Source organism: Sarcophilus harrisii, chromosome 3 (genome assembly GCF_902635505.1).
Source record: "Sarcophilus harrisii chromosome 3, mSarHar1.11, whole genome shotgun sequence".
NCBI lineage: Eukaryota > Metazoa > Chordata > Mammalia > Dasyuromorphia > Dasyuridae > Sarcophilus > Sarcophilus harrisii.
The window spans coordinates 37,377,469-37,954,184 of record NC_045428.1 but is presented as its reverse complement, the minus strand read 5'-3'; the positions used below and the strand labels follow the sequence as shown (position 1 = coordinate 37,954,184).

Sequence of the window (576,716 nt, the reverse complement as noted above, 5' to 3'; positions counted from 1 at the left end):
GAGATAGAAAGGCAGACACAGAGAAATAGAAATATAGATTGAGACAGAGAAGCACAGAGAAAGGAGGGAAGAAGGGAATAAGGAAGAAAGAAAAGAGACAGACAGAGAGAACTTTGTTGTTGAGGATTAAGGCTATAAATTCACTTCTATACAAATCTCAAAGTAGAAAAATATACGCCTACGTACATGTACATATATGTGTATATACACTTTATTCAGGTAAAGCCTCAAGATTTCTTGGTAGACTCAAAGCCTAGTTGTTTTTTTTTAATGGTTATAGCAAGGAGGTGGTAATTTTAAGCATCTCTGTAGGACTTTCCATTTACAAATGAACTCCTAATTATCTTCCCACTAGTTGGTCTTCAGAACATTTAGAGCCAAAGCTGAATAAAAAGAAACTTTGAATGGATTCTGTTGAAATCTTTTCAAGGAGCTAAAACACCCCCCAAGTGATATCCCACCAGCTCTCCTGGAAAAGAATTCACCTATATGTTACTGTGCAAAGACTAAAGATCTCAATGTGTGGCTCCAGGTTCAGATCCTGGTTTTGATGCTTGTTACCTGTTAGATAACTAATTTAGCTTTCCTGGGCCTCAGTTTCTCTAAAATTAGGGGCTTAAATTAAATGATCTCTGAATTTCCTTCGAGCCCTAGATCTCTGATCCCAAGGAATAATCTGTGGTAACAGGAATAAAAGAACACGATCTAGATAATAGGAATGGTAAAAGGAGGTGACAAAACAAAACAAATAGGAAGGAAGTGATAACTTGTTTCTGCAGTACACTCAAGGTTACTCTCCCATCAATGGCACTTTTGAATCATTAAAAGAACCATTAATTTAAAAAAATAAGTCATTAAAGTTGGGAAACTCTCTAGCTTGAATGGAACACCCAGATTTTTTTTTTATTGTTAGAAACTAAAGTCCCAAATCTTAGTCCTTCTTATATATATATATATATGTATATATATATATATATATATATATATATATATATATATATATATATATATATATATATACATTTGCAACTATATGGATGTTATAAATATGATTTCAGACAAAATTGAAACACTCTGCAAAGGCTCTATCCCTTCATTCTGGGGAACACTAAAAACATGTCCCATCCTCCATCCTAAAATATGCTTTCCTCCAGAATCTAGGCATTCTGACAACACTCACATAGCCCAGAAGCAAGCCAGACTTGTTCGACATTTTCCTTGGCAGGTTAAGAAAAACGTTTACAGGTGTGCACAGTTAGCAACTTAGAATTCAATTCACTAACTGGCTCATAAAAGATGTCTTCCCTTAGGACAAAGAATGAATACTGAGAGCATCAAGACAAAAACAAAACCCAGCTTGGAGGGGACTCCCCCATACTTTTACCTCTGAGGATCAGAGAAAGCTCATAATGCCTTCCTTAAAAAACATAATTTATTTTTATACAAATGGATAATTTTGTGTGTATCTGCTTCATTCTAATAGCTATAAAGTTATAATACTTTTTCTTCACAAAAATCTAACTTTTTAATTAATTATATAAAAATTAATAGGAAAATATTATTTCTACTAGAAACATTGTCATTGTTGAATCCTAGTTCTCAGTTCTTGTTTCTGCAGTATACTCTTGGCAACTCTGGGAAATCACAGTCTCTCTGGGTCTTGATTCCCTCATCATTCACTGAGCATCACATTACTAAAATCTGTACACAAAATATTTTTTAAAATTCTTTTCTGAATTATTCCAAAGCATTAGGAAATTTCTTTCTTTACGTCTATTTTCCAAGGGGAAAATCATTTCCTGGATTGGAAGCTAAGAATCCTAAAAAACTGATCTCCCAATTCTTTCTGAAATAAGGAGTGATTCATCTCACTCTATTTATCAAAATCTTTTAGCATGTAATGACATTCCCAAAGCCCAAACCTTTGCAATGAGGCAATATATAACACATTTGAGCTAGATTGATTTAAATAAATGATATGTGTGAGTAAATATGCATGCAAATATGCATTTCTATGTGTTTTTCCCTGTTTCTTGTTAGACTATCTTGAGGGTACATACCTTATATTAGATGTTCTATGCTCTAGCAACTAACACAACTTTTTCTAGGCATTATACAGTCAATGATGATTATAGTAGTTGTAAATATTACAATAGCAGATTACCTTGAGGTTATCATCGAAGATGGTGATGATTGGTAAAGATGATAATAAAGAGAATGATGAAGATGCTTCCCAGGGTATTGTTGATGAGGGGCATACTAAATTGTATGGAAGGTGTTGTGTTGTGTTGTGTTGGTAAAGATTGTGATGGCCAAGATAATAATGGCACTATTGATATTAGGATGGGTAATGAAATCACATTACCATCATGACAATGATGTTAGAGACAATTATGATGGTAATGTGATCAGTTATGGTGGATAGTACTACAGAGATAAGCTGATGATGTCTATTATAGGAGAAGGAAAAGTTAAAAATTAACTGAAATTAAAAAAAATCTTAAATATTTTACAAAAATTATGCAGCTAGGTGACAGAATGGAAAGGAATTTAAATTTGACCACAGACTAGTTGTGTGACCATGAATAAGGCACTCATCCTTCCTATGCTCTAGTTTTTTAATCTGTAAAACTGGAATAATGAGGGCATTTAATTCACGAAGTTGTAAGGATCCACTGAATTAAGATATGAAAATTATTTCACAACCCTTGAAGAGATATATCAATAAATGCTAGTTGCAATGATGATGAAAATAATAATGGTTGAATGAATGAACATATTTAGTACTTGTTATATGCTGGGCATTGTTCTAAACATGGAGAATACAAATAGCAAATGCCAAACAGTCCCTGACATCAAGGAGTTTATATTCTAATGGGGAAGACATTTGAATTAAAATGAAGTAAGAGATGGGGAGGTTGTGTTTTGGACTAAGAAGTCTTATAGATGGTGAGTGGTGGAATTGGTTTATTGACTTATTCCTTGGCAATAATGGCATTGTGGATTAGATTACTGTTCTCAGAGATGGTAATGGAAGATTTGGAGAGAGAGAAAGAAAGCATGGCATGAAGATAATAGGAGAGCAGCATAATGACAAATTTGACCCGGACTTCTCATAAGTCATTCAGCAATATGGGATCCCATAGAAGAGGCCAGAGAGTCAGATGGAGGCAGGCTAAAGCTAAAAGTATTCTATGAAGATATCTAGAGGACATTTGTTTTCATGAATTTCAATATATAAAATGTCTCAAGTGAACTATCATTTACCCTTTCTGTCCACCTTTTTTATTTTAACTATCCATCACTATGTATTTATGTATATGTATTTCCTTTTGGATAGCCTTAATCAAAGTGTGATCTTTTCTGGTTCTATATTCTTCATCTCATATTATTTCACATTAGTCTTTTTTGATGTCTTTGTATGCTTTAAACTTAACTAATCTCAAGGAAATTATAGACTTCTATTACATTGATAATTTATCCAGTCATTCTTTTGCTGTTGTTTCTAGAGTTGTGTTGTTATTTATTTATTGGCATTTAAAAATAATCCTAGTATAATTCTTTGACCATATAGGTTTTTTTGTTTGTTTTGAAAATACTTTTAAGATAAATTCTAAATCATATGGCAATTTGGTTAAAGTTATGATCATTTTGCAACATTTTCATTGTGTTGCTAGATTGTTTTCTAAAAGGATTCCACCAACTTGTTCTTCCATGAGCTATGTATAAGGTGTGTATCAGTTTCCCTATAACCTAACAATATTGAGTGTTATCATTAAACATTTTTTTGCCATTTTCATGGTTGTTGTTGATATCTCAAAGCTGTTTTAATTTTTTCATTACAATGCAATATTTTAATATAATTATATTTTGTGTTTTTTCTCTTTTAATTTTTTTCATATCTTTTGACCATTTATTAGATATTGTTTTTCTTTTTTTTGGAATCATTAAAAAATCAATTTCTTATAAAATTTAGATGCCATTAATCTTTGATTTTTTTATATTTGTTTTTTTCCAGTTTGCTATTTTTATGAATTTTATTAAGATATGGCCTAAGATTTGCAGTGTATTAAATCAATTTGGGAAATATTTAGATTTTTATTTAATTTGCTCAAAATGAGTTGGAGATATCCCTATATTTGTTCTGACCTTCCTTGATTTTTATTTTAAAATTATCTTGTGTGTCTCATGTACTGTTAGATGAAAGGCATTTCTTTTTCTATTGATTTCTCTTGATCTTGGTCAGGGTATATAAAATATAGATGACTTTTGTTGCTTTATATTGTATATCATGGAGATCCTAAATAGAATCTTGGATTTAGGATGAACTGGATTGAAATTCTTGCTCTCCATTGCAAATGTTTGTTTTTTAATTTTCTTTTTTAAAAAATGACATGGATATTGCTAAAATTTTGAATATAATGCTAAATAGGAATAGTAAGATTAGCTATGCCTGATTAACATGCTTCTAGTGAGAATTCTTCTGTTCTCCTTTATATGCATATTAGCTCATGGTTTCAAATATAGGTTTGTAATCACTCTAAAGATATAGGTACTTCTATCTCATTTTTATTAAAAAATATAAATTAGGGCTAAGTTTTATCAAAGATTTGAATGAAGCAAGAATTTAATGAAGCGATTATTAAGCACCTACTATGTGCTAGGCACTATGATTAACTCTGAGGATCTATATATAAAAGTGATAGTTTGAGCCCTCAAGGTGCTTCCATTCTAATAGGAAGTAATACACACACACACACACACACACACAGAGAGAGAGAGAGAGAGAGAGAGAGAGAGAGAGAGAGAGAGAGAGAGAGAGAGAGATAGATTATATGTAAGGGAAAGAGAGAAAGAGAGAAGGTGAGAGGGAGGGAGAGAGAAGATAGTGCTGACCTACCTGAAAGTTTTGGTGGTCTTGGACATCACAGGGATGGTGAGTAGAGATGGTGAACCAGTCAATTAACATATCCTTACCAGAAACAATAGTAATATTTTTCCCCTTAATTTTTTTTCTGTTCCCAGAACAATATGTAGAAAATAAAATTAAGGAGTGACTTGCACAACAGCAAAATAGATGACAGGATAGAGAAAATGAAGCATGATTGAGTCTGGGGTCAACCAGAGAAAATGGGCTACTTGTACATTTCTTGGCATCTTATGATCATATAGCATTTATTTTCTCTCTTATCATTAAGATTTGTTGTATTGTTTTCTTGGCAAGAAATCTTATCTATTTTTGTTGTACAAAACATTTTGTTTGTGTAATTCAGTATTCTTGCCTTGTCTCCAGTAAATTTCTCCTCTAAATTAGTAGGTAAAAATTTGCCTCCTCTACATAATCAAATAAAATACATTATCCTATTTTTATAGCCTTTTTTTGTACTTCATAATCCAGCTGGAATTTAATGTGCCATATCGTGTGAGGGATGGATCTAAGTTTATTTTTCAACACATTGCTGGCCAATTTTCCTAACCATACTTATTGAATAATGGATCATTTTCCAAGTCTTTATTTTCTATGACCTTATCAAACTGATCTGTAAAATGCATTTGGCCCAATATCTGAGATTTCTATTCCATTTCCTTGATTTATTTTCCTATTATTTTTCTTTTTTTGACTAAATGCTAGATCATTTTTTTAAAAGTCAATTTTGTTATTGTTTTCAGTTCCAAATTCTTTCTATTCCTCCACCCCTCCTCCACCCATTGAGAAGGCAAGAATTATGTCTGTTATACATATGAAATCATGCAAAACATATTTCTGCATTATTCATATTCTGGGGGGGAAACAGGAAAAAGAAACAAAAAATATGGTTCAGTCTGCATCCTGAGCCTACCCTTTCTGTACTTGGAGGTGGTTAGCATTTTTCATCTGAGTCATTTGTAATGATCACACTAGATCATTTTGATGAAAACTATTTTTTAAAAGATATTATAAAATCTGGAAGTCTAAGACCATGTTCAGCAACTCACTCCCTCACCTCTTGTTTCCCCTTAATTTTTCTCTCCATTTTTCTACATAGCTTTTGCTATGATTATATATCCAGTATATTTTTGAGTGGAAATGCATTAAGATGAATATAGGAAGGATTGCCAAGTTACTATGGCACAAACCCATTCTCTTAAATGGCACTCTAATTTAGATCTGCCTTTATTTTTAGTCAAAAAGGTTGATAATTGTCGTTATAAAAGTCACATGTATGCAGTGGTATGCTGGAACCAGTTTGAACCCATTTTCACCAACAGATTGCTAAATTTCTAGTGTAAGCATTTACCTCAGGAATCAGCAAATGCAATAAATCAGCATTTGGTTTATTGTTTTGTTGATTATCTAGATTTAAGAAAGTTATGGGCAGTTAGCTGGTATAATGAACAGAGTCCTAAACTTGGATTCATCTTCCTGAGTTCAAATTTTGCCTCAAATACTTTCCAGCTGTGTGGCCTCTGGCCAAGTCATTTAACACTGTTTGCCTCAGTTTTTCATCTATAAAAAGAAAATCTTTCCCATACCCATGTCAAGAAAACCTAAAATGGTTTCACCAAGAATCAGTTATCATTGGAATGACTCAACAATAAAAAAAATTGGAGCAAATATTAATAATGCAAATGTCATGTATTTGTGTGTATATATATGATGTGTACATAGAATATATATGCATATATATATAGTGTATGTACATATGTTATATAAAATATATACACATACATGCATGAACAATATACACACATAGTATACACGTACATAAATATATGTATGTATGTTTTTGAGGGAGAGCTGATTGTTAAATATTTACCGGAATACTCCTACTTCTATGTCTAAGTGCTCATATTTAAGTCCCAATTACCTAAGTGTGAGGTTTTTGTTGTTGAGTCAATGAAAGTTAGTCAATAAAAACAGTGTCTTTTTTATGATGCTGGGTTTTTTATGATAAGATAATGATGGATTTTTTGGGTTCACAGCATTCTCTTTTAAGTATTTGACACAGTTGACCACCCTCTCCTCCAAATACAGTGTCTAAGTATTACCATCAGGATCACGTATAAAAATGATTCTTTCAAAATTCTTTGTTAGCATCACTCTCCTTTCTTCCTAGTCTTCTATACCTTACTCCCTTGTATGTACTATATAACCTAGAGACACTGGTCTCCTTGCCATTGCTTAAATAAGACATTCCACCTCTCAATTACAGCTCTGTGTATTTTCACTAGCTATCTCTTATGTATGGCTTTCTGCTTCTCCTTATCTCTTCTTGGCTTCCCTGGCTTTCTTCAAGTCTCAGCTAAAATCTCACCTCCCACAAGATACCTTTTCCAGCCCCACTTAATGCTAGTGCCCTCCCTTTGTTGATTTTCTGCAATTAATTCTATATAATGTATTATTTGTAAATAATTGTTTTTGTTAGATTGTGAACTCTTAGAAAGGAGAGATTATTCTTGCCTTTTTTTTTTTTTTTTTTTTTTGGCATCTTCAGTGCTCAGCTCCGTGCCTGGAACACATAAGTAGGTATTTAATAAATGTTTATTGCTTACTTGGTCCTAAATTCTTATTTCCCCTTAGATGGATTTTTGTTATATTGTTCTTGTATGGAACTCCTCCTGCTGACTGTTCATTTTCAACTCCTTTGCTGGATCAATATGTGTGTGTGTGTGTTTGTGTGTGTGTATGTGTATGTGTGTGTATATGTATAACCCATCTTCTCCCAAGTATGCATATAATTAAAGGCTCTCTCCTGGATCTTATTTCCTTCTTTCTACACACTTTCTGTGGATGACTTCATCAATTCCCATAAGTTTAATTATCATCTTGATGCAGATGACTTTCAGACATATATTTTCTCTCCAATCCCCTTTCATCAACTATAGCTTCACATCATCAAATACTTATTTTTTTTTCTTTGCTGAGGTAATTGGAGTTAAGTGACTTGCTCAGGGTCACACAGCTAGGAAGTATTAAATGTCTGAGGCCAGATTTGAACTCAGATCCTCCCAACATCAGGGCTGGTGCTCTATCCACTGCTACACCTCGCTGCCCCCATCAACTACTTATTGAATATTTCCAAATGGATTTCCCTTAGGCATCTCAAACTCACTGTGCCAGAATAGAACTCATTATCCTCTATACTAAAAGCCAAACCTCTTCCAAACTTCCCTATTTCTGTTAAAAGTATCCCCATCTTTACATTTAGCCATGCTCCCAACCTTGAAATCATTCTCATCCAATCATGTAGAAGACCACAGATAGTGGGAGAACTCTGGGAAAGGTATATTTGAAACAAGGATACTTACAGCAGGGTGTTTGCTCAGTGTGATTGATGAGATAATGGTTCTCTAGTTCATATATACTTAGTGTGATGTAATGATGTAATCCCTCTAGTTGGCATACACTTAGTGTGATATGGTGATGTAATGTTCTACAATTGGCACATGCTCAGTGTGCTGTAGTGATGTAATCATACTAAGGTGTTTAAGGGCTGAGAAGACTTGAAATAACTGACTCCATCTTTGACCATCTTCGTGGTGGCTCTCCTGCCTTCATCACTCCTTCACCTAAAACCAAGGCTTATCTAGAGATCCTCTAGAAAGCTAGTCCAGACACTACACAATCAGATACCAAGTCTTATTGAATTAAATTTGAGTTGACCATATGATACATGAAAAACTCTAAGAAACAGAATTTCTGGGTAGTTAATAATTTATTAACTAGGTTAGCTAATATTGAATAAATATATGGTTAGTAGTTTCTCTTGGTAACTAAAGCCAAAAAAACATGGAAAGCCTGAAAGCGTTAAATAATTCTTGAAAGAAAATTACCTTGGTAACTGAATATCAACCCTGCTTGGTAGACATTTAAGAAGGAGGTAGACTAAAAGTCTTTAGCTCCTCATGCTGAGAACATTGTTTGATCATGAGACTGTTTTTTCTAACCTTATGGAGAGGGAAATTGCTCTCCATCCAGACCACTCTGCTTTGGTTTTTTTTCTTTATAAGCTGGGTCACCCTAAACTCTCATGGAAGTAGGGAATAAGGACAGGAGCTCATTTGCTCATGGTAAGAAGAAGTAGCAATTGAATTATGTTTATATTGTAAACAAAAGTAAGGTCTTCTAATTGGATGGGGTCTGGAACAAGATAGAGGGGTAGGGTTAATCTTAATCAGCTATGTACTTCAGAGACTTAATTTCTATAGGAGCTGAGCCTCAAAGAAAAAGCAGAGGAAAAAAAGACTTGATTCAAATTTAGTAATTGGTTATTAATATAAGAATAACAATAATAATTTCTGTATATATATATAAATATAAACATATATAGAGAGATAAAGATATAGATATTCAACCAAAAAAGTGATGGAGAGATTTAAGGGTGCAGACAGGCCAAGAAAGCCTCATAGCAATGGCTTATGAGCAGGGAATAGAATAGAGAATAACACTGAGGATATGTATCATCAGAAAAGTGGGAATGAATCAGAAATATAAAAGATGGATAACCTGAGTGTTATATTTGTATCTATGAAATATATAAATATTGCTTAGCGACCTCTAGTACATTGAGCCTGTGTGGAGGATCTATGGAAGAATTTGGGCAAGAATTGCCTAGATGAGAAAGCTTGGATAAATCATGATCTTCATCAATGGAAAGAACATTGGAATCAATCACATCAAAGATTACTCAATCAATAGGTATCTATTAAGCAAGTTCTTAACATTTGACAGTGTGCTAAGCATTGGGGATGCAAAGAAAAGCAAAAAAAAAAATCCTAATTAGCAAAGGGTTTACAGTTTTATGGATGAGACAAATGAAGACATATTATAAAACACTACTTTTTGAGTACAATTTTGGCTGTTTTCTTCTTCCTTCTTTTTAGTTTATTAACGTATTCCCTTCCCTTTCCCCAATGTTTTGGTCTTTTAATAATTTCTTGGTATTATTAATTTCACTGTGGTGTATTCCTTTTCATTCTTTATTCTACTTATTTCATAAAATCAAAGAACTTCATATCAAAGACTATCAGGTCCATCTCTAAGTAATAACAATAATAAAAAAAAATTTCTGTATATTTCTCATAAGTGGTTATCCAGATTTTCCTTGACCATCTGTAAGGCACAATCTTCATCAATAATTGCTTTACTTTGTTGTTCTCCTTGTTAGGAAATTTTTCTTTATACCTAGCTCAAATTTGTCTCATAACTTTTGGCTATGATTATTAGTTCTATCTTTTCCAGTCACATAGGAAAAAAAAGTAATCCTTCTTTTCCCGAAACCTGGTGGCTTTTATAATTCTTACCCCAACCTCTAAGTTTTGTTTTTCTTAGGTTTAATACTCATATTCCCATCATTAGATTCCCTCTTCAGAAATATCTCTAACTTCCTGCTCTCAACTCTATTCTTTCTTTACCCCTCCTCCATTGTCTGTCCCTCCTCTCTTCCCTGCCTCTTTTCTCTCCCTTCTCTCTTTTTCCTTTTTTATCCTCCTCCCTTCTTCTTCCTTTTGTCTTCCTCCCATCTCTATCTTTCCCTTCTCTCTCATACTCTTTAAAATTTTTTTTATTTAGTATTTTCCCCAGTTACATTCAAAACACATTTTTAACATTTGTTTTTTGTTTTTTTTAATTTTTGATTTCTAGGTTCTCTCCCTTATCCCTAACCACAATTAAGAAACCATATGTGAAGTTATGGAAAAACATTTCCATAAAAGTCAAGTTATGAAAGAAAACATAGATATCTTGCCCTAATAAAAATAAAAACCCCGAAGAAAAATTAAATTAAAAAAGAAAACTCTCTCATACTCTTATTCTCCATTTCTCTCTTTCTCCCTTATCCTCTCTTTTCTTCCTTGGTCCTTCTTTTCTCTTTTCTCTTCCTATTCCCTTTCTTTCTATCCCTTCTCTCTTGATCTCTCATCCTCCATACCACTCTTCCTCCCCCACCTTTTCCTCTTCCTTTCTCTTCTACCTCCTTTCTCATTTTTCTCCTGCTTTCTCTCCTCTCCCCTCCTCCATAAGGGAACTGTTGCTTTGTTTCTTTTCTAGTTTCTTTAGGTACACATTTGATTTATTAAGTCTCTCTTTTTCTAGCTTATTAATGCAAGGACTTGGTGCTATAAATTTATCCCTAAAATCTAATTTGGCTGCATCCCATAGATTTCAATATGCATTATTGTTATTATATTTGAAATGTTTGTTTATTGTTTCCTATTGTTTTAAATCCAATTATTGTTTAATAAATGTACTTTTTAAGCTTCCATGTAGCTGTGGACCTTTTATTCATTTTTTATCCCTAATTTTATTACATTATGGTCTAGTAATAAAGAAGGTCTAATTTCTGTCCTTCTGAATTTATCAAGAGCATCTCAATAGAGCTGGCTCCCTTGCTGTTTACTCTATCAATTTATTCTTGTACTCAATATTCTCTAAGCATATAGAAATAATCAGAATATTGAAAAGTACCTTGTTATTGTTCAGTCATATGACTCAATTTGGAGTTTTCTTGGCAGAGATGATTGAGTGATTTGGCATTTCCTTCTCCAGCTTGTTTTGCAGACAAGGAAACTAAGGTAAATAGTTTAAATCACTTGTCCAATATCACACATTATCTGAGACCAGTTTTGAACTCGGGAAGATGAATCTTCCTGATTTTAGGCCTGATGCTATCCACTGTACTATCTAACTTCCCTGGGAAAATACCTTAGAAGAAGGTTGATCCCCTCGGAAACTGGATTTAGCATTACAGATTCAACACTTGCTTTTTACAGATAAAAAAAAAATTAGGTTCAAGAAAGTTTATAATTAGCTTAAGCTTATGTGGCTGGCTATAGTCAGAGATGGGACTGGAACCTAAGGATCTTGCCTTGTGTCCAGGGCTGCTTCCACTGGGCCACACTGCTTCCTCTGTGTGGTTGTGTGCTTCCAGACCCATAGTCATTGACCTTTGTTGCACTAGAAGGGATTTTACACACTGTTTAGCTGAAAAGGAAGTGTTACCAAAAGGCCACTGTGGAACAGTTTTGGATTAGAAAGCCAAATGCTTTAAGTAAGGATGGATAGAATAGGATGTATTTAGCCTGGAGAGAAGACAAAGTATAGAAACAATAATTTTAATTGAAGGCTGTTATGTAGAAGAGAGAACAGACGTTTTCTTGCTCCGGAAGAATAGACTAGGACCAATGAGTAGAAGATATAGAAGAAAAATCTTTCTAGAACCATCAACTGGAGGAATAAATTGCTTCAGGAAGTTGTTGTTTGTTCTTCATTCTCAAAGAGGACCATGTTATCCAGGACATGATGCCATGACATGACAAAAAGTTACATTTAAATGAGGGAGGGCTGTGCTTTCTCCTTTGTCTGTATCTGGGTCCAGTGGCCAGATGTAGATTAGGGTGACTGGAGATGGCCCTGAATGTAGTGGGAGACTTTGGTCTTTTTAAGATAAGATCTTTTCTAAGTCCCAGTTTGAGGCAATGCCAATTTAGTGATTAAGACTAGGACAGAAATTTGCTAGTAAGAAAAAACTTGTATGTAAATAGCTATTTACATATGGTCTCCATTATTACAATGTAAGCTCCCTGAGGAGAGAGACCATAATTTTGCTTTTCTTTCTGTCTTCAGGGCTTGGCATCTTGCCTGGTACATAGTAAGTGCTTGTTAACTATGTAGGTCATATGTAAAGCAAAATGATAAGCTCAAAGATTTATAAGGGATCTTAGTCACTGAATCCGACTCCTTCATTTATAGATAAGAAAACAACAGATCAGAGAGATTATGTAACTAATTTGGGGTACACAGTATACAGCAGGTTCCTACTTTGAAGCTCATGCTTTGTTCATTTCTTAATCATGGAATGACCTGGCACACTTTCTTTTGTAAAATGAATGAATTGGATTAGAAATTTATAGACCAAGACAACTCTAAAATCCAATTTTCCTGTAGTTTTATGTTGCTCTTATTGTCACTCCTACTTATTCTGTTCCCTGTTCTCATCCCTTAGAATTGTGTTGGATTTGTCATAAAAGATTTCATATTTCCTTGCCTACATATGTGTATGTGTTCTCTGTCTGTCTGTCTCTCTCCTCACCCGGTCTCTAGCAAAATGTAAGTTCTTTGCGGGCAGAGCCTGTTTAAATTTTTGCTTTTGTATCCTCAGTTCCTAGCATAGAGGCTAGTACATAATAAGTGTTCAATAAATGCTGGTTAAATTGAATTGTATCTTATAATATTGATAGCAGTTAGAAATTATGAAACAATTTAAGGTTTGTGAAGTGCTTTACATAAGTTATCACACAGAAATTTAGAGATAGTTAAGCAATCAGACCTCCTACATCTTTCCTAGAACCCTACTCATCCTTTGGATGCCTCATCTGCAGTGATTCATGGAAGGATTATGGACACAGGAGTCTCTTTCATCAAAGTGGAGAGAGCTAAATATAATGTTATAGCACATCCTGGAAACAGCTTTGCACAAAACCATGAGTCCCTCCCTGTTGCCATGACCTGAAGACCATCATGTCTGAGGTTCACATCTCTAATGAATGAGTTAGATTAGAAGTTGATGGACCGCCTGCATTTTTGATTTCCTTCACAGGCTAATTGTACACTATTTCAGAGTCCAGTTCTTTTTGTACAGCAAAATAACAGTTTGGGCATGTATACTTACGTTGTATTTAATTTATACTTTAACATATTCAACATATATTGGTCAACCTGCCGTCTGGGGGAAGGGTAGGGGGAAGGATGGGAAAAATTAGAACAAAAGGTTTGGTAATTGTCAATGCTGTAAAATTACCCATGCATATAACTTGTAAATAAAAAAACTATTATTAAAAAAAGAATGTTTCCATCATATTATAACCATCACCACCTTTTCTAGTATTTCAGCTACAGCCCTTCTCCCTAGAAATTTCTTGTGTCTCATGGGTCAGTGCACCACACTTATGTAAAGAAGGGTATTTCACAGGCTTATGTGGGAGAGCTAGTAAACTGAAACATCACAAGAGGACTCATGGGGACTTTTTGTTCAGTCAGCACAACAGATTTAAATGCCAATTGAAGAAATACTACAAGGTGAAAGATTCTTCCTGTTATTCTGTCTTTCAGCAATGTGTTAGTTTGAGTTCTAATATAACATTTTCAAGAGTCTGATTACTTAGAATGGATATATCATTCCCAAAGAGGAGAAAGGCTAACTTTGAACTCTAAATAACAGAACTGCAAATAACAATCATGAAAACAGTGAGTTCAGAGGGGAGAAAGAAATCATGGAGAACCTGCTCCCTCCATGTCACTTTCTTCTCCCCTCAACAGGGAGTTTTGGGGGCTGAAGAAATGCTTGCAATAGAATGATTTCCATAGTAACCCAAAAAAACCCAATAGCTCACAAAGATCTTCAGAAGGATGCTGGTAGAAGGCTTTGTTTTCTTCCCTCATCTGAATTGGGAGGGAGATGTTCTCATCTGAATAGATGATGATGGGCACAGCACATTTGTGATGCTGAAGATGTTCTTACCTGTGGGTTAGCTCTCTCTTGGTAAAATACATAAATGGAATGTTTCCCTGGGAGCCTCTGAATTGGGCTTCTTGCACAAGTGTAAGAAATCTGTTGCTGGCAGAGCTGCAGTGAAGTGGAGTTTAAGAGCAGCTGGGGCTATGGAGCTCCTCTAATGTGGAAGCTTCCAATGGAAATCATGTGGAAATCCTTGAATTGGATGTTTTCCCCAGGGTTTGGTTGGGATCCACAATTGAGACTTAAAAGGGCTTTTTGGAAACATCCAGATGAAGCTGGAAGCAACTGATCTTTATTTTTTGTCTTTTTTAAAGAGGGGATATTGTGGCTTAACAGAGACACCAAAGCAAACATGGAAGGAGAACATCTGGTCAACCATTCATTCCTTCCCAACCAGGGCAGCATACCATCTTCCTCTCTCCAATTATGGGGTCTGGGTAGACCCCTACAAAGTAGGATATTGAAGGTTGAAGGAGGCATAAGATCAGAGATGTGAACCTCAGAAATGATGATCTTCAGGTCATGGCAACAGGGAGGGGCTGATGGTTTTGTGCAAAGCTGCTTTCAGGACATGGTGCAACATTATACTTAGCTCTCTCCACTTTGATGAAAGAGACTCCCGTGTTCATAAATCTTCCATGATTCACTACAGGTTGAGCATCCAAAGGATCATTAGGACTCTAAGAAGAATGTGTGGAATCTGATTGCTTTCCCATCCCTAAAAAGGTAAGGAGGTTTAATTCACTAAGAAGCTGTAGGATTCCAATATGGAAATTTCTAAGCATAATTAATCCCAAAACTTTTCTCCTCAGAACCTCCAGTCCTTGAAAATTAGAATTTTATTCAGGACATGACAGAATGATGTGTGTATGGGGCATGTAAACCAATAACATCTAACATGACTAAGAAGACCAAAATATTTCTCCATAGCTAGTTTCTGCTGCATATGTTGCCATTCTCTCTGGTTTCTGCTGGGATCCCTTGGATTTAGGCAGCCTCTTTGTAGTTCAGATTATATCACGACTGTGAGCAGAATAATGAGGGCCTATCTGCTGATAGCACCCCCTCTAATGCCTCCTCTGTCATCTTGTTGATGTACCTGTCTTCTGGGATCCCATAGTTCTTCATCCACACTTTTGTCTATACCTGTTTCTGGCCTTTCACATGTAATAAGAGGTAACATTTATATAGCACTTTGATTGGTAAAATATTTTTTCAGTCATTATCTCATTGAATCTTCACAAAACCCTGTAAAGTAGGTATTATTATTATTCCCATTTTGCAGATAGAAACTGAGGATGGGAGCAACTGGGATACATTAACACATTCTTAGCAACCAGTTAATTATCTTAATTATTTGCACGGGATCACAGGACTAGTAAATATCTGAGGTAGATTCAAATTCAAGATTCAAAATTCAAATTCAAAAGGGCACCTTTTCTGCTGCTGGTACAATGGGCAAAGTAATGGACTTGGGCTCAGAAAGATCTAATTTTGGCACTCTATTGATCACACTCTATACTATCTAGCTACCTTTCCAAAACAGGGGGTGGTGAGTTTACCTTGAATCTATAAACAAAGAGTAATCCCATGGAATTCAGTTGGTGGCCCAGTGGTAGCACTGTGGATTTAGAATCAAAAAGATTCATCTTGCTGAGATAAAATCCAGCCTCAAGCACTTCCTAGTTGTGTAATCCTGGGCAAGTCATTTAACCCTGTTGGCCGCAGTTTCCCCATCTGTAAAATCAGCCAAAAAAGGGAAAGGCAACCCATTCCCCACTATCTTTGCCAAGAAAACCCCAAATGAGGTCATGAAGAGTCAGCCAGGGCTTAAAGAAATGAATAAGAAATGAAATAGGTAAGGTTCTTTGCAAATCTCATAGTACTTTACAAAAGATCTCTCTTATTAGTTATTACATGAAGATTTTTGACATCCTTCAATACAGAAGAAACTAGTCTACCAGCATAGAAGGAAGATTTTGTGGGGGAGATTTGGTTCCTCAGGATGTGTTAGCCTAACACCCACATTCTCACCAACCAGTTAATTATTTCACAAAATGTTCATCTGTCACTTAGAAATTATCTCAGTTGTTAATCTTGTATCTGGTACCCTGGATGCAATAAGGGAATGGCAGAGAGAGAGTGAGAATTGAAGAAAATGATGTAAACGGAAAGAGAACTTAGACTTAAGAACCATGATCTAACACTGATAATAATAATAATAATAATTTACATAGTGATTTAAGGTTTCGAAAATAAACCATTTCTCTTCTCTTATTTGGTTTTCACAACAAAACTGTGAGGTAGATGCTAGCATCCTCTTGCAGAGGTTCAAACTCATGTACTGCTGATCAAGAATTCAATGTGCTTTTCAAAACTACCAAGGCTTTTCCATTGTTCTGTATCACCTTAATAAAGGGAGGGTTTAAAAGCAACAAAAAGTTTTCTTTACTGCTATTGGTACAATGGGCAAAGTACTGGACTTGGGCTTAATTATTGCAAATCGTGCCTCAGATACTTACTAGCTGGGTGATTCTGGGCCAATCCTTTAATTTCTCTTTCATCTATAAAATGTAGATATTGATAGTAATCAATGGATTACATCCATTGATATTATGGATGTAAAATCCACTCTTTGATTGTACTTGGCAGGGAGGTCCTGAGACACAGAGATACAAAAGATATCATCCTAACTTTCTATTAGATTCCTTTCTGGTAGTAGTAGATCAATATCTTAGAAAGCTTTGTAAACTTTAAAATATTACATATAAATGCTAGATGCTGTTATATTATCATCCTCATCCTCCCACTCTGTTCTCCTTCTATGACTTTTCTCGTTTCAACTCTATAGAATAAGACCCCTATTTCCCCCCACCAACCCCCCATCAGCTTCTTGTTGTATATTATCTTCCCCAATTAGATTGTAAAGCCCTTAAGGACAGGACCTGCCTTTTATTTTGCACAGTGCCAAACACATAGTAGGCACTTTATAAATATTTATTGAAGTATCTGTATAATTTACATGTAACAGCAAAGAGACTTAATGGCCTCAGCTAGAAGCTATATAATTAGGATTATAAACAGGGCTATGGGGGAACATCTTTCTTTCACTTTATCATTCGTGTCAGGTTCCTCTTAGGGTTGATGCTATGGCTGAATATTCTTTGTATCTTTGGTTCACGCTGTGAGCACTACAGTACCTCATATAGGAAACTACTCTTTCTTGACTGTGCAGGGTTATAAAGGTGGCTACAGGGAACAAATGGAGGCATTAATATCATTTCCTACTAGCACGGAAACGTGTTACAAATGGCTAAAGCAGGGGTACTGACTACAGGAGGAGGTTTCTTCTTAATAGTGTCATTTTTCACATTAGGTATGTTTGGAAAAAAACATCTTTCTTATAAGTTTTACATTTTCTTTTTATAGGAATAATGACTAAAATCTTTAAATTCAAAGCAATTTTATTTCTGAGCAATATTGGATTTTACTGGTATTTAAAAGACTACCAGTTCTGGATTGTTTATGGATATTTGTATGATCTTTGTTGATTAAAGGAGTTTCCATATTAGGACTTCCTCACGTCAGTAAAAACACAGGTACTGATTAAAAAATAAATTGCAAAAAAAAAAGCTAATAGAGTATCCCAGAATTTCAGAATTGGGCCTTGAAAGTCATCAAAAAGCATTTGTTATATGCCAAATATATACTCAGCACTGGGGATATGTTTAAAGAATGTAACAAATCCGTATTTAAAAGGAGCTTAGATTCTGATGGAAGAAACAGTAAGTATACATACATATAAATACTACTATACTATTATATATGTATATACATAGATATTCCTCATTTTTTTAGGTTTCATGACATTACTCTATCTAGCTTCTCCTCTTACTTGTCTGATCAATCCTTGAATCTTTATTCTGGTCATACAAACTAACCTTGTATATCTCCCACAGGGTTTGTCCCGGGTACTCTTCTCTTTCTCCACAATAATCCCTTTATGATTTCATCAGCTCCCATGGGTTCAATTACCATCAGTGCCACAATTCTATATCATCAATTACTTTTTCATCATGTCCTATAGGCTTGTCAAATGTAACAAAATGGTACTCATTACCTTTTCCAAAAAAACTTTCTCTCTTCCCAACTTTCCTAATATTGTCAAAAGCACCCCTTCTTCCTATCACCCAGCTACATAATTTGTTATGTATCATTTTTGACTCTTCTCTTGGACTTATTCCATGGATTGTTTGTTGCAAAATCTCATCATTTCTTCTTCCAAAACCTTTCTCTTATAGGTTCTCTCTATCCCTCACACAGTCATCATTATGTTGGTCCTTTTTTTTTAACCTTTCTCACTTGGACTATTGCATTCTACTTTTGGTTGATTTCCCTACCTCAAGTCTCTCCTCACTCCAGTCCATTCTTCACTCAGTTGTCAAAAATCTCAAAATGATATTTCTAAGTACAGGTTTGACAATGCACCCCTCATTATATTTTGTCCTGTCATTGGACTTCTATCACTCTAGAAGAAAAGGGGAGTCTGATGTCTTTGCACAGCTCTGTCTTTAATCCAATTCACATGCAAGTCAAGACATCATCCTGTGATGTCATTGGGCTTCCCTCTTTAAAAATAAAGGACAGACAACATTCTTCTGCCTGTTACCTCAAGAATCGGGAATAAACTCCATTTAATGTCTTTCACACTCAGCCTCTCCCTATCTTTCACTCTTCTTACATCTTAGTCCTTCCCTCATACTCAATGATTCAGTTCCCTTTCAATTCCTAACTCACAGCTCTCCATATTGTCATTTCCATGACTTTATCCTGGCTGTCTCCTCTGCTTGGAATTGTCTCCCTCCTCACCTCCACTTCTTGCTTTCTCTGTTTTCCTTCCAGAATTAGCTCTGCAAGAGAACTTCTCCAATCTTCCATTCAATTAGGGATTTTCTATTTATGTTGTCATGTGCATAGTTGTTTGCATGTTGATTACCCCAATTAGAAGGTGAGTTCCTTGGGACAGGAACCTGTGTTTCCACCTTTCTTTGTAGCCTCAACATTTAATATAATGCCTGAAGCCTGGTATTTATATCCCAGTGACTCGCATACTGATTGGCATATAATAGGATTTGATGATTGATTGACTGGGTGAAGACACATAATAGAACCATCCGAGGCATAATGAATAGAGTGCTGGACATTGAATCAGGAACACTTGTTTGAATCCTATCTCAGAGAGAGTTTTTAATGACTATATGATGCTAGGAAAAACACTCTCTGTGTATCTGCTTCTTCATTTGTAAAATAAGGGGATTGTAAAACATTTTGTAAAATAAAAAAAAAATAAGACCTGAAGTAACTTCCAAGTCTAAATCTATGACTTAAAATACTAACAATTCATATTTAATTGGTCTTTAAGTTTTGCAAAGCTCTGTCCTCAAGCAGAATCTAGATGACCATTTGTTGGAGATTTCTGGATAAAAACAAGTCAAAATTGATAGTTCCTAATATTTCTTGCATCTCTGCAGAAAGATCAGAAGTCAGAGAAAGGGGAGGAAATGCTAGGCTTGGGGACCAGATTGCCATAAGCCTTAAATGTATTATAACAGTCACAAAAAATAGAACTTCCACTCTTGTTTACAGCTAAAATCAAAGCTAAAACTTCAGAGAGAAAGAAAAAAAGCTAATTAAATTCCAGAAAGTTTCTATGTGAAGAGGATTCACCACAGGAGGCTTCCATATGGTTTTTAAAAAATCTAAACTTTAAGAAACTCTGCCAGGCAGCCATAGTAACTGTAATAAGGAATTAGCAGGGCACTGCATTTATTCTCTTGCTGAGATGACCACCTCAAATTTTCACAAATCATGACTGCAGAAATTATTGCCTTCCGCTGCTGTCGTGAGCTCCAGCTTCCACTGGCACATCCAGCTGCTTTATTCTGAGGGATGTTTGTCCCTTCATTGCCTGGCCCTGGAGTGCCTGCGATCAGAGCTTAGCTGACAACTTGGTTAATGATTCATGATGCAAAACAGCCTCCAGCTCAGCTTCCCTGGGGCGAGACCTGGCCCTACCAGCCCCAAAACTGCTTTTGTCATGAAGAAACCCTGATGTTCCTTTGGTTAATATTGCCTGAGTGCCCTACATAGAGGCACAGCTGGAGGAAGTTAAGGCAGGGAGCAGCTTGGAAAGGGGGGACAGCTTGAAAAGGAGGCAGGGTGAAAGAGGTGGTGATCTCCTGCTTTACTTCTGGGGGTCCTTGCACTGGCTTGCTTCCACTCTCAAGCAGCTGGTACTGGAAATCAAGCATCTTGATACCCTCCTTCTCCAATTAAAATGATGTACCTTTCTCCTCCTATAAGCTTTTGCTAACCTGGCTTCAACTCTTCCAGTTTTATTATACATCATCTACTTTTATGCAGCTAAAATGGCCTTCTTAATATTTTCCCCATAATCCAATATTTAACTCCCACCTATGTACCTTTACTTGTGGTAGCTCCCATGCCTGGAGAACACTTTTTAAATTTTCTTAAAATCCTAATTTCCTTATCTCAATTAAAACACTGCTTTAACATGAAATTTTTCATAATCTCCCCAGCTACAAGTGTGGTTTGCCAAAAATTTGTTGTTGCTATTGTTCACTTGTGTTTAACTCTTAATGATCCCTCTTAGAGGTTTCTTGGTAAAAGATACTGGACTGGTTTGTCTTTTCTTTCTCCAGCTTACTTTACAAATAAGGAAATGGAGTAAAATGGGGTTAAACGACTAGTTCAGGGTCACACAGCTAGCATATGCTTGAGGCTGGATTTGAACTTAGAAAGAGGAGTCTTTCTGACTCCAAAAAGTGAGACAGTCAAGGTAAAACAAAGGTGAAAAAAATTACCAAGCATTCAGTTGATAAGTATTTTGAATATACTTATCTGTCTATATTTTGTCACCCCCAAAAGACTAAGAACTCTTTGAGGGAAGTGATTCTTTCATTTTTATCAATCACTTATAATAAAGGTCGAACATTTGTCAAGTTCCAGCTATCTTCAAAGGGCTATATTAAGGACTATCTCTGTTATCTTCAGCACTGCAAATGACCCATAATAGGTGCCAGATTAATGTTTTGATTGATTAATGATCACTTCAAGCATCACTGACAGGTGAAGGATTTTTGTTTTTGTGTTCAATAGGTCTCTTTAGATAGAAGTCAGAGGTAAGAGATTTTAAGTAAATTAGACTTAGGACAGAGACACAGCTCAGCGTCTTGGAAAGAACACTTGAAGTTGGAACCTTTGGACCTAAGTTGGAATCTTAGTTATGACATTTAATAGTTGTTTCTCCATAAGTAAATTTCTTCATCTCTTCTGAGCCTCAGTAAAATAGGGAAGACAATGATAATAATACTTGTACATGTGCCCCATAGCACTCTTACTAGCATCAAGTGAGATAATAACTTTGTAGGCTTTAATGTGCTATATAAATTCCAGTTACTATTATAATCTGACATTCAAAGCTTGACCTCCTACTTTTTCCATCTTTTATATCTTATTTCCCTTCTTCCGCCCTCTAGCACTCCACCTTCCACATCTACTTAGAACCCAGTGATTTTGGAATCCTTTTTGATCTTGGAACAAAACACTCCATCTCCGGAACCCAGGAATTTTCATTGATTATCTTCCACCCCTAGGATTCTTGCCCCCTTTTCATGTCCACCTCCTGGGTTTTCCTGGCTTCCTCAGGTCCCAGCTAAAATCCTTTCTTCTACAAGAAGCCTTTCTCATTTTCCCTTAATTCTAGTGCCTTCCCTCTAAGTTGGATTATTTCTCATTTATCTAATATATAGCCTTGCATTGGGCTATTTCCAATTTTTCTCCATACATAGTTGGGTTATTTCCAATTTTTCTCATATATAACTTTTTAATATAGTTTGTGTGTAGTTTGGATATTTTCTTTCATTTGTGATCTCCTTGAGGTCAGATACCTTTTCCTTTTTTGTATTTCCAATGCTTAGCACAGTGCCTAGTGCTTATCATATAATAGGGACTCAATAAATGGTTCTTGGCTAAGACTCAGTTCCTCTCCTCTTCGACCTTACGGTCTAGTTAACAAATATCATTCTGACAGTGTTTTAAGGGTTTCTGTGTTTGTTTTTACTGATATCTTGTTTTTTATATATCATAACTAACTCTATGATCTTGCCTCTCCCACATGCAAGTAAGCCTTCTCTTGCACCAAAGAAAAACTGAGTAAGTCAAACTTACTGAAAAGATGTACCATTTGATACTGAAAACCCTCTATCTTTCTAAGAAAACCAATCAATCAATTAATCAACAAGAATATGTACCTATTATCTACACAATCCTGGGTGTTTGTGTGTGCAGAAATACAAAGGAAACATTCCCTGGCCTTAATGTGGCTTAGATTCTATGGCTGGGGCAAGGGCAAAGCATGACAAGAGGAGTCTACATTTCCTTGCCTCTCTTTGGGAATGAAATTCATTTTATTATAACAAAATAAATCACTTAGTTTTAGTCAGCATTCAGGTAACAATACAGGCTGTCTCAAAAAATCTTAATGCAATTTTAAGCTCTAAGAGCTTTAGAAATATACTTTCTATATACTTAACAAAAACTCTTTTTGAAAGGCTAGTAATTTAAGATTTTAAATATTGACATGTTTCTTATTAAAGTTCAATAGAGCACCATTTTAAAAGTAAAGCTTAGATAATTTTTGAACTTTGTAAACACTTTCAGCAGCTCCTCAGTGACGTGTAGGATTGCATTTGTAACCCTACTTAAAATAACCCAAAAAACAAGGTTTTGTGTTTGGATATTACCTCCACAAGGAAAAGTTTAACAAAGATAAATCAAGTGACCAGGGGGATGCTAAACAAGGTAACATTCATTACTCACCCATCAATCTGAGAAAGGATAATAAATAATGATAATTAATATTTATATAACACTTACTACATGCCAGGGATTGTTCTAAGTTCTTTATAAAGATTATCTTATTTGATCCTTAAAACAATCTTGGGAGATGAATGTTACCATTATCCCCATTTCCTAATTTAGGAAGCTGAGGCAAACTTGCCCAGGCTCACACAGACTATAAATGCTTGAGGTAGAATTTGAACTCATATGTTCCTGTTCCAGAATTAGCTCTTTATCCACTGCATCATCCAGATGCCACAAGCATAGTGCATAATGAAACAGTGCCCTATTTTATTCAAATTAAAAAATTAAATTTATTATTCACAATCCACAAAAGCCACATGCTTGTTAAAAAAAAAAGTTGAAATCGTTAAGCTTTCAAATGATGTCCTTCTGTCAGCTTGCAGCATTTATGCTTGTAAAGTTATTAAAGTCTAAAGCTGTACTAAGACTTTTGGGACACCCTGGATTGTGGTCGTTCTCTGTTGCTGTTCTGACTCTGCTTACTTTCCTTGGCTTCAATTCATACAAGCATTTTTTTTTTCATTTCTTTTGAGACACTAATAAATTATAACATTTATAGGATCATATGTTTGGAGTTGAAAAGGGGCCTTAGAGGCCATCAAACCTAATCTTCATGTATTACAGATGAAGAAACTGAAACAGATGCAACTGTTGTTAAGTCATATCCAACTCTTTGTGAAGTTTCTTTTTTTGGCAAATTTGTTTTGTCATTTCCTTCTCTAATTCATTTTATAGACAAGGAAACTAAGGCATGGAGTTCGAATGACTTACTCTGAGACACAAAGCTAATACATGTTCATTATTTTTTCCTGTCATCTTAGCCAATCTGACAGGTGTGTAGTGGTATCTTAGAGTTGTCTTAATTTGCATTTCTCTGATTAATAATGACTTGGAGCATCTTTTCATATGACTAGAAATAGTTTCAATTTCTTCATCTGAGAATTGTCTGTTCATATCCTTTGACCATTTTTCAATTGGAGAATGGCTTGATTTTTTATAAATTAGAGTTAATTCTCTATATATTTTGGAAATGAGCTTTATCAGAACCTTTGACTGTAAAAATATTTTCCCAGTTTATTGCTTCCCTTCTAATCTTGTCTGCATTAGTTTTGTTTGTACAAAAACTTTTCAGTTTGGTATAATCGAAATTTTCTATTTTGTGATCAGTAATGATCTCTAGTTCTGCTTTGGTCATAAAGACCTTCCCCTTCCACAGGTCTGAGAGGTAAACTATCCTATGTTCCTCTAATTTATTAATAATTTCATTCTTTATGCCTAGGTCATGAACCCATTTTGACCTTATCTTGGTGTACGGCGTTAAGTATGGATCAATGCCTAGTTTCTGCCATATTAGTTTCCAATTTTCCCAGCAATTTTTATCAAACAGTAAGTTCTTATCCCAAAAGCTGGGATCTTTGGGTTTGTCAAAGACTAGGTTGCTATATTTGTTGACTGTTTTATCCCTTGAACCTAATCTATTCCACTGATCAACTAATCTATTCCTTAGCCAATACCAAATAGTTTTGGTAACTGCTGCTCTATAATATAATTTTAGATCTGGTATGCTAATACATGTTAAATCAAGATTTAAATTCAGATCTTGACTCCAACTTCAATATTCCATCCTTGTTTAGCCATTTCCAGAATCAGTGGATTGTACACTTGTTTTGTATAATTATTTAAAGGTTTTTTTAAAAATGTTTCTAACAACCCTGTGAAAAGGGTCCTTTAAAACCATTATCTCCATTTGACTAATGAGGAAGGTCGGGCTGAGTGAAGTCATGGACATGGACATGGGCAAGACTCCTGTGCTTTCCCAGTGCTACACAGTTCATGTTACAAAGTAGATCCAATGGCTGAGCTTTTGATTCCAATACCTGTCACATCTCCCCAATACTATGGCATCTCTTATGAACAATAACTCTGCTCTTTTTCTGAAATTGTTAGAAAAGATTCCGGAACCAGCTTCTGACAGGATGACATATGATGAGCTTAGAATCCACAGTAGCCAAAGGGAAATGGGCCTTTAATAAAATGTTATGGTCCGTGATTATGCATTCTGCATTTTGGGACCGAACGAACATGTTTCTGTGCCAGAATCAATTTGTTCAGGTCAGGCTAGTCACTCAGTCATGGGGACTTACAGGACCATGGAAGCTTCTGAAAATTAAATTCTGCTATTAAAAGGGAGATACACTAAAATGAAAAGCACTATTAGGAATAAATGGAATGGAGAAAGAGAAGGGGACCAGAATTTTCCATCTAGAAACCTGAGGTCATTCTTCCTTCTCCAAAAGGAACAAGCCCCTTTGGGAATACTTAAAGTGTTTATTTTTCCCACTTATATAAATCCTGCACAGCCAACTGGCAACTCTTGTCTGTGACTAACATTTAAACATTGCAAACCCTTTTATATTGCAGTTCAAAACATGTAGCAGTATCAGAGTTGAGTCAAGTAAACAAACACTTATTAAGCACCTACTATGTGCCTTCCATAGCTAAACATGAGAGTTCAAAGACCCAAAGAACCCTGTATAGTTAGAACCATTTATTTGAAGGCACCTCACTTTGTAAGAAGCTTAAACAGGGCATCTTCAGTACCCACCTAGTGCTTAGCACATACTGATACTTTATAAATACTTATTGATTGATAATATATGGAAAATGCTTTTAGAACCTGTTGCTGTTGTTCAGTCACATCTGACTCTTTGTAACCCCACAGACCATTTCTACATCATATCATTTTATATAGCTTTATGTACATTTCAGTATGGCACATGGGACTTTCTTGGCAAAGATACTGGAGCAGTTTGCCATTTCCTTTTCTAGTGGATTGCCTTTTGTCAGAACTCTATGCTATGACCTGTCCATCTTGGATAACATTGTATGGGATAGCTCTTAGTTTCATTGAGCTATGCAAGCCCCTCTGCCACAGCAGGGCAATATTCCAGAAAGCATCTAGAATCTTATGAGTTATATATTTCTTGATTACTACTATTAAAAGAACACTGGATTAATAGATGATCAATATTCTAGTATTGATATCACAAACTACTTGTGTGATCCTGAGTGATTAATTTATGCTCTAATAATAGCAATAATAATAACAAGCATTTATATAATTCTTTACATTTTGCAAATTTACTACAATTAGAAGAACACTGGCATGATATAAAAGATCAATATTCTAGTCTTGACTTTATCACTAACTAGCTATGTGATCTTGAATAGCTAACTTAAGTTCTAATAGCAACAATGATTATGAACATGTATATCATTCTTTACAATTTTCAAATTGCTTTGCAATAGGTTATTTTATTTGATCCTCAAAACAACTGAGGCAGATGCCATTATTATTTTCATTTTACAGTTGAAGAAATTATTTCCCCAGGCTCACATAGCTTGCATATGTCTGAAACAGTAGGATTTGAATCCAGATGTTTCTAATTTCATTCCAATTTTCCATTCACTGGACAATATAGTTGCCTCTGTGAAGCTCAGTTTCCTTTTCTGTAAAAATCAGGAAATGAACTTCTCCTTCACAAAAGTATTGTTGGTTCAAATGAGATATAAGTAAAATGCTTTGCAAAAATTAAAGGGCTATAAAAGTGTCATATATTATTAGTAACAGGAACAGTATCTTATTCTCATTTTTATGGTCCAAGAATGAGTCACTTGTGCTATTTTATATATATAGTAATATAATACATAATTAATTATATACGTATATATGTATATGTGTACTCTCTATATGTGTGTGTGTATATATATATATATACACACACACACACACACACACACACACACATATATATATATATATATATATAAAATATTCCATGGACTATTGCACAAATGGATAAACTGATTTTTTTTGTAATTGAATAAAAGTATAAAGGATCAATCTCATGTTCTTTAGACTCAGCAACAGTATTGTCAGAACAATTCCAGTGACAGAGAGGATGATGGGTATGATGTAGGTGTTACCTGTTCCAACATGACTTTGGTTTTTTTTTGCCAAGCCTTGACATGTTGAACATTTTTCATTCTATGGAACCTGGAAATTGAGTGCTTGATAAGGTAACATCTATGAAAAATTCAATCTCAAATTCTTCAGTGTTATATTTGGGTGATTGTGGCTAATAATTTTGCCTCTGATAATGTTTAGATTCTAGAAAAAGTTTGTTGAGTTTTCATTTGCACTTGTATAGAGATTGAGGGAATTGAATCAGAGGACCATTTTGGTCCTTTCTAGCTTCCAAAAATGAGTATAGTACTTAGGTCATGTAGTTAGTGAATTTCTGGTATAGTGTATATGGTACTCTACTTTGAGGAAGGAATAACAGGGTTCCAATGATACTTCTTGCTAGATGTGTGACCTTGGCTAATCTTAATCGCTTAACTTCATTTTACTCATGATCTGTAAAATGAGGATATTGGACTTGATGATTTTAAGGTACCTTTTGCCTTTAAACCTGTATTGCTAAATCCATAAAACTAACTCTGCCAATTCCTTTTTTAAAGAGAATTTATGGTCCATCCTTCCATTTAACTATAAATTTTTTTTCTTTCTTTTGGTTTAATTTATAGTAAAAATGTCAAGATTGTTAGAAACTACTTTCTCTAGGAGCATGTTCCTGAACAAGGATTTAGAATAACATTTAGAATATCAACTACAAAGTTATTGGTTTCATAAATTCAAAACTTATAAAAGAACTAGACGCTATCTTTTCCAGTCCCTTCATTTTGTAGATAAGGATACTGAGACCTAGGAAGGCACTGATTTATCCAGCTTCACAGATGTCATTAGCACCAAGGGTGCGATTTGAATTCATATCCTTTTGGTCTAGATAAGAGTGAGTGCTCTTTTCACAGCACCAAGATGCCTCTCAATGATAGAAACTCTTAATATTGTGTGATTCTTAGCATCTTCTGCCCTCTTTCCCGCTATTCTGTTAAGTAGGATTGAAAGTCACTTTAGACTTCTTCCTATTTCATGCATTAAGAAGGCCAGAGAATTCATCACCAAGTGGCCATCCAATTGGTGTTGAATTTCTCCATATTTATCTAGGTGATCTGTAACAGTTATACTCTCTCTGTTGCTAGAGCCATACTCAAAATATTTCCAGTGTGATAGAATCTATCAGAGCAGGTACTTGGCATACATCTCCTTCAAGAACCAAGGATCATATCCATAGTCCATGAAACATCAGAGAAGACTTGATCAAAGAACTAACATTATAATTAGTCAATGAATGAATGCTCATAGGATACTGATGAATATCTTCAGGATATCTTGAAGACTGTCCTGAATTAAACTTGAGGACAACATATATTTTTCATGAATCGAGGGGAAATTATCAGTGGCTAAATTTTGCCCTCAAGAAAGAATCCCTTGCATTTATTTATTTATTTTTTAACACACATTGCTTTATGAATCATATTGGGAGAGAAAAAACAAAGCAAAGGGGGAAAATCATGGGAGAAATAAAAACAGAATAAAGAAGTGAACATAGCATGTATTAATTTATATTCAGTCTCCTTAGTTCTTTTTCTGGATGCAGATAATGTTTTCTGTCCAAAGTCTATCGGGATTGCTTTAGATCACTGAACTACTGAGAAGAATCAAATCTTTCATAATTGATCACCACACATTCTTGCTACTATTGTGTATAATGTATTCCTCATTTGGCCTTTTTTTTTTTGCTCACCGTCAGTTCATGTAAAATTTTCCAGGCCTTTCTAATAACACCTTGTACATAATTTTTTTTATAGAACAATAACATTCTATTACCTTCATATATCACAACTTGTTTATCAATTTCCCAATTGATGGACATCTATACATTTTCCAACTCTTTGCTACCACAAAAAATTGCTGCTACAAACATTTTTGCACATGTAAGTTTTTTCCCTAGTGTCCCAATTTTCCCACTCCCCTCCAACATTTATCATTATCTTTTCCTGTCATCTTAGCATATCTGAGAAGTATGAAGTAGTACCTCAGAGGTGTTTTAATTTGCATTTCTCGAATCAATAGTGATTTAGATCAATTTTTTTCATATAAATATAGATGACTTTAATTTCATCATCTGAAAATTATCTATTCATATTCTTTGACCATTTATCAATTTAGGAATGAATACATATATAATTTATAAATTTGATGCAATTCTTTATATATTTTAGAAATAAGACTTTTATCAGAAATATTGGCTGTAATTTTTTTTCCTCAGCTTTCTACTTCCCTTTCAATCTTGTTTCTGTTGATTTTGTTTGTGCAAAACCTTTTTAACTTAATGTAAACAAAATCGCCCATTTTACCTTTCAAAATGTTTTCTAGTTCTTTGTTGGTCATAAACCTTCCTTCTCCAAAGATCTGATAGGTACATTATGCCCTTGTTCTCCTAATTTGTTTATGCTATCATCCTTTTTGCCCATATCATGTACCTATTTTGATCTTAATTTGGTATGGGGTATGACATATAGCTCTATGCTGAGTTTCTGACATATCATTTTCCAGTTTTCCCAGCAATTTTTGTGAAATAGTGAATTCTTATTCTAGAAACTGGAGTTTGGGAGTTTATCAAATACTAGATTGTTATAGACCTTGATTATTCTGTCAGGTGTATCTAATCTATTCCACTGATCCACCACTTTGTTTCTTAGCCAGTACCAAATGGTTCTGATGACTGCTGCTTTCTAATATATATGCCACTATCCTTTGTATTTTTTTTCATTAATTCACTTGATATTCTTGCTCTTCCAGATGAATTTTGTTATTTTTTCTAGTTCTATAAAATAATGTTTTGGTAGTTTGATTAGTATGGCACTGCATAAGTAGACCATGTTAGGCAGAATTGTCATTTTTATTATATTAGATTCAGCTATGAACAATTGATATTTTCCCAAATGTTTAGATCTGACTTAATTTGTGTGAGAAGTGTTTTGTAACTGTGTTCAAATAGTTCTTGGGTTTTTCTTGGCAAGTAGACACCCAAGTATTTTATTTTGTCTGCAATAACTTTTTATTAAAGATTTTATTTTCAAAACATGGATAATATTCAACATTCTTCATCGTGACTTTGTCTATAACATATAGAAATGCTGGTGATTTATGTGGATTTATTTTATATCCCACAACTTTGCTAAAGCTGTGAATTGTTTCCAATAGGTTTTTCAATGATTTTCTAGGATTCTTTAAGTATATTATCGTGTCATCTGAAAAGAGTGATGTTTTTATTTCTTCATTGCCTATTCTAATTCCTTTAATTTTTTTCTCTTCTTATTACTAAAGCCAAGATTTCTAGTACAATGTTGAATAATAGTGGTGATAATGGGCATGCTTGCTTCACGCCTGATCTTATTGGGAATGCATCCACCTTCTCTCCATTACAAATAATGATTACTATTAGTTTTAAATAGATGCTACTTATTATGTTAAGGAAAGCTCCCTTTTCCCCTATGCTCACTAGTTTTTTTTTCTTTTAACAGAAATGGGTGCTGGCTTTTCTTGAAAGCCTTTTCTCCACCTATTGAGACTATCATATAATTTGTGTTGGTTTTCTTACTGATATGGTTAATTATGGTAATAGTTGTCCTAATATTGAACCAGTCCTGTATTCCTGGTATAAATTCCATTTGGTCATAGTGTATTATCCTGCTTGTAAGTTGCTGCAATCTCTTTGCTGATATTTAATTTTTAAATTTTAGATCAATATTCGTTAGAGAGATTGGTGTGTAATTTTCTTTCTCTGTTTTGGCTCTTCCTGGTTTAGGTATCAGTGCCATTTTTCCATCATAGAAGGAATTTGGCTGGACTCATTTACCTATTTATTAATTGTTCTTTAAATGTTTAGTAGAATTCACTTGCAAATCCATCTGGCCCTGGAAATTTTTTTTAGGGAGTTCATTAATGACGTGTCCAATTTCTTTTTCTAAAACGTGACTATTTAAGTAATTTATTTCCTCTTCAGCTAATCTGGACAATTTATATTTTTGTAAATATTCATCCATTTTAATACAGAAGGGCAAAATAATTCCTAATTATTGCTTTAATTTCTTTAGCATTGGTGATAAGTTCATCCTTTTTGCTTTTGGTGCTGATGATTTGGTTTTTTCTTTCCTTTTTTTTTTTTTTTTGATCAAATTAACTAAAGGTTTATCTATTTTGTTTGTTTTTTTTTCATAAAAGCAACTCTTAGTTTTATTTATTAACTCAATAGATTTCTTAGTTTCTAATTTGGTAATTAATTGGAGGTTATTAATTTGTTCTTTCTGTAGCTTTTTTAATGGCATGTCCAATTCAGAGATATCCTCTTTTTCTATTTTATTCACATAGCTATTTACAAATATAAAATTTCACCTAAGAACTACTTTGGTTGGATACCGTAGGCTTTGTTAAGTTATCTCATTATTGTCATTCTCTTGAATAAAATGATGGATTGTTTCTGTGATTTGTAGAAATTCTTTAGAATTAGATTATTTAATTTCCAATTGATTTTAGTGTATATTTCCCTGATTCTTTATTGAATATAATTTTTATTGCATTGTGGTCTGAAAAAGAAACATTTCCTATTCTGCATTTGATTGTGTGTGTGTGTGTGTTTTTACTTAATATATGCTCAATTTTTGTGTGGGTGCCACTGAGAAAAAGATTTCTTTCTGTTCCTATTCAATTTTTTTCCAGAGGTCTATCATATCTAGGTTTTCTAGAATCCTACTAAGCTCCCTGATTTGTTTCTTGTTCATTTTGTGGTTAGATTTGTTTGATTCTGAGAGGGGAAGGTTGAGATTCCCCCATTACAATAGTTTTGCTGTTTTTTTCTTTCTGTAATTGGCTTAAAATCTTCTCTAGGAATTTGCCTGCTCTACCACTTGATACATAACACATTTAGTATCATTACAGCTTCCTTCTTTATCTCTTTTAATAAGATCTATTTTTATTTTTGCTTTATCTGAGATCAGAATAGCTATCTCTGCCTTTTTTTATTTCAGATGAAGCATAATAAATTATGTTGCAACTTTTTACCTTTACACTCTATGTGTCCCTCTGTATTAAATGTGTTTCTTGTAAACAACATATTGTAGGATTCTGTTTTTTAATCCACTCTGCTATTCACTTCTGTTTTAATGGAGAGTTCTTCCCATTCATTTTCACAGTTATAATTACTAGTTCTGTATTTCCCTCCACCTATTTTCTCCCTTGCATATACTTTTGTTCTCTTTCCAATCTATCCTTAGTGGTGTACTTTTTTAACCCACTCCAGCCACTACCTTATTTTCTATTCCTCCTCCCCCTTTCTTACTAGTGTTACCACCCTTTCTTCATTCTCTTAATAACCACTCCATCAATTACTTTGTCTTTATCAACCCTTCCCCCTTCTCTTACCTTTTCCCCTAGTGTTTCTGCCCTCCCTTCTGTCCTGTCCCTCCCTTTTTTCCCTTCTTTGTCCTCCTGCCTTTTTTATAGGGTTAGACAAATTTCTATACCCAACTGAATGATTAAGTTATTTTCTCTTAGAGCCCAAAGTGATGACAACAAGCTTCAAGTTTGACTGATTTTTGCTGTCTCACAAAGTCATTAGTTTCCATTTGCTCTGTTCAAATTTTTAATGTGTGATTTTCTTCAGTTAGTTTTTCTATCTCTTTTTCTATTTGGTTAATTCTACTGTTTAAGGAGTTGTTTTCTTCAGGCAATTTTTTTCTTTCCTTTTCCAAACAGTTGACTCTCTCATGGATACCACTCATTTCCTTTCTCATTTTTTCATCTACCTCTTTTATTTTCCTTTTAAAGTCTTTTATGAGCACTTCTAAGAAGCCTCTTTGGGCTTGAGACCAATTTGTCTCATTCTTTGAGATTTCTTCTGTGGCATTCTGTCTTCATCTGAGTTTATATTTTGCTCTGGCCTGTCACCATAGTAACTTTCTATGGTCAAAGACAGGGAAACTATCTTATGTTACTCTGATTTGCTTATAATATCAATCTTTATGTCTAAATCACGAATCCATTTAGATCTTACCTTGGTATGTGGTGTTAGGTGTGTGTGAAGCTCTAATTCCTTCCATACTAACTTCCAATTTTTCCAGCACTTTTTGTCAAATAGTGAGTTCTTATCCCAAAAGCTGGAGTCTTTGGGTTTGTCAAACATTAGATTGCTATAGTTATTGCCTATTTTGTCCTGTGATCCTAATTTATTCCACTGATGGTCTATGCAATTTCTTAACCACTGTTTTATGGTTTTGATGACCACTGCTTTATAATATAGTAGTTATTGGCTGTTTTGTCCTGTGATCCTATTATTCCACTGATGGTCTATGCAATTTCTTAACCACTGTTTTATGGTTTTGATGACCACTGCTTTATAATATAGTTTTAGGTCCGGCATACCTAGGCCAACTTCATTAGCATTTTTTTTATTAATTCCCTTGAAATTCTTCACCTTTTGTTCTTCCAGATTAACTTTTTTTTTTTACTATTGTTTTCTAGATCTGTAAAATAATTTCTTGGAAGTTTCATTGGTATGGCACTAAATAAGTAGATTAATTTAGGTAGTATTGTAATTTTTATTATATTTGCTCAGCCTACCCACGAGTACTTGATATTTTTCTAACTGATTCATTTGTGTGGAAAGTGTTTTATAGTTGTGCTCGTATTGTTCCTTATTTTCCCTTGGCAGATAGATTTCCAAATATGTTATACTGTCTATAGTTATTTTGAGTGGAATTTCTGTGTTTCTTGCTGCTGGACTTTGTTGGTAACATAAAAATGCTGATGACTTATGTGGATTTGTCTTGTATCCTGTAACTTTGCTAAAGTTGTGAATTGTTTCTAGTAGTTTTTTAGTTTATTCTCTAGGGTTCTCTAAGTATATCATCAAATCATCTGCAAAGAGTGATAACTTGGTTTTGTCATGACCTACTCTGATTTATACACTTTTTCTTCTCTTTTGCCAATCTCTTTAATTTCTTTTTCTTCTCTTATTGCCAAAGCTAACATTTCTAATACAATATTGAATAGTAATGGTGATCGTGGGCAGCCTTGTTTCACTCCTGATCTTACTGGGAATGGTTCTAGTTTGTCCCTGTTACATATGATGTTTGCTGATGGTTTTAAATAGATGCTATTGATCATTTTAAGGAAAAATTCACTTATTCCCATACTCTCTAGTGTTTTTAATATGAATGGGTATTAATTTTTTATCAAATGCTGTTTCTGTACCTATTGAGATAATCATATGGTTTTTGTTAGTTCAGTTATTGATATAGTTGATTAAACTGGTAGTTTTCCTAAAATTGAACCAGACCTGCAGTCTTAGTATAAATCCTACTTGGTCATAGTGTATTCTCCTGGGGATAACTGGAATTTATTTATAATAGTTGAAGGATAGGATGAAAATTATCCCTGAAATTTTTGTTGTTCATTCTTTGTTTCCAAAGAGAACTGATGATATTATGGGGTGATGTCTTGACTTGTTCATGATTGAATTTAAGTGAGGCAGAGTTGTGCAAAGTTGTCATCTTCAATCTCTTTTGGTGAATCATCAAAGTCTAGTAGCAAGACAAAAGTCATGGCTAGCTTTGGCCCAGAATGCAATAAATAACCCTGATATCGTCAATCTCTGACTAACCAAGCTCTAAGCACTCTGTTTAAACAATTGTTCTGCAAACTGCTCTGCAGTACTTATTCATTCAACATGCATTTAAAATGAAAAGAACAGAAGAAAGTTTAGAAAAAAGTACAGAGACGAGAAGAAGAGTTTTAGAAAGTCATGTAGTTTATAATAAAAAAAAGGGAAGTAGTATAAAACAACTGATTCATAGTTGGATATGAAACCTTCTTTTGTGAGTTTCTGAGTGTATAGATGGGCTTTTTTTGGTATTTATTTCTTCCTCCCACCCTAATAGATGCACTATTTAAACTACCAATTACATACAAGGCACTGGTAAATAAAAGTGCATAGCTCCAGATCATTAGAAGCATACAGTCTAGCACTATAAGTATTTGCTAAGCATATTAATAGTATAACCAAGATTGGAGGGAGCAGGCTTAATTTGTTTAAGAATAAACTCTTTATAGAACTATAGAATATCAATTATACAAAAATGGTACAACTAATTGAAAGTAGACATTTTTAGGGCAGCTAAGTGGTGCAGTGGATAGAGCCCCAGCCCTGAAGTCAGAAGGACCTGAGTTCAATTTCTGGTCTCAGACACTTAATACTTCCTAGCTGTGTGACTATGGGCAAGTCACTTAACCCCAATTGCTTCAGAAAAAAAAGTAAATGTTTTCTTTCATTAATTCAGCCTCGGCTGAATTAAAGACCTTTAGGGGTATTTTTGCTGTGCTTTGCAGTGTTTATCAGTATTTCATTGTAGTTAAATTCATTCTAAGACCAAAATTTACTTTCTTTTCCTTCAACTTTCCTGATTAGGGAACAAGAGAAAAAAAAAACACTTCTAACAAATTTGTATGGTAATGCAAAACAAAGTCCCAATTTGCCCATGTCAAAACAAAATCTCATTCCAGTATTCAGTTAAAATTATATATATATATATATATATCAATATATATATATATACTGATACATATAAATACACAATGTAAATATTTTATAATTATGAATTTTTAATAATTCCTACATTCCTTCCCCATTGTAAAGATGATTGTGTGTGCATGTGTGTGTGTGTGTGTGTGTGTGTTCAGTGGGTAGATTCAAAAGTGTGCCTAATCTATATACCTAATTTGTTCCACTGATCCACTATTCTATTTTTTAGTCAATATCAGATTGTTTTTATGATTACTACTTTATAATACAGATTGAAATCTGGAACTGTGAGTCTGCCTTCCTTCATGTTTTATTTTTTTATTGATTCCCTTGATAGTCTTGACCTTTTGTTCTTCTAGATGAATTTAATTACTATTTTTTAGGTCTATAAAATAATTCTTTTCTAATTCAACTGGTATATAAATGAATAAGTAAATTTACTTAGGTAAATATTGTCATTTTTAAGGCTCAGCTTACACTAATATTTCTCCATTTTTTTTTTTTTTGTTCATTCATGTCCAACTCTTTGTGACCCCCTTTGGATTTTTGTTTTTGTTTTTCTTTTGGTAAAGATACTGGAGTACTTTCCCATTTTCTTCTCCAGTTCATTTTATAGATGAGGAAAATGACCAAACAAGGTTACAGAACTTGCCCAGGGTAAAGTAGCTAGTATGTCTTTGGCTGGATTTGAACTCATAAAGGCTAGTATTCCTGTTTCCAAGTCTAGTGCTCTATCTACTTGCCAATTGTTTAGATCCATCTTTTTGTGTAATCCTTGAGTTTATCTTGATAAGTAAATACCCAAATATTTCATACCCTACAACTTTGTTGAAGTTATTAATTGTTTTAACTAGTTTTTTTTTAGTCTTTTTAAAATTTATTTATTTTTTTAAATAGTTTTTTTTTTTTTAATTTACAAGTTATATGTATGGGTAATTTTACAGCATTGACAATTGCCAAACCTTTTGTTCCAATTTTTACCCTCCTTCCCCTTTCCCTTCCCCTAGATGGCAGGATGACCATTAACTAGTTTTTTAATTGATTATCTAGAGTTTCCTAAATATACCATCATACCATCTGTAAAGAGTGATAGTTATAGTTCCTCATTGCCTGTTTTTTTCCTGAAATACCTTTTATTGTCTTATTGGTATAGCTAGCACTTCCAGTACAATGTTGAATAATAGGAGTGATAAAGGATATCCTTGCTTCACCCCTAATGATTTGGGGAAGACTTCTTGTAGATCCCCAACACAAATTGTGCTAACTCTTATTCCTATTCTTTCTAGTGTTGTTTGTTGGAAAACATTTTTCCATTTTTCATTACGATATAGTCAATTATGCTAACAGTTTTCCTAATATTGAATCAGCCTTGCAATCCTAGTATAAATCCTATTTGGTCAAAGTGATCTCTGTAATTTATCACTGGAATCTTTTTACTAGTATTTTATTTAAAATTTTTACATTAATATACATTAGGGAAAATTAGGTCTATAGCAGGACTTCTTAATTTTTTCCACTTGTGGCACCTTTTTGCCTGAAAAAATTTTTATGCAACTCCAGAAATATAAGTATATAAAATAGGTATACATATAAAACATTTACTGATAATAAATCATAAATTTGTGATCCCCATGTTCAGTTGTTAAATCCCACATAGGGTCTTAAACCACAGTTTAAGAAGCTGGGGTCTATAGTTTTCTTTCTCTGTTTTTGTACTCCCTGGTTTAGTGACAAAACCATATTTCTGTCACAAAAAGAATTTTACATAATTCCTTCTTTACCTATTTTTTTCAAATAGCTTATATAATAATGGCATTAATTGTTCCTTAAGTATTTGGTAGAATTATTTTTTAAATCCATCTGACTTTGGGGATTTTTTCTAAAATAAAGTTATTTAGGTATTCTGTGTCTTCTTCTCTTACCCTGGGAGTGTCTATTTCTATAAATATTTGTTAATTTCAGTTAGATTTTCAGTTTTACTTGCATATAATTTGGCAAAAAAAATCTACTAATTATTCCTTTAATTTAATTTTCATTGGGGTTGAATTCACACTTTTTTTATTTTTGATATTAGTAATTTGGGTTTTTTTCTTTTTTAAATCAAATTCCTCTTGTTCAGTCATTTTAATCATGTCTGCCTTTTTGTGGTCCCATGTTTAATAAAGATGCTGGAATGGTTTGACATATCCTTTTCTAGATCGTTTGACAGATAAGGAAACTGACATTAACAGGGTTGAATGACTTACCCAGAGGCACATAGCTAGTAAATGTCTGAGCTAAATCTGAACTCAGGTGTTCCCAACTCCAGAACTGGTTCTCTATCCACTGTGCCAGTTAGCTTCCCATTAAATCAAATTAACACATAGTTTATCTATTTTATTGATTTCTCTCCTTCTCCCCATCTTCTATTTTAATTTATTAGTTCAATTTTATTCCCCCTCCATCGATTTTTTTTCAGAATTTTCATTTTGACATTTAATTGGACATTTTTAATTTGTTTTTTCCTAGTTTTTTTTTTTTTTAGTTCCATGTCCAATTCATTAATCTGCTCTTTTTCTCTTTTTATTGATGTACACATTTAGGATATATATTTTCCCTTAAGTTAATACTTTTGTTGAAAATCACAAATTTTCATGTATATTGTCTTCTTGTCATTCTCCTTAATGAAATTATTGATTGTATCTATGATTTATTCTTTGATCCACTAATTCTTTAGAACTAGATTACTTAGTTTCCAATTAATTTTCAATCTATGCCTCTGAGGTCTTTTAAGTATGGTTTTTGTTGCATCTCAGTTTGAAAAGGATGAATTAATTTTTTTTCTACATTTTGTGATGAAGTTTTTATGCCTTAATAAATTGTCAGTTTGGGGGAAGATCCATGTACAGCCAAGAAAAAGGTATACTCCTTTCTACTCCCATTCAGTTTTCTCCAGTGGTCTATCATATCTAATTTGTCTAAGAGTCTATTGATCTCTTTGACTCCTTTCTTATTATTTTATGGTAAGATTTAACTAGCTCTGTTAAGAGAAAGTTGAGGTCTCCCATCAGGAGTTTACTGTTTATTTCCTTCTGTAATTCATTTAACTTTTCTTTTCAGAATTTGATGCTGAGAAATTTGATACATACATGTTTATTATTGATATTACTTTCCTGTCTATGGTTCCTTTTAGGAAAACACAGTTTTCAGGGTTTATCCTTTTTAATTAGCTCTAGTTTTACTTTACTCAAATCATGATTGCTATCTCTGCTGGAACAGATTCTGCTTCAGCCTCTTATTTTAACTCTGTGTATGTGTCTCTGTGTTACAAGGTTGTTTCTTATAAATAACATTAGATTCTAGCTTCTAATCCATTCTACTATTTGCTTCTGTTTTATGGGTAAGTTCATCCCATTCATTCACAGTTATGATTACCAACTGCATTTCACACATAAATCTTCTGTTTATTCTTTTTTCTCTCTTAGTATTTTATTCTTTTTTCTCTCTTTTCTCCTTTTTTCCCTGTTGAATAAGATATATTTTTATTATCAGTTTTGCTGGGTAGGTTATTCTTGGTTGTAATCCCAACTCTTTTGACTTCTAAAATGTATCCCAAGCCCTCTGCTCCTTTAACATGTTGCTGCTAAATCTTGCATGATCCTGACTGTGATTCAATGGTATTTAAATCATTTCTTCATGGCTGTTTGAAGTATTTTTCTTTGCTCTTTGATCTAGATTATGGCTATAATATTCCTCAGAATTTTCATTTCAGGATTCTTTCAGGTGGTAATTGTAGATTCTTTCAATTTCCATTTTTCAGTCCTATCCTAGGATATTGAGGCAGTTTTCCTTGATAATTTCTTGAAATATGATGCCTGGGCTCTTTGGCCACAGCTCTTAAGGAGTCTAATAGTTCTTAAATTATCTTTCCTTTATCTATTTTGCAGATCAGGATTTTTCTTGTGAAATATTTTGCATGTTTCCTATTTTTTATTCTTTTGAATTTGTTTTGATGTTTCATGGAGTCTTTAGCTTCCACCTACTTAATTCTAATTTTTAAATAACTATTTTCCTTAGTAAACTTTTGCAATTATTTTTCTGTTTTTAAAGTATTATCTTCTTCAGTATTTGTTCCATCTCTTCTACCAAGCTGCTAATTGCCTGTTCATAATTTCCTTTCTTTGCTTTCATATCTTTATCTTATTTTCTCTAGCACTCTTATTTGATTTTGAAAATAACTTTTTAGTACTTGTAGGAATTTTTGTTGGGCTTGTGTCCAGTTTTTTAAAGGCTATGCTTATAGCTATTTTGATTTCATTGTCTTCTGAGTTTGTCTTTATCTTCCCTGTCATCATAGTGACTTTTATGGTCTGGTTCTTATTTCACTGTTGATTTTCTTCTTTTTGATTTTGGACTTTATGTTAAAGTTATGCCCTTTTTGTAGTGTGGTGGGTACAAAGGAGTTCTTTTTCAAGTTTCAGGTATTTGTTCCACTACTGTTTTCAGAGTTAGTTCTGGGCAGTACTTCCAAGGCAATATGATCTGTTGAGAGGTGTAGTCATGGCTGTCTTGGTCTGTATTCTGGTTTTCAAGCAGGAAGCACCCCTGATCCCTTGGGATCAAAACCAATACTACTCTTAAGGTCCCTGATCCTTTGGGATAAAAAACAATAGAGCTTCTACTTTCTCCTGAACGAAAATGCTTTTTTTCTGCCCATGAACTATGACCCAGAAGTGGGTATAGATGATGGAGTTGCTGATCAGTGCCTGGGTCAGCATCCAGTGCTAGCATAGGGGTCCCCTGCAATTTTTTCTGACCATTTGCTAAGTTCCCTTGCTCTCTCTGGCTTGAGAGCTCCCAAAGTTGCTCCTGCTTCTGTAGCCACTAACTGGTCCCACCACTGATGTTTCAGCCACATGGGCTTTAGGCCAGCTTCCCACATCTGTATCACAGATCTCTCCTTCTGTCCTCTTAATTTATCTTGGGTTGGAAGACATCTTCTTGACTCTATCACTCCAGACTTTGATTTACATTATTTATTATTATTTACATTATTACATTATTTAAAGTTGTTTGGAGAGAGAGAGTTTAGCTGAATACTTTCTTTACTCTTTGTCTCTGGAAGTGAAGCTAATTTACTATTTTTCATGAGCAATAATTTACACAGTGAGACAGCTAGCTGGTATACTGGAAAAGTGCTGGGCCTAGAGTCAAGAAGACTTCAGTTCAAATCCAGCTTCAGGCACTTAGTAGCTGTGTGACCCTGGCAAATCACTTAATCCTGTTTGCCTCAGTTTCCTCACCTGAAAAATGACAGGGGAGAAAATAGAAAATAACTCAAGTTTCTTTGCAAAGAAAACCCCAAATGGAGCATGAAGAATCAGACAGATTGGAAAAACTGAACTTAAAGTAAGTCACTTTGCAAAATTTAAAACATCCTACGAGTTGAGTTTATGTTGCAGAAGGGAATCAGGCCTACTGGATTGAAAACTGGTCCCAGGGTGAGGAACACCAAAGCTTGTGTTCTGTCTTTAACATATCTTGATTGTGAGATTTTGAGGGAGTCTCTCAAATGCTCAGGCAACTCTAGAAGCCTGTGAGCTGCAGAAAAAGTAGCCATCTGCATGGGTAGAAGGATTTTTCTCATTGGGAAATTCCTTATTAATGAAATTATAAGACCAATCTCTATACATTTAATTATCATCTTTATAAATTTGGAATGGCAAATTTTGGGATAGAGAAGGGTTTGGCCAGTCTGTTCTTGGAACATTTTCTTAATGTGTAAGTTAATGCAATGATAATTTGGGTAACCAGCAACAATTCCTTCCACCCACCCTCCTACTCCCATCTCTGCACTCCCCCTCTCCCAGTCTCAAAACTATGCTCACATGACCAATCCTTATTTATCTTTTTTGTTATTGTTGTGATAAACATGCTTCAAAAAAAGCAACATAGATTATGCAGCTCTACTTTGGAGAGATGAAAATTATTTTTGGGAGCAGACTTATTGCCCCAACCAGGGCTGTATTCCACTGGGAGCCAATTATTTTTCAGATCATGTGCTCTTCCTTTACTATCATTAATCCACTACTGGTTTCAGGACACTTCACTTTTGAGGTTACAATGATATTTTCTGCACTGTAGCATCCCACCACTTCCATTTTTATCCCATTCAGAATAGAAATCCATGTCTTCTTTAAGCCCTGTGCATGATGAGAATGAGATTTGGAATATAATTAAACTAGACTGCACATTTTTATAAGCTGAGATTTTCAAATGGAGATGTTAATTTTGACATTTTTATGTGACTGTTAATGATCCCTCTCCCTCCCCTCTCTGAAGGTCAAGGAGTCCTATTTGGCCGTAGGCCAGCTCCTGAGGGTAGTAGGAAGGGGGGAATCCTGGGCTCTTTCATTTGATTCCTGTCAAGAAGATATTTCTATCAGGCATATGAGTAAGGACTGAACTTAAAAGTTAAGGGACACTTCAAGGATGTTATAGGAAGTTGTTCCTTTAAGCCCCGACTGTCTCATTCTAAAAAAGACCCTATGTATATTAGGAAAGAGAAGGAAGACACTGCTAATTCTTTCAACATAAATGAGACTTGGTTCAACTAAAATGCCTTTTTTTTTAAAGAATTTCAGCAAGTTGAAAATAACAGATTGCTCTTGTTTTTGTCTTTTAATGACAATGTTTAGTAGAGTGTCTGATGTGTATTATAAAGCACTTAACCGATAAACATTTACTAAGCACCAATAGTATACCAGGAACCTGTGGTTATGAAGAAAGAAGGGGTAAAGTACTTGACCTCCAGCCTAATGGGAAAGACAACAGGAGAACTATATATGAACAAGATGAATTAGAAATAATCAGCAGAATTTTTGTTTTCCTTCTCAGGTTTTTTTTTAAACCTTCTTTCTAGATCTGATTTCTTTTGTGCAGCAAGAGAACTGTATAAATATGTATACATATATTGTATTTAACATATACTTTAACATATTTAACATGTTTTGGACTATCATCCATCTAGGAGAAGGGGTGGGGGGGAAGGAGGGGAAAAGTGGGAACAGAAGGTTTTGCAAACGTCAATGTTGAAAAGTCACCCATGCATATGTTTTGTAAATAAAAAACTATAATAATAATAATAATAATAATCAGCAGAGGTGAGGTACTAGTACTAAGGGGGACTAAGAAAAGCTTCCAAGAGAAGATGGAAATTTAGCTGGAACTTAAAGGAAACCAGGAAACAAAGCTAAAGGGGGAGAATATTCCAGATATGGAGGAGAGGTGAGGGGAAAGGGAATTAGCTTATATAGTAGCTATTATGTGCCAAATTCTGTGCTAAGCAGTTTACAAATATTATTTCATTTTATCCCCACAATAATCATGAGGTATGGATAATATTATTTCCTCCATTTTACAGCTGAGAAAACCCAGGCAAACAGAGACTGTGATTTGCCTGGGGTAACACAACTAGCAAGTATTTGAGGCTAGATTTGAACTCACATTTTTCTAACTCCAGATCCAGTTATCTACTGTACCACCAGTTATCTTAGAACCCCAGAAAAAATACCCAGAGTAAATTCTTGTTAATTTACAGAAATCCCAACTTCATCCAGAATTCAGATTTATAAGCCAGCTATAGAGAAGAAGGAGGATTCTGGACTTGGAATTAGAAAGGCTAAGTTTACACCTTGTCTCAGACATTTACTAGCTATGTGAGTCTAAATAAATCCCTTAACCTCTCTCAGCCTCAGTTTCCTCATCTATAAATTGGGGAGAATAATAGCAACTCTCTCATAGAAGATCAAATGAGATAACATGCCAAATGCTTTGGTAACCTTAAATATTTAGTATTATTGGATATATGATTCTCTTCCAAAAATGACTGTGTTGAAGATAATATTTGAAATGGTGTAAACTACTCTGGTTTGCTAGCAAGGAGGTACTAGAACAGAAAAAAGGTATACAAAGAGACCCATTCTTGTATTTTCCCATCAGTATAAGTTTTTCAAAAGACAAATAAAGTTTTTCAAAAAAGAAGCAACATCCTGATAGTATTAAATCTTTTAGAGAAAACAGAAGACTTTGGATGGAAGATATAGTTGGGTGTTTATATGTATGCTAGTAACTGGAGATAGGGAGAGAAATGAAAAATTTGTACAGTGAAAAGTTGGCTTGGATTTCTGGACTATGGTTTAAGATCCAGTGATAATAGGCTTTGAGCCAGACATATAATACATTTAATGAGGGCTAGAAAGAAGACTAGATCTGCCAAGAGTCTTGTTAATCTGATCAGAAGAGTTGGAAATTGATAACAGGAGTGAGAAAACATCTTTTTCTTCAGCTCATTTTATAAATGAGGAAACTGAGGCAAAGAGAGGTAAGTGACTGTGACTTACTCAGGATCAAACAATAATAAATATCCTAGGTCATTTTGAACGCGAGTCTTCCTAACTCCAGACCTGATGCTCTATCCACCATACCACATAGATAAGCATCTTAAGTCAGATACTTTAGAAGGTGACAGGTATGATACAGAAGGGAGAAAGACATATCCAAAGCCCTGGAATAATTGAGTCTAGAGAAAGATGGTAAATGAAAGAAAAAATCTTGATGTTTCAGAGGAGATGATGACTGGATGGAGGAGAAGAAATAATAATCCACCTATACATCAATGAATAACAACATGGGAGTGAGTGATGAGCCAAGATCATTAGAGACCTCAGTGCAAGGAGGTAAATGTCACTTCACAGGTAGACTTGAGAAGGGAAGTTAGGAATCATAGTTCAAATAGAGTGGTAGAAGAGTATAACTTTTTTTTATTAAAGCTTTTTATTTTCAAAACATATGGACAGATAATTTTTCAACATTGACCCTTGCATAGCCTTGTATTCCAAATTTTCCCTCCTTCCCTTCACCCCCTTCCCTAGATGGCAAGTAATCCAATATATGTTAAACATGTTAAAATATATGTTAAATCCAATATATGTAAACATATTTATAGAATTAGTTTGCTGCATAAGAAAAATCAGATTAAAAAGGAAAGAAAATGAGTAAGAAAACAAAATGCAAGTGAACAACAAGAAAAAGAATGAGAGTATTATGTTGTGATCCACACTGTTCCCACAGTCTTCTCTCTACGTGTAGATGGCTCTTTTCATCACAAGATCATTGGAATTGGCCTGAATCATGTCATTGTTGGAAAGAGTCACATTTATCAAATTGATCATTGGATGATCTTGTTGTTGCTGTGTATAATGATCTCCTGATTCTGCTCATTTCACTTAGCATCAGTTCATGTAAGTCTCCCAAAGCCTTTCTGAAATCACCCTGCTTATCATTTTTTATACAACAAGAATATTACATAACATTCATATACTATAACTTATTTCATTCTTTAACTGATGAGCATCCACTCAGTTTCTAGTGTCTTGCCACTACAAAAAGGGCTGCCACAAACATTTTTGCACATGTGGGACCCTTTCCCTCCTTTAAGATCCCTTTGGGATATAAGCCCAGTAGAAACACAGCTGGATCAAAAGGTGTGCATAATTTAATGACTTTTTGAGCATAATTCCAAATTGCTCTCCAGAATGGCTGGATCTGTTCACAGTTCCACCAACAATGTATTAGTCTCCCAGTTTTCCTACATTCCCTCCAACATTCATCGTTATCTTTTCCTGTCATCTTAGCCAATCTGAGAGGCGTGTAGTGTTATCTCAGAGTTGTCTTAATTTGCATTTCTCTGATCAACAATGATTTAGAGCACCTTCTCATATGACTAGAAATGGTTTTAACTTCTTCATCTGAAAATTAAAACTATGTCTTCTTTAAAAGGAGTATATTACATAAATTTTGTGGTCAAGAAGCCTTTTGACTTTTATGATGCTATTAAGTGGTGCAATGGATAAGGTACTTAGATTCAGAAGAAGAAAGACTTGAGTTCAAATTCTACCTCTCACACTCTAGCAGTGTGACCATGTCACTTAATCTTGCAAACTCAGTTTCCTCATTTGTAAAATGGGAACAACAAGAATACCTCTTTCAGTTATGAAAATCAAGTGAAATGGTATATGTATAGTTAACAAATATTTAATCAACAAACATTAATTTAATACCTGTGATGTGCTAGACACTGTACTAGACTTGCTGGAGATTAAAAAAAAAAAAAAAACCTTCCCTCTTAAGGACCTCACAATATAATAGGATTTTGCAAGACTTTGTATACTTAATAAAGGTACTATATAAATGCTACCTCTTATTATTATTATTACCTATATAGACCTATATAGACATTTGATCCACATAGATGGATCAAAACAGAGAAACTTGCTGGAGTATGTGACTAATTAGAGGGAGACCTTGTATCTGCAGGCGTGATATGTAATTGTGGGATAGGAGGCGAGAGCCTAGAAAATAGAAACTGTCCAGGAATGGTTGGGGTTAACTGTAGAAGTAGAAGAAGCATAAGACAGTGAGAGTATAGGGGGAGATTGCTAGCATCACCCTTATTTCCGTTTATATATTCTCTTGTTTCACATTATTCTCTTTAATACGTGGTATAGAACATACTACTCTAATTGGGCCTGATCCCTGAAAAATACAGTGGAACTATTCTGGGAATCCTCACTTGGTGTTCTGTATTTCTACTATTGTAGTCTATGCATCAGTGCATCAGCTTTCTTTCTCCCTAATTTTTTAGACCACTGGCTCATATTAGGCTCATATTAACCAAAAAGCTTAGGTCTTTCCCATCTTGTTCTTCTGCAAGTATATTTATAATCTAACTGAAAGCTTTATGTTTTCCCCACAATTTTATTTCATTTGGTTAGTTCACTCCATCATTATAGCTTCTCAAGGTACAGTATTCTTAATTCTGTTATCCAGCATATTAGCTCTCCCTTCCAATATTAAATCATCTAAATCAGATAAACATGCATAATGGTGTGGATAAAAATCAAGAGAGAACAGAGTAAGTTTTAGATCCAACTCTGCCATTAGCTGGCTGTATGCTTTGGGACAAATCAGGTTACTTCTCATTTTACTTCTACTTGTAAAATGTGAAATAAATATAAAATAAAATGTAATATAAGTAATCTGGAATGTCTCTTCCAATTTTAAAGTTATCTTGCTCTATATCCTCATTAAAACCTCAACAGAAAATGCTGTTGGAGAGGGTCAAGGACAGTACCCAGTTTGATTCTCATTGATATTCCCTGAGTATGATTATTTAATTTGCCCCCTCCCACAGGAAGGGTATACAGCAGAAGCTGGAAATCCAATATAAGGCATAATGAGGTGACCATAGCAATTTTGAAATCTAAGACATACAGAAAATGGCCTCCCTTCCTCCCTCCTTCCACTCCAGACCAAGTAGTAGGTTAGGCCTAAGACAAACAAGAACCTTACCTGGTGTATAGTCATGGTAAGGGCAGGGGCTGGAGGAAGGATCATTTGGTAGTATTGAAGAAGTACATGTGCTTTTGATACTCTCTAAATTTTAATGAACTGAAACAATGAATGAATGGAACAAGCATTTACTATGTGAGTACTAAGCATTGAAGATCTAAATACAAAATGAAAGTTCTTGCCTATAATGACCTTACATTCTAATTGGCAAGACTACACATATAGGAGCTAAAATTGGAAAACAGTGAGTGGGGGGGACTTTGGGGAGAAAAAAGTAAAGGTGAGACAGATTGGATATGTCCAGGAAATAGCAAGGTACCTGGAACTGAGCAAGAGAAAATGGTAATTTCCCAATCAAAAGCCAAGGTCCATGGGAGCAGAATTCAAGTTCTGGTAAGAGAAGGAAGAGTAGGAGGATTAGGAAGATTAGGAAATAGCCTTAATAGCCATTCTTTAGAGTGAGCTCTTGGTAGAATCTTATTTGATATTTGAATTTCATGGAATCACAGAATTTTAGAACTGGTGAGAACTTTAGCAGCCATCTAGTCCCACCCATATATGACAGGAATGTTCATCAAAACACGCCAAGAAAGTAACATTTTGCCTTCTGCCCAAAGACCTTCAAGGAGGGAGAATTTACTGAGATTTCATTTTGTATTCTTGAGTCTTTGAGTCTTGTGTACTGGTCTCTTCTGTATTTGCATCTTATTTGCTTCTGTCTGCTAAATTAATTGTGCCTTCTGTCCCCATATTTATGCTTATTCCCCAAGAAAGTACAGACAGATGAATATCCTGGAAAAGAAAGGGAGAGATGGGGAAACTTCCAGGAGAGTCTCTGGTCTGCCAATATCTCTGACTGGCCTTAGGCAAGGTAGCTCACTTATCTGGAGCTTTTATCATCCTTTTAATTATCTGGAATGGGAGTATTTTGTATTAGATGACCCCTGAGGTCTTCTATCACTCTAACAGATTATTCATTTAGGAGTTAACCTGCTCCATTCATCCACAGGCCACTTGTAAATTGCTAGCATTAGGTCCTGGCCTAGTGCCATCTAGTTGTGATCTTTCCATTTAAATACCATGCTTCTGGTTAAATAACTAGCAGGTAAGCTCCTGGTCATAGATATAATAATAAGAATTTTAACTGCTATGAGTTTGTTTCAAAAAATGTAAAAAACCCAAATGTAACAGTTTACTTCAATCAACCAAAAGTCTTTATAGAACATTTACTATGGGCTTGGTACTCTATTACTTTAAATCAAATATAAGCCCTTTTGTAATGTTGGAGAAACTGAGGCAAGGTAGAGATCACAGAGTTTTAATATTTTATTTATTGGAGAGTTTAATTGATTGACTGAACGGGACTCTTGTCTCAAAGTATCCAGTGGTGAATGTGAGAATCCCAGTTTTTTTTTTTTTTTTTATAGGACTCTAGTAAGAAGAGAAACAAAGGCAGGAAGAAAAGAGTGGGAAGTCTCAGGACCATAAATTTGGTTCTAGCAGGATTGGTGGGGGTGGTATAGGAAACCTGCTCTAGGAGAGGGGGACAGTCTGAATGTAATAGACTTTAATAATAATAGCGCTTTAAGGTTGGCAAAAACACTCTACATAAATTATCTCCTTGGGTCTTGATTAAAGCCTGTTTGCTAACCAGGACAAGGTCATGAGTTTGATCCTTACAGTCAATTAGCTCTTCCCTAGATGAAAAATCTTCAGAGAAAGATTCAGCACAAATCCATCATTCCTCCCTCCCCAAGAATGTTAAGCCAGCTCAGAGGCCTTAGAGCCTCACTGAGGTGACTCCCCTCCTTTTACACACCAAGAAACCAAGGCTCAAGGATGACTCCTAAGAAAGAACAAAGCCAGAATCAGAACCCTTTTCTTGACTCACAATCCTATGGGATTTTCCACCAAAGTGTACTCTGCCTAACGAAATGACAACAGCTGACACTTTGTATCGTGCTCTGAAGTTTACAAAGCATTTTCTACGCCATTTCACTGAGAGCTCACAATGATCGCTTGAGGTAGAGGCTGCAGTTATTATTTTCCTCCTTCCACAAATGAGAAGCTAACAGAGAGTTCTGATGGTTTACTCAGTCATACACTTAATAAATCTCTGAAGTTAGGGTTAAAAACAAGACTTAGACTAACTCCAAATCCAATGCTCTATCTTTGCTGCTAAGTTCTTTTTACTCCTCCACTTCTTCTTCCTTCTCCCCCTCTTCCTCTACAACTGTTGTTGCTGCTGCTACTAGCACTATTGTTGCTACTAATGTTCCTACTATTGCTGCTGCTGCTATTGCTACTGTTGTTCTACTACTGTTACTGCTGCTTCTACTATTATGATTATCACTGCTACTATTGCTAATACTGCTCCTACTACTGTTATTACTACTACTATTGCTACTGTTACCACTACTTCTTCTGTTGCTGCTTCTATTGTTACTAATACTTTGCTACTGTTATTGCTATTCTATTACCCTGGCTGCTATTGACTATTATTGCTACTCCTACTGACACTATTATTACCACTGTTGCTGTTACTACTATTATTAACTATTATTAATGCTACTGTTACTATTGCTGCTGTTTCAACTACTATTATTACTGGTACTATTGCTACTATTACTACTGATGCTGCTACTGCTACTGCTATTACTACTGCTACTGTTGCTGCTACTATTGTGACTATTACTGCTGCTCCTGCTGCTACTATTTTTACTTCTGCTACTGCTGCTGTTGCTCCTACTACTACTTCTAGTACTATCATTTCTACTACTATTGCTACTGTTACCACTATTTCTGCTGCTGCTGCTTCTCGTTATTACTACTGTGCTACTGTTACTGCCATTCTACTACTATAGCAGTTATTATTACTATTGCAGCTGTTGCTGCTACTATTGTGACTATTACTGCTACTCCTGCTGCCACTGTTATTACTATTGCTGCTGTTGCTGCTCCTACTACTTGCAACTAGGTACTGTTATAAGCCCCACAGATTAAGAAACTGAGACAGATGTTATTTAAATTACTTGTCCAGGGTCATAGAGCTGTTAGGTGTCTGAGGTCAGGTTGGATCTGAGCCCTTCCTAACTCCAAGCAAATGTTGTATTACTGAGTCATCTCACCTGGTACTGGATCTGAATTTCTTTGGCAATGGGAACTACTAAACAAGGCATCTCCCTTGAACAATTCAGGCAGCATACTTTCTGTAATTATAATCTTTGAGAGTTGCCTAGCGTATTTTGAGATTAAATGAGGTAGCCAAAGTCACATAGAAAGAGTCAGAAACTAGATTTGAACTTAGTGCCAGTCCAATTTTATAGCCACAAGCCCACCTTGCTGCTTCCTCAATAACAGTTTAAAATGCTTATCCCACTGAGGATGATAGCTAATGCCCCTTTAGAGTAGGAAGATTCCTTCTTTGGAGGAGTAACCGGCTCTTCTTGCTTCCTTTGCTCTTTGGTGTTTTGCAGTTTCTCCATGAGTAAATCCATTCTGAAGGCTTATTCCCCAATTTAACATCCACTATGTTGTCCAACATTAGACAATCCATCCATGAGGAAGATGGAGCACTGAAATATTGTTAACTGGGCTTTTATGTAAACATTCTAAAATTTCCAGCAAGTTAGAGATGGTTCAAAAATAAAGGTGCACTGGAATGAAGAAAAAGAGCAGGAAACATTAGGCCAGTTGAAAGTAGTGGAACAAGAAAGAGATTAATTGGTTTTTTTTCCCCAAAAAATTAAAAGTTTAAAAGATTTAGAAAAGACAAGAATGATCTCAGGTTAACAGGATTTGGGGAAACTAAAGGAAATTTTTTGATAAGATGATCAGATCTATTAAATAAATTCATTTAACAACCTCAGCTGAAGTACCTGGGAAAAGAAGATTCATGGAAAGCAGGATAACTTTTTTTCTGGCATTTGAAGTGTGGTCGCAGGCAAAGAGCATCATTGGACTCATCTACCTGGCTCTGCCTCTGGAGGGCAGAACCAAGAGCCATATTGGGAAATCACAGAGGCAGATTTTGGTTTGATTTAAGTGCAATGGGCTTAAGTGTAGGGAGTACCATAGATGCCATCAGTTGGGTAAACTGATGCAGCCTCTCTATGTGGAGAATGGAAGGTAGCTTGCTCCTGGGAGCATCATGGTTACATGTAAAGGAAGGATCTTGGAAAGCTGAGAGCACATGTAGACTTTCTTAACATGTTTTTTGTTGGATAACCAAGTAAGACAAGCTTTCTGATAGGCTTCAGATAATAAGTGGCTAAATGGAACTGGTGGTCTAGGCCCTAAACAATAGGGAATACAAAGCTAGTGGCAATACAGTAAAAGATCCCAACTCCTCAGGTTCTGCAGGGATGTGCCACAGACACGTTGAAAGACTACTCAGAGCTAATTGTTAAATTTTAAATTTACACCTTGGAAATTAGCAAATGTTAAAAATGATTTATTTTTTTAAATCGGCTTGAAGTAAGGGAGAAAATGTTAATCATATGCATATTGTTCTGGAGATCCAGTTATTAAATATATACTGGTATCTCCTTGCTAAGACCAGTGATATAACCTGGCTGACTCGGGAGAGGAGCCAGAGCAGAAATGGTACATAAAGAAAATCTCGCTACTAATTATTCTAAAAGTGAAACAAACTGCTTTGAAGGACAGCAGATTTTCCCTCCCTAGAGTCCTCTGAGGGAAGGCTGGGGACTACTTGTGTCAACAGTATAGAGAAAATTCTTACTTAACCTGGGGTTAGACCAGCTGGTCTCTGAGATGCTTTCTAGCGATAATGCCATTCCGTGAGTGTATTTCACCAATCATCAGGATGGCATCATCATTCCCCTTTAATACCTTTCAGCTGTGTCAGGTTTCTTGTAATGATTGCAGTCAAGTATCACATTTCCTCAAGAGGCATTATTATTAATTAATGAAAACCAAGTCAATTATTTTCCTCTTCAAATTATGAAAATTAATTTAAGATGAAAGAGCTTTGGACAACAAGCATGCTTCCAAGGCAAAACCTATAATTCAAGATGTAGGCATTCTCAAGGTTGTAATTGATTCTGGAAAAAAAAAAAAGATTTATTGTTTTGAATGACTTATTAGCATTATAATAGTTTTAATTACATTAATAGTACGGTATGCCGGAATATCAGGCCTAGGAGTCAGGGGACCTGGGCTGCAATCCCAGTTCTATTATTAACAATCTGGATGATCTTGGACCCATTGCTTTACCTTTCTAGGAACATAATGGGGAAGATTCTTGGATTTGGACTAAACATATATTGGGTTTGAATCTTAATTCTACTATTGGTTAATTATTCCTTTGTATCAATGGTTGGGATGGTCAGAGATTTGATTCTTGAAGGAATATTAAGAGATTTTCTAGTCCATCTTCCTCAGTTGAATGATGAGGAAACAGATTCAGAAAAGAAATTGTCATATCCAGCCTCATATAACTAGAAAGTGGCAAAGTGGGATTTTAAATGACTGTAAATCCATCACTGCCTTAATTTTCAGCATCCTATGAGGGATAGGAGTAGATGATATAAGGTAATTTTTGGCTCTCAAATTCCATCATATTATATTACTTAATTTTTTAAAAATAGAAAATCACTTTTCATGTTTTCTTGTATTTTGTTGAAAATAATAAATGCCAGGCTAGGATTAATATGCCAAGTTCTCAAAGAATGACTGCAAGCAGAGAGATGATATTTGTAAAGCTGTCAAAACGAAAGAGTGATTTTAGGGGAAAAAAAGGTATTTAAATGCTATTGAGTTTGAAATAAACTGCCTAGATCTTACCAGTTCCACTCAGAGCAAAAATTCCCGGATGCCTTCCTTAGTATGCAAATTAAGATTTTTGTTAATGATAGGTGGCCCAGGGTTAGCCAGGTGATTAATGATTTGCATTATCCAAAGGTAAGTTCTTGCTTGATTAGACTCCTGAATCCGTCACTATACCCCGTGTTAGGGAGGGGGAAAACAAGTAGTTTAAAGGTTATTTCTTTGGGGAGAAAGAGTGACTCATGAATCTACACCAAATCAGGAACTTGACCTAAGGGCCAGCAAGTATGACTCCTTTTTTAGCAGAACTCAAGGTCATATCTTAAATAATTTTCTCTTTAAGGAACTCATTAGGGTAAGGTCACTATAACCAACTCCAAATATAATAATAGGTTAATGAACTGCATAGATAAAAATATTTAACAAGGAGTAGGGAGAAATTTCAAAGGTGTTACATAATGTAAAATAACCCATCTCAAAGTCAATAGAATCACATCTGATAGTGTCTTAAATTTAGAGCGGGAGAAACTCTAAAGAGTTCTGTGGTCCAAATCACTTCATTTTACAGAGAAGGAAACTGAGACCCCAGTGACCTGCTTGAGATCAGTCAGGTATTTAGTAAGAGAGTTCCAATTTCAACTGAGATCCCCTGACTTCAAACCCAATATAATGTTCACTACAAGGTCAGGCTATATATGGAGTATGGTGTGTGAATTAACCACAAAATAAAATAATTACAGTTATTGGTGTAAAATAAACCTCATGAATTTTTATAGTTTAAATTTTTAAAAAATATGAAATATTGCTCATTTTGTGTCAATCACTTGTTTTACATGATTGAGCATTGAGTTCTCATGATTTTAAAACATTCTTTAATTCTTCATCAAGTAATCACAGATTACATTAGATATTAAGTGTTCCTTTGAAGAATAAGTCATTTTCCTAATTCTAAATCTGATTATAGTCCAAAGATTTTCAGTGGGGATTTATATTAGTTCCCTTTCTGTAAACCCTTAAATGAAAAAGTGAATTTTACCAGTAAAAATTAACCTTTTCCTCATCTAATCTCTATGTTGTCTCACCAATAATAAGTTATTTTGTCATGGTGGTTGTTATTATTTTTTTTTGCAATGTTCAGAAGCTGTCTTTTAATGATCTCACTCTTTTTCCAACTTCTAATTCCAAACCACACTGTAGAATAATAACTCCATCTCCCAAGTTGCCAAGTTCCCCTTAAAATTATGTGTTTCTCTAAGGATTAAGTAAACTGTTCTGGAGTAATAGTTTAACAGTTCTTGATGGGTTGGATGTGTGTGTGTGTGTGTGTTCACATTATCCTTGTGTTTCAGTATAAGGGATTCTGTTTCATTGTGGACTTGAATCTCCTTGAAATGCTTGATTTCCCCAACTCAAAAGCCCTGCAATATCTCTAACAGTCATTGAAATATAGTCTTTAGGAACTACAAATTTTGTATATTACCTTGGAGTAATATCCAGTCTTAAAAATCATAAAATTTAAAACACAAGCTAAGACAAAGAAACACATGGGTATGTCGCAAAAGCTAGGACTAGGCTGATAGAGAACTAATGAGAGGTAGGGAAAACAGCTCAATCTGCTTTTGTTTAGTCAAAGTCAAATGTTTTGAATTAGTTTAGTGTCAGCCAAAGCATACACATATTAATGGTACTGAAACAAAATGAAGCCAAGTCAAATTTATCACTTCTTCCAAATAATTTACATGTTAGTGTAGTGATGGGCACTAGAGCTTAGAAGTTTGATGGGATGTGAATGATAGCTTTGTCCTAGGCACTCATTGATATCATAATGGAGGATGAAGGATTGAGTCAAACCTGATGTAAACATGAGTCAGACTATTATCATGAGTTGGGCAATTAAGAGGGTGAAGGACTTTGAGTCCATGCCATTTGAGAATGGGTATAAAACTTGGCTTAGTACAGTAGAAAGAGTCCTGACTTTGAAACTGATTCAAATCCCACTTCTGCTATTTAACAGTCAGCCAATAGTCAAGTTACTCAACACCTGTATGTGTATTCCCTCATGTAGAAAACAGGAAAATTTGATTAGGTGATCCCTGAGGCTCTTTTTAGATTGATACCTATGGTTGTGAGTCAGAGAAGAGAAGTTCTGAGAGGGCCATATTCATTATCTTTAAGTACTAGAAGGAAAAAGGGATTGGAATTAAGAATGACTTTTTTCTATTTTTTTAGACAATGTGGGATTTGTAGTATAGCTTGGCCATAGAGATATGTGTATATGTGTATGTATGTATATATGTATGTATTTACACACATAATATACACATATATCATATATACTTAACACATACACACCCATAAATACTGGCTATCTTAAGTAGTCAGATATGTTATAAAGTGAGTTTCTTTTCCAGATATAATAATAGACACTTTCTCACAACGTTCTTGGAAGATCAAATGAGATTATATTAGAAAAGCACTTTGTAGATCTTAAAGGGATATGGGAATGTTGCCTGTTATTATTACTACTAGACATGTAAGCAAATGACAATCTCTCAGCACCTCCAAGAAACACTGATGGGTTCAGAAAATTACACATGAATGGCTAATTTGTCTTTTTGTAGAGGGAGTTTCCATGTCAAGTTTTCTCCTATCTATAAAATCATAGATTTGGATGAGGAAAAAAAATGTGGAAAGCACAGTGATAGGCAATAAGGATACAAAATAAAGTTGGAAAAATATCCCTTTGCCCTAGGAGCTTATATTTTATTAGGTATGAGAAATAATAATATACAAGGCAGCTAGATGGCAGAGTGCACAGAGAGCCAAATCTAGAGTCAGGAAAACTCATCTTCTTGAGTTCAAATCTGCCTGCAGACACTCACTAGCTGTGTGACCCTGGGCATGTCACTTAATTCTGCCTCAGTTTCCTCATCTGTAAAATGAGTTGGAAAAAGAAATGGCAAATCACTCCAGTATCTGCCAAGAATACTGGGTCATAAAGAGTCAGACACTACTAAAATGATTGAACAACAATAAAGATGACATTTATCTAGTACTTTAAAGTTTTCAGAGCTCTTTACATATACATATTGTCTCATTCTATTCCCATAATGCCTTTGGTTTTCTTTTTCCTTTCCTTCATTTCCCTTCCCTTCCCACTTCCCTTTCCTTTTCTTTCCTTTTCTACAGAAGGCAGAGGGCACTTCTAGAATGTCTAGGAATTAATAGCTCAGCACAGCTGGGCTGCTAAGTACCTTTGCAACAGATGCTGCTCTGTGAGGTTTTCCCCATGCATGGGTGTGTGGAGACCAGCCACTGGTGAGGACTCACCAGTTTGCCAGCTGCTCTCAATACACTTTTACAACAACCAGGGCCCTCCAGCTTCTCATCAGAATGCAGGTGCCAGCACGTTGTCTCTCCCTATTTCACTGAACCTGGAGAGGTAGAATAAGAGATTAGAATTCTCTTGATTTCCCTAGAGATCCTCTGTGCCACAAGACAACTGCTCTGAAGACAAACCTGAGCTGAGGAACAAATTGGATTGAAAACCTTCCCCAGGTCCCCATTACCAGAGAATGTGGCTTCTTTTAATTAGAGCACAGCAAGCCAGGGTGACTTAGAGATGAAAACTCAAGGCAGAACAGAGGCAGAGTGACAAAGAGGGAAGCTGATTCTCTCAATGGCTGCTTAGCCGGGGCAGGAGGGTTCAGCAGAGGCCACTTTTCTAGCCTTCACTCAGAGGCAGATAAGGACTAATGTCTCAGAACTAATAAGTGGCCATCTCATTGTCCACCCCCCTGGTTGAGCTGACATCTCTAGCCCTCTTGATCAATATCTTGCTACTGGACTCAGATGGCTCTAAAGGGGAAAGGCAGGTGACCTTAGACAGCTCTCTCTCACTGGTCAAACAGCATCTGAAATGCAGAGTTCAGTTCTGGGAGTTACATTATAGGAGAGAAAAGTCAAAGTGAAGAAGAGCTGTAACAAGGGACCAAGATGCCCAAGCCATATGGAACTCCATTGAAGAGTACAGGTCTTTACCTCAAGAATAGAAAGCTTGGACTAAGGGCACAATGCAAAGGGAGGAGATACATTGACCTTTTCTCTTCTATAAAATGAGTATATGGAGCTAATTGAGCTCCACTATCCCTCCAAGCTCTGTATTTCTATCCTCCTCTAAACTTTGAAGTTCTTTACTGTGACTTATGTGTGGCCTGATAAGCCGTTGGACCAATTAGTAACAAAATCTAAATATTCATATAGTTTTGAAGCCCAAGGCATAACACATAAAGAAGCAGAGATAATATAAAGCTATTGTATGAAATGTTGATGTGATGGACAATTATCACAAGACAATTACATGCTGAAATAAATCCCTCTGAAAAGTTTGCCTCTGGAACTAAGTAATGGACTATCACTTTCCAGTCCTTTGTAAGGTGACACTTTGAGAAATAGATGGCCAAGCCCTGCATTTTAGTAGATAACAGTGACCCTTTAGTCAATAATGTAAGGATCTGTGTTTTCATTACTGTGAGTCCTTTCTCCACAAATGCAGATCAGTGTGATTTCATTTAGAGCAGGGGATCTTTGAGACTTGCAGTAACCTTCTATCCAATGAGAAAAATTATTATTTTCTATTACATTAATAAGGCATTATTAATTATTAATCCGCCTTTTTATTTCCTCATTCAAAGACCAGCCCTTCTAGTCCAGTCAGTCTCTGAGGGACCTTGCTGAGAGATGCGATTACCCAAATCCTCCAAGAATATGCTCAGCCATTTTGAGTGGGACCCTACTGGATTAGGAGACCTTGCTTCTGTTTAGAATATAAACAGAATGTAATCTAGGTAAAATCCATCCCCAAAACAATTCTATTCTTTTGCACTCCTCCATTGGAGTGTAGGGTAACTCAGCTCAAGGGAGGAAGAAGAAAACCAACCAGAATGGTCTGGATAGATAGATTCCTTTGTCCAAATTGGTGGAGGCGACTGAGTCTCATCAACAAAACACCAGGAGAAGCTGAAGGCTTTCAGCTTACCTCCTCATTTGAAAACCTACTTCCTCATTAAGTATTCACCAATCAGGGTTGATTGGTTCTCCCTTACCTGTTACAAAGGTATTTAAACATTCAGTGATCTCCATGATTTTGTCTTCAGTTACTGTGAGAAACCACTGACCATCAATTTATTCTTAGTCATTCTAATAGTCTAATAATAAATTAATTACTAATTATCCAGAAGCTGTCTCTTGCACTGTTCATTCATTTCACCAAAAAGGTTTTAGTTGAAGCCTACTAGATGCTGGGTGCTGTCCTTAGTACTAGGGATACAAGGGATAGAGAAAAGCAAAGAGAGACTATGTTACACTGACCAGTAGATGTGTCAGAACTTGAAGGCAGTTCTTACTCTTAAGAAACTTACATTCTATCAGGAGATGCTAGACAAGCAGATGAGTATGTGTATGATAATTTGAGAGTCAGGGGGTAAACTAATAACTAAGGGTTAATCAGAAAGCTTTCTCCTAGGAAGTGGCATCAGAACTCAACCCTTGAAGGAAATTCATGTGTGGGAAATTCTAAAAAGTAAAGATGAGCTGAAATTGCATTCTAGACATAGGAGACATCCTGTACAAAGTGACACAGGTAGAAGAGGGAATACCAAGTTTAGAGAACAGTAAATAAGTCAGGGAGATTGTACAAAGCAGAGTCATATGAGGCAAACCTGGAAAGGCAAGTGGGAGACTTATTGTGGAAAGTTTTATATACCAAGATGAAAATTTGTTTTTTATCCTAGAGGCAATAGGGAGCCAGAATTAGATTTATTTAATACTTTTATTTTCCCCAATTACATGCAAAACAATTTTTACATTTGTTTTTAAAACTTTGAGTTCTAGATTCTCTCCCTTCCTCAACCCCCATTAAGGAGGCATAAGGCATAAGGACAGTTATGTAAAACATTTCTGTGAAATTCATGTTGAGAAAGAAAACTGATTTCTCCCCCCCCCCAAAAAAAAACCCTCAAGAAAAATAAAGCTTTTAAAAAAGAGTATTCTTCCATCTGTATTCAGACACAGTTATACAGAAGTATAACTAAAACCATTCATTGCTTAGTAGGCAATCTTTTGGTGAAAAGCCTGTGCATTTGGCTAGGTCAGACCATGGACAACAGGCAAGTAATCCAGTATGAAAATAATTTTCAGCATAAGATTATTTAGCAACAAAATTTTTGTTCTGGTGACGTAGCTTTCAACAATCCTGGATCACCTTCATGATACATATTGATGTAAAATCCTTTCTAAAATTCATAGTTTATTGACATTTTCAGCTGAAATGAATTGGAACTTGGAAAAAGGTTTTAATCAGAGTATACATTACGCATCTATGTAAACTTATGGGAAGTCCTTTTGTTATTCTGGATCCTGCTGATGTCTTTTCCCCCCATGAAACATAGTCACCTTTTCTGTTACAAGTTCCAAACCAAGATTCCTGTGAAGAGCCGATCAATCATACTTTTCAAACCTAACAATGCAGATGAAAAAAAAGCAAACAAATTGTATTCTGGTTTACAAATTGAAGGCTGGAAAAATAGATTTCATAGTGTTGACTCAGGCATGTAGTTATATCACTCTATCAGGACTTCATTTGTATATGTGAATATTTATGAAGGCTTGACATGAATGGGGAATGATGGGAAGAAGGAGGAGATGGTTCTCTTTGGGAGAGACAGCTAAGGACAGTCAGACCCAGAATAACATTGCCCCAACTGATGTTATCTCAGATCTCAGAATAACATCATTAAGGCATTACAATCAACTCCCTGGGACACTGTTTCATTTAATACTCTATTTTCAAGGATTCAATTACTGATGATGACTGAGAGAAGCCAGACTAAGAAGGGATGTTTCAAAAGATGGGAGATAGGAATCAATTAGTCACCAAAATTTGGTGCTGAAGAAAAAATAAAAAAAGAACCTGCAGCTAGCAATCTAAGGATTCCAATATTCCTTATTGCAGGACAGCTAATTGTATTTATTTTGTATAGTATGTCTTTTCTCGTTTATTAGAATGTTAACTCCTAGGAGGTAAAGTCTGTTTTCATTTTGAATTTTGTATTCACAGAACTTGGTGCTTAGTAGGAATTTAATTGCTTGTCAATTGATTAGTCTTACAAAAAAGAATAAATATGATATTGTATATAAGTAAACTCCTTGAGGGAAGAGTTTGTTTTACTTGTGTACTCCAGAGTCTAGCATGGTGCCAGTATATAATAAATGCTTAGTAAAATGCTTATTGATTATAGGTCTCCTCCAGGTAATCATTCTCTCCAATAATGCAGATCACAGTCCATCCATACCTGCCCATGAGAGGATTAATTAATGGCTGTTTCTACAGTGCTAGGTTTACAAATCACTTTATATGAATTGTCTCCCTTGAACTCACCAGCCCTTTGAGGTAGATGCTACAGCTATTATAAGCAGCTTAAGACAACAAGGTGGCACAATGGATATACTGCTGGCTCTGGAGGACGAAGACTTGAGTTCAAACCCAGCTTTAGACTTTTTTAGCAGTGTAATTCTGAAAAAAAAATCATTTAAAAACTGTATTTTCAGTTTCCTCAACTCTAAAATTTGGATAATAATAGTGTCTCCCTCTCAAGATTATTATCCCAAATGAGATAATATTTTATAAAGTTCTTAGAATAATGCCTGGCACACAATAGGTGCTATGGAAATGTGAGCTATTAATGTTGTTAATGTTAGAAATGCATGAGACTGGGAAATTATGCCTCAGAGACATTGTCACTTGTTTATCATTGCATAGTCACCAAACATCAGGGAGAAGGAAGAAAGAAAAGAAGGGAAGGAGGGAGAGAGGAAGGAAGGAAGGAAGGAAGGAAGGAAGGAAGGAAGGAAGGAAGGGAGGGAGGGAAAGAAAGAGGGAGGGAGGAAGGAAGGAAGGAAGGAAGGGAGGAAAGGGAGGGAGGGAAGGAGGGAGGGAAGGAGAGAGGCAGGGAGGGAAGAAGGATGGGAGGACAGAGGAGAGAGGAAAGAAAGGAGGGATGGAAGAAGGAAGGAAGGAGTTTCTCAACTGACCAGTTCCAGGTGAGATCCCAGTAGGTTAGCTCTACTCACAGAGGTTCCTGCTTGTTCTTCATTCTTAAAAACAAACTATGATATCAGGGAGGTGATGCCATGACATGCAAGTGAGTTGGATTTAAGTGCCTCACTTTCTCTTCCAGAGCTATCTGGATCCAGTGGCCAAATACAGATCAGGACAACTGGAGATGGCTCTGGATGCAATGGGAGACCTTGGCCTTCTCTGATGTCTTGGTCCTCTTTGAGAACAAAGGACAAACAACGGCAACTAGTAAATTTCTAAGGCTAGATTTGAACTCAGGAAAAATGAATCTTCCTTACTTTGGGACTGACATTGTAGCCACTGCACCACCTAGCTGACTTGCCCTCAGATTAGAGAGGTAGGTAAAATGGATTAATCAAAAGGATCCCAGCCTAAAAGGTTAATGCCATGGAGAAAGGGCAGTGGAGTAAATAAAGGGGAGTCAGGACAGGAAGGAGGAAGGAATGATTTGGTCACTTGAAAAGCTGAGCCACACACACCCTTTTCAATCACTGTCATAGGAGAAGGGCTCTGTCATCCCAAAGGAAGGAAAGATCTTATCTAAATGAGCGTGAGAGCTTCCTGAAGAAGGTAACATTTATGGCATGGATAGGATTTTGATGGATGAGAATGGAGGAGATTGTAATTCAGATGGAGAAAATGACAGGAGCTGAGACAGAAACTTTGCTTCTCTGTTTTCTGAAAATTATTAGAATCAAGACATAAAAATGAGGTATCTGATGATAGAACTGACATACTGGAGGACCACCAGACAAGAACAAAATGTATCAGATTACCTCATGTTCTGCTTCCCTTAACTAGGGAGAAAAGCAATTCTAATTATTGGAAAAACTCATTTTTAAGAACCTAAATAATGAAAACAGATAAAGGCAGATATCCAATTTGGTAATTTCATGGCCTAAAGGAACTAGGGCAGGAAGATGGATGCCCTTGGGTAAGCATGAGGTTAGATGAATAAAGGCCTGGACAGATAACTTTTAAAGTCCCTTTTATCTTTAAAATTCTCTGATTCTGGAATTTTACACACTTCTCCTTGCTACAAAAGGGGAGGGAGTAGTTAAACAGGGGCATTTAAAAGATGGCCTTTAAACATATCTCAGCTAAAATAGGCTTTCAATTGTGTGACCCATTAGCTTCTTGTAAGCTCCATAAGGGCAGGGGGCTGTCTTTCTTTTTGCTTATATTTATAGTCCCTACTCTCAGCAGAGTGCTTGGTCCACAGTAAACACTTAATAAGTGCTTATTGGTGTTGTTGATCTTAAAAGGAGTATATTAATTTTTAACCCAGAAAATCCAACCCTTTCACCCCTAAATCTGGAGCACCTCTTCCTAATTCACAAGCATCTTTTGAAGGAGCTAGGTCAACAATAAAATTAAATATGACATAATTGATATTCAAACAACTATGTACACACAAGATATAGAGATATCTAAAAATATGTAGATATATGTATGTATGTATGTATATAAACACACAAATATATGTGTGTATATATATATATATATATATATATATATATATATATATATATTTCTAGTTTATGTTTTCCTAGTGAGCTAAAAACCTTTTTTCTTATGTACCTTTTTGGTAGTCAGAGAAATCCTCTGGATATCATCTAAGAATCATTTTTATAAACAAAAAATAAATAAGATTACAAAACAAATTATATTGTCATATTGAAATTAAGATGTATTTTTCATCCAAGTTCATAGACTTTGGGTTAAGAACTCTTGTTGTAGGTCTGTTAATGTTATTTGGGCATCCCTGCTATCATATGTGCCATCCCCATTTAATGTTCCATGACCTGCCTTAATCACTTTAGAAGGCAAAATACTGAGGAAATGGTAGACATCCTGAGAGGAAAGTGGCTCCTGGAAGGAAGTCTTCCAGGAGTAATGTCAGGTATGGATAAACGTGTTGATGAAGTATATATACTATCTCTATCTTTCTCCATCCCTATCCTTCTATCTCTGTCTCTGTTTTTCTCTCTTTGTCTAGTTCTATATTTCTTTCTCTATTTCTCTGTCCATCTCTGTCTCTCTATCTATTTCCATCAGCTCCAAGGGAGCTCTCTATATAGAGGACTCCTATGTCTTCATATATAGCCCTGACTTTTCTCTGTAGCTTATATTATCCTGTTCCAAATTCCTGCTAGACACCAACAGTTGGATGTCCTATAGATGTCTCAGACTCAGAAGTGTCCAAAAATCATATTGTCTTTCTCATTAACTCTTACTTTCTTGTTTCTCTTGAGGATATTACCATACTTCCATATTTTCAAAGAAATCCTTTCTTTTCCTCCCTGTAATCAATTGTCCAGTCTTATCTACATCCATGACATCTTTCACTTCCATCCCTTTCTCTTCAATTTCATAGACATCAAACTCATAACTTTTCATGCAGGCTATTGCAATGTCTTGTTAAATGTTCTCTCTGATTACATACTGTCTGCATTACTCTTTATACAGCAAACTGATATTCCTGAAGAATAGCTGCTCATGTCACTTCCTTGCTCAAGAAGCATCAGTGGCTCCCATATTCTCTAGGATAAATCATAACTTCTTTTGTTTGGCATTTAAAGCTCCTATTATCTGGTCCCAAACTTTCTAGTTGAGTATATATGAATTCCATGGACTACAAGCTCTTCGAGAATATTGATTGTTTCATTCTTTGACTTTTTATTATTTCTTATCTAAAACTTTTCCATTTTGTCATTTCATTCAAGAAATCTCAAATAAAATAGAAAGAAAAGGAAGGAAGTAATAAAGAGAGAAAGAGAGGGGGGGAGAGGGAGGAAGGGAGGGAGGAAGGGAGGAAGGAAGGAAGGAAGGAAGGAAGAAAGGAAGGAAGGAAGAAAGGAAGGAAGGAAAAAAGGAAAGAAGGAAAAGAAAGAAAGTGAGAAATGGCATGCTTATTCAAAAAAATATCAGTTCTTTCTCTGGAAGTAGATAGCCTGTTTCATCATTAGTCCTTTGAGATTGCTTGAATCATTGTATTGCTAAGAATAGCTAAATCATTCACAATTCATCAATGTGACTATTATTTGTATAAGCTTCTCCTAGTTGTGCTCATTTCATTCAGTATCAGTTCATGTAAGTCTTTCCAGAGTTTTCTGAAATCATCCTACTTGTGATATCTTATAGCACAATGATATTCCATTACAACCATAAAACATAGCTTGCTTAGTCATTTCCCAATTGATGGGCATGCCTTCAATTTCTAATTCTTAGCCACAACAAAAATAGCTGCTATAAATATTTTTGTACAAATAGGTCCTTTTCCCTTTTCTTTCTGATGTTTAACTTTGTATCTTCCTAATAAATTGAACTGAATTGAATGTTGACATCCTAGGTAAAAAGCCCATTTGTCCACTTTAGTTATGTTTTTGGTCTCAGGGAACAGCTTAAGTGTCTTAGATGTTACAGGAATTGCTTTTAAAATGCAAATAAAATACTAAAAAGTCATAAGGCATATACATTTCCTTTTTCCTTTATAGAGGTGTATGGGGAACTACAGATGTAGAAAACTGCATATACTAAATCAGACTCAGATGATCCCAGCTGATTGGTTTTGCTAAATTGATTTCTCTCTCTTTTATTCTTTTTTTGAAAGTTGGAGCTCTAGAGAAGGAGAAGAATTTTCTGAAATGAAAGTAAAATAAAAAGTAAAAAAAAGTCAAAGAGAAATTTTATTTTTTTAAAGAACAGAAAGAAGATACTATTCTGCTGAACTGATGCTTGGTTGGGGAGGAGTAGTGAAAAGATTAGGGAAGAATAGTAGGAAGAAGCAGACAGGATGTTGAAAGTTTAGCACATACCATCATTAAGATTCTATGGAACTGAAAGGCAAGGTAAGATCTAGAGCATTGGGGCAAAAATAAACTAGGGCAGAGAAGAAAAAGAGAACCCCAAGAATGCTTAAGTGCAAAGCCTGGATTCCTTTCAATCAAAGGCAAGGATATAGATCACATCATTGTCTCTGGTGACCATGACATCACAGTGGTTAGGACCTGAGGCTAAAGCAAGAGACCCAGAGCTCACAGATGAAAGTCTTTCTTCTCCAGAGACCAGGAGTGAATCTAAAAATGATAGTTTGATAGATGATAGAAGGATGGAAGCAGAATGGATGAGCCAGAATCTTTCTCAAAGTGCAAGGGCTAAGATAATAGAGTAATCGGTTGAAGGGGAATGGGGACAAATGGGAATAAAGAACAACTGGAACATCAGAGTCAAAAGTGGTGGTGAATGTAGAAGGCCTGGGATAAGTGGAGTGAATTATATGATATTTCATATTTGAAATTCTTTGTATATGTAGAAAAAGAAATCTCAAATTTCTTCATGTTGGAAGGAAAATGTATCTGTTCATAAAAACTGTATGGTGGACTATGATAAAACAATGAGAAGGTCCAGATCACTTTTAAAGAGGACATCCTCTTGTTTTTGTGGTAGCAATGAGAGATATTAAGATTGTGCCAGAGTATAACATGTTGGAAAAAGGAATCTAAAGCAGATAACATGGGTTCAAACCCTCTTACTATCCTCAAATACCTGGTTGATTTTGGGCAAATCATTTTAGTTCCTAAGTTCCTTCCTTTCTAAAGTGAGGGATCTCTCTTCTCTACTCTGACCCTTTGACCCATTAACCTATTCCCAGTGGTAATAGCCATTTATGTGGGGGAGGCATCTTTAATCATGCTAGGAAGTCCATAGTCTTGCCATCTGCCCTGCATTTGAACCTCAGTGAGAAAGTGCCATTTTTAACAGGATTATTAATTAGTAGATGAGTGAAATGAATGGAGTTTACCTCAATTTTCTCAAAGCTTTTAATAAAGTGTCTCTCCTTATTTTTGTAGAGAAGATGGAGAAATATAGATTAAGTGAGAATAAATGAGTTGGATTACAGACTGACTAGATGGCCAGACCCAAAGAGTTGTTCATGATGCAATGTTGATATGGCAGTAGATCTCCACTGGAAGATCTTAAGAATCTGTGCACCAAGCACAGATTGGTGATTAGCTGTTCAACATTTTTATCAATAACTTGAGTAAAGGAATTCATGGCATATTCATGAAATCTAGAGATATTATAAAGCTGGGAGGGATAACTAACCTACCAGAAGACAGAGATAAGATCCAAAAGAATCCTGATAGACTAGAGCATTGAGCTGAATGTAATATAATAAAATTTATTAAGAATTAATGTAAAATTTTCTGCTTGTGGACCACAAAAATCATCTTTACAAGTATAAGACAGTGAAGAGAAATGTGGTCAGCTAGAAGGTCTAAAAGAAGATCTGGGGATATTTATGCATGTCAAGGTCAATATAAATTAGCAACCTGACATGACAATTTATTTTTTTTTAATTTTCAATAGCATTTTATTTTTCCAAATACACATAAAGATAGTTTTCAGCATTCATTTTTGTAAAACTTTGTGTTCCAGTTTTTCTCCTTCCTTCCCCCTTCCCAAGATAGCAAGAAATGTGAATCATGGGTGGAATTGCAATGGGCCCATTGACATTAGGAACAAAGGTAGAATGAGATGCCTTGGGAGGTATGGGTTTTCCCTCAGAAGTTTTCAGTCAGATGCTGGTTGGTTGTTTATGGAGCATGCTATGGTGCGATTTGTTTTTGGGTGTCAGTTGGTGATACCAATCTGTTGACTGCAGAGGAAACTTCCAACTCTCAAATGATGTGATTCATTGATTCTATAAGTAGATGACCTCTAAAGTTTCTTCCATCTCTAAACCTGTAAGCCTGTATCTCTAATAATAATATCTGACATTTATGAAGTTCTTGAAGGTTTATAAAACATTTTCTATACATCATCTTGTGGAGGGAGAGAGAGGCCCATTGCCTTCCCTCTCCTAGCATTAGTGACTCCATCATTAAATTAACTTCAATTTCAGTGAAAAATGAGCAGTCATGTCTACATCCATTATACTTGTTTTTGCTCATCCCATTTTCCTGCCTTATCAGCTCTAGAAAAAAATGAAATTCTTCTATTTTTCTCCTCTGCATCCCATTACAGATTAATAGACTGCCCCGCCCCCTATCACCACTTCTAAGCTTATGATCCAGAATGATTGTTTCCTATGCTCTATATATGTAGGGAATTGTATTCAGAGCTCTTGGCTGACAGAAGAATAGCTCTTAGAATAACAGGTCTTGTAAGAACATTAAAGCTTTTCTATCAGATCCCAAATTTGTGCACTGTGGTCCTTTATCATGACAATCTTACATGAATTCCACACCAGCCCTGTGAATGAATAAATGAAATAGTATTATTAAGGAATTAAATGTGTGCAACATTATACTGAGGACTAGGGATACAAATGGAAAAAGAGGATACTGGATCCAAAGGAGCTCATATTCTAATGAGAGAAAGCAACACATGTAGAATTCACCTGCTGGACATATGGAAAAGTACAGAGGGTCTGGGGAGTTCAAATACAGGGTAGATGACAAGACTCTGGACTCCTTAGGAGGTATAGAAATGTCTTCTCTACAGGCAGGGCTTACCATTTCTGGGAAGAGGTTAATGGATCAAAGTGTTAGAACAGAGAAGAAGAGAATTCTGAATTTCTTCTGAGAACAGGAGATGGTCAGGAATATTGGGGGCAGACTCTGTTGTAAAAGATAAGTGAAGTAGGGTCCCATTGGGTGCTGGATATGACTGGGGCCCTCCAGTAACCCTCAAAGGGCAGATATTATAAGATAGTTATTATAAGCATTATAATTTCCATTTTATAGATGAGGAAACTCAATTTCAGAGAAGTTATGTAACTTCTTCTGAGTCATTCAGCTGATTTCAAAGATGGAATTCAAATCCAAGTCTCCTTGTCTCCTGGTATGATGTATTAATACCATGCTACTGTGACAGTGGGAAACCTCTTAACATGGTGGCTCGAATTGTGACACTGTGTAGACTTCTCTAGGTTTCAGTTAAGATAAATGTCAAAATTTGTAGCAATGTCAGCTCAGGACACACAATATGAAAATAAATTGAAGAAAGAGAGCTTCCGCAAGTTTGATTTTAACCACATCCCTTCAAAAGCTGAAATGTTGAGAGATAGCTGGCAAGAAACTGCCAACTCTGATCTTGTATATCCTGAGAAAGGATTCTAAGAAAGGTGAGTGAATTTGGTTCTTAGGGAGCGGGAGGAAAGGAAGAATATTCTGCTAGGTGATGAGTTTTATAATGGAAATTCAATTGTAAGTTACATAATTAAGTAGGTCAGAGTTATTGATCTATCCCAGGATTAGACTTCCTGAGTCAATTTCATTATCCCCAAAGATTGGTTGGAAAGCTAGAAGTGGTCAAAACGTTCTCTGGATTCGGCAGCATTAGTTAGGTTTGGTTTCCTTGTCCATGTAATGAGCCAAGGCTGTTGTCCAGGGGCTATGTTGGTTAATAGAAAGAACACTATCCTTTCCCTGTGGGAGAATTGACTTCTAGTTAGCTGTGTGATCTTGAGCAAATCTTTAACATTCTGAACTTCAATTGTCTTATCTAATTTTAAGTGAGATGCTCTCTAGTCAAATTTAGTTTTCATATTAAAAAAAACATGTCTAACAATGAGAACTTTCCAAAAGTGGCCTAGGCTGACTTGGTTAGGTAGTGAGCTTGCCCTCAGCAGAGGTATTCAAGCAAGGATAGAATGGCTTCTTTTGGAGAATGTTGTGGAGAGGATCCTTGTGATACAGACATTTGGACTTAATGGCCTCCAAAGTCTTTTTCTAATCTTTGATTGTCAGTCTTTTAACATGGAAATGAATTTCTTAATCAGATTCCACTCAGAAGCACATGATTTTCTTTACAGATCATGAACATATTCTCTTGCCACCTCTCTTCTGCCCCTATCTCACAGAATCAGAATTTCAGGGGACTACCTCACAGGTCTCATGGGCCCAATAAGACAAGTCTGTTGTGTTTATCAAATGGGAGAATTCATGGAAATCACTTTGCAATTCCAAAGTGGTATCTACATTATTATTATGAAGATGATGTTCCAGTCCAGTTCTTAACATGAACCCTAAAAATGATATCCATGACAAGCCATCTTCTAGTCTTTACTTGAAGGTTTCCTAGGAAAGGAGAATCCAGTGATTCAGCCTGTTCCACTTTGAAAAAGTGTGTAATCATTAGAAATAGTTTCCTTACATCTAATTGAAATCTTCTCTGCCACTTTCCTTCATTGCTCCTAGCTCTTCTTTTGTAGCCAAATATTCTAAATCTAATACCCTTTCCTGTATGATAGAGCTTCAAATACCTGACAGAAACCATGGCTACCATGTTCCTTCTTCTCCAGGCCATACAGCCTCAACTCCTTTAACTACACTTTGATCTATGGTCCCCTGATCATCCTGGTTACTTTCCCTTGGTTGATCAACATCTTTCTTAAATGGGTTGCCCCATCACTGAACACATTACTCCAGAGTCTAACCGGAATCATCCAAATAAGACTGTTAGTTTTCCCCTTGTGGACACAACTCCTATCATAATACAGGCTAAAAACATATTAACTTTTTTGTGCTATATCATTCTATTAACTGATATTGTAGATCATTAAAATCTCCTATTTTTCCACTCTTTTTTTTTCCTGCCAATATTTGACTCTTCATAGACTCTCTCAAAAAGTTCTCTATTTAACCTATGCCCCCAATTTGTGAATTGTGGTCTTTGTTTTCCATGATAGTCTTATATGAATCTCACAACAACCCTATGAATGAATGAGAGAAAAAGCATCTATTAAGTGATTACTATACTAAAAACACAATGCTAAGCACTGGGAATACAAAAGAAAAAAGAAGCTGGCCTTTGCTTATAAGGAGTTCACATTTTAATTGCAGAAGTTCTAAGTATAATTAGAAGAGTTCAGTTGTACTGCATGTGGAAAGGCAATTGGCATCTCCTTTCACCTCGTTCTCCTTGCTCAGCATCCTGGGATATTAGGAAGGGTCCCAAGAATGCTTCATTTTATTCTTGCTTGGACTTCTTCGCCCTTCACTTGCTCATATGCTCCATTGCCCCCTGAGACAGCCAAGCCCCCTTCCTCCAAAACACCCTCTTTTCAGCATCACTATATTTGTTGTCTTCCCTGTTAAGAGTGTAAGCTCCTTGAGGGTAGGAGATTTCTTGCTTCCTTGAATTTTTATTCCCAGCATGTAGCACAATGTCTAATGGTGTAAAATAAACAAACCTTCAAGAAATATTTGTTGATGGACTGATATTATGTGTGATCCAAAGACTTTGGAAAAAAGTCATTAATTTGTATTTCCTATGAAGCCAGTAAAGTACAAATCCAAAGGCTGCCATTTTAGAATCACAGTATCTTGGAGCAAGAAGGTGCCTTAAAGGTCATGTAATCCAGCCCCTACATTTATAGATTAGAAAATGAGGCCCAGGAAGTTCTATTCACTGGTGCAGTCACAAAGGTAGTAAAAATCAAAGTCTTCCCATCCATTATGCTGATCCCTGAGGATATCCATTCCAAACCCCCCATTTTAACATGCTGAAATGCTTGTTGCTTTATGTAAGTCAGCTTTGTAGAAGACACTTGGGTAATCTCCAGTTGACTGCAAGAAGGATATTTAATGAGTTGTGTCCAGACTAAAAGTGATCAGTTTGAGCCAGAAGGTATGTTTCTACCTGACTCACCTATCTCATCCTGCTGGGGAGTGTTACTGTCAATCTGTTTGAGAAAATCTGGTGATTCTCTTTTGCTTTGGGGCTATGGATATAATCAATCTATAATTAGTTCTGCTGCAATTATTAGGGACATGAGTAATTGTGACACCATCTACGAGATTCCAAATGGTCCTTTGGTGCATGTCTCCTTGGCCTGGAGAGGACATGAGCTTGAAGTCATAGAATTACAGATTCATGTTCAGAAAGGACCTCAAAAGCCCAACTGGACCAAACCTTTTATCTTGTTGATGAAGATATTAAGACCCAGGGACTAAATGACTGTCCAAGATACTAAGTGGTAATAGAGGCAGAATTCGAACTGGGGTCTCCTGACTTTACTATATCCCACTGCCTCTCAGGTCCTCCAGATTTTCCCCTTTTGGAGAGTGTAATACTAGCGATAACTCAGGGTTTATAGGGCTTCAAAGTTTGTGAAGCCGCCTACCTACAAGCCCCATAAAACATAAGTGGTACCATTTTGCAGATGAAGTTACTGAGGATCTGAGAAGAGAAGTGACTTGTTTCTGGTCTCACAGCTATTAGGTACCTGAGCCGAAACATGAATTCAGATCTCTTGGCCTTTCTTCTTTCTTTCCCTTCCCTTCCTCCATCTTCTCCTTCCTTCCTTCCTTCTTTCTCTTCTTCCTTCCTCCCCTTTCTCTTTTCATGCCTTCTTTTTCCTTCCTTCCTCACTTCCATCCTTCTTTCCTTCTTTCCCTCTTTTCTTCTCTCCTTCCTTCCCTCATTCCCTCTTTCCCTCCTTCTCTTCCCTCCTTCCCTTCCCTCCCTCCTTCCTTCCTTTCTTTTTCCTTCCCTTTTTCCCTTCTTCTCTCCCTCCCTTCCTCCTTTCCTCCCTTCCTTCCTCCCTCCCTTTGTTCCTTCTTTCCTTCTCTCCTCCCTCCCTCCCTCCCTTTCCCCCTGTCTTCAGCATTCATACCCAGCTCCTGTGACTACAAATTCAGCAGGTCTTCCAACACAGCCGGCTACCCAACTCTTCAGTGATATTTTGCCATTTGCTTCCTAGTCTCAGGGACTCGTTCAGACTCACCTTTCAGTCAAACCATATGTCTTTGTACTTGAGAAAGTGGGCTGCCTGCAGCTCAGCCCCAAGGCATTGACCTGGCTGGCTCTGTGCCCACCGGCAAACCCGTGCTAAGTTCCCAGCTCTCCGGTGCTCACTCTATCACTGGTAACAAGACTCCAATCCTGCCACGACCTTTCTATTTTTAAACTGATTCTCATTATTCTCTGTCCAACATTATCACTTTTCTCCCATCAGCCTTTGCAGTGCTCTCCTTCAGTGCTGGTGAAACTCTGGGTTTGCTTTTCCCTCTTTTATTTATTTATTTTTTCTGATTCTCTTTTTCTCCCTCACCCAGGCTCTGCTTCTAGGCGCGTTCTCAGTCTTCTGGTGGAAGGAGACACAAAAGCATCGTGGGCTTTGTTGAATATTTTTAAATCTGCCTCTCTCCCAAGGAGAGATAATGTACCAAGTTTATTTGTATTCCTCCAAAAATTGTTTTTATAGGAGTTGTTAGATGTAAAGAGAAAAGAAAAAGAACAGATACCTTCTTTCAAGGCTTCTCCAGCATGAAAATGGAAAGTTACTTTTTCTAGCGTGAAATTAGACAAAGAACAGTATTCAAGCCAGGTTTGGGAAGAAGAAAGGAGGGAGAGAACAAAGGACAGAGGGAAGGGAGGGAGGGAAAGAGAGAGGGAGGAAGAAAATGAGCTAAAGTTCTTACAAGAAAAGAGCAGTCATACAGAAGAGGAAAGACTACTGTAGAAACCTCCCATACCATGTCATTTTAGAATTTATGGAACTTTGAACAGGATGGTTACATAAACTTCATTTAAAAAATTATAGTTAAAAGAACTCAAAAGAACTAAGTAGTCATGCTAAGATTAAGATTTAATTCTGACCATATTAAGAATTAAAAACAAAAAATTCTCACTAAGAATAGTTTCTTTTTTATTTACAATATTTAGTTATTAATTTATTGCCCTTCATAAGAGTTTCACAGAAATATGTATATTCTTAAAATTCATCTTGTAGTAACTTTCTGTTAACACATGTATGTACTTTTCTCCTCTCTTTTTTTAAATATATTTTCAAAACATATGCATAGATAATATTCAATATTAACCCTTGCAAAACTTTGTGTTCCAATTTTTTTTGTCCCTTCCCCTCCCCTGCAGATAACTGCAAGTTATCTAATGTATGTTAAATACATGCAATTCACTAAGAATATTTTCAAGATGATCAAGTGAGAATAGTTTCTTTTTATTTACAATATTTACTTATTAATTTATTGTCCTTCATATGAGTTTTACAGAAATACGTACATTCCTAAAATTCATCTTTTAGTAGCTTTCTCTTAACACATGCATGTAATTTCCTTCCCTCTCTTTTTATTAAAAAAATCCTTTTTATTTTCAAAACATATGCATAGATAATTTTCAATATTTACCCTTGAAAAACCTTTGTGTTCCAAATTTTTCTCCCTTCCTTCCCCTCTTTCCCCTAGATGACAAGTAATCCAATATGTTAAATATATACAATTCACTAAGAATATTTTCAAGATGATCAAGTGCATAGTGATATGGGGGTTTTAAGGAATTGTTTCTTTTTTGAAACAAAGAATTAAAATTTGGTAAAGTTATATTTTTGAGAGAAAAAAGTTTTTTGATGGAACATAGAACATTTTGTGAAATTAACCTGTTTTCCATACCACTGTTAGATCTATAATCCACAGAGATTAAAAAGGGGAGACCTATTTGTATGAAAATATTTCTAGCAACACTTTGTAGTAATAAAGAATTGGAAACTGAGAGAATGTCCATCGGTTAGGGAATGGTTGAACGAGTTGTTGTATATTATTATAATGGAATATTACTCTGCGGTAAGAAATGCTGAGCAGCAAAAAGTTCTCAAACTGTGCATACCCTTTGATCTAGCAGTGTTACTACTGGGGTTATATCCCAAAGAGATCTTAAAGAAGGGAAAGGGACCTGTATGTGCACGAATGTTTGTGGCAGCCCTCTTTGTAGTGGCCAGAAACTGGAAACTGAGTGGATGCCCATCAGTTGGAGAATGGCTGACTAAATTGTGGAATATGAATATTATGGAATATTATTGTTCAGTAAGAAATGATCAACAGGATGATTTCAGAAAGGCCTTCAGAAAGATACATGAACTGATGCTGAGTGAAATGAGCAGGACCAGGAGATCATTGTACACTTTAACAACAATACTATAAGATGATCAGTTCTGATGGATGTGGCTCTCTTCAACAATGAGATGAACCAAATCAGTTCCATTTGTTCAATAATGAATAGAACCAGCTACACCCAGTGAAAGAACTCTGGAAAATGAGTGTGAACCACTACATAGAATTCCCAATCCCTCTATTTTTGTCCACCTGCATTTTTGATTTCCTTCACAAGTTAATTGTACATTATTTCAAAGTCTGATTCTTCTTGTGCAGCAAAATAACTGTATATATATGTATACATATATTGTATTTAACATATACTTTAACATTAAAAAAAGAGATGCTGAGCAGGCAGATTTCAGAGAAAGGTGGAAAAACTTCTATGAACTGATGCAAAGTGAAGTGAGTGAACCAGGACAACATTGTACATAGTAACAGCACAGTGTGATGACCAATCATAAATGACTCAATTATTTTCAACAATATAATGAGCCAATATATTTTCAAAAAACTCATGACGAAAAATGCTATCTTCCTCCAGGGAAAGAACTGGAAGAAGCAGATTGAAGCACACTAATTTTCACTTTCTGTAGAGCGTGACCATGTGTGTGTGTGTGTGTGTGTGTGTGTGTGTGTGTATGTGTGTTACCTTTCAGTTTGTATCTTCTTTCATAACATGATTAATAATGGTAAAAAAAAAAAATTAGCCTGTTCTTAGTTCATCTGAAGATCAAGAACACAATCTTGCCACAAATATTTGTAGCTGAAACTGGGCAAATCATTTAATTTCTCTTGGCTTTGGTTTCCTCCTTTGTAAAATGGAGAAAGTAATAGGACCTATCTTCTAGGGCTATTTCAAGAATATGAAATAATATATAGAAAATGCTTTGCAAGTTTTACCAGTATAAAAAGGTGAGATATTCTTAAATGTTTTTGATATTTGAAAAACCTTTCATTCTCCCAGTTAATGATACTTTACTGTTTACCAACAGTAGAGGGAACACCTCTTTCATAAGAGTCACTGTATTGTTTTTATTTATCTGTGTTTGGGCTACCTCCCAGAGGAATGAAAGTGCTTTCAAAAAGAGACTGTTTCATTTCTTTTCTGGGGATCTTTAATTCCTAGCACAGTGCTGATATATAGTCAAAACTTAATAAATATTTATTGACTTAAATTGAATTACTGGTCTAAATGAGATCATAGGAACAGAGATTTAGCTCTGTATTTTGCTTCAGAAGCCATCTAATCCAATCTCCCCATTTTACAGACAAGAACACTGAGGCTTAATGAAATTTGATAAAATAGTAAGATAGCTATCCAATTTGACCCAAACTTCAGAGGTGCGTTTTGAATGAATCTGGTTCTTCTTAGTGTAAGGCTGACCCTCTTTCCACTAATAGAAGTCATTCTTCATTTTAACGTGCAACTATAGCTTTGTCTTAGAATGGGAGACAGATTCCTGTCAGGAGAGTCAGAATCCCCTTGGGTAGATGGGGAAATCATCAAGGAGATCAAATTGTCAAGGTTAGAAGGTTCCTTGAGGAGTACACAGAACAATGGGAGGTGGTTGCTTCTGATCTAAGTGAGATCTACACAGAGCTTGAGAAGTTGCCCTCCATTTCAGGGATATTTCAGCCAATGAACCTGGTGCTAGGTATCTCTGCCAGCATGGACAGTGCTATGAATCTGATGACAGGTGCCTCACACAGGCTTTCTCACAGAGAACCCATCCATCTGTGCATGTTAGCTTTCTTTGGTCCGCCTTTTTTTTAAGACTCCATAAAGTCTACCCAGCCTTCTACAAATTCCATTTGTGGGAACATCAGCCAATCAATTCTTAAATATTTATTAAGGTCCTATTAGGTGGCAGGCACTGGGTTAAGCACTAGGCTTACAAAAAGAGGCAAAAGACAGAGACAAAAGTTCCTTCACAGAGTTTATAGTTTAGTGGATGAGAAAAAATATAAAAATATATAGATAAAGCAAGTTATACACAAGATAAATAGGAAATAATTAACAGAAAGAAGATGTATTCAAATAAAAGGGAGTTGGGAATTCATATAAAATGAGTTTTAATAGATTCTAGGATCTATGGATCCTTGAGGAGAACCTTGGACAGCCATGTAGTAAGATTGTGGAAATCTTGCATTGTCATCCTCAAAATTTCAGAAGACTCAAGAATTCTTGAAGGAAGGTACTGATTTTTTGCCTTTGATTAGCATTTATTGACTGACTCAAAGGAAGAGTCCATTTATATTGGGTAGCTCCTTTTTGGGAAACTGATTTTAGGATATGGACAAGAACTAAAAAGGGAAAGATATAAAAAGGTTGCTGTCTGCCTTGGCGGATGGAATGGCTAGTACAGCTATGGATCTTTTGAAATATTCAAATGAGCACATTCCAGTTATTGAAGTTTATGTATCATGGACAATCCATTTACAAACTTTGTATCTGAAAGTCCAGAGTCATAAACACTTTAGCTGTGTCACCCTAGGCTGGTCAATTAACTGTTCTGCTTCGGTTTCTTATGTCTAAAATGGGGATGATATTAGTACTTACCTCAAAGGGTTAGTGTGGGAAATCAAAAGAATTATATTTAAAATGATTTGCAAACCTTAGCACACTAAATAAATGCTAATCATTATAATGAATTGGTAGCTGTCTTCATGTATTTGTAGGTCTTTCATGTGGAAAGATTATATTTGTACTACTGGGTACCATGTGGCCCATTTGGTAAAAGCAGGTTAGAAATTGTAGGCAGTAAGATTTCAGTTTGACAAAAAAAAAAAAAAAAAAAAAAAAAAAAAAAAAAAAAAAAAAAAAAAAAAAAAACCAAAAACCGGTTCTATTTATCAAGGCTAAGGTCCCTTCTATGCTTGTTTCTGGGAGTTTGTGACTGTCTGCCTCATTTAAAATTTACTGCTTAAAAACAAGTATCCCAACCCAATACTTTCACCCTTTTAAATACTACTCATTAAATATATTGCTATCCTGATGGTATTCTCAAACCATAAGAAATGTCACCCCTCATCCCTTTTTTGTTGTTTCATGGGAGTAGAGAACTCCCGTTGTGGAAGCTTCCACACCCCTGAAGTAAATGGCCAACTTGTCTGCAACCTATGGTCTTAAATAGCAATCTGGAGCACTTAGAATATGTGTCAAAAGACATCCTTGAATTAATTCTTCTCTCTCTATTCGTTATGTCACGTTGTAATAACATAAGCTCTCTGGGACTCACTTTTCTTCTCTTTAAGATAAGGAGTTGGACTAGGTGACCTCAAGACCTGTCTGGACTTACATTTCTATGATTTTATGAAGTGCCTCTCAATGTAAAACAATCTGAACACATTGAAACCATCCATTAATATAAGTGGGACACTGGGGATTAGGAGTTTTAATGATGGAACAATATGAGTTTTAATTCTGAACAAAACTTGAGAAAGTATCTGAATGCTGGGAGGATCCTAAGAAATAATCTGGTCCAACTCTCTCAATTTAGAAATGAGGAAACTGAGGCAGACAAAATGAAAGTGACCTGCCTGAGGATTACACATATGATTAATTGGCAAAATGTAGACTAGAACCCATATCCTTTGGACTCCCAATCTTCTGCTCTTCCCAAACTTTACAACATAGGAAAATTTATCTCTCTTTTTATATATGCCCAGATAAATGGAATAATTTTTGTGTTGTTTCTTCTGGCTTCTAATCTTGGCCAAAAAAAATAAGATAAAGGCAGCATCATTCAGCTGTATGACAGAAGTATGAATATCAGAAAAAGCTGACAGTGATATATTAGCCACATTACTTTAAACAGTAATTAAATATCTTATAATATTAGATAATTATGGACTATAAGCACTTTGATAAAAAATTCTTCCTTTCTCTGTGACTGGGTATTTTAAAATGTTTCCCAAAACTTATCTGGTTCCATTTAAATTAATTCAACAAGGATTTATTCAATACTTACTATTTGCCTGACAATATGATAAAGACTAGGAAAATAAAGATGAATGAAAAAGTTTCTATCCTCAAGGAGTTTATATTCTATTAATTTCTTCAACTAGGGAAAACTAGATTAGTGGGAAGAGAAGGAAAGGCCAACTTGTCTAATAGTCTCACTACTCCTTGTGGTTGTTGTCACCCCTGGATGTTTTCCACTTTCTTATTAATCAAAAAAGAAAGGAGAAAGAAAATGAGAACCCAAAGGAGGATAAGTGATTGTACTTTTAAATTTTTGTCATGTCAGTAATTGGGAAGATGAGTTAAGGAAGTTGTATCTTCCCCTTTTCTTATACTCACTTTTCATTTGGCTGCACTCTTGGCTTTCATCAGAATCTCAAAATCCAGCTGCTATGTGGTAAAGAGACAGAGTGCCAGTCCTAGAATCAGGAAAACTGATCTTTCAAATCTGACCTTAAATACTTATTAGCTGTGTGACTCTGGACAAATCACTTAACCCACTTTGTTTTTATTTTTACTTAGAATATAAGCTCCACTTAGGTGAGGGATTGTTTTTCATATTTGTCTTTGTATATCCAAGGCTTTGCATAGAATAAGTGCTTAGTAAATGTTTATTGAATTAATGCAAATGATGTCTTTCGTTTTGTACATATATATGTAAATATATTAACTGTCTATCTATGTATATAACTATATAGTTATATGAAAAAAAACTGAGAGAGTAAGATGAAGGTAAAGAGAAAGATACACAGAAAGAAAGAGAGAGAGAGAGGAAGAGAAGGAGGAGGAGGAGGAGAAAAGGGAGGAGGAGGAGGAGGAGGAGGAGGATGGGGACGATGAAGAGGATGAGGAGGACGAGGAGGAGGAGAAAGAGTTGCTTTATATTTTTATATCAATCATTTCTACATATCGCCTTTTCCTTCCTTTTGCCAATGAGTCTTCCCTTTTGTCAATCAAGGGTTAGTCATTATGGCTACAGAGAAATCTCTTTCTTATTAGATTTTAAGTTAATAGAGTTATTATGTGTTTTCCTCCCCAAAATTCTGCTTATTTGACTCCAGTTATGTTCTTTCAGATCATCCTGTGTTTCTCTGAATATCTCCCATTCATTGTTTCCTGTGCCATAATAATATTCCAATACATTCTTATACCTCAATTTGTTTAGTCATCTCCCCATCAGTAGACGGTCACCTTGTTTTTTGGGGTGTTTTTTTTTTTGCTGTAAATACCTTGTCCAAATCAGACTTTTCCATCTTCTTTTGTCTGCCTTTGAAACTGTCATTCCTTATTGAGAAGGGCTCTCATCTCTTTACCTTTGGGCCATTAGATCATGATCTAGGTCAAAAGCAAGAAGATCTTATACCATTATGAAATAATGACTATAGGTCCCCTTTGGAAAATGAAGCAGGGGCTTTCCTTGGCCTGAGATGCCCTGGAAATGATACATCAGAAGAACAGATAAAGGCTGGAATATATCCATGCTTCTGCTAAAGCTAAATTCAATGTCTGGTCAGAGGAATGAACTGACTCTAAGACTTGCTATCTCTCTTCCATATCAAAACTATTCTGGGATTGTGTTTCTAAGACCAACTGACAGATTCTTTTCCATTTGCTCAAAATCTCTGTTTGCCTTAAGCATCTTCTCTCTTCACTATTAAGTTTGGGGTTTACATGAAATTGCTATTTAAAGCTTGTCTCCTAACTATATAACACTCAGATTCAATCACTCTCTTTGAAGCTTCAGAAACATGGCTTAGGGATTAAAATAGAGCCAAAAAAAAGCCTATTTGTTATAAAGGCCAAATAAATAGATAGGGGGCATTGTCCAATAATTGGGTACAATGATAGAGACTGGAGCTATGTCATAGAATCTTCAACTGTAAATCCAAAATGAGCCTAGATAATGGAAGGTTTTTGTGGGAGGGATATAGTAACTTTCTTCAAGTCTCCAAAGGGCTACCATATAGAAAAGGCATTAGACATCTTTTGGGCTCCCAGAGGATAGAAATCAGCATGGGATAGTGGAAAGAGCATTGAATTTGGAGTCAAAATCCAATATAGTTGAAATTGCAAAGAAGTAAATTTAGGTTTAATAGCCAGAAAAAGTTCTTAAATCAGGTTAATAGGAATTGCTTCATTCTTTGTACTTATATGCCCAGTGTCTAGCACATAAATAGAACATATAGTCATTATTCAATAACTACCTGGTGATTGATAACTCTAAATAAGTTGAGGGAGGTAGTAGATTCTTCTTATTGGGCTTCTGATTTTCCAGTATTCTACTTTATCTTGATCAGTTCCATATATATTATGATACTTCTTGAGAATCTCATGCCATCTTCCTTTACTAATGACATCAATTACTATTTCCTATGCTTCTTTTTCTAGAACTCTTTTCTAGCCACAAGATATCTCCACATGTTTGCTTTCTCCATTAGAATATAAGATCCTTGAAGGCAGAGATTATTTTACTGAGTTATATTTGTATTTCCAGTACTTGATATTTAGTAAGATTTCAATATTATATTTGCTAAAAATTACCCAATTCATTCATTTATTTATTCAATTGAAGTCCTCAGGCAAACAGTAAATGGCTAATTTTTGAGTGTATAGGAGATAGAAGGGTCACTTGGGTATGTGTTAGATTAGATGGACTCTATGTCAGAGTAAATAATATATTGGATTTGAAATTAGAAGATTTGGATTTAAATCCTGATTCAGATGCTTGTTAGTGATTGAGATCATGGGCAAGTCATCCTTAAAAGGAGGGACTTAGACTTCATGGACACTAAGCACCTTGCATTTCTGAAGTCATGATTCTATGACTGATATCTAGCTTAGCTCTTAGGTTTTATGATTCTGTAAAGACCCTACTGTGTCTTTTTAAAAATGACCTTAATGTCTTTGGGCCTTCTTCTTGTCCCTTTCGATCCACTTCCTTAGCCATTTGATTTTTCTGACTCTTTGACTGCTTCTAATGGGATGTTACTCAGGCTACTTTGCATGGCCTTCTACTCCTGTTCAATTTATTTAAATATCAGGCTTTTGTCCAATTCTTTTGTTTAGGACTTCAGTGACCCCATCATTTTGTCAATGTGGATAGCATATCTTCTCACCCTTGACAAAATTGGTATCCCTTCCATGCTTTCTAAGTCTGTGAATGTCTGAATCATATCTTCCCATAAATCCTCTGAAGAAGATTTATCTATCATTCTGGTGCTATTCCTCTAATAATTTTAGCCCTCTGTAGAAAATAGCTTACTGCTAAGGCTGTCATTCCTTATGTTATCCCTTATGCCAACAGGAGCACTCCATGATTTCCATTTCCATGATGTTTCTTTTTTCACCACTCCCAATATGCACATTGCCAGTAGAGATGATCAGTGTACATAACCACCAGATTCTCTTTTGTTCTTTATGTCATCACATTTCTGATCCTTTGGACATTAGGATATTTAGTGGTAGCAGAAGCCAGATATGATTTCAATGAGACAGAGTAAAAACCAATTACAAAATGGAAGTTAGTTTGATGTGAGAATCGAGAAAGTGTCTCTATTTTGTATTATCACATTATCACATTGTATTTTGTATCACCCCCATTTTGTTGGGGTTTTTTGTTTTTGTTTTTTTTTTGCAAATTATTCATGGAAAACTAGGTAGTATAAGCCCTCTAATATTTTATAAGTGCAGGTGGGTGGAATTAATCAGCACCTCTCAGTTCTGAGAAAAGAAAGACCACAAAACCTATTGATCTTCTTCCCAATTCAACCAACTACCCTTTCTCCTTTCCAACTTGGAAAGCCCCTAATATTTCCTCCAATTAGAAATCAGGTTCTGTAATTGTGCACCTTGACTTGTGTGCCAATTAATTATTTTCTTATAATTAATTGGTTTCATTTGATTGTTTTTAATAAATAAAAGTTTGTCTTACTTTTGTTTTTTGGACTGGTTCAGTTTTGCTAATAAATCATATATGTCAGTTATTATTAATTATCCACCACAATTTCATTTATTTGGGATACTTCAAGGTTAGAAAATTCCCTCTACCAATTCAGGTAGGTACTTCCTCTGTCAAGATTATTCTTGTCCAGAATCATACAGCCTGTAGACTATATGAAGCTGAACTAGAGAAAGGATCTTCAAGGCTTTGAGACTCACTCTCTAATTACTATATGCTCCTTCTTAATGATGTTTAGTAATTTGTTTAAAAATTTGGGTTATTTGTTTTTGTTTTGTTAAGGAAAAGTTGAAAGCTCAGTACAATTCCCCAGTATATTTTAGTCTTATCTCTTCCTTCTGAAGAATTTTGGGTAATTTCCCTTAGGTTTTTGGTGGGACCTAAAAGAGATCAGGGTCCATTTGGGGTCTGGGACCCTATAAAAATCACCTTTTATGCTCATCTTCTTCTCAAGACCCAAAATCATTGTCAAGTTCAACAACAAAGGCAACCTTGAAGGGGAAAACAATCCCACATGTATACCATCCAGGAGGAGTGGATGGAGAAGAAGGGTAGGGAAAGGCTTTGGCTTTGGCTTTGGCAATGAGTACGAGAATGGGATGAATTAGTCACTCAATTCAGAAGCATTTATTTAGCACCTACTATGTACCAGGAAGATTGCTTACTACTGGGGATATAGATATAATAAATATAACAATGTCTATTTGTAAGGATCTTACATTCTCATGTAGGAGCAACAAGGACATATATAAGTACATGCAGAACGAATATAAGAAGAGTATAGGAAGCAGACAGGTGGTACAATGGATAGAGAACCAGGCTTGGAGTCAGGAACACCTGTGCTCAAATCCAGCCTCCCGTACTTAATTATGTGACTTTAAGTCAAATCACTTAACTTTGTTTGGCTCAGTTTCCTCATCTGTAAAATGGGCTGGAGAAGGAAATGGCAAACCACCCCAGTAGCTTTGCCAAGAAAAATCCAAATGGAATCAGACACAACTAAAAGGATTAAATGACAAAATGAATGCAAAGTAATTAAATATAATATTTTAGGTTATTTTTTTCACCTTTTAGTGAATTTCTATCCAAATAAGGGCTAGAAAATCATGGCTTTTTCCTTTGGTTCTACCAAGGTCATTCATTGACTATCCAGGCACCCTCACTGTCTCGGAGTCTGGATTTGTGAGTAATCTTGGGACAGCTGCACCTAATAAATAATGTATCTGTCAATGAGTCCCTAGTGCTACTTCTAATCGTGCCCTATTGGGACTGTGCTTTCCCAGTGCTTATCCAGGGAAAAACAGAACCCCTGGGTTCTACTCCAGTCTAAAACATTCCATAAACCCTGCATGGATTTACACACTACTGGGAAGAGCCAGGATTAGAAACTGGAAGGTGTCCTTAGGGTAGTCACAGTTAAAGTGTTTGGAAAGTGATGGACATCATGCCACTGGGAAGCATGAGCCTGTCAGAAATAGGGACCTAACAATCCAAGGCTCTGCAATCAGACACTGCCAAATTAACTGGGCTGCACAAATGACAGGTCCACATTCAGGAGGCCTGGCTGTCACCAGAAGGAAGCGAAGGATTTATATCTTTAATCCCTCTCCCAATCCCCTAGCAGGTAGCAAGGAATTTGGAGGGGCTTAGTTATTTCTCTTGGTCTAAATAGTTGGAAAGGGGCAGATTTCAGTTCAGTAAAAGGAGGGCCTTCTAACAAATTGAGCTTTCTGAGAATGCAATAGATTGCCTCATGAGATAAGGAAGGGAGTAAGCATTTATTAAGCACTTATTAGGCACTCTACCAAGTACTTTAGAAAAAAAAAAAAGTATTTAACAAATATCTCATCTGCTCTTTACAACAACTCTGGTGCTGTTATTTAGATCCATTTTACAGATAGGGAAACTGAGATAAATAGAGGTTAAGTGATTTGCCCGGAATTACACATCTAATAAGTAGTTGAGACCTAATTCTGGTTTTCCCGATTTCAGGCCCAGTGATCAGGCCCATTGTACCACCTAGCTGCCTCATACAGAGACAGAGTGGTGTTTATTACCTGTCTAGTTCTTGGCACTATACCTCTCAACAGAGCCTAAGATATTATAACATTCCTGGATTCCATCATTTTGTTGTTCTATATGCAGTTTATAATTTTATAACATCACAGATATTTTCAGGCAAATTACTATTTAATCTTAATTCCCCCAAATAGAAAATTACTTGGATAGGGATGTCAAATGAAAGGGTCCAACTTCCAAGGTCCCTTCTAGTCCCAAATCCTGTAATGCCTATGAAAATGATAGTTTTTTTAGCCTAGATTTTTTCAAAAAGTGAAAAAAAATCAGCAAAAACAGCTTAAACAGGAAAAAAAACCACTTTATGTTCTATACAATATTTCATACTTCTAAGTCCCAACTTCTTCAAAGAAGGGAAGGCATCTGACCCAGTATTTCTCTCTCTCTCTCTCTCTCTCTCTCATCTATCTATCTTTTTCTATCTGTCTGTCTGTCTCTGTGTGGATGTGTGTCTGACTGTCTATCTTCTATTATCTAGTTGTCATCTATCTGTATTCTATTATCTCTTTTATCTATCTACCCATTTTCAACCATCTATTCATCCATTTATTCAGCTATCTCCCTTTTATAGGAGATTCTTATACCTTAGGAACTAGTTAGCCTTCACGATCTCTAAGTCTTTTTGAAATGATGAAATTCTATGATGTAGGTGACTTAAGCACTGACTTTGGAGTCAGAAGATTTGTTTTCAAAGTTTACCTCTGACATTTACTACCTGTTTGATTTTGGGCAAACCACCTCTCCTTTCTGACATTTGTTTATTGATAGGTAAAGTGAAGGAGTTGTGGTTCTAAGTCTATCATCCACATGAAGACCATTGATTGTCCTTAAAGGCAAAAAAAGTGCCCACTTAATGACCTGGACAGTTAGGAGTTTTTTGGTAAGTAAATTTTTATTGATGAATTTTGTTTTTGCCTTACTGACTTTTGTATTCCTCATCCTTTTCCAAGTATGAAAAAGAAAGGGTGGGGGGGAAGCAATCCAGCAAACCTATTTGAAGCATCTCTCTAATCTACTCCCTCTTTGACATATACTAGGTGAATGAGATGAAGTGAGATTTTTCAAGACAGTTGTGAAAATCGAGTAAGGCTTCATCTATTTCAGAGTTTGAGTAGACTTGAAGGACTTTAAGCATTGAATTAAAGGCATACCTAAATCCCCTTCCTGTTATCCTCCCATGACATCACCATCTCCCTATTTCAGTCAAATATGGGCAACTATGTACTTATTGGTCAAGTTCAATTTCTTGGGGTAGTTCCCGCATTTAGAATGTAAGATCCTCAGCCAATAAGGATGAGGGTCAGTGGTGGGAGGGGGTTTTGCGTTAGGGATTAAAAGTGTTGATCCTGCCCCCTACGGTGCTTCCTCCCTTTGATTATCTGCTCGATGGGTGGAACGCCCAATTCCTGTGAGAACATATAATAAACTTTGCTTTATTTCTAGAGATCTCTCCAGCTTTTTTATTAAGTGGTGTCTGAACCACACATTGGGAATTAGTTCCCAGAAGGCATCTGGTACTTTGCATCAAGGGGTATGTTTGTGATTCAAAACAACTCTGGTCATATATCAGTCTTAAATCCTCACTTGTGTGCTTTCCATGAAGTATCCATTAGTAGGTATAATTAGCTCATAGACAAAACATGTAATAACAACAGTAGCTATATAATATCTTGTCCAAGTCCTGCCCAATAAGCAAATCTAAGGCACACTGCCCCACATCATACACAGAGTATCCATGGGAAGAGTGGGCTGAAATGTAGAATACCATGGTAGTGAGATTAGACATAGTTGTAGAATATATTTGTGGCAAACTGTCTCAAATCCTATGGTGAGTTAGGAATGTGTCTATCCCAAGCATGTGAAAATTTTCCCTGGTAGAATGGATGGATGAGGACAATTTATTTCAATGGCCATGAAGTCAGATCAAGCATTTAGAGCTTGGTTAGACCAAGGTTATCCATTGCATCTCAAGCCATCACCATCTTGACTCTGTCCTGCCACTGGACAGTGGTGACTCTGCAAGAGGGACTTAAGCCAGTGAATTTTTACAATTCTACTTCACTTAAATCAAGTTTATGCACTAATCAAAAGATATCACCCATACCATTTTACAACTTTACATAACCAACATAATAAAGAAGTTTGTAGTTTTCTTCACCCATAGACCCCTATCTCTGTAGACAACTAAGACAAAATACCTTCTCATATCTCTTCTTTGGATCCAAACTTGGTAGTTTGGTTTTCTTGACATTTGGCTTTGAAGGAGTTAAATTTAGGATCAGAACAATAGGATTAAGTGCACATGCATGCATTTTGTGCTTGGCAAGTAATAAAGGGAAAAGAAAGAATCTATTGGGACTAGACAAAAGATTTGACATCATAAATCTTCTCTTGTGTAATAGCTTGTCATGAAATGGCAGGCATGAAATACATAGTCTACAAGGCTGTATCAGTTGTTCCACTTGTGGAATCAAAATCACGTTAGCGCAGAAGCAGTAATCATATAGGGATATTCTGGTAAATGTTTAACAACTGGCTCTCTGAAAATAATGCAGGACACACTTTTAAATTTATTTCAAATTATTAACATTTTCTAAGTAACTATTTTAAGTCTGGAGTCTAGGAAATAATCAAACCAATGAAGATCTAATTTATAGCTGATTTCAAGATGTAAATATGCATATTGAAAATTTAACAACTGGTTCTCTTGAACTTATAAGCCGCTGCGGTGGGGGAGGTATGTGAGGAATGGGGTTGAAGGGTAAGCAAAGTGGAAATCTTACAAGGAGAAGTTTCTGAAGACTATCTATTCTGAAAAGTAGAATAGGAAAATACTGAAAAAGAACTTTGGAAACAGAATAAATCCTCAGATACAAAAATGTTTATTTTTACCTCATAGAAAGAGAAGAACATTTCCACTCTGCATTTTAGGTTTCATAGCCTAAAGCAAGGGAAGATAAACTTCCTGCTGTTATATCTCCTGGTAGGTTGCATTAAGGGTGGAAGGTGCTCAGGGTGATATTACTGCTACAAATCAAGGATTGTAAATCTTGCAAAGCTAAGTTTCTAAGCAAAGTTTCCGGGAGAGGCAGAATGGACTATTCCCTGAGGGTCCAGAAAAATGAGAAAAATTACAATGGACTCCATGGGGCCACCTGGCAAATTGTGAAAATAGCACTAGATCTGAGAGTGATTCAGTGGTGAGAGCATTGAACTTTGAAGTCATAAGTTGTTCAGTCGTGTCTGACTCTTCAGGACCCCATTTGGGATTTCTTGGTAAAGATACTGGAATGCTTCTCCAACTCATTTTATAGATAAGGAGATTGAGGTAAATAAGGTTAAATGTCCAGGGTCATACAGCTAGTAAGTGTTTGGATTTGAACTCAGATCTTCCTCACTCCAGACCTGGAACTCTAACCAATGCACCACCTAGTTACCCTTGAAGTCACAGGACATGACTTCAAATCTGACTCTCAATTTTTAACTTGAGTTGTGTCACCTGGGGCAAGCGAGTAGTATAAGATGACAGCCTCATAGAGTTTCTGCTGAAAGCAACTTTAGAGATCACCTAGTCTAATCCTTTCATTTTATAAATGAAGAAACTGGCCCAGAGAAGAAGGAAGGAAATAAGCATTTATTAAACACCTACTATTAAACACATAATTTACCTATTATATACCAGGCACTGTACTAAGGGCTTTAGAAATTTTATCTCATTTGATCCCTTAAGACTGTCTTATTAAGGTCTTATTAAGACCTTCACTGACTCACTGATGAATGCTAGAAAGATTTTATTTTACATTCTTGCAAGAAGGGGTGTACCCGATTTGATAGAATTGAAGCTCATTTTATACAGGTGAGATCAAGCTTTTTATGTTAATTAGTCAGTTAATTAGTTAATTAGATCCTCCTATCAGGATCTTGATTGGTCAAGATCCTTCCAGGTTATAATGCTTCCTTATTAGGTAATAATATAGCCAATTCTAAGCAAAATGTGGCCAGAGAAGTTCTTCCTTTTGTTCTTTGAACTCACGCTCAAAGAACATGTCTCCACTTCCCCAACTCTTCCTTATGTAAGAGGCAATTTACCCCTCCCTCTTCTTAACTGCAATCTCTGGCACATTCCCTGAGATATTTAACAATTAAATATTTAAATAATTAATAATTAATGAAACCGAGATAGACTTGCCCAGGATCACACAGATAGGAAGTGTGAGGGACGGGGTGCTAGACCCCTTACTCAAATTGACTATTCAGAAGCATCTTCAGATACAAACAGGAAATATTTATTTGGTCCTTGCAAAGAGAAGTTCAAACACACCAAATGAGCAGCTCAGTTTGGTGAGTGGACCCAGGGCTATGAGCTGATTAAATAGTAGAAAACTTGGGTTCATTGGATGGACTGAAAAATAAGTAACCATTGACCAATGGTCAGCAATGCTATCTACTTCCTGTGAATCTAGTAATTTTCCTGTAGCGTAGAGCTACATTCTGACTTTTTCTGCCCTTACAGCCCTCTGAGAATAGGAATTATGAGACTTCCTGAAATTTAGGTCTGACCCACTACATTTTAGAGACTTTTTGAGAAATCTTCACCTGGTCCCATTCAAAAGTGTCTAAAACTAGATTTGAACTTGGGTCTTCTGATCCCCACTATACTACCTAACTTGTTTTGTTACACCAGCAAGTTATTTTCCAAGTCTGAGTCACAGATTGTCTAAGTGGAAAAGAATCTTTTAAGTCTATGTGGGCCAAGCTATAATTGAATAAGGATCCCCTAGATAACATATTCCAAATCCTCTGACATGACATACTTAAGGGCATAAGATCAGTTCACTTTGATGTCTAGTGGCTTCCAATTTTTCCACACTTTCTTAAATTTCTCTACACATGTGATTTAGGGACCTTAGAGATTATCTGGTCCAACTTCCTCTTTTAATTAAGGAAGAACTCAACCTAGAGAAGTTGTCATTGTCCAAGGTCACCAAGGTAATAGATGGCAGATTTGTATTCAAACTCAGTTTCTTTTCCAAATTCTTTTTTCTCTGAATCACCTTGCCTCTGTTCTTAGGGTTTGTCAAATTCATTAGTGGCCAGTCAATTCTCTAACCTTATCAGAATCATGCTATTAGTTCTCTACCAATTTTCTAGGGAATTTCACTCCTACTGGCTTTTCAGATTTTCCCCTTCTTTCCTTTACATTGTTCACTGGAAAGTCTGTATACTGGCCCAAACCTGAATGTCTCTAATTTGGTAACGATTCTGCCCCTTTCCTGTAAAGATATCATCACAAAGTCTGCAACTGTTTTAGAATCTTTTGGGAGGAATGACTTACTTATCCTGCCTCCTTGAATGTGAAACAAGAAGGTCAGGAGTATTATATATTCTGATCACTGTGCTATAATTCACAAGAAGAATAAATCAATAGAAACAATTAAAAATGTGTCAAATATAATGATAAGAAACAATTAGCAATCAGGCAGTTGTCATCTTGACATTTTTGATGATAGAGATGAAGCCTAAGAAAATGTACCCTTTTGAATTCAGAAGATAAAAGAATAGCCTTATAAAATTGCAGAAAGGTAAGTCATGCTTTTTTTCCTAAATGGCTATTTGTATTTACCAGATTTCACCTTAATTTTGAGGGTTGGGGAAGTGTACAGAGTAGAATAATAATTTCTGGCAGTTCATCTAAATATGGTGGAAAGAATACTGTTATTAATGAGGGCGTGGGTTCAAAACTCAATTCTCCGCATTATAACCTATGTGATGTAGGGCACATCTCCTTCCTAGATGTTATTTTCCCATCCCTACAATGACTTGAGATGGAAATCTGAAAGACAAAGTCCATGGGGAAGTGAATCCCACAGGAGAGCAAGGTGAATTGTATTGATCACTTATCAATTCCATGGAAGCTCTGAATCTTCAGTAATTTTTTTTTTTTGGCAACGCGAATTGAGGCCATTTTTTACCTGACACATGTATTTATTACCTTAAGTTCTTTTATAGGAGACTGGACTCTTTAACCTACATTTATGGAAACTTAGACATAAACCATATTCTGATTTCCCAGAGCAGATTTTGAATGAGGGCAATAAATGTTCTAGTAAGGCTGACATTTTTGGGGACAACCTTAAAAATGTATAATATCTGTGTGTGTCTATGTATATGCATATATGTGTATATACATATATATGTAAAAGTTATATATATATAAAATTCTTATATTTATTTCTATGTGTATGAATTGCTTTCCCCTAGCATGTAAGTTTAAGAACAGAGAATGGTTTTATTTGTGCCTTTCAGTCTCATTGACTTGTTGAATGCCTGGCACATAGTAGGTGCTTAATAAATGTATGGTAGATTTGTATTTAAGTCCTTTTCCTGTCATTTACTGTATGACAATTAGCAATCTGGCAGTTGTCATCTTGAAATTTTTGATGATGGAGATGAAGCCTAAGAAAATGCATCCTTTTGAATTCATGAGATAAAGGAATAGCCTTATAAAATTGCAAAAAGGTAACTCATGTTTAATGTTTCTATGTCTCAGTTTGTTTATGAGGATTGTGCTGGATAACTCATAAGTCCCTGATACTTCTAAATCTATGATCCTATCTATTTAGGGATATCAGTCAAGCAATGAATTAATAAACATTTATTGAACTGACAAAATTATAAATTCTCCCAATTTCATCATCATTTTTTTCATTTAATTTCTTTTAAGTTTTATTTCTATAGAGAACAATTATCCTATGTTCTTTCTGCCCTTTGTAGCTACTCTCCTTGAAAAGGCCATTTATAATAAATGTCTCCATTTTCCCTCTTCTCACTCTCTTATCCCCTTATAGTTTGGCTCCTGACTCTTATCATTCCACAACATCTGCTGTCTCCAAAGTTACTAGTTATCTCTTAGTTGCCCAATCCAGTGGTTTATTCTAACCCACATTCTCCTTGACTTCCTTGCAACCTAGGACACTGACACTTTATTCTCTTTGATACTCTTCTCTCTAGGTTTTTGGGACATCCCTATCTCCTGGTTGTCTTCCTCCCTATCTGATCTGTTCTTCTTTTCCTTTATAGAATGCTCCTCCAGATCATGCCCTTTACCTCTAAGTGTTCCTCAGAGCTCTATCCTGAGTTCTCTCCTCTTTTCTCTTAATTCTAACTTAACTGAGTGATCTCATCAGTTCCCAAGAATTAAAATTACCATCTTTATGCTGATGTTTTTCAGATCTACCATCATGCTTCAGACTCACTGCTGATCTCCAATATTCTACCCCCCACTGCCTTTTAGACATCTTAAACTGGATGTCCAATAGACATCTTAAAATTAATATGTCTAAAACAGAAATCATTATCTTTCCCCCTAAAATCTCCCCTCCTCCTATCATCCCTATTACTGTCAAGGGCAATAGTCTCCTCCCAGTCCCTCAGACTTGATTTTACCTTTACAAAATCTTTCCAATAATGCTCCCTTCTCTCCTCTGATATAGCCACCACTGTAGCACAAAACCTCATTGACTCTCGCCTGGATTATTGCAATAGCCTGCAGGTGGAACTGCCTGTCTCACAACTCTCCCCACTCCAATCCATCCTCCATTCAGCCATTAAAGTAATTTTCTTGAAGTAAAAGTCCAATCATGTTATCTTCCCCTGCTCTCCCCAGTGGCTCCAGGATCAAATAAATTATTGCCTCCGGGATCAAAAACAAAACTCTTCGTAATGTAGTCTCACCTAACTTTTAGTCTTCTTACGCCTCATTCTTTGCCATATATTTATTTTTCTGTCAAGTGACACTGGTTCCCTGATTGTTCCATGAACAAGGCACTCCATCTCTGGGCATTTTTTTCTGGCTGTCCCACATGCTTGCAACACTCTCCTTCATCAGCTCGATTACTGACCTTCCTGGCTTCCTTTAAGTCCCAGCTTAAGTCCCTTCTACAGAAAGCGTTCCCCAATACTTACTTCTAGTACATTCCCTCTATTAATTATCTCCTATTTATCTCCTACATAACTTTGCTTTGTATATATTTGTTAGTATGTTGTCACCCCCATTGGATTGTAAGCTCTTTGAGGGCAGGGACTGTCTTTTGCCTCTTTCATATCTACGATACTTATAACAGTGTCTAACACATTGTGGGCATCTACAATAAAATTTACTTATTGATATATTGATTGAGGACCATGATTTTTAAACCTATGTCAAACAGGAGAGTGAAAATATAGAACACTCCTTTGAATGTGCACTTAGCAGAAATGCTCTTCTCCATTGAATGTTTGTTCTTTGTTTCAATAGATTGCTTTAAAAATCACACTAAGAAAAAAATCTTTTAATCTAAATATATCGAGTGTTTTGTGCATGAATAAATGCAGGAAGCCTGTACCAGTACCTCTTAATTCTAATTCCTTCTCTCTACTTATTACTTCCAATGTGTCCCATGACTTGTTTGCCCATAGTTCCTTGCATGTTGTTGTCCCCATTACAATATCATCTCTTTGAGGACTGAGTCTTTGATGGTTTTTTGCCTTTCTCTCTCTCTCTCTGTATGTGTGTGTGTGTGTGTGTGTGTGTGTGTGTGTGTAAAATCCCTAATAGTATCTGGCATAGAATAGGCACTTAATAAATGTTTCCTAACTGCATTTCATCAAGGTCAGAATGAAAAATATTTAAGCATATGTTGCCATATTTTACTTGGTAACGTTTTATTCATTTTTTCATAGATTATCATAAATGATAGTGATTTTAAAATTATTGTTAACTCTATTTTTTCTTGTCAGGTTTCTTGTCAGCTTTCCCTATAGGGAAAAAAATTGGGTAGAGTAACATTTTCCCTAAATTAAAAAAAAAAATCTGCATAAAGATTACTACTTCTTTGAAGGTTTGAAAAATTCACTTATAAATCCATCTAATCTTATTCCTTCTTATATGAGATTAACCCATATATCTTATATTAACATGAGAATGAGTACTTTCTATTTTTGTAGATTTTTGTTCTAATTTCAATCATCTTTTCTTGATTTTCTTTGGCATATTGTTTTATTTATGTTCTCTTTTCCTTAAATGCAAACTCATTGTTGAATTTCTCTTCATCACTCTTGTTAATATAAGTAATGGTTGTGTCAGTTATTAGCTATGTGACTTTAGGCAAATCACTCCATCCATTACTTTTACATTATTAATTTTATTATCATGAAATAGTACATTATGTGATCATTTTCTTAATTTCTCTTGTCCATGCACAATCTCCTTGTTGTTATCTTTCATTTGGGCACTTTTCATTTTTTCTCCTCTTTTTGGATAAAAATTTCCCAGTTATTTATCAATTTTAATTGTACCTTTAATAAAGTGCTAACTTTTTATTTAGTGAATTTAATTATATATTGGTTTTCTGCACATTCTACAAATAAAAGCCAAGTAGAAAGAGAAAAAGACAGGAAGAACTTCACCTAATATGTCCCTGCTCATTAGGAAAGAGCACTATAAAATGGGTCAGAGGGAAAAGGGTTTCTTTTGGTGGGGATCAGGGAAGGGAAAGGAAACAGAAAATGGGAGAGAAAGAGACAGAAACAAAGATATTCAGACAGACAGAGGTAGAGATACACAGAGAGACATAAGGGAAAAGTGTGTGTGTGTGTGTGTGTGTGTGTGTGTGTGAAAGAGAGGCAAAGACAGAGACAGAAAGAGAGATGGAGACAAGGATAGACAGCAACAGAGACAAAAAGACAAGAAAAATATGTGTGCATGTGTGTGTGTGTGAAAGAGAGAGACAGAGACAGAGAGAAACAAAGAAATGGAGAGACAAAGACAGACAAGCAGACAGAATCACAGATTTAAAACACCCAAAAAGGGGGAGAGAGAGAGAGAGAGAGAGAGAGAGAGAGAGAGAGAGAGAGAGAGAGAGAGAGAGAGAGAGAGCAGTGTAGCAGCTGACAGGGAGCCACAAAAAGGGAATAAGCTATCAACTTCTGACTCATGACAAGAAAAGATATTGAAGATGTGGGTTCTATATTTACCTCTCCTATATGCTCCCTGTTTGCTCTAATCATATAGAATCAATAAGTCAAAGATGAATTTATCATTTTATTTCATGTGCCCATTTATGTATCCTCCATAAACTCTCTCATTTTATACTTCTAGTAGTTTTTTTTTAACCTAATTGCCAGGTTTCATATGAATCTTCATCATATCAGCTTCTGATTTTTTTATTTTTTAAATGTATAATATTAATGGTATTGGAAAAACCCAGGAGGGAAAATTCCTCTGACAAGGTGTATCGGCTCCAGTTCTGTAGGTTATAACCTTAAAGTGTTGCCTGGGGGTATCCATTCTCACAGTGGATATATGTGTCAGGTGAATGTGGACCTCAAGCCATCCTTACTTTAATAGTGACTTCTACCCTTCAAGGAGTAAGGTGATGATATAAGAGCCAATCAATAAATAAATGACCACATGAATGAATGAAAAAACATTGATTAAATACTTATTGCTGTGGCAAGGAGCCTACCTTCTAACTGAATCAACAATTACTTCATTCTTTAGATTTCACAATTCACATTGCAGAATTAACCTTTCAAAAATTATAGTGACATGGGTAATTAGATAAATAAAACATTAAATGCTTTCTAAGTAGGTGTCATAGGCAGTTGATGGTGCAGTGGGGAGCACATAGGGCTTAGAGTCAGGAAGACTCATCTTCATGAGTTCAAATCAAGATTCAGATTATTTACTAGCTATATGACCCTAAGCAAGACATTTACTCTTGTTTGCCTCAGTTTTCTCATCTGTAAAATGAGCTGAAGAGGGAAATGGCAAACCAGACCAGTATCTTTGCCAAGAAAACCCCAAATGGGGTCAGGAAGAATCAGACAATTAAAATGACTGAGCAATCACAACAAAGATAGGTTCCATTATCCCTACTTTATAGATGAGGAAAAATAAGTATCAGAGAAGTTGTGACAGTTCATAGAACTCATGGGCAAGCTATGATTTGAACTCAGACTTTCCTGATTCAAAGTCCAGCATCCCATCCACTAGGCAATACTGCCTTTCTAATGAGATAATAATAATTGACAATTATATGTGTGATTAAAATTTGCAGAATACTTTACATACATGATCTTATTTGAGCCTCACAACAACCCAAGGAGTTATATATTACAGGTAAGATCTCCATTTTACATATGAACAAACTGAGGCTCAAAGAATTTAACTGACTCATCAGTTTTGACATAGCTAGTGTATATTAGAGATAGGATTTGAATTCAGGGATTCTCAACTCCAAGCCCATCTCTCTCCTCACTCTATAAAACACATTGCCTTAAACTACATTGAGATCTCTTCAGATGTTTATCCAGTGAATAAGCTCTCTCTCTCAAGCATTGAATATATTTACCAAATAACATTTCTTCTAACAAGACTTCCAGGATCTCTGGTCTTGTCAGTGGTATCTGTGGCCTATTGTGACAGAATTATTGTCTTTTCCTTATTTTCCTTTCCCTTATCTCTGCAGAGGTACTAGTATGGTTCATCTTGTTTTTTCCATTATGTCATCAGGGGAGCTATTTTCTAAGCACTCAGCAAATTGTCTCTTACTCCATTAGCTTATTACAATCCTATCTGAAAGCATCCCAGGAAGCAGGAAGCACGGTGATTTTCTCCAATGAGGATGAAAATAAGAATTTTCCTCAGAGTTTATCTTGGTTGATAGTGGTGGTAAGTTTAATTCATACCTGTGGATTGCTTTTAATCTCAGTTGGACTAGTGCTGTTCATAAATCCTCTTAATACATCAACATTTTTTATTCACAGGTGTCCATAAAGAAATATTTTACTGAAGACAGAAACAATATTTATCATCTGATTTCATACTGAGAAAGCATAATAATACCCCTCATTTCTTATTTTTATCTGAGATAACATATGTGAAATTGTATGCAAACTTTAAAGCTGTATATAAAAGATAGCTATGAATATAATAATATTAATAGCATACAATGATATACAGCAATGTTGTAGGGTAGAAGAAAAGGAATTATCTCAGTCATTGTTTTTCTTGGCCACTTCTCAACTTTTGATGCTAACAGCGCCCTCCTCTTCCAGTCTCTCCTTTCCCCGAGATTTCCTGATAGTATTCTCTCCTGTTTAGTTCTTAGCTGATTACTTCTTGTTCTTTTGCTGGTTCACCGTCCTAGTCCTTTCTCATAATTGTCCTACGTGGATCTGTTTTGGGTTGCCTTTTGTCTCTAGCTACAGTGATATCAGTTTCCATACGATGGATTATTCTTTCCATACAGGTAACTTCCAAATCAGGTTTCTATCCTGTGTTTCAATCCTTTATCATCAAATGTCTATTGGACATTTCTCCCAGATATCTTATAGAATCTCATATTTATTATATCCCCAAAGAGAATTTCATATCTCCCTCTTCCAATTCTTTACCTCTTCCTAAGTTTCTACCATCTTTCCAGATTCAGTTTTGCAACCTTGGAGTCATCCATAACTCCATTCTCCTTTGCTTCTTGTAATCAATCAATCAATTTCCAAGACTTGTCACTTCTAACTATATATCTCTCCCATTTATACCCTTTTCTGCATTTCCATTCTACCACCTTTAGAGTTCAGACTATCATCAATTAGTCAACTAACATTAAAAAAAGTGTCTCCTATGTGTCATTTCACTTTGCTGTTCATTTCACTTTGCACCAGTTTATATGTTTTTCCATGCCTTTCTGAGATCATCCTGCTCATTATTTCTTAAAGCTGGACTATTATATTATTATAATAGTTTTCAATTGGATATCCAACTTCTAGTTTCTCTCTATTCTGATCCATTTTTCACACAATTATCAAACTAAACCACATGTCATCATCTCCCTTCTCATTAAAAAACATTCACTGGTTCCCTATTGCCACTAAGATCAGAAATAAACTCTTCAGATTAGAATGTAAAACCTTAGCCATTTGATTCAAGTCTCTTTCTGAGTTTATTTCATTTCATTCTCCATTTGAATTCAACATTCTTCCCAAACAGGCCCATTTACTATTTCTCCTACTCAACATTTCATCTCACTCCATTCCTGTAATCAATTCTGTCTTCACTTTTGCCTCTTAAAATCTCTGACTTGATTCAAATCTCACTTTTTGTGTCATCTTTTCCAGGAAACCTTTCTTAATTTCCCTAATTGATAATATTTCCTCATTAGCTTCTGTGTTCATGTGTTGTATGACCCAATAGAATAAAGCTTCTTGAGGGCAGGAAATGGTTTACCTTAATATCCCTAGTATAGTGTCTTGTGAATATGTCCTTCATAAAAACTTATTGGATTGGATCTTTATTTTCCATATGGAGAAGTTCAGGTATCTCTATACAGTGAAATTCTGAGCATTCCACACTCAGCACAAATCAATGATAAGAACAAATTTTTCCTCCCTTAATATATGGTGACAATGAAAATGACATCTTGAGTTGTATTAAATCTAACAATTAATTTCCACGGTTGCAGAGGAATTTGAATCCCCAAATCACTTCTTCCATTTCTTATCCTTCCAATTTTCATTCCTGGAAAAATAGTAAAAACTTAATAAATATTGACTAAATAAAAATGGACACCTGTGAATAAAAAATGAGTGCAGAGAAGAGGTTCAGTATGGTCTCATGTTGAACTTGCACCATGAAAACCATTAGTGAAATCCCTACTCTGACATAAAAACCTGTGCAACCGTGAGCAAGCCTCTTTACCTCTATAAATCGCAGTTTTCAAATCTATAAAATGAGATCAAAATAATTTGTACTTCGTTGACAGAGTTGCTCTGAGAATTAAATGAAATTCAATTTAATTTGGCAAACATTTACTAAAAACTTGTTATGTACCAGGATTTGGGAGCACAAGGGGAAAAAAAGTAATCCCTTCCTTCAATGAACTTACATTCGAATATGAAAACCCAGTGTTTACATACAGAAAGACATTTGAAGAAGGAAAACATTAAGCAAGTTCAATTATAAAGTAAGTTCTTTTTGAACAGGGATTGTTACATATGTCTTGTCTTCATTTCCTCAGAAACTATCATTATGACTGACACATAGCAGGTACTTAATAATTGCTTGCTGATTGATTGAAAATAGCTAGGGATGGCCTGGTACAGTATATGAAAGGTGAATTGTGCTTCGAAAGAAGCGAGGCATTCTATCAGGCAGGAAATTATGAAGGAAATATTACATGGAAAGTATTTTTGTAAATTTTAAAACCATGTATGATAGCAATTATAATCATTGTTGTTTTTATTGATGCATAGGCCCCTTTTATTTTATCCTTAATTAGCACAGTATTTGGTGCATGGTAGGGACTTAATAAAAGCTTACGGATTGATTTATACATATAGAATGGATTTCAGGAATATATTGCCAATCCATACTGGATTTTAATGGCATAATTGGACAGCAAGTTAGAGTAGAAGTCAAGAAAATCTGGATTCAGTTCTTGCTTTTGATACATACTGGTTGGATAATTCTGCATAAGGAATTTAACCTCTTTGGGAAAATTCTAAGACTATATATTTTAGACTAGACTACTAAAATTTTAGATTACCACTCTGTAATAATGAAGGGAGCCCCCTGTACCAAAGAAATAATAATTCTGGACCAAAGTATCTCCTGACCCTTCTTCCCTGCCTCCAGCTGTGTTTTCATTCCAAGACAAATTCAGATTCACAGGCCGTGCTCATTTATATCCCTGATTCAAGATCTGAAATGAGCATTCAATGAACCTGCAGAGATTCAGCATCCCTACAAGCCTGAATTTAGCTACTTATCAACCTGAGACCAAGTACAAACAAGGCTTAGGCATATCCCTCACCCCAGAAGGCTATTCATAAACTGAGAAATCAATCAGTTAAGCTGAGGCAGCTGACAGCCCAGTGGTCAAGGGCATGGAGTCCAAATGGAAAACTCAAATGCTGCCTTATTTTGACTTAACCTTGGAGCAAATGTTCATTGTTAAATTCCAGGTGTCTTTGGATTTCCTCACTGCAAGTAGATTTCTTTAAAAAATATTTACAAATATATATTTTATTTCATTAAATATTTACCAATTACTTTTTTTTAAATTAACATTGATTTTTTAAAAAAAAATTAGTTCCAAATTCTCTTTATCTCACCATTCTCCCACCTCTTGAGAAAGAAACAAATATATTAATAATACATATAAAGTCATGCAAATCATATTTCCATACTAGCCATGTTGTAAAAGAAAATTCATATAGTAAAATAAGAAAAACAAAGGAAAATATAAAATATGGTTAAAATTTACACTCAGAGTTCATTAATTCTCTCTAGAAGTTGATAGCATTTTTTATGATGAGTCCTTTGGAACTGTCATGTATCATTGCCATGACAAGACTAGCTAAGTCTTTAACAGTTGATCATCCTAACAATACTCCTCTTACTATGTATACTGTTCTGCTGGTTTTGCTCACTTCATTTTGTATGAGTTCATATGTCTTCCAAGATTTTTCTAAAATCATTCTGCTTATCATTGCACAATTGTATTCTATCACAATCATATATCACAACTTTTTCAGTTATTCGCCAATTGATGGACAGCTTTTGATTTCCAATTCTTTCCTACCACAAAAAGAACTGCTATAAATAGTTTTGCATAAATCAGTCCTTTTTCTTTGATCTCTTAGGGTATGGATTATGTGGTGGAATTGCAGGATCAAAGGGTAGGCACAATTTAATAGTTTTTTGGTTGTACATCCAAATTTTTCTCCAGCATAGTTAGAGTAGTTCACAACTCTACCAGTTCACAACTCTATCAGTAGTGTCCCAGTTTTTTCCATATTGCCTCCAATATTTGTTATTTTTCTTTTTTTGTCATGTTAGTCTGATAGCTGTAAGATGATACCTCAGAATTGTTTTAATTTGTCTTTCTTAAATCAAGTCATTTAGAACTCTTTTATGTGACTATTGATAGTTTTTATTTCTCCTAAAAATGCCTATTCACATCCTTATCAATTGAGGGATATCTCATTTTTAAATAAGTTTGGCTCAGTTCCCTCTATATTTGAGAAATGAGGTCCTTACTAGTAGAAACTTAGTATAAAATATCCTTGTTTCCTGCTTTCCTTCTAATTTTGTCCCCCTTGGTTTTGTTTGTGCAAAACCTTTTAAATTTTATGTAATAAGAATTATCTATTTTACTTTCTATGGTTCTTTCTATCTCATATTTGATCATGAACTCTTATTTTTTATAGATCTTAGAGACAAATTTTTCCATGCTTCCCTAATTTACTTCCCTACTTTACTTGTTTATTTACCTTTTATATCTAAACCATTTGTTGATTTTTGACCTCACGTTAGTATATAGTTTGAATGTTGGTCTCTGCCTAGTTTCTACCAAACTGTTTTCCATTTTTCCCAATTTTTTAGTCAAATAGTGAGTTCCTTCCCCAAAGCTTAGATTTGGGGAGTTATCAAATACCATATTATTATGGTCACTTATCACTGTGTATTGTACATAATCTTTTCCACTGACCCACCATTTAATTTCTTTTTTTAAACATGAAATTATTTGTAAGTCTCATTTAATATTTTATTTTCTCACACATGTAAAAAAATTTTAACTTTCTTCCTTTTTCCCCACTAAGAAGGCAGGCAATTTAGCATAGATTATACATGTATAGTCATGCAAAACAAATTTCCATGTAAGTCATTCTGTGAAAGAAAATACAAACAAAAATAAAACTTAAGGAAAAAAAAGAAAGTAAAGAAAAAGTATCTTTGATCTGCATTCAGACTCTCTGAGTTCTCTCTCTGGAGATGAATAGCACCTTCCATCAAAAGTCCTACTAATTATCTTAGATCATTATATTGCTGAGAATATTTAAATTATTCATAGTAGATCATTATATCATATTGCTGTTGCTGTGTGTAATGTTCTCTTGGTTCTGTTCATTTCACTTTGCACTAGTTTATATAAGTCTTTCAGTGCCTTTTTGAGAGCATCCTGCTCATGATTTCTTAAAGCACAATAGTATTCCATAGCAATCATATACAACACCTTCCCTAATTAAAGCACATCTCTTCAATTTCCAATTCTTTTCACAATTAAAAGAGTTGCTGTAAATATTTTTGTAGCACATACATGCTTTTACTTTGTTTTTAAACCTCTTTGAGATACATAGTAGTATCACTCTATTTCTAAGCCTGTACCAAATTGTTTTAATTATTGCCATTCCATAATACAATTTGAAATCTGGAACTGCTAAACTGTTTTCTTCATTTTTTTTTCATTGATTCCCTTGATATTCTTGACCTTTTCTTATTTGTGAAATGTTATTATTATTTTCTCTAGTACCATAAAATAATTATTTAGCTTTGATTATTATGGCACTAAATAAATAAATAAACTTAGGTAGAATTATCATTTTTATTACATTAGTTCATCTTACCCATGAGCAATTAATATCTCACTAATTGCTTAGATCTGTATTTGTGTGAAATATTTTATGATTGTGTTCATATAAGCCTTGGGTTTGTCTTGACAGGTAGACTAGCAAGTGTTTATATTGGCTGCAGACATTTTAATTGAAGCTTCTCTTTCCATCTATTCCTGCTAGGTTTTGTGGGTTGTATAGAAAACTGCTAATGGCTTATGTAGGGTTGTTTTATATCCTGCAAATTTACTGAGAGTATTAATTATTTTAAGTAATTTTTTAATCTAATTCTCTAGGATTCTCTAACTATACCATCATATCTGCAAAGTGTGACAGTTTTGTGTCCTTGTTGCCTATTTTTATTCCTTTAATTTCTTTTTGTTATCTTATTGTAACAGGATAACATTTCTAACATAATTTTCAATAATAGTGGTGATAATGGACATTATTGTGTCACCCCTTATATTATTGGGAAGACTTTTAATTTATCCCCATTACAGATAATGCTTGCTCTTGACCTTAGATTGATATTACTTGTCATTTTAAGAAAGGATCCATTTATTCTTATGCTTTCTAGTGTTTTTAATAGGAATGGATATTGAATTTGTGAAAAGTTTTTTCTGCATCTCTTGATATAATAATGATTTTTGTTGTTTTTTGTTATTGATATGATTAATTATGTTTATAGTTTTCCTAATATTGAACCAATTCTACTGCAGATAGAATTTCAGGGAAAGACCCAAGCCATGGCAGGCTAATGTCCAGAGGCTTGTGAAACACTGTGATCTGGGTTAAGATGGTGCACTGTGTGGGCCAGAAGAACAGTTTCCTAACTTTTCTAGAAATAAGAGCTACTGGGAGCAATACCCAACTAGTCCAATTGAGGCACAGGGCTATCAGAAATAAATATCCAAGAAGTCAAGGGTCTGAAATCAGTTAATACTCCAATTAGTAGACCTGTACAATGCAGTGTATAATATCTCAGATGGTCATTTCAAAAGAATAGAGCAAGGAAGATAGTGGGAAAGGTATGATTTTTGATTCATGAAATAGTAAGTTCCCTGTCACTGTAGGTGTTCGAGCAAACACTTTGCTTGGATTTTGTATGGAGGACTGAAGATTAAGATAGGGTAGGGCAAGATGACACCTGAGGTTTCTTCCATCTCTAATGTTCTATGGGCCATGTCAGGGAGGAAGAATTGAATTGGGAAATAGAAGGGAAATATACCAAGCAGGCTTCTAGAACTGGGAAATGCAAAGCTTCCTTTTCTGGCAAGGAGGAAAGTAGAAAAGGACCCTTCACAAGGGAAAGCATAGAGGGTATCCCTGCTTAAGGAACCATTTTCATATCCCTCGTATTGTCTTTTTTTACTCCTCGTGATTTAATTCAATTCAATGCATTTATTAAATACCTACTATGTGCAAAGGCACATTTACTAGGAATGCAGATACAAAACAAAAACCAATCTCTGGCCTCAAGGAGCTTACATTCTCTAAATAAAGACAAAATGTGCAGATTAGTAAACAGAAAGATATAGAAAAGAAGGATCTAGGAATAGGGCAAGGAGAGATTATCATCTAGGTCTAATTACAATGTCCATGTATGAATTGATTCCTGAACTGAGTCTCTTTGTAGGGAACCGGGAGTTCCAAGAGGGGAAGTTGAGGAGAAAGAGAGCATTCTGGGTGTGAAGGACAACCTGAGCTAAGCCAGAAATGCAGGAGATAAAACATCAGGAACAATAACTGGACAATTTGACTAGAACATAGAGTGTGTGATGGTAATAATGATGATAATAATGATACTGACAACTAGTTTTTATATAACATTTTGAGGTTTGCAAAGTGTTTTACAAATAGCATTTTACTTGATCCAACAACCTAAGGGGTAAGTGCTATTGCTACTTCCATTTTACAAATGGGAAAATTGAAGCAAACAGAGGTTAAGTGACTTGCTAAGGGGCACACACAACTGGTAAGTGTCTTAGGCTAGATTTGAACTCAGGATTTCTTGACTCAAGCTCTAGCCAGTGTATCACTTGGTTGCCTATGAAAATAGTCTAGGAAAATAGGTTGGGGCCCAAGCGAGATGACATATCTGACCTGATGTCCAGAATCCTAGACTTTCAATCTATACCATTGGAGTGAATATTGTTACCACAGCCATTTCATGAAACCATACATCCTTTGGAGAACAGATAAAGAACTGTAGACAAGGCACAATGATGGGCACAGCCAATCCTGTGAATTTTGATATAAAAAGATTTTCTAAAAACCAAATTTGCCTGTAATTTCATCCTACCAAAATTTGCTAAACTCCTACTGTATACAAGGTTCCATAAGGAACAATGCAGCCTGAGCCCCCCTCAACTGTAGTTTTTACAGTAGGCAAGGACTGGCTTTTGTCTCTTTTTGTATCTCCAATGCTTATCCTGGTGCCTAACTCCTAATAGGAGCTTAACACATGTTTATTTATTGATTAATTGATTAAGGACTTGGAAGTTATGGGGTTTGACCTATACTCAGTCACTGATGTATTGCATGACCCTGGGCAATTCATTGGATGATAGAATTTAAGGTGTTGCCTTTGAGGATTGGTTGCACTAAGTGACCTTTGAGGTTCCTTGCAACTCTAAAGTTCTGTGACTGTGTTTCTATAAGGCTATTGAGAGGATCTGGAGACTTCAGGATAAGGCTAAGATTTTTTGGATCAGACAGCCTCTTTGGGGTCATGAACATGAGTGAGAGAAATATGGGACAAAGGGATAAGGTTCGAGTTATCATGGAGTGTTCAATGTGGGGCATCTTCCCCTTGTAATATTGTGGGGAATGGGAAGACCCAAATGTTATACATTAAAATATGGAAAGGGAGAAATAAAGGAACTGTTGCCAGAGCCAACCAAGAACTGTTTTCTGGAGTTCATACCTACTGAGCTTACTTTCTCATGCCTAGAAAGGGGCCTAGGCCAGGGACTGGCATTAAGTTTCTAGTAGTTGCAAAAGGAAGTATGAATTGTCTTTTTTTGGGAGGAGGACTTTCTGACCTATTTCTCCTACATTTTATTCTGATTTTTTTCATTCTCTCTCCAGGAAACACTGGAAGATCCTTACTTCCTTTTAGATATAACTGTGTGAACAAATCTCTTAGATCTCATTGTGTCATCAAAAGAAAACTGATTTATTTGGCAAAAGCATGATAATAGCAAAAGTCACCAACTGAAGCAAATTTCAATTCTTGTCCTGCAGGATTGAGGTCTGGCTAATTCTCCATCTTCTACTGCTCAGGAGATGAAGAGGGGAAAATCAGGGATTTTGATTACTTAATATAAACCTCTCTGCAGCAGGTTTGGTGGAGGGTGATTGTAATCACTTACAATGCTTGCTGTGACCCAACTTAGTAAGTATGGGGTATGATTGTAACCATTCCAGTAGTGGGTCAGTGCCAAGCTGGGCTCTTCTCCACTTGGCTCAAGAGGCTACAGAAATGTCAATTGTTGCAATGCTGCCTCCCAGAAATATTGGACAATTGTTCACCCAGCTGTATGTCCCAACTGGCAGGTGTGTGTGTGTGTCTGTGTGTGTATGTGTGTGTGTGTGAAAGAGAGAGAGAAGTAGGGTGGATTATGGCCCATTTTGCCCCACACCTGAGGGATGGGACTATGGACCTTGATAGTATTATTCTGTGGTTCCATTTCCCCCGTCTGTTTTTCCCCCTTACCTTAAGTATTTATCTCTGTTCAGGCATTCTTTTCCATTGCATTTTCCTGGCTCACCAATCAGAGTCTTAAATGTATGATAATAATAATAAAGTTAATAATTCAAATAATTCACATTTATATAATAAAACTTGCAAGGTATTTTCCACATATTTTCTCATTTGAAACTCGTAGTAATCTTTTAAAGTTTCAAATTTCTAAATGAGAAATTTAAGGTTCTAAGATACCAAATGACACTCAAGGTCACATAGCTAGTAAGGATTAAAAGGAGAATTGGATCCAAGTCTTCCTGACTGGCAGTTTCTCAGACAAATATCATTGTGTGCCTGAAGGGCTGATCTCCTGATCAGAACCCCTGTTACACAGTGAAACTCAAGGGTTTGTGCACAGCCCTATAAAATCAATGAGTCTTCAGCTCAATCGTTTTGTGCCATTCCCTTAATTTTCAAATTGAGAAAGTTCACATTGAAATAAAAAAGGAGGGAGGGGAGCAAATCAGTTCCAGAACAAAGATCATTGCAGTGCATTAACACTGGGAGGATTTCAAATGTCTCTGGCAAATACCGAGTGACATTAACAAAGTGCCGCCTGTCTGAGTCTTCTCTGCACTAATGCATTAATTACAGATTTCTCATCCCCTCCTACAAAAATCACCACCTAGGAATTCAGCAGTGGGGAAAACTTGAGGCTCAAAAATCTCAGGGCAGCTGCATATAGCCCAGAATGTCTATACCAGAGCACCGCAGAAGCCCCCGCTTCTTCAGATCTGAAAAGTGGAAGTATAGTGAGGGGGGGGGAGCTGATCTGGCTGTCAAAGCCCATCTGTCCTTTCCCCTGCCTCTGAAGATGGATGGCCAGAATGTGATGTCTAGGGCTTGCTACAAGGGCAAACGTGAATGCTCACGACACGAGCTCCATTGGGGCTCCAGTTCACCCCCTCATAGAATCTATTTCTATTGAAAATGAGTAATACTGGCTCTGCAGCATGCCCAGCCTACAGAAGGTCACCGTCTCCAGGATCAAAGACCACACACAGACAAACAAAGACCAGACCTGGAGCCAAATGTTCCATATTGCTAGAAACACAAATGCCTATATGGCCTCAAGAAAGGCCACTGATGAAAGGCAATTCACTTCAAAGGATGTTTGACTTTCTCCCTTCCACTTGTAGGTGTTCAGGCTTGGAGAAAAGCAATGTTGAATGAGACATGAATGCTGCCCTCAAATAACTGAGGACCTTTGGCTTATCTGTTTTTCTTTTAAAAAATCAATATTTAGTTGCTTTTTAAAAGATCATGTTCACTTGCCAGTGACGTCTTCCTACCCAATCTTCCCTTTCAACAGAGAACTATAGGCATATCATTAGTGCTTAATAAATATTGATTGATTGATTGGTGGATTAAGCAAAACAAGACAATACAATTGCCATGTCTCAACAAGTAAGTCTCACAATTCACCACCTTTTAAAAGGGGAGGAAGGTAAACATTATCCCATCCTCAAATAACCTTCTATTTTCTATTACTTCATTGTATCCTTTAAAAAGATGAAATTTATTGACATACATTGCTTAAATTTGCCTCTCCTCTTCCCAGAAATTTAATCCCTATAACAATTTTTAAATAAACAGAGAAAAGAAACTGGCAAAATCAATGAGCATATTGAGAAAAATATCAATATTCTACACTTATGGACCTCATCTCTCCTTGATCCATTTCTGCAGAAGAGTCCATCCATCTATTCTTTATGCTACTCATGCTGGTCAACTGGAATCCTTAAGATTCCATCTTCTACCTTCCTGCCTTTCCAAGAGGTCTGGAATACACTCTACCTCCACCTCTTGGACCTTTAAGTTCTGTTCCAGTTAAACTTATCTTTAAAGTTAAAATTCATCCTACTTATGGGAAATTTTTCTGAATCCTCCCAGTTTTTATTGGTCTCTCCAAAGCGTCTTGCATATACTTTACTGTGTACATGTTGTATCCCCTGATATAGTGTCATTCAAACTTTCAATGAGGTAAGCTCCTTGAGAGTAGGGACTAATTTTTCATTTGTTGACTTTGTGATCTTGGTGCCCAATACAATGGGTCTAAAACTAGTTGTCTATCAACTAGGAAGAATATCAACATTGAAAATTAAAAGATAAGTACTGGAGGTGAGCTCATTGATGTATTTCACTGATAATTTTCTTTTTTTAAAAAAATGCAAAGTTTTCAACATTCACCTTTTTAAAACTTAGTGTTTCAAATTTTTCTCGCTCTGCTCCCTCCTCCTCAAGACAGCAAGCAATCTGATATAGGTTAAACATGTGCAATTCTTCTAAATATATTTCCATATTTATCATGCTGCACAAGAAAAATCAGATCAAAAGAAAAAAATGAGAAAAAAAACAAGCAAAGAAACAGCAATAACAATAAAAAGATGAAAATTGTATGTTTGATCCTTCTGGATTTGGATAGTTCTCTCTTATTGTTGAATAAAGCCAAATCAATCACAGTTGATTCATCACATAATCTTATTCTTACTTTGTACAATATTCTCTTGGTTGTGTTCACTTCATTGGCATCAATTTATATAAGTTCCAGGCTTTTTCTGAAATCAGCCTGCACATCATTTTTTATACAACAATAATATTTTATTACATTCATATAACCTACTTATTCAGCCACTTCCCGACTGATGGGCATCTACTCAATTTTGAGTTTCTTGCCACTATGAAAAGGGCTGCTACAAACATTTTTGCACACATGGCTCCTTTTCCCTTTTTTATGCTCTCTTTGGGATATAAACCTAGTAGAGATTCTGCTGTATCAAAGAGTATGCATAGTTTTAGGCCCCTTTGGACATTCATTGATATTGTCAACAAAAGAAATTCTAAAGTGAGGAAACTAGTATGTGGCAGTACTGTTTCTGAAACACTATTTGCTAGAGCACTAATGAGTTAAGTTATTTACACTTAACTGGTCACACAGTCAGTATGTGTTAGAGTCAGGTAAATGGTGACTTATCTGATTAGAATAATCGTGACACACTATAATGAGGGACAGTCCCACCTCTAAGAAAATATCAAAGAGAGGCAATTCATGATAGGAGGAAAGTAAATAGATTTCATTGGGAGGAGCTTCCCCATGAAGCCAATCATTCTGGGTGGTAGCAGGACAGTGTAGATCTCCACATCAATCCCAGGTCAGGCCAGATGTTCTTTAAAAACAGTACAAAGATGACACAGTGTCAAGAATAGCCCAGTTCACATGCAACATGGAGGAAATAGAGGAATGTATTAATGAACTACATTGGAGGTACAAACTATACCAGCAATACATGCACATGTAGGAAAATGACACTCAGTGAAAAGTAACTACAAATATTATAATTTTTTTCCACTTAACTCAAGGGAAGCCAAGGAAAGTCTATGGCATTGAGTCATCTCTGGAAAAACTAGATTTATAAATTTTATTCTTAGAGGTCAGCTGAATTTCTGAATTAAATTTAGAGAAGAAGAAACCAGGCTTGAACAATTTTAAATGTACTTAGGAGAGGGCAGTGTGATACAGGCTATCAGTTATAAAATAAAATCAGGATCATTTGATTTTCTCAATTTCTTCTTTTTTATCAATTGGAGACTTGTCACATTTTTTCCTGGCTTGTTAATATAAGAATATTAGCATAAGTTAAATGACAAATTTTATAAGATATAAAAACCACAGACTAATATTAGAGGACAGATTTGCATCACCAAGATAAAGTAGAAAAATCAGCAGATACAGATACTGTGAAACAAAAAATAAAAACAAAACAAAAATGACTATTAACACACTCCCTTTTTTTAAATTAACATACTTCATCTTGGATCTCAGATGTTCTGTGTGTAGTCATCTGGTCTCTGAAAACATTTTTTTCTTGGACATTTTGGAATGGGTCTCATTCTAGTGGCAGTTCTGAAGTTGTCTCCCCTTTAGTAGACTTACTTCTCTGGTTACAAGTTACTTGCAGAGATCTTTAGATGTTCTTGCTAAACTCTTTTAAAAAACAAATCTCAATACAAGTTAGTACAGCTTGTCAAATTTTACCTTTCCAATAACTAGTTAAAGAGATGAAAATCAGCTCAAACCTTATAGTTTTGGTCTTATTACCAATAGAGCTAAAGGGGGAATATCAAATTAGGAACCTATAATTTCACTTGAAACTTCAGAGGATCTAAGATTTTACACACCCTATTAGAATAATTTACATTTGATATAAATGATCATCTGATCTTGTTGCTTTCTCAAAAGTTTCCACTCCAGTCAATTCTAATTCCCCTTAGCATTTTCAGTGCTATTAAGGATTTAATCCTATATATGGAAATATAGATAGCAACACTTTGCAAATACTTGCTTTCTACCCCCTAGGTTAAATAGTTAAACAAATGAACTCACTTACAAGAGGGTAACTTTATTCTAATTGTAACAAAAGACTTGGAAAGGGATGTGTAGTTATATTAAGTAATTAATTCTTTTTTGCATACAGAGAACAGTGTATATCAAATGTGTGTTTTATAATAAAACATGTTTAGTAGTTAATCATATTCAAATGGAACAGATATTACACAAACCTTACACTCTTGCTAAGATGACCATAATTATTCCTTAAAATCAAATGGATTTCTAACTTTAATCTTGCAGATTAATAGATTCATATATTTGTTTTGCAAGCCTTTTAAATTTTTTCGCAGTTATTCTCATTTGATTCTGAAAGAATGAGATCTTTCAGGGATTTAATCTAATATATGACTATATAATTATTAGAATGACAAACCCAAGTATTAATTTATTTAGTTGTTTGGGATAACAACACATTCATATTAAAAAAAAAAAAAAGAGCAAACAGTAAATTGTGTTCATATCTTTTACTGACCATTTACCAGGATTATAAAAATTTATTATAAAAGGAAAAATCAGGTACATGATTATAATAGCATCAAAATCAATCTCTCAAGACTAAATTTAAGAGAACAAAATGTCTCAGCATATGTATAATAGGTTAGAGTATCTTTAACTAGGTTTAATATTAGGTTAAGAGTCAAGAGTCACAGATGACAACCAATCATGAATTAAAAATTCCACTTTATAATCAAATTTAGGATTGCCAAGTGTAAAATAGTCCTGTTGGAAATGAAATAACACCAGCAGGATGATTTCAGAAAGGCCTGGAGAGACTTCCATGAACTGATGCTGAGTGAAATGAGCAGGACCAGGAAATCATTATATACTTCAACAACAATACTGTATGATCAATTCTGATGGACATGGCTCTCTTCAACAATGAGATGAACCAAATCAGTTCCAATAGAGCAGGAATGAATTGAACCAGCTACACCCAGTGAAAGAACTCTGGGAGATGACTATGAATCGCTACATAAAATTCCCAATCCCTATATTTTTGTCCGCCTGCATTTTTTGATTTCCTTCACAGGCCAATTGTACACTATTTCAAAGTCTGACTCTTTTCGCACAGCAAAATAACTGTTTGGACATGTATACACATATTGTATTTAACTTATACTTCAACATATTTAACATGTATTGGTCAACCTGCCATATGGGGGAAGGGGTAGGGGGAAGGAGGGGAAAAAGGTTTTGCAATTGTCAGTGCTGAAAAAATACCCATGCATATATCTTGTAAATAGAAAGGTATAATATAATAATAAAAAAAAGAAAATGAAATAACAGGCAGGGAAGATTCTGCAAAGATGGCATAGTAGGTTGGTAAATTTCAAGCTCTCTTGATTTCCTCTACAAATAGAACAAATTTTCACCTTGGGGTCAACATAGACAAGTGAAAAATCAAGAAGACTTGGGATGAACAGGGGTCCTTTTGATACAATTGGAGAAGATCTGAAGACCTAGGGCTGGGGATAAACCTGTCTGGAGTGCAAACACCTCTGGGTTAGCTCCACAGAAAAATCAAGTGGGGACTGCTTGAGCTGGCCAGGTGTAACTGGAGACTCAGCAGGAACTACAAAGACTTTAACCTCTGGGACTATTTGCCAAGTCAGGGTTTTATGTCTGAGAAGACCAAGTTAACCTTCACTGATTGGGGATGTCAGGTGCTGCTGAGATGAGGCAAGAAGGAACCAGCACCCAATGAATGCAGAGGCAGTGGAGCAGCAGAGGCACTGCTGGCTATGGGCACTTGCAGGAGGGTGGAGTTCTTGGTTTGGGGTTCCTGGTCAGAGTGGAGAGCTGAAGGTGATGCTTGAGGGACTAACTCCCACCCTACGATTAGAGATGTTTACACTAATACCTCTATAAAAAATGAGCAGGCAAAAAAGAAAGAATCCTATCATGGAAATGTATTATGAGAACAGGGAGGATCGGGATTCATCTTCAGAGGAAGATATTTTAGTAAAAAAAAAAAAAAAAAAAAAAAGCTACACCAAAGAGTAATGGGAAATGGCTCACTACCCAAAAAGAATTTATAGAAGAACTCAAAAAAGAATCTAAAATTGAAATGAGTGACATTGAGAAAAAACAACAAAAAAAGAAAAGAAAAACCATCCAAGAAAAACAAGATTATGAAAAACGAGTTAACCAACTAGAAAATGAGGTACAGAATCTCAAAGATGAAAAGGATTGTTTAAAAATAAGAATTGACATATTTAATATATATATATATATATATATATATATATTGGATTACTTGCTGTCTAGGGGTGAGGATGGGGGAAAAATTTTGAAACACAAGATTTTGCAAGGGTGAATGTTGAAAACTATGCATATGTTTTGAAATAAAAAGCTTTTTTAAAAAATAGACCAATTTGATTGGACAAGCAGTTTTAAAGTCAGAAATGCTATATTTAAAAATCCCTCATGACATTGATTATTATCTAAATAATTACAGAAATGCTTAATAAGTAAATAGTTGATGCTTAATGGTTAAATAAAATACCCCTCAGTTTGACAAAAAAAGAAAAAAGAAAATAAAATTGTGCAAGGAGAACCCAGTGAAGCTATAAGAGATCAAGAAATAACAAACCAGATTTTTAAAAATGATAAAAATAGAAGAGAATGTGAAACATCTTGTAAGAAAAATGACAGATTTGGAGAACAGATCAAGAAGAGAAAATATAAGAATAATTAGACTGCCATAAAGTTGTGAGCAAAAAGAGAACCTTGAAACAATAATGCAGGAAATAATCCAAGAAAATTGTCCTTGAGTGATAGAATATGATGGGAAAGTAGAAATAGAAAAAAATCCACCCATCACCATTTCAAAGAGATCCTTTGTGAAAAACACATAGGAATATTATTGTCAAATTTTGAACCCTAGATCAAAGAGAAAGCTTTGCAACAAGGGGAAAAAACAATTCAAATATTATGTAGCTACAATTAGAAAAGCTACAATAAGAGAATGTAGGTCCTGGAATCATATCTGCTGATAATCAAAAGAAGTAGACCTGTGACCAAAAATATCATATCCAGCAAAATTATCTAGAATTTTGAAAGGGGAAAAATGGACCTTTAATGAACTTGCAGATTTTCAGGACTTTCTGACAATCAAACCCAAACTTAACAGAAAATTTAACATATGAAAGCCAATATCAATGATCATTTTAAGGAACTCAACATTGACAAACTCTTTAAACATAGACAAATGGTTTATGTTTTTTAATGTGGAAAATATACATTATATGTTTAAGATTCACAACTGGAAAGATTGGCAGAATTAAGAAAAATTAGTAATCGTGTTACACAAATGAAGTACAGAGGAAGAATAGACACAGAGGCATTGGCAAGGAGGAGGGCTTATAGTTCTAAAAACCTACTCATATTGAGGATGGGTGGATATAAAGTACCAGCCCTGAAGTCAGGAGGACCTGAGTTCAAATGTGTCCTCAGACACCTAACATTTCTTAGCTGTGTGACCTTGGGCAAGTCACTTAACTCCAATTGTCTCAACAAAAATAAATAAGGGAGGAGGGATAGACAGATGTGGAAGCAAAAGGGAAGAAGAAAAGGGAGGGATCCTTGTGGGAGGAGGTTAAATAATAGCAAGACAAGTTAGGGAACAGAATTTAATCAAAGAGTCAACAGGGATAGGAAAGATGTGCATGTATATGTATATATGTAATATCTACATAAATATATCTTTTCTTAACTATAGACTGTTTGGGGATGTTGGGTGGGTATGAAAGAGGAAAAAAGAATAAAGTAAAAAAGGTGCACAGCAGAGAACGAAAGAACAATTTATAAGGAATAATAGACAATTTATAAGGAATAATAATAAGGAAAAATAGACATTTCATGAATATAATTTCATATATATATACATACACATACACACATTATATATATATTATGTGTGTATATATATATATAAAGAGAGAGAGAGAGAGAGAGAGAGAGAGAGAGAGAGAACACCTTAATCTGGTCATTTGTTATCATATATTTTGAATCCTCCCTAATGTTCTGCTGGGTACAAGAGGATGTTCTCTTTTGTTTTGTATTTCTTTTCTGTTTTTCTTTTTTTTCTTAACTTTTTTTTCATATAAAATAAATATTTAAAAAAAAAAAAGAAAATGAAGTAACAGCATGGGGAAATTCAGTCAAGAGGATTTGTTCTTTAGTCATACCAAAATCATCCCCTTAGTCTTTCCCCAGATATAGATACCTACAATTCGAGATCATACTCCCTCTAAGCCATTTGTGGCATTTTTCTCAAATGGTGGATTAACTGACTTCAAGCAATTATGCTTAAATTGAAAAGTTAGAACAATATCATACTGCAGCACTTAGAAATTTTACGTCAAATAGCAAGATTCACTAATCACAGCTTAGAGCTGAATACACTTATTATTACACTCATGGTATTGCAAGTTTACCAGGACTCAAACACACAAAAGATTTCATTTCATTTCATTTACCATCTTTCCTTTGCTTTGCTTTTCTTCTTCTCCTTGAGTTTAAACCCATCCTAGTATAAAAATCAGTGATTTTTAATAATCACTTCTATATTAGCAATCACTTTTATATTAGAAACAAACTTGTAAATTTTTAGCAATTCAATTCATTGTTTAGGAATTTCACAGCCATTACAAGCTCTTTCCCAGAGGTGTTAAGATGTATCATATGACCTTGCTTAAATATATGGTTTCAAGAAACCTGGCAAGTTTAAAAATCAGAGGATTCTTCAAGGGCTTTTCTTTGTATCTTTTCATACTCAATAATCACCAATTTCCCCCAAATTTTTCATATTTTTTTTACTCCCTAGCAAGTCTCATGATTCAGTTATGGACCTAACTGGCACTGTCTTTCCCAAGCTATTGCAGTTTATCTATCAGGAAGTTCTTAGCCTCCTAAGCTCAAGCTCACTCCTCCTACTCCCTTAAATATGTTTTCTCATTTTGTATAAAGGAAGCAAGACAATTCTTAAAATTCAAATTGAACATAATCTTTTCTAAAAATGGGTAGAAGTATCATGTAATTAATTTAGAATAAATTTCTAATTTCAACACACCAATTTTAAGTTATTTTTAAATTGATCAATACTTAAATTTAATTTGTAAGACTAAGCATCTAATTATATAATTATGTGTTCTAATCAAACCCATTTACTTTTTGGTTGTTTTCTGATGTATACAAACCTTTTCTCTCTCTCCTTTTTTTGTGAACCAGGAACCAGGAATAAGAAATAATATTAGGCAGTTTCTAAGTGTAGATTCTAATTTTTTTTCTTCACTTGAAACTTTATTGACACAACCTCCTCCCCCCCCCCATACCTCCATACCTTCCTCTTTATAATCATGTATATAATTTTTTCTAATTGCAAAACAATAAATCTATCATTCTGGGAATGAAATGGAAAATGCTCCTAATTCCCTTAAAACAAGTATAAAGAATGCTAACCCAAAACTTGCTTAAATATTTCAGCATTTATATACATTCAAGCCACTTTAGGGTTTCAATTTAGGGAGTCACAATAAACAATTTACAGTTTAGTTCCAAACTGAGTTTCTAAGTAGTTTATGATTTGAAAACATCATATGGTCTGAGGAAAAAGATTCCCTTTCTTTTTGTCTGTTTCTCCCTCTACACTCCCTAAACCTGGCCATAGTTCAGGCATGTAAAGGAAAGAAAGAATCTTTCTGGAAAACTAAGCAAATTTCCCAGGAAAAGGGTGAGTTAAAACACAGAAAAATAGATTTTTTTTCCACCAAGGTTTTCTTTTTCCTTCTAAGCTCCATACCTACAATTGTAGACACCCACATTCTGAGAGACATATACAGGCACAGAAAAATCCAAACAGACCAATTACTACTGTGAGAGAGTGGCCCTAATATTCCCTGTTCAGTGAGACTTTCAGTTATCAGCCTTTTAATATTTACTCCTTCTTGCCTAATAATAAGCAAAACTCAGAAGCATATTACCATTTAAATTTGATCCTTAGTAGATGTCTCCAGAGGTCATGTCATCACACACACACACACACACACACACACACACACACAGACTAAAGGATTATTACCCTTCAAAACTACATTTGCCTTCTTTCTTGCATATTGTTCTGACACTTTACCAATCATATCCCAAATAATCTTTAATTCACTCAGTTTTTTCTTTCCCTTTCTTTCTTCTAAAAGTTCTCCGACTTGGCAACTATTAGAAAGGGAGGGAGGAAGGCAAGAAAGAAGAAAGGGAGAGGAGAAACAGACAGACACAGAGAGACAGAGACAGAAAGAGAAAGACAGATAGACATAGAGACAGAGAGACAGAGACAGAAAGAGACACACAGAGAAATAGAAGCTTTCTGCTTTCTTTTCCCCTATACCATCATCTCTCTTTCCAAAAAAATAAAATGCCTAATCAACTCTCTTAATTTGAGGCTTCTCCAAGCCCATTTCTTTGGTATCTTGCCAACTTCACAATTATAAAGTGGTAGATATCTTCTGCCCTGTTATACCAATTGTGGGGTGGCAGACTATCCTAAGAGATAGTCCCACTTCCTAGTGAATCACTGAGAAGAAAGAGGGGCAGTTAAAGTCAATGTGGAAGTAAATAGATTGTATTGGGGGTAGTTTACTCACATGGCTATTGTTCTAGGTGGAGGCAGGACAAGTGTAGATCTCCACTTCAAACCCAGGTCAGGATAGATGTTCTATAGAAACAGAACAAAGAATACATAATGCCAGGGATGGCCCAGAGTCATATGTAAGTTTTTCCATGGGATGGAGCTGCTTTTTGCTGTTCATATTAACCATGATACTCAAGGTCATATTCCCATATTTTTGTCCTTCCTCTCCTAGGTCTTCCTGGATTGGAGACTGGCTCTTTATGCATTCTATCAGGACACTTAATAAATACTTGTTGATTTAATGATACAAAAGCAGATCAGACTAAGCTCCAAGGAGAAGTTTCTACAAAGTATTCTAATGCAGAAGTAATAAACAAACATGGTAACTAATGCTGCCTACACCCCTCCCAAGTGCTGAATCAGATAAAAATGGAAATGGAAATTATTTAACAAAATAAATAAAAATACTATAAAACATTGATGACATTACTTTATTTTTTACTAAAGCTTTTTAATTTTCAAAAGCATTGCATTTCTTGCATTATGCATTGATAATTTTTCAGCATTAACTCTTGCAAAACCCTGTGTTCCAATTTCCTCCCTTCCTCCCACCCTCTCCCCTAGATAGCAAGTAATCCAATACATGTTAAACAAGGTAACAATATATCTTAAGTACAACATATGCATAAATATTTAGACAATTATCATGCTGCATAAGAAAAAATCAGATCCAAAAGGCAAAAAAGAGGAAGAAAACAAAAGGCAAGCAAACAACAACAAAAAGAGTGAAAATATTATGTTGCTATCCATACTCAGTTCCCACAGTCCTCTCCCTGGGTGTAGATGGTTCTCTTCACAAGACCATTAGAACCGGCCTGAATCATCTCACTGTTGAGAAGTGGATGGTATTACTTTAAAAAAGCTAAGTCAATATGTGAACTGCTGGGATTTTAATGAACAATTTATTGATCCTGTTTGTGCTTGAGTTTGACAGGAGTATTCTAAGGAACTTGATGACTTTGTAATGGAATGCTTAGCACACTGTTGGATACATGGTTAAGAGCTGAATTAATGTTTATTGATTGATTAATCTTGTGGCTTCAAGAATACAGCACAGCCTGAGCCTGTTCCCTGAAGTTTATGTATCTTGAGAAACATCTAAGATTGTGGTGGGCTTTCATGTATAGAGTGAGATAGGCTGAAATGGTGATGATTGAGGTCCTGGGTAGAAGAGTGGTCCCATATTCTTCTGACCACTTTAGGCTGAGCTGTTTAAACTGATGGTTGAGGTACTTTTAGAATGCTTTGTGTGAGAAATTTCTATCCTTTTACTTACCTTGCAGATGTAAGCTTAAGCAGGGGAGTCAATTCGAAAAGTCTATATAAATAGACACCGTGCTTGGAAGTGAAAAAAGGTCCCAATGGGGCAAGGAGTTCTATTTTTAGACCTTTAAGGTGGAGTATTTTGTTTCTGGAGAACCAAATGCTGAAATATTAAGACCCATGTGACTGGGAATGTTTCCACGGAAGGAAACAGAAGACAGACTGTTTCCCAAGCTCACATCTTTGCTGAGGCTGACAGTGGATTCCTTTTTATGGTCACCTAACCATGGATGCTTTTAGCCAAAGAAACTTATTTATTATTATGTGAAATTATGAGACTAGACTTGGGAACAGGCAATGAAGGTTTTACCTACTTCCAAATCATCCTGAACTTGGTCTTTTACTCCCCCCATCCTTTATCACAATGTTTCTTATTGGAAGGTGCCATAAGAATGGAAATGAGTAGGTAGGTAAGTCATTTTTCTGGAGAAACTACTATGATGCTGACAAATAAAGCTAAGGGCCTTTTCTTAGCTTCTTTGAATTGGAAATTGAATTGTTCAAAAGCTTGGCAGGTACAATTTGCTCTCAGCAGGTCAATCAGGCTAATAATGGCAGACATTTAAATGATCAGTTCCCCAAGTCAAAAAATGTCAGAAATATTCCTTTTCACCACTCCCCCAATTTCCCAATTATACTTTATATTCATTTTGAAGGTGTTTTCTTGCTTTAGTTAGGACCGAGGCCTGGGTCTGACTAGCAACATTTATTCAGTTTCCTAAAGACAACGTAACCCACATTTTATCTCCTTTTCAATAGTGAGCCCAACTTACTCTTCAATTGTAGAATCTATCCATGTGTACTAACAGACTAACTCTATGGGTTGTCCATCCAAATGCATTGCAGAGTTTTGATTGACAATAGGAATTCATGACCTAATTTCAAGCAATCAATCAAATTGGATTTATTATGCACCTACTATATCCTGTGCACTTCATTAGGCGCTGGTTATACAAGTACAATAAATGAAAGAGCCTCTTTCCTCCAGGACCCTAGGTTCTATCAAGGCGATACACATAAGCACCTACAAAATAAATATGAGGTGACATTTAGGGGCCAATCTGGAAAGGCCTCATGTAGGAATTATCATTTGATCTGAGTTATGAAGGAAGTTGGGAACAGCAAGATGGTACGGTAGAAAGAACACCAGACCTGGAGAAAAAAATCATGTTTCTGATAAACTCAGATCTGTTCTCAGATACTAGCTCTATGGCACAAGTCACTTAACCTTGTTTCCCTCAGTTTCTCTTCATCTATAATATGAGATGGAGTGGAGATGGCAAACCATTCTAGTATCTTTGCCAAGAAAACCCCAAAAGGGGTCACAAAGAGTCAGATATGACTAAAATGAAGAAAATTAAGAATTCAGAAAGTGAGGAAAGGGTGAACTCTGGACATGGCAAGACATAGAGACAAAATACTGTGTGTGTGGATTTCAGAGAACAGTAAAGGGAATAATGGGAATTGAGATTGGAATGAGCAGTTATATACCAAACTGATAGCAGAGTTTACATTTGATCCTAGAGACAAAAGGGAACTAGTGAAGTTAATTAATTGAATAGGAGGGCAGCATGGTCAGGCCTTCACTTTAGGAAATCATTTGGCAGCTGTATGGAGGATGGATCAGAAAGCCAAGAGACATGAGACAAAGCCTAGGAATAATTTTATAATCTAAACCAGTGATTTCTTTTGTCCTGTGCTAATTAGGATGAACTCTTTTGAGTGATGATGGAGCTCATTTTGGAGATTCTACCATGTTCTGGGGCTTGATGCAATCAGCACAATATCAGCATAAATGAGCATTTGGAGGACCTCTCCACTGACAGAGAATCCCTCTGATTTGAAGTCTGTGCCAGGAATTCTCAATGACAATGGCAAATTCCTTTATCTAGTTTCCATACCTTGCTTGATTTTGTAGCCATGGAGACAAAGGAAAATGGGTCTGTAGCAACTGATATTTTCTTGATCATCTTTTTGGGATAATGACGAGGTCCATAATTTTTTCCAAGCATCCAATATCCTTCCTTTTGGTGAACTCTTGAGAATAGACCCTTGAGAACTTTCAAATTTGTTTTGCCTCTCACCAAACCTCCTTGTACTCTCTTGATTTGGTCTGGCTGTCTGTTTTTGTTGATTTTCTCCAGTGCTATTTCTGTTATCTCCAACAACACATCAGAGAAAGTGATGTTAGAGTTCAACTGTGGTAGAGACGGAAAGAAAAGAGTATATTACAGACAATCCTGACAGATCTTTTTCTCCATTTTTCATCTGTTCACTCTCCTCCAAAATTCATCTTTAAATGTCCTTAGGAGGACTTTGCTTAGTTGTATACTTTGCAAAGGTCTCAATAAGCCAGTTTTCCCTCCCATTCTCCTTGATATTTTATGAAGCAATTCTTATCCTAAGATTTCCACTATTATTCTCTATGAATTTTTACAAACAAATTTATATTCTAAACCATCATTATCTTTAGCTGCCATATTATTTCTTCTGATTTAACACTGATTTTGATCTTTGCTCTAAAGGTCATTGGTCTGAGTAGACATAGACAGCTGATTCAGAAGTGACCCCAATATTGGTAACCTATTTTTTCCTTTATTGAAATTCAGTTTCAATTTTTGTGATGTCACACAAAATTTTGATTCAGATTCTCTTTGTTACTGTCTTCTTAACATGATACATTGCATAATTCTTGCAACAAAGCAAGTATTTAATAAATGCTGATTCATGCATTTATTCATCATATTGATTTGAGGAATCCATATAAATTCAATCTTTGACCTATATTGTTTCTTACATTTTTAAGCATAGATTTCACCCTTCTCTCATACACACATCTGCTTAGTCACCAAGTTTTTAATTATATATTTAAATTATATAATTTTAAATTACATGTTTAATTTAAATTAAATTATATATAATACATAAATTACATGTACAATTTAAATTAAATTATAAATTATGTAATAAACATATTATATATTTAAATTATATATAACAAATTACATATAATTTTGAAGGACAACTTAGATGATGTAGGAGATGGGATTCTCAAGCCTGGCATCAGGAAGACTGAGTTCAAGTGTGACCTCAGACTCTTACTAGCTGTGGGACCTGGACAAGTTATGTTTGCCTTAGTTTCCTCATCCTTAAAATGAACTCAGGAAGGAAGTGGAAAACCACTCCAGTATATGCCAAGGAAACCCCAAATGGGGTGACAAAAAGTCAGACACAACTGAATTACATCAATCATTTTGAGGGTCTCATTTAGTTTCTTGTAAAAATTTTTTCAGCCTCTTCATCTTCCACAACAGATGTTGGTACATGAGCCATGACTATTTTCATTTTGTTCTATTTTGTAAATGTTCTTATTTTGTAAATCTATGTTGTAAATAAACCATTGCAAAAAATAACTGAATATCCTATAAAATGTTTACTGCTGCCTTTGAGTTCGTGTTTAGATCAGCTTCCCTTATCTCTTATTTGCCTCTCCAAAGAGAAGTTGGGAGCCATCTTCCTATTTTGTGTCTACTTCCTTTTATTATCTGATTAACACAAGGGGGAGAATGTCAAGATTAATATGGGTCAGTTTCAATCCAGTTTGGGGTGTGTTCATTAGACAAAGATCTCACATTTAGAGCACCAGAAGCTCAATGTTTCTAAAAGGTCTAAAAATGCATAATTGGTGTCATCTTCTATCCCCATTTTCTACCGCCCTATACCTAGACCACAGGGAAAAAGGGGGGACATACAGAACTGAACTGAGGAGATTTAAAAACACACATACACACACACACACACATATATATATATATATATATATGCTACATATATATATGTATGAACACACATATATAAATATGTGTGCATGTATATTGTGTGCATATGAATACAAATATACATACATTTGTGCATATGTACTATGCATATACACATGCACACATAAATATACATATGTATTTCTAATGATGCACATATAAATATAGATATATATTTTTAATGGGTTGCCATGGTTGAGACAGAGTGCAAAATATGCTTAATTTAAAGCCATAAGACCAGGATTCTAAACCTAACACTGTCACTTATGTGACTCTGGATGTCATTTAATCTTTCTGGGCCTTACTTGTGTTCCCTGTAAAGGGAGGGGATTGGTCTTTTTGACCTCTCAGTTTTAATTTGTGGTCCTGTGATTTTGGTAATGGTTCCTCACCAAGGACAGGTAATGAACCTGTCCATGAGCAGTTAGGAACCTCTTTGGAAAGTTGCTTATAGTCAAATATAGGAAATTTTCTGTGATTTGGGAAGTATAGGAGCATGTCCCTGTATGGAAATTTCTTTCACCCGTGCATATAGATATATCCTGGAAAGTTATTTAAGGCCCATCAATCTTAAATAACTTGTCCAGATATACTCAGTTTTTAAATGCCAGAGATGGAAATAGGAGTTTACTTAGAGAGTTGCTTAAAACTTTAAAAGACTAGATAAGTGACTTGATCAAAGTCACTCAGCCTGTATGCTGTTATCAAGAGTCTTATGCAGACTCTCTGAAGAGCGATTTGGAGTGTGAATACTTAACAATCACTGTTCTTTTCACTATAACAAATTATGAAGGATGATAAACTCTCTTAGATTTATCTTCAAAAATCTCTCTTTCTGTGACCACTTCATAAGATTCACTATTTGTACTCATTGAAAACTACCCATATCTGTAATAAGATAGAGCAAAGAAGACAAAAAGAAAAAGGGAAAGAGGAGATGGTGTGAGAGAAAAGCACTAAATTTGGAATGGCCAGATCTGAGTTTGAAACCTGGTTCTGCCATTTCCTATATATGTGTGACCCTGAACAAATGACTGCCAATTGTAGCTCACTTTCTTCATTTGTAAAAGGAGAGGTTTGAATGAAGTGGTTCTAGCTCTAGATTGATAATTCTGTAGAAGAGAGATTCCCTTAATCCCAGTTCTGAGTCCCCTTGCATTATTCCTTTTGCTCATGACCCTTCAGTCCATTTTCCACATTCCTTCTCTTTCTTCCTACATCCAAAAATTTGAAATTCAACCCCTTTAGCAAATATGTTCCATTTATGAATCTATGGATTTTGTGAATTTTCCTCCTTGCTCATTTGTCCTTGGAGCACTTTTGGAGATGCTCCTCCAAATAATGTTGTTATCCACACAGCCTCCAAACCTCCTAAAATGACAATATTATTTCACATGAAGAATTTAGTTAATACTTTATTCTTTTAAGGAAGTCCATGTTTTGAAAGTTATATATATATATATATATATATATATATATATATATATATACATATATATACATATATATGATGATATGTATACATATAATGTATTTAACATATACTTTAACATATTTAACATGTATTGGTCTACCAGCCATCTGGGGGAGGGTGGGGGTAAGGAGGGGAAAAATTGATACAAAAGGTTTGGCAATTGTCAATGCTGAAAAAAAATTACCTGTGCATATAACTTGTAAACAAAAAGCTATGTAAAAAAAAGAAAAAAAAAGAAAGTTATATACATGAACAAATTAGCTAAGAATTTCTGGAGTCAACTACCAACTTCCCAGAATCTCAGAATTGAAAGGGACTTCAGAGCTCATTTGATCCAATATTTACCTGACCAAGAATTCCCTTTAAAAAAAAATTACAAGTGGCCATCCATTTAATCATTTTTTTTAAAAGAGGGAATTCTTGATTATGAACTCCTTGAGGACAGGGACTGCCTTTTGTCTCTTTTTGTATCCCCAACACTTAACACAGTGCCTATCACATATCGGGTAGTTGGTTAGCTATTAAATAGATACTTAATACATGTTTATTGATTGATTGAGCAGGTTTTGAAAGCTGCATGATACAATGGATGACCCTGCTAGTTTTGGAGCCAGAAGATATGGATTCAAATCTGGACTGTCATTTACTGTCTAAATAATGTTGAGATTTTAATCTTCCTATGGCTCAGTTTTCTCTTCTAAAAATGAGGGGATTAGACTGAATATTCTCTGATGTGTCTTCCCGATATAAATCTGTGCTCTTATAATTTTATATTTCCTTACATACTTCTAGTGATGAACTTGACTTCACATGCAACTTAACAAAACACAACTTGCTGGACATACAAACTCAGCTTTGGATGTAAAAAAAAGCAGGGTACCACATGGGCTGAGTTAAGAAGCACTTGGCAGCTAGCTTTGCTGAGATACCGAAAGAGAGGAATCAAAATATGATTCATGGTCCCAATACAGTCTGGTGCTGGGAGGACATTACTATATATTGCTATTAGTTCAGTCTCTTTGTGCCAAGCAGATCAAGATCAATCCCTTCTCTTCCTGGTAGCCCTTCAAATAATTGTGAAGGCTATCAGATCACACTTAAAGCTTCTTCTCTCTAGAATAAACATTTCTAGTTCCTTATTATGGTTTGTTCTTCATTTCAAAAAGGACCAGTGACATCACAAGGTGATGTCTTGATTTGAGTGTAAACTGTATTTAAGTTGCACACCCAGAGTCTTCAGTCTCAGTCTCTCTTCCTGTCATCCAAGTCTTCCTCTGTCCATCTTTCTAAATGGTGGGTGCCTGAAGGGAACATATTACCCAGGTTGTGTACCAAGTAGAACAGAGCTACTGCCTCCCTAGTTCTGGGTACTATGGCTTCCTTAATGTAGCCTCAAACAGCATTTCGCATATTTGGCAACCACATTGTCTTGTGAACTCAAATCGTGTTTTCAATCTACTAAAACCCAAATCTTTAATTGTTATTTGGCCATAGCTATTAAATTTTGCACTAGGGATATTTCTTGAGCCCCAGTTACTTTGTATTTATCCCTCTTTGATTTCATCCACTTTTATTCAGTACAACATTCAGGCCTGTTTTTTTTCTGCCAGCCTCATAGTTGTTCCCTTTCCAAAGCTTGCCTTGTTATTATGGGCACTTTAATTTATTCAGAGGAGTTTAGGGGAAGAAAACATATATTTAGTTAAGGGCCTACTATGTGCTAGGCACTGTGCTGAGCTTTACAAATATCACTTCATTTTAGCCCAGGTTTTGTTAGATGAAATATTATTTTCACTGAAACTCTCAAAGTTCATCGGGCTCCCTGCATTGACAGTGTAGCCTCCTGATTGTCTGAGAACCTCCTTTTGAGGGAGGCCTATGTATGTCATCATTTCACAGGAGAACCTTCTTGGCGGTGATGTCTGCACTGCTCGGCAGCTTGCCTTTCCCCCACCCACTTGAGCCGCTTTCAAGTTTAGGAGGTTGACAAGAAACTCTTGTTTTTCATTTCACTTTTGAGCTTTTCTGAGCTAATAAAGGAGTGGGCCTGCATGAAAGGGCATTCATAATAACAGTAATAAAGCAGTCATGCTTTGGGAAACACACCCGCTCTTACAGAAGTGAGGTTTGCAGTGTCTGATCCTTTCCTGTTTCCATCCATGGACACGAAGCTTAGATTTACCATGACAGCAATCAAATTTCTACATGGGGGTGGAAGCATTGCTTTTTTTTATTATTGAAAATAGGTGTTTTATTGATTCTCTTTTAAAAGACAATATTGTTATTTCCTAGTGACTCCTTCCACCTCATCTATTTTTTCCTTGCCACAAAGGAGTTAAGAAAATATCTATATATACAAACATGTATCTACATGTATTTACACACATATATGAATGTATACATGTGTATGTGTATTAATGTGTATGTGTGTATTAACATAATTAGTATTACAAATGGCAAATTGGTGTTATATATATGTATATATAGGAATAAATTTATTTCTATATAAAATACTAATTAGCCATATCTGACAACTTCTTCCTCATTCTACACTTAAAGTCCAGTGTCTCTCTGTTAAAATGAAAGAAGAATATCTTGATCAGAGTTCCATAATATGTGAGTTTTAGTTTTTATACATCTTTGTGGTTGTTGTATGTATTATAAGTATGTGAGATCATATAGAGAGAGCTGGAAAGAACTTTAGAAGCTATCTAGGTCAATGCTACCTTTGCCTCTGGAACAGAGAAGGTTAAGGTACTTATCTGTGGGTCACATGGTTAGTGTCTAAAACAAGATGAAAAAATAATAGTTAATAATAGCTAGCATTGATGTAGGATTTTAAGGTTTGTAAAGCATTTTACATTTATCTCATTTCATTCTTACAACAACCCAGGGAGACAGCTACTATTATGATTCCTGTCTTATGACTGAGAAAACTGAGGCAGACAGGTTTGCTACTCAGGGAGCAAATCTTTAAGGAAGAATTTGAACTCAGATATTCTTGCCTCTAAATCCTACAGTCCATTCACTGTATCTGATAACTATCCCAAGAATTCATTTCTCCTACTTGCTCCTGTGGGCCGTTCTCTACTTTATTCCATCCAAGTCTTTCCAAGTTTCCCTGATCTTATAGGATCAGAGCTTTAGCACTAGAAGGGATCTTAGAAATCATCCAGGACTCCCGGCTCTTTTCTTTTTCCTAATGGAAAAACTAAGGTCCAGAAAATTCAAAGGATATCCAAGTTCCCACAGTATCTAAGCAGAATTGGACCTTCCTGACTCTATCTCCATGCTAGATATTATTTTCCTGATTCTGTTTGCCTTGTACTGCATTAATTCACACAACTCATTCCAGTTTTACCTGAATTATTCCATCATCATTTCATATAGTCTAATAATATTCCATTACTCTGTCTTCATATGCTACAATTTGATCTTCTATTTCCCAAGAGAGAAGCATTATTTTGTTTCCAGATTTATTTATTTTTTTGCTACCGCAAAATGTGCTTCAGTGGTGATATATGGGACCTTTCTGGATTTGACCTCCTTGGGATATGTGCCCAGTAGTGGGATGGCTGAGTCAGAATTGAGCATGAATATTTAAAAAATCAAAACAATCCCACTCTTCCTCCTTTTCCTTCTCTTCATTCCTATAGTTGTCAACTTTGCATTAAACAAGAGACAACAAAGTACCTTGCGATAGGCACTGGTTCTGGAATCAAAGGTTCAAATCTTGCCTCTGACGTGATTTCTCTGACCTTTGACAAGTGACTTTATTCCTCTGGGTCTTAGTTTTGTTGTCTGTAAAAAAGCAATAGATTTGGATGGCTTTTGAGGTTCTTTCTGGATCCAGGCACCAAAGATTTTGCTAATAGCTGTAATTTAAATGAGTCTCTGGTTACCCAGGATATCTCATTTGATCCTTGCAAACCCTGGAATGTGAGTTTCTTTATCTTCATTCTGTAAGTGAAAACACTGAATTTTAGTGAGGATCATTAACTTCCTATCATCATGGAGCCAAGTGCCTGAGGTGAGAACTTGCCTTACCCTCAAAGTTCTTTCCACTATGCTACCCAGACAAATTAACACTAGCTGTTTACTCAAGGGTTCTAAGGTTTGAAAAGTGCTTTACGTACATTATTTCATTTGTAACTCACAGCCACTCTAAAAAGGTGCTACAGCTATCCTTACCCCCATTTTGCAGATGAAATTGAGACTGAGCAAGTTTATATGATATGCCAAGTCACAGAGCTAGTAAATATATCAGAAATGAAATTTGAACCTGTTTTCATGATTCCAAATTCAATGCTTCACTTTATTAAGATGAAATGGTGATTTATCTTTACATCTAAGCCTCCTTTTTTCTTCTCTCTTTTCTCCCAAACATATGAGAGATCTATTGCCCTGGGGCTAAGCCTTCCTCAACCTCCTCCCATTTTCCATAAATATTAGTCATTTACATTTTAGTGTAAATTTAAATCTGTGCCACTTCTTTTCCCAAAAGAACTTGCATAATTAGCTTCCCTTCTAATTCTGGGATGAAAGTTTTATTTTTTTTCTTTAAAAAGATTTTCATCTCATTTAGGAGGTGGCAGAAGCTTCAAGGAAGATTAGAGACTCTTCCTCATCACCTCTGAACTCACTTTCAGTAGGCAGCTAGCTAGTTATAAAACATTTGTTCCTGGACCTCAAAAGGGGACCTTCTCTTAATTGACTGCTATTGAATCAGATTCCAAGACCTCTTTTTTTTTTTAGCACTTTCTACAAATCTATGTGGACAAAGTACAATAAGATTAGCATTTAAGATCAGATTTGAAAAATACATGACTCTAGGGATTTCTGACTTCCAACTCAAACATTATAATAACTCCTAATTGTTCTCAGAGATAAGAGGGAATAATTACCCCCTCTAAATTTCAAACCCTCACCTGCTAGTCAGTTCTCAACCCCTTTTACAATTGTATCTTTCTATAGATGGTATGAATACAACCCTTATCATCTCCTGGAAGATTTTGGGCTGTTCCCCATCTAATCATTCTTTTGGCCCATTATGGCCCTACCAAGAATTCATTGTGGGAAAATATATGAATTAATCTTGATCCTAGGTCTCTGCAGATGTGGATACAAGGGTTTTCCATATCCCAGATGAGCATTTAAGGTAATAATGATTAAGAGGCTGGTGAAATAGTCAAAATGAAAAATGATTGTGAGAAGAGAGGGCAGGGGACTGATGAGAGAGATGATGGAGAGTCTAAAACTTGCTTTTCTTATTCTAAAAGTCCATCAGTGACACAACTTTGTGTTACAGGACTTTAAATCATTTGTTATCGAGGCTAATTTTAGCATCCAGGACAATAGATGATTGTGGGGAAAAGGGAAAATTCAGGGCAGCATACCCAAAATAGGCCAATCCTTTTTGAGATAAATTATCTCTTACTTCATCTGAGAGTGCTTGGAAGAGATTTAAAAAGCAATTCCCTGGGGATGCAGAGGGAGGACATCGATTTTATTTTGGAAATTGTTGGCTTGGGCAGTTCTCCTTTGTTCATTATTCAAGTTCAATTATATTTCTGTGCCCCATTTGGGAGATTACTCCCATATTCCCCAACTGCTGCACATTGGGGTCTTTTCCCTTTCAATGTTCTCCTCACTAGTGATTCCTTTTGGAAATTCCACTACTAGCATTTCCTGGAGGGGGAAAAGTTTTGCCCCAACTTCTGAGTGACTTTCAGTTTTTCAAGAGTTTATCATGGAAAATAGCATGACATAAAGTCAAGCCTGGGTTCATATATCACCTTGGAAACTTATTATCTGTGTGAGCTCAGACAAGATGCTTAACCTTCTTAAGACTCTAGTCATTCATTAAGATTTATGACTTAAGTCATAGAGAGGTTGAAAGCATATAATTATGTATCATACAAGTATCACTGGCACTGCTTGCTGGTGTCCCAGTCAATCAACCAATCAGTTAGCATTTATGAAATATTTTTTCATAAATTTTAAAAATTTATTTTAAAATTTTAAAATTATTTACTAGGTATCAAGGAGACATATACAAAAAATGAAAAATCCCTATTATCAAAGATCTCAAGTATATGTGTATGAACATATGCATATGTATTTCTGTAATCACTTATACATGTATGTATGTATATATACACACATGTAACCATAGGAACTCATCTTTCTTTTTTTCCTTCCTTCCCTCCTTTGTCCCTTCCTTCTTTCCTTCCTTTCTTCCTTTCTTTCTTCCTTACTCTCTCCTCCTTCCCTCCCTTCCTCCTTCCCTCCTTCTTTCCCTTCTTTCCTTCCTTCTTTCCTCCCTCCCTCTCTTCCTCCCTCCCTTCCTCCCTCCCTCCCTCCTTCTCTTCCTTCCTTCCTTCCTTCCTTCCTTCCCTCCTTCCTTCCTTCCTTCCCTCCTTCCTTCCTTCCTTCCTTCCTTCTTCCCTCCCTCCTTCCCTTCCTTCCTTTCTATTCATCTAGCTATACTTGTGTATATATATGCAAATGTGCATATATGTATGCATATGAACATGTGCATATACACATAGAAAACTGAACTAAGGCAGGATGATCAGAATCTGCCAGTCTGCTTGTTCACAAACATGTATTTATACACATATAAAAACCCATGTACATACATACTTAAGGTCCTTGAGAATAGAGATTTTTCATTCTTTGGATTACAATACTTGGTAATAAAAAATGTTTAATAAATGCTTATTGATTGATTAATTAGGGCATCAACAGTAAATATATATACACAACTGCATGTTTTCGACAAATACAAGAACATTTGTTTTATTGTTTATCTTACTCTTATTTGGTTCTTCATGATCCTATTTGGAATTATCTTGGCAAAGAAATTGGAGTAGTATGCCATTTTTTTCTCCAATTCATTTTATAGAGGAAGAATATGAGGTAAACAGTAAGTTACTAGTTCGGGATCACACAATTAGTGTCTGAGGCCAGATTTGAAATCAGGAAGATGAATCTTTCTGACTCCAGACCTGACACTTGCTTCATCTAGCTGCCCACAATAATAGCATACATCTCCAAAGTTGAGTCATACTAGACATGCCCACTATGCATTTTTCCAAAATAAATTTCTCAAGTACAAGATAGAGGAAGTGAGGCCAGATGGCATCATTTAAATTGGAAAAACAGCATGGTAGAATAAAAAAAAAATCTTAAAGACAAGAAGTCCTGGTTTCAAATCCTACTTCTGACATTTAAATTAAATTAAATACTCAAGCTGCTTTAGTTTCCTAAACTTTTCTTTAAATCTTTATATTTATATTTAAATCTTTAGAATTACAAAAATAGAATTTATGATCTACCCAGCATAAATAGTTGGCAAAATAGAAAAACTTGAATCTGTGATGGCTAATCTCACAAAGAAAAGAGAGAATAATCGATTGGGAATGGAAATACCAAGAATTAAAGGGTACTTTGAGAGAAAAAGAATTAAGAAGTCATAACATGTAAAGTAAACATGATTTCCACAGAAGCAAAATACATTGACCCCAGAGAGAAAAAGTCTTCAGAATGAAGAAGGAAGCCCTTGTATTGTTCTCAACCCTGAAAAGATCAAATTTGGAGTTTTTAAATTAGTTTTGAGCACAATGTTTAGGAAAGATATTGAGAATCTAAAGTGCATACATAGAGAGGCAAACAGAATGGTGAAGTTCATGACCCAGGAAGACTGGCTGATTAGCCTGGGGAAGAGAAGACTCAGGGTAAATAGGAAAGTTGTCCATAAATATTTGAAGGTCTTTGATGTGACAAAATGATTGATCTTGTTATGTCTGTCACCAGAAAGAGGATCTGGAAGCAGTACTCCAGGCAAGTAGCAGATAGGTAGCTATTGGTTGAAGGCAAAGAAAAGAATTCTTACCAATTAGAACTATTGCAAGAGGATAAGCTGCTTCAAGGATAATGAATTCCTAGCTCCTTGGAAGTCTTCAGGCATCACAGTTCAGAGATGCTGTAGAGAGGATCCCCTTCAAGGTACAGGCTGGACTAGATGAGATCTCTTCCAACTATAAGACTAATTTTTTAATATTGATTCCTCCAGTTATCAGTATTTGTAGGAAAACTTTTTCCTACTATGATGTATCTTCTCTGCCAAAGGTGAGGTTCTCCCATAGCTCTCTTGGGCACATGCATTTTCATGGCTGATAGAGTGGTGGACCAGCAGACCAAGCTGGTTAGCTACTGAGACTATTGGATTCTGACCATTCTACCTTGCTCCAATTTCATTAGAGAATTCATTGGGAAGGTGAAGGATATGAAAAGAAATTGGTAAGATGGTCCTCTCTGCTGTCTATTTTAATTGGAACACTTATCCTAGGGTGCCAGGCATTTTGTTCCATCAGACGTTTTCTTTCTCACCTTTGCTTTTTTTGGTTTAGCAACGGAGTTTAAGTGACTTGCCCAGGGGCACACAGCTAGTACCTATAAAATTTCTGAGGCTGGATTCGAATTCAGGTATTCCTAACTCCAGAACCAGTACTCTATCCACTGCACCACTAGCTTCCCCTAGTAGCACCTTCACTTATAGAATAATGGGTCTTGAGCTGGAAAGGACTTCACAGGTCAAATAAACCAACCCATCATTATAAAGATGAAAAAAACTGGAGGATGAGGGTTACAGAATCAAGGGACTTCAAGGGCCATCCAATCCAAATAAGGAAACAGGCTCAGGGAATTTAAGTGACTTTTAAAATCTTCCTTCTTATTATCATCTCATTAACTATCGTGAATCTTCTAGTATTGGGGAAAGTCACTAATGATGATAAAATCTTTCAGAGATAGCTAAAGATAACACCATGATTATTCTAAGACTCCCGTATGAGTGTGAGAGCCTGGAATATAATACTTGGATGAGACAGTCTGGCAGTCAATAAGCATTTATTCAGCATTTCCCATGTGCTAAATATTGTCTTGAGCGCTGGGAATACAAATACAAATAGAAAGAAAGATAATCCCTGCTCTCAAAAAGTTTACATTCTAAGGGACCCAAATTGAACCTTTTGATTTCCTTTCTCCTGATGATAGGTAACCAAAAATAGACAGGAATATAATCTAATTTCTTATTTGGCAAATGGAGAAACTTTAATCCGGAGAGCAGTGACTTATTGAAGGTAATATGATTGTGACAGTTGATGCTTCAGGTAATGTTGTCCTATTCTGTTTTTCCTGGTCAAACAAATCAATCTTCCAATCAACAAGCATTTACTAAACCTCTTCCATGTGTTGGGCCCTGCAGCCAGATGCTGGAGATAAAAAGAAAGAAGAAAAGAAAAAGTCCTTCCATTCAGATAGTTTTCAACAACACTTAAAAGTATTGCTCAAACCCAGATATCACACATTTTAGTAAATATAATGACAAGTTTCACAATTACAAGGATGGGAAGAAAGGACTTGACAGAAATAAAAAGGAAACAGATTTGGGAATTTCAGTGGATTGTAAGCAAGTTTCATGAATCAATTTTATGGACAGGGTAACCCCCAAAGTTAACATTATCTTGAGTTAAATAAGAAAAGCTGATTATTCAGAATTATTTAGGAAATGATATCCTTCTCCTCTGTTTTGATCAGACCAATCTGGAGGGAAGTGTTCAGTTCTAGATTCTGCATTGTGGTAATGATATAATAAATTATGACTATGGGCCCCAAGATTATATCATATAACAATGATAATAGTTATTATCCTTGATATTTTTGATTTCTGGATCTACTTATCTCACCCAACCTTTCTGCTGTCTTCTAGGCTTGTATCTTCAGTTGCTTATTGGATATTTCAAATTGGATATCCAGGAGGTATCTGGAACTCAACATGTCCAAAACTGAGTACATTATCTTTCCCTCTAAACAATCCCCTCCCCCTCCAAACTTCCCAGTTATTGTTGAGGGTACCCCCATCCTCCCAATCCTTTAGGTTCTCAATCTCAACTGCTCATGATCTTGCACATCATCTCTCCCACCCCCAAATGCAATTTGTTGCCAAGGTCTGTTGTCTTCACCTTTGCAACATCTCTTGGGTACATCTTCTCTAATACTGACATAACCTTAGTGAAGACCCTCATCACATCAGACATTAGACTATTACAAAAGCTGGCTGGAGAGAGGATCTATCCACCACAAGTCTTTCCCCATTTTAGTCTATCCTCAATTAACCAAAGTGATTCTCCTAAATCAATGGACCAACAATGTTGCTCCCATACTCAATAAAGTCCAATCACTCATGATCACCTCTAGGATCAAACATAAAATTTTCTGAATGCTTTTCAAAGCCCTTTATAACTTATTCCCCCTCAGCCGTTTCAGAGCTTTGTGCTCTTTGAACCAGTGACCCAGGCCCCTTGGTTGTCCCATGAACAAGACACTCTACTCCTTGGCTCTAGGCATTTTTTCTATCTGTCCCCCATGTGTGGAATGCTCTCCCTCTGTGAATGCTCTCCACCTACTAACTTCCCCATCTTCAAGTTCCAATTCTTATATTCTATAGGAAGTTTTTCCTAGGCTCTTTTGATTCTAGAGCCCTCCCTCTGCTAATTATTTCCTATTCATTCTATTTAGAGCTAGGTTGTACATTTTTGTTTGCTTGTTGTATCTCCCATCTTTGCATTCCAAGGTTTAACATAATTCTTTTCCCATAAGTTGTACTTAGTAAATATTTATTGAATGACCAATTAGAATTTGTAAAGTTCCTTAAGTTTTGTAAAGCAATATATATATGTATGTGTGTGTGTATATATATATATATATATATATATATATATATATATATATATATATACGCCATCTCACTTTATCTTTGTGATATTCCTGTGAGGTATGTCTTTATTTTACAGAGGAGGATATTGAGGCAGACAGAGATTAAGTGACTTGTCTGAGGTCATACAGATAAGAAGAGTCTGAATTCACCTTGAACTTAAATCTTCCTGACTCCAGGACCAAAAGGGATATCTGGTGGGATCTCCCTCGTGGGTGGCCTATGAGCAAAGGCCAGAAGACTGCTGGTCAATGATTGAATCTAGAGGAAAATGGTTCATATTCGGTTTTGCTAACTGCTTTCTGAGGTCCTTCCCAGCTATAAGATGCTGTACTTCTGTCTTCTGACTCCCAGGCCAGTGTTCTTTTTGGTTTACTATGGTAAACCCCTCTAAAACTCGACTGCTACCAGGGCCCCTTCCCATTTCTTCCCTTTTAAGCTTCTTTTTAAATATTCCCAGTATGTTTTTCCCCCTTCTCTATCAGGTAATCCCTATTTCTATTGTATGCCAGTCACTTTGATGGCAGACATGTTTTGATGGGGGTTTCTAATACAATTAATCTTAGTTCAGATTCTCCTTTCCCATCCCCCTCACCAAGCACATCAAGCAAATCTTTTGTATTAACATACAACAGAGGTCCTGATTTGCTTAAATTATCTCGGTTGTAATAATTCCCAAGTGGTTTCCTGGAACTAACAGCTCGAGTTTTAGGCACTCAACAAAGTGATAAAAATCCATCAATAGACCTCTTCATCACCATTAGCTACAAATTCTGAGCACATACTGTGTGCAGCCGAGTGCCAGCAAAACAGAGAGGCATGAGTCAGCAGTCCCTCACCTCAAAGGGGCTGAGAAACCATACTGCAGTGGACAAAGCCCTGGATTGATGAGGGAGCAAATGAGTGCAAACTCATCTAACTGGCTATCTCTAAGCTGACCCCACCAGGTTTCACATCCTATCCAGATGTCCATTTGAATCTCACCATTTGTCCTGCTGCAGGTGCATGTTATGTCTCTCTCTCTCTGTCTCTCTGTCTCTGTCTCTCTCTCTCTTTCTCACTCTCTCTCTTTCCTTCTCTATCTTTCTCTCCTTAGATAGATAGATATAAATATAAATATAACTATAGAGATATAGATACATAGTTAGAGATATAGATATAGATAGATAGATGGATATAGATATATAGGATTAGGATAGGAAAACTCAGAAACTACCAACAAACACTGAATATCCTTGCCAAAGAGAGAAAGAGAGATGGCAACGAGGATAAATAGACAGATAGATAGATAGATAGATATTAGCCCCACTTCCATCTTTTGCTCTGGACATAATAATCTAATAAATACTATCTTGACTTCTGAAAAGATCATAGCAGTAGAACACACTATGAATCAACTCACCATTCCTGTGATTCCTCAAACCTAAATTCTCTTCCCTGGCTACCTCCATGCCACATAAATTGTCTCCCCAAGTGAACATACATGGAGCTTACTCTTCATAACTGTCTCACTTTTATGTTTGGAACCCCAATACAGTATCTGACATGTAGATGTTTAATAATGGTTCTTCATTCACTAACTCATATGCTCATCAATTTAGAATTAGAAGAGACTCAAGGGGACAACATAATCCAACATTCTCATTTTACAAATGAAGAAACTGAGTCATACAGAATGGAAATGACTTGGAAATAACAGAAGTTGGTTTTAAATGCAGGTCTTCCTGAGTCCAAAGCTAGTGCTCGATTTCCTCTGCCCCACTGCCTCTCTTATTAAAATCAGAGGACTTGGGGGTCAAACTCTGGGTCTGTCACTTATTGCCTTTTCCATATCACCGAACCTCTCTGAGACTCCAATGAGTTTCTCCAATAGCTAGAAGAGGGAGTCGGACTGGATGATCTCGAAAATTCTTTTCAGATTTGCTACTCTATGAGACAAGATGGTATAATGACCAGAGGTCTAGACTTATAACTGGGAATTGCTTTTTGTCTAGGCCATGTGTTAATGGTTAGTATGGCCATTGGCACATAGAAGGCACTTAATAAATGTTAAATCAAAATGTTCATTGAATTGATATGATGCTGGGCAAGTCCTTCATTACTCTGTACTTTGCATTTCTTATCTGTAAAATGCAGCACCTCCCTCACAAGTTTGTGGTGAATCTCCAGTGAGTTAACGTATGTGAATTATTGGGCCAATTATGATCCCATGATCCTGAGGTCAATGTAAAGTCAATACACAGTGACATTCTAAGGATAAGTGCTTGATGAGTGAAATAGCTTTGTTGCAGGAATTGACTTTAAAATCAGGAAAATCTGGGTTCCAATCCTGCCTTCGTCATAACCTGGTTGTCTGGCTTAGTCACTTAACATCTCAGTACTCTTAGGAAGTCCTCTAAAGCTCGAAGTTGTAGAGGATTTGCTGCTGACCTACATCGGTAAAAGGAAATTCCCTATCTGGGAGTTTCCTAGCCTAGTGAAATCATAGATCCAGGTGCTATTTCTGGGATGAGCAATATAATAATTACAACCAGAACTAAGAGGAGAGAACATGGTGATAAACAGTACATGTATGTAGTCAGGCGATCAACATTTTGAAAAGAATTTGAGCCACCGCCAAAATACCACCACAATGAAGTGGATGAGGAGGATAGAAAAACCCAGGAATTACCAACGAACACTGGACATCCTTGCCAAAGAGAGAGAGAAAGAGAGATGACAGCCAGAAGCAAAAGTAGTTCAGAGGAAACACTTATTTGCAAAACATTCATTGCAAGGGATGATAACAGAAGAATATGACAAGTACTGCTTCAGAAAACCACTCCTTACCCCCCATTTTTTTTTAAAATTTAAGGAAAAAACAAACTTGCAAAGAGCTTGAGGGTGTGATTCAGCAAAGGCATAATATCACAAGTGTTTGTGGATAAAACTGAAAGGAAGACAGTGATGGAAGAGAATGGCTGGTGTTTCTATAGCAATTTGTTCTCATTAAAAAGGTACGTGCGACCTCATAAGTGGAATCTGCTGCCTGGATATCCTGTGTCCCCTCTGATGAGGTAACAATGAAGGGTTTTTTAGGAGCTAAAGGTTGGAAAAAGTGCCTGACTTTTGAGCAAATGCACATGAAAGAAATCTGTGCTAGATATGAAAGAACCATTGATGTTAAGATCTCTGAAAGAAGGGAGATTCCTTCCCCGCCTGTACCTGTGTGATGGGATAGGGGCAGAAATCAATTATAACCCAAGTGAATGAGTGTTAGGTCAACTATGAACATTTGTATGATGAAACTATAAAAATGTGGCTCTGAAATGGGAAGGAGAAATACAGGTCTCTCTAGAGTATGAAGTAGAACATATTCAGGTTTCCAAATTTTGTAAAGGAAACAATTCCACAGAATTGTATATGAAGAGGAGATAAAAAGTCTTGTGAAATAGACATGGGCCAGATTGTAAGTGTGGACCAGGCCGAAAGCCACCAGAAATAATAAAGCCTAAAGAGAATTAGTCCCTGTCCTCAAGGAACTTATATTCTATTGGGAAAGAGAATAAACATTTATACCAACTATGTGCCAGGTACTATGCTAAATGCTTTACAAATATTATCTCATTCAATCCTCATAATAATCCTAAGAGTTAGGTTATTATATATTATCTTCATTTTATAGATGAGAAAACAGACAAACAGAAGTTGTGATTTTCTTGAAGTTGCTGACCTAGCACAAGTATATATGTATGTGTGTATATGTATCTATGGACACATGTATATATATTTATGTGCATATATGTGTGTAAGTGGGTATATATGTATGCACATTTAAATATGTTTATATTTATCTATAAATATTATTATATTTCTATAAATATATTACAGGTATATTTATATATCTATCTATAAATATATTACAAATATATTTATATATCTATCTATAAATACATTTATATATCTATCTCTAAATAGATTTGTATATTATACATATACACATACATTTATATATATATATATACATACATACACAAATTAAATACATGAATGCAAGACAATTTGGAGGGAAGGGAGATAGTAAGACCCAAGGAAGAGGAGGAAAGGCTTCACATGGGAAGTGTATTTCTGTTTGGCATTAAAGGAAGCTTGGAATTCTAGGAAGCAGAGTGAAGAATTGAAGGCGTTACAGGGTCTGGGGGCAGTCTGTAAAAAACCACAAAAATGGGAGATGATACCTTCTCAAGGAGTCTAAAGTCTTCCTGTTTAACCCTCACAGAGTCTGTGAGGGGAACCAGCTAACAATAACAATGACAGCTACCACGCATATAGTACTTAGGATTTTGAAATCACTTGATGTATATCATCTCATCTGAGCCTCATAACCACTTTATGAGATAAATGCTCTTATTATCCTCATTTTATAGATGATTCAAATGAAACTGAACTGTTAAGTAATTTGACTAAGGTCACACAGATGGTAAATATTTAAGATAGATTTTTGAACTCAGTTCTTCTTGATCCAAATCTAAGTTCTATCTACTACGCCATCTAGTTACCTGATTACTCAGTGAGATAAGTGCTATCATTATCTTCATTTTACAGATTAATAAAGTGAGGCAAACAGGGTAGAAGTTATGTGCCTAAGGTCACATAGTTGAGTAAATGTTCATGGCAGGATTTGAACTCAGTTCTTCCAGACTTCATATATAGTACTCTATCATTATGCCAACTGGTTGCATTATTAGACTATGAGGTGAGTGAATTATATGCATTTTTCAGATGAGAAAAGTGAAGCAATCAAAATTTAAGTGGCTTGTCTAAGATTATACAGTTAGTATCTGAGGCAGGATTTGAATTTGGGACTTTCTGATTCCACAACCAGCACTTTAACATATAATAAGACTAAAAAGGGAGGTGGGTACCAGGTTTCAAAGGATCTCATATGACATCCAAAGCAGTTTGCAACTGAATCATGACAACTCCTATTCCACTTGGGTACAGAGACTGAGCTCTTAGAGATGTTCTTCTTTCTTCTGTCATGTCAAATTTAGTATTGGATTATGGCTGTGTGGTCCTAGATAAATAGCCCATGAGGGAATTGAAGCAAGCAAACACCAAGTGTCTGAGGCAGCCATGTCTAGCCGTCACCAGGAGAGTTTACTTTGATTGATAAGAGACTTGGATATTAAGTGCCTTCTCTCTTCTTTACTTCCTTTAGTAGACCTTTTCTCTATTTAAAGCTCTGGCAGCCTGAATCCTTTCAGGAGAGCCAAAGACTCCCTGAGAGATTCAAGCCAAGTTCTAGAATTCCCCGAGACCCCCCCCCCCAGGTAAGAATAAAATAAACTAAGAAGATTATTATTAGAAAGAAGCCTTAAGATTGAGCATAGTCCATGGTCTGAGAGGTCAAGTTCTAATATATCTATGACATATAATTTGAAGGTTATGTATATATGAAAGAACCTTTAGCAAAAATGATGGATGTCATATAAATTTGGAAGTAATGTAAGGGCACTACATGTGTTCCCTGGTTGATGTTCTTAAAGCAACATGACAAGATGCGCAGGGAATTAATTAGTTGATAGCATTAATTTGAAGTCAGGGGCGAAGTGGAAAGTCATAGATTTGAAGTAATAGTCAAGTTTTTAATTCACCGATTAGTAGCATGTCCTTGGTCAAAATTATTTCATTTCTCTGCTCCTCAATTTATTCATCTTTAAACCAAGGGAGTGATCTTTACAAGTCCCTTTCAGCCTTAACATTCAATGATTCTAGGAATTTCTCCAAAGAGATGAAAAAAGCTAAATGGCCATTGGTTTTCCACCTGATGAGGATCTTACTGAAAGCAAGGGGTAAGAAAACCAGTAACTTGAACTTATATTCCACCCTTATCACTTATTAACTGTGTGACTATAATTCTTCATCTATAAAAGAGAACCTCCTCCTCACCATGGCCCATTCACCCAAATGTCTCTCCCTCACAGGAACCTTGAACTTAACCCCAAGGGTTTCATGGCTTTGATAGGTGAGCATTTGCCTTTTCTGACAAGAGTACGGCCTTCCATCCACTTCAGTCATCTCTTTATTATGGTTACATGTGTACCTTCCTTTCATGTTTTCTCCATCCATCCTCCCATTTGTTTTATATGTTATCTCCCTGCCCCCCCCCAGAATGTAAGTTCCGTGAGGGCAGGGATTTGCTTTTATTGTATCCCTAGTCTTTCACAGAGTGCCTGACACATATGAGGTGCTTAGTAAATATTCTATCTCTACCTATGTCTGTCTATGTATTTATCATTTGCCGGTCTATCTATCTATGTAAATATCTATCTTTTATCAGAATGTCTGTCTGTCTGTCTATCTATCTATCTATCTATATCTATGTCTGTCTACATATCTATCATTTACCAGTTTCTGTAATCTATCTATATGATCATTTACCAATCTATTTGTCTGACAATGTATATCTGTCTGTCATGTATGTATGTATGTATGTATGTATTTATGTCGATCTATATATCTATCATTTACCAGTCTATTTATCTTTCAACCTACCTATAATTCATCAGTCTATCAATCTATTTATCTATGTCTATGTATCTATCATTTACCAGTCTTTCTGCCTGTCTATCCATCTTTCTATCATCTATCTATCCATGTGTATGTATCTATCATTTGCCAGTCTGTCATCTATCTATTTATCTATCTATATGTAGTATATATCATTTACCAGACTGTCATCTATCTATCTATCTGATCATTTACCAATCTATCTATATGTCTGTCATCTATGAAAGTGTGTATGTATGCATCTATCGACTATGTTTGTCTATATATCTAGTTATCATTTCCCAGTCTGTCTATGTGTCTATCTATCTATCTAAAATGGGGTCAAAAATGCCTAATTCCCAAGGTTGTTGTGTGCATCAAATGAAATAAAATCTGCACTGTACTATGTAGACCTTAAAATACTATATATGTCAGGCATTGTTATTATTAACCATTAAAATTAGTTAGTAACTAAACATTTATTAAACACTTACTATGTGTTAGTCTCTGGACTAAGGGCTAGAGATACAAAGAATGACAAAAAACAGACCCTGGCACCAAGAAGCCCCCATACTAAGGGGAAGATGTAGCAGGAAAAATATTTGATCGAGTAAATTGAAAGTAACAGAGGGAAAGGTTCAAATGGATGGGACACCAAGAAAGAGTTCCTTAAGAAGGTATTATTGGAGCCAGAAATTCTAAGAGATTAAGATGAGGATGAACATGGAGCACAGCTTGGGCAAAGAGATGGGAAATAGAGTGTAATGACTGAGGAAGAGCAAGTAGGCCAGTATGGCTGAATAGTAGAATACGTGAAGAGAAGTAAAGTATAAGAAAACTGGAGAGACATAGAGAGACTAAAAACTATAAAAATATGATTATTAATATGCTTCCATTGAGTTATATAGCAAATTAGCTTGCATGCCCACACTTTTGTTGAAATAAAAAAAATCATCTTATCCATCTGTGCACTAGTTTCCCAAATGTTAAACATAAAAGAACAGGACAGTCACTTGTCCTAGGACCATTTCTATGTGAAATTCATTATATAAGATGAAAAGAATGAAATAATAATACCCGAAATACATGAACAAGGTATTTTCTGAGGTGTTTTTAGCAGATTGTCCTATGGCTAGCTTGAGCATTCCATCACTATGTGGATCCACCATCTTGTATTTGCTTCTGGGAATATTTGGCATTTACCAATTATTATTGGCCTGCCCATTAAGGAGGAGTAATTAGGACTTTGTCAGCTATAAATAAAACAGAATTGTACTTTCTGGCAAATTCTTTAATGTGACTGATTACCCCTGGCACACAAGCTACAGTTGCATGGACCGCTCAAATAAAAGCGGTATAATGATCTTTCCATCTGTCAAATTCTCATAATTAAAGGCATCAGGAATGCATAGAATTAGCACCTCAGGTTCCTTTTGCAGGTTTGGACAGCATCCATCACCAGTTTGACAGATGGGATTATGTTTCTTTACATCTCCATTTTTCTCTCCTTTATATGATTATGTAATTCCCCAGAGAGGGCACCTGCAGGGGATGCAGAAAGCTAGTCTTGTGATAATTGCAAGCAGGATCCCTTAGATCTACTTCATTATTTATCATCACTCTAAAAGCTGAAACTCCAAATATGTGCAGAAGCCATTATCTAAGAATCGATCAGCCCCATCCTTCTCTCTAGTCACAGGAGGAGCAGATAGCTGCCCCAGGATCATATGAGGACACAGAGACTCCAGACACCTGATACATATGTAAGGTAAGAGAAAGGGGAAAGAATAATGTATTTCCATGTTAATAGAATTTATTGAGCACCTGCTCTATGCTAGATCCATTGAGTTATCATGAAACAGGGTGCAAACTTAGCACAAATTGAACATTGCCACTACCTAAAAAGACATAATATTGAGCTGCATGATGTTGGTCACTTAATCTCTGGGCCTCAGTTGGCTAATCTATAAAAATAGCTAAATGTTCACTAAAACTCTACAAGGTTATGATTTGAATATAGGATGATAAATCAAGCCTATTTCAATTTGTGTGACATGCTGGATTAGATGGAAGTCTAGCCTTAGAGTCAGAAAGCTCATGTCACTTTGGGTTAAAGTCACCTTGGAACACATAGTGGCTGTGCGACCCTGGGCACAGGGTCCTAATCACTATAAGACTGTAAATTACAGGACAGCTCACTAATCTGTATTGATAGAATGAGTTTCCTCCTTGGGGATTTTCTTATATAAATGAAATCATAGGTACAGACTCCTCCCTTCCCAAACCTTCTGATGGTTTCCTGTAATGAATTCAATACAGCAGTTTAGCCTGATTTCTTGTAATGAACCCATGTTGGTTCCTAGGGCATCAACACTTACTTTCCTGTGCTTAAATGACTTCTTTTTAAACATCTCCTTTCTATAATATTATAAAATTTGAATAACCAGAACAAGCCAGGACCAAGCCACCCTTCTTCCTTCCCACTCGACCTTGTCTAGCCCCTTTAGCCACCTGGCTATAGACCAGATGACCACTCACACAGCTTTAGTCAAATTAAATAACCATTTATAAGGGCTTAGCACAGTGCCAGGCACTTACTAGGCACTTAATAAATGTTTGTTCTGTTCCTGCCCTCCCCAAGCAAAGAATCTGCAATTACAACTTTCTGCTAAGATAGAAAACTGTTAAGTCTTAATACTCACCTTTCCACTATTCTGGCAAGATATCTTGGGATTTAGGACCATTCCTAAAACCAAATCACTGTGGCCCTCATTGATTGACTAACAACACGTCCCAAGCCAAGCCTTACTTTGTCCACATTTGGTCCTCCTTTGGTTCAGAGTGAATGTAAATAATAATTGTTTCTGTTTTGACCAAAAACCCTGAGAATCTTCCCCTCCCAGATTATTAAGTAAGAGAGGAAATTTTCTGCCTTGTTTCTTTTTTATGATTCTTTTTTATTTTATTAAAACTTTTTATTTTCAAAACATATGTATGGATAATTTTTCAACATTGACCCTTGCAAAACCTTGTGTTCCAAATTTTCCTTCCCTTCCCCTAGATAGCAAGAAATTGAATATATGTTGAACATGTACAATTCTTCTATACATATTTCCACAATTATCATGCTACACAAGAATAAGCAGATCAAAAAAAAATGAGAAAGCAAGCAAACAACAAAAAGAGTGAACATGCTATGTTGTCTCTGGATAACTCTCTTCATCACAAAATCATTGAAACTGTCTGCCTCATTTTTTACCTAACTTTAATGATTGATTGGACTTTCCTCAGTCAAACTGAGAGACCCATTAGCTTGAATAGACCAAGGTCTCCCGCTTCAGCCATGGCCAACTCTAGTCATCCTGATCTATATCTTGCCATTGAACCTAGATGGCACTAGAAGAGAAAGTGAGGCTGGGGATTTTGCACAGCCCTCTCTCATTTAATTCCAGTTTGCTTGCAGGTAAAGGTTCTCTTTGAAAACAAAGAAGAAACAACAAGAATTTTTTAAAAGACATCCCTGAGCCCAAATTGGGGTCACAAACAGTTGGATAAGACTGGAACTGACTAAACAACAACTGGGCTTTGCTATTTTTCTTCCCACCAAATCCTCTTATAAAGTCTTTTCTTCGAGCTACATCCCCCTCACTCACAATTGGAGCTTGGGTTCCTTGGACAGGTAACTGCTACTATCAATTCAAGGATAATCTGTGTGCACAGCCCTAAAACCTTGCCTTGCCAGCTCTCACCAGTGCAATTATTTTATTTTATTTTTATTTTATTTATTTTTTTTTTGCTGAGGCAATTGGGATTAAGTGACTTGCCCAGGGTCACACCGCTAGGGTGTGTTAAGTGGAGTACAGTTATTTTAAATAATCAACTAGACAATACAATCCATTTATTCAATTCATCTATGTGTCAGGCACTGTTAAGCAACTTTAAGATTTTTTTTTATCTCATGTTAAGAACTCACTATGTGTTAGGCACTATGTTCTGAGCAAAGGCATTGACTAAATCAGCATAATAATAAAAGCATCTATAAAGACTACCCCAATCCCAAAAAAAAAAAAAAAAAAACCCTTCAGCTATGCTTTTACACAAAAACACACACCATCAGTGGGGAAAAGCGAGCACAAACATAAATTACATTGTAGGGAGGTATATCTATAGGGAATGCATGTTACCAAGGCAACACACAGCTTTAGCACTTCAGGGTCTCAATATCCTTTGTCTTCTCATGCTGTATTCACATTGATCCCCACCAGGGGCAGTATCTCTGATGTGTGGATCACTTAATTGGTCTCCTCTGCAGCTTAACTCACAATTGCCAGGGCTGATCCTCCCTGCAACCCTCTGCTGTCTCTGTTTCCTGCTGCAATGGGTCATGCTTCCTAAAGTTGCTTCTTGTTCTGACTGCCCGCTTTCTGCTAGCTGATGTTTCCGTTATTGGGCAAGATGCCATGGCCAATGCAAAGGAAGGGGACTCCGGTGGGGAAGCAAGGAATTGCTTCCAGGCTCACCTGACTTTCCAGGGGAGCAAGCTTGCTACACATGGCCATTCTTTTGCTACTCAGTAGCAAGTTGTCTTTCAGCTTCTATAAGGGAACTTCACACTTTAGAAAGACAATGTCTTTACATTTTGTCAAACATATGTATCTCTTATTACTTGTCTCTCTGTTACTTTGCTGTTTTCCTATTTTATGATTTCATTAGCAGGGCTAGAGAGGAACCGTCAGGGAGACAGACACACACACACACACACACACACACACACACTCCTATTTATTCTGTCTTCCTTAACTAGAATGTAAGCTCTTAGAGAGATGAGATTGTTTGGATTTTCTCTGTGTCCCTAGGACTCAGCACAGTGCCAATGATGCATCAAGCATTCCATAGATGCTTTTTTATTTATTCATTTCTTCATTCATTCAGTGACTCTTTGCTGGGAACCTAACTCTTTTTTTGTTGTTGTTGTTCTGAACCTGTCCCTTTTTTAAGTTTTTTTTTTTTTTTTTTTTAGTTTAGTGAATTCCTGGTATGAAAATTCCTTCCATTGATGTTGAATAGAAACTTATAATAAAGAAGAATTTTAGAATTAGAGTTTGGAAGGATCCTTAGAAGCTATAATAATAATAACAATAATGATGATGATTAATACTTATATTGCACTTTTAAGGTACTTTATTTTATATATATGTATATAATATACATATATATAAAATCTCATTTAACCCTCAAGCAAACCTCTGGAGGAAGATATCATTATTATTCCATTTTATAGATGAAGAAACTGAAGCAGAAAGATTAAGTGTCCTGTCCAGGGTCATACAGACAGGGTCTTTCTGACTCCAGGTCTAGCACTCTATTGCTTGCATTTCCTGGCTGCCATCCAGCTCAGCACCTCATACAAATGAAAAAGTGAGGTACACAGAGATATACAGAGTTGTTTGCCCAGGATCACAGAATTTAATTGTCCAAGGAATGATTTGAATTCAGGCTCACTCCAAAATCAGTCCTCTATCTCCAATGTCACACTGACTCTCTCATCTAATATATTACCCTCTAATCCATAGAATCACAAAATTATGGAAGTAGTGGTGGGAAAGAACTTGTAGACTCTTTGGATCATTGCCTCTTTCATTGTCTACATGAGGAAACCCATGATTCAAGTCAACAAATATTTAGTAAATTTTCCCATGTGCCTGGCACTGTGCCAAGTGTTGGATGATATTATCTCACTTTTTCAGTTAACATTTCTAGTACTCAACAGGGAATTTTCCATAGAGAAAATGCTGAATAAATACTTTTCCTTTCCATTTTTATAAAAACAAAATCTTGACCTTAAGGAACTTCTGATCTAAACCAAATATTTACATAAATAAGTATTATTCAATCAACAAAATACTTAATAAGGACCTATTATGTGCCAAGCACTGTGCTAGGTTCTAGAGAGAGAAAAAACAAAACAAAACAAAACAAAAAATCCCTCTCCACAAGGAGCTGACATTATAATGGGAGAAATTAGTATAATTGGACATTGAGTCAGATTATGGAGAAAGGGTAAAAATCTGGACAAAGTGATATAAGAAATTTGAGGAAAGGGAGGGGAATGGAGCAGGAGAGGGAGAGGGAGAGAGAAGGAGGGAGAGGTGGAAGAAGGGAGGGATACAGAGAGAGGACAGAGAGAGAGAAGAAGGAAAAGAGAAAGGGAGGGGGGAACAGGAAGGGAAGGAGAGAAGGAGGTACAGGGAGGTATAAGGAGAGAGAGGGAGGGAGAGAGTGAGAGCACACTTTTCAGGAAAGAAAAATCAGAGTTCTTTTATCTCCCTGTTTCTAATCTTCTACTATTTCTCATTATTCAGGATTACTGAAAGTGGCTCCTTAGCTACATCTGTTCACCCTTTCATCACTCTTTGTTGTTAATTCATCTGAGGCTTGAGACTGGATCTTATATACATCAGCTAAGGGTTTCCTGAGTATCTCCTCACCTGTCTTGGAATTTCCTTTCTAGTTAGTTTCCTCTTAATCCCTTCCCTGTCGAATGATTATTTTCAATGTTAGTGATATGCCTGGGAAAAGGACATTGGGGCACTGTATCTCTCTCTGTCATCTGGCCCATTACACCATCTGCTCCTAGCAGTAAGCCAATCTCTTCCTTCTTCTTCCTCTAAACATATGTTTTAAAAATAATTTTTGTTGTCCTTAATGTTTTTGGAGGAGCAGACCTGTTATTCATTTTAATAGTTAGTTTTATGGACTCTAAATGAAAGTACACTTTCAAACTTACCTTCATAGATATCTTCCCTCCAACTCTGTAGACCTTCCCTTTCCTTCCTCATTCCTCAGCTTTTCATTTCCCTTTAAGTGTTGTCCCCTCCCCACTCCCCATTAGACTATAACTTCTCAAGGACAGAGATTCTTTTTCTTTTTGTTTGTATTTGTTTCCCCAGCACTTAGTAATGTCTGGCATTTAGTAAAGGCTTAGTATACAAATGCTTGTTGACTTGTCTTCATTTTGGGTGTTGTCTTCGTCATTGCAATATAAGTTCTTTGAGGGTAAAGACTAACTGCCTATCTATCTTTTGATCTATCTATGTATCTGTCTCTCTATCCATCCTTCTATCTATCTATCTATCTATCTACCTATCTACCTATCTATTGATCTATCTATGTACCCATTCATCTATCTACCCATCTATCATCTATTTGCCTCTCAATTTTGGAAGATATATTCTTTCTAAATCTCCAAATCATCTATCTAATCATTTAAAAAAAAACCCTTTCCTTTTGCTTCTCTTTTGAAGGAACTTGGAATTACATTTTTAGATTTATATATTCAAAAGCCTCTCCTCCTTCTTGATTTGCCTTTCCTTTCTGAGATTCTGATCAATTAACACCTATTTTTTTTCTCTGAGATCTTGAAAAGCTTCTTTCTTCAGCTTTAAAGTACATTTTGGCCTATGCCCAGTGTTCCCTTCTTTAGCTATTATAGCTGACTAAGATCTGTCTCTCTTTCCAAATGTAAATCATTCAAAAAGAAAAAGTTAAGAGGGAAAACAGTCGATAAACATATGAAGCAGTATTTGAACTGTCTTCCAGATACCATTTATCCAAAATTCTACATTGTCTTTCTCATTAAGTTATGTATAGTTCACAGACCTAAAAATGGACAGAGGTCATCTAGTCCAATTTCTCATTTTATAGATGAGGACACTGATAATCAGAGAAGTGAATCACCTTAGCCCAGGTTACCCAATTCAAAAATGATGGAGCCAGTATTCAAACCTCAGTCTTCTGTCTCTGAATATATTATTCTTTCCAAGGCATCATGCACCAAGGGCTTAACATAGACCCACCTAGGCCTTTTTCTAGATAACAGGCCTTTCACATTTTTCCCTGGTAATCTACAGGCCCTTGAAATAACTGGATTTCAGTTTTGTTTCTCCTAAGTGTGTGGAAGAGTAGATCAAGTTGAAGGCAGTCAGAGATGCCTCTGGGTACAAAGAAAGAAGCAGGATAATTAAGGGTTAGATTAACACCATCAAGTATATCCCCAAGATGATCGATCAGCCAATAAGCAGAGTTCCCAGGAGATGGAAAACATCTGCCACTTTTTCTTTCCAATAAAAATGGCAGTTGTTCCTCTAGACTCCAGAAAGATAGAATCTCCTGTAAGGTTTCCAGAGCCTCAGAGGTTGAGTGACTTGTCCAGGATCACACAGCTAGTAAGTGTACAAGTTTAGGTCTTTTGACTCCTAGTCTAGCATGTTATCCCTTCCATTCATAAAACTGAAGGAGTACTCGAGAAGTCCCATTTTGCATTACTTCCATATTTCAAGGATTCTTAATTTTGTCACTATGGGAAAACTCTCTACCTATACAGATTAAAGCCTTTAGGAAATGGTTTTCTAGAGTTGCTATGGTCAAACAATTCATCATTCCTTGGCCAACATAATGATAGGTTCTCCTAAACTCACTTGGACTGGTCCTCAAGACATATAACAGATATGCCACTTTTGTGAGCATCTTCAAGACCATACATGGATATTTGGTGTTACTGCAGTAGTAGCTTATGGATTACTTAAGAGTTAACATTCTCCTGACAAAACCTTTGAGAACCTAGGGTGCCTCTCTGTGCCATGATTCAAGGAGTACTTTATCAATATCCAGGAATTATGTTAGCTTTAAAAAGAAAAGATGCATGAATATGTTCTTGTACTTGACTTGTGGTCCATTGTAATCTTGAGGTTTTTTACTGCCATAATTATGTTTAGCCAGCCTTTCCCTATATTGTAATCCTTTTTTAATAGGTAAAAATATTTTATCTTGTATCTTTATTGAGTTTCATTTGCTTTTAAATAGACCTTTGTCAGGTTGTTATGGTTTAATGGAATTTCTCAATAATTTTTGTTATTTAACAAATAAAAATATCTGAGTAATCTAATTAGAAATATGTATGACAAATTATTTCAGAAAGATACCAAAGCACTTTGCAATTATACAAATGTCAAATTCATTACCTTAAATAATTTACTAGTTTATTATTTGGTTTCTTCTCTTTTGTCTCATAAATAGCATATTTAGGAATGATATTCAAGAAGTCAGTTTGTAATATTATTTTCTGACAAAACCAAATATATTTGATTTATGACTTCAAGGATGGGCTTAATCCAAATTCCCAATTCTATTAATTGATGAAATATTGATGATTTACAAAATCTTGTGTTTTGTCTTCTGTAAAGTGAAGTATCCCTAGATGATATCTAAGATCTCACTCAGTTCTAAATTAGTGCTCATGTGGCATTTTCACCAACTTATGCTTAAAAAACAGCAACCTAGTCTCCTTGCTATACCCACATATCCCCCAGGCCACATGTTGCCCTTTCATCACTTTTTTCCCTTAGAGTTCATTCCCAATAAGGCCATTTCACCAGACTATCCTGATGCAAACATTGAGAGTATTCCACAATGATATCGATCCCTAGTGATGTTTCTAAGTGCTGAATTTCACCCAGTTTCTGCTCCAAATGTTGAGAGTATTCCATAGTGACATTGGTCCCTGGGATGTCCCTAGGTGTTTAACTTTATCCATTTTCTGGTACATCTAGTATAGTTTGATAAGCTAGCTTTCATTAAGTTATGGGCTGGGTATTATGCAAGGGGCACTGACTATAAAAAATTAAATCAAATAGTGCTTCCCCTCAAGGATATTATATTCTCTCAGGGGCAATAACACATCCACATATAACTAAATATAAAGCTTACCTACTTTTGTGGGAGAGGCCCCAGTTGCTAGGAGGAGAGAATAAAAAGAAACCTCATGAAAGAGTGCTGAAGAAACATGCTGCAGCTTTATTTACTACATAAGGGAGGTAAGAATTTGTACATTGCCTAAGTCAGGGTGTGAATTTCTTAGCTACAATAAAGATTTTTTTCCCTACAGCTATAAAGTCATGTTGGAAAATGAATTATAAGATCCCAAGAATCACAAATCCATAGCTGGAAGGAACCTAGAGACCATGTTGTTCTGCTCTGTCATTTTGCAGTTAGAGAAACTGAAGCTCAAGGAAGTTCAGTTCCTTCTTTCCAGGGTCACAGGTAGTAAGTGATAAAGGCAGGGGTTAATCTCAGAACTCTATATGACCTTGGCTAGTCTTCTTAAATATCTAGAACAATTCACCTCACTAATAGCACCATTGGTTATATATAGGAAAAATGGCAGGGAATTCAAAGATCATCTAGCCATATGGCTCACATTCAATAGTAGTTTTCAAACCCCTGTAACAATGAGCCAAGGAGTTCATGCTTGAAAAAGTGGTACCATAAGCAACAAATAATTGTCAAGAATATTATTAATAGTGTATTAAATTACCCTAGATATTCCTCCACACATTTTACTGTTGTTGAAAGTAATTCACGGAACAAAATCTGTTGGAAACCACTATTCTAGTCTATCTTCTTCATTTTGTCCCAGGGATGATGGGTAACTGGTCCAAGATTACTTAGTCTTTAAGGTGAAATTTGAACCTTGGTCTTCTAATTCCAGTCAGCGCTTTCTTCTGCCTGTAATGACTCCATTTCACTCAAGTTAACAATTACTCATTCACTTTCACTCTCCAAGCAGCCCCTCTTCTAGGTGAGGTACATATAAAAACAAAAATCAAACAGTCCCTGCCCTACTTTCAAGCATCTTACATTCCATTGGAATCTCCTAGAATCTACTGGAATCATTTCACAAATTTTAGTTAAACTCACTCTCCTTTAAAGGGAATGGCCAGAGTATCTGTAGTAGAGACTAAGGAAGTAATCATAATCAAGAATCACAGAATCTCTAGAGTTGAAAGGAAACTCAGCAATCATCTAGTCCAAACCATACATGAAAAAAAATCCCAATAAAACCTATCCTTCAAATTATATAATCTAGCCTCAATCAAGTAGGAAATCAGACATACATTCAGGAAGAGAACTTTAGAGTCCTGTTTACTTCTTCCTTCAAAGCATTGGGAAGTGTTCCCTTGGGTGTTTTAACATTTTTAGATGTCAACATAGCACTCCTTCCTCCGCCTCTCAGATGCCCATCTAATATATTCTTCCTTTTTAAAGCTTCTTTCTTGAATATGGTCTTTTATTTCACCCAATCACTGATCCTATGGAGTACCTGATGACCTCTACCCTGTGTCTCTCCATTTCTTTTTGTTTTGTTTTGTTTTGCTTTCTTCAATTTTAGTTTTAATTCTAATTCTTTGGAGACTATGGTATTTCAAGACTTGTATTAATGTAATATCAAAAGAGAAGATGATCATTTTAAAAAGAAAAATATTTGGGTGAGAAAACAATTTGGAATCATTGAAAACAACTCACAATTTCCCAAGTATCGCCATCTTTGTCTCTTTGTCCTTTTTAAATCCACTCTGCTCATTGACCAGCAGTAATGATTGTTGCACCAAATGGAATAACCCACATGGAATGCTTTACTCCATTAAAACACAGAGTGTAATTGAGTGCAGTAGAGAAAGAAGGCTAACTGGAGTTAGTAGTCATGGGTTCAAATCTTATTTGACTTTTACTACCTAGGGGTCCCTTGGACAGATCACTTCCCAATTCTGGGTTTCAGTTCCCTAATCAATAAAATGAGATTAGATTCAATCTACTCTATGGTATCTTGTGGTTCTAAATCTTTGTTCCAATGTTCCTGTAACTCAGCAGTGAAGACACAAAGATAAATGGGAGATGGCACCTAGCCCAATATTAGAGTTTACGATTGAGTATGTTAAGATGAAAAGCCAGATAATCTAGGAATGACTCAGGAGTAATGGAATGGGGTGATTTAAGGATAATCAGCCATCAGAGAATAGTTTTAGGAACAATCATTTTCACTCCCAACCCCCATAAAAAGATCAATCTAACAAAAAAGAAATTCACCTTGTCATACTTTTTTTTAAACAATGAATCCAGGGAATCCATGTTTTGATAATATTTCTATGCCCAGACTGGCATTGTTTAAATATTATTGCTCTAATAACTTTTTAAAAAAATTAACAAGATATTGCATTTTTCCCCAGGAGAAAAATGATTTAGTCAAAAGGTGTAAAAGTTTTACATTTTCATAATCTAAGTTTCCCAAAAGAAAAGAAAAAATAGGTCTTTGTCCACTTCAGCATTTACTAGACCAAGAAAAACATGAATGGGTTACATTAGAAATATTATTCAAGGACCTTTCTACAACAAATATAATATTTCATATGCAACACATTGATATTGAGAAGTTCTAACTTCCTTTTTGCGTGTCAACATCTCAGGCAACTATTTTAAGTATCAGGGAGTACTGTCAAGTCGAAGTCTCAGTTTTAGTTCAACACTAGCTCCAAACTTTGTGTACTTCCTATTCACAAGCCAGAAAATAAAGATGATTCAAATCAAAATTATGTTATATCAAAAACTATAGAAGCCAGGGCAAAATGTGCGGCACATGTTTTCAAAGAAATGAAAGAGAGTATGCGGAAATCGAAAATTATACATAATTCATTACATATCCTGGCACATTTGAAATGGACCTGAATATTCATTGCATACCCAGTTAGAAAAGTTTCTATAAATTCCCCTCTATGATGAATATGTGGAACCTTTTTGGATTTGCATAATAATTCAGGAGAGCCTTCAGGGAGAAAATGAACACTGGGAGATTTTTTCAAATGGAAGACATACAGTCCAAGTGCAAAGAAAGAGGTACTTTAGCAGCATGATTTCTTATAAGGAGACTACAGTCCCAAGTACAGTCTTCTCAGCAGAGAAGACAGTTTCTAAGGGATGCAGAAAAGAAAGTGATTTTCTTAAAAACAACAACAATAACAAAAGATGATCTGCTCTTTGGGAATTAGCTCAGAAAACCACCAAATCATAATTATCGTTTTATCATTTAATCATCTTGAACTAAAATCCACTATCAAACATTTATTAAGTGCTTACCAATTGATAAGTACTGTGCTAAATTTTGAGGGCACAAAGACAAACCAAAAACAGTTCCCCTTCTCAAGGAGCTTACATTCTAATGGAGGAGGAGACAAATAACACATATACAAATAAAGAGTGGATAAAAGGTAACTTCAGAGAGGAAGGTAATGGCAGCCAAAGTAGGGGACTGAGAAGAACCTCCTCCAATTTGTGAAAGAGGCATTTGGCATTGGAAGTGGGTCTTGACAGAAACTAGGGATTCAAAAAAAAAAGGAGTTTAGAAGGCATTGTATTCCAACTCTGAGGAATAGTTAGTGCAAAGGCAGGGAGATGGGAAATAAAAGCTGGAAAATCATCTATGGGATATAGAAACAAACTAGGAAAATTAGATTATAGAGTTCATGAAGGGGAATGGGAAAAAACACTGGAAAAAAAAGAAAAATGATAAAATTTGAAGAGCTATAAATGCCAGAATATTTAGTAATGATTCTAGTCAATGTGTCCTGCAGTGCTTAAAATGAATAAGGTCATTTAATCTTAGACTCTAACATTCCTTGTAGAACATAAAGAAATAGCCAAATCCCATGAAGAATAAGACAAGAACCTCCAAACTACATTTTGACACTTGGTACTTTTAAGGCAACAAACAGAAGAATAGGGAAAACTTCATTGGAAGTGATGATTCAAGACCAAGAAATGAGGTCACTTCTATTATTCCAGTCACCCAGATTTGCTATCTAGGGTTATTTTTGGCTCCTCCTTTATCTTCACCCTTCACCCTTTTCTCTTTACACCCAAGGACTTGACAAGTATTATAATTCTACCTCCGATATTTCTTTCATCTGCTCCCTTTGGCCTCCTCACACAATTCCAATCCAAGCCATTATCACTTGTCAGCGAGATTTTTGCAATGTCCTTCAATCTCCCTGATTCCAAACTGTCCTCTCTCCAACCTACCTTCACTGCATCTGATGAAATTGTTTTGCTAAGACATAAATAAGCTTGACCATATCACATTCCTATTCAAAAATCTTCCATAATTCCTTCTTGCCTCCAAGGTAAAACACATGTTCTGCAGCCCTGGATTTTGAACCCTGTACACTATCTGTCTAGACTAATTTCACATTACTCCCATTGATAAACTATGTTGGAGCACTCGTCTTTCCACAAACAAATCATGTCTTCTCTACCTCTGCTTAGAATCTACTCTCTCCTCATCTCAGTCCTTTAGAATTCTTAACTTCTTTAAGTGCTCAAATCAAGTGCCAATTCCTAAAATTAGTTTATTTTACCCTCTCCATCTCCATCCTCCATGTTGTCATTGCTTTGGGTCTCCTTAAATTAACCTAATCCATAGATAAACATTTATTAAGCTTCTATTTGCTTATTTATATACATGCTGTATCTCATTATTGAAAAAGAAACTTTTCATATGGGGAATTGTTTTTCATTTTTTCTATTTATATCCCCAGCACCTAGCACCATTACTTAGAAGATACTTAATAACTGTCTACAGAATTGAATTGAATTAACTCACATTGAGCATATAATCCTTTAAAATCCCAAGATATTTTTCACTCAGACTTTTGACTATGTGTGCTTCCTTCAGTCTGTCTCTGTATTAAACTTTATAATCCCATATATGAATTTTCTTTTTCTTAGATTTATGTAGTTAACATATAATTTTTCGAACCTGATTCCATCATTCAATGTGCTGGTAATCTCTCTTGGCTTTGTGTCATCTCATATTTGATAAGCAAACCACCTGTACCTTCTCCCGTGTCACTGATTAAAAAAAATATGTCAAACATCTCAAGGCTGAAGAGATCATCACCTTTTTAGAGGAAAGGTCATAGTAAGTGCCAATTTAGAAGAAAAGATACCGGCAAGAAGAATATATGGCAGAATCAGAACTACAGAATGACATTTAAAATATGCTTTTAATTCAGAAAAATGTGAACATTGCTTCTGAGGATCACCATAAAAAAAAGTTTAACTAATACAAAACAGCTGCCTCAATGAGGAGGCTAAAAGAAACCAAAACCTACCTTAGCCATCTGATACTTAATGTCCTTGCAACCAAGGTCAATCATGGAGTAGAAGAAAGGCTCTTTTGTAAATTATTTTGGAAGAGGAGAACAGAAAATGATTGCAATAATATCTCACTCAAATGGTCAAATGAGACCAAATGGTCTCATGGATATGGACATTCCTACTGGTAAACCTATCCAGGATTGCCTATCCTATCCTGTTCTTTCCATGTTCTCCCACGTTTGCCATAAAATATCTATCTAATATGTTGGAGGCCTTCCTTTTCTTCTCCAGATACCAGTGGAACCCACAATTCTGCCCCACTCCCATTTTAATCTCTTTATCTCAATTCTTGTCTCTGTCTCTTTTGCCTTTCCCTCTCTAATCCCCCATCCCCTTCTCCAACAATTTAGTAATGATTTGCCAATATCCTAAATTCCCTTCCTATATTTCTTTGCATTTCTGCTATCATCATTTCTCCTTTATACTATTGGCAAATTTCTTCAAATTTCTCCTCTCCCCCATCCACCTGCTATTCAGCTGCCCAGTTGACTTCTCTAAAGCACAGATCTGATTACTCATTCCCTAGCTCAATAAGCCCTACTGACTCTCTTTCCTAAAGAATCAAATACAAGCTCCTTTATTTTGAGATTAAAGCTCTTTACAGCCTGACTGTTCCTACCTTTTCAGTATTCTTAGTCTTCCATGCATTCTCCAATCTAGCTATACTGGACATGTCCCTATTCCTTAAACATAACACTCCATCTCCCTCCATTGTGTCATTTTAACTTCTATCCTACTCTACCCTCCCAAGATGGAAAACTACCTTCTTGACTCCATTTCTTCAACTTCCTTGCTTCCTTCAAAATTCAACTCAAATTTCATCTGCTGCATGAGGCTTCTTCTAGTCCCTCTAACTGCTAGTAACTTTTGTTTTTCCAAATTGCTTTTCATTGATTCTGCATATCACCTATATATACCTTTTCATGTAATTTTCCCCATTAGAATGGGAACTCTTAGGGGCAACTAGGTGGCACGGTGGATAGAGTACCAGTCCTGAAGCCAGGAGAACCCAAGTTCAAATCTGGTCTCAGACACTTAACACTTCCTAGCTGTGTGACCCTGGGCAAGTCACTTAATCCCAATTGCCTCGAGGGGGGGGAAGAATGGAAACTTCTTGAGCATAGGGGCCATATTTTTGTCTTTTCGTTGTATTCTCAGCCCTTAGCACAATGCCTGGCACATCATAGCTTAATAAATGTTTATTATTATAACATTCACGAGCCTATACAAATTGTTTACCAAGCTTTTCTGTTAAGGATTTATCCCATTTCTCATTCCGGAGATCACTGCAATAGAAATTTCATTTATCCAGACAGAATCAGAATGGCATTATGTGCATATTCTCTGTATTGGGACCCCTAAGTAAGTCTTTAACTTTTAGTTACTGAATTTGTGCATCTCTTGACTTCTGAAGTCACCTTCCCTCATCTTCCTCCTGACCCCTCTACCCCAGACTCAAAATCTCTTATAAGAGTACTGCTTCTGGGAGAAAATGGTTTTCACCATCTCTTTTCATGTAACTCCAATAATTTCTTCACTGGAGACATCATGCTTCCTTTCCAATTAGTTATGCACTATTATTCGCTTCTCCATGGTTCCTGAAATGAGTGAGCATCTCTATTGCTTCTTTGTGCTGCAATCTGGCCATTTGATCGCCTCTGCTAGCTCACCTTTATTTCAACTGTGTTTACAGAGACTGCAGGCTCATTGTGGACTCGGCATTAACTCCTCTGAATCCTTTTGTGGGACTTCTCAGCTTCAGAGAACAAAGATTCATACACAAATAATCCTTGTGCTAGAAACTCTCAGGGTGTAAAGGGCATGGGCATGGAGAGTGGGCAGAGAAGCATGGGAAGGGAGAATTGCTATTTCTTTGACTCATCCACTCTCAGTCGATGAGTGGGACTCTCAGTACTTGACACTACTCATCATGGTGCCATCCACCCCTCTTGTAAAGCATGTTGATCACTTCCTATCCATTTAAAAAATGAACAAGTAGCAGAATTTGTTATTCTTAACAATTGCAGGTCCTGGTTTTCCCTGTGCTTTAATCTTCTTTGTTCTGAATAAGTATTCTTTTATTCATCAAGAGAAATATAATATGTGCACTTGCATAAATAAAATTTTATTTTCTATAATTCCCAGCAATTTCAATGATACATGGAAGTCCCAGGAGGAAGATCCTTTCACTAATACAGATCTATGACTTGGGATGTCTTAGAGTTGTTTGTCTGGGACACTAATGCATTTTTGGTGGAGTTGTGAAATGATCCAAAATTCTGGGGGGCAATTTGAAACTAAGCCAAAGGGCTATAAAATTGTGCATACCCTTTGACCCAGCAGTACCATCACTGGGTCTGTATCCCAAGAAAATCATAAAGGATAGAAAAGGACCCACATGTGCAAAAATGTTTGTTGCAGCTCTTTTTGTGGTAGCAAAGAATTAGAAAGTTAAGTAGATGCCCATCAATTGGGAAATGGCTGAACAAGTTGCGGTACATGAAGGTAATGGAATATTATTGATCTATAAAAATGATGAACAAGCTGATTTTAGAAAGGCCTGGAAAGATTTACGTGAACTGATGCTGAGCAAAACAAGCAGAACCAGGAATACATTGTATACAATAACAACAAGGATGTGCAGTGATCAACTATGAAAGACTTGGTTCTTCTCAGTGGCTCAATGATCCAAAACAATCCCAATAAACTTTGGACTGAAAATGCCATCTGCATCTAGAAAATTAACTGTGGAGATTGAATGCAAATAAATACATGCTATGTTCACTTCTTTTTTTCTGTTTTTTTTTTCTCTCCCATGATTTTTTGCTCTGATTTTTCTCCCTCACCATGATTCCTAAAACAACATGTATTGAAAATAAATAAATTTTTAAAAGAGTTGTTTAGGGCAGCTAGATAGTGCAGTGGATAGAAGACAGCTCTGAAGTCAGGAGGACCTGAGTTCAAATCTGGTCTCAGACACTTAACACTTCCTTGCTGTGTGACCCTGGTTACCTCATTTAACCCCAATTGCCTCAGGGGAAAAAAAAGATGTTGTTACTATGGGAATTTAAGGGACCTCCCCAGAGTCACATAGATAGTATCTTGCAGAGGATGGCTTCTCATTACCTTGTACACTGAGAATGTAAATTTTTTTTTAGGTTTGCACAAACTGAATGTGTCAAAGGCAGAGCTTGATCCTGAGCCCAGTATTCTCTCTACTGTATCAAATAGCCTCTTTTGTCTATATTTAGTTCAATTCACTTCAATAAGCATTTTTAAAAGTACCTACCATTTTTGGTTTTTTCAATCTTTTTCAAATTACCTTTAAAAATAATTTTTTAACTTTTTTCCACTTTTTAATTTTGAGTTCTAACCTCTCTCCCTCCTCTTCTCCTTCCCTGAAACAGCAAGCAATTAGATAATAGATTATATGTATGTAGTCATGCAAAACATATATCTATATTAGATATGCTGTAAAAGAAAACACAGACCTCTCTCAGTCCCCTGAAAAACTTACAAGATAAAGAAAGTAAAAGAAAATCCTTCAAACTATACTCAGACCCCATCAGTTCTTTTTCTGGAGTGCATTTTCTTATCCCAAGTTCTTCAAAATTGTCTTGATCATTAGTCATCATTCACAGTTATACCTGATAATATTTTGTAATATTTTGATAGCTTTTTATCACTCCTTATTTTTTGTATTTCTCCCAGATTTGTGAGACTGCCAACTAGGCTCTCTTTCAAGATACTTTCCTCAATTTCTTTATCATTTTCTGTGGCTTCTTCTCCTTCCAATCTGACTATATTCTTTTTCAAAATTTATTTAGTATTTAGTTTCCCTAATTACATGTAAAAACAATTTTAACATTCATTTTTAAAATTTGGAATTCAAATTCTTTTTCTCTCATCCCAAGCTTCTCATTGAGAAGGCAAGCAATTCAATATAGGTTATACGTGTGTAATCATGCAAAATATTGTTCCTTATTAGTCATGTTGTGAAAGAAAACATAAACAAAAAAACCTCAAGAGAAATAAAGATTTTTTAAAGGTATGCTTCAATATATATTCAGATATCATCAGTTCTTTTTCAAGGCATGGATAACATCTTTCATCCTAAGTCCTTTAGATTTATCTTAGATCATTGTGTTGCTGAGAATAGCTAAGTCATTCATCACTGATCCTCTTACAATATTGAATTTTACTTTGTATCAGCTCATGCAAGTTTTTCCCTGTTTTTCTGAGAATACCCTGCTCATCATTTCTTATAGTACAATAGCATTCCATCACAATCACAAAGTACAATTTATTCAGCCATTTCCCAACGGATGGGCATCTTCCTAATTTCCCAGTTCTCTGCCACCAGAAAAAGAGTTGCTATAAGAATTTCCTTACATACAGGTCCTTTCCCCTTTTATCTCTTTTTACATCCAGACCTAGTGATGACGCTGCTAGATCAAAAGGTATATGTGGTTTGATAGCCCTTTGAGTATATTTCAAATTGCTTTAAAGAATGGTTGAATCAGTTCACAACTCCACAATGATTCATTAATGTCTCAGTTTTCCTGCATCCCCTCCAACATTTTTCATTCTCCTTTTCTATCCTATTAGACAATATAATAATAGATATGAGGTAGTATCTCTGAATTGTTTTGATTTCACTCTCATTCAATAGTGATTTGGAGCACCTTCTTAAATGGCTTATGATGTATGTAAGTTCCAGAAGGAAGATCCTTTCATTGAAAGCTATTCATATCCTCTTGATTAATTATCAATTGGGGAATGGCTCCTATTTTTTATAAATTTGACTTAGTTCTCTATATTTGAGAAAATTACTTCAATTTTTTTCACTAAATGTGTTTCCCTTCATTTCATCCTCTCCCATTTATTCTATTCTCTTTCAGCTTTCATTATCTCTCTTCAAAAGAGTTTTCTTCTATTTCCTTCCCCAATCTGCCCTCCCTTCTATTATCACCATCTCCATTGGTTATCCCTTTCCCCTTCTACTTTCCTCTTGGATAAGTTAAGATTTCTATATTTAATTGAGTTTGTATGTTATTCTCTGTTTGAGCCAATTCTTATAAGAAAAAGGATCACTCGCTCCCCCTTTAATGTCCCCATCTTTCTTTTCAATTGTAAAAACTTTATCTTGAGTCATTTATGTAAGATAATTTATCTCATTCTACCCCTTTCTCTCCCTTTCTGCCACTGCATTCTTTTCTTGCCTTTTGATTTTATTTTTAGATATTATCCCTTCATATTCAATTCACACCTGTGCCTTCTGTCTATATATACTTTTAACAACCTTAGTAATGAGAAAGTTGTGAGTTATAAATATCATATCCCTATGCTATGTAAATAGCTTAACCTTATTAAGTCCTTTATGATTTCCCTCCTTTTTTACCTTTTAATGCTTTTCTGAGTTTCTTACTTGAAAATAAAAAAAAATTATTCAGCTCTGTTCTTTTCATCAAGAATGCTTGAAAGCCCTTTATTTCTTTAAATACCCATTTTCCCTTAAGGATTATATTCATTTTTGCTTGGTAAATTGTTCTTGGTTGTAACCTTGATTCCTTTGCCATATATATTCCAGAATATATTTTTAAGATATCTGATCCTTTAATATAGAAATTATTAAAACTTGTTGTCCTGACTATTATTCCTTGAATTTGAAATGATTATTTCTAGAGGTTTGCAGTACTCTCTTCCTGACCTCGAAGCTCTAAATTTGGCATAATATTCGTTGGAATTTTCATTTTAGGATCTCTTTTAGGAGGTCATTGGTGCATTATTCCAAATTCTATTTTATCCTCTGGTCCTAAAATACCAGAGCAGCTTTCCTTGATAATTTCTTAAAAGATTAAATCTAGGATCTTTTTTTGACTATGGCTTTTAGATAGTTCAATAATTTAAAATTCTCTATCCTGGTTCTATTTTTCAGGTCAATTGTTTTTCCTATGAGATATTTCACATTATTTTCTATTTTTTTCATTCTTTTGGATTTTTTGTCACTTTTTGCTTTTTCATAGTTATCAGCTTTCATTTGCTCAATTCTAATTTTTAATGAATTATTTTCTTCAGTAAGCTTTTGTACTTCCTTTTCCATTCAGCCAATTTTACTCTTTAAGGAGTTTTTTGTTCCCCTTTGGTGAATTTTTGTGCCTCTTTTCCCATTTGTCCAATTCTGCTTTTCAAGGCATTCTTCTCCTCATTGGAATTTTTGTACCTCTTTTGCCATTTGTCTTACTGTTTTTAAGGTGTTATCTTTAGTATAATTGCGTGAGTTTCCTTTACCAAGCTGTTAACTCTTTTTTCCATGATTTTCACTCTTATTTCTCTTCTCAATTTTTCTCTCACCTGTATTTCCAAAATACTTTTTGAGCTGTTCCTTGGCCTGAGAGCAAATCCCATTTTTTCTTGGAGGCCTTGGATGTCGGAGCTTTGACTTCTGTATCTTCTTCTGAGTATGTGTTTTGATCTTCCTTGACACTATAATGATTTTCTATTATCAGACTATCTGTTGTTTGCTTAATTTTTCAGTTTATTTCTTGACTTTTAACTTTTTTAAAAGTGGTATTCTGTGTCCAGAGTGAAGGGCACAATAACTTAAGTTTCAAAAGTTTTGTGTAAAGATACTTCTAAGGACCTATAAGTTTTCAGTTCTTTCCAAGATGGTATGATCTAAGGAGAATTGTGTTTACTGCTCTCCTGGCCTATGCTCTGTGAGTGACAAAAAGCACTTTTTTTGTGCTGGAATTGTGATGAGAGTCCCTGCTCCACTGTGCCCACAAGCTCTGGTGTGCTAGGGCTTCTTCTCACCCTTGGACTGCTATGCAGGACTGCAACCCAGATCCGAGTAGGGGAAAAGCAACAAAGTCCTATCCCCAGTGAGAGCATAGAGACCCTTGTAATCTCCTTCTGATCACCTGAGAGCTCTAGAATGAGCCACTGCAGATGCTGATTCAAGGGCTCCTAAGGCCTTCTCCTAGTTTACTGGGGCCTGTGTTGGACTATACTCTCACCCAAGTATGACATACCTTTCCTGTTAAACTTCTATATTGTCTTTGGCTGGAAAATTATTTCACCCCATTTTTGGGGGGTTCTGCCATTTCAGAAATTGTTTTGTACTACATTATATAAAGGTTGTTCAAAAGAGTTTTGGGGAGAGCTCAGGCTAATGGCTGCCTTTTCCCTGACATTTTGGATCTACTTCCCTCTCAGTAAGCATTTATTAAGTACTTACTATGAGCTACACTTTGCATTTAGTTCTGGAGATACATACATATGTGTATGTATGTATAATGTATGTATATTGTATATATGGATGCATATAAACTTTATTATGTGTAATATATATGATATTATATATATAATTTTAATATTACATAGGAATACCTTTAATGTGTAACATTACATATAGTACTTTATATCTATGTAATGTTTTATACAGACACATGCAAGCATAGACACAAAAAATAACTCGCAAAAAAAAAAGAGAACTATCAGCTGGGGGATGAGGAAATGCCTCATGTAGTAGATGACATTTGAGAAGAAGGAAGCTAGAGATTCTAAAAAAGGAGAGATGAAAAAAGAAAGGTTTGAAATAGGAAGATTGAATGGAATCTGAAAACTTAAGCAAACAGTTTGACTAGATGCAAAATGCACGAAGGGAAGTAATTATAATAAGCTTGGAAAGACATGTGCATATCCTTTTTTACAGCAATGTATCTACTGGGCCTGTATCCCATAAAAAGGGAAAAGGACTTACCTGTGCAAAAATGCTTGTGGCAGCCCTTTTTCTAGTGGCAAGGAACTGGAAACTGAGTGGATGTCCCTCAGTTGGAGAATGGATGAATAAGTTATGGTATATGAATATGATGGAATATTATTGTTCTATAAGAAACCATCAGCAGGAGAATTTCAAAGAGGCCTAGAGAAACTTACATAAATTGATGCTGAATGAAGTGAGCAGAACCAGGAGATCATTATAACATGGCAACAATAAAATTATATGATCATCAATTCTTGTGATGTGTATTTTAAAATCAGCCAGAGTCAGGAATTCAGGTGAAGGGAAAATCCTCTTTATTCTTTGTGGAGGTGAAGGGGGATGGCGATAGGAATGTGAGCAGCCGCGACTTGAACCCGGCCAGCAGTCTCTCTGCCTCTCTCCCTCCCTCTCTCCACCCATCAAAGTCGTCTCTACATCATTTCCTACACAACACATCAAAACTTGCAGAGAGTGGGCGGGGCCATTCTTTCTCCAAACATATATATTAATAGAGTATCGTCCAATTGCTATTTAGCCTCACATGCTTGGGACCTCAGTGCATCAACTCGAGCTTCAGCCCATTACAAATTTTGATAGACGTGGATCTTTTCAACAATGAGATGATTCAGGCCAGTTCTAACAGTCTTATGATGGAAAGAGCCACTGTGCTCAGAGAGAGGACTGTGGGGACTGAGTGTGGATCACAACATAGAATTTTCACTTTTTTGTTGTTTGTTTATATTTTCTTTTCTTTCTCATTTTTCTTTTTTGATCTTTTTTGTATGTGTGTGTACCATGATAATTATGGAATTATATATAGAAGAATTGCAGATGTTTAACATATATTGGATTACTTGTTATCTAGGGGAGGGGAAGGGAGGAAAAAGATTGAAACACAAGGTTTTGCAAAGATGAATGGTGAAAATTATCTATGCATCTGTTTTGAAAATAAAAAGCTTTAATAAACAAAAGGAAAGATAAGTTGGAGCTGGATTGTAAAGATTCTCTGTCGCCAATGCCAGGGTCAGACAAGCTGAGTAGATCTGCTTTCTTTTCCCATCTAATACCAAAGAAGGATGCCTTCCCCGAATGTTTCCTTTTCTTTGGGAGCTGATAAGTACTGCTTGCCTGGGGCTTCAGTTAGTTCTATTTAGCTTTCATACCATTTATGCAGACTAATCAATACATCCTATCTAGTAATCCCAGTGAAATGACTTTGCCTTGATAATTTGGCAAACATTTATTAGGCCATCTTGTAGAGGTGATTATTTTTCTTCTGTGGGTTGAACTAAATGATCACTGAGGCTTCATCAGCTCTGAAATTCTATGATTCTTTGATTCTGTTGTCCAAGGACCAACCCAGATAAGTAGAAAAGTTCATCATTAGATTGGCCACAGGGTAATGATTTTTCAGGAATTGGAATTCATTTGGATAAATTGTGGGAGTCTCACAAAATAATGGAGCCTTGATATAGTGAAATAAAGAATCAGAGTCAACTAGATGGCGCAGTGGATAGAGCACCAGCCTTGAAGTCAGGAAGACCTGAGATCAAATCTGCCCTTAGGCTTCCTAGCTGTGTGACCCTGAGCAAGTCACTTAAACCCCAATTGCCTCAACAAAAAAAGAAAGAATCAATATAGAAAAAAATATATTCATCTGTTTTGTTATATTATTAATATGTTTTATTATAAAGAGTTCCTCCAAGAAATTTCATTGTTTTTTGGGTTTTTTTTTACTGAATGAAATTTCAGATAGAATGTAAATTCTTTGAGGGAAGAGGTTATTTTTCCTCCTAAACACCTCAGTCCTTAATACACTATCACAGATGATGCTTAACAAATGCTTTTTGAATAGACAAATGAATAAACAAAATTTTCAGAGGTAGCATATGGTTTAGAAACAGGACAATCTGTATTCAGATACTACCTTTGACATTTATTAGCTGTGGAACCACTTCAAGTCAATTAACTAAACATATCTTGGACCAGTTTCTAGGGTTGATCTAAAAAGCCAGAGATAGATTGCAGATCTGCTTGGTGCCGGGAATTCTCAAACTGGGAGTTTCTGTTTAGTTCCTTCATTTATTTGCATATGGAATTTCCCCAAACTGCCTCGCTTATGGTATGGTGACCAGGTTCAATGAAATATGATACCAAGTCCCACTAAACACAAGTCCAAGAGAGAAAATTTCTGATAAAGGGAAAATTTCACTGAGGGGTATGTAATCCTGTCCTAGCTTTGGTCTCCTTGCCCTGTGCATGCTGGGCAACATGAGGAGAAAAAAAGAAAGACCCAAGAAAAGGTTTCCTCTGAAAAGACAAAATTGGGCATTTGGAGGCTGCCTAAGAGCTTTTATTGGCTTATTATTCACCAATCCATTAAAGAAAATGTATCTTGTTACTAAAAAAACAAAGGCCCATTCAGTTGTATGTGGGAGGTGGTGGGAACAAGGAGGAGGAGGAGGGAATGGGCACACAATTGTCGGGAACCAGATGGTCTTTTATTTCTAAAACACTCCCTCTTCAGGATGTTCCAGAAATTTTAAACAAACAGACTTCTGAATGCCAACCTGGTCCTTTACTCAGTGCAAAAGGGCCCAGACTGGTGAAGATCATGGATCAAGTACTTGCTCAGACTTTGAAGGGCAGAGAGGAGAGATAGGTATTTATTTTCCTCATCCCCACAGCTGTTGATGCTTCTCCTCCAAAGTTATCTTGTGTTTATTTCATTTTATTTACATCTGTAAGTGCCCTTGTTTTTTTTTTTTCCCTGACAGAATGTAGGCTCCCTGAGAGCAGCTCTTTCATTTTTGTCATTGCACTCCAGAGATTTGCACAATGCCTGGCACTTAGTAAGTACTCAAGCAGTGCTTGTTTGTTAAGGGACAGATCAGTTCTCCCAGAGCCTCCACAGCTGTTGATCATAGTATCTGTAAGAGTTGCAGGGTAGCCTTTGCTGCTGCAGGTTTTGCTTATGGACTGAGAATGAGATAAATTGGAGGCAGAGGGAAGAGGAGAGAGGTCAGACAATGGACAGCCTCTTAGTCAGAGAGGTCAGAGAACAGCAACTGCCTCTCAGTCTCCTTGTATCATCCTTTCACAAGAGGAGATCCATTCTGGGTTGGATCTCCAGCAGCCACTGTCAGGTGGCTCCCAGATATTTCAACAGCTTTGGTGTATTCTAACACTTGTTGATTGATTATAGGGGATACAAAGAAAGACATTAGATAATTCCTGCTCACAAGAAGCTCAGTCAATGGGAGAGACCACACATAAAAAGAAGCTGAAAAGTGAGTGGCTCCTGGGGTGGAATGGAGGAACATTATCAACTGTGGAGCACAATGAAGTCCTGTAGATTGGGAGGGAAATAATTTGAGTAAATGAGAGCTTCAGAGTTGATTTTTGTCTTGCAGGTTGGTGAGTTTATGGAAATTAAGAAGTCCAGGAAAGAAGCTGGGTGAGAAACGATGAGATGCATTCCTTGAGAGCCCTCCTGAAGTGGTAGAAGATCAAGAAAGAAGTCTCTAATGTTTAATTTTCATCTTCTCCATTGGGGTGGTACCTAGCAGTAGGAATTGCAGAGGAAGTGAGAGTTGATTTCATCTTTCAGAATGATAATTTTCTGGATATCGTAAGTCCAGAAAAATAATTGTGTGGTAAATGATGTAACTGTTCAATTGTAAAAACCGTATGTCATAGTTAAGTATTTTGAAAGCAAAGAATTTGTCTTATGCTTCACCTCTATCTTCCATTGAGATCAGAACAGTTCCTGGTATGTTTTAGGCCTATACTAAATTCTTTTTGATTGATAGTTGAATAGGTATTTATACTTTTCTCCCTTCTAGTAATCAGACAACAGCAAAGGAGAGCAAACTGAATATGGATTATTTGAAGGAATCTGTAGAGAAATTATAAGTTCTTAAACTAGTTCTTGGGAGGGTTTTGTGATTTCAGTGGATGTGATATTCATTCCAGTAGTGTAAATGTCCACCCATATGTGACTCCTCATACTGAATCATTCTTGTATAAATCCCCTTATAAATTCTAGGGCAAGTAGGTAGTACAATGGATAAAGTACCAAGCCTGTAGTCAGGAAAACTCATCTTGATTCAGTTCTGGCCTCAGAACTTACTCTCTGACCCTGGACAAACCACTTAATCCTGTTTGCCTCAGTTTCCTCATCTGTAAAATGATCATAAACCACTCCATTCTCTTTGCCAAGAAAAAGAATTGGACATGACAGTTGGACACTGACAAAGAATTGAACAACAAACTAAATTCTCCATAAAGAATCCATCTATCTATGCTCTAGATCTCTTGGCCCTACTTAAATCCCATGGGAACACCTGGACTTCCCATCAATTTTCCCCTTATTTTCACTTCATGACAAACATACCTTCTTTCCAACCACATAACTTGGTGATGATACACTTTACACTGCTTGCTCTATCCAGTTATTTGTTGGAAATATGACTCCGCCAATTTATACTTATTTTGGACATTTCCTTTGCCATTGATATTTTATAGTTTTAATTCCTTGGAGATTGTGCTCTTCTATGATTGTGGCCCTTCACTCCTAATCACCCAGGCTCCCAATCACCTCCATATTATGTCTGCCTCATTACTCATACTAACTCCCAGCTATATGTCTTTTCATTGCCTGTCTTCCATGCCTAGAATGCCCTCCCTCCTCACCTCCACTTCTATATTGCTTCCTTGTTCAATCCATTCCTAAATTTTAACGTTTCCATCTTTCTACCTTTTCTATATGTCTTCACTTGCCATACACTTAATCATTACCTTAGTCCGGGCCCTTCTCATTTCTCACATAGGTCATTTTCATACCTCTCAATTCTCTCCTTACCTAAAGTCTCTCCAACTCTAATTCATGCTGCACTCAGCTCCCAAAGTGATTTTCCTAAAACACAAAGGACTGATTGTGTCATTCTCTTCTATCTTACCGTCCCCAACTTAAAAACCTCCCAGTGATTGCTTCTTGCCTCCAGGATCAAATGTAAAGTCCTTTGGCTTTTAAAGCTTTTCACTCTCTGAATCCTTACCTTTCCAAGCTTCTTATTCTCCTCCATACTCCATGACTACAGTAGCTTTTTTTTTTTTTTACTGCTCCTTGAACTCTACATTCTAACTCTCAACTATATGTCTTTTCATTGCCTGTCTTCCATGCCTAGAATGCCCTCCCTCCTCACCTCCACTTCTATCTTGTTTCCTTGTTCAATCATTGGCACTGGCTCCCTAGTTGGTTGGATGATTGTTGTCCTTCATTCTCAAAGTGGATCAAAATAATCTCATTAAGTTAGAGTCAAGCAACAGTGTGAAGGCCTGTGACTGATCAGAACAATTCAAGCTCTGAATGTTCTGCCACAGGTCGGACACAAATAGGCCCTATGAACATTTGGGGTAGATTCTCTAACTTTGTGCATCTCATATTTCGTCTGAGCTAAATCAATTCTGATTTTCTCATAAAATGCAGCATTTTTTCTGATTAGGGAATTCATGCTGAGCAGTTCTGTGACAGTGTCTCTCATGTCATACTATCAATTTTAAACTTCCCCCCCCCCCGGGGCACTTGGGATTAAGTGACTTGCCCAGGGTCACACAGCTAGGAAGTGTTATGTGTTTGAGGTCAGATTTGAACTCAGGTCCTCCTGACTTCAAGACTGGTGCTCTATCCACTGTGACACCTAGCTGCCCCAGTTTTAAACTTCTTAAGATAGACTTTTCAGAGTGTCCTTTTATTGCTTTTTCTGATCACTTTTATGTCTCTCTAGTACTTCAAGGATGACATATAAAATCCTGTTTGTCTTTTAAATCCCTTTGTAACCTGGCCCCTTTCTACTATTTTAGCCTTCATTCTTGACTCCCCTCAATTCCAATAATCCAACAATACTGACTTGCTGTTCTTTGAATAAGACACTTCATCTTCTATGTGCATCTTCCCTAGCTGTCTTCCACAACTGGAATGCTCTCCCTCCTTATCTCTGCTCCTGGCTTTCTTGGCTTTTTTGAAGTCTCAATTGAAATTCCACCTTCTGCAAGAAGCTTTTCCCAATCTTTCTTAATGCTCATGCTTTCCTCCTTAAGATTTCCTCAAACTTAGCCTGCATATGGAGCAGCTAGGTAGCACAGTGGCTAGAGCACTAGCCCTGAAGTCAGAAGGAACTGAGTTCAATCTGACTTCAGACACTTAACATTTCCTAGCTGTGTGACCCTGGGCAAGTCACTTAATCCCAATTGCCTCAGGAAAAAAAAAACCTTATCTGGCATATACCTTATTTGTACTGAATTGATTACACATGTTGTCTTTTCTGTTAGACTATGAACTCATTGAAGACATTTTCCCCTCCTCTCTTTGTATCTCTAGCACTTGGTACATTGTATGATACATGACTAATAAATACTTGCTGATGACTTCCTGGCTTACCTGATTTCCTTTAATACTTAGCTCAAGCCTGCCTTTTGCAGGAGTGTTCTTCCAGCCTGACCAAAAGCTAGTGTCTTCTCCTCCCAGATTTAAACTGATATTATCTTATAAATACCTAGTAATTTCCTTATTGTCTACTTCATTGGAATATGAAATCCTTCAAAACAAGAGATCATTTTTAAAAATTCTTAATAAATATTTGTTGGTTGACTTGATATCCCTAGTGTCTAGCACAGTGACAGATACTTTTTTTGTCATTTAGTCATTTCAATCATATATGATTCTTTGTGTCCCCATTTTGATTTTTCTTAACAATGATACTGGAGCAGTTTACCATTCCCTTCTCCAGCTCATTTTACAGATGATGAAAGTGAGGCAAACAGGATTAAATAACTTGCTGATGCTTACACAGTGAGTTAAGTGTCTGAGGTAGAATTTGAACTTGAGTCTTCCTGACTCCTGGCCTGGAGCTCTATTCACTACATCACCTAGTTGCCTACTAGAAGATTAAGGAATATTAAAAAGAAGGACATTTCTTACAGGGCATCACTGGGATGACAGTCATTCCCTAATTTCATAAATAAAATCTAGCCCTTCTCCTCTTCTTCAATTCTTGCACAATAACTTTGTCATGAAGCCTCTACTTCAGTCAGCCTCCTTTCCTTCTCTTCTTCTTCAGTTCTTGTACAACAGCTCCTTGTCTTGCAACCTCTACTCTAGTCAGCCTCTTCCCCTTGTTCCCAAAGGAATGTGGAACTCTGTCCCAAGGTTCCTGGAATCGGAAAGATGACTTTTCATTTCATCTTTCCTGAAACAAGGACTCTACCTTACCTCACAGTCATCAAATCTACATCAAAGTCCCCTTTTCTAGTTCTTGATTATATCTTGTCTTTCCCTATTAGAATTTTAGCTCCTTGAAATCAGATGCTGCTTTCCTCACTTTAATTTGCATCGTAAACAATTAACATAGTGCTTTGAACATAAAAAGAACTTAATAAATGCTCTATCACCTATTCATGCATCTTCTATCTATCTCTTTATTATCTACTAATCTACATATGGATATATGATGTGTATATACACATATATGTGTACAAATACTTCACATTTCTTTACAGTTAGAGAATATGTATAACCTTTGACATGTTGACCCTTGAAATTCTAATTACACAAAATTTCTTTCTCTCCTCTTCCTCTTTCCTTTCTCCCACATGTATTTTTCTCTCTTCCTTCCTTTCCTCCCTCCCATACGTCATTTTTTTTCCTTCCTCTATGAGAACACCATCTGTACCAAGAGGAAAAACAGAACAGAATGTGAAAATTTGGACAAAAACACCAGAGAAAGCTCCATGCAGGTGTTGCAACAAAGGTGGCCTCCAGTCTCGTGACAACCTAGATTTTCCAATTATCAAAAATGTGGTTACTTTAAAAGTAAGTGTCTGCAAAATGTTATTTCACTAAAATGTGCTGCCTCTTCCCAAAACAAGCTCTCAAACAATAAGAACCTATAGTCAGAGATAATCATTTAAATGGCTTAGGCTGGGCAGAGGGTGCAAATTTGACTGTGCCAGCAAGCCTGGCCAGAGGAGCCCAGTTATTAGTTGATGAAAATGTTTGAGGTCCAAGTATCGAGAATTATAAAATGAAATGAGAAGAGGTGTGGTGATGCCTTTTTTCCCCATTTCTAATCTGATATTTTGTCTTTTACTCCTGCATCTTAGATTTCAGTCCATTGCAAGAAGCAGGACTTCTAATGGCCCTCAAGGTGTAGCCCATAAACTGATGAATTGGCCTATGAGGAAATTCTTAGTAGAGTCCTAAAACTTAGTAGAGATAGACGGACAGAACCTTGGAGAGCAACTCATCAAATATTGCCCTCCTTTGCTTCTGTTTTACAAATGAGGAACGTGAAGAGAGACTTAATGACTTTTTCAAAAGTCCAACAGTCATCTGGATAATAATAATAAAAATCTTAGATCCAGATGTCTCAAAGCTAAGGGCAAATATGGGGCCCTGAATAATTCCAAAATACATGGAAGCATGCTTTAGGACATGAGTGAGGTTTTTAACCAGCACTGGCAGAAGGAAAGAAAAAGGCTTTGGCCAGATTTTATTGTATTTCTTTTTATTAAAGCTTTTTTATTTTCAAAACATATTCATAGATAACTTTTCAACATTGACCCTTGCAAATCCTTGTGTCCCAAATCCACCCCCCCCAGTTCCTCCCAGCTCCTCCAGTAGGTGTTTATCAGAATTAAACTTGGGTTATTTAATCCCAAATTCAGGGTTCTTGTCATCATGTTCCTGATGACATCACTTCTTTGTACAGGACTAACCTGAGGTAGACATGGAGGGAATAGAGAGAAGAAGAAGAATATGAGACATATAAAAGGAGAGATAAAATTAGTAAGACTTGACAGTTGGTTATTTGATCAGCTAACTAATATGTGGAGATGAGGATGGAAAGAGAGTCAAAGATGACTCTGAAATTATGATCTTAATCAAATGGGAACAGGGTGGTACCTTAAATAGAAACTAGTTTGATAAGCTCCCAAACTCCTGCTTCTTAAATAAGAACTCACTATTTGACAAAAATTGCTGGGAAAATGGAAAATAATATGTCAGAAACTCAGCATAGACTTATATCCCATACCCCATACCAAAATAAGGTTAAAACAGGGGACAGCTAGGTGGCACAGTGGATAGAGCACCAGCCTTGGAGTCAGGAGGACCTGAGTTGAAATCTGGTCTCAGACACTTACCATTTTCTAACTGTGTGACCCTAGGCAAATCACTTAGCCCCAATTGCCTCAGCAAAAAAAATAGATACATGATTCGGGCATGAAGTATGATAGCATAAACAAATTGGGAGAGCAAGAGAAAATTTACCTAGAAGATCTCTGGAGAAGGGAGAAATTCATGAAGAACTAGAGAACATTATAAAAGGCAAAATGGGCAACTTTGATAAGATTAAATTAAAAAATGTTTTTCACAAATAAAACCAACAGAAGAAGATAAATGTCAAATTTATAAGAATACAAGTCATTCCCCAACTGACAATTGGTTAGAGGGTATAAACAGAGAATTTTCAGATGATAAAATTAAAGCCATCTATATTCATATGAAAAAAAATTTCAAAATCACTGTTGATTACCGAAATGCAAATTTAAACAACTCTGAGGTACCACCTCACACCTCTCAGAAGATGTGTGGAAAGATGACAGGAAAAGAAAATTATAAATGTTGGAGTGGATGTGGGAAAACTGGGACACTGGTGCATTGTCGGTGGAGTTATGAAATGATCCAACCATTCTGGAAAGCAATTTGGAACTATGTCCAAAGGGCTATAAAACCCTTTGACCCAGAAGTGCCTCTATTGGATCTATATCCCAAGGAAATCCTAAAGGAAGAAAAAAGACTCACATATGCAAAATGTTTGTAGCAGCTCTTTTTATGGTAACAAAGAATTGGAAAATGAGTAGATGCCCACCAATTGGGGAATGGCTGAATAAACTGTGGTATATGAAGGTAATGGAATATTATCTTCTATAAAAATGATGAACAAGCTGATTTTAGAAAGGCCTGGAAAGATTTACATGAACTGATGTTGAGCGAAACAAGCAGAACTAGGAATACATTGCACACAATAACAGCAAGAGTGGGTGATACTCAAGTATGAAAGACTTGTTTCTTCCAAGAGAACATTGTACACAGCAACAAGATTACATTATAATCTATTCTGATAGATGTGGCTCTTTTCAACAGTGAGGTCATTCAGGCCAGTTCCAGTGGTCTTGTGATGGAGAGAGCCATTTACACCCAGAGAGAGAAGTATGGGAACTGAGTATGGATCACAACAAAGTATTTTCAATTTTGTTGTTGTTTGCTTGCATGTTTGTTTTTTTCTCATTTTTTCCCCTTTTTGATCTGATTTTTCTTGTGTATCTTGATAATTGTGGAAATATGTATGGAAGAATTGTATATGTTTAACATATATTGGATTGCTTGCAGTCTGAAGAGGGGATGGGGACAAGGGAGGGAGAAAAAATTTGGAAGAGGTTTTGCAGGGGTGAATGTTGAAAACTACACATAAACTTTAATAAATAAATAAAATGAATCTAAAAAAAAAAGAAAGACTTGTTCTTGTCAGGGATAGAGTGCAAAGCAATCCCAATTAACTTTATACAGAAAAGCCATCTACATCAGAAAAAGCTATGGAGATTGAATGTAAATCAACATATGCTATGTTCATTTCTTTTTTTCTACTTTTCCCCTCTCCCATAGTTTTTCCTTTTGTCCCGATTTTTCTCTCCCAACGTGATTTCATAAAGTTATGTGTATTAAAAATAAATAAATAAATTTTATTTAAAAAAAATCAGAACTACAAAGTTTAGAGGGAGGGTAAATTTGGAGGGAAGATGAAAATATCAGAGATGTAAAACTGAAAGAGACCTTTGAGTCCATATAGTCCAACCTGCTCATTTTATTCTTGTGGCAACTGATACCCACTTTGACTATGACTGGCTCAAAGTCACATTTATTTAGTGCCTACTATATGCTAAATTCTGGGAATAAGACAAAGAAGCAATCACTCCATAAAGGCATTAAACACCAGAAACAGGTTTTAACCCAGGTCCCTCTAATTTCAAAGCCAGTGTTCTTTCCATTGTATACACAATCTGATGATCTGTTCCATGTTGGCTATGTTGTGTTTGAGGCACCAATGGCAAATCCAGATTCAGATTCCAGTGTGGAGATAGAAGACAAGATTTATTTTTTAAACCTAATTTACTGGAAATTTCAGGAAAATATTTATTGAAAATCACTTCTCGACATTTCAGATGATCACTGATATATTTATTTTTTTAATTTAATTTTAATTTATGGAATAAAATAAGCATTTGTATAACATTATAATAAAAAAGATGATTGCTCATGAAACTACAAATCTACTATACACAGGTTGCTATTTCTTTCAAATTTACAACAAAATTATTATGTAAATTTCTTTTTTTCCTTCTCTCCCCTCAGATAGAAGACTAGATTTCAAGAAATAAATAAGAGTGGGATATTGCAATTGGAAAGTCAGGTAGAAATGGGAAAATTGAACTCAGATGACTGAGGAAAAAAAAATATAGAAAAAAGAAGACAGGGCTGAGGTGGGATTGTTCTTTCATTCTTCACTAAGTGGATGGGAGATGTATGATAATTTCTCCAAGGAAATAAAAATTTTCCAGATCCAGGGAGGTGGACAATAATACCAAAAGCTTCAGAAAGGGCACATCCATCAAAAAAAAATGAAAACAAATAAGTTGGTTTTATTTGCTGTCCCAAATAGTAGATTTCACTGGCTTTAAGTGCACTTCCTTCAAAACTACTTTGTATTAACTTTGTTTATATTATCCAGTAATAGAGATTGAAAGTCATTTCACTGGTATAGAGAATTCCCTGGTAGGGAAATTTCTTATAGAAATGTGAGTTGGCACCTTGGCTAGAGCATCAAAAAGTTAAATGATTTGCCCAGGATCATATTGATCATGAATCTGACCTTGGACTTAAATCTGGGTCTTTCTGTCTAAGACTAACTGTTCATCCACTATATAGTACATGAATCCCATGCTGTTTCCTTCTGCTTATATATATTCTTACACAGATATATACTTATATAAACTCATGCTCTCTCCCTCATTTAGAAGATTAACTCTTTGAGGGCAAGGGAAGGGTATGCTGGAGTCAGTTCAACCAGCTTCAAAAGATAATTATTAAATTTTCAGTATGAATATTTATACTTTGAGAATCACCAAATACTACAAGTCATGGCTTGCTTTGTTGCTTTATTGATTGTCTGGACTTAAGAATATGATGGAGAAAATGTTATAAGTCAGATTAAAACTTTAAAGTGTCATATATAGTTTTCCCTCCCTCAATTATTAAACATTTAATGCTTTATTATTATTATTATTAAATTATTAAACAGTGATGGCTCACTCTATCACCTTCCTGGTAAATAGAAAGTATTTGGCAAATGATTGTTTGCTTACTTTCTTCCTAATAAACCTGAAAATGGCAGAACTTGAAACTAGATTGCGGAGAGTAGTTTGGAACTATGCTCAAAAAGTTATCAAACTGTGCATACCCTTTGATCCAGCAGTGTTACTACTGGGATTATATCCCAAAGAGATTATAAAGAAGGGAAAGGGACCTGTATGTGCACGAATGTTTGTGGCAGCCCTTTTTGTAGTGGCTAGAAACTGGAAACTGAATGGATGTCCATCAGTTGGAGAATGGCTGAATAAATTGTGGTATATGAAAATTATGGAATATTACTGTTCTGTAAGAAATGACCAACAGGATGATTTCAGAAAGGCCTGGAGAGACTTACACGAACTGATGCTGAGTGAAATGAGCAGGACCAGGAGATCATTATATACTTCAACAACAATACTAGATGATGACCAGTTCTGATGGATCAGGCCATCCTCAGCAACGAGATCAACCAAATCATTTCTAATGGAGCAGTAATGAACTGAACTAGCTATACCCAGAAAAAGAACTCTGGGAGATGACTAAAAACCATTACATTGAATTCCCAATCCCTATATTTATGCACACCTGCATTTTTGATTTCCTTCACAAGCTAATTGTACAATATTTCAGAGTCTGATTCTTTTTGTACAGCAAAATAACGTTTTGGTCATGTATACTTATTGTGTATCTAATTTATATTTTAATATATTTAACATCTACTGGTCATCCTGCCATCTAGGGGAGGGGGTGGGGGGGTAAGAGGTGAAAAATTGGAACAAGAGGTTTGGCAATTGTTAATGCTGTAAAGTTACCCATGTATATATCCTGTAAATAAAAGGCTATTAAATAAAAAAAAAAAATAAAAAAAAAAGAAACTAGATTGCAAGGCTCTTTAGAGTAAGAGGATGGCAGAGAAGTAGAGGGATGAATATGTAACTGCTCTTTCTAGGAAATTAGCAGTGAAAAGGAGAAGGAATGTGGATTGATAGCTTAAAGATATGGTCAATAAAGGGGTTTTTCACTCTGCTTTTTAAGAATGGATTCTCTGTGAGCAGAAATTGAAGGGGTGTGTGTGTGTGTGTGTGTGTGTGTGTGTGTGTGTAAAGAGAGAGAGAGAGAGAGAGAGAGAGAGAGAGAGAGAGAGAGAGAGAGAAACCAAGAAAGACAGAGATAGAAAAAACACAGAGGGCCAAGCTTCAGAAAGAAACAGGAGGAAATAGAATCAAGGATGCAAGTAAACAGGGTTAACTTGGCAAGAAGCACCATCTCATCTTCTGAGATTAGAGCAGAAATAAAGATGAATGAAGATCGAGAAAAGTTTTGAAGTGTGAATGGAAAAGATAAGGGCACTTATTGACTGACTGAGTTCAAGTATTGACAGACTTGATTTTCTTCAGTAAAGCTGGAGATGAAGTCATCTATCCACAGAAAAGAAGTTGAGGGAAATACAGCAATCTTTTAAGACAGAGAAGAAATTTCCAATCAGCCTTTATGGAAAGTGTAAAGGAATCCATTAGAGATGAACAAAGACATTGCCTTGTAGCAGTGAGTGCCTAGCTGAGATTAAATTGCATGAATTTGCTACCATTGCTGGGCACATTTACCAAAGAATTTTAAAAAATTGAGGAAAGCGCCTATATATATCAAGTATTTTTAACATCACTTTTTGAAGATAAGTAACTGGAAGCAAAATGGGTACCAAAAGATCAAAACAAGCTGAACTGATTTTGTTGTACAAATGTATTGAACCAATCAGGCACCCCAAGAAAAAATGAATATAAAGAATTCAGAGAAATTTAGAAAGGCTTATATGAGCTGATTCAGAGCAAAATAAGCAAAAATAGATAATTTACATTAGGACATTACTGCTGCAGAGGAAAATCACATTGAAAGGCATGGACATCTAGAAGAATTGTACATATTTTACCTATGTTGTATTATTTGCTGTCTAGGGGAGTGAGTAGATGATGAAGGAGGGAGAAAATTTTGGAATACAAGGTTTTGCATGGGTGAAAGTTGAAAACTATCTTTGCGTATATTTTGAAAAATAAAAAAGCTATTATTAAAAAAGAAAGGCATGAACACTTTGATCAGAATTCAGAGGACTGACAAATCCTCCAAAAAGCAAAACATTTCTTCCTCTTCTTTGCAGAGAAGATCAGATCATAGATATGGAATACATTGACATAGTCATTGCTTTAGATTGTTTCTGCATTCACTCCTGCACTTCAGTTCCCACAATCAACAACTCTTTTTTTCTGCATCAAACTTTTTAGACCACTAAAATAGCATAGAAACAAGGGGCCAACAATTAGTATGCTTCCAGTAGGCCTTCCTAGAAAATAGCATACAGCACGCTAGGTGCTGTTCTTTTCATTAAGATTATGATCCTCATGGCTTATTGACAGCCAGGTGTACCATGGTACCATGTGGCACTGCAGTCAAGACACTTATTAGCAAGTCACATAACTTCTGCCTTATAATGGTGATATTAAAAATACCTACAGCCTAGGATTAAATGAGATATCTGTGAAGAGCTTAACACAATGACTGGCACATAGTAACTGCTACATACATTTATTCTTTTTTCCTTCCCCTAATAGTAAAGGTCATTCTTACTAGAGTTGGCTGGATTTCTTCAACTTCACACTATAAGTCCTAATTCTTTCCCCATTGTCACTTTCCATGGATGGGCAAGGATACTCTGTATCAAGAGTAACTTTAATAATGAAGGCATTGGGACTTCTCTGAGTGGAAAATGTACCACAGCTCCTTGCTTCTTGGCTCAGTCACTTGGATCAGTGTCCTCAATAAAGTCTATTTTTTTGACTCAGTGGGACTCAAATACTTAAGCATATTTTGAACTCTGACTCCCTTTTCTTAAGTTACTTTTTCCCCTTGGGTCTAGTGACTGCTCTAATCACTCTTAGTTACTTGTTCTCAGTTATTGTTAAGTTCAATCCTGGTATAATCCCTATATTTGATTAGTGGTCTTTTGTAATGTAGCCCTTATGCTGGAGTCAATTCACAAGTGGGGGAAAAAACAATTTGAGAAGAAATGTTTCCTACTAAAGAGTATTTAGAAAGATAGTAACCCTCAAATAACTAGACTTGCTTCTAGCCCCAACCCCTGCAGTGATTACTGAGGGGAGAAATCATTGTAGAATCGTTGCCACAAGAAACAACTGTAGACCATCTGGCAACTAACAGAGAGAGATAAACTCAATAGCTCTGGAAGTGACTATCTCCCCAGACCAACAGAGCTGCTCAAGTCTTCACTTGAGGAAGCAACTCATGTGGAGAAGGGACAGGGCACAGAGCAGCCTAGTGGCAGTATCAAGACATCCTGAAAGAGAGATAGAAAGCAACATGTACCAAGCAAATCAAATCATTGCTGCTAGGACCCTGACTCCAATAACCATATTCCCAACTCAGATTCTATAGGTATCATCCTAACAAATAACTTCTTTGGAAATGCAGTCTAGTGGTTATTCCTGTAGGTTTTCCAAACACACCTATTAACCTCCCCAAAAAAGAAATTCTCCCACCAAAGTCCTTGGTACTGTTAGTTAGAATGTTCAACATCAGAAACTGGTATGATTTTTTTCCAGTATATATGACATTAAAGAAGAAACATTACTACTTCCTTTTCTCCTTTATTCTAAAGACCTTGGGAATTTGCCAACTGATTTTTTTAGCTGAAATCTTCACATCCATGTTGTCTCTCCTATCAGAATGAGTTTCTTGCATCCAGAAATTGTCTTACTTTTCTATTTGTATCACCTATACTTCGTATAGAAAAAACACTTAACAAATCTTTTTTTATTCATTCACTCACTCATTCACCTATTCATTCAACTACTGTAAAAGTTGTCTATCATTAGAGAATTAAGTTGCTTAAACAATAGTTTCACAACATTGGATTTGGAACTAGAAGTTATTTGCTTCAAATCTTATGTCTGTCACTTAATAACTGTGTGAGTATGGGTAGGTTCTTTCTGATCTTGTCTCTTTGCCTATAAAATAAGGTTAGTAATATATTCCCTATCTCTCTAGTTATTGCAAATCAGTACTTGTTTCTTCTCTTTACTAATATAAAGAAATGGCTAAGGGGAAAGAGAAAGATACCTTTAAGGGAAAAAAAAGCATTTGAGTGAGAGGACCCAATTCTAATGTCTGGCTCTTTTCTTTTCTCCTTCTGTGACCTCTCAAAAATATTTCATTGCCCTGGTCCTGAATTTCCTCATCTGTAACATGAGGGGATTGGTCTAAATGGCTTTTGAGGTTCTTTAAAGCTCCAAAGTTATGATCTTAAGGTCCTTGAGGTTTCTGTGCTTAATTTCTTAACCATCCATCTAAATGGCAGAGACCAAAAAAAATTACAACCATGGGGGGCTGTCTCTGCATGAGCCACCTTTATGACTCATGCTCCCAAACAGCTCCAAAGGAGATAACTCTCTGCACCATGCCTTTCTTCTCTGGAGGCTCCAACAGCAGATGTGTGGTTCTGCAAGTTGGCAGACAGATTTAGAAAATGGAGTTGTTCAAATGGGCTCTAGTTTTTCTTTGTCTAACATTTCAAACACTCCATTTAAAACTATGAAACTAAGGGAAGCACTTGTTCAATTGACATCTCCCCAATTAAACCATTAGTATTTTCTTTCAAAATCTTTTTTTCACAATTTCTAGCAGTAAGTCCTTCTACATTTTACAATCAATTTTCTCCTTCCTTAAAAAAAGTTTTAAGCAATTATAGCTTTAAAATAATCTTGAAGTATGCAAGTTTCAATGTTTAACATACATTGTGACTCAATACCCCTGATACAAGGAAGAGGAGAGACACTTTCCTTGCCAAAGAAAGGGTTGGATTTGTGGCAATCTAATCTATATATAACACTTTGTGACCTTGAACAAGGAATTTGTGATTCTCCATGTTTTAGTTTCCACATCTAAAAAGTGAGAAATCATAAATTTTGAGTTAGAAGGAATCTTAGAAATCATCCAAAAAAAAATCCCTCCATTTCACAAAAGAGGAAACTGAACTTCTAAGAGGTTAATTAATTTGCCTGGAATCATATAATTGTGTGTGGAGCAAGATTTGAACTAAGTTTTTGACCTGATGATCTTTGGGATCTCTTCTGTCTTTAGATTTATGAATCTATTTCTAGGAGATTTCAAAGGACCCTCATAGCTCTAATTACGTGGTATTCTTTTAAAAATGTTTATCTTCCCCAGTTACATGTAAAAGCAACATTTTTGTCATACACGTACATTTTTTTTAATATTTTTTCTTATGAATCATGTTGGGAGAGAAAAATTAGAACAAAGGGGAAAAACACAAGAGGAAAAAAACAGAAGAAAAATTAAAATGAAATTGAATATAAGCATGAGTTGATTTACATTCATTCTCCATAGTTCTCTCTCTGGCAATTTTGGATGGTATTTTCCATCCAAAGTGAATTGGAATTGCTTTGCATTACTGAACCACTGAGAAGGACCAAGTTTATCATAATTGATCATCACACAATCTTGCTGTTACTGTGTACAATGTTTTCCTGGTTATTTGCTTGTTTTGTTCAGTATCAGTTCATGTAAATCTTTCCACGACTTTCTAAATCATCTTGTCTGTCATTTTTTATAGAACAAATAATATTCCATTACCTTCATATACCACAACTTGTTCAGTCAGTTCCCAATTGATGGGTATTTACTAGATGATCTTCTGAAATGAAAAGACCAACACTGCAAGAAAGTAAAAAGCAAATTATCTATTAAAGAGCTAAAGTAATCTTGGGACTGGAGTAAATATCCATATCCAGTCTGCCTGCTCAAAACAGAAAACAACTAGGGGAGTTTAACCTGGTCTCTAAATTGATTGCTTAATCTGACTTCCTCAGTTACTAAACATGAAATATTTGTAAATATATAAGACATTTCATGAAAAGGATAAGACATATGCCTTCATGGAGTATTTCATAACCAGTAACTGGAAACATGGGAAATTAAAAAAAATTCATTCTATAATTTAGCTCTGTTATTTGAACCTGCTCTTAAATACACTTGAAAAGCTAATGAGCTTCCAATATTAGTCTTGGTTCCTATAAATTGTCTGCCTCTCCAGAGCTATCCCAACCTTGTTAAATGATATTATTTTCAAAGCTCATTGATTTGCTCCCTAACATGCTGGCAGCTCAGACACTCAGCATTTGCTGAGGATAATGAAAAGTTCTGCTGATTCTTATACTTTTTTATTTTTTAATTTTGTGTGCATGTCTTCGTTTCTCTGTGCTCCTTTCCGGTGTAGGGAAAGTGTGCAGGCCCTGAATAGGATACTCTTGAGATAATTAGACTTCATTTCTTTTAAAGTGTTTCTTGGGGGATTATCTTTAGAAATAATGCTTGGCAAATGGCACAATCATTTCCCCATATTAAACGTTTGCTGGGCAAAGTTTTGCTTCTTTATTCACGAGAGAATGCTACCAATGGCGAGCCCTGAAAAATCGGTTTAACAAACAATAATCTGCTGACTGTCTTTGTTTCCTTTTAGTTGGATCATCCTTCAAGCAAATGGCTAAAACAGAAACGTCAATAGAAAGCAGAGCCAAAAACAAATTTTCTACTAGGGTTTGCTGTTGAAAATTTCTTCAACTTTTTTTTTTCTTTTTGAGCTTCCTGAATCTGGCAGTCAATATCCATAATGTTTTTTATTTCTTTCCTTCAAGTTTGGGACTTAGATGTTCTCCATCAACTTAAGAAGCCAGTCAACCCAACAATGGCAAAATACTATAGACTTGGTCTAATTTAAGACCGGAGTCAGAAGAATGACTTCAAAGCTGTTGCTACTGGGCATACAGTCCAAGGAGATGAAAAACAGAAAGAAATGCCCCATACCTGGAGAGAGGTCAGTGAAAGAGACTAAGTTAGAGTGCAGTACTGTTTCTCGGAATTCATTAGCCAGCACAGTGGTTCTTATTTTGCATAGTACACAGGTTCTACTGGGCAAAGGTCAAAATAAATTCTTTACCACTGTCTTTCCATCCTTTTCATTTTTTTGAGGAAGTAGATCCTCAGAGAGAGTTAGTTCTGCCATGAAGTAGAATAAGGCCAGATAATTGCAAGAGATTTATGACCACAAGTTTGAGGGCAGTTGAATTAATAAACTTGTGGAGACAGTATTCATAGCATCACTTCTTGTGGACACACACACACACACACACACACAACCAGTAAAATACAGTGGGTGCCCTTCAATTGGGGGAAATCACAAAATTGTGGTATGGGGAAATACCTATATTAATAATATAAGTATTATAAGAAATAATACTTAACTTTTATATTGAAAGCACTTTAGATAATGCATGTTTTATAAATGCAAACATATATGAATACAAAGTATCTGCTTGTTGGTACCAGATACACTTTTCATTTTTATTATCTTGGTGAATCTGAGATTGTCAGATAGCTAGGTAGTACAATAAATAGAGAACTGGACTTGAATCAAGCAGAATTGAATTTGAATTCTTCCTCAGATGATTACTAGCTATGATTTAGCTGTGACTAACTTAAATAAGCCACTTAATCTTGCTCAGTCTGTTTCCTCAACCATAAAATTGGGGAAATAATAGTACCTACCTATGAAATAGGGTTACATGCTTTAAGTTAACACTTTGCTGACTTGAAGAGTTATGTAAATGCTTATTATAATTGTCACTGTCATCTTTATTATCTTATTTATTCCAAAGTCCAGCCCTTTCGTACCTTCTTATTTTATGCAATTCTAAATTCATCCTTTTTCCAAAATACTCCATAGGAGAATTACCTATTGTTTTGGTGATCTTCTTTTTATATTTTTGGTGTCTCAAGGATGTCATTGGAGTCATGTCTCACTTGTCTCATTCTCACTAAAATGAATAGCCCACCTTCTTTTTTTGTTCATACATGATTTAAACAATACCTTTGACAGTACTACTCAAGCAAGCACAGAGGATCATAGTAACTGAGAATTCTCACTTTATGGATGCTATTCTTTTTGTCAGAGATCTTTGGCTTATTGAGACATTTCATTCACCTGAGATCATGGTATCCCATTGCTCATAGCCATAAAATATCATTGTATGAATATGAGCATTCATGAAATGAGATTTATGAGTCAGAACTCTTCCACCTTAAATGTACTGACCAATTACAGTTGACCAAGTGGGATCCAGCCTAGTGCCCTACTATATAATTTAGGACCTACTTCATTATCTTTCTCGAGCACTTATCCAAGGTATAGGAAGAAAGGAAATAAGCAGCTATTAAATGTCAGTTGATATATTAAGTGCTTTACAAATATTATCTCATTTGATGCTCTCAACAATCCAAGGGAATAAATGTTATTATAATACTTGTTTTATATTTGAGGAAACCAAAAGAGGAAAGGCCAAATGACTTGACCAAGGTAATATAGCTAGTAAGTGTGTGAGTCTAGATTTGAACTCAGGTCTTCCTGACTTTAGACATGATGCTCATTGATCTACCTAGTTGCCGTTGATATGAGTAAAGGTATAGATAGACTTATTTACCAAACTGCTCATACACTTACATGTGAGAACCTGAGCAATCTATATATCTCACTCACTTTGTTTTTCATACTTGGTGCACTGCTATGGATCTTGCTGCAGAAATGTGTATTAGTCCATTAGACAGTTAGTCCAATGCAATCTAGGAACAGATCCATTCAGAGAACTCTATCACTAACAAAGAATCCTTTCCTTTGGGTCTTCAGGACTTCTCCCATGATATTATGAATCGATAATATTGAATAGTATCTTAGGTATATATAGCTTGATGTCAATAAAATTGTTTCTGTTGTTTCATTGGTCACATAGTCTGAAATAAGTTTAATTGAATATACCACAGGTACATTATCTAAGGGGAACCTCAAAGATGCATTTGTTCCACCAAGTTAAGTGCTTTTTAAAAATCAATAAACAATTAACAGATTGAGATTTTATATTCTATAGACCTCTAAGTTAGTTATATCTGTTAAGATGTGATCTGTCATAGATTTTTTGGACTAGACCTGATTTCAACAGGATAGGGACATCCTGGTGAGTAACTGCCTCTACCAAAGGGAATCTTCACCAAATTTGCAACTAATTATCTTAAGTAATTTCTTAGGTGAACCAAAAAATAATATGACTTACACATGTTCTCAGAGCTAGTATGTAATTAATGCAATATTTGAACCTATGTCTTTCGTTATAAGTTGTACCATGTTGCTTTTCTTATCCTACTGCACACAAAAATATTAGTGAGCTTCTGGCTAGATTTCAACAACATTGAGACAGTTCTTATAGAATCTGGCTTCTAAAAGGAGTTGGTCTTTGGAGCATGAGATTAATTAGCATCTGTTAGTTTGCAGCTTTTTGGTGTTTCTGCTGACCAGCACCTGGACAGTGTTCTAGCTTAGTTGATGCCATACCTAAGGGAAATTTTTTCCCTAGCTTCTATGTAACCCAACCATCTGGCTTTCCATATTGCAAACACAGGGAAACATGACATAGAGAATGTGGCTAGATCCACACTCATCACCAGCACACTGGAAGGCCTCAAAGGCTATTTCCTACTAAAAATGTTGAGGCAGTCCAAATTACCATCTTTACCTATGGAGGACAATCTCAAATATTTTTTTCTATTAGCTGCTATTTGAAGGACTGGTAGCTAATGGATACCATTCTATTTTTAGACCTTATTCACCATAGTATTTATGTTCAAATTCAAACAATTTATGTGAGAAAACTATCAACTGTGATGAACAATTAAGACTTTAATTCCTTACAAATGGATGCTTGGCTCACATATCTTGAGGAACTCTCCATAATAAATAGTTATAATGGTCAGCCTCTTTATCACTAATATTCTTCTCAGTCATTGTGAGATCACCTAGTTAGGTTCTCAAAATATGATCTCTTATCATCAACCAACAGTACTCACTCCTCTGGCTGGAAACTACTCCTTCCTTGGTGAGGTTGATTCAGTATCAGCACTTAGTTATGATTAATCTTCTGATCAAGAGTTGGCAAAAGAGAATATGGTCCTGCCCTCATTTTGGCCCTTAGAGAAGTCTGTCCTTATGAACAAGTTTCTGGCATCAAGTTTCATCATAGAATACCCCATCTTAGTTGCCCACTAGCATCCCTTTTCCTATCTAGGCTCTTCACGACCAAGAGTATGTGCCATTTGCTTTACCCACATCCTATTTCCACAAGTCTTTGTCCTAGAACCAATTCCTAAGCATCCTAAGTAATTCCCTCTGAAATGGTCAATGTCTGAAACTATGTCAAGACACCCTAAGCTTATAAATCCTAAATAGAGGTCTAAAACTCACAAGAGCTTTATCTATCTGCCAAGATTTGTCTTAGAGATGTAGAGATCTAGTACTAGGAGTATGACCCTGTGTCCCAAGGAAAGATATTATTATTTCTATTACTGAGAATTGAATTGGGTTTAGGGACTTGCCCAAAACCTCATAGCCATTAGATCCCTTTCCCTCTGAACTTGTAATCAGAACCAGTCAGGTCATGTTGTTCTATTCCTCTGGAAAAAAGAAAACCACAGAAATTGAACTCTAGAGCTATTAAAGAATGCAATGAGATGTCATAGGGTTTGAAGCAGGAAGAGTCTTCAAAGGCAATCTAGCCCAACTGCATCATTCTATAGATGAGGAAATTGAGAAGCTTAAATGTCATGCCCAGTGTAGAGAGTAAGTGGTTGAGGCAAGATTTGAACACAGATCTTCTGATTCCAAATCCAGCCCTTTTCCCACCACACTATGCTATCCTTATTATATAGCTAAATATTACCTTGTAAAAATACAGAAAAATAAATACATCTTAAATCAAAGATCAGAAAAGTCTTATCTAATAATGTGGACACTACCTGTGTTTATAAGCAGTTCTTAGATTACACACTTTACATATTAACATATTATGTGTCCAATTTTATAGACAAGAGAAGTAACAATAGTAGTCACATAGGAGCTTTTCAAAGTCACACTTTCCCATTACTATCCCATTACTGATAGAACAAAATCTTAGCACCGAATTCAAGGAAGGTAAGAATAAGAGGGATTTTTACGAAAAGAAAGAGAGAGAGAGAGAGAGAGAGAGAGAGAGAGAGCAAAAAAAAAATCTAAAAATAAAATAGGACCAGATTTATTTCAATCTCCAATAGAAATCTAGTCATAAGGTTGATCCCAATCAAGAAATTTCTTTTACCTGGCAATACTAACAGATGAGCTTTTCTCTTGTTCACACATGTTTCAGTACCATCAATTAACTAGCACACTCACTATGTGCTAGGCACTGGAAATAAAAGACAAAAATGCAAACATCCCTGTTTTCAAGTCATTTGTATTCTATCAGGAACCAACATACACAGAGATATATAGATATAAATAGATAGATATAATTATATAGTTATATTCAGAATAAATACAAAATAAATAATAAATAATTTGGGGAGGGGACATTAATAACTGGGGGAATCAGGAAAGATTTCTTATGGAATGTGGAGAGTTTTGAAGTTGATTTTATTGGTAGATATCTATCTGAGAAGAATATCAGACTGGCTCCATCTTGTGCTCATTTCTCTCTCTCTCTCTCTCTCTCTCTCTCTCTCTTTCTCTTACTGTCTTTCTCTTCTCTATGTGTCTCTGTCCCTGTCTATCCCTATCTTACTCTTTCCTTAGATGTTATCTTTTCCAGTTCCATCCCCCATTTCATAGATGAGGACACCAATGTGTAAGAAAATTCAGTGATTGCTCAGCCTGAAGCAACTCTTTAGTGACAGACCTGATACAGGGCTTGATAGATCCACATTTCACAACTTTTAGCATATATACAATGATTATCTTTCATCCTTGGGGGGATGAAAGATTTATTTAGTCTGGTACTCCCCTCCACCAACAGCAATAATAAACCAATCAATTAATCAATCTACAAGCATTTAATTATTGCTTATGGTATGCCAGACCCTATCTAAGCATTGAGGATGGGAAGAGAAAAGAAAAAAATCTCAGGTCTCATGGAGCTTACATTTTAATGGAGGAGACAGCATGTTTAGTAAAAGATCCACCAGACATATACAGAAGAGAAACAAGATAATAGAAATTCTCTTATGCTTTGCCTTTCTTATCCACATTTCCCTATCAGTCTTCCATGGGAGATTCATCCAATTGTTTTCATAGGTCTTCCATTTATTCTTTTAATATTTCAAGATACTCAGTCTTTCCTGAGCTTAGTGATGCAGTGATTTCCCTGAGTCTTCCCCAAGATAAGTGTGTGTTTATTGAATGGCTGATGTTGCCTCTTTATCTAACTGTTCCTCTGGAGTGCCTCTGGTATGTGATCAGACTTCCTCTGGTTCTTTTGTCCATTCCCCTTGTCTAGTTCCTAGAAGCAAACTCTCCTTTTGAGTTCTGATGTATCCAGCTGCCATATGGCACCACATGCTAATGAACTGCAATTAAACCTTGGAGATATTGGTATAATAGAAAGGAAGAATTTAACTCCTACTCCTAATGTAATTTCTGAACTGCCTTGATGTAGTTAAAGTGCCCACAAGATACATTTTCAGGTGCAATAGTACAGATTCTCACTCACTAAAAATATGTTTCAATTAAAATTTAATCTAGATATATAATTAATGGAATAAAATTAGTCTTACTTGTAGAGAGTAGGAGGACACTTGTACCATGTACTACCATATTGAAATAAAGTCTCACTTCCCGTTTATATGCACACAACATTTTCAATATAAACTGGTTGCAATGACTAAAATGCTGCCATTTTAAGCTCATCAACCCATGTTTTGAGGATTAAGTATTGTTCTACACAAGAGCTCTGTTCATTTGCAAAGACAACCAGGAGAGATGCTGTATTAAGACTATCAGCCATTGATATTTCAGCTGAAATGTATCCTTTTGCTTATTGTTACTCAATAATTATTTTTTGTTTCTCAGAAATATACCAGGTCCTATTCTAAGTTTGGTTGATTGAGATTGAGAATGAGGTCCAGTAAAGTTTTCTACTCTGGGGAAAAAAGATACTTGGATTTTTTTTCTCAACTTCCTTCTACTTCTAACATTCTGTATTGTAAGGCCTTAACTTTAAAATTTAAAAAAAATTAATCTCTCTTGTTTCTTTCATCACCATGGTATATTATATATTTCTCTCCCTCTGCCTCTCCAAGAGCCATTCACTATGAAAAATAGTATTTTTTAATGAGAGAGACAAAAGAAAAGTCAGGATAACTTATTGCTATATCAAGAAAATCCAAAAACAGGTGCAATGTATAACATCTGTGGGCCTCTTACCTCCATGAAGAGTTGATTTAAGGGTGTTGTCTCATATAACTTCATTTGAATACCAATTGATTTTTATAATTATATTGCATTTACTTTTAATTTTTTTGATGTGATGCACTTTATGTGTAAACGTAAGTCATTATAATGGCTGCAAATATTGTTTACGTGGCTCTGCCTAGTTTATTATGCATCAGTTCTTCTAAATCTTTCAGTGCTCCTCTGTATTCATCACATACATCATTTCTCATAGCATATAAGCATGTTTATTCATCTCTCCAGTGATAGGCACCTATTTTGTCTCCAATTCTTACTATAACAAAAAGTGCTACTATAAGTATTTTGGCACATATGAGAATTTTTTTTCTTATCTGTGGCTTCTTTTGGGAATATAAACCCAGTAATGGAGTTTCCAATTCAAAAGGAATGGAGATTGTAATCACTTTATTTGCATAATTCCAAATTAACTTCCTAAATGATGGTTCCATTTCACAGTTCCACCAGCAACATATTGGTGGCAACACAATTTTAACTAGACTCAAGGAAATCAAGGCCCTCGAGGATATCTAGATGGTACACTGGATGGAATTCTAAACTTGGAATCCAAAAGACCCAAGTTCAAGTTCTGCCTCAGATAGTTACTAGTTGTATGACCCTGGTTAACTTCCTCAAGCTTCTGCAAACCTCAGTTTCTACATATGTAAAATGAATATAAAATTATACCTAACTCCCAGGGTTATTGTGAAGATCAAATTAAATGTGAATTTAAGTACCCATGGTCAAAACTAGTTTGAAAGCCTGCATTTTCCCTATTCCTGAGCATATCTATCTCTTAATAATCACATAGACCAGAACTACCAGCCTTAAGCAATCTCTGCCAGTATTACTAATGGCTTTCTCTGGGAGGATTCTGTAAAACAACGGGCAGTTGGATGAGATTACTATTTCCATTTTCCAGATAAAATAGCTTGGGAGCTCTTCAACCAATTAAAGTCAATCCATTTGATACTCACAAGATTGTGTATGGGATAGAACCTCATTGCTGATATCCGTCATCTAATTAAATAACTCCTCCCCATGGTTTTGGGGAAAGTCCTGCTTGCACAAAAGGATCTGGACAAAAAATTCAAATACTTTAAATTTTTGATTGATGTTCCAAACCAGAACCTTTCCTCTTTTTCACAGGAAATACTTCTCCATGAGGTAATAAATTATATTTTCTGGGAGCAGAGACAGTTTTCATACTGAGGTTTCATGAACCTCAGATTTAGAAGAAAACTTAAAAGCTTTCTGATCTCATAAATGCATGCACAGAAATTCTCTATACAATCTCCCACAGAAATGGCAATCCAATTTTCACTCTTTTTTTGTTGTTTATTATATTTTGTTTTCTTTCTCATTTTTTTCTTTTTGATTTGATTTTTCTTATGCAACAAGATAATTGTTTAAATGTGTATACATATATTGGATTTAATATATATAATAACATGTTTTTTAACATATATTGGATTAGTTGCCATCTAGTGCAAGGGATGGAGGGAAGGAGGGGGAAAATTGGAACACAAGGTTTTACAAGGCTCAATGTTGAAAAGTTATCCATGCATATGTTTTGAAAATAAAAACCATTAATTTTAAAAAATGGCAATCCAGCCTTAGCTTAAACACCACCAGTGAAGAAGAATTCATTCAGTTCCTGGGTTGTCCAGTACACTTTGATATGGATCCAATTGTTAGGATCTTTGCTGTTACAGAAAAGGCTATCTCTTTGCAACTTCCACCTGCTGCTCCTCACTCTGTCTTCTAGCTGCAAACAGAGAAAGGCTAATTCTTTTTTTGCCATCCAACAAAGATTTATTAAGAACTTATTATGTGTCAGGTACTGTACTGTTGTTGCTGCTTCTGCTTAGTCCATTTCAGTCATTTCTGATTCTTTGTGACCCCTTTGGGGGTTTTCCTAACAAAAATACTGGAATGATTTGCCATTTCCTCTCCACTTATTTTACAGATGGGGAAACTGAGGCAAACAGGATTAAGTGACTTGTCCAGGGTCACAGAGGTAACGCTTGATCCATTATGCCATCTAGCTACCTCCAGATATTGTGCTAATCATATTAATTATATTTGGGAAAATAATATTGACACAGACAAGAAAACCAAAACTATATTCAAAGTAATTTTTAGGAGAAAATCACAGATCTAACACAAAAGATGATTTGTTAATCATAGGACAAGATGACTTAGGGTAGAGTCTCCTATTTGATGTGAAGTACTAGTAAAACTGTAAAACAATTTGAAAGAACTTGGATTTATATTAATATCTTACAATATATAACACAAGTTCAATATGGATATGAGCCCTGAATATAAGAGATCACACCATTTAGAAGAGAATAAATCAAACAAATAATATACACATTTATTAAACATTAACTACATGCCAAGTGTTATTCTAAACATGGGCATACAAAGAAAAGATGAAAAAGGAACTTATTTCTAATGAAAGAAATGATTTGTTTATGCAGAATATATACACAATGAATGAAAAGTTATTTGGAAAGGACTTGCCCTAGCAGCTATGGGGACCAAGAAAGGATTTATGAAGATGTTCTTGGGCTGAATCTTGAAGGAAATGAATTCCAAAGGTAGATATGGGGTGGGAAAATATTACAGGGATGGGAGATAGCCAGTGGAAAGGACAGAGAAGAAATATAGCTGAGGCAGCTCAGTATGCCTGGATAGCTGACTCCAGTAAGAAGATTGGAAAGATTAGGAAAGAGTCAGGCTACAAATAGTTTAATATATCAAACAGAAGACTTCATATTTGATGTTCAAGACAAGCAGATCAGATATCTTTCATAGCTGTGGTGTAAGGAGAATTCTTAACCAAGTAAAGGATAAAGTCAATCACAACAGATGAAATAGAGAATTTTAATTACAAAAAAGTAAAAAGCTTTTTTCACAAATAAAATCAGGCAAGCTAAAAGAATAAAAGGAAGAAGTCAACTGGGGAAAAATCTTTCTATCAGCTATCTCCAATGATGTCCAAGACATAGAAAGAAAACTAATAAAAATGTATGACTGAAAGTCATTTCCCAGTGGTCAGTTGATCAAAGAATATAGACAAAAGTTCTCAAAAGAAGGATTATAAACTAATTTTTTTTAAATACATGGTGGGGCAGCCACATGGCTGGAACAATGGATAAAGCACTGGCCCTACAGTCAGAAGGATCTGAGTTCACTTAACATTAACTAGCTGTGTGATTTGACAAGTCACTTAATCCTGAATACCTCATTAAAAAAGGGAAAGAGATATAATTGCAAACTACTTATTATGAGGTGTAATTCAAGTAAATGTAAAAATGTAATATAAAAATGTAACTGTAAAACAAGTCTTTGGTAGTTTCACATGATACCCCAAAATTGGAAAAGTGACAAAATATGGGAATGACCACCATTGAGAAGTTATAGAAGGACAGGATTATTGCCATAACTGAATTGGTAGTGCTGATTCTGGGAAACAATTTAGAATTTTATAAAAAAAGTGATACACTTTTTATAAAAAAAGTGATCAGAAAACCCTGGAAAAACTGACATGAATTGATACTGAGTGAAGTGAGCAGAACTAGGGCATTGTGCACAATAAGATTTTATGATGATCAATTGTGGACTTGGCTGTTCTTAATAATGCTGTGAATTAAACCAATTCTTAAAAAACTTGGTTTGGAAAATGGCATCTACATCTAGAGAGAGAACTATGGAGAATGTTGATGGAAACATAATATTTTCTCCCTTTGGAGGTTTTTTTGTTTGTTTTTCTTTGTTGTGATTTTTTTCCCCTTTTGGTCTAATTTTTCTTGCACAACATTAGAAAAATGAAATTTTTTAAAAAATAAATTGATGCAAATGTCCATACTTATAGATATCACTACTAGGCAAATATTCCAAGGATACCAAAGACAAAAACAAAGGTGCCATATGCAAATGTAGCATATTTTTGTAGTAGCAAACAAAATTTCATCAACTGGGAAAAGAGCTAAACAAATTATGGTTCATGAAAATAAGAGAATATTGTGCTATAAAGAAGATGAACATGAAAAATATTGAAAATATGTACCAAAGCACATGAAGTAAGCAGAACTAGTAAAAATAATATATTGTTTACAAGACAAATAAACACCAACAACAAATCAAAAGAGAATGGTATAAAATATAATGGGCAATACAATTCCACCAAAGAGATCTGAGAATTTAACGGCTTCCTTTCTTTGCAAAGCCATTGGGATGATGTGTGAGGAACATTGCATATAATACCAGATTTAGTTAATTCATTGCTTGGTTTTATTGAGCATTTTTTCACTTTTAAAAATATTTTCTCATAAAAGGAAGGTTCTGCTAGAAGAAGAGAGGGGAAGTATGACTGGAAAATAAACTTTATATGAAAACATGAATAAATTGCAATCAGTATCACTGGAAACCTCAGATCTATGAGATCACAAATCTATTTGGGTTTTTGAAAATAAAAACTGATGACCATAAAAAGTAAATATTCACATGTATGTATATACATATATATATATACATAAATGTATATATAAGTATATTTATATGTGTTTGGATATTTTGTGGATATGTGTGTATAATGTGTATGTATGCATACATTTGCATATGTGTAGACATATATAAACACACACACACACATATATATATGCATGTATTTATTAGGTTCAAGAAATAAGCTTCTTAATTATATAATGGCAGAAGCATGGCTAAATGGCAGTTCATCTGCTTTGGAAGATTGTAGGTTCTCCATCACTGGCCTTCAAGCAAAAGCTCAATGGTAAGTTTCTAAGTATGTTGTAGTGGGATGGCTACTGAGATCCTTGAAATTTCTAAAATTTTGTTCTTCTGTGATTTTCTACCAAAATGTATTACCCTTAAAAAATTTTGTGCTTATTTCATCTTTTGACCCTGAAAATGGTGCCTCCTGATAGATGATGCTGAACATATCACAGCCAAAGACATCAAAAGAGCCATAGATTCTGGGAATAGAGAAGGTACCTTCTTTTAAAGTGCTCTGATCAGAACCTTAAAGTTGAACTCCATATTTGGCAAATATTTGGAACCAAAACATAAATTGATGAGCATAATAGACCAAAAGCCCTCAGAGCTCAGTGGGTGCTTACTTTATATTTCAGAAAACTGAGGTCCAAAGAAATGACCAAGTTCAGTCAGATAATATGCATCCAAGATGGGATTTCAACTCAGATTTTCAAAGTCTAGAAACAGAGCTCTTTCCACTGTCCCATATTACTTTCTTTGAGGAAAAAAAAATTACCTTAACTACAAATAGATGAATTCAGCAAATTCTTTTGTATAGGAAATCTTATCTGTAATAAAATCTAATCCACCTGTTTGCCCATAGAAAAGAGAATAGCCCTTGGATGTCTTTACATGGAGAGAATTTGAATTGCCACTGGTTAGGAGTGTGAGAGTAAAGATTTCTTTTGGTGTGCGGATGAGATAGTTGCTGAGATCCCTCCCAATTCTAGAATACTGGGATCTGTTTTTCAAGACATTGATACAGTTTGGTATACATTTTCCAGTGATCTGAAACCTTCCTGAAGCAGTCCAAAAGCTTCCATTTTCAAAAAGTCATCACAAAATAAAAATAAATACCCTCTTCACTTCAATATTCTCTTTTATCTTTCTACCAAAGTGTTCATACCCTGACTTTTGTGATAAGACCTCATGAAAAAATAGTAAAGAAGAAAGGTGTAAGGGGAGGACATATCCCTACCCTTTTACTGCCTATGTGACTTTCAATTTAACTTTTCTGGACTTCAATTTTCTTATCTGTAGAATAAAGTATTTGGAATAGATGACCTCTAAGTTCCTTTCATCCCTAAATCCATATTCCATGACTTGCCTTTTTGTTCCTAGTCACAGATGTTGTTGTTGACTTGTTTCAATTATGACTGACTCTTTGTGATCCCATTTGTTTTTTTCTTTTTTTTTGTCAAAGATACTTGAGTGGTTTAGCATTTCCTTCTCCAGTCATTTTATAGATGAGGGAAATGAGGTAAACAGGATTAAATCACTTGGCAGGATCACACATCTAGTAAATGTCTGACATGAATTTGGACTTATGAAGATGAGTCTTCCTGATTCCAAGAAATAAAACAAAAATCAAAAGAATGAAAAAATAGAAGAAAATGTGAAATATCTCATTGGAAAAACAAATGACCTGAAAAAAAATGAGGAGAGATAATTTTAAAATTATTGGATTATCTGACAGCTGTGATCAAGAAAAAGAACTTAGACATCAGTTTTTAAAGAAATTATTAAGGAAAACTGCCCTGATATTTTAGACTTAAAGGGTAAAATAGAAACTGAAAGAATCCATGGATCACCTCCTCAAAGAGATCCTAAAAATGAAAACTCCCAGAAATATTACAGCCAGATTTCAGAGCTTCCAGGTCAAGGAAAAAATATTGAAAACAGAAATGAACAATTCATATATTGTGTAGCCACACTCAGAAAACACAAGATTTAACAGCTTCTATGTTAAAAGATTGGAGGACTTGAAATATGACATTCCAGAGGACAAAAAAGATAGGAATACTATCAAGAATCACCTACCCAACAAAATTGAGTATAATTCTTCAGAGCAAAAAATGGATATGCAATGAAATAGAAAACTTTTAAGCATTCCTGATGAAAATATCAGAGTAGAAAAGAAAACGACTTTCAAATACAAGATTCAAGAAAAGCATAAAAAGGCAAAACAGAAAGAGAAAGCATGAGGAATTTGATAAGTTAAACTGTTTACATTTCTACATTGGAATATACTTGTAATGCTTAAGAACTCTGTCATTATTGGGGTACTTAGAAGTATAAATAGAGAGCATGAGTGTGAGTTGATTACAATGAGATGATATCTGAAAAATAATATTAAGAGGTGAGGAGGAATTCACTGAGAAAAAAAGGGAAAAGAGAGGTAGAATGGGTAAATTCTCATAAAAGAAGCATGAAAAAGCTTTTATGATGGGGGAAATGGACTTGAATTTTATGCTCATTAGAATTGCCTTTGAGAGTAAATAATACACACTCAGTTGGTTATAGAAATCTAGGGAATACAAGAAAGTAAGTTGATGAGGCTGGTGGAAGAGGGGGAAAATTGGGGGAGCTATTGGTCAGAAGTAAAATACTTTTGAGGGGGGACAGGGCAAAAGAAAGAGAGAGAGAATAGATAAATGGGGAAAATAGGATGTAGGGAAATAAAGTTGATTAATTATAACTCTGGGGAAAAAAATCCCAGTATTTCATAAAGACCTCATTTCTCAAATATATGAACTGACACAAATTTTTTAAATGAGTCATTTTCTAATTTATAGTCAAAGGATATTAACAGTTTTCAGACAAAATAAAAAAAATCTATAGCTATATATATATATATATATATAGTCATATGAAAAATTGTTCTAAATCACTTTTGACTAGAAAAATGTAAATTAAAACAATTTGAGGTACTACCTTTACCTATCAGATTGGCTAACATGACAGAAAAGAAAAATGGTATCTGTTGGAGGGGACATGGGGAAATTGAGACAATAAGTTGTAAATTTATTCAATCATTCTGGAGTATAATTTGGCACTGTGCTCAAAGGGTGATAAAGCCACACATAACCTTTCCATCAGCAATACCATTACTTGGTCTGTATCCCAAAGAGATAAGAAGCAAAAGGGAAAAGAAATTATGTATACAAAAACTTACATTTATAGCAGCTATTTTGATAGTGGTAAAGAATTGGAAATTAAGAAAATGCCTATCATTTGGGGAATGGCTGACCAAATTATGGAATATGGATGTGATATAATGCTATTGTGTTATTATAAGAAGTGATAAGCAGGATGTTCTCAGAACAAACTGGAGAGACTTTCACAAACTAATGCAAAGTAAAGTGAACAGAATCAGGAAGACAGCTCACATGGAAAGAGCAATACTTTATGAAGATTAGTTGTGAATGACTTAGTTATCCTCAGCAATACAATGATCCAAGACAAATGAAGGATTTATGATGAAAAAATACTCTCCATCACCAGAAAAAGAATTGATAAAGTTTCAATGCATATCAAAGCATAATTTTTTAAATTTTCTTTTTCTTTTTTTTTCCTGTGGGTTTTTTTACACCATAACTAATATAGAAGTACTTTACATGGCTGTACAACAATTGCTTGCCTTCTAAATGGGGAGGGAAGACAAAACAATTGGTTGAACTCATTTTTTAATGTTAAAACTTTTTACATGTAATTGGGGCAAATCAAATATTAAGTAAATTATTTTTAAAGAATGTAAGCTCTGACAGCAGGCACTATTTCTGATTTTATATTTGTCTCCCTGGTGTTTGATACATAGTAAAAGATTAATAAGTTGTTTACCTTTTCAAAGGAAAAAGTCACTGATATTTCCATTTTCAAATCTAAAGGTACATTCATAAGGGCTGTGCTGTTGTTGTTCAGTCCTGTCTGACTCTTTGTGAACCCATTTGGGGTTTTCTTGACGAAAATACTGGAGTAGTTGCCACAATACTTTAGTAGTTTGCTAATTTTACAGATAAGGAAACTGAAGCAAACAGGGCTAAGAGACTTGCCCAAGGTCACACAGCTAGTAAATGTCTGAAGTTATATTTTAACTCATGAAGATGATTCTTCCTGATTCCAACCCCCATCCCCCATGCTCTATCCACTGGGCTACCTAGATGCTCTTGTAAGAATTACATAGAATAATAAATCTTAAGTGTGCATGGATCTCATTTAATCCAGACTCTTCATCATACTTCTGAGGAAAGTGATATTCAGAGAGGTTGTTACCTGTCCGTGGTAACAAAAGTAGTTCATGTCAGCAGGAATTGTTTCCAGGTACTCTTATTTCAAATAAGCATCTTTTAATTGTGCTCAGATAAAAATGGGCCACTAAAGAACACTTTAGCATCCCTGCAGACCAGACTTGGAAAACTATATACCAACTTTGCTTCTCTTCGAGTGTGTTTTTATTTATTCTGTTAAATATTTTCCAATTATATTTTAATCTAGTTTCGGTTGCAATATGGTAAGGACTGAGGTTAACACTTCTGTTCTAGCAAAAACAAAGTTCAAGGTTCTGTGGTTGGTCAGCTCTATTTCTGCAAAGGTTGTTGAGATGAAGATCTCCAATCTCCTTTTCTTTTGAAAACCTTTCAGGAAATAGGTGGATGACAGCCCCTGCAGTGCCTTACAGAGGACTTTCATTTCCATTCTGTACATAAAATAAATGTCATTATTCCCTAACATGTGAAAGACATTCATCAAGTTAGGTTGGTTTATGCTGAGCAGAAACTGTGAATAAGATTTAATTTGGAAATACTTGTTTCTGCAAATCTTGCTGGAACCCTGAGGATGAGCTCCTATTTGTGGATTCACATATGGGGTACCGACTGTGCTGTAAAGATTTCGGAGTTGAGGTGGTCCAACCCAGAAATGGACAGCACTCATTAATTCCCTGGCTAAGGAAATCGTTCCCTGAAAAGTTCTGGAATCTGAGGCTTTATTATTTCATTCCAAAGGGTGCTTTGGAGCAGAAAGTTTGAGAATATGCTGATTGTATTAAAGGCAGCCAGGTGGGTGTGGCCCAGCAGATCACATTTGTCACGTTCCATCAACTCCTTTCACTGAGGTTGAGAAAAAGCTGACGTGTAAAAACAGGGGTATACTTTGTACAGGGGTTGTTTTCAAAATAATAAGTACAATAGTGAAGATGGAGGAGGAGAAGAGAGGCAGGAAATCACATGCCGTGGCTAGTCTGTGTTTCTTTGAAACTAAACAACTTTGATAGAGGAGTGGCGATGGAGGAGAATGAACTATGAAAAGACTGACTATAAGACATTTGGTTGAGAACTAGGAAGGGGAGGAGGAGTGCTGGTAGGACTGAATTTATTTTTATGGGACATATGTCATTGTAGTCTTTCCTGAGTTAAAAGGAGAATATGTTATATTCAGACCTCCTCCCTCTCCAATCCATTGTGAATACCACTAGCAGATCAACTTTCCAAAAACACAGCTATGATTATATCATTCCTTTCCTCAAAAATTTCCCACAGCTCCTTTTCCTCCCTTCCTCCCTCTCTCTCTTCCTTTCTTCCTTCTTTCTTTTGTTCTCTCCCCTTTCTTTCCTTCCTACCCACCTTCCTTCCTTCTCTCATTTCCTCCTTCCTTCCCTCCTTTAGTTCTTTTTTCTTTTTTCCCTCTCTCCCTCCCCTCTCCCTTCCTTTCCTTCTTCCAGCTGTTAATTCCTTCTTTCCTTCCTCCCACAGGGAATCATACTCTTAGTTGCAGATGCTCTGCCCAAATACAAATATTGACAACTGAAACTTCTTAAGATATCTTGGGATTTATCAGCTAGACAATTTCTAAGGATCCTGTCTTAAAGCTAAATTATTCTGGCTCTCATTTATTGGTCAGCAATATTTCCTAGACCAAATCTTATTTGGGCATTGTTTGGGCTTCGCTGAATCAGAGTGAGCATGAATAGCAATTGTTTCTCTTTTGGTCTGAAAGTCTAAAGTTCTTCCCTTCCCAGATTGATTTCTTTAAACTAGGTAAAAGAAGTTATTCTTTACTTCATTTCATTTTACCTAATCTTAGTTACTTACTGCAAATTATCTCAGTTTGTCTGAGACCTGGGAAAGTATTCTGTTTAAAAAGGCCAAGGTCTCCCATTGGACCTAATTGGCTCTAGAGGAGTTTGGAGACTGGCAGCTTTGCACAACCCTGCCTCCTTTAATCCAATTCAACTGCAAGTTTTGACATCACCTTCCACAGATCATGTTCCTCTTCAAAAACAAAGGCAAACATCAATCCACAGCTCTCTATTGCCTTTGTTTGACACTCAAAGCCCTCTGCAATCTTTGCTTACTCCAATGGTTCTAATGAACTCTCTCACCTCTGGGAATACCAATCTCAGCAGTTAGTGCTGCACACACATACAGAGAGAACTCTATATGTTTTATATAAGTATATGTATTTTTTCATATATAAATAGTATTTAATTATCTTTCTATAAATCAAGGGCAGCTAGGTGACTCAGTGGATAGAACACTGGGCTTAGAATCAGGGAGATTCATCTTCAAGAATTCAAATCCAACTTCAGATGCTTCCTAGCTATGAGACCCTGGGCAAACACTTAACTCTGCTTGCCTCAGTTCCTTATCTCTAAAATGAGCTGGAGAAGGAAATGGCCAACCATTTCAATGGTTTCTTGCCAAGAAAATCGCAAGTGGGATCACAAAAAGTTTGACACAATGACCAACAATGATACAAAGCAAATGTAAGGCACTCTTTTCTCTGTCTTTGTATCTCCAGCACAGTGAATGGTGCAATGTACTTAAAAACTTATTGGATGAATGGATAAATAAATGAATACACATATGTAAGTGCATATAGATAGATATGGATATATGTGTGTGAGTAGATAAATTTAAAATTGGGTAGATGGATAATAGATAATGAATTTTAATAAAATGCCGAAACTAATCACAGACAAGAACATATATTCATAAAAAAAGGGGATAGTAATCCAAGTTTGTTACAAAATAGCCCACAGGAAAAAGAACAAATATACCAACCATCATTCTAAATTAAGACTGGCTGATCATTTTTTCACCACACATGAGTACCAACAAATCTGTCTCTGGATCTTCCAATATGGTCTCCGAGAGTAAAGATATACTATAAGGAGAAAATCCACAACCTGTCTATACATCCCCTTCTATTTTTTCATAGTTCTAATTATTAGAATTAGGAAGTCATTCCTTTCATGCAGCCAAAATCTGTCTTTCGGAAGTTATTCCCATTGACCTTATCCTTCCAGAAGTAACAGCCTTCTTTCACAGTCTTTCAAGTTCTTGAAGACAATTATTATGTTTCCCTAAGTCTTTTCTTCTCCAGGGCTAACAAGCTCAGTTCCTTACGAGGATGCTCATATGGCATGACTAACATCCAGCAATGACTACAAACCATTCTTTAAACCATGTTTGAAATACATGGAGAAATGAATATAGAAATAAATAGTAAATAAATACTTAGTGGGGTCCCATATTTTTAACACCAACATATAAATAAGAACAAAGAAAGTTGGTTTTTTCCCCTAAATTGTTTTTTGAGTTGTACTCTAGTTCTCTTTCTTAATTTAAAAAAGCAATCATTGGATTCTTAGTCCCCAAGAAAATACTCCCTTTTTCATACCAAAGGGTAACTTTTGAGCATCAACTGCCTGGGTGCAATCCATCTGACATCACCCTTGATGCTACTTTAACAAGATGGATTTTCCAATAAACACAACCCTAAAGCTTTGATATCTAAAGTAATTACATAGCATGTCAATCACTATCTCTTTCTTATCCTTCCCACTGACTCTGCCTCTTCAAATATACATTCTTAGAGGACCTGAAATAACATAAGCCATGTCACCAGACTGAAAAGAAAATTTTGAAGTGCAAAAAGGAAGTGGCAGGTTATAGATGGGTATCACTGAAAGTCATATCTCACAGTAATATCTAAGTACACCTTAGTGCTTGGGTATTAGTTTCCTTGGAGTCATAGGTTACCAATGGAATCAGTAACTGCATAGAGACATAGGGTTTTCTAAAGGCTAGAATTTAATGAGAAAATGAGACTTCATAACACATGGACCTACTGTGTTTTCTTCCTCAGAGTAAAATCATGACCTTTAATTCTTAATATGATGGTGAGTAGAAGCTAGAATCACTTTAAAGTTCAGAGAAGTTGATACTGATGATAAACTTTCAGCAAAAGAATAATATTCTATAGTATCCTCTTGTTTGGGAAAGCTAAAATGCTTTATGTGATTTGCAGGCTCTGGTGTCAGAGAAACTGGGTTTGAATCTTGCCTCTAATCATTACTATATGACCTTGGAAAAGTCACTTAAAGCCTCAATTTCTTCAGCTGTCAAATGAAAGACTATATGGTCTCTAAGGGTCCTTCCAGCTAAAGATCAATAGTTTTATGGTCTCATGAGTTGGTCCCAATGAAAGATAAATGTAGAGATATATTACATTCAATTTCTAATTTAAATCAATCATTTTACAAGCTAAATAAAAGTAGAAAAATCACAACTGAATAATGCCTTCTCATTTTCCATTTTTCTCCTTCTCCTTTCTCTCTGGCTATTCAGCCATAGACAGATAGTCAGGTGCATTTTGGATGTTTACATTGATTTCTTTATTGTGGCAGTAGCCATACATTGGTCACACTTTCTCAGAAGATGGGCCAAGAAACTGAGTCAAAGATAAACAATGGATCTCAAGCCAATCAGTGAATTAGGGCACTTTCTACCCCATGCATGGGAAGACTTACCTGATGAAATGGTTGGATGACAACAATTTGTTCTAATGATCGAAAAGGTGGCTCAAGCAGACACTCTGGAGCACATAGCTTGGTCATATGTCAGACTCCAAGGCTGTTCACTGTATCCCAGGCCATCTAAAGTCACCTTTGCCTTTGTCTTCCCACTGGACTTTGATGACTCTGGGAGAGTGAGACTGATGACTTTGTCCAACTCTGCTTCACTTAAATCTCACTCACTCATGAGTTAAGACATCACCCTATGATGTCATTGGTCCCCTTAAAAAATGAAGGACAATCAACATTATTTCCTGCTTGACAGAATAATAAAATTATTCAAGAAATGACCTACTTCAGGGATAAGAGGACTTTGGAGGCAGCACCTGGAGCAAGGTTCTTCATTCCCATGACTTTCCTCTTTTTAGTTCTGCTATAACTGCCTTTGGGACTCAGCTAATGTGCTAACATTTACATGAATCATTTCCAGATAATTCCCCTACCAGTTTATTAAAGCTTCTCTGACTTTAAAAAAAAATGAAGGACGAACAACAATAACCACTTATTTATATTCACACAGACCGGTGCAACAAGCACTTATTAAGCATTAGCTATGTGCAGTGAATGTGATGTGTTAGGATGGGCAAAACAAAAACAAAGAAAGAAACTTAAAAATCAATGCCTAATCCCAAGAAGCTTACATTCTACAAGCAGTGGAGGGATGCAACATTTGCACAAATAACTATAAATGTGATTATTGGAGGAAGGAGAATCACAGAAAGTTTTCTATAAGTGACACATGGCTAAATGCTGAAGAAAGTTGGGGCTCTAAGAAATATAGATGAAGAGGAAGAGGATTCTAAGTAGGAAGAGGGAGTCCAGCTTGTTCAAAGACTTTAAAGATAAGAGAAAGAATTTTGATTCCAAGGACCATGAAGTCAATCACTTTGGCTAGACTGTGACAGCCTGGGAGTGTTGGCGAGACCCAGGTTTTAAATTGGGGTCAGAGAATATCATCTAGAGCTAGTCACTCAAGTGGTCAGGAGGTCAAGAAGTATATATTAAAAACACACAGTCCTAAGTGTGTGCGTGTGGGTATGCATATGTGTATGTGTGCTGAGCACTCCAAATTCTCACTACTTCTATGAAAAATTCTTTTGCTCATTCATTTATCAACCTTTTGAAGAACAAATGGTTAAATACTCTATTTGTGTGTTCTTAAGCAATAAACAAAATATGAGCATGTATATGGCATATATGTATATATTATGTATAGATCTACATAGTATATGCAGATGAATATGCACATATGTAATATCTCTATCAGGGGGCAGTTTGGTTGCTTCAAAGAACTTTCAGGGAGGATACTTCCTCTTCCCATCTCCATTAGTGTTTATTCTGCAACGTTTACTCCTAGAGAGCGACATAACTCTGAGAAGTTAAGGGACTTACCCAGGTCACGGAATGGTCCTATGTCAGAACCAGGTGTCTGATCCAAATCTTCTTTTGTCTAAGTTTGACCTCTACCTTGATATGGCTGGCTCTCCTCTACAACATTAATGCTTCTCTTTGGGGAGGATTTCATCAGGTTGGATCCTCCAATAGGAGCTACTGGATCTAGATCAGGAAGAATCTACAGAGACCATCTTGTCCAATTTCTTAATTTACACAGAAACTGAGACCAAAAAAGATGCATCAATTGTCCAAGATCATCCAGCTAATTTTCCCCACAAGATCCCAATCCTTCTCCAGGAAGTTTTCATGAGTTGCTGGGACTCAAAATAATTCCTCCTCCAGTTGGTGATGAGTTGAACCAACTTAGCTAGACTAACCCTCAACTGAAATATATACAGTCTATGTTTCACTTTTCTCAGCTGGGGCTCCTCCAGTCATCCTAATCTATATCTTGCCACTGGACCCAGATGGCTCTGGAGGAGAAAATGAGTCTGGTGACTTTGAAAGCCTTCAATCACTCAAAACCAATTCATTTGCATGTCATGGCGTTACTCCCTTGATGTCATGGGCAAGCTTCAAGAACAAAAAATAAGAAACAACCTCTGATAAAATGCTGAGAAATCAAAGTCATCTCAACAGTACATGCACACAGAGAGGTAATTTTAGGAAGGTAAGTCAATGTTAGTTTTGCCTCTAGCTGCTAATAACAATAATTTTCAAAAGTTTTAATGCAAAAATGCAGTCCTGGATACTTTCACATCATGTCAGTCAGTCAGTCAAGATACATTTATTAAACACCCATTATGTTCCAGGATTGAGCTGTGGGGACACAGTATTCAAGAATCCCAAAATCTAAGGGGACAACAAGCAAACAAATATGTATAACAGGCTATATACAGAATAAAAAGGAAATGACTAAAAAAAGGAAAATCACTAAAATTAGTTGTGAAAAGCTTCCTGTAGAGGTTCAGACTTAAAGAAAGGAGGGAAGCCAAGGAAGTTGAGGAAGCTAGGCAGAGGGGAGGAGGAAAGAGCATTTCTGTCTCCTGGGAAGTCATGCCAGAGGAAAATGCCCGCAGTTGTGAGATGAAATGTCTTGTTCGTGGAAGTGGATCAGAGTTCATAACAAGGAGGAACATATAAGAAGACTGCATAGAGAGGGGAAGGCTGAACATCAAACAGAATTTTGGTTTTTACTCCAAAGGTACTTTTGGAACCGCTGGAATTTAGTGTATGTGCATGCGTGTGTGTGTGTGTGTGTGTGTGTGTGTGTGTGTGTGTGAGAGAGAGAGAGAGAGAGAGAGAGAGAGACAGAGAGAGAGAGAGAGAGACAGAGAGACAGAGAGAGAGAGAGAGAGACAGAGAGACAGAGAGACACAGAGAGAGAGAGAGAGACAGAGAGACACACAGAGAGAGAGAGACAGAGAGAGAGAGACAAAGAGAGAGAGAGACAGACAGACAGAGAGACAGAGACAAAGAGACAGAGAGAGAGACAGACAGACAGAGACAAAGACAGAGAGGGGGTAGGGAGGGAGGGTGAAAAAGGGAGGGGGAAGGAGGAGGGAAGGGAAGCAGAGTTGGGCAAACATATAGCAGGAAGAGAGAGGGGAAGGAAGGAAGAGAGAAAGAGGGAGGAGAGAAAGGGAGAGGGAAAGGGAAGGAGAGAGAGAAACAGAGAGAGAAAAAAAAGACAGAGAGGGAAGGAGAGAAAGAAAGGAGGGAGACCGAGAATGTGGGGGAAAGAAAGAAGAGAGGAGATAAAGACAGATAGAGGAGGAAGAAAGATGAGGGAGCAAGGAAGAGAGAGATGGAGGGAAAGAGAGAGAGAGAGGGAAAGGGAAAGAGACAGAGAGAGGAAGGGAGAGAAAGACAGACAGAAAGAAAGAAAAAGAAAGAGAGACAGCTCTGTGTCTTTACACAGAGCGGGGAGGGAGAGAGGAGGGAGGGGAAGAGAGAGGGATAGTTAGAAGAAAAAGGAGAGAGAGTGAGGGGGAGAGAGAAAGAATAGAAAGACTAGAAAGAAAGAGAGAGAGAGAGAGAGAGAGAGAGAGAGAGAGAGAGAGAGTGAAAGAGAGAGAGAGAGAGAGAGAGAGAGAGAGAGAGGAATGGAGGAAGGCGGGGGGAGGGAGTGAGCTTGTGGCCCCAAAGTGGGTATTTTGATTTTGAATCACAAAGTTTGGGAGTTAGAAGGGATCTCATTAGCCATCTAGTTTAACCCCTACCCAGAAAGGATATCTCTTCTAATATCCCCAATAAATGGCCATTCTTGCCTCTGTGTGAAGATCTTTAAAAATAGAAATTGAGGCTATATGCCATTTATCAAGGCAGCTTTTTCCATTTTGGAATATCTTTTTTTTCTTTCTGTGAGTTACTGATCCTCCTCCTCTCTCCAATGACCAAGAGACAGCATATTGTCGAATAGATGAATTTAATTATAAACACTGACAGAAGGTCATGGGTTTAGAGCTACAAAAGACCATAAAAGCCATCAAGTCTAAACCACTCATTTTACAGATGAAGAAACTAGGATTAAGAGAAATTAAGATAATTTGCCCAGGGTCATACCATCCAATAAGTCTGAGGCAAGATTTGAATAGTTCTTCCAATCTGCCAATTTCATAGGGTCAACGGGTTATAGATTTAGAGCTGAAAAGGTCCTTGGCATTTAAAAGCCATTTAACTAAAGGGTCCCTGCTATGGATTACTAGCAAATCTTCCAACTATGGCTGAACCAGATGAAATTGTCATTGATAAATGTTTAATGAAATAAATAAAAATATAACGATGTTAACTTGTGGGTTTCTAAGTCGATGAATGCAAGGATCCATTTGTATTTAATTTTTGACATTAGTGATCAACTGTCTCATTTTATATAATGAGAGATTGAATCACTTGAGTGAGATGAGAGACCTAATATTCAAATTCAGCTTCTCAAACTTGAAATCGTTTTCTTTTCTGCATGATGCTGCTTCCTCCAGATCTATTCAATATTTATTTCAGTGGATCATAGTTTTAGACCTAGAAAGAACCTCTCCTTTTACAGATAAGCAAACAGATCACAATGAATGGCTTTCCGAAAGACATATACTTTGTGTTAGAGCCAGGTTTTTAACCCAGGACTTTAATTCATGTTCATTATCTACTATGTCACACTGTCTCTCATTTGACTTAAAATTCTGCAATTGTATTTGAGTCCCACTAGAAGTACGTTGAAATATTGGTATTTACATGTTTAAACATGTTGATGAAGAAAGATTTCAAAAAGAGCCGAGCACATTTATTACTGACTCAGATCTTTCTCAAGTATTTAATCAAATAGAAAGAAAATGAACAAAAGAATATAATCAAGTAACTTGAAAAGTAAAAAGTTTCTGGGGCTCTTTCAGTTCAAAAGGAGTGGGAATGAGTATAAGACCAGAGTAGTACACAGGGTTCAAGTTCTGGCCTGAATATTAGGACTTAGAAAGAAAGAGAAGGAAATGTAATGATTAATGGATTAGCATAAAATGTAAATAAACTATCCTAAAGATGGGTATGAGAAACTGAAAATGGATGACATTAATGAGCTCAGCTCTTTTTCATTTATTACCATTTCCATCTGTCTTGCCTTATTAAATGATCCTTGGGGCTGAAATACAGTGGTCCTATTCAGGCTAAACTCCTGGAACCTTTATTTAAAATCCAATAAGTTTCTCAATTGTGAAAAAAAACAGGAAAAAGGTTCTTTGGGGACATGGAAAAAGAAAAAAATTGGCACAGCTTGGGTGGTTTGTCTTTGGGGACTCTGGCAAACTATTTCCTAAGATTACAGGTCACTGAAGCTTCAGGATAACCAATATTATAGAGAAATGACTATCGATGATACAAAAATATAAGTGCTATGCTAATAAATGCTTGAAGGACTGAGTTATTGTTTTCAGAAAATGTTTACAATCTTGCTAACCAAAGGAGATGTGGGAAATGAATTCTTTAACAATATTATTTCAAGATGAAATTTGTCCTCCCACTTGTGTAATGCTTTTAAAAAATTAAGTAAGTTTTGCATACATTGTCTTGCTAGACTGGCACGATGATTCTGGGAGATTAGCAGAGCAAATATTGTTATCCTCATTTTACAAATTAAAAAACTGAAGCCCAGAGAAATGAAATGGTTTGCTTAAGGACATGCTACAAGTAAGGGGTGGGGCATGAAGCCAGTGGAAGAAGCACTAGACTTGGGGTCAGAGGATCAAGATTCAGATCATTATTGTTATTTATGTAATATCTGTAGCAATGGACATTGCTTCTTCTGCGGGTCTTAGTTTCCTCATTTGAAAAATAAGGGGGTTGGACTAAATGGTATTTAAAGTTTCTTCCAGCTCTAAATCCCTGAATCTGAATATTCAGGCATTTTCTACTACAATGAATTAAGTCACATCCATAAATATTTCCAAAGGCCTTGTTTGTGTCAGGTATTGTGCTAAGTATTAGAGATCCAAGAGAAACAAAACAATTGCAACAACAAATCCGGTTTTTTGTGAAGCTGATGGGAGAGACAATGTGCAAAGAATTATATAAGAGTGAGATATATACAGGTTGGAAGTAACTTCAGAGGAAAAGCATTAAGGTTAAAGAAGAACCTTGGCTAGGTTTTGTGCAAAAGATGGAATTTTAGCTGAAACTTGAAGGCAACCAGGTTAACTAGGAAATGGCAATTGGGAAAGAGTTCCAGGCATGGGGAACAGTCGATGAAAGGAACCAACAAAAAGGAAGTCATTGGCTATCAGAATACAAGGGGAAGGGGAGAGGAAAGCAAAGTGGCTAGAGGAGGGGAAGTCATAAGAAGACTAGAAAGGTAGAGTAGGGCCAGGTGATGAAAGTCTTTAAAAGTCAAATAGATTTTTTAAAATTTGATCTTGAGGAATCTATTAGTATTTTTTTGAATAGGAAAGTGACATGGTTTGAGTTCTTTTGCTTTTGTAAAATATCATTCCTTTTTTGGAAGTGGTTGTTGTTTATCCTTCATTCTTGAAGAGGACCAATGATGTCAGGAGAGTGATTTCTTGACTTACAAGTGAGTTGGATTTAAGTGAGTTGAGCTGTGTAAAATCATCAGTTATACTCTCTCCTTCAAAGTCATCAGAGTCCATCAGCAAAACATAGCTCAAAGTCACCAGTGATCTCCTTCCTCCCTCCCCCTGCCACTCAGTGCATTTGGAGATAATGATCTTTATAAGCTAAAATCTTTCCCAGATCTCAGTCTGTCTGAGGCCATGCTCATCCACTAATTAAAAGCTTGGTAAGAATAAAGGAAAAAGATGACCTAATTTGCCTTTACAAAAGAATCAATCAAAATGGTCAAAGGACATGAGCAGAAAGTTTTCAGATAAGAAATTAAAATCATTTCTAGTCAAATGAAAAAATGCTCTAAATCACTATTAATCAGAAGAATGCAAAGTAAGAAAATTCTGATGCATCATTACACTCCTCTCAGACTGGCTAAGATGACAGGAAAAGATAATGATAAATATTGGAGAGAATGTGGGAAAACTGGAACACTAATACATTGTCAGTGGAGTTGTGAACTGATCCAATCATTCTGGAGAGAAATATAGAATTATTACTAAAGGGCTATCAAACTGTGCATACCTTTTGATCTAGCAGTGTCTCTACTGGGCCTGTATCCCAAAGAGATCATAAAAAAAGAGAAAATAGGACCCACATGTGTAAAGATGTTTGTGGGAGCTCTTTTTGTAGAGGCAAGAAACTGGAAACTGAGTAGATGCCCATCAGTTGGAGAATGCCTAAGTTCTGGTATATGAATGTTATGGAATATTGTTGTTCTATTAGAAAAGATCAGTAGGATGATCTTACATGAACTGATACAAAGTGAAGTGAGTAGAACTAAGAGAACATTTTACACAGTAACAACAAAATTATGGCATGATCAATTCTGATGGAAGCAGCTCTTTTCAACAATGAGATGATCTAGTTCCAATAGACTAGTGATGGAGAGAACCATCGGAATCCAAAGACAGAACTGTAGGGCCTCAATGTGAATCACAACATATGATTTTCACTTTTTTATTGTTTGCTTGTTTTTTCTTTTCTTTCTTATTTTTTCCCTTCTTGATCTGATTTTCCTTGTGCAGCATAAGTGTGGAAATAGGCATAGAAGGATCACACATGCTTAACATATATTGTATTACTCACTGTCTAGGAGAAGGGGTGGAGAGAAGGAAGGGAAAAATTTGGAACACAGGGTTTTTTGCAAAGGTGAATGTTGAAAATCACCTTTGCATGTATTTTGAAAATAAAAAGCTATTGTTTAAAAAAAAACCCAAAAGTCAATCAACTTGAGGTTTCTAGTAGATGAATAATTTTTTTAAACTTGAAATACACTTCATTTCTATTTGAAGGTTTTTCTTTTAGCCATTTGCAGAGTTTACTATTCTTCAATGATGTAAAATTTGAACTATGTCTTGGAATTTGAAGCATAAGGTGTTTTTTTAATCATCTGTAGATTCCTTTGATGCACGCTTTGTTTACTGTAAGAAAGCCCAAGGAAAGCTCACCTAGCTTATACTCCACTTCCATGAAGAAAGTCCCCATTTTCTATAGCTACATTTGGCCATAGGAATAGGTGAGGAATAGAAGTGCCTATGAAAGCAGAGGAGAGAGAAAGAAGACAATATTTGCCAGCCTAGCTATAATGCAATATTAAAAGGAATTTTAAATTAAGACAAAACTAATATAGAGAGCAATGCAAAGGTTCATCATTGTGAACTCTTTTGACCATTACTTCTTTCTTCCAGTTCTGGAACCAGTCACATTAACTGTGGCATTTTTTTTCCAAGATTGGGTGATAAATGTAATCCTCCATGATCCTATCATGCCCCCACACTTTCTGGGTCAAATTGTTCTCTAGCCACCATTTCCCCTACCTTTTTGAGTTATCTTTTTAACAGGTTAATAGTCCCTTGAGACCAGAAGTCATCTTTGTTTTTGTATTTGTATGCCCAGGCTTACCACAATGTATGACATATTGTAAACATTTCATAAATTTTTTTTCATTTGTTTCACTCATTGATTCATTTCATTCCTAATGTGTGCAATTCAGAATTTCTAAATGCAAGTCAGCTGAGAACACTAATTTAAAAATCTTTTCAGCTATTTTAGAGCAGCCCTCTATTTTCTTTCTTGAAACCTTTATAAAAATCTGCCTCAATTATATATTTCAAATATTGAAACAAGCCTGCAGGCTGACCATGTAGTCTGAGGTCCAGCTAATTTTGAGGCAAAGCCCTAAAGTTTTAGCACCTTCTTTCATTTTGTTCTTTTGCAATAGTAGCAAATAAAAGGACATGAAGGGAATTTTAAAAAGAATTATTTTATTCAGCATGAGCATCATGTTCTCTCTCTTACTTGAATCAAAGGAGTCATTTGCCTTTTGAAGATGAAGCAATTGCAAATGGTGGCAGCCATTTGAAGAATGCTTCCAGCCCTCTCATTGTCAGAATCTTTGGTTGGGAGTAAGATAGAAAAGTGGATGTAACAATTATGACAGCCCAATCAATCAACAAGTATTTATTACAAGTTTGCTATGTACCAGGTACTCTTCTAAATTCTGGAGATAAAAGTACAGAAAATGAAATAATCCCGTCTCCCAAGGAGTTTGCATTCGTATAAAGGACATACTAAGTACACACAAGGACATTCACAGCATAAAGTGAATAAATACAAATATGTACAAATTAGCTTAATAGAAGAAAGTTTGGGAAGGTTGGCTTGAGCAGTTTGAGAGATCAGAAAAGGTTCTTTTGACAGCATGATGTAGGCAACAGGTGATGAGGGCCTAAAATAAATTGGTAGTTGTGTAGGTGGAGAGAATAAATTGGATGTGAGAGATCTTATAAAATTAGAAACAATAAAATTGGACAATTTCATGGATACATGAGGCAAATAAAATGGAGGAGCCTAGGAAAAGGTTAAAATATTGAACCTTAGATTTCAAAAGAATAATGGTGCCTTTGACAGCCAGTTGGATGGATAATAGTTGGTTTTTGGAATCAGGAAATCTTGTGTTCATGTTTCACCTTTGATACATTGTCCGTGTGAGTTTGGGTAATCTAGACCCTAGGGAAAACTCTAAAATAAGATTTATATATATATATATATATATGTATGTATGTATGTATCAGAAAAGACACAATTCTGTATTTATATTGGAAATTCCTATTCTAATTAGTTAGACACTTTACCTAATTTAGATAATAGTATCTATCTCCCAGGGTTGTTATGAGGAACAAATAAAATAACATTTGTCAAGCACTTGGTCCATAGTAGGTGCTATCCATATAAATGGTCACAAAGATGATGATGATGATGATGGTAATGATAATGATAATGATGATGGTGATGATGGTGATGATGGTGATAGTGGTGATGATGATGGTGATGGTGATGATGAAATCATAGGAAAGGTTAAAATATTGTAGGTAAATATGGATTTATCCAGGAAAAGTGGCATAATACAGTCACAAGGACATCAGATTTGGAATCAGAAGAGCTGAGTTCAGATCCCCGCTCTGGTAATTATCATCTATATCATTTAAACTTTCTGGTTGTCAGTTTCCTCAAAAGTGAAAGAGGGAAGTTGAACTTGAAGACTTCATTCATGCAACCTTCATTATTTCCCTACTATGCTCTATACCATATGCTGACATTAAGGAGATTTGACTGAGTACTAGTTTGGATATCCATTATCCATGTAACCTTTGAAAGTCAATTTATCCCCTTAAAATTGTAGTTTTCTTGTTAATAAAAGGAGTGGGTTGGACCAAATGACCTCCAAGTTCTCTTCCAGCTAACATCCTATGTATAAACAAACTCATTGTCCCATTATCCTGTTTTTTTACCTTTATGTATTTCTCTACATCTCACTCAAAGCACCATGTAGGGAAAGATTAGTGAGTCTTTCCCTCCAGGAATAATCCAGTCCAGCTTTTGTAAATGAGATGAGTTGGGGAAACTGTACCATTGCTATTTTTCATGTGACCCTCCGCTGCTTGATGTGTCTTAAAAACCTATTGGGCTCTACGTGTCAACAAGAATCTGTTAATTTCCCACTCTGCAACTGACTAGGCATTCAACAATGTTGTCTGGACCATTAAGCTTCAGATGGTGGCAGGTAGTTATTTATTAGAGAGAAAGCTGTTTCTTTCTATTGCTTTTCACTCTTCTGCCACTTGTAAAGCACTGAGGTTTAATTGAAAACTGATCTCATCAGTATTTGGCGGGCTCCCTAGAAATGATTTGTGTGAGTAACTACCACCACGTGGCGAAGGGGAAGAAAAGCTTTCATTGGGAGAGAAAATGCCTTTTGACAAATCCAACAATTACTCTCCTATGAGTGAAGATGCTCAGATGTGAATGGCCATCCAGTGTGTTTGTTGATTTCCTTCTGTTGCTAAGAATGCCTTTAGAGTTAAAATACTAACAACTGGAGAAGATGAGCTTTTAGTTAGCTCTCGAATATATCCTAAAAGCTTCCCCTCAATAAATAAAGTTGCTTCGCTGGACTTTTGCACTATCTCCCTCTCCTTTGCCTCTTATATACTCCAATTTCCTTCTATACTGGTGCCACTTTTTATGTAGTTAGCATTTATGTAAGACTTTAATGTTTGCAAAAAACATTTAGCTCATAATAAGTCATTGAGGCAGGTGCTGTTAATACACCTATTTTAATAGGTGAAGAAATGGAAACTAAGGAAATTTCAGTTCCAGTGCCCAAGGTTGCACAAATTTCCAGTGTTCCAAATGCTTTGAAGGAATGCTCTTCTTGCCCCCATCTCTGAGAATCCCTTACCTCCCTTCAGATTCAGAGCACCAATATCCTTAAGGTACTTAGATCGATTCAGGAGGAATCAGGAATCCAATAGGAGGAAAGAAAAGATGACACATTCACTAGAAATTATAGGTACATAGACCAGAATAAATGAATAAATGAAATGCAACCAGTCAATCAATAAACATTTATTAGGTACCTACTATATATCTGGCATTGGGTCTCCAAAAATCCCAGCTTGAAATGAGTTTCCATTCTAAGAGATGAGGTGAGACTTAAATAGAAAAGTATTTACAGAATAGAGATAAAGATAACAAGGACTTCACCAATATATCAAAAGACATTGGAGAGAATAATCACACATGTGTGCACACATACACATGACACAAAATTGAATATATCTTAACCGATAGGAAATTTCTAGCTACTGGGATATTGGTCTTTTTCAAATCAATGAATCAGACTAACAGCTAGTTTAAACAGTGGCTAAACCTAATACCAAGTTAGAAGAAAAGAGAAAAATAACACAATGCTCCTTATAATTCAAATATCTCTAATTTAGTCCATTTAAATAAGCTATAAAATGAAAATCTTATAAAGATAAAAACATTAGCTCTGATTATCACCATTTCTTATAGCTATTTAGTTGGCATAAAGAGATTGCCAAAATACTGGGGACCAAGATAATATCTACAGCCTTCAAAGACAGAATCTCATTTAGAAGCAGAGAAAGTGGAAAGCCAAGGACAAACTTACTGGGGAAATACTATAAAAGAGAATGGCAGAAAATGATAAATAATCATCACTTCACAAAACAGAGAAAGGCAGTGAAAAGAGGAATTAGTGTTCAATGTTCAATGTTAAAGTGACCTAAGTCTTGTCCTCCAAAATTAATTTATAAGTGAATTTGGAAGGAGAACAAATAGATGGAAAATAAAACAGATTTGCCAGCATCCTGGATACAAGTAAGCTACCAAATTTGGATTGTACCACCCAGGTACCCAATATGCTACAGGAAGAAGTGGCAGTTGTGTTAAGAAGATGAAACAGCATAAATGGCAGGATCAGACCAAGAATACATGGAGAAAATCCAAGTTTAGAACCTTTGAGGTGATGATTATCATGCTCCCTCTTAGGATCAGGGATTTAGGGTCCTCTTAAAATCTCTTGGAGCATAAAAAAGACAAAATATAGGGAATCAATTATAAAGCTAGCCTTACAATACTATGATTAGCACCAACAACCTATTATATCCCATCTATTTTGAAAGGAGTGAGCAAAGAGCTTTCAGTATCAGCCAAGAAAAGAAACTCTAGAGTCCTATTGAATAGGGAACCTTCTTTAATGGACAAAGCAGGATTCCCTTGTTTCAAAACAAATGCTTGAAGTGTGTGTGTGTGTGTGTGTGTGTGTGTGTGTGTGTTGAGAGGTGCTCTATTGACTAAAATGAACCATATGATGTTGTTTAAATCTCTCATAGGAAAGATCTGTGCACACCTGATCCTAAACAAAAGGAACAGCACTGTAGTAGGTGACCCAAGTAAACCAGGAGCAATGGGGAGGTTCTAAAGCCATGTCCCAGGATTCATACTTTCTGAGAGGACAAGAGAACAAAGTTCTCTTTTCTTCAAAAACACAGAACAGTCAGAATCTCCACTTTTCAAGGAGCAGAGGTAGGGTAAAAGGCAATTTTCATAGAAGGTAAAAGGCTAACCAGAAAAAGATCTAGTTAAAGGAAGTTATATGGTACAATGGATGAAATGTTGGTCCTAGAGCAAGAAAGACTCATTTTTGTGAGTGTAGATAGATGTTTGACTCTGGATGAGTCACTTAACCATGTTTGCCTCAGTTTTCTCATCTGTAAAATGAGCCAGGGAAGGAAATAGCAAAACACTCCAGTATTTTTGCCAAGAAAAATCCCACATGGGGTTATGAAAAGTTGGACACAACGGAAAAATGACTCAACAACCAGAGGGAATAATTATAGACTTCAAGCTGGAAAGGATTACAGAGGCCATATATTGTAACCCCTTATTTTAGAGAAAACTAAAAAGAAAAATGAGACACAGAGAAGCAAAATGACTTAGAATCATAGGATCACATAGTTAAAGCAAGGAGAGAATTTAGAAGCTATCTAATTCATCCCCTTAATTTTGGAGAAAAAAAAATGAGACCAAGAAAGAAGTAACATAGATTTATAGCCTAAGGAGACCTTAAACATCATCATTTTACACAAGGGGAAACTGAGGCCCATAGAAGTGAAGTTATCTGCCCTGACTTACAGAGGTAATTTATATCAAGGGCAGGATTTGATTCAGGATTTCTGACTGTAAAACCATTGCTTCCCATCCAACAATGTTTCTCTTTTCTTTTCCTTCCTCTTCTTTCTCTTTGTCTTAGACATTAATGTGGGACATTAATAATTGATTTTTGTGTAGCCTCCTAAGATCAAAGCAGGGTTGTTTTAGAAATAATTGTGATAATTATATATGTATGTATATATGTATCTATGTGTGTATACATATATATTTATAAATATATATACATATATATGAAATGAATCAATTCATTTTCTGAAAGACATATATATATATAAACCGAATTAAAAATTTTCCCTGAAAGAACATTTGTCTCATGGACTTGCTTAAGTCTCTCTGTAGCAAATACAATCATATATGCCTTAGTTGCCTTCATATCTTCCATATTTCAGCTAATCTGAATTACTTTATATCCCTCATGAGGTTTTTTTTTCTCCCAGCTGTATACCTACCTCCTTCCCATAGCTTCTTTGTAATCTCAGTTCAAGTGCCCTTTTTACTTAGACCTTTCCTAATATTAATTTGCTAATATCCCTTGAATTTCTTTGGATAGATCTTATATTTTCTTACATATATACACAAGATTTTCTCAATAGAATGTATGCTTCATAAGGGTAGGGACCATTTCATTTTGTAACTGTATTCTCAGTATGTAGCATAATGCCTGAAAAAAATACTGGAGCCTAAAACCTTGGGATATTGAAGCCTTGGTGACTGTTTCTGATGGAAGAATTCTAGCAGTTCCTTAAATGAAGGGGGAAAAAAATCTTTGTAAGATTTAGTAATAAGAGTTCGTGTAATATCTTACATCTAATTTATGATTATTATCTCAATTTAGCCAGTTCTTTCTTCTGTAATTTATATCATTGGATTAATTCTTCTTAAGATCTTTGCACATTCATAGCTTCTCAGCAATCATCACAAAATGAATTTCTGGTGTTTCCATGTTGGAAGCCTCCCAGCATGGCTATCAGGACTGCTTGGTTTTGCGTTTGAGCATGCTGTGTCCAGGACAGAAATCCATAGACGAATTTGGAGAAAGTGGAAAATTCAAAAAATACTTAAAACCCATTAAAGATGCTAAGGATTATTTATTATCTATTGATCTTTTGTTTTTGTTGTTGTTTAGTCATTTCAATTGGATGTAACTTTTCTTGAGCCCTTTTGGGGGTTTCTTGACAACAATATAGGAATGGTTTGCCATTTCCTTCCTCAGCTCATTTTTATAGTGAGAAAACTGAGGCAAAAAGGGTGAAGTGACTTGCCTGGGGTCACACAGGTAGGAAGTATGTAAAGCCAGATTTCAATTCAGGAAGAGCAGTCTTCCTAATTTCAGACCCACTACTCTATCTGCTTTGTCCATTCTATTTATCATGGATACCCACAAATCAGTCCTTAAGGAATAATATTCCTAAGTAAACCAGAGTACACTGCGATCTTTGGCATAAACACACCTTAGACAGGGAAGTACTCAGAATGTGTTGCCAAATTATCGGGTGTGTTTTCTTAACCAAATGATTAATTTATTTATTTTGTCTATGTCTGAGGCAAGAGAGCAGAGATAGTAAGTTTTAAGTGTCTGACAACAGAGATGAATTCAGGTCCTCTTCACTCTAGAATTGGTGCTCTATCCACTGCACCATCTAGCTGTCCCTATCAGGTATGTCTGAACCTGCTACAGAACTTTCACCACCAAGTTCTTGTGTCGGATGTGACTGAGATGTTAGGCAGCTCACAGTTCAGACTGTACTAAAATTCTTCAGGGACACATAGAATATAGGAGAACACAAACACAGATATAAAAGAAAAGCCACTGGGGAATTAGCCTTCCCAAAGTCACACATTTCTGCCAGTAAAAAATTTTCCTTTGATCTCTTTTTATCCTTTCTTCTAACACAACTATCATTATACAACTCTACTGTTGAAACATAATTTATGGTTCTAACAACATCTCAGAATTTGAATTTGAATTTTTTTTCTGTTTTTATATGTTGCCTACAGGCAATTTCAGAGTAGAAAAGTATCTGGTCCCCCCTCCTTTTTTTTTTTTTTTTTTTTTTTTTTGCTTTATTGGCAGCAATTGCTGCCTTTTTGTACCACAATACAACTGCTTTGCATTCTTACACTTGATAATGTCTTCACTGAGACCTTTAGCTGGAGAAATGCGAGAATATCCAGTGTAGCGGGAATTTGCAATTCCAAAGATGACCTAGTTTGACCGTATGATTGCTAAAAAATGTTTCTAAAAGGATATATTTTTATCTTGATTCTTCTCTTTATTGGTTGTATCATTGTGCATCTATTTTAATAAAATATATCTGATATATTAAAACTAACTGTCCTTCCACTTTTCCCACTCTGGACACAATATTTGATCTTATCATCATTGTGAACTTAAATTTCTTGACCACTCCTTTTCTAGTCCATTGATTAATAAGGTATATTACATAAAATGTTAATATTGACTGGAGGACAACCCAAGTTCCAATACTGACATATATCTACTTGCTGTGTGATTCTAAACAGATGTTTAAACTTTGAGTTTCCATTGTCACCTATAAAATGACAATAATAATATTTATATCACTGACCTTAAAGGGATGTTGAAAAACTTTAATGAGCTGCTGTATGTAAATTTCTTCTCAAATTTTGAAGTATGGTGTCAGTTTTAATTTTTATTCTATCTCTTCCAACATCACAAAATCTCAGCATCAGAAGCATCCTCAGAAATAATCTTGTTTAACTGATATATAAACTGATATCAGAAATTTTCCATACAGTTTTATTTATTTATTTATTCTCTTGCTTCCCTCTAGTGATAAGGAATTCATTACATTCTGAAACATCCCATTCTTCTTTTATAAAGCTTCTGTTAGAATCCAAATCTCTCTCTCCCTTTCTCTGTTTTTCTTTGCTGTCTCTCTTCTCTTCTCTTCTCTTTTCTTTTCTTTTCTTTTCTTTTCTTTTCTTCTCTTCTCTTCTCTATCTCTGTTTCTCTCTATCTCTGTGTCTCTGTCTCTCTCTCTGTCTGTCTGTCTCTTCTCTCTTTCTCTTTCATATTCATTATTTTTAAAAAATTCTGTTCTGCATTATCTCCCTCTTTCCAATTCCTCTCCCACCCATTGTGAAGGAATTATCAATTATACATGTGAAATCATGCAAAACTTAGTTTCATATTAACCATATTGCACAAAAAAAGTGTAAAAAATTATACTTCAGTATGCACTCAAAGTTCATCAATTTTTCTCTGGAGGTGGATAGCACTTTTTCCATCATGTATCTTTTGGAATTGTTTTGGATGATTATTTTCATCAGAGAAGCTAAGTCTTTCACAGTTGATCATCATTACAATTTTGCTGTTACTATGCACAATGCTTTCCTGGTTCTGCTGACTTCCTTTTTATGTCCATATAAGATTTACTAAGTTTTCTGAAACCATCTGCTCACAAAAATAAACCTCAACTTGTTTTGTCATTTCCCAACTGATAAACATCTTCTCAAATTTTAATTCTTTGCTAAGACAAAAAGAGTTGGTATAAATATTTCTATATATATATATAGGTATTTTTCCTTTTGCTTTGATCTCTTGGGGATATATACCTTGTAACAGTACTGTTGGATTATAGTTTTGTAATCATGTGATATAGTTCCAAATTATTCTCCAGAATGGTTGAACCAGTTTGCAACTTCACCAACAGTGCATTAGTGTGCCATTCTTTCCCTATTTACCTTCCACAATTTGTAATTTTCCTTTTCTGTCATGTTAGCCAGTATGATAGATATGAGGTAGTACCTCAGCACTTTTAAAATTTGCATTTCTCTGATCAGTAATAATTTAGAGAATATTTTCACATACTGTTGATAGCTTTGATTTCTTCTTCTGAAAACTGCTAATGCTTATTTTTTTAAACTTCCATTTATGAATCTTTGTTCTGCTTTGTATAACCCCAGCAAAATAATTCAAATTTTTCTTTTACATCAGCCCTTTAAATACTTAGACAATTATCACCTCATTCCTTGGATCCTAGACTTCTCTATGATAAATATCTACCTTTCCTTTAAATCATTATCATAGGAAATGGTTTCCAGTATGCCTTTGATGATGTTCTTTTTAGTATTATACCAATTTTTCATTGTCCTTCCTAACAACTGGCGGCCAGAAGTTAACTCCATATATTCTGACCATGACAAAACACACATATACAGAGAGAGAGAGAGAAAGAGAGAGAGAGAGAGAGAGAGAGAGAGAGAGATAATATGATTCTTTGCAAGGAAAAACATCCTCTGTTGTTTGAAACACTGTGCTTGCTTCGAGTAATCTAGTCAAAGATAAAATTATCTTTTGGGGGAAAGGTGGCTGATATTGAGCTTGCCTTCCACTAACTCAAGTCATTATCATTATTTTTTTAATTACTTTATTTTTTAAGTTATTTTATCTCCCCCATCTTATCTGTTTTATTGATTTCTTGAACCTGAGTATAATACTTTACATTTGTCTCTATTAATTAAATAGTATTATATTGAATTCACTTTCTTAGCCTAAGTTTTAATGCTGACTTTTGTCATCTAGATAAAACATTAGAATTGTTGAATTGTTTTCCAGCTTCATGTCAGCTACAAATGTTATGAGAGTGCCTTCATGGCAGTCATTGATAAAAATGTTGAACAGACCAGGATCAATAGAGGCACATCACAGGAGACCTTCTTCCTAAGCAACAAAGAATCAGTATTCTTGAAGGTCTAGTCATTACCCTGTTTTGAATCTACCTAATTGTATTTTGTACATATGTGATGACCACACTAGTACCCCAGACACCCCAGAATCAGCTGGAGTCAGATAAGCAAAAGTCCTTAGTCTTTATTCTTGGTCTTTAGATGCAGGATTGAACAGGATGGAAGCAGAATCTCTGCAACCACCTTCTTCCTCATCTACTGCAAAGAGTGACTCTGGCTAGTCTTACTCCACCCCCTAGTCCCTCCTACAATCCGCTGTATATACCAATCATTGAGCCAGCACAGGATAGTGGGAAGGACCATTTTCCAAGCATATGCCCATAGAGTATTATCCAATCAGTAATTAGCCCTAAGTGCTTCAGCCGACCTCAGTGCAACGACTCAAGAGTTTCAACCCTCTACATACATAGAAGAGGCAGAATAGCCAGCAAGATACATAACCTAATTTGAAGGTAGAGGAACTACAGGGTTCAAATTATGCCTGCTACCTTAATGGATAAACAGAGAAGAAAGGAATCTCAGAGATTTTCCTTTGAGTAAGACTCCTCACTTTAACATTTCTTAAACCATCATCTGATATTTTCTAAAAGAATTACAATGAAAGGGAAGCTATTAGACACTTTTGCAGAGCTCTAATTATGAGGAAGTTTTCCTTACATCTCAAAAAGAATCTGCTTTTATCATCTTAAAAACTTAAAACCATGCAAACACAAGCTAAAGTCTGCCATTAATTTTTATATGCATACACAGATTGTGCTAACTCAGGATTCTCCACCCAAAATTATTAACATTTTTCCCAAAAGTTCTTTGGAGGACATAAGTCATCTCCTAACTCAAATTATTATAGTAGAAAGAGCTGTGAAATTGGAACCAGAAGACTAGAATTTAATCCTCACTCTTTACTTCACTTCCTGTGGGACCTTGAACAAATCACATCTTTCCTCAGTTTCTTCATGAATAAAAATGGGGGGATTGTGATTCCTACCAGCCCTATATATATGACTTTAGTTCCTCTTTTATGCTGATCTTTCTCTCCCTGTCTTCCTTCTTAAGGTCTCAGATTGGGGAAATGACCACTTAGGAATGGAAACACCTTAGAAAAATGAAGAGAAAAAAATAAAAATAAAAAGGGACCTCTCCCATTCTCCCACTCAAAAGTCCTGAAAATACAAGCTGCTGGTCATGGGAAGCCATACAACATAAAATGTTTTAACTACCAAAAGACAAATGGCGTGATTACCACCCCCATACTTCTGCACAGTCAGGGAACTCCAAGTCCTCTAATGTTTCTGGATTTATATAATAGCATCTATTGTTCCTTTCTCCTTTTTTAATTTCATGAAAGAGCAAATCCTTATAGTCCTCAGAGATTTGGCCAAGTAAGCAATTACTGGAGATTGCTAGATCCATCTACTTTCTCACCCCATGATTGGATTGTCAAACTGTGTGTTCAGTTTTTAATTCTCCTCAAAAGTCAATCATCTTCCTTCTGCATTTTAAGGTCACTGGAGATGGTCTGGAGATTCTTATTTGCTCCTTTGATGGAAAACTTTCTAAAATAAAAGCCTTCTTGTGAAGAGATTCAAGCCTGCTGGGCTTCTTTATTCTCTGTTATAGTTCCTGACTTTTGGACTTCCAAACCATAAGGGCAATGGGTACCCTTTCTCCTTCCCCTTGTACAGCTCTTTGTATGCTTACTTTCCCCTTTGGAAAGTAAAAGCTCTGAGAACAGGGAGTGGATTTTTTAATTTGTATTTGTATCCCCAGCACATAGCACAGTGACTGACACATGGTAAGTATTTGATAAATGCTTGTTTCCTTCCTTCTGAAATGTAGAGGGCTGGGATTTCTTAGGATTGAAATTTACTCCTCCACATTTTGGCTTCTAGCTTCCTTCAAGGATCAGCTCCAATAGATCATCTCCAAGAAGGAAATTAGGGATTCTAGAAGTAGAGGTAAAGAAGGATTTTTTTCCAGGTACAAAAAACAAAAGTGAGACATATAAGGATTGGAGTTTAAGGCTTTAGATAAGATGACAGTATCCTTGCTCTCCTTAGTAGTGTAACTTTCCCTCCTTCTCCAACCAGATCCTCATTTCCCACATCTGTTTAAAATTCCTGTCCCAGATCTTGATCTCAGAAATGGATCCGCTTCAAATTGTTAGCTGGTACATGAAAAGGGGGTCTATTTTAATAGTGGATTATTGGCAATGACAAGCCCTTCTAGACACAAAGGAATGAATGGTGCACGATTGCGCCTGAGATAGGCTAACATTGGTGAGCACTTAGGATTAAGGAGTCCTAAGTGATATCATGTAATAGTTGTCTACTTTGCCTGTGTGTGATGTAGCTTCTGATGTACATGATCTTATGACTCTCACATGACTTAAAGGGTCACAGTACTTTTGGATTTCTCACCTCTCTGGATCATCTCCCTCTCAGGAAATAAAAGAATTTCAATATATAATGTTGTCCAATACATTACCACAAGTTTCCCTTATAAGCACAATTTATAAAGCTCAAAGAAGCAAAAGATTGTTCACACAACAAAGAAAAAAAACCCATAACAGCTCTTGGAAAATAACCCAGAAAAGACCCAGAACAGATGGAGCCTGGATGCAAATTAAAGATACTTCTCCTTTACTTAATTTTTCTTGGGTTCTTTTTTGTCTGTGTTTTCTTTCACAACATGACATACATGGAAATTTGTTTTGCATGATATACATATATAACCTATGTCAAATTGTTAGTCTTATCAATGAGGATGGGAGAGGAAAAAGGAGAGAGTTGAAGCTCAAAATTATAAAAAAAAGAATGTTAAAGTTGTTTTTACATGTAATTAGGGAAAAATTAAATTTAAAGAAAACAACAAAACCTATCAAGGAACAACCCTTCGCCAGAGATCTTTGTAGCTTCAAATGTTTATAGGCAGGCACTTGTTAAGAGTCCCAGTCAATTTGATTGGATCTCTTGGTTTTTTGGTATGTTAGTCTTTCTGCAGCTCTCTACAATTCTTAGTGTAATTAACTTTTTTTCCCCAAAAGAAAAGTCTCTGTGCAGTGGAGCCCACCCCAATACCTCAGATGGCAATAATTAAACAGCTTTGATGCAGTCACAGAAGATGCAAGTTTTCCTTATATTTCTAATCAAACAGTATTAGGTTCCCTTCACAGTAAAGTGTTTTCTTTGTGGCTAGGCTTTCCATATATCTCTAGGCTTACAAAAAGACATACTCTGTCCAAATCATCTTGAAACTAAGTTATATCATGGATTGTATTGGGTTGTTTGACTAATATCCCCCTTTCAGATAAATAAATGAATAGATGAATAGAAAAATGAGGAGATAGGTGGGTGCATAGTCCCCTGTTGTCTTTCACCAGACTGGGATCCACCTTCCTCTCCCTTACTGGTGATAACTGACTATAATGGAGAGAAAAGAAATCAATGACCAGTATTTGACCAGATCTCACAATCCATATAATAAATATCTACCCCTCTGGCAACCATCTTCTCCTCAGTTATTCAACTTCTGCCTCCCTAGCTTGATCCAAACAAAAAGTAAAAGTGCCCAGTTCTCTCAGGAGAGAAAGTAGCATAGTTTCCCACATTCAATTCAATTCAAAACATTTATTAAGAATCTACATATAAAGCACTGTGCTAAGTGCCAGAGATACAAAAACCACAGTGAAATGGCCCCTAACCTCAGGAAGCTTACCTTATTCCAGGCAATATAGCATCAACAAAGACAAGGAAATAGAGAATATATGAAATGTTATGCAAAGTTATTTTAAGAGGAAGAAAGCACTGGAAAAAAACATTCATGGCCTATGTAGGAAGTGGCCCTTTAGCTTTGCTTTTTGGAGGAAGCCAGGACTTCTAGATGGCTAGGGTGAAAGGGGAGTATACTCCAGACCTGGGGAACCATCACAGGTGAAGACCTGGAGACAAAGGATGGAGTTGTATGTACAGAGGGAATAGCTAGCAGGTCTGTTGGATCAGAACTGCTCTCACAGACAAACCTGTAAGTCTTGTTGCTCAGTCTTCCCTCGAGCATAATGAAGGCCTTCTGCAGCATTTGTGCCTTGTCGGTCTGTCAAATTTAGATCCCCAACAGAAACCATGTCTAACACAACATTCCTCACACACACTCTGCGCCTCACACATTGCTGCCACTTAGTCAGGGCTCCTAACAATGCTGACAGCATCTGCTTCTTACAAACAATGTTGCCATTAATAAATCCTTGTTATTAGTTCAAACATATATGTGTATATATATATATATATATATATATATATATATATATATATATATATTTAACTGCTTTGAAAGCCAAATATATTTTTCTCTCCTCACTCTGCACAGGAGATCAGATAGTCTAGTCTGTCAGTACAGGTGTGGTTTGGGATGGACTGAATAGAAATAGTCCCAGGAGGGGCAGGCTGACCTCTGGTTCTACTGAATTTGCGGGATGAGACTTTAGAAAGCATCTTATCCAGGCTCCTCATTTGGCAGAGTGGAAAACTCTGGTAGAAAGGAAGGGACCTCATGCTGGGAGGAACAGCTCACATGACACAAGGAAGGATTCCAAAAAGGTTGACAGGCTAGAATATGAGGACCAAATGAATCAAATCTAATAGGGATCTCATTCTTCTTGGTTATTGTTAATCATCACCAGTGAGGGAGAGGAAACGGCAGCAAGTCTGATATTGAAAGAAAACCAGGAGACTACCTACCCATCTGTCTGTCTATCTGTCTATCTATCTATCTGTCTGTCTGTCTGTCTATCTGAAAAGAGAGTATCTAAATTCTCACACCTGGACTAAAAACAATCATCTTCACAAGTACAATCCAGGGGAAACCTGGCTAAACAGCAGTTAATCTGAAATGACATGGGGATTTGAGTGGACTGAAAGTGAAATCAATAGTGTGATGGGACAGTCAACATCAATCAGTCAATCAAGAAGCATTTATTAAATGCTGACTGTATGTCAGGTACTAGTCGAGCTCTAAATCATTTTAATAGCCTAGTTCAGTTGCCTCTTAGAAGGCTTATTTGATTTGATGGATTAGGAGCTAAAGATAGAAATACAAAGAAGGAAATATAAAGAAGATTGCTCTTCCCTCATGGAGAGTTTACATTATTTAGGGAAAAGTGACATGTGTACACATAAACAGAGACAAAATAAACAAAATAAATGCAAGGTAATTTACAGGGTGAAGATACCAGCATCTAGGACAATCAGGGAAGAGCTCATGTAGGAAGTATTTATGCTGAGCTTTGAAGGAAGCAGGGGATTCTAAGAAGCTAGTGCAATCAAATGCTGCTTTAGTAGAAATAAGCTGTCCAGAATTAAGGAAACAATAATCCTATTTCCCTCTGCTTTGGTCAGGTCACAACTGCAACTCTAAGCTAAGTTCTGGACACAATTGAGCAGGAATTTTGGATAAATTGATCATGAATAAATTGGAGTGTCTTACAAGAGAGTGCCCAGATGGTGAAGGATCTCATGTTCATGAGATATAAAGGAAATAGTGGGATTTAACTTGAAGAAGAGAAGAGTTAGCAGACATGAAGGTGGTCTTCAAGTATTTCATGGGCGATGATATGGAAAAGGGTTAATCTTCACTTAGCAGTTTACCTGGAGGAACCAGAGACTTCCTTAAAATCCCAGATAAAATGCTGTTTTTCACAGGAAGCTTTCCCCAACTTCTCTTAATTCTAGTGCCTTCTCTCTATTAATTATTTCCTATTTATCTTGGACATTGTTTGTATATAGTTGTTTGCATGTTGACTCCCCTATTAGGCTGTAAGCTCTTTTAAAGCAAAAGTTGTCATTTGTCTTTCCTTGTTTCCCTAGCACAGTGCTTGATACATAGTCCTTGGCTCATTAAACATTTATTGCCTAACTGACTCAAGTTTCCCTGATCTAAATTCCAAGGCTTTTCTCACTGGACCAAAAAGGTCCATTCCTTCATAGACTCATCAAATGTGGCAGACATGACTACAGCAAGCTCAGTGGGTAATGTGGACTTTTACAAAGTAATCCGAATGCTTGACAGCTTCTCACACTCTCAAACTTTCACATTCCTTATCTATTCCTCAGAGCTAGTGCTTCAATCTCATTGATTCCCAGTTGCTTTATGGGAGAAAATCTATACTGAGGACTAAAGAGACATTTGGAATTTGGATCATCTCTCACATAGTCATGGAATTGTAAAGTTGCAAAGAGCCTCATCTGCCATCTTGTCGACCCCTTGGACCACCTCTGCCCCAAAGAGCACCGACCCAATATATATCCACACATCATTCAGTTCCTGTTTGAACACCTTCGGTGAGAAGAAAACACTACCTGCTGAAGCAACTCGCTTCATTTTTGGACAATCCTCATTGTTAGAAAGTTTTCTTGACATCAAGTCTAAGTCAACTCTGCCACTTTTATTCATTACAAACTCTGGACCTCATTTTACTCAGCTATAAAAATGGGCATAATTAAAAGTATTGTCCCTGATTTTGCCCCTGGAGCCAAATAAAGCACATGAAATCCCTTCTTTATATGACAGCCCTTCAAGATAGATTTTCTCTTCCTCCTATAATAGCCATTAAGCCCCCTACTTCAAACAATAGGAAGAGAGTTCATTTATTATCCCATCTCTATGTCCTGTCTTGGCTTGTTGGAACCATTATCACTTTATATTGAACTGTGAACTTTCCTCTTAATACCCACCTTCCATGGGAACTGAAAGTGGTAATTAACACTGACCTCTCAAGAGTCACAGATTTCAGGGCAATGGGAATGAAAGACTGCTCCATGAAAATTAGAAATAATAAGTATTAAGAACTATGATATTTTAGTGAAAAGATACATAGGACTTAACATCAGGAAAGGTTTGTATTCAAATCTTATCACTGACACCATTCAATTCAGTTCACCTCTCAGCCTCAATTTCCTTACCTATAAAATAAGAGTTATAAGCTCTTACAAGATTGTCGTAAGTCTTAAGTAGTCTATGTGGTAGACCAAGTAGCCCTATGGATGGTCAAGAGCTATATAAATGCCAGTAAATATTATTATATGATCCCAGTTAACCATGGAATGATTGTAACAGCAGCTTTCATTTATGTGGCATTTTAAAGCTTGTAAAGGGTTTTAAATATGTTATATCATTTGAGCCTTATAATGATTCTGTGATATAGGTACTATTATCATCCACATTTTAGAGTGGAGGAACCTAGGTTGAGAGATGTCTCAGAACATGGGTTGGGAGCTAGAATTAATCTTATAGGCCATTTTATTTGACAGATAAGGAAACTGAGGAAGAGTCCAAGTACTTTGTGCAAGATCACATAGGAAATTAATAGCAGAGCTAAAGATTTGGACTCAGATCTTTCAACTCCAAATTTAGCATCTTCTGATATGTAACCCCAATAGGCTCTTTTGATGTCACATAATGGAGTGGGAGTGACCAATCACAATCTCTAGTTTTCCCTTTCAAACTGAAAAGACTTCAAATACTGACCCAGTAACGAACTATTTCCAGGAACCTGTCTAAGTTTGTAGACTCAAACATATGGTCCATAGAGTGATGAAATTTTTAACCATAGCAACTCCCAACACTCATCCAGGAAGTTGTGGAGGAGAGCCAATTATTATTGCAAAGGCCTTTTGGTCTTAGGAGTGGGCAAGAGGAGGAGGATAGAAGCTTCTGTGTCCACTGCCCTGTGCAGAATTCAGAGAAGAAGTGGGACAGAAGGTCAAGATTCCTATTAATGAGATTCAAGGTAGCATTTGCAAAAAATCTTAGAACATTAAAGCCAGCCTAACTCTTTGAGGTCACTGAGTTTGAACTCATTATTTGACAGAAAAAGAAATTGCTCCCAGAGAAAGGCAAAGACCTGATAAAAGCATCCTAGTAAAACTGAGCCAGGGTCCTTTCTGTTGTATCTTAATCAAGCCCTGCTGGGAACCTTTACCTACAAAAATTGATTTTCTGTGCTTTTAATATGTCAGAAATTTATGCTAATGACTGTCCAATACCATTCCTTACCAAGTAGGGCAAGACCATGGACAAGAATATTTTCAGGGACAAAGCTGAAAACCAAAATCCATCTGGTTCATAAGAAAATGTTCATTAGATTAATCCAATCCTCCAAGAGATGCTGTATTGACAAGACGTATGAACCAAAATAAAAGCCATTATTTCAATTTAAATAGGAGATTATTGTGTCCATGATCTGTTAACAAGAAAAAGAACAACAATAATTAGTAACTATAAATAGCATTTATATAGCACTTTTAAGTTTTGCAAAGCATTTTACATATGACATCTCATTTAATCCTTACAAAAATCTTGGGAGGTCAATGCTATTATTATCCCCGTTTTAAAGTTGAGAAATTGAGGATGAGAAAGGATGACTTGTCCAGAAGGACAATGCTAGTACATGTCTGAAGCAAGATTGAAATTTCCATCTTCCTGAGTCCAAATCAAATCTTTTGCCTACTGTGCTGCTTATCCCTGGGGCTGGGAAATTGCTTTGCCACTTCCAAGAATGGGGGCCAATTTCTTGGAAGAAGCAGGATTCAGCCTGTTTCTCTCACAAGTCCCTGATCTGCTGCAGAATAAATGTTTCCAAGTCTTTCTGAGACCTAGTCATCTCTGGGTTTCATTGTGCTCCTTCCCTGAATAGCTTTGTTTCTAGGGTGTCATGCTTTCTTCAAGATGAAGGAACTGTTGTATAATTAATTTTAAGACAGGTTACATTCTGTCAACTGTGACAGTGCTGGAAATGCCTTTTTTCAACTGACAAAGAAAAGAAACTTTGAATATAACATCACAGTGACAAACATAGCTTCTTTCTGAGCACAGCTCAGGGGCCACCCCCTGCTTTCCTGATAATACTAGTTAGTAGTTCTTCCTTCCTCAATAAAATTGCTTTGATTTGTATAAAGATTGTACTTCCTTGTCTACAAATATATTGTATGATTTAAGGTTGAATGAAAGCTATATAAGTACAGATACTATTTTATTTTGAGGGAACAGCCAACTTGAATCTGGAGTCAGGAAAATCTCAGTTCAAATTTGATCTCAGAACCTATTAGCTGAGTGATGACTGAAGAACAATTATTTCAGTTCATCCTTACAACCTCAGCACCTAGTATAGGGCTGACACATGAAAGGAACCTAATGTTCCTTTCATTGAAGTACTGATGGAAAAAACTGGGAGCCCAAGGACCTGATTTTAAATTCTGCCTCCATTATCCATGAATTCTTTTAGACAAGTTGTAATGGGCTGAAGCTCAAGTTGATACACTGAGGTCCCAAGCATGTGAGGCTTAACAGTAATTGGACCATATTCTATTAATATATATGCTTGGAGAAAGAATGGTCCCCGCCCACTCTTTGTGCAAGTCCTGATGTGTTGTATAGGAAATGAGGATATTGGTGGATGGAGGCAGAGGGGCAGAGATAGGAGTGAAAAGAGATGGCTGGCTGGCTTCTTGTCTGGCTGACTTCTTGACGCAGATGGCTCACATTGCTATCGTGATTCCCCCCTTCACCTCTGATCCTTCTTCACCTCTACTGAGAATAAAGATTGAAGATTTTCGCTTAACCTGAATTCCTGACTCCAGCTGATTTTAAAATATGTGGTCATCACAACAAGTACCTTTAGCTTTCTTCACCTCAGTTTCTTCATCTACAAAATAGGAATAATGATACTTGTACCATCTCACAGAATTGTCATGAGAATGTTTTCTAAATTGTAAAATTCCACTTAATTATATTTTATAATATGTTTATATATTATACAATATAAAACGCAATTATTATAACCTTATTGATGGAAATCACATGGAGTTCCTATCCCACAAATCCACAAATGACATGTTAAATCTTTGCTATTGATTCTATGCTTCAGTTAATCTGTACTTATATAAAAGCCCCCCACCAACCATGAATGACCATAAAAAGCGGCCAAACTTATATTTGTAACAGTAATGTCAAAATGCAACTAAATTATGATCAGATCTCATTTCTGCATTGATACCCAACCCCCACCAAAAGACAAAAAATATTAATGATATTGGAGAAGAATTTGGAATTTATCTAATCCAACATCTGTTTTTCACAGACGAAGAAAGTAGCTGATTTGCCCAGTCACATGAGCAACAAATGAGAAAGCTAGTATTGGAATCTGTCTTCTGACTCTAAATTCAGCAGTTTCTATATATAATAAAAATACTAATGAAATCTCTGGGGCCATCTGAGTTGCCATGAGAGTTGTCAGATAGATAGATAGAAAAGAGAAGAGAAGATAGATAGATAGAAAGATTAGATAGATAGATGAAAGATAAAAATAGAGAAACACACATGTGTATATTGTATATGTCTATATAATTTTATTCATATAAAGAATTCACAATGAAGAAACTCCCTTAACCAATATAGATCAGCATTTTCTCTGAAACCAGAAGTCTTTAACAGTTTCCCAGACTAGAATACTGTTGACAGAAAGGTGATGGACTCAAGACATATAATGGAACATTTATTTTTGAACATGACTGTCACAGGAATTTGTTTTCTTTAACCATACATATTTGTTACAAGAGTTTGTTTTTCCTTTCTTATAGAGTGAAGAAAAAATATTTTTTCACTAAACATTTTTTAATTCATTTAAAAAAAAATAAAGTAACAAAAAATTAAATGACTTCTCCAAAAATTAATGTATGTCTAATGTGATACTTTAGCTTAGCTTTTCTTGGTTTCAAGGTGGCTTAACAACAAATATTTATGTATTGTTATGTATTTCATAACAAAAATATAATTGTATTTATATAGTACTTTAAAGTTTATACATTCCTTTACTCTTTTATTCATTGCTTTTAATTCCCACAAAAACCCTGTTTTTTCAATGAGGAATCTGAGGCAAAGAGAAATTAAGTGACTTGTCTAACATGACATAGCTAGTATCTAAGGTAGGATTTGAACTCAAGTCTTTTCTGATTATAAGTTCTACACTCTATTATACCACAATATCTGTATGCTTTCAGATATGCATATGAAAATATGTAATAAAATATATTGTTATATAACATATTTATAACATTATTCATAATATAATGTATAATATGTAATATGATATACTCTGGTATTATAAAAGGCTTAGATACTTTTAAGCTATTAAAATATAAAACTTTACTAGGGCATTTGAGACACAATAGATAGATAAATAGAGGGATATAGACAAACATAAGTGCATATACATATATTTATGCATATATCTATTTGTGCATATAGTTAATTTAAAAATTCTTTGTTTCCTTTTTCGTTTTCCAGATCTTAATACAGAGCTTAAAAATGACTTAATTTGTCATGACTGGATAACACTTATAGCTTTAAAAAATCTTTTCAATTAAAAGTCAAAAGAAGGGACTATTCTCTAAGCTCTGCTACTAACCATATGACTAAAATTTTCAGCACGATAGTCATTCAGCCTCCCTTGGTTTTCTTTTCTCCATCTTTAAAAAAAAGAGGAGATTGAATAAAGTGATCCCTCTGATCCCTTCTGCTTTATAATTTCATGCTTCTGTATTGATACTATTTTCTGTGGGACCAAGAGGAGAGAGAAGATTGAGCTTTCTATGAGAAGTATGCCTAGAGAAGATGAATTTTGATCTTTTATTGGAAAATTACTTCACCATTTTTCTACCCATAACATTCTAGTCCACTATGATGGAAATAATTAGGAAACTTTCATTGAACACATTCAGGTCTCTTCACGCATAATCCAGAAAAAAGGATTTTAAAAGTGCACTTAGAATAAATGTCAATCGATTTCTGATTCCTATTGAAATGGATTTTTGAGCAGAAATGAATTTAATTCAGAAATTATCTCTGAGTAATGGTGATTGCTCTGACTTTGGGATGAACTCCTGTATAGTGTAAGTTTACTTTTCAGTACTACTTTGTAAAGGAGGCCCAGATAAAAGACATTTTCTACATTATAAACTGAAACATCCTAGAAGTATCCAATTTTTGTGGGTATTAAAATTACCCCACCTACAATAAAAAAGACTAAGGTAGAGGTCTGACCTATTTTATTAAAGGGTCCATGGTCCCCTCTAATGAATCTGAATCTCATATCGTCCTCAGGCTCTGAGATGCTTCCTCCCTTTATAGCTTTAATTGTATAGGATTACTTTTTATAGGATTTTAGAGTTTACTTTTACAGGATTACAGTTATGCGAAAAAATAGAACAGGGATTTCATTGGTTAACATAGAATCTATAGGCTAAAATATGAATATCAGAAGGTTCACAAATTGGGTAAAGCTATCACAATTAGTGATCTAAGTGATCATAACATGGTCAATGATCATAAAATGGTCACCTGCTCCTAGTAGATAAGCAAATGATCTGAAGGTACAGAAATATTTGGGAGGCTTTCCATATAATTGTGATCTCTGTTACTCTGGGCTTAGTCACCATCACAAGGCAAAAACAAAGGAGGCCCTTTGGTTAACTTCCTATAGTTAAGCAAGTGAACTTAGAATCTGCAACTCACAGCTCTGGAGCCTTATATATAGAACTTTGATATGATTCTATTAAATTGATTAATACTGATTGGAATGGAGTTAGAGGTCTTAATGAATGATTTCTCTCACTTTAGAGTAGAAAAAGATATAAAAAACCAGTGGGAATCAAAGTCACTTATTTGTGGGCAAAAAAAATTGAGGTCAAGAAATTCTAAGGTTACACAGCAATTAGTGATTGGAAGAACCAGATCTAGTATTAACATTTCTTGGCTTAACTGTGTATATCTTCCAGTTCAGATAGAGGGGGGTTACAATAAATAAATAATAAGTTTATGGATAAAATTATCAATAAAACTAAAAAATAGAGACTTTAATATAGAATGTAAACTTCCTGAGGGGATGAACTTTGCAATTTTTGTAACTCCAATACATCACTTATCATGATAAAACAGAAAACACACAATAAATGCTTGTTTAATTGAATTATTATTATCTCATTCTTCTCATATTTTTATGGATGTCAGATAGAAATGGTCTTTTGGACAAGTTGCTATTTTTTGTTAATTTTTTTATATTTACCTGCTTTTTGTAATTAAATAAAACTAGTGGGATGCAAAATCATTTTGTGTAACCTCACTGAAAGTAATTCCAGAAATAGAGGACAACAGAGATGATGTACTCCCTGTTCATTACCAAATAGTTTTGATCACTTGCCCTGAGGTCTCTGTGTTTTGAAAACGTTTCTCTCCATATAGATTGGAATTTTTGAGAATCTGGTATATAAACATCTAACAAAATGTGCTAAATTTTTATGAATTAGTGTTATGTCCAAGCAATTGTGTGCAATCATTTGATCTATGATAATGATCGACTTTCAGGACATTGGTTGAATTCCCTAGGATATATTGAGATCTATATGAAAATTTGTCATCTGTCAGTTCATGAGAGCATCTGACATAATTCTAGCCATCAGATCGTATCTTGCTATTCACTGAGGAAATGTAAAGTTTGACAACCTGAAATGATTTAGTCTCTGCACAGTTTTCAATATTTCCTTACATAATCTATATTGATCACTAAGTCTGGACTCTTTGATAATTACCCTTCTGTAATTTCTAGGAGCCAAAGATTGGTCTTTAATTGCTATCATAAACCCCTCCATTCTACAAGAAAAAAAAATCTACAAGACTTAGCCATTTATGGTTATTACTCCAACAATGACATTAATTAACATTTATAGAGCACTTTACAGTTTTGCAAAGTAATGCATTTGTTCTCACAGCAATCCTGTGAGGACAATAGATATCAATATCCCTGTGTTACAGGTGAGGAACTGAAACTCAGAAGAGATTTGCTTACAGTTGCAGAACAAGTAAAAGTCTAGGGAAAGAGTCAAACTCAAAGTCTTTCTAATGCCAACTCCAGCATTCTCTTCAATATGACCAATTGTCTCCTAAATGAAAAGAAATTATGAGTAAATACCAAAATTTTTTCAGGAGTTATTTTATTTAATTGCAAGTTTGTATCTCTTTTTGCCATTTAATCAATTCTGCTTTTAATGAGTTACTTTTCCCAGTATTTTTTTACCTTTTTTTAGTCAAGATGTTAATTCTCTTTTCATCATTTTCTTGTATAGCTCTCATTTCTTTTCCCATTTTTCCTCTATCACTCTTCATTAAATTTTAAAGTCATTTTTGCTCTTTTAAAAAAACCTCTTCCCTTAGATCTTTTTTTCAGAGACTGCTGCTAGACTGTCACAATTAACTCAATTGGAGGTCCTGCTGGTTCAGAGTATCTGAGTTTCTTCCTTTCATGTACCTTGGCTATTTTCACAGATCAACCTGGGAAGCCTATCAATTTTTGGTGTTACCAAAGTGAAGTGATCTGGGGAGAGATATATTCACCGACTACTGGTCTGCATTCTGCAAGTTCTGGATTCATTTGAGTCTATTGGATTATGTAGCAATTGAGCTTTCATAGACTCTTACTGGACTCAGTCACAATTAGCTCAATTGGACATTCTGCAAGTTCAGTGTCTGAACTGCTTGCTCCTCCTTGTTCTTACTCTCTTGGCCTGGTTTATGACACTGCAGACTAAAAGGGAGTATTGATACCCCACTCTTCTCTTGGACTCAAAGCCACACAATTGTGATTTTGGAACTTGTTCTCTGCTCCTTACTTAGGTAGGGACCCTGTTTGTGACCTCACCTGTTCCTCTTCCTTTTGGAATTGAGAACTAGAACTGGCCAATAGGTGACAGAGATGCCATATGGCTTCCCTTCCTGCTCCTAGTGCTAGAACAAGGATCTGCTAGGATCTCTTTTTGCTTAAATGTTCAGTTCCCTCACTGACCCTGCTGCTACTTCTGCTACTCCATACCCTGCTGCTGCTTCCATCTGCTCCCAAACTATGAATTTCTCATCTGGCTAACTACAACTCTAGTGTCTGTGTATCTCTCTGCCTTTTTCCTAAGCTGTCCAGGACTGGGAATATGATGAAAGGTGACTTTTTCTTGAGCTTCCCACTCAGAATTTGGTCTGATGCATTTATAGGTTATGGCAGAGAAGGATGTGAAAGAGATAAGGCAAAATTGCTATCTATCACTCTGCCATCTCAATTCTATATGGCCATAAGCACAAGTATGAATGAATGAAATATATTAATAAGAAAAGTAGGCAAAATTTATTTCAGAAAAAAGTTTTTAAAAGAATATTTAAAGTAATTGTATGGGTAAATGATATCTATTCCTCTAACTTGGAAAATGCCTTAAGACTGGACAAGTCAACTACTCTGAATCTAAGTTCCTTTACTTGTTTATTGGCAGAACCATAATTTTATTGCAGTCATAAATGTCAATTAAAAACTCAATAATTCTGCTGGCTTTAACTTACTCTAGCAGTTTTTCTAGCTGATACCGCAGAGTTAATTTTCACTGATAACCATTGGCATTATGGAAAAAGAAAGGTATTTTCTTACTCTACATCAAATGCAAAAGTTACCTCGCAGTGAGATAACTCAGAATTAAAAGTTAAAGGGGTAGAATTGAAAAGTTCATGGTCTTTATCAAACAGACTGGCTGGGGACTGCATCATATAAGAGCTAGTGACTAGTACAAGAAATGCTGTCAGTTCCTTCCCTCTATGGACCAGGGTGGAAGAGAGAAGAGGGATGATATTGCAACTAAAGAACAGCAAATGACAATAGAGAGCTAAGGTACCCAAAGCAGATGCCAGGTAAAGAAGAGTCCAATGGCATTACCAGAGTGTACTGCATCAGAAGGGTGAGTTGCTTGGATGACACAAAATCTCTGACACATGTTTTTTTTCCTATGGGTACATCCCATCATGGACAGTCTCTGCAAAGTGCTTGCCAAATATATGTCATTTTTAAATGTATATTTCCTTATCACACATGTTCTCTGAATTTATCCCCCAATAATGGTGTGAGTTCCTATGAGAAAATGTAACCTTGTATGTATAAAGGGAATCTTTTCTGTTATTTATTCTTATATGTTTATATGATTATAGTTTGCTTTGGATTATTGTGTTCTCCAGTTAGGTTAATAGAAAAAAACATAGATAGGGACTTATTATCTATGGTTTTGCAAGGATGCTGATTGACAAAGTGTGTTGTACCTTGAGTAGTTTTCATGAGACTTATGTGTTGAGGAGACAGGGCACCATGTGCTACATATACTATAGAATAAAAGGACTGAACTTGATCATCTGGTTCCTTTCTGTTCTAAGTCAAGTGAATGTCAACAAGCCAACAAGAACTAGTTAAACACCTATTATATGCTGGGAATTATGCTAAATCTAAGAATATAAAGAAAGGTAAAAACAGTCCCTGCTCTCAAGTTCATAATATAATGAGAAAAGACAAACAAGATGGGATAAATTGAAAGTAATTTCACAGGGCAAGTGCTAAGATTAAAGGAGAGTAGAAAAATCTTCTTGTAGAAAGTGGATTTTAACAGAGACTCAGAGAAAACCTGGGAAGTTAGGGGGTAAAATGAAGAGACACAATTATAGGCATGGGATGAGAAAATAGAATATCGTGTATGGGGAATTACAGAGAAATCACTATTACTTAAACATAAAGTTTGTGAAAAGAGTAAAATAATAGAAAATTGGAAAGACAGATTATGAAGGGCTTTACAAGTTAAAAATATATATATATATATATATATATATATATATATATCTGAAACAAGAAATAAAAAGCATCCATAAGAGTTTGTTGAAGAAGTTGGGTGAAGGTGACTCTCCTGGTCAAATATCCTTTAGAAAGATCATTTTGACAGCTAAATTGAAGGTGTACCAGAGTGGGAAGATACCTAAGGCAAGGAGAACAACCAGCAGGCTGTTGTGCTAATTGAGGTATGAGATAATGAGAACCTACACTAGGGTTGTGGCAGTGTCAAAGAGAAGGGTTATATACAAAAGATGTTGTGAAGATAAAATCAATAGGAACTGGAAATAAATTGTATGTGGGGGTTGGGAGAATGTGAGGAGTTGAGGATGACACTGCATTTTTTTGTGAGTCTGGGTTCTGGGAGAATGTGGTGCCTTCAATAGTAATGAGGAAGTCAAAAAGAAATATCTTAAAAATCAATCCTTGAGTGTCTTAAATATTGTATTGTCTCAAGCTTTGGTTTCTTCAAGAACTATTTTGGTCAGATCCATCTGCTCTTTATGACTACTTCTTCTTAAAGATTCTTATTATTAAAAAAAAGATCCTTATTATTTCCTCATATGGTACATTAGGTTAAGAAGTGACAGCTAATAATAATGATTTTGGTGCAAGTTTGAACAAATAGAGAGCTGAATAAATGAAGACAGTGAAAGGAAGCACAAAGAGAGCATATAAACAATAAGTTGTTATTGTATCTGTACCTATGGGTCTTTTAAAGTTTTAATAGTTGTAAATTTATTTAATTTTTGTTATTGTTTAAAGTTAATTTTACAATAAATGATTCCTTTTTTAATGGGACTTATAGGGCACCACAGAGACCAGAAGAATTAGCAGCAGTTGCCATTTAATGACTACTTCCCAGCTTATAGCCTCCAGATCCTCTGAGTCCCAGGATAAAAGATAGCATTGGTCTTCTCAAAGGCCAGCAGTTCACCATTAACACAGACTGTGAGACATTATTTCTTTAAATGGCTTGGTTTTTGCAATCCAAGGAGAATTGTGGGAAAAGTAAAACTTTAGAAAAAAGCAATTAATTGGTGAAAGGGGATCACTTTGTAAAATCTCCAATATTTCTTCTGTGTTTTACTCATTCTCAAAAGAAAAATCTCCTTCAAAAACTTTCCTTCCTGTTATGAGTCAGTCTAAGAAACAAGAGCCTAGTGTCACCTCAAAAAAAATTGAAATATGTCTTAAACTATGTTAGGAGGAAAAGATGGATTAAAGAAAAGAAGTAAGATCACTATGCATGAATGGTATAATGACAATTGGCACAAAAGAATGGAGAGCTGCCAAAGAGAATGACTGTGGGGTTAGCAAGGATGGAACTAAAATGGCTAAGAGGAAGTTGATCTCAAGATACAGAAGGAGACAGTAGCAAAAAATGTTACTGCCTCAACAAATTCAAGTCAACTGACTATATCCTTGTATAATGAAAAAAATGGCAGCTGTCAACTGATCAGTCAATAAACATTTGTTAATACTTACTATATGCCATAAACTATGTAAAGATTTGGGATATAAAAAAGGGGAAAGATATGATCTCAAGGAACTCACAGTTTAATCCAAGAAACAACATATAGACAACTATCTACAAATAAGCTATATACCATATCAATTAGGCACTAAAATTAATGAGGACTGAGAAAGGCTCCCTGTAGAAAGTGGAATTTTGGCTGGGACTTTAAAGGAAACCAGGGAAGTCAAAAAGTAGAGATGAGAAGGGAGCGAGGCATGAAGAATGCCAGTGAAAAATGCCTGGAGTTGGAGAGTGGAGGGGGGAATGGGAGTTGGAAAAAGCAGCAAGGAAGTCAGTGCTACTGAGTTTCAGCCTATGTGGGGGATGGAAGATGTAAAAAAGATTGGAAATGTAATGAGGACCAGGATATGAAGGGCTTTCTATGCCAAACAGACCTTTTATATTTGATCTAGAAGATCATGACTGTCATTGGAGTTTATTAGGCAGGGGTGTAACAGTCAGTCCTGGGATTTAGGAAGATTATTATGATATCTGAATAAAGAATAGATTGGAATATGGTGAGACCTATAGCAAGGATACCAACTAGTAGGTTATTGCAGTAGTCTACTCATTAGTGAGGAGTTCTCATAGAAGGTGGTAGCAGTGACAGAGGAGAAAAGGGAGAATATCCATGAGATGTTACAAAGATATAAAAAAAAAAACTTGGCACTATAATTGGATATGGGAGAAAAGTGAAACTGAATGAGGAGTTGAGGATGACATCTAAGTTTTGAACCTAGGAGTCTGGGAAGCTGATAGTGCTGTCAACAGTAATAGGAAAATTAGGAAGCTCAGAGAGTTTGGCAGTAAAGATAATAGATTCCATTTTAGACATATTGAGTTTAAGATGGGATATCTGAGGTAAGCTGGAGTGTTTTTTTTGGAAAGAATAAAGAGAACAACAGAGATAGCACATGATTGGAGAAAGGAACATACCCAATTTTCAAGAAATTGAAAGTCTGACAATTGTACAGCACTAAGCATGACTTTTATTCTTGGCAAAATTCTAGAAAGTATTTTTAGAGATTTTAATGAACATCTAGAAAAAGAAACTATGATCAGAGTCATCATGATTTCATCAAGAACTGGGCATGTTGGTCTAAACCTTTTTCTGGACAGGTTTAGCAGATTGCCAAATCTGGAGAAGACTATACAATGTTCTTATTTTTGTCAAAGTACTTGATAAAGACATCTCATGTTATTCTTGGGAAGATGGAAGGGGGCAATCATGATCAGTGTATTCTGAACAGGCAGTATGTCTAGATTCAAAGATTAATCATTAATGCTTCAATGTGAGTTTATAAGGGAATGTCCCAAGGAGTGCTCCAGAGATTTGTGCTTGTCTCTAAGTTGTTAGCCTTTTTAATAAATGAAAATATCCTTATAAAATTTGAAGAGGAGAGTTGAATATCATCTTCCTTGGGACCAGGGTCCAGGGTCCAGGGTCCCAAATCAGAGTCCAGATTTGAATAATATGTTATATTATTTAATTATATTATTAAATTATAATATTATATTATGTTATATCATGTTATCATGTTATATTGTGTTATGTTACATTGCCTTATATTATTTAATGTTACTATACAATATATTGTATTATTATATAATATGAGATATTAATTGTAACCACACATATACATAAAATAAACACATATGTATATACATGTATTTCCACACATGTACATGTCTATAATTGCTGGTCATAAAACAGACACGTGTGTATATGCGTGTATCTCCATATACTGTGTACACATATATATGTACATATATATATATACACACATATAATTTCCAGTCAACAGTAATAATAGGTAATTTTATATATTGCTTTAAACATATGAAAAACACTTTCATTTGATCCTTATAAAACTTGACAGATTCTATTAAGATAAAATTTAATAAGAATAAATGGAAAATGTTATATTAGGGCTTAACAAGTCAACTTCACAAATATAAGAAGGGGAAATCCATCTGTACAAAATTTCAATTGGAAAAGATTTTGAAGTTTTAGTGGCCTTTGAAGTCAGTATGAGTCAAAAATTAATTGGTACATCTGCCAAAAGCTAATACTAGTATGCAGATTGTCACTTTTTCTGGAATTCTTATCATGAGAGTTATCTGGAACACTAAGGGATTGAGTGGCTTGCCTAAGGTTACCCCACCAATTGGTGTCAGAGGTGAGATTTGACTCTAGGACTTTCTGACTCTGAAGGAAGATCTCTATTCACTGTGAAACTACCACTCATGTAGGAAGGACAGAGAAGGAAATTTAATTTCACAAGGAAAAACCTTTTTGACAGTCAAATATATGCAAATGTGAATTGAGCTGACTTGGGAAGTAGTGGGCTTCCCAAACTGGATGGCTTCAGTAAAGATGCAATGGCTATTTGTCAAATTTGAGAAGGGATTTTTTTACTTAAGTGCTGGAACGAATGACTTCTTAGTTTCTTTTCAAATAGGAAATGAAGTGAAGTGATACGAAAATAGTCCAGAGTATGAACGCCAGACCAGAAAGTCAGGTTGAGCCAGATCACAATAATGGGGACCTTGAGTAGTCATGTGACACCAAGGAAGTAGGATTGGAGAAAAGGATTAGGATTAGAATAAAATATGATGTTTATATAGAACTTTACTTTTTGTATTCATTTACTCTTCATAGCAACTCTGTCAGATTCTATAATACTTGTGGTTCCCCTTACCAGGGAACTTCTGGGTAAAAGGAAGGCCTCAATCAATGCAGATTAGTACCCTTTCTTCAATTATATTGAGTGATCATTGGACTAAATAAATTGACAGATTGTCCAGAGTCATAAAGCCCATATACACCAGACTAAAGACTTGAACCCATATCTCCTGGGTTCCAAAGCCAGTTCTTTATTTCTTAAGCCTACCTGTCTTTTTCTATCATGATTGTCTGTTTTTTATAGATGAAGAAATTGAGTCAGGTGAAATAACTTGATAATCACTTCAGAATTAGGAACAGAGGTGATATTCAAACTTAGAAATCCACTGGTTCTAGGTTAAGTAATCTTCCCCCAGTACATGATACTTACACCTCCATAGGATTATAGAATTTTAAAACTTAGATACTTTTGAGAGATGGTATGGGATAGAGAATAGTGTGATTTGGTCAAAGAGACTATAATTTGAATCCTTAGGCACTTACTAGCTTTGTGATTGTGACAAAGTCACTTAATATCTTAGCCTCAGTTCCTATACTTAATCAACCTCAGAGGATTGTTGTAAGGGTTAAAAATCTAATTTCTCAAAAAAAACCAAAACCCAAAAAGCTAATTTCTGCAGTGACTCATAAACCTTAAAGCATAATAAAAATGTGAGCTCTTTTTATCATTCCATCACACATTCTCATTTTGAGGAAACTGACTTCCAGAGCAGTTGAGGAGCTTGTCACATACATAATAAATGGCAGAAGTAGGATTTGACCCAGTTCTTCTTCCTTGGTACCAGGAAGAGTCTTACCAAAGGAGAATAACAACCAAGAGAGGAGGGGAGAAAACTGGTCCTGCCAAAAGACCTCTTCCCTAGAGCTGACCTTAAGTAGAATCTTTCATTTGCAGACATCTCTTTACCATCCCTCAAATAAGCCAGGCATCTAGCATGGAGGAGCAAGTGCCCACTAGCAATGAGCTTATCACTGGATGGATAGATAAATTGGCTTTTTCCTATATTCTCAAGTTTCTTTTGCTGAGCTGTCAATCAAAACAAGTTTGTAAAGTCTAGCAAGATGGAGATACATAATTATTATTTCTGCATATCTCAGCATGCAAGAAAGAAATGCATTTCCAACCCAAGCATCTTTGTCAGACAATTGTGGAGGAACGAGCAGAGCTGTAGAGTTTTCTCAGATTCTCTGTGGTATATGCAAAATAAACTAAAGTTATCAGCAGGTTTTGGAATCAGGCTATCATTTGCCACCTAATTCCAGAGGCTGCAGCCATGATGAACAAGTCTGTTTTGTTAATGCCAATTGAAAGCATCAGAGCAATAAGGTAGGATCTGGATGCCCTGATGATGATAAGCACCGTGGAAGTTAATGGCCGTTGAAGCAACTACAATCACCCAAGGGCCTTTGCTGCAGTCCCCAACCAGGAAACTGTGGCTCAAGGACCTTATTACTGGCAAATGAGGTTGAATCTCAAATCTTCCCACATTAAGTTACTGGGATTCTAAGGTACTAATTATTGGGATGTTTTATATAATACATGTTTCTTTAAAATTCATCTCAAAATAAACAAATTCATTCACTTGGATAGAGTTGCTATTTAAGAAAATCCTTGAATTAGAAAATATACTATAATAGCCCTGATCAGGGCAGTTAAGTGATGCAGTGGATAGAGCACCAGCCCTAAAGTCAGGAGGACCTGAGTTCAAAACCTCAGACACTTACCACTTCCTAGCTGTGTGACCCTGGGCAAGTCACTTAACCCCAATTGTCTCAGCATAAAAAAAAATTAAAATAGCATTGATCTCTAGAAAAGATGTTTATCTAATTCACTTCTCCTTTGCCTAAAAGGACATACTTAATGGCTAGATTGTCTGAATTTGTCATTTAGCTTTGTGATCCTGGGCAAATTACTTAGCTCTGTTTTCTCATCTGAAAAATGAGAAGGGTGGGACTAAATAGCTTCTAAAGTCTCCTCTACTTCTAGATCTATAATTTCATACCTGCATGGTAATGGACTATTCACATAATGTTCTTGGGTTTTCATTTCATCGTCTGTAAAATGATAAGGGAATCTTGAATCAGTGCAGATTGACAGCTCCACTTGTGAATGATACTTAGGTGAATGAATCTCTAGTTATTGAATAAATTAGGTGATGTCCTTATAAGCCTCAAAAGTAATAGAAAAGCCAAAATAGATATCCTCAATAACTGAAGCTGGTGGTAGAGACCACCAGAGCCAATATCACCTATAACTGTATTGGTGAGAAGACAACAGAATATCGACCTGATAGTCAATAAATCTCAGACTTCAAAGTTCTAGTGTAGCTGAGCAAGGGAGAGACCCATTAATTTGTTTTGTGACTAAGCAAAAGAAATTAGTGGAGATTCTTTCAGGGCAGAAAAGAATTCCCTTGACCACAATGTATTCCTTGGATACATGCCCATTCTACTTGATATATAATAACTTATGTTTCAAGTTTAACTACATTGTCCCTAGAAAACTTGAATATATTCAAAAGAAAAAATGTATCCCTAGATTGAAGATAAGTTTTTTTTGTATCAACTTTAAACTTGATCCCATACTCTTCTACTCAATATTTCCAAATTTTCATGAATATCTTTCCTTCATATTCACAGACTAGAAACTGACTACCTCACTTCAAGGAAACTGAAACAACACTATTAACATGGATAGCAATTTCAATAACCAATGTTTAATGGGGGTGACCAGTAGCATCCTATTATAAGCCTCAAATGTCCTTTGATATCTTGATTGTACCCTGATTGAAGGTGAACCCATCAGCTTCCTCCAAACTAAACATCCTAACTGATTTATAGTAACAATAACTATACCACCTGGTGTAGAAAAAAACAGTGTTGTCTTTGACTCCAGTGTTTCCTTAAATCCTCACATCCATTCAGTTTCAAAGTATACTATTTGTTTTTATCAACCACCTTAAACTTGATCCCATACTCCTCTGCTCTTTAAGGTCTGGGGAAGATATTTTTCCTAGCAAAGTGTTGTTTGTTACTAAATGATCTGTATGATGCCTTGGGCTATAAAACATAGTAAATTTTAGAAATGAAAATGTATTGAGAAACAACACTGGAACATAAGGACATCATTGGAAGAAAAATAGCAGCTCAGTCTCATTTTTTTACATTTAACTGTCTAGTATACCTGTGGAAAGATTTGGACAGTATGATTAAAGATTACTGTGCCAACTCTAAGCAAAAGAAAATAATTTAAATCAAAATCAAGACTTTAAACTTTTATTTTTCTTAGAAAAAATCTTGATTTCCCATAATTACAACTTATTTTAAAAAATATTAGAGTGTATCTTATTAAGAATTGAAAGGGATATGGATTTGTTATTTTATCAAGGCAGGGAAATCTCAATGTGGAAAATTCCCTTCACTAATTCAGATCACCTATTTGACTTGTCTGCATTTGATAATTATATGGGAATTGCCAAAGTCTCTTAAAGGTTAAATGATTTGGACAGGACAAAAACAGCAATAAGTGTCACCTGAACTTAAAGCTTTCTGACTCTAAGGTTAGCCCTCTATCCATTATCTGTGGATAGTAATCATACTTCATAAACATCATTGATTCATCAATTGAAACATCATTCATTCAGCAAATACTTACCAAGTAGCTACTAAGTACAAGACATCTTTGGGGACAAAGTTCTCACTGAGATTACAATCTATTTAAAGTCATAAATTGGGTTCTCTCATAACTGTAATAAGTTATATTATATTATATATAATATTATTAGACATAATATTATATATTATATATTTAACTGTGAGACATCAGAATAAAGAAAAATTGCTTTCTGCTAGAAATGTCAGATAAAACTTTATGAAGAAGGGAGCATTTGATCTGAGCTCTGAAGAAGGGATTGGAATAAAAAGACTTGGGGAAGAGGATATTCCAAAGAGATGAACTAGCATGAAGGAAAGCAGAGGGTATGTTTAGAAAATGATACTTAGTTGAGTTTGTATTGGAACCCAAGGTATTTGAAAATGAGTAATATTGCAAAGATAGGTTACAACCAAATTATGGAAAACTTTGAGGGTCATTATAAGTAATCATAATCATAAACATACCAATGTCTAGCATTTATGTAGCACTTTAAAGTTTTCAAAATGCCTTACAAACATCTCATTTTATCCTTACAGCACCTAAGAAGGATGGATGCTATCATTATTCCTATTTTATAGACAAGGAAACTGAGGAACAGAGAAGTTAAGCTACCTACTCTAGGGTCACACAGTTAGTATGGTTTTGACTTTTTTTCAATGGTCAAGAAGGCATTAAAGATTGATCAAGAGTAATATTATGGGCTATAGGATGAATAGGAGCTAAGAAAAACCAGTATCAAAAAAACCAGACATAATAATATTGCAATAGTTTAGACAAGAATTAATGGTAGTATAAGAAAGATAAGGAGTGGATAAATATGAAATATGGCATAGGAAAGAAGTAGAATAGCATACTCTGACATTGAATGCCTGTGGGGATTTAGGGAAACACTGGAGTCAAAGACAATGCTGGTTTTTCTACACCATTGGTATGGTTGTTTTTGATGTAACTCAGAAATCAGGTTAGGAAGTTTAGTTTGGAAGCTGAGTCAAGAGGTTGGAAGCTGATCCATTCACCTTTAATCAGGGTACAATCAAGATACCAAAGGACATCCAGATAGGGTAATATATCTATCAAACAGTTCAATATATGGGTCTAAAGCTAAAAAGGGAGGTCAATGTTGTGAAAAATTCATTTAGGGACATAACCTCAGGCAACCATTCCTATCCCCTTGAAGAATTTGAAAATGACTCTTAAAGACATGGGAGTAAATGAAGTCACCAAGAAGGCGAGCAAGGAGAGAAGAAAAGAAGGATCTTGACAGAATCTTAGGTAGTGGCAGAATTTAGAAGACAGGAGAAAAACAGAAGCTTATAAAGTAGATAGAATAATAGTCAAAGGTAAAATCAGAAGAGTGCAGTGTCATGGAAGCCAAAGGAATTTACAATGGAGCATGCAGACTAAGCTAGAGAACACTGTTCCACTCTCTTCTTTGTTTTATCACAAATAATAGTCCCAAAATATATTCCTCTACATCTTTTTGAGGATAGCTGAGTGTTTTGTCTTATAATTTGTCAATTGAATCTTGTGTTGGTTTAACATAATAATTCTTTGATTATTAATAGTCATAATCTCAAAAGTCTCAGAATTGTGTGCATATCCCTTATTATACTCTCCCTGCTTCCCTCACAGTTAATTCCATCCCCAAACTTCCAAGTATTTCATAAGTAGAATTTGTCTCAAATGATAAAAGCATATGTTATTAAAACTATACCAGCAGTTCCTTCATTCAGTATGTTAATTTTAAGTATTACTATACTCCATCAGAAACATAGCTTAACAGTAAATTATTTTAGAGATATTCAATTTTCAAAGTTTTTCCAGTGCCCCAAAATTTATAGAGTAATTAGGTTCTTTGTCTTTCAAAGGTTTCTTATCCAGAATCAACTTGCTGGGTTTTTTAGGGTTTTTCTTTTAATCATTAAAAAGCAATGATAAATGCCTCTGTCCTCTTAGAATAGTTTTTCAGAAACCCAGAGTCTTAGATTCAGTGACAATGGATTTGGATTCAAAACCCAGCTCTGCCACTTACTATTTTTGTCGGTTTTAGGGACTCACTTCTCACTCTGGTCATCAGCTATAGAATGAGGGGTCTGTACTAAGCAAGTTTTAAGGTCTATTACATCTTTAGATCTATGATCCTATGCTTTCTAAATAGTGAGGTAGAAGGGCTTTGAGGGCCCGATATAGCAAACACAGATAGATGTTGTTATCATCAGTTATTTTCCCTTCGTTATTTTTATTTGTCTCAGGAAGGATTCAGTGCTTGGTTAAGGAGGTGGCAGAGAATAATGTAATATAGGAAAACAAAAAGCAACCATAAGACTTTTTAAAGCAAATTAAAAACAGAATATAATCAAATAGCTATAGAAGTTTCCCTTAGTGGAATTCCTTTTATTTACTTCAAGAAGACGTACTTGTCATTCATTTGGAAGAATCACTAGCTTTTAGACATGGGCTCAAATCTCATCTTTAATTCTTCTTACCTATGTGAATCTGGATTTCAGTTTCCTCATGTATAAAATGAAAGGTTGGAATAGCTGGCTTCTATTGTCCTATTAGTTTGAGATATATGGTCCTATGAATCTAAGACAAACCATATGGCCTTATTTATAGTTCTGGAACATTACCTGCTATCTCTAAAAGAAAGGAAACATTTATTAAGTTTATCTTTTGTGTTGGGTCCTGTGTTAAGTGTTTTACAAATATTATTTACAAATAATTTCATTTGATTCTCTCTGTACCGCAGGAAGTCTTGCGATTTTCTTGTATTCTGCCTTCCTTCTCCTGGTAGTCTTAGGTCTCTTATGTGGATTTTCTAGATTCAAGACTTGCTGGAAAGACTTTTTATAAACCTGGTGCTCTGAATGCCAACTGATCCTTTTCAATGCCTTGGAGAAACAAATGGGTAAGTGGGTGGATCTTAACAAAGTACCTTTCCTTCTGATTGGGCAATAAAAGCAAATGAGGCATTTTAATTTTGGTTCACATTCATCTTTACTCTTGACAGCTCCTACACTAGTCCTGTGCAGCAGGGTTCGCATCCACTATAAAAGAAGGGTTGAATCACCAAAAGATTATTCTTGCTGATATTTTAAGCCCAGAAGAACACTGACATCATTATTACTCAGCTATGAAAATTCCTAACAAACCCTGCATTTTCTTTTTAGTATGCAGGTGAATGCAAGTACTGATTAAGTCAAAGTCGGTCACTGCCAAAGTAGTGACGTGACTGCTTCCTATGCCTTTAAAAAACAACAACAAAATATTTCTTCTGTCAATTTCACTTAAACTGAGCTCTCTCTCTCTCTTTCTCTCTCTTTCTCTCTTTTTCTCTCTCTTTCTCTCTCTCTCTCTCTCTCTCTTTATCTCTCTCTCTCTTTCTCTTTCTTTCTCTCTCCATTTTTTCTTTTTTATTGAAGTGTCAGGGGAAAGTGAGAAACAGAAAAATGGAGAAAGGTGTCTGAGTAGTTATTTTACATAAAAAGAGTTTCTTGGAATCTTTCAATGTGGGGTTACCACAACCCCTATAAAACATGGAAAGTCACTCTAAGTTGTGGCAAAAAAAATCCAATAAGACACAAGAAGCCAGGAAGAAAAGACAAGGAGCGACAATGAGTTTTCAGTATGTGTTCCCCAGGGGTCACATTTTACAACTGGATCGATAAACCACCCCTTTTCCCAGATTGCAGTTGTAAAATCGAGATCGCACTGGGGGATGACAGCTAGAAGGTCCCCAAAGAGCACAAGAAGACATAGAGTTCCAGTAATTAGGGGAGCAGCTAGAGAATGGGAGGTGAAAGTGATGAGTCAAGAGGAAAACCATCTGGCTTCTTTACATTTAAGCAAAAAATGCTTAGGGGAATGAGGCAATCTCTTGAGTATGACTATAGAAACTAGGCACCAAACACTGCATAAGGATTATTGAGATTTCAGTCCCAGTCCAAGACAAGATCTGCCATTCAGAAATTCTGAACCTGTCCTTGATTAATTTTATTTTATGCAAGTGATCTCTTTGGGGTCAATTGAGAAAGGAAAACAAGAGATCAGAATCTTAATTGAATGGAGTTATTTTATCAAGTCAATCATATCACCAAAATGAAAACATTGGAAAATATCAAATAAAACAAAGGTTGTAAAACAATCCAGAACTGAACAGGATCACAGTCACCTGGTGTTACATGCATGCACCAGGAGACAGGTGACAGAGCTCAAGGTTTGATCACCATCTAGTGTCTTGATCAAATGTTGCACGTCACTGTGCCTCCTGAGGGAGCTAAAGCAGCTTCAGTCTAGAGCACCACATAGTCCCTTAGCCAGAAGTAAGTTTAAAGTCTACATGGAGCAGAGGCATCAAACACAAGAGCCCTTAGCTAGAGAGGGGCCACACATATCTTGAATCTAGATTAAACTATATTTGGGAAATCTTGAACAAAATAAACAAAAGTACAATAAAACATAGATAACACTAATATATGATTTTCGAATTTAATATGGAGCTCTCTGGGATCCTAATGTATTGTTTACTGATCCCTCACTTTCTATTTGAGTTTAACACCACAGATATAAAGTACAAAAGGAAGACAAAAGCTTCATTCCCGAGATAATATTCTGTCTGAATCAGCTACACCCAGAGAAGGAACACTGGGAAATGAATGTGGACAACTTGCATTTTTGTTTTTCTTCCCAGGTTATTTTTACCTTCTGAATCCAATTCTTCTTGTGCAACAAGAGAACTGTTTGGTTCTGCACACATATATTGTATCTAGGATATACTATAACATATTTAACATGTATAAGACCGCTTACCATCTAGGGGAGAGGGTGGAGGGAGGGAAGACAAAAGTGACTGCAAGGGATAATGTTGTAAAAAGTTACCCATGCATATATTCTGTCAATTAAAAAAAAGAAAAAAGAAAATATTCTGTCTAGTCTTGTCAAAGATGGAAGAAATTGCTGAATCTTACACTGGAACCCACCACTTCAATGACTCCCATCATCAGACCACCAGAGATGCTGAAATCATCACTAATTTCAATATGCTCTGATTCATCAAAAAGTAACTCCTGCTAATGTTGCTTATGATTTCTACAAAAAAAGTTTGTATGAAAAATGTATTGATCTTTGACTTTGGAGGTGAGACTTTCTCTATTCTGACCACTGAACATGACATCTTTGAAGTCAAATCCACAACTGGGGACTTCTCCTTAGATGTAGAAGACTTTAATAATCACGTGATCAATTATTTCATTGCTGAGTCCAGGGCAAGAATAACAAGAGCATCACTGAGAATGAGAGGTATTCACTTCATCCCCTTGTGACTGTGTAAAGCATGTCTTCACTTCCAGAACCTCCATTAGGATTGAAAATACAAACTTCTATAGTATCCATGACTATTTTGAAGAGCAGAATGCTGACTTCTATAGAACTATGGACCCCATGGAGAATACCTTGGAGTGTGGGGGAGGCAGAGTCAAGCTAGCCAAAAACAGATGGGATCTCATCTGAACTCTTCAAATTCCCCTCTAAACAACTTTAGAATAATGCCTCAGAAACAAATTCTGGAGTGACAGAACCCAAAAGGATGACATGAAATTTTTTTTTAGCCCAGGGCAACTTAGAAGATTGGCCAAAAAAAGGTCTGTTGTACCAAGATAAGAGTGCAATGTAATTCAGCATAAGCAAGTCAGCAACAGGCTCAGGGACAACTGAACAGGCAGCGGCAGCTTTCACAGGTTTCAGTCTACAGATGGTAAAGGGGTTGGGCAATTGGTCAGAAAAGTATTATAGGAGCTGCTTTGCTGACATTGTGTATAGGATTCTGTTGCATTACCCGTGTGTGGATCTGGGCCAAAGTCCTGGATCACAGTCTCTGGAAAATAGGAGTACAAATACACCAGAACTTGTAATCATAACCAAAATGATCATAGTTATAGGATAGAAATGAGTATCTGTGGTCATTCACAGACTAGAGCATAGGCCTAGAGAGTAGTAAACACACCTCTCCTTAGATCATGTCACCTGATAGCTTACAATTCTCTAGAACTAGCTCTTAAAATAGTTGCACGAAAATTCTGTAGCTTGAGATAGTGCTACCACCACCCCCATAAGCATGGGGTTTAGCATAAAGTTAAAAGTCAAGAAATAGGCTGAGGAAATGAGCAAACAATAACAAAAGCATCTTGTCCATAGAAAGTTACTGTGTTGACAGGAAAACTCAAAACACAAACTCAGAAGACAATAAAATCAAAATCACTACATCCAACACCTCAAAATAAAATGTGAATTGATCTCAGGTTCAAAAAGAATTCCTAGAAGAGCTCAACAAAAGATTTTTAAAATCACAAAAGAAGTGGAGGAAAACTGGCAAAAACAAATGAGACTGATGCAAGAAATTCATGGGAGTGGGGTGTCAACAGCTTGGTAAAGGAGCACAAAATTGCTAAAGAAAGTAACAGCTGAAAAAAGCAGAATAGACAAAATGGTAAAAGAGGCACAAAGCTCCTTTGGAGAGAACTCCTTAAAACTTGAATTGGTCAAATGGGAAGAGGCTCAAAAATTCTTTGAAGAAATAACTTTTTTTGCTTAGGCAATTGGGGATGAGTAACTTGCCCAGTCACACAGTTAGGAAGTGTTAAATGTCTGAGACCAGATTTGGACTCAAGTCCTCCTGACTTCAGGGCTGATGCTGTATCCACTGCACTACCTAACTACTAACCTAACTACCTAACTGCCCCAAAGAAGGAACTTCTTAAAAAGTAAAAGAGAAAGAAAATACAAAACTTAACACATAAAATAATTCCTTCAAAATTAAAATTGTGCAATTGGAAACTAATGACTCCATGAAACATCAAGAAATGATTTAAAAAATCAAAAAAAGAAATAAAAAGGAGAAAATGTGAAATATCTAATTTTAAAAACTGACCTGGAAAATAGAACCAGGAGAGATAAATTAAGAATTATTGGACTGCCTGAAAGCCACGATTTAAAAAAGAAAGCCTATCATCTTTCAAGAAATCATCAAGGAAATTTGCCTTGATATTCTAGAATCAGAAAGTAAAATAGAAATTTAAAGAATCTACCAATTGTATCCTGAAAAAAGATCCCCCAAATGAAAAGTACTAGCAATATTATAATCAAATTCCAGACCTCCTAGGTCAAAGAGAAAATACTGCAAGCAGTCAGAAAGCAACAATTCAAATATTGTGGAGTAATGCTCAGGGTAACACAAGTTTTAGCAACTTCTATGTTTAAAAAAACTGGAAAGCTTAGAATATGATATTCTGGCAAAGGATCTAAGGATTACAATTAAGAATCACCTAACCAGCAAAAGTAAATATAATCCTTCAGGGGAAAAGATAGACATCAATGAAAAAGAAATCTTCCAAGCATTCTTGATGAGAAGACCAGAGATGAATAGAAAATTTGATTTTCAAAATCAAAGACTCAGGAGAAGCATAAAAAGGTAATAGCAAAGAGAAATCATAAGGGATTCAATAAGATTCACCTATTTACATTCCTACATGGGAAGATGGTATCTGTAACTCCTTAGATTTTTATCAGTATTAGTACAGTTAGAAGGCGTAAACATAGAAAAATATAACTGTATAAGCCACTGAGTTATAGTCTTTGGTTGGGGTGACCTCGGAGCATAAAACAACCTCTGAATGAATATAACCTAGATTAACCAATCTAAGTGTATTAATACCAGTAATTGACCCATCCATCTCTTGATCAAGTTACTCCAGGGATAACAGCACAAAGGTGTATGAATTGAAAATGGTGGGATGATATCTTAAAATGATATTAAAGAGTAAGAAAGAAAATGCCCTGGGAGAAGGGAAAGGAGAAGATAGGGGCTCATAAAAGAGGCACAAAACAAATTTTACAAAGGAGAGAAAGAAGCGGCAGTTGGGGAACACATGAATCTTATTCTCACTGGAATGGAATCAAACAAGCAATAATATATTGACTAAGTTGAGTATAGAAATCCATCTTACCCCATATGAAAAATGGAGAAAAGGAGGATAAAATAAAGAGGGAAGTGATCAAATAAAGGGCAGATTGGGGGAGTAGGTAGACACAAACAAAACACTCTTGAGGGTGCACAGCATGACAGGAGAGAGAGAAGGATAAAAAGGGAAAATAAATGAAGAGAAATACACAGTAATCGTAACTGTGAATTTCTCTGATTTTCTCTGATAAAGGCCTTATTTTTCTACTATATAGAGAACTGAGTCAATTTTATAGAAATAAGAGCCATTCCTTAGTAAATTGTCAAAAGATATAAACAGGCAGTTTTTAGATGAAGTAATCAAAGCTATCTATAGTCATATAAAAATATTCTAATCTACTGATTAGAAAAATGCAAATTAAAATAACTTACATATTATCTCACATCTATCAGATTGGCTAATATGACAAAAATAGAAAATTAGCAATGTTTATGGAGATGTGGGAAAATTGAGACACTAATGCACTATTGGTGGATTGTAAATTGATTCAACCATTCTGGAGAGCTTTTTGAAACTATGCCCAAAGGCTACCAAAACTTTGAGTCAGCAAGATCACTAGTGCCTCTATATCTCAAAGAGATTTTAAAAAGGAAGAGACTTATGTGTACAAAAACATTTATAGTCCCCCTTTTTGTGGTGGCAAAGAATTGGAAATTGAGGGAATGCCCATCAATTGGGTAAGGATTGAACAAGTTGTGATATTTGATTGTGATGAAATACTATTGTGCTATAAGCAGGATGGTTTGAAAAAAAACTGGGAAGCCTTATATGAATTGATGCAAAGTAAAGTGATTAGAACTAAGAGAACACTGTACATAGTAACAGCAATGTTATAATGATGATCAACTACAAAAAAAATGACAATTCTGATCAATACTAATGATCCAAGATAATTTTGAAGGACTTATAATGAATGTTATTCACTTTCAGAAAATAAAAAAAAAATGACATCTGAATGCAAATGTAAACCTGCCTTTTAAAACTTTATTTTTTTCATTTATTTTATTTTTGGTCTGTATTTTTCATATGACAATAAGGATGACTATACATGTGTAAACTATGTCAAATTGCTTGCCTTCTCAAGAAGGGAGGGAAGAGAAGGAAAAGAATTAAGACCTCAAAAAATTTAAAAATGAATGTTAAAAATGGTTTTTACATGTAATTGGGGGGAAATAAAATATTTTTTAAAATACCTGTCAGTGAGGTCAACTGGAATAAGCCTCAGATTCATGGCACCATCTTGGAGGGTGACTCATCCAGAAGCTTCTTCACATCAATAACAAGGATTACAAGAATGGTAACCCTGCTAAGGCTGTTGCTTATGGAACAACTGGTCAGACTGCCATCTTGACCAGGAATAAATCTAAAAATATGCAGAATATGCTGTTGTTGGATGTAACTCCTCTTTTCTGAAAGACTAAAACATCTAGAAGAGTGCTGACACTTTTTAATAAACAACACCCCCATCAAACAGATTTGGATCTTCACTATTTATTCAAGCAACTATTCTGACAATTCATCCAGGTTTATGAAGCTGAGAGAACAATGACCAAGGAAAAGCACATACTGGGGAAGATTGAGTTCACAGGTGTTCCCTTCAATGTCTCTCATACTGAAGAAATTTTTAAATAAAATGCAAATTGCTTCTCTAGTGCTTCTGTTGGTTATAGGAACATGGGTCAGGAGAACAAGGCCACTTAAGCAAAGAAAATATTGAATTAATACTCCAGGAGCTGAGAAATACAAGATATAAAATGAAAAAAGACAAGGTATCTTCCAAAAACTCACACAAGTCTTATGCTTTCAACATTAAGGCTGGCATGGAGAGGAAACTAGAAGACAAAACGGGATGAGAATACACAGTAGATCTTTGACAAATTCAATGAAGTCATCAGCTAAATGGATAAGAACCAAATTGCTGAAAAGGAAGAATGTCAAGGAGAAAGCATTGAAGAATTACTTCAATCCCATTATTACTAAGTTTTATCTGAATACAGTAATTTGTCATGAGGCATATCTGGTGTTTACCAGGGGGTAGAGTTTCACCTTATGGAGGTAACTCTTCTGAGCCCATCATCAAGGAGGTTAACTGTCTATATCAACAGAGGTCATTCTATATAGTTTACCAGTAGATCATAGTCACTGAGCACTGAGCGTGAATATACCTCACAGGCCATTTTGTCTAACCCCATTTTTTGACATAAAGGGGAATTGATTCATCCAAGGCATATAAATAGTAAGCCTCAGAAGCCAGATTTCAATCTGGCCTTTTGACTATAAAATCAGTATTCTTTCCACTCAACCAGTCTAACAACTCTAAAAATTAAAGGCTCGTATTTGGAGATGTCAGGATAAATTGACCAGAATCACATTTGAAGAGTCAGATTTAAGTTCTGGACACTATAAAAATTTGAATGTGTTCAATAGGGAGAGAAGTGAAGAACAGTGCTTTTTATTGATATCATAACACAAGCAGAAACACAATTCTTGCCCTGAAAGACAAAAATCTACATAAAATTGGCACAAATTTGTACACACACACACACACACACACACACACACAGCCTGTCCATTTATTGCCCCCCCCCAAGTTGTGATGAAGTAGGAATCAATTAACAAGTGTTTACTAAATACTAGGTAATATTCTAGGCAATAGGTATCATGGACAAAAAGAGGAATCCCCCTACTCTCAAACAAATTGGCAAAATTTGTTTCAATACAATTTCTAAAGTCCTTATGTCATTACCTAATCTTTCACCACAGGAAGCATAGTCATTTTTCTGCACCATCATTTATGTATGGATAGACCTCAGAAGAAAAGTGTTTTTTTCCAAATGAAGAAGCATTTGAGAAATGCCTCTCATGGACACAGATTTTTATCTATAAGCATGTATCAGAAAATGTCCGAGTTTTCAGGGATATCTCTGCCCCAACTTTCCACATTTTGGAAAATAAACATTTCAATAGCTCCCCTATGTCATCCAAATTCCAGGAATTCATAAGAAAAAAATGAGCTTAATGTTTTATACATTGAGAGGCAAGATGGCACAGTGGCTACAAAGCTAGAATGAAGCCCAAAAGACCAAAGTTCAAATACTGCCTCCGACTTTTATTGGCTGTGTGTATCCAGGCAAATACTTAATCTTTCAGTGTTCTAGGCAAAGCTTTCAGTTTATAAACTGCAGAAGGTGCTGACCTACATCAGCAGTGAGTTTCCTCATTTGAAAGTGCTATGCCAATGAAGTTGCCAATCAGTTTCTATCCTTATTCCAAAAACACTTACATAGCAAATGCAAGGTAACCTAGAGGGTTACCTCCTAGGGGAAAGGGACCCTTTTTTCCCCTTTATATCCCCAGTGTCTAACACTGCCTGACAACATAAAGAAGATGCTTAAAAATTACTTATCAAATGAGGGATTTTTAGCAAGCCAAATCACTCCTGAACCACAATGTCCTCTTTTGTAAAATGTTAATGCTAATACCCTTACTATATATGTATATGATTGTTTTTTATATAAATATATGTGTGCATATATCAGTTAGTTCCTTATCCTATCCTATCCTATTCTATCAAGTTAGTTGCTTATGAGCAACACTGAACAAGTCACTCAACCACAATTTCCTCATCTGTTAAATAAAGGAGTTGGACAATCTGGTATCTGCAGTCCCTTTAAGCTCCAAATCTATTATTCCATGAGACAATAGCTGGAAAGCTCTTTGTCATCATAAAATGTTAGGCAAATGTCAGCTAATATTATTTTATGTTCTGAAACATCAGGATGAGAACTCAATTAATTCCAACTCTATTAATTATCCCAGTGTTTGTTGCCAATTAAGCAAAACATTTAGACATTTGGCTGAGATTTTCTTTCTTGATCCAGATATTTTGACATCAGAAAGCCAGATTTATGCCTAAGAGGCAACAACTTCATTGTTACCTGATGCTTTGGACCTTTGAGAGATCCAAGATTTGATCAGTGTAAGTGCTCCCCCTAATGGCGTTCATCATGACTTCTTACTGCTTGCACCTACACAAATCGTCAACTCTTCCTCATCTTTAGGTGAACCTTTCTTGGAGTATACCCCCAATGTCCTGGAGATCTCCCACTGGGTCTTGTGATCTTAGAGCACTTTGTGTGGCAAACAGACTTTTTCTCATTCTTCCTAGATCTCCCTTTCTAACTATATGTATCCTCAACATCTTTTATGTCTCTTCTGGAGTACAAGCCATCATTAGTAACAGGCTACACATTGCTAATGCTCACTATGTGCCTTATTTCTGGGGGTTTTTTTATTCTTCTGCAGTCATCATGGAACAACTAGATGGAACACTGGACAGATCCCTGGACCAACTCAGGGAGACCTGAGTTCAAATAAGGCCTCAGATACTTACTAGGTATGTGACCTTGGGCAAGTCAATTAACCAGGCCTATTTGCTTCAGTTTCTTCATCTGAAAAATGAACTGAAAAAGGAAATAGCAAATCACTTCAGTATCTTTGCCAAGAAAACAGAAAGTAGGATAACAGAGTCAGAAATGACAAAAAATAACAGACATCATGTCCCTTAAGTTACAGGTACATGACATCACTAAGAGAATCAAGGTATTAAGGTGAGGAAAATCATTGGAATTTTCAGGGTTTTTTAAAATCTATCCCTTCTCCAAATGAAAATTCCTTGTTTATTTTTTTCTGCTTTTATACAACCCAACAACTCCCTAGAGGGAGTAGGGGTTGGACCCAAAAAACCTAATAAACCAACTTTTTCATAATGCCTTTTGGCTTGATACTGGGTTGACTGAATTGATTGATTAAGATTTCTTTGGGAATGATACTTCAACAAGTACCTAATGAGGCTAAGTGTTATATTGAGAACTGTATGCTCTTGATACTGCACCAAAAATAGTTCAAGGAAGTTGGAATATCATTGGATGGGGGTACAGATGCCTTTTCTTCTTTTACAATTCTTTTTCATGTCTGTCCCTAAGTCAATAAAGTATCCATCCAGTATAGATGAGATAAAAGTTTATACAAAGTTCACTTCTTTCCTGTATCTTAAAAAAATGAACAACTTAATAATTTTGCTAATTCAAATGAATTGCCATTTGGGAAGCAGTGTGGTATAATGGGAAGTATTTTGGATTTGATCATCAGACCTGGACTCAAATCCCAGCTCTACACTTATGACTTGACAAATCATTTTTGCCTTCATGGGTCTCAGTTCCTTCATCTATAAAATGAGATAATTGGACCAGATGCCCTAAAGATCCCTTCCAATTTTGAAACTTTGGTACTGTGACCTTTCAGCTTATTGATGCGACCTAGTTTGAGTTTTGATTGGTGGAAATTGAAAGAGTTTGTGCAAGATGTACAATGCAACGCAAGATGTATTCCTCCGTAGGAGCTCCCTTCATCTCAGAAGAGCAGCAACTTCTCCTTCACTTATGCTCTCAGACTCATGGCTATTGGCACAAAAAGAGTAAATAATTTGTCCATTATCATATAGCTATTGTGTGAGAGAGAATTCCTTAATTCCAAGGCAGGTCCTCTACTCTGCTGTAATTTCTCCCACTTAGTATCTCACACAGAGCTTATTACTTCTTTTTGATATAATAGGAAATGTTAAAGGTATTACAAATTTTAAATGTTCTTCCTCATTAATGGTAACAAATCTACCCTGTATGCACAACATCACACTTTACATCTATTCCTACTTATCATCATAATTCCATTATCTCCTCTTGACAATACTGTTTTTCTCTACTGGCATATTTATTTGTTAATGAAATTTTCCTTTTGCTCAGACACGTCCAATAGTTTTATTTACAATGTTAGATTTCTAGCCTATGTCCAAGGAGATGTTGGATCAACATGTTTAGTCAAGCTAAATATGTAAATCACTTCACAGAACTGCAAATCAATAAATTTCCTGAGGTCCTTCCCAGTCAGTTTTATCAGTAGTCAAGATAATTGTCAAAGATCCAGCAAAGCTTAGATGACAATTTTGAAAGGAGAGGATGTAGCAGATAGAATTTAGAACAAATTCAGAAAAATCTGTCTTTATTTACCAAGGAAATTTGTGAACCTCCACTGAACTTTTTATTTAGCAAAAGTAGATAAATCTATTGTCTGTGATCATAGCAAAGAGTTTATAAGTCATCTAGCTGAACTCCCTCATTTTACAAGTGAAGAAACAAAGAGACAGAAAAGTAAAGCAACATGCCTATGCCATTCAAATGATAAGTGGCAAAACCACAACTTGAATCTAGGTCCCTTAATTTCAAATCCAGCTGTGTGTCAACTATGATTCCCTTAAAGGGCTATCATTGAAGCATTTCCCCTTATTTCCAAAGATTCCTCTGGGCTCCAACTTCAGTTCTAGAAGGTTGCATTATTGGCTATACACTTTTAGTAATAGTTTTGGTTGACTCCTCGGGTAGCTCAAAATGAGATTAAAGATAATGGCCAAGTAATGTACTGGGAGGCATTCATGGTACTGTTTTGTCACTTTTTAAAAAATTAGCTCATTGGATACAAAAACATCATTTAATCATAAGAAAGCACTTTTTTGTTTCAGTTTTCAGAGTCTCCCAAAGGTCTTAGTTTGAGATTATGTAGCAGTTTATGATGAGCTTTATAATCTTTACCTCATTTGGTCATCACATCAAATCTGAAAGGAACAGAGTACAGAATACAAAATATCATTACTATTGTGCATAAAAAATCAATTTTCATAGAAGTCAAAGAAACATGTAACAGTATCAAGACTCAAGACCAAGTGTTCTGACTTCAAACTCATCTTCCTTTCCACTACATCAGGTTACCTTGAGACCCCTACATTCTCACTTCCATTTTGAGAAGAAAATGTCAGTTCCCATATAGAAGTGTGCCTAATATCTGGATAGCAACCAAACTGCAACAAATCCAACGCAATCCAAAATATAAAGCAGTTATTACCTGCCTACTATGTAAAAGGCACATATTCACACTAGGGACACAAAGATACTAAGAAAAATGGCCTCCGTCTTTAGGTAGCTTATTTATAATAGAAGAGGAGGGGCAACATGTAAACAGATAAATATATGCATAATAGTTAGATAGCACAGTGGATACAGAGCTAAATCTAGAATCAAGAAGACCTGAGTTCAAATTCAATCTCAGATTCTTATTAAATCATATGAACCTGGGCAAGTCATAATTTCTATTTACCTTACTTCCTTCACCTGTAAAATGAGGACACAGTACTGCCCCCCAGATTGTGGTGAGGATCAAATTAAAAATAATTTTAAAATTTAACACACAACCTGCAACACATTGTAAGCACTATATAAATGTTTATTTTTATTATTATTATGAGTGTGAGTACTAACAGATGAGTGAAGCAAGTAAGAAAATCCTTTTTGGAAGAAGTTATGTGGTAGGTGAACTGAATCTTGAAGGAAACTGAATTCTACGAGATAGAGTTGAAACAGCTCCCTCTTTTCCTCACATGGGGACAACAAGCAAAAGAAGGATATGGCATATTGAGAGTAGGAAGTTGACGACTTTTTCTGGAACATAGGGTTTATAAAGAGAAATACCATGAAACACATCTGGAAAGCAAAGGTTTTCTCATGTCGTGACAAATTTTAATCCTGTGTGCATGTATGTGTGTGTGCATATGCGTATGGTGTGTATATAGCCAATTTGGAATAAATATGAAGTCCTAGGGATAACATCCAAGTCATTTTGGCAGTTATTTATTAAGCAACTACTATGTGGAATCTAATCTCCTTGAGGACAGAAACTGTTCCATTTATCTTTCTATTACCTTTCAATCACTACTATATACCTATCCAATCATCTGACATATAGCAAACTTTTTTTTTTTAGTGAGGCAATTGTTGACTTGCCCAGGATCACACAATTAGTAAGCGTCGAGTATTTGAAGACAGATTTGAACTCAAGTTCTCCTGATTCCAAGGCTGATGTTCTACCTACAACACTACCTGTCTGGAACACTCTTACTAAATACTTTTTGATCAATTGATTGCCAAAAGTGGAAAGATACTGAATATATAATGATCAAAGGAAAGAGCCCCTCAAGGAGTTGTCCTACAGCAACATCCCAACCTCCATGGGACAAAGGCACATTGTATGTGTGTATATGAGTATATGTACATATTTATGTACACATACATATATATGCATGTAGAGTATCCTTGCCATTGTACAACAAAAGTCAGATTCATAGAGGGCAGAGAAACAAGTGGCAGAATCAAGACTCAAGAACAAGTATGACTACAAACCTATCTTCCTTTTCATTGAATCTGGTTACTTGAGACTTCTCCACATCATCACTCCTATTTTGGGAAGAAAACACCAATTCCCTCACATGTGTACCTCATATCTGGATGACTCCAAACCACAACATTGCCAACCCACTCCAAAACTGAAAACATGTGCCTATAGGTATATGACTGAAGTGTTACATGTATATATTTGAACATATATATATATGTGTGTATATCTACATGCAATACATTATATTACAATTGTGTACAGTATACAATGTGTACAGTATATGTATATTACAACACAGAGTACAATTACAATATTGGAAGATGTCTCATAAGTGCCTCCTGGATTGATTGGATGTCACTCCCACATAATACACGTGTATAAATGAATGTTTGTATCACACACACATATATATATTATTGTGTATGTGTATTGTGTGCACACACACATATATAATACGTATTCATTATATAGGGATAGCATCCATTTATTAAGCATATATTAAGCACTTACTGTGTGGAATGTACATTCTTCGAAGACTCCTGTGTATGCACTAAGATAGGCACTCACGTGTATGTGTCTACATAGATACATAGATCTCAGAGACAGAATTAAGGCCCTTGGTGTTGTGGACTAAGATAACTTATGATAACTGCATAGAGCCATATGGAAACTCCAGAATAAGCTCAGTCCCCCGCCACTTCTGTGTACCGAGCCTTGCGGCTTCTGCTTGCCTCAACTATCCCGGTGACACTCGAAAATGCCTTTTACTTCCCCCTTCCCCGCAGCCCTTCCCTCCCCTCCTTCAGGAGACGGACTAGCAGCCAGCCTTTCCGTAGCCCTCTGGGCCAGCTCGATCCGCGCGCCAGGCGGTCGGCGCGCTCTCCCACTCCCCCCCTTCCCCGCCCCCTCCACCCCCCCCCCCCACCTTGGGCAGGCTGACCCTTTGCAGTGGAAGGGCACGCGCGCGCGCGAGTTCTAGGGTGCAGCGGCCTCCCGAAGCTGGCCCTGAACGCCCCGCGGAATCCGGGAGCCGCGCGCGCCCGCGCGCGCTCCGCCTCTGCGCACGCTCTCGGGGCCCCGGGGCGCGCGTCCGCCGGCGGCTCGTGCTCTGCACCTCTCGGCGGCGGCGGCGGCGGCAGCTGCGGCGGCAGCTGGGGTGGGCGCTCACGTCAGGGGAGGGGAGGGGAGGCTGGGGTCCGGCCCCCAGAGGAGGAGGGTTCGCTTGGAGAGAGCGAAATGAAGGAGCCAAGCGGAAAGCGAGAAAGAGTTCGCTGGAAAAGGAGAGAGTTGTAGCGGCTCCTGAGCGGACGGGCGAGACTTTTCTCCTCCTCCTCTTCCTCCTCCTTCTCAGATTCCTCCTCCTCCTCCCTCTCCTCCCGCTCCTCCTTTGCTTCCTTCTCGCTGGGCTGTTCCCTCTCCCTGGCGGGGACTAGGCTGCCTCCTGCCTTCGCCTTCAGCACTGGGCTGGGGGACAGCTCCTCGCCTCCTGCAGCACTGCGAAGGTGCAGCCCGAGCCGAGCGGAGCCGAGGCGAGCCGAGGCGAGAGACCTGAGCTGAGCTGAGCTGAGCTAGGCTGAGCTGAGCTGAGGAGCACGCAAGCAGGCAGGCGGGAGGGCACCCGAGCTGAGCCGCCCCAGACCCCCAGCGTCCCCCCCAAGCTGCTCCCAGTGTGCCAGCCCACACGGGAGAACGCAACCGGCCCGCCTCAGGGGGCCCGAAGAAGCCCAAGCAGAATGTACCAGGGACACATGCAGGTAAGATCCAACCTGGGCTCAAAGATGTTTTGGGGCTGATTTCAGGGACAGATGATTGAGCCAGCAAGTTCCAGGGCAAACTCAACAAGTGAAAGAATGGGTCAGATGTGTTCACGACAAGAGAGTGCAGGGGCTACAGAGGAAACTAGACGGGTCTTTTACTGGGGCAGAGGGGGGAGAATTTCTGGGAACTTTAAGCTAGTGAACTTTGCATTCTGCCCGCCTATTCAAACGGGCTCCGAAGAGAATCCAAACAGGGCAAATATCTGTAATGTCAATGTTTTCGGTTTCCACGACTGTTGCAATCTGATGGAGGCGTCTCCGCATGTATGTCAGCTGAAGGGCAAACAATAATAGGCAAGGCAAGGCAAGGCATGGTCTTTGCACGTCTGCAAAGGGTTCGTGGCATTTGGGATAACTTGCTGTGCTATTATTTTTAATGTTGTTTTAAAAGTGGGTTGTTCTATTTTTCCTATCCCCATCCCCCTTCAGATCTTGGGACGTTCTTGTGCCCAGTGGGCACATAATGACTTTGGAGCCTGAATCTCCAACACATGTCCAAGTGACTTGAACATTTTCAGGGGAAAGAGCTTCTTTGTGTCGTCCTTGATCTCCACCTCTCCATGATGCAAACGCTCTCGGTATTTTGGACAAGATTACTTTCACCTTGACTTCCATTCTCCTTTGCAAGTTCCCCTCCCCTTTAAAAATACAGGTATATATTTAAGACAAGGAAACACTAAAACAGTTCCTGAAATATGAGCTGAGGCTGAGTTCTCCGGGCTTTCCATTTCTCAAATGGCCACAGACTTTTTCTTCGTTGCAGTGCCTCTACACAGGTATATTGCCTGGGAGAGAAAATTGAGGCTGTTGGTCCTTTCAATTTGAAGGACTGCAGATGAGTAAAGAGATCGGGTCTGTTTACAATTGCTGTACTATTTCGGGAGAAGTTATTTTGGACTATATCTTCACTTAGATGGCAAGCCCAGTCTTAGGTCTTGCTAATAAGTTTAGAGAGAAACCTGAATCAGCAGAAGAATTTCAAAAGCATTTTCTATATTAATGACCTCATTCTGTTTTGGTAATTATTAATGAAATGTATTACATTTGTTAGGAGGAGGAATGAAAATACACAAGTCAAGAAAGGTAGAAATCAATTTTAGGAGCTGCCTTCTCAGTCCACCTATGGTAGTTTGTTTGCACGTTATTTATAGGATGTAGATTACTTGGTGTAGGCATTCATAATAAAGAATTGGAAACAATATATTCTTCAAGAATACTATATGTTATACTTTTCCCCCCTCGAATTTAAATGTCATTACAAAATCTGTGATGAGTGTTTTGTTTCCAAGAAAACTCATTAAAAAGGAAAAAAAACAGGTGGACTTGGTTAAATAGAGTAGACTTTCTAAAAGATTGCACAGAGCCATACAAAATCAAAATCGGGTACTTCGGAGAAATTTTTCAAAAACTGAGTTTTCTTAACTTTATCAGAGAAAGATTACATTAGCTGTATTTGATTGTTAGAACAACACACATACAAGCTTGGGTCTATACCTGTAACATGAAGTAGAAATTGAGGATGGTTCAGGCCAAAACATACCTACTTCTTCCTCCATTTTCTGACCATTATTAGGCAAAGGATTTTATGAAGACCCTAATCTCCCAGATGTTTGCCCTCATTTTCTGCTTCACTTTGCAAGGACAGATAGCCTCAGCCTAAAACTCAGGATCTGCACAAAACTTAATGGTTTTTGCTTGTGCAGTGCTAAAACAGCAAATAGGATGTTTTGCTGCAAAGAAAGAATCACAAATCTCTTTGCTGCCAAGCTTAACTTGAAAATGTTACTAAATAAAGACTATGATCAATATGGTAGTCCCAAATCTAGAACATAAAACCCTTTTTCATTGCCCTCCCAGTCCACCCCCATAAATGTTTGTTGACCACTGACAGTACATTTAGCATTTCCAGATCTTCAAGAATCATGCTTATGAATTATTTAATTATGTGACCTCACATTGGGACAGCTCTCACCCCCTAAATATAACATGCTGACTTGATCCATAATATATTTGTTAATTAACTGAATGTAGTATTTTTTTAACATCCTATGATTTTCTCTGAAAGACAAATCTTTAGGCTACAGGCAAAGTCTCTACTGTTATTGTTCTGAACTCAGTTAAAAGCTTTCCTTTTTCAGAGACCACATTTTCTTCTTGAGTGCACCTATCTTTAATTGTAGGATGGGATGGTGGACAGAAGGGGGGGGAACAGCCAAAATAGAGCCAAATGTTTTGATTAAAAATTTGAATCCTATCTGCTAAAGTGATCTTGGGATGGGGAAATTAATAAACATTTCTGCCAAATAAGAGGCAGACTTGAAATACTTGCAATGCTTGGCCAGTTGCTCCCCAAAGGAATGGAACAGAAAATGTTACTAGTCATTGGAAAACTGCATTGTGTGGCTAATATTTTCATTTAGGATCTCAGATGAATCAATGATACTGATATTTTCCAAAAAACTCAGGAAATTCTCCCCAGATTTGGGAGAAAATATTTCTATAAGTACGTAGGCACAAAACAGAGTTCATCGAGTATTAAGGACTATTGTAATAAGAAACATAGCTTCCTACAGTGTTCATATTTGAGGATTTACCAGTTTGGCAAGTATAGAAGAGCCATGAATTCACACAGATAGACTTAGTCCAGATAATTAACTACAGTACCTAACTCATCAACTTTGAATATTTTTATAACCTTTTTCTATTAGTAATTTATCATAAAGGCTTCATAAAGCCATACTAGGGTAACTTTGACAAACAGAGAGAGGTTAACCTACAATCCAAAGTGCCATAAATCAGACTCACCTTGGGGGCCTAACCCTACAGTCACTGTGTACATCATAATCCCACTGCCTTCACTAATTAGCCTCAGCGGGAATTTTATCTACACAGTAATTTAGCCAAAGGTTTCTTCTTTAGGGTAAGTTTTATATTTTTTTACACTTTGACCCCATGGACATTGTGTTAAACTGACTATTAGTACTAGTTTTGAGGAAAATTTTCCATTCCTAATAAATGGCACTTTCATATAATAGCCATTCCTGTCAATACCAGTGTCTATAGACATAAGTGAGCTATAACTGCTAATGAAAGCCCTAGAGTTGTACCTCCAATTACTTCCTTTGAAAAACTCTGTTTCTGAGCTAATATAGAGACCAACATAATTGTCTGAGTAAGGAGGTAAGATCAGGATTTTTCTTTTAGTTGACGAACAAGAAAAGAAACCACTATGAGGAAATGGTTATACTAATTGAAGTTTGGTTGATACTTCTGGTGACAAAAGTTACCAATTCTTTTGTCATTAGAGCTGTTTGTTTTCATTTGAAAATTCAAAATTCAGTTCTTGGGCTTCTCAAAGACAAAGAGGCTTAGGAAGCATCTGCTACTCTTGCTGTCAATGGAGAAATAATTTGAAATACCTTGAATAGTTGAGAGACATAGATTTTGTTAGAAGAAATTTTAAAAATCATCTGGATAAAAGCTCCTTTTTAAGGTAAAGAATGGTACCCTTTTTAGGGTGAAGGAGCAATATAGAAATTAGCAAAGCAAGGATTTGAATCCATGTCACCCCTAACTCAAAACCCACTGTGTTTTCCCAGTATGTGATGGAAGACAGAGAGGTGGTTTTTAAATCAGGAACACATAAGTTCAAGTCTTGGCTCTGAGACATATTTTGTTTATAACCATGGGCAAATCTCTTTAACTCCAGGTAAACCCAAAGTTCCCCACAGCCTTGAAATCTTGAATTAAATACAATACTCCAAAATTAACATATAAACAACTCTGACTGGCCATTTCACTTGGGTTTCATTTGTATGTCTTCATGAGAGACTTCCTGTTTATTTTTCTGTTGAGATCTTCAAAAAGAAAAGTAGTTTACAAAATTAGCTAGATACATCCTTACTGAAGACTGAAGAAACCATGCTGCTCACAACGTTTCTTGTTTCTGCCTGGGAGCCTATTTTCAAAATTTTGTATAACACAGAGAGATACACAGACAACCATTTGGCTGTTCTTTCTTGGTTTCTCAGCATTTTAATTATAGCCTTAACAGAAACATACAGTATTGGGGAAATCCTGGGCACCCAATACAGGAAGAAGAGAACCTTCTTTAAATTTAAACTATAGACATCAGTCTACCTCCTCTGGAGATTATTAGTGAATTCAATTCAAAGCAATTCAAGCCAAGGAGCATATATTAAGCTCCTGCTATGTGCCTGACTTTGTGCTTTGTATGGTGTAAAGACAAAAACAAAACATTTTTTTGACCTTGTGGAGTTTTCATTCTGCTGAAGGTGGGTGGATATTAAATGAACAGACACAAGTAAATACAAGATATATACATGTTAAATACTAAATAATTTTCAGCAAAGGGAAGTAAACAACTGTCACGAACCAGGAGCAAATTTTGTTGAAATAAAGGCATGCAGTCCACAGGAGGGCCTGTATATTGTTTTCTTCAAAATCATCCTAGCACGGTATTATCATAATCTGACCCAGCAAGAGACAAAATTATGAATAGGCAAAGTTTTTTCTCTGACATTCTGCCTTCTCTTCTATCTCTTTGTCATTCTTTTTTCTCTATTATTATTTGTACTCTCTAAATTCCAGTTCACGGTAGATTTTAATTGAAACTAAAGATGCAAGATCTCATATTTACAGATTTTCTGAGAATTGGAACAGCAACCAGGGGAATTTGACACATAATTCAGGGTTTTTTTCAAGTCATGTGAAAGTCAGTCAGTTGTGCTTTGTTGTTGTTGCTGTTGTTGCTGTTGTTGTTGTTGTTGTTGTTGTTGAATCATTTCAGTGGAGTCACTCCCTGGGATACTATTTGGGGTTTCTTGGCAGAGATACTGAAATGGTTTGCCATTTCACTGTCTACTTTATTTAACAGATAAAGAAACTGAGGCAAATATGATTATGTGACTTACTCAGTCTGTATCTGTAAGTATCTGAGATCTGAGATCAAATTTGCAATCAGCTTCTCCTGATTTCAGGACCAGTACTCTATCCACTGCTCCAGTTAGCTCCCCTTGTTAATTGTGGTACTGGAGTTTGTTGTCATTATTGTTGTTGGTTTGTCTCTTCCTAATAAATAATAAGTAATTTGTTTTAAACCCTACTTGTATCTTTCCCCCTACTCGATTTAATGATTTCTCTCTTTGACGCCCCATAACTACTTTGTGTCCAATTATTTTACTCTAAGATTGATAAATAAGTACAGCAGGACAATGTGGCTAGTGAATCAGCCTTGGAGCAAGAAGGATCTGGGGTTGAGTTATGAATCTGCCTTGTGATCCTGTGCAAGCTTGCTTAATTTCTTGGTATTTTTTGTTAATTCTTTAAAACTACAAATTGAAAAAAAAAGAGTGTAATTTTGATATTTATTGAATATCTCTAGAATATTCTAATAATATGCATTGGTAGGTTTAAGTTTCCTCACCAGTAAGTTCTCAATACCAATCAAATTACAGATCTGGTCCAAAATGATTTATAACTAATGTAGAACCATTTTCATTTCCATAAGTGATTTTAGAATGAAGGATATCAAGATGTAGTAGGCTGAAATTACAATGGTGAATTGAGAGGTGACAGGATTGTTTTTGATCAGGCGCCCATTTCTGTCCTTTCCTCCTATAAAATCATGAGGCCGACTCTAACAACACACAAGACTAGCCTTGGTTATCGTAAAAAAAGAACTAAATGCATTCAATTATCTCTAGTTGAAAATCTTAACAAGCTGGGGCTTGTCACAAGCAGGCCATTAGGACAGTGAGGGGAGTTGGTATTATATCAAATGAAGAACAGTTAAAGAAATTCATTATGTTTGGTCCAGACAAATTAGAGGGGAAACTGCTTTCCAAGTATTTTAAAGACTGTTATAAAGAAGAGGAAAAGGACATTTTTTCATAGGTCAATGGAGTAGAAGTAGGACCAGGAATTATAAACAGGTAGGCAAATTTCAGATCAACAAATGGAAAAACTTCCTAAAAATCAAAGCCATACAAAAGTAGAGTGGACTGTCTGAATAGATAATAACTTCCCCAAAACATGTCTTAAAACAGACTACAAGTAAATTCTTGGGGATATAGAGAAGAATCTTTGGCTAAATATGAGTTGGACTTGATGAATTCTAAGATCTTTTCCATCTTTAAGAGTCTGGGAACTATTAAATAACATTTGTGTACTATAAGAAAAATTACAATGCTTATAACGGTGAAGAGAAGGCACTACAAAATGCTCAGTTGCCTCCTGAATCATCCATGAAATACTAAATTATGTTCTGTATCATTTCAATGTTCAGGGGGTATTTGAATCTCCTAATTCCTTGAGGGAAAAATAACATGGCATACTGAGCTTCTGAATCAGAAAGACCTGGCTTTAAAATCTGCCTCTAACATGTACTAGTTATATGAAATTGAATAAATCCCTTACTCTCTCAGCGCTGTCTCTCTGCCTCTCAGCTCCATACAATTCTTAAAGACTGTAAGTCAAAGAGAAATGATTGGTCTGTTTCTCTAGAGGACACTTCCTAAAGCAGCAAAATCATAGGTCTGGTATAAAAGTGTTTTTTTTTAAATCATTAATCTTTTGGTACATTGGTATGGTATATTTGGTCTATTAATCACAATATTTGATTAGCCAGAATATTCTCCTGCAATCCCATTGTTTGAGTATAATTTGGGTGCAACAAGGTGGCATAGTACTTAGAGCACCAGCCCTGAAGTCAGGAAGACCGGAGTTCAAATGTGACCTCAGACACTTAACACTTCCCAGCTGTGTGACCCTGGGTAAGTCACTTAACCCCAATTGCCTCAGGAAAAAAAAGATTGTAATTTTGATATTTATTGAATATTTCTAGATATATAAAAAATTATAAGTATATATATATGCATGCATGCATCTATTATTCATATTTCTGATAGTTTGCAGACCACATTTATTTCATGGCTTACAGTTTACAAAATGCTTAGACACATGGTCTTTTTGGCTCTTTACACAACTCAGCAAGAAGGTACAACTAGTCTTTGATCCACACTCATGACTACTGACATGTCTCTCTATTGCAAGAACATGTAAAGAGTTAAATTGAATCTTTGGAATGTTTTGTCTATTCAATGCTAGAAAAGGGAACAAAGAAGAAAAACAAGCATGAAAAGGAATTTTAGTCAGAAAAACTGGATATACAGGAGCAGTTAATCCCAAAGAACATAGGATGAAACATCAAGATTGTGGACAGTCTAGAGCACCTACAAATGAGAACAATTTCAGTTCTAATCAAGAAGAAAAATTAAAATGAATAGAATTTTATGAAACATTCCTTATACTTTTATACCTCAGAATTTGTAAAGAATTTCCCTCTTTTCAAATGACTATCTCAGTATTGCACAATGAAAAAAGCACTAACCTCGGCCTCAAAGGACTCCTGTTTATATACCAGATCTGCTACTTATTGTGTCGATGTTGTAAATCACTTGAGCTCTCTGGATCTCAGTTTCCTCCTTTGAAAAATGAGCATGTTAATCATAGTGGTGCTTAAGATCACTTTTGATTTAAGAATGGATCAGAAGTTAAGAGTAATATAAATTTAGAACTTCCTTTCTCCACAAACTCTCACGGGTGCTAGAGACAAATTCCAGAATCTCAGAGTGTAACAGAACATCAGTTGCTATGTAATCTAAGGGCTCTTAACTTTTTCTTAGTCATGGATCCCTTTGGCCTTCTGGTGAATCCTATGGATCCCTTCTCAGAAAATTCATAAAATGAAATATATAGGAATATAAAGTAGCTGACTATAATGCAAAGTTATCAAGGTATTAAAAATATAACGAGTTTGCATTTCCAGCTTAAGAAGCCCTAATCCTGTCTAAGTCAAATCCCCCAAAACAAATCCCCTTTACAGCATCACCATTAAGAAAACATACAGCCTTTGATAAAAGGGCATCTTTTACATCTTAAAGCAGTCCCTTCCATTTTTGGACAGTTTTAATTGAAATGAATTATTTTTATTCTCCAAGTCTGTTCCCATGCAGAATGGAAACTCAGGGCTTATATTTCTACCTTCAGTACCTGAATAGAATTAGTCTAATCCTTCTTCCATGGAACAGCTTTTCAAATATTTGATTATAGCCCTTACTGCACCCTGCCCTTCTCTTCTCCAAGTTTAACACCCTCTTGATATGAGCTTCATATATAATGGACTTGAGGCCATTGCCTTCTGATGGCTAAATACCAATTAACTGGGGGCTTGCATTTTCTCTTGCCTTTTTAGAGCAGGGGATGCCTTCATGATTCTACAGAGACACACATATGCATTTTTATGAAGAATGAAAACCGAAAAAACTGTTGAAATCCAATGAGTCAACTTTTAAAAGGCTGACTGCCAGTACAGGGTGATTTTATTTCATCCTATTCAAAATGCATTTTAAGTGCCAGTCTGCATTATAAACCTCTCTTTATAATGTTAACAATTAGTTCTGAAAAGTGGAAAAATATATCTTCCAACCCTATTGAAATTCCATTAGGCCAAGCTATCAATCCTATAGCCTTTAGCAAGAAGAACAAAGTGAGAAGTCATAGGATTAGTATTCTGAGAGTTAGAAGGAATCCCAAGAGATCAATTAGACTAACTTCCTCATTTTACAGGGGAGGAAACTGAGGATCAGGTAGGATAACTAATTTGCAAAAGGTGGAACTAATAAATAACAGAACAAGAAGTTGAATCAGGCCCCTCTGATACTGAAGCAGGGCTTAATATTTTTAATATGTATTTTAGATATATTTATAATCTATTCCTTCTGCCACCATCTATCATACCCCAGAGAAAACTAACAAAAAAAAATAAACCCCTCATTTTAACATTCAGTAGAACAAATTCCCAAATTGGTCATACCCAAAAATCTGTCTCTGCATTTGCAATTCACCAACTCATTGGCAGAAGGTGAGTGGTATGTTTCATCTTCAGTCTTCTGAACACAAGGTTTGTCATTGAATTAATCAATAATCTAAAGTCTTCCAAAGTTCTTGTTTTTTCCCATCACATAGTGTTGCATAAATTATTCAAGTTTTGCTCAGTTCTTTCTGTATCAACACAGAGAGAGGGGTCTTAAAACAGAAGTTCTTACCCTTTTTATGTCATAGATGCCTTTGGCAATTTGGCAAAACTTAGGGACCCCTTCTCAGAATAATTTGCTTAAATGCATGAATTCACATGAATATTTAGATTCACAAAGGAAACTATTTATAGTAATGATCAAAATATTTTCATTCAATTTCATGGACATCATAATAAGGACCTGGCAGTGCTTTCTAATAAATTAATCAATTAATAAATAAGCATTATTAAACATTTACTGTGTTCCAAGTGCTGTTCAAAATCCTTGACCTCAAGATCCTTACTTTTTATGAGAGATAACATAAACACATGAATATATGCATAAGTATACATGCTGATTTAGGAAGGGGTGCATTAGAAATTGGGGGATCAGGAATGGTTTCTCTTTACTTTTATCTCTCCTTCCTTGTCTCCTTCTCCATTAGCCCCCTACCTCCCCACTTCTGAGAATAACTGATGAGGAAATTCACAAAGGGAAAAATGATCATAATGAGCTTGTTTCCATAGAAAGAGACCGATTACTGTGCCATCCCATGCAAGGGAAATCTTCTCCAACCCTGCCAGCAGTTCAGAAGTGCAAAGAACTTGAGCCAGGTGTGGGAATTTTCAATGCAGATGCACAGAGAGGGGAGAGATCCCTAAAGGATTTCCTCCAGTTCAGAAAGGCTTATGGAAAAAACCCTGCAAGGAAAAATGGGAAGAGCAACTTGGGTTTTTTTTTTTCAAAAAGGGCACCAGATGGTGGGCTATGAATCACAGAGGGTGCTGAGAGTGTGGTACTATCTCAGATGTCAGAAATCTACCTAAAGAGATATCCCTCCCTGATCTCAAAGTTAAGCTATGGCCCATTAAACCACTTTATCTTTGCTACTCCCAATGGTTGACTTAGTTTATTATGAAAGTAAAATTTGACTGGGTTTGAAAAAGAAAACAGATCATGGAAGGGAGTTGAAAGGGACCTCAAAGAAGATCTAATCCAACTCTCTAAATTTACATATGAGATAATTGAGGCCCAGGGAGATTAAATATTTAGTTCCACACAAATACCAGAAAATTGATCTAGAGCTGGAAGAACTTCCTCATTTGACAGATGAAGAAACTGAGGCACATTGAATTAAATGACTGTCACTGGTCAAATAAATAATAACTCTCAGATCTAGGTTTCAGAACCTCAGACTACAAATTCAATTTTCTTTCCACTATTCTAGAATTAACAAAAGGGAAAAAAGGTGTAATTGAAGAATATTCTATTTTTCTTTTCTTTATTCAATACTATAATATAAAATGTAAGTCAAGTCAAAACAACGAGCATTTTATTCAGCATCTACTATGTTCTATATACCATGTTAAATTCCGGAACATAAAGGCAAAAACAGTCCCTATCCTCAAGTAGTTCACAGTCTAATGGGGGAGGCAATAAGCAAACAACTATGTCCAAGCAGCATATATATGCACATACATATAGATGTCCATATATATGTTTGTATGTATAAAATATATGTTATATTCCCAGGAGAAAATGAAGCTAATCTAAATGAAGCTAAATCTAAATAAAAATGAAGGAGTAACAGGAAAGATATTTCACAGAAAATATGAGATATAGAGGAAGCTACAGAAGCCAGGAGGCAGAAGTGAAGAGAAAAAATTCCTGGCATGGAGGACAGCCAATGAAAACACATGGAGCAGGAGGTGGAGTATTATATGAGGGAAAAGTTAGGAACCTGGTCATAGAAACATGGAGTTTGTGGTGATGAATAAGTAGATTCCAGAAAAAAATAGATTCTCTTTTTTTCAGCTCAGATGGTATAAGAGACTGCACCACTTTCTCTAGGAAACCTCCACTGATACAGAATATTAGGACTAACATAAGATAAACCTAAAACATATATTTATTATAACATATATGTTGTATATATAATACATATATAACATACATAATAAGGTAAACCTCCCCCCAAAAAAAAAAAAAGTTTCCTACAAAAATTCCCTCAGAGAAAGTTTTATTTTATTGAGTGGAATTTTTTTTTCTTGTTTCTTATAATGATTGATCCTCTCATATTGTGACCCAAGATGTTAGGCTTTATATGCTACTCCACTATAATTAAGCTATATCAGTAGGTTGTGGCTAATGAGTTCTGAAGGTTGATCTTTCAGTTTAGGTGAATGGATTTTTCCAAAGATCTGCCATCATCTCTGAAACTCATTTCCCTCTGTTACTCTCATGAGTTTTCAACATATGCATTGCATTGCCCCAGAGTTCAAAGGATTCCCAAAGGTTATCTTGGCCATCATTACTCTCAGGTCAGAGATTCCTTCTCTGTGATTCCTGACAGATAGCCAGCCAGCCCTGGCTTTACTACTTCCAGGGATTCTAGTGAGTGAAAGACCTAAGATATGAGGCTGGTTTAATGGGAAAATTCTTGATGCTGCATTAAAATCTGCTTTTGTGTTACTTCTATCCATCAAGCCTAGTTTGAAACAATGGAAAACTAATTTGTCTCCTCTTTTGTGTGATTGTCCTTCAGAATAGAACAGGATTGAAGGAAGCAAACTGCATCTCATACAGTGTTGCTTCTCAAGCTTAACCTTCAATTCAACATAGAGTTAAGTCCCTAATATGGTCCTTGAAGAGCCCCAGCTTCTGCTGCCTCTCCTCCCCTCTCCTTTCTCCACCTTTGTGGATCAAGTTATTCTCTGAACCAAAGACAATCGATTGAAGACTGCAGTGTCATCAGAGACCATCAAGCCCAACCTCCTTATTTTCTATAAAGAAGGAGGAGAACTTAAGTAACTCACCTAAGAGCTGGCAAAGTGCCTTGGGTCTTCATGGCTCTGATTGCAGAGCTCTCCCTCCACTATACACATCACCTCTCACAATTAATCCCCCTGGTCAAATTTCCCTCCTAAAATTTGAAGTCCAAATATCCTGTACTCTGCTTCAGAGTATCACCCATCTTGATTTGATGACACCCTGCTTCCATTAATGCAAGTTAAAAAAGAATTGAGAGATAGCATAGCATAGCATAGGAGTTAGAAAGCTGGACTGAGAGCCAAGGCCTATTTTTATTGAAGGGTGGTCACACCTTAGGCAGGTCACAACTTCTTAATCCTCTAGGCAGACTACTGCAGAGGAGGCACCAACTTGCATTTGTGGAAGGAATTTTCTTGCCCAAAAAATAGTTCCTGTGTCAGCAAAATGATGGTTCTATTCCTTGTTGTGACTATCCCCTTAGAAAGAATGTTTGATTTTTTTTGAGGTGATTTGAGTTTTTTTTTAATTTCCTGAATTTCCTGTGTCATTTTGATATTGCTCTCATTGGCACTTAAGTTCTACCACAACTATTTGGGTTTCCAGGGTTATTCTAGGATCTTCTGGCTTCTACTTCCCCAGAATTTCTAAGCAATTTGCTTTTATAGAATGTTCAACCAATATTTCAATAGTAATTCTGTTTTAGGATCACAAAACATCACAGATGGAAAGTACCTTTGAAATAATGTAAACCAACTTCCTCATTCAATTTGATTCAGTTCAATGAGCATTTATTAAGCACCTACCAGAGGCCAGAAATTATACTAACTAATGGTCTACAAAACCCAAAACCAAACAGTTCCTCTCCTCAAGGGTCTCTCATCTCTCCTAAAGCTTTTCTGTAGGCAGGAATTAGAGTTCAAAGAACTCAAATGACTTGTTCAAGATCAGTTATTTTTATATAGGGCATATATATATATGTACATATATACACACTTATATGATACAAATATGTGTACATTGATAGAAATATAGGAAGACAGAGAAACAGAAAGAAAGAGTGTTATATAAGGTCACAATTATCATCAGGGTCAGTAATGAAACCTAATTATCTCTCTTTAAATTAAGAAGTCTTTTTTAATGGTTATAATAATAATAATAACTAGAATTTCTATACAGGTTTAAGGTTTGCAAAGACATTACAAATATTGTCTCATTTGAGATAATGACCCAGGGAGGTAGGTGCTATCTGCATTTTGCATATAAGAAAACTGAAATTAACTAACTTTCCCAAAGTTACAAACCCAATAAGTATCTGAGGCCAAATTTGAACTCAGGTCTTCTTACTCTAAATCCAGTGTTCTATTTACTGGTGCCACCTAGATTGCTTGCTAGATTGTTCAATCTTTGCTAAAATATTTAAATCCCTACTTCTCATTTTTTTTATACAAAATTCTAGTTAAAAACGGAATTTTGCAATTACTTAGATGTTTGCATGTATCAGGATATTTGTTATGATTAAGAAAGTATCTGATCAGTTTATAAGAGATTTCCATTTTATTGGGATATCAGGGCCAATGGAGGGCAGACAGTGAAAAGAGAGTTAAAGAGAGCTCCCCTTCAAGTCAGGAGAGGCTTGCTATATATGAATTCTGTGTCTGACGCTTGCTAGCTATAAGTAATTGTTTCCATCAGAGCTTGTTTCCTTAGTAGCATAATAGGATGTTTCTGTCTACAAGCTCTATCTCACAGAGCAGTTACAAAGAAATGATAAGAGATGGCATTCATATGGGGTGTTTTTAAGTAAAAACTGCTGCAAGACTTTTGGGACACCTTTGCCATTACTGTGACTCTCCAAAGCAGAAATGATCTTGTTTGATTACAAGAAGCAGGTACTATTTTTAGTCCCAAGCAAAGAAGATTTCCTTCCTAGGATAAACCGATACCACCAAATCTCATCCTCATACTGCTAACTTAGCTATCAAAATCCTTTCCCAGATACTTATTTGCTGTGTGATTCTGGGAAAGTTAGTTACTTAATTCCTATTTGCCTCAGTTTTCTCATCTGTAAAATGTGGATAAGTACCTATCTCCCAGAACTGTTATTGCAAATGAGACGATATTTTAAAGTGTTTCCAAGCTTTAAAGCTCTATAGAAATCCTTCCCACCTTCTTCAGCCTCCTTTCCCTTCTGACTGGAAGGCTGATGGTAACAACATATATCCCAAAGTCTTACTTTCTAGAAGACTAGGGTCAGAACATTCCAATTCATTCACAGCTTTCCATCAGGAGCTCTGCTTGGTGTCACCTCTATGAAACAGGGTGCCTTCTAGTATTCCTTCCCTTTCCTCCTTCCTAACTTCCTTTTTGTATTGTCTCCTTCATTAAATTATGAATTCATTGAGGGCAGGAAGTACTTTTTTAACTTATAGCCTTAGTACTTAACAAAGTACCCAAAATACAATAAAATTTTAATAAATGTTTTGAATTAAATTCTATTCATGATACTAAGCCTCAGAGAGGTGATGTGACTTACCCAGAGTTAGACAGCAAATTGCTAAGGTGCAATTTGAATCTAGTCTTCTTGTTTCAATTTCTTTACCACCAGGCAGCCATTCTACTGAGATTTCTCTAAGGTGCTTTGCAAACTTTAAATTATTATATAAATATACAATATTATTTAGGATAATATTAATTCCTATCAATAGTAGTAGTATAACTTCTTTTAAATTATAAGGAACTTTTTCCTTACTATGATGTAATGGAAAAAACCATGGCACTAAGAGTCAGGAAACCTGAATTCTAGTTTTGCTTCTGTTATTCATTGTGTTCCACCTTGGAAAAGTTATTAAATATATCTAGGTAATGAAAAGATGCCTCCACCTGCCTTTTTGCAAATGAAAAGGACTAAGGTTGTGGAGGCATGCATTTAATATCGAATTTTTTTATATTTTGGATACTTTGACTGCACATTTTGTCTCCTTTTTATTCATTATTTTAAGGAATAGTTCTCTGAAAGGGAAGGGGGAGACTACATTGGAAAATGTAGGTGACAGAAAACTACAAGATATCAATAAAAGATAAAATACTCCAGGACTTATTTTATCATTTATATAATGAATTGCTCTTTTAAAGTCCCCTTCATCTCAAAATTTAAAAACATGAATAAGAAATACATTATTGCTGTTACCTATTTAAAGATAACTCCTAGGGTCCACTCAAGAGCAGCTAGAAATCACCTGCTAATCCATACATTTACTTCTGAGAGAAATGAATTTCAAAGCTGGAGTATATATAGCTTCAGCAGTTAGGTGGTACAGTGGATAAAGTACTGAACCTGGAATCAGAAAGACTCATCATCATGAGTTCAAATCTGTCCCCAGACACATACTAGCTATGTGACTTTGATCAAGTCCCATAATCCATTTGCCCCACTTTCCTCATCTGTAAAATAAGCTAGAGAAGAAAAATGGCAAACCCCTCTAGTACCTTTGCCAAGAAAATCCTCATAGGCTCATGAGGAGTTGGACGTGACTGAAACAACTAAATAACAACAAAAATATATAACTTATTAGACACCAGGTCCAACGTTATGTCTACTGCACTACTTAGCTGCACTTATATCATCTTCCACGGAATTAGAAGAAAAGTAAGATGTTCAATATCCCCATTCTCATTTATAAAAAAGTCATTATTAATGCCGTTCCTCCATTTTGTATAAACCCCGATGGAAATCCTTCTTTAACTCTTCGAAAGACTTTTGTTTTCATCAGTGTGGATGAAACATAACATACAAGAGTTCTGAACTAAATGGCACTAGAATGTTAGAAACAAAAATATTTGAGCTCAAATTCTGCTTCCAACTATAGTTGGAAGAGTTCCTGAGCAACTTGCTTCTACCTGACTTAATTTCTTCATGCATAAAATGGAGATAATAATAATACCTACATCACAGAACCGTTGTAAAGATCAAATGAAGTGACATATGTAAAGTATTTTGGCATTTGTAAAGTACTATATAAATGTTATCTGGTATTATTGTTATTCCCGTTACTATCTCTCATATCATAAACCATCAGCCCTTCTCACCTTAGCAGATGGAGTCCTGAGCTTTTATGGCTCAAAATATTCATTATCTTTAATATAACTGTAGATTTAATTCTGGAAGGGACCTTGGAGATCATCCAATGAGGCTCCTTAATTATATATAGGAGGAATAGGCGGTCCATAAAGCTTAAGTGATTTGTCCAAGGTCACTAGATTGCAAATTGCAAGTCACAATTCACAGATCTCAGAGTGTGATGGATCATCTAATCCAAACTAAAACCCACAAAAAAGCCTATTAAAAATCCAGAATTTATTAAGTTCCTACTATGTTCCAGGCACTATTTGAAGTACTTTACAAATATTGTATTATTTGATCCTTAGAGCAACCCATGGAAGTAGGTGCTGTTATTATTCCCATTTTACAAATGAGGAAACTGAGGTAGATAAAAATTAAGTGAGTTGGCCGGGTCACACAGCCACTAACTATTTGAGGGCAGATTTTAATTCACATCTTCCATATTCTTAAATCCAGAACTGTATTCATTGTGTCACATATTTGCCTTCTATACCATCCAATCTCTACTTGAAGACTTTCTTTGAATACCCAGGTTCTCTAATTCCGAAACTGGCAGTAGCTCTAGTATACTACCCTGTTTTTATATACACATACACATACATATATATCTTGTAAAATATACATGTATATATGATGTATACATATATATGTACATGTGTTTATATCTATATATCCTCAAGTTACATATCTTTTAAGCTACTGTGCTCCTATGCATATAATGCACATGTGTTTATATATACATACTTTTATGCATATACACATATATAAATAAAACTGTATACCTACCTATATAACATGTATGTATACATGTATACATGTGCTGTTTCCTTTGATATAAAAAAAGCTTCATGAGGTAAAAGATGACTTCATTTTTATTTTTGCATTCACAAGCATTTATCACAATGCCCAATATATAGGTGATTAATAGGTGCTTGTTGATGACTGATTTTAGTTACCCTATTCTTCAGATAATAGTTCCCACAAAGATTTCCCACTTTGGTAGGCTCTTCCAGAGTTTGTGCCCTACTGATCTAGTTTCATGGAACTCAGGGTTATATCAAGGAATCAACAAGTATTTATTTCACTATGCTCTAAACCTTGGGAATACAGGTTCAAAGAACCAAAAAAAAAAAAAAAACCCAAAAAACTATTATCAGGGTAATTCTAATGGGCGAGATAAGTGCACCTAAGCTTATATGCAGCATAAATATATAAACATATATACAAGTTAGTTAGGAAGGGAGGCCATTAACAGTTGGGGAGATTGGGAAAGATTTCATGCAGAAAATGGTGCCAGAGATTTACGTCAAAGGAAGAGAATTCAATCAGATGGAGGTAAGGGGAAATGCAGATGGATATAGCCAATAGATGTGGTGATGGGAGGTGGCATATCAAAGGGGGTGGAACAGAGAGAAGTTCAGTTTGCTGGACTGAAGAGTGAAAGAATAAGAAGAATATTCAATGAGATTGGAAAGATAAGAATAGAATCAAGTTGTATAGGAATTCAAAAGCTAAACAGTGGAGCTCCTATTTTTCTGATAGAGACAAACCAGTAGAGAATAGTAGAATGAAAATCCAGAAAGGAAATAGTGTCCAGAAGAAGAAAGTGGTTATCAGAGTTAAATAATGTAGGAAATCCAAGAAGATTGAAAGAGTAAAAAAACAGCACCATTACATTTCACAATTGTAAGAGATCATTGTTAACTTTGGAGAGAACAGTTTCAGTTGAATTGATGGACTTAGAAACGAGATTGCTAAGCCATAACAGACCCTTGAGTATAATTTTGTCATCTAAAAAGAAGAAAAAAAAACTAAGGATGAGACTGAGCAAAGTATATTTTCATTTGGTTCCATTCAATTCAACTGGCAAGCATGTATTAAGCACTTACTGTCTTCATAGAAAAATAAATCCAGACTAGAAGAAACTACAAGGATCAATTCATTCATTTTATAGAAAGAAAGAAAATGAATTCCACTGTTAAGTGACTTGTTCAAGTTCACACCGGTAGAAAGAATCAAAGGTGAAATCTGCACTTCAGTTTTTTGACTGGAGAGTCAGTGTTCTTTCTACTATATAGTCTGCTTCTTCCAAATGCCAGCAGGAACTCTGCCCCATCTTGGGGCTACAAAGTCAAAAATGAACTTGATTCTTGGTCTGAAAGTGGTGGGAGCAACATGTCTAGAGATAAGGCCCTACAAAATAGAATCAGAATAATATGGTTCAAACCAAGTATACACATATCTTAATAGTGCAGAGTATCATATGATCATAGTCACATTTTCAAAATTATATGGTTCAGAACCCTCGAATTAGCTACCTAAAGTCTTGGGGAAATTGGCCTGAATTTGTGAAACTAAGATGTGTAGAGTAGCATTTTGTGTGTGATTTGTGCATAGTCTGTCCTCAGTTATAATTTTGGCAGCTGGACTTTCTTCTACTAAGAATCTTCCTTTAAAAAAAAATTCTTACATCACTGTCTTTCCTCAGTATGCAATTGAAGAATTCTTCCTGGTAGTTATCAGGACAAGACCCCCTAGGATCTGGTCCCTGTTCCCTTATGATTCCGGAGCAAATGCACATCCAGGGAAGTTTCTACACAGTTGAAAAAGAATCAATTACAGGGAAACCTTATAATTAGATTGCCACTGTAATTAACCAGCCTTCCACTGTCAAAGCATTCTACAGTGTTTAGTGGCTTGAGCTTCTCAGAGCCTGAGGGCAATCAGTGGCTAAAGCTCTAGAAATAGAAATATAACCTTCCATTTGTTTTTGACCATTTCTCCAACTTCTCAAGGTCATTTTGAATTCTCATCCTTTCCTTTTAATATGATGCTTAACTCTCACTGGCCCCCATACCAGTTTAAATGATGTAGCCCAAGAAGCAAGTGGTTTGTGTTAAAGGAGAGGAGCAAGGGGATCTTAGTTATTGATTGTTATCATAATAAAGGACAGAGCCAAGGCATTGACAGCCTATGATATCACCCCCTTCTCCCTGATTCTGGGATATCTCCTGACACACAAGGTCCAACCAGGAGCTATCCCACTCTGCTGAGACTGTACTGACCATGACTGGCTCCATCTTCCCTCACTTTCAGAGATGCAACTCTTCATATCCAAGAATTCAACAAGGGAACTATTACTTCTACCAACTGTACCAAGTTAGGGTGAGACAACCTCAGACACCATGAATAGGCACCAAGCAGAAATAAGCTGCATAAATCAGCAAACTAGGTTTGGTGTAGTTTACTGGGTACATTGTGGTTACAACTATGGAGTCATCACCCATGCAGAATGCAGAGCCAGAAAGAGGCAGAATTGCATAATGGTTAAAACCCTGGACTTGATTGCAATGTCTATCCTAAGCAACCTGTATCCTAAGCATCCCCTCAGTATCAACAGGTGGACTTTATAAAATCTAATAGTGAAAACTGCCCTGAGCAGTCTCTCCAGAGGGCATAGAACTTGCCTGTCATGTTTGTATTCACACTACTCATGTTCACTCCAGACTCTCCATCCTTTCACTTGGTCCCTTTCCCCTATCTTGTTCTATCCCCTTCTTTGGATTATTTCTGTAATACATTGCTACCCCTGGAAGACTGGAGTGTACTCTGACCATATCTCCACTTGTGGGAATCCCTGGTTCCTTCAAAACTTGGTTCAAAAGTCCTTTCTTCATAAAGCTTTTCCTGTCTCTCCCCCCACCCCAAGCTGCTAGTATGCCTCTTCCCCAAACTACTTTGTATTCTTTTGTATATATTCACTATATACTTGTGTGGATACATGTTATCCCTCTTCTTAGATTATACATTCCTTAAGTATAGGGACTATTTTACTATTGATTGGTTGATTAATTTGGAGCTGATGATAGTTTCTCAAAATTTTCCCTAGAGGGAATAATGGAAACTGCTCCAGATTTGGAATGAGTTATCCTGGGTTCAACCATAGCTTTGTCATTTATTATCTGCAGGACATTGCACATATATCTAGGGTTTCAGTTTCCTCATCTATAAAATGTAAAAATCAATTGCTTTGCAATTTCTAATCCTAGAGAGTTGACCAGAGTATAAAGTCTAGATGACTTTTCTAGGATTGCACAGCCAGTCTGATTTGGGTGCTTTTTGACTCTGAGCTTTCTTTTAAAAAGTCTTTGTTAATATATTTTGTTTTCATATTTTTTTATATTTCACTTGTGTCCATTATTCCTCTCCCAGAGAGTCATCATTCATAATTAAGAATTTTAGAAGAAAGTAAAAGAGAAAATTCATCAAAACCTGAATATATCAAAAATTACATTATATGCAGTGTCCTAAATTTGGAGATTCCCACTTCCACAAAAGATCAGGAAGAAATGTCTTCTCATATATCCTCTGGGACAATACTTGTTTTTTATCATTTTGCTACTTTCTTGATTATGATTGTTATTTCCATTGGCATTGTTTTAGTCATTATGCATATTATTTTCTTGGCACTACTTACTTCATTTTCTATCAGTTCATATAAGTCTTTTTAGGCTTCTCTATATTAAGTATGTTCATAATTGCTTTGAGCACAGTAATATTCCAAATATATTTATAAAACACAATTTATTTAGTCATTCCCCAACTGAGAGGCATCTACTTTGTTTCTAATTCTTTGCTAGCACAAAAAAAGGTGCTGCTGTAGATAACTTTCTTTCTATCCTTGATCTTCTTGGGATATACCTAGTAATGGAATCTCTAGATCAAAAGGTGTGGACATTTTAGTCATCTTACTTGCATAATTCAAATTGCTTTTCAAAATGGTTGAACTAATTCACAGATCTAGCAATAATGTTTTTATGTGACTGTATCCTCTAACCTTCCACCATTAATTATTCTTTTTTTCATCTTTTGGCACTTTGCTCAGTCTTAGGTGAAATCTTGGTTTGTTTATTTGTTGTTTTGGTTTGCATTTCTCTGATTAGTGATTTGGAACTTCTTTCAAATGATTGCAAAAAAGTTTTCAATCCTTCTTTTGAGAACTATTTATTCATATCCCTTGACTATATTGCTATTAAGAAAGGGAGAAAATTTAGAACTCCAAATTTTATTTTAAAAAGATTGTTGAAAATTGTAATTATATCTAATTGGAAAAATGAAATACTATATTAAAAAAAAATCAGTAGGGCTCAGGGAGCCCTTGCTTCTTGCTTCTTGAAGATTTCAATGTACTTTTAAGACATGGAGGTAGGGTGAAGGGAGAGATCTTTAATCTAACATTTTTGAAAATTTCTTATATAAATATCTAATGAATATTTAAATATTTAATATTAAATAATATCAGCTGAGGCTGTCTGCCACTCCAGTGTCCAACTCTATGCTAGTTTCCTGCTCTTAATAAATGCTTGTTGAATGAGTGTTGATTGATTGCACTGTAAAAGTTCTTTTCCTGCCAGAGGTTCCAAGGACTTAATGCTCACAATTCTGATGAGTATGGTATGGGGTAGATAATTGATTATTCCACATGGGGAAGGGGAAGGGGAAGCCCATAGAGAGATTAACAGACTTGCACAAGTTTTGTCAGCAACTGTTGTGAAAGTTTGGAGAACAGAATCTAAGTATTTTCTTTCTTCTTCAGTTTAAATCATCACACAAATACATAAATGCATTCTCTGTCAATGAATTAGGAAACAAATATTAGTGGAAGTGATCTCTCTGATCTCTTCCTGAGTGCTAGTTTTCTTCCTACTTTTGAGATTTTCATTTCAATTTTTTAGAGTTTTTGGACAAAGGATCTCAGCAGACATGAAATAGATACTCATCACCCAGGCCTTATGGGTCATGGGTGAAAGGATTCAGAGGAAAAGTAAAAAACTCAGTCACTCATTCAGATATTTGAACTTTTTTGCAATAAAGATCTGAATATTTTATATTGGGTGACTGGCTTAAATCTTGACTTTTCATTCTGATTCTATAATTTTATGGTCTTTTCTGGTATACCTGAGTGATTTTCAAAGACATCATTCATTTTTTTCCCTGTGGGATTTTGTTTTTGTTGGCTTGCCTGTGTTGTAGCTAATAACTTGGTTTGATGAGGTTAAACAAAGTAACTGGAATCTGTGCTCCATTCCCATTTATCACTGTGGGTCATCCAGGTCTTCATAATATCCAGCTATCTGATTTCTTATATGATTCTCAAAGGCATATGAATCATTTTTATCTAGAACTTACTTGTAGAGTGCATCTCATATTCACAAATCCTACTTTTATGAACTTCTTGTCTACTGTTGAGAAATAGGACAATTTTCCCAAAGAAGCTATAGCTCTACCTATGTATAGTGGTCATTTTTCTTGTTCTATACTTCAGAAACCCTGCTTGACATGCAAAGCCCACCTGTACAGTCAGGCCCTTTGAAAGCCCAAATTTGATAGAGCCTATAATATTGTTCAGGGCACCTGCAACTTTTAAGAAAATCTTGGTATGACTCTTGGCCTTAAGAGAAATGTAGATCTGGCATCATATTCTTATCTAAGCCTCATCAAAGAAATCCTTCTGTACTTCTGGGGTTCAAGAACAATGGTACTTAGAATAGTCACTTTTTGTCGATCTTCAGAGAGACCATGTGGTGTCAAGAACTTGGAGTTCAAAGGAAAGTGGTTAGTCATCCTCATTCACCCAAGTACTTGAAGCACCAGGAATAAGGCTAACTTTATTTTAGAGATGAAATTAAGGTTCAGAGTGACTAAATGACTTCCTCATGGTCACAGAAGCTAGTAGGTACTTGAAGTTGAATTCAAACCCAGGTCTTTTACATTCCAATTATGATATAAAAAGAGGTGAGGAAAATGGAGTTTTGAGCCTGATAAAGTCCAAAAATACTATGGACTTCCTCTTCCTTCAGGTCTTTTGTAAAGCCACTGAATTCTATCAGAGATATTAAACCTTTCATGTTTATATTACAGTTGTCATAAAACTCAGATCTTTTTCATTCATAAGTAAAATAAACAAATAAACATTTACTAGGTACTTACTATTTGCCAGGTACTGTGTTAGGTATTAGACAAAATGACAAAAATGAAATACATACATTCAAGGTTTCACCCTTGATTTTGAATGTTAAGTGTATGCATATATACATAGGTACATGTATAAACAAATTCATAAATACATTCAATTTTCAAATGAATCTGTAATTCCACTGATATGAGTAATATAGTACTATAGACTGCAAACATCAATACCTGACTATCCTTTGTGGATTCTGCCCTTGTCTTCCCATAACTTTGCCAGGATGTACCCAACATATAGAGTGCTTTCATCTGTTTTTCTTGACATTGAGAAGAATCAGTAGAAGATAAAAGCATCCTAATTCTTGCCACATAATCAAGTTTATCTTCTATTTCTGTCCACACATTTCATTTTCTTTTGCTCTGTCTTTTCTAATTCTTTCTTTGTAAGATGTCACAACCTATATATGCTTGCCATATATCTCTCCATTGCCCTCTTGTTAATATTTATTGTCAGTTCTTCTGAGACTGGAGAGTTCTGTACCTCTCATCATGAGAATATTGGTATAAAAAAGATGGGTCTTTACTTCATGGATGTGTGTGTGTGTGTGTGAGAGAGAGAGAGAGAGAGAGAGAGAGAGAGAGAGAGAGAGAGAGAGAGAGAGAACTGGCTGTAACATCAGGATATTTGGATGAAAGTATTGCCTCTGACATACTTATGCATTCTGTAACATCTCAGGATCCAAGGCAATTTTTAAAAATCTTTAGCTGCCAATGAGCTGTAGATTTGTATAAGCAGAGTAGTTTTCCACACCAGGTGTCCCCTACATTGATGAAATCACAGTCCCAAAGGATTCCCCCATAAGAAGAAATTATTATGTAAATGTTTCATCACAGCAGGAATGTACCATTCTCGTCCAGTTTTCCAGTACCAGGGACAGATCCACAGCAAAATTACCAGGATAATTAATAGTGTAATAGAATATAATGACTCTAGGATAAGACATTTGAAGATTTTTTTTTCTATATTAGTGAGACCTAGTAGAAGATTTCCTAGAATAAAGACAAGAAGAGATTAATTAAGATCTTCACTATCAGCATCCCTTTCTGAGACTCAATTTTCTCCTCTATAAAATGGGTATAATATTATCTCTAGTACTTGTCTCATTGGGTTGTTGTAATCCAGAAATGAGATAATATATTAAAGTGCTCTGCAAACTTGAAAGGACTATCTATATGCTTAAGAGCAGGTCTAATCAGAGTAGAGAGATGCCAGAGAGGAAAGGTATTTTACTAATAGAAATCAGTTGATGAGATTTGTTCTTTGAACCAAGAGTCTTTGAAAATTGTCTAGAGCATTTATAAAATTAGGTGACTTTACTAGGGTCACTCAGCCAGCAGGTGTCCCCCCGATTACAAGGCCAGTTCCTCAGATACCACATTGACTCAAAGCACTATAAATCAGTGATTATTACATTTATCATGTCCAAAACTTCTCTCCTTAACTTGAAGATTTAGAGGTAGAAGAGGCCTTTGAGGCTATCTAGCCCAATTCTCTTTGAGGACACTGAGACTGAGAGAGGCCTGCCCAAATCACACAAATTAATGAGTGTTAAAAGTCTTCTAACTCCAAATAGAATGTTCATTCTCCTTCATTCACACTGCATTGTTTGGAGTGTGAAGGAGAGACTAGAAACATGAAGGCTGCACATTCAAATACCCAAATCTGATATAGGATTGTTCATGATCTATCCAGACTCTCTCATCCTCTCCTCAGCCCTTGCCCCCACCTCATGCACTCCATTTAATAATAAGTGAGATTGCAAGATCCACCTCCTGGTTTCCCCCACTTCTTTCAATTATCTCTTAAAGGTGCACCTTCTGCACAAAGCCTTTTCCAGTACTCTTTAATCTTAGGACCTTTCCCCTGAGATTAGACTCAAATTAACCCATAAATATCTTATTTGTGAGGGCAGTCAGGTAGTGCAATACAGTGGTGGATCTAAAGTCAAGAAGACTCATCTTCTTGCATTCAAATCCTATCTGAGATACTTCCCAGCTGTGTAAGCCAGGGGAGGTTACTTAACACTGTTTGCCTCAGTTTTCTTATCTGTAAAATGAACTAGAGAAGGAAATGATAAGCTACTTCATTATCTTTGCCAAGAAAACCCCAAAATGAAGCGGGATCTTATTTGTACATAGTTGCTTACATGTGAGCTCCTTGAGAATAGAAATTGCCTTTTGCCTTTCTGTGTATCCATATCATTTAGCATAATATCTGGCACATAGTGGGTGCATAATAAATGCTAGGGGACTACTTGAATGACATAGCCCTTCTCATTACTTATACGGGCATAATTAGAGCAGGCCAAGATCTATGAAGAAAAGATGCCATATTTTTCCACAGGCCATTTAGCCTGAAGCAGAAAATGTGGTTGGTTTAGTTGGTTGTAGCTCTAGCAGACAGCCCTGCCACCTGCCAGGGGCCCCAAAACTCCAGCTGTCCTATTTCTGAGTCATTACTTCAGTTTAATCCCATAAAAAAGTAATTTAAGTGCCTACTCTGAATTAGGTCTGGGGATGCAAAGATGGAAACCCCAAAGGATTCCTCCTCAAGGGTCTCATAGCCTCATGAGCAGGAAAGGTGTCGGACAAATAGATATGAGATATGGTAAAATATGAATATAAGGGAGGGATCTAGACAAAAAGCTTTAGGATAGTACAGATGAAAAAGCACTGACTCTCAAAGGACCTGAGTTCAAATGCTTCCCCTGCTGTCCAGTCACCTGTGTAGCCTTAGGCAAACCACTTAATCTCACAGGGTCTCAGTTTCCACATTTGTAAAATGAGATCAGACTAGATGTCCTGTAAGGTTCCTTTCTGCTCTGGCTCTGTGATCCTAAGACCTCAAGAAAGAGAAAACTCCTTCAGCACCATTCAGAGAAGGCTTCATGGGCAATAACTGACCATGAAGAGACCAAGAGAAGATCACTCTTGGAGTACTGAAGGAAGAACATTCCAACCCGCAGAGGGGAGGAGGGCATTCATTCCAAGCAGAGGGCTCAGCCCTGGGCAAAGATGGAAAAGGATGAGTGAAATCGAATTGAATGCTAGAAAGAAGTTTAGTGACCAAACCCCTCCTTTTACAAATGAGGAAACTGAGACCTAAAAAGATGAAATGAATTATCCAGAATCCCATATGGAATAAATAGTAGCTCTACTCTTAGTCAACCAACTAAATCAATCAACATGTTTTTATTAAGCACCTTCTGTGTACAAGATCCAAATGATACAATCCCTGTGCTCAAGGAGCTTACCTTCTACTACAGAACTCTAAATTTAAAATGCTTTCCACTAGATGGCATCACCTCTCTAAGCACTTTCCTAATAATAGCTCTAAGAAATAAGTAATACTTCATTTTACAAATAAGGAAACCGAGGCAAGGAAAGAAAGATTAGGTGACTTCTGTGGTCGCACAGCTGGGATCCAAAAGCAAAGATACTGATTCCAAGTCTTGTGCTGACTCCAGTACCCTACATTTCTATCTGTTTAGTGACTACCACTTATTCAGAACATAGAACTCGTGAGGAGAAGTGGACAAAGCTAGGATTGATCCAACTTAGCTGGAATATAGTGCAGTGAGGTAGAACCATAATGTATAGAATGTCAGGCCTGAAGTCAGGAAGAGTTTTCCTGAGTTTAAACCTGGCCTCAATCACTCACTAGCTGTCTACATTTGGATAAATCATTTAATCCTGTTTGCCTCAGTTTCCTCATCTGTAAAATGAGCTGGAGAAGGAAATGGCCAACCACTCTAGTATCTTTACCAAGAAAAGCCCAAATGGAGTCATGAAGAGTTGGACACAACTGAACAATAAGAAATATGTAAAAAGGAGTACTAAGAAATGAAACTGGAAAGGTAGGCTGCAGAGACTTTGAATGTCATTCTAAGGAGTTTGTATTTTAGCCTTTAGGTAATTGGGAGCCAATGAAAATTTTGACCTGGGAGTGACATTGAAGACCTATGTATGAGAAGGCAAAGGAAGGGAAGGCAAGGGAGTAGGGAGTGGAAGGCAAAGCGAGACAAAAAAAGGAAGGCAAAAAGTTTAAAAATAAAACTAGTTACAGAAGTGATCAATATTTATCTGTGAGGCATTGAAATCTGGGACAGACTACCTTGGACAGACTGTGAGCCAGAAACCAAATGAGTCTAGAGCCATAGAAGAGTTCTGTATTGGGCCCAACTAATCATCCATCCATAATAAATACCAGTAGTAGTGGCCAAATCTTCTGCTGGCTCCCCTCCCAGCAAAGCTTCTCTGAAGGCAGTGGTACTGGTGCCTACATGACATCTAAGACATGCAGAGCAAATGAGACCTGAGCCCCTTCAAAATATCTGCCATATGTCCACCCCTGGTTCTTACTGTTGATCTGCCCTTTCTATTCTGTCTCTAAAAAACCCATCATTCCAGGCTCTACTTCAGAAATAAAAATTATTATAATAATGCCTTATGTTCATTCATTTACTCTACATTTATTTTTCACCAACTATGTATACCCCTTTGCGCCCCCCGCAGTGTCTCCCTGTGGCATGGATATGAGCCTGGGTTCCTGAAAGGTCCAGCAGCACAGAACAAACTGATATCGTTCAGCTTATGCTGGCAAGGCTGCAAATGGGGTTTCTGAAACGGGCTTTAGCTGCCTTTTGACCAAAGGCCAGCCCATATAAACTCCAAGAGGCTCAGTACCAGAAAGATTACAGGGAAGGGGGGATTTTTCAACCAGCAATGCTGGGAGGCCATTTACAAAATGCCATCTAAAGGCCATCTGAATAAATTGGTTTGTGATTGGAAACAATGGAGACAGAGTCCCATACCAACAAATCCCAGGTCCTGAAAGTATGGCATCAAAAATCCAGAGCTGGAAGGGACCTTAAAAGTCACCTTATCCATCCTCCCTCTTTTTACAGATAAGGAAACTGAGACCCAGAAAAGTTCTAGGATCATAGAATTATTGCTGGATTCTGAGATTTTCTGAGATCATCTAAACTATTATTTTATAAATGAGAAAACAGATCACAGGAAGAGCCCAGGATCATCAGAACTTCAGAAGCCATCTAGAGTCCAAACACCTCATTTTGCAAATGAGGAAACAGGCCCCAGACAGGAAAGTTACTTGTCAAAGATCACACATGTAATAAGTGTCAGAAATGGGAATTGAATTCAGACCTGATATATCTAAGTTCAGTCTTTTCCTTACTATACCATGTGGAGTAAAGTACTAAAACTCCATGGGGGGATTCCAGAAGGCATCCCACACAGCCCCTTTCCCCCAGAGAGCTTCTAATCTAGTTGCAGAGTATTCACATTCACATGAAACATTGAAAAGAAGAATAAGTAGAAATATAAGAGCTGACACAAGGCAGGATGAGATGATTCCCAAAGGAGTTGGGGCAGGTGGAAATGTTATGAATTCAGGGGAGAGCAAGAGCCTAGTGGGCTGGAGTGATCAGAGAGACCATAGCAGAGATATGGGACTTGTTCTAGGCCCTGGAGATTAGATAGGCTTTAAATAAATGGAGCAGGAAGTACTATTGGAAAAAAAATAGAAGGAAAAGCTGGCTCCCTAACAATGAGTTGTTCCAAAGTGGGAACTCCTTATTACTAGTCTTTAAGAGGGGGATGTTGGAAAACCATTTGTCCCACAGATATAATAGACAGGATTCATCATTTGGATAAAGACTGAGAACTGCTCCTTTTTGGCAAGGCACCATGGGCATTGGATAGGGTATTGAATTTAAAATCAGAAAACCTGGATTAAAATTCTGCATTAGATATTGACCAGCCCTATGACCACAGACAAGTCACTTAACTCCTCTTGAAATGATCCCAAGTTTTAAGAGTTAATATTTAACATCTCATAATGGGAAAAAGGTGGCTTAAGTGATTTGGGTGATCCAAATACTATCATTTCATATGTTCTTTGTAAATAGTAGTTGGTTTACTAGTTAGAGTGGTGAGATGATCCTATTCTCTAAATATGATAGGATGAAAAAATGTCAAATTTAGAGGACCTTAGTTTCATAGTCACATTTGACAGAGAAGAAAACTGAGGTACAGAGAGTTTAAGCGCCTCTCCCAGAGAAGTAAGAAATATACAGAAATCGCTCCTCTGGCTCTAGCTCGGTTTTTTTTGTTTTGTTTTGTTTTTTTATTTTTTAACTAGGTATCAGAACTGCCTCTCTATTGAACAAATTAGTGAGTAGAAGTGGATGCCTGGGGCTTGGGAAAACTGATCTTGGTTTGGTAAATTGACACTTTAAAGTTATTCATAGCTTCCACTTTCAAGAATACCTGATTTCATCATGTGCATGGTGCTGCTTCTGATGGTGCTGTCAAACCCTCTCCCCCTTGGAGTGTTAATGGATTAAAGGAAATGCATCACTTTGGGGCCAACTTGCTGTTTGTTGCTGAGCTTCTCAGAACTTAGCAGGGCCAGTCCTGTAAGGACAAACATGGGCCAATGCCAGTTCTGAAAAAGATGCTTAAAAAGACTTTTCAGCATTTGAAGGATGATGGCACTGCCCAGGAGAGCACAGGCTCACTGCCACCTTATGATGAGCTAACAGAGTGAAACTTTGGTGGGGGGAACTTTTCCTATGTCTGAAAATTACTGTGGCCCTCTTGTAACCTTCCTCTCCAAAACAAATGAGCTCAAAATTATAAAAGCATTATTTCTATTATGATGATGACAAGGGACAGCTGGGTGGTGCAGTGGATAAAGCACTGCCCTGAAGTCAGGAGGAATGGAGTTCAAATCTGGCCTCAGACCCTTAATATTTGCTAGCTGTGTCACCCTGGGCAAGTCACTTATCCCCAATTGCCTTACCAAAAAAAATAAATAAAAGAAAAATATTATAATGACATAATTTATTAGCCACTGGAGATTATTTTAAAAATAGAGACTAGCCAGTAAGTGATATAGTGGATAAAGTGATGGACTTGGCATCAAGAAGAACTGAGTTAAAATCCTACCTCAGACACTTCCTAGATAATTTAATTCTAGGAAAGTCACAATTTCTCTCAACCTCAGTTTCCTCACCTATAAAATGGAAATAATAATAGTTCAACCTCTTGGAGTTGCTGTGAAGATCAAATAACTTCACATATGAAAAAAGATGGAAAAATATGAAAAGTGCTATAAAATTGGCATCTATTATTGGTCCAAAGCTATATTTCATCAAGAATGTCTTATTTTATTCCTTCCATATCAGACACAAGTTATTCTTATGAATGCTATCCTTATCATTTAATTTTTTAATAAAGCCTCATGAATATTTTTAAATCAAAGATTTGCTCTGAGTATCCATAGGGACCACTGTGTTCCTGAAAATATCTAGGCACTAAAAAGTGATTAAGTAAGAAAGCTGAACTAAATGATCTTCTAAATCTCTTCCAACTTTAACATTCTAAAATTCTGAGCCTAGAAAATATGTACAGAAGCAAAACAAATACATAAATTAAAAGCATTTATGTTGATGAGTAACATATACATGTATCTTTGAGCAACTCAACTGGCAGAAATTATAAATGTCAATTATCTCTAAACCATGCTCATAATTATTGACAGGAATTTTATCATCCTTTGTCAAGCAACTGCAGCATCTGTCAGGGGCATTCTTTTCAAGGATGCAGAGCCAAACTCCTCCACATCTTTTCATCCTGTACAGTTATTTTCCATGTATTCCTATAAATTATGCATAGAGAACTTATCCAATTCCTCAGAGGCCTTCCTTTGGGTTTTTTAATATTTCATGTATGCTACAGCAAACAGGAAGGATGTCCATCTGTTATCCTTCACTCTCATTATGTGACTGGCACATTGCATGTCAATATCGTTGGTGATGTCTTTAATGCACAATCTGTTCCAGTGATAAAATTCATTAACACATTTTAGAATTTCGGAGTCTCTCATTGACTTAAGATGGGACCTGTTGGACAAAAAATATGATCAAGTTGTCCCGTGTACTTGCCCCACCATTTAACAGCAACTGCTTTCTAAATGAAGGAGTTGTAGGAGCCCAACCACCAAAGAAATGAAAGATAGCCTATGCAGGAAAATTACATAACTGGAACCAAGTTTGTTGGGATGAAATTTTAGGGCACATTTGGAAATCTCATTTTTTCATGTCAATTAGCAGGAACATGGCTACCAATTTAACTTCTTAGGACTTCCATTTTGCAGGCATGTTTTGTTAAGTATTGGGTCTCAGTCAATGCACTGATATAAGTGTCAACAGCTGTCAAATCTATATTTGGGATATTTAAGAATCAGGAAGGGAAAAATAATAAGAGTGAGGAGCAATTTATTCACTAGTGGCTGACCTTGCAAACTGATTATTCACCACATAGAGACGAGTGATTTGATCTTTACATTTCCAGAGACAAGAATTACAAATAGGAACAAAGAAAACAACAAATACGTTACTAAATTTGTCAATAGTCTGAATTTTTTAGCTCAAAATTCTGTCTCCGATCATTAAGGAATACTCTATAATTGCAGGAAAACATTCAGTCAAAGCTTTTATCCAAGACTGTAAATACTAGAACATCTTATCTTATGGTGGATCAGCAGCCATGAAATGGATCAGCCCACAAGCATCCCCCACACCTCAAAAAAAAAAAAAAAAAGATCATTAGTCTTCTCAGTTATACCTCCAACATGTCCACAGTCATTCAGAGACTTAGAAGTTTAAAAAGGAAACTTTCTGTAACTCCTAAAGCCAAAGCCACTCCACGTGCAGGAACTAAGCCAGTAGGATCTATTATCTCTTGGAAAGGAAATAACATACATCTCATTTGAGTACCTTTAGAGCAAGCCAAAACAGGCACACACATGCACTCAGAGACAATCAATCAAACATTTATTAAGCACCTACTATATTCTATGCACTATAATAAGCCTTAGGGATAAAAAAAATAAATATCAGCACATGTCCTCAAAGCATTTATAATAAGCAATAAATATATGCAAGGCTAGCTTTAGCTGTATTTCCTATGTTTATACAAGAAAAATAGGAAATAATTAACAGAGGGAAGACATTATAATTAAGAGAGGTTAAGAAAGGCTTTCTGTGGAAGATGGAATTTTACTTGGGACTTAAAGGAAGCCAGAGAGGTAAGTAGTCAGTATGAAAGAGGGAGAGTGTACTGGATTTTTGAGGGATAGCCAGAGAGAGGCCAAAACTGGAATGGATTCCTCTTGGAACAGACAGAAGGACTGTGGCACTAGATCAAAGAAGACTGGAAAGGTAGGGGGGAACTATGTGATGAAGGACTTTGAATTCCAAACAGTGACTTTTTATTTAATCTTGGAGGCAGTAAGAAGCCACTGGAGTTTATAAGGTGTGACCTGATTAGACAGAGGACTTTAATGTTTGAATAGGACACAGATTAGAATGGGGAGAGACTTGAGGCAGACAGACCCACTAGCAGGCTTTTGCAGCTGCAAGCATGAAATGATAAGCATTTGTTTTAGAGTGGTAGCAATAGCAGATGAGAGAAGGGGACTTCTATAAGAAGTGTTGCCAACATAATGAGAACAGATCTTAGCAATCGATCTGATGTGGGGGTGTAGGGTGGGGAAGGGGAGATAGGGAAGAACCCAGCATGACTCCTAGGTTGCCTGAGGGACTGGAGAAATAGTGTTGTCTTCTGTAGTAATAGGGAAAGTGGCTGGTGAGAGAGGTGTTCAGGAGAAAGATAATGAGTTCTATTTTGGACATAATGAGTTTAAGATGTCCACTAGATATTCAGTTCGAGATGTCTGAAAGGCAGTTGGAAGTGTGAGATTAAAGATCAGCAGAGTTTGGGGTAGGATCTGAGAACTGTCAGCTTGGAAATGAGTAATTAAAACCATGGGAGTTGATGAGATCACCAAGTGAAATAGGCTAGAGGAAGAAAAGAGGACCTAGGACAGAATGCTGAGGGATACTTAGTATGATGATTTACAGAAGTTCAGAGTCACTGGAATATTAAGGGTATCATCCGCTATCCATTTAGAAATCGGCTGAAGGGACAAATAGGATATTTTTGAAGGTGTGTGTCTTTTCTCTGAGAGTTCCACCTATTTTAAAATGCAGTGTCCTTAAGGATAAGAATTGTATCCATCACTTCATTAATCAATAAGCACTTATTAAGTACCTACAGAGTGACAGTCACTATTCTAAGTGTCAGAGATTTGAAGACACTGGCAAAAAAATTGAGAACTATGTTCTCTGATGTCTGCAGTATATAATTCACAGAACTCAACTTGTACCTCATAAGAAATAAATAAAAACATTTCCACTGATAACACTTGATTTGTAATTAATTTAACAGGAAGTCATGTCATATAAGGGATATAAAGGATATAACAACAAAGACTATAATATCATGGCAGCAACATCAGAGGCGCTGAATTCAAAACCTAATATCAGATAACTATCCATGTAATTTTGAGCAAGTCATTTCCCATTTCTAATCTGTTTTCCTCATCTACAAAATGAAGGGATGGATTAGATGAGCTCTAATTCCATAACTTTTTAATCAACATATTTAGATTAATCCTCTAATCTCTCTTTTCCTGTGATGGAAATTGTGTCAAATATAATATGTTTTAAATTACTTTCAAATGCCAAGATTGTCAAAAAGTAAAGCAGGATTATATAATATCTTGTTTTGTTCAGTTTTTGGTCTTTTAATTTATTTGGCTCTTTTTAATACCATCATAAACATTTGTTTTGGCCAGAGTTATTTTCAGTCTTCAAGTAGTATTCCCATAGACCTTAAATGCCAAATTGTATTCCCCTCACTTAATATCCAAATGGTTCATTATATGTTTATCCTTTTAGTCAAAGGAAATAAACTATTTCAGGTTCATTATCACTCATGAATCTTTTAAAGTTTCAGAGTACATTCCATCCTTACAAAGTTCATGTTGCACATGTTTCCATATCATAGGTGAATAAAATATAGTTTTCCAGGAGCCTATCAGGAGTAACTAAGAAAATGAGCAATAATGGGATGAACTAGGACAGAGCTGAATTGCCACTGAATTACCCAGGTTTACAACTTTGGTTGCTTCCTCTTTCTCACTTGCCTCACAAAGTTAACCAATTAAAAACTCTTGGAATTTATTTCTTTATTAGATCTTGCCAATACTTATCTTCTCTTTATTCACACAGCCACCATTTCTCTTCCAGACTATTACAATAGCCTTCAGAGCCCAATGTTTTGGGCTCAAATCCCTTCTCACTACTCCCCTCCACATACCTGCCAAAATGGTGTTACCAAAGCATAAATTTATCATCATCATCATCTACTCTATAAACTTCAATGACTCCTTATTACTTCCATACTCATATTAAAGTCTTATGTTTCTTATTTAAAGCTCTTTAAAAAGCTGGCCTCTTCCTATTTTCCATTATTCTTCCATTTTTTACCCTTTACAATAAACAATGTTGATCTATTACTGTTCCTTTCTATTTCTGTGCTTTTGTCCTTGCTATTCCTTATTCTTGAATACCCTTTTCATCAATTTCCAACTTTCAGGATCTCTGACTTCCTTTAAGATTTAATTCAATTTCTATTTCTCTAGGAGATTTTTTCTGGTTTCCCCTCCACCCCAGATCCTAGTAGCATCTTCCTTAACATTACCTTCCTACTCTGAATTTTCCCTGTCTCATATATATATAGAAAGAGAGACTCACACACACACACACACACATATAGACACATACATATATATATATATATATATATATATATATATATATATGTTGTCTATCCCTTTAGAACATAAAGTTTTCAAGAAGAAGGATTGTTTTTGTCTTTACTTATTATGTCTACCATTTAACACAGTGCCTGGAAAATAACAAGAACTTAATAAATGTTTATTGATTTCTTGGTTAATTGATTCATGGGGATTTTGCCCAGGGTCCCAAAACTTAGAAGTTGTAACTATCTTATACATTCACTCTTTCACAATACCAGAGAATCTACTATAGTAACTAATTATCCCTCCCACTCAACAAATTTGCCCTAATTATTGCATTACTTTTACATCATGAATTACTCAGCTGATTTAGGGAATCATTCATGTTCCTTGCTCTCAGCACCACACTTGCTAATAATTGCTCCAAGTCTAACAGAAGCCTCAAAACTCTGCAGAAGCAAGGCCTAAAATAGGTGTTCAAGGTCTTCCTGACTTCAGTACTATCAAGGCAGTAGATGTTTACAGGAGAGCCAGCAGTATATGCTGAGTACAAAGATAAATTGCTTTTCTAAGGAGCTTTGTGGCAGGTCTCTGTGATGTGGCCACCTGAGAAGTTCAAAAATATGAGTATGTATTAACATGGTGTCCAAAAGAAAGCAAAGGAGAATGGCACTATATGCCGCTCAATCAGACCACATCTGAACCATATTGGGTTTTCTTCTTGGGAGTCACATTCTAAGAACATTAATCAACTACAGAAGAAATGTGGAAGAGGGTGGTGAGGGATTGAAGCCTTGTTATATGAAGAACTATTGACAGAACTGAGAACACTGAACTTAGAAAAGGGAAAAAACTCTTTAGGGAAAAGTCTTAATATACTGTTTTGAGATACGGTAAGTTTTCTATCACTTAAAGTCTTCAAAGAAAAGGTGGATTTAACTAATACAGAAAAAAATCTAATAAACGTATTCAGAGGTTTCTTAGAAAACCAACAAAAACACTTTTAGCTCATTTTTTTTTGTCTTATTGATGTTCTCTCTCTTTCTCTCTTTTTAACACTGCTGTCACTTCAGTGTGACTACTCCCCTCCAACATGAAATACAGTCTTCCCTTGTAAGCAAGAAGTCAAACTGAGCACATTGGTCATGTCTGGCACTGTATGCCTCATCCCTCACCTATAGTCCACCGCCTCTCTGCTGACAGATGGGGGACATAATGTAATCTCTCTGCTGACAGATGGGAGACATACTTCATTGTCAGTTCTGTAAAGTGCCAATTAGTCAGTGCATTGATTAGAATTCTTATATTATTGATTTATTTTATATTTCTTGTCATTGGCGGTTGTTCTCCCAATTCTGGTCACTTCATTCTGCATCAGTTTATACAAGTCTTCTGAGAGTTTAGAATTCATTTTATTTCCCTCTTCCATTTCTTTGCTCAACATTTTTAAAAAGCCTTCCACATGGAATAGTGCAGTGTAGTGGAAAGTACAGCATTTGGGAATTCAGAGACCTTGCTCTATTGCTTCCTACCTGGGTGTCCTTAAGAGAAAGAGTTTGCATCTTTTGAGACTCAGTTTCCCTATCTGTAAACTACAGAGATTTAATGAGATGATGGCTTCATTTCTCTTCTGGCTCTAAATTTATGAGCAGTCTTAATCTATTGGGAAGCTTTGTGTGGATGTTCCATTTCAGATTTGTTTCCAAATGTTGGATTGTTTTAAAAACTGTCCCCTCTAAAAGAAGCTCTGCAGAATCATTAATCAGTATTGTTAGCTGACTACTTTGCTTTCCAACAATCTCTTTGAAGCAACATTACTTCCCCACCAGAGATGATGAACTGGAGAATATAATCCTTTTACCTCCAGAAATCCCTCTCAGGAGCTCCATTGTTTAATTACATCTGAGTAGGCTCCCATCATGCTTCACTTTACTCCCTGATCACCTTTCTGCCAGACACCTTTGCCACTTCTTAAATATCCTTCACAGCTTACCCTCATTCCCTTTCTTTTTAATTCTTTAACCATAATCAAATTAAGAAAAAAAATTTTATGTTGATCTACCCTCCTAGGGACATTCACCATTCCAGTAACTTTCCAAACCAAAACATATCTCCCAGGTCATCATTTCTCTTATGTCATTTGCCTCTTTTAGAACAGATGTCTCTTGAGGTCAGAAAGTGTCTTCACTTTTATATTTGCACCTCAAGTACTTGACACAGTTGCCCAGCATCTTGTAGGAGTTTAATAAATATTTACCCCTATTTATATAACAATAATATTTGAAACATATCTCTTTGAGAACTAGAACCTCTAGGGATCCTTAAAATGAAAATTTTAATAGCTGATGTTGTCTTAGTAATAAGTCAAAGAATCTCTCCTTTGAGGAAGGCTTCGGGGCCTTCTCAGGCCAAAGGCCAGAAAGAACTTGATATGGAAAGCAAAGTCTTTTGTCATAAATGTTGCATATGCCCATAGTCAGGAAATTGCTTGAATCATAAAGCTTGAGAATAAATTATTAATCAGACCATTGCTTTAAATAATTTGTTGAGACAATAAGAGAGATTCAGTTTTTAGAGCCAAATCTTTTTTACTTTTTTTGTAAATAGGCTTTGTATAGAATTTGATTTAGTCAGCCTGATGCCTTATGAGGAAGGGGAAACAAAAAGGAGTGAAGTGAGGGGAACAGGAAAGGATATTGAAATGAGTTTCAGCATTCTAAAGAGATACATACACACATAAACATCTGAGCAATGGAAATTATGTCATTCCTTCTGGTACTTATCTCCCCAACATTTATATTTCATGTTTAGATAGGATTAAAAAGAATGCATTTAAATTTTATACCTTTGAAGGTGCACAACTGATCATTTCTGCCAAAATGAAAATAATCCCCAGAGGAGTTCCACATTTAGAACAAAAGAAAGCTCACTAAATAACACTTTGTCATCTATTTCATAGGAAAGTGAAATACCAAGAAAAAAGATTTCCTTCAGAATATAACCAGAGATGGAATTATTTTCATTTTTCTAGGTTTATGGTATCATCAGTATGGAAAAATCAGGATGGTAAAATGGAAAGAGCACTGGCTTTGAAGTCCAGAGGCTGGAGTTTGACCCTTGACTGAACCATTTATTATCTTTTGACTTTGGATTGGTCATTTTGCCTTTAACCCTCAGTTTCCTTATCCACAAAATGAAGAAAATGACTTTTAAAGCCACTTCCATCTCTAAGTCTCTGACCCACAGTGATGAACTATCATTGTGGGTTGAATTGATATTTTTAGAATTATTCTACAGCAATGTCATAAATTTAGAGCTAGAAGGAACTTTAGATATCATAGATAACCCCTTTATTTTACAGATAGAAACTACAGTTCAGAGGTTTGCTATGGTACCATATAGCACTGGACAGGACAAAAAAAGAAAATTTCAGGCAAAATGTAGTGAGTAGGAGAAACAAAGTATTCATTGCTACAAAGTTGTGATAAGACTAAGAAAGAAATTACCATTCATTGTTAAGAAAATTTTCAACATATCAATAGGCAAAAATCAATTTTGAGTGATTGTAACAATATTTAGAGATAGATCTTTCAGAAGATGTCGTGATGTACCAAATATTTATTAAGCACCTACTGAATAAATCTTTGCCATAATGGACCTTAAACTCTAATAAGGGGATAAGACATTCATAAACAACTGAAAAACTCAACCATTTAGCCGATTTAAAATACAGAATGCATTTATTAATTTTTTTAGCTACAAAAATAGCAATAGGATATTTTTCCCCTGAGGCAGTTGGGGTTAAGTGATTTGCCCAGGGTCACACAGCTAGGAAGTGTTAAGTGTCTGAGGTCAGATTTGAACTCAGGTCCTCCTGACTGCAGGGGTGGTGCTCTATCCACTGCACCACTTAGCTGCCCCAGATATTTCTTTATATGATAAAAAAAAAAAACAAAAAAAAAAACAGATCTCTCTCTGGGACCAAGAAAAAAAAACTATGTATTAAAAGCATTTACCTTAAAAACATATGCAGTTTTTACCATTGAATGGAAGTTTTAAAAATGCTAACTATATTTTTGAGAAATTTTAGAGAAATTTTGAGAAGTAATAGAAGGAATAAACATTGATAATAAAGAGGCTAATATATCTCTATTTTCTAATATCTTTATTATAAAACCAGGAAACTTAAGAGACTCAACAAAAGTAGAGTGAAATAATAAATTACTTTAAGAAAGTAGGAGGTTACAATAAAATCCTCCAAAGTCATCGACAAATGAAACAAACCCAGGAAAAAATTGTTAGGAAAGAATATGCCATTTACATTAATGACAAAAATGTTGTATAAAATATATTTGGATATTAGCCTGTCAACAAGACTTCTCTCTAACAAAACTTTTAAATGGTTTTGAGAGAAATAAAATAGAAAAATTCGACAAATGAGAATATAATATAATGAATGGACAGAATAATTGGCTTGAAAATCTTACCTCAGATACCTTCTGCCTGTATAATTCTGAGGAAGTAATCTGACTTTTCTGAGCCTATTTTCTCATTTATAAAATGACAGAGAGTTGTACTCCAAGATAAGTTCCCTTCTAATTCTAATTCTATGTTTCAATAGTTCAATGATATTAAGTGAATGTGTATTCATTATATATGAAGAAGATTGTCCAGGATTATTAATTTAATAGAATTCAAATAAAAATGTCAATAACATACTTTAAAGAATTAGAAAAATATACATGGCAAAATAAATGAGAAAAAGTAGATAAGAATTATGAAGGAAACAATGAGAGCTATTTTCATCCTTTTTTTTTCTTTTCTTTCTCATGTTTTTTCCCTTTTGTTCTGATTTTTCTTTAACAAAATGATTAATATAGAAATATATTTAAAATGGTTGCACATATATAACCTATTATTTGCTTTTTGTGAATTCTGAAAATTCCAAAGGAACGAAATTTCAAAAGAACCATAGCAAAATGGAGAGACACCTGGTAGATATGAAAAGGCTGGCAGTATTTTGCCAGTGATAAATTGTATGAAACACCTTAAATGACTCTGTTAAGGAAATGTATGCTTGAAAAGGAAGTGGGTCAGGAAATAATGAGTCCAAGTATTGCATTGGCCCCACAGTCTATTTCATTAAAAAAAGAAAAAGAAAAAGAAACCTAGAGGACAGATTCCTATATGTTGGGTAGATTTTCTAGGAATAATTATGGGCACACCCTGGCAAGAATCATATGGGCCTGAATGGATTACAATCTGTACCATTGGATGGTGGACCCATATTCATGTGGCCTGTGATTATAGAATTTCAGAATTGGAAGAGAGTGGACAGGGTCAGCTCTTTCATTCATACCTGACAGAGAATGCCATGCCCAACACTGAAGTATTTTAGAAAAAGTGAAGAGGCAAATTATTTTTATCTATGAAATAGATGGAAGAAATTTCCAAAGAACAAATAAATTATGTATTTAAAACAAAAACAAACCAATTAATTTTTTAAGTAATAGATTAGGGGAAATGACGATAAATGTCTACTGATAAAAATATTGGTATACAAAATTTGTAGGGAACTAATATAAAAATACTTTCAGATAAATGGATAAGAGTAGGCCATTTACAAAATTGGAATTTAAAATTGTAAATAAAATTGTTCAAATTCTCTAATAATCAAAGAAGAATAAAGATAAACACCTTTGAGAAACTCTTTAATGATTAGTTTATAATCAAAATAGAAAAAAAAAACCAAACTATTAAGACCATAAGCATTATTATTAGGACTATAAGGAAACAAAGTGTTCTGAATTGGTGGTAGAAATGTAAATTAGTGCAATATTTCCTTGGGATGCAATTTTGCAAAAAATAAAAATTATATAACTATCCTACCTTTTCATCTAATGAAAGGAAAGAAGGAAGGAGGGAAAGAAGAAAGGAAAGAAAGGAAAAAATGAACAAAGGATTGGTAGATTGATGGATGAAGGAATGCCACGCATTACCTATCCTGGTGTTTGAATAAGTCCCTTCATGTTTCTAAACCTCAGTTTCCCTATTTAAAAGGAGAGGATTGGCTTTATCATCTTTAACATCCCTTGCAATTCTAAATCCTGAAATCTCTGGGTTCAGGTCTCTGCCACATGCCAGCTAGGTAACCATGCAAATAATCTCTTAATTCTTTTGTGCCCCCCATCATTAATAAGATATAAAATACAGAGAAGTTCCTGATAAGAATTAACAGATATCCCTTCATTAATAAAATAATAAAATTGTTCAATTTCTCTGATAATCAGAAAAGAATAAATATAAACAACTCTGAGAAACTAATGATAATAATTTGTAATCAAAATAAAAAAACAAATTAGTTAAGATGATGGAGCAAAAAAAATCTATATTTTAAAAGGTTTAATGAAGATAGAATTAAAAAAACAGTCTGATTAATTGAAAGTTTCTGCAAATAGTTAAATGAAATTTTGTTCTACACTAACAAAATGGGAACAAGAAGACTGTTAGCATTTTTAACAGGCCCAAAAGTATTATTCATAGACAAGAAAAGTCTCCCATCTGTCATTATTAAATAGATAAATAATTATAATGGAAACCATCTCATCTTTTGCTCAGCCCCTAGTAGGTTACAATGTGCTAATTAAGTATTGCATCATTTATCTGTGAGAGAAATATTTACAAAACCCTGGGCTGCTGGGATTACAAGGAAGGTGAAGTCGATAAACTCATTTCAGGATTAGGTCATTTCAGGCTGTTTGACTTCCTCTCATTGAACAAATTGCCTTGAGTTGATGAGAGGAGAAAATAAAATTAAGAGGATAAGATAGCAGTTTCTTTTTGCTAGTTTTCCGGCTGCCAAATTAGATATTGAATTTTATGGTTTCTCCTTGGATAGACCCTGCTAAGAGTTTTCTTCCAGTGCTTCCATTTCTAACTTTATTTTCTCCTAAGACATTCTTATTACATTCATTATTTCTTCTAGGTTTAAAAAAATTCAAGGATTTTTTTCCTTATAAAAAGAAAGTCTCTCCAGCATGAAAGAAATCAGTTAACTTTGGAGTCAGAAGAGACATCAGCTGAATATTGCTATCAATATCTATTACCTGTGTGATCATAAGGAAATGATTTCAGTCTCCTCAAATATAAAATGGAGATAATAATGCCTGTACTGTTCAACTCAGAAGGATATTTTGAGACTTAAACAACATGATGTATACAGAATGCCTTGTAAATCTTAAAGCAACATGTAAAGATCAGCTATTAAAATTGTTATTATTCTAATTTTTCCATTCTTCTCATCTGGATCAATGGAATTATAATAGAAATGGTCGTAGGACAAGTCAAATCATTGTCTTTTATTCTTTTGTGTTAAATGTTCTGCAGAATATTGCACAAGTGAATAAAACAACTGCTTTTGGCAACTTAATTTAAAAGGCATCAGAATGTAAGCTTATCTTTCCTAATTTTCATTTTGGGATGCTGTAGGCAAATGGACCTCCAGATGATGAGTTTATATCCCAATATTTTGGATAGGAAGACAGGAATAATAACTTCCTTATCCTGTTCCCACAAGGTTTTGATTCCTTTTACTAGATCTGTATATGGAGTGTCCCAAATGTCTTAGTGTAATTTCAAACTGAAAACTGTCCTAAGACTTTTGGGACACTCTATACTTTAAAAATTTTTTTCATTCTATGTAGTTTTAATTAACCTGTATAGACTGCTTCAAGGTTTAAAAAGCATTTAAATTTTTTATTGCATGTATAACAACAATCCTGGGAGATAGATATTATTATTCTGTCCATATTACAGATAAGGAAACCGAGGCACACAGTGGTTAAGTGACTTGCCCAGAATCATACAACTAGTAAGTTCTTATGACAATTATAAATATCTGGTATCATATCACCTATTAAGAATATCATTCTTAAATTCTGAAGGAGCAATGTTAAATCTGGGCAAATTATGTTGTAGGCAAGAATTCAATCTATGATAATACTCCAATTCCAGGGCTATTTATAGGATCACTGATAGAGAGATGGAAGAAACCATTAGAGTTATTTGGTGCAAGACCTTCATTATAGAGGTTAAAGGACCAGAAAGTTCAATCACTTGCTCAAGATCACACAGGCAGTAAGGACCCAAGCCAAGACTTGACCAAAATTCTCTATTTCCAGATCTAGGGCTCTTTCCACCACACTATTCTGCCTCTCTTACACTTTACTGCCTCTAATTCTCAAGATATCTGAATGATCTTTATTTCTGGTAAAAGAACCTGTCATCTGTGAGTTTAGGAAGGATACTAGCCTTTTAGTATATAATTTTGACCATCTGATCATATCTTTCAGAGGATTCAGTAGGTGCTAATAAGAGGATTCAGTAGGTGCTAATATTTTGTAGCCTGAAGTGATATGTTGCACAGTTTCTACTATTTCCTTACATAATCAATTGACCAATAACTGCCTTCCTTAGAGCTAACCAATCTATAATTTGTGATGATAAGGACCTGGTGTTGAATTGCTATTATAAACATTTCTTGGATTTCTATGAACAAATCCACACGACTCAATAATATAACTACTATTATTCTAAATTTTTTCCTTGCTTATTGAACCTTTCTATGGCTATTTTCTCCCCAGGATCTCTATCATGGTTCCTTCCCTTCTGGGGTTTCCAATAAACCAGTTGCTGATTTATCGTAAAGGAAACCTGCTTGCTTTAAGATTTTAAAATTCTACTCATCTTTTTCTCGAGTCCTGGCTATATTTTTGGAGATTTTTGTCAGTTTCTCTACTTTGTTCCCAGATAATAACAAATTTTCATTCTTTTATTGGAGAAATTTGGTACCACTAGATGTTGATATGAGTCAATAATGCCTTATGTTTTAATCATCTGGGACTAAAACCATAACTAGGATGCAAAAATTAGGACTTTGCCCCAGGATGCCAAATTGAGAGAGTATTGAAAACATCTTGTATTCCTTCAGCATCATAGAAATAAATGAAATTAACACCCGTTAGCAAGAATAATTTGTTGAAATAGGAGGCTACTACGAACGGTGGCTAGAGGGAACTCATCTCTCACAGACCCCGGTATTTTCTATCTTCTCTCTCCACAGCTAGTAATGACCTCATTGCATTATCCCAATGGATAATGTCTCTCCCACCTGGGGTGATGGCCTCCCCTTCCCCCCACTCGAAAGTGCTTCTAGCATCTTGTCTGGCATGCAATTTGTGCTATTCACCCCAGGGACAAAAGTGCCTAGCTACAGTTCCACCAGGGCCAAAGGCTGAATTTGAAAGCTTCATCTATTGATTTGTTTTAAACCGTTAAATCTGGTTTTCTTTTCATGTCACTTAGGAAAATTCCACACAGGTCTCCTAACAATGCTGTTAAATAAATTTTTTAATGAGTGAAAGTGGCTGGCAGGGGAGGAGGAGGAGGAGGAAGGCTGGGAGAAAGCAGCCAGTTTTATCTTTTAATTAACTACTAGATAGTCAATTTCCATAACTAGATAAGAATTTTGTCATGTCCCAATACTTAAGGTATATCCCACCAAACTCAAGCCTAAAGGAAAGAACTAGCTGTTCCTGAAAATATAGCTCATACTGACCTTTTTTAGTAATTTATGTTAATTGTGAAATTATGTATTTCACATCCTTTCATGGTTGACAGGCCACCTGCTCTGAACAGATGAGTCACCATTAGGGTCTTAAAGCTATTCTTTCAGGAACTCCCCAAGACTTTTCAGAGTTTCAAAAAACACTGATTTATTGATGTTATTGTTATTATTATTAATTACCTAATATTTATGTATTTTTTTAATTTGTAAAACCCATTATGTCATTATTTAATTTAACCTCACAATAGCCTTGTGAAATGACATTTTACTTATAAGGAAATTGAGTCTGAGAGTAGTTAAGTGACTTAGCTAGGGTCACATAACCAATGTCAAAGGTAAGATCTGAATCCAGGATTTATAGGTTCAGTGAACTATCTGCTATGCTACTATAGGATCAGAGAATTTGAGAGTTGGAGGAGATATCAGTGGTCATGTGTTCTAACCCATTTAGGAAAGGAATCCTCACTATCACCTCTCCAACAAATGGCCACTCAGTAAATGCTTTCAAACCTCCAAGCAGGGAAAGACTACCACCTGCTGGGACAGTCTCTTTCCCTTTGGGACAGCTCTAATTCTTAGAAATTTTGTCCTAGCACAAAGTCCATTTTCCTTCTGTAACTTCCATACACTGTCCATGGTTTTTTCCCAGTAGCCAAATAAACTAAGTCTTTTTCTTGTTCATATGATAATCCTTCAAATACTAGAAGTTACCTAACACTCTCCTATGGAGGTTTTTCTTCTCTAGGTGAAATATGCACATTTCCTTCAAATGATTATTGTATTCCATGAGTTTCAGATTCTTTCCTCAATCCTATCAATGCTCTTCCAAACCCATGGCATCCAAAACTGAGTCCAGAGAACCAGTGAGATTGTCATCTCCTACTGCTAGATTGTCTGTCCCTCTTAAGGCAATCCAAATTTGAGGACCAATAATGATTGAGGCTAGAAAGGACATTGTAGAATGTTTATTCCACCACTAACTCACCCACCATTTACAAATGAGAAAGTGGTGAAGCCAGAATTCAAATCCAGGGTTCTGACAGTCTTCAATACCATCATCAGTGATTTGGATGAAACCATAGAAGATACGTATCTCAAATTTGCAGGTGATACAAAATTGAAAAGGAATAACTAATGTGATGATAGTCTCAGTATGCAAAATATCTCCGCAAGCTAAAATTATGAGCCAAATCAAAGAAAACCAAATTTAAATATAACATCCATGAAATGCTTTGCAATCCTTGAAACAGGTGTGAATGTTATTAATAATTATAAATAGTTTGTTTATATTATGATGATACAATTATATATAAACATGATTATATAATTAATATAACAATACAGCATTTTATATTAATCCTTATAAACAATTGCCCAAGGTCACTCAGATAATAATAATAGCTAGCACTTATATAGTATTTTTTAAAAAGGGTTTATAAAGCACTTTAAAATATCATCTCATTTTATCATAGAAGTTAGGTCTCAATATTATTGTATTTATTTTACAGATGAGAAACTGAGGCATAAAAAATTAAAGGATTTGCTCAGAGTCAAGTATCTGAGGCTGAAATTGAACCCATCATGTCACCTACAAGTTAGGTAGTAGCTGGTTTTTCCTCTTATTATAGGTCTTCAAACAGAATCTGGATGACTGTGAGGTACATTGTAGAAAGCTGATTGGATCTTGGATTTCAAGCTGGAATCAAGATCTTAGAAATCATTTAATAGAACCACGTTATTTTTATAGTTGAAGAAATTTAAACAAATTGTTCTAGCAATAAGTGTTGGAACTGAGATTTGAACTCATCTCTTCTAATTCCAAACTAAGTGCTCTTTCCAATAGAGCAGTGTTTCTCAAAGTGTGGTCCAGTGATTCTTAAATGTCATCAAGTTTTTTGGGGAGGTCTGCAAAGTCAAAACTATTTTAATAATATGGTAAATATAGATTAAAAGCAATCCATATAAAAGCTAGTCTTAAGGGTGTAAAGGGGTATTGAGAGAGAAAAATGAGAATTATTAAACTATCAAATTTTTTTGCAAACAGCTTCAGTGAGATAGCTTCAGAAATCCTTCTGTTTTTGGAACTTTGGGAATTCCATATTTCATGTTCTTCCCTCCATATTGGCTACTATTCTGCAGGTAATAAATGACCTGGTATTTTTTTAATAGCCATTACCAAATTTCTTTTCTAGGGCCCCAGTTTGTAGGAAGTTTATGTTGACTCTCCTGTTGAGTCTAAACTAAATGGAAAATTGTGATATTGGGTTACACTAACAGATGATGATAATAGTGATCAATGGCCAAAAAACACACTCAAGAAAGGAAAAAGAAAAAGACTGGGAGTAGATGTGGGAGAATTTCCTGATTTCAGTTTCCAGGGTCCTTTCCCTACCCACATTATCTTGTGCTTACCTATCTGCTATATCTCCCAGTGTAATGTAATCACTTTGAGGGTAGGAATTCTGCCTCTGGTCTTTATCTCCAGAACATAACACAGTGATTGGCATATAGGAGGAACTTAAGAAATGCCTGCTGATTCATTTAATTGTTACCAGGATAGGAAGAATGTATTTAGAAGAGATTAATTTGTTCTGATCTGATAGACTTAAAAAGCAAGTGAGCTGGGACATAGTTTTAATAGCTTAGTACAATGGAAGGAAAAGAGAATTTAGAATCCTATGACTTTAGTTCAAATTTCATTGTTCATATTATGCCCACCTCTTCGTCCCCATTTTGGGATTTTCTTGCCAGAGATATTGGAATGCTTTGCCATTTCCTTATCCAGTTTATTTTACAAATAAGGAACTGAGGCAAATAGGGTTAAATGACTTACTACCCAGGATCACATATCTAGTAAGTATTTGAGGGCTAAATTTGAATTCATGAAAATGAGTTCAGATATTAGCTTGCTGTTTATAATCTTGGACAAGTTATGTAATACCTCTGGGTGTTTCCTCAACTGTGAAAAGAAAAAAACAGGACTAGGTAACCTTTGCATTTTCAAATCTATAATCCTGTGATCCTAGAAGAGAAAGCAAATATTGTCTAAATGTGTTAAGATTTAGGAGGAAAAAAAATAATGGACATATACCAGATAGGGCTAAAGACTGCCCAAACTTTTATATGCTGATGTTTTCTAGTGTTGTTGATAGAAATGAGCATTTGACCTCATCAAAAACTTTTTCTGCATCAATTAAAATAACCATATGATTTTTGCTCTTATTATTACTGTGGCACATTATATTGATAGTTTTCCTAAAATTAAGCCAATGCTGCATTTCTGGCATAGGGCAAATCTAGCCATACTTGTATAATCTTCATGATATATTGCTAGAATTTAACACCGCTCAGAAGACAAGCTAAAGGGGGAAAAAAAGAAGAGCATTAACACTGCACTGAAACCTTCTGCAGACAGTTTGGCTATGCACAAGGCTAAACTAAGACCAAAACTTGCCTAGGAAGGGATGCAGGGAGGGAAGATGCTACTGGAGAGCTGAAGATACTTGTGAACAGGAAAAAAACAAAGCCAACATTTCCAGTAGGGGCTACCTATGGGAATTTGAGAATGGTTTTCTTAAGGGAGCATGGGTTGCTTTGTTTAATTCGTGTTTCCTAGTTGCCTCCCCTTCAAAATGGACATTTTGCATTGGAGGTAATTGTGATTCTCCTGCATGCACATGGAATGCTCCTTGACCTTAGGCAGTGAGCCTTCACACCTGCCAGGATAGGGGTGAGGTAGGTACAGAGCCACAGTGATAATTAATAAAGAAGGGAAGAAAGGGGATGTGAGATTGTTACTCTGAATAGGAATGAAGTTCCTGCAGCAATTAATTAAAAGTGTCATTGACTGTAGTTATAGAGAAGGAATTGCAATTAAAGCAGACAATGAATTTGGGGGCTTTTTGTGAGACTTTTTTTTCATTAATTACTCTATATTCTGTAATCAATTTCATTCCAAAGAGAAATTCGTTCTGAATCAATGGATGGAATGGGTCTTCTTCCTGAAATGGCAGACCCATTTTGGACAATGGATGTACATATGTCCATATCTTTTAGCATTGGCTTGGCTGGAAGGCACCGAAGGGATTTCAGAAGCATGCTCTAGCTATGGGGAATGATGACAGAGGGGAGGAAGTTTGTATTTGGAGGTACATACATCTTGGGAATACATATTTGTTCCCCCTCCCTTACGAAGGCTCCTTGAGAGTAGGGACCTGTGCTTTGGTTTTCTGTGTGTCTCTAGTACATAGCACGGTGTCTAGAATATGGTAGGCACTTAATAAATGCTTGCTTATTGACAATGGGAAGCAGTGGAAAGAATGCTGGATTGGGAATCGGAAGTACCCTGTCATTCATTACCTATATGGTCTCCCTTCCTTGGTCCTCAATAAAAGAAGAGGATGTATTAGAAGACTTCTCAGAACCTTTTTAATTATGAATTCATGGTTCCATCATGTTCTTTTTTTCAAAAATTGGGATTCATAGATTCATTGTTGGGAAATTCTTTCGACTTGTATTTCTAATAATCAGTGAAAAATCTGCTTTAGAAAAGTATATTCTCATTTGCAGCCAAGTGTTTAGAGTATTTTAAGTTCAACTAGATAATAGAGGAAGAAATTGTGGGGTTTGGATTTCAATATATTTCCTTCTCCCAAGGAATGCTTGGGATGATGCTATTCGGCATTGAGAAAACAATAGTAATATGCCTCTTGTTGAGGTAGTCAACAAATGGTGAATATACTGTACATTAAAGGCAGCTGGGTAGCCCAATAGCTAGAGCCCTGGATCTGAGAATTAAGTTCAAAGACAGCCTCAGACACTTACTAGCTGTGTGACCTAGGTCCCTTGACCTCTCTCTGCCTCAGTTTCCTTGTCTCTAAAATGTGGATAATTATAATACCTCTCTCACAAGATTGTTGTAAGGGGCACAAGAGATGTCTATAAATTAGCTATGACTCCAAGCCTCAGGTCAAATCTCATTTTCTGCAGGAAGCCTCTCCTGGTCCCTCTCCTAGATCCTAGCACTTTCTACTTTGATATTACTGTCTATGTACTCTGTATATGCAAGATATCCCTAGTTATTTACAAATTCTCTCCTTGATTAAAATGTAAGCTCTTTAAGGGTGTGGGTTGTTTCTAATTTGAGTCTTGAAGGATAGACTAATTTTAATAGGTAAAAAAAGTAAAGAGACCATATTCCAGGGATGTGTGAAAGTCTGCATGAATGCATGGAGCTGGGAGAAGGCAGAACACATAATCAGAAGCACTGATAAAGGTCATAGGATCGCAGAGTTGGAAGAGACGTTAGTAGCCAACTTGTATTCAGAAAAAAATTCCATCTGCAACAAAGCCGACAAGTGTTCACCAACCTAATGCTAAAATAAACCCAGACTTGCTTTGAGATTGTGGCTCTGCTATCTCACTGTGTGATCTTGGTAAAGTCACTTCCTTTTTTTTTTTTTAAATAACTGGAAGACTTCTAAGATGTCTAAGCCTCTTACTTCCTGTCCAAGGAATGGAAATGATATCAAATTAGGCTTGGAAGGCTACCTGGATCCAAATTACAGGAGTCTGCAATGCCAGCCAAGAAGTATCACCTGATCTGAATCTAGAACCAGAAGGGACCTCAGAATACACTATATCTAAGCCCTCCCTTTTATTGATGAGAGATCTGAGATTCAGAAACATTCAGTGACTTTCCCATCATCACACAGCCAAAAATTTATCGGGGATGAATTTTGAACTCATGTCTTTCTAATTCCAATTTCAACATTCTATCCATTATATCATAATGCCTCTGAACATATAACTCTTTCAATATGTTGTAGAACAACCAAAGTTTTGAAATAATTATTTCAGTATTATTATCAACAATACAATTATTACAGTATTTTGTGGAAAGACCAAGGCTTTCTTTCCCTCTGGCCACAGGACAGATAGGGTCTTATCAATACTTTTCATTTCATTTTAACCCTACTCTAATGTATTGCTGCACTGCTAATGTGTATACCTAGATAGTATTTTTACCCGGTTCTATTTAATTCAAATCAAGAAATACATATTGTACAATTACTGGGTACAAGGCACTCTTCCAGACCCTTTACATTAAATTTCTCTCCTATTTCTCATAATTCAGTTCAGTTTAGTTCAATTCAAGTGTGCCATGAACTGGGCTAGACAAACGGATATGCAGATAAAATTAAAACAGCTCTCTCTCAAGGAGCTTGAAATCTACTGGGAGGCTACAGTTCACACACACACTCACACACACATTCACATGCTCACACACAATGTGTTTTTGCTTTGCGTTGCTTTGTTTCAGCAACTAGTAGCAACAAAAATTAGCTACACTTAACTCCAGTCATTTTCTTATATTCTCATTCAGAGGTCATCTCAAACTGTGCCTTGTGTTTGAAGCTTTCTTTGCCCTACCTCCAAACCCCAAGTGCTAATGTCTCTCCCCTAAAATCACAATTCACCCAGCAGTCAGGGTTATGGATGAGACTTAATAAATGCTCAGTGACTGAATTATTGATTAATATAATCAATCAACAGCAGCATGGGCACTGTTTACAATCTATTAATTTGTGCTTGCCACTTAAAAAAAAAATCCATGGCTCTTTTGAAGCAGAAAACCTTCCAAAGAGAATCTCAGCTCTTCAAAGACAAGAATGGGATCGAAATAACCCCCATGCATCCCCTTATCAAATAATAGCATAGGCCTCCTGTGCTCCCAGTGGTTCAACAAATGTTAGGTGATTGGCTCTGTGGGGTGACCTTGAGTCTATTTTGCCATCTGTCAGGAATAGATTAGCTATTGTTCTTAAAAAACACAGAAGAGACAGTGGATGAAAATTAGAAATACCTTGTTTTATAATGATTTAATAATGGGAGCAGTCAGTTTTGGCCCATTAGGTAATCCAGCAGAGGAATAGAAGGTAAAAAAAAAAAAAGGCAGCAGACTTGGGTATGTCTGAGATCTTTCACTTAATAGGTGTATTATTCCATAAAAGTCCCTTTACTTCAGAAATCATTAGGTCTCATGTTAACTAAGCCTTCAACAGCAATCAGTATGGCTTCTGAAGAACATGTTCAATAAGGAATGCTTTAATTATACAAAGCACACTCTTCACAATATCTCTTTAATAAGAAGAAACAAAATGATAGCTAACATTTATATAGTAGTTTATGGTCTATAAAACACTTTACCTATGTTCTCCCATTTTAACCTTATAGCAACCCTGGGAGATAGGTGCTATCAAAAATCCCCTCCCTTTACAGAAGAACTGGAGCTAAAACAATAAAAGACTTGCCTGGGATCATAACAGCTATTAAGTTTCTAAAGGAAGATGAGGAGCTTAAAACTTCCTAATTCAAAGACCAGCACTCTATCTGACACAGACCATTGGCTGCCTCTATAAATATAGTCAGAACATGTTATATATCTGTTTTAAAGATGAAGAAACTTCATGACTTAGTTATGAAATATTAGTGCTTCAGTTACCTTAACTATACAATTAATGGATTGGACTCCATGGAGTCTAGGGACCATTAGAGCCCTTGTGATTCTGTACTTCCTTTTTATGGGCCTCAGTTTCCTCATCTGTAAAATAAAAGGGTTGGATTCAATAGGAGTACTATAGTATTCTTCCAGTGTTATGTCTATAATGCTATAATCCCAAGACATTGATTCAACAGGGATAAAACTATCAGGCCATAACCCATGAGGGAGCCATCTCCAGTGAGATCCTAGCACACCTGTATAAATTCTGCTTATGCTATCATTTCATGATGTAGCTGATTTCTACAATCTGTAATAAACTGGATTAACTCTCAATAATCCAATGTCTCTAAGATTCAGAGAAACCTCCCCACCTTTGGAGAATCAGGCTGTCAGATGGCATTTCTGCTGAATGGCCTGCCATGCTAGAAATGTCTTAATGGGCATAAGGGAGTTTCATTTAAAATAAAATTCAAATTATACTTCATAAATTGGAAAGTAATTAATTACCCTATAGTTTAGCTTGATTTTGAAAGAAATATCCAAGTATTCTGGATCCTTAAGCTAAACATCAGCATTTTTCCCCAGTCAGGATACATTTGTGACACTCATAGAGAAAAGGCTAAAATATCAGTTGATTTCATCTTTTTTTCTCCTTTTCTATTGGATTGTGCTGACTTTTCTTGCACAGATTTCACTTAAAATAAGAAAACAAGTCAAGCCTGGGAAGGAGTAAGGAGTTTGAAATTAGTGAAAGGAGAATCCTGCCTTTAGAAGGTTTTCCCTGAGATGGATGGAATCATTCAAAAAAAAACTCAGAGATGAAGCAAATTGTTCCAATATGGATAGCATCCTGCTGTTTTCTGGGTCCTTTGATGATAGACCACAGTCAGCAAACTTTGCTTTGGAAAATATTGTTTTTTCTTTCCTTCCTTCATTCCCGCCTTCCTTCCTTCCCGCCTTCCTTCCTTCCCTCTTTCCTTCCTTCCCTCCTTCCTTCCTTCCTGCCTTCCTTCCTTCCCTGCCTTCCTTCCTTCCTGCCTTCCTTCCTTTCCTCCTTCTTTCCCTCTTTCTTCCTTTCTCTTTCTTTTTTCTTTCTTTTCTTTTCTTTCTTTCTTTCTTTCTCTCAAGCATTTTTATTTAAAGTTTTAACTTTAAATACTTTAATAACTTTTGGAAGTTAAAACTTTAACTTCCAAATTCTATTTTTCCCTCCTTCTTTCCCCCTCTTCCTTGAGATAGTATGCAATAAGATATAGATTATGCATGTAGAATCATGTAAAACATTTCTATATTAGTCATTTTGTACAAGAAGATTTAAATAAAAGGGGAAAGATGGAAGAAAGAAAGTGAAAAAATATAGCATGCTCCCACCTATATTCTATCAATATTAATTCTTTCTCTGGAGGCAGATAGTATGCTTCTTCATGAGTCCTTTGAGATTGTTTTAGATCATTATATTTCTGAGAATAGCTAAGTCACACACAATTCTTCATCAACAATATTCCTGTATTTCTATATAACTGTAACCAATGTTGTCCTGGTTCTGTTCACTTCACATGAATCAGTTCATGTAAATATTTTCAGGGTTTTTTTTAATTATCCTGCTTGTCATTTTTTATAACACAATAATATCCCATTACCACAATTTGTTTAGGTGTTCTCCAATTGATGGGTGGGTATCCCTTGAATTTCCAATTCTTAGCCACCACAGAAAGAGCTACTATAAATGTTTTTATACAAACACAACTTCACCTGCCTTCCTTTTTGGATGTCTTTAGGATATATATGTGCGTGTGTGTGTGTGTGTGTGTATGTGTGTGTGTGTATATATATATATATATATATATATATATATATATATATATATATATAATTCCAAATTGCTATCCACAATGGTTAGATCAGTTCACAACTCCACAAATAGTGCATTAGTGTCCCAATTTTCCCACATCTCCTTGAACATCCAACATTTTCCTTTTTTGTCATCTTTGTCACTATGGTAGGTGATCTCAGAGTTGTTTTAATTTGCTAAGAATAGCTAAATCACTATTGATTTAGTGATTTAGAGCATTTTTTATATCATTACATATTTTATTTGATATATTTGTCTAAAACTGCCTATTTGTATTCTTTGACCATTTATCAATTGGGGGATCACTTGTAATCTTACAATTTAGACTTCATTCTCTATATATTGGAGAAATAAGGAATTTATTAGAGATACTTATATATAAAACTTTCTCCCCAGTTTTCTGCTTTCCTTCTAAATTTGGTTCCATTGGTTTTGTTTGTGGAATGGTTTTCCAATGAAAAAATTACCATTTCTTCGATATTTTTACTTTTTTAATTTTATTTCATTGCATCTTGATATCTCATAGAATCATTAATTTCCACTTGCTCAATTCTAATTTTAAAAGAGTTTTTTTTTTCTTCAGGGACCTTTTGTACTACCTTTTCCATTTGACCAATTTTATTCTGGGGGGTTATTTTCCTCAGTAAATGTTGGTATATCTTTTCCCATGCTATTGATTTTTTTTCATGATCTTTTGCATTACTATAGTTTCTTTTTCTAATTTTTCTTCTACTTCCTTAATTTGCTTTTTTGAAGTCTTTTATGCCCTTTCAGAAATTTTTTGCCCTAACATCAAATTATTTTTTCTTCCAGGCTTTACATCTTAACCTTTTGAGCTGTTGTCTTCTTCTAAGTTTATGCCTTGATCCTCCCCTCACACCATAGTAACTTTCTATAGCCTAGTTCTTTTTCTGTTTGCTTTTTGTTCATTTTTCTGCCTTTTTGTGACTCAGTGTTTTTATATGAGAGCTGGATTGTGGTTCTGCACTGTTCCAAGGTTTTAGCACTGGAGCGGTTTTATTGCTTGCTTTCACTGGAGGGCAATCTTCCCTTCTGGCTTGTACTGGGGGGTGGGGTCTTAAGGATTAAGGATTCTTAATCCTCATTAAAACATCAAAGTTTGCAGGACTGTGATTAGGCATTTTACATTTCATCTTGGTTCTGTTTTCCTCATAGTTCATGTCTTCTAATAAGTCAGACCAGTGGTTTGGTCTTCTCTCCTTGTTCACAGTCAACTTTTACTATGAAGAAATTACCTTTACTACCAATTATTTTCACTCAATTGACTCAGGATTTCTAGAACCTTCAAATTTGCAAGATCACCAGTAAGTCTAGATGTGTCCACTCTGAGGCTGTTCCCAAAAGTTTACCAAAAAAGGGGGAAAAGATGTCTTTGTACAAAAATATTAAAGCAGTTCTTTTTGTGGTGGCTAAGAATTGAAAATCTAAGGGATGTGCATCAATTGAAGAATGGCTAAACAAGTTATGGTATATAATTATAACAGAATATTATTATATTATTGTGCTCCAAGGCATGACAAGCAAGATGATTTCAGAAAAACCTGGAAAGATGAATTGATGCATAGCAAAGTGAACAGAACCAGGAGAATGCTGCACACAATAACAGCAATATTGTTTGGTGAAGAATTGTGAACGATTTAGCTATTCTTAGCAATACAATGATGCAAGATAATCCCAAAAGACTCATGATGCACACTATCTGCCAAAAGAAAAACAATATTGATAGAATATATATGAAAGAATATTATTTTTCAGTTTCTTCCTTCCATTTTTTCTTTTATTCGAGTCTTCTTGTACAAAATGATAAAATATGGAAATATTTTACATGATTACAAATATATAACTTATATCTAATTGCTTTCCATCTCAGGGAGGATAAGGGGAAAGAAGGAATTTGGATCTCAAATTTTAAATTAAAATATTTTTTAATTAGGAAAAAATACAGACTGTTACTATATTCCCAAATAAAAATTTTGAGAGTATATAAATCTGTGATCATAGACTCAGATTTGAAGCTGGAAAAAGCCATCAAGTCCCCCTCCCTCCTTTTACCGATGAGAAAGCTGAGTTCCAAAGAAACAGAAGGAATTTATTCCAGATCACACAGGTGATCTGCCAAAACTGAGGTTTGAACCCATTTAAGAGAGCGGCAGGATCACCCCACACTAAAGATTTTCTTCTTGATGTTATCTCTGCTGTTAATTTAAGTCCCTGAACCAAGAGAAGCAGATGCCTTGAGTAACATATTGCTTGCCTCAGCAAGGTCTTAGAGTTCTATGCCCTGTTTGAGAGAGGCCTGAGGAGACTGGAAACTAAAGTGTTCTGCTTATTCATTCTGCGAAGCCTTTTCTGAAATATTCAAGCAACAGGTCTCTTGCTAAACAATATGTGTTTGATAATGAGGCACAATAGAAAAGCTCTTGTACAGCATCCCATAAATCAAAGTCTAAGCCCCCACTTCTGCTTTCACCCCCAATGTAATGTTTTTCTTTCTTTACATCCTATTTTTTAAGAACACAAGTCAACTTTCCACATGACTTCATCCAAGACTGCTGATGAATATTTTTTTAATTTAGTGCCATGTAGAGAAGACAAAAAGAAAAAGAAGAAGAAGAGGAAGAAGAGAAAGAAGAAGAGAAGAAGAAGAAGAAGAAGAAGAAGAAGAAGAAGAAGAAGAAGAAGAAGAAGAAGAAGAAGAAGAAGAAGAAGAAGAAGAAGAAGAAGAATGTGGCATCAATTGTTTCTTCATATGTCCAAAAAAATTCAAAGAAAACAGAAATTAGAACAGCAAACTATATTTCAATTTATCTGAAATAAGCAAATAAATTCAAGCAGAAACTACACAGCACAAAAGTAAAAAGATATTCGGCAATTATCCAAAGATCAATAGAGATATTTTATTCAAATGATACATGTGCCAAAGTGAAATCTGGGGTGCCTGATATATCTTAGTGAGCCATCTGTAACAATGAGATTAACCTAATCTCATGACTGCTGAATCACCACCACCTTTTCTCTCATGTAAATCCATCTGTACATGTGAAAGAATAATAGCGATAATAGTTGCCATTTTATAACACTTGAAAGTTTTGCAGCATGCTTTACATTCGTTATTTCATTTGCCTTTCACAATAACCCTGTAAGGTAGGTGTTACCCCAATGTATAGCCATAGAAACTAAGATCCATAAACACATATTGATTTGTTCTGATCACATAGAATAAGCCTCAGAGGCAGGATTTGAATCCAGGTCTTCGTGTCTCTAAGTCAAGCACTTTGTACACACTAAGCTATACTCTCCCTTCTTTAGTAGGATAAAAGAAAAAAGTCTAGGTTATCACATTCAATTCACTTGACATTTCCAGTTCACTAAGGCCATATTAATCATAGAAATCCAACAAGATGTCTGAAAAGGCAAAGTGGAAGAATAGGAAGCACATGGGCTGAAAGATTTGATCTTAAGAGACTTGACTCTTGAGCCAAATACAATCAATCAATCAACAACCCTGGCATTGGGAATGCAAGCACAGACAATGAAACAATGAAACTCTCAAGGATTTTTTGTATAAATTTCAATTGAAATAAATGTAAAGTCTTACACTCAGATTCAAAAAAAATCAACTTTATAAGCTAGAAATGAACTTAATGTAATTAAGTAGTTTCCAATCAAACTTAGGAATCATAATATTCAAAACAATGGAATCATAAGGCCAATATACCATGGCTGGAATCAGGTTCAGTTCCAGCTGCCACATTTTTAGAAAGGACAATTATAAGTTCAGACTGTGTCCAAAGATAGGGTAGCAAAGAAGGTCAAGATCTTGCTAAGATCGACGACAGACCTGGAGGCAGTTAAGAAGGAGGAGGGAAGACTTAAGGAACATGATATTTATCATCAAATGTTTGGGGGACACACAGAAGAGGCACTGGATTTGCTTTCCTTGGACTCTTAGGGCATAACTAGGAATAATAGTAATGTTTAAAAAAAAAAACAGATTTCTGCTTGATGTGTCATAATAAAAATATCTAAAAGTATAATGTGCTGCCTTGGGAAATAGAGGGACCTCTCCCACTAGAGATTGTTAAGCAGAGATTGAATTATCATGTGCAGTGGTAGATATTATGAAGGAAGTTCTTGGTCAGAGACAGATAGGACTTGATAAATGGCCTCTGACATTTTTTGTAACTGAGATTCTGTAAAATTCAGTGGTTATGTAAGAAAGACAAGGCTCATTGGATTCTAAGCTTCTCTAGGGGAAATCTATACAGTAGAAATCTCAGCCATTCAAGCTTGAAGGGACCTTAGAGAGACCTTAGATGCCCACTCCTTCATTTTACAGATATGAAAAGGAAGGTCAGATGGTTCAACTTAGTTGATAAAGATCAAACAATTAGTAAATAGGAGAGCCAGGATTCAAAGCCAGATTCTCTAAGTCAAAGAATAGCATATTTGCCACCACAGTGTACATAGTTTGCCATAGTGTATATGAAAATGATAGACTCCTGCAAGACTTCTAAGTGCAACCTGAATCAGATTAAAATGTAATTGGGAAATGCTTCACAAAATAAACATGTAACACAGCATAGATGCTGCTAATTTGTGGTTTTCTAAGTCAACTTGTGGTTTCAGGGATCCATTTGTGTTTGTTTGACACCATTAGTATACATAGACCTTATGTTTGTTGAATTTAATCTAATCAAATCAAATAGATTTCATTCAATACAATCAACTGTTCCAGGAATATTTCTCTTGTAAAATGTTAGCATTCTGCATTATGATTATATCATTAATTTAATTTAACTTCTTGTTGTTCAGTTCTTTTTTCAGACTTGTCTGACTCTTTAAGACCCCAGTTGGGATTTTCTTGGGAAAGATTCTGGAATGGTTCGCCATTTCCTTCTCAAGCTCATTTTACAGACGAGGAAACTGAGACAAACAGGGTTAAGTGATTTGCTCAGCATCATACAGCTAGTAAGTGTCTGAGATTGGTTTTAACTTAGGAAGATGAGTTTTCCTGACTTTCGGCCAGGCACTCTATCCACTGGACCACTTAGCTGCCTAGTATTATTATAATGTGCATACAAAAGACTAAGATCCTATAGATGCCATAAAGAAAACATGTAAGATGTGATCACTGCTGAATGAACTTTCATGCTAAAGATTAGCAAAAAAAAATGTATTTTTCACTATAATAAGTTTTGAGGCACCATGATACTGGGAGGGGGGATGATAAAATAGTAGATCCATGCAGATCTCAAGAAATCCAGCTATTTGGGGAAGTGGGAGCCATTGTACTTGTGGAAGGTGTTATGGTTTGTATCATTTTCAAAATGGTGACATTACATAATATGGCTGTGGCCAGTTCCAACTGGGTAGTCAAGATCAGGGATTTCATCCGGATGACTAAGGTAGTAAAAGCCTACCCTTTTTGGGGAAATGATTAAAGTTCACCTAAAATTGGAAGATCATTTTAATGGTCAGCATGAGTCAACAATGAGACATGACCATTCCCCTCCCCTCCAAAAGAACGAACAAATTTGGTCTGAACACAAAACACAGAAGGTTATATATCCTTCTGTCCTCTGCCTCGTCAGACCACAGCTGGAGAACTGTGTTCCATTTTAGTTGCCACATTTTAGGAAGGACATTAATGATCTGGAGAACATCCAGAGAACCAGATTGATAAAGGGCCTTGACATTGACTTTTAAGCTCCTAATAATTTAATCAATTAGATCCCAGAATAATACTAGCTCAAATTTATGTAATACTTTAAAGATTCAAAGCACTTTATACTTATCTCATTTGAGCATCACAACAAGGCTGGGAAGAAGAGAGTATAGAGTTCATTGGTGAGATCCTAGAGATACAGTGAAAAAGCCCTGGATTTGGAGTATAGGAGACAAAAGTTCAATCTGCTGCTCAGTCAATAAATATCTTCATGTGACATCTGTGAGTCTCACTTGATTTTCTTATCTATAAAGTGATAAGAGGGTTGAATGAGATGGCCTTTACAATCCCTTTTAATGTTAAATCTGTCTTCCATTTGATTATGTACATTTGTAGAATAATAGAATTGAGAGAAAGGAAATGTCTAACCTGGAGTAGAGAAGACTCAGCAGATATAATTGCTTTCTTCAAATATTTGGAAGGTTGCCATAAGGAAGAGCTATTTAGACTTTTCTGCTTGTTTATTGATTGATCTGCTGTTAAATAAACTAACAAGCATTCTGAATCAATTGTTAAGTAGGAACTGAAGGAAGAGAAAGGTTGAGGCTAATACATGAGAAAACAAGCCAGAGTGAGAATGCTATGTTTTTTCTGCTTCTCTAAATAGTATTTGAACAAAATCCACTTTCCATGATTCTTAAGAATTCTTAAGAATCATGGAATTATAAATTTAAAGACAGAAGAAATATTTGAGATTATCTAGTCCTTTTGTAGTTGAAGAAGCTGAGGATTGGATAAAGGATGTGCTGAGTTTAAAGGCAGGATTTGAAGCCAGTTCCTCCAATTCCAAATCCAATATTCTTTCCACTACATTACAGGATCCTAGGTTCTCAAAGGTTTTGCCAGCAGAGGGCAAACTCTTAAAGGTCCTGCCAAGACAAAAGGATTTCATTTATGAACTCAGCAGTGAACCAAAATATCTGTATCTGAGCCCAGATGATCCAAGTTTAAAGGGCTTCATGACCAGCTTGGTTACGGAGGGATGGACTTTTAAGCCACAGCAGCTCATGAAGATCAATCTCATAGGAAGGGCAAGAAGTAAAATTGGTACAGGGAGTGTTTATCAGATAATATCACAGATTTTTGAAATACTGTTGGATAAATTCAGTCAGTCAATAAGCATTTATTAAGTGCCTACACTATGCTAAGTACTAGGGATATGAAATGAGGCAAAAGAAAGTCCCCCCCTCAGGTCACAATCTAATGGAGGAGAAAACAAGTAAGATTCCCCTTCCCCTTCCCCTTCCCTTATCCCCTATCCCCATCACTACTCTTTTCCACTTCAACACAGTTATTAGAGAGAAATCATGTGGAAGAGTGGAATGAATCCTAGCTTAGGAATCAGGAGACTTGCAGGTTCCCCTTTGAGACTCAATTTCCTTACTATGAGGAATGTAGATAAGCCCCATCCTGCTTATCTCCTGGGATTGTTTCAAGGCTTGAAGTACAGAAAAGTCTTTTGCGAACTAGAAAGGGTGATACAAAGATGTTCTTTCACTCCCCGTCACATTGTATGGACCCGTAACCCAGACCCAGGTTCAGTAGAGAGTCAAAAAATGTGTGCAGGATCATAATTTTAGAGCTGGAAGTGTCCTCAGAAGCCATCAATCCACCCCCCCCCAATCTCATGTTATTTTAAAAAATGTTCAAAGAGACTATACTTTATCTTTGTTATTAATAATCATCATCTGAACAAGCTGCTTTTAGAAAGGCCTGGAAAGATTGGCATTTGATGCGAAACAAGCAGAACCAGTAATACATTGTACACAATAAAAGGAAGAATAGGCAATGATCTACTATGAAAGACTTGGTTCTGCTCAGTGGTTCAGTGATCCAATATAATTCCAAGAAACTGTGGATAGAAATGCCATCTGCATCCAGAAAAAGAACTATGGAAATTGAATGTATCAACACATGCTATGCTCATTTCTTTTTCTGTTTTTTTTCTCTCCTGTGATTTTTCCCTTTTGTTCTGATTTTTCTCTCCCAACATGATTCATAAAGAAATATGTATTTAAAAGCTTAATATACAAGTATAATCATAAAAAATAAAACAACTATTTTTTTAAAAATTCGTCATCATCATCATCATCATTTAAATTTTTCTATTTGTATATCAACCAATATAGAGATTTAAAAAGACAGTGAGATAGAAATAACCTACCTAGAAAGCGAAAGATTCAGGCTCTAGCACCATTTTTAATAGGTGATGTGATTCTGCATGAGTATCCCATACATGAAAAGAGAGTACATTCTATGTAATACAATACATACCTTTCAAAAATTTATTGAAATGTAATTCCCTTGAGGGAAGGGGCTGTTTTATTTTTGTCCTTATGTCTTCAAATCTAGCTGAGACCCCTGTATACAGTAGGTGTTCAACAGATTCAATTAAAAATCTATTGATGAATATATTCGCCTATTTTTTCTAAAAAACCTATTTTATGGCCTAATGTGATTTTTAACAAATTAATAACTTGAGGTCTTAGAATAATAATGGATAGCATTTCCATGCTGTTTTAAGGCTTACAAATACTTTAGGCATGGTGTCTCATTTGAACTTCACGACAAGCCTGAGAGGTAGGTAGCACAAAATTTATAGGGGAGGTATCCATGATACAATGCAAAAAAAATTAAAAGTTGAATTTAGAGGCAGGAGACCTCAGTTCAAATCCTGACTTTGCGACACAATCCAGAAATATTTCTTAAGTTTAAAATCTGTGATATCTTGAGCACATCATCTAACCTGAGATTCAATTTCCTTATTTGAATATAAAAATAAGAGTGTGATTAGATTGTATGAGCCACTGAATCACTACAATTTAAAGAATAACAAAGTTAGAGGTATCTTCTTAATTGTATATCAGAAAAGTTGAGGCTCACTGAATAAGTGACATACCCAAGACTAGTTAATGTTACATCACATTAATAACTACTTGTTGACTAGTCATTAAAATAACTTGACAAAACCAAAGACCAAAACCCAGCCACACTTACAGACATCCACCCACCCTTATTCAATTTCTTTCTGTATTACATTTGTAAAGTATTTCTCATGCAATTCTCTAGCAATGATATATATGTATTCATCTTTTTTACTGAATCTTTAATATTTTGTGCCATCTCTTGAAACAAACTAAAATAAAATCTGATTTGTGCTAAAAGAGGATTTAGCAAAAGGCTAAATTTTCTTCCAAAGATTTAAGTCAAGGCTCCCTGTTGATTTTCTGCTCCAGTTACTTAACAGCAGGGCCTGGTTTGGTTCCGTCTCGTTTGGTGGGGGCTCTTCCTTTTTTCTTTTCAACCAAAATAGAGCCCTTGAGGCTTTTTCTTTTCAGAGTCACTGGAAAACCAACTGGCAAGAAAGCATTCTGATGTTGCAGTTGACATTGGCTATCCCAATTGGTGTCTTCTTAAAATAAAGCTGGGCCAGTGTTTATCTTAGCACTGCCTTCTGAAAATTGTCACAGCAAGAGCTACTTCTCACCACGTTCTATTTTTAAACCCATTTCACAGTTTTCAATGTTTCCATTTGAAATTGGCATTTCTGAGCCTTCAATGGTGAGTGGCACATAGCCATCTTGTTAGAAAGATCACTTAGTGACTGGTCCCCATGAAAAAAAGGGAGAGAGAAAATGTTATGAGTCTGAAATAAATAGAAATATATCTATGTATATACATATACATATATTCTGAGTTCATAAACTCTTAGATTTAGAGTTTTTAATGAGTCAACTAATTTATCCTTCTCATTTTACTGGGAGTTGAAGGCTGGGGACATTTAGGGATTTTGTTAATGGTAAAATTAGCATTTGAAACCATGTTCTGTAATTTCAAATCTAGTGGTCTTTCCACTATACCAGTAATTTAGGAAACATTTATTAAGCACCTATTATATGCAAGACCTTTTGCTAACTTTTAGAGATACAAATTTAAAAAAGGTTTTCATCCTCAAAGCATTTGTAGACTGTTGTTTGAATTTATTGAATTTTAGAGCATGATGCAGTATTATAGACACAGCGATTGTTAGAGAGAACAACTCATGTTTCTAATTAGAGAGAACAACTCATGCTCTAATGTTTCTAAGCCTCTTAAGATTTACTCTCCATCACAAATTCCACAGCCCATGAGCCTCACCTCCTTGCTGCTCTTCACACAAGATACCCCATCTTCTGACTCAGTGTGCTTTTACTGTCTCTACCCTATCCTTGGAATTTTCTGCTTCCTCATCTCTGCCTCCCTGATGTCCTCCAGATAAATTCTCTAGGATGCCTCTACTGTTCCTCTTTAATATCATTCCTTCAAGATCATATCTTGTGATTTGCAACCATGATGTTTTAATAAATGCTTATTGGTTGATTGACCGATGAACTCACTGGCCAATGATACTCCCACGCCATCTCCTTGATTAGATTGTGAGCTAATATGGCCTCTTAATTGCTAACTCTAATGTCCTTTTCTCAATCTTCATCCTTCTTAATGATGGATAGAGAGCAGTGATTGTCTTTTGCTCTTCTATATTTCCCCAGGACTTATCTCAGTTCTTCTCTACAGACTGATTAGTGTGAAAAAGATGGATTTTTGTAGTAGCAATCAGCTTGGGATCATTGAAAGGGCTGGACAATTTTTCAAAATCTAATCCATCTCTATGCTCTGAAAAAAATGAGGCTTGAAAAACTTAAGTGACTTGTTTGAGGCCAAAGAGCAAACCAATGGCTTTCTTTGACCCTTATGTTCAGGATTCTTTCTCCTATTCATGATTCCGATCTTTTCAAATATGAGGATCCCTTTTTAGTCTCTGATTTCAACCTTTTACAAAGGAACCTGAAGTCATAAAGGGAGAATTGGAAGGGATCTCAAAAGACAGCCAGTCCAACTCTCTCATTTGATAATAGCAGTTGTACTATTAGTACTGATTGATTGGGGAAATGGATGCTGACAAAATGCAAATGGGAATTTAGTAATGCTTTTAAATGAGTTTGTCTTTCATTTATTACAGCAGTATATACAGACATTAAAAAAAATGACAATACTTGGAGGACATGGCAGATTTATGGGCCCTTGGCAGGGATTCCGTGCCTTCCCAGGGGCCCACAGTCCAGTAATATTAGAGTTTCTTAAATTAGGAGCTGAAAGGAGGCTTTGAGGTCACTGTGTCCAAATCATTCATTTTAAGGAAAGGGAAACTTTCTCCTAGAGAGAGAAAGTGACCAACAAGGAGCAAATATCACATATTCAGAAGCCATTAAATTGTAGCACACTACAACATCATAACAGATGAAGATTATTTTTACCAGAAGACTAATTGGTTCATTTTGGTCATATCATCCTGTGGCCTAAAAGAAATAATGATCTTACTTAGCATTACAATACTGCCCCAGAAATTACCTTGAATTCTGTATTTAATTTTCTATGAACATAGAACCAATGTTCTATGAACATCTTTCCTCCTTCCTCAAAGAAGTCAAGGACTTTTCATTTCCATCTTTGTTTGCCTAATTTCTATCAAGTCCATAATAAATACTCTTTTAATTAATTGAATTAAATTATGAGCAGTAGAAGAAGTTCATCTTAGACATGGACAACTACTAAGCAGATGAGGCTGCTATAAATCTCATGCCATATTGGCTTGGCATCCTATTAGCATATTGAATAACCCATAGTAGGTGCTTCATCAACACTTGGATTGATTGAGTAGCAATGGCTTCTTTCATCTCTTTATTCCAAATCTAACTATAATGTTAGGCTTTTAACAATCCCAATGGTTGGTACATTTTAATGAATGAAACCAAGAGGAGTTTGAACCAGGCACTGGGAAGAGAGGATCCAGAGGGACATTTACTTCTATCTCCCTGTTCTCATCCTGCTGTGATCATGGAGGGGGCAGAGGCTTCTACATATAGGAAAGTTCCCTGTGTTCTCCACAGCAGCAGCAATATCTTTGCTCATGGGGGAGGAAGGGAGCATATTTAACTCAATATCTCTCTCTCTCTCTCTCTCTCTCTCTCTCTATATATATATATATATATATATATATATATATATATACACATATGTATATATGTATGTATATATACATATGTATGTGTATGTATGTGTGTATATATATATCAACAAGTGCTAAACCTCCATCATCATTTTATATATATATAGTACCGATTGATCCCATTTCTGAAATGTTCTACCCCGCTCACCTCTATTTCATAGCTCCCCTGGCTTTCTTTGAAACTCAGCTCAAACCCCACTTACTTTAAGGGGTCTTTCCTAGGTAACCAAGTGTTAGTACCCTCCCCTTTCAGATTACCTTCCAGCTATCTTGTATATATCTTTTTTTTTAGCCTAGAATTTTGCATGGGGTCTTTCCCATTTGATGTATATTACAGAGGGCAAGGACAATGTCTCCATCACCAGCAGCAGCATCGCCTTTTTCTGTATCCCTAATATTTAGCACAGTTCTTGAAACATATTAAGCATTTAAATAGTTTGTCCAATGGATAGTCATCTCAAGGTCTTTCTACACTCACCATTGCCACTATCACTCTCATCATCCACCTCTCTGTTCAGGCAGATTCCCCTTTCAGACTGCCTTCTGGCTAATCTGGATATATATTTTGAATAAATAATTGCTTACTGGATAGGAGACGGTTGAGGAATATATTAGGAAATGGAATATATTTGAAATGTCTTACCCATTTGACTAGGATCTCCTTGAGGGCAGGGGCTATGTTTTGCCTTTCCCATACTGAATATGGTGACCCATACATAGTAAGTAGGTGCTTAATAAATCCTCATTGAGTGAATTGAAAGCCTGTACACTCTTATACTCAGCTAATTTCAAGAAAAAATGAAATACTAAAAAAATTTTATAAATGTATCCAGAAATATGTTCTTTCCCTTCTTCTGTGAAGGGTTTTTATCTATCCATCATCATGTATAACCTATCTGTAATAGAGAAAGGGTTTTTTATTGTTAGAAACTAATGAAGAAGGACAGTTTTAAAAAAAAATAGAAAACTGTTCCTTTATGTGCTACATGGCCTTATTGTCTTTTTTGTACATCTACAAAGGAAACCCCCTATGACTGCAGACTATTGCAGGCAGCTGGCAACAATGGATTGGTGACCGAGACCTGGAGACAGCAAGAGTTTCTTTCACTGGTCTCAGATCTTAGGCTCGGACTTTTCTGGTAAAAGACACAAAGTTGAGAGGAGTTAGGTTCACACAAATATATTTGGGTGGGTTTTTTTTTGTCAAGCTCAGCATGTTTAAAAAGGCCTTGAGATAAAATCTTAGTTTCTCCCCTGCCTCTACCAAGTATTTTGCAATAATATTTTATGATAATATCTAAGAGTGAAGTGATGTAAGACAATATAGCTCAGGAGAGAAAGTGAGCTTTAAGGCAAAGGAAACTAGCTCTACTACTTATTTTCTATAGGACCATGGCTAATTGTGTTTCTCTAGCCTCATCCATAAACTAAAGAAATTGGACTAGATAAGCTCAAAATAGCATATTGGGTTCAAACTCTATCTCTGATGTTCAGTTTTTGAGTGATCAGTGGATCAGTTAGCAGACAGCCTCAGTTTCCTCATCTATAAAATTAGGGGTTTAAACTAGATGACTTCTGAGGTCCCTTCCAGCTGTAGAACTATTATCTTTATTTAGGACTATTATCTTTATTTTATTATCTCAGACTAAATCTATGATTCAATAAAACTATATAAATGTCAAGAAGGTAAAGATGATAAGTTCCCTTATGTAGAACTTGAAGATTTGCAAAGCATTTTACAAATATTATGTCTTATTATATATTATTATTATGTACTTACATGTAAAGACAAGGATGGAGGAAAGGGATTTCTAGGGAGAAGAAGTACCTCAAGCTCTATATTCAAAGCTTGACCCATTTCAGTTCACAGTGAACACCCATAACAAATAACAAAGGAACTCATTTATCAAAATCATAGCAAAACAATAATCAGAGAAGGTCTATATAGGAAAATATGTACCAGACAATACAGAATGAAGGAGCTCCCACAACTTAACCAAAAGAAAGGTTACTAGAGTTCACCCAAGAGAAAATTACCAGTCCCTAAGGTGAAGTCTCTTCTGGCTTCCAAAGAGATTCTCTGTGTGTGTGTCTCTCTCTGTCTCTCTGTCTCTCTCTGTCTCTCTCTCTCTCTCTCTCTCTCTCTCTCTTTTTTTCTATCTCTCTTCTCTCTGTGTGTATCTCTCTATCCCTCTCTCTGTCTCTCTCTCTATCTCTCTCTGTGTGTGTCTCTGTCTCTCTCTTTGTCTCTGTCTCTTTCTATTTCTGTGTCTCTCTTTTCTTTCTCTCTCTCTCTTTCTCTGTCTTTTTTCTATCTCTCTTCTGTCTCCCTCTTTCTTTTTTTCTCTCTTCTTCCCTCTTTTTCTTCAATCTCATGATTCATTTATAACTTTCAAAAATACCTACAAAACCTCCCATTCTTCTTATAGAGGTGAGAGACTATGGATGTGAACATGTACTATCAGACTCATTTAGAATATTGTTTAGTTTTGCTGAACTGTCTTTTCCTTTTCTTTTTAATCTCTTTCAAGGGATGGTTTCACTGGCAGAAATGGGGAAGGAATTGATACATTTGGCAGTGAAGAGATTATCAAAACAAGAAATGAACCAAAAAAAATTAAGCTATGCAAAAACTACATAAAATTAACACAACTCTGAACTGTATATGGAGTCCACATAAAGGACTCCATCCTCCAAAAGGAGAAGAAACTGCCCATAATCCTGTTTTGTGTTTGCTTCCATTGTCCTTATCAACCTAACCCAGAGTGCTCTGTGACAGAGGCAACAGGGAATCTCTAAAAGTTCTTCCTAAAGATAAAATCGCACATGGTCTGGGACAATTCTGGGATCTCAGTTAATGAAAGTACAAAATGAGAGCAGGAACAGGAATAATCTAGTCCATATAAATCCCTCAGTGCTGAATACTCTAAGAATTACTCTTGGAGCTCTTCCTCTTGTCATCTCTGATTAATACCCCAGGCAAACAATGCATTTCACAAGTATAATAGGGTTTTACAAGACAAAGGCTGACTGACTCCCCTGAGAATTGAAATTCACTCTTGGGGACAACACACTGAAATTAACCAAAAATCATTAATAAACTTAGGCAAGCTTGAGAAATATTTCCCCCAAAGGAGAAACCAAGTAAAGAGCAGCAGTAGTTATATTAGAAATTTGATTGGGTTGGTTTTTTTTTAAACAAAAGAGCATTATAATCTGCCAGAAAAATATAGAAGAAACTGCAGGAAATAAATATGCTAGATGAGCTGTTCAGTGCTCCTCTTTAAATGAGCTTGCTACTTCTCCTAATTAAATTTGCTTTACTTTATAGAATTATAAAATCACAATTCTATGGGAAGAGCCTCAGAGGATAGATTGTCTAAACCATTCATTTTAAAGATGAGGAAAATGAAGATCAGAAAGGCTAGGTGAGGTTTATCAAAGTTCATACAGGAAGCAAAAGTCAGAGGTAGTACTTTGAACCCAGGACATCCATCCCTTTTAGTGCATTTAGTGTTTTCTTCAGTCATCTTTCAGTTGTATCAAACTCTTCACAACCTCACTTTGGAATTTTCTTGGTAAATGATACTGCAGAGATCTGCTATTTCCTTCTCCAGCTCATCTTACAGATGAGGAACCTGAGGCAAATAGGGTGAATTGACTTGCTCTAGGTCACACAGCTAGTAAGTATCTGAGGATAGATTTGAACTCAGAAAGACGAGTCTTACCAACTCCAGGTCCATTTACTGCATTTATTGGGGTTTTGGGGGGTTTTATATTTCTTTTATTTAAATCTATATTTTATTAGGTCATACAGTACATTCATTTTTAATCTATTTCCATATGAATCATATTGGAAGAGAAAATCCAAACAAAATGAGAAAATCACAAGAAAAAAATCAGAAGGAACAAAAGGCAAAAATAGTATATGTTGATCTACATTCAGTCTCTGTAGTTCTCTCTCTGGATGTTTTCTATTCAAAGTATACTGGAATTACCTTGGGTCACTGAATTACTAAGCAGAAACAAGTTTATCATAGTTGATCATCACGATCTTCTTGTTGCTATGTACAATGTTTTCCTTGTACTACTTGCCTTACTCAGCATCAGTTCATGTAGATCTTTCCAGGTTTTTCTAAAATCAATTTTCTAAAATCAATTAATCAGTTTTTAATAGAACAATAATATTCCATTACTTTTGGATACCATAACTTAGCCATTCCCCAGTTGATGGACATCCACTCATTTTCCAATTCTTTGTCACCACAAAAAGAGCTTCTATAAACCTTGTTGCACATATGGGTCCTTTGCCCACTTTTATGATTTCTTTGGGATAAAGTCCCAGTAGTGATCCATTTATAGTATAGTATACATTTATTTATTGTAGCATAGCATACTATAATAATATAATTTAATATAGTATAATATTTATTATAGTATAATATACATATATTAAAAGTGTGTACTATATAGCACGTATTGAAGATTGCAAAAAAAGAGAGAGAACAATTTCTTCCCTTAAAGAGCTTACATTCCTGGAAATGCAGAAGGAAGGAAGTAAAAAGTGATATATCCACAGAAAATTAAATATAAAATATGTACAAGTAATTTAATGGCATTTTAAAATAATATGTCTGAAGCCATGGGCTAATTGATTCTGTAACTAACTAAAGAAATTGCATTTATTGATAAATATTATACTTTCTATATTTAGACAGTTTTTTGGGGGAAGTCATTATAAAAATGTTTCAAATAAACATTATTTTTCAATAACTTGGGATATCACAAGTGATATTTTTCATCTTATATTGTACTTAACCTATAGGATCACAGTAAAAAGGGCATCAAAAAGTCAGGGAGAAAAAATTATATTTTAAGTGGATCAAAAGAGTTTATTGAAATGCTTTTTTAATGAATTGAATCTTTTTTTTTGCTGGACTGGGTCCTTCTGTATGGACAGAGAGGACAGTTACCTATAATAGATGAGTTAACAGAGGAGCCATTTCTCAAAGTAACTGAATCCCTACAAACCTGCCTGAATACAAGATGTCTAAAACTGACATCGATATCCAGGGGACTCTCTCATGAATTCTTGTCTTCTTGCCACGAATAGACAATTCACAGCCCCTGAAAAGGGAAGCACAGACCATCGAATTTTTGTATTGGAGTGATTCTTAACAAAAAAAAAAAAAAGCTCATTGCTTAAAATCTCCCTGATCAATGCTTTCCCTTTTGTGAGATGTGGTTATGTTTTTGCCTTTTCAGATGTATTTTTATGGGATAATTTTTCTTTTCATCCTGGGCATTTAATTGGCCTTCATTAGAAAAGGAGGAAACACTTCTACAGCCGTCTCATGGGTAGAGTGGCGAGAGATAAGAATAGGGGTCTCCACAGCAGAATGCCTCATGCACATCATCACTCCAATTCCAGCACTGACCATTACCCAGGTGACCATAGGAAACTTATTGAATCTCTCCAAATCTGTTTTCGCATCTCCAAAAAATAGACATGATAATGTCTACAAAGTAGCTATCCTCTAAAATGAGATGATGTCCCTAAACTGTTTTGCAAACTTCAGCATCCTAGATTACTATATAGTTGCAAAAAAATGCTTTTATTAACTTTAAATGATATATACTGGTGAAAAGTGATAGAGCACTATTCACTTGCAGTCAAGAAGAGCTAGTGCATTGGACACCAAAAGTCATGTGATCCTGAGTAATTTCTCTTCTCTGAACCTTACTTTTCCCATCTGTAAGTTGGGGTTACTGATATGTAGAACACTTATCAGTAGGGTTGTTGCAAGGATCAACTGATATCATGTCTGAAAAGTGATTTGCAAAATGCTAATGTGAAATAATGCTGATAATAATAAAACAATAATAATAATAATCATAACCCAAAATAGCTTTATTATGGAGTGCTGAGTTTGGAGTCAGGAAGACCTAAGCTCAAATAAAGCCTCACACACTTGCTGGCTGCTTGAGCCTGGGCAAGTCAGTTAAATAAATTCAGACTCAGTCTCCACATCTATAAAATGGGAATCACAATAGAACCTACCTCACAGGGTTACTGTGAGAATCAAATCATAATATATGTGAATTACTTTGCAAACCTTAAAACACCATATAAATAATGTTTTTATGATTAATGTTATTATTTCACTGATGCATAATGTGCCATCTGTTTGGCACATGTCTAGTTGATGAATAAGCTTGTACATGACCAAAGCCAGTGTTTTTCAGTATTATCCAAAGTACAGCACTCTAGCAGTGATCTGGCCAGCACCGCCAGTCCTACTCTTCATTTATACCAACATATCTTCCATATGGTGATTAGCCAGACTGGCAATCGCCAAGTTTGCTCAGGACAGTGGGATGAGGACTCAGATAGAGATGGTGGGACCAGAATATTGACAGGTTTCCAGCTGATCTTAGCGCCATAGAGAACGTCTCAGAAGTGAGAGTAATAATCTGAGGCTCCAGGAGAAACTGCTTATTTACTTGCTGCATTGTCATGGTTACACATAGATCTTTGTTGGAGAGGATGGAAAAGGGAAGAATCATGAAGCAGAAAGTCAGAAGCTTGTGAGCAAGGACGGGTCATTTTTCGGTTTGAATTTCCAGTGCCTAGGACACTGCTCAGCACCTAGTAGGCACTTAATAAAAATTTCTGAATGACTGAAATTCAGAACACACTTAAGGTCATAATAGAAAACGTATTTGCCCATTTTTCTATCTTATAGAGGATCCAGTGGTATCCCTTCTTATTTTCTACTTTCATTTTTTGTCAAGACAAATTTTATGAGGGAACATGGCCTGGTCATTTAAAATTAATTTTAGATTTAATTAATTAATTAAAATAATTAAAATTTTAAAAATTTAAAAAAAAGCTAAAGTTCTTAGAGAAAACCTCACTATGTCCTTCCTTCACAAAATCTGTGTTCCCTAAGGCTGCTTAACTTAACAAGAGTCAAGTTAGAAACTCAGGATCAAACATCATCCAGCTTTTCTTCATCCATGCCTGGAAAAGACATCAGACACAATCACATGACAATCAGCAACAACTCAAAATATTTCTAATTTTTTTTTTGTAATTCATTGTCTTTTCTGGACAAGTTGTGTCATGCTGTACACCCTGTGATTTTGTTGTTGGTGTTTTTCTTAGAGTTAAACTTTTAGGAAACTGGATAAAAATATATTCAATAGGAGACAGATCATTTTAGGCTCAAAGAACTAGGTCCTGAAATTTCATACACAGATATAACATAGAAGTTTTTCTCTCATGTGCTTATTGGCCTCAAATTACCATGGAAAAAAGTTGGCTCTGTTTTGAAAGATAAGAACTAGTTCTGCTCCAGTAGAGCAAGAGCAATAAAGTGAAACACATCTCCTTTGCCTTACGAGAGAGATGGGAGACTCTGGGAGCAGAATGTTACATACACCATCAGATATGACCACTGTATTAGTTGTCTTTGCTTAAATGATTTTCTTTGTCACAAAATAGGACTCATTTGAGGAAGGGAGGTACTCAGGGAAGGAAATAGATATATCTAAAAATAACTATCATGTAAAAATTAGGGAGATAACAAGTTTTAGTAGATAGAAAATTGTTTGAGGAAGTAGTTAGACCTAAATTTAAGTCCTACTTGAACCACACATTGATTAATGTGACCTGATCTAATCACTTAACCTCCCAACACAAGCAAAAATTGTACTTTGCAGATAAAGGTAATCTATATTGGGAAAGGGAGTTTCCTCATTGAAAGTTCTCTGTACCAGTGAAATCACAGGTTTAATCTTCCCCACAAAGAAGGTTTTTTTTTAAAGGTGGGAAATAAAAAATGGCTGGTTCTAATCTGTTTCCTGGTGATTTCTTCCTATGATATTATTAGGAGGCAGTTAGGTGGTATAGTGGGTAGAGCATTGTGTCTTGAGTCAAGAAGACCTGAGTTCAAGTCTGGCCTCAGCCACTTACCAGCTGTGTGACCCTAAGCAAGTCACTTATCCTGCATGTGCCTCAGTTTCCTTCTCTGTAATATAGGGATAATAATAGCACCTATCTCCCAGGGTCGTTGTGAGGATCAAATGAGGTAGTTATAAAGTGTCTGGAACATAGTAAACTCAATAAAAATGTTAACTATTGTGACTATTATTAGCAGAAGGGCACAACTTACTGGTCTTCACCCTTGTTCACCACAGTACCTTTCTTGACAACTTTGGAGGAAGGCATTAGGGTACACCCATCAAACCAGGGCTCACTCATCAAGCCTGCAAATGAGGAAAAACTGGGGGGAACAACTAAGGTGCCTTTGATGAGACCTGGAGTCAGAAAGGTTTGATAGCCTGGAAAGATGGGGGAAAACTAACACCAATAACATTAGCTGCATTAATAAAGCACATTACATATATGTCATCAGACCTTCTCAACAATGCTGGAGTGGGGGATGAGGAGTTATTATTATCCCCATTTTATAGATAGATAAAAGAAACTGAGACTGAGAAAAGTGAAAATTATTGCTTCAGATAGTTGTGTCCAAGAAGGGATTGGACTGAAATTTTCTTGGCTCCAGCAAACTTAAAAAGGAAAAATATAAAGTTTGGAACCTTTTAGAATTAATTTTTACATTAATTAATGTGAGCCACATTTAGAATTGTATTCAAAGTATAAATTGCACAATAAGGTACAAGAAAAGAATGCTAGATTTGGAAGATGTCGATCCCAGTCTCAGCTCTGCTCTTCACAACCTCTGTACCTTGATGACCATTTAACCTTTTTAGGTCTCAGTTTCCTATGCTATAAAATGAGTAGGCTGGACTACATCTCCTCTGAGATCCCATCCAGCCCGAGATGGAGCATGCTGTGACTATATGGGGATACAATGACAAACAGGACAACTCAGTCTAAATGAAGCATAACTTCTGTTATATTCCATTCATATAGGAAAAATCTACATGTTCTCAGCTATGAGAAAAGTCTATAGGTTCTCAGCTATGTCAGTGAAAGGACACAGTCTAGAACCAATGAAACAATAGCTTTAATGCATGTGGTCTTCTTCAAACTGTGTCCAGATCTGTTCCTTCATTTGTTCTAGAGAGAATCCTTTTACTTATGTAGCTGAGAACCTGCAAACTTTTATTGAGATTTTTGCACCCACAGCATATCATTAGAGATATTGTATGGAATAGTTTGATCACATGTCCTTTATGATTAATTTGGAATTAATAGTAGTCAAAATGACTTATTTGCTCAGTCTTTTTAAAAATAATAACGTTATTGCTGTATATAGTGTTCTCTTGGTTCCATAGAAATTGGACTAGATGAACCCTCCCAATTCAAAGATTCTGGGATTCTGGGATACGTGCAAAGGTTCTACTGCTTCTTATACCCCCAAACACTTGTGAAGCATATCTTGCCCTTTCACTTACATGCAGCCAAGATTTATATTCTTAAGTCCAGCACTCACTTCTTTTCTTGTATGCAGTAAATAACAATCACCCCAGAGAGCATGGGATGAGAGAAATCTGACTTGAGTGCTCATCACCCCATGGATTTGTCTGAAATAACTGTTACTTGATCTCTCTCTCTCTCTTTTGATTGAGAAACTTAAAAAAAGCCTAGCACTTTGATCAGAAATCCCTTTCCCGAGTCTGAATGATATAGCTTTATTAGCAGAAAATTCTGGGAACAATCTTGGCTGATGTGCATTTCAGATAAAAGGAAGTCACTGAAGGCAAGACAAATTTGCCTTAGGGGAAGAAATCCCAAGCTTGTTTGGCTTAATTGAAATGCTTATTTAAAAAAAAATCTTTTTTGTATTTGTTTTAATTGGGAGAAAGCACAACATATTTTTAAAAATTGTTTGAATATATAGAAATTGCTTTCTGTATCCTAAACTTTAAGCACAGTTTAAAAGAAGCTCAGTTAAACAACATATCACCTATGAACCTCAATCAAGTCTCTTTTTCCTCGACTCGTTTTCTCATCTGGGCAATGAAAGTGTTTGAAAAGATTGTTCGATTAAGAATTGGAACCCCCTCATTATAAACTGAGATCTATAAATGGGAAGTGAGTTGTTCAAGTTAATACAGGTATTAAAATCATGGACTCGGAGCTACAAAGGGTTGTAGAGGTTACTATTCCACCTTATTCTCCTTTTACAATTGATGGAGGTCATACAGAGAGTAGCAGTAAAGCTGGACTTTGAACCCACATCCTTTGACTCAAAAAGCAATCTCTTTCTACAGTGGCTCACTGCTTCCCTTTGTAGCCTCAAAATACTAAATCTGTGATTCTAGGATGTCTTATTTGACATCCTTTCCAACTCTCATTTCTATGATCCAATGAGAAATATATGCCAGAGTCAGAGTTTATAACAAAGTAAATATATATACATAAACTGAGCAAGCAAATGAAGATTAATGACAGAGATCTGGTTAAATTTTGAACATGGAAAATAGCATTTTAAAAGAGGTTTCCAAAACAACTCATGTCTATATTGTTGTTTCCAGCTCAGCAACTTTAGTTGAGTCTTTAAATAATGAACCAATAGTCAGCAATCATTTCTTAAGATAACAGGCTCAATGGCAGACACTGGGGATACAAGTAAAAGATAAAAATGAATATCCTGCTCTCAAGGAATTTAATCTACTGAGATGGCTTTATTCCAAGTATTGGGTTTTGCTTTGCTTTTTTTGCCTCCCCTTCCACGTCCCCCCTCGACATACTGATGGGTTAGGAGGATGTTTTAGTATTTCTACATAATGACATATGAAAGATTCAGGATTGGGGAAGATAGGTTGAACAGAAGGACAAGATGAGCACAGGAAAAGCTAGTATGAGTGGGGCTGATCCCTAAGTTTGGAAGGAAGTCCTACATAAGAGCATTGTTGATTTTTTACAAAAATCACGGAATATTAGAGTGGAGGGGACCTAAAAAACCATTTACTCCAAACTGTATCCTTCTACAAATTACCTAACAAAGGGTAATGCAGTTCTGCTTAAAGCTATCCAGTGAGGGGAAGCTTACTACCTCTCAAAGCAGAGGTTGGATAATCTCTTCTCAGAAGAGGTGTGAGAAGGTCTCAAACTCTTCTATTACAGGATATATTGGCAAAGGAATTTCTCAGCTAAAATTGTCTTCTCCCTCACAAATTTCTCTAAACCCTTAATCAGTCCTCTCCTTTACTACTTTATTTCTATCTCCCATATATCTTCCTATCAGATTTATTTCTAGATGTAGTTTCCTCTGTCTTTTTCATAAGCTTCATTGTATTTCTCTTTGTATTCCCTGGGCCAGGTATATAAAAAGTCAGTAATCATTGATTAAGCCTAGATTTATTCCTATTTATTTTCTCTTTTTGCCATTTTTCCTTTTCCCCTTGGAACATTATTCTCTAATATTGTGATTGTTTTAGACTCACAGGAACTCTAGAATCAACTCTGAAGTCCTGATTAGTTTAGTAGTTATAAGAAAAATCAAGGGGAAAAAATGTTCATTTTAAAGCCCATGAGCTGGGAGTTACTTTCACCAGCTCACAATACTATATTTTCTACTTGGCAATAAGAAGTAGAAAACTAAATTTCTATACCAGGAAAACCTTCATTTGCATTCTTTCTCAGTCACTAAATGACTTTGTAGCTTTAGGTAAATTACTTAACCTTTCTGAGACTTAGCTTATTAATCAATAAAATAGAGATAATTATAGCATAAAGCACCTACATTTAAAGGCTGTTGCAAGGATCAAATGAGATCAGGTATTAAAAGCTTTTGCAAACATAAAAATGTTAACTCTTATTATATTTCATTTCAACATTCTTAATTTCCCTGTGATTTACTTGTTATAGATTAATTTCAAAAGATGAAATCATTTTGGGAGGAAAGAAACTAATTACTAAAGCATTTTCCTAATAGTCTTTAGGTAGGGCACTGCTCACTACCCCCCTCCCTTTACTGCCCCCTCTCCACTTGGTTCTTTGACTATAAAAAATAATTTATAATACTTATAATACCCATTTCAGTCTTCTTATGAGTTTGAGAACTTTTCAACGCTTCAAATGTTGTAACCTATGACTCTATTTTCTTATTATTTCAGCCAGTATCCAATTTATGAGGTCAGGCTCCCTTTCTGACTATGGATCATCTACTCTCCCCCTCTAGGCAGAGGGATTTTTCAGTTCTTTCTAACTAAAGACAAATATGAAAAGACACTTGGAGACAAAGATTTGTTGTGACGTTTCTTTGGAGGGATCCATTTTGGTTAAGTAACCATCCAGGTGGAAAAACTGAGTGTCTAAAGTCATGAAATCTTTTCCAGGAATCAAACAATCCATGTAAATTGGCTTGTTCTATGGAGAAGTGGTGGTAGTTGGAGTACTGAATTTCCATCAAGATATAGGTTCAAATTTTACATCAGACACTTAGTTGAGAAAGTTCTATGGCCTCTCTGAGTCTCACTTTTCTCATAGGTAAAATGGGAATAATAATAAATGCAACATTTGCCCCCAAAGGTTCTTGTAAGGCAATAAAGCACTCTATTATTATTATTCAATTTTATAATTTTAATTGACATAAAGACCCATAGTATTGCTGATTTAGAGTGAAAATGACTCTTAGCGGACATCTATTTAAGAAATTCTTAACCTAAGGTGTGTAAATAAATACACACACACACACATATATGTACTACATATATACACACACAAGTACATACATTTATAGATATGTGTCTATGTGTTTAAATGTACACATACATATATCACATATTCTATTCCAACATAATCCTATTACTTTGCTTTATGCATTCTTAACCATTATTCATAGGAGGTCCATAGATGTTAGACTGTCATGTGTGACTATGCCATACAAAAACACAAAAAATGGATAAGAACTCCTGATTTAGTCCAATTTCTCATTTTACAAAAGAGGTACCACTGAACCTCAGGGAAGGTCATGGGATAATACATCTAGAGCTGGAAGAAACCCCAGAAATCACTTAGTTCAATATCCATTTTACAGATAAGAAAACTAAGGCACAGGGAGGTCAAGGCCTGCTCAAGGTCACTCAGCTAGTAAAGTATCTGATCAAGGATTTGAAACCCGGTCCTTTGAATACACGTTTCCTTCTTGGACTAGATTATGTACTCTGATATTATGGATTATATATCATATATGTCAGAAAACATAATAAATCTGCTCTAATCAATGGAACTATTTAGTCTCCCTATTACTAAAGAACTAAATAAAAATAGATAGGTTTTGCTAGAGAGTGTATTTCCACAGTGATTATTTTATTTTACTTTTCATCCAAGATTTCACTAATTCCTAATGCAGAAACTTTCTTGTGCAATGCATATACATTAGCTTCTATTTTGCAATTTATGGACTTGCGAATGAAAAGTTAAATGACTTGCCCTGGATCACATGGATAGATTATAATAAAACTCTAGCCAAATCTTCCTAATGCTATCTACAATATTATACCATGGTATTCCTTATCTTATTACCTTATTAATAATCTTTAAATGATTTGTTAGTACCACCTCCTCAGTTTTCCATCTATAAAAAGGGAATAAAAGTTCATGTACCACCTTCAGTAACTCAAAAGGTTGTTGTGAGGCTCAAGGATTTTGTAAACATTAAAAAGCAATATATAAAAGTCAGCAGTTATTGTTCTTTCTACTAAGGCAAAAAAATCCCTCGAGGTCAATCCATAATGTATGATCCTTGCTCGTTTTGCAGAATCTCAGAATCCTAATATTGAAAGCTAGTGTGGTATCGATCAAAAGGGAATTGAATGGGGAGTTAGAAGACTTAGATTCACACCCCAACTTTTTCCCTTACTCCTCAGAAGACGGAACTGTAGAGAAGTGTCAAAGAATTAAATTTAGGCTTTGTGAAAAGAAAAGTTTCCCAACTTTTAGAGGAATCTAAAAGGGGAATGGACTACATGTAAAAGTAATGAGATCCCTCCTCACTGGCAGTCTTAGAGCAAAGGCTGTATACTTTAATGGGGATTTTTAGTGATATAGTTTGACTAAATAACCACCAAGATCCATTCTGATTCTTTGTTTCTGTCCACTGATTCTGACTTATGATGAGTTAGCCACTTCATATATAAAAATGTTTTATATATATATATAAAAAAGTTTTTTAAAATTATTCTTGCTCTATAGAAAAAATAGTGTGCCTCCTCTGATTTACATTCAAATAGACCACACAATATACTATAAAATCTTTTCAACTTTTCACTTGTAAAGTTTTCCTGTGTAATATATTCTGGCTAATCATCTATGATCTACCCTTTTCCCCTGAAGCAGTTTTCTTGTTTTAAAGTTTGTCCTACTGGCATATATATAATATTATACTTATTAGATGGGGCTTTTTGTTGGTTTTTTGGTGGTGACCCAAGTGATAGAGAAGTATAACGTTGGACTACAAGAAAAAAACAAAATAGAAGAAAGTGTGGTACAATAGAAAGGGTTTGGAATTGGACGTCCTGGTTTCAAATCCCTTTGCCACTTACAACATTGGTTACTTTGGATAAGTCATTCTATCTATCTCTCTGGGTCTAAGTTTCAACACCAATTTTAAAAAAATAGGAAGGAGCCCTGAATCTAATATTCTATGTGTCTTCCAGGTTCATGGTTCTTAAAAAGATAACTATGGACTTTTCTAGAAGAAACAGATTAAATTATATTTAATTTTTTTCTATTTATATTATTTTATATTTTATATCATATATATTTGTATAATATTATTACATTTTTAAATATTATATTTAATTTATATTTAACTTATCTTTAACACATTATCTTTCACCCAGAGATTATGTGAAGCTAGTCCTAGAAACATGCAATAGTGAACAAATAAAGTAGTTGTGAGTGTCCTTTTCACTCGTTCTTCATGGAAAACAAAAGGAAGAAGTTTTTAAGAACAGTTGTTCTTAAAATGATATAAGTCTTGGGGCTAGAAGTGTGTTGTGGAAGTTTGGAGACTCATGGCATAGATTCAATTTGACAAAAGGCCTCTTCTTCTCACCTTATATTCTAAACTCCAGATGTCTCACCTTCTTTTGGGACCAGATTTTGAGCTTTTCCAAGTCCCAACTATTTCAGATGAGGGAACTGAGACCCAGTGTGGTAAAGGGATATACAGGGGACGAAGAGATGGAATTGGGTTTCCAATCCGGGTCCTTTGATTCTAGGGCAAATAATTTTGTTTTTTTCCCACTGAGCATGGAACTCTGTTGCCAAAAAATACTAAGGTGAGAAGTATAGAGAAGCATAGACTCCAGGTCTTAGATGATTTTGCCGGCTACTGATTGTTTTCTGGGGTGGGAGGAGAAGGGAGGAGCACAGGAAGTTTCTTCTCCTCCCACTGAAGCCCTGCCTCCCAGGGTTGGACAAGGACTGACATTAGTTTTCTTTCTCCCTCTTGCTCAGCCCTTCAGCTCCCAAAGCCCACACAGTGTTGTGGAAGTTAGGGGGTTGGTTCTTTTTCCTTTTTTTGGTGAATATTAGAAGAACTTAGCTAGAAGACAAGGGGGCCCAGCTGGGGAGAGCTAGTCCAGCTGAAGAATTGGCCGGGTTGGCCGATCCAGCTGTCCAAGTGCGAAGCTAAGTGCTTGAAAGAGGATTATTGCCGCCCTAGAATAAACAGTAAGTGAGAGAATGCCAGTGGAGTGCAGAGCAGCGTTTACTTCCCCGGCCGGAGGGGTGACTTGTGCAAGAGGCTTGATTTGGGGAGCAAAAGTGGGAAACTGATGGATCAAGGTCCATTTGCAAGAGGGGTTTGCTGCTGGCTGTTGAACAAGCGCTTCAGAAAGCAGGGTTAGGGAAGATTGTCTTTTAGCACTTGGGGAGTGTGGACAGATCCCTGTTAGCTTTGAATAACCAGATGTCGTAGAGTTAGGCTTGAATCAGAGACTGAGATTATAGGGAGGCTGTGAACAAGGAAGAGGAGAGAAAGGAGGAGGAGAGGAAAGAGGGGCAGAGACCTAGAGGGGAAGAAGAGGAAAAGAGGAGAAAGAGGGAAAGATAGAGAAAAAAACAGAAAAATAGAGGGAGCAGAAGAAGAGAGAGAAGAAAGAAAGAAAGAAAGAAAGAAAGAAAGAAAGAAAGAAAGAAAGAAAGAAAGAAAGAAAGAAAGAAAGAAAGAAAGAAAGAAAGAAAGAGAGAGAGAAAGAGAGAAAGAGAGAAAAAAGAGAAAGAGAGAAAGAGAAAAAGGAAAGAAAGAAAGAGAGAGAGAGAGAGAGAGAGAAGAGAAAGAGAGAAAGAGAAAAAGGAAAGAAAGAAAGAAAGAAGAGAGAAAGGGGCAAAGAGGCCTGGAAGAAAAGATTATGAAGAAGAAAAGGGAGAGAAAGAGGACTCAAAATGAGGAGAAGAGATAAGAGAGAGAAAGCAGCAGAAAAACAGGAAAGAGCGACAAAGATAAAAGACAGAGTCAAACAAAAAGAGACAGTAAAAAAGAGGGTGAAAAAGAAATAGGGTGCTGAGAGGAGATGTAAGACATACACAGAGATGGCAGAGGTGGCAATAATAAATGGATTTTTGGAGATTGGGGAAGGTATTAATTCTTTAACTCTGTTCACAATGATAAGCCCAAGACTCTAAACTCCAAAGAACCCAGAAAAAAAATGTTGATAGAAAGAAGCAAAAAGCTTTGCTAATGGGAAGGGCTTTATTCCAGAGGGCACAGAGTGTAATGGAAGAATGGATTGAGTGGGAAAGGAAACAAATAGTAAATAATAGATGAGCTTTAAAAGAAGCTTCAGCTAGGAACAGAGGTGCCCTGGAAGGAGAATTAGGAGAGGAAGCCATCAAGTTTTCGATTCCTTTTTTGTGCTAGTGGGCTGCCCCCATCCCCAGTGACAGCTTGCTCAGATTGGAGACTGCTTCAGGGATGCTCCAGTCCTTGATGCATGTTCTAAATGCCATTGCTATGCCAGACTCGGGGTCCTCTGGTGCCAAACCCTGGCAATGAAACCATTGTTCAGTTGGTGCAAGGAATTCTGGGATGTCTGAAAGTGACATGAGTGGAAGGACTCTCGTCCCATCTCTCTTTAATGCCTTATTGTCCCGAAAACTGGCTCTACAAGTCAGCTACTTGGTAGGTATACAGACACACCCCAAGAGATGCTCTGAAACAAGCGTTCCCTTAGATGGCCAGCACCCCATTAGACTGAAAGTGCAGAGCGATAGGAATTGGGATGGGGGAGGAAGCAGGTTGATGGAAGTCAACCAAGCTCTTTTTGATTTCCCTCCAACTTGAAATCTACCCTCAAATGAGAGCAAGAACCATCAGAGAGAGAGACACACCATGACCATCTGTTCTGTTCCATTCCAAATTCATGAATAAATGAATGGAAGCCCAGGTTTTAGGTCTGCATCCAAATACTTGGAGACTCAGGACTCCTTTGCTGGAGTAAGCACTCCTGCTTGTCTCCTTCATTCTGGAGGGATGGGGGGGGGGTTGGCAAAATCAGGGTAGAAATGTTATTTGGGTGGGGGTCCATGGACATGGACAAATAACTCCATTAATTGCTCAAAATATTGGTGATTTTTTCAGATGACATCATATGCCCTCTAAGGACAGGTATATTCTAATATACCAGTTGAGAGAACAGAAAGTGGGGTGGGGTTTTTTTTTTACTTTTATTGACAACCCACATTTGATCACAAGGCAATATGATTTTTAAAAATAAACTTGGGATATGGGTATCTATTTAATTATTTTTCCTCTGCACTTTAGTGCTCATCTATGAGGTATGGGCCACAAACATTATTTGTTTTGGACTTTCTGACTCAAAATACAAAGAAACAATAGAGGTTAAGTTGGGATTCAGGTGGGGTTCAGATAGGCTTCTTTTTCACAACTATGGCAGAAGTGAAATGATTTTTATGCTCTGTTTCCAAACTAAAACCTCACAAGAATGTGTACATTAGTGGAAGTGATTTGGGGTATGATCACCACAGTAAAAGAGCTTGACTATAATTTAATCAGTGATCTGTTTATTTTTCCTTTTTAAAAAAAGTCCTTGATATTTAAAAATGTTTCTTGCCCCATCTTGTGACTCTTATCTCAAAGGGTTACCCCAATGGTAATTCTCATCTGCTCTATGTACAAAGAGAGAACAACTTTAACTTTGTTATATGGGCAGGATGGCATTTCCCCCTAATTTAGGAAATATATGAGAGCCAAATATTTGATCATCCCACACCTCAACATCTATTTATACAATTACAAGACTAAAAAGGAAGTGCTAGGACCACATCTGTCCATCATGATCCTCTAAGGTTCATAATCTGGGGTTTGTGAAGTTGTTTTCTTAATATTTGTGGCTATATTCCAGTATGACTGTTTTCTTTTATAATTCTATAATTAAATAATACATTATGCTGAGAAGAGTTCCATAGGCTACACTAGACTTCCAGATGGATCCATGACATAAAAATCATTAAGAATCTCTTTTATTAGTAATTGCTTAAGTCTCCCTAGGTAATATTCAGACTGATCTGGAATCATGAAATTAACAATTGCCCAGAGCTAAAGTTTGGGTGGAGGACACAAAGAGGGGAAGGGAATAGCAAAAGAAGGCAGCAAAAAGGAAAAGTGAGTTATCACCAACCAGTTGCTTGGGGAGACTAGAGGATCTTTGCTTATATATATATAGAAGAGCTATAGAAAAGATAATGAATTTTGACAGTAGGGCTAAATAAAGGGATTCATTATTTTTCTTTTATTATTGAATATTAGCTGGGAATTAGACTGGTTATTAATGCAAAGAGACTAGAGATCAATAATGCTTCAAAATTACCGAGCTACTGAACTGCTTTTTAAAATTATTCTTTCACAAGAAAAGTAAAGAAAAAGGATATGGAAAGCTAAGCAGTGATGAAGACATCGAAATAATTGTTGATCAAAACCAGGTAAGTGGTTGCTTCCATCAGTTTCCTTTGCTTGTTCATATACCTGAATGTTGCCATCCCTGATAGCCCTAAGGTCCTATTATCTACAAGATCTATGGGGGGGGGGGGTGACTGTCTATTTGTCTATGTCTGTGTATGTGTTACAGTTGATTTGCCTTGGTCCTTATGGGCCTTCTCTTCTGGCTATGGCTTTCCTAGAAAGATGGGTTCTGAGACCATCCTTTGATGGGCTACCTGGGCCAATTACCGCCTAATGGTCTGTGGATGAATATGTTGCAAAACAGAATAAGAGAAAATTTTGAAGAGTCAGATTTTGAACTGAGCCTAAACACAGATGGCAACTATGGAATGAATTAGATAAAAATGGAAAAAGGAAGCCTTCCATTGATTCAGAATACATTCTAGAGCATCAGATTATGTCTAAAGTCTTTTCCAGCTCTAAATCTGTGCAATTGCAATCTTATAATGATATGTTTTATGTACTCTTCATAATTTTTCTGGTTTCATTTCCACAAGTCTATGAGACAGGCAGGGCAGGTGTCATTCTTTCCTCTCCTCCCCTCTCCTCGCTTTCCCTGTTTTTCTCCTCTCATTTCTTCTCCTTTCTTCTCTTATTTATTGGACCAGACCAGTGACTTCATTGGCTTAGGGAACTCCTGGTAAGGAAACTCCATCTACCAATTTAGATTGCCACCTGCTCTGCCTTAATGCATCTTTAGCATGTTACATAACAAGGGAGACAAGAAATTATTCTATTAATCAGGACCCAAATTCCCACCAGTCACACTGGGAGTAGAATAACACATGCTTCCCTTTTAGAATTGTACCTTCAGGTATTGAAAGGTTAAGCTAGGATGTGTCAGAGGTGACACTTAACTCACCTTCTCTTGCCTAGAAGGTCAGATTTATATCTACCCCAGCACATTGCTTTTAAAGGATGATTATTTTAAAGATAATAAACCTGAGCTTTAGAAAGGGCCCCAGAATCAGTCATATACCTTTAAATGTCAGATTGGGCAACAGAACCCAAATGTCTTGATTTTTATTCCAATATGTTGCTTGAGATGACATATAGAAAACTAACTTTTAAAAAAGCAGAGGAGGTTAAAACAATTATTGACAGTGCCTGCCCATTAAAGGTTTTGTCAAATATTATAGCTAATTTTTTGAAAGAAAAATGTGGAAAAACTAAGATGATTATTAAAAAGTAATTATTGAAAAATTGCCTTAAGAACTTTCTTGGACAAAATGGTAAAACTGCTGAATAACACAACAAATTTAAAGGTAAATTAAAGGCTCTTGGGAAGCTTTTTAGGCTTTCCATTTTTGAAAAGCCACTAAGTTTGATCTTATATAAGCACACAAGGTAAAATGAAAACTGGTTAATGGCCTATAAACAATGACACACTAAGTAATGGGAGGTGTCCAACACAGGTCTGTGGGAATCGGCACCAGCCCAGCTTCTGACATCTTTGTTAAGGATCTTGGAGACAGGGCAAGCAGAAAATGCTTTTGATGGGGAAGAGGCCCAGAAGGTAGAAATGGTGCCAGTTTAAATGGAGAGAAATACTTTGATGGGATTAAAAGAGATCTCAAGGCTTAACGTTGATGAAGAGAATATCCAAACTAGAGGAGACACCTGAGAGAGGAAGACCAAAATGACCTACTTCACTAAATCTAATGGAATCAATATAAAATGGGCCACCATGTTGGGAAGGAATACAATATAGTAGAAAGAGGGCTGGACCTAGTCAGAAGACTATTTAATTCTGACATTTACAATCTGTTTGATTTAGGATAAGACATTTAATCTCTCTGAATCTCAGTTGACTCATCTATAAATTAAGAGATTTGAACTAGATGACCTCCCTTTGATTTCTAGAAACTTCAAATATCCATGGTTGAAAGGAATGAGGGAGCAGGTAAAGTTAGCTACAGATTCCAATAACACAATCATTAATACCCAAACTATTGAGCCAACTGGCATGGTTTTCCTGGGGAAATTGGTTAGGTCATGAATCATAAGACCAGAAGTCATCTAGTCCAATCTAATAATCTCACAGAGGGGGAAACTGAGGCTAGGAAACTAAAAAACTTACCCAAGTTGACTTGGGATTCCCACCCAGATCCTCTAACTCACATCATCAAATTCAGCCCTCTGTCCATTGCACCATAGAAGGATCTGTAAGGCCATCTTGGCACAAGATTGCCAGCTAGCCTTAGCTTATAAAAGTGTCTCCGAATAATCTAAGCAATTATTTTGTTCTTGCCTTCTTTTACATACTCAGTTCTTCTGAATCTACCTTCCCTTCTCCCCCAACAGAATGGCTTCTGAGTGTAGCAGGGGGGAAATGTGAATTTGGCTTTGTGTTTCTGTCACCTAGAGCCAAATTATCACTTTAATTAATGAGGCATGTAATGCTAGAGCTTGCGTACTAGGATGACCTGTTAATCTATTATTTTAATTATGCTTGAACAATAACTTAGAGGCATGTACTTTCCTCCTCCCATTGGTACTGGTGGGAATTGAGGGCCCTGATTAATAGGTTAATCCCCATCATTTCCCTTAGTAAAAACCATGCTACAGATGCATTAGATATTCCATATATTTGTGTCAGAGGCAGTTGGGAATGTTATTGGGGGGGGGGGGGCAAGGGAAGGATAATTACTTGTATGTAAAAAATAACACAATCAAAATATGTCTTTTTTTAAATTTTTCCCACCTGCAATCATCTAGAAGGTGAGTTCTTAATTACTCTTGATTTTCTTTAGCATCTGGGGACTCTGGAGCTCTGCTTTCTTAAAGATTTTATTTAACTAAACACCACGGTACAGAATCTAGAGAGATACTCTGAAGATTCCAGAAATGGAGAAACCAGGGTATTTCTTTTCCTAAGGATGCCCTTCCTAGAGACATCCTTCTGTAGCAACACCCATGTATTTTCTTATTCTGAAATGGGGTAAAGAGGAGTCTATTTTTTTTAGTGTCTTTAGAATCCCACACCTATGTCACTTCCTTCACCTGGACCTCATCGGGTTGAATAAGATTGATATGTGTTCCTCTCAAATAGGACTTTCTCTCTGTACTGTTGGGTTCATGCTTGCTAGATAGCAGTTGGGTGATACTTTTGCTCAGAACTCCATGTTTGAACGTGTTTAAAATCTTGCAGTGATGCTTTCATATATACTGTTAGAATGATACTTATCCTTTTCATGTCTTGGTTATATGTTTCATGTGAAGTTGTAAGAAAACCGTCTAACTGAAATAAACCCAAATTTGATTCACTGAGGTAAAATATTTGGGAACTCACTAATCATTACTTGTGCACCTAAGTGTGCTTAAAGGTTTGGCCCGTGATTTCATCAGCATAGGGAATATGAAAAATCCCTACACCAATGCAGATTGTCAGCTCATCAGTAGCAGATAGTCCTGGAAAGTAAACTGGGCCAGGTTAGTAGCTTATTCAAGGTCAAATGGTCAGTTTTATCATAAGAAGAACTTAAACATAGGTTTTCCTGACTCTAAGATTGACCTTTCATCATATACATGTATATTTACCTGTATATATAGATATAAATGTCAAAAGCAGATAAGACTATGCTTCTATATATTTACATAGAGGGAAAAAATCATCTTCTTAAGTTTTATGCATTTGTGATCCAAGCAACAAGCATTTATTAAATAATTACATTATTAAATAATTACAAAGTGCCCGGCATTTTGCCAAAAGCTTGAGATATAAAGAAAGATACTTCCCCACAAAAGACAGTCCCTCACCCCAAGAAGTATACATTCTTAAGAGAGAGAACACATAAATATCTAGGTACATGCAAGCTGAGTTCAGAGTATGGGAAGGAAATCTGAGAGGGGGAGACATGTGAAGATGACAAAGGGTAGAGGGAGGAAGGAGAGAGGAGTCATGGGAGTAGAGAGGAAAGTGAAAGAAGAGAGAGAAATGGAGAGAATGAGACAGAGATAAGAAAAATCCAAAGATAAGCAAGAGGGAGATAGGTGTTTTGTTTTTCCAAATTACATATTTGCTTCATTAAATTTCTAAACCATAAATGAAAACCATATGCCAGCTTATTGCATTTTCACAGCCATAAGCATATAGTCTGTTATCCGATATTCATCTGGGAGTGGCCTGGTGGAGTAGAGTCCTGTATTGACCACTCCCACGAACAGTACCCATAGAAAACCTGAAGACATTAAATAAAATTAATTAGAGATCAAGGCTGGGAAGAAATCCTCTGCTCACATTATCTAAGCAGCCATTCCAAAGCTCTCACTGCATGAAAATGTGCAAGCTGTCAAAACAAGAGGCTATACCGGCATAGCCCCTGCTTCCTTGAAGACCCTCAGATTTGCTGACTGAGCAAAACAATCATAGAAATTACAGTCAATAAATTTTATGTGGATTTTATTCCCAAGAAAGCCCTGATCCAGGCAGAAAGGGCATGATTTTTCTATCAACCCAAAAGGCATTTATTAAGCACTTATTATATACAAGGCATTATGTTGTGTTGAGCATATGGAGGAAAAAATAAAAAGACCCTGCCCTCAAGGAGTTTCCAATCTAGAAAGAGAGGCAGATGCATACAAACAGGGAGATATATATGTATAAGTTAAATAGATAGATAGATAGATAATAGATGAATAAAGATAGATAAATAGATAATAGAATAAATGGAGGGATGGATAGATAATCAATAGATGGATAGATAGACAATAGATAGGATAGATAGGTAGATAGAGATAAATAGATAATAGAATAGATGGATGGATGGATAGATAATAGTTAGAATAGATAGATAGATAGATAATATAAAAAATTTCAGAAGGAGAGAGTCTATAATTGGGTTTCCTATAGGAAACAACACATGAGCTAAACCTTGATTCTGTTATTATTGGGTGGGAAAGATTATTGTAGAAATGTGTCAGACTGGCTTCATGTCAGCAGGGCTTCAGTCTATTCATGGTGAGATAGTCTCATCCCAATATCACACAAATGCCCATGAAATATTCCTCAGCACACGTTCCAGGAAGACCAGTGATCTCCAATGTCAGTAGCAGCTTAATGGATAGCCAGTCATGAAAATAAATATTTTTCCCTGGGAACCACAGCTAAATGTTCACACCGCGACCTAAGCAGTTCTGAAAGCAGAGGCCATGAATCAAAGAGAAAAGTGTTGGATTAAAATCATAAAGAATACAGAGATGAGCCTGACATCAAACAAATCATCTTTAAATATTGTCTTTGGGCTTGCTAGGGTAAATAGAACAAAGGTAATTTCCCGTATCAGTCTTGATTAGGGATCCATTGTTTATATTTTCCTGATCACAGACATTTTGTTTTAGGTTTCTTCTGCACTAGAGAAGTCAGAGTAGTTGAGGGTCCCGGGCTTTATGGAATTGCGCACATTAAGAAGAACAAAAGCAAAGCCCATGCTGAATGAATCAGTCATATTCAGTGACAGCATTTTGATTTGTAGCTATCATAATTCAAAACTTAAATACAGTCTATTTCAATGTATTAAGCCCCTACCCTGGGCCAGGTACTGTCCTAGGTATAAGAAACACAAAGACAAAGACATTCTTGCTCTCAAGAATCTTACAGTCTATTGGAAGATACAAAATGTGCATGGATAAATATATTAAAAAGTACAAAATAATTGGGGATGGCATTAATGAACAGGGATCAGAAAAAACAGAAAAAGGCGTTATGACCTGAGTCTTAAAGGAAACTAGATATGGAGATAATGGGGGAATGCATTCCAGGAAGGAGGGGGCGATGTAACAGTAGAGAGACAAGAGATAGAATCTTTACTTTGGAGAATAGCTAGAAGACTCATTTGGACAGACCACAAGGAAATAATGAAGGGAACCATAGGGGAATGATATTAATCTGGAAAGATAGATGGGAGCCAGGATTAATGAAAATTAAAAATGCCAGCCTGAGCACTTTATATTCTTTTTAGAAACCATAAGGAGACAGTGAAAGCTCTTGACCAAGAAAATCAAATAGAAGAATTATGGAAAGACTTTGTGTTTTAGGAATATTCCTTTGGCAGATCGTGGAGGGTAAATTAAGATAAAGAGAATAGGAAAATATGAAAGCCAACATATGGAAACATCATGTATCTTCTGGCACAATTAATGTTTTTTTCCATCTATCACTGTTTCACTTTGTGGTTTCCACTTTGGCATTTGGAAGATGTACCTAGACAAAAAGATATGTTGATTTAAAAAGAGAGAAAAATAAGGGGAATAGAATGATTCATTGAACAGATAAGATGATAAATAGGCAGATAGATACATATATATATATACATATATATATATGTATATAGTATGTGTGTATACACATATACAGATTTATTTATATTGCCAGTATTTTTCTAGCACGGATAGACACAAAGGATCCTCTCCTTCTTTTTCCTCTCTCTCATTCTCCTTCTCCTTCTTCTGCTTCTCTTCCTTCTCCTTTTCCTCCTCCTCTTTCTCCTTCCTCACCACCTTTCCCCCCAAATAACTGACTTCTATTTTGAGCTCATGTGTATTAAAAGAAATGATGATAAAATGGGCAATAATATTGTTATCTTATTAATGTCTGGCTAGTGTTTTGTTTTACTTTTAGTTTTCTTCTTTCTTTCCTTCTTTCTTCCTTGTTTATTTATTTGTTTGTTTGTTTTGCTTGTTTATTTATTGCTATACTGGCATACTTCCTTACCTAAAAATTTCAGTCCAGATCATGAAAGTACTTTGAATCAATAAGTGAGTATTTATTAAACTCTAACTATGTACTAGGTGTGCCTCAGGGACGCAAAAACAAAGAATGAAATGATCTCTAGTCACAAATACTTCTGAAATGTTATACCAATTTTAACTATTATCATCATGATTCTTCTCATATCATCATAATTGAGAATTAGTATAGCATAGAGCCCAGCTCCTTAACTGTGGTTCACGACCCCATATAGAGTTTCATAACTGAATGTTGGGTCATGAAATTGTGATTATGTTTGATTTTATCTACCTATATGCCTAGGGTCACACAAAAATTTCTTAACCTGTAATTGCCCTTGGTGATCTCCTAACACATAAAGTTGCAGAGAAAGTACCAACCTGCACTGGGAGAGGAAATTTCCCCACTAGGAGTTCCTTACAACAATGAAAATGCAGCTTAGGACCCCTAAAATCTGCCATCAGTATGACTGAAAAATGCTTACCTTTGGTGCTCCTATTTCAAACCAGGAACCTTTACACTCTTAAAAAATTATCAAAAACTCTCCCACAAAGAGCTTTTATTTAAGAGTTGTATTTATATTTACCATATTAGAAATTTAAATGTCATCACATTATTATGAAAATCATTTTGACTTCTCGGGACTCCCTTAGCACTCACATGGGAACTTGGGCCACAACCTGAAAGCAATTCTTTAGGACAACAGTTTCAAAGAAAGCAGCAAAGTGCACTGATATAGGTAGCTTCCCTACCAGGGATTCTCTTATACCATTGAAATCACAGGTGTATTAACAAGTAACACTGCTAAATCCATCTATTCCCAGGATCTTCCCATGCCAATCTGTCCCCATTCAGAAAATTCAGGGATTTTCCCAAAGCACAAATCCACCCATATCACTTTCCTAATCAATAAACTCCAAGAACAGTCATCCCTAAACATAATTGCCTCCATTTGGAAGATAAATATGGGAGGGAGGATATCTTATTGAAGTTTAATCTTGGTTTACTTTAAGTACATGAGAGATTTTTTAGGATTTTTATGCACATTATACTTTAAAATAAGATCTTTCATGCCATTTTTCAAGATTAATTTTATCCCCATACTGGTCACTTATCTTTCTATAATATCTACATTAGAGAGTACATTTCAAAACAAGTTTTTCCTCCTTTTATTTCTTTGTTTTTTTCATTCCTTTTTGTTTTCCTTCATTTCTCTTTTTAATCTTTCTCTTACTTTTCTTCTCTTTTTCTCTCCTTCCTTTTCTTCTTTTTCCTCTTTTTTCCCTTTCATCATTCTCTTTCTTTTCCTTTCTTCTCTCTTCTCTCCACTTTCTCTCTCTCCCTTTCCCTCTCCCTCTCCCTCTCTCTCTGTCTCCCTCTCCTTTTTTGTCTCCCTCTCCCTCCCCCTTTCCCTTTCCTTCTGTCTCTTTCTCTCTCTATCTCTCTGTCTCTCTGTGTGTGTTTTTGTCTCTGTCTATATGTCTGTCTTCCCTCCCTCTTTTTTGTTCAAAAAAAGATTTTTTTTAAGTTATCATATGGCAGGCTTACATTTTTTTTTGTGAAAAGGAGAAAGGTATAACAAATTTTTCAACAACTCCCCAGAATTTAATGTAATTTAAGTATAGGGGGTACCAGTTATGGACTTTGGTACCCTTTGCTGGACACAGGAAAAAGAGAGAATTTGTTCAACTATAACTATATAACTGCTCTGAAATTTAGCATTCAACTACTTCAGCATTCAAGTACTTAAAATTGACCATTATCCATTTATTTTTAAAGGACCCTACCAAAAAAAAAAAAGCTTCTTCATAAGGGACTGGCACAAAGTATCTCTGCATCAGTTCTTTGAAAGAAAAAACTATCTAGAAGAAATTTTGTATTGATTTTAGTTATTTTGTACATCCCAAAGTAAGAAAATAAAAATGATAGGCCAAAGCATTCCAGAGATAGAAAAAAGTGAAGAGATTATCTAATCCAATACCTTCATTTGAATTGATGAGGAAACTAAGGTCCAAAAATCTTACTTACATAACATCCAATAGTAAGAATGATAGGGAAAAGTTTTACATGATTGCATATGTGTAAGCATAGCTAATTGTTTACCATCTCAGGGAGGGAAAAAAGGAAGGGAGGAGAAAGGGAGGGATACAATTTAGAGTTAAAACTTTAAAAAGACCAAATCTTAACAAATAGTTTTAACATGTAATTGAGGGAAAAATTAAAATATATTAAATTTGAAGAAACAAAACCAAAATTTAAACCAGATCTTCTGGTTCTCATTTCATTGTACTCTCTTAATTCTATATCTGTGTTTTTGTCTCTTTCTTTTTCCAATTTTATCTACACTGTCAATAAACTTTTTTTAAGTGCTTACTATATCCCACGCACTAAACTAAGTTTGTTGTACTGTATATGTCTTCCCTGTTCAGTTACACAATACACAAATCCTGCTTTGGAGGAGGAGTGGAGACATGAAAGTGATTCACCCTGAATCCTGACCCTGTATAGATAGATCTGACAGAATCCCAGAATTGTCTAGCCCAGAGTTATTTTTATGGGTCTGTCCTTTTCTTTCCAAAAAAGAAAGTTCTTCTCAAGTCTAGGAGGTCTCTCTATCCATTGTTGAGGTGGGGGTTGAGAGGAAATGGAGATCATTTTCCTATCATATGATCTAGTGGGAACAAACGTCACTTATAATCATTCATCCCCGTTGTTATTTATCTTTCTACCATTGTTTATCCTTGATCCTCCTTTAGCCAAATTATCTCATTCCTGAAATTTGTGAATAAGGGACTTGTCTAGGGGGGATGGAGGGAGAAAGTACCACCATCTCTGCTTTGTGCTGGTTGATCTGCTCAGATGGGACAATTATTCATCACAGCTTTCCCTAACAAAGTGATCTCATTTGTATAATCTGTGAACATCTGGCTGATTGCCATTAACTTCTCAGCTAAAAGTAGAGGTAGTTTTCCTTCCCTTATGACATAGAGGTACTAGTAGGTCCTTCTCATGGGTCTTACCGTCAGGCCTTAATCTTTGAGGGTGTCAAAAATGTGACATTGGTCTTTTGTGAATGATGTGAGAGAGTTCTGGGGCATGGAATAGTCTCAGATCAGTGGCTAAAATGCATTTGGGATCGATGTGACAGGCTGGTCCAAGATGAAACATGCATTGCAAATGAAAGGCTGCATGGAGCAGTAGACAGGCAAGTTAACTTAGGAGATGCTGTCATAAATCTACACCCATATATTGCAGTGCAAGGAGAACCTAAGAATTGTTTCCAAAAATTTCCATATTAGCCCTGATTTTTCAGTTATTTTAATTATTGGAAATCTGGAAAAGGTTAAAAATGTGGTCATTGAATATAATCAGAATATAATCATTTGCTGATGATTAATTACACAATATGTTCCATTTCAATGTAGATCTTTCCATGAGTAGATTCTAGTTAATATGGTCCAAATTGATAGTCACAGCATCATAGATTTAGCACTATGAGGGATCTTAGAGATCCCCCAAATCTAACTCCCATATTTTACAAGTAAAGAAACTGAGTCCCAGAGATAATAAGTGGCATATTTGGCTAATAAGATTTAAGCCCAAGACTTCTTGACTCTGAAGTCCATCATTTTGTGCACCAGGTCATGAGACTTCTCATTGACAGTCAATCCTAGAAGCATTTCCAGTGTCCATTTTGTTGGAGACAACATGCTAGGTGTTGGGGAAAATGAAAACAAAAACACTCCTTGATATTAAGGAACTTACATTCTTCTGAAGAGACACAACATAAAAAGGAAGAAGACCTCTTAGAAATTAGAACAATTTCCATGAAAAGTGATTTTACAAGGCATCCATGTCTCACCTCAGTGGGTGTTAGGAACCAAGTGAGATCCAAGAAAAGGTTAATTCAGTATTCCATAGGATTAATCTTATAGGGAATGAAGACAGGAATATCAGGGTGAGTGTAGGGAAAAGCTGGTATATATAAAAACAGCAGCATTCTCAACAAAACAGATAAATGTGGCACTTAGGAATGGCCTTGGAGTTTACTGATCAACAGGGAGGAATAAGCTCCATCAGCAGATCACTAAAATGTATATGAACTTAAACTTGGAAAGAACCTCAGAAATCATCTTGGTCAGTCTCTTTATTTTACTGATAAAGAAATTGAGATAATAATATGTCATAAGAGATAGCACTAGACTGTGGGAATAAGGAATAACAGATGAACAGCCCAACACTGGCACTAATATCCTTGATATTTGATAAATCATACTCCTGTTCAGTAGATGGATCTTCCATGAGATATGGATGAGGATCCCACAGCATACGAAGGGAATGTACAAAAGAACTGGGATGGTACCAGCAGTGAAATCATGATCTATTGAAATAAGATATAAAGTTACCTGATTTCATATGTGGCAAATACCAGGCTTCAAAAAATTTTGCTGTTCAACACATTTATCGAAGGCTCAGATCACGGCGTAATGAGCATTTCTGTCAAATTAGCAGCTGACAAAGCCGGGAGGAATGGTTAGCACGCTGGATGACAATCAGGATCCAAAAAAACCTTGGCAGGCTATGGCATCAGGCTGAATCTTATGAGGTGAAATTTAATAGGAGGAAATTTTAAAAGTTATACTTGGACTCAAAGAATCAGCTTCATGAGGACAATATGGGAGATGCTCAAAAGGTTCTGAGGATTATAATGGTTCTCAAGCTCAATATAAGTCAACAGCATAAACTGGCAGCCAAAAAGTCAACATGATCTTGGGCTGTATTAAAAGGTCTAGAAAAGCAGCAGGAAATCCCATTGTAATCTTTTCTCAATCAAACCATATCTAGATAGCATACCCAGTTATAGTTGTCTGCATTAATACACTGACAAAACTAGAGAGGATCCAGAGGAGAGCATCTGGAAAGATAATGGTTGCTCAATTCCCTACAATTGAGTAGGCTCAATTCCCCTACTCCCCTGAAGTAAATAAAGTACCAAGAGATGCTTCATGAGGAGAAGAGATTTAAGGGGAACATGACAGCTGTTTCCAGGGATTTGGAAAACTGTTATATAAAACAGAAATTAGGTATGTTGTGCTTGGCCCCACATAGTGGATGTAAGGATAGTGGATAGAAATTGAAAAAAAAAGTCAAACTTAGGGGGGATGTCAAGAGAAATTTCCTACCAATGACAGCTGTCCCCAAGTGGAATAAGCTGCCTAAGGAGGTGATTCTGTCCTCTCACATGCAGTCCACAGGCAAAAGCTACATGTTCATTTATCAGGTATGTTTTGAGTGGGGATGCTTTTTAGTATGCTTTCTACTAGATAACTGCTCAGGTTTCTTCCAGCTCTATGGAATTCTGTGATTCAATAATGTGTTTTAGATAGCTCTTTGAAATTTTAGGAAAGATCATTTTTTAAAAATTAATTTAAATGTCAAGGAAACACATCTGCATATTTTTAAATTAAATGAATTTGTGAAGAAAATGAAAATTTCACTTGATTCCAGCTCTCCCCTGAGAAAAGCAGATATTTAAAGACAGAATTGTTAAGAGACTAATAAATCCATGATTAACATTAGAGTTTTATTACATTCCTTTTGTGTTGCAAATTCCTATAGGACAGGGACTGGTTTTTGCCTTTCTTTGTGTTTGCTGATTTTTTACAATGTGTGGTACATAGTAGGTGTTTCATAAATGTTTATTAACTTGACTGATTAACCTTACCATGGACCTGACTTGTGTGATCACTTAAATGTATTGGCTTAGCTGGCAAAAAGGGGACCAGTACTCTCATCTCCTTAAATAGAAAGATGTGAGGAGGAGATGAAATAGCCATATTTAGATTCTGAATTCCCTCAATAAGGGCATAGGGTTATGGGAAAAGTAATACAGACAATGCATAGCTTGATGGGTGGGAGGGAGGAACCTGTGGGATATATTAATAGAGTTGCCAAAAATCTGGGAGAGATCTTAGAAATGATCTAATTCAATTCTTTTATTTTATAAATAAGGTAGTTAAGGCCTCAGAAAAGGGAAATGATTTGCACTGAGGTCAAAAGTGAGATTCAACTATAGGTACCCTAGCTTCAACTCCAATATTTATTCCTTTAAAATGGTCAATTTCTCTTAAGACTAAAATTTATCACGATATGGGGGGAGGGATTAAGAGATATGTAGGCTGATCCAAATGCTAAATCCTTAAAAATGTTAGAGATTCCAGAGAAGAATTGGCCAAAAAAGCAAAAAATAGGAGAAAGGACAAGCATGAAAATGCAAGAGAGGATGTTTACAAGAAATTGCTGTGCAATGTGTTTAATGTTTGGGGAAATTCAGTGGCTCTGTTTATAAAAGAGAAAAAAATTTCAACATATAGATAAGATAGGTTGGGTAGGGTATAGTTAAACAGCAATTTGTATGGAAAATATCTCCAAGTTTCAATGGATTGCAAGCTCAGTATGAGCAAGCAGAATGATATAGACAACAAAAAAGCTATTATTATCATGGGCTGAATTAAACGGTGCATGATCCAACAGAACAGGATTGGGAACAATAGGTAGGAACTTTGGAGAGGGAAATTTGAGGTCCATTTAAGGAAAAATTTGCCAAGCAATTTCTATGTTCTAAAATGGAACAGATTATTTTGGAAGGACAGCAGGAAGGTATGCTGTCAAAAGGATACTTTTCCAAGCTAGATGAGGTGACCACTGATAGCTTGTTAAACTCTGAAATTCTCTGACTGTGATTCCATTAAAAATTGTTATTATTATTATTATTATTATTATTTGCATTGATATATCACTTCAAATTTTGCAAAGTACTTTATCACAGATGATCTTTTTAGCAACCCTGTAAGAAAGTTATTATAGGTGTTCTCATTTTATTTCTGGGAGGTTTGAAAAGGTTAAATATCTAAAGCAGGATTTGAATTCAGATCTTCCTAACTCTCAGATCAATACTCTAATCACTACCCCACCCTGCTTTATAAGAAAACACCATAATCACATAACCAAAGCAACTCTTTTTTTGTAACTTTTGTATTTTTTTTAAACTATGAGTTCTGTGAAGGTTGGGAGCACAGGTCAAAAAGAAAAATGAACATCCCTCAGAATCTAGTCCAGTGCTGTACCCACAAAGAGCACTTCATAAATGGTGTTGAAATGATGGAAGAGGTGAATTTCATTCTGCCCAGTACTGAGATTTCCTCTCCGCTGCAATGAGTGGAGATCTATCTGTAAGTTCCGTCTAGTCCTACAGGCAGACTAAAGAATGATGGAGTTCCCTGCCATCTCTAAGATAGAAGGACCTCACGGAGCTTATAATCTCTTCAGGGAAACAGCATATGTGCAGATGAATGGAGTAAACTTCTTACCCCCGAAGGTTGTTCCAAAGTTCTACTTTTCATTCCTGAAAAGGAAGTAATGGAGTTCCTCCTTACTAGAGGTCTTTGTGAGAAGACTGGATGACTGTTCATTGGAAAATGATAAAGATGATTTCTTTTGGGATACAAGGTAGACCAGAGGGCTGCTCAGGAATTTAAAATTTAAAATTCTGTGAATAGGGAGCAATGAGTAGACATGGGGAAAAGACAGATTCAGGTTTGGAGTAGTGAAGATTTCCTAAGGATGAGGGCTGTCTGTCCTAAAGTAGAATGGGTAGCCTCTGGTAGTAAGCTTCCTGTAATAAAGAATAGATGCCTATGTAATTAAGGGTATTGTAAAAAGGGATGCTAATTCTGCAAGAGATAGATGGACTTGAAGATACTTTCCAGCTCTGGAGAGCTGTGACTGTCATAGTATCATGCATATGCATGTTAACCCTTTCATTTCTTCTACCACCCTACCATTCAAAAAACTAGAGTAATAATAGGAAAAGAGCTGAGAATTGATTCTAAAGGTTCAAATCCTGATTCCAAGATAAAATGGGCCCACAGCAAGTTAATTTTTTCACATTTTCTACTAAAAATTTGTACTTGCACAGTATTGACTAGATGTAAGCTTACCTTGAGGACTTAGAGTACTGATCTTGAAGTCAGAAAAGTTTGGATTCAAATCCAGCCAGAAACATTCACTAGAAGGCAATTCAGCCCTCTCTGGTTTATTTTTCTCATCTACAAAATGAGATGATTATAAATCTCTCTTTTATCTTATAGCATCATTCTGAGAATCAAAGGAGAAAATATATAGCAAGCACTTAGTAATTACTGCTTAAATGCCCAATATTATTTTATTTGTGTAGTTTGTTAAAAAAAAAAAGTCCAAAAAGTATTGTTTGCAGAGAAGAAATGTATTTTAATTATAGCAATGAAAAAAAGACAAAATAAACCCAAAGGGCTCAATTAAAAAGAGAAATTTTTTCTATTTTTTTATTTTCCCCAATCTCCCAAAAGGATGTAGTTCATACACACAGATGAAAGTCACAATATGAAATAGACACAAGTGATGGCCACCATATGAATGGGACATGGGTGAGGATCACCATAAGAAAGGGCCACAGGTGAGGGTCACCATAAGAAAGGGCCACAGGTGAGGGCTACAATATGAAAAGAACAGAGGTGAAGGCCATCATATGAAAAGGACATGGGTGAGAGTCAGTATATGAAAGTGACACAGGTGATAGCCACCATATGAATGGGACAGAGGTGAAGGTATCATATGAAAGGGATATGGGTGAGTCAGCATATCAAAGTGACACAGGTGATAAGAAAGAGTTGAATGGCTGCCATATGAATGGGACATGAGTGAGGGCCACAATATGAAAGGGACTCAAATATCTCCAATGATGGGAAATTTACTACCTCCTGAGCAATCTTATTCCAATTTAGGATGTCTATAACTGTTAAGAAGTTCTTCCTCATATTGAAGATGATATCGGTTTCCCTTTATCTCCCCAAAGCCTTTCATGTTGTTGTAGTTATCAAAAAAAAAAAAAAAAAAAAAAAAAAGGAAGAAAGTGATAATAGAAGCCTTTTCTTACTAGTAGATGAACTATATTGTTAAACATGTCTTGCAGTCCTCCCTCACAACTTATGTGCTTGCTGTACACACTAAGTAAAATTCTAACTACTCAATTAAATCTCTTTTTTTGCCCCCATATGTGGAAAAATGCTGTTTTTGGTGAAAATTCTGTGGATCAATGGTTTGAACATTTGTTGATTAGCAAGCCAGCCTGTGTGCAATGAGAGGATGCTGTTTGGCCTTGAGAAATGTCAGCTAGATAGCCAGCCAATCCTTAAGAAATGACCTTTTTATGCAGGCTGAAGTCCTTGCAGAACTCCCTGTCAGGCAAGTTTATCGAAAATCCCTGAAAGACCTCTGGCTTTCTGGCAAACCCCTTTAGAAAAACTGTCAAAGAGCTGATGTCTCCATGCCCCTCCAGGCTTCCCCCTGTCAAATCTCTGTCACTGCTACCTCCTTGGAGCTCTTGGACATGAACACTTCCACTGTAACATCTCAGACACATTCTCCTGGACTGTCATTACCTGCTAATGCAGAAGAGGCTAACCAGCAGCCGACCCCATGCTATCTCCCTCTCCAGAATCACTGGTTCTTTTTGCTTGAATTCTTTACCCAGAGACCATGTGTCACATCTTCATGGGATCTGTTTTTTTTTTCATTTCCTTTTGTGTGTGTGTGTGTGTGTGTGTGTGTGTGTGTGTATATATATATATATATATATATATATATATATATATATATGTATATGTATATATAAATACATAACTTAGCAAATATACAAAGGTAAAGCTTTCTTTGGTGGGAGGAGAAAATTTGGTGGAGAAAATTATCCTGAATGCCCATGCTAATTTTCTTCTGAATTGTGAATGATGGATGCTTCTGACATTTGTGGCCTGTAGGTCAATCAGACATAAATTAATCAATAAGTAAGAGCCTAAGTACTGTGCTGGGGGTTAGTGATACAATGACAAAAATGAAATAATCTATTGTTAAGGAACTTAATTCTTTCAAGAGGTGAAGGGAATTTACAAGTAAGTAAATAGAAAATAATGTCAAAAGGGAAATAATATTAATAACTGTAAGGAATCAAGAAGCCACTTCTGGGCTGAGCTTTGAAAGGAACCAGAGATGTCAACAGGGAGATATAAGGAGAGAATGAATTTCAGAAATGGAAGGGTCATCTATGAAAGGTGGCATGTCAAATGCAGGGAGCAGCCAGCAGACACATTTGACTAAAATGGAATGTGTCATGAGAAATAATAAGGATATAGTCAGATTGTGGTGGGTCTTAAATTCTAGATCAAAGTGATTTATTTTATTTATCCTATTTTTTAACATTTATTTTATCTTAGAAGAAATAAAGAATCATTGGAGATGTTTAAGTTGATAATGTGGGTGCCTAATAGAAGGCACTTAATAATGGCTCTTAAATCCATTTGTTCATATAGTCAGATTTTTATTTTAATGATGTTGATTCAACAGTGGGGGATGGATTAAGTAAGGGAGAAACTTGAAGCAGAGAGATTGATCAGGGGGCTCTTCTAATAATCTGGGTGAAAATTGATGAAGGCTTGAACTAGGGTGATGTTCTTCATGAGAATGGAAAGAAAAAGACACAGAGAATAAATATTGTAGAAAACTGGCAGCTTAAAGGATGAGGAAAAGAAAGTCAAAGGTTCTTTGTGATTGGTCTCCAATCCCAATACCTATTGGATATTGGTTTGCAGGAAAGGGATGGGAGCAAATCAAGTCTCTGCAGCCTCCTTTGAGAGGATCAGAAATGTTGAGAACACCAGCTAGCTAAGGAAAGTGAAGGCAAGTAGAAACCTGAAGGAAGCCATCTTGATGCTAAGAAATAGGAGTGCTGAATATCTTAGGAGCAGGATGGAGATTACTTCCTGAGAAGTCAAGTCCCTGGGACAAGGGGTCATGGATTTAGATCTGGTACTGAAAGGACCTCAAGGGTGCCAAATAGGACCCATTTTCATTGATGTGGGAAATCTCTTCAAAAGTGCAGATTGTCACTATCTTACTTGCAAAGACAGGTGGTCTCTGCATTCCAAAATAATCATTACCTATGGCCAGTGTAGTGATGAGCCCCTTCAAGCTTAACTAGATTTGTCCTTAGATAACAGCCTTACATCATCACTGGGAAATCCATACTCAAGACTTTTCGTATTGACTAGGACTTTCTTGAGCTTTCAGTACCCTGGCATAATCTTTCCAATCCTGTTATCTATGATATCATCATAGGAAGATTTTAATTGAGGCAAGTCCTACTAGCCTATTTGTAAAGTGCTTAGTATGTATGGTGCCTGGAATATAACAAGCACCCAAATGCTTATTCCTTCTTTTCTTTCTTCCCTCCCCCCTTTCCTTTCATCCTTCCTTCCCTCAATGAAATGATGGATGTAACAGGGTTAACAACACTCTGCTTTCATCTCAGATTGTTTTAAGGAAGGTCATAGCCCTACCCTAATAGGCTATGTGCTCTGCTTGAGATTCATGACAGGTCGAGTTTTCTAGGAAAAAACTTCATAAAATATCCTTAGTACCTATGGGCAAATAGCCCTGCAAAGTATGTTGATGTTGTGGTATGTCTCTGAATTTTAATTTGAAATTATGGGAGAAAACATGCTTTTGGAATGCATCTTTATAAGACAGCTTGAGGCTGAAAGTGAGAAAGAAAATGAGACAGAGAGAAAAGCACAGAGAGAGATCAGACAAACAGAGATATAGAGAAAGAAAGACAGAGACAGAAAGAAAGAGTGAAAAAGAGAGGAACACAGAAATAGAGACAGAGAGACACATAGAAAGAGACAAAGCCAAAGACAGAGACAGAGAGAAGTTTTCAGGGAACAGTGGGTTAAGACTTCCAGGTAAAGGTAGAGATAGAGGAAGCTCCAAGTCAGGTAGCATGGGGTAAATTAGCTCTGATGCCAGAGAGGAATCAGTCCTTTCTTGCCAACCTTCCAAGGAGGTTGAGATCCTAAAAATAAGAGGAACTTTCCCAGACATGGCAGCAGCTCAAGATTGCCCCAAAATGACATCTGGGATGAGGGGGAGGATTTACCCAGCTTCACACTCCCATATTCCATTTTGAAGATTGGGGAAGTAAATGTCAAAAGGAGAGACAGGGCAGTTCCAACCCTCTGACCTACAGCTATGGAACTGGTACCTAGTTACTATGGGGACAAGACTGAACAGAAGGAGGTTCAGCAGAAGAGAGCTAAACAGGCTACGCAGATATCCTGTAGCCTGAATTAAGGATGAGAATCCATTATAAAAAACTAGGAAAAGTATGAAATGATTAACCTATTCACCTGCTCTTTTACCTCTTCTCCCCATAATTGCATTTTTCTTTTGTGGTGCATCAGAATAAATTCCCATTTAAATCATCAAGGATATTGGTTTGTGGGAAAAGGATGGGAGCAAATGAAGTCCCTGCAGCCTTTCCTTTGAGAGAATTTTGAGAACACCAGCTAGCTAAGGAAAGTGGAGGCAAGTAGAAACCTGAAGGAAGCCATCTTGATGTTGAGAAATAGGAGTGCTAAATATCTTAGAGCAGGATGGAAGTTACTTCCTGAGAAGTCAAGTCCCTGGGCCTAGGGGTCATGGATTTAGATCTGGTACCGAAGGGACTTCAAGGGCACCAAATATGTATATGAGATTAAGGTTATATGTCATGCTCGAGATCACATACCAGAATTTAAACCCAAGATTCCATGCCCATCAAATTCTTTCACTCTTTTTATTTGAATCACCAGCATCCAGCACCTAGTAGGTGTTTCATAAATGATCACTGATTGATTAATAATGGGACTTCAGGGTTCAAGAACTCCATTAATTACATCCAATCTATTCCAAGATCTCACAAAAACTTGAAAAGAGAATTCCCTTCAGGGAACAGTGCATCAAAACAAATGTTTTATATAAATGATAATTGAATGCAGAATTTTTAGTCTCTGATAGACTGATATTGCTGGAAGTTCTTTAAAAAATATACATGAATTGGGCAATGCTAATGAGCAGACAGAAACTGAATTTAGATGAATATTGTGAGATCAAAATGCTCAGTCTATCTCAATGATAGAATAAAGAAATAATTCACAATTTTGAAATGTTCAGTATGGATGGGGTGTTAATTCAATGCACATTTTTTACTTGTCTATATGTGGCTAGTGAGTGAGGCAGGGGAGAGGTCCGCTGAAACTCACCTGGGAAATATAAGATGTAAACTGGCAACTATCACATATTTTGACAAGCAGAAAATAGTAGCTACTCAGCAATTGGAAAAGCTTCCCATAAAATAGGTGAAGGCGGAGTTAAGACTTGAAGAAACTAAAGAAGATTGACTATATCATTTGTATTAGAGATATACAATTCTTTGGAGAAATAGCATTTCTGTGGTAAAATTTGACTTCTTGTTAAAAAAAAAAAAAAGATCATTCCATTCCCTAATCCTTCCATATCAATCATATTCTCTCTGGTATTCTTGAAATTGCATAGACCAGGAAAACCAATGCATTTGACCCTCAAAGGTAGAAAGGAGATTCCCAGGGGAGTTATCTTAACACCTGAGCCTTCTGTAAAAGGCTTGAAAAATGTATAATGAGCCTTTAGCTGAAAAGTCATAGAACCCATCTCCCAGTAATGTCGAGAGACCAATTAGTTTGAATCAAGAGCCTGAGAAATAGAGTTCTAACAACATAAGATGACAGTATAAAAATTTGCCAGCTTAGAAGTGATTTTTATGCCCTATCAGTAATCAGGCCTCTGCAAAAATATTTCCTCCTCTGTCGGTGGTCCAGGCCCTTTACCTAGGAGGAATGATGCTTTTTCTAGGAAGTAGCTTTACTCTGTGAACTCACAGACAGAGGATGGCTGGGAACTTTCTCAGAACTCCATCATTTGCCTCCACTTTGTTTAAATTAAAGTTAATCCTGTTGCTGTGTATTTGAGCTGTACACGTGCAATCTGGGTGCACACAGATTGGGTACTATCAAAAAATGAGACCTGAGATTTCCCAAAAGTTACCCTTAACACAAAAGTTTTTAGCCTGGGGCCTACAAACCCTCTTGAGATCTGAAGGTGGAATTCAAGGGAACTCTGAATTTGTTTTTAAAAAATATTTTGACAACTATTTAAATAAAATTGGTTTCTTTGGAAATCATATGCATTTTATTTTATATATTCAAAAGCATTATATCCCTAATACAAAAGTTTTTAACCTGCAGCCTACAGACCCTCAGGGAATCTGAAGGTGGAATTCAAGGGAACTCTGAATTTGTTTTTAAAAAATATTTTGATAACTATTTCAACAAAATTGGTTTCTTTGGAAAATAAAATTGGTTTCTTTGGAAATCATATGTGTTTTATTTTATATATTTAAAAGCATTATTCTCAATAAGGGTCCATAGGCTTCTCCAGATCTGTCAGAGGAATCCAGCCCATAGAAAAGCTCACCAACATTTGCCTTATCTTATACCAAGACAGAAGAGGTGAGGGGAAAAGATTCCAGCTGTCTTGCTTAGGTTGACAGCTTTCTTTCCTGATCTTTCTGATGGAGAATAGTTTCCTCCAACAAGAGAATTAAACTGCATTGTATTTAAGTGTTATTATTGCTAATGTATTATAGTAACAATGGGATTTAAGGTTGGGAGATAGCTCATGTTGGAGAGATATGAGTTGTAGTTGGGCTAAGACTGATTGATTGGATGGCATCATAGGGTGCAGTAGGCTACATAAGGAGGGGTCAACTGGCCCAGACCAAAAAAATAAAACAGATTAAAGCTTTAATGATGATTAGAATTGGGAATTGGACTTGTGGGTGACTGCTGAACTTCCAGTTTGGGAGAGAGAGGGAGAGCCAGTCCCAAAAGGAAAAAAATGGAAAAGTAAATAAAATGACTGATGTGTGTATAATAGGGCTATGCATATGTGTACATAGTATGTACATTCATACATGGATATATGTCTGCATACATGTGTGTGAGTGTGTGTGCATACATGTGTGCCATTAAAAAGAACTGGAGGTTTTGGAGGTAGAATCCAGATTTATTTTATTTATTTATTTATATTTACTTTATTAATTTATGAGCAGTTAGTGTTGCAATGGATAGAACACTTGTCTTGGAGTCAGGAAGGTCTGAGCTCAAATCCAGCCCCAGACATTATTAGCTGTGTGACTTTGGACAAGTCACATAATATGTTTGCCTCAGTTTCCTCATCTGTAAAGTGAGGATGACAATAGCACCTTCCTCCCAGGGTTGTTGTGAGGATCAAGTGAGATAGCATTTTAAAAAACATTATTATTATTATGTGCACAGTGTCTACTACATAGTGGACTCCATATTATTGTTAGCTATTGTTATTATTTAATTAGTATAGGAAGCTTCCAAGTGAGAAAACTCTCTCTGCCAATGCAGAACAACACCAGGTGTGTGTTTTGTAGTCTCAGGAGGTACCTGAGCCATTGAGGGGTTAGAGTCACAAAGCAGTGCATGTTAGGGGCAGAACTGCCAACACAAAGACCGGCTCTCTATTCACCACATCAACTTACTCACTTCTCTCCAAGAGCTTTCTATCACTACTGGGGTAATCAGTAAATCCTTCTAATCTGGGCTGGGGCCAGGGTACCCGCCCACCAAATATCTGCTCTTTGCAATGTCTGCCATCCCCAAAACATCTGTTTCTTACAGCTCCAGAGATAGGTTATAATCCTCATTTTCAGACTCAGAAAATGGAAGGGATTAAATATCACAAGAATAAATATTCTATTCTCTCAGTAGAATATAAGCTCCCTGAGGTCAAGGTTGGGGATTTTCTGTCTTTCAATACCCAGCATAGTGTCATGTGCTTAATAAATCTTTTAAATTAAATTGAATTTGTAGGGCCATTGGACCATGGATTTAGAGATAGAAGAGATTTTAGAGATATGTAGGCTAATCTCCTTCATTTTATGCATGAAAAAAAAATGGAATTGAGAGGGGTGAATTGAATGGCAGGCTCCAATTGGAATCTAGGTTCCTCTAACTCTAAAGTTAAGAGTTATTCCATGGCTACATGGCCTCTTGAAAATATAAAATAGAATAGAATGGAATAGAATGGAATGGAATGGAATGGAATCTAAATGAATTGAACTGAATTGAATTGAATTGAATTGATTTGATTTAAACCAGACTTGCTTGGACTAGACTGGACTGAAGTGAAGTGCCAGAAAGTAGCAAAGTATTTTGTTTTGAACCCTTATCTTCTGCCTTCTCATCTGAGATAAATATTGTAGTTTATTAATGTAGTTTTCTCTTTTTTAATGATTAGCATATTCAAGGAATTCAGTAATGGGAAGGAATTCCTTTATATTAAAAATAAAGACTCATTTCACTTGCTGACTTGTCTCAGTTCCCATCCTTATAGGACCTAATTGTCAGAAATGGCCAGTGTTGATGAATGAGAAAGGGCCATGCACTGGGTAACACTGCAACATAAAAAGTCCATAAAAATAAAGGCTGGCTTGTTCTCTTTCCCATTGTGTATACCCCAAAAGCTGTTTGTGACTCTTAATTGGCCTGAAGATAAATCACACTGGAGAAATAAAATGGCTCATTTCACTGAGATCATCTCAATTCTAAATGCTCCAAAGCTTCATTATCAAGGATAGATCTTTGTTTCCCACCACTGAAAACTGACTTTTTAGACTTCTGTTTGTACAGCTGAAAGTGGCAATTCTATCCAGTATAGGCTTGGAAGAAGAAAACATGACCTTGAAAGCAGAAAGCAGGAGAGTCAGGAGACAAATGAAATGTACAGGTTATTTCTCACTGTCTTTTCTAAGACTTGAAGAATCAAGGAAACTCAGAACACTGGGGTTTTTTAAATTACCTTTTTAAATTTTTTTTAAAACTTTGAAATGGAAAATATAGTTAATGAAATAAGATATATCCTTTAACTTTTAGGTGATTACAAATTGACTTCAGATTTAATACATCTGGGGCTCCCGTAGTGTAAGACCTCATTCCAATTTCTGGTGATTATCCTGTGCCTTACCCAAATCTTCATCTCTGTGGGCATATGGGCACACCAGTAATCAACACATAGTTCTGAGATCTGGAGATCCTCAGTTTTTTAAGTGTACAAGTCTCCTATTGACATATAATTTTTAAGTTTATAATTCTCATTTGCAAAAATGAATAGTCAGTCAACTAGCATTTATTAAGCACCTAAGAACTTTGCTAAACTCTGGAAAACAAGGTACAAAGACAATCAATATCCTGGAGGTAAAGCCTCATAATTTATCTGGCCTTTATGACCACACATTTGCCAAAGTCTCTAAGAAGCATGTCTTTACCTCTTTTTAAATCACCCTGCAAACTTTTAAACACTTTGTAAATTCCAGTTATTAATTTTAAAATTGGTAAAAATCAGAAACAACTCTACTTGAAATCTGAAGCTCGAAATTTAAATCCAAATTTCCCTAGCTGTATAACTATGAAAAGCCAGTTAACTTCTCTGTAATTTATAAAACTTAACCATAAAACTGTAAAATAAGAAGGTATGCTGGTGGGTGGACTAAATGTCTATTGAGTTCTCTTCCAACTCTAAATCAATAATATTATATATATTGTTAGAAAAGGAATAGAAAGCTAAGTTTATACTGAATTTTGGAAGTCACTAAGGCTCTAAAGTGTTGGGTAATTTTTTTTTTTTTGCTAAGGCAATTGGAGTTAAGTGACTTGCCCAGGGTCACACAGCTAAGAATTATTGTATCAGAAGCTGGATTTGAACTCAGGTCTTCCTGACTTAAGGCCAGCACTCTATTCACTGCAACATCTAACTGCCCTGGGTAGCTTTTCTATGGAGAATTTGTGGGGAAAATGTGGACAAGCATCTGGAAGCATGAATACAACTAAATGGGTTATATATTTGTTTAAGGGAGGACCATACTCAAAAGATCACAGATACATAAATGTATTAAATAACTAATAGAAAAGGAGTTTAAGTAGCTTTATTCATACAAAGGTGCGCCATTTTAAATACTATATTAGTCACTGGTCAATTTTGATGAAGTTAAGGAAAAACTAATATTTTAAAGATTGAACAATGTCTGAGGGTTGAGTGGTATACCTAATTGGACCACATCTCAAAGGTAACTCCAGGTTAATATCTAATTGGATATTAACTACAGTTTAATGAAAATTTAGTACAATTAGCACATGAAATGAAAGTAGCTTTGAAGAGCCAGGCCAATGACCAAATGGCATTAAGCGAAATTCTTAGACATCAGACCTGGATACAGATTCTTTCTCTTATAGCAAGTAATTTTAAATCTTAATTACCTCATCTGAAACATGAGAAGTTTGGACTGGAAGACTTCTGAGGTGCCTTCCAGTTTTGAATATGTGATCTGAGGTACTAGACAAAAAGGACAAAGGATACAAAAATAGGGGATAATGAAGAGTTGAGAGATGAAGTCATTTGGCTCTGGACTGGCTAATAAATTGGATTATTGGGAATTTCAAGAGAAAAAGAGATTGTTGAGTGATGGAAACTCTGGAACCATTTATGGGCTGGACCAGCTCCATTGTCAAGAATTACTTAAACAGTCCATCAATTCAAGAGAGGGGAAGATGGTGAAATTAGTACATATTGAGACTGAGAGATTGAGATAGAGAGGTTATGGAGCAGTTGAATGATATTATACAAAAACACAGCAGAAAAATGGCTGAGTGTAAAATTTGAAGAGTCATCTTCATAATTATGATCTTGGAAACCATGAGAATGGAGATTACTAAAAGAAAGTGTGTATGTAGAATGAGACCTGAAGAGGGTCAATCTTCATTCAAGATTGATATTATTACTCATTAATTTCAGTTGTGCCTAATTCATAACCACATTTGGAGTTTTTTGGCAGAAATATTGGAGTGGTTTTGCCCTTCCATTCTCTAGTTCATTTTATAGATGAGAAACTGAGGCAAGCAGGATTAAGTGACTTGCCCAGGGTCACTTATCAGGCTATATTTGAGCTCATGAAGATGAGTCTTTCTGACTCTAGAGAGCCAGGTCTATATGCATTGTACCATTTAGTGAAGGCTTAAAAATGGATGTCATGCATAATATAATGGAAAAAGCATTAGATCGAGAGGTAAAGGACTCTAGGTTCAAATCAAGATCTGCCACTTACTACTTTGATAACCCTGAGCGAAGTACTTCCCCCTGGACCTTAATTTCCTCTATCAAGTGAAGAGATTTAACTCAGTAGCATTTAAGGGCTCTTCTAGCTCTAAATCAATAATCTGTGTTTCCTTTTGAAAATTTATCTGATGATGATTCCAGCCATTTTTCTGAAGACAGTCTTTCTCAATGGATTAAAAAGCTGAGAAAAGCCAAATTTCCTTCTTTAATTTTTCTTTATCTTTTTATCTTATCTTTTTTATTCTTTTTTTCTTACATCCTTTCACTTATTCTTTCTTTGTTAATTATTGGATATGCCTACCTGCAAACAGTTTGAGTATCTCAAACTGAATATGTTCAAAATAGCTCTGATAGTAACTTTCTTCATAAACCTTAGCCACTGCCAAACTTGTCTGTTTTATCTGAAAGCATCATCATTCTTCCATCACTGAGACTATAAACTCCTAGGGGTTAGGGACTCTTTTTCTTTTTTTTCCCTTAGTATTCCCAGAGCCTCCCAGTATTTATAATTAGCATAAGATTAATGTGTGTTGATTTGTCTTCCTTCTTTCTTTCCTTCTCTGTTTCCTTTCTTTTCTTATTTCTTTCTTATTTCCTTACTTTCTTCATTTTCTTTTTTCCTTCTTTTTTCTTTTTTCTCCACTCTTCTATTGACTTTTTTCCTGTCTTCCTCTCTTCATTCCTTCTTCTTTCTCTTTCTTCTTTTCCCTCTTCTTTCTTTCCCCTCTCTCTCTTCCATTCTTCCTCTAGAGTTATAACTCAGATAAAACCACTCTAAACAGCAGCTACAAACAGAGCCAAGTAATTTAATCTAAATAGAAGAGACACAATAGAATTAGAATAGGAGTAGCAGATTACTGGATCTGCTTCCTATTTGTGTCATTATTAATTACGTTATTGTTAAAGTCTTTACAAATGAATATGTAAACAAGACAATTTGAATTTCAAATAAATAAATTTGAGGTCAGCAAAAAACAACGATACACCTTTGAGTTATAGTTTGTGGGACTGCAGTAGGAATGCATGCAACAAGTAACTTTAAGAGCTTAATTAGTCTTTGACACCTGGGCATCGGCTATGTCCAAGCTCCCAGAGGAAGGCTTAGAGAAACCTAGTTTTTTTAGTTTGGTTTGTGCCTCAATGGTTTCTTTTCAGAGAAAAGAACTGGAAGGCTAGCCCAGTTCATATAGTTATATGATTTCTAAATGTATACTATTATTTCCAAATTTACAGAACTGAATTCATCTTTAAGAGTAGGAAATTGTTGCTGAACCATCATTTCCTTGCTCAGCACTGCTCATTGTATTTTTCTTATGCTGAATTCCTACTTTTTTTCTTTCTATTTCTTCTCTTGTGACTATAAGTGTACATCTCTAACTTCTGCTTAATGCCTATAATCTTCCACTTGGCTGACTTTTGAACTGGTAGACTGGGAAGAGAAAAACTATTGTTGATAAATATGAACACACATTGTCTGGGCTAAACACCCACCACAGGCTTATGTCCCAGAGCAAAAAGGAAAAGAAAAAATGAACAAGTCTGTGAATCAGGGCTCTGTTTATATACTTCTGTTGTGAATCATAATCATTTGATGGCTTAAGTAAAAGCCCAAATTTTGATTACAGGCATTAAAAAACTTGCAAAATGTTGACTAAGCCTGGTTCCCTGGTGGGAAATGCAAGACTGGAAATTCAAATACCTTATTCATTTATTTCTGAGGACAAATGTCTTTAATAATGGAATTGCATTTTACTTGAAAGAAAATTTTAGTTTTGGCAATAGAATTGCAAAATCACCCTAATTAAAGAGGCTATCCATTCCTCTCTATTTAGACTTTAAAAGACATTACTAGTTCATGTTTCTCCACCCACTCATGGTATGGCCACATCCTCCTCTTCACCCTCTTTTGTTTTAGGAATTAAATTATAATATTGGACAACTTTGTTTTAATGCGTAGGACTCTCAGTCCTTCCTCTAATAGTTGAATATATGTGCATATATATTCTAAATCTTAATATAGTTAGAAAGAAAGTGGAGAAAATTGGAGAAAGGTAAAGGGGGGAAGGAAAAGAGTCAGATAGTTAATAAAATAGATAAATGGTATTAATTTTTGTTCTCAAAGTCTCAATTAAATGATTTTCCTTGTTTGCATTGTCCTTTAGGTTGCTAGATCCTTCATTAGATTGGAAAATCATCCAGACTGGAGATCTGTGTGCCTACATGTGTAGCCCCATGCAACCAAGTACTACATAATAATACTCATTGGTTGGCAAATTGTCTTGTAATGCCAATAATGTGCACTGTGATTGGATCACTGATTTTCTCCTTTTCTAAAATATAGATACCCTTGCATATTACATCTCTCTGCCATTCATTTTACATAGCTTAGTTGCAGAGTCTTTTCCTTTAAGTTAAGGAAGAACTGATTCCATATTCTCTATAAATGGAAAGAGAGATGAGTTAGCCTTTCTGTGCTTTACTATTGATTTACCCATACAGACATAGTTTACAGTGTCATAGAATCTCAGAGTTGTAAACCCACTCAGAAGTCATGTAGCTTAACACAATTAAGTTTGAACTCCTTGAAAGCAAGGGCTATTTCATTTCATCTTTGTATCCCTAGTACCTAAAAGTACTTAGCACATGATAATTGCTCACTAAATGCTTGTTCAATTGAATTAAATCATATACCTTTTAAAAAAAGGGATTCTCCAATACAATATACCAGATTTGAGGCTTTCTAAGGAGGATAGGCTGGTTTGGGATATATACTTTTGGATAGCTGGAAAAGATTAGTTAGGAAGGTTTTTTTTTTCCCTTAATTTGTCTTCTTGCAACTTTTCCCCATAGTTCCTCATTCTGCCCTCTTGAGACCAAGCAGGACAATTGTAATCCTTCTTCAATTGCCAAATGATAACCTCCTCACAATAGAAGCCTATATTTTTATTGTCTTATTGAGACTATTGCTTGGCTAAGCACTTTTCCCATTTTTGTGCCTTCTGCAGAGTCTTAAGAGTTATCTTAAAACCAAAGAGTGATCATCATTGGGTTGATTTCAGCTAGAAGAGAAGTCATCACTAGAATGTCTTTGTCCTTACTGAGTTCTTCAACATTTTTATCAATGACTTTTGTGTAGTCATAGATGACATACTTAGCAAATTTGCCTACTACTTGAAGTTAGTAGTGATAAGCACCTCACTAAATGACAAAAAAACTGACTAGTGAATTTGAATAGCAATAAGTGCAGTGTTTTTGCAAGCAAAGGTTTTTTTTCAAAAAAAAATAAGTACAAGGTAAAAAAAAATGACTTTACAGTATAACATATTAAAAATATCCAGAGATTTGAGTAGACTAGAAGCTCAAAATGAGTCAGAAGAATGACACAGTAGCCAAAAATGCTACCATCATCTTAAAGTGCATTAAAGGAATACATCCAAAACAAGGGATGTAATGTTTCAACTTCCCTCCACTCTGGACCAACCTGTACCAGGTTTCATTCTGCACAACATATTTTAGGAAGGACATTGATAAACTGGAGCTCATTTAGTAGAGGGTAATCAGAATAATGAGAGAATAAGAATATATCACATGTGGATCATGTGAAGTTCCAACTAAATATGGTTAACTTGGGGAAGAGAAAGTTTAGTTAGGGGCATCATCATTTCTTCAAATACTTGGAAAAAAGATAAGAGAGAGATTAGGCTTTGTAAGCTTGACTCCCAAGTGCAGAACAAGTAGTAACATATGGAAATTCTAGAGAGGTAAACTTTGATTTGATGTTGGGAAAGTTGCTATAATGGTTAGGGCTAAAATTGGGTTGCCATAATAAGATGCCAATAAACATTTATTAAGCACTTACCATATACCAAACACTATACTAACCACTGGAGATCCAAAAATGTTCTCTGTTTTCAGGAAGTTTGTCTTTTAGTGGGGAGAAAAATATAGTTCTACTACATGAATATATACAAATATATATGTGTGTGTGTGTGTGTATACATATATATATATATATATATGTATATACACACACACATAGTAAATGGAAGGCAATTAACAAGGAATGGCACTACGAATAGGAGCTTTAGAAAAGGTCTCATAAAGAAGGTCAATTCTGAGCTGAGTCTTGAAGGGAGCCAGGAAATCAAGGAACTAGAATTCCATATTTAGAGGACAGAGTGAAAAAAGATTCACTGTTAGGAACTGGAATGTGGAGAGAAGACCAGTGTTGCTAGATCATAGAGTACTCAGACAGTAAGATTTACCTTTCTAAAGGTCTTTAATATCTCCATGCTTCCATGGCCTTCATGAGTTATAGTTACAGTGGGTAGATAATCCATTAGATTATGGGCAGCCATTTGGTGAGTGACGTGATTGGCTAATCCAATCGGTCCTCAATAGCTAGGTCTATGACCCATGATTGGGTATCTGCTCAAAGTTTTTCTAGCCCAGTAGGAACTATGAAAAGTAACACTATACCATGACAAGGACCACAATGGACTTTCAAACTACAATACTGTATTTGGCTCTTGAATCAGGGCATCTTTGGCACACAAAAGAGTGAACTGACTCTGGGACAAAGGATATCCATTTTTTTAAAAACTTTAGCAGGCTAGCTGATTTTATTATAAATATTTGTAAGAGGAAACAATGTTAACCTGAATAAGTTACATACCTTTTCAGTACTTTAGGTAATTTTCTCCAAGGCTTTTTTTTTAAATAATAGCTTTTTATTTTCAAAATATATACAAAGATAGTTTCCAACATTGACTCTTGCAAAACCCTGTGTTTCAAATTTTTCTCCCTCTCTTCCCCCATCCCCATCTCCTAGAAAGCAAGTAATCCAATATATGGTAAACATGTGCAATTCTTTTACACATATTTCCACAGTTTATGCTGCACAAGAAAAATCAGATCAAAACAGGAAAAAAATGAGAAAGAAAAAAAAACAAGCAAACAACAACAAAAAAAGTGAAAACACCATGTCGTGATCCATGTTCAGTCCCCATAGTCTTCTCTCCAGATATAGAAGGCTCTCTCCATCAATGTCTGTTAGATTGTCCTGAATCACCTCATTGCTATAAAGAACCATGGAGGATCTCTATTTAAATCCTGTTAATTATGTGACACCATATCATGTATCTCCCTGGACTTCAGTTTCCTTTCCTATAGATTAATAGCCTCTTATCTTTAAGCCCTAGAATTGTGATCTTAAGTCACTTCCCTTCTGGGTCTCAGTTTCCTCATCTGTAACATGAAGAGATTAAATGATAAGACCTGTGAAGTTTTTTTTTCCAGCTCTAGCTCAATGAGACCATGTTTGCAAAAAGGAAAGGGAGGTGGTGACTTAGAACAATTGAGTATTTTGTTTAGAATCCTGAGTTTATCCCATTGTGTTCTCATCAAGAATCACTAATCTGACTTGCCTCTATAAGAATGCACACCCTGTTTTCTTTTTTCACAGGGATTGACAGTGCTGAGCTCTGGAGCACCAGATGTCAAATGCTTGGCATGCCCTCCCCAGATTTACTCATTGGGATTTTCCATATTGCAGAAGCAATATCAGATTCAAAATTCAGTGAATGTAAAACTTTCCAGAAAACTTGCCCCCAAAATGTAGAAAGTGAGATTCTCTCCTGGATGATGGGCAAAATCTTTGACTAACTGAGCAGGAATTTCTGTGCTCTTCATGATAATGCATTGCCAGCTAATTACTGCATATTTAAATACTTTGAATAAATGAATTAAAAACTAGTTTTCATCTTTACATCGTTGTTCATCTGATTCATTAGACAATTTCATTTTGGGAAATAAGAAACTAAGAGTGATTCATTATGCAGCCAATTAGCAATTCATTCACACAAAGAATGAATCCTGGTGTGACTAAGTATATTCTGGGAGGTAGAATGAAAATATCTAGAATGAAAGATGGAATGAATGGTCTTATGGTCTATTTTATTGTTGTGTCCATTGTGGACACTCAACAAATAACAGTGATAAAAATAAGGATAATAGTTGATATATGTGTAGCACTTTGCTATTAATTATTATCAACAATAATAACTAGCATTCATTTATCACTTTAAGGTTTTCAAAGCACTTTTGATCTCATTTGATTCTCACAATGATTCAGTGAGGTAGGTGCTATTATTAGCCCCATTTTTTAGATGAGGAAACTGAGACTTAAATAGGTTAAATGACTTTCCCAGAGACAATACAGCTAAATGCTTAAAGCAGGATTGTAATTCATGATTTTCAGATGCTCTGTCCAGTATTCCACCCATTGCACCTGTTTGCCTCAGTAAACAGTATTTACATGACTTCACTTGGTCATCACAAAATATAGCAGAGTGAATTTTAGATTCTATCAAAAATGTGACAGAGCCCTTCATATTTTCCTTGTGGATAAAATAGAAAGATGAGGGTTAGATTACTTTAGATTAAGATTGATTCCATGACTTGGATCCAAAAGAAATCATTAACAGGTCGATATACTCTTGGATAGGGGTCTCCAATGGAGTACCCAGATGGAGTACTCCTCCATCCTGTGTGGTTCAGTGTTTGCATCAATAATTTGTCTAAATCTATAGAAGGACTTATCAGATTTTTAGATGGCATTGAATTTGGAGGTATGTTGGAGAGCTGACAGGGAAAGATTAATTGTCCAAAAATAAGAGGAAGAAACTGGATAGGTTCAAATGTAAAGTGCAATATGGATTCAAAAAGACAACTTCACACTTAAAAAATCCTTAGACAGCAGTACCTATGGAAATGATCTTAGAGTTTTAGTGAGCTACACATTCAACATGAATCAGCAAGGTGAGCCAAAAAATAAATAAATAAAAAACTAATGACGATATCCTATAGATTGTTTGAAATTGTAAGTCTGGAGCTCCAAAAAGAGGCCAGGGCTTGAGATTTGGCAGTCCTTCATGTAAAGATTCTAGAACCTTTCAGTCCCCCCTTTCCTAACTTGAATTTCCCTGAACCTCTCTGTGCACACATAAGTACATGATGGTAAGTTTCTTATAGACCGAAACTGTTTTGTTTTTGCCTTTGCATCGCTATTATCTAACAGTAATACATAGTCAATCAATAAGTCAATAAGTGCCCATCGTTTGATTAATCACAGAGTATGAGAGTTGGAAGTGAACTCGGTCTCTCTTCAATCAGCCCATACATTAAAAAGTGATAGCTGAACCCACAGGGAATGGATGAAATTGCCAAAGGACAGAGACCTAAAAACAGAGTGGAAGTGGGCTAAGGACACACTCTTAGAGAAGGAAAGAACTTATTAAGCACTTACTGTATGCCAGACAGACTCTGTTCCAAGAACTTTACAAATATTATTTCATCTGATCCTCACAACTGCATAAGGTAGGTGCTTTTTTATCTCTATTTAAAAGTTTAGGAAAGAAAATTTTTAAACTTCTAGACAGAAGTTAATTGACTTGACCCTGGTCATATGACTAGTATCTGAGGCCATATGTAAAAGCCAGTTTTCTTGACTCCATTTCTATCTACTTACTGCACCACCTAGTTGTCTCTATTTCTTATGGAAAAGGTTAAATAGGAGAAGCCAAGAAGAAACAGTTAGAGAATCAGGGTTGGCATTTTTATTGAAGTAAGCTCCATGAAGACAGGAACTGTTTGATTTTTTTAATGGTTTAAAAGAAAGATGGAAAAATAAAAAAATAAAAAAACAAATAACACATTGCCTCAGTCTGACAGAATATGCAATGTTACTTCCGTATAGTCTGACACCTCTGCAGAGGGAGAGTCTAAACTTATAGCAAAAACAGGCCAGAAGTACATTTGATTTTATATTTGTCAGCCCCATCACAATACTGTGACACTATTTACATTCCCCAGAATCCCCTTAAGTTATTTTCATATGAAATGTTATTATTAGCCATGCTTTTCAGCTGGAAATAAATTATAATGCTACTCTAGATTTCCATGTTAATACCTAATTTCAGAAAGCCTTGCTAAAAACCAATATATAATTTCAGACCCCCTGCAAGGTAGGTTGCTAGAGAGAACCCTCTTTGGGGGATGAAGAATTCGAGACAGTCAGGAATTGAATGGATTTCTCACTGCTAACAGCTGCAAAGTGCTGGACAGAGGCAAGAATGAAAAAATGAGGATCTTGATTCTCCTTAGTCCACCAAAGCAGGCTGTCTCTTCCAAGACCATGTTTTCTGATCCTTTGAAAGAAAAATATATTCAACAATTTGCTTCCTCACAACTTAACCTCTAAAACTGTAGGTAACGGTGTCCTGAACTGCAGAGACAGTTGGGGACTGGGGCTTAATAGTTTAAGACAGGCAGGCCCTGGGCCCAGCAATCTGCTAGAGATAGCAGTTTCTGTTCCCGAGGGTAGTCCATCTCCAGGAGAGGAGTTGTGTAGCCTGCAGAGCAGTTTTTGAAATATAGATAGTGTCACTTAGCATATACTGAGAGAGTTCCCACTGGGCTTTATCCGGGAATCATCAGTTCAACCAGGCCATTTTAAGGCATATATTCATACTCTGGCCCCCAAGAACACTCTGGATGCCACTTACTCACAGGTCATGCCTTTTGTAGCACATCATGCTTTGCTATTTTTTCTGTGAATCTTTATTTTTCATGCTTGAGTAGAGTGGGCTTTCTACCTACAGGACTTCATAAATGAATAAATGCTCTTACAAAAGCTTAACTCTCTTCTGATCTATAAAAGTTCATCTCCAATATGTATTGATAATTTAGAACTAATTACACTGGCAGACATCTAAGGGAGCTCAAGGGCACAAATTTTTGAAGGCTTTTGGTGCCATTATCTAATTTCAAAGGAATTAGCAGATTAAATAACTCCTAACAGATTGTGCTTTCTTAGATAAAGAGGCTGTCTCAGAATCTTCAAGAGCTGAGTTCAAGTCCAAGTTTCTGACACATACTGGCTGTGTAATTCTGAACAAGTGGCTTAACCTCTCAGTCCTCAGGCTACTTTCTAAGAATGTACATTGCAGAGTAGGAGTTGATTTACTTGGTAGAGGGAGCTCCCTTATCAGGACTTTTTATATTAATGAAATCACAGGTCCACTCACTCACTTGCCTCTCAAAAAATAAAATCTCTTCTTATAAATTTGGGCTATGGCTCTAATATTCAAATACAGAAAGTAAAGAAGATTCCAAAGGCTTGGAAAAGATTTCATACCTTGGTAATAACATAGAGGCCCATATACAAACAGTGCACAGAGAGAGATAGAGACAGAAAGAGACAGAGAGAGAGGTGAAGAGAGAAAGAAAGAGAGTTGGAAAAAGAAAGAAAGAAAGAAAGAGAGAGAGAGAGAGAGAGAGAGAGAGAGAGAGAGGTGGAAAGAGAAAAAAAGAAAGAAAGAAAGAAAGAAAGAAAGAAAGAAAGAAAGAAAGAAAGAAAGAAAGAAAGAGAAAGAGAGAAAGAAAGAGAGGTGGAAAAAGAAAGAAAGAAAGAAAGAAAGAAAGAAAGAAAGAAAGAAAGAAAGAAAGAAAGAAAGAAAGAAAGAAAGAAAGAAAGAAGAAAGAAGAAAGAAAGAGAAAGAGAGAAAGAAAGAGAGGTGGAAAAAGAAAGAAAGAAAGAAAGAAAGAAAGAAAGAAAGAAAGAAAGAAAGAAAGAAAGAAAGAAAGAAAGAAAGAAAGAAAGAAAGAGACAGGGAGAAGGAGATGGAGGGAAGGAGAAGGGGAGAGAGAGAGAGAGAGAGGGAACAGAAGAGAGAAAGAATGAGAGAAGAAGGGAGGGAAAAAGGGAGGGAGATAAAACAATCCATAGATTATGAACAATTTACCAGCCTGGAGTTTTTTCCAACCCACAAAAACTTTATCCTGTAATAGACTTATGGTTTATGGTGGGAATTGTTCACTTACATGTTTTTCTATTCTTAAAATTATTTCTTTCTTATTAAGAAGCATTTATTTTTCTTTTCTCTCCCCCACCCAAAAATATTAAAAATAAAACCTTTGTAACAAATATGCAAAGTCAAACAAAACAATTTCCTACATTAACAATGGCCAAAATTATGTATTTCATTCTGAATGTTGAAATCTCAGCTCCTGTCACTTAATGCTTGTGTGGCCTTAAGCATTTCATTAATTTCCCTGAATTTTATTTTCCTCATCAGTTAAAAGAGGACTATAATAATACAGTCTTCACTGGGCTGTTGTGAGCTCTAGCTGAGGTCATCTGACAGTGCAAATTTTTTTGTAAACTTTAGCTAACCAACATCCTTATCATTATCATCATTATCAGATTGTTAAAAATTTTTAAATCATATTTTACTTTTCCAAATACAAGCAAAAAATAGTTTTCAGCATTCAACTTTACAAAACCTTGTGTTCCAAATTTTTCTCCTCCCCCCATCAATATGGGATTTTGAAGGGTTATCTTAGGCCGGCATAGGGCCCATGGGAGGACAAACATACAAGCTCAGTATGCAGATGCTTTCCAGTCTCCTCTTCCAAGTGCTTGCATTGATTTTACCATGCAGGTCCTGATTTGTCAGCTTATATGAAGAGATAGAGAATAATGTAGAAATATAAATTAACCAGCAAGCAAATATGTCGGTCAAAGGTCCAAAGTCTTGTTCTGGACTCTGGAAATTAGGATATGTGAATTGTGTTTACATTGATTATGTAAAGGGTAATTAAGAGACTCTGGCAAACTTGACAAAATTAAGAGATGAAACTTTTGTATATGATTGATTATATTGCCTTGGAGGATGTGGCCATCTCTGGATTTGTTTCTCTGAGCCTTAGTATTTCATTCTCTTATAGATATGAACTATTTCTCATTGGCCGAGGCCTATAGGAATCTGCTGCAGGGGATCCAGAAAAAGATGAAAATAGATTTCCTGAGAGAAATTTTGCTTCTTTAGGGCAAGGAAAGCTTGTATATCACCACAGCCTCCCCACTACTTGCAGGAGTTCTAGCAGTGGCAGAAATGGTATAGAAGTGTCAGTGTGGTAAAATGGGGGAGGTGGGGAACAGGCAACTCTGAGAAAGGAGGGAACCACATGAATCACAGTACGAAAGGTAAAAGCCAGAAGCAAGGATGGAGCAGCTTTTAGACCAAGGCCTCTAGAGAAAAGAGGAACAAAAAAGTGTTGGTCCTGGAGCTAGAAAAGCAGTAAGGCACTGAAACAAAATGTAGAGGAGCTAAATTATCCCTTCTCTACTCAGAAATTATTTGAATAGTGAAAGTCCTATAGAAAGGTGTTGCCTCTCAAGAGTCCTTAATGAGCTATAAGTAAGGACAACTTTATTGGTCCCTAGAGGAACCAGAAGGCTCCCCAGAAGGGGAAGTTAGTAAACCCAAATCTATTTCCATTACAGGAAGTCCAAACCATAGAGAGGCACTATAAATGTAAAGGACTTTATTTCTCAGAATAGGGAGAATGGTCCTTATCAACAAAGGAAGGCAAAGTACCTTGTACATTTACAAACTTCTGAGTCTTTTATATTGTTTTGATGTATTTCTGAGGATTGAAATAAAGGCTGTTCAGCATCTTAAATAAATTATGATTTGAATGCTTGCATAAGAGCTGAAGTTCCTTTTATTCATGTCTGTAGAATGCAATCTATGCTTCCAGATTTCCAGAGGAATTCTGGGTCAGGGCTTGTTGATGTGGTTTTGTCCTTTATTCTTGAAGAGGACCATGACATCAGGGAGGTGATGCCATATCTTGCAAATAAATTAGATTGAAGTAAGGGAGGGTGGGGCATTTTCCCCTCAACAGCCATCTGAATCCAGTGGCAAGATACAGATCAGAACAACTGGAGATGCCCTCAATGCCATGTAAGACTTTGACCTTTTGGGGTCAGATCAAACCTAACTTAAGAAAATTATTTCTAAGAAAATCCAAGATGGAAAATTATTCATAAAAGCCAGAGCTTTGGGGATCTAGGATATGTTTAACTTTAAAATGTTCTTTTGTGACTCACATTGAATCTTCCTTTAAGTCATTTCCCTTCATCTTATTTTGGTCTCTATATATTAGGTTATAGGTTGACAGGTTCAAATTAATACTATTGGGAATGATAGAAAGAAAATTAAGCCTTGATTGTTCTCTAGAATTTCTGAAACTCCATTTAACTTTGATCTATGTTTGAAGAGATGTTGACCCAAACGCTGTTCCCAGTTTTAGCCCATCTTCCAACATAAGTTATTGCTTAGAAAAGCTCACTTTTGAAAAATAGACATTTTTATTGATTTTAAAATTCTATTTCCCATAAAAAGGAAATTAACATGGTGTTTCTGAACATTTTGTCCAGAAAGGCTTGCTAGAAATAAAAGAATGAATAACATTTATTAAACTGATAAATTTCTTTTACACATGAATAGCTGATGGCCACATAGCAACTCTTTTGAGGGAATCCCTCATCAGCTATGATTGACCATGAACGAATTCATAACTATAAACTGTGGGCCATAGAGCAATGAGGACATTAGCCAAAACATGTAGATTGTTCCAAACAAACCATCATCCTTGAAGATAAGGACAGACTACATGATCAAAAGTCTGTTGCAATCAATGATGTGGTCGATTGATTTTCTTCTTTTTACGGACATATAACAATAATTTGAATTGACTTTCCCATTTTCCCATTAGAAATCAGAATCCAACTAAATGTGAAATATGAAACTACAATCAATAATGTTTGAGTTTTCTGGGCAATATATGCCCAGCACTATTTAGGCAGAACCCCAAAGGGGAATAACGGCCTAACACAACACAGTTAATTAATCAACAAATATGCATTTATCAGATATTTACTATGTGTTGTGCACTGGTCTAAGAAATAAGGTAATTAAGAAAGTCAAAATCCATCCCTATCTTCAAGAAGCTCACATTCTATTAGAATGAGAGATAGAACATGTACATAAGTCGATACAAGATAGATATAGAGTAGAGATAGAAACTAATCTAAGAAAGGAAAGGACTAGCAACTGAGGGAACTGGGAAAACCTCCTTCAGAAACTGCTTTTGAAGCTGAGTCTTGGTGGAAACCAGAAGAACTAAAAGGCAGAGATGAGGAGAAAGAGCATTTCAGAAGAGATGACCAGTGAAAAGATTCCTAGTTGGAAAAGAAGGAAAAGAAAGAAGGTTAGTGTTATCGAGTAGAATGAAGGCAAGTGTAAAGTATAAGCAGGCTGGAAATATATGAAAAAGACAGACTGTGAAGGTCATGAAATACCAGACAGAGGGTTTTCCATTTGATCCTAGAGATAATAGAGAGCCACTGGAATTTATTGATTAAAGGGGCTGACATGGTCAGACCTAAACTTCAGCACCACATTGTGCCCACAGAATCATAACAAAGGCTGGAACACCAGAACCTCACATATATTAGACATTTATTAAGTATTTCTGGAACTGAATTGAATGGAGATTTCCATGGATGGAAAAGGAACTCAATGGCCCAGGCTCTTCCCTATTAACCATTAAAAGTATATTGAATTCAAAATATTCATCATCTCCAAAACAGGAAATATTTAGGAAAAAGAAAGATACATAAAGTTTCTCTTTGAGAAAGCAAATGAAAATAATATAAATACCAGACAAGATATATGGACAATCACTCTCTTTGATCTTTCCTAAGTTGTATTATCTCCAAATTAAATAACTGCAAAAGGGGTCTCTCCCCCACTTTGGTTTTGATCATTATAAAATAATTATACCAAATATCTTAAAATTGAGATGGCAAAGAGACAAGTTGCTTTGGCCAACTGATTTGCTCTCACTTGTCCTCACCCTAATTTGGAAAGAATGAGGTGATGTTGCCTATCAAATTTTTTAGGATTAGCCTTGATATTGACTCCAAAATCCTGGCAGATTGTAAGCAATCTAAATTAATTTGAGCATCATGAAGTATTTTATAATCTTTACCATCCAGAAGTCCTTCTATATATGTGTATCCATCTGCAATTGCCAGGAGGAAATCCAAAGCTTTGCTTAAAATAAGCACATCCTTTCTTACTCTTCTTACTTTCATAATTCAAGAATGCACTCTATCTATGATGAATGATTACCCAAGGATAACATTTCTCTCTCACCCTCAACTAATGATAATTAGAATCACAAAATTCCAGAGTGAGATGGAAAAAACCATCAGAGGCCATCTGCCTCCATCCATTTTGTTCTTCAGTTCTTTCAGTCATGTCTGACTCTTCATGACCCTATCTGGAGTTTTCTTGGCAAGATACTGGAATGGTTTGTCATTTCCTTCTCCAGCTCATTTCACAGATGAAGAAACTGAGAAAAATAGGGCTAAGTGACTGCCCAAACCAGTAAGTGTCTAAGGTTAGATTTGGGCTCAGGTTCTCCTGACTCCAGTCCTATGACTATTCACTATGCCACGTAGTTGCCCTAACTCAATCCATATGCAAAGGGAATCCCCAGTATATCATCCTGGGCAAATGGTTGTCCAAAATCTGTCTCTACCTCCAATGGCAAAGAATAGCTACCTCTTAAGGCTGTTCATTCTTCTTTGGAATATCTCTAATTGTTAGGAAATTTTTCCCAGACATCAAATTTAAGTTTTCCTCTTGGCAATTTCTACCCATTCCTCCTGGTTCTTTGCTCAGGGGCCAAATAGAATATTGCAATCCTTTAAAATATTGGAATACAGTTTATTACCAACCCCCACCACTTCTGCAGGTCTTCCCTTTTCCATGTTAAACATCCTCAATTGCCTTAACCATTTCCTCATATGACATGGATTTAAGGCTCAATACTATTCTGTTTATCTCAACACTCTCTAATTTACCAACCACAATCTCAAATCATAGAACAAAACATGGTTTTAAGAAGCCATGAAGGGTGGAAGAAAAGAGGGGAAAATTTGGAACACAAGTTTTTGCAGGGGTCAATGTTGAAAAATTATCCATGTATATGTTTTGAAAATAAAAAGATTTAATAAAAAATTAAAAAAAAAAGAAAAGAAAAACAATCCGTGAAAATACACTTGTAAGAGAAGAAGAAGGCAGGCCAAGATTTGTGGCTTAGAATTTTACTAGACTATCAATACTGAAACATTATCTGCAGATTGTATTCTTCTAAGGGGAAATATATAAATAAATACAAGATAAATGAGAAAAAGCGATCAGGAAAAGCTTTTCAGAGAAGGGGGTCTCTGAGCTGAAATTTGAATCTGAAAAAGGATTGTTAAAGACACAGAAGAAAAGAGTGCAAAATTGTCCAAGCCTAGGGGAATAGTCTATAGGAATAGACAGCAGTAAAATATGGTATGAAAGGTTTAAGAAAAAACTCAGAATACAGCCTCGCTGGAATATCGACTTCATGAATGAGAGAAATATGAATCGCCTGGAATGTTAGGTTAGTGTTGGATTGTGGAAAAGCTTTAAATGCCAGAAAGATGAGTTTGTTATTTTCCTGGAGACAAAAGGGATTTGAATGTTTTTGAGCATCCATTAACAAGCATTTATTAAGCACTTAGATGTTTGGCATTGTGCTAAGTTGTGAGGATAGATACAAATCAAAATTAGGACACTCTTTGCCCTTAAGTAGTTTATATTCTAATGAGAGAAGACAGCACAGAAAAGCAAGTTGAACAGATAGATGTGGGGAGGAAGAAAAGAGAGAGGAAAGTCATGAACTTTAGGGAGTCAAAAGTAAAGCCAGGGGAAGAATGAAGAGTGCTTGGCCTGGAGTCCTTCCTAAAAATTCATCAATAAGAAAAGGAGTCAGTGGGGTGGAAACATATTGCAGGGAAAGAAGACCACAGAGAATGAAAGATCGTAGAATAAAAGGCCATGGGAGAAAGGGAATGGCGTGGCCCAAAAAGTATTTTAGGAAGTTTATTTGGGTAGCATTGTGGAAGATAGATTAGAGAAGGAACCATTTGGGTAAGTCTTACAATAGTGTAGGCAATGATGATGAACTCTTAGTTGGAACTAAAAACTGAAATGGTTTCTCTCCTTGCCTCCTTCTATGAGAATCCCTTTTCTACTTCAGATTCAGGTCAAACAGCGCTTTCAGCCCTCCAGTTTCTAGTGTCCTTTTGTCATAATTGTCTTGTGTCTCTTATATTGTATTGCATCATATATGTATATATTGTTTGCCCCAATGGAATATAAGCTTCTTGAGGGCAGGAACTATTTCACTTTTTGTTTTTGTACCCTCAAAAACCCAGAACAATTTCTGGTACACAGAAGATGCTTTATAAATGCTTGTTCATTTATTCTTTGAGAGTTTGAAGAATTACAAAATAATTCTATCCTTAAACAGTTCTATGGTCAATAATATAATAAGCCTAAAGAATTTCCAATTATTCACATACAGATTTTCTACATCATGAAGTATCCAACTGCATACTTTTTATCCCAGCATGACTTCCTATTTTCAGCCATAATTCTCTCCCTATGGTCAGCTGATGATGTATACTTAAGGAAAGAAATCTGATTTTGCCATTAGAATGAACAAAATATAATTAGAAGGATAAATCTTATTTTAAAATTCTGACCTACTGCAAAGCTGAACTTAAATATTCTAACATTCTTGGTTTGAATTATCTTCACTGCTACTCCTCTCCATCAGCAGATTATCAAGTCTTGGTTGGATAAGCTATCATCCACTGAGTCTTATTGCCATAAACAAGGTTTTTTTTTCTGAATCCAAGTTAGTAGAACAGTAAACTGGTGGTAGTCTCAATTATTCATATTAAGGAACAAGAAGAAAGCTGGAAAATTATCGGCTGGCTGGACCAAGAAAGATATACATGAGTAGTCATAATTAAATGAGGATACTATATTCCTGAATCTTCTTATCCCTTTTGCCTAAGGGAACAAACTTGTTATGATCAGTATTGTACTTTGGGAGTAGTGTTTTTTTTTCCTTTCTTTCATGAATTGTTTTTTGCATTTTTAAAAATATTTAATTGGAGAAACTGAGTTCTCTTCCCTTCTGGCATTTCTTCTCAATGAAGCTAAAAGGAGTTACTGAAGTTTCTTAACTTAACTTAACCTCACCTGAGGTTGTTGGTCTTAAAAAGAAGAACTAGTGACTAATTCATAAAATATAATCCACTATTTAGGTGGAGGAAATAGAAGGTGAAGAGGATCAAGAGGATTTGTATTGGCATCAATTCTGTTCAAGAGGCTTATAGTTTAAGCCAGAAAACAGATGGGAATTTCAAAATTTCAAAGGGTCTCTTGGACTCATATGATTTTAAAAACCAGTTCATATTATCACCCAGAAATATACATATATGTGTGTGAATAAATAAATATGTATGCACATCTGTATATATTTTATATATATACTAAATGTATATATGTATATATACATGTATATATATATACATATATGTGTCTATCTCTTATGAACTTGATTGCCAATAAACACAAGTATTTCAGTTTTCAAAGATTAAAAAGTTGTATATGTATATGAAACTATGAATTCCATGTATTAAGCTTTAAATATATATATTAAATTTGATAAGGTAGTTTTAAAAATGCCCTGTTTGTGTCCCTATCTGAACTTTTTTCTTCTTCTATTATTGATTCACTTTCCTTTATTCTGTAAATATCTCTACTATTCCACCTAACTCACCCCTTGCCCCACTTCTTTCTTATTTCTTTCATTCATTCAATAAGTATCGATTAAGTAACGTGTCATGAACATGGTAGGAAAAACAGGACTTAATGGATTGAAAAGCTTTTGGATCAGTAGGAGCTGGATTCAGCGTCCTGCCTTTGACACATACAGGCTGCTCAGGCCCTTAACCTTCATTGTCTCAGCTTGTAACTCTAACATCATAAATTGCAGAGCTAGATACTAGAGATAGATACAATAACAGAAACAAAATAATCCTTGCCCTGAAGGAGTTTATATTTTACTGAGAGAAGTTACATATTTACCGATTAGTAAATATAAATATTTGCAAAGTCAATTTAAAAAGTAATGGGGGAGATGGGACTATAAAAACTGGCAGGAAATCAGGAAGAGCCCTGTAAAGGAAGCTGCATTAGAAATAAGCTTTCAGGTAAGTTAGGGGTTCTAAAAGGCAAAAGAGATCCAGAAGTAGATTCCAGACATGGAAGGTAGTACATACAGAGACATGAAGGTAGGAGATAGAAATGAGTAACAACAAAAGAGCCCCTGTTTAACTACAGAAAGATCCAGGTATAATGGATTGAGTATAAGACTTGGAGGGAGGAAATTATTGTTTTATATGTTACCTCTGACATACACATGCCATGTGATCCTAAGTACTTCTCCAAGACTGTTTCCTCACCTATAAAATAGAGACTATAATATTAATAATAATATAATATAATTAGGATCTACCCCAAGGGGTTTTTGAAAGGTTCCAATAAGATGACATGTATATATTAAACCCTTTGAATATCCTCTTTCATGTGAGTTCAGTCCCTAAATGTCAGTCCCATTCCCAGAGACATTGTCCCAGGTCACAGAATAATTTAAACACTCTGTATTATAAGTATTTGACAAAGCTTTTTATCTCTACTATGGATATATATTCTGTTTATTGGAATGACCTTTGAAATTAAGCTTTCTTTTTTGTAAAAGCATAAGACTTGGCAGTTCACTCACTTATCTAGGGCATAAATCTGTTTCTGAGAAAAGTTGTTGAGTTGAGTCTGCACCAACAGTTCATTTGTCTGGGTCATAGGTCTTCTCAGATTTCTAAAAGCAGCAATTCTTGAAGGTAAAACTGACTCAGAGTTCTGAGAAATCATTGGTTCATTTGAATGTGACAAGCTATACAATGCTGAAGGGAATAGAGAACGCTCCATAGATTTACACATAAAAGATTGGTGAAAATTTATGTTAATAACTAGAAAAATGTGAGCATCAGAATTATTCTGTGATGATGGGACAAATGTAATTTACTTAATCATAGAGAGAAGGAAATTTGATGATGTGCCATAAACTAAAATGAGGTCATTTGCAAAAAAGATCCAGAATTCGATCCCAGAAATATAAGAGAAGTACAAGAATAGGGTTCAGAATTTTCTAAGGCATAACTTTCTCTTTATATTGTCACTTGTTGCCTGGAAGATTGGTTGACTGCTGAGCCTGAAGTACCACTACTTTGTCACCTGCTGGTGTTATAAAGAAGGAATAGAGAATATAACATGCTCTCTGCTATGACTTACTGCTGAGAAGAATAAGAAAAGGAGTAGAGAGAATTATTGTGTTCTCTATTATGATTTTCTGCTGAGAAGAAAAGACAAAAGATATTTCTCTGCATCGTCACTATTGTTGCTGAGAGATGGTGAAGAAGAAGAAATAGCTTTCAAAAAAACCAAGTTAGAGGGACTTTTGCAAACTTCAGGATAAAAAGACCATTGCCTTTGCCTAAAAGAACATAACAAGACTTCAGCTCAAGGCATTAGCAAAGGCGGAAATGGGCAGTGATGGATATTGTTCTTATTATCTAGGAGTAATTATATAGGAGTAAGCAGACAAAAAGCTTGGAGGCAAAGATTCAGAGAAGTCACCCTGAAGATCCAATAAGAGGGCTAGGACATCATACCAGGGAAGATGTCAATCAAACACAATGTAAATCTACTCAACAATAGAAGAACACAAAAGCTACATTCATCAAAGAAATTTTATGTTACCATTTCTAATACAGAAGGAGAACAACAAAGTTGGATTATGAGTTACCATGAGTACATAAATTTTCCTAATTCAGATACCTCCTTGCCATTTTTTTTTGTAATTGTGTTCCCACTCTTCTTACTGGTACTGAGAGCACTGGTGGGAGAATGTAACGCATGTGATGTGTTAGTTATTCCTAAATTTGCTTTAAATTGAACTGTGACATTATTATTATTATCACTTTCACCTTTTTGGTAACTAGATGTCTGTGTTTAAGATCTAATGTTTCATCACTGGGACTGGCTGTTTTTGTGTAAATGGAAACATACTAGTGGGGATATGTGAGTTATCCAGTTCTACTCCTGAGAACTTGGAAATAGCCTTTCTCTGGGAGCCCAGACCTCCCACTCTGAAGATGATCTCAGGTGAGGCAGCCAGCCAAAATAATTAAGGTAGGATCTATATGGATATATATATATATATGAATATATATATGGAGGCATGCAGATGTCGCCCTTGTGAAGAGGCAAGAATGATAATTATAATATTCTGCTTTCTCATGCCTTGTATAGTACATTTTATGTTGAAAACTCTTTTGTCTGCCTATAGGAGATTGAGGCCCAATTAATTCTATCCCACTACTTATATTACATACTTTTCAGTCTTTTCCCCCTCAAGGTTTGCTATCAATCATATCAAAAAATAATATTAAGTGCCTAATATACTGGATTTAACATATATTTCTACCATGTTTAACATATATTGGATCATTTGCCATCTAGGGGAGGAGAGAAGAAGGAAGAAATTAGAACACATGGATTTGCTAGGGTTAATGGTGAAAAATTATCCATGCATATGTTTTGAAAATAAAAAAATTTAATTTAAAATATATATTAATTGCCTCCCATGTGCCAAGCTCTGTGCGAGACATTGACTGTACAGAAACCAAATATGAAACACTTTTTGCCCTCATGGGGCTTTTCAATTCTGTTGGGGGAAACAGCATTTATAAATATAAGTAAATACCAGATACTAATGAGTAATTTAGGAGGTATCTAACAGTCAGGAAGATTAAGACAAATCTCCTATAGATAGCAGCATTTGAGCTGAGCTTTGAGGGAATTTTCTCTCAATACCGAAACCCCTTGTGGACCCCAGAAGTTCTCAGCCTCTTCTAACAGATCTTTTGTTTCTTTTCTCTCATTTAAACAACGCATTGGAACATTCATATGGGTAGTTTTTGCTGCAAAGCTAAGCATGACCCTTGATCATAAGAAATTACATCACCATAATAATGTCATGGAATGGGGAAAGTGCTTAGGTCCAGTTCAAGCCCTGAATTTCACAGATAAGGAAACTGAGTCCAGATGAGATGACATGACTTGACCAAAATGGAAGACAAAATTTAAACTAGACCCTGAATGCTTAAAGTTTTACAAGATTTATCATGAATATTGTCTTCAATACTTTTAAGAGTTCTCATTTCAGCAGTGATAGTATTCTCTCTGTTGCCACAGATTGCGACCCCTTTGACTTAGAAATGATCATTTGAGTTGCTGGACCTGAATTCATCCCCTTTCAGTCAGCCTGGAAATGAGCCTTTGTTCTCTTTAACCAGTCCCCAATTGCATGGAAAGGCAATCACTGGCCCGCACTTGAAGCCATTCCTGCTGGGGAGAACTAGCCACATCCTGTGCATTGCCGTACGATATTCGGAAACCTAGCAAAATCATCGCATCCTGGCTGGACGCTAGAAGAAGATGTTAATGGAGTCTCCTGACTATACGCGGCAGAACCCATTGATATCACTGTCCAGTTAGCTACATCATGTTTCATCTCCAGGAATAGGGTTGATCAGCTTAGCCTGCACAAAGCCTGCTGGCTTAGTAATTGGTCCAGTGTTGTTATAAGGAGATTGCTGGCAGCTAAACACTTCTTGACATGCCTTATTTATCAAGCGGCATGTGAAAGGGATGGCACACGGCAGCCAAAGCTAAATGTGTTAGCAAAGACTCCTGCTTGTTTTCTGTTTTCTAACATGCAGAAAGACAGAAGGGAGAAAAGAGGTGGAGAGACAGACAGACTGCCAGAGCCAAAGTCACAGAAAGAGACAGAGGGAGAGAAGACAGAGAGACCGAGAGTTCAAGACAAGAAGACAGCGATAGAAAGAGACTGGGAGCCAGAGGCGGACCAAGAAACAGACGAGGATAGACAGATGGCAATAGAAACAGAGACAGAGAAAGATTAACCAAGAGATAGAAACAGAGACAAAGAAGGACCTTTAAATGAATGGGAAAAAGGCAAAAAGGTATAAAATCTTCCAGAGATTCTTCCTTTAAAAAAAGTAGTCATCCAGGACTACCTTCAGAAATAGAAACTGGACTTATTCAATGTTAGTGCTGAATTGACCCTAGAGATCTTAGAATCCAACCCTCTTGATTCATAGGTGAGGAAGCTAAAACCCTGGGGAAGAAATGACTTGTTCAAGATGATACAGGCAGATCATGACAGTCAGCCCTGGACTCCCAGGGTATCTGGTCTCAGAGAGGTGATGCTTTTTCTATTACAATCCCTATTTTCTCTCTCTCTTCTGGGGCATCTTCTCTCTGATGATTGCTCTAGAATGGGGATGTAAAGAAAACATACTGCTGGAAGGAAATCTCTTTTTAATGAGGCAACAACCAAATGCATCCTGTGAATCAAATCCAGCTGTGCCTGTGTTTCCTGCCAGAAGTTGTAGGTGTTGATGTGGGGAAGGATGGGCATGAATATAAATAGGAATGGATATCAGAAAGCCCCACTGAAGTAGAGTCTGTATCCAAGTGAATTAGCAATGGTGTTCTCCCAGCATTCTCAGTGACACACAATTTGAGCCACTGCCCTTGTTCACCATGACAGCAGCAGCCAACCAGGCCATCTCTTTGACTCAGTTTGTCCACACATCTCCCTGAGTTACAATACAGGGTGGCTATCAACTCATTGGAATAGAAGCCCTGGGCTTGCAAAGGAGAGAAGAGACAGAATGATGGAAGACTGAAATAACAAATTCAAAATTGCCTTTACTAGACACCGAAGTAGACTCTGCAGGATCCACCAAGGAATTTCTTTTCTTTTTTTCAGAAACACACATTCACACTAAAATGATGTATTTGGCCCTCCTTAAGATGTAACACACACATTGGATGACTGAGTGTGTCTACTTAAAGATCATAACAGACTAGTACATTGGAACAAAGTAATAAACCAAAATGTCGTAGGAATAAATGTAAAGACATACAATGGGTTCAGGAAAAACAATTTTCCGTGGAAGTGTTGTAAGGTAGGGTGCCCCAGTATTCTCACTCCCATTTTACAAATGAAGAAATTGAATTTTAGACAAGTTAAGTGATTTGCTGAGAATCATACAACTAATAAAGTAGCAGAAATAGAATCTGAACCTAGGTCTTCTTGAATCGTATTCTCACCAATCTAGAATAGCAATAGATCTGTTCCGTTCTGCTTTGGAAGGGCTGGAATACAAATTGTGAAGATGAGTAATGGGAAATAGCTAGAAAAAGGTAGGCTCTTCTCAGACTGTGAAGGTCTTTTTAGGAACAAAGGCTTTGTTTTGTATCCTCAATGTCATAAGGAGCTATCGGTGTTTCAAGAGCAGGGGAGTGACATAGGAAGATTGTTTTGGCTGCTGCAGCTGTACAGAGGTTGGAATTAAAAGGAGAAAAATCATTTAGGAAGCTAATGCAATATTCCAGGTGAGAGTTGAGGGGCAGTCTTATTAAGGAGACTGCTAGGTAAGTAGAAAGAAAGGAACTGTTGTGACAGTCCATTTTCCATATTTCAGTATTTCCCAGCACCAGTTCTTGATTTAGGGGTTCTCTGTATATTCATCCATTATCTGCTACAATGGGAGCTGGTATCAATAATCAAATCCAGGCTAATGGCTGACATAAGGGAATTGGGATCAATTATTAAAGCTGTTGTTTCATTCTTCAGCCCAATTCCCATATCTAGCCTTAATCACTGGTGATTGTCTAAGTCAAACTGAGACTGTTAAAGATTTTACTTAAAAAGGCCAAGGTCTCTCACTGCATCTGGGGCTATCTCTAAGTCATCCTGATCTCTATCTGGCCAGTCCAGAGGAAAAAATGAGAATGATGACTTTGCACTTTACTTCATTCACTTCACTTCACTGCCCTTCACTTCACTTCACTCTGCCCAATTCAGTTCACTTGAATGTCATGGCATCAGTTCCCTGATGCCATGGCCCTCTTCTAGAATGAAGGACTAAAAACAACAGTTCCTAAAGCTGAGCCCCTAACCAAGTCACCAGCATTGCCTATTTTTTAGATAGAGCATGTTTGACGACATCATTAGACTTATGGGGTGATGAACCCTTAACCCTCAAAGCCACACAGTAATAACAGCAAATGTCACACATTATAAGGTCCATCATGGACACAGAGGAGCCTGGCAGGGATGTAAAGGACCTATCCTCCTCCGCCTCCCCAAAAATCAAGAAAAATGAGATGGTGTTCCGAAGAGAAGCTGCCAACAGACTTGACATTCCCCAAAACTGGGTCAAACTGCAGCATTTATTATGTACCTACCGGATACCTAGCATTGTATTAGGCAATAATGGTAGTTGCAAAAAGCAAATGACCTGGTTTTGCTTTTGAGAAGTTAGTGATCTACCTAGAAATGTAAGATGTAGAGAGAAAGGTGAAATTTTAAAAATGACCAACTGGCCATGTTGACTTAGTTGATGCTCAGATATAATTCTCCATCTATCATCTTCATCCGTTTGCATTGACTACCCCCATGCCTAGAATCTCTCTGCTCTCAGCCACTTAGAATCCCTGGCTTTCTTTAAGACACAGCCGAACTCTTCCTTTTTCAAGAAAGCTTCCTGGTCAATCCCAGCCCACCCCCCATTCATCTACTCTATGTGCATCTTACACAAACCTTTATTTCTATAATTCTCCTTAATGAGTGTCTATTATGTGCTTACTTGATTAATTGAAAGATGCTTTGTGTCAGTTGCTAACTTATTTAATGTCAAGTCATGCAAGGTATCTGCCCAGCAGCAAGCTGAAACACAGTTTAAAAATTCAGCAGTGATTTGTGATTGTATACATTGGTAGCATAGATGATGAGTTGGAAGCTCAAAATGAAGAATCGGAAGCTCCAGCGGGGCATCTGAATAAAGATGTACTTTAGGTAATTAGTCCCCATGCTTCCCTGCAGTTCATCCTTACACATAGACACATATGTTCATAAATGTGCGTACATATTTGCATGGATATTATGCTGTAAGTTATATAGGGAGATGGTAGCATAGTATTTAGAGCACTGGGTCTGAAATCATGACCTAAGGTCAAATCTGATCAGTTATTAGTTGTGTGACCCTGAAAAAGTCACTAAAAAAAACCTCTGTTTTACCTCAGTTTCCTCAAGTGTAAAATTGGGATAATAATAGCACCTACCTTTTAAGATTGATATAAGAATCAAATTAAAAAATACTTGTAAAAAACAGCACAGTGACTGGCACAGAGTAGGTTCTGTATGAAATCTTATTTACTTCTCTTCTTCCATAGGGAATAGAATTCTGGGCTTGATCTGTATTGGAATCACACCTCAGAGACCAGTTTTGTGACCCTAAACAAGCCACTTAGCCTCTCTGTTCCTCAGTGTCCCCATCTGTAAAAGATGAGAGTGTTGGACATGATGGCTTCTATGGTTCCTCCCTGCTTTTTCTTATGAAACCATTTAAATTCTCTGGATCTCTGTTTCCTCAGATGTAAATTGAAGGAGCTAACCTGGTTGACCTCTGAGATTCCCTTCCAGCTCCAAGTTTATGAGCTGATAATAATAGTTTTGTTTTGTTTTTCAAGAAGACAGAAGACTGTGGGATTTAAGTTGTGTTGACAGGAGCTTTGAAAGGTAGATGGAGTGATGAGTTATGAATGATTCTAAGAAGGGGTCAGGGATATTTTGGGTCAGACAAATTTAGCATTGTTTCTAAGAGTATAGAATTGTTATAGCCATTGTTACACGAAGCAGGTGAAAACATCCTATCTTTAGAAACCTCAAAGAGGAGGTCGAATCTATAAACACCTTACTCTGGCTACCAACATTTTCTCTTATTCAGAAAATTGTTTCTTTCCAAAGCAGAAAATGCTCCCTCTCTCTCCCCTGGCAGAAAACTTATTGACTTTCTCCCACTGAAAACATGAAATAAATTTCCTTTGTTTTAGGATCAAATAAAAACTCCTTTGTCGGACTTTCAAAGCTATACCCAACCTGGCTCCAGCCAATGTTTCCAGCCTTATTATATTTTATTCCCCTCTTCCTGCTCTTCAGTCCAGCCAAATTGTCTTGTTCCTTCCATACTCTCCATCTCATGTCTTTGCATACTTACAAGGCACTTCCCTGTAACCTTTGCCTCTTAGAACTCTTCTTTCTCTAGGAAACTCAGCCATAGTGCCCTTTTAAGCAGCCTTTCCCAATCGCTGACCAGAGTACTAGCATGTCCCTCCCCCCTTATCTTGTATTTATTTTATTTATAACTATGATGTATATTATATTGTGCATGTTATTGTCACCATTGGAATATAAGCTCCTTAAGAGCAAATACTTTATTAGTATTTGTATCTCACTACATGGCATATTGATGCATACTTAGTAATGGTAGTGGTAGTAGTGGTGGTGGTAGTAGTAATAGTAGTAGTACTAGTAGTAGTAGTGGTGGTAGTTATGGTACTAGTAGTAGTAGTAGTGGTGGTGGTAGTAGTAAGTAGTAGTAGTAGTAGTCGTAGTCGTAGTAGTCGTAGTCGTAGTAATAGTGGTAATAGTTGTGGTAGTAGTAGTAATAGTAGTAGTAGCATTGGTGGTTCTGGTGATGGTGATGGTAATAGTAGCAGTATTGGTATTGTGGTGGTTACAATAGTAGGAGTGGTAGTAGGCATAGGAGTAGCAGCAGCAGTAGTGGTGATAGTAGTGGTGGTGCTGGTAGTAGTGGTAGTATTGGTGATGGTGGTAGTGAAGGTGGTAGTAGTAGTAGTAGTAGTGGTGGTGGTGGTAGTGGTGGTGGTGGTAGTAATAATAGTAATAATAGTAGTAGTAGCTGTGTTGTTTTTAATATTTATATACTAACTAAAGGACCTTAAGGTTTGCAAAGTGCTTTGCATATGTTAACTTATTTAATTCTCACAACCTTGAGAGGCAGGTGCTACTATTCTCATTTTACAAGTGAGGAAATTGAGATACTGAGTGAATGTTATTTGCTCAGGGTCACATATCTAATGAGTGCTTAAATCAGGATTTGAATTCAGGTCTCTCTGACTCCAATCTCATTCTTTGTCCACTGAGCCACTTAGCTATCTGATATAGACTTAATGATTTGTATTTGAAAATCAGGTGAATTTCTTTCTTTCTTTCTTTCTTTCTTTCCTTCTTTTTTTCCTTCTTTCCTTCTTTCTTTCCTTCTTTCTTTCTTTCTTTTTTTTTCTGAGTCAGTTGGAATTAAGTGACTTGTCCAGGGTCACACAGCCAGGAAGTGTTAAGTGTCTGAGGTCAAATTTGAACTCAGATCCTCCTAACTTGGGCTGGTGCTTATCCACTGCACCATCTAGTTGCTTTGCAGGAGAATTTCTTCATCACTGTCATTTCTAAACTTATTTATGATGACATAAATAGCACAGGCAAATTTGTTTGTTCCTTAAAAGTTCATTAATTAAACTCAGTCTCTCCCCACCTCCATTTAGTATGTCTGGATGGGACTTTGAGTTCTGTTATATAAGTCATCAAACCAACTGTAGCGCCATCTTCTGTCTCCATTTTTAGAGAATGAGGTTCTTCTGTCTGGACTTCAGCACATCCACAAAGGAGCTGACAACCTTCAGATTTCTGTACCTGACCTTTGTGGATATTTTATGGTTGAATAAGTGATTGTAGGCTTTGTGGGGAGGAGGAAAAGGCATTAACTTAAGTGATGAGTTCAGATTTGAATTCAGGTCCTCCTGACAGCAGGTCCAGTGCTCTCTTCATTGGGCCACGTAGCTGCCCTAAGCAATTATTTTTAAATATGAGGTGGGGGAGTGGGGGAGGGTACATAAGCAGCTTAGAGGCAGATAAATGAATAGAGGCAGTGAACTTGAAGTCATGAAGATGTGAGTTCAAATCTAGTCACAGATGTCTATTGGACAAATTACTTAGTCGGTCTCAGTTTCCTCATTTATAAAATGGGAATTATTGATCAGAGGGTTGCTTTGAATATCCAATGACATAATATGTGAAAAGTACTCTGAATCTTAAAGCACTTTAGAAATGTGAGCTACTATTATTAATTAACTAAATAATTAAATATTTCTTAATTAATTAGCTGTGGGATTATATTAGCATGTTGGATACAATAACTCAGGACCAATTGGGTGTCTTTTAAATCTCAGTTCTAGATATTTTTCTCTTTTCCTTTCCCATTCCCCATTTGACCCTCCCCCCCTTAGAGTCCTTGGCTTCCTTCAAGATTCAGTTCATGGATCATTTCTTAGGGGAAGGCCTTCTTCACTGTCTCCAAGAAGCAATTAATGGTCTCCCTCTCCTTTAATTGTCATGTTTATATATTGATCTGTTTATATATCCTACCTTCTAGTAGAATGTAAACCCCTTAGGGTTTGGAGCTAGCTTGTTTTATCTAGGTGGTAAAGTGGAAAATTGCTGGCCTTGGAATCAGGAAAATCTGAGTCCCAACAATTCCTTGAACAATTATTAGCTGTGTAACTCTGGACTAGTCATTTAATTTTTCTCAATCTCAGTTTCCATATCTGTAAAATGGGGGTGATAACAGTTGCTGCCTCACAGAGGGTTATGGGGATCAAAAGATATAACCATGTGGTCTAAAACCAGCAAGTATTATAGTAGTTTCCCTGCAGTTAGTTCATGCCTTGCACATAGTAGGAACTTAATAAATATTTAAGGGGCAGCAAAGTGTCGCACTGCATAGAGCACTGGGCTTAGAGTCTGGAAGACTTGAGTTCAATATGGCCTCAGACTATTAGCTATGTGATTCTGGGCAAGTCATTTTACCCTATTTGCCTCAGTTTCCTCATCTGTAAAATGAGCCGGAGAAGGAAATGGCAAACCACTCCATTATCTTTGCCAAGAGAACCCCAAATGGGGTCAAAAAAGGGGACACAATTGAAACCACTGAACAACAGAAGAAATTTTTATTAAATTGAATTGTATGACAGCGAGATGGTAGTGGCTCTATATTCTCAGAACTTTGTTCAGTACCTGGCACACAGTAGTAGGGGCATAATAATTAACAAATTTAGTGGGGAAATGTTTGCTCCATAGAAAAGCCAGTTATTCATGTGTTTCCTATCTGTTGAGATTCACAAGTGAAACTGTCTTCTATTCTCCTTGCCTCTACAGAGGTTTCCTTGTCTTTACTCTTAAATGTCATCTAGAAAATAATAGGTTATTTAGAAAACATCCTGGAAGTCTAAAATTTCCAATTTCTCTGGATGGAGGAGAGAAAATGCTACTGATTCAAAAGGGAAAACATGGCCACACAATTCAGACTGAAAATCAATTGGAAGAACATGCATGAAGGGACCAATAATGACAGTTCAAAATATAACAAGACGCTTAACTGGGATAATAATTCAAGAATCCTGGTTTACTTTGCACAAATCTATTAGCTGACAATTTTGCAGTTAGTAGAAATTATTACAATGACACAATCTTGATGCCAGGTACAAAGCCAAAAATATATGTCCACTTCTAACTAAATCTTCTCTAAGGAAATAAACCAGAGATGTTCCTTTTAGCAAATGATATTGTGTTAATTTCATCATGCTCCAGAATACTGCAAAACCTCCTAAATGAAATCAGTAACAACTCAAAAGGATCTGACTATCCACATAGGAAAAACTAAGTGGATGAAGAATATCTGTTGTCCAGACAATGAAATACAGTTAGATGGAGAGCTCCTTCAGTGCATATATTTTAAACAAACACTTCATGTAAGCAATATTCAAGGCTCATAATTGAATAGAAATAGGAGAGCAGAGTAAATTAAAGATCTATGGAGTGGAATGCAGATTCCCATGCCTTTCCTTGAAACGAAGGTCTTTCTTTTTTAACATAATGTCATCTGCTGCTACAGATCATGGATTATCAAAACTTCTTAGGAATTAAAGTTGAGGGTCATCCAAAGGACAATGAAAAGATCTGGGAAGGGGAAGCAGCAAATTGTACCCACATTAGCCACTAAGAATTGTGTAGAAGTCACATAAAGGATGTCCTGTGAGGTGGGGAAGAGAAAAGAAGGGAGTTAGTCATGTGACAAGGCAAAGGATAACCAATGGGGAGCCACATGTTCCATTAGAACCCATACAATTTCAAAGAACAAAAGACAACAACTTTTCAGCACCTTGGACAGATTCCCCAATGTGGATTTAGAGTAATAATAGACTTATGTCCCCAGAACTTTGTTCATTAACTGACATATAGTAGTAAGGGCATAATAATTAACAAATGTAGTGAAAAAATGTTTGCTCTATAGAAAAACCCAGTTATTCATGTGTTTCCTATTTGTGGACAATGGACTCTTCAAGCTAGGCAGAAGAGGATGGACTGTGCTTTACTTCTTTGGAAAGAGTGTCACTATGAAAGAACTCTCACACAGACTATCCAAGTGCCAATGTGTCAAAGTTTTTAGAAAAAAAGGCAGTTTTTAATGAGAAAAGAATGCTTAACAAGCTCATTTGCCCTTCACAGAAAGTATGTCTATTCCAAGTCACTGAAAGAATTCTTTTATGAGTCTGTAGCAGAAAAAAGAATATCTATTTCCATGTAATGAAGATTAATACTTTTCACATATTCAGAGATGAAGGATCCTGGCTCTCATATAAAAGCTAGGATTCAGAATAAATTAAGTTTCTTGCAGAAACAAGATTTTTAAAAATATACTTTTGATCAAGGTTCTTTCCTCCATTTGCAATGGATAGCAAAATAAGTTCAGAAAAATAGAATATATTTTTTCTATGCAACTTTTACTTTTATTAGCACAAAAATGTGCATAGGCTTAGATGTCAGAGACTTAAAAGAAATCACTGAAGTCCAAATGAAACCAGGCAGCAAGTCTTAAAATTAAAAAAATTTAAAAAATAAAAAGATCTGTGGATGGAGACAGGGATGGTAACTGGGTTGCCTTCCAGTATCTTGAAGGATTATCATCTTCTATCTGACCCCAGGGGACGAAACTAGAAGTAGTGGACAGATGTTTCAGGTAGGTAGAGTTAAGCTTGATATAAGGAAAAAACTGCTTATAAGTTATAGTTCTCCAAATATATGGACACTCAGAGAGTAAGTTGGTTCTTCCTCATTAAAAGTATCCAAGCAAAGACTGCCCAAGCCATTGTGTGTAGATGTGTAGAAAAGATTCTTGTTCAAGAACTGGTTGAACTAGATGGCTTTGAAGGTGCCTATCAACTCTGAGATTTTTCAGATTCTATGATTCCTAATAAATATCTAGAATTTGAATCAATTTAGGAGTTAGAACTGTAGCAATAATAGTATATTCATATCATCTACTCGTCTTCAACTTTGGATTGAAAAGGATCCATTGCATTATTTAGCAAATTAAAATGAATTCAAGCACAATCTGATTGCATTGTAAATTTAATATCTTCAAATATAGCCTGATGGTTCCAAGAAAGGAATTAGAGAGATTAACAAAAAACTAGTTTATGTGAGGATCAAGAGAATTTTACTCACACTTTGCCATCTATATTAATATATCCATTTTTCTGTCTATTGATCATCACCTAGAATATGCATTATGGAAATATTGGCAGTGTTGAATTTACAATCAACCCAAGTCAGTCCTTAGTGGATGGATTCAATGATGGATTATATATCACAACTAAATTGTCTCTGAGGCTGCCCACAGGACTTCAGAATTGGAAATGAGTCATGAATGCATTTATGATTTATCAGACAACTGGGTAGAATAGTGGTTAGAGTTAGAGTGGTGGACTTGGTTTCTGAAAAATATTGGAGTGAATCTTACTTCAAATACTTACTATTCAGGCAAGTCATTTAACCTTTTTCGGTCAATTTCCTCATCTGTATAATAAGATTAATGACACCTCCAACATTTATCTCAGAGATTTGTTTTGAAGCTCAAAGAAGATGTTATATGGAAATAACTTTTAAAAGAAAATTACTGGGTTTGTGTTTTAAAAAAAATTTCCCATGAAATCTCTTCTTAAACCTCAAAAGTTTCCATATAAAATATTTTTTTAAAAAAAATTGTGCCTGATAAATGCCATAGTTGGAAATATTTTTTTCAGTTGATCCTCCTTTATGCTCATCCATAGAGATTCACTACAAACCTTAAAGTGCCTTTAGGTGAAACCCCAGAAACCATCAAGACAGCCCCCTCATTTTACATATAAGAAAACCAAGAATCAGAAAGCTGAAGTGGTTTACAAAAAAAAAAGTTACATTGGAAATAAAGAATCACAGGCAGAATCTGAACCCAGGTCCTCTGGAACCAAGTCTAGCATTGATTCCATTGCACCATGCTTACATACACATATCACAAATATTTCTGCAACAACAAAAAAAAGAGTTACAGAAAAGAGTTGTTAAAAATTAGTGAAATATATATGTATCGTGTAGATATAGATATAGACATGGATAGATATCAAGAGAGAGAACTACATAGATGTTAGGCACAACATGGATGAACTCTACCAGGACTTTTCTTCCTTTGTAAGCAGAGATCAGATCATCTTTATGTAAAGGTAAATATCATAAAAGGTGATGTCCTGACCTCTTCAAATTGTGCTGATATACTAATACACAAATACGCACATATTCTCATATGTATATATACATACATGCATATATTTATATGTGCATATATAAATCATATATAAGTAATATGTATATTCATATATAAGAGCAGAAGGTACATGAGATCCTGGAGACTTCATGGGATATAATTCATTTAAAATTTACTGTGGCATTTGCTTTATTCAATAAACATTCACAAGGTGCCTACTATTGCCAAGTATGGTGTTAGGCACTGGGAAGATACAGATAAAAACAAGACAGTTCCTGCTCTCAAGGAGTTTCCATTCCATCAGTAGGAAATAATGTACACAAATTGACAAATATAACATATGGGAGAGAGAAGAGAAGCACCAATAACTTAACAGGAATCAGGAAAGTCTTCTGGTAGGAAGTAACTCTTGGACTAACTTTGAAGGGAGCTAAAAGTTCTCACAGGCAAAAAATGGAAAAATTCCAGGTAAAAGGAACACAGCTGATATGAAAACTAAAAATTGGGAAATAGAGTATCATCCATAGGAAACAATTAATAGGCTACTTTGGAAGGAATAAATAGTGCAAGGATAAAAACATGTCATAGCCTGAAAAGGTCATTTGGAGCCAGATTGTGAAGACTTTTAAGTGCTAGACAGAGTAGTCAGCATTTTATTCTAGAAGTAGTAAGAGTCCACTGCTTCTTCTTGAGCAGAAGAGTGACATGGTCAGAATTATGTTTTAAGAAGGTCACTTTAGTGCCTTAGTGGAGAATAGATGAGAGGGGGAAGAGACTTGAAGCAAGGAAACTAATTAGAAAACTGTCACAATAGTCTGGTAGAGAGGGATGAAGGCTTGAATTATCTGGAATCTCCTGCAAGTATTATCACAAACCCTTATCTTAGGCATAGAATCAGGAATTTCAGTCAAAAAAAAAAAAACCCAGGAAATTCTTGCATCTCAACCATCCGGCTTTGGAACAATAAGACAGAAATGCCCATGACAGAGAAATTGGTCAATTTCAAACTGCTGGGGAAGAGTGAGATTGTCATTTTTCTAGCCCAAATTTAAAGGAATTAAAGACTCCAAAGTATAAGACTAAGTAAACTTGCTGTTGAGGACAAATCAGTTTTTTTTTACTATTTGGCAAACTTCTAAAAAGGAAACTAATCAAGATCTGGCAGATATTTTCTTTTTTTTTTTTTTTTGTACTGAAGCAATTGAAGTTAAGTGACTTGCCCAGGGTCCCACAGCTAGGAAGTTTAAGTGTCTGAGACCAGATTTGAACTCAAGTCCTGCTGACTTCAGGGCTGGGGCTCTATCTACTGCGCCACCCAGCTGTCCCCAAATATTTTCTTAACAAGGACTGATCATCCAGGACAGGACTAAGACAAGAGGCGAATCAACAAAATAAAGCCACAATTTAGAAAAGTTTTGACTACAACTTTGATGGAACTCTTTATGGAAAGAGCCAGTGAGGAGGGGGTATTTACAAAAGTATCTGTGAGAAGTGGATTGGTCACTTTGGGGCAATTATTCTAATTCCAGTGAAAATGAATCTTTTTTTTCTCCTAGATTTTAGTTAGATACCACCTGTAAAATAGAACCTAGAGAATAGTCTTGACTAAGAGGGAAGGAAGGAGACCTTGTTCCAGAATTACAGATAGCTGGTCTGCAAATATCAGTTTCTTTCTGGGAACTAAAGCAGTTTCAAATCAGGGAATAATAATAATAACAACAGCTGAAATATATGTGTGTATGCATATATGTACATATACATATATGTGGGTATAACATATATATGTAAAACTTTGAGGTTTGTAAAATGCTTTGCATATCTTATCTCATTTAACAGCCCCATGAAATATAATATATTTATTAGGTACCATAATCCTCTTTTTATAGAACATTGCGACCCAAAAGATATAAAAATGATTTAGGATTATAGATCTAGACCTGGGAAGTTCAGATATGATCCAGTATAAGTTCTTCATTTTAGAGACAAGGAAAATGAAACCCAAGTTGAAGGAATTGCCCTTATCACATCTGGATTGCAAACAAAGCCATTGACCTTTCCACTGTACCAAGAAAAAGAACCAGGTGGCAATGGCTGAACCAGAATCATGGATATGATTCTCCATCCCCTGAAAGGACTCCTAGAGCCTCAGAACAGCAGCTCTACTGCCAAACCTGGCTACTGTGACCAAATTCACTTCCAGGATCCAGAGCACAAGACCTTAAGTCCATCCTCCATCTAGAAGCAAAGCTCCCCTAGCCCCCATCTAGCTAAAATGGCACTACTCCATAAGAAGGGCACACTTTCAGCTTTATAGGTGCTGAAAAAGTTTCATTGATCCTTGAGCATCTCACACTTACTGTTGGTATATCAGGAATGTGCACAAGTTGGACAGCAGCCATGTATTTCTGTCTCTGAATAAGTTTTCAAGTCACAAAATAAGTATTAGTCAAAAAATTGGGGAAGTAGGAAGAAATCCCTGACCTTTAGCATATTTTTGTGTTCCTAAGCTTCTCTTTCTATTGAGTTAAAAGAAATACCAGCTTTTAATCACCTACGATGTTAGACAAGGAATCAGAAATCTGGCCTTCTCTTTAAGAAGCAGACGTAATCATTCCACAATCAATCAGGGGAGGTCCCCTGAATAGTGTCTTCAAATGTAAACACTACAATGCTTGAGTGATCTTTTTCCTACCTGAGAATGGAAGTCCCAACTACAGACATCACATTTCTATTCATTGAATCTTTTCTAAGCTCCTTCATGCATATGGGCTTTTCTAAGCACACAAGAGCAGAAGTGTCAAACATGTGTGTTAACTGCTCAGTGCACATCAGATTAAAATATCATTGGGAAATATTTGACAAAAATAAAAAGGCAATAAAACATATATTATATTATATTATATTATAAAGCTAAGTCAATAAGCAACCTGCAGGGATCCTTATGCACAGATTGGTTAATCCATTTCTATTTGTGCTTCTTATCTCTGTTTTTTGATGAACCCTTTTTAAAATCAATTTACTCAACAGTCTCATCTGTACTGTGAGAAAGTATATTGTCTTTCTCCATACATACCCATTATCTACATAGAAATACAAATTAAGAGCGTTGAGGTCATCTGGTCCAATCACCCCGTTTTTTTAAAGGAGTTGAAATAGAAGTTAAGTGATTTGATTAAGCTCACACAGCTACTAAGTGTCTGAATCAGGATTTCAATTCAATGGTAAGTGTTTTAGGCTGGATTTGAACTCAGATCTTCATGACTCCAAGGGCCAGTACTCCATTCACTATGGCATTTAGCTGCCCCTTCTGAATCTAGATTCCTTATTCTTTCCATTGTTCTGCCATTATGTCTAGAGTGCATAGTAAACACTGTTGAGCTAAGGTGAATTGAATTTCCCAAGATGCCCAATGAAAGAGCTTCTCCCAGAGGCAGCCAAGGGACAAATTCTTTAAAGAATTACCAATGGCAGTCAATATTCCAGTAAAACCTTGTTTAGTTCAAATCCCACTAATAATTCAGAAATTACGGTAAATGAACCAATATTTGGATAAAGTTTACTGTTGGGCAGTTTATGAGGAAGGCTTGCAAAGTAAATTAGATTGTATGTGCAGGGGGAGGAAAGTATTTACCCTCCTGAACAGAACAAACAATTTTTAATTGCTAACCTGGAAAATGAAGATCACAAAGGAGCCTATCTGCTTATGAAAGTAGTAGTCTGTCTCTACTTGGCAACATTTTGTTGGCTCTTGGTTAATGTTGCTCTTTGTACCTAATGGTTCTGAAAACTTCAAAAATATTCTATAATTTAACCTTTTTGCTCATTCCAATTTGCTTCCCAAATTGGCCCAAAGCAATGAGATCATACTGGCATTATGCACTTGGCCATTATACATAGTGTTGAATAGGATGGGGTGAGAAAGTCAATTAAAAAACCCATTTTGTAAACACAAAAGAATATAATTCTTTTAATGGAAAAGTAAACAGAATAACTCAGTGGTTAAGGTTTTGAATCAAAGATCCAATGGTGAGGCAATCAGTAAACATTTATTAAGCACCTGCTATGTACCATACATTGTGAAAAGTGCTAGAGAAACAAAGAAAAGCCTCCCAGGATCCCACAGTCTAACAGGGGAGACAGCCTGCAAACAATTATGTGCTGACAATCTGGGGAAGGTAAACTGAGTACCAGTGTACTCACAGAGTAAAACCATTGTTAAGATATTTATCAATTTAGAGGAAGTATAGACTAGGAGAAAGAGTACTTGGAGACAAAAGACCCGAGTCTAGATGTTCCCTCTTACTAGTTATGTAATTCTAAGCAAGACACTTTTCCTTTCTTTGTACAATTCTATTTCCTGTTCTATAGAAGCAGAGGTTGGCCTTGATGACCTATAAAGTCCCTTTCACTTATAAATCTATTTCAAATAATAGCAATAATCATAGCTAGTATTTATAGAGCACTTTAAAATTTGCAGAGTATTTTATTATGTTTTCATCTTATCTTCACGATAATCCTATGAGATAGATACTAATATTGTCACATTTTACAGATGAGGAAACTAAGGCTGAGAGAGATTAAATGATTTGCTCAAGGTCACATAGTTATTGAGTGTCAAAAGTAGAATCTGAACTCAAGACATACTAACTCCAATTCCATACTATATACACTGTAGCTCCTAGCCACTTCAATTGGTAAATTCACTGTGAGTAGCAGATCCCATATTAAAAAACAAACAAACAAACTATCTTCCTGCAATCAAATATATAAATTTCATTAGGGTATTCAGAAGTAAGAGGTTTGATTCTTTAAAAACAAGTTATATGGGTTTCATTGTTGCTATTGTCATTTGATCTAGCACCCCCAAGATAGGACAGTTCCTTACACAAAAGAGTGTTCAACTCTATTTGTTTTAATTGATTTTCTATGCTAAGAATATTGGCATGGACTGGGCCTAGCCTTCTATTTATGATTTTTGCAATGTTGTAACTAGTGATTTTTGAGTCCAAGATATGCCATGTGAAACAAGCTCCCTTAAAAAAGGCAACTGGGTAGCAAAAGTCGATAGAGCTGTGTTTGAAGTCTACCTATAAACATTTACTAGCTGTGTGACCTTGAGCAAGACAGTTACCTTTCTGTGCCTCAAGTTGCTCATCTGTAAAATGGACTCTAAGCTCCTTTCTGTCTCTAGATCTATAGAGGAAGACCCAAGTCACTGTTAGGCTTTCTGCTCAGAATGCCAGTGGAAGACCCCAAGGGAACAGAGAATTCAGAAATATGGGGAGGATAGAGAAGAAAGCTCTTTGAGTTTCCTGTTCCAAAAGCTCTGACTTCATAATCAAATGATGATATCCAGACACTATCTGTATATAGATTCTTTATCTATAAAATGTGGGGCTTAGAGGTTTAGAGTAGATGGCCTCTCATACCCCTTCCAGCTGTACAATTATCACCTCATGCTCCTCATTATTGTTGCTAACTAGGTGCTAAATCAACTATCTCTAATATGCATAAGGTCTCAAAAGGGTACCAAATGATGCTCTTTGAATTTCTAACACACACACACACACACACACACACACACACACATACACACACCCCACCACCACCACCACCACCACCGCCGCCGCCACCATCCTCCACTTGTATTAAAACCTCTAGTTGATGCCATCCTTGTTAATTCTGGCCTCTGGTTAGTTTGCCCCAACTCTGGTATAGAGCCTCAAGAAATGCTTTAGAAACCTTCTTTCAGGAGAAAAACAACAGCACTGATTCCTGAAGTTACTCATCAATAACAAGAATTCCTCAGATCAGACCATAAGTCTCTGTGTTCCAGTGTACCCACAGGATACATTATTCTGGACAGAAAATCCAGAACAAAAGTAAATGAATTCCTGCTTCCAACAGAACTTGTAAAAACCCTTAGAATTGTGACATTTTAATGCATCAGTACCATTTGAAGTGGGCACAACAACTCCTTCTGACATTTACCTTCCATGGTAAAGAAAGATGACCCAGTCTCTGCCTACAAAGGAATATAAGCCTCAATAGAGATCAGCCTTGTTGTACCTTATTTAGTGCAGCCACAAGTAGGATTCCCTCAGTATCAGAAATGAAAGACTTTTTTCCCCTTTCATTGGTCAAGGTCAGAAAATAGAGATGTAATCATATAAAAATAGTGAAATTTTAAAAAATGAAGCTACATTGAAAAAGCAACATGGAAGGTATATTGAGTCTGGAGTCAGAAGACCAGGACAATTTTACTACTTGCTAAATGGATGACCTTAGGCTAATCACTAGAACTTACAAAGAAAAGCCTCCTGTAAAAAGAAGTGAATGTCAATAGAAGTTTTTAAAAATCATTTCTAGTCTTGAATGTCATTAGTGTATGTGTACATGTAAATACAGAAAATCAAAGATCTAGAATGGAATAGGACCTTAGAGACAATTCATCCTCCATTGTACAGGTGAGGAAATTGAGGTTAAGGAGAGAAAATTACTTATTTAAACTCACACAGTAATAGGCAGTAGAAGTGGAATTTGAACTCACCTCTCTGATTCTGTTTCCATTTCCTTATAATGCTTATTTTTCCCTTTGTCTGGATCTGTGATTTCACAGGGAGGGGCAACACCTCCAGTGGAAACTATCTCCACTCATGCAGAGAAGAAACTCTTTTGGTCCCCTGAGGTAGAGGGGTAAAAGACTCTGCTATGGTCCAGCACTCAGCAGTGTCCAGCACATAATAGGTACTTAATAAATGGTATTTGGTTGATTGGCTGACTGACTGATGATCACAAAGCCAGTATATTAAAAACCAAGTCTTCTAGACTTCAAGGTCAGACTTCCTCTATCAACTACCTGAAGCTGCCTTTCAAAAAGTATGTGTATCATTCTTAGTATCACTCATCTTACATGTGAGGATCCTGCATGTGTGAATATATATATACATGAAGGATGAGTAATACTAAGAGTATTTATTCTTTTAAATATTTAGGTGCTATCTATATGGAAAGATTCTCTAAACTCTACTTCCTAAGGTCATTTATGAGCTGCTATTAGATAATAATTTCAGATGTCTTTTCCCTTATGTTTTCCATAATTCTGTTTCCACCTTCATGATAATATAGGCACATGCATCTATGTATGTATATATGAATATATGCATGTATATATGGGGAGGGAAAGAGGGAAAGAATGGGAGAAAGAGAGACAGAAACAGAAAGACAGAGACAGAGAGACAGATAGACAGAAATAAAGGAAGACAGTAATAGAGACAAAGAACTAGACAGAATCAGAGATGGAGAGAGAAAGATTAAGAAACTAGACCTGATTTCATATATATATATATATATATATATGTATTTAACATATTCTTACATTCATATTTACATGCATATATACATTTGTACACATAGACATAGATATGTTAAATTGAAAGGGCCTGGATAAATTATAATAGACATAAGAAACTGAGAAATTGTAGCCATCACGGAAGTAATAATACAATCTGTAATTAGGAAATTGCCTGAGAATTTAAAATAAATTTTAGGCTTAATATAAGCAAAGACTATCATGAGTTCTTGGGAAGTGATACCAACTCCCCTGAGGATCCAACATGTAGAGTTGAAAAAGTTTTTTGAATCTGTGTAGTCCAATCCCATTGTTATATATAAGGAAACCAAGACCACATGACTTGCTGGCTTTTTTTAATTCCATGTAGCCCCTGGGAGATCTTTATTTTTGTAGAGTCTTTAGGAAGAATTTCAATGTATTAAACATTCAACTTACAGAATTTTTTTAAAGTTTTGAAGAAAAAAAAGACTTCAAGACAATATAGCATAGTAAATAAAGTGCTAGGTTGGAGTCAGGAAGACCTGGATTCAAATCTGATCTCTAACTTACTAACGATGTGACTATGGACAAGTTATTTAACTTTGCTGAGCCTCATTTTTCTCATCTGTAAAATGGAGTATTTCCTGCTTTGTTAAAATGAGAGTTCTTATTCATCCATGAATTGGTATGGATTGGACTAGGTGGGCGCAAGATCTCTCCCAAATCTAATGATATGGGATACCTTGCTAGTTTGGAATGCTTGAGCAATTTTTCTGTCAGGGAGAAAAGGATTGTACACTCTGTCCAGTCTATATGACTGTGGATGATATTTGTTTATCAACAGGACTGGAATGGACAAAGAAAGTGCTTTTTAAAACCTTTTCAATTTCTTTGAAACAATCTGTTCTGACTTCCTGAAAAAAGTTTTCCAGCCAAACACGAAAGCTATCACATAGACAACTAAAAAGGTTTACTAGGGACAGATACATGAGCATTCTCACAAGAGTAGGTGATTGGTATTTCTGCTTTGTGAATCAGCACAACATGTGGGTTTTTTTTATCATTATTATTATTATTATTAATAGCATTTATAGAATGATTTAAGGTTTGCAAAGCATTTTACCTATGTTTTTTATTCTATTTGTTCCTCACAACAACCCTATGAGATATGTGCTATTATCCCCATTTACAGATGAAGAAACTGGTGCTGAAAACTTAGTAACTTGCCGAGAGACACACAGCTGATGTCCAAAGCAGGATTTGAACCTGTAGAGACTTCTGATCCAACTCCCCTCAAACTAGCAAATGACCCCTGGATGTTGCCTTTGGCCAACAGCGTTCCCAGAATTCAGTCATGTCAAGCAATACTGATCTGAAAGGTTATATGGGTCATCATTGTGGGGCTGCCAATCAGATTGCTTTGGTTTCAGCTTGTAAGAGGATGCAAGATTATCATTTGGGCTCAAATTCTATATAGAAGGCAGGACAAGAAGATGGAGAAATAGTTTTCTTAATAGATCTTCATGTCTTATTCCATACAAATTATATCATAATTAATCTTTGAGTTTACTATTGTAAGCCGAGGGGAAGGAGTTGTTCTAAGAATTATTGTTTATTATCAGAACTCTTGCCTTGCATAATTTATTTGCTATCTGGGTGTATGCAAATTACCCATAAATCTATTTGCCCTCATAAGTATCTCATAAACCTCAAATGTGACCCTCAGGAAAAGCATGAGCTCCTATAAAAATCAAAGCCACAAACCCAAAGGAATAATGGAATTTTCCCATTTTGTTGTTCACGTCATTGTCCAAATATCCAAAAGGATTCCTTGAAATTCAACCGTCAGGGCACAAATCTTCTCAAATGACAAATGATGAAAGAATAGCCTGAAATAGTATGCAGAGAGTATCACGACATGATGATTGACTTCCCGTGTCTCTCTGTATTCCCTTGTGAAAAACCTTGTCGGAAAAAAAATATGACTTTTAAATTCACTTACATGCATGAAAGTATATTTAGAGTCTATCTTGTTGCCATCATGCTAATACAAACAATAGAGCGTTAAGCAATGTTGACCTCTAAGTGTGGTTATATTCAGAAAAATGAGTTTGAAATCTGCATTTTCATGGCATGCACGTTCCTCACTGATTTTTAAAGAGAAAAAAAAGTCCAGGTTCCCGACAGCCCAATAGAACTGCTGACGGCCCTGAATCCCCGCCATAAGCTAGGCTCTGAGGGTCAGAGTCACTCTCGTCAGGGATGAAGGGGAGATAGAGCAAGAGCACTGCTTGATTTCGAAGACATCCAGTGGAGGTGGGGTCAGGGGTGGGAGGAAGTCTTCCTTTGATGGACAATAAAGCCCATTTGAATTGGTAGTGGCTGGTGGGAGACGGGAGTGAAAGCTGGAACCCCAGGATGTCATTTTTGCAGCGTTTACAATTCTGCCCTCTGACTGTAGCCACACTTCCCAACACAATGAGATTTGGGGTTCCTTCAGACGCGGAGTGCTTGTGAGAGGGGGGAAAGTTCACCATAAGCTCTAACGTGGGTGTCATGACTCTTTCCAGGTAGTAGGTGTAACCTTGAAGAAAAAGTGGCACTGTCTCCAAAAAAGTGACCTGACTCTGGCCTTGGTGGGTTTTTCTACTGTGCAAGAAATAAACAGCACCGCATGTGTTTCCGATACATCCTTTCTCGCTGATCACTGCTTTGTTCTAGAGTTCAGCATGAAAGGACTAATTTTTATTTATTTCTTTTCTTTAGTAAAATAGCATGTCAGTTGCTAATCCCAGCTACTCCGGTTGCACATATTTTTTTAATTCAAAAAAGTTTATGGATTGGTAGCATTTCAAATAAGTGATATATATTCTGAAGGTTAGACTTAGAATCTTTGAAATGCTGACCAATTGACATTATGTTCTCTTAGCCCAAGAAATGAAACTCTTGATTTTTTTTTATTTGATTTATTTTAATTACACCAGTTATCCTAGGTCTTATTTCTTTGAATAGAAAAAAAAAAAGGAATTCAGACTCGAGCATGCCTCTGTTGTCCGAAACTTCTGGGAGCATGGAAAGAAATCTTCATGGGTGGATTATACTCTTTGGGAACATAAACTACAAAGATTGTATCATGCTTATTTAGCACTGGATTTAGTTTGTAGATGGCCTCTTCTGACTTTCTATGCTTTCAGGGTGAATGTGACAGCAAACTAATTTTCACATCAGTAATGAAATGTTATATGGTTTAGTAGTGATCTAAGAAATCTCTTCACAAAACATGAAATTATATACAGTTTTATGTGAAGCATCAATATTGTTCCAATCTAGAAGAACTCCTGTATAATAATGCATTCAGATGTTTAGCCATACATAGGTCAAGAATTATGTGACACTGCAATCAGATTGCCTGTGAAGATGGCTGCCATTGAGAAGGTTGGGGAAATTTCTGAAATCCCATACTCAGATTTCTAGAAAAAAAAGGGGGGGACATTTCCCTTTAAAGAAAAATCTCTAGCATTTCAGGCAATTGTACAAATTCTAAAGTTTAATCTCACAGAAAAGAGAATATATAATTGTTCTCAGAAATAAATTACTAGCTTTTAAATTTTATGAAGGAAAAGGGTGAGAAAATTAGATAGTGGTTTCTTTTTTTAAAGAAAAGTGTGGGGGGAAGTTGTCTTTTAAATGGAGACTTTGCTTAATGAGATACACTTTGAAAACCATATGTGTACCCTAGTGAAAGAATTCCATCTTCCTTTGTTGTTTTGTGGTTATCAAAATAAACTTGGCCTTAGAGGTTAGCAGTGACCTTAGCAGATATTGCTCTTTTCAGATATTGGCCACCAAAATTCCATCACACTCCTTAATCTACCATGTACAGGATACTGCCATATCCCTGTGAACCCCATTTCCATTTTTTTCAGCTCACTGCCGAGGCAAACCATTAAATGCATTCTTAGAGTCGAATTCCCCATTTCTAGAAAAGCCCTTTGTTTATACAAGGTGATGAGAAAATAAGCTTTGAGAAGCTTATTTTAAAAGGGAAGTTTATTTTCTTTTGGTAAAAGATTTGAAATATCAGTTTTCACATCACCTGAAAAGCATCTAAGTTCTTAGCAGATCGAGTTTTGAGCAGATTGAGAGTTTTTCAAGTTCCCCATTGCCTTTAATGATAAGAAATTTTATTTTTTCAAATTAAACAATGGGACATCTGGAGAATCCCATTATCCTGTTACTCTCTGGAATTATGAAATATTAGTCTACAAATATTGTCTTTGGAGAGCATAGTTGTTAATTTACCCATTAACCATTCTTTGGCTCGTGTCTGGATTTATGACGTTCCTTAAGAATGACATCTTTGTAAGTCAGGTCAATTTCTTAGTCTCAGACATCTTGATAGTCAAGAAAGAGATCCAGGGTCAGACTACCATCCACAGCAGGCTGGGCAAATTATAAAACCACCATTCATTTTCCACTCTACCTTAGGTAAATTAGAGTTTGCTACCCTCCATGTGGTCCTGTGGACATGTGCTTTCTGGGGTAGTTCAATACTATTCCTTATCTCAAATTGGATGTACCATTATCATTCAATCAACCCATCAATCGACAAGTATTTACCAAGCATTTACAATGTTCCTGGCACTATCCTAGGCAATGGGTATTCAATAACAGAAATAATCCCAACCCTCAACGAGCTTGCATTCTACCAGGGAAGATGTGACATAAGTGAGGGATTTCTAAATTATTGTTAATGTCATGAAAATTGCATTTGAAAGATATTACAAATATAAAACACAATGTTAATATTAAATATAACATATATAATGTCCGTGGTAAAGTTGTAAACACTAACTAGATGTTCATAAATCTCCTTTCCAGTATTTTTGTGTATTTTGTTCTCAGCCAAGAACCTCAAGACTTCCTTCTACCTTCCTACTCTTCATTTTATGTTGTGGATTGTTCTTTAACCAGTTAGAATTTCTTGTATCAAATAACAAGTTCACGTTTCCTCCTGACCCAAGTCATTGTTGATTTCACTGTTATAGGGGAAAAGCTCTAGGGCAGCCGATAAGGCTGTTGCCATGGTGATGAAGGAGATACCGAGGGAGGAGTCTGCTGAAGAAAAGCCCCTCCTTACTATGACATCACAGGTGGGCAGACCAATAGGGTTCCAGTAGGAAGCTGACATATGTTAATCGATCAGAGACTGGTTTTTTACTAGTGGAGAAACATTCACTTTTTTGAACCAATAAAAAAAAAAAGAGACAGTTTTCACTGAAACAATTATAAAAATGGAAAATTGGGGGGGAGGGAAAGAAAATACAATTTAGTACTTAATTATGGATATTAATTTTCATTACTCAATCTTAGTTATTTTTTTAAATATATGTATACATACAAATACGACAAATGTTGCTTCATTATGAAGGACTATTAAAAAGAACCTTTGGGAAATGGATAATCATTCATTGAACAGTACTTTGGAGTAAAAAGAAAACTAAATGCAAATTCCAATTGACAAAGTTATTTGAATAGAGCCCATAGACATATGTCAGTTTGCCAGTAGATTTTCTAAACCGATTTTCTTAAATGTTAAATATATCCATGTTGTGAATATGTGCATTGCAAACATATGTATACACATATTGTTATGGATAACTAACTTTGAAGGGTGATCCAAAAGTCCACTTGCCAGAAATTGCTTGTGCAAAGTTTTGCCTATGTGGTGACCTTGATATCATCAGCGCTGTTTAGTCTATAAGCACGAAGGGGCCAATTTTTGCATTTGTTATAACTTAATTACGAGAAGCAAATTTGGGCATATGTGCAGGGGCTCTCTGATGATGTGTGGGAGGCAGCCGGGCTTTTGAACCATCCTGCAAAATTAATGCATATATGTATATATATATAAGAGAGATGGCATGGAGTAGTGGATAGAGGGCTAGCCTTGAAATCAGTGAGACCTGAATTCAAGTCTCGGCTCTGACATATGTAAGCTATGTGATCAAGGGCAAGTCATTAAGTTTCTCCATACTTCCAGATAACCCTCTGAGATTCTGTAATACAATAAAAAGAGAATTGGATTTTGAACTCGGAATCCAAGGTATGCTACTCACTACCTGTGAGGCTTTGAATAAATGATCAAACTGTCTGGACCTCAGCTCCCTCAACTGCAAAAAGAGGGGGTTGGACTAGTTGACCCCTATGTCCATCTCTAAATCCACGATTCCATGATTCTTTGATTCAAGTTAGAGAAGCAAGCAACAATCTGCCTCCTTAAATAAGTTTTCATATGGGGAGTTCCCTGTACTTATGGAATCATAGCTCTAGATCCCCCTACCACCTTCAACAAAAAAATAACACACAAAGTTATCACACTCAGTTTGGGGTGCTGCCATATCCCCCAATTATTTTTTTATTTTTATTTCTAAAAGAAAATTAAATTTTTATTTACAATGAATGTAAAATGTAGTTTATGATGCTTTATTCCACAATTCATTTTTCCAAATCCAGCCAATGATTTGTTCACTGAACAGGACATGTCTAAAGTCGATATGCCCCCTGAAGACCCTTAAAGAAGGCATTTATGCCCAAAGTTATGTTTTAGCAGTTCACTTTATTCCATCAGCAAATCTTTTCTTCCAGTTGCTAAAAACATATGTGGTTTTGTTTTATCCTCAACGTTATGTTACAAGTAATGAAAATTATAATGACATGTTACATCCAAATTGGGTAAGGAAAACGTCTGTTAAAGAGAGCCAAGGAGTTTTGGCTGAATTTTATATTTTCAGAGCTGTTAGGACGTGTGTGTGTGTGTGTGTGTGTGTGTGTGTGTGGTGTTGTGTTTTAATCTACAAAATAGAGAAGCTTCATTTCAATGACGCACAGAACATGTTGATGCAGTTGCTTGGTATTTATCAACTTTTCCAGACTCCAGTTATTCCACCCACTTTCCATTTTGCATCCGTTAGATGCTTGGCAGAGTTACTCTGAGTCTATATGACCTTTGTGAATTTACCTCAGCCAAAATATCTAGCCAGTTCTATTCACAGCTGCTCATGAAACTGCCACATGAGTGACAGGTAGTGATAAATACATTGGGTGGTCTCAGATATCCATGAGCATGTAGATGAGCCTTTCTGATCCAGAAGATCACTGCTGGTTCCGTTTTGCAGCGATGTACCTGGTCACCATATGCTGCATTTCAGGGAATACATTAGTCTATTGAACTCCCTTTCTCTTTTGCCCAAACAAGGATTTTTTTTCAATTATATGATTTTCAGTTATCCTTCTTAAATTTTCAAAGTGACTGTTCTTCCCACAATCTTGACAAAATGTTTTGTCCAAAATGAATATTGCCCTGTTCTTGTATTCAGAAAAGAGTGGATGTCGGTTTCCTCCTCTAATATCTGTCTATCATTGCTATGTGTTTTTGACAATCAGTTAAAGCATTGCTGCATGAGAATTCTAGACTGCTTTCTTTCATGCATCCTATTCTTGTTGCACGCTGTCTCGTTTATGAATTGGCAACACGAGAACACCTATTCATAAACATTTTTGGCACCTGTTGTGCTAGGTGTTTTTAAAAAAAAAAAATAAATTGATTCAGTGACAGCTGTTATCCAGTTACTTCTCAGTTGAATGCACACTTTTATTACTTGATACATCCACGTGGACTCTTCTCTGTTATGCACCAGTGGTGTATACCAGGCAAAGCTAAAAAATAAAAAAGAAGCAGGATGATCTGAAAAAGTGAGTACTTTCCATGGTGACCATAGCATTCAATCTATGTCCCATATCATCTGTTGTTCTCCTAACCTACCTGTATGAATGTACTAGTGTCATGAAGCATTTTTGTGCTGGTGTCTCTACATCAAGTTCCCCGGTGAGGGGCGATGTCCATGAGAATGCTGTAAGTGGCCCATGACCCCATTTTGCAGAATCATCTCTATCCATGGTCTGATGGGGAAGGGGAGAACTGATGTTTCATGTCATGTTAACTAATAGGTTGGAAGATATACTAATTTACTTGCTGACAGTGTTGAGTTTCTTGGAAACTCACCCATATCCAGTAAAGTTGATGTAATAAACAACCTTTCATTTACTCAATGATCATTCATCAGATTAAATTATAATCACAAGGCTTTAGAGTATCAATACTGCTATGTTGTGTTTCTATGTATTTATGCCTGTTGTCCATGAATCATCTTTCAGCCTCATTCCTATCCCCAGCTTCAGAAGTCCATGAGTTTTTCTCTAGTCTTATGGACCAAGTGAAGATAATGTTGAATATGAAATCTGAACTCAATAATTTCTGAACATCCAAAAGAGCTACATGATTGTGATTGTTACCCATTCATGCTTTATGAGTGCATGGATTGAGCACCAACAAAGACTCAAGCACATTATATAATGCAGGATTCAGATTGGACTGCCCCTGGACTGACCCATTTCAAATATCACAGGAAAACAGAGGTAGAGTCATATAGCAGTCAAGAAGAATAGTTGTAATGAGTCTATTTCAGTACACAGCAAAAAGTGAGAGACAGCACGGTATAGTGGAAAACATTTAGGACTAAGAGTTAGGGTTCAAATCCCAGCTTCATCTCTTAGTATTCCATGCTCTTTGGCAACTTCTCTGAGTCTCATTTCCTTTAACTGTAAGATGAAGGGGTTGGTCTAAGATGACCATCAAGATCTCTTTCATCTCAAGTCCTTGATCCTTCATATTTGATGAAATATTTGAAGGATAAAAATAGAGTTTGTTAAGGTGTGATAGGTGAACTTTTTCTTTACATACAATCGCAAGAAAGTCTGTAGAGTGAGAGTATTCCACATATGGGGGACAACCCAAGAAAAAGTAGAGTGTAAAGACATAGACAATGATATAAGAGAAATAACACTGTTAGTAGATCAGAAAATACTCAAAAAAAAAGAGAAGAAGACAGAAAAAATAGGAAGGAGCTAGATTGTGAAGTAGTATGTTACATTTGGTCCTGGAGGTGATGGGAAATCCACTCTAGGTTAGTGAGTTGGGGTGTGACAAAGAGGAGGCCAACTACTTCTGTGTCTCCAGGACCTTCTTGCTCTTTCCTAGTTCTCTTATTAATTGACATGAGAACTGGCATTAATTGCCCATTAATAATGGTTTCCCAGAACCACTGACTTGACCACCTAACTCAAACCCTCTTCACAGCAAGATGGGTCTTGACATCTATCACCTTTCACCAGACACCAATATCTACTTACTTCCTTATATCTTTGAATCCCATCCCTTTCCTCTGCACTATAATCCTCATATGTCTCTGTTTTCCACAGATGCTTCATTGTAGTAAAAGCAGAGGAATAGAGAGAAGCTTCCTGATCAGATACCCGCAACTGCCTATTCTTCCCTCTCCTAGTACCATGGAGTGCTACATTAATTAGGGCTTTGTTTCTGCTCCTAACATCAATGCTAATCATTTTGTTGAACCAAATTCTACTACATTTGTTAAATTAAAATATATTAGAATCCTCACAATATACAATATATAAAATTATCTTTCACAAGTCATATCTACTAGTAGGGCAGTATTTTTTTTATCAATATTGGCACATAGAGAGACAGTGTGGTATAATGGGTAGAGAGCCTGCTCCAGAAGCAGGAAGACCTGGGTTTAAGTTTTTCTTGGACACACACAAGTTATGTGACCCTAGCAAATCACTTAAATTCTGAGTACTCTAGGTCCAGACAAGTGTCTAAAACTGTAGGATATTCTACTGCATTGGTAAAAGGAGCTTTCTTACCTGGGAGTATCCTATATTTGTGAAATCTCAGTTCTAGAATTCTTCCCTGTTTTCACATTTCCAATGAAAGCATTGGGCATTTCACAAGCTTACCTCCATGTTGAAAAGATTCTGTGTCATCTCCAGAGATCTCCCATGGCCTTGCTGTATATAGGTATTTTTAATGCCCAGAAAATACTCAAGGTGATCTCCAAAGAACTAGATTCAGTCAAAAAGGATTTGCTACAAATGTCTTATGTGCTTGCATTTACTACTTATAGTTCTAGCATGTTATGCCCTCCCCAATCCAGAGAACCGTGGGAATCTTTCAGAACTATTCAGGATATTAGCTCCCACTTGAATAGAGATCAAGAAATGCAAAGGAAGAGGACTTTATAAAGTCACTAAAGTATAATCAAAAACTTGGATAATGGCTGGGATCCCTTCAAAACTCTGAAATTCTGTTAGGCTGGGAATGGAGTCTTCCATACCTTCTGCTAGGTTCACTGTTTTATTTATCCTATTGATTAGGCTTCCTACAAGCTTACTGACACATGATTTAGTTTGAGGTGCTTTTCTAAATAAGGACAAAGCTCCTATGGTCCTAGGCAGGTAACTTAATAACACAACATATAATACAACACCAACCAGGAACCTAATTGATGAATATGACACCTGCATTGAATCAACAATGTTAGGGAAAAAAAAAAAACAAAGAAGGCATATGGGGAGTTTCCAAACACAAACTCCTACGCTGTGTTAAAAACAGATCCAAACACTTTCCATTCATGTAGAAACTAATTAAGAAAAACTTCAGAATGTTTAATTGTTTCACATGCAGTAAGAAAAAAAGACAAGTTGTTTAACTGGATTTTTTTTTAAATCAGCATTGACAGAAAAGGGGGGAAGTATTGACACCTTGTTTTCCAGTCTGCTTTTAATGATATGGTTTTTTATCTTAAGTTTTTTTCCAGTTCAGTGGAAGCAGATGAGTTTTTCTCTAACCTACTTAGAAATGAAAATGAAACATTCCTTTTTAAATCAAACACCGATCCAGGTCCTTTAGTCTAATAAATGATTTTCCCTTGTTCATGAGAATATGTCATTATCTTTGGAGGCTCTTGTGTTATTATTTAAAATGCATTCAGTTTTGGGAGCCATTGTATAGCATCTAGGGTACCATGGATTTTCTTTGTCCCAAAATTAAAATATAAATGTTTGGATAAATTATAAACTCATAATATTAAATATACAAATAAACCAAAAAAACCTTGAAGCCTCAACTCCTTTGTATTTGAAAATAGCTCCTGATAGTTCCCCCCCCCTTTTTTTCCTCTTTTGAAATCAGGGAAAGACATTTAGGTCAAGGGTATGAGTGGCAGGGATGCTTCATCCCTTTCAACAAAACCATTGGCTTGGACACAGGCATACCAGAGATCAGGAATGCTTTCACTTATCCAGTACATGAATAAATATGAAATCCAGCCCAAGGAGGTAGAATTGATCATGGACTCACTGATATAGACTTGGAAGGTCATCTAGACCAATCTGAAGATTATCTAGTGAAATCCTTTCATTTACAGAAGCGGAAAGTGAAGCACACACACATACAAAAAAAAGTGATTTGACCAATATAGTAGAAGCAAGATTCAAATCCAGTTCTTCTGAACCCACATCCAGCACTGTTTTAGCAGGGCGTTTCACTTATAGACCACACTGCCACATTTGCACTTCGTTAGCACTGTCCTATACTACTACAATAACTTATCAAGCCTTCCCAGCTGCTCTGGATCCAGGAAGTCATAGATTCATAAGTTCATAGATACAGAATATATATATATATATATATATATATATATATATATATATATCCAGAGAGAGACAGACACAGAGACAGAGACAGAGATATAGAGAGAGACAGAGAGACAGAAAGAGAGAGAGAGAGAGAGAGAGCTAGCTTTTAAAGAAACCCTAAAGATCATCAAGTCCAATCTGAGGCCCAGAGAGGGCAAGATCATATATCAAGGAACCATCTGAAGCAGAATTAAAAGTTAGATTTTCCTGACTCTGAATCTAGTCATAGTATTCCCCCATCTTCTCTTCTTCCTAACCAATGAAAGCATCACCTGCCATTCATTTCTGCCCCTGGTAACTCCCAATTACTTTTCCAAGTCTCCCTTTTTGGTTTTCTTCTAACTCCTTCCTAAACCCTGCATCCATTGCTTCAGAAACTCTGCTCATCCTCCAAAGTTTTATATGAACCAAACTAGATTCCCATAGGAGAAAAAATAAAACATTGACCTAGAAAGCAGAAAATGCTTAACAGAATGTTCAGGGAAGTCAGTCTAAGGAATTGGGAGTGAAAATAAAGGGTGGTTGTGGGCTTAAAACAACCTAGGTGCCAAATTCAAATTAGGAGACCAGGTCCCTAGGGTGTGGGCAAAGACCAATATTACAATAATTAAATAAATGCTACCTAATGGAAACCTTTCTTTTCCTATAAATAATATGCAAATAAAAGGGATAGGAATTAACACTGTTCACATTAAAAAGTCTACTTTTCAATTCTGTTTTCTGGTCCTATTTCCCTCAACCATCAATACAGAGACTGCTAAGCATTCTATTTAAAAAAAAATCAAAGAAGTACTTGGTTGAATGAGATGGAAAGAGGCCGAAATCCTTCTGTTAACTTTCAGCAGATTTGCCTATAAGCATTAAGCCTGCCAAGAAACCTACCCACTTCCTTAGTTTCCTCTGAGGGCTGTTTCCTATGAGATTTTTATGTAGCTAAACCATCCTACTGCCTTATGTTTCCTATATGACATTTTTATGTAGAAAAAAATACCCTTATTGCTTCCCAAATGAGGTTTTTATGTGGATAGACCATCCCACTTCCTTACTGTTTCCAACATAAGGTTTTTATGTATACAAACCATCCCACTTCCTTTAATTTTTTGAACCAGACCTGTGGTTTTGTGAGTATAAGGAACTCCCAGGCAGAAAGCTCCCTCTATGAAAGCAGGTTGACACCTTCTCTCCAACATACAATCCAGGTCCATTGATAGGATAGATAAGTAATTTGCACAGAGTCACATAGCCAGTGTATTTCAGAGGCAAGAGATAAGCTCAGGTATTCCTGACTCCCAACTCAGTCGACCATCCAGTTCACCAGGCTGCCTTGTCCATTGCTTCTCAAACACAGATTTTCTGTAAATAAGCTATCCCATTTCTTTATAGTTTCCTATATTATTTTTATGTAAATAAACCATTCCACTGCCTTTTTTTCTTTCACTTTAAAATTATTTTCTCCCCTATATAGTAATATTATTTTCTTATCAGGTTTACTCTTAACAGGAGGCTCTACATAATTTATATCTGAGTATAAATTACAGAAATCTAATACTCTGGGGACTTGTTTTTGCTCTTTTCCTGAAGTTTAGAACAGTTCCTAATATTTATTATCATGGTCAAGACAGAGTTATGGCTTTGGGAAGCAGTGAATGTTTAGGTTTTCTTTTCTACAGAACAGTTTAATTTAGTCTAAATTAATCATTAAAGACATTCTAAAGCCTGTCAAGGTGATATGAATTATACTTACCAAATATTGAGATGTCCTGAAGCTGTAGCCAAGGGGGCTAGCCCTCTCTGATTGTTAACTTTTATACTTCTTTTATCTAAATTATATTAACAAAGAAAAATGGTTTCCAACAGACATCTATATGATCCTCCACTTGCTCCCAACATAAATGTCTATCCCCTAAAATAACAACTTGGGTTAAAAATATTGTATTCCTCTTATTAGTGAATATGTGTCAGTCAAGGAGTGCAATATGGTTCTGGGTGGCACAACAGAAGCCCTAAAAATCAGTCAATTCTGAAGCACTCGTTAAATGTCTTTCTACAATGTGCCAGAAATTTTGCTAAATCCATTAGTATCAAGCATTTATAAAATGCTTATTATGTACCATGTACCACTCTGGGCACTAGGAATAGAAAGAAAGGTCAAAAAAAATGTTCTCTACCTTCAAGGAGCATACACTGTGATGGAGGAGACAGTATCTAACTTGTAGAGTTATATAAAAGAAATATACAGAATAAAGCATATACAGATGAGGTCATCTGAAAGACGTTCTGACACTGGGGATTAGGAAAGGCTCCTTGTTGTAGGTGAGATTTAAGCTGAATCTTAGAACCAAGTGCTGGAAATACAAAAAGCAAAGTTGGGGGTACAAGGGCAAAGGTGAATCAATCCTTGCCTTAAAGAGATTCTCTTTGGTAATTGCTATTCATTTGTCTTTCACCAGCACGAGGTAGTACCTTAATAAAGGAGCTCTTCTTCAGCTATTAAAGCTTTCTGGTTCAATAGACTTTAAAGCTTGTGTAGGCAGCTATCAATCTTTCAGGACATAAAATGTGACTCCCCCCTGGAGTGAGAAATATGCTACCACAATGACCACGAAGTGGACAATCTCAGAAGAGACGACTGGCAGTTTCGATATTCCTGTGGAACTGTCAGGGACAGATAGCTGGCCAGCGCAGCAAAGGTCACTAAGCTACAAAACCTTGAGCAATGATCACTGGATGTATTGGATCCTAGGATCCAGTATTTAGAGTTTGAAGCAATCTTAGAGGACATGGAGATCAGCCTCATTGTTCTACAGATGAGATTGGCTAATTAGTCTCCCTATCACCCAAGTAGCAATGGCAGAACAAAGATTTGAACCCAGGTCCTCAAACTCCTAGCAGGAGTCTTCCTGTTCTACCACACTGCCTCCTAGCAAACCTAGAGGAAGGAGAGGAGCAATTTTTTTATTTTCTGGAAGATCAAATGCAGGACATTTCTATTCTAGTTCTGGCTACTAATGGTGGCTTTTATATAACAAAGGATAATCATAGCAGACACTCAGAAACTCAGGCTAGTCCATACTCTACCAAATTAAATTAGTATTTTTTTCTAAAACATGAGGGTATAGTCCCAAAATATTCAAACTTCTTTCAGTGGGAGGCAGAGTCCTGGCAATGAATGCTGGACTCAATCCCTTTTGGATTTAGGTGAACATCTTCAGAATGATGTCTCAACATTATTGAGTGACCTTCATACATCAAAAATACACAAAAGCTATTGGAAAGATTTAAAAAATGTTCTTAAAAGAGAATTAAACTCTTAAATTTCTCTCTTAACATGATTTCAGTTTGGAGAGAACATCCTCCCCAGCCACAAGTCATATATAACCTGTTTATAACCTGGTAGCTAAGGCTCAGAGAATACAGCAAATCTTCACATTTATCACTATCAGAGTGCAGGCTGTGCATCACAATAACCCTCTGTGGCTGCCGATCGTGATTCATCAGAGAGGTAGCGTCTCCTGGTACAGATGAATCAAATTGATATGGCCAATACCCAAGTAACCATTCATCCAACCAATAACTCAAATAATTAAGAAGCACTTATTAAGCACCTACTATGTGTCAAAGTCTATGCTAGATTCTGGAACTACAAAGATGGAAATGAAACAATCCTTGCCCTAATAGAGCTCCCACGTTAATTAAGCATTAAATACTTCCTTCCTTTTTGCTTATTTAGAGAAATTATCCAAAATTTGTTAAAGAACCACAGTTATCAGAAGCCATCAAGTCTCTATTATCACACCTGGGTCATTCTGCCAGAGAAACGAGAACATGGAACCCACAGAAGCTAGACAACATCCATGGACTTCTACTGACTGCTTTAGAAGTTAAAACATATATTTCTAATTTAGGTTTCTAAATATATGTGAAATATCTAGTTATTTCTTCTTTGCTGTTCTCCCTCCCTCCAGTAACAAACCAGAAATATATGATTCATCTTAAGAGATCTAATAATGATAATAATAAAAATCCAATCTTGCAAAGAAGATAAATTATAGGGTGAGTAGTTGAATCACATAGGAAGATTTCAATTTCCAAATGGGTTTCCCAAAATGTTCCTTCAAATGATTTCCCTTGTAAACTTCCACGTTTACTTTTATCATTAATCAAAGATGGCCAGACAGAGGCAGGTGAAGAGTTAAATGGAGTAGCTTCAAACTAAAATGCTCAATTGAATTCAACAAACATTTAATAATTGACTACTGTATACCAGGCACTATTCGGCAATGCAGATAGAGACACAAAAATGAAAATTACTGTAAGAAATCAATAGCAGGATCTTTACCATTAGAATAGAAAACAAGAGGGAATATTACTGACAAAAGTTTCAGCTTTTAAAGACACGACTATTACACAAAGCACCTGCACAATTGACACTTTTCAGGAGCACCATGATAAAATGGTGTTTTCATTCAATACAAGATAATATAGAAGGAACTTGAGCTCTTTCTATTTTTAACTAAGAGAGAGTTTATACACATTAAATACATATGTGTGTGCTGAGATGTCTCATGAGCACACAGGAACACAAGTACACATTATGAGTGGGCCATCCTACTTAGAAGATGTACACTGTGAAACCAAACTATTCCTGCTACTTTTAGCTTGTTATTTTCCTGGTTTGGCAGTGAGAAATCAAGGATTGGCTAATAATGATTGAGGCTGAACAAGAGTCCCAATGGCATTTTAACAATAGAAATTGACTCAAAGAACCTTGTAGAATGGGGGAAGCTGAAATTAAAAGCTTTTAAGTTAAAGCTAACTGCACTGGGGAGGGGAGGAGTGATGAGTAGAATTTTGATAGTGCTAGAAGGCTCATTTTGTTTGTTTATTTGTTTGTTTGTTTAGCTTAATTTTTTTTGGTAGGCTTGCTATTCCCATTTTGTTGCAAGGCTGCATTGTAATTAGTCTGGTTCTGCTGCTAAAACAAGCTTTCTGATACCTGTATTCATTTGTCCTCAGCTGGTGAATGAACAGCAAGAAAGCAGACCCCTTCTAAGCCCTTCCATCGATGATTTTCTCTGTGAGACCAAAGCGGAAGCCATAGCCAGGCCAGTAACATCAAATACAGCAGGTAATTCATTTTCTTGATCTCATTAGAACTCAAATAGAATTAATCTGGGCAATCGTGAAATTCTGATTTTTTTTTCCATAGTACACTTACATATTTACTTCCAAAAAGGGAGAAGATCCTTTCCAACCAAACAAAGCTTTATAATACCATATGTGCTGTTAGATATAAATCCACAAAGCAGTTTTCATGTTGCAACAATTTGTAATCTATGTACCAGTTTAATGAAAGGAGAAGGAGGGGCAGCTAGATGTCACAGTGGATAGAGCGCTGACCTTGGAGTCATAGGAAAGAGTCAACATGGTTGAATTTTTTTTTCTCTTCACACATCCATAATCTATATTTATGTCTATATCTCATACAGGGTGAGAAATAATGTGGCGTAGTCTTGAAGGAAGACCCAGCTTCAAAGTCCTTCCTCTGACACACACTAGCAAGTAATTTAACTTCTCAGTACCTCCAGAAGCTCTTTAAGATAATCCATTTGGAGGAGTTGCCATAAATCAGCAAATGAAGTTTCTATACTGTGAATTCCTGTTCTGATAAAATCACAAGATTGGGGGAAGAGGGGAAGTGGAGAGGAGGGATGTAAGAGATACCTTTTGAAAGATCTCTCCACAACAAAAAGATTGCTCAGGTTACTATGATGGTAAATTTGTCTCCAGCCATGTTTTATTAAAAAATTCACATAGAATAAAATAATATGGATGGTTCTTTTAAAACAGATCATTTAAATGAATTTGATGTGATGATGAAAAGCTTATTTAATTTCTTATGCGTAAATCTGGTACTTGCCATGCATGCAGACACACATACACAAATCCCACATCCACAAATTTTGACAAGTCCCCTAGAAATAAACAAACTTGATTTTAATTTAAGCAATAATTATAGTCGTATAACTTTATCACCAATAGATAAAATTACTTACATGTTTTATCAAGGAAAGGAGAAAAATTCATAAAACTAGAAGGACATTCTTGAGAAATAATAAGAAAAAATGTTTTGAATAAAAACACAAATGTGATTTTGGTTGTGCAAGAGTTTATTAAATTTGCCCCAACCCTCTAAATTGCTTATTACATTGTCAGTAAGAAAGTAGTCATGGCTTCTTGAAGGCCCTAAAGCAGGAAGAAAGTTGGAGAGAGGGCAAGTTCTTCTCTGGCCTGGATCTCAGAACCTTCTGCTCCTTCCAACCCCTGCTTATATTACAGAGAATTCCAGAGCTATAAGTGGCAATTTTGAACCTAGGAAGAACAGAGAGGGGAAAAGCATATACAATCAGTGTTTTCAAATCAATTTCTACAGTCAAAACAGTGTCCTCATGCCCATGAGCAGAAAAACAAAGGAACACCACCAGTCTGAGTAAGGATGGAACAGAGTAGGGCTAATCCAGAGAAGAATTCTTTTGAGACAAGTACTCCAGGAAATGGAAGTGAATTGTCTGTTAGCTTTCTATTTTTACCAACACTTCTTGGAAACTAGATGTTGAGAGGCAATATGGCTTAATGGATAGAGAGCTGGCCTCAGAACTGTGCATTTTAATCCTGCCTCTGAAATATATCATGTGACCATACACTTAATTTCTCCATGGACTGGGATATCTTCTAAGACTACATAAATTAAAGGACTGTTGTATTTAAGTTTCTCTACATCAATGAAATAACAAACCTAAACCCAAAAGAAAAAAAAAAACACATATGGTTGCTAGGTTTTTGGTGATAGACCATAAGAGCCTTAGGTACCTTCAAAAATTTAGCACTAAAGGCTAAGTCCTATCACTCCACCCTGGTTACACCTCTGTCCAACTCACTCTGAAAAGATATCTTTGGGAAAAGCATAAAGTTTGCTGTAACAACTTTTGAGAAAGGGGTTTTGCTATTTTTCTAAATAATCTCTTCAAAAAATAGAGAGAGCCAAAAGAGTTTGATTAAAACAAAGAAAACATATCATTTCCTGAGCACAATCAATACAGTAGAAAATACACTTCACAGGAGTCTCTATTTAAGTGAGGAGGGTTGGGGATCTCTGTCTTTAGTGTGCTCAGCTTTATCTCTTGAACACATCTTATTTATGAGCTCTTCAAAGTAAAAAGCCTCATGTTTGCAATTTAGAGGGCAAATATTTTACTTCAAATGTAACCTCTCAAGACAGATTAATTTCTCAAGAGTCCAAAAAAATCCCTAACAATAATTAATGTTATTTTGGAACATAACAAGATTAAAATAACATAAAAGACACTCATAAATTTATAAAGATAAATCAAAATAGTGACTCCTTTACTAATTTTCATGTTTTAAAAGAGTTGTTTTCTTGCTTGGAAGAAATGCTAAGTTTTTATTGTTTTCCACATTGTTTTCAATTGATCTTAGCCTTTTCTGTATCTCAACAGTGAGGGAAATTGCATGTCATCCAGAAGTGGGCTAATTTAATTTGGCCAAATGAAATTAAAGTCAAGTTTATTATTAAGGAAATACATAGTATTTAAGGTTTCACTCATATATTACAAGATTGAAGCAGAGCTTCCTAAAGGATTCTATTTCATCATTTTAGTGGCCATGCTTTGGGATACAGGAAATCTCAAGGTATTGGGATACTTTGCCTGTAAGTTTCTTTCAGCTCAAAAGTTTGAGAACACCCCTAGACACACTCAGAACATTCTAGGTCCTTGAGAGAGCCTCAAAGTGTCTCTTTCCTCCTTTCAAATGCCAGCTTAAATATTTTCCTCTGCATGAGGTTTTCCTTGATTCCTTCCATGGTTAGTGCCCTCTATCCCAAACTATCTTGGATTTAAATTTTTGTTGCTATTGTCAAACCTTTTAAGTTATGTCTGAGTCTTCATGACCCCGTTTAGGGCTTTCTTGGCAAAGCTACTGGAATGGTTTGTCATTTCCTTCTCCAGCTCATTTTACAGATGAGCTCTTTTGGATACTTGATCATCAGACAAATTGGAACTAGGGAGTTTCATTTTAAGAGCAACAAAAAGCTCTTCTGCATTATCAAATCATTAAGTTTTTTTGGAAACAAGACTTGAGTCAATTAAGCACAGCAAGGAATGGGCAAAGATTCGAGGTAGAAGGTAGAACCCTGGGAAAGGGCAATCATGGCACAATACCCACAAAGTACTATGGATCTTAGTGTCAGTAAGTTCATTCCACAGCTAGGAAACCAGAAAAGCACAAAGCTTCAACTTATATAGAAAAAGGGAATAAGTAATAAAAATAAATAATGCCTTGCCTCATAATCAAATCAGTTTCTTAAAAACACTGTATCCTTGTTTTCTGGACAGCTCTCATCTAACCAAGTTAGGCTATATAGTCCTTACCTCATAGAACTAGAACTGAAAGGAGTTTCAGAGGAGAATCTTCATGTCCCATTTTCCATCTCTGCATTTATATAAGTTGTCCCCCGGCCTGAAATAATCATGTTTTACAACCCAGATTCTTAAACTGTGGTTCATATCTCTATATGGAGTCTCTTAACTGAATCCTGGGGCCGGGGGGGAGGAGGGCGTCAGGAAATTATGATTTATTATCATTAAATGTTTGATTTGTATACCTATTTTATACCTATCTACTTCAGGGTCACAAAATTTCTTGAGTGAAAAGGGGTCACAAATGGAAAATTTGGACTTCTTAAAGAAGTCCTATTTTAAAGGGTGTTTTTTTTTCTTTTCAATTGGGAGACACGTGGGAAAAGGTGAATATAATTGTTTAACTGAAAAGAAATCAGGAAAATGTTTTTTAAAACATTTTTAATCACTAATCCATATGAGTTTATTTTCACTGACATCAGACATATTAGTAATTCCTTGTGATTGACTATTGTCCATCAGTCAGATTTGAGGAGGCCAAAGACATTTATATTTCATCTAAAATAAAAGTCTTGAATTAATTTAACCCTGAAGTTTCTCCCTTGGTAGAGTGCTTTAATTATTTGCAAAGCACTTTACATGAACATTTTAATCCTTGTAAAACCCCGGAGGGAGAGATAAGTACTACTATTATTCCCATTTTGCAGATGAGAAAACTGAGGGTGAAGGAAAATAAGTGATTTGCCCAGTCAGATGACTGAGGCAGGATTTAGCTCCAAGTCCAGCTCTTTATCTACTGTATTATTGAGTGCCTCATTGAAACTTTTGATCCTTAAGTAAAATTATAAAAATTTAAATTAATAAGCAGTTACTAAATGTATATGTGTATATATATGCACACAGTTATATAGTTATTATATATGATATTGTCATTTCTACTATATTAATACTATATAATTGTTATCTAACTATATAGAGAATAATCATAAAGAGAATAAAAACTAAGTTGTTAAATAGAGTGCTAGCCTGGAGGCAGGGAAACTTATCATCCTAAATTCAAATCCAGCCTCAGATACTTACTAGCTATATGACCTTGGACAAATCACTTACCTCCATTTGCCTCAGTTTCCTCATCTAGGAAATAATCTGGAGAAGGTAATAGCAAACCATCATTTTAAAGCTCTGTCTGCATATGGCATTGGTAAGAAACTTTTCAAGCTTCCTTTCTTTACCAATGTTGCACAGCTACTCTCTGTATCCAAGAAATACAGACAAACACATTTATGTTCATTCAAATATAAACAAATTTTGATGCCAGTGAGGAATTGAAGCAACATGGAATAGTGAATAAGGCATGGATTTGGAGGAGGAAGTTCCCGGTTCAAATCCTACCTTCAACCCTTACTTGTTTGGTAAGTCACTTAAGAAGTCTGTGTCTTAGTTTTCTCACCTGTAAAATGAGAGAGTTGGACTCCATGGTCTCTGAAGTCCCAAAACAGTCCATAGACTCAATTATATACCTAAAGAGAAAAGGTTAAGAAAATGCTTTAGGGTTTTTGGCATCATCAGCCTAGTTGTTTCTTCCTTCTTGGAGAGTGGAAGAAATTTCTATTTTTCTTTAAATCCCCAATGTTTAGCACATTTCCATTGTAGAGTAAATACTTAATAAATGCTTGTTAACTGATTAATGATAAATGTAATAAAAGGATTTCTTTTTTAATACTAATAATCCCTTTTTGTTTTTCAAAATCACCTCACAAAACCTTATATTCCAAATTTTTCTCCCTCTCTCTCCTCTTGTCCCCTTCCTTAGACTCAAAAAATACTATATAGATTAAATATGTGGAATTCTTCTAAACATATTTCCATTTTTGGCTTGCTGCATGAGAAAAATCAGAGAAAGGGGGAAAAAACATAAGAAAGAAAAAAAAGAGCAAACAAACAATAATAACGATAACAAAGGTGAAAATATTATGCTTTAATCCACATTCAGTCTCCATAGTTTTCTCTCTGGATGCAGATGACATTTTCCATCCCAAGTCTATTAGAATTGCCTTGTTGTGGTTGTCACCACATTGTTGAGAAGAGCCACATCCATCAGGGTTGTTGATGTGTATAATCTCTTGGTTCTACTCACTTCCCTTAGCATCTTAAAAGAACTTCACATCACAATTTTGGTGTCTCTGATAGAGAACGAGGCTAGGTCAGGAAACATCTTAGAAACCATCTTCTCTGACAAGGCAAAGAGTCTTTGATATACTGATGGAGTAGTCAGGTTCATATTTTAAGTCCTAACCAAAGGGACCTAGTCACAGGAAAGTAACTTGAACATAATTTCTCCTGCTTCAAAAGAATGAGTCTAGCCTGCGCTGCTTTAGAAATCAGAATCATCAGGGGAACTGGTCTACTTCAACATTCTGACTTAATCACTGAACCTCCTCTCCCCCTTCATAAGCTGGTAACAAACAAGGCTTTGGGTTTCCCATTTGCTTGGAAGAGAACAATGGGGAAAGGTGGTAAAACCTGCAAGGAGTGTGATGTGCTGGTGAGAGGAGGAATGGATTTTTTAATAAATTCTCTTTTTGGATTTACATAACTCTTGTTTTCTTTTTCCTCCTTCTTTTTATTGTTTTAAGCTACCTGAATGGTAGGAACTGAACTATGAAATTAATTTAATATTCCCAAATTATTATTCTATGACACATATTCTTCCTGTGCTCAAGTAAGGTATTTTAATATAATTTGCCATTAAGGGATGCCAGGGGTCAGTGACTAATTCCCAACTGTTTTTAAAATTAGAAAGAAAAAAAGAGAGAACATTTCATATTGGTGTTCTATAGCTTTTGATCTAAAATGAAACAGTTTGAGTCTATGGAAACTGAGTGGTTTCCCCCACTTACCAAAGCTCTCAAGCAGAAAAGAGACCTCAGACGGTGAGTTCATGTTTTTCATTTTATAAATGGAGGAAACAGAGGCCCAGGGACATTAAAGAATCTTAGAATCTGAGATTTGCAGGAGAGCTCAGAACCATCTAGTCCAATATATATATGAAAAAAATTCCCACTCCAAATGACCTATCCAATGTCACACAGCTATTAAGCATCAAAGGTAAGATTTGAATCTAGGTCTTCTGACTCCAGGACTGGTGATCTTTCCACTGGACCATAATGTTCCCATTCTTAGACCTAGAAATTCTACCAGTATGCTAAGTATCCTCAGAATCCATCTTCGAGCTTCATCAATTCTAAATAGTATGAAATGTGTACATGTATATACACATATATGGTAGCACAGTGGATACAGAACTATGCTTGGAATCAGGAAGATAAGTCTTGCATGAGTTCAAATGTGACCTCAGATAGGTCACGTGCCCTTGGGCGAGTCACTTAACCCTGTTTGCCTCAATTATCTCATCTGTAAAATGAGCTGGAAAATGAAATAGCAAACCACTTTAGTATCTTTGTCAAGAAAACCTTAAGTGGGATCATGGGGGGTTGAAAAGCTGAAAAACATCTTAACAACAAAAGATATACATGTATACACATACTACAGGAACTTATGTATATACATATATATGTGTTATACATATGACATATATGTGTGACATACTTGTATACATGTATACTGGATATTTATGTATATATATTGGATAATATTGTGTGTGTATAATATTATCCAATAATATTTTGTATGTGTGTGTATGTATATATATATATATATATATATATATATATATATATATATATATTCCACTATAATTAGCCAATTCTTTTCTTCCTCTGCTCAAGTATTTCCTCATTGCTCATTTCTCACAGGGCTTTCACAGTGGATTTTTTAAAAACCATCTCCTCCATAAATGTTGAACTTGAACAAGATAAATTGGTACACCCCTAATCTATCTTATCCTATCCTAAGCACTCTATCTCCAAACACTGAGCATTTTCACATATTGTTCCCCTGTTTCTAGAATCCCCTCCCTCCTAAGCTTAACCTCCAATTTCCCTGGCTTTCTTTTAAATCTCAGTTAAAGTCCTACCTTCCACAAGAAATTTTGTCCTATCCCCTTTAATCTCAGTCACTTTCCTCTGTGTTACCCCAATTTATGTTGTAGATAGCTTGTTTGTACATAGTTGCTTACATGTTTTCTCCTGCATTGAGAGTAGAACAATACAAACTGTTTTTTGCCTTTCTTTGTATCCTCAGCACTTAGCACAGTGCCTGATACTTACTAGATGCTTAAAAATGCTAGTTAACTGACTGACTATCCTCACTACCAGTTATGTCTTCCTTTCTGAAACTTCTATCCCCTATTCCTAGCTATGGCCCCCTAAAAACAAATAGAAGAAGCCTCATCCTTCCTCCAAAAGATTTGGACATGAGCTTTGCAACTTGCCTGAGCCTTTTTTACTTCAGGTTACATAATTCCATTTCCTTCTGTCAGTCATCAATGGCATGGTCTCCAGTACCTTCACTTTCTGATCCCCCTCCTCTGTATGTCACAAAATGAAGTGACCAACACTAAAGACAATACACCTAGCTGTAGTATGAACAGGGCTTGACCAGGATCAGTAAAATCCTGCGTTTATACATGTTAGACTTGTTCCACAAGAGGGTGTATTGTCAATGTCATGAGTTCAATTTGACTGAAAGCGTTCTCATAAATGTGTACCATTGATCCCAAGGTTACAGGGAGTGTGACTGGATTGACAAAAATCCACCACTAGAAAATGCCATTTCCCTCATCTTCTAGTATAGAAACCCATTAAAAAAAACAATAACTAAGCTAATCTGCCAAAATATAACCTTGATACATCAATACTGACTCTCAGGAATCACTGCTTCCCTTTCTAAGTGCTCACAAACCACCTCTTCAATAGGAAAGTCCAGTATTTAGATAGGAATCAAAAGCAAGATCACTGATCTTCATTTTGAAGATGCCCTGAAAACTAAGATGCCATATGTCCTTCCTGAATTCTGTGGCACCTTTCCCATTAAGCCATGCTTTTTCTAAACTCTAAAATTTTCTTGGATAGAGAAAACTATTCAGAAAATTTACCAAAAGGACAACAGTCAAATATTTATTGGTACTAGAAAATACAAATAGCTTTCAAACAAGTCAAGTTGTACAGAAATGGCACGGGCTGCCTGATGTAGTAATTCAATTCAGTTGTTGAAATCAATTATTAAACTCTTCTGTACAAATGCTGAATGACATTCAAAGATTATAGTATCCTATTCTAGAGCTGGAAAGGAGCTCACAGGTTGATAAATCCAAATCCCTCTTTATGCAAATAAGGAAACTAATACAATTATGTCTCTGTCTTCAAGGGGCTTATGATCTAATAATATTTAATTAGGACAACTAATTAATAAATTATATGTTATAAATATATTATTAAAATCTTAATTATTTTATAATGTAATATTTTATTTCTAATATATTTGTATAATTTGTATAAAATATAATTATATATTATAGGATATACATTTTATTAAATATAAATATTGTGAATAAATAATTAATGTATAAATTGAAACTTCAATTATGATTAATAACATAATCTAATACATTCTAGAAGTATGTACATAGCAGATGAAAGGCAACTCTCAAGAAAATTCAAATAGGATCACAGATCTAACATTGGAAAGGTTCTCTGAAGTCATCTAACCCAATTCCTTCATTTTTAGATGATGAAATTGGGAATCAGAAGGGCTAAGTGATTTGGTTACACGGATAGTAAGTAATAAAGCAGACGATTTGAATCCAGCCCCTTCTGACACTAAGTTCTGGGATCTTTCCACTATGTGAAACTGCCTCTGGATTGCAGAGGGAATTCCTGTATTAAATAGGAAATGTGAGAAGGTCCCTTTCAACTTTTAACTGGATTCTATGATGGTGAATGGTACGCAAGCTCAATATTGTACTGCATATTATTTCTTAGGTGAAGAGTTGAAGAAGACATTATTCTTAGATAATTAAATTCTATGGGACTCATAACTAAATCTTTACTATATCTCTTTGAGAACATAACTCTCAGTGAGAGATAAGAAAAATGCATTCTAAAATAGTTCTCTCTAAAATAACAGAGTGTGATGATAATGACGCAGAAAAGTACCTATAATTCAGGTTGGAGTTTGTTACTTTTTCATTTCTTCTGGAACTTCAGAAATAGTAAGGTCACATCTGGTTTTGTCATATCAAACACTAGAGTACTTCTCAAGTGATAGTTCTATGATTCCTAAATCATTTGGGGTACAATAGAAGACTTGGGGGGAATCTTTTGGACTGGACCTATGAATTCATCAGTGTAAGGAACCACAAGTACAGAAACTCTATTCGCCATTTTAATCCAGTCTCTACTCTTCAACTTCATCTTAAAGGGTTACTGAGGTAGGTATATCACTCAGCCACACAGCCAAGAGGTGTCAAAGATGAATTAGGTCCAGTTTTTCCTATTTCAGAAGTATTCACTCTATTCAGTTCACTTGTATTTGGTATCCATCTAGTCAGAGATTCCATCCTTATAAATGTATATTAATCTGAGGCAGCTAGGTGATGCAGTGGATAGAGCCCCAGCCCTGAAGTCAGGAGGACCTGAGTTCAAATCTGGTCTCAGACACTTAACACTTCCTAGTTGTATGACCTTGGGCAATTCACAACCCCAATTGCCTCAGCTAAATAAATAGATAGATAAATGTATACTAAATCATTAAATATATGATTATTTAATTTAATGGGGTCTAATATATATTACAGATTCAAAGTCAATAATGGTTGACCAACAGAAACGTTTGTGAAAAAAGAAAATATCGTGGTGATTTCAATAGCAATAAGTAGAACACATTATCAATAAGTAGAGTCTAATAACAATAAATTGGTTTAACTTAACATCTAATGTCTCTGACAGTATTATCAACAGGTTTGGATCTCTTGGACTTGAGTGACCCTGTGTCACAAACCCAAAACAAAACAAAGAAGCTGGAGGCTACGCCAAAGAGCTCAAGCCACAAGAAGAAGGCTGATGGTTCCGACCTTATCAGCACAGATGCTGAGCAGAGAGGCCAGCCTCTGAGAATCCCAGAGACCTCCTCATTAGATTTAGGTAAGGTTAATAACATCCGTGTGCTACAGAGGCATCTGGGGCTCTAGCTGTGGATTTGGCTGCCACCATCTTCAGTCGTACTGTTCAACAGACCATGTTTGCTTCACTTGATTCACACGGCCCCCAGAATGGTGCACCCTGCAGATGGGCCCTCCTAGTCAGCACTAAGGAGGATAACAGCTCCCCAGCCATATGCGCCTCACATGGCTTAACTTTGCAGGAGTGCCAATGCAACAAGGGAGAAGCTACATAAATAATCTAAAAACATGAGCCAAGGTAAGCAGAGTGAGCCAGCTGTGTACGCTGAGCTGATTTCACTCATCCTTCATAATGTGGCTTGAGAGACAGACATGTTAGTGACGGACAACCTCGTCCACAGATCCAAAAAACCATCTGAATATAGGTGGAGTTATAAATGAAGACGTCATGGGCGGTAGCAATCACTGTAAATTAGAGCTCTTGAAGATCTGTATATTCAGTATCTGTCTTGAACCTCATAATAACCCTGTGAGGCAGGTATGTCGGGTGCTATTACTTCCACTGAATAAATGAGAAGACAAAAGCTTAGATCAAAGGTGCATCTACTCCCATCTCATCCCTTTTCCAGGTGAGAGAAGTTGAGGTCACACAAGAAGTAAGAGGTAGAAGAAACACTTGAATCTAGGTTTTGACTATGTAGTAGTCTTTCTAATGTATTATTGAAAAGTATTAGTGTATATTATGTAGTATTCTTTCCAATTCACCATTCTCCTTTCAAAGGATCATCACATCATTGATTGAGGCTGGAAGAGACATTCATGGTCATATAATCCCCACCTAAACAGTAAAATATAAGTTCCTTGAAGGCAAACACTATTTTCTTTTTCTCCAGTGCCTAGCACAGATCCTGCTACATGGTAGGCACTTAATAAAAGGTCCCACATTCATTGATTTGTGTCTCCAGTGCCTAGCACAATGTTTGGCACATAGTGACTATTTAATAAATGCCAGTTGAATGGATTAATTAATTGATTGATTAATCAATCAACAAACCATTTTACAGATGGGGAAACTGAAGTTGAGAGGGAAATGGATTGCCCATAGCCATGATGTTCCTTCTTTTACATATAAGGAAATTGAGACCCAGGAAGTTTGAGGCAAGTTATCCTCAAGATCATACAGAGTCCAAGAGGCAAGACCATTGGCTCTAGAATCAGTATTCCTTTCTTTATATTGTATTACTGGACTTGATGATTGCTCAGGTTCCCTTGATCTGAGAGGGCCAAGAAGTATCAGAAGTGGGATCTGACCTCAAAACTCTCCTCATAAGCAGTTACATTGCTACTAAACATTGCTCTTGCTGTCTTCCTCCTTTCTCTAAAGTAGAAACATTGATGGTTCTGGTTTTCATTGGTCATGGAAGCCTCCATGTCCCTCTAGTTCTGTGCTGCAACAGGGGAATTCTGAAGTTGGTTTACCTAGGGAATAGGTTTTTTGTCTCCATAGTCCCCAGCTGAAAATTTTTCTATGTAAAGAAAGGGGGAAAAACTATAAAAGTCATTCCCTGAAATAGAAGGATTATTTGGATTGTTAGGGGAGAAGAGAGAGATATAAAACAACTAATAAAAGATCTATGGGTAGTTTCAAATAATGAAAAAGGCAATATTACCTAATGGGTATAGCCCTGACCTTGCCATCTAGAGGAGCTTAGTTCATGACCTGCATATTAATTGTGTAGCCCTGGATAATTCACCTAAGCTCTCTGAGTCTCAGTTTCTACATCTGTAAAGCAGGCATAGTAATAGTCAATGAACACTTTTAAAGCACTTGTTATGCGCCAAGGCATTGTGCTAAGTGATGAAGATACAAAGAAAAAAAGGAAATACTTCCTCTCTTCAAATAGCTTACATTCTGATAACACCTTCCTTATAGGATAGTAGTGAAATCACTAATTTCTTTATGTTTTGTGACCTTTAAAGTATATAAATCATGCATATTGTCATATATTTATGGAGAGAGAGAGAGAGAGAGAGAGAGAGAGAGAGAGAGAGAGAGAGAGAGAAGAGAGAGAGGGAGAAGGGATAGAGAGAGGAGAAGAGAGAAGAAAAAAGAAGAGAGAGGGAGGGAGGGAGAAAAGGAGAAAGACACACAGAGAGACAGAGAAGAGGGGAGGAATTGAGAGAGAGAGAGAGAGAGAGAGAGAGAGAGAGAGAGAAAGAGAGAGAGAGAGAGAGGAGAGGAGAAGGAGGAAGATGGGAAGAGAGGGATGGAGGGAGAGACAGAGACAGAGAATCTCGGATATTATTAGTAGACTAAGCATTGCACTGGACTATGAGGGGGAAGGAGAACTGGAAGCAAAACATTGTTGCTTTGGAATAAGGAAGGATAGAGATAGAGATGCATCAGGGAAATGGGGAGAGTCTCACCAGGCTCTCCTCACTCCTTCCTCCTCACCTCTCTACCCTCAGACACAAACTTTGTTTGAGAATTTACCTGCCACCAACCTGGGGTCTCAGAAAACCAGAGGATTATGGAACTATCTCTTGGCCTCTTTCAGATCTGAGATTGTGTGCTCAGAGTAAAGTCTACAGAAGGGTTGTGTTTGCTTGTGTTTTTCCCTGAAGAGCACAATGTTAGATCGATGCAAAGAGTTGGAACTTTCCAAATGTATTAAGTCAGATATGTACCAAAGGTCTTGTGGCAGGAAGGATGAAGCTAGGACAAAAGCATCTGAGTTTGACTGAAAGCAGGCTGCATACAGCCTTCTGTCCTCACTTCTTCTTTCAATCCTCCTTCTTTGGAAGAAAGTCGAGTCTATAATACATGACCACTTTATTACCTCCATTCTCATAACTGTCTCCTGTCTTGGTTTATTCTAAATGAACCAAAAACACCTCCCAGACCCCTGGGGCTTCTTAGTAAATAGCCTCTGACATTTTCTCCATCAGAAAATATTAGAAGTAGAGGGGCCTGAACAACCATCAAGTCTGGCAGTATAATATAGGGAAAGGAATACTGATTCTAGAGCCAATGGTCTTGGGTTCAAATCTTGCCTCTCTATAATCTTGGGGGTAACTTACCTCAAACTTCCTGGGCCAGAGTTTCCTAATTATGTAAAAGAAGATTAGACTAACAGACTACAGAGTTCCTACTCTCAATTTATGATCTTTTGGAAAATTCTATCCACATCCAGAGAAGTAACTAAGGGAGTCCAAATGCAAATTCAAGCATGCTTTGGATCATTTTATTTTTTCTTTTTTGTTCTGTTCCTTCTTTAACCATGTGACTAATGTAGAAATAAATATATTTTACATGATTGCCCATATATAACATATATCAAATTACTTGCCCTCTTAGAGAGAGTGGAAGGGGAGACAGGGGAGGAGAAAATTTGAAACTCAAAGGTTCATTAAAAAAATGAACATAAAATTGTCTTTATATGCTATTGGAACAAAATATAGTGCTATTTTAAAAATAAACATAATATTGAAAAAATCCATGATCATTATATTTTACAAATAAGAAACTAGCAACCCAGAGAGGAGTTTTGCCCTAGTTCACCCAAGTCCTTAGTAACATAATTAGGACTCAGAACTGAGAAGTTTGCTAAAACTTTTCTTTATCCTAAAGAATTAGGCCACAGATAAATTTGCTAAGACTTCTTAGCTTTCTTGGTTCTCTATTCAGCCTCCCTCATGCTTTTGCAAATCCCTTCATACTTGGAGATAATAAAATGGCAAGTCTTAATTCCCCTTGCATCAATTTATTCAGGCAGAATTTCCTCCAGTGGAGGGACTGGCCACCAAAGACAACCCCAAAGATCTATTCCTCATTTCAGCCAGAGAGCCAGCAGCTGGGAGAAGAAAAAACTAAGAGTCTCAAGTTGTTTTTTGGCCTCATAACAATACTCTTGGAAAACAACAGCTCACCTTGCTGATTATAATCATGACACTAATATGATTTCTTAGTTGTAATTAAGCAAGAAAGCAATGAAGACACAGCTGCATAAAAGATAGCATTACAAATAAACCACTAGTTGTAATCAAACTACTTCTTTAGTGGTATGCTTCAAAGAGATATACCATTTTTTACAAAGGGATTTCTTAACTTGGGGTCCATGTTCCCTCAAGGGATCAAAGCATAGATTTCAGGGATCGATGACCTTGGATAGGAAAAAAAAAATTCATCTTCGTTTTCACTTATGGTGAGCTGAAATTTAGCATGTCCTTCCAATATGAATGTAGGCAACAAACCATAGTAGTACTGGGCTTCACCAAACTGTCAGATGGATTCATGATGCATGTACACAAGATTAAGAACTCCTGTCCTTCTTTCCATTTCTCTGAATGCCAGGCTCTTTGAGTTGAACAGTAACTTCAGCAGCCATCTAGTCCAACCATACCCCCCAAAGTTCCTTATAACATCACAGCATGTGCCCATTGAACCTCTTCTTGAAGAGGTTCCAACAAGAACTTCTAACAAAGGGGTATCTCCCAGTTCTATCTCATTGTCTTTGAGAACAGTATTAGCTTTTTGGATAATTGTCTTTATAACAAACCTAAAACTGACATTCTGAAATTCCCATATTTTACTCCTGAGTCTGATTTCTGGGACCAAGCAAAAGAATCCTAATTTCTACTGGAAGACTGCTTTCCAATGCTTGAAGGAAACCCTCCTGCTATCCATCAATTTCCTTGCAGGGTCTACCTGTCTTGCAATTTAAGAACTCAAAGCACAGTATCAAAGTCATATATCATAAATTGACTAAGAGATATACTCTGGCTTGTGGTAGAGGAGAGAGTGTGATGGAAAGAGATCTTTTGGACTTTCATTGAACAATCAAGAAAGTCATTTCTGTTTTCTAAGTCACATCCATGTTCCAGCAGTTACCTAGTAAAGTGAGCAGTTTCTCAGAGCCTCCATATATCACATCTTTAGAAAGAAAGAAATTGATCCTATTAATTAATAAATAATAAATTAAGCCTGTTATCTTTGGGGAATAAATGTTCCTTGGAAAGGGATATAATAGTTTGAAAATAATCTCTTAATGAAAGAGAGTAGTCTCTGTCAAATAGCTCTAGAGAGCTGTTGTTGACTGTTCTATTTTTAAAATGAAGTTTAGTCCTTCATTTATATAATAGCTTGTTTCCCTCACCCTTTAAGTTTTGCCAAGCAATTGGTAAATATTACCTCATTTGACCTTTACTTTTCTGAAGTTGTTATTATATAAAACCCCATGTTACAGAGGAAAAAAACTGATGCTCAGAGAGGTTGAGTGGATTGCCCAGCATCACAAAGCCAGCATCCTAGGCAACATTTGAACTCATGATTTTCTTCAAGCTTCATGTTCTATCCATTAATGTATGGATATAAAGTATTTATAAAACCTTAATAATATTTTATAAATGTTAGCCACTATTAACATTACCCTTGTAATTCTTTAAATGCATTCAGGAGGGGAAAGGAAAAGGAGAAGGTTTGTTATTCTTTTTCTCAGTTCAATTATTTAAATGATCTCTTTTCCCTCTGTAGACATTCAAACACAACTGGATAAATGGGATGAAGTTAAGTTTCATGGAGACAGAAATAGCAAGAGCCATGCTATGGCCGAGAGGAAGTCAACATCATCCAGGACTGGATCAAAAGAACTTTTATGGTAATATCAGAATTTGTCATTTAGTTCCTTAAACATGTATCTGCTAAGGGCCTATCATGTAAGTGGCAGTGGCAAACACCTGATCACAATTCTAAGTCATCCTCCCCCCAAAAAAATCAGAAAAAGGATCTATCCAAATTTTTGGCGCCATCTATGTGTTCATTTATAGGTAAATGAATGAAATACTGACTAGATCAGCCAGGTGCACCCAGATAGTTCTGTTTCATATAACTGATCTAAGATTGTTTAGAAAAAGTTTTTCTTTTGAAATTAAATTCTACACTGGTCATCTTCATGTATATTAAATTATAAATTGGGACTATTTAGTGGGTGAACATGATGATGTGTTGTTAAAGACTGAATATCAGCAACATTTTTCAAGCTTTTCAAAGCACAAAATGTTCTTGTCTTCAGTTACGCCTATGCATCTCCACTCAAAATGACATTTCAGTGTTATACAGGGATAAAAAAATAACACTTGTGACATTGGGTGAGAAGTGTCCTAAGAAAAGCAATATTTGTTTAATAAGCCAGCATGGCTTCTGTATGGATACTGTCAGGGCTGTTGTTTATTTTTTGTACACGATTGGACAGGACCCTGGATCGATATAAGAAAGTGATTCTTCGCATTGCAGTCACTTAAATACTAACCAGAGCCAAGTGGACAAGATGGATAGCTATCTTCTTCATCAAAACACCATTGAGAGTTAGCATTTAACCCCAATAGCATTTGGGCCCAAATTAACTAGGATTCTTGGTTGGTCATCTGTAGGAGAACTGTATTTTATGTTTCTCAAACTACATAAATTGATTAAACTCTTCCTTTGTAGGTCTTCAGAGAGTAGATCTCAGCCAGAATTGACTAGCGGGAAAAGTGCCCTCAATTCTGAGTCAGCTCCAGATTTAGACTTAGTGCCTCCAGCACAGGTAATAAAACCAATTTTCCATCTCTTCCAAACATGATCCTCGTTCAACTTTTTAAAATGTGTCCTTTTTAAATAGGGAGTAATTGTTGATGGAATCTATCTGGATTATATTGAGAGGATTTGGAATATGTTCTGTACATTGTATTCCATTGCATTCTCAGTCTTCTCATCCTCTGTGCCTTAAATAACCAACTTTATATTTGGCTGAATAATGTGCTAATGAAATTCACTGTGTACCTCACACTTTTTTCCCCTTGTTCCACCATTTACTGTTCTGTGATTTTGTGATATAGAATCTGTTCTACTCTAACATTCCCACTATTTATGTAACAAAACACAAGAAAGAGGAAATTGCATTTGGCGTGTTCATTCACATTTTGACTCTGGCACAAAGTACTATAAGTCAGTGTGCTCATTAGCTGGCAGGCAGGTGTGGAAAGAAAGTAGGAAAGACAAGTTGCTTCAGCATTTCAGTGGTGACTGGACTATCCCTACACGTTTGAAATGAAAGGTGGTCTGAAGGCAGATGATGCAGCTGAGATGGTCAATTCATTTTGCTATTCAGGTTTGAATGTAAGCTCCCTGAAGGCAGTCACTATTAGGTTACATAAGGATACAAGTCTAGAACTAAAGGCAAAAAGACCTGAGTTCAAATCCTGTCTCAGATACATTAACTATGAAACCCTGGGTAAGTCACTTAAACCTCCGTTTCCTCAACTATAAAATGAGGACAATAATATTACCTATACATGTTGTGAGGATCAAATGAGAACTTGATAAAATGCTTTAACACAATGCCTATCACATATAATCACATAAAATGCTCATTTTTTCCTTCCTTCTTTCTTTCCTTTATCCTTTCCTTCCGTCGGGAACGCTTTTATATTTGAATTTTCATTTAAATCGAATCATTGTTCCATAGATCTATAACAAGCAGTATTGGAGATACAAAAGTATGAATATGTCTCTCCTTTATTAACACAGATAATTGATTTATTGAATTCTTAAAAGATATATATGATATATATATATATATATGTTTCCTCTACATGAAGCATGCATATTTAACTCTAGTAAAATATATGATACATATCTCATATATAGTATACGATATTGTTGGTGCTGAATAATTTTCAGTCAAGTCTGAAAACCATGATCCCATTTGAGATTTTTGGCAAAGATACTGTAGGGACTTGCCATTTCCTTCTCTAGTTCATTTTATAGATGTGGGAAGTGAAGTGAACAGGATTAACAACTTGCCCAGGATCACACAGCTAGTAAATGTTTGAAGCCAGATTTGTACTCAGGAAGCTGAGTCTCCCTCTCTAGGCCCAGCACTCTATCTACTGTGCTACCTAGTATCACTGTTTAGGAGATACATATAGTAAGTAGAGTTAAATAATTAAATGTAACTATGTTAATTTTTTAAATAACAAATAATAATGTGTCCCATTCTACTTTTTCCTCTCTGAGTAAATTTCACAAATTCCATTGATGGCTTGTTTTATGAATTTTCTCAAGGGAGAATCATCATTTATTGCTCTCATGCATTTGGAATGAACACAGAGTCATATATAGTCTAAATACAATTTATGTTATATCATTATATAAGAAATATATACTTCCTTTGATAAAATGGTATTTAAATCATGTCTATTCGTTTATTCTATCTTCTCAAATGATGATAGATGATAGATAATCCAGTGCATGAAATATTGAGGGGATAGTGTTTCTCTCACCTCACGCCACCCTACAAAATTCTATCGATACTCTAGAGTCCATTTCAAATGCCTCTTCCTCCAGGAAGTCTTTTAAATTATCTAGTTCCTGTAGTTTGAGAATGTCTTAGGCCTGTGATTTCCTTGGTGGATAGAACCTCCAGATCAATTTCCACTCAACAACTTGTAGACTTAGAAGGTTGTTTCAGGCACTGAGAGCTTGAGTGAATTGGAGCCACCATATGTAAAAGACTTGAACCCAAGTGTTCTTGACCCCAAGGCCAACTCTCTATCCACTATGACATACATCCTCTAAGACATTAGAAATGTTCTAGAATTGTGATCAAGCCAGTTGGATTTCAAGAGTTTATTTGGAAGTCAATTGTTTTGGATTCATAATATCTTTTGCCATAGAAGAATTGTTTCTTTAATGATGATGCTTTAAAAAATAACTTTTAATTAGAGGAAAATACAGATATACATGGAAAGTTTTATGGAGATTCCAAAAGGGACTAAGGGTCTGTCGAGGGTGTTAAACTTTGAAAGAACTGGTTTTTGTCTCATTTCACTTGAAAACTTATTGCTTTCCTTATCTTTGAATTTTTTTTTAAGAAATAACTTACTGTCCTCTACTTTATGTGAATCAGCCGCAATTTGAGTTTCTTTTTTGGGCTTACAAATGAAATGGAGAGGATTGAATATTTTCCTGCTCAAATGTTAAGGAAGGAAGGGGGTTAAATGAAATATGCCTGTCCAAGAGAGATTGGCTGAGAAGTAGGAGCCAGTCAAAGATCAAAGTCACTAAGGATCTGTGCCCTGTGAAAGATCAAGTAAAACCCCAGCATGACATGGGACACCTGATCGTCACAAGGTGTGCCCTTCCCTATCTATGGATCTGGATATCACCAGACTAAGAAACAAAGCCATTTCCACATCTCCTAGAATGTGCTTGATGCAACTCATTGAAATGAAATGCTTAGTTAGGAAGGACTGCAAGTTCAATCTTCAGGAAACCTTATATTAAGCACCTACTATGTGCCCAGCCCTCTAGTTGAAACTAGAGATACAAAGACAAAAAAGAAATAACTCCTACCTTCAAGGAAGTTACATTCTAACAGGGAAGCTGATATGAACATAGTTGGACAACATACAAAGTAACTTTGAGGCAAAAAGTGGGGCAGTGGCAACAAAATCACCTTGGCTATAGGATAAAAAAAACTTCCTGCAGAAGGTAATGATTAAGCTAAAAAGAAGCCTACTGTTCTAAGAGACAGAAGTCAGGATGGAGAACATTGCATCGTTAAGAGACAGCAAGTACATAAAAAAATTATTTGTATGTGATTTTTATGGTATAGAATCTTTATTTTTAGGGAGATTCCTAAAATTTCATTGCCATTATCCCAAAATATGTTATTTCTTAGTTTTTCTTTCTTTTTTTGCTGAGGCAATTGGGGTTAAGTGACTTGCCCAAGGCCACACAGCTAGAAAGTGTTAAGTGTCTGAGGTCACATTTCAAGACAGGTCCTCCTGATTCCAGGGCTGGTGCTCTATTCATGGCACCAACCAGCTGCCCCTATTTCTTAGTTTTTCTCTCCTAATCTGATGCTTTTCTTCTATACCTTCTTTCACTGATTTAGAACCCTTTTACAGGGACTATATAATAATAAAAGTGTTATTTTTTTATTCAGACTTGGGAATTCATCTGAGTAGAAAGCTTCCAAAAAAAACCCTCTCTCAAATAAGCAATTCTTCTGAAATATAGAATTTTAGAACATTGCTTAGAGATCTTAAGGTTAAGTGATTTGCCCAGAGTGGCACGGTTAGTATGTCAGAGGCAGGATTTGATTTTTATTATTGTTTGTCCTTTGTTCCTGAGAAGATCTGTAACATCAGGGAGGTGATACTATGACATGAAAGTGAGTTGAATTTAAGTGAAGGTGAGCTGCCCAAAGTTACCAGCCTCACTTTCTCCTCCAGAGCCATCTAGGTCCAGTAAGATATATTTCAGGGTGACTGGAGATGAGCGGGAGACCTTGGTCTTTTTAAGTTAATCTATATCTCAAAATCCCCATGCTATAAGTGCAGAACCTAAAATAGCATTATTCACTAATAAACTGGGCTGGGATTGGAGCTCCATTACAGACAAGCCTGTCACCCATGACTTCTCAGAGTATTGAGCCACAGAAATTTAAAGCCATCATTGTTATAGATGTCACCATCCCAAACATTTGTCACTTCCAAACTATGTGAAACAAAATATAGATACTTAGAAGAAATCAAAACTGCGTGAGAAAAGGAAAAAGAACAAGTCATGGCTATAGTGCTGCTGCAAAGAACTGGACTTCCTTTGGCTCAATTTAGTCACACAACTTGAGAGGTAGATGCTATTATTATCCTCATTTTTCAGATGAGGAAATGGAGGCTAAGAATTTTAAGTGGTTTTTCCCAAAGTCACACAGCTAGTAAACATTGACAATAATATTTTGAAACCCAGACTTTCTGGCTCCAGGTCCATCACTCTATTTATCCTCTCCTTGTGGTTTTCATCTCACTCAAAGAGTGAGTCAGTCATAAAACTAAGATCTGAATCCAGCTCCTCTAACTCCAGATCATAGATCAAATGAGCTGCATCTTTAAAGTGTTACAATTATTATTATATACTTGTCAGTTTAGAACTGGAAGATCATCAAGAGCTAACCCTAAAACAATCATTTCATTTTACAAATGAGAAAACCAGAGATGAGCAACTTACCTAAAGCCATATAGTCATAAATTTAGGGCTATAAGAGGTCTCAAAGGCCATCTACTGTAACACTTTGAGTTTGCATTTGAGGAAACTGAGGCACAGTGAAGATAACCAGTTTGTCTGAAACCAAAGAATTAGCAATTGGTAGAAACAGATTTGACCTTATGTCAACTGACCCCTAAGCAAGCCCTGTTTCTCCTATACTACCCTTTGTCTTCTCACTAAATCACAGAGGCCCCAGAAAATAGGGAAATGTCAAAAGATGGTACAAGTAATTAGAAATCTCTGTTCTATTACCAAATAGTCAATCAACAAGCATGTACTATATACCAGGTACTGTGCTAAACACCGGGGATACAAAGAATGGCAAAAACACAAGCCTTTCTCTCAAGGAGCTCAGATTCTACCAATGCCCCCACCCCAGGCTCCCCAACAGGAAAACACTAGGTAAACCCCATTTGAAGCCCTTTCTTGGAACCATGAATATAGATTCTTTAAGATTCCAAGGCATGTAATTTTTATGCATAATGAATGTACCATGAAAAACATCTTTTCTTCCCATGTGCTCTTGCTAAATATATCCTCCTTTGAAATGACAACTTTTCCTAAAGCCAAAATGAGATGTTTCTTCATAGGTACCTTGGAGATTTGCACTCTGCAGAAGTAGGTGTTGCCTGTTATATAAACCTGGATCCTTGGGACAATTTAATGCAGCAACAAAATGTTTGTTTGAGCAGCACAGGAGGCTTGGTGGGAGGCAGGACATTATATGACTCCCTGTGGGGGAGGAGGATTAGCTGGGGTCATCAGTTGCCATAGAAACGCAACATTCCCCTGCCTTATTAATACACCACTGATTCTCCTGCTGACTGCCTCGATACTTGCTTACCCCATCTCTAGTCTACCTGGTACAGGTATGATACAGGAACATGAGATATGTGTTCCTGATGACATGGGCAGAGTTCATATTTTTATAAGCTGAAATGTATACTAAAGACAATCCTTCACTGCTTAAGCAAACATAGAGCTGTTAGGTGGTGCAGTGAATAGAACACCAGGCCCGAAGTCAGAAAGACTCAGTTTGTAAGTTCAAATCTGGTCTCAGACACTTCCTAGCTATATGGTCCTAGGCAAGTCACTTGACCCTTAATTCTCCATCTATTAAATGAGCTAGAGAAGGAAATGGTAAATCATTCTAGCATCTCCACCAAGAAAATCCCAAAATGGGATCCGACAAAGAGTCAGACAAAACTGAAATGACTAAATAATGACAACAATGAAGTGATTGCCATTTCTTGCCAAGAAAACTCCAAAATGGGGTCGTGAAGAGTCAGACATGACTAAAAAATGACTGAACAACAAAAATAGGGAACATATGCTCATGGAGGGAAGAGCTTATTTTATTTTTGTCTTTGTAACTGAAACACAGGGCTTGCCACCTGACAAATATTTGTCGAATGGATAAATTAATGAATTTCTGTATTGAAAGGCACTTCAGAGGCCACCATTCTCCAGAAGTGGTAATCCAAGCCTTTATTAGGAGAGCATCCACTATCCCCCAAGGCAGCTCCTTCTAATCTGGGAAAGAGAAAGAGAGAGACAGACAGATAGACAGTACAAGAGACAGAGACATAAGGAGGGAAAGACAGAGAGAAAGATACAGAGACACAGAGAGAAAATAAAGAAAGAGATAATAGAAGCAAGATAAAGAAAGAGTAGTAAATACATAAAGAAAGAAAAAGCAAAAGAGGGCAAGCTATAGATTTAACATTCATTAAGTACTTTTTGTATGCTAGGCACTAGGGAGCAAATCAAGAAATCAAGGAATTTCATTACAATTCTAATGGAAGGAGCACAACATACATACATATAAAGGGGTGTTGAAAGGAAGGGAAAAAACTAAAATGGGAGTGGGGAAAAGTAAAGCAACTGCTGAGGAAGTAAAGAGATGATGGGTCTGGACAACATACTTTTGCAGCATGAGTTTTTTTTTTTTTCAACATTCACTTTCCTATTTATCTCTTTTTTTCTTTATATACTTACTAAATTTGCTCAAGATAAGAAAATTGGTGTAATCCATGTAATCCATGGCTTAAGATCTCAACTCTAAAGCTGACATAGAATATAGTAAGAACTCAGTAAAGTCCCCATTACAGGCATAAAATCCTCAGAAATATCTGAAATTTCTACTCTTGTCTTACTAGAGATCCTACTTCTATGCACCTTCCTTCAAGAAACAACTTTATTTAAGTCTGAAATCAAAGGAAGTCAATGTAGAAGTCTTCTTCTTCAGGATTTTTCAAAAGGATTCCTCCTAATTCAGAGTCCCATCTTCATTCCAGTTGGGAAAGATATCAGAAGGTCTCAGCTTGATACATAACTCTTCTCTTTGTCTCTCTTGGGCTTGCTCTCTCTTCTCCTTTCTTTGGGGGCTATTGCCCCTTTCCTAGATGTTCTGATGCTCCCTCAGACCATAGCATTCATACGCTTTGGGACAAATCTCCCTCCATGGTCTCATAGAAGATTGGGTGCCACCATACTAGCTGTTCATACAAACAAAATGGTACAGGATGGCAAGTTTCTCCCTTGTCTCAATGATGAGGTTTAGACTTGGGGTACCCAAATGAAATTAGGGTTACTGGTGGTCAGGGAATTAAATGAGGTCTAGTGTCAGGTTCAGGGTTCAGGGAGTCAAATGGAGCTCCCCTGCAACTCCTTTGGATTCAGCATAAGAGTAGGGAGTTTTGGGGAACTCCCTTCTGGGGATGCAAGAAGTTCCCTGTAAAGGAATTTACAGACCCAAAAACCTAGATTGATAAAAGAGGTTTATTATGGGGTTTGGAAGTAAGGTTAAAGTCTGGTTAAAGAAATAAGTGAGGGTAAAGAGAAGTTGGCTCTGGAAACAGTATTCCAGTGGGCAGAGGCCCTTGGCATGCCAAGCATAGCATAGCATGGCATGTTTGGAACCTCTGCAAAGAGAGGGTTTTAGTTTGGCTCTTTCATAATAGAGGGCTTTGACTATAAGCTGAAGGAGGCTCGTGGGTGGAGTCCCAAATTGACTCCTCTCTGGGTTTCAGCTTCGAGCTAGAATTTGAGTTGAATTCAGTGAGTTTCAGGACTGATCCTACCACACCCATAACAAGGAAACTGTTTGTCCTTGGGGCAGGGTCCCTCACTGAGGTAGAGTTGAAGGAGATTTTCTTCTTTAAGGATTTTCAGAGTTTCAGGGTCCCCTCTTCATCAGGGTTCAGGCACTAGTTCCAAAGAAAAACCACAAGGATCCCTCAGGACAGAGAAGACAGAGACAGACAGAGAAAAAAAATTCAAATGTGATTTGGATTAATCATAACATTTTGTTGATAAAAAAATTCAATATATGCTTTAAATGTGTTCAGAGTATAGCTCCTTCAATTTTCTGTACTGAAAGCCCATAAAAGAATCCTTCTGGTAGCTTATAAAAGTAAAAGAGGTTTTAGGGATAATTTAGTCCAATGCTCATATTTTGCAGTTAGGGAAATGATAACCTAAGAGATAAAGTGACTTCTCCACAGACCACAGAATTTAAGAATAGAAAGAATCTCAATAAGCATCTGTTTTTAACACATATGTGACAATTATCCCACTAAAACATGCCCAGCAAATGGTCATCTAGCCTCTGCCTAAGATCTCCAAACTGGAGAAAGCTGCCAACTCATAAGGCAGCCCATTCCACTGTGGACAGTAATTGTTGTTATTTACTTCTAACAAACGTAAGAGACAGTGAATGGAGAGATGTTCTCAGAGTCAGGTAGAAATGGTTTCTGGTCCCTTTTCTGATACATAGAGATAGATAGAGATGGATAGATGAATGGATGGGAAGAAAGAAAGAAAGAAAGAAAGAAAGAAAGAAAGAAAGAAAGAAAGAAAGAAAGAAAGAAAGAAAGAAAGAAAGAAAGAAAGAAAGAAAGAAAGAGAAAGAGAGGAAGGAAGGAAGGAAGGAAGGAAGGAAGGAAGGAAGGAAGGAAGGAAGGAAGGAAGGAAGGAAGGAAGGGAGGAAGGAAGGGAGGAAGGAAGGAAGGAAGAAAAAAGATAGATAGATAGATAGATGGATAAATGGATGGATAGAGTGTGTGTGACCCTGAACAAGTCAGTTACTTGCTGAAATCTCCAGTCAACATTCTAAGGCAATAAGTTGCATCAGAAGAGGGAGTTTCCTCATTAGAGATTCCAATGAAATCATAGTTTTGGCCCTTATCTTTATATTTAGTCATAACAATTTAGAGAGGTAGTGTGTTATAAGAGAAAGATCAAGGGTGTTAAAATGTTTAACAACAAGGACTCCAAAAGGCCTGGTATAGTTGAGTTTATTCTGTGCTGTTCATATTTTCACCATCACTTTCCTAAGTCTAGACAATTAACAAAACAATATCAAGCTATGATTTGCCCATTTCCAAGGTATAAATCCAGACACTAAAAATCTAACAATTGGTTCTCCACAGCCAGTTTGAGCTGGCCCCAGCATACCCCTGGAAAAAGATTTTCAGCTTTAAGTCAAAAACATAACTCAATTTATTCATTTTAAAATTGGGGGAGGAGGTTAATAACACTTGAAGAACTGTGAGGAAAGCATTTTACAAGTCTTAAAACATTGTACAAATAGAAGTTGTGTTTATTGAGAATGAGGAACCTTGAAAATAATGTAGAACATTATCTATCATTCAATTGTTTCAGTGATGTCCAACTCTTCATGACCCCATTTGAGGTTTTCTCAGCAAAGATACTGGAGTTTTCCTTCTCCAGCTCACTTTACAGATGAGGAAACTGAGGCAAACAGAGTTCAGTGACTTGCCTAGGCTCATACAATTAATGACTGTCTGATGCTGGATCTTAACTCATGAAGATGAGTCTTCCTGATTCCAATCCCAGTGATCTATCCTAGTATCCTGTAGAACATTATACCAATTATATAAATCAGTCATCTCTCTGAGATAGATGGTGAAAAAAATCTGACAGTTTATGGAATTTTTATGTAGAAATAAAGAAGACATGGGAATTAAAGATATCTTTAAGTGAACGGCCAAATCCATGGTCAGTTATTTCAATTCTCATATTGGGGCAAGAGTACCAGTTATCAGGCAGACTTAGATCCATGGGAGTCTGAGTCCCACCCAAATACGTAAGAACAAAGATCTTCTTTGGACCTTCATTTTCTGCAATCGAGATCCCAGCTACTGATTTCACTCCCTTTTTTTCAGCAATTCTATATTTTAATATAATCATATTTCCATCATGTTAGCAGTAATCAAGATTCAGAACAAATTAAGCAATTAAGAAATAAATGCAGTCTTCATTTTCTCCCTCAATTAAATGAGTAGGAGAATGTGTTCATCCTTTTAACAATCTTCCTTTTTAACCCCAGAAACTTTAGGATTTCTTAAGCTCAGAAGTTTTTTTTTTTTCTATAGGTAAACTATGGTTGCTAATTAGTAGGCTGGTCCCCTCATTTTTGCTTTGAGGATCATCAGGGTTGCCAGCATTGGTATCAGAAGAAAAGCTTTCATCCATATAGTCAGTGGAGCCATGAATTAGTACAACCATTTTGGAAAGCAACTTCATTTGTGCAAATAAAGTGATGGATGAAAAAGGTTTTAATCTCATTTGACCCATAGAGTGCCATGCTTATACCCCAAGGAGGTTAGCGATAAAAATAAAGTTCCCACATACACAAAATATTTATAGCAACACTTTATGTATTAGTAAATAACTGGAAGGAAAGCAGATAGTCACCATTTGGGGAATAGCTAAGCAAATTGTGGTAACGAATATAAAGGAATATTACTGTGCTATAAGAAACAATGAATATGACAAATACAAAGAAGGAAAAATCTACACGGAATGATGCAGAGTGGAGTTAGCAGAGCCAAGAGCACACACAATGTCTACAACATTGTTTTTTTTTTTTTTTTTTTTTTATACATGACCAAAACATTATTTTGCTGTACAAAAAGAATCATACTCTGAATTATTGTACAATTAGCTTGTGAAGGAAATCAAAAATGCAGGTGTGCATAAATATAGGGATTGGGAATTCAATGTAATGGTTTTTAGTCATCTCCCAGAGTTCTTTTTCTGGGTATAGCTAGTTCAGTTCATTACTGCTCCATTAGAAATGATTTGATTGATCTCGTTGCTGAGGATGGCCTGATCCATCAGAACTGGTCATCATCTAGTATTGTTGTTGAAGTATATAATGATCTCCTGGTCCTGCTCATTTCACTCAGCATCAGTTCGTGTAAGTCTCTCCAGGCCTTTCTGAAATCATCCTGTTGGTCATTTCTTACAGAACAGTAATATTCCATAATTTTCATATACCACAATTTATTCAGCCATTCTCCAACTGATGGACATCCATTCAGTTTCAGTTTCTAGCCACTACAAAAAGGGCTGCCACAAACATTCGTGCACATACAGGTCCCTTTCCCTTCTTTATAATCTCTTTGGGATATAATCCCAGTAGTAACACTGCTGGATCAAAGGTATGCACAGTTTGATAACTTTTTGAGCATAGTTCCAAACTACTCTCCAAAATGGTTGGATTCGTTCACAACTCCACCAACAATGAATCAATGTTCCAGTTTTCCCACATCCCTCAACAATCATCATTATTTTTCCTGTCATCTTAGCCAATCTGACAGGTGTGTAGTGGTATCTTAGAGTTGTCTTAATTTGCATTTCTCTGATTAATAATGACTTGGAGCATCTTTTCATATGACTAGAAATAGTTTCAATTTCTTCATCTGAGAATTGTCTGTTCATATCCTTTGACCATTTTTCAATTGGAGAATGGCTTGATTTTTTATAAATTAGAGTTAATTCTCTATATATTTTGGAAATGAGGCCTTTATCAGAACCTTTGACTGTAAAAATATTTTCCCAGTTTATTGCTTCCCTTCTAATCTTGTCTGCATTAGTTTTGTTTGTACAAAAACTTTTCAGTTTGGTATAATCGAAATTTTGTATTTTGTGATCAGTAATGATCTCTAGTTCTGCTTTGGTCATAAAGACCTTCCCCTTCCACAGGTCTGAGAGGTAAACTATCCTATGTTCCTCTAATTTATTAATAATTTCATTCTTTATGCCTAGGTCATGAATACAACATTGTTAATAAAGCAACAGCTACAAAACAATCAAAAGTGAATGTTTCAAAATGACAAAACTTGACTTTCTAAAAGACACATGATAACTCTTCCCTCCACTCCTTTTTTTAAAGTCTCTTTTGCTGGGTCTTCATCCATGTCATGACTATTAACTGTGTTTTTCCCCCAGGCTCTATCCAGGACCCTCTTTTCTTTTCCTTCTATATTCTATCCTTTAGTAACCTTATCAGCTTTTATGGGTTCAATGATCATCTCTATACAAATGATTTTCAGATCTATTTATATTTATGGCCTTAGCATCAATCCATATCACCAACTGCCTATCAGACATTTTGAACTAGATATCCTGGAAGCATCTCAGCCTCAACTTATCCAAAACAAAACCCATTATATTCCCTCTCCCCCTTTAATTCGCTCCTCTTCTGAACTTATTATTGTTCAAAGTACTATTCTTCCAGTCATTTAGTTTCAAAATATGTCATCCCTGACTTCTCTCTCTCTCTCTCTCTCTCTCTCTCTCTCTCTCTCTCTCTCTCGCTCATAGATCCATCAGTTGACAAATCTCTTCCCTTCTTCCTCTACAAAGCCTCTCATACATTCTCATTTCTCCACTCAAGCAGCTGCCACACTACTTTAGCCTGTTTTATCTCTTATCTATTTTATTGCAGTAGTTTTCTAATTATCCACCCTTGAAACAGGTAGGTGAAACAGGTTCAAATCGAGCCTCAGACACTTACTAGCTGTTTGACACTGGGCAAGTCACTTCTGTTTGTTTCAGTTTCCTCATCTGTAAAATGGAGCTGATGATAACAGCTTTTTTTTCCAGACTTGTGAGGATAGAAATTGTCAAATACTTAGCGCAGTGCCTGACACATAGTAGATGCTACATATTCTTACCCCAATCCATAACCTATTTAACAAGCCAAGAATGGGCCTACCTATCTCACCCCTTAATCAATAAATCCCAATGGCTCCCTGTTGCCTAAAAGGCAAGAAGAAATATATATCCATTGACATTTAAAACTTCACAGTCTGGCCCCTTCTTTCCTTTTCAATCTTCTGACATTCTATTCTTCTTCACACACACTGATCCCACCATACTAGCCAGCTTACAATTTCTTACACATGACACCTCATCCACCTCTTGTTTCTGTTTCTTTGTTCTGGCCTTCTCCAAGTCTGGAAGCTCTCTCTTCACCTCCAATCCTTGACTCTTAGTATTACTATCTTTCTTCACACTAAGTTCAAACACAATTTCTTATAGAAGGCCTTTCCTGTTTCCCAGTGCCCCTTCCCAGTTGCTAGTATTATCCCTTCCAAGGTTACCTTTCATTTACCCTGTATTTATCTTATAAGTAGCTTATATTAACATCCATGTTTCTCTCGCATTATAACATAAGCTCATTTGGACAAGTCCTGTTTCATTTCATTCTGTTTTTTGCAACTTGCTTTTGCTTTTTAAAATTCTCTTATTTTCAATTCATGAAACAAAATCACTATTTCCATAACATATTACAATTAAAAAAAACAAAAACATGATGGCTCGTGAAATTGTAAATCTACTGTGTACAACTTGCCAATACCTCCAAATATACAACAAAGTTATAATGTAAATTTCTTATTTTTTCTTCTCCCCAGCCATAGAGATGGTTATCATTAGATACAAACAAATATGTATGTAAAATTATTCTATCCATATTTCTGTTTGTCAGTTCTTTTTCTAGGTACAGATAGCGGCTTTCTTTATATGTTCTTTATTTTTAATTTGTGTATTTATAATAATAAAAACAACTTACTTGCTCAAAGTTGTTGTTAAAACAATATTGCTTTTGCCATATGCAATGCTCTCTTGTTTCTTTTACTCAATTCACACTTCATCATTTTATAACAGTCTTTCCATGCCTTTCTAAGATAATTGAGTTCATCTTTTTTTATAGTACAGTAGTTCTTGGCACAGGACTTGGCTCATGGCAAGCATTTAATAAATACTTGCTGATTGACTAAATGCTAAGCTTAGTTGTTTCTGTCTGCTAGAGGAGTATGGACACTGTAAATACCCTTGAAGTTTTATCATACTGGCGCAATACCCTATCATAATTATAGCTCTGCAATGAGCCTGTCATCGAGAGATGGGAGCACCTGAAGCTTATGAAATATATACATTAAAAAGCCATTCTGAAGGGAAAGCAGGTTTAAGGGCTCTTGGAGATATCATCAAGACATATCAAAGAATAGAAGATTGCAAAACTATGGAAAAGATCAGAGTCTGTTCTATTGCTTGAAAACAAAATGTGAAAAAGAAGACAGTAGCTAGTACTGATCCTCGTGTGTATTTTCTTTCTTTCCAAGCTTTATGAAAATAATTATGAAGTATTGAGGGGATTCTTGGTAAAAATCTAAGACAGGGACAGACAAGCATCACTAGGTGATTTTACACAACAGAACACATCTTGATTGTCACACAATTGAGTATGCAAAAAGTCACTGGTTATTTTTTGGTGATTCTCAAAAATCCTTTTTCTCTATGGAATGAGAGCTAGCCTTGAAGACTCTCGTTTGTGAATTTAATAGAATCGCACAAGAATCCATGATGGATGAAACCATAGACATCATTTTGTTCAATCATCCTGAAAAAGAATATCTAGACAGGCTTAAAATAGGAACCATGCTCTCTACTAATGTTCTCCAGTGTCAAGGATGTCCTCTGCAAAGTTCAAGAGGGATTCCCTATAACTGAGCATGTATTCTAGAGATTTCTTTTGGCAGATGGCATTCCACTTTTTTCATCAAACCCCTCAGTTTTTTAAGGACTGATTCCGATCCATGTTCATTTGATCTGATCCATATGTCCTCAAAAGAGATTGACCTATGATACCCCGCAGGAAGTGAAAGTGAATGCATGTTGCCCAGATTATGACATCCAGCTGGATAGGTGACTTTGAAATACGTCTCTCGGTGCTTATATCTTGCCAAGGCACTGCTATTGGATGATGAGATGGATCCAAAGGTGATAGGAAGTTGAAATGAAATCAGATCAAATTTGGGAGATTGTATAGCCCTTTCAATGATTCTCAACTGCTCCCAGCCACAAATGTCTATCTTAGGGTCAATATTTTCCCAGGAACACTTCATGCTTGTAAAACATGGCAGGACTCATCAAAAGGGAAAGTTTTCTTGATTTTCTTTGATTTTGGCTACAAATCCTTTCTGTCTTCTCTGTTTGGTATTAGAAATTGCTCTGTATTCTATTCCATTTACTTGATGCTTGCAAGGGAACTGAATGCCCTCAGAGGAGAGCTAGAGATAAGGCAAACCTGGATGTTCCCAGGGCATGAGTACTGTCTAGGCAGAAGCCAATGGAGAAGAAATTAAGGCAGCGTGGAGCAGAGGAGAGAGTGCTGGTCTTGCAATTAGGAAAATGGGGATTTAATTCCCATATCAATCTTGGATCCATGTCCAGGTCACTTAACTCCTCTATCTCAGTTTTCTCACCTCTTAAACAAAGAGGTTGGATACAATGACCTCTAAGGTCCCTTCCAGATTCAATTCTATTATCCAATAATCCTAAAACCTAGGCTGTTTGTTCTCAATCAACTCTCAGATAATAAAATTAAAATCAGTAAAAATAACATAATTATAACTGACATTTATATAGAATTCTAAAATGTATAAAGTCCTCTGCATAGAATGAAAGTGAATCTAATTTCATCAGTGTTAGCATTATTCTAGAAATGATACAAATAAATGTAAAATTTCTTTTTCTCCTTAAAACAAAATTGAATTTTAAAAATAGAACTAAAGAGCACATAATTCATTCCTAAACTCTAAATTGTCCTTCACTTTCAAATTCTATCTTTAATGCCACAAGAATACCAGAGTTTGAAAGAACCTTCTCCTAGTGCTGATTATTCAATGTTGTTATAGCATCCAGGAGGAGGGAGGGAAATTCTGCCCTTATTCCTTTGGAGAATTTAATACCCTCACATTCAATTAGCATAATCCAATCAAGAAAATTCTGTTTGCCTTTTACCAAGGAGTATCTATCAGTAGGCTGACTTTAAAGTCCCAAGTTAAAAGACAAAGTAGGATTTTAAAATGCTGCATCTGACCTTGGAGGATCTAAGTTCATGTCCCTGCTCTGTTCTATACTGTCTTTGTGACCTTGAGCAAGATGCTGCTTCCACTTTGAGCCTCAATTTCATTATCTGCAAAATGAGAAGCTAAATGATCTCTAAGGTCCTTTTCAGCTCTTTGTTCTATGAAAAGAATTTTGATATATGGTCTGTGTATACACATATACACATGCAAAATCATATACAAATATGTATGTATTATAACATGTATATGCAATATCCACACATATGGATGTGTATATTTATTCATTTATTTATTTGTATATATTCCATCATGTTGGCTGCTACAATTGTCAGATGTCAGGACCAAACCTTGCAATTTTAACGGTATTTGTTTTTCCTGCAACATATCAAGATATGCAAGTCAAGGCATAGTCTAAATTGAAATTTCTATACTAAGCAATAATAATCAAAACATCCCATTACCTCTGTGGCTGTTTCCAGTTTCCCAGACACTTTTTACCTCTGCTATAATTAAGCTTTTTTAAGGATCATATCGGTTAAGAGTAGAATAGATTTCTTTTCCCCATGTGTTCTATTCCCCATTTCCTTCTCGCTCCTGAACCAGCATTTCTGTCTGCACTCATGCTGCTGACTTGCTGAAAGGTTTCTGAAACCTTTCTTTGAGTGCTGAGGCTGGCTTGAAATTGCCTGTATTTGCATTCAGTATTCAGCTACACGTTGAATATTATTTGCTGTATTTTGACTAAAAGAAAAATTCATAAGGTCATAGTTTTGGACTTAAAAGGGGCCTTAAAGGCCATCCAGCCCAACCTCCTGATTCTTCAGATGAGGAAACTGAGGCTGACAGAAGCAGTAAAGTGAGTTGGCCCAGAATTACATACCTAATAAGTATCTGAAGCAAGGTTTGAATCCAGATCTTCTAGATTTCAAATCGAACATTTTAATTATCACACTGGGATTCCTTTTAAAAAATAGAAAATGTTAGCTAGAGACTTCCTATCTCCATAGATTCACAAAGCTCCCCTATAGGACTGAAGTTCATAAATTCATCCAACCCATATATTTTCCCTCTGTAACCTTGAAGGCAGTGGCTATTTTTTCTTTTTCCTTCCCTGGATAAGCATTGGAGGTTGTAACTGACAAAAGACCTACTCTCTAATAGGGTCTAATAATAATACCCTCTAATAATAATTTGATCAATCCAATTAAATCACTCAATTAAATGCCAGTTACTAAGACATAATGACAAAAGTGACATATCCCCTGCCTTCAAGAAGTTTACATTCTTTAGGGGAAAGAACACTTATGTAAGTCAATATGTACAAGGGCAATATTTGGAGAGAAAATAATGGCATTCAGGAAGGGTGAGCTCAAAGTATATCTAAGGATTTTTTACTTCTCAAACACAAAGCATGCTTCAAATAAGAATTGTGCCATCAGAATAAGATTCTAGTCTCATTTATAGTTTCAAGTCAAAAGCAAAACATAAATTGCAATCCCAGCATCTAAGAGACCTCTTCTTCTTGCTAAACAGTGACCTTTCTGTCCTGCAATCTATAATCCAGACTGGTCTTGAAACATTGATGACCTAGGAGCCAGACACGGTAATGGGGCCTTGTTATTTCTGCATCTGATGAAAAGCTGATCATCTTTCACCTGTGAAAAGACACATTAGGCCAGAAAAGTTAGTACATAACATGGTCTTTTATTGTACTAAGATTGCCTTTATAAAATGTTCCAGGACAACTTATCAGGACTAGTGCCTACTTCAGAGGGACCACTTACCTGGGAGAGGGGACCCGCATGACACATCATTTTTGTTCAATTATTTTCAGTTGTTTTCATCATATCTGACATTTTGTGATCCCAATTGGAGTTTTTTGGCAAAAATTCTGGAGTGGTTTACCATTTCCTTCTCTAGATGAGGAAACTGAGGCAAACAGAATTAAAAAGACTTGCCCAGGATCACACAGCTATCTTATTTAATGTTCCTAAGATATCACTTCATCCTAATAGTCCAGAGTTTATCAAACGTTTCCTAATGCTGGGCTTCTTTGAGTACTTTTATATCCCCTCTAATATATTTTTATATTTCCTTTCTCATCTATCTTTTCAAACTAGAATCTCATTTTTTTACCTCCTCTCCAATTTATGTAGACTTCATATATGCCATTGTATATCTACATGGATATACAGGGATTCTTGTATTTATTTTTACAAAGTCCCTAAAAAGTACATCTGTTGCAGAACACAGTGAGTGGCCGGGTTCCAGAGTGCTGAAAACATACTGAAACGATACCCTTGGCATTGATTCCCTTTAAGTTTCCAAATGCAATTCCAATTTGGATTATGTTCTCTAAAACCATACAAGCAAGGGTAGAGCCCTGAGCAGTTTAGGGAATATCTCTCCCTGGTTCCTCCCCCTCTTATTATGAAAATTCTGATAAATTGTTGAGATGTCACTTAAAATACTCTGGTACAAGCACTGGAAATAAAAAGCCATTCTCATTAGTCTTAAATTTATGAATAATATGCTAATAGGTAATAAGTGATTGCCATATCATTGGGGAATAAAAATATAGAAAATATGAAGACTATCAAAATTGGACGTCTGGGGGCACCATGACATAGTGAGTATAAGATGCTGGTCTTGCATTCACGAAGACCCAAATTCAAATCCTGACTTAGATATTGATTAACCATATAACTCTGGACAAGTCATTTAACTTGTTTGTACCTATTTTCTCATGTGCAAAATGAGGAGATTGGACTCATTTACCACAAGGTCTCTTCCAAATTTATGATCCTTAGAAAATGAAACAGAGAAATGATTTTGCTCCATACCATTTGTTGTTCCATGTGGGGCTCATTGGGGGGAAAGTGTCAAGATATAGTTAGAAATGTTTGTAAAACAAGAGTTAAATTGAAGGAAATATTTCAAGCAAATAAGATATGAACTTGGCTCAAAGAACTCCGAGACTTGATAGGAAACATGATTTTAGCACCAAGTGGCATCATTCTGTTATTTTACTGATTTCAATTCAATCCTCCTCCTCTACTTTCTCCTACTCCTTTCTTCTCTTTATCTCCTCCTCCTCCTTCCTTCCTTCCTGTTCTTCCTTCTTTCTTCTTACTTCTCATTAGGGACAGATATCAGATAGCAGTGTAGCCTCTGTTTCTGAACACATCTCCTCAAAATATATTTAACCTATGGGATAACTAGGTGGTAGAGTGGATAGAGCACCAGCCCTAAAGTCAGGAGAACCTGTGTTCAAATCTGGCCTCAGAAACCTAACACTTCCTAGTTGTGTGACCCTGGGAGAGTCACTTAATCCCAAGTGCCTCAGCAAAAATATGTGTGTATATGTGTGTGTGTGTGTTTATCCAATTTTATCTTCATGCACATTGTCTCTGTCTAACTTGTTTGTACTTTGGGGAGGAAAGGTATCATGGAAATACTTTTCTGGTATAGCTTTTGATTCTATTATTCTGTTAATGCAAGTTGTCTTAGAAGTGATTGGTAAGAAAAACAACACAAATGGAATTAGAATTCTTAATGCTACTGAAAATGAGTGCACACACTTCAGAGAACCACTCATGCAGAGGAGTTGTTACATCGGGCAGTAATGTGTATAATATAGAAAGTAAATTAATTGCTTATATATCACTGAAAACTGAAGTGACAAGTAAAGAGGGGGTCTTGGTGCCTTCTAGGGATTCAGTTTTTTTTATCTGATTTAAGGCTAAGAAGCCGTTTTTAAAATGTTAATATTATATCTCTATATTTTTGTGCCCAGAGGATATAATTTCTAAACAGAAATCATTAACCATATTTGGAAGGGTTCTGTTGCTTGTGTTTCTAAATAAATAAGACCGAAAAGTTCCTCCTTTAAGGGAGACTTATGATTCATTTGGGTAGAGAGCTCCCAGTGAGGAAGCACCCTCTCTCAACCCAGATCAATGCTTGCTCTGCACCTTAGTGTTAAAGAGTGAAGTTCCCTGACCCACCCAACTTTACATGTGCATTCGATATGTGACCTAGAGGGAATGAAATCTAGGTTTTCCTGTCTCTCTATCTGTTGTGCAACACTGCCTGTCAGAACAAGCAATATCCTTCTTGGAGCCTCTCTACCTTTTGTTTTCCAGCAGTGTCTATTCCCATCTGGATCCCCTTTCTCTGCCCTTCCCTAAAACAATCAAGCATCTACAACTTGAAAAAGAAGCAGTTGTAGTTGAGTAGTTGAGACTTCAAGACTGAGCAATTTAAAATGATTCTTTACCCAGGTATCAAGAAAAGCATTCTGGGTTTCCACTAAAAGGTTTGTTTCTTCAGGCTCTGCAAGCAAAAGCTCTAAAAGGAATTACAAGTGACTTAACAAAATGAAGCAACATATGTTCCAACTCTGCAGTTGGTGCTGAGAAGATGGTGTCAGAACCAAGGGTTCTCCAGGCTTCTTAACTCACTATAGCCATAGGGGACAATCTGTAACCAGATTCTGTGCCAAAGGGCTCATTCACCAGAAACAGAGGAATAAGGGTCCTTGTTGGCAAGAGGGTGTGAAAATAGTATTCTTTCCAAGGTGTCTGTGCTTTAAACAACCAGGTTCTTACCCCTACTTATAAAAAGGAAGAGACAAGAGAAGAGGAGAGGGGAATGGAAGAGTGGAAAGAGGAGGGGAATAGAGCCCTATATAGAAGTACTTTTTAATAGTCAAAACTGTCCAAAAATGGCAAGTTTATGTAAAATCTAGCAAGCCCATTGTCCCTGAAAGTGCTCAGGCTGGGGATGAATGGAATATTATGAAATATGGGAAAGAATCCTGGATTTGGAGATAGAGGACTTGCCTTTAAATTCTGATTCTGCTACATACTAACAATATGTTCTCAAGCAAGTCATGTAATTTTGGGGGCCTCAATTTCCTTGTCTGTAAATTGAGGGGATTGGAGTAAATGACTTCTGAGGTCTTTTCTCCCTCTAATTCCTGAATTCTGTTTAGGGATATTGGAGAAAAGATTCCTGCTTGGAGATGTTGGACTAAATGAATTCTCATTTGACTTTAGGGCATACAATTGTACCTGGAATTCACAAGATTAGCAACAATTCTTCAGAGCCTTCTGGAGACGTGTGCATGTAACTGAGTGAAGGTGTTATGCAACCTGTAAAAATTAACACACTGTAGTAGAAATTGTTCTCCTGATTCTAATCATTTCACTCTAAACTGATGATAAAGCCTTGTGCCTACCTCCTGACAGAGAGACAATGGGCTCAATCTTCAGAAAAAGACACGGTTTTGGACATGGCCAATGTGGGAATTAATTTTGCTTGATTATGCAATGTTTATTACATGAATTTAGTTTTTCTTTCTTTTTCCTCCACTAGAGGAATGGAGTGGGAGAGAGAAAAAAATAAATGCTTTGCAATTGAAAAATTAACATTTAATTTTAAGAAGAAACACATCAGCTAGGATTAATGTGCCTATCTAGGTATAGCCTATTAACTTCTGCTCTCCCTCTGCAAAGATTAGATTCTAAGGGAATGGGATGAGGGCGATTAGATAGTTGTTGCTGGGAAGAAGCAGGGGAAGTTCAGAGTCTGCCCTGCTGTGTAGGGAAGAAGGAATCCAGGAGAAGGAAGACGTCTGGGAAGAAAGGGGAGGAGAGAGAGAGGATAAAGCATTTATTAAGCCTTTACTATTTGCCAGACACTATGCTAAATGCTAGAAATACCAATATAAATACCAAGAGAGCTTCTCAGAGAGCTAATATTCTAACTATAAAAGACAACACTAAAGGGGAACTAAAAAATAGGAGGTCCAAGAGAAAGGGGAAGATGGGAAAGTGATCCAGTTTCCGGTAAGATAAGGCATCTTGCCATATGTCAGAGACATCCAAGTCAGAATCTGGACAATTCCAGTGGGAGGGGGTTGAAGAGGTTGGCCATAGTGGATGATCTGCAATAGCAGGAGGTGATGTAGAGTCATGAGCACAAGGGGTCTGGAGAGAAGTGTGGACAGCAGATCTCCAGTTTGGCCAAATCTTTGATCATCCACAAGGCTCACTCTGCTATCAATCTATCCTGGCCCATAAGCAGCTCTCTACTTGCCATGGAAAGGGATCTGCCCTGTGAGAAATATTCTGACTGCTAAGTAGTAAACAGTATGTGCCTCTTGAATTCTGTTGGAGACCAAATGGAGTGAAATTAGGAGTCAGGCAGCTGTGACTCATTTTATTACAATGTCATTGTTTTGGGTTTATTTTAGGCTCGACTGACCAAAGAACAGCGCTGGGGAAGTGCATTACTTTCCAGAAACCACTCCTTAGAAGAAGAATTTGAAAGGGCAAAAGCAGCAGTAGAGGTAAGTTTGTTTGTTTTTTTTAACAAGTAAATTTCCTGTTTTATACCCAAACCCTTTAGGATATATAGGAAACAAACCATCCTTCCTTGGATGGCTATAGGAACTTATTGATATGGGGATTCCCTCCAATGGCTCAAGTAGCAACCCACCCATATGTTCTCCTTCTATACAGTTCTTATCTACTACTCCATATCTTTCTGTAAATCTTCTTGCAAATCCTGCATCTTAGCCTGGGGACCATGGATAGATTTCAGAGCATCTAGACAAGATCAGAGAAAAAATTACATCTTTGTTTTCCCTGACCTTTAACTGAAATTTGGCATTTCCTTCAATTGCTTAAAAATCCTTATCATGTGAAAGGATTTCAGGCTTCATCAGGCCAGAGTCTGTGACACCAAAAACAGGAAGAAACCTGCTATAGTCTTCAAATGGGAGTCAATCAGGATGCTAGGAGACCTGCCTCTTATTCTCTTGCCATTGCATGGAGAGTGCCATAGAATACAGGTGATCCAAAGATGATCCCTCTCATTCTCTCTTTCTATATGACCTGCCCTTATAACTACAGATAACAATAATGGTTCTTCAACTTCATTCTGTCATGTGTTTAGGGCACTTTGGGAATGAGACTGGGCAATTAAATAGTACAATAAGTAGAGCGCTGTGTTTGGAATCAAGCTCAGTTTCCCTAAAAAGTCTGTTAGATAAAGTTTATTTATCTAAGGGATGTATGCAATTATGATTTAGTTTAACTAAGTTTGTTCAACTTATGACACTGAAGGAAGTATAGAATTATAGATATATCTTCTCTTCAATGTTTTTGATCTAAGATGAATGTAGAGGATTGTAATATGTAAATGAATTATTCCTCTGTCATTCTGACATATTTTTTCCTATAAGAAAGTTTGTTAAAACCCTTTGAGGATTCAGATTTTGAAATGTCTACTCTCTGAGTTCATGTGGTGGGTGAGTATCTGTTACCAAAAATATTTACCACAATGCAGAAATTATGGTATTAAAAACTGAGGCTTTATTATTGTGTTCAAGCATAGATTCAGACCTCAGAGAAAAATCTGAATCCTCATTTCTCCCATAACAAATTTGACAGTAGAAAATATATTTCTCACCCTCAGTGGGCTCAGTAGTATAGAATGTAAATCCATGGAGAACAAAAATTGGTTCATGTTTGTCTTTCTATCTAGCACAGTGTCTGACACATAACAAATCTTAATACATGTTTGGTGATTGATTGATTGACAGTTGGGATGCTTTGTACCAAAATGACTTTTCCAGGTACTCCCTGGAAATATGCAAAGCTACTGAATGACATCATTAATTGAATCATATGAGTGATCAAGCATGAAAAACCCACTTAAAAATGAAATATAGTCAAATGGGGAGGCAGGGAAATGTTCCTTTGGGTTTAGACTCCAGAGTGATACTGATCAGTACCTGAATTTGTGAGTCAATTTATGTTTGGAGTGCATACGCTTCAGCAAAGTATGAACTAGGGAGGACCTCTTCTTCATTATTGATCCAAGGTCTTGAATGCCATAATTATCTTGGGAATGTAGCTCATTTCAAGGGCTATCTTGCCATCAGAGGTTGGACAAAATGATGGCCTCAATTCATTCTCTCCGTAACATTGCACTTGAGACACAATCAAATCACCATTTGCCATTTAGCCCTGCTTATATTCTTGCCATTCTGAGTGACAGTTCCATCATCATGTCCAATCAGTCCTAGGAAGCTCAACAAGAGCACTAATTCATCTTATTAAAGTACAGTCCCCCCCCCAATTTTCTTTTTTTAATCCTGATTTCTTTTTCCTTTTTTTATAAAATAATGCAATTGGGTTTAGTACTCTTGAGAGTAGATGAGATCAGCCAAGTCCCATCATCTGACTGTTCACATTTCCTGAGCCGGCAACAATGATCCTCAATTTCGCTTATACATAAATTTGTCAGACCCAGGGGTTAGCTAGCTTTGACCTCCTGCTGGGTTCAGAATACTGTGTCAGGAAGCCTACAAAAGAAAAGAAGATACAGTCTTTGACTAGTTTTTGTGATGCTTATAATCTACCTGACAAAACACTCATGAAAAGACAATCAGTTACCAACAAAATAACACGGTACAGACACAAAGAACATAGAATGCTAGGGTGGGAGGGAAACCTTAGAGATCCCCTAATCCAACCTACATTCAACGCAGGAAGAGGCACAGTGCAAAGGCATGAAGAGTAGAACTAGTCTTGGGGGATGGTGGATTCCATCATAAATAAATTAACTTGGTTGGAACAAAGATTGGTTTGAGAAGTAAAAAGATATGCTGCTAGTGGGGTAGAGGGATCACACGTCTAGAGCTCTGATTTAGGGCTTCAGGAGTGATCAGATTGAACCCCATCATTTTATAGATGATAACCCCTTTTTCTGAGATCTGGGAAGGAAGAGACTTGCCCAGGATCGCATGGTTAGTATGTGCCATAGGTGAGACTTCTAAATTTATAAATCAAGAGATCATAGGTTTTTAACTAAAAAGGACCTTGGAAGACATTAAGACCCTTCATTTTATGTCTGAGGAACCTGAGGCCCAGAAAGGTTAAACAGATATGTAAAAAGCAGAATTAGAATCCACATTCCCCTTATTCCTACTTAGTCCAGTGCAATATTCCCTGTATCATTCAGAGGAAGAGTTAGTTAGATGGATATTGTGAATGAAGATTTTAAAAGACATTAGATTTCAATGATTATAAATTTAATGAAAAAACCATCATGTGCACAGTAAAGATCTATGACTTCCTCTTTGTCAGCTCTCCTCTGCATGAGGATATGTTGATTCTGTTTGATGTGAAGCTCTGAATAAAAATAAATTAAATTTTTATACACTGATGGACTGTAACCAAGGCTAGACTTGGATAAAATCTCTGTCCAAGGTATATTCAGTTCCCTAGTGAATGAGTTCATGATGAAGTATTAAAGAATATATGTCAAAACCTTAGGAATTCATGCCAAACTGTGTAGCAAAGAGGAGACATGTTGCATAACAAAGGGAATTTTAAAAGATATTGCAAAAAAGAAAAATGCCCAATGAAAACAAACTTGCCTCATGACATGTCACAAGATTATTCTAGAAAAGAGTGAACTTGAGACTGAATACCCAAGCATTTTATTAGGTGCTTTATTTTCCCTGAAAATAGGTTTTTCAGAAAGAGAGAGGTTGTGTGGATCCACAGGATTTTAATGATTAGTTAAGCAAACTTGACTTTCCCTCTCAGTACTAAGGAGCTTATTTATATACCTTGAGTACAGAGGGAAAAGCCTTTGGATGCCTGCCTTTCCTCCCTTTTCCAACATTCAGCTCCTACCAGTAGCCTCCAGTGCTTTGTCAGCTATTAAAATTTCTTTTCCTAGGAAAGGGGTGATATTGGATGGTTGACCCATAGAATTGTCGCACAGCCTAAGAAACTCCGTTTCTGGAGCTGCCTCCAGAAAGCAAAAATTGAAGCTATTTCCCTTCCTTAGTCTGGAAAACAATGGACTTGACTGAGCTGTACTCACATACACACACTCACATGTATCCACATGCATGCACAGAGATATGAACATACATTTGCAGTGTACATACATGTACATATACTCTTCACGACCAAATATAGAGTCACCGTAGAGTATGAATTGATCTTGGAATCAGGAAGACTTGAATATAAACTCCACAAAATCACAGAATCTCCAAGATGGAAGGAATTTCAGAGATCATCTAGTCCAACCCAAAAATAGAAGTACCTCTTTGCCAACGAGTAGTCATGTAGCCTTTGTTTAGATCTCTAGAGGTTATTTTGCCACTAGCCTTTGCAAGCTGTGCTAAGCACTTTATAAATATTATCTCATGTAACCCTCACAACAAACCTAAAAGGGAGCATCACCAGTATTGTTATCCCAATTTTATAGCTGGGGAAACTGAGGCTGAGCAAGGTTCATTTTGTTTCATTTTTTTGGCTTTGCGTTCCCTACATCGGAGGTGTTAAACATATTCATGACACTCCTGAGCATCATTTGAGCCAGGTTTAAAATATTATTGGGTAATAGATTCGCCAAAATAAATTAAAATACAATAAAATATAGATAATATTATATTTTAAAATTGTCAGTGTGTGAGATCCTTATGTATAGAGGAATGGCTCTTATTCCTATTTGAGTTTGACACCACTGCCTTCCATAGTAGGCTCTTTAATTAATTGGATTGATTGGTTTATAGAGAGGAGAAAGCTAGCCAGGATCTGAGGTGGGTTTCAAACTTAAATTTTTCTAATCCCCAAGTCAGAGCTTCAGGCACTATATTAATCTTACTCCTGAGGTAGCCCTGCCTTCTTTGGAAGAGCTCTAATTGTAAGAAAGTTCTTGCCCCATTCATCAAGCTTGTATTTGCTCCCTTTTCTACTTCTGACCATTTCTGAGACAGTGAATTTGAACAAGTCATTTAAATTCTCTCCATTTCAATTTTCCCACCCACAAACATGGGGATAATAGTAGCATCTACCACTTAGGATTGTTGTGAGACACAAGGGAAATAGTCATTCCCATGAGCACTCTGTAAACCTCAAAGCATTATGTCAATGCTACTTATTATCACTGTGCTGATATTAATTTTGCCATTTTCCTGGGCAAGGAAGATTTATGTATATTGACTAATTACAACTGCAAATTGTATAATCACTATGTCTTTCTCTTTATCTACTTTCTTAATGGAAACTACATGAGTTATGAGCTTCCTGGGAGTAAGATTAGTTTTGTTTTTGTCTTGGTATCAGAAGGGCAGAGAATCAAAGATGGAAAGATGGAAAAGACCCTAGAGGCCATGGAGTGTGATCATGGAGAGGCCAGGAAAACCTAGCTGATTTGCCCAATGGTGCATGAGTTATAGTTGGCAATGATAGGACTCAAACACAGGGATTATGACCTTACTTCTTTCTATTGTATCATTGGGCTTAGTATACCATGTGACATATAGCAATATAAATAAATGCATGGTGCATGAATAAATGAGGATATCATTGGAACAATGGAGGAAATGTTTATTTCTTTTCTATCCCCTTAAAACATGCTGTGCAGTATGCAGGAATTTCTAGAGACTACTATAGAAAAAAATCAATCTACAAATATATATCAAGTACTTATTATGTGCTATGTGCTAAGCACTTAATATGCAAAAAAAGTCTTTGCCTTCAAGGAGTTTACTTTCTAATGAGGAAAAGAGCCCACATATGTGTGTTATGTGTGTATATATATATATATATATATATATATATATATATATATATAATATGTGTGTCTGTCTGTCTGTATGTGTATGTATATATGTATGCAAATGCATATATACAACATACATTTAGAGAAGATACAAGGTAACCTTAGAGGAGAAATCATTGGCAAGTGGGAGCCTGAGAAAGGTAGCATTTGAATTGAGATTTTAAAGAAACCAGGGATTGAAGGGCAAGGGGTGTTGAAGAAGAGCATTCTAGCTATTTCAAAGGCCCTGAGGTAAGAGATGAAACTTCTTAGCTGAGGAGCAGCAAGGAAGCCAATAGGACCAATTCTCAGAGTACATGGAAGGGAGTAACATGAAAGAAGGAAAAGACAGGAAAGGACCAAATCATGAAGAGCTAAGCAAAATAGTTTGCATTTGCTGCTAAAGGACATTAAGAGCTGCTAGTTTGATTAGATCAGACTTGTTCTTTAGGAAAATCATTGTGGTGACTGAGGGAAGGATAGAAGGCAATGAGGAAAAGCTAGAGGCAGAGAGACCTATTAGAAAGTTGAATCCAGGTGAGAGGAGATGAGTGTCTGAATGAGAGGAGAAGGAAAGGGAGCTTACGTGAGGACTATGAAGAAATGAATGAAGAGATTTCACGATTAATTGAGTGTATGGGGTAAGTACAAATGATACCTACCCTGGGGGACTGGGAGAATGATGGTACTCTGAATGGTAGGAGGGTTCTGTAGAGTGCAGGGTTGGGAGGGAGGGGCAAAATAATAAGTTCTGTTTGGGAAATGTTGAGTTTGTGATGACTTTTGGAACTCCTATTAAAGTTATCCAAGAATTTGTTGGTAATATCAGGCAGAATCTCTAGAAAAAGATTGGGCAACTGGGAGCATTTTGACAGTTGAAACCATTAGACCTGATGAAGTCACCATGAGTACAGAAAGGAAAGAAAAAAGGTCCAGCATTGAGCTAGTGAAACACCCTCTAGGAATACACTTGGGTAGGCCTGAGAATAATAGGCATAGGGAGAGCCACGGTCTTGCCAGGTCTGTGGCTGCTGCTGTGTATGTTTTATGTATTTTAATTAATGTTTTAATTATTGGACTTGTCCCCTGGGATACTTTTGCTCTAGGCTGCAAGTTTAAAAATTAAATAATTAACTGAATAAATAATAGAGTAAGAAAATAAACAGGACCCACATTGGCAGAAGAAAAGGCAATGTCTCTCTTGTGACAGGACCCTAAAAGTCACCGTGATATTTCAAAGGTGATGTTAGGGGTACAACTTGAACAAGAATTCTGTTGTTGACAAATGGTCATCCAGCCTTTGCTTGAAAACCCTCTGGGTCAGAAAACCCATGATATTCCAAGACTCTAAAGTCTCACCTTCCACAGTAAGATCTCCCTTAATGTTAGTACCTTCTTTCTATTGATTTTCCCCAATTTACTCTAAATATAACTTGTTTGTGTGAAAGTATTTATACGTCGGTGTTCTCATTAGGCTGTGAGTTCCTTGAGATCAGGGACTTTACTTTGTATCTCCAGTGCTTAGCATAATATCTAGAACATAGTAAATGCTTATTAAATATTTATATTGAAAGGAAACTCTAATTGTTGGGAAACAACTTTGCAGGATAGGTGCTATTATTATCTTCATTTTCCTTACCTCATGAAATTTTCCTCTTTTAGTATCTACCCATTACTCCTAATTTTTCCCTTTAGAACCAAGCAGACCAAATTTAGTTTTTCACAGGGAAGCCATGCAAATACTTGAAGACAGTTATAATACCCCCCCAAAAGGTTATCTTTTCTAGTCTAAAGTTCCTTCATGTGTATCATATATTCATATATATGTATATATATATATATATTGCTGAGGTAATTTGGGTTAAGTGACTTGCCTAGGGTCACACAGCTAGGAAGTGTTAAGTGTCTGAGATGAGATTTGAACTCAGGTCCTCCTGACTTCAGGGCTGGTGCTCTATCCACTACACCAGCTAGCTGCCCTATCATATATAATTATTATCACATATAACAGTTATAATTATTGGGAAATGTTTACTTACATAGAGCTTCAGTCCACTTGGCAACTTCTCCTGTTACTCCTGATTTTGTCCCTAGAGCCAAGAAAACAAGTCTAATATATCTTCTTTTAAGTCACAAAATTAAAGAAAATGAAACCAATAAACACTTATTAATCGTCTACAAAGTATGGTGCTGGGGAATAGGAAGATTATCATAGTACTTGCCCTCATGGAGCATATATTCTACTGGAGGAAGCAAATGAACCTACAATCAACAACTTAATCAGAAGGCATATATTAAGTTCTTCCTATGTACCAGGCACAGTCTTGGGCACTGGAACACAAAAACCAAAGTAAAACAGTTTCTGTCCTTTAAAAACTTACATGGGAGAAAGGGGAGAGCTGCTGTAGAATTTGTGCACAGCTGAAGCAAGTATTTAAATCCCTATATCCAGAAAATCGCAAGTCCAGATTGTGAAGATCACTAGTGATAGATATTTGCATATATGTGTATATACTTATATGTATATTACATGATACATACATGTGTATGTATGTGAGTATCTGTGTATATATTTGAATAACATTTTCAAACTAAGATCCAGAGGCTGATCACCATCTGTTATTCATTCACTTTGGAGGAGGAAAACAGAAAATAAGCATTTATATAACTCCTACTGTATGCCTGGCACTAAACTAAATATTTATAGATATTATCTCCATTAATCCTCACAACTCTGTGAGATAGACGCTATTATTATCTTCATTTTTACTGATCATTTTTACATGAGCAAACTGAGGCAAACAAAGGTTAAAGGATTCATAAAAGGTTACATAGCTAATAATTGACTTCAGGAAGTTTCCATGCAGGAATTTCCCTATAAAAATGAAATCATGGTCAAAAACAACAAAATAATAGTATTTATGTGTGTGTATATATGCCAAAAAACAAACATTGTAAGGATAATAGGTATTTTCACATTGTTGTGATGCCTACACCAAAATGAAATTGAAACATTTAAAATTCGTGATGTATTTTTCGGCCAATCATTCTAGCTCCCTGAGCCTCAGTTTCCTCATCTGTAAAATGAAAGAAGGGAGTTAAAATAAATAGCCTCTAAGGACCTTTCCTATGTTTTTGTTTGGGATACCTAAGACCTACCAGATATAATCCCAAAGAACAAGCAACAACAGTTCAAGAAACCCAGCAACAAAGGGAAACGTTTTCTTTCTAGCCAAAGGTTTAGTTTTCCCCTAAATTCATTTTTGTAGTATCCGACTCTAAGTGTGATAGACGCCATGAATACACCAGATAGATTGGAATGAAGTTGAAAATGACTCTAGCGCTACAATCCTTAATCTTGGATTAACTAAGAAATTGCTGACTTGGGAGGCCGCCTACCCAGAAGATTATCTCTTCCTCCCATCCTCAGCCTATTTCACATTTCCTTTCTTTGAAAATTTCACCTCTTTCAAGTAGGAGGAAGGGATTAATGGATTGAAAGCCTGTTACCTGCTAAATGTATTACACAAAATCGTCTTTAAGTCATATTTAATATCCCAAAAAGAACAATTTTTTCCCCTTCAGGAAAATTAGAAAAATCCCTTTGGGCAAAGAATAAAGTCCCTGGGTGAATATTTAAATTTAACCCTTTTCAGATCCATATTAGCTAAGGCTTGAAAAAAAAATCATCTAAATCAATATATCTCCCAGTGAAGAAAAACACTTTTTAAATTACTGAAAAGAGGCAATGATATAAAATGTTTTGCACACCCCTGGGGAACATGATAAAAATGTCTTTGTTCTTACATAAGTAGACTTAGAGCTGTTTCAACTAAATAAAATTTGATTGTGATGGGAATGAGAATCACACCCAAATCCTGTTTTACAGGGATTTGTGGTAAATAAGAGATAAAGGAATAGAGGGCAATTTAAGTGAACAAAAGAAATCAAATGCCTCTTCTTTCAACTTTCAACATTATATTAAATGACTTTATATTTGCTGGTAGTATCCTAGAATCTCAGACTCTTCCAGTGGGAGGGACCTCATTGTCCACCAAGTCCAACCTAATTTGGACAAGTAGTCTTTCTCTAGCATTTCTGACAAGAAGTCATTCAGTCTTTGAAGCCTTTCTGTGAGGACCACTGTAATGTAATAATGTCATAGCATTGATGAAAGCATATGATATGGCTGCTCAGAGCGCAACAATGGCCACCAAATGTTTCAAAACATTTTTAAAACTGTCATAGGATTATAGATTTAAAACAAGAAGGGTTCATAGAAATCATTTAGCCCAATCTTTTCTTTCCAAATGAGGAGACAAAAGACCAGAAATTTTTAAATGATCTGCCCCAAATCATACAACTCATAAATGTCAATGTTGTCATTTGAACTCATGTCTTCTGTCTTTAAATTCAATATTCTTTCCACTGAATCATAATGTTAAATGTTAGGATTATTGCATTATTTCTTGATTTTCTGGGACAGGGGGTGGAGAAAAAAATGAAATCTAGTCAAGTTAAGGATCTTGTGACCATAAAAAGATAAGATCAAGAATAGAGGGAGCTTGTCCTGCATAATCCACCAAGTCTGGCCATATAGGGTATTGTCCATGGAATGGTCGGTCAAACTTTTCTGCCCACCAGGCAACATCAGAATCTCAAGGAGATACTGAACACTCAAAAACTAGTCCTTTCTCTCCCTCATCCTTGCTCCCAAACACATGATTATGATATTAACTTGGTACCAAGGAATCCCAGCATGGTGCCTGTACTTTATGACCAGTCAAAGGCATGGGTCCTATCTCAAACCACCAGAAGGGGTTCATTCAACCATCCTTTTCCATCCAGTTCAGAATTTATTAAGTGCCTGCTGTGTGTAAAGCTAGCAGGGACACCAGTGCTCTTTGTAGAAGGAAAAGATAGCATTTTAGAATGATAGCATAACAGCAGAACCTTAACATCATGGATAAGCATGAGCAGTATCATTTTCACAAATTTGGGGACTCCTGAATCAGCTCATGGATCAACTTTGTCCCTTACTGACTGTGAGATTGCAGACAACTGTCAGTATGCTAGTTTCTAGGATAATTATGTAGGGCTTAGAGGTCAGGTTTCTATTTACATTTGATATCACTGCTAATGTGACCTCTGCTGTATTCTAGCCTGTAGCCCAAAACATGATCCATCCATGAAATGCACAGCAGGTAGATTTGGAGTAGTCGGAGAAGGATCTGGACACGGGCTGCAGCTAAAATGGCAAATAGGGAATCGAGTGGCCAGATGTAGCTTGAGCATACCCAAAGGAGGTAGTAGAAGACTGAAGGAAGAGGCAGGAGATCACAAAGACAAATCTCACCTATCTCAGTTTTGCCTAAGGCTGGCCTGAAGTGTCTGTCCTATTTTTAACAATCTCTGGGGAACACAATTCAAAACCTTTCCTATCTCAGCTACATCAATGTCTCTCAACCGTTACTACCTGGATGTGGTTTTTCTTCCTGATAGCTAATCTTAAATTCTTACTGTAGAAACTGAAAGTCTTTTCTTCTTGCTTGGTGATGAGGAGGGAAAAAAGCAAATATTTGTCTTCTGCTAAATATTCTTTCACATATTTAGGACACCCTTTCAACTTCCTTTTCTATAAGCTAAATAATCTCATTCCTTAATTCTTTCCTCAAAACTCCTATTTTTCAAGGTTTTCATGGTAGAAAAAAAGTTTTTCTATTACTGAGCTATATCCTAGTAGAGAACATATTTTCTTTTCAAAATCATATCTAGTACTAAGAACTCATGATGTAATGGAAGGGATACTAGATGCAGAGGAACTGGGTTCGGATCCAACCTCAGCCATTTAGATCATATATGACTCTAAACAATTCAATTAAACTCAATGAACATTTATGAAATGCCTAGTATTTGCTGGTTATAGAAAATAAAGACAAAAATTAAAAGCACCCCCCTGCTTTCTGGGAATTTAGAATCAGATGGGAGACAAAATTGGGAAACAAGAAGTACAAGATAATCCAGGTATGGGTGGCTAAAGCTGTGTAAAATTGTCTACAGGGAGTAGCAGGTGGATCATGCTGAACGAAGCATCTTTCAGGGGAGGTTATGACAATTTAGTATGTGATAATCAATTGGAAACAACTTATAAAGGGCTTTAAATGTCAAGCTGCATTTTATCCTAGAGGCAGTAGGGAGTCACCAAAGTTTATTGAGCAGAAGAGTAACGTAGTTAAATCTGTGCTGTAAAAATATCATTTTGTTAGATCACAGCATTTTAGAGCTAGAGCTGGAAAGGCATCAGGAGCCATCTGTTCTACTTCCCCCACCACTACCATTTTACCAATGAGGAAACGGAGGTGTTTTTTTCCAGAGCCAGTGCTCCTTCCATGAACCACATTGCTTGTGTCAGACCTGAATTAAGAATGTTTGTGTTACAAGAGAACAGGAAAAAAAGAGATGAAAAAGATATGTATTAGTCTCTGATGTAAAAAAAAAAAAATTGGTTTTAGCAGCCCTGAAATACTGCAAAATTATTCCAGTTCACCTAACCTTTTCAAAGTTAATAAATAAAGTGGCTGCAGCAGGATCCCTGAGATTTTCAAAGAAATTGGTGTGTTTTAGATAATTCATTGAATTGTGTTGATGGCAAAGAATCTATTACAGCAGTTGAACTGCACTTTCTGTCAGTGTTTTTTTTTCCTGCTTCTCTGACATATCAATAGCTTCTCTGGGGGAGCAGTTCCATTTCTGAAGCTTTGACGTTATCCAGAAAGACTTCTCATTTCTAAAGGAATGAATTCTGAGCTCTACAGGAGAGGAAATTAATGGTTTATTGAACTAAACTCTGATCTAGGAATGAGGAACCACAAATTCTATTCCTAGCTCTGCCTCTTATCTGTGGCTTGACTGTGAGTAAAAACCAAGAACCCCTGGAAGGAACCCTTGACCTCATCACCCACAAACCCTCATTTGGCAGATAACCAGAGAAGTTAAAGCAGTATCTGGCATACAGAAGGTGCTTAATAAATGCTTGTTGCTTTTTTGGTTACTAGATATTTAGTGGTAGACCCCAAACTAGAATCCAAGGATTTTGATTCCTAATGAATTTAATGCAATCAATCAGAAATAAGTGAATGAATGATGAAGGAATCAATTTAATTCAACTCCACAAACATTTATATGCCATATATTATGCTCTCAGAATACAAAAACAAAAAAGAGACAAATCCTACCCTCAAAGAGCTTATATTCTATTAGAAAAACATGTATAAGATCAAGTAAATATAAGACATACATAAAATTAATCAATACAGAGTAATTACAAGGAGTTCTGACAGCTGTGGGGAATCCAAAGAGACCTGAAAGAGAAAGCATTCTGGGTGGGGGGAAACTTGTACAGAGGCATGAAAGTGGGTGACAGAGAATGAGAAACAGCATGAAGACTAATTTAATCAGAATATAGAATTTGTAAGGGAAAGCAATATGTGAGTAGCCTGGAAGGCTAGACTAGAGTCCTTTGTAAAGTGCTTTAAATATAAAACAGGAATTTGTATTCTATCCTAGAAGCAATGACAATCCCATTGTAGCGTCTTCTTTCCTTTCTTTCTTTCTTTTTTTTCTTTGAAAAAAAAAAAAGAAAAGCTTTTCTTTTTGGCAAGCAATTAGGGTTAAATGACTTGCCCAGGATCACACAACTAGCAAATGTTAAGAGTCTGAGGTCTCATTTGAAATCAGGTCTTCCTGACTTCAGGGGCTGATGTTCTATCCACTGCACCATCCGGCTGCTCTTCAGGGTAGCTTCTTTTAAAAGGGAGAGGCATGGTTAAACATTCAATTTACAAAATTGATTAAGCACCTATGGGCTAGGTATTTTGCTAATTCAGAATTAATGTAACAGTCTGGGAGCCTTCTAGATATAACAATGGTCCACTTGAGGTGCTAGACTGTCTGTTGCTACTTGGCTATTATTGGTAGCTCTTCGTATTCACTGCAACGCTAACCCAATGTGTCTGAGTAACAAAAAATAAATGAGAAAAGAAAGAAAATAAGGATGAATTAATCCTCCTACTTTTATTCATTTTAGAGGCATTTAGAAAATATCTACTATATTCCAAGTATTATTCTAGATTCTGGGGATTCAAAGAATAACCAAAACAAACCCTGCCCTCAAGAAGATTTCAATCTACATTATTTTTTTAAGATGGAAAAGATTTTAGGGCACATGTTTTCCTTTTTTGGGAACGGGTGGAGATGGAATCCAGAATCCTTGGAAATCTAAAATTGCATAACAACTTAAAAGTCTGACAGAAGGGCCTGAAGGTTTGGAGAAGTTAGGTCATTTGTCCCAGTTCACATAGTTAAATATGGCAGAGGTCAGAGTCAGAGCTAGGACTCTGTGACTTCAAAACTTGCTTACTATCTCCAGTGATGTGCTGCAATATCATTTATTGTATCTTCTAAGGAAAATTTCATTCTGAAAAAAATAAAACAACTTTCAATCCCATCACAGCATCAGTGAGCTTGCTTAACTCAACCAGATCTTAGTTTGTAAAAGATACTTGGACCTACATACTCAGCACCTGAAAGAAAACAAATTTTGTACATCCAAGAAACCTTTTGAGTTCTTAAAACATATCCCCAATCCACAAATTACCCTGGACTCACATTGTTCCTTGCCTGACTCCCCCTCCAATCAGTTTCCAAGTCTTGTTGATTCTATCACCACGAATTTCTGAGATTTTCTTTCCATTCACACAATTACACACTATACCCTAGGCTTTCATCACACCTGAGTTCAGTTTGGAATTTCTTAAGATTCTCATTTTTCCAGTTGAAAACTAATTATTTTTGGTACTTTCTACAGTCCAGTCCCTCTTACAGCTCAAAGAAACTGGTCTGAAAACAAATATAGTATGTTTGCAGTACATTTTCTCTCAATACTTAGTTAAAATGTTGCTGCTATAATTATCCAGGAGAATGACTTTTTAATTGTTCAAGTGTCACTACAGTAGAGCTGAGACCCAGTGCTTGACCTTTCCAATTTTCTTAAGTCAGCAATGTTCCTCAGTTCTAAATATCCTTTTTTAAAAATAATCTTGAGCCTTCACTGCAAAAGAACAAAAAAAACCCCATAATAACTGTCCTTTTAATTGCGAGATTTAAACACTATTGTTTGACCCAAGATTTGTGAACACAGAAATAGGAGAAGGAAATCAGCATGTACTTATTTTGCCATTTCCCATTAGTGCATCCAACAATAAGGATTGATATTGGAGAAGGACGGGCAGGGAGAGAGTGAGGAAGGAAGGGAGAGAAAAGGAAGGAAGGAAGGAAGGAAGGAAGGAAGGAAGGAAGGAAGGAAGGAAGGAAGGAAGGAAGGAAGGAAGGAAGGAAGGAAGGAAGGAAACTAAATATTTGCTTTAAGATTTTCAAGAATGGAGACAGAGAGACAGATACAAAGAGAGACAGAGAGACAGAAAGCAGAGAGAGAGAGAGAGAGAGAGAGAGAGAGAGAGAGAGAGAGACAGAGAGAGAGAGAGACAGAGAGAGAGAGAGACAGAGAGAGAGAGAGAGAGAGAGAGAGAGAGAGAGAGAGACAGAGAGACAGAGACAGAGACAGAGAGACAGAGAGACAGAGAGAGACAGAGAGACTTGCTTTAAATAAAAAGAGATTGTTTCCAAATAAGTAGTCTTGTGGGTAAGTTCTAAAGCTTATAGATATTTGTTCATATTTGCCTAGGGTATAACTGATGCAAATAATAGAAAGGAAGCTGAGATGAGACCTTTCCTCCCTCATATTTCTAAGTACTAGACACCTACGTCATCTCAGAAAACTAGAAGAGGACAGAAACAGGTTAAAAGGAAAAAAGGAAATTCTGCTCCATTTGTGTTTCTGCCCAAAGCAGGTTGGTCTAGAAAGCAGGGGGTTGATTCCTAACCCAAAGAACAAACACAATTAAAGAATCAGGCAGAGGTGGGGTGATCTGGATGATGGTGATGCTGGAGATACAAATATGAAAAAGTATAATTTGTGCGCTTAAGGAGCTCTTAGATAAATAAGTCAGATACAAGGGAGAATCTGATGGGGGCAGAGGAGAAATCCAGAAACCATGTTGTAAGTGAATTTGAGGGAGGCAAGATCTTTTTCAGCTGGAGAAATCCTACTAGCTCTATCTCCCATCTCAATACATTTCCCCCATGCTTGATGCTCCTCACCCTTACATCCCTTAATTTCTGACTTCTTTCAAGAATCAGATAAAATTCTTCCCACTCCAACAGGCTTTTCCCCATTTCTCCAACCACCATCATCATCATAATAGCTAATGTTTATGTAGAACTTATTGTGAGCAACATAATTACTCTAAGTACTTTACAATCATTTCATTTGATCGTCACAACAGACCTAAGAAGTAGGTGCTATTATTATTCTCATTTTACAGGCAAACAGACAGACTTGTGGCATGCCCAGGATTATACAAATAAGGAGGTGTCTGAGGTCATATTTGAACTCAGCTGTTCCTGACTTCCAAACCCACTACTTTATCCACTGTCACTTAGCTGTTCTATCCCTTCTCAGAGTTCTTATTCCTCTGTATATATTTTATATCGACCTAGTTGTTTACATGTTGTCTCTCCCCATTTTATTGAATGCTCCTTGAAGATAGGGACTTTTCTTACTTTTTTTAACCTGATGGTTGATGTAGAGCAGAGATGAAACCCATAGGATCCGAAAACACCGATGAACTGAAACATCTACATTGTAGATGAGTTACCAATAATAATATTGAAGTCCCTGTAGGTTATGGCTGAAATAGGGCTGGAGAGACAGACCCAAAATACTAAAGTCACTAAGGAAAACTGGAGAAGGCCTTGGAAGTGTTTAATAGATAGAAGAAGTAGGAATCCAGAAAAAAGTGATATAATCAGAGTACATACATCTCAAAGAAATAGTAGGCAATTAAGAATCAGAGATGCAAAGGTGTGGCTCTTCATATTACAAATAAGAAAACTGAGACCAAAAAGCAGAAATAATTTGCCTTAGGACATACAGATTGTAAGTAAAAGATCCGGGATTTAAATCTGACTCAAAAATCTTGGGATGGCTAGGTAGCACTGTGGATAGAGCTCTGGATGTGGAATCAGGAAGACCTGATTTCAAAGCCAGCCTCAGACATTTACTAGCTGTTTGACACTTACCAAGTCACTTAACTTTGCTTGCCTCAGTTTATCTAACTGTAAAATGAGCTGAAGGAAAAGACAAACCACTCCAGTATCTTTGCCCAAAAAAAAAAAAAAACTCAAGTAGATTCATAGAATCAGACATGACAGAAGTACCCAAACCTTTCTATTTTCTACTATTCTGTTTTCTGACCAATCTCAGGAAGAATTCCCTGCTGCTGGCCATGGCTGTGGGTTCCTGAGGGGAGCTTCGAAGCAGTCAAGCTCTCCTCCTGTCAGAGAAGTCATCCTAGAACAGCTGCCACAGCTCTGGGGGGTATCAAGTGGGCTGTTGTCATGGTAGTCTGATGGACACAGTGTACATTTGCTAGCCAGTAATGGTTCCTGCCTGCGGCCTTAAACCATATCAACTCAGATGATACATTGAAAGAGAAAGACAAACAGCTGTTCAAACATCACCCACATGAAATAAAATGCTTACTTTCCCAAAAATAACTTCAAATGTTCAATAAGGATGGAAACTAATCGTAAAAGGGTTTTATTCATTTTAAATAGTCCAGAACACTTATATTATCGATCAACATTTCTGAATGATTTCTTTGTGCTAGACATTTTTCCTCTGAGATTCTGTACCCCTTCTACTGCGTCTATCTTGTATATACATGGTTATTTGCATTTTCTCTCCTTCATCAGAATGCTAACCCCTTAAGAGCAGGGATCTTGTCTTTGTATTCTCAACACCTGATACATAATAGTTGTTGTTATTCAGTTGTGTCCAACTTTTCATGATTCTATTTTGGGTCTTCTTGGCAGAAATACTACAGTGATTTGCTATTTCCTTCTCCAGTTCTTTTTACAAATGAGAAAACAAAGGCAAACAAAGTTAAATGACTTTTGTAGGACCACACAATTAAGCAGTGTTGGAGGCTGTATTTGAACTCAGGAAAATGAGTCTTGTATTAAGCATTAGAGACATATAGAATAGTACCTTCTTTTCAAGAGCTCACATTCTAATAAGGGTACAAGAGAGAGGGACAGACAGAGACAGACATAGAGACAGAGTGACAGAGGCAGAGAGATACAGACAGAAAGACACAGAAAGAGACAGAAACAGTCAGAGACAGAAACAGTCAGAGACAGACACAGAAAGATTAGAAATATACAGATAATAATAACTAATAACAAACAATTATATAGCATTTACTATATACCAGTCACTGTGCTAAAGATGATCAGAGAGGGAAGACATTAGAGAAAAGGATTCATGAAAAGACTGTTGCCAAAATCCTAACGAGAGGTCATAAGGATCTGAAGTAGCATGCTATATGTGAGTGTAGAGAGAGAAAGAGAGATACATTAAAGGTGTCAGGGAGGTAGAATCTCCAAGATTTTGGTAACCAATTGGCTATGGAAGAAGGATGAGTTGTGGATGACTTCCAAAGTATGTAGAGCTAAGTCCAGAGAAAATGGAAGGTCGGTGTTTCCCTTGATAGAAATAGGGAGTGATAGAAAGAGGTAGATTCTGGAGGAAAGACAACAAATTCTGTTTTGGACAAGTTGAATTTGAAAGGTCTATAGTTTACCAAATCGGAAATAACTAAAGTTGGTGATGCAGGACTAGATTTTAGGATAGAGGTAAGAGCTCTATATTGGTTAATCATTTCAATCATGTCCAACTCTTTGTGACCTCAATTGAGGTTTTCTTGGCAAGATATTGAAGTAGTTTGCCATTTCTTATTTAGCTCATTTTACAGATAAGGAAACTGAAAATAAACAGAGTTAAGTGATTTGCCCAAGATCCTAGAGCTAATAAATATCTAAAGTCAGATTAGAACTCAGGTTTTCTTGACTCCAGGTCCAGTGTGCTATTCATTGAACCACCTAGCTGTCCCCAAATCTGAAAAAAAAGAGTGAAAATTATTAGATGCAAAGATAGGTATATCTATCTATCTATCTATCTATTTATCTATCTATGCAATGCTTAATATGCCTCTGGATGATACTACTTAGACAATCTATTTCAAGAAATATGAACAGTCCCCCATTCCACATCAGAAACTCTCCAAAATAGTGCCCACTTCATGAAAATTAAATTATTTGTTTTGTTTGTTTGTTTCTCTTGGCCTGTGATTTCATCAATTAAAGAGAACTCTCTCTCTCTAGAAACTCGCCCCTCCCTCATGTCCATTTACGCAGATCAGCAACTCATCTGAAACTTACCATTTTACAGCCTCTAATTTGTTTTTTAATGTGCTGGCTAGCTTTTTGACACAGATTTCGATAGCATTCATTTCATAGCTGTGCCCAATCATGTAAGGGTTCTGAAAATACTTACAAGCACAGATCTTTTTTTTTTTAATTTCTAGTCCTTCTTTGCATCTGTAATCAAATAATCGAAACTAGAAATGAAGAAAAGTTTAACTTCTTCCACAGTGCTGTATTGGATTGTGTTGAACTGACAAATAAGAATGATGAGATTTCTTTGGTGCCAGCCTTTTGTATATCCAACATCTGGCACATCGTAAACAATTGATATATTGCTTGCTAATTGACTTCACTAAGTGTTAAGGACATATTGAAAAAGTTAAATCCCTGCCTTCAAGAAGCTTATGGATATTGAAATAAAGCCAAATACTGAGGGAATTGAGGGTGTCAATACAGCAAATAGTTAACTGCTGGAATGGAGTAGACCATAATGAAACTAGTTTGTGGCTCTATTTTGAAGTTAACTGAGTTTCTATTCAATTATGGGTCTAATCCAACTTCTATCTTTGAGAAAACTTTATTTGATTGTGGGTTTTGAGAGAAAATATTAATGTATTCTTTGAAACTAGCTGTATATGACTGGGAAGTTGGACCACCACTTCATGCTGCTTAGAGACCCTTAATTAAGGATATAGATTATGCTGACCAGAAACCCAACAAATCCAAAGACTTATAAGGAGTTTTCTCACAATTGTACATCTCAAGCAATCCATATGTCTTATCTATGGCATACTAATCAATCAGTTATTATTTTCATGTTCCCTTATTATTTCCAGGTACTTGGGGAGAGGGACATCTTTTTTTTTTTTTAATTCAAGGAATTGCACCTGTTTACTCTTCCCTTCTGGACTTGGAAAATTCTTAGTCTTTCATCCAATTAGAAGTCATATTACCTAATTTATATTATTTTATATGTATGAATTCTGTCTATCCCTCTCTTTGAGGCCCAACTCTAGGCTAACAAAGGAGTATGGTCCTGATTTATTAGGCAATTAGTGTGCATTGTTTTAATATATTGATATACTTGGAAGATCAAAGCTTTGTTTTCCTCAGTCATTTTACATTTCACCCACTGTAATACTTACTAGGTGCCTAATACATGCCTGTTGACTAGACTGACACCGTGCCCTTGGCAGGGTATTCAGGTTACAAGTTTTATTTTTCCTCTTCTCTCTTCCTTTATTTTGCTGCTAGGTATTGAGTGGGAGATGTAGCTGTCTGAGGGCCGGCATTTCTAGAGCCTACAAACTTTGGCAAAGAAAGCCACTTCTAGCACACTCTAAATTAATATTGGGAGCAGCCAATAAATCAAAACATAGAGCAGAATTTAAGATAATTTTCTAGTTATCAAGAATTAAACAAAGATATTTATGAGTGCTTTTGGAAGCTGTCTGGTTGCCAAAATAGCATCAACAAGCCAAATATTAATTCTAAGGTAACATAACCACCTTTTCCTTCCCACCTCAAGCACATTCTCCAAGCTCTGGGTTGCTGTGTTCCTGGCTGCCGTTCAGAACCCTTTCTCTGTGGTTGAGTCAGCCTACTTCATTTTTGATGCCAAAGAAAACAGCTTTAACTATTTTTCTTGCTAATAATTCAAAATGGATCAAAGCTGGGTCTTTATCCAAATTTTCATTCTTCAGTAATTGAAATTGATAAGTCAGCCAAGAGAATATTGGTACTCCTATAACACAAGATTGACCATGTCACTCCCATACTCAAGAAGCTTCAATAGTTTCTGATAGTCACTAGGGAAAAATTCAGATTCCCTTGTTTGGCAATTAAAACCCTTTACAATCTAGCTCTAATCTACCTCAACAAGATTACATGACTGCTTTCAAGAAGTTTATATTCTAGCCAAACAATGATACTTACTTCTTCTTGTATTCAACATTCTATCTACCATCTCCATGCCCTTGCATGGCCTATTCCCTTTGTCTCTCACCTCACTCCATCTTAGGAATACTTGCTCCCTCCAGGAGAGTTTCTAAGTTCCTTCAACCAATTGACTGAAGAGACTAGATAACTCTGACAAAACACCTTTCTAGATTCCCCTAATAATTACTTTATTTCCCAAAGATTATTTTGAATTTATTTTCCATATGTTTGATGTATGCTTATCTATAGGCCTATTGTTATCCCAATTCAAGTCTCAAATTTCTGGAAACTCTTGTTAAACTTATCTTCGTATTAGAGAGAGTATATAGTGTGCTGAATAGAATGCTGGACTTGGAGTGATGGCAGCCTGCATTCAAAACTTGTTGCTACTATAAAGAGCTGTGTGGCCTAATTTAAACTTTCTGAACCTCAGTTTTCCCATCTATAAAATGAGGAAAATAATAAAGCTAATACCTCTCTCCCTTGAAGGACATTTTTTATGATATCAAATTAAGATGAGATGCACAAAGTTCTTTGGAAACCCATTATCAGTTTTTATTACTTAGGAAAGAGATCCTAAGATAAAATTATCATCCAGCCAGTTGGAATTATCCAATAAACCAATTAATAACTTTTCTTTTATATTGAAAGTTCTTTTTCAATTACTTTCTTTTAGAATTACTTTTCCATTGATACTGTGATTTGTATTCTCCCAAAGAGCTATTCATCTTCTCCCAAGTTCTGTTTCTTTCTTTTCCTCAGACCACACAAGACTCACTGTAACACTGATTTTCAGAGCAAATGTGTTGTACAAAGAGTCATGATGGCTAACTGCAGATTAGTTTCTCTAGGTGCAAAAGATCACACGTGGACATGCCATCTTTAGGAAACTATCAGCCTTCCATTGTTGCTTCCAAAATATTCATATCAAAAGTTTTTTTCAGCACCACCTTGAAATTTACTGTTTTCTCAAGCAAACACTAGTAACACTGATCCATTAAAAATCAACACAAATGTATATCTACTTTCTCTATTATCAACAGTGCTGCTAAGCATGGTAGATGGCATGAAGTTTCTTAACTACTTGAAATCCCTGTGGCTGATCATATAAAGTTTAAATTCATAGATCCCCTTTCTCAGAACTGGAGAGATCTTAGGAGTTATCTAATCTATTCTATGTCTGAACATAAACTCATTCTACAACATCCTGACGGAAAATCATCTGGCTTTTATTTGAAGATCAATAAAAGGATAGATTTCAAGAAGGAAAGATAGAGTTCTTCTAAGTCAATTCCTTCTACTTTTAGATAATTCTAATTGATAACAAATTTTTCTAGACTTCAAATTTTAATTTATTTATTTGCATCTTCAGTTTTTGGTTCTGTCCTCAAGAACAAACAGAGAAAAGCTAATATTTCTTCTGACTTAAAGCCCTTGAAATACTTGAAATCTTGTCTTCACTGGATATTTTCTTTTTCATACCAAATAAACCCATATCCTTCAACAAATCATATATATCCCAGACTATTCTCTACCTTTGCTTTTCTATTCTATTATTTCCACCTCATTCCCCACCAAAACCTAGGGCTTTGTCTGTCCCTTGACCCCCTAGCTATGATAAGTGAGATTTTGCCTTATCTTGGAGGTTTCCAGGCCTTCACATTCCTTCCTTGCCAGTTCCATGCCATGTCCCTTTCTACCTGCTTTTATATAGGGTTCTCCCTCATTAGAATACAAGCTCTTTAATACAAGGACTGTCTCATGCATCCTCTATGTTGAATGAAGTACTTGGAATATTTTAAGTATTTAACTAATGTTCTATCTCATAATAGGAATCTGAGATCCTGTGCTATCATGTTTCCTTCCTAAAATATGTTATTCAAAATTGAATATAATCAATCAGATTTGACCTGTCCAGAGCAGAGTATAGCAAAACCATTACTTCCTTGTTCCTAGACACTCTACCTCTCTTAATGAAATGTAATGTGCAATTATTTACCATAGTAGATGGAGTGCCCAACTGGAACTCAGGAGGACTCTTCCTGAGTTCAAATCTGGCCTCAGACCCTTAACTAACTATGTGAGCCTGGCTGAATCACTTAATATCGGTGTCCTAATCTGTAAAATGAGCTGGAGGAGGAAATGGAAAACTTCTCTAGTATCTTTGCTAAGAAACTCCAATGGAGTCATAAATAGTCATACAGAACTAAAAGAAAAATGACTAATGAAATCTAATGCTACATTAGCCTTCTTGGTTCCATTTTGCATTATTAATTCATTTGTACCTTTCAGGTAACTAAAACTCCCTAAATTCTCTTCAGACAACTTGTTGCTTAGCAATTTCTTTCCCATCTTTTAACTTTGAAATTTTGATGTTGATTTTGACTTATATTTTTTACTGTTAAGTTTTACTTTACTTGATTCAGGAAAATGTTCTAGCTTATGGAGAAGTGGATCCTGAATTTGTTATCTAGTGTGTCAATTATCCTTCCCATATCTGCATCATGTGAAAATTTGATAAGCACGCTTTCTCTGTCATCATCAAGGTTATTATTGAAAATATTAAACAGTTCAGCACCAAGGAGAGATCCCCAGGGCATTTAACTAGAGTCCTCTGTGCAAAAGAATATGATTATAATAATAACAAAAAAAAATTATATGTAGTATTTGAAAGTTTTCCAAGAAACTTACAGATATTTTCATCATCCAATGATGTTACGAGGACCACACTATGGGGATTATCATCCCTGCTTAAAGATGTGAATCAAGCTCATACAAGTACTTGTCCATGGTCACTTAGCTAGTAAATGGATCATGAATCACAGTTTGGGTCTGATTATTCTATCAGTTTCAATTCCACCTAACTTTAGAGTCATCTGGGTCAGAGCGATCCAACATGAAGTTTATAAAAAGCAATACTCCCAAAGACTTTTCTAAATTGATATGCTATCTATAAAGAATATTATGTATGCTTTAGTGCCCATGTTTGTCTTTGAGTTTGACACCACTAGCCTATATATCATCACCTTATTCATAAGGGATTTTGATTCTGATAAGGGATTTTTGTCAAGGAATTTATCATGTTTGTTATTTCAAGAAGAGTGAAACCATATATTCTTTCATTGATTATTGCCCCTAAAATGACTTTTAGGAGTTCATGTTTATTTATCTGTACATATGTTGCTCTTCCAATAAAATGTAAGTAAGAGTTAAGGGCAGTCCTAAAACAACTGACTCCTAGATGAGAAGCCTTCTTAGGTGACCCATCCCCACCCCCTACTCCACTGACAAAAAGCATTTTTGAATATCTTTCATGATATTTATTCCAGGTGGATGTCATTTGTGTCCTGAAAGCTGATACATTTGTGGACTAGAATCCACAATTGTTGTCCACTCTCAGAAAAAAACAAAAACAGATTTGTGTCTTCTAAATAGAATAACTCAACTAAGGATTTGCTTTGTACCAAATAATGTATTGAATCCCATGGTCACAAAGGCAAAAACTAATAGTCCTTGCTTTCAAAGAGCTTATGTTCTACTGGAAGGACAACCTATATGCAGATAAAGAAATACATACAAAAACATCATTTTAGGGGGCAGTAACCACTGAGAGAATAAAAACATGCCTTTTGAAGGAAATGATGTTTGATCTGAGCTTGAAAGCTCACTAGTGGTTTTAAAAGGTTGAGATGAAGAACACATTCCAGGCACTGGGGACAACACTACAAAGGCACAGACATGATGTAGGGTTATGTGTAGGGAAAAGCAGGTGGACTAGTATGGCTGAATTTAGGATGTGCAATGGGGAGTAAAGTGTAATAATTCTGGAAAGACAATCTGCAGCCAGATTGTAAAGGGATTTAAATGTCAAAGAAAGGAATTTGTATCTTATCCCAGAGACAAGAGGGAGTCACTAGGGACTCTTGAGTGCAAAAGTGACTTATGGTTTAGAAACATCACTTTTTAAGTTGTGTGGTGGATGAATTGGAGTGGGAAGAAACTTGAAGCAGCAAAACTAATTAGGAGCTATTATGCAAGTATAGGTGAGAGATAGCTCAGCTATAGTCAGACACTGTTGATCATCATCTGGCCTAAATAAAGGGAAAGTGCCCAGGAGGAAGTGGAATATCCTTTGAAGGCTTATTTATTCCATACAGATAAATTCAAACATAGACATTTATTAAGCATCTACTCTATCACAGACTAGCTGTGTATATCTGACCAAGCTACTTAACCGAGATATATATATATATATATATATATATATATATATATGTACATGTTGTTTTCTTCAATAGGATGCAAGTTTCTTGAATGAAAGTACTATTTCATTTCTATGTTTTTAAAACCAGAACTTAACAGAGCCTGGCTTAATAAGTAATTAGTTGATTAAGTCTCAGTTTCTTCATAAAGTCTTACAGTTAGAGGGTTGTTATGAGGTTCAAATTAATAGTTATTTTAGCATTGTGCAACTTGTAAAAACTACATAAATGTCAGTTAATGCCATTGTTGTTGTTACTCTATGCAAAGTTCTGTGATAGAAAAAAACCAGCTGTCCAATCTTTATCAGATGTACCCAAGCCCAGCCTAAGACAACAACTTCTGTCCAAGGTGCTAGTACCATCAGTGAGTTTCCTAATATTTTTTAAAGCATTTTACTGATTTGACTGCAGAAATTATCTAAGCTTACCACATATTACCACAAACCTAAGCTCATAAGAAATTACTGTTTTACAGAGGCATAAAAGTCAACCAGTGCTTTCAAATGAACCCAATTCCATATGGGCCACCAGATTTTTTTCTTCGGTTCCTTATGATTCACACTTCCAGTCACTGTGCCAACAAGAGGGATGGCAAGAGAGAACAATCTTGGATTTTTTGTTGAGAAAACTATTCTTTGGTCTCCCATCTCTAAATGATCCTTCTCAAATCTTCACTCTAATCATTCTCATGTCTCATCTTATTCTTTATTCTTCTTTTCATTGTCTCCCATCTTTCTTCCATACTATTAATCTGCAGGCATATTACAGAGCATGAATTGCTGGCTGTTCTGTTTGTGAATCTTCCATTCACCTGCCTATGGGGGCCAGCTTGATCAAAGATAATGAGTGGATCTATGCCAGAAGAAATTGGAAATTTTGGAAAGAAGCAGGAGCCAGAAGCCATTACTATTATTGCTATTATTGCTCATTTTCAAACTATGCTTTCTCCAGGGGATTTTTGAGGAATGTCTTTAGCTAGAAGATCTGAATTATAATATTCTGAATTGTTGGGATTTTCTTCTGAATGTTTCAAAATTGTTTACCTTAGACTTAGGAAAAAGAATGGTGATCCTGACATGGGTTTAGATCCTACCTCTGACATTTGTTACATTACTATGTCATTTCTTAATTATTAATTTTCCCATCTCATCTTTAAATTGTAGGAGTTGGACTAAATGAAGTCTCTTTGAACTCTATGTCTATGATTTAGTGAATTTGGGGGTAACTCCAAATCAATATTGCTTTTGGATTGGAGTTATGATTTAAGAACTTCTGATGAGTAAACTCACTCTGTCAATGCAGAGAAAAGAGTATATAGTAGGAAAAAAGTCTCAAAGAACTTCCTGGGGGAATTGAGAATTTAAATTATTGTCTCAAGGTCAAACATGGTGACTTGAACTGTGGCATTCCTGGGTTTAATATTCAATACAATACTAATATAGCAATTATTTATTGATACCAATAAAGTGCAAGATGCTGGCCTAGGTGCTTGCCAGAGATGGTAACATGAATAAGACATAATATCAGTCTTCAAGAGGCTCACAGCATGACAAAGGTGATAAAATTTTAAAAGTATACAAACAGTATCAAATAAAATAAAACAGGACATAATAATGGCACAGGAGAGGTATGAAGTGCTAGGGGAAATGCTTCTTTTTATTATCAACAACTCACAAAGTCATAGCATCTCAGGGCTGGAAGGAACTTCAAGACCATCCAGGTCAACGTGCATATGACTGAGATTCTCCCTGCAGTATCTTCAATAAGTTATCAAACAGTCTCTGCTTAAATACCTTCACAAAAGGGGCTCCCAGTCACCCCAAAGGGCAATCTGGTCCATTCTTGGTTGCTCTGATTAGGAGGAACTTTTTCCTGAAATTGTGTCAAAGTTAGCCTCTGTAACATCCATTCACTGTTTCCACTTCTGCCCTTTGGGGCTAAGAAGAACAAGTCTAATCTCTTTTGTAGGAGTTGCCCTTTCAAGTTAATTCTCATGACTCCATCCTGCCAAATATTCTCTCTTCTTAGATAATCCATAGCTCCCTTAATCAATCCTCATGTGTGATGAACTCAAGACTCTTTATGATCCTGATTGCCTTCCTATAAATCCTCTCTAACTTGTCAATGTCCTTCCTTAACTATGATGCCCACAACTAAATGCAGTATCCCATAAATGGTCTGACCAAGACAGAATAAAGATCAGCAATTAATTATTAAATTCAATAGTTTATAAATTTAATTGTTTAAGAAACCATAGAGCATCAATTTTTAACCTTGATCTAAAACATGTTCTTGGATCATACAAAGATGTGGGTCCATTTCCAATATTATGTCGCAAAACAGTTGATAAAAATTAACAAAGTTATGTACCACATGTGATTCAGCTAGATGGGATATGTGTGGGAATTGATTTTTATTAATGTTCTGGACCTAAAACTCCAAAGCAACAAAGACACCAAGAATCCTAAAAGAGTTCGTATATTGCTATTGTTCAGTCAAGTCTGATTCTTTGTGACTCCTTAAAAGTGGATTGAACTTGTCATGCTAATTTCTCTTTGAATTTCATAATCTTAATGGATTTGCATAACTCCATTTCTATTCTTTAATTTCTGAGTCAGAGACTGTGATCAATGATAAGAGAAAAATACTTCTCTGTGCTTTGATTTCCTTAGTACTTGAGTTCTGCGGGTATAGCTCTAGGGAATTTTATTTCCTGCTTTGTTCTCTAAGGCTGAGGTAGGTGGATCACTTGAACTCAAAAGTTCTGAGTCTATCTAGTGTCTATCAAATGCTAAGTCTATCTAGTGTCTGCATTAAGTCCATCACCAATACAGTAAGCCCAAGAGAAGGAAAAAAGAGTAGTTTTCCCCTTCTTTCAATAAGAAGAGGAAAACTAGCCCATGCCAGACTCTGAGCAAGGCAAAGCTTCTGTGCCCATCAGCAATGGACTGTTCACTGTTCTTCCATCCTGGGCAAGATGTAAAAACCCAGGCTCAAAAAGAATAGTATTGGGCTAAATGGCTACCATGATCACTTTCAGTTCTAAGAGGTTCTTCATATCTCCAAGTTTGAGCCTGATTCGTCCTGGTTTAAATATCTTAATCAAAATACCATATGAAACAAAGATGTGGGTTCATTTCCAAGATTATGTCGCAAAACAGTTGATAAAAATTAACAAAGTTATGTACCACATGTGATTCAGCTAGAATACAGGTTTAAATCAGTAAATCCATCTTAATTACCCAGAGAGTTGGAAGTCTGTTGAAAATGCTTTTTGCAACAACCAGTAGTGTGGGAGCTCATTTGTACAAAAAGACAATCTTGAGAGGTAATGTGGTATCACAGAAAGACTGCTTAACTTGGAATCAATATGAACCAGGTTCAAACCCTGTGTCTTACACTTCCTGACTCTGACATTGGTCAGGTGACTTTATCTCTCTGAGCCTCAGTTTCCTCATTTATAAATTAAAACCTATAATACCAGTAGTCACTCAAATAAGAGACCAGAGACTCAAATAAGAAAAGCATTCTGCAAACTTCAAAGACCTATGTAAATGTGAGATATTATTAAGTGTAACAAATCCATCTCAAAATGTGCTTAAGCTTTTTGCCAACACAAGCAGCCAAAGAGCTATGTTTCCTTCTTACACCCAAAGCATCACTACATTAAATGGCTTACTCAAGATCTCTAGGGATGGATGAGCCAGGAATAGTTCAGACCAAGAATAAGCAGTTGCTCATTCAGGCATGCTATGAGACAGCATGAGAAGCCTTCTGCCCTAAGTACCTCTGCTGCCCATGGGTTCCTCGACCTGGAATCCAATATTATTCCTTCTCCCCTCGAATTCTTGAGGGCATCCTCTGAGTGCTGAAATGCAAAGACTTGATTTGTCTTGCCCACTTCCCCTGGGTCTCCCAGAGCTGCCTGAGAAGCAAAACCACTGCAGAATGAGATTTTTAGATAAATATCATCCCCCACTCTGGTTTTATTACTGACATAGTTCACTATTTATCTCTTTGCCTGTCTTTCATTCTGTGTATGTGTGTCTCTGTCTCTCTCTCTGTGTCTCTTTCTCTGTCTGTGTGTGTGTGTGTGTGTGTCTCTTTCAATCACGTTTTTCATTCTGTGTATGTGTATGTGTCTGTCTCTTTCTTGCTGTCTCTGTCTCTCAGAGACAGGGGGAGAAAGAGAAATATTCTAGTACATAAGAAAATAGGATATAAATAGACTAAATAGAAATGAAGAGTTCTTTTGTAGGTATGTTTTCATCAGATTTAATAACAAAATAATAATAAATAATAACAAAGTCCAAATTCTCTTCCAAGAGCGATCTTATCTATAAATGGCAAGTTTTCCCAACAGTGAAACCATAGAATTTAAATAAAGCTAGATAGGACTTTAGAGCACAATGAAAAGAAGCAAGCACTGGTATTGAAGTCAGACAATTTGATGTTAAATCCCAACTTTCCCACCCAATAGCTGTGTGACTTTAGGTGACTCATATAATGTCTCTGGGCCCTGGTCTTTTCATTGGTAAAATGAGGGGATTGGACTCTCTAAGCTTCATTTCAACACCAAAGCTATTTTTATCTAGTATTCATTTTGCAGATATAGATTAAAAACAGAGAGAACTTCAGTGCCTTGTCCAAAATCACACAAAATTAAAATAGCCACATGTGCCAGTGAAGGGCATGATGGCACAAAGGAAAGAATATTGTATTTGTAGTTATATGATTTAGATTTAAATCCACCTTGGCACTCACTACCTGGGTGACCTTTGGTAAGTTAACTCCTACAAACCTCAGTTTCTGCATCTGTCAAATAAAGGTATTGAGTTGGATGACCTCTGAGATTCCTTCTAGTTATCTAAGATTGCTACAATTTATGATCTTATATTAGTTTTCCCTAAATGCCTTTGCCTTGCGTATTACCTGACTTTTTGGGAACTATAATAATTATAATTAAAAATAGTGATAGCAATAACTTACATAATTCTTAAAAGTTTGTAAAGCTACTGGAGGGAAAGAAAGGGAGGGAAAGGGGAGTGAGTGAACCTTACTCTCATTAGAAATGGCTCAGAGAGGAAATAACATACACACTTAATATACATATGGAAATCTATCTTACCTTGCAGGAAAAAAAAAAGGAGAGGAAGGGAATACAAGAAAGAAGAAAGGTGAATGGGGAGAGGACATATTGGGGGAGGATGTAGTCAGAAGTAAAAAAAAAAAAACTTTTGAGGAGGGACAGGGCAAAAGGAGAGAGAAAAGAATGGAGGTAATAATAGTAATTGTGAAAAGAATTTCGAAGCAAGTTTCTTTGATGAAAGCCCCTTTCTCAAACATATAGGGAACTGAGTCAATTTTATATACATTTAAAAAAATGAGCCATTCCCACAATTGATAAAAAAATCAAAAAGATATGACGTTTTCCAGTGAATTGAGTGAACTATTTATAGTCATATGAAAAAATACTATTGATTGGAGAAATATAAATTAAAACAATTTTGAGGTACCTATTAGATTGGATAAAGGGCCAGAAAAGGAAATGACAAATGTTATAGGGAATGTGGGGGAAATGAGGCATTAATACATTGTTAGTGGAATTGTGAACTGATCCACCCATTCTTTAGAGCTGTTTGGAACTATGCCCAAAGGGCTATAAAAACATGCATACCCTTTGATCTAACAATATCACTGGGCAGTAGTGTGTATGTATACTATGTAGTATGTATGTATAATATGTAGTATGATGTATCCCAAATGAGATTTTCAAAAAGGAAAAGGACTTAGGACAAAAATAATTATAGTAGCTCCTTTCTCAGGTTAAAGAATTGGAAATTGAGGTGACGCGCCTCAGTTGGGGAATGGCTGAATAAATTGTGGTATGATTATGATGGAGCATAATAAATGCACATTAAATATTATAATGATGGAAAGTTTCCAAAAGAAGATGAGACTTTAACTAAGCATGGAAGAAAAGGAATAATTTAGATAAACAAGAGGGGTGGAGTGAGCAAGTCAGGGGGAACAACTTTAAAGTTAACTAATGAAAGTGTTTACATCATAATAGATTTCTAAAAAGTGAACTATTTATCACCTATAGAGGAAATGTCAAAGAAATCTATGAGGTTTCCCAGAACAACCAAAAGAAAATCAATAAATAATTCCTTTCACTCATGTCTGGAAATTAAAAAAAATATTCAAATATGCTCAGCATTCTCTGAAATTGATTAAAATAGAAGTGTGTACTGATTGGGCCCCCATGAATGAAGTCTGGATTTCAAAACAGGATTGAAATTGATTGCAGTAAGAGTAAACGACTGTAATTAGATGAAGGCTGCGCAGCAAACCTTAATTAGTGAGAGGTGGCTCACTTTAAAGGCTAAAAGTAAATACTGATGGGGCTGATTCAGGGAGCAGCTTGACAGTCTGCCTCAGGTAAGCCTCCGGGTCTGCCCTGAAGGTCCCTTTTGTAGATCAATTGCTCTCCTATTTCAGCAGATAAAAAAAAGTGGACATGTCATCCCCTGAGCCTGAATGTACACCACAGTAGGAATTTTGCAAAGAGGGATCCCATCCTGAAGGGGTCCAACTTGCTGTAAATAGCAAAGCATCTCACAGCTGAAAAGCAACCACCTTAAAATAAATGCTGTTTGAAATTACCTGGCAGCTGCTTCTTCAGAGTCAGTAAATATTACAAAATCCATCGATTGACTTTTGGGTTGTCTGGTGCATTTTTATTTTAGCAGACAAGAAAAGATCTTACTTTTGCTTACTATATGTGTATATGGGGGGGGGGGTTAATGTGGTACCCAAAATGCCCGATTCAACTTAATTTTTATTATTTTTTCTAATTTCATAAGGAGTTAAAGACTACTAACTAATTTTGCTCTAAATAACATTAAAGTTCTATCCTGTGAGATTTTAGATTTTGAATCAATCAATTATGTAATAGATATTTATGAAGCACTTCCTCTCCTAACCACTGGAAGGCAAAGAAAGGCAAAAACAATCTCTACCCCCAAGAAGCTTACATTTTAATGGGCAGGTAGAATGTAAACCAATAGGTTCATTTAAGATACCTATAGAGTAAATGGAAAGTGATCTCAGAGACAACAGTTTATTTTAAGGACCCTTTTTGTGGTGATCTATGAAGCCCCGCCCCAGACCTATTTTTTATAATATTTTACTTTTTACCAATTACATGTTAAAACAATTGCCTAACATTAGATTTTTTTAAAATAAAATTTCGGGTTCCAAATACAATCCTTCCCTTTCTCCCTCCCTTCTTGCCCTCTTCTCTGAGGTGGTAAGCAATCTAATATAAGTTATATGTGTGCAATTATGTAAAACATTTCCATATTAATCATTTTGTACAAGAAATCGAAAGGCAGAGACACTGAGAGAGATAGAGAGAAAGAGAGAGAGGAGGAGAGGAAGGAAGGAAAGGAAAGGAAAAAGGGGAAAGAGAAGGGAAGGGAAGGAAGGGAAAAGAGAAAGGAAAGGAAGAGAAGGGAAAGGAAAGGAAGAGAAGGGAAAGGAAAGGGGAAGAGAAGAAAGAAGAAAGGCAGGAAAGAAGGAAGGAAGGAAGGAAGGAAGGAAGGAAGGAAGGAAGGAAGGAAGGAAGGAAGGAAGGAAGGAAGGAAGGAAGGAAGGAAGGAAGGAAGGAAGGAAGGAAGGAAAGAAGGAAAAGAAAGAAAATGCTTTAGTCTGTATTCAGACAATATCAGTTCTTTCTCTGGAGGTGGATAACAGGCTTCATTATGAGTCCTTTGGGATCGAAACTATTGCTATTAGAATAAATTCTTTCCAGAACTAGAACCAGGGGGAAGCATTTGTTCCAGAGTGCTGAAATCTTAGGAGCCTTTATAGCTTTTGTACTTCTTAAGCAGGTAGAAACAATATGATTCAGCGCCTGGGGCATTCAAACATTTATTAATCACTTACTATATATGTGCTATCTACTGGGCTAAGTACTAGAAATACAAAAAAATCAACATTGTGTGCTCTCGAGCTTTTTTTCAGGGGAGAAAATAATGTACATAAATAAATATATGTAAAACATGCAAAATGACTACAAGGTAAGTTCTGTAGGGAAGAGAAGGTGCTAGCAGCAGGGAATATTGGGGAGATTATATATAAAAGGTATTTACAGTAACAATTAGTTAAAAATAGGAATAAATAGGAAGGTACCAGATGGTTGTCTTCATCCCATCTTCCCTCAACTCAGTCATTCTTGTCCTAGGTGGATAATTTCCTGCTACCTTTTCCAGTCGTGGTCTCCCCAGCTACAAGCCATTGGTATCCAGGAATCTCTCCTCCCTCCCCAACAGAACCTTGTGTCTTAACGTCTAATGTCGCTGCTACAATCTCTCTTCTCCCACCTCACACTTAAATGAATTTGTTTGTTTAAGTTGATTTTAAGGAGCTGTTCGTGCTATTTGCCTTAAGGGCCAGTATCCTAGTAAAAGCTCTGGTTCTTCCTTCTATACAAATAGAATTGTTATACCCACAGGCTGCCCCTAAGTGGAGGGTCTCAAAAAGAGGAATCCTTCTGTACTGCAAAGTAAGATGTTATACAACTAATGGGAAATTTAGCACAAAACCTGCAGGTAGCCTAAAGCAAAGCACATATATTTCCCTAGACAGATTAAATTAGATTAAAATGAAAATTAAGGGTTTCTTGAAAGAATAAAGGGAATGTTACTTAAGGGTAAATGGCTACCCTAGATGGGATGAAAGAAAATGAAAGGAAAAGCAAGGTACAATCCCAATGACTTTGCCTTGATAATGGCAAAGAGGGACAGTTTATAAGCAGTTGGCATATAGGAGAGTCACATATCTTTAAATCATAGAGTTGTGAGGAACTTTGGGTCAATCTCCCAACCAATTCAAGAATCCCTTCCCTTTTTTAGTATCAAATAATAATTGTTTCATACATTACTACTGATTTTTCTCCTTTTGCTAAGTTACTCGGGACCACTCCCAAAGTATGGGATCAAGGAAATTAGTTATACCAGGAACAATTTTGAGTGCAGGGTCCCTTTCCAAAATTCCGCTTGGAAACAACATCTTGTACCTTCCTCTACCACTGGAAGGGTACCTGTGTTCAAGGCTTTCCTTTCCATTTTATAGCCATGAAATTCCATGCTTTCATTTTCCTTCATGTAGCTTTAATTTACATACCTGTAAAATGGAGGAGTTGGACTGTGTGGTCTCTACCATTCCTTCTGTGTCTCCATGATTCTCTAGAACAGAAAGTGTTCAATAGTTGCCTTTCCTGCTCCTCAGAAATAAGATTTTATGAAATCCTTGATCTTTGAATAGTATTAGTTAAAAAGGTCTTTAATCATCAAACATTATAGCCATCCAGTTTGCCTTGGAATCAGAAAAATTTGGATTTGAATCTTCCCTCTGATATCATATGATTAACAATTCCTTTAGTCTCTCTGAGATTCTATTTCCTCATCTGTAAAATTGAAATAATATGAGCACCAATGTCACAGGATTATTGAAATGATCAAATAAGATTATATATATATATATATATATATAATGCTTCACAAAGTTTAAGTAAATGTTAAATATTATTATTATTGCTATTACCATTAATAACAACAAAAACAATAATAGCAACAGCAATAATATTAATGACCCACCAGGATGCTCCTCTATCCTGGGAACAATGAAAGTGGCCTTAGTGTAGCATTCCTTCCAGCTCCTTCTGGACTGCAGTTCAACTTTGTTCTACAAGTTTCAAATCTCATCAAACTTTTATTTTTTTCCTTTTAAAGTTATTTATATTGATGGCTTTTTCCAACCTTCATTTTTATAAGAATTTGTGTTCTAATTTTTTCTCCCTCCCTCCCTCCCTTACCTTCCCCCTCCTCAAGACAGCAAGCAATCTGATATAGTTTAAATATTTGGGATCTTTTTAAACATATTTCTATATTTGTCATGTCAACAGACTTTTCTGTGCCAGGAACTATGCTAGATACTGAGAATACAAAAACAAAATTAAAATAATGCATGCCCTCTATTGGGGAAAAATAATACACACCTAGAAAAATAAGTACAAAATAATACATGGAACAATTTCTAGGGGAAAACACAAGTCAAATAATAAGGGTGTTATGTTAACAAAATTGAACACAATCAAGGCACAATGAAAGAAAAAAATGGAGATGCAGTCTCAGGAGAGATGAGACTGATAAGCATGGATACAAGGAAAAACATTTTCTGGCCAATCAACAGCCTATTCTATGTTCTCTGTCTCCTAGTCAGACACAGAGTTTTGGGACAAAATGCAAGCAGAGTGGGAAGAAATGGCTCGAAGAAACTGGATATCGGAGAACCAAGAAGCCCAAAATCAAGTGACAATTTCAGCTAGTGAGAAGGTAATGAACAAATGTACGATTTGAACAGTACCATCCATGTTTCTCATCCCTTATTGCATACATCTATTCCATTCCATCCTATTCCATAAGTATATCTTAAGCATCAGGCTTTGGCTAGATATGAGAATGAAACTTTACAGGCTTTGCTTTAAAGAAGTGTGCATTCTAGTGGGAAATACAACATGAATATAGGTCTTTAAATGCAGGGAATATTGAAGATAATCAGAAAAGTCTTCCAAAAGGAGGTTATTTGTCAATGCCCTAAAATATTACCACTATTTGGGGGGAAAGTCTGACATTAAAACAGGCAAATAGTATTTAAAAACTGAGATAAAGGGAATGTTGATTGTTTTTTTCTTGGAAAAGCAAAAAAAAAAATCACTCCCATTTAGCTCAGTTGCTACACAAGAGTTCACCTCTTTTGTTTCATTATTGTTTAATTGACAGTCACTGGGACAACAAAATTATGGCCAACTGTCTTATAGCTGATCTTTAAGTTCCAAGTTCCTTTTGAGGCTTGATTATCAGAGAATAAAGATAGCTCCACAATTCTTTTGTTATTATCTCCAGATCTCCATTAGTCACACAAGCCATTCATGCAAGATATTCTACTGGTAGTTTCTGGAAAGTTATTCTACTTAAGAATAGGGGTGATTAAGGATGGGAGGCAAGTGTCATAAAGACTGTGCTCCTCATTTTGACCTTGTGTTAACCTTGTTAAAGTCTCCTGTATTTAAAAAAATTAAAAGAAAAAGGTCAGATTTTTCTTGTGTAGCAAGACAACTGTATAAATATGTATACATATATTGTTTTTAACATATACTTTAACATATTTAACATGTATCATGTATGGGACTACCTGCCATAGGGGAGGGGGTGGAGGGAAGGAGGGAAAAAATTGGAACAGAAGTTTTTGCAAGGATCAATGTTGAAAATTTACCCATTTGTCAATAAAAAGCTATGATAAAAAAAAAGATAGCATTAGAAGGAAAAAGACAAAGAAAAAGAAGGTCAGATCCCCTGAGGAATCCTCAGCAGTCCCCTTGATAAGAATTCCCAGGAAATAAATTAGTAGAGTAGACAGTCAACCAAACTACTCTTAAATTCATAGACCTGTAGTTAATGCTTTAAAAACAAACAAAAAAATCTTTGGATCCAAGTTTCCTTAAAATGTCCACAATGTTGTCCATCTTCTGGGGGAAATGTAAGAATCTTTTGCTACTCCAGTGAATTCATGATCTCTTTGGCATGAGCACTCCATTCTAAAGTGAAGAGCACATGCTTTTGTATCCTATGATAAGTTTTCATAGCCATCATAGTGGATCTGTCCAAGGTACTGAAGTTCTCTTCTGGTGCTTTTCTGGACCCCATTGCCTAATATAATTCCTGATGGGCACTTATGAAATGTTTTCTGATTGTTTTGAGAAGTAGCACAATTCTTGGACTACCCAACTGTTAACTCTTCACTCTTGCAATGTATTTGGCCCACTTCCTTTTCTGGTCCAATTTAAATATGCTTATTGAAGTCTTTCATGACAGTTTTTACATGCAGATTATTACTGGTACATATACCTGCCATGGCTCTCTCTCCATTGACTTGTTAGCCAGATGTAGTTTTGAGTTTTCTGAAAATGAAATGTCCCATAATTTATCTACACATCATCAAACAGATAAAAGAAATTCTTTTTAAAAAAAATAGACTTCTTTGAGAGTTGTATTAGCATCATTGAAAGATTCATGCAGAGAATTAAGGTCTCTTCTAAAACTTTTTTTACCAAAAAAAAATATGGTTTCTATCTTTTCAGGGGCTAGTGAATGAATATATCATTTACTTCTTTCTTCTGTGTGTCACAGGGGTACTACTTTCACACAGAAAATCCTTTCAAAGACTGGCCTGGAGCTTTTGAAGAAGGATTGAAAAGACTGAAGGAAGGGGACTTGCCTGTCACTATATTGTTCATGGAGGCAGCAATCCTTCAGGACCCTGGGGATGCTGAGGTATCTTCTTTTCTCTTCAGGGAAAATTGTGGGTGAAGTAGCTGATAGAGAGTAACTAGTGATCAGGCATTGGAGTCAGAGAGTCCCAGGTTCAGATCTCATCTCTGACATGTACTGGGACATAGTACCTGTCTTCCCATCTACAATCCCATCCCCATGGACAGTGAATGTACTTTTATTCTGATTACTCTCCCACCCCTAAAAAAAGCTGAATAATAATATTGAAAATGAGCACACCTGATCAGAAGGGGTCACTGTCTAAGCCAAAATCCTTGTAGATAATGCAAGATTGATAGTCCTTGAAGGTCTCAGAGTCAGAATGATAATAGTGGCTGACATTTCTATACTTCTCTTTAAGGTACATAAAACACTCTTACATATATTATCTCACTGATTTTCATGAGAACCCTCTGAGGTAGATGCAATTATTATCCTCATTTTACAAGAGAGTAAATTGAGACAAATAGGAGTCTAAATGACATACCCAAAGTAATTTAGTGATAAAGTGGAATTCTAGCCCTGCTTTTCCAGAACCAAATCTAGTATTGTATTCATTAGACCCTACTATCTCTCCAAAAAGCTATTGAGGTTACTTAAGCTAACCCCTACATTTTATAGATAAGGAAACTGAGGCTCAGAGAGATGAAGGAGTTTCCCAAGATAAGTTGCAGAATCAGAAGAGAATCAAGATTTCCTGATGTCATACCCAAAACTCTGTCCATCAGGAAAGGAATAAGTGATAATGGAAAGAAAGCTGGATCTGGGATCAGAAGAGCTAAATCCAAATTCTGGCTCTGCCACTTACTTTGAGTGAATTGTCTAGAAAATGAGGGCCTTTGACCTTTATATCTCTGATCCAAGAAAGCCCATTTTCATATGAGTCATGTGATATAGACATGTCTCAAGCTTTAGACAATATCCTAAAAGCAGGAAGGGGCCCTCCAAATGCATTTGAACCATGAAGCCCCAATGGAAGCAGCTGTACAGACAGTTTATAAAGGGAGGTCCAGAAAGAATCACAGATAGGCTATTTGGGGGACTGGAGGTGGGGAAATCCCACTCCTCTGCAGTTTTTATTCATAATGCTGAAGTCCATATGGCATATACAATGCCAGTGAGGGAATGAAAAATAAAGTTGTGATTACATTTCAGTAAAAATATGAGTATTTTCTCCTTGGTTTTATATAAAGAGATGTCTATTGCTCTGCTCTTGGGCCAACACTGAGTGAAACTACTGCTGCTACTGCAAAAAGAAAAAAATCTTACTGCCATTTAGGAGTCTTAGTTATTATTTAGTATTGGAGTTCTTTCTGATTTCAATCAGACTTTAGCTAAATATCTGTGTCCTCTAGGGGTCTTGTCTCCCAAATGTTCAATTTCAGATACTTCTCCTATATATTTGGTGGCATCTAACTGAAGGTTTCAAAATTCAAAGATAGTTTGAATTTCTGGAGGTTATAGAGACTAGAATGAGAGATTGGGCTGCTCCTGATATATTGTGTGATCCTAGACAAGTCATTTTACATTTCTGGAGCTTGATTTCCTTGTATGGAAAGGGAGAGATTCAGAGTAGATGATTTTTGAGTTCTAGATATTGGAATTAAAGGACCTGGGTTTGAATACCAGTTCTATTCCTTATAAGCTCCTTATAAGGGACAGGGGCTGTCTTTTTGTTTGGATTGATATTACTAGAACCGTGCACAGCTCAGGCACAAGGGTACTTAAAAATGCTTATTAGCTTATTGACCTGACTTTGAGGGAATGACTATGAAGTCATTTCCTCTCACGGAGCTTCAGTTTCATTATTCAAAAAGGGAGATTTAACTATCTCCCTAAGGTCCCTTCTCACTCTAAATCCTATTCCTGCGATCACATCCATCTCTATGATTCTATAGTCAAAAAGATCTATGAGAGACAATGAAGCAAAGTCAACCTTGGCTGTGCTTCTGACATTTACGAGCTGTGTGAGCTCAGCAAAGTCACAACCTCCCAGGGGTCCAAGCATAACTTACATAAATTGTGGATAAGTCACCAACACACACTCATAGAGGTAGTTTCATATCCCCCACCCTGATGAAATTATTAACTCGGTCATTTCAGCCATGCCTAAATCTTCATGAACCCATTTGGGCTTTTCTTGATAGATTTATTGCAGTGGTTTGTCATCTCCTTCTTCAGCTCATTTTACAGATATGGAAACTGAAGCAAAGAGGTTAAATGGCTTACCCAGGGTCACACAGCTAATAAGTATCTGAGTATCTGAGTCAAATTTGAGCTCAGTTCTTCCTGACACTAAGCTCAGTACTTTATCCACTGAGTCACCTAGCTACCTTATCAAAATCATAAGTCTGAAGTAAAAAGAAAAGTGTGTGTGTGTGTGTGTGTGTGTGCGTGTGTGTGTAAAGGGAATGTATGGGTATTCATATCTAATGCATATGTAAATATACATAATTATAACAATATATTATATTGTTATATAATGGAATATTTATCCACATCTTCCAGCAAAAATTTAAACCTCATCCTTCCCTCTAATTTAACCACAGACAACAGAAACCAGTGAAAGAATCTGTAAATCCCTTCCAGGGACATGACCCAGTAGTGTTTGAATAGAGGTTGGGGGAGCACTTAGTGTGGTACAGTGGAAAAAGCACTCTGCTCAGGTAAAACCTCCTCCACCCTATCTCTGAAGTCAAAGATCCTGGGTGCAAATCTTGCCTCAGATTCTTCCTGTCTGGTGTCTTGGGGCAAGTTACTTTCAAGGTTTCCATTTGTTATCTCTAAACAAGCCAGGGAGGACTACTTGACTGCTGAAGATCTAAGATCCTTTAAGATGGAAGGCATTCCTGCAATGGATTAAAGGCTAGACTTACTAATTTTCTGAGTACCTGTCAACTCCCAGATTCCATGAATCTAAGCCACAAGAAAATTTAAAGGAAAAGATGGATGTACTCTCTTCTTGCTGGAAAAGGGCAGAGGGCAGAATGGACCAGTGTTCATCCACTGGAGGACTGGTTTTCCTCTGGATTCCCACTCCACATTGACATCAATTTTTGTTTTCACAGGCCTGGCAGTTTCTGGGTGTAACCCAGGCAGAGAATGAAAATGAGCAAGCTGCCATCGTTGCTCTCCAGAGGTAGATGAAGCTAAGTGTAAACCCCAGGATCTGGCAAGCTCTTGCTAATGGATTCCTCCTATTTCTCTCAGATTTGTTTTATGCATTCTTAATTATAGATAGATAGATCTATATATCTATATTAAATATTATACTTGTAAATATTAAATATAAAAATATATATAATCATATTTTAGTAGTGAACAGAAATGCCACTTACGTGTGACACCCAAAGCCTAGATCAAAAATAATGGCTTGCTTCCTATTTCTATAGGAAACAGCCATATTTCTATATCCTACAAAATGATCCGTAGTCTTCTACTCAAAAAGGGGTTAATGTGATGACAGCCTAAAGGGCCCCATCAAAAATATATGGCTTTGTCTCATCTTCCCTTTTCTAGATGTTCTAAAGAAAAAAAAAACTGGCTCTGGAATTCAGAGATCTGAGTTCAAATTCCACCGCTGATGATCATTGCCTATGTGACATTCAACAAGTTATTTCACATACCTGGACTTCCATTTCCTTATAAAGAGAGGGCCTTACCCTAGATGGCCTCTGAGATCCTTTGTAGCTCTAGACCTAGGATACTGTGTCAGAACTTAAGATCATAGATTGAGAATTGAAAGGGACTTTAAAGATCATCTGATATAATCCTTTCATTTTTCAGATTAGAATACTGACCCCTAGATCAGTTAAGTGATTTTCCCCAGTATGTGTCAGAGATAGTATCGAAATTAATGTCTTTCTGATTCTGAGGTCAACTTTCCATTCATTCATTCATTGTTCTACATTATCTCTCATACAGACATACATAGATACGTGGTAAGGGATGGTGGAAATTGCACTGTGTGTGCATGTACGTATTTACATTTATGTTTATTCCTTCCTGAATATTAGCTCCTTTTAGTCCTTTCTGATCTGATTTTTAGGAATTTAGAAGTATAATTATCTCATCTATAAATACAGTATTTATGGTAAGAGAGCAAATTTGCCTTGTGCTATTTACAACCTACTTCCTAATGCATTTATCTTTCATTATAAACCCCCAGACTGAATCCCCTAATTAGGTTACCTATGCATTCAATTGGGTTTAGTTATCTAACAGCCAAAGCAATGCATCCCCAAATCCGTTAATGATTTAGCTTAATATGATCTTCCTGCCCAGTGCCTAGCACACTATTATCCTCCCCACTAGGAACTAATAAATGTTTGTTACTATTGGTGTTGATAATATCCAGAAACAAAGGACTTGTCCAGAAACAAAAAATTCTTGCTGTTTCATCATAGCGCGGCTATGTAGCCGTGGATTATTTAGTCATGGCTCCAATGCCAAAGGAAAGGTCTCATGATGATGCTTTAGATGCTTTCAAGCTTCTAAGTGATCAGGACTGCCCCAGAGAATAATCAGACATAGCCCTCCATTTGTAGATAGATTAAATGGCAGACTGGATGGACATCTGATCTTGGAGTCAGAAAGATCGGCATTTAGGTCCCTGTTCTAACCCCTGGCAATTCTGTGAGCTTGTAGAAATTGCCAATAAGTTGCTAATCTACATTGGAAGAGGAGGTTCCTTGCCAGGAGCTCCATAAACTAATAAAATTACAAGCCTGGTTAAAAAAGAGATCAACAAGAAAGAACATCATTGATTTGACACTCCTACCAATTTGAACTTAGTCATCTAGCATCATGGGAATTTCCCAGCTTCCCTTGCTGAAAATGTCCAAATTTATAGCTCTATTTGGCCAAATGTATGTTGAGATTCTATGTGACAGGGCACCAATTCACATGGCTCAATGTCTTTCCTCATAGAGAAGCTGCTGAATGACAGTGGATGATGAGCCATAATACTCCAGTCCAACTTACTCCCAACTTTGAATTTTTTTTTAAAATGAGTGTGAGAAAAACCAACATGGAATTGAGAAGGTTGTAGTTATGTATACTTTAAAGAAATTAAATTAAGTCCTGATTGCTATATGTAAATAGTATATCTGGTTTATAGGATGATCTACTCATTATCATGATGATTATTATCATTATCATAGCTACCATTTCTATGTCACTTTAAAGTTTACAAAGCACTTAACATTTATTGCATTTGATCATATGAGGGAAGTACTGTTGTTAATCCCGTTTCATAGATGAGGAACTGAAGGCGAGAGAAATAAGTAACTTGTGCAGGGTGATACAGGTAGCAAATAATTGAGGCAGGTTTCAAACTCATGCTTTACAAGTACAGTGTCCTAGCGAGTAAACTTCCTCTTCTCTAGAGCTAGAAGAGACCCCAGAGGCTATCCAGTTCATACTACCAATGAGGAAACAGAGGCTCAAGGATGGGGAGTGGGAAGGGGAGTAGGTATCAAGTGACTTATCCAAGATCACATAGTAAGCATCAGAGATAGAATTTGAACCCAGAACCTCTGACTGAAAAACCAGAACTCTTTTCCCATACCATTCCCCACTTGTCATTCTTCCAGTGGCTTTTCAAACTCAGAAGTGCAATTCCAGTTAGCATATTATCTGAAGAATTGCTGGACTATCTTGTGAAAAAATAATTCTAAAATGCCTTTTTTGCCTTCTCTCAGGTGCTTAGAATTGCAACCCAACAACCTGAAGGCTCTAATGGCCTTGGCTGTGAGTTACACTAATACTGGCCATCAACAAGATGCTTGCAGTGCTCTGAAGAATTGGATTAGGCAAAATCCTAAATATAAATATTTAGTAAAGAATAAAAAGGCATCTCCAGGTCCAACCCGAAGGATGTCTAAATCACCAGTTGATAGGTAACCTATTCAGTGCTTTTACCTGATTACTAAGTGCCTGTGTTCACCTTAGGTTCAATCAACCAATGAATATTTAACAGTTGATTAAGAAACTAAACTGAAAACAGTCCCTAACCTTAAGGAGTTTACATTCTATAGGATAAGACAATATCTCGATGTAAGGGAAGATACAAAATCATTACAAGGTGACAGAAGAAGGCAGGAGGAATTATAGGGAAGGAGAGATCCAGAGTGGTTTCAGATAGGTGGCTGAGCTAGTTTTCCTGATTTACGGCTCCAGAATTGGTTTTCCAGAAAAGCATTTTTAAGTTAAAAAAGGAAATTATACGATATCAACTGGATTGAAACTCGACCTTTCTAAACATGATTTCAGCTCAGGAATCCTCAGTGGCTACCTATTGCTACCAGGGTGAAATACAAACTCTTCCTCTTTCCTTTTGAAGCCCTAGACAATCTGGCTCCAGCCAGACATATAGTATATTATTTCCCCTTCAAGCCTTTTATGTTGCAGCAAATTAGTCTGGTCTATATTCTATCTCCTGCCCCTGTGTCTTTCCATATCTGTGTTCCATCCCTGGTGTGCATTCATTTCTTAGAATCTTAGTTAACTTTCAAGTTCCACTCACTCAGGTGCCATCTCCAGGGCAAAGTCTTTCCTGATTCCTGCAGTTGTCAGTGATCAGTCTTTCCCCAAATCATCCTTTCAGATCAAAGACTATGATAAATCACAGCTATAGAGCTGGAAAGGGCCATCCCTCATACAATCCTCTTATTTTACATACAGGAAATCTGGGGAGCAGCCAAGTAAATAACTTATGCAAGATCCCACTGGTAGTAAATAACAGACGCAAGATTTGGAAACTGATTCTTCTCTCTCCAAATCCAGGATTCTGCTTGCTGTACACATATTATTTGCCCATTACAATGTTAGCTCCTTAAGGGCAAGAACTTTCATTATTGTCGCTGTATCCCTATTCCCTACATAGCACAGCAATTTTATCTAGTTAGTATTTATTAAGTGTCTGCTGTACATTGAATCAAAGCTTTCAAAACATGATCCACACAGAATAATATCAAGAGATGTTCGGATCCTTACCATATTTGAAACTAAAACCTTTGAATTTTTTTTGTCTAAAGCAAAATATAATTAATATCAGTTTTTACGTGTTCTATAAGTTAAATTGTGGCAAAAAAAAATTGTTCCTCTCTGAGGAACCTCGGCTTTAAAAAAAATGAATCATTCACAAAATGATATGCTGCTGTTAGAATGGGGAAATGATACCGAAATCCTCCATATTCCTCCTCATGGTTTTAAATAGAGTCCTTGTAAAGATCTCAGCTTTGGAGCTATAGCTAAGTGAAGCAAAATATCTGAATGAAAATCAGCACATATTTTGTAACATTTGAGGGTATCAATGGTGAGGAAATCAACTAATCTATAGAAAAAAGAAGAAAGATTGCTTGGAGTTCAAAATTGAAAACAAAAAATCTTTTCTTTAAGATCCATACCATATACAGATGAAAATTCCTTCCATACACTTTTATTTACTCTTCCAAAGTGACCTTTCTCCCAGCTTTAATCTAGCCTGAGCAGATTCTGAAATATTACCCAGCAGTCTAAATAGGTTTGTGGTTTGAAGAAATTGATCCACAAATGTGAATGAAAGCCCTAGACCCCATTTTCTTGAGACACAAATTGAATTCCAACTTAACTGACTAAAACTGCACACTATCCATTCATTTCCTAGAGGGAAATAGACTACTTTTTTAATCCTATCTTCAGACGGTCAAATTCTGAGATCAACTAGGAGTGGTCTCTTTGGATGCAATCTAGAATCTTTTAAAGAAAATTCAACAGTTAAAACTAATTTCTGAATTCCATTTGTTAAGGGGCTTTAGACATTTAACAAGGAAGCAAATTTTCCTACTATTTCCAAGTAACATTGAGATAAATCCTCAATCTTCTGTTTTTCTTAATGCCATGCTTGTTTTATTTTACAAATTGGAAGAAAGATGAGCTGTTGTGTAGTTTTGAATAGTGGAATACTCTGCTGGTATGAATGAGAATAAGGACACAATGGTCTTAGTTGCCTGCGTTGGTCCAACCACAACTGTAATATCTCACTGCTGTTCTGGACATCAGATTTAAAGAAGGACATTAATAAGCTGGAAAGAGTCTTAAGGAGGACAACCAAGATGGTGAAGTTCTTTGAGGTCAGGACATATGAGAATCAGTTGAATGAAATGGGTATTTTTAGAATTAGTCTGAATTTAGTTGATAACAGTCTTCAAGTATCTGAAGAATTGTTTTGTGGGCCATTTATTACACTTCTACTTGTCCCTAGAGGGCAGGAGTGATGGGTGGAAGATACAAAAAGCTAAATTTAGGCTGGATGGCAAGAAATGCTTCCTAACAAGTAGAGCTGTCCAAAAGAGGTCTGAAATTCTCTATTCTTGGATTTTGAGATTTATCACCACCTTCCTAATATAATTTTTCAGTTTTATGGATCGATATGGGCAGAAAACTTTTCATTGTGATTGATAATAATGATTCCTGATATTTGTATAGTGGCCAAAAGTTTGCAAAGCATTTTACAAACATTATCTCATTAGATGGGAACAGTGTAGGCTAAGGTGGATTATTATAAAGACCTTTGTGATTCGTGTTTGACTCCCTTCCCAGTTCGGTCCTGGAAGGAGTTAAGGAGCTGTACTTGGAGGCTGCCCACCAAAATGGAGAGATGATCGACCCTGACCTGCAGACCGGCCTGGGGGTGCTATTCCACCTGAGTGGAGAATTCAGTCGAGCAATAGATGCATTTAATGCTGCCTTAACAGTTCGGCCAGAGGCAAGTACAATTATGATTTCCTGTTCATTGGATTTCCAGTTTCCCGAAAGCAAGAACTGTCTATTCATTAGATTTTGTCTCCTTCTTTTCACCCCCACCCCAAAGTCAAGAACTATTTAGCTTTTGTCTTTATATGCCCAGTACAAATATAGTGACTGGTGCATAGTAGATACTAAATAAATGCGATTTAATTGATTTGTATCCTGGTTCCTGATATATATCAGGTGCTTAATAACTCCTAGTTGAGAGATTTATAATGCTAATTCCCAGCACAGAGTGGGAGCTTAATAAGTATTAGGTGATAGATTTGTAGCTCTAGTTCCTAGCACATAGTAAGTACTTAATAAGTATTTGATTAATGAAACTGCATTATAATGATTAAAATTTCTCAGGCCATACTCCCTTCACGATTTAAGATGGTCAATATTAATGACTTTGGCTGTTAATATTTTAGTTCCTAAAAAAGAGAGAGAGAAAAGAAATATTTTAATGCCTAAAATAGAAATGTTAATTGAAAGAAGTTTCCAAATAAGAAGCAGATTCATGCATGTCAAATTATGGACTGGCTGATGAATGGAAGCAGGTTCACAAAGTTTTCCTTAATACCATTGTGTCATATCATTATAGCCCATGACAACTAGTCTTAGATAAACTTTTATGAATCTTCATTATTCTAAGGGGGGCAAGAATGGTTTCTTCCATCATTCTGACATGCCAAAATTAGAAACATCTCAATTCATTGTTAGGACTATTCATTATGGAACCGCCTTGGTGCCACATTGGCTAACGGAGACCGCAGTGAGGAAGCGGTTGAAGCCTACACCCGAGCTCTAGAAATCCAGCCTGGCTTCATCCGCTCCAGATACAATTTGGGAATTAGTTGCATCAACCTGGGAGCTTACAGGTAAATCATGAAAACAAGTTGAGTGTTAAAAGCTAAATCTGATATTCATCCTATTTACCAACTGGAACCAATGAACTCCCAGTCTAGTGGGATATCCAGAATGATCATTTTTAAGACTGTACAGCATCTACTTAAAGGCTAAAAACTTCTAATTTTGTATCTTTTAGGATTGATTCTCCCCCCTATTACCCATAATCCCTGCTATAAAATATGGTTCAGAATTATAATATGGAAGAGGATAGAGGCTTATAGGCTCTTCAGAAGCATATTTCTTGCAAATCATGAATGCTTTCTTTTTTTTAATAGTATTTTATTTTTCCAAATACATGCAAAGATAGTTCTCAATATCACAAATGCTTTCTTACAGAAGAGAGTAGGGAGGCACTTCACATAGATATGATTGAACAATATCCTAAAATGTGAGTGTTGTTTGAGACTAATCTATCTGCATTCAGGTAGGCAATTGATTTGTTGGAGCAAAGGTCAAGATTCATGACCAACTAGATGGAGGAAGATAAGAAGAGAAACCACGCTGCAACTCAGCCCATTTAAACAAGATATTGACTTTAAAAAATTAATAATGTACCAAAGCAAGGACTTTTTTTTATTATTATTATTATCATGATTTGTTGGAGAGGTTTAACCGATGCAAAACAGTTGCCTCAACAAAGAAGTCACTTGTCAGGTTTTTTTTTTTAGCAACTCTCTAATTATGTTACAAATTAATATGAGTTTTATATCACAACTGTTGAATTTCCACACCAAGTTTTTTACCAATGAAGTAACAAATTTGGACCCAAAAACATATGTGTGTTGTATAGTTATACAAGAGAAAGACAGACAGACAGAGGCAGAGACAAAGACAGAAAGACAGACAGAGAGAGACAGAACCAAAGAGAATAATAAAGGTTTAAGGTTGATACTATGGGCTTCTGGACAGAGTGATAAATGGAAAAGGAACTAATAAATTATAGTTTTATTGATTGTTGTTTCTATTGCTATTAAGTTGTTATTTTTAAAAGCTGTTTGTGCTTTTTGTCTAGATGATTTTAAGATAGCATAATGGTAGGTCTTTCCTTATCTTCCAGATATTATTCATAAATTTTGGGTCACAGATAAGTTTTTAGTCATTTTTCAGTCATGTCCAATTCTTCATGACCCCATTTGGAGTTTTCTTCAAATATGGGGTATTTGGCCATTTCCTTTTCCAGCTTACTTTGCAGATAAGAAAACTGAGGCAAACAGGGTTAAATAATTTTCCCAGGGTCTCACAGCTAGTAAGTGTCTGAAGCCAGATTTGAACTTAGAAAGATGGGTTTTCCTGACTCTATATCCACCTCTCTGTTTTTTGTGCCACCTGGCTGCCTTGGTGGAGTAGGGTGGGAGGAATGAAAGAAATACATTTAGGATTCAGCGTTTTTTAGTTTTGTGTTCTCTAAAGGGAAAAAATCCTTCCCACAATTTTAATCAAGCAGATGCCCCCAAAGAATATGTACGGTACATGAGATCGTAGAGCTATAATTGGAAGGGATCTCAGATACCATATAATCCAACCCACTCATTTTATAGATGAGGAAATGACAGTTCAGAGTTGTTACTTGACCAAAATTATATAGGCATTAAGAGCTTGAGATAGGACTTGAACCTATATCCTCTGATTTAAGAATCATTGTCCTCTTGTTTCTGCTTTTTAAAATACAAGAGCTCCAAAAAACTGGATCATTGTTAAAAGACAGAAATACTCCCTGCTGGGGACATATGGAAAGGAAAGGAAATCACCACTTAACAGACATAAATTGAACTGAAGGTGGATTTTCCAAAACCTTGACTCCAAAGCATCTCAACAAATACTTCTTGATGATAATTATTGTGTATGGCCATAAAATATAAAGCTCTACAAATCTTGTTGCTTTTCATTGCTTTCCAAAGTAGCCTACGCACTACTTCTACTGTAACTGCCACCTACAATGATGGAGAGGGAGTAGATTGGCCTGTGACCTTGGCCATGCATAACTGTGCCAGCCTGTTCCAGCACTCTTAATTCAAGCATTAGTACTAGCCCTTCCCATGTAGGTAAAGCAGCCCATATTCTATGATGCTAATATATAGCTCTTGGAGTGATACAAGGCTTGATGAGGCACTGGACCAATCTCTCCTTGAAGAAGCTACAAAACAAGAGTGAAACTCTATTCAATCCCAAGGTCTTTGTCCGTGCCTCTAAAGCCTTGAACATACCCTCATCCCAGCAATCACTCAACATGCATTTTTTGTGCTCAGAACCAACCCTTCCCTTCTTCATCTTAGATAGGTAAAAGTCAAAGTGGAAGCCTCCAAGTGTAGCTTTAGACAAAGATGAAAAGCAGGTAAAATGATGGGGATGGGGATGTAAAGAAACAAAAAGAGGACAACTCCTATTCTAGAGGAATTTGCATCCTATCAGATAAGTCAACACATAATTATACGGGAAGATCAGAGACAAAAACGATACTAATCTGTTAAGGGGAAGCACTAGCAGCAGGAGTGGGGCAGGGGAGAAGACAATGTAGAAGGTAGTACTTGAACTGAGTTTTGAAGAAAGGTCAGAAATGGAAAGGGAGAGCATTCCAGCCATGAAAGATGGGAGATAGTTTAATGTTTAATGTTTTAGTAACAGCTAGAAGGTCAATTGGACTAGATTGTAGAGTATGTAGTATCATATCATGAGGCTAAAAAGAGACATTGGAGCTGGATTGTAAAGGACTTTAAATGACAGTACTGAATTGGGGACTGATTGGTCTCTACATCCTCCCCCTTCTTTTTCTTTGACTCTGAGTGAAATCCTGGAATCATTGAATCACAGTACTAAGAAAGAGAAGAATCATTTTAGGAAGGAAAGAATCCTTGTCTTGCCAATCCCAGCTTACTGCTAATCCCCCTGTGCATTCTCAGACTTTTGGTATCTTGGCCTGGTTTTAAAATAAAGGAATTGCATCCAGTTTGTATGACTTTGGCCAAGAGATATCTTTTTAAAATACAAGAGCCCTCAAAGTGGGGATCATTGTTAAAAGATAGAAATACTCTGTTGGGGACATATGGAAAGCAAGGAAATCACCACTTAACAGACATAAATTGAACTAAAGGTTCTCTCCTCTCTACATGTCTTTTGTAAAATGAGGCAGTTGGACTCATGATATGGGGATTGTGAAAGTTGGAGTTGGAAAAGACTATAGAAAATGTATGAATTCCTGTAGCCCTGTGCCATAGCCTCAGAAAGCCAACCTCATATTTATATCCACTTATGGGAATAATAGTGGCTAACTATTAAGAACTAAAATTCGATTATAAAAACTGGTGACTTAATTAGTATATGGCTAGTTGTTCAGAGAGACAATTGTGGAAAACTGCCCCACTTTCCTCCCTCGAGCTTAGTGGGAGGAGGAAGAGGAGGGTCCTTAAGAGTCATCTAATCCAACCTTCACATTTTACAAGTGAAGAAAAAGAGGCACAGAGAAGTTAATTGCTTAAAACCATTCAACTAATAAATATCTAAAGTGAGATTTGAACTCAGATCTTCTTGATATCAAGTCTAGTGCTCTATCCACTATTCCATACTGCCTCTGCATAATCAGGGAACAGAAGGGAAGAAAAGAGACTATGCATTTATGTATGTCTGCAGTGAGACAGGCACTAAGTGCTGTTTATAAATAGTATCTCATTTGATCATCACGACAAACTTGTAAGTAGTTGCTATTATTTTCTCCATTTTATAGATAAGAAAACTGAGGAAAGTGGGAGGTAAGTGATCTGCTTGTAGGTGTCTGAGGTGGGATTTCTTGATTCTAGGCTGTATATTCTGTCCACTGTGTCACCAGTTACTTTACCATGAGCTAATTAAGAGAGGATTCATGATAGTGACTGTGGCTGAAGAGGGAGGAGGGAGGACCCATCCATCATGATTGAGCCAAATCTTTTCTACCCTTTCTCACATCCCACACTCCAAGTAGCAAGGAAAGAGTCTTTAAGAGGTACATTTCTGATTGCATCATAATTACACTCCCATTCTGGAAAAGAACAATATGTTAGTAGCAGAAAATTATTGCCCTGTAGGGAGGCGGTTTGTGCTTCAATAGCAAGGACTTTGACTGCAAAACATAACATGAATCTATTGGGAAAATTTTACCTTTTCAATGTCTGTTTTTTTTCTTCTCCCTTAGGGAGGCAGTCAGCAATTTCCTCACTGCCCTAAGCTTGCAAAGAAAGAGTAGGAACCAACAACAAGTTCCCCATCCGGCCATTTCTGGCAACATCTGGGCTGCCCTCAGGATTGCTCTCTCCATGATGGACCAGCCAGAGCTATTTCAGGCAGCTAACCTTGGGGACTTGGATGTTCTACTAAGAGCTTTTAATCTGGATCCATGAAGAAGAGATGATTCTACCGCCTACCCATGCCACTGGAAAAATTACTTCTAATGTCATGCAAATTGCAAAAATGATTTTATTATAAATTTCAAAAGGAGAAGTCAGATGTTCAAATGACATGCAACCCAAGGGAACCCCTCCCAACGCTGCCCAATTTCCGTCCAAGTTCAAAAGCACAAAACGTTGTACATAATGTCAGGTTTGGATTCAAAACAAGGATAGAAAGAAATAAGACCAAATGAGAAGATGGTGGATGAGGAATGGCTCTCACAAACTAAGAGTGTGTCATAAGACATAGATGTTGGATTTTTGGATAGCCGACCATTTGTCCAAGGATCTAAACTCTTAGGTCATCAGACCCACATAGAAGAAAGCACTGCCTCAGGCCATGGAATACAGACTGGGTCTCTTGCTGGGTTCCCCATAATCCCTCTTCCTAGGATACATCCAGCTTGGACCAACAGGGCATGTACACTGTGTGGGCTGGCAATGGGGAAGGTAGGCAGCATTCTCTGGGATTGGTTTCCTTTCTATTTGATTCCAGAGTTGGCTTTGCAGGCAAAAGCAAGCTTTCTCTATGATGTATTTTTTTTCTTTTCTGCTCCTATCCCAGAGTGAGGTGGGGACAGGAGGAGGGGATTGGGGGGGGGGAGGGAGGAGAGTAAAACTGTACATATGCACTTTAATATCTTATCATTTATGCCTTGCCGGGCTCTTGGGTTGTTTTTCCACTTTTAAACCTGAGAGCAAAGGTTCAGAACACAGCCACAGTTGTTCACTCAGTGGACCAAATACTCATTTTTGACAACTATTCCCATGGTATAGGGTTTGACAAAACGTTTTTCTTAAAGCAGACATAACAGGCTAAAGGGATCAGTTCAAGCATAGACTTTCTTACTGACATAATTTCGAAACATACACAACCTAGATGTACAGAGCTTTATTCCTTCAAGTACCTTTGACTGGCCTGAGCAAGGCTCTGGGGAGCAAGGGGGTGGTATGCTAGTGCTGAATTCACAATTGTTGGGCTGGGGTTTTTTGGAGGGGTTGGGTGAGTATTGGTTCAGACATATGATTTCATCACTGTACAAAATTCCCTGGTAAGGAATCCCCTGCCACCAGTGCAGAGGAGCAAATGCTCTGCATCTTATATCCTTAGATAATTGCCTAGGAGGTACTTAGAGGTCAAGTGACTGGCTTACACAGTCAGTATGAATCAGACATTGAACTTGAATCCAGGGCTTCCTGACTCCAAGACTAGTTCTCTTTCCATTATGCCATGCTGTTTCTATAACATCTTATCTAAATGACATCATTGATCTGCTTTGCTTCCCTGCATGTCGGTGGTCATTTTAAACTATTAATATTTTAGGCTTGATAAATACATTTTTTTCAACTAAAAATTAATAGTATTGGTTTAGTTCCGCCTCGCTGGTGCTTCTCCCTGCCCTACACTGTATTCTGCTGTGGGATGTGGTGCCAACTTGCCCACACAGTTCATAGGCTATTCCAGCCAAATCATTGGATGAATATAGAATGTTCATCTCTTGACCTTGGGCCTTATATTGGCAAGTTGCCCAAGTATCAAAACTCTTCTTGATACTTCTCATTTACTGTGGAGAAGTTTCATCTAATTAGTATAAGCTCTGTGGTCTCAAGATCCTGGAATATACTTAGTTCCCTAAAGTCTTGTTGGATTACTTTATTGGTTGATGTTTTTAATTTTGTTTTATGAAAATTCAGAAATAATTTGAGAGCAAATGTTCTGGAACAGCATATATTCATGTTTCCCACAGTCTTTTTGTCTCTTTCTCTGACCCTGACTTCACACCACCACAAAACAATACCCAAAATGATAGTAGCTTTTTTCTTATTAGTTCTGTCTGTCAGTTCATGGTTATCAAATCCCACCAAAAGGAGCTACTTAAAAAAGGCCAAGAAATTCACAATTTGAGGTTTGTGGGATCGTTTTGTCTAACAGCCTCATTTTACAAATGAAGAAACTGAGGCTAAAAGAGAGGAAGAGATTCATCAGCTTTGCATAGTAGTCCACAGCAGGACTGGGATTCAAACCCAAGCCTTCATATACAGCATACAGAAATAAAGAGAAGTGCATGGCCCAATCCCAGATAACAAGCCTCTTCTCAGACTGTTGAATATTTTTAGATTGGGTGGATGGGTCAAAAGAATAAAAAGTATCAAATATGAATATGAAATTTCAGATCATGAAATCATAGCTATAAAGGTGGGAAAGAATTTTAAAATCATCTCATCCAATCACTTCATTTTAAGAGAAGGTCCAGGAATTTAAATTATCTATCCAGGATCACACTGATTATAAGTGACCAGAGCTGAGATTTGAACCCAAATCTGAATCCAATTTTATCTCTCTTTTCACTGTCTTAAGTCAGAAGTGAAACAATTTTGTAGTGAGAAGTAAGTGGAGAATGAAGATGAAAGGAAAGACAGAGTTTACCAGTTCTTGCACACTGGTAAACATGATCCCAAAGCCCTTTACTTGCTTACAATCTATAGAACTTATAAATTCTTAGAGTTCGTTTTTGTTAAAATCGACATTCATTTGAGATCACAAACCAGTCAAGGGAATCATCACCTGGAAGTAAACAGTTTGTGATTTCAGATTTGATGACCACACACAGAATCAACACAGGATGATGGCAGGCCAGTGACATAGGCAACGATAGGGAGGAAAATAAAAGACAAGATATAAAAGGAGTGGAATTACAATAAAAGGAGAGAGAGAGAAAAAGAGGGAAAGTGAGGAAAGAGAGAAGGAGAAAGAGAGAGGAGGGGAGAGGGAGAGATGGAGAAGGAAAGAGGGAAGGAGAGAGGAAGAGAGAGGGAGAGGGAGAGACAAAAAAACCCTACCTGTAGCAGAAAGCAACCAACAGTTATCTTTGGTGCACAAACTGCCTGGTCCTAAATTAATCCACCTCCCTTCTCTAGACAAAACCACACCGTTCCATATAGATAGGTTTCTATTGTACATTTTAACAGCTACCAAAAAAGTTTCCCCATCTTCACAATCCAATATTTGTCCATCCGTTCTGTAAGGAAGCTCTTCCTTTATTTAGACTATTCATAATGTAGTAGAATCACAGATCACGAACATTGGAACCATAGAAATCAGCTAGTCCCCATCATTTTATAGATGAGGAAGCTCCAATAGGTCATTAGTAGCAAAGCTAGGACCTGAGTCCTCTGGCTCCAAATCTAGCATTGCTGTCCATACAATATGCTGGTTTTTTAAGAGAAAGACCACTTAAGTACCCCAAATTCTGTAGGTTTTAAGCCTACCATTGCAATTACTTCCATTGTGATACTGTTCTTCAATTTAGAAGAAAATTGAAATCTTAATAATTGCTACATGTTATGTCTGAAGCCTCTGAGAGCTACATGTTCACGGTAAAATTGCTGTGAAGAATGGATTTCTACTGCTTTATTTCATTTGTGAAAGTTGAGATAATCATGAGTTTTCAGGATCTCAAAGTGTTTTGGTATAAAGATAAAATTATTTTAAATTGGAAGAGATTATGGATTCAGATTCTTGATTTGGAGATTGTAGACTCAGACCTCCAAGGGACCCTAGACATTAACAAGGATAATCTTTCATTCTATAGTAATAGATCGATCTGCTTTTACCAATGGCTTGATGATTGTAGAAACACCCTGGCCTAAATTTATCCTTTGTTCACAAAACACAGGAATTTTAGAGAACTGTACCTATTAGGCTATATGAGAGAGACACATGTTCAAATTCTATTTTCCATGTAATTCACATAGCATATGGCAAGTATTTACAGAATCCAAGAATAACCTAAAATTAAGTACAAGACATTACCATGAGCTTGGCTATATGCATAGCCTTTTAAAAATGTATATTCATGGTCTTTTTAAAACCAGAAATATCTTCGACATGAGATTCATGTAGGGTAGCAGAGTGTCATTCAAATTTCTATTCTTTTTGAAAGGACAAGTTCTTGAGCCCTGAATGTCCTTCCGATTGGAGCCAGGATTCCTGAAAAGAGGACCTTATGTTTGGGTGGCTATTAATGTTTCTAAGCATAATAGAGGACCTCATCCTGAAGGGTATTATTTGGTCCTACTCAGACCATGGAATAGTCAGTCCCCTGTGGTTGCTTCTGAGTGCTGAATGTATTAGTTGCTTGAAGAGAAAATTTAGAGAATGTTTGTAGAGTGTGCTGAGTCTTTTGTTAGATCTAGTTGGAGTGAAAGTTATTTGTGCTCCTTTTAAAGTATTTAACAATTTCAAGTATTTACCAATTTGAATTATTTACCAATGTTGTGATAATATTGATCAGGAAAGAGAAAGAAAAACCAAAGAAAGAAGAGAGTGAAGAGGGATAAGAGGAAGAAAAAATAGAACAAGAATAAAAGAAGGAATGAATGAGAAAAAAATAAGAACAGGAAAAAAAGTAGAAAGGGTAGAGGGAGGAAAAAGGAGAAAAAAGAATTAGAAAGAAGCAAAAATAAGGGAAAAGATGGAAGGAAAAGAAAGAAGAAAATAGCAGAAAAAATGAAGAAAAGAAAGAAGGAAAAAAAGAAGGAAGAACAATAATAAGAAAAAAAACTAAAATATGAGGAGAAAAAAGGGAGAGAGGAAGAATAGTACCAAAAGAAAGACAGGAAGAAAGAATAGGTAAAGAAATAAGAAAAAGAACAATAGGAGATCATGAATAGAAGAAGGAAGAGAAGAAAGAATGTGAGCAAGACAAGAAGAAAGGAGAAAGTAGGAGGGAGAGATAGAAAGATAAGGAGGAGGAGAAGTAAAAAAAAAGAGGAAGAGAAAATAAAAAACAAATAGGAAGAGCACTTAAAAGGATGAAGAGGAAGAATAGAAAGAAGAGAAGCAAAAAGAATAAGGAAAAATATAAAGGCCCCAGTCCTGTGGCCATTCCCCTCACTTTCTTCTCCAGATTGCTTCCTGTTGCAACTGAAAGGAAGGCAAAATCTCATCGACCATGGAACTCGTTTAATAGACTACGAACAATATTTTCTATCCTGTTGGACTCTTTTCATAAAGGCCTGTTGACAATACCTGAATTTCTTTTGTGACATCTGAACCATATTCCACTGGGAATAATATAAGGTTAGCTGATTTTGCATGGCTCCGTCTTCCACTCTGGAAGGGAAAAATCTCATCATGCTTCCTGCTGCCATGTATGGCCCATGCGGCCAGATAGATTTTTCTGGAGTACCATCCCTAACCAATAACATTGAATTTTAATCAAGACTGGCCATGATCCAGCTACAATAGGGTGAACAGAATCTCCAGTCTCACCTGGATTGCTTCTTTGGGAATAGAAAAGTCAAAGTCGATTTCACCTTTCTTTCTCCATATTAATTGCATATCCCCTCCCTTTCTGGGCAGTACCATGGGACCATATGGAATTCTGTGTAAATTGTTTTTTTTCCTTGTACTTGGAATATATCCTAATGATTCTAGAGCCTTTTGGATAACAGGGTACCCTGAATGTTGGATGGGCTCACGTCCTCTTGCTTAGAAGGCCTTTCGTTTTATAAACCATAATATATATATGTGCTAACGTGCACATATATATACACACACAATTTCAACTTTGTAAAATATTTTCAATTTTACCCCTTGTCCTAAATTTACTATGATCCAGTTTCCTTGTCATCACAGTATTTATAGTCCAGCTAAAATGAAACTAACATTTTGAACTGATAAATATATATAATCTATATTTTTAAAGAATGTTCGTAGATGGACTATGACATAAGGTTTCTAACAAAGGGAATTTTTTGACAATAAAGCATATAACCTCAGGTACCAAAATATTGCATGCATTAGTATTTGCACACCAACCTACTCGCATATTAACCAAAGCATGCAAGGTAACTTAACTGAACTGAATGTAAATTTACAAAGTGCATGATGTCAACTTCTAGGTTAGTTCATTTTTTTTTTATACTCACTCATAAACCAGGTCATTAGGAGACACTGGCACAAACACTGGGTCATCTCTTCCACATTTGCTTTCCTTGTAAGAATACCCTTGGTATGGTCTCACAATGACTCGTTTGCTACGGCCTTCACAGGTCACTGTCACGTCTGGTTTCCCGCAGTCCGACCCTCAAGAACACGGGGGGTTCTGATGTGTATAGACCTCTTGGCAATGACCTCTAGAACTGTCAGATATCAAACCAGACTCTCTGATGACTTGGAATGCTACCAGATATCCCAAATCACTGGAATCCCAAATCCAGAATGCTCCAGGCTTGATATTTCTGAGACCATTTCCACTTCTGAGAGGTGAAGTGCTGTTAGAGTAGCATTCTTGGGAATTTACTGAGCCATGTAATTTCTCACCAGGTGGAGAAGTTGGGATTTGGGGAATCCAGATAGAGGGGATCCATTTCTGTGACATCTTCCAGATAGATTACAAAGGCTATCCCACCATCTTCTATTCCCCAGCCCTGACTGCTGGTTTTTTGGACTGATACTTATATAAGAAAAATGATGTATGTTGAGTGCTCTGCAAACCTTTGCACTTTCTGGAAATGTTAGCTCTTATTAACTGAGTCTCTGAACCCCTGGTGACTGGCCTTTTGTCAAAGTGTCTGGAAAGAATGAGTTGGTTGCCAAGAAAATTAGGCTTTCTCCAGGAGCTCCCTATTCTGTTCATCATGTTAACTCCTACCTGTTTTACATTCAAAGCACCAAGCGTATCCCCCTGTACTGTTGAGCGGACAAGCTACTTCCCAGCTAGTAAACAGAAACAGTAATGTCCAGTACAAGGGAACTCAAATATTTCAATATTGATAATAGCTTTATAAGTATCCCATCATCAAATATGTTGTGTCCTTCTAAATAAGAATTAAAGTTTTCAAAAATGTTTAAAATTTTCTGTGGTAGGATTAAAGCTAGCTAGTTGAAAATTAAAATGCAAAACTTAAAAAAAACAGGGGATACATAACCAAATATCTTTTATTGCTTTATCTTAAACAAAGCTTTTGTTATCATCTTTATGTAACATCATCTGGAAAGAAACATCTGAAAGAAGAGTTTCTGTGTCCCAATAGAATGGAAGCTCCTTGAGGGCAGGATCTGTTTTTCATTTTTTTGTCTTTCTATCCCTAGTGCCTAGCATAGCACCTGGCACAGTGCTTAATAAATGCTTGTTGAATTGAATTGTTGTTTCAAAAAAAGAATGCCTCTGGTTTAGTACTATTTCTTAGGGAGCTTCTCCAAGGGAGAATTTAATCCATGTCTCAACAAGAATCCAGAAGTCTCAACAGATAATTTACAGAAATATGCACACAAAATTACATCCCAAAATGGAAAAAACTATTTTTCTTCCTTCCCTTCAACTTTCTTTAGAGAGAAGAATGTATAATGGAGAGAAAAGATACATACTCACCTTGTCATTTGGGGAATTGGAGCCAGGGAGCAAATATTACTAAGATCTCACAAGTTTTCTGAATGGATAATCCCATCGTTCTATGTTGTATAAGAATGTTGGAAAGTGGGAACAAGACTCACTAAGAATGGGCAGAAAATGCAAAGAACCCAAAGGGTCATTGATTTCCTTTCACCTGTCTCCCTTGTCTGTAGGACCCCAAATCTCTTCATTCTCCATTATCAGAATTTGTTTACATTGGTTGGGGGGTGGAAAACCAACTGTCCGATTTAGGCACCTTTTTACTATCTATAACAAGCATTTATTACACATTTAGAGAAAAAAAAACAAGATGTTTCTAATATATTTTGTATATCTATCAATATTGCCTCTCTAGACTAATCAACAAATATATAGTTTTGAAAGACATGCTGCTGCCTTTGCTGCTTCTCCCCCATGCTCAAGAATGTGGGAACACACTTCTTGTACCAGCTTTGGGCTCTGATTTTATGCCCATACGTATAGCAAAGAAAAAGTGACATCTAAATGTTTACATTCAGTTTCTAATATTAATATGAACCCCAGTGAAGGGATCTCTAAGTGATCCTGCATCTGTATATTCCATGCAATATTAATCATATAGATGAGCTCAGATCTGTGGCAAGTGAATCCCGCTCTTTAAGATACAATTACTCACAAGAAAATGACCTGTTTCTCTCTCTATGTGTTTCATTTACTCATTTGCAAAGCACTAATGCTAATGTAGTATTTTTGTACTATTATCAGAGGCATGCCTTCCTCATCTTTTTTTCAACATTATTAAATGGTATTTATATCTGTGTGATTTTTAAGTATGTTTTCAAATAAACTTTATCTGTGGCTTCAAATGGTATTTGAGTATCTTGTGAAAGAGATTGAGAAGCAAGGAACTCGTAGCACATTACAGAGGAAAATGGGTTGAATTTTGGTCTTTGTGACTGGGTTCAAATCCCAGCTCTTTTGCTTATTTAGCTCTATGATCTTTTTAATTTCCATGACTCCCTTCAACTTTCTGGACCTCAGTTCCCTCTTCAATAAAAGCAAGGAGATGGACTTTGTGACTGCTGAGGTTCTTTCCACTCCCAATTCTATATTTACTAGTTGAGTTTTTCCCTTTGGTGAGGCAGTTGGAGGTAAGGGACTAGCCCAGAGTCACACAGCTAGCAAGCATTAAGCATCTGAGGCCAGATGTGAAGTCCTTACTTCAGTGCCAGTGCTCTATCCACTGTTCCATCTAGCTGTCCCTCATACTAGATGATTAAATATCCCTTTCAATAAGATGTCATCCAGAGGAGGAAAAGGAAGGCAAGGTGGGGAGAGGACAAAATCCATCTTGTCAGAGAGTCCATTTGGAAATACCTTTGAGGATTGCACATATTTAACCTCTATCAGATTGCTTGCAGTCTTGGGGAAAGAGGTGGTAAGGGAGGAAGGAAGAAAAATTTGGAACACAAAGTTTTACAAAAATGAATGTTGAAAACTATTTTTATAAGTAGTCAGAAAAAGAAAATACTATTGAAAATATCTTTGAAGGAAACAACTAGATGTTGCAGTGAACAGAGCATCAGTCCTAGAGTCAGGAGGACCTCAGTTTAAATCCAGCCACAGACATTTACTAAGTGTGTGACCCTGAACGAATCCCTTAACTCCAATTGGCTCTAAAAGAAAATATCTTTGAAGAATGATAGATAGAGAGTTTAGAGACCATAAAGTCTAACCTTGCTTGTCATTTGTAAGATTATAAGAATGCAAGTGATTTGCCCAAAATCACATACTTAGTAAGTGTTTGAGGCAAGATTTGAACTCATGTTTCCCTGACCCCAAAGCCAGAGTGCTATAATGGGTGTAAAATCCATATCAGGAAGGCCACTTCCAAAACTCCAAAAACTGATCACGATGCAATGAGCTGCAGAAATTTAGACTGACGTTTAAATTACAAGGAATTATTCTTCTTCATGTCAATGGACATTTATAAGCATATTCTATGAGCAAGATATTATTCTGGATGCTGGGATAGAAATGAACCAGCGTAAAAGTATTGACAAAGTTCTGAGATTCAGAGTGACAGCCAGCATCCACTCCAACAATCCACAAGACACTCATTAGGTGCCTATTATATAGGAAGAAAATGGAAGCTCCTTGAGGGCAATTCCAATATTCTGGCTGAGTGAACTCTGTGAGGTTGCCAGTCAGACCGCTGCTGTCCAGTGGTGATCATTACAAGCACAACTGGCATGTGGATTATGGGCTGGCATTTCTCCTGCCAAGGACTGGGGAAGCCAGCAGCACCTGCCCCACATGCAGAAAAAAGAACCACTGAAAAAGATCAATCCAAAGATATTTATTGAGCACCTGCTGTGTATATAATAGCACTAGACTTAGCCTAAACAGAAACCACACCCTTAAAAAATTTAAAACCTTGGGGAGGGGGAGAAAAGACATTCAAAAAATTGCCAAAAAAGCAAGCATGCTTTAGGCAGGGGGTGTATGGGTATATGGATGTGGATGAGTACACATATACCCCTCACAGAATAAATGCTCACTATAGGAGGGTGACTTTAGGAGTAGGAGAAGCTCACTTTCAGCTGGGGTAATCAGGGAAGGCTTCATGAAGAAAGTGGAACTTGAGATGAAGAAGCTGGCCCATGCAAGTAGAAATTAGGAACAGGCACAGAGGCTGGAGAATGATAGGCAAGTTCTGGAACTGGCAGCTGACCCATTGGATTGGAGGAGAGAATTCAGAGAGAGCAGGAGAGGAAGACAAGCCTAGAAAGTGATTTGAATAAAACTTTTAAATGATAGAAACAGGCAATTGAAGATTATTGAACAGAAAATTGGGAGGATGGCAGTAGTAGATGTTGTATTCCAATAGATCTATGGCTATTACCTGAAATAAGACAGACTGGAATACAGCCATACCTTCTTAGCTTCTGAGACTCTCCTCTGTAGTCTCTTATAAATCTACCATGGAGGGAAGGGGGTGTACCCCATGTCCTGGGGATACTTTTGAGTAAATCAGTCATTCCTATATCTCACCATGTAAACAGTCCAAAAGGTGGGGTTTTAAAAATGTTAATATGACAGGATACATGGTGGAAATTTGGGGGAAAAAACACTGGAAGCCATTTGTATTGCTTCTCTCCATCTTGTTTGCTACCAGTATTCTAAATCTAACCCTCCTGCTGGCTCTCCCTACCATAAATAATAATTTTTTTATTAAAGCTTTTAATTTTCTTTTTTTAAGGAAAGACTAATAGTCATATATTTATTAATTATTTTTATATCTGAGACACCAAATCCTTATTAGATTAATTTGATACAAAAATTTTGTTTCCCCATTTGAACACTTCCGAATTCTTATCTTAAATCTATTACTGTTGCCTGTATAGAAGTTTTTCAGTTTCTTTTCCTATTTTTTAACCTTCTAATTCATTCTGTTCTCTTTCTTGTTTTATTTTTCCTTGTTTTTATTAAAGCTTTTTATTTCCAAAACATATTCATGGATAATTTTTCAACTTTAATCCTTGCAAAACCTTGTGTTCCAATTTTCCCTCCTTCCCTTTACCCTCTTCCTCTAAATAGCAAATAACCCAATATATGTTAAACATGGTAAAAAAAATATGCTAAATCCAAAATACACATATATATTTATACAATTACCTTGCTGCACAAGAAAAATTACATCAAAAAGGGAAAAAATTAAAATGCAAGCAAACAACAACAAAAAAGTGAAAAGGCTATGTTATAATCCACTCTCAGTTTCCACAGTTCCCTCTCTGAGTGTAGATGGCTCTCTTTGTCACAAGATCATTGGAACTGGCCTCAATCATCTCATTGTTGACAAGAGCCAAGTCCAACAGAATTGATCATTGTATAATCTTGTTTTTGTTGTGTTCAATGATCTCCTGATTCTGCTCATTTCACTCAGCATAAGTTCATGTAAGTCTTCCCAGGCATCTCTGCAGTCATCCTGCTGATCATTTCTTATAGAACAATAATATTCCATAACATTAATATGTCATAATTTATTAAGCCATTCTCCATCTGATGGGCATCCACTCAGTTTCCTGTTTCTTGCCACTACAAAGAGGGCTGCCACAAACATTTTTGCACATGCTCATCCTTTCCCCTTCTTTATGCTCTCTTTGGGATATAAGCCCAATAGAAACACTGTTGGATAAAAGGGCATGCAAATTTTTGATAGCTCTTTGGGCATAGTTCCAAATTGCTCTTCAGAATGGTTGGATCAGTTCATAACTCCACAACAATGTATTAGTGTCCCAGTTTTCCCACATCCCCTCCAGCATTCATCATTATCCTTTCCTGTAATCTTAGCCAAACTGAGAGGTGTGTAGTGGTACCTCAGAATTGTCTTAATTTGCATTTCTCTAATCAATACTGATTTAGAGCATCTTTTCATATGTCTAGAAATGGCTTCAATTTTTTCATCTGAAACTTGTCTGTTCATATCCTTTGACCATTTACCATTTGGAGAATGGCTTGAAATCTTATAAATTTGAATCAGTTTTCTATGTGTTTTAGAAATGAGGCCTTTATCAGAATCCTTAAATGTAATTTTTTTTACCACTTTATTGTTTCCCTTCTAATCTTGTCTGCATTGATTTCGTTTGTTCAAAAAATTTTAACTTAATATAATCAAAATTATCCATTTTTGTATTCAATAATGTACTCAAGTTCTTCTTGGGCTACAAATTCCTTCTTTCACATATCTGAAAGGTAAACTATCCTTTGTTCTTCTAATTTGCTTATAATATCACTCTATGTCTAAATCATGAACCCATTTCTTGGCATATGGTCTTAGGTATGGGTCAGCACCTAGTTTCTGCCATACTAATTTCCAATTTTCCTAGCAGTTTTTGTCAAAAAAGTGAGTTCTTATTCCAAAAGCTGGGGGTTTGGGATTTGTCAAACACTAAATTACTATAATCATTGACTATTTTGTCTTGTGAATCTAATCTATTCCACTAATCAACTACTCTATTTCTTAGTTGGTACAGCATGGTTTTGGTGGCCACTGAATAAGCAGCAATTGTTAAAGGAGGAATGTGAAACATAATCTCTGCTGGGGAAGGAGAGGAGGTTGAAAATTGTTAAGGAAGAGAAAAGACAAGACATTGATCAGGCTTACAGGTGAAAGGGGTCCAATATGAATCTGATAGGGTTAGAAAACAGCGTCGGAATCTAATAGAAAAGGCTCTGATGGCCTCTGATGATTCCTAATGGTGTGATCATGGGAAAATTACTGAGCCTTTCTGATGCTGTTTTACTCACTTGTAAAATGGAGATAAGTTCCTGTATTCCCTACCTCATAGGGCTGTCAAAAGGATTGAATAACACATATAGTCTTTTTAAAACATTAAAGCACTATAGAAACATAATAATATTGATAACTGCATAAGTTTGCTTATTTCCAATATGGTCAGTGGCAAAGAACAATCATTGAAGTAAATGCCCTGGATGTATATGTGTGTGTAATATATATATATATATATATATATATATGAAACACATATGTGTACACAAATATATCTGCATACATACATATATGTGTATCTCATTGGCATAGATATATATGGGTATATATATATATGTGTGTGTGTGTGTGTGTGTGTGTGTACACACATTTGCTTCTCAACAACAACAAAAAGTGGAGATGGCAAACAAAAATACTGGTTCAAACCAAGTCTAGTGAGGAAGGAAAAGATTTGCTCCTATTTTTACTTGTTAATTTCCCGTGAAACTTGTCCAAAATTGGATTAGCAGAAGAGCAATAAATGAAACAGAAACTATCCATTCAGAGAGCAGATATACATGACTGGAGTCTTGATTTACTTAATTAAGAAACATTATAGAAAGCAATGACTGAACATGAGGAACAGCTGGCTTGCTAACATTTTCCTAAAAAGTAAATGAATAAAAAGTTTGCTAGATCAGAAACCATACATCACCTTCCCATTTCCTCCCTGAGCACTTGGAGAAATGCTGTAACTATTTACAAATCTTTTTGAATGACTCTTTAATCTTGGTTCTTTTTTTAAAAGATGACAATTGCTTAAAAGTTACAGAAGTGGTCATCTTCTTTGACACTATATTTCCAAAAAAGCCATCTGTTCACTGATACTCAAAGCAGATTTATATATAATGGCAAAATTAAAATAATGATAATTAAAAACAAAATCTGGAAGCAACTTAAAGATTCAATGAGAGTAGAATTATTAAATAAATTGTGACATACTTGATGCAGTGGAATTCTTTAAAGCAATTAAAATGGGCTATTAGGAAAAGTACAAAGAAATCAGTTTTATGAAATAATGCAAAATGATAAAAGCAGGACTGGAAGAATGGAGTGCCTGAAATGATTCTGCTCTGTTACTTTTTATTTATATGCTGTTAGACAAATGGAGGGGGACTAGGTGATCTTTTTATTTTTTTGAAAGTAAGGATTATTTTATTGTGTACTTTTTCTTTTTTATTATTTTTAAATAGCTTTTTATTTTCAAAATACATGCAAAGATAGTTTCCAACATTTACCCTTGTAAAACCTAAGGATCACCTAGGTGGCACAGTGGATAGAGTATCAGGCCTGCAATCAGGAGGATCTGAGTTCAAATCTGGTCTCAGACACTTAACACTTTTTAGCTATGTGATCCTGGCAAAGTCATTTAACCCCAATTGCCTAGCAAAAAAAAAAAAAAAACTTGGGTTCCAAATTTTTCTCCCTCCCTTCCCCCATTTCCTCCCCTAGACAACAAGCAATCCAGTATATATATATATATATATATATATATATATATATATATATATATATGTATGTATGTATATATCAGACCAAAAAGGAAAAATATGAGAAAGAAAAAAAGCAAGAAAACAACAACAAAAAGAGTGAAAATACTATGTTGTGATCCACACTTAGTCTTCACAGTCCTCTTGCTGGATGTAGATGGCTCTCCCCATCACAAGTCTATTAAAATTGGCTTGAATCACCTCGTTGTTGAAAACAGCCACATTCATCAAAATTGATCATCACATAATATTGTTGTTTCTATGTACAATATCCTCTTGGTTCTACTCACTTCACTTAGCATCAGTTCATGTAAGTCTCTCTAGGCCTTTCTGAAATCACTAGGTGATCTGTAGGGTCCCTTTGAGCTACAAATCATCTTAAACTATTAAACCATACAAACCTTTTGATCAGGATACCAGTACTAGACCTATATCCCCAAAGAGATCAGAGGAAAAGGAAAAAGCCCTAAATGTAAATATATATATATGTGTATATATATATATATATATATATATACATACATACATATATACATACATTATATATATATTTAAAAGCATCTCATTTCATGGTGGCAAAGAGCTAAAAACTAAGGGGGGAATGACTGAATAAATTATATGAATATAGTGGGTTAATATGTGGGGTTAAGATACAAGTAAAAAAATAGTTTAAGAGAAACATGAAGGGGCACAGCCAAGATGGCAGAGAAGAGACATGTCTTTATCTGAGCTCTCCCTGATGTCCCTCAGATCAACATCAAATCAAGCCTCTGAACAGATTTTGGAGTGACAGAACCCACAGATATTTGGAGTATAACAAATTTCCAGCACAAGATATTAGAAGAACTTCAGAAAAGGTCTATTTCAATTGTACTTGGAAGGAGGTGGCCAAGCGCAGGCATAATACAGAGACCCAGAGCAGTGTGAGTCCTGAATGCCAGGGCATCAACTAGGTGGAATCTATAGCAGTGTTACCTACTCTGTTCTAGTTGCAAGCCAGTAAATAAACAGATTATCTGTAAGACATCCAACACAAATACAAAAGGCAAATAGTAAGTCCCTGAATCCCAGAATAATGTGGGACCTGGCCACACCCAATCAGCCGTGGAAGTTAGTCAGCATGGACCCAGCCACTGTCACCTGTAGAGGAAGCTTAGATAATCTCCCCCTTTGCCCTAAAAACAAACCTTAACCTTTTTTAAAAAAAAATGAGCAAAAAAGCAAAAAGAACTCTGACCCTATATAGTTTTATGGAGAAAGAGAAGAACAGATTTCAAACCCTGAATTCACTATAAGCCAATCATCTCCAGATGAATCTCCAAAGGATGATGTGAATTGATCCCCATCTCACAAGACTATCTTATAAGAATTCAAAAAGGGTGTTGTTAGGTAGCTCAGTGGATAGAGCACCAGCCCTGAAGTCAGGAGGATTTGAATTCAAGTCTGGCTTCAGACACTTAACACCTCCTAGCTGTGTGACCCTGGGCAAGTCACTTAACCCCAATTGTCTCAGGAAAAAAAAAAGAATTCAAAAAGAATCCTAAAAGTGAGTGAGAAGAAAAATGGGGAAAGGAAATGAGAACTTTGCAAGAGGGTTTGGAAAAGGAAACATAGAAATTATTGGAAATAGACTTAGTGAAATGGAAAAAGCAAATAATTTCTTTGGCAAAATGGAAAAAGAAAACAATTCCTTGAAAAACAGAATTTCTGAAATGGAAAAAATCCATTGAACAAAACAACTCATTTAAAAATTCAAAAGGAGCTAAAAAAAAAAAAAAGGTAACTGAAGAAAATAATTTACTAAAAATTGGAACTGAACAAATGGAAATGAATGACTCAATGAGACATCAAGAATCAAACAAAACAAAAATAGAAGAAAATGTAAAAATACCTCATTGGAAAAACAGCTGACCTGGAAAAAAGATCTAGGAGAGACAATCTAAGGACTGTTGGACTTCCTGAAAACCATGATGAAAAAAAGAGCCTAGACATTATCTTTCATGGAATCATCAAGGAAAACTGCCCTGATGTTCTAGAACTAGAAGGTAAAATAACCATTGAAAGAATTCACCTATCATATACTGAAAGAGACCCCAAAATGAAAACTCCAAGGAATATCATAGCTAAATTTCAGAATTGCCAGATCAAGGAAAAAATATTGCAAGCAGCCAAAAAGAAACAATACAAATATCGAGGAGCCACAATCAGAATTACCCAGTACCCAGCAGCATCCACTTTAAAAAAACAAAGACCGTGGAATCTGATATTTCAAAAGGCAAAGGAACTTGGATTGCAACCAAGAATAAACTATCTAGCAAAATTAAGCATTATCTTTCAAGGAAGAAGATGGGCATTCAGTAATATAAGTAAATTTAATTTATTTCTGATGAAAAGACCAGAGCTGAACAAAAAAATTTGATCTCCAAATATAGCACTCAAGAATAATAACATAAATAGATAACAAGGAAAGAACTGTTATGAACTATATCTTTATTATGGGTATACTAGAGAGTGCAGGTATAATTTGATTTTATTGTGAGAATATAAAAAAGAAACTGGAGATGGAAAGGGGTTTGTATTGGAAGAGGGCAGGAAATGGAGGTAAAATGAGGGAAATTACATCTCATGAAGAGGCAAAGAAGATCTATTATATTTAGGGAAAGAAGGAAAGGGGATGAACATTACATGAATTATATTCTCATCAGAGCTGGCTCAAAGAGAGAATATCAGACATTTTTGGCTTCACAAAGAAACTTGTCTCAGGCTACAAGGAAGGGGAAAGGGAAAGGGAAAGGGAAAGGGGAAAGGAAAGGGGAAGGCTAATAGAAGGAAAAACAGAAGTAGTAAAGGAAAGGTACAAGAAAGGGGAGGGGCTGTAAAGGGGGAGGGCTTTGACAGAGGTCAGAAGCAAAATACTGGGGAGGAGAGATTGGGGGAAAGGAAAGAGAAAAGCTTAAGTTGGAGTAAATAAGATGGAGGGAATTAGTCATTAGTATTTCAGTCATTATAATTGTGAATGTGAATGGAATGAACTCTCCTGTAAAACAGAATTAGATAGCAGAGTGGATTAAAAGCTAGAATCTTACAATATGTTGTTTACATACTTAAAGCAGAGTGTTACATACAGAGAAAAAGTAAAGGCTTGAATCAGAATATATTATGCTTCAGGTGAAGTAAAAAAAGCAGGGATAGCCATCCTGATCTCAGATCAAGCAAAAGCAAAAATAGATCTAATTAAAATAGATAAGGAAGGAAACCACATCTTGCTAAAGGGTGTCACAGATAATGAAGTAATATCAATACTAAATATATATACATCAAGTGGTATAACATCCAAATTCCTAGAGAAGTTAAAAGAATTTCAAGAAGAAATAGACAGCAAAACTATACTAGTGGGGGATCTCAACCTTGTTCTCTCAGAACTAGATAAAGTGAACCACAAAATAAATAAGAAAGAAGTTAAGCCTGGACACTGATATGTTGTTGGTGGAACTGTGAATGTATCCAATCATTCTGGAGAGCAATTTGGAACTATGCTCAAAAAGTTATCAAACTGTGCATACCCTTTGAGCCAGCAATGTTTCTACTGGCTTATATCCCAAAGAGATCTTAGAGGGAAAGGGACTCACATGTGCAAAAATGTTTGTGGCAGCCCTCTTTGTAGTGGAAGAAACTGGAATCTGAGCAGATGCCCACCAATTAGAGAATGGCTGAATAAATTATAGTATATGAATAATATGGAATACTATTGTTCTGTAAGAAATGACCAGCAGGATGATTTCAGAGAGGCTTGGAGAGACTTACATGAACTGATGCTAAGTTATGAGCAGAACCAGGCAACAAGAAGACTGTACGATGATCAATTCTGATGGACGTGGCTCTCTTCAACAATGAAATGATTCAAACCAGTTCCACTTGTTCAGTGATGAAGAGAGCCATACATCCAGAGAGTGGACTATGGGAACTGAGTATGGAACACAACATCACATTGTCATTCTTTCTGTTGTTTGCTTGCATTTTGTTTTCTTTCTCAGTTTTTTTCTTTTTCTTCCTTCTTGATCTGATTTTGCAAGATAATTATAAATATGTATACATATATTGGATTTACATGTATTTCAACATAGTTAACATGTATTGGACTACCTGCCAGCTAGGGATGGGGGTGGGGGGAAAGAGGGGAAAAATTTGGAACAAAAGGTTTTGCAAGGGTCAATATTGGAAAAATTACCCATGTATATACTTTGTAAATAAAAAGTTTTAATTAAAAAAAAAAGAAGTTAAGGAGATAAATAGAATTTTAGAAAAGTTAGGTATTACAGATCTTTGAAGAAAATTGAATGGAGACAGAAAGGAGTATACTTTTTTTCAGCTGTTCATGGAACCTATACAAAAATTGACCATATTTTAGGGCATAAAAAACTCAAAATCAAATGCAGAAAGGCAAAAATAGTAACTGCATCTCTTTCAGATCATGATGCAATAAGAACCACATGTAATAAAGAGTCAGAGGAAAATAGACCAAAAATTAATTGGAAACTAAATAATCTGATCTTAAAGAATGAATGGATGAAATAAGAAATCATAGTCACAATCGATAATTTCACATTCCAAAATTTATGGAATGCAGCCAAAGTGGTTCTTAGGGAAAGTTTTATATCTCTAGATGTTTATTTGCATAAAATAGAAAAAGAGAAAATCAATGAATTGGATATGCAACTAAAAAAGCTATTAAAAGAACAAATAAAAAACCCCAAGTAAATACCAAATTTGAAATTCTGAAAATAAAAGGGGAGATTAATAAAATTAAAAGTAAAAAACTATCAAACTAATAAACAAAACTAAGATCTGGTTTGTGAAAAAAACCAACAAAATAGATAAATCTTGAGTTAAATTGATCAAAAAAAGGAAAGAAGAAAATCAAATTATTAGTTTCAAAAATGAAAAGGATGAACTTTCCACCAATGAAGAGGCAATTGGAGCAATAATAAGGAACTATTTTGCCCAACTATATGCCAATAAATATCCATCCATTTCACTTAGATTTTAAAATCTAAGTGAAATGGATGGATATTTACAAAAATATAGATTGTCCAAATTAATAGAGGAGGAAATAAATTACTTAAATAATCCCATTTTAGAAAAAGAAATTGAACAAGCTATTAATCAAATCCCTAAGGAAAAAATCTCCAGAGCCAGATGGATTAACATGTGAATTCTACCAAACATTTAAAGAATAATTAATTTCAATATGATACAAACTCTTTGCAAAAATAGGGAAAGAAGGACCCCTACCAAAAATTTTCTTTTTATGACACAGACATGGTGCTAATACCTAAACCAAATAGGGTCAAAACAGAGAAAGAAAATTATAGACCAATTTCCCTAATAAATATTGATAGAAAAAATCTTTTTTTTTGCTGAGGCAATTGAGGTTAAGTGACTTGCCCAGGGTCACACAGCTAGGAATATTAAGTGTCTAAGGCCAGATTTGAACTCAGGTCCTCCTGACTTCAGGGCCAGTGCTCTATACACTGTACCATCTACAAAAATCTTAAATAAAATATTAGAACAGAGATTACAGCAAATTATCCCAAAGATAATACACCATAACCATGTAATATTTATGCCAGGAATGTAGGGCTGGTTCAATATTAGGAAAACCATTAGCATAATTGACTATATAAATAACCAAACTAACAAAAATCATATGGTTATCTCAATAGATGCTGAAAAAACATTTGATAAAATCCAACACCCATTCCTATTAAAAAAACACTAGAGAATATAAGAATAAATGGAGTTTTCCTCAACATGATTAATAGCATCTATTTAAAGCCATCAGCAAGCATCATATGTAATGGGGATAAAGTAGAACCATTCCCAATAAAATCAGAGGTGAAACAAGGTTGCCCACTATCACCATTACTATTCAATATTGTATTAGAAATGTTAGCTTTGGCAATAAGAAAAGAAAAAGAGATTAAAAGAACTAGAATAGGTGAGGAGGAAACCAAATTGTCATTCTTCGCAGATGATATGGTGGTATACTTAAAGAATCCTAGAGAATAAACTAAAAAGCTAGAGAATCAACAATTCACCACTTTAGCAAAGTTGTAGTATGTAAAAATAAATGCACATAAAACATCAGCATTTTTATGTATTACCAACAAAGCCCAGCAGCAAGAGATACAAAGAGAAATTCTATTTAAAATAACTGTAGATAATATAAAATATTTTGGAGTCTACCTGCCAAGGCAAAGTCAAAAACTATATGAACACTATTACAAAACACTTTCCACACAAATAAATTTAGATCTAATCTCTTGGAAAAAATATCAAGTGCTCATGGATAGGCTGAGCTAATGTAATAAAAATAACAATACTACATAAATTAATTTACTTATTCAGAGTCATATCAATCAAACTCACAAGAAATTACTTCACAGAGTTAGAAAAGAATAATAAAATTCTTCTGGAGAAACAAATGATCAAAAATTTCAAGGGAATTAATGAAACAAAATGCAAATGAAGCTATATCAGACCTAAAACTATATTCTAAAGTAGTGGTTATCAAAACCATTTGGTATTGGCTAAGATACAGTCAGTCAGTGCAATAAGTTAGATTTACAGGACAAATAATAATGACTATAATAATCTAGTGTTTGACAAACCCAAAGATCACAGCTTTTGGGATAAAAACTCACTATTTGACAAAAACTGCTGGGAAAATTGAAAACTAGCATAGCAGAAACTAGGCATTGACCCACACCTAACACCATATAGCAAGAAAGGGTCAAAATGGGTTCATGATTTAGATGTAAAGAGTAATATTATAAGTAAATTAAAAGAACATAGGATAGTTTACCTCTCAGATCTGTGGAGAAGGAAGGAATTTGAAGTCAAAGAAGAACTTGAGCACATTATTGAATTCAAAATGGATAATTTTGATTATATTAAATTAAAAAGGTTTTGTACAAATAAAACTAATGCAGACAAGATTAGAAGAGAAACAATAAACTGGGAAAGAATTTTTACCTTTAAGGATTCTGATAAAGGCTTCATTTCTAAATACATAGAGAATTGACTCAAATTTATAAGAATTCAAGCCATATTCTAATTGATAAATGGATATGAACAAACAATTTTCAGATGAAGAAATTAAAACCATTTCTAGTCATATGAAAAAGTGCTCTAAATCATTATTGATCAGAGAAATGCAAATTAAGATAACTCTGGAGTACTACTACACACTTCTCAAATTGGCTAAGATGACAAAAAAAATAATGACAAATGTTGGAGAGGGTGTGGGAAAACCAGGACGCTAATACATTGTTGGTGGAGTTGTGAACTGATCCAACCATTCTGGAGAGCAGTTTGGAACTATGCCCAAAGGGCTATCAAACTGCGCACACTCTTTGATCCAGCAATGTCTCTGCTGGGCTATATCTTAAAAAGACCATAAAGGAGGGAAAGGGATATATGTGCAAAAATGTTTGTGGTGGTCCTTTTTTGTAGTGACAAGAAACCAGAAATTGAATGGATGGCCATCAGTTGGAGAATAGCTTAATAAGCTATGGTATATAGATGTTATGAAATATTGTTTTTTTTTAATAAGAAATGATCAGCAGATGATTTCAAAGAGGCCTGGAGAGACTTACATGAACTGATGCTGAGTGAAATGAGCAGAACCAGGAAATCATTATACATAACAATAGCAAGATTATACGATGATTAATTCTGATTCATGTGGCTCTTTTCAACAATGAGGTGATTCAGACCAGTTCCAAAGTTCTTGTAATGAAGAAAGCCATCTGCACCCAAAAAGAGGACAGTGGGAACTGAATGTAAACCACAAAATAGGATTTTTTTCTCCTTTTGCTGTTGTTTGCTTGCATTTTGTTTTCATTCTCTTTTTTTTTTTCTTTTTTAATCTGATTTTTCTTGTGCAGCATGATAGTTTTGGAAACATGTAGAGAGGCATTACACGTTTAACATATTTTGAATCACTTGCCAAGTGTGAAAGAGGGTAGAGGGAAGGGAAGGAAAAAAATAGAATACAGGGTTTTATAGGGATGAATGTCAAAAATTATCCATGTATATATTTTGAAAATAAAAGGCTTTAGTAAAAAAAAAAAGAAACCTGAGAAAATTTATATACTGCAGAGTAAAGTTAACAGAATCAGAAGAACAATTTACAAAATAATAATATTGTAAAGACAAATTTGAAAAACTAGCAAATTCTGATCCGTGCAATGAGCAGCAAGAGGATCATTGATAAAACACTCTCCCCATCTTCAGACAGACAGGTAGGTGATGGACTCAAAATGCATAATGAGCTATATTTGGGGACATGGCCAATTTGGGAATGTTTTCTTTGATTCTGAATATTTACCACAAATATTTTGTTTGCTTTTTTTCCAGTAGACGGGGAGATGAAAAGCAAGGAATTAAATAATTGAAAAAATTAAATAATTTTTAAAATCAATGATTATATGCAGAAAATGGAAAAGAAAAAAATGGATCAAACATGTTGTCTGGGACATAGTAGAAATTTAATAAATAATGGTGGATTTCTTACTTATTGATTGGCAAAGAATCCTAATGGAGACAGAGGAGAAAACAAAGTGTGAAGAAAACTTATACACTGAAAATAATCAACTTAAGTGCAAATAGTTATTAATTAAGTATATTTATTTAAATGACATTTAATATTGTTTCTAATGTAACATTTTTAAGTGAGATGACTCCCAGCATTCCCATGATGTGAACAGTGTGCCTCACAATGGGAATGTTCACAGGTTCCTAAAATATTCTTTTAGAATCCACTGTCCCCTGGAGATCCTTTACTTCTTGTGATAGAAACTGCTGGTGCTGTTTTTATTTTCAGGGAAACACACATCAGGAGCTGAAGGCCCCTAGAAGCAGGTATAAATTGAAAATGAGCCCTCTTCCTCTGTTAGGGAACTCAGCATCAGTGGCAGAGTCATCAGGAAGCTAGATCCACAGGTTCATGGTCATAGGATAATCTCCCACTAAGGACTGACTTTGTATTAAGAGTAAAATCAAAGAACAGATGTTAAGACTTAGCTGGCAACACTAGGCCCCCTGAAAGATAGCTGACATTTTCGGAATCATTACTTCCAAAGCAGCCCTTAGAAATCACCTCCCCAAAAGAAAGTTTCTTGAGAGAAGGGACTGTTTTTGTTTTTCTTTTTTCAATTTTCTTGTCATCTTTTGTCTTAATCATAGTGACACAGGATTGTAGATTTGAAACTAGAAAGGACACAAAAAACCATTTCTTTCAATTTTTGAATTTTCCAAATGAAGAGGAGAAGAAGGAGGGGCAGGGAATTAAAGGAAGAAGGAAGAAGAGAAGAAGAAGAAGAAGAAGAAGAAGAAGAAGAAGAAGAAGAAGAAGAAGAAGAAGAAGAAGAAGAAGAAGAAGAAGAAGAAGAAGAAGAAGAAGAAGAAGAAGAAGAAGAAGAAGAAGAAGAAGAAGAAGAAGAAGAAGAAGAAGAAGAAGAAGAAGAAGAAGAAGAAGAAGAAGAAGAAGAAGAAGAAGAAGAAGAAGAAGAAGAAGAAGAAGAAGAAGAAGAAGAAGAAGAAGAAGAAGAAGAAGAAGAAGAAGAAGAAGAAGAAGAAGAAGAAGAAGAAGAAGAAGAAGAAGAAGAAGAAGAAGAAGAAGAGAGGGAGGGAAGGAGGAAAGAAGAGGGAGGGAGGGAAGAAAGAAAGGAAAGAAAGAAAGAGAAAAAGAAAGAAAGAAGGAGGAGAAAGAAAAGGAGAAAAGGAAAGGAAAGGGGCATTTGTATAGTGTTTTAAAGTTTGCAAAGTGATTTTTAAATCACTTGCCTCGATGATTTAAATCACTGGTTTCATGGTCAGTTTGGGATTTTCTATTCTGCATATTTGCTACATTTTGTTTGTTTGTTTTTTCCATTGGGTGAGGAAAGAAAAAACAAGAAATAAATTAATTGAAAAAATTAAATAATTTTAAAATCCATGATTATATGCAGAAAATGGAAAAGAGTTGATGTATCAGGCATCGTCTGATACATTACTCAAAGTTTAATAAATAGTGATTGCTTCATAAATTTATTAATAAATCACTTATCTCATTTGATGCGCATAACAATCCTGGAAGACAGATGCTATTATATTCTCATTTTACAAGATGAGGAAACAAAAGCAGTCAGAAATTCAGTGACTTACTCAAGTTTGCACAGCTAGTAAGTGTCTGAAGCCAAATTTTAACTCAGGTCTTCCAGACCCCAGGGTCAACATTTTATCCACCATCCAACCGAGCTGACACTACATATAACTGAAATGCTGATTATCATTTAGAAAGAAAAGCAGCTGAAGCTTGTGAAGATGTAAGAATATCTTTTAATTTAAAACATTTGAACTAGAGATCACATATCCCTTTCCATCACAGTAAACACTCTTCAAAAACATCGTGGGGGTGCCATCAAGCAAACTATTGTGCATGGTACTGGACAGAGTCCACCCTTCCCAAAGATAGCCAGAAACCCCAACAAGCTAAGATTGGAATAGGAAAGGGCTCCTGTTTATTAGCCCAAGGGGCAGACAGATACCCCAACAGCTACTTTGGGCTTGATAGTTTCCCTGAATCCAGTGGGAAATAAAGTGGAAGAAGATTGTCTGAGGCATGGAAACCACAACGGAGCCCTGGGAATAGATGCACTCAGGTGGCAAATTTCCACAACCTATGGAAGAAGCTTAAAGTTATGAAAAACAGATCCTAGCCTTAGCTGAGGGTTTACTTGTTCAGTGTACAGAGTAAATGTTATTTTTTGTTTTGTTTTCCATTTTATTTGAAAATTTATACTCAAAAGATGGATATTTTTGTTCAATTGTAGGGAGTGTCCATTGGAAGGACTTTCTCTACCAATGCATTTCTCATTGAGACTGTGCCTTACAAAGGATTCCTAACCTGGGGTCCTTGAACTTGTGCTTAAAATATTTTGATGAACTGAATTTAATTATAATTGAGTTTCTTCTTAATCCTGCATATTTTTTGGCATTTAAAAACATTATTGTGAGGAGGGTTCTCTATTCTCACCAAGCTACTGAAAGGGGGATATGACACACACAAAAGTTAAGAACTCAGAGGATCAAGTATAAAGATGTCAGATTTCAAGCTAATTGCATCTCAGGAGACATCTCATCTGATGCTTTCATTTAACAAATAAGGAGTTGTAGTCAAGAGAAGCAAAGAAACAGCCAATGACCCAAAAAGAGTTTGTGACATCAGGATTTGAGTCCAATTTCTCTGATTGTAAATGAATCAACCAGGCAGTCAACAAACATCTATTAAACACCTACTATGTGTCAGGAAACATGCTAGGTGATAAAAATACCAAGACAAAAAATGAAACAGTTCCTGCTCTCAAGGAGCACACGTTCTATCTCAGTATAGTTCTTTCCACTTTGGAGCATAGCCCCTTGAACACTGCATTGCTTAATGCTTGCTAACTGATCATTGGGACTCACTCGGGGTCACACGATTAGTGTGTGAATGATGAAAATTTTACCCCATGTCTTCCCAACTTCAAGCCCAGCATTCTATTCACCAAGCAACAAAGCCTCTATTGCTTTTTAATTAGAAGGAGGAAAAGGGACAAAGGAGATTTCAAGCAGCATCTCTAGAAAGAAGTTGTGAACTTAAGTGTACTGGCTTCCCAAGAAATAATCCAGAATTGTGGCTGAATCTTAACAGAGTCTTAACCCACTGAGTCATTTACCTTGGGAAGGATTCTACTCCTGCCTCTAGAGAAGGCATAGTGGAGAGTGAACATATTTAGAATCAGGAAGGGCTCAGCCCAGATTCCACCTCTGGCAATTTCTAGTTGGGGGTGCTCAGTTTCCTCATCTGTAAAATGGGGCTACTAGCACCTCACAAGGTTACTGTGAGGCTCAAGTCAGATGCTAAATGTACAGCGCTATGCAAACTTTAAAGTGCTATATAAATGTAAGGCATAATTATGATCATCGGGATCAGGGCCACACCTGTGATTTTACTGATATAGGGAACTTCCAAAAGAAGAAATTCCCTCTACCAATACAGGTCAGCTCACTATAAGTAATAGTCCCAGTCTCCTGATTGAAACACCATTGTTCAGGTGCCGTCTCACCCTAGAACATCCTTCCATCCCTGTATCCCCCCTTTCCCATTGGTGAATTCTTCCCAGAACCTCCATTGTGAGGAAGGGCCCACATTCTTCTCAGAGCTCTTCTCAGAGCTTCTCAGAGCTTAATTTCTGCTTCTCTGGACGTCACCACCATGTCCTGCTGTGGGTATCTCCCTCACCCTCAGATCCCTTTTATTTATTATCTTCCTTTATTAGAATCTAAACTCATTGAGAGCAGGAACTGTCTTTGGATTTAACCTCCTTCATGCTTGTTGACTTGTTGACTTTATAGCTGGAGTTCTTAGCCTTTTGGGGTGCCACGGACTCCTCTGGGAGTCTGGCAAAGCTGATGGACTTCTCAGAATGTTTTCTTTAATCCATAAGTGAAAAGGATGCTATATTTTAGTTGGAAGTCAATGAGAATAAATGGATAAATTTTTTGGCTCAATCATGTTTATGGAAGCCCCGAAATCTATCCCTGTCTTAGAGAATTGACTGGGGAGGAGGGGGGTCGTGGGGATTAAGTGACTGCCCAGAGTGTCAAAACCAGAATGTGTCAGAGGGTGATTCAAACACAGGTCTTGCAGGCTGCAAATGCTGCCTTTATGATGACTAATGTTGCTGTTGATAAAGATGATGATATACTTTCTATTTTTAAAGAGAAAAGAGAAATGAGCAAGAAACTCTCAGGGAAAAAAATATGCAGCCTCTATTTCTACGGTCAAATTTCTCCCTCCCAGATTGTGACACTTAAAGATATTCCATTCTAATTAACACTATGACAACATGTAGCTCTGGAGAATGTGAGCTCCCTCTGTGTCCATGGATCATCCATGGCAACAGCCATGCTGGCTTTAAGGTGACTTCTATTGAATGGAAAACCCATTCATCTTCATGTCATTTAGGATATAATATAGAATATTTGAGATCTCAATATAGTTTCAGACATTTTTCTGATGTTCAAGAGGCAGGACCTGTATTTTTCTGGGTGTTTTCCTTGGCTCTGGAGGAATAGAGGGAAAAAGAAAGAGTGTGCGCAAAACTTTTTTAGGTATAAGTGGAATGCTGACAAGGTCCTGGAAATAAGGCAGATGCTGAGGTGTCTTCAATTCAACAAATATTTATTAAACACCTACTCATTGCCAAGCAACTATGCTAGGCACCGGGAACACAAAGCCAAAAATAAAACAGACCCTGCCCTCAAGGAGCTTCCATTCTATTAGTGGGAAATCACAAACATCACGCCCTAGAACTTGAAAACAACCAATAATGATAGCCACCTTTTCCCACTGCACCCAGACTGTTTCACATCACACATGTCCATTAAAACAACATAAAACAATAAAGCACCTTGGATGTCCTAGTAAGTGACTAAAAGAGAAATCTACCTATTTGCTCAGCACACAGTAGGTGTTTAATAGATGTTTGTTGAATTTTTTTTCTATTTCCCTCCCTCCTTTAAAGAGATCATTAATACATCCCATAAGATCAAAATAAATTCTTAGTTTACTGTGTGTTTTATAAGTCAGATGAGATTAAAATTTTGGAGCTAGAAGAAACCTCGGCGGCCATCTAGTCCAACCCCTTCGTGTCACAGATGAGGAAACTGAGGTCTGGAGAAATTAAGTGACTTGTTAAAAAAAATTGGAACTTGGGCCTTCTAACTCCAAATCCAATGCCTTTTTCACTGCCTTGAGATAAAAGTGAAATATGTAACATACTGCAGAAACTGAAGCTGAAAAATTGGAAGGGGCTTGGCCAAGATCACCGAAATAAATCGCCAGACTCCAAAGGTAGTGGTCTTCCCACTTCTCCACTCTGCCTCCCCCTCAGGTCAAGATTAATGATTTGAAAATAGGAAGTTTTCCAAAGAGGTGCCTTCCTTGGTAGCTCTGGTTCTCCCCACAGATGGATAGCAAATGGTATTTACATAAAGAGATTTCCAATAGCCATGGGGTGAGAGGGCTTGCTCAGCCATAGAACGTTCCAGTGTGGTAAATGTGTCTCTCACACAAAATTCCAGTTTCCAGTTGAAGTTCAGTTCATATCCACGTGGAGGGTTGGATGGTCCATTCCAAGTCTATTCCTGGGACAAGTGCCATGTTTCTCAGGTGACTACAAGAGGGATTTCTTTGTTTTTAAAAAGGCTAGAAAGAATACCTTTTGATCTAATGAAGAATTTCACATCCTGGGGCGTGGTTGGGGGAAAAGGGAAGGAAAAATGAACAGGTACAAAGCCTGTCTGTGTAGAAACAGCCCTTTGTTTCATAAGGCAGATAAAAAGCAATATTTGTGCTCTCACATCCCAATAGCAGGGTCAAGCAGAAAAGGAACATTTTCCTGCTTTGACTTTGTACCCCTTATCAACAATTTTAAAGTGAAGTTTTACATCATAGAATAATATGGTATAAAATCCTATTTTGTTCAACAGATACATGCTGTGGTCCAGGGCATTTGGCTCTATGCCGCAGAAAATGCTGACTTTTAGATATAGAGACCCATCCTAAGAGTCCCTCCCTGGAAAGGACCCTAAACATCAGTCAGCCAGACCCCTCTGCTCCTTCCTTCTAAAGATGGGCCAGATAGATCTACAGTGGCAGAACCAGGGTTCCTACCAAGTCAACCATTTTTGGCTCCACATCCAGTATTTATTATACTGCACTACCTCAATCCTCAACAACAGCCTTGAAAAGAATTTGAGTGTTTTGTCATTTGCTATTTAAAAGCTTACAAAATGCTTCTCTGGGCTTACTTTCTCTCCCTGCCCCACACCCCAAAATCAATCTGACTCCTTGAGGGTTTGTAGAATAGAGAAAAGAGTATTCTATGCAGGGTAGCTCTGGTTTCAGAGTCTGGGGATCTGGGTTTGAATTTCTTCCTTACCTCTTAACAATCGTGTGTCATTCAGCAAGTCACCTGAGTTTTTTATCTGTAACTGATGGAATTGTGCCTGATAGCCCTTAAAGCTCTGTGGCTGGGATGCTATGGTCTGGAAGTAAGGAGAGGGGAGGGCTTGAGGTTAGGAGTCTAGCACACCTGGATCATGGAATTATTGGCTGCATTACTAAGCAGTTGTGTGACTTTGGGTATCAATTTCCTCATCTGTAAAAACAAAGGCTTAGATTAGATAAACTCTAAGGTTATGGTAGCTAAGTGGCACAGTGTATGGAATCCTGGACCCTGAGTTCTCACCACCTTAGCTGTGTGACACTGGCCAAGTCACGTTAATCTTTGCCTCAGTTTCCTCATCTGTAAAATGGGGATGATAATAGCACCTACCTCCTGGGGTTATTGTGAGATTCAAATGAGATATATGTAAAGTGCTTTGCAAAATCTTAAAGCACTATATATAAATGCTAGCTGTTATTATCAATAGCTATTAAAGGACTTTAGGGGTCACCTAGTTTAATTTCCTCATTTGACAGGTGAGGAAATACCTAGCCCAAAGTCACACAGTCTATGACAAAAAAGGAATTCAAATCCAAATCCTCTGACTGCTGAACCAGAGTACTTTCCACTGTCCCATGCCATCTTTTAAGAAGCCCTGGGTCCAAATCCTATCTCTGATACGTCCTATTTGTGTAATGACAGCAAGTCTCAACCTTGGGATGCCCACAAGCAATTTTCTGAGAGTAGCAATTATTGATCTCTACTGATAGAAAGAGTTTCCCATGCTCTGGACCAAAAATTTTTTTAAAAAAGGAAAAAAAGAAGGAAGGAAGGAGAGAGGGAGGGAGGGAAGAAGGGAGAAAAAAGGAAGAGAGGGAGGGAGGAAAGGGGGAGAGAAGGAGGGAGGAAGGAAGGAGAGAGGGAGGGAGGGAAGAAGGGAGGGAAAAAAGGAAGAGAGGGAGGGAAGGGGCAGAGAAGGAGGGAGGAAGGAAGGAGGGAAAGAAAGAAGGAAGGGAGGGAGGAAGGAAGAAAAATAAGGGAAGAAAGGGAGGGAGAGAAGGGGGAGGGAAGGAGGAAAGAAGGAAGGAGGGAAAGAAAGAAGGAAGGGAGGGAGGGAGGGAGGAAGAAAAATAAGGGAAGAAAGGGAGGGAGAGAAGGAGGAGGGAAGGAGGAAAGAAGGAAGGAAGAAAGCCTTAGACCAAAAAGCCAGATAGATAAAGTGAAGGCATCCTCACCACTTTTCTAATTTTAATGAATAACTATCAACTGAGAGAAGGGAGAGGACCCCATCATGAGTTTCAATGCCTGCTGATGTTTGCAAAGGTTTATCACTTCAAAGTCCCAGGCCAACTATAATTTCATCTCATCCTTCCTCAAACCAGAGAGAGGAAACCTCAACCTTTCATTTGACATAAGGAGGAAAAGTGAAGATTTGCCTGAGGTCGACAAATGCAGGGCAGAATCTGGACTCCTGACATTTTGCCCTGTGTGCCTTTCTCACTCCACCATAGAGATGCAGCATGGTGGACTCTGGACTAGGCAAATGACAATTTCGAGAAGTGTGTAACCTGAATCTATCCCCGTCCTCTCTCTGGGCCTTGGTTTCCTATTCTGTAAAGTAAGAATACGGGACTGGATGACCTCTAAGGTCCTTCTAAGTTCCAAATTTCCAATCCTATGATCCATACCGTCATTGTTCTCCTATGAGAATGCTTTAGTCCTGATTACCAAAAGACTTTCTAATTCAACAACTGGATTCATGTTTTATCCAGAACAATCAATCCCAACTCATTTGGAGGAGTAAGAAAGAAATGCCTTGAAGAGCATAAACTCTAAATATCCTCAAAAACTTGAGGCAAGGCAGAGAGAACATGAGAAAAAGTTCAAGTTTCACATGATTTTAATACCCATTCCAATAGCTCCAAAGGCTCTGATCTGATCCCAGATTCTATTCAGATACTGACCCATGGAAATAAGCAGACAGATCTTTTCATAATGTAGCAGTCAATGAATTCATTCTGCCCTCTAAAAGTTTCCCATGATCTCAGCTGGCCAAAATAGACCATTGGAGAAAAGGAGCCAGGGAAAATAAAGAAAAAGCAATCAAATAGAAGAGGGACCTAGAAAATATAAGGGAAAAGTCAATGAAATGCTCTGGCAGAGAGGGCTGTGACCACTGGCCTGAGGGTGGGCTCTGCAAGGTCCTTGGAAGCTGACCCATGAGGATACACCAGAGAACTTGATGATAATCAGTTAGCTACTGTGCTGGGAAATGGAGCCTATGCTTTTGGCAAGACTTGAAACAATTCACCACCTTGGGCAAAGCACTAGAGCATGCTAAGAATGCATGGTGGCGGAGAGCTGGGGTGTCGCTTATTCAGGGGAATTACTCATAGCAGCTAAATGGACTCACCCCTCTTCACTCTTGGAATCTAAGTGGAAAGCCGAGTTCTGATTGTTCCTGAGGTATCGATCCTTTAAAGGCTTGGATTCTTTCGGCCACACCCAGAACCAACTGCTTCAGCATTTAAAACAACTCAACTATTGAATTTCAAGTGGATTATATGAGACAAGCAATCTCTCTCTCTCTCTCTCTCTCTCTCTCTCTCTCTCTCTCTTTCTCTCTCTCTGTCTTTCTCTCTCTCTGTCTTTCTCTCTCTCTCTGTCTGTCTCTCTCTCTCTCACACACGCACACACACACACTCACAAAATTGGGTTATGAATATTGGTTTGACTCAAATTTAAAATGTGTCCATGGCAGATCTTCTAATATATTACACATAGATCAGAATTTATTATCTGTGATTAGGTGGGGGTGAGGGTGGGGTCAAATCTAAGGCCAATGTGAGATCACCTCTGTTTTTTCCATATGAGGTAATATGGAGCTCTTTCTTAGGATCCAGCAGGGCCTTGCCGGTGAGAAACATGAATTGGCTTCAGTGAAGATCTCTAACGGTCATTTTGGGCCCCCAAAGCCCAATGAGAGCTCGGAATTCACTGCAAAGCCCTTTCATATTTTTGGCTTTCGGGCAACTCGCCCAATTGGCAATCCAGAAGCTTCTGAATATCATTTCCTTGGACGTTTACCAAAAGAAAACAATCAGTCGTCTAGGATGACAGAAGAGAAATTTGCCCACTACTACTCCAGAAGGCATTAAAAAGCCATTGGGCTCTTTAATTAAACTATAAATACTGCACGGATTCCTGGGTGTTTGGCAGTCCCAACTTTTTTCCTTTGTCTTTCTTCCTCTTCTTCTTTTTTTATTTATTTTTTTTTTTTGGCAAATTATGAAGGCATATGGCATCTTCTGGGGAAGGAGTATATCAGAGGCCTAGCTTGATATCCTGTGGTAAAAGTACATGTAGCCCAGGTCTTTGGGGGGCCTTTCTGAGGCACACACTTTATGGTCATTGTAGATCACCCACCTGCAAGAAAATATAGAAGCCATGGATGGATTTACATTGATTCAAATCAGAATTTATTTTTCCTTCTAGAATTATTATTCACATCATAATAATTATTTATATAACACAAAGTAATGGGGGAAATGAGCACAGACTTAAAACTGGAAGAGATCTCAGAAGCTTCAATAGAGGAAGAACCTTAAGTCTAGGGAAATTAGGATAAGTACCAGAGTCAAGATTTGAATCTAGTATAATAATCACTAACCTCGAGTTTTGGAAGGACCTCATCAACCATCTAATCCAATGTTTACAGATTATAGGATGAAAGTCACACAGCAAGTACATGTCAGAGGCAAACCTCATAGCACTTTGCAGATGGTAGCAGCCTGGTCTTTGCAAAGGGCAGCCCCATTCCAAGACCAGCCCCAAACCTCCAAGACCATTTGATATAGCACAGAGGGAATTTAAGTATACAAAAGCAAGGCCAAGTAGGATCTGTGATTCCCTCTGAGTAATTACAATTCTTTTAGCTCTTAGAAGCTGATTTTATAGAGCTGAAGTGACCAAAAAAAATGTGCCATCCCAGTGCCAACCTGATGATAAGCATCTTAAAACTTAGCCATGCTGGTCCTTGAATTCTAGGGGTGGTCTTCCTGGAAACCTGATCAGCTAGGGAGAACCCACCAAACCTGATGCTCTACAAGAAAAACCTTCAAGATTCTAGACCCATTTTAATACCCAGATGAGTTGGAAAGACCTGACTTCAAATCCTGCTTCAGACATTTAACAAGTGTGATCCTAGGTATCTCATTTAACCCATGTCTGTCTCAGTTTCTTCATCCATAAAATAGAAAATAACAGCTACCTCAGATAGTTGAGAGAACATATATAGAATATTTTGAAAAATATCATCCTCCTCATCATTACTAAGCATCAGGGGAAAAAAACCTCATGGAGGAGAAAAGCTGCTAAAAATCCATCTTCTCTAAACAACCAATAGTGCCCAATAATGGATGTTATTTGGCTGAGTCAGGAGCAATTGCTTAACAGGTAAGGTAAACCCTTTTTTCTTTTCCAAGATGAACTCACCTGCCTTCCTTTTTGATATGACAAACATAATGGCCGCTCATGGTGGACGGTCCCATGTGGCTGATGAACCCAAAGAGCTCATACCCTATGAAAAAAAGATAGGGGGACAAAAATGATTGAAGGGGCATCATCCCCAGAAATCATCTCCAGATACATCTTTTAACAAATTATGGAATACTTAAGAGATCACTCAGGCTTCTACAGACACTCAAAACTGCCCCCCCCCGAATATAATTCTCTTATGAGAGGCTGTGTAGCATATTGGAAAGAGCTCTGGAGTTGGAGTTAGGAGATCTGCTTTCAAAACCTACTTGGGCACTTTCCAGCTATATGATAATGTATAAGCCATTTCATCTCTAACGGTCTCAGTTTCCTTTCTTAGAGTAATGATCCCGCAATCCTTAAGGAACCACAGACTTGTGACATATTAGGCCCATAAAACAGAGCCCCCCAAAAATCAATCTGAATGATTCTGAATTCTACAGTGCCTGAATTGAAATACATGTAGCATAAATCACTAAGACAGAGCTCAAACTAAAACTCATATCTGCATAGCAAATATGTATATACATACACAAATATACCTTACAACAAGCTGTCTCTAAAGGAGAAGTAAAGGAGAGAGAGATGGAGAGAGAGACAGAGACAAAGACAGAGAAAGTCAGGGAAACAAAGATAGAAAGAAAGTGAAATTAAGGGGGAAAGTAAAAGAAATGGGGCATTTTGATTGAAAAAAGTGAAATGGAACTCAAGCTTGGATAAGATAAATAACATGTACATGTCTAGCTACTTTACTAGATTCCATTTAGTTTTAGACTGTACTTCTAAATCCCCCAAAATGCCTAATGTAGTGTCTTACATATGGTATGTATGCCCAAGATTCAGACAAAAGAGACAAAAGGTAATTATGGATGAGGAGTCATCAACAGCTAGGATAACCAAAAAAGACCGCTTTCAGAAGCCTGCATTCGAGCTGTCAAACAGCACATGATAAAGAGTCAACATTTCCTGGGGCAAAGCACCTGAACTGTGGCTGCTTAGATCAGCCAAATTTCACCCAAGCTGCCAGGCAGACAAGGCCCAAGGCCAGTCAAACCTCAAAAGACCGAACACTATGCATAAAAAACATGACAAAGTGAGTCTGAGATGCATTTTCTCCCCTTTTTGGTTCAAAACTTCAGGCATGCTCAGACAACCATAAAAGCAAATTAATTAAAAGGAAAATGTTTCCTTGGCATAAATCTAAGTCATATAATTAAAATTAACAATGTTTATCAATACCAGCAACCGTCAAATGCATTATTCAAGACCCCCTGCTAGAAGACAGCCCCAATAAGGAGACTGAAGCGCCACTGATTTCCAAGACTTCTAGAGGCACCAGAGATCTTAAGGTATCTTTGTAGCCAAGAGAAAATCAAAACAAATAAATCAAGGAAGCCATGTCACCACATATATACAAACATACATGGCTGAGGGCACCCTGTTCCCCATCTCCATCAAGGTTTTTCTTTCCAAAATTATTATTTCTCTCTAACACAGTATATTTAAAGCCAGAGATGCAAGACATAGTGGATAGAGAGAAGGACTAAGAATCAAGAAGACCTGTTCCAAGTCCCACCTGACACAACCTGGATATGTGATCCTGGGCAAATCAGCTTTTCTCTGAGTGTTTCTCACAACTCTAAGACCATAAGACACAGATCAGTTACTGATCTGCACTAGTAAAGGGAGTTTTCACACTAGGAATTCACTACATCAATAAAATCACAGTTCTAGATTTTAAAAAAAGCCAAGAACATAAACCATGACTGACTTGTTCTGACAGGGCTATTCCCCATTTAGAAGAAATATCTCTACTCTGTTAATCTTTCCCACTTGAATGTGAAATCCCAAAAACTTTAGTGTTGTTTTAAGCTATTAAAACTTGAAAAAATCACTAGAAATAGTCTTAGTTTTATAAATAACTATTAAAATTTTTTAAAACTACACTGGGAATTTTGAAATACCCTATAGTTGGCACATGAACAAAATAAGAAAGTCTCAGTTTCTAAATTCCTGGCTTACAAATGATCCTACTTACAAATGGCCATGCGAATTCTACTGGCCCATGGTATCACCCTGTCTCTCTTGGTGTGTGTCTCTCTCTTTGTCTGTCTGTCTATCTCATACACACACACACACACACACACACACACACACACACACACACTCTATAAACGCTGATGGAAAAACTTAGAATTTTAGAGAAGATTTGGACTTAGAAGTGGAGGAAGCCATCAAAAAAAAAAAAAAGGAGTGGTGGAACAGACTGTCAGGAAGAACAGTTCTGCTGTTATGTGTTGGCCCTTGTTCAAAAGCATCTTTCTTCACATTGAGATATCTTTCCACTTTGCTTAGTATTTTACTTCCTAAAATTCCTCCAAAGAGAGATTCATTTGGATTAACAAGGATCCTTCTTTTAAAATGTGGAATTCATCAGAGGCACCTAAGAAGCTATCAAACAGTCATACCTTAGTATAAATTTGGGGCCCTATAATTCCACTGGTATAGGGAACTCCAAGCGATTCCTCCTATCCTTATGTAGATCTACCATTTTTCTGTAACTTAAAGCTTTAAAAAGTTGCCTAGGAAGAAGTGATTTGAATGTTTCAGAGACGAATTTGAAACCAGGTCTTTCTGACTCCAAGACCAGCTCTCCATCCACTCTACCATTCTCTTTTTGGATATCAAGTCTCCTAGAGGCTTAGTCGAGATTTTCATGGATAGCTCTCCATTAAATACTCTACTATTTCAGTTTGTTTTTTAGAGAATGAGGGTCCATGTTTTCAAGACTCTGCCTGGTATACTGCTGTTTTATAGTCATATGCAGAAAGTCCAGAGAACAAAAACTTAAAAATACCAGCCTGGGTTGTGAGCATGGAGAATCCCTTTCACCAATATTATAAATGACTGAACATCCACTTAAAACTTAAGAATACCAGAAATAGTTAAATGTTTTCAAAATTTAAGATCTGCCAAAAATATGATGAAAATGACAACGATCATGAGAAAGTTGATATGAACTGATGCAAAATAAAGTAAAAGCAGTTAATATATATAGCAATGTAAATAGAAAAACCAATATCAGAAATAAAAATCCATACAACAGAATTGTAATTAACAAGTTTGTTCCCAAAAGAGAGAGATGGGAAAGAACCTCCTTTCCTTCTTTGATGAGATGAGGTACTGTGGATATGGAATAGTCAGTTGGTCAATAAGCAGTGATTAAGTGCCTTCTATGTGCTTGGCACTACAAGTAGAATTGAGGCATACAAAGAAAGGCAAAGGATGACCCCTTCCCTCAACAAGTTCACAATCTAATTAATGAATTAACATTTGAGTTAGTTGATGCATTGGTTCGTTTTCCTGAACTCTTTTTTTATTCTTTATTTTAAAAGATAAGTCTCTGAGACTTGGAAAAAGAATACATTGGGAAATATAAATAATGTGAAAATAAAAGATACTGATAATTTGGTTTCTGTATTAAAATAATAGTAATATTGTATAACAAATGTTACATAATAAATAATATGTAATAATAGTAGACTACATTTTTCCAACAATGCTATTCTACAAGTGACAGAATAGTACAATTTCTGAGGAATTAAAGCTATTAGTCATTCAAAAGTAAAGGAAGGGAGTATACTGAGTAGGATGCAGCATATTATATGAGCAATTAATTACCCAGGAAAGTGGTGTAAAGGATGTGATCAAACATACAACCAGGAAAAAAATGGGAAACTGATATAGAAAAAGGAAGAGGTAACTCGTGGATAGCCTGCAAGCACTATTCATATCCATAGAGTGAAAAAAAAACATTTGAAGAAAAGGTCACAGCATGTGTGGTGGATCACTTGTAGATGATTTGTGGAAGACCCTAGACAAGAAATGAATAGGATGAGAGACATGGATAGATTGTAATCTGTACCACTGAAGTGACTACCCCCAATGAGAGATCACAAAACTATCACAGCATCTTTTTCTTCCTCTCAGAACTAAAAAAATTGTAAATTCATAGAATAAACCCTGTAAAATTGACTCAAAACACTGAAAAATATAATATCTCCACTTTTGAATTTTAAATGCCCTTGTTCCTCATGAGAGGCCAGGATGAAATAGGCTAGTAGTATAAAGATAGAATGGTCAGGTTTTTCATTCCTTCCCCTTTCTGAAAATAGCAATCAGGATTTGGCCCCATTACAGAACTCTCTCCTCCCCTCCCACCCCTTACTTACTCCACCACCAGCCTCCCTGAAAGATGCATCTCTGGTACCTGTAGAAAGTAGACTCCTACTTTATGCAAAGTAATTCTCCATTCCCCTCCTTTACTGAAAAGTCAAGCAGGTCTACAACCAGTGCACAGATGTAGCTGGAAGAATGTAGAAGTGTTCTGACTAATCAAACATAATCACATTTTAACTGCATTAGTAATCAGTGCCTTCTTAAAAAAAAAAAAAAAAAGCTTGCATTAAGTGCAACAGAGAAACACATTTTGCAAAGGCAGAAGCCCTGAGAAACCAGACTTTAATGTCTCACTTTCTACCCTTCGACCCCGTTCTTATTATTTATAAAAATTAAAGAACTGACACTAAAATGAATACAAAACATCAATGAATGGGACTCTCCTACAGAACCTTTCTCTACTACCTTTCCCCCTACTCTCCGGCAAGAAACAGGAAACCATCATCTCTGAAAGCAAAAGATGTTCTCCAGTTAAAAGCAGCAGGCATTTGCTCAGGGGGCCCATGCAAAATCCCACCATAATAAATGTCTTCACAGAAAGGGGTCCTCACAAGGGACCTTTCCTATGATCTGCAGATAGTCCACCTGACAGTACTTTTTTGATTTAATATTGAGAATTTCCTCCAAAGAAGAATTTCACAAAATAAATGTCATCTTTCCTTGCTGTCTATGAGAGACTCTCTAATTAAATACCTGATGGAGCAGCTAACATAGTACAGTGGATAGAACACTGGTCCTGGAGTCAGGAGGAGCTGAGTTCAAATCTAGCCTCAAACACTTCACACTTCCTAGCTGTGTGACCCTGGGCAAGTTACTTAACCCTAAATGCCTCACACACAAAAAAATCTACTAATAATTAAAATATCTGAATTTTTACTCTTTTTGGAGTATTCATCACTCATATTCCATGAAGAGTAATCTATAAAGCTGAATCCTAGCTGAGGTCTTCTCAAATCTTTGTATTTCTAGAAAGCAGCAATTATCCTTCATCCTCTTCTTGCCCTCCCACCGTCCCCAGAAAAAAAAATCACAATTACCCTCCTCATGAAAAAAAAATCACAGTTAATTCAAACACCATCTATCTAGAGAAAATGCAAGATCTTGATGAAACTAGAAGTGATGGATGAATGTCTTCTACTGTTTGGAATTTAGGCCATCCTTGACTTACAGCAATTCTATTGACTTACCTTGCATGGCTCTGCCAATTACACAATTAAAATTAGATTAATAAATACGACACTCACAAGTGGCAGTACAAGGACTATGTTGCCCAATAATTCTTCTCTCTGGTACACTGCAACACATTGAACCCTAACCAGCTGACTCTGAGCTGCAAAAAGCCTCCCCTCACCTTATATAGAGCACTTCCTGAGAGGTGCTCAGCTCCTGGACTCTAGCTGTGTCCTCCAAGCCCCAAATTCCCTCCTCTCCTAGTCTGTGCTATCTCTTAGGAATCTCTTAAATAAGTAAAATTTAATAAAATTTTATGTGAATTATTATATTCTCTGCCTAATAAATTTATATAAATATTAGATATCTTTATTCTAGGCAGGATAAAAATATGTGATTCAAAATTGAATGCGTATGGCATTTGAGGTCACTTCTATGAGACATCTATTAACACTTTGGGGATCAGAGATGCTTCAGCACCATGGCCAGTGGTCAGGACTCATCTAAATATAGCTGGTAGTTCCAGTCAGGATCTTTTCAATTTATGGGCATTTCCCTATCTCTGTGGCAATAAGGAGAGGTAGATTCTACAGTATGACAATAAAAGTGTAGACTCCTAGACTCTCAAGCATAGTCTTGATAAGAGATAATTATTTATCTATACCTTTCCTGATCTTTCCATATCTTCCCTCCACCCCCTGCAGGGACATTACCAAATGCCAGTCATAAGCCTCTATATACCAGAGAGAATGACACACCGATACACAATCTCTCACTTAGCTATTTCTCTTCTAAACATTTCATTGATGAAGAGACACAGAGGTACACACACATTAAAGAATCTTTTTTTAGGGAAAATTAAATAATGTACTGGTATCCATCCCACAACCCAGAACCCAGGTCGTAGTCTTGAAAAATAAATTCAGGTTGATGAAAGGCATCAAATGGGCTAATCTAATTAAACCTCTTCCTCAGATTAACCCAGTAACTGTGTCATGTCCCTCCCCCCACTACAACTAACCCTTACGTTTCTGCTCAGCAGGGAGTGACTTGGTCCCACTCTAAATGCTGGCCATGGAACCGAAAGGGCTTTCTCATCACAATAGATCATAGTCTATCTGTCTCCAAGGTTGTAACCTTGGGGTTTTCTTTCTGTCTTCCTGGAATGCTCCCATTATTCTCACTGGGGATTATTTCCACCAGCTCAATATTTCAGGCGATGCTATGCTTTGTTCATCCCCTACTCCCTAGCAAATTTCTCACCAGTTATATTCCCTTACACACACACACACACACACACAGAGAGAGAGAGAGAGAGAGAGAGAGAGAGTGTGTGTGTTTCAGATGGGGAGAAAGACAGACAGAGAGACAGAGAAAGATAGAGATAGATGGAAAGAAAGAGAGACAGAGTTTCAGATGAAGATAGAGAGAGAGAAAGAGAGAGAGAGAAGAGAAGAGAAGAGAAGAGAAGAGAAGAGAAGAGAAGAGAAGAGAAGAGAAGAGAAGAGAAGAGAAGAGAAGAGAAGAGAAGAGAAGAGAAGAGAAGAAGAGAAGAGAAGAGGAGAGAGAATAACCTCTGCCACTGCTCCTGGAAAGGATATGTTAATCTAATCTCCTAATGACTACACTCTGGCTGGCATTCCTATAATGTTCTGGATCAAAATTCTTTTATCTGACCACTGGTCCTGTATTACCTTCCTATTAGAATGAGCTCAAGGGCAAAAACTGTCTTTCTTTTCGAACCATATCCCTTCAGCATAGTGCTTGGCACATACTAAGCAATTAATAAATGCTCTGCAATGGGCTGTGGATGTCTCACAGTGTTCATTTTCATGAGATTTGATCCAGAGTGCCTTACAGCACAAAGACCATCAGGACTCAAAGATTAATGAAGTTCTTTGAAATGCTCAACTGTCAATTCAGTAGGGCATATGAGGCATACAGTAGAGTACCCACAATATTTCAACCCTTTGTGTAAATTATTTTACTTAGTTTTTAAAACAAAGTATGAACAAAGTTCATGAACAAAGTATTATTATTCCATCTTATAGGTAAGTAAAGCTGAGATTAGATACCTTGCCTGAAACTCTCAGCTAAGAAGTGATATCACCAGATCCAGAACCCAGATCCTTCTGAACTTAAATCTACTTTTTTTGCATCACACAACTTTCTATCTACAGACAGCTATGAATCCAGCAAGTCACAAAAAGAGGGCATAGCTATAATTGTCTCCATCAACAAGCATTTATTAATTGTTTATTATATGTCAGGCACAATGCTAAGTACAGTGGATACGAAGAAAAATAAAAAAATAGTCCCTTACATCAAAGAACATAGAACGACAACATGGAAATAAGTATGTACATTCAAGATATATATAGTGCAAATGGAAAGTGATCTCAGAGGGAATGCATTGGCAGTGGGAAAAACTAGGTAGAATCTCTTGCAGAAGGGGGGATTTAATCTATGTCTACAATTAAAAACCTGAAGGAGAGTTTTTGGTGCCATCTGGCATCCTACAAAGAAATAAAACACTTTAGCAGTTTACTGGGTACACTTATGAGAGCATTCTACCTGCCTCCAATCTTCTGTCTGCTTTACTCCAGCTCCATCTTGTGGTTTGCAGAGTTTAAATCCCTGTTGAAGAAGGCCCAATCTCTAAAGGGAAATCCATTAGAGAAAAAGTGATTAAGCACTGGGCTGATGGGCCATATTGTATGTAATAAATCCAGCAAAATGGATTAGGAAAGCCTTTGACCATTAAGGTTTTCAGCAAGGCAGGAGGACCAGTGATTTGCAATGAGTAACACAAAAGCCTTAAAATGAACACAGAATTCAATAGGAGTATGCCCCAGGCTTGCTAAAACTACCAAATCATAATTAGAATACGCATATCTCATACGAATATAGAGATTTCTTCTTTGTTATATAGAATAGTTCTCTAGGAATTGGAGGGGGAGTCCTAGAAAAGTAACTTTAGGCAATTTAAAACATATCAATGAAAATCTTTTTCAAGACAAATTTCCTGGCTGCTTCTAGTTTGTCGTCAAAAATTCATGTTGGTTCAAATAAGATTCCTACAACCCAAAGTACTATTATCCTTCCAATATCCTGAGGTATATAACCTAAATAGAGAGTTCATCTCCTCCTTCCCCTTCCCACATCTATACACTCACAAAACCTTGTCATTTCTACATCCACAACATCTCTCTCACATAAACTCTTCTCTCTACTCACATGGCCACCACTTTAATTTAGGTTCTCCTTATCTCCTATTTACATCTTTTGATGACTTTCTAATTAGCCTTTCACCTTCAATTCTCTGCTCATTCCAATCCATCCTCCATACAGTGGACAAAGAGACAGGACCATGTCAATCCCCTCCCCCATAATCTTCCGTGGCTTCCTATTGCCTCTAGGATCAATGTTAAATTCCTATTTGATTTAATTTGACTATCTTTCCATTCTCCTTATGCATCATTTCCCTTCCTACAATCTATGATCCAGCCAAACAGTCATTTTATTTTTCACAAATTACACTCCATCTTCCATCTCCACATTTTCCTTTGGAATGCATTTCCTTCTCAACTCAGTCTCAAAGAATCCCTCGTTTCTTTCAGGTCACAGCTCAAATATCACTTTTTACACAGTTTTTTTTTTCTGATTCCCCATTTCCCAATTGCTAATGCTGCCCCTCCCAAACTGTATGTAACTACTTTGGATTTCATTAATTTCCACTTATATTATTCAAATGATTATTTTGTGTCTACAGATAAAAAGTATATATTTATCTACATGTCAAAACAAGAAATATAGGCCAATGTATTATGCTCTTTAAAAGTTGTTTAGAGCATGGCGAAGGTAAATGAACTCTACGTCCCAAAGTCAGTAGAGTAAGGAAGGTCTTTTGGGAGCAACCACATTCCATCAGGGAGGAGCTGAAATTACAAAACTTTTCCTGACAAGACACAATTTGCTTCTTTGTAACATCACTCATTTGCTCCTGGTTTTATCTTCTGGAGACAAACAAAACAAGTCTAATGCTTCTTCTACATGACAGCTTCTAAGTTATTTGAAGGCATTTCATGCCCCACCCTAACTTAAGGGGAAGTGGTGAGGAAGGAAGGAGGGGAAAAGAAGGAAGGAAGATTAAAAAGGAAGAAAAGAAGAAATAGGGGCAGGAGGTCAAAGGGAAAGAAGGAAAGCAGGAAGGAAGGCAGGAAGGCAGGAAGGCAGGAAGGCAGGAAGGCAGGAAGGCAGGAAGGAAGGAAGGAAGGAAGGAAGGAAGGAAGGAAGGAAGGAAGGAAGGAAGGAAAGAAAAGAAGGCAAGAAGGCAGAAAGGCAGGAAGGAAGAAGGCAGGAGGGAAGGAAGGCAGGAGGGAAAGCAGGAAGGAAGGAAGGAAAAAAGGAAGGGAGAAAGGAAGGAAGGAAGGAAGGAAGGAAGGAAGGAAGGAAGGAAGGAAGGAAGGAAGGAAGGAAGGAAGAAGGGAAGGAAAAGGAAAGAGGGAAGAAAAGAAGGAAAAGGAATAGATCATTCCCTGAGACCTCTCCTCTTTAGGAATGGCTTTGCTAGTGTCCAGAGTCATATTAGCTTTTCTGATTACTTTTTCATACAACTGCTTGCAGTTGTTAAGCTTGCAATCTACTAAATACCTCAGATCTTCTATACAAAAATAGCTGTCTAACCATACCTCTCCAATCTCATACTCAGGAAGTTGATTTCTTGAACACAATTGTAAAACTTTACATTTACCCCTTACAATGTCACCTTATTAGCCCATCTGGATTGGTGGGGGAGGAGGGGAACTTCGACCCTGTCATCCAATATGCTAGTTCTCCTCTTCCAGTCTTTGACATGTTTGAGGAGACAACTTACTTCCTGATCCATCTTTCACTCTGGGACCATCTGGCTTGGACTCTGAAATAATGTTAGCATTTGCATTGTTCTCCATCTCCATCATGTGGGCAATGAATTCATTATCCTCTTCCAATTCAGGGTGACTGAAGATCCAATCCAGGGCCCGCTCCAAGTTGTTGTTCTATTGAAAGATAGAGAAATATTGCTGTAATGTCTGCCACTCCTTTGAACCTTCAGGCATGAGTTTTAAAGAGAAGATGACCAATAGAGGGTGAAAGGGTTGGACTCCTCAGCATTAAGTGCTTTCAAGAAATAACTTGGATTCCATGGACAGAATGAATGAATGTTCAAGAGGCACTTGAGAGTCTCCTGAGGAAAAGCTATTATTAGATTCTGGGCTAAATGAGTCCTAGCAACATGGCAGTTTTGCAATGACCACATCATTCTTGATTCAGTACTATATATGCTAATACTGACAACAGAGTAATGAATACCTTATAAAACAACAGCATTAACCTAAATACATCCCTTTGTAAAATCAGACCAACAGTCACATTCAATGGACCTTAAAGATCCCCTAAGCTGGAACAGATGGTAAGCCCCATCTATGTATTTAAGTATCTCTTCCTCCATCATTCATCATTCATCCTTGGGTAACTGAGCAGAATGCTTCTTATTGAAGTGATGACTTCACCTTCTTTCAATCTCCCATACCACCCACCCATCACCACTCAGGGGAATTCCATAATCAGGGTACCAAGAAAGCAATCAGCATTTATTAAATAGTTATTATGTGGCAGGAACTGGGCATATAAAGACAAAAATTAAACAGTCCTTGCCCTCAGGGAGCTTCCATTCTATCAGGAGTAACAACATGGACATCTCTGGATATATACAAAATAAATACAAGGTGATTGATCAGGGTGGACAGGGGAGAGGAGAGGTCACTAGAACCTGGGAAAGATCAGGAAAGCTTCACGAAGAAGGAGCACTTTACCTGAGATTTGAAGGAATCTTAAAAGACGGGCAAAGAGGGTGAGAATTTCAAGCATGGGAGACAGTCGGTGAAAAGGCACAGATATGGCATGACACAGCAAGGTCTGTTTAACAAGAATATAGCGTGCGTGATGCTAAACAATGTGTCATAAGCCTAAAAAGATAGTTTTGATTCCAGACTGAATTGCTCTAAATACCAAACAAATGAGTTTATATTTGTTCCTCAATGTAAAGGGAGCAACTGAAAGAAGGAAGGGAAGGTAAGAAGAAAACAACCATGTATTAAGTACCTACTATGTAGATAGACATGCACTGTGCTAAGTGCTTTAGAAATATTCTCTCCTATTATCCTCCCCACAACCTTGGGAAACAGCTGGTATTGTTTTTCCGCTTTTACAGTAGAGGAAACTGAGGCAGACAGCAGTTGGGAGAATTGCCCAAGCTCTCACAGCTATCAAGTTTCTGAGCAGGGATTTAAATCCAGGAATAATAGTAACAATAGCAATAGCTACCATTTCTATAGCACCTATTAAGTGTCAGATACTATACTAAGTATTTTTCAAATATTATCTTATTTGACTTTCAAAATAACCCTAGAAGTTAAGTGCTATTAATATTTCTATTTTAGAGCTGAAGAAGCTGAAGCAAATAGGAAGTGAAGTGACTTTCCCAAAATCACACAGATATATGCCAAAGACTGAATTTGGACTCAAATCTTCTTGACTCTAGATTCATTAAACAATTCATTAAACAATAATTACTACCATAACTACTAGTGCTACCCACTACAACAACTAGTACTACCACTACTAAAACTAGTATTACCCCTACAATAACAACTATTACTACTATAACTCCTCCTAGTCCTCCTTCTCCTCTTCTTCCTACTATTAATGAAAAGGAAGGAAATTGTGAACTTCAATTGCTTTCCTGTGACCCAGCTAAGATCCACCTTCAACTTGGAAGCAAATCTAGGCAACCAGTTGGACAAATTATGATCATTGGATCATAGTTTAGAGATAGACTATATGTGCAATAGAAAGTCACTAAGTATCATGGAACTATAGCGATAAAGAGGACCTCTGTATTACATGGTCAAACCCATACCCAAAAAGGAATCCCCACTCTAACAAACCCAACAAGTGATCATCCGGCCTCCACATAAGAGGAACTCTACTCCTGAGGTGGCCCATACTACTGCTGGACAGTTCCCAATTGTTAGAAAGTTTTTTCTGGTCACAAGATCAAATATGCTTCTTTGCAACATTCTACCTCATTGCTCTTGGTTCTGGCTTGAAATCTCACAGACCCACTCAAGGTTTTCCTACACATTTAAGCCAGTTGGTGTCTTCTTTCATGGAACATCTTTTAAAATGCTTGAAGATGGAACTTTGAAATTGCTGGGAACCTGAAAGTAAATCCTTATTCCTTAGGTAGATCTTCACACCCAGTTATCGTAAGGAATAAAGCCAAAACCTTAAATGAAGTGGATAAAATTCCTTTGACATAAGTTCTTCAAATGCAGCTACTGGGAGACCATAGAAAAGAGGATCTTTATTCTATTCCCTTAATAACCAGAAAATCAATAAGTATTTATTTGGTGGAAAATAATTCTAAAATATGAGATATTCCAAAGTCAATATTTATTTAAATTGTGTGATTCCCAACAAATCTCAGAAATGAGCAATTACTTTTTCCATTATCACACAAGAGAAAGGCAAATGGAAGCTTCTTGAGGACAGAGATTTTTATTTTTGTTTCCGAATCCTTTAGTGTCAAATACAGTCCCTTGTTTATAGTTATACCTAATAAATGCTAACTGACATGGAGAAGATTTGGATTCCTTCTACCTCTTGGGTTACATTCTCCACATTTATAATACTATTAGGTTCATGAGTATAGATTTCCCTCTGGAATTCCCTAAATTGAAGAATACAGAAAAATAGGAAAGGAATTTTTATAGGAAACTTGGAATTATTGAATATTATTCTTAGATTTTTTTAAATTTCAAATGCTGCTAAGGGAGCAACAAGTCACCCTAAAGGGAAACATCTACTCACCGTGGCCTTTAGGGCCTGAACGGCCTGAGTTCTCTGGAAACCCATGGAGGTGATGATGGCTACAATTTCTTCTGGAGGCTGGTTATCCAATCCAATAGCACCAAAAGCAGTGGCCCCCATAGTAGCACTTCCTCCAAAACCAGGCAGAGATAATGGTTCGGCAAAATCTATGGTAGAAGAGCACACTCAAGCCTTTTCCTTGATGGTACATTAGGAATCAAAGGTAAAGCACAGAACATATTGTTCTTTTGGACTACCTAAGTTAAGCTCACCTATTTCAAACCACAACGGTATTTTTGGATAAACTCTAACAGAATACAGGGAAAGGAAATGGTATCAGTCACTGGAAAACCACTCCCACTTTGAAAAAATGACTACATTTGCAATAGACTTCACAATAATGAGCTTCAGTGTTATTATTCACGATTTAAAAATTACCTACCAGGCTCTTCCATATGGCCAATGATCCAGTTGAAAGCCACCTCAGGTCCCATGTTTCCAGTATAGTACACAGCTTTCCGACATGCCTCCAGAGGGAAACCCATCTCTGCCAGCTGCATCACAGAGGACTCATCAATGTCTGGTGCTGCAAAATAAAACATGATATTCCAGCCTGAAGAGTGAATTGTTCCCATTTGTCACTCCCCCTTTGCATCTCTTCTTCTTCATGTTCTACTCCCTCACCATATACCATCAAAAGACAATTCTTAAAATCTGCACACTTTAACTATTGAGGTCTCATCTAGACCAATTATGTGAAAAGGGGAATTGTGGAAATTCTATGAATCACAACAAAAATTGCTCATATTCGTAGAGTACTTTACACTGATCAATCAATAGAAATTTATTAGGTACCTACTACATTCCAGGCATCCCACAAGACAATAGGAATACAAATACCAAAAAAATGAAATAATCCCTAATTCACATATTGTGAACTCCTTAGGTCCCTTACAACAACCCTATAAAATAGGTGCTGTCCTTGTACACTTGTAACAGAAGAAACTGAGACTCAGAGATGTGACGTGGTTTGACCAGGGTCCCACACACAGCTCATAATTATGTGAGGTCAGACTCAAACAGGTTGCCTTAATGACTCCAAGACTTGCATTCCATCCAGTTCAAAAACCTCTCTTGAGCAAAATATTTTTAAAAAAAAATTTTTTAACTGCTTCCAAACATGGAAACATTAAAAGCCTTTGCTCCTTGGTCTATAAAATGGGCTCCTAGTGGTGTCTGCTTAAAAATGGAGTTTTTTTTTAATCTTAAAGAGAAGAAAGGGGCTGAAATAAATAATGCAACAATTTGGTCCTGGGTGACCAATTTCTTATGTAGTTCATATGTTCAACTGACGGCAAGAGGTAAACATGGAGCCTTTTAAATCAGCAATGAAAATAGTTCATACAATTATACACCACAGGGTGGCTTTGGAGGGGGAGGAAAAAACAGTCCTTACTACAGTGTGAATAACAGCTCCTCTTCCTAATTAACCATAAATGCTTTGACTAATTAAAGTATTTCTTTTTTAGAATACCCAAGAGCATTAGCTCATGCAAGGAAGAGAACAAAAAAAAAGTGAAATAGATTAAGAAATATTAAAAGTGAAATCAATATATTTCAAAATATGAATGAATCAGGTAAAACTATAGAAGCTGCATGGCTTTGTGGAGAGAATCTCAAAGTCAGGAAGTTTGGGGTTCAAATGCAACCTATGATACCTACGGCTGTGTAATTCCAGGCGCTCAACCTTGAGAAAACTCTAAACCTGGAAGTTGCAGAGAAAGTATAGACCTTCATGAGTTTTAGTTTCTCATGGGGAAAAACTCTAGTTTCTAGTAAGTGTTCCTTACTATTGAATTGAATTCAGAGAAGACATGAGGGCCTCCATGGCCAGAAGCCCCAGGTCTGTTTAACCTATTTATGTTCAGGCTTTTAGAAGAAATTAGCCTGCTCCTGAAGGTTGAGGGAAGAAGGAGATTTAGAATTGGTAGAAACCTTTTCATTTAGAAATCACAACATTTTACATAAGTAGGCAAGCAGTATGACTTCCCCAATATTGCAGGTGCCGTACGGAACAGAGAAAGCAATAAATGTATAGCAATCAAAATGGCCAGGGAGGGGAAATGCGGAAATAAGTTATAACAAGTTGGGAGAGAGGGATCCAGAATTTTTGTTGTACCAAAGAGACTGACTCAACAGAAACTCTCTTTCTTAGACCTGTAGAACATGGACTTTTCCTTCAACAAAGAAGGAATCTTGTAACTGGGAGATACGCCTTGTCCAACAGTAATTAGATTTAGCGCCAAAAAAAGTCTGCTGTCCTTGTATAGAAAAGCAAATATTCTATCAACTACTTGATTGTCTATTCCAGTATTAACCTTCAGAGTCCATGAGGGTAAGGTCTGTATATCATCTAAACTCTGTATCTTCCCCTGCATAATAGTATATATATATATATATATATATATATATATATATATATATATGTATATGTATATATATGTACAGTGTTTAGTGAATGTTTGTAGATTTTTTTAAAAATTGTTATTGTTATACAGGAAATGATCAATTGGTCCCATGTGGAGAATTCATAGATGAGTTCACAGGATGAGCATTAAATGTAAATTTCTTGAAAGCAGGACTATTTTTGCTCGCTCTTTGTATTTCCAGGGTTTAGCAGTACCTGTCATATAGTAAATATTTAATAAATGCTTATAAGCTGACATGAACAGTTTGCTATCTATACCATCAGAAGGAGTAAGGGTGTATTGGTAAATGTCCAAAGGTCAGCTTTTAAATATATGTACCGGGTTGCCCTTTTAACTTAAATTGCCTTTTTTTCCCCAAAACTTTCTTAAGTCTACTCTAACCAATCAACAAAACAATAAATCAAGGCCTGGATTTTATAGCATTTGCTGATTTCTGAAGTGTAAATGTTCATGGAAATTGGTCCTCATGAGCCAATAAGAGCTGGCTCCAGCATATCCCAGGGTGAGTAACCATATTGATGAGACAATAGAGACAAGATCTTGTGTCATGTGAAACTAGAATGGTTTTATATTATTAAAAGCATTGTTAAATGTTCAAGTCAATTCAACAAACATCAGTAAGTACCTTCTCTATGCCAGGTCCTGGGGATATAAAGACAAAATATGAAACAATCTTCCTCTCAAGCTACTTATATTCTACTCCAGTACCACTGATTAGTCATTAGCAGCTCACCCAACATACCAGTGAGGCGTCAATACAAAATTCCCCAAAGGAGAAAAGTATGTATGAGTGCTAAGATATTCCATTAACAACTAATTCAGGGAAATAAGTCTCAAAAGCCAAAGCTTTAAGCACTATGGAGAGAAAAAAATGAGATACTTACGTTCCATATAATGGTTCATCAATCGATCTGAAATTTAAGAGGGGAGGGGAGGAGAAAATGAGACCGAATCATACCATCATGCATACAGGGAAGGAAAAAAAAGGTCAATATCAAAACATTCCTTATTAAAATGCTCAGGCCCTTCAGCTTCCACACAGCTCTCCACAATTCTATACAAACAACAACAATAAAATCCTCATGGTAATACATACAGGCATTATGGTAATGAGTGAGAATAATTGGTTTAGGGCACTTAGACCAGATCAAACATGGTATTCAGAGGAACAGGCTAATGAACTCAGGATTTCTCTCTTTTAAGTGTTTCTAAGTATGCTGCATCATTATGAACCAAGGTCTCTGCTATAAGCACCAGAGAGACAGTCAGCAGGGACATAAAACCTGTATTGATTTCTCCCTTCTGTAATTCCTGTGATGATTGTAGTTGCCATACAATCAAAACCAATTGGATCCTGCCCTGCTTATTACTTAACTTGAACCAAACAATTTAACTTTTTAAAAATCAAGATATTCTAAGTGTGTTAGAATTACAGTTTATATCCTAACCCCACTATCTAATACCTATATGATCTTAAGCAGGCCCCTTCCCCTTTGTTGACTTCAGTTTTCTTCTCTGTAATGTTAAATCAAACAGTTTTTGATCTATGTTCCTATAATCTTATATCCACCCCCTCTTTGGATCTCATCTTCCCCATCCTTAAAATAAAGGAATGGGGAGGGAGAGATGACTTCTGCTCTAGATTATAATACTATAAATTGAAACATGATTGTCAGCAGGAATAGCCTGTGAAGGATCCTGAATAGGTAACACAGCAGATAAAGCAGGCTTGGAGTCAAGAAACCTCATCTTCCAGAATTCAAATCTGGCCTCAAACACTTACTAGCTGTGTGAGCTTGGGCAAGTCACTTCGCCCTATTCAGCTCAGTTTCCTCATCTGTAAAATGAGATGTAAAATGTAAAAAAAGAAAAAGGCAAATCATTCTTCTATCTTTGTGAAGAAAACCCCACAAAGAAAATGACTAAACAATAACAAATTTTATATATCTGTGCGTGTTTTTCATATATGTGCATACATATGTATATGTATATGAACTTGTAGAATTCTTTATCTTAAGTTTGTGTTTATTTGTAAATCTAAACTGCTTTCTTTTTGCATTTCACACTTGGAATTCTTAGGAGATAAAAAAAGAGAGTCTGAAAGTTAATAACATTGGAAGAACTATATAAATAAATCTTTACTGCATAAAGAATGCCGTAAAAAAAAATCTAGGATTCTTATTTTCAAGGTGTTACTGACATAATATGATTTTGTGTTCCCCTGATTTTAGGGAGGTTTCTGTCCTGGCAATAAGTCAGTGATTCTAAATTTTCTGCCTTAGGAAACTCCCACACCCAATCTGTCTGATTCTGATCACTTCTTATTCAGATAACTCCCACAGATCAAACTCCTGAGACAATAGTCTGACTGACAATCTGGTCAATGAGAACCAAATTCCTTCCTACCTATGAGCCATAGAATTAGCATATTGATGCTAAAAAGCTGGATAAATGTGTCTCCCTGCTTCTGTTTCCTGGTGAATTCCCTTACAATTCAAGCCCACTTTGCCCCTTGAGTAGGAGATGGATTCAAGCCTACAAATTCTTTTGAGATACCTCACGACACCAGTCTGGGACCCCAAACTTTTGGAGTCCCCCTTCCCAACCTCAACATTTTTACCCGGTCATGAATAACAATGTATCTCTCATTTAGTTTTTGATGATTTTTAACTTAAATTCTTCAGAAAGTCACAAATATCCAATTGCATAATATTGATGTTTGATTTTTAAGAAATCTAAGTCATGTGAAAAATGTTCCATATTACTAACAATAAGAAAAATGTAAAATGAAAGTAATTCTAAGGTCTACCTCACCTCCATCCTATTGGGGGGAAAGAAAGAAAAATAACTAATGTTGTAATGTTTATAGAAAAAAACAGGGATACTGGTACATGATTGATGGAGGGGTTGAAACAGTCCATTTGGAACTGAAACCAAAAAATTATTAAACTGTGTATATCCTTTGACCCATTGATACTTAGCTGATAGCAAAAAGAGATTTTTTTATAAAAGGAAAACTTCCTAAACATACATAAATATTTATAATAACTATTTTTTGTGACAGCAAGGAACTGAAAACTAAGGAGCCTCCCATCAATTGAGCAATAGCTGAGCAAATTCTGGTATATGAATGTAATAAAATACTATTGTATTATAAAAAATGATGAAAGGGATGATTCTGTTTGTTGCTTATTTTTGAGACTAGCCATAGACTATAGCAGCCATTCAACATTCCAATTACACATACACACTCACACATACTATCCCAAACATAATAATGTGGATCTTAGTTACAATATCTGATTGGTTTAACCTGACTATAGCTCAAGCATCCCAAGCTCAAGTAATCCACCAGCTTCAGCCTCCTCCCATAGCAAGTGTTATAGACCTACTCCACCACATCCACTAAAAGACTATTTTATTTTTAGCCAATCCCATTACTATCAACTCATCTCATCCACTCATCACATCTGCATCTTCCCTTCCCTTCCCTATCCTGTATGTTTCCTGTATGTGCAAATCATGATCCTGTCCTATAGCAAAGTTTCAGAGAGCTGGAAGCATCTGATTGAAGGAAAGAGGAAGGGGAGAGAACATGTTCCTGGTCATGGGAAGTACCTTTGGGGTCATCAGGAATGACTATTGGGGGGGCGATGTCTGGAAGCTCTTCCTCTCCAGGCTGTAACCCTGTGGCTCTGAGATGATTGATGTCAAGGAGGTCTGGCATATCGATGGAAACATCTACAAAAGAAGAAGTGCCATTCATTTAGGGATTTCCCCAGAGTCTTCATGCACTCCTAGTGCCACGTGAACAACCCTAATTCAGCATACATATTAACCAGTTGTAGCTTATAGGCTTAAATATTCAAAGCTAGAAGAGACCTTAGAGGTTAGTCACCACCAATATTTAACAGAACCTAAGGAACATAAAGTTAAGTGACCTATTCAGAATCCCACAGCTAGAAAGTTTCTGGGGCAGGGTTCATGTTCATGGCTTCCCATCACCACCAAAGGTCTTATCTTTTAGATGTGATATCTTGCAAATATGATTCCAGTTTTCAAAGTTCTCAAATCAGTTGTTATTGCTGGGGTTAACACAAACATATCAATTTTCCAGACCACTGGTAATTGTTCTTTCACTTTTTTTCTCCAAGGCAGGAAGAAGGAAGAGCATAGAATCATAGATATGGCATTCAAATGGATCTTTGGAGTCCTCTAGTTCAATCCTTTCATTTTATTTTTTTTTTCATTTTAAAGATGAGAAAATCGAAGTTTAGAGAAGATCCATGATTCCTTATGCTTGTGAGTTTGACTAAAATAATCATGAGGTCCCTTCCAAGTCTCAAATTCTGTGATTTAATAGTTACACCAGGAACATGTAGCAATGAGATTTAAACCCACGGCCTTTTCTTCCATAGCCAGAACTCTTTCCACTGAATCATATTGTTCTCAATGGCTCTGTGATTTCATCAATGTGGGGAACTTCCAGTGCAGAAATATACCTTCCACCAGTTCAGAGCAACAATTAATCTACCCATAATCTATGTCCTTAGAAAGAGCCTTAGAACCCTCAACAACTTCCCCACTCACCCATTTAGTATGTGTCTAAGGCAGAAAGCAAATCCAGACCTTTCTGGACTGGTCCTCTCAACTATGACCCACTGTTTCTCACTATTTAACCTATTAAGTTATAGTGTGAAAAATACTTGGCTTTAAATTTTAGAGCAACACTGAACTTTTAGGTAAGCAAAACCAAAACACAAACCCTAGAAATAGAGATGTGCCCTCTCTCTACTCATGTCTTCCACATGTAGTATGGAATTAACCCTGGCACAGGGCAAACAGGTGTCAAGGGTGGGTCTAGTGAGACCATTGCTTCTGTTCCAAGCCAATTTGGAGACCAGCCCAAGCACCATTCACCAGAAGATCAGGAGTTTTTCCAGAGAGATTCCAAGAGACCACCGAAAGGTGCTAACCTGAATTGATTGAATAATGCCAGAAATAAAACCACAGACTCATGAAATAAATATAAATGTATCCTGCTTAATCTTGATTATTGGCTACAGAAGAAAAAAAGACACGAGGTGAAACCATGTTACATGGAAACATAAAAACCATGGGAACAATCAGAGTAATTTGCATCTCATAGTAACTAGCCCTGAGTTTAATGGTGTTCTGGTGGGATTTGATTGGAATATAGCATGATCGAAAGGATCACAAAATGGCATTGGCCAGGACAAAGTCAGGTGGGATGTTGAAGACTGACATTTAAGCAAATGCCTAAATGTAGCTCTCAATTCTTAGTACTAAGAGAAGCGAAGGCAGCTTTAAGAAAAAACAAAACCCTATGGCCAAATGTCTAAAATGCCCGCCAGTCCTGTGCTTGCTCGAAAATGAAGAAAAGGAAAACGAAAAAAAGACCTGGATTTGGTGCCTGATACATTCCAAATCATAAACTCAGGAGGTCACAGAATTGACTCAGTAGAACCAGAGGTGGACATCTGGAAGGGACCTTGAAGGCAACTGAGCCCTTCTCCTTCAGTTTCCAGATGAAGAAACTGTGGCATAGGGAAGAGAGATTACTTGTCCAGGGTTACACAGCTACGAAGTGTCTGAGCCAAGATCTAAACCCAGGCCTTCCTTATAATTCTACGGAGCAGGGGAGGACATGGACACGCAGATAAACACAGAAGCCCAAGAGACACAGTGGAAACAAGGCTAATTTCCCTCTTGGTGAAAGTCAAGGGCAGTGAAGAATAAAGACCAAAAAATTTAGCTTCTGTTTCATATTGGGGCTTCCTTTTTTTCTACTTCTCAGACAAATCATTCCACAAAACAGTTAATAGAGCCAAACTCTTGCAGCAAATGTTTAACATTCATTTCATGTGCATGCCCAGGTACACTCTCCTCTCCTCTCCTCTCCTCTCCTCTCCTCTCCTCTTCTCTTCTCTTCTCTTCTCTTCTCTTCTCTCTCTCTCTCTCTCTCTCTCTCTCTCTCTCCCTTTCTCTCTTTCCCTTTTTTCTTCTCCTTCTTTTCTCCTTTTCTTCTTCTTTCTTCTTCTTGTCCTTCTTTTCTCCTCTTCCTCCTCCTCTTCCTCTTTCTTCTTTTCTCTCTCTCGCTCTCTGTCTCTCTTTCCCTCTCTTCCCCTTTTCACTCCCTTCCTCTCTCCTTCCCTTTCTTCTTCACCTTCTTCTCTTCTTCTTCTTTTCTCCTCCTCCTCCTCCTCCTCCTTCTTCTTCTCTCTCTCTCTGTCTCTCTCTCTTTTCCTCCCCCTCCCTCCTTCCTTCCCTCCCTCCTTAAAAAGGGAAGAAGGAAAATATAACTTAAAGAATACATCTCCCACCCAAACTACTCAGGCTCCTTCACATACCATGCTTCAAAACTAAAATTTCAAATAAAAGCATGCAAAAAAAAAATACTTACCAAACTTTTTGGGAAC

General features: G+C 36.3%; 2 protein-coding genes across 13 annotated transcripts in view; one reads left to right on the top strand and one right to left on the bottom strand.

The window, feature by feature from the left end:
• The first annotated feature begins 262,996 nt into the window (after positions 1-262,996).
• On the top strand, positions 262,997-525,090 carry PEX5L (peroxisomal biogenesis factor 5 like). 11 transcript variants are annotated; one of them, XM_031957710.1, is made up of 17 exons: positions 344,193-344,597; positions 345,887-346,047; positions 347,796-347,867; positions 416,121-416,186; positions 418,599-418,703; positions 430,189-430,300; positions 440,519-440,713; positions 446,225-446,348; positions 447,179-447,275; positions 469,232-469,327; positions 504,479-504,595; positions 506,450-506,593; positions 509,659-509,729; positions 512,293-512,490; positions 515,174-515,339; positions 516,086-516,243; positions 520,437-525,090. In XM_031957710.1, exons 2-17 carry the CDS (start codon positions 345,955-345,957, stop codon positions 520,639-520,641), a joined length of 2,019 nt encoding a protein of 672 aa, XP_031813570.1. In that variant the 5' UTR covers positions 344,193-344,597; positions 345,887-345,954; the 3' UTR covers positions 520,642-525,090. The 11 variants fall into 11 exon arrangements, with proteins under 11 accessions (XP_031813572.1, XP_031813575.1, XP_031813577.1 ...); XM_031957709.1 differs by having other exon boundaries at positions 345,787-346,047; XM_031957712.1 differs by lacking the exons at positions 344,193-344,597; positions 345,887-346,047 and adding an exon at positions 262,997-263,386.
• A 26,679-nt stretch (positions 525,091-551,769) lies between these two features.
• USP13 (ubiquitin specific peptidase 13) overlaps positions 551,770-576,716 on the bottom strand; it is a 126,307-nt gene continuing 101,360 nt past the window's right edge. For both annotated transcript variants that reach the window (XM_031957707.1, XM_031957708.1), the window contains 8 exons: positions 576,701-576,716; positions 573,895-574,017; positions 571,161-571,187; positions 568,230-568,373; positions 567,788-567,954; positions 564,750-564,912; positions 554,423-554,507; positions 551,770-553,354 (listed from right to left, as the gene is read on the bottom strand). The exon at positions 576,701-576,716 is cut by the window's right edge and continues 73 nt beyond it. In XM_031957707.1, the coding sequence (XP_031813567.1) occupies positions 553,261-553,354; positions 554,423-554,507; positions 564,750-564,912; positions 567,788-567,954; positions 568,230-568,373; positions 571,161-571,187; positions 573,895-574,017; positions 576,701-576,716 (819 nt within the window). In that variant the 3' untranslated portion in view covers positions 551,770-553,260. The remainder of the gene's footprint in view (positions 553,355-554,422; positions 554,508-564,749; positions 564,913-567,787; positions 567,955-568,229; positions 568,374-571,160; positions 571,188-573,894; positions 574,018-576,700) is intronic.

Coding starts and splice junctions, on each gene's coding strand:
- PEX5L (XM_031957710.1), top strand. CDS start 345,955: ATGTCTGAAAGTGACATGAGTGGAAGGACTCTCGTCCCATCTCTCTTT. Junction 416,187..418,598: donor GTGACCTGACTCTGGCCTTG/GTGGGTTTTTCT, acceptor TCACTGTTATAG/GGGAAAAGCTCTAGGGCAGC. Junction 446,349..447,178: donor GGATCAAAAGAACTTTTATG/GTAATATCAGAA, acceptor CTTCCTTTGTAG/GTCTTCAGAGAGTAGATCTC.